The following is a 576,716-nucleotide window of genomic DNA, read 5'->3' as shown; positions in this document are numbered from 1 at the left end:
ATTCCTGCCATCTCTAAAGAGATGGGTTTTAAAAGGTGGTGCTAAATGCAAGTGTCACTGCATAATTAACAATCATTTGAGAAGTCAGAGTGAATCTTTCTTGGTATACTTCCCAGAAACTGAGAAAGTGAATTATTCAAAATAGCTGGAGAGTAAGTCTCTGCCACTCAGATTCCCCAGTGCTCAGACTCCCCAGTGCTCAGAGTCCCCGTACACTAAAGATTCGGAAGAACCTTCCCAAGCCCACAGGCGGCAGAGAAGCAAAAGTAGTTTTGATTATAGGTCATGGTATGAATCTTGCCACATGGTGTTGAGGATTGAGTTTTATTGCTGTAGTAAAACATTTTCAATGTATATAACATGCACATAAACAAAAGGAGTAGAATTTATGTGGGCTTCCTGTCTCACATGAGCAGGATAATCTTCATTGATAGATGCATAAATTAATGACTAAAGTTCATCATCTGGCACCGGGATGTGATTTCCCATTTGTTTCTTCTTCTTCTTCTTCTTCTTCTTCTTCTTCTTCTTCTTCTTCTTCTTCTTCTTCTTCTTCTTCTTCTTCTTCTTCTTCTTCTTTTTCTTCTTCTTCTTCCTCCTCCTCCTCCTCCTCCTTCTCCTCCTCCTCCAAGTATAAGGTATTCAAATTTTCTATAGTGCACTGCTTCTAAAAATAACTTTTTTCTTTTTTGTTTAAGAAAATTTTTTATTCATTTTACATAACAATCAAAGATCCCCCTCTTCCCTCCTTCCACCCCTCTAACCTCCCCCGCAACCCATCCCCCATTCCCTCCCACAAGAAGGTAAGGTCTTCCATGGGGAGTTAGCAGAGCTTGGTATACTTAGTAGAGGTAGGTCCAAGCCCCTCCCTCTGCCTCAAGGCTGTTTGAGGTGTCCCATCATAGGTAGTGGGCTTCAAAAAGCCAGCTGATGCACCAGGGGTTAATCCTGATCCTACTGCCCTTTAAGCAGACCAAGCTACACAACTATCTCGCTTGTGCAGAGAGCCTAGTCCAGTCCCATGCAGGCTCCATTGCTGTTTATCTAATCTTCATGAGTTCCCACTGAAAGGGAAAAATCAGTAGCCATCTTGAGAGATGCTCCCCCCCCCCCACCAAAGGTATTTGCTGACCAGCAGTTTTAGAACTGACCAGAAGTTGAACTCATAGGAACATAAGGCTGAAACAATAAGTGTATATATCCTGGACTTGGCAAAACAGGATATGGGAAGTAATGGACTCAACTGACCAGAAATTGAACTTATGGGAGAATAGGACTGGAACAATAAATCTGAATGTATCTATCCTGGGTTCAGCAAAAGCAGGACATAAGGAGTAAAAAAATTTATGTTTCTGTAGATACCCTGAATCCTGTTAGCCATCAGTAACTTCATGCTTATATTTCAGCCAGTAACTTCAAAGAACTACCTCACCCCTAGCCCCCTCATCCAATCCCAAGCTGCATGTAAACCTTTCCTATATAAATTCCTTCAAGTGAGTGAGTGCTCAGGCCATCCTCCTCCACCCCCTGTGTCGGATGTTGGATGCGGACCAAGCCCGACCTTGCTTGTTATCAATGAACTCCTTTGTGTTTTGCATCAGATATCGGCTCTGTGGTGGTCTTTCTTGGGGGTCTTGCGATGTGGGCACAACACCACTAGTTTGGTTTGGTTGTCTGTAAGACGAATCTTTTTTTTTTTTTTTTTTTTTTTTTTTTTACATTTATTTATTTATTTATTTATTTATTTTTTTTTTTTTTTTTTTTTGGTTTTTCGAGACAGGGTTTCTCTGTGTAGCTTTGCGCCTGTCCTGGAACTCACTTGGTAGACCAGGCTGGCCTCGAACTCACAGAGATCCGCCTGCCTCTGCCTCCCGAGTGCTGGGATTAAAGGCGTGCGCCACCACCGCCCGGCAGTGTAAGACGAATCTTAAATGGTCTTATTAATTGAAAAAACCTGGAGCCAGATATTGTGATGAAAACTGGAAGATCAGAGAAGCAAAACAGCTACAGTCAACCAACCTCACTTCACCAACTCCTCAGATGATCTTGTTTCCTCAGACTGAATGCCTCTGAGTCCTCACCTGGAAGGGATCTCAGCTGAACTGCTGCTCAAAGCCTCTAGTTGCTGGTCCTCACTCCTTATATACTTTTCTGCTTCCTGCCATCACTTCCTGGGGTTAAAGGCATGTGTCCTTCCCAAGCAAAGACATGAGATTTCAAGTGCTGGGATTAAAGGTGTGTGCCACCACTGCCTGGCTCTGTCCAGTGTGGCCTTAAACTCACAGAGATCCAGACAGATCTCTGCCTTCAAGTGATAGGATTAAAGGTGTCTGTGCCACCACTGTGTGGCCTCTACGTCTAGTTTAGTGGCTGGCTCTATTCTCTGATCCCCAGATAAGTTTATTAGGGTGCACAATATATTGGGGGACACAATGTATCACCACAGTTGTCTCAGTAGGTTTCTTTATCATGATCTTAATGCCCTTGCTCATAGAATCCCTCTTCCCTCTCTTTGACTGGACTCCTAGAGCTCAACCTGGTGTTTGGCTGTGGATCTCTGCATCTGCTTCCATCAGCTACTGGAGAAAGGCTCTGTGATTGGGGTAAGCCAGTCCAGGCACCCTCTCCTCTATAGCTAGTAGTCTAAGCTTGGGTCATCCTTGGGGATTCCTGGGAACTTCCCTAGCACCCGGTTTCACCCTATCCCCATGATGTCTCCCTCTGTCATGGTATCTCTTTCATTGCTCTCCCACTCCATCTCTGTTTCAGCTTAACCATCAAGTTCCCTTATGTTCTCATCACCACATCCCCTACCCTCCATTGCCCACCCCTCATGCCTACTTTACTCATGGAGATCTCATCTATTTCTGCTTCCCAGGGCAATCCATGTGTCCCTCTTAGGGTCCTCCTTGTTAGCTAGCTTCTCTGGAGCTGTGGGTTGTAGTCTGGTTATCCTTTGCTTTATATCTAGCATCCACCATGTTTGTCCTTCTGAGTCTGGGTTACCTCACTCAGGATGATATTTTCTAGTTCCATCCATTTGCCTGCAAATTTCATGAATCAAGGGCCTGGAGAGATGGCTCAGGGGTTAAGATCACTGGCTGCTCTTCCAGAGGCCCTGAGTTCAATTCCCAGCAACCACATGATGGCTCACAACCATTTATTATGAGATCTGGTGCGTTCCTCTGGCCTACAGGCATACATGCAGGCAGAACAATGTATACATAATAAAAATAATTCACTTTGCAAAGATTTCTTTTTATATTTAGAGATTTGTGGTCACAAGAAATAAAAGTGAAAGTTTAGGTGCAGATAAGGCAATTGCAGATAAGGCAATAAGGAGATAAAATATTTTTGACCAAAAAATAACATGACATTGAGATAAAGTTCTTAAATAAAAATAAAAACTAGCCAAGTGGTGGTGGCATACACCTTTAATCCCAGCACTTGGGAGGCAGAGACAGGCAGATCTCTGTGAGTTCGAGGCCAGCCTGGGCTACCAAGTGAGTTCCAGGAAAGGCGCAAAGCCACACAGAGAAACCCTGTCTCGAAAAACCAAAAACAAACAAATAAACAAATAGATAAATAAATAAAAACCATTAGTTTAAGAGGAAAAAGAAAAAATATCAAATTTCTGAAAGTTACAGAAGTATTTGTTTTTGGAAAAAAATGATGGTGTCACACCCAATACCATGATGTTTAGTTTCCATTGTGTATATTTGTTCAAGAATTACAACTTTCATTTTAAAATGCAAACTATTATAATATTCTTTAGATTACAGATTTTTTCTTTTATTCTCCTTTCATGCATTACATCCTCACCAGTTTTCCCTCCCTCCACTCCTCCCAGTCCCTCCCTCCACCTCCCCTCTCCCACAGATCCACTCCTCCTACCTTTTCCTTCAGGAAAAGAGCAGACATCCCAGGGATATCCACCAAACATGGCCTAACAAGTTACAGTAAGACTGGGCACAAACTCACACCATGACTGGACGATGCAACCCAGCAGGAAGAAAAGGGTCCCAAGTACAGGCAAAAGCAGCAATGGCAATGTTTGAACCAATGTCCTTGTGGTAGGATGGAGCACCCTTTGGGTACATGCTCAAGAGTGGTATAGTTGGGCCTTGAGGTAGAGTCCCAATTTTCTGAGGAATCACCACACTGATTCCCTTACTGGATTTACAAGTTTTCACTCCCACCAGCAATGGAGGAGTGTTCCCCTAGCTTCACATCCTAGCCAGAATGAGCTGTCTTTTGTGTTTTTGATCTCAGCCATTCTGACAGGTGTAAGATGGAATCTGAAAGTAATTTTGATATGCATTTCCCTGATGGCTATGACTGTTGAATATTTCTTTAAGTGTTTCTCAGCCATTTGAGATTCCTTTGTTGAGAATTCTCTGTTTAGATCTATACACTGTTTTTAAATTAGATTATTTCATTTGTTGATGTCAAGTTTCTTGAGTACTTTATATATTTTGGTTATTAGCCCTCTGTAAAATGTGGTATTGCTGAAAATCCTTTCCCATTTTGTGGCCTGTCACTTTGTCCTATTGACAGTGTCCTTTGTATTTGGGGCATAGATGTTAAGAACCGAAAGACTATCTTGGTGGGTCTTTCCTTTGATGAGTATGAAGTGTCCTTCCCTGTCTCTTTTAATTAATTTTGGTTTAAAGTCTATTTTGTTAGATATTAGAATAACTACACCAGCTTGTTTCTTAGGTCCATTTGCTTGGAAAATCTTTTTCCAACCCTTATTCTGAAGTAATGTTTATCTTTCCTGCTGAGGTATGTTTTTTGTAGGCAACAGAGGGATAGATTCTGTTTTCTCATCAAGTCTGTTAGTCTGTGTCTTTTGTAGATTTTTCTTTCCTGTTTGCTCTTTTGGAGAGCCTGCCACCCAGCTCCCAAATAATCACACACAGAAACTTATTCTTTCTTATGAATGCCTGGCCTTAGCTTGACTTATTTCTAGCCAGTTCTTAAATTATCCCCTTTACCTTTTGCCTCTGAGCTTTTACCTTTCTCTATTTCTGTATATCTTTTCTTTCATTCTTATTTCACGTCTGGGGCTGGCTCCTGGCATCCTCCTCTCCTTGTTCTCTTGCTTCTTCTTCTTTCTCCTTCTATATATTCTCTCTGCCTGCCAGCCCCACCTATCCTTTCTCCTGCCTCACTGTTGGCCATTCAGCTCTTTATGAGACCATCAGGTATTTAGACAAGCACAGTAACACAGTTTCACAGAGTTAAACAAATGCAACATAAAGGAATGCAACACATCTTTGCATCATTAAAGCAAATGTTCCACAGTATAAGCAAATGCAACATATCTTAAAATAATATTCTACAAGAGTCATTTTATTGAGGAATTGTGTCCATTAATATACAGAGAAACCAATGACCATGACTGGTATAATTACTGTTATTTTATTGTTGTTGTTGGTAGTGTGTGTGTGTGTGTGTGTATGTGTGTGTGTGTCCCTTCTTTTGGTTTTTCTGTTATGAGATTATTTTCTGTGTTTTCATGGGTGTAGTTAAATTGCTTGGATTGGAATTTTCCTTCTGTACCTTCTGTAAGGCTGAATTTGTAGATAGACATTGTTTAAATTTGACTTTATCATGTTTTATCATGTTTTCTCCATCTATAGTGATTGAAAGTTTTTCTGGGTATGACAGTCTGGGCTAGCATCTGTGGTCTCTTAGAGTCTGCAGGATATCTGTCCAGGCCTTTCTGGGTTTTAGAGTCTCCATTGAGAAGTCAGGTATAATTCTAATACATCTGCCTTTATATGTTACTTGGCTTTTTTCCCTTGCAGTTTTTTTAACATTATTTCTTTGTTCTATATGTTAGTATTTTGATTATTATGTGGTGAGAGGACTTTCTTTTCTGATCCAATGTACTTGGTGTTCTGTAGGCTTCTTGTATTTTTATAAGCATGTCTACTGTTGGTTATTTTTACTCATTACTCTTTTGGGGAACTTCCACTCAACTCCCAAATAAATCACATGGAGGCTTGTTCATTTTTATAAATGCCCTGCCTTAGCTTGGCTTTTTCTAGCCAATGTTTCTTAGCTTAAATTATCCCATCTATCCTTTGATCTGGGCTTTAACCTTTCTACCTGCTTTTCTTTCCTTCTTACTCTGTGGCTTGCTCTGTAGCTGGGTGACTGGCCCCTGGAGTCCTCCTGTCCTTCTTCTCTCGCTCCCCAATCTTTGCTTTATTAAACAAAAACCCCACAGCATAAACAAATGTAATGCATCTTAAAAGTAATATTCTACAACTCATGTCCTTCTTTAGGTTAGGGAAATTTTCTTCTATGATTTTGTTTAAAATATTTTCTGAGCCTTTGAGCTGTGATTATTCTACTACTTCTATTCCTAATATTTTTAGGTTTGGGTTTTTTCATAGTGTCCCAGATTTCCTGGGTGTTTTGTGTCAGGAAGTTTTTAAATTTAACATTTTCTTTGACTGATGTATTTCTATTGTATCTTCAACACCTGAGATTCTCTCTTCTATCTATAGAAGAACCTTCTATTGTATCTTCTATTGTATTCTGTTGGTGATGCTTTTATCTGTAGTTCCTTTTGATTTACGTAGATTTTCCATTTCCAGGATTCCCCCAGATTCTATTTTCTTTCTTGCTTCTATTTCCATTTTCAGGTCTTGAACAGTTTTATTCATTTCCTTCAACTGTTTGTTTCCGTGACTTTCTTTAAGGGATTTATTCATTTCCTTTTTAAGGACCTATATCATCTTCATAAATTTGCTTTTAAGGTCACTTTCTTGTGCTTCAGCTGTGTTGGAATATTCAGGGCCTGCTGTTGATTTTGTTTTTATGCTAGTGTCTAGGCATCTGTATGTGGGGGGAATTATAGGTCTATGTGGCCAATTTCTGAGTAGTCTTTGTTGGATGGGTGTTTGTTTGCACCCCACCCCATGCCAGTTTCTATTTCTGCTCTGGTTTTCTAGCTGGATTGGTCTGTCATTGAGTAGAGGGTCTCAACCCAATTTGGGGGCTGGAGTTCTGGCAGCCTGCATGAACTCTGGTCCAGATGGGGGTCCTCTGCAGGAATTGGGGGCCAGGATATGGTGATGGGAAATGGTTGGTTGTAGGCTGGGTGGGCACTGAGAGAGGACAGTGCTGGGGCAGGCAGGCTACCTACGGTTCTGGTGCCTCTACTGGAATTGGGGCTGGGTCATGGCGAAGAGGAGGGGAGGGCTGGTGTGGGGGGTGGGCTGGGAAAGCACTGAGGAAGTAGGGCAATTCTCAGACAACCATCCTACCGTGAGTTCTGGCAGCTGGCGTGACATCTGGTTGGGCAGGGGGCTTCCACCTGAGTTGTGGGCCAGGATACGGTGGCAAGGAGAGTGGAGGCTGTTGGGGACAGGCTGGGCAGACTCTGAGGGAGTATTGGCAGTCTTGAGGTAGGAGGTGCTTACCTGGGGTTCCGGGTGCCAGCATGGCCTCTGTTAAAGCAGGGGCTAAATCCCAGCTTTTGAAACTACGTAAACTTAACTGTCCAGTTAAAAATTGCACAAAAGTACAATCTTAAGATTTCTATAATAAGGATATCTGGGGCTGGGGGATCAAAGCGCTTGCTCTGCCCGTGTGAGCCCTGGCGTCCAGCTCCCCAGCACCCATGTAATGCCAGGTGCCATCGTGTAGGTCTGTAATCTCCAAAAGCCTACAGCAAGATGGGAGATGGGGAGAGAAGAACCCCAGAGCCCTGTGAGCCAGCTGGCCTGGCATACACAGCTGTGAACAAAAGAACTTCCTTGGTCAAGGTGTGAGATCAGGACTGGCACCTAAGGTTGTTTCCTGACCACGTGCATGCCGTGACACCTGGGTGCCGTTCCCCCACGCCCTCACATGCCTATGCACACTGTGCATGTGTCACGTACACATGCAAAAAGATGAGAGTACGATATTTTGAAAACCTTTGGCTATACAACAATCTGAGCTCTGTGGTTTTTGTAGTGTGTGTGTGTGTGTGTGTGTGTGTGTGTGTGTGTGTGTGTGTGTGTGTTTTAGACAGTATCTCGCTGTCTCACTGTGTTGCTGTGACTGGCCTAGAACTTACTATGTAGACCAGACTGGCCTCAAGCAGAGATTTGCCTACCCTTGCCTCCTAGGTGTTGATAATACTGGCATGCACACCACCACGCCCAGTCTAGTGCCTTGAGGAATTTACTCATGGCTGGAAATACTTGCTAGCTAGTCACGATGCTTGAATTTGGACTGTTACTTGTCAGTTACTGTCCACTAACTGTGGCAGTGTGAGGGGAAAAGACATCAAGGGAGTCTAGCACCAGGTCTTTCTTGATGGAGAAAGGAAAACAACGTCCAGAGCACATATTTGTGCTTAACTGTGGTGTTCCGGATGGGCCAGTGAACCACATGGAATGGTGGTGGCAGACGGCAGTGGGGTGCATTATCCTCAACTGTAAGTAGATTGTTGGGAGGTGAGCCCGATGAACACAAATGATAAAAGGAAAAACCAGCCCTCCTTTCCGGCCCAGACTCTGAGCTGCTTTCTGCACTGACTCTTCCTTAGGAGTGCTGAGGTCTCGGGATTGAAGATCGGAACCTAACTAATGCAATATCTCTTCTCTCATTGGCTCTGTCCTCCTTCTTCCATGAAAGCGATCATTCATCCAGACCCCTGGAATATACTAGAGGTATAATAAAGAACTTGTAAGAAAACACGACTGTGCCCATTGAGCAAAGGATGAAAAGCTCTGGAAAAGAGTTGCTGATGCTTAACTGTTCCACTCAGACCCACGCGTCAGTGTGAAAGCCTTGTAGAAAGAGAATTTGAAGAATGTGGTAATTTGCTGGGTTCTTCAAGTTGAGCAGTTGTAATAATTAGTTGGGGTCTCTCTGAGCCCAAGGCTTCTATTAATTCCTTTCAATACACTGGTCCTAGCTCAGTTTCCAGGCAGCACAGACAGAGCTGCATCCCTCACATCCCATGATCTTTCCCATCTTGTAACTCTTGCTTTTCTTTTCTTTTTTTTTTTTTTCCTCCATCAGGGATGAAAAGCCTCAGATCCTTTAACCAGTCTCTCTGTATCTGTTTTCTGGGACTTTTAGCAACCCTTTCAACTTCTTATATGAACCCTTGTCTTAGACCAACCCACATTCTGTTTTTTTGCTTTTTGTTTTTTGGTTTTTGGTTTTTTTTTTTTTTTTTGGTTTTTCGAGACAGAGTTTCTCTGTGTAGCTTTGCGCCTTTCCTGGAGCTCACTTGGTAGCCCAGGCTGGCCTCGAACTCACAGAGATCCACCTGGCTCTGCCTCCCGAGTGCTGGGATTAAAGGCGTGCGCCACCACCGCCCGGCATACATTCTGTTTTTAATGATGGCTGCGATCTAGAAGGAGTCAATGGCTGAGGTTATTAGGGTGGTTAGGCTGAGGTTATTATAATGGTGTAGCTAAATGGATGGGACAGGTGAGTGTTGGCGCTCTAAGCACCTGCTCTAGAGCCGTCCCATGCTCTTCTCCACCTTGTGCCTTGGGCAAGCCCCAGCCAAGTGTCCCCTGCACTCCTCTGACGCCTTACAGGGCGAGACGACACTTCTTTGTGCGAAGGCTCCAAACTCCTCCCTATTGTCTCCTTCCCTGAGCCTTATTGACAAGCTGCTGGTATCTGGGAGAGGAGAAGTTAGCCAGCAGTCTCCCCAGGCTTTCTCTGGGCTGTCAGTCTCCCTGGCTTGTGCCTTGTCATTACAAGACTAGTTTGTGCAAAGTAATTGTTCCTTGCAGAGCTCCGGGGCACTGCTTTCTAGGAGAGGGGTAACTGGAGCTCTTATTTGTCACTAATGGCTGGGATCGGCTTTGTCAAATGTGATAATGAGGGAGTACTGGATGTGTGTTCTTGTGGAGGAAGATTAGCTCAGAAGGACATGTTTAAAAAGTGTGGTGGCAGCAGGCCCCGGGAAGAGTGTGGAAAATAGCCACCAGCTCGTTGAATGTGTAGGACCTCATCACAGATATCATGGCGCACAACACCGGGAAGACAACAGCAGCCTGTCAGCTGAGGGATAAGTCATTGTACAGTGAAGTGTCTTTGCTAAAATACAGAGCTACTTTACCTTCTCTGTGGGGCCATCTCGGGAAGCTAACTCCGCTATTTATAACTTCCTCTAGCTTTGTGATCTCTCTCATTTCCCATATTAATAAAGAGGAAACACTGGACATCGTCTCCAAAGAAACAAAAGAGACATACATATCTAGTTTTAAAGATACCTGTTGTAAGGGATAGGCTCTTAAAACATCCCAGCTGAGCAGTCCCTGTCTTTCATCTTCTACCCAGAGACCCAGGATATAAACACCAGGCCTGAGAGCCAATGGCACGGATTCCAGTTCTGATCTGAACTTCTGAGTACCAGAATGCCAAGGCCAAAATGTTTAGTTTTGTTTGCTTATTTGATACAGGGTTTTGCTGTGTAGTCCAAGCTGGTCATGAACTCATGGTAATTCTCCTGCCTCAGCCTCCTGAGAGGTGGGAGTATAAGCATGTGACACCACATCCAACTTAATCTTCTAGTTCCAGGAGTTGCAAATTCAGGAAAGGCAAATTCAGCTTCCTTTGCTTTTCTGTTATATTTGGATCCTCAATGACTAGGAAGCTAACTGTATGGGGGAGGTCCACTTGTGTAGAGAGGTCTCTGTTCACCAGCTCAGATGCTAATGTCTTCCAGAAAGGCATACAAATAGCATTTAATCAGCTATCTAAGCATCCTATAACCCAGTCAAGTTGACAAATTAAAATCAGTCACCATATTTCACTTGTGTGTAAACATGCTCTCAAGAAGTCTGCAGCAGTTTTCACTTATCAGGTAACCGAAAGCACAGAAAATAAGTGACTGGAGAGTGTACGACCATGAATGGGGTACTTATTTCACACCCCCACTCCCCAAGGCTCAGGAAACAGTGTGGAAGAGGGGACAGAAAGATTTGAAGAGCTGGAGGTTGGGTCAGACTGCCAGGAAACAGTGTTTTCTAGACATAAGGTCTGCTGTCATGAACTCACAGCAGCTGTGGTTCCCTGCACAAGATCAAGACAGTATATTCCAATGTGGATGGAGAAGGAGGGGCGCAGGAGGCTGCATGTCCCTGACTGAGGAGCTATTGACAGTCTGCAGCTACTAGGAGAGGAAGAGTCAGTTTTCTCGAGGGGTATGGCTTCTTGGAGGTTGTGCATGCTCCAGCAGATGGTTCAGCATCAGTACTCACAAGGGCAGCATCAACTGGACTCAGTAAGTTAAAAACAAAAAGAAAAAGAAAAACGTAAGAGGACATGAAGGTGGGAGGGAACCACCGGAGTCCAAGAGGAGCCGGAAGCATGGAGTGAGGGTTGTAGAGAATCAAAGTGCATTGCACACAGGTATCGAATTCTCAAAGAAAAAAAATAAAATGACTGAACTTGTTGCCATGGTTTTCATGAGGGTATATGCATTTTAATGGAGTAGAACTTCTTTAATAAAAACATGGTGTGTTGGGGAGAGATTTCAGACAGCAGAAGTGGAAGGTGGGAGAAATCAAACAGCAGTTTTACACACGCCTGGTGAAGACCCTTTTCTCCAAGCCTGATGTTCAGCAGCCTGACATCATGCATTTGTGTTTGGACAGGTGCCTAGCACAGAAACACTTTGGATTTCTCCTTTGGATTCCATGTTTCTAGGGTATGTCGACGAGATTTGCACACCATCTGGTTGAGACATCTGTTACCATGCTGATCCCAGGCCTGAGTCAGCTGGCCTGGCTGCCCGGGTAGTTGTCCTCTTCTTCACTTACTATTCCACATAGTTTTTTTTCTCAGAGCCATGTGGCAGTTAGAGGCAGAAGAACCATCTCTGGCCAGGGACGGCTACAAGGAACACATAGATTCACTTCTATGGCCTGATTAATTTCTGTTGCAAAAAAACCAATCGTGGATTTTTTAAAAATTGCTTTTAGGAGGATGGAGTTGATGTGAACAATCTTGTTTGGCCAGGTACCATAACCGCTTCCTGGAAGGAGATTTTTATTCCAGAATCCTAGGGGTAATGGCAAGGCTGTTATCAGATTTCATAGCTGACTCCATCCCTGACAATGTGTATCTGGGGCTCTAGCCTTAGTCAGCGTGTAACAGGGGAGTGGATGGCCTAACGCACATGCCCACACACTCTGGATGACTGAGGTGCTGCTTCTCAGGCTGCTGTTAGTGCGACAACTTACCTCTTACTTGTCTTTGTAAACTTGCTCTGGTGTTAGGAGTCAAAACCAAGAAGTGATTATACAGCTTTGACAAGTTCAAGGTTCTCAAAATGAGTCAAGAGCTTTGTTTGTTATACAAATTTAAGTAATATGGGGGTAAGACGTTAAGAATAATTTTCATCCAGCAACCGTGGCTGCATATGAGGTTTGCCTGGGAAAACATGAAAGAGTTTCTGTGGCTAACTTCACCCTCAGAAGACGGTAACGCTTCCTCCTTCCTTCTCAGGGCCGAACCTAGCTACTTCTATCTCTAAATTTCTTCAAGCCATCCTGAGACAGACCTCCTCGTTCTGTCTCTCTCCATGTGATCATAGACGTTGACAACTGGGCCACAGCTGAAGGTCAAGTGGACCATGTCTGATAAGAGTAAGAGCACAAGAATGATCAGCAGGAAGAAAAGAGTTTTCCTCTTTCTGCAGACTCCACATGACTCAGGTGGAAATAAAATTACATCTCGCTTTCAGACCCCGTTCCTGCTCCTAAGCAGCTGCACTGCTGTTGAACTACGGCTGAGCTTTTTCATTTGTTGTGTGAAAAGACTCGGACCTTGCACATTGTCAAGAGATGCGCTGACAATGGAAGGCACATCTCCTGTAAGGGGTGTGTGTGTACCGCTGTGTGTGTGCACGTGTGTGAATGTGTGTGTTTGTGATTATGCCTGAGTGTGTGCATGCATATATCCATGACTATGTCTGAGTGTGTATATGTGTGTGCCTGTGTGTGTGTGTGTGTGTGTGTGTGTGTGTGTACACGTGCGCGCGCATCACTCTCTGAAGAAAAGGAACCACTAAGAAGAGAATAGAATAATTGAGGACAGGTATAGAGTGGACAATCTGCAATTATCAGGAGAGTTAGGGTCAGAGATGAACTACAGGGAACTTCAAGAAGGTAGAATCTGTAGGGGGATGAGTAGGCTGCATAGTTTGTGAACTGACGTGCAGGGAATCAAGGACGTGCAGGGAATCAAGATTTGGCTGCATCCAGTTTTCCCTCTAAGTACGCATAGGAACTGAGAGACAGAAGGCCAGGAGCAGAGACGACTTCCCCAAGGTGTTATGGTATACTGGGGGTTGGTAGGAAGACTCTCGGGTGAATGTTAATAGAGGGCCCACCATGGTGTGACTTGGAAAGTCTGATTTTTACTATGAAGAAGTTGAAGATTCAGGGGTTCACAGGGTGCCATCTTATTCCTAAAATAAAATCTGAAGAAAATCTCACATCAGCAGGTATCCAGGTTCACTTTGAACACTGAAAGGAGAAAAAGACCAGAATATTGGGGAAATCTGTGAAGAACAGGTCCAAGCTCAAGCCAAGTTTTCAGGAGTGGAAACAGCTCAGAGAACTTTGATTATTCCAATCAAACCATCTTTTTGGGAGTCAGTACTCATTTTAGTTAAAAAGGAATTCAGATCATTGCGGTCAGGGGAGGTCCGTTCTAAGTATGTAGATCCAGCCACAGCAACAGAGCAGCTGGTAAAGTTTTTTTTTATTTTTTATTTTTTTATTTTTATTTTTTATTTTTTTATTTTTTGGTTTTTCGAGACAGGGTTTCTCTGTGTAGCTTTGTGCCTGGAACTCTCTCTGGAGACCAGGCTGGCCTCGAACTCACAGAGATCCGCCTGCCTCTGCCTCCCGACTGGTAACCTTAAGAGTTGACCCCAACACCTCCCCAGCTAAGAGGCCCCAAGGCTTGCCTGTCCTGGGTACAGTGCCTGTGCTGGAGGTGCAGAGGTGAGCCCTTGAGTGCCCAGCTCGCCTACTCTGGCTCCTCTGTTCCCAGGCTCGCTGTCTCTGATTCTAATGAATCCTCTCTTCCCCTAATTAAAGTCTCTTCCAAAAGGGGCTGCGAGAGAGAGAGAGAGAGAGAGAGAGAGAGAGAGAGAGAGAGAGAGAGAGAGAGAGAGAGAGAGAGAGAGAGAGAGAGAGAGAGAGAGAGAGAACCTGAAACATCCGGAGCTGGGCAGGCCACCTGCACCTGTGATCGGGGATGCTTGCCAGGGCGCAGTAAAAGGGGCAGCGACTCTGACCGCACTTGATGAGGCAGAAAAGGAGTTCAAGATGCTGAACTTGCTGTCCATGCGGAGAGACAAGTGAAACAAGCCGGGGAGCCAACTCTCCACAGCAGGAAGCTGAGTAAATCTGTATGCGGAGGCTGGTGTTGGAGAAAGAAAATGTGAACTATGAAAACGAGGTCAGGCATGCCGTGGAGGGAAGCAGGCCGCTGTTCTAACATGGAGAAGGAAAAGATAAAGATGCCTTGATAAAGATGAAAGTGTGTAGATTATTGTGGAGATGAGGTAAGGGGCAGTCAAAAGAGAAATTATTCAGTTTGGGACAGAAAGTGAATTACATGACCACATCAACCAGCGCAAAAAATTCTAGAGTACTTCAGATATACACACACACAAAAATTCTAATTCTTTGAAGTCAAAGGGAAATTTGAAAATAATCAATATACATGTCTCTGCTACTTATACTGGTATTTAGTGTAATGCATGGCATTAAATCTTACCACGGTAATAAATGAATCTTTTGCAAACAAATGTAGAAAAATCATTTGAGGAATTCAAACCCACTACTGAGGATTATTCTTTAAAAATACGAGAATATTATGGCTAACATTAAGCTTAATGGTTAAAAAGCTGAATTGTTTACTCTTCTGTCTGGGAAGAAGGTAAGAATTCTGTTTTCTCCCTTCTTATTCAACATAGTGCTAAAAGTTTTAGCCAGAGCAACAAAGCAAAAAAAGAAAAAAAAAGCATACTGATTATAGGGAAAGAATATTTAAAGATGGAGGGACACACTATGTTAAGTATTTAGAATGGACAAATCTATGGATTTGTACTCCCACCGGGTGACAATAAGAAGGAATGTGTTATTGTTATAGCCAAAAACTTGGATAAACCTCCAGAGAATTATGCCTGGTAGGGAAAAGGCCAATCCCAGATGATTAGTATGTAATTCATGTGCACAATTTTTTTTTTTTCGGAAATGACAAGAAGTAATGAACGAAGAACAGGTTAGTGGGTGTCACCAGGGAAGGGAAGGAACACCTGGAAGCCTCTTTGCTTGGCAGACATGCTCTGCGGCGTCCTGACAATATCAGGCAGTGTCCTCCTGTGGCACTGCGCTGCCCTTTTACCAGGCGACATCACCTGGAAAACTGGATAAAAGCCAAATGAAATCTCTGCACGTTCTTATGATTATGTGTGAATCCACAAATACCTCAAAATAGAAGGAATAATGGAAGCCAGAGACAGGAAACATCGAATGTCCTTGGAATATCCCACAACAGAAGATTCCGTGGTATGCCTCAGTGCCAAAAAAAGCCTTATGTTTCTGTAAGTTTTCTTTCATATACCATTAAACTGCTGCCCCCATGTTTTTAAAAACCAAGTTACATTGGTATCAGTGGACTGAGTATCAAGATCTAGCTCCAGGACACTTCACTGGCGTGGGATTTTGAAGGTGAGAAATCCAGCCTCGTTGCCCCTACATGCACTATGGAATTAGTGAATTTTCAAGCACGGATCACTCACATCATTTTTACTATTTTTCCATCTATCAAGATCAGAGGGATTCCTCTGTCTCTTCATGTGTGACCAATGGGCATGGGAGGCATGAGCTGGTTAAAAATTGATTGTAATCTGTTAAAAGTTATAGTAAAACTAACAGTTGGGTGTTCAGGGAATTTTCACAGAGCTGGGTGTTGGGGAATTCTGGGAGAAGTTTTTAGGATGAGTAGAATGTCAAGGTGAGTCAGAGACAGGGTCCAGACAGGATTTGGGTCTATGAGGACTCAGGAAATGATACCTTCTGGATAGCTGTCTTATAGCAAGAATCTTGTGAGTACTGAGCAGGGTGTGGCCCTCTCGTTAGAAGAAAATAATGGAGGAAGAGGGAGACATGCAAAGACTGTGTAAGAGTCAGACAGCATAAAGAAACCAAAGGCAGAAAGCTCAACGGGCTGCTTAGGGATGCTTTAACCCCACAGCAAGTACCATTGCTTCATCGGAGACCTCTCTAGACTAAATACCAGGTGGGCTTTGTGGGAAGCTCTGTCTAGCTGGGCTGTGAGTTTGCACACTGGTAAACGTCTACGCACTTCCCTGATAAAGGAAAACACAAGGCCACTCACACTGCTGCTGGCAGAAAGGGAGACACAGGGGTACTTCTGAGTGGTGTTTGGGAGAAAACCCAGCTGAAGAGCAGGCAATTTGTATAGAACCAATACATTCAACCTATGAACTGATGGGGCTGCAGGCCCCTCCTGTGAAGGGAAATGAATAATCAGAATCCAAATCGCAACAGAAGGGCAGGAAATGAGCCAGCATTCCAGAATCTGTGTGTTGTAGAGAGACCCTCTACATCAAAGTTTCCATCTTCTTTAAAGTGTTCCTAGGACCTGGAAGGAGTTCTTGCGTTGTCTCTGAACGTGCTCTTTCCTAGTTCTGATTCCCACTCCTCGCCATCTAGAACCACACAAAACTACAGCGACTGTTTACGTTTAACGCGTTTTGCTATGGGACACTATACACATCATTTGCTCTTGTTCTTACTACAACCTTCACAATAGAAAGTGAAAGGCCAAAGGGATTTTGTGCCATTTCCAAGCCAGTGTCAGGGGACAGCTCAGGCCTGTCTCTCTCGGGCATTTTTTTTTTTAAAAAAAGCATTTTGTTAGATTCTGCTAAACTACCTCAGAAGTCTAAGCTGGTGTCCTTTTGAGAGTTCTGTTGGCTTTGGAAGCAAGCTGTTCCACAGAGTTCTAGATTTCTGTCACTAAAATATACTCACACCTGCCACTTGCAATGTCTTCCTGACAGCACAGTCAACTCACATTAAAAGATAGAGTGCATAGACTCTTCGGGGGTCTACTTAAAAATGGAAATTGCTTGATAAACATCTGGTAGGACTCTAGAGATAATAATTCTTGTTTAATAAACATATGACAGAATTTAGAGAGCTGATTGTGTTATAACTCAACAGGGACTTTGTAGGGAAGGAGAGAAACAGTCTCACCCACCACAACTGTTGTTGTTTTTTTAATCATTATCCACTAAAAGAAAGAAATAGAGAACGGAAGGGAGGGAAGGCGGGAGGAAGGACCTACTTCTCAGGACAGTTAACAACAATGGCCTTAAGGATATGCTTCCAGGAAGGAGGGTAATTAATCAAGTGACATGTTAGCACAGAACCCAGGGAGCATCAGCTTCCTCCGGTGCAGGAAAGCAGAGTGGCAGTGTCTTTGGGCAGCCTCTACCTCTGTTACAACTGCCAACTGATTGAGGATTCCATCACCAGCCATTTCCACACCTCTGCAGGCCTGTCTCCTCTCTGGGCAAAGTGCTCAGAGGTTTTATTTCACACAAAGATGGCTATCATATATAGAAAAGACTCTTTAGACATTTATTTCATTCTTAGAAGTTGGTGTGACTTAATTCATCCCATCGGTTCTATCTAAGCTCATTCACCCTTGAGCTCACATTCCATTTCAAATCTCTCTTGCAAAGCATTATTCAGTGGTCACTGTCATGGTCTCTGAATCAGATTTGACTCTGTTGAAAGCCCAGGGAATTCATCACTTGCACATATCCTGAAATGCACTTGTAAGTTTAGTATATTTTATTTCCCTCTAGAGTAATTTGATTGCTTGATTGGCAAAACTTCCAATGTAATTCATATAAATCTGACAAATTAAGCATATGAATATTTGGAACCCTAAGTCCTTTGAGTATTATAATACTGTGTATAAAGTTAATAAAAAATTGCATTATAAACTGTAAATATAAGTTAACTACTTGATTAGATGTTTTAAATTGACATTGAACTATAATTATAATGTAACTCCTAAGCATTACAAGGATATAAAACATTGGCTATAGGTTCTTTTAATTTAAAAAATATTGATACTATTATCTTTTAACTTTCTAAATTATATGTCCTCTGTTTTCTCAATTCTGAGATTGAAAGATACTCTACCCTTTTAAGAGTCAAGTCCTAGCCTATTTAATCTACGCTCTCATGACCAAAGGTCTCAGCCTGAACCCTGCAGTTTTTCCGTACACCTTATTCATACTTTTAACTCTATGATTCAAGGAAAGTATGCTACCTGGCCTACATCACTGCATTTAAGCCACATACACCATCTTTTATGTATATGTATATGTGTGCACGGAAACCTACAACTCCCTCATTCTAGCCACAAGGACAAATTATTAGTTCTTTGCCTCTTGAAACATGGAAATGTACTGCCCAGGTCTTGAAGACTTGATTGTGGATGGTTTTCATGCTTTTTGTTGACATTTTAACATTATAAATATTAGAATGAACTGTGGATGTTTTCCATGTTTCTCAAAGCCATTGTTGATGATGGAACTACTACTCTTTGTGTGTGTGTGTGTGTGTGTGTGTGTGTGTGTGTGTGTGTGTGTGTGTGTGTGTGTGTTGTGTGTGTGTGTGTGTGTATTAACCTATTCTTTGATCTGCCAGGCCATTTGAGAGCTAACTTTATTCTCTTCTCCACCTTGGTGTCCTGTGATACCTCCTCCTCTCTAAGGCAGTGAAGGAAGTCTTGACTGAACAGGATCCTACATAGCACTCTGGAAGTCCCTTTTCTCTTTGTATGTAAATCAGCTTGGGTTGGGGCTCCTTTGGAACACTGCCAGGGCTTGACCTCTGCACTTTACTATAGAGCCTCAGGCTCTGTCACAGGAATCCTGGGCCACATCAGCTCCCCAAGTCACTAGGACATCGTTTTTCTAGCATTAGTCCAAAGATCAGCTTCCAGAATGGCTGCCTCTACTTCAGTCTATCTGTAGGGACATAACTAGGGTGTCAAGTGTCTTGTGAAGGTCCCTGTTAACTAGGCTCTGGGTCTTTGGACACTGCATAGCTCCTCAAAGGTCTTTCTCCTTGTAAAGCAGCTGGAGTCTGAAAGATCATCTCCTGTCTCATCAAGAGCTCAGGACCTTCCCCTAAGATTGACTTAGATTCGTCAGCATTGTCCAGTATCTTCCTATTTTTTCTTTTTTAAAAAAAATTAAGGCATTCCCTTCTATTCCACGCCACCATGAAATCTTTAGGCAATGGCTCCCGTGTCCCTGGTTGGTGTCTCAGCAATTATTTGATGGGAATCAGAGATGTTATTGTCAGCTTTATGCCATCTATGCGGTGAATGTGTGTTTTCCACGCCTGAAGGAAACAAAGAGAAACATCTTCTTGTGAAACAAACAAATCCCCCAAACCCAAAACAAAGCAAACAGGCAAAAGGCACATGCAGAAGAGCATTTGTGTACATAGATACAGACCAGATTCCTTAATTGCTCTTTTTTTTTTGTCTCGGACACTTGAGTACCCGGCCTGGTGTTCATCCGAACAGCGGTTTTGATGAGACGGGATTCTCACGCGTGGCTCCTGACCACTGCCGCTTCTGGTGTTTCCCCCATGGCTGTCCAGTATTCCCACAGCCCTGGCTTTCCCTTCCACCCTGCTACCACCACTACCCTTGTCTTCTGATTACGCTAATCTATCACAAGAATGTATTTTGTTTCTGGGAAAATATTGGCACTGGGACTCACCTCTCATGTGAACACTGTTTCTAAATCCCCACTTAACCGAGCGGTCATCCACAACTGACCACTCTCAGATGCCTGGCGGAATGGCCACTTCTTCGACCTGGAGGAAGTGGGGACTTCCTTCTGGAGACTCACTGAGAGGCCAGGAGCTGGAAGTGCTTGACGCAAATCTGATGGGCATTGTTGACGTCTGCATGCTGCCGTGCCCCAAATTCTATGTTCAGAGCGAGGCCTTTAAGAGTGCGGATTTTCAGGAAGCTTCAGCCTACTCAGTGGGGCTAGTAAAGAGGCTACCAGGAGCTGCTTTGCCTGTTCCTCGATGTGAAGACACAGCATTCTTCCTTTCTGCCCTCCTGTTACGTGAAAGAGATGCAAGATGCAGAATCTACCAGAACCTTGATCTTGAATGCCTGCCTTTAGACCTATAAGAAATACTACTACTGCTCAGTATCCTAATCTCAGGCATTTTGTTATAGCAGCAGGAACAGAGTAGGGAGGAGACTGTGAATATTTCAGGACTTGACAGTCTGGGTATTCAGGGCCAGTAGAGGAACTGAGAGAATTCCTATAGTTTTTCCCAGGCTCAGTCTGGGACTTCCATGTGCCTTGCCTTACATTTGCTCAGTGCATGCTGGCAATGTAAGGAGGGACAAATAATACCAAAGTTGTTTGATATAACTTCAAGGAATCATATTATTTTATATTTTCCTAAAATTATATGTAGTATATATAAGTGTATGTATATACACATAGGATTAATATAGATATAGGATATGTTATGCCACTTAGGCTGGCAATGCTCTCCACAAGAACTGCACACTAACAAAAACCCCAGTACCAGGCACTAGAAACCTCCTTTCCAATGGTTGCTCAGAGTAATTCAGGTCACTCCCAAAGCAATGTAGACTATTAATAGAGCCTCAGGGGTTGAAGGTAAGCCCCCATTGCTGAAGACAACTCCTACATCTATGGCTCAGGGAACGTCGTGGAAGAGGGAGTGGGAAGATTGTCAGAGCCAGAAAACCAGGAATTTTGTGATGACGTCGTCTCCCCTATAGAGGGCTGCGTAAACAAGGTTGAAACGGTGACAATATCCATGGGCATGCTGACGTTGAAGGGGGACATTTCCACAGGGTCCGACCCCTAAATGAAGAACTAAAGGCTGGGAGAAGAACTGAATGCTGACAGAAGGAGAATTAACCTCTCCCAGGGATGGCTCCTTTATTGATTGTCCAACAGATACTACATACCCTGAAACCATATGTACACTACCAACAAAATGGACTCATCAGGGTTGGTTTATATATTTGTACACACACACACACACACACACATACACACACACACACACACACACTCACACTCACAACACAGCCTGTGTATAACAATATACATATGTGTGTGTGTGTGTGTGTGTGTGTGTGTGTGTGTGTGTGTGTGTAACAATATGGTGAATGTGTGTATATAACAATAATAAAGAAAAAGAGGCTGCCAACTTGAGGTGGGGACATGGGAGAAGTTGGAGGGAGAGTGCCTGGGAGGGGAGAGAAGTAGGAAAGGGGAGGGGGAAATGATGTAGTTCAATATCAATTAAAAATACATGTTTTAAGAGGGGATCCTGTTCATATTAGCTTTGTGGTTGGCAAACAAGGATCCTGCTCCAATGTTGTCTTTTCACTGCTCATCTGCTGCCCCACCTTGAGAACACACACAAGCCGATCTGGCCTTTCCCAGTGATGAATGCTCTCCGCTGGCTATTGACAAGCTTTAATTGCTAGAGTAGGTGGGACCCAAATACCTTTATCTGAAAGCCCTCTCTATCTGTTAGTAACTTATAATAAATAAAAGTATACGTATGTAATTTATGAACTACAGTCTCAGACTCAGTATTATCGAACTTACAAACTGTTATAAGCAAAGAACTACCAGAATGGTGAGAAAACTTATTCTGTAAGCTTGCCAAAATATTTACTTTTTCTGCCTTTTTAACATGTACTTTATGGGATTGACTGATGCTAAAGCAAGAGCAACAGATAGTTTTGCCAGCTAGCCTCCAGATAGAACCTTGAAGGAGAATTCAGTTAAGTGGCCAGGGGCCCAGGATCTCGTAGCATTCTCCACCAAAGGCACCATCTGCAAGCAGACTGGGCTACCAGCCTCACCCCATCTAATGCATGCAGGGAAAGAGTATCTTTCTAATCACCTTGGTCAGCCTCCTAACTCGCAAACCTCCAGTTCCATCAGGGGAGAAAACACGAATATAGCTTATCGTAATAAAAAACTCTCTGGTGCATGTTTAGATAAGGATATTAGGAACTATTGGTCATATGAGTTTCTAATTAGCTTAGTACATGTGCTAGCTAACACCTCGATAGTATATACTAAAGTTCATTTGTGTGTGTGCACGCGCGTGCACGCGCGCGCGCACACACACACACACACACACACACACACACAATGCTGCAAATACTGACAAGTTTTACAAAATGGCAAAATTAAAATTTCCTTGCAATGGCCCTTTCCCCAGTCCCCATCTGGACACCCCTTGAGGGCTGACGTGAGAAGTCACGGCATCAACGCCTCAGCTGGTGTCCCTTTGATGGATGTAGCTCCTGGTAGATCATCCTTGTCCTCTCCTTTGGGGGGGTTCTCATTTCACCCCATCTTTTTCTTCCAGGCATCTGTACACCACTCCAGCTGATGCTGTATTCAGAGGCTCATTTTCTCTTTATTTCCTCCAGAAAAGACTTGAATGACCAATCGGTAAAAGACTTGACTGTAAGCATGGATCCAAATACTCAACATCAGAAGTCCTGGCTCTGCTTCCCTAACATGAGTTCTTAGTCCTCATTAAAACAATCATTCTACCCACTGCCTAAGATGAGCAAGGAATAATGATGTTCCATCTGGGAGCATTCGCTTTAGATCTTAGACTATGTCGATAAATGAAGAATGAGCTTAAGATTTTTATTGCCAAGACAGGTCAATTCTCATCTTAACTCATGCATAATCAGCTCACACTTATGGACAGGTATAGAGATGGCTGAAGGGTTAGTCAGGAGGAGGTGAGAAGTGCATGCATGAGGGGAGAATGTGAGGGGGGGTGGTAGAAGGTGGTAGAAATTGGGTGGTGCTGTGGGAGGCTGGACCTAGGAAATGTAACATTTCAAATATCTCTGATAAAAATTCTCTAGTTATCCAGCCACCCAAATCCTTCTTTCTCCCCCAAACTTGTAGAATTTGCTTAGTACAGTGGTAAGCGTTCTATGATAACATTAAGATTTTTTTTTTGTAAATTTTTATTCTAGAACTAAACAGAAAATTTCCAGGTTTTAAAGTCCTAATCTCACCATAGCTGAAGACATCATATGCAGCCAATGATGAACCAAGACTTGGAACAAAACTCGTCAATATTTTTGAATGCTAGAGTTCTGAGTAAACAGATAACCGGGTTTATTATTCAGTAGTAGAGACATCGTGTTACTAGGTAAGTTCTAAAGGTATAATTTTGTGGTTGCCATGGTAATGGTAACAGTGGGAGTGTTGTTGGCTACTGTAGACTGAACTAGAGACACTGAATGATTATCTGCAGGGTGTCAATATGAAGCTTATTGTTGAATGAGTCCTTACTGCGCTGTCTTGGTCTCCTAGAGTACTCGATTTTTAGCAGCCTAAGGAAGAATGAGGTTTGTGTCCGCCATATGTCACCCATGCGGGCACACGAGCTACCTCACTTCGTAACACCTGGAATCACCCAATGGTTTTAAGTTCAAGGAGATTTTTTTTTCTCTTTCAAAAAAGTCTAGAATTTTTAAATATATTTGCATGTTGACTTTTAAACATATGGAACCATCCATATAAAAATAAATTTGATTGCATCCTACTATTTTGCAGGCCAAATTCAATTCAAAGAATTGGCATACAAAAAGAGGTCTCAGTTGATTAGTAGAAAAATAGAAGAAAAACGCATATTGGGATGTAGGGACTTAAGGGAAATGAAGAAGCCATTTTCAAACCTTACTGCAATCATGAATGGGACCCTTTAAAAAGAAAATTTAACCCAAGCAGACTAATTCAATCCCGCTTTTAAAATATTCCTTTCTTCACTACTCATGGCCCTGTCTTCATTTCTATAACAGAATGGCTGAAGAAGTATCCAAGGAGAGCCAGATGCCTTCATCAGTAGAGTCTTGGCACTGAAATGTCATTGTCACTGATTTGTATGTGACTGCTGTTACTTTGTGGACATGAAATATGAAGGAGTTAATTTCAATAAAGTTATCATTCAATAAAGTTATAATAAAGTTGTTACCTCCTTCTCAGCTTGCAATTTCCTCTAAGAGAAAAGTGCTTTATGTTCTGGTCTCTTACCAAATGCTCACATTGACCTCCCTCATTTCCAGAATTCACCTAGCAACTGTTGCTATATTTTCAGAAATAGGGTTTTCCTCTTTCTTTTTTCAGCTAGAAAAACAAAATGCAACTGAAGAAAACAAAACAAAACAAGTTCAAATGTTCAAAGAAGAAAGCATCCCCAAATCACATAGCCAAGGGATAATTTCTTTATCATGCAAAACTCCCTGATGGCATATATTATCTTATGATTTTATCTTCAAAAGTCAGCTTGTTTCAGACTGATGAAATGCAACTTTCCTTTTTTTGTTGTTATTTTTTAACTTTGCAACATATTGAGAAGATTTCCCCATGCCAGGTTATAAATCTCCTTTTTTTTAAAAATGCATGTTCAGTATTCTGACTTTTTACAGTTCCACAATTTAACTACTAGTACCTCATTGATAGTCCTTTAATTATTTCTTTTTTTTTGTTTGTTTTTGTTTTTGTTTTTCGAGACAGGGTTTCTCTGTGTAGCTTTGCGCCTTTCCTGGGACTCACTTGGTAGCCCAGGCTGGCCTCGAACTCACAGAGATCCGCCTGGCTCTGCCTCCCGAGTGCTGGGATTAAAGGCGTGCGCCACCACCGCCCGGCCCTTTAATTATTTCTAATCATTAATTATGAATAGTTTTACAATGAACACATTAGTGTAAATGTTCTTTGTGTCCATTTGTAATGTTGCAATGAGGAGGGAAGTTATGCTGTTTCTTAAAATGAAATTATATAGAAAAGGACAGGAAAAAAGAGCAGGTTTCAAACCTTTCACCAAACTATCTCGCAGAAAGACTGAGAAGTTTATACTACCGCCAGCAGCAAACACAAGGGCTTGGATGTGCTTTCTTGGGCATCTCATCCGTAGGTACACTGGCCTAAGCTAGCGCAGTTGTGATACTATAATATAGGTACACCCTGACATGGAGTTAAGTCTTTGCCCACAGAGTTCCTAGGACCCAGGATACATATCAGCTGTACACAAGGTATTCAGCTGAAGAGGGGGGTAGGGAAGAAATATTTCTTTGGCAAGGCTTTCAAGTCAACAGTGGCTTGTCATGTTATAGTTAATCTTCACTGCTAACTGGACTGGATTTGGAGTCACCTAGGAGACATAGACCCCATGTATGTCTTCAAGGGCATTTCCAGAGAGGTTTAACTGAGGACAGAAGATACACCTTGAATGTGGGTGTTCTAGACTGCATAAAAATGGTGGAGGGGCGCTAATATCACCTCTCTCTTCTCCTTGATCTACTCAGATGGGAGCAGGTAGTCATGCGCTACTGCTGCCGTGCCTCATCATCCCGATGGACTGTCCCCTCTCAAACTGTGAGCCATCTTTGCCCTCTTGGACTGTTTTCTGTCAGATATTTCATCACAGCAATATGCAGTATAAGCAGTAAAGGGTGGTTCTTAGCGGTGGTGCCTCACTGGCTGATTCCCAGCTTCCACTCGGAGTCTTGGGACCCATTTCAAGAGAATGGCGAGCGACCGAACTTGGCGTAGCAGGAGAAGGAGGATGTTTCTCTAATGCAAAAGGGCATGATAGAGTGTGATGTGATCTGCTTTTAACGAACCAGAAACTAAAGTTTTGTGCTTTGTTTAGGTCGTGACGGAGCCTCACTGGGCAATGTAACTAACTTCATTAACTTTCATGAATTCCCAATGCTTTGAGACACACGTACAAGTGGCCCCCCAAAGCTTTTGTCTTCATTCACTCATTCACACTCATCCAGAAGACACTCTCTAGACGGATATGTGTGTCAGGCATTGTGCTAGAAAAAGTGAGGGAGACAGAACGGCATCTCAAACTGGCTCTTTAAGTTCATCTTCCTGGCAGCCAGGTGGGCTAATTGTGCAACACCATTCTTTCCTCGCTACCCCCTCATTTCCGTCTACAGTGTGGACATTCTCTCCAACGGCCATCTTTAAAGACACGATAAAGCATATACAGTGTGGACATTTTATCTCCAATGGTCATCTTTAAAGACACAACAAAGCACAGAAAACTTCTGTGAGTTGTTCAACAGAAGAAACCTGCCATGTCCAAAGTGTCAGGGCTCCTGTTGCAGGAACAGAAAAACAAGAAGGTCAGTTCCTGCGCTCACAGAGCTTGTCCTGCTACAGGGAAGCAGACAGGATCAAGGCATTCCCTGGTGATGTCTGAACTATAGATACAGGAATGATGATGCTATGAGATCATAAAACTGAAAAAAAAAAAAAAGATAAATTCTCTATATTGTGATGTTGTAGACAGAATAGTGATGCCCTAAAACGTCTGTGGTTTAACTCCTGGAGTCTGTGAATATGTTATTTTAAATGCAAAGGGGACTTCTGGGTATTATTAAGGATTCTGAAAGAGGGAGAGTTCTTGGACAATCTGAGTCCTGTGTAATCACAGGGTCCTCGAATAGGGAGGAAGGAGGAATGGGTCAGGGGGAGGGTGGGGAGGCATAGACTATGGACAAAGGGTGATACTTAAAGATATTACCCTGATAAGTTTTAAGATGTCAAGGGGGTCATTCGACAAAGAATGAAGATGAGCTCTGGAAAATGGAAAAACAAGGAAATGGTTCTCCTCTTTAACCTTTGGAGGAAGCACAGATATGCTGGAACTTTGATGTTAAACCACTAAAAGCCATTTTGGATTTTAGTTTTTATTTATCATACAGGGCTACATAAGGTCATTTTCAGGTCAGTTTCTCACGCACCGGAAGCATATTCTCCCCCATTGTTTGTTACCCTCTCCCTTCACATCCCCTTCAGTCCACAGACAGTTTCGTTCCCACTTTCATATTTTCAGTACATACATGTAGCTATGTATCTATAATGTCTACGAGCTGCACGTGAGGGAAACAGAGTAGCTGCCTTTCTGAGACTGACTGAATTTGCTTTGCCTCATCATCTGCAGCTGCATCCATCTTTCTGCAACTGATGGCGAATCTTCATCCTCCTTTCCAGCTGTCCTGGAACTCACTCTGTAGATCAAGCTGGCCTCAAACTCAGAGACCCAACTGCCTCTGCCTCCTGAGTGCTAAAATTAAAGGTGCTGGCTACCATGCCCAGCTCAATGTAGTTTTTAATCTGCCTTTCTGTGATGGCTAAGGATGTGTATGGTTTTTTTTATTCTTATTGACTGTACTGTATCTTTTGAAAACTATGTGCTCATATCATTAGTCCATTTATTGGTTGGGTATTTTATTACTTGTTATTTAGTTTTTCAGTTCTTTGTGTGTTCTAGACATTACTCTTCTGTCACATGTACAGCTGGCAATGATTTTTCTCTCATTTTGAATTTTTTCTTCCATAATCATATGCTGATAAAAATTTTTAAACCACTACACTTAGGATTTCTTATAACCGCAACTGAATGAAGATTAGAAATAGTTAAGGAATGGATTGCAGGGGAACATTATTTGAGGTATTTGCAGGATTCTGTAGGTGGACATACAAAAGGGGCTTGCAGGGGACAGAAAAGCAAGGGAACAGGCACAGGTGTAGAAAGGACGAGGTGCAGAGTTTTCAAATGGGCAGTTCCTTCAAGAAAGGAGAATCCCAGAGCAGAGACATAAAGCCAAAACCTGAAAAACAAAAACAAACAAAAACCTGACTGTAAGCACACACTGACTAGAGATGGCTTCAGAATGAAAGCCAAGGTCACTCAGCAGCAAAGGCAGCAAAGAGGCTTTGCTCTTAAAGACTCAACTAGTGTCGTGTGCAGTCGACTGGGAAGGACGTGTCATCCGAGGGCAATGCAGTGCATAGGGGACAGGAACGTGGTGGCAAGAATGAAAGCAAGTAGTTAGGGAGGAGTACCGCACTGAGCCAAGGTGCCTGAACTTCCGCAGGACAACGCTGGAGGGATTGGAAGAGGCCAGTGAAGCGGTGTGCTGTGTTCCTGTGCCCTCTGTCAACTGCCACCCACCTGCTTCAGGGGCTGGCAGGTGAGTAAAATGGCCAATCTTTGACATAAAGAGGAGGGATTATCTTCTTTGGGTGGACATCCCATTTACATGGACCTATAATTTTAACTGGTATGCATAGAGCTGACTTGTAAGGTCTTGAAGTGGGGCAGCATTGTGGGATCTGTAGAATGTCAGAGCAGCACTTGGGAGCCACAGAGTATAATGTAACTGGGCTGCCTGGAAGCCAGGGGCCTGGGTTACACAGTTTCCTGCAATAAGCATCATGAACTCGAGAATGTCATCTTTGTTTCTCAGACTCTTCCCTTACTGAGATAAGGCATTTTTTATGTGGTGGGGATATAGTTCTGTGGTATTCTGGAAACATTTTTCACACGGACTGGGTTTTACAGGCCCAATTCCTTCCTCAATCACTCATCCTTAAGTGACCACAGGCTTTAGTTGCTTTGCAAACAGCAGGTCGCTAGGCAAACGTCCACAGTCATTTGGTACAGCAGACCAGCCGAGAGCCCAGAACCAGCATTGACTGATGCCAGTGCTCAGTAGCCTGGCAGGGCGGAGGGTGTTTTAGAATGTGGGTTTGGTTGAAGACTTAGAAACTGAAAGAAAACAGAAACTGAGATCATAGAAAGAAAGGCATGCAGCAAAATGTGGTGGGCCACCCAAGCAGAAACATAGTAAAATGATAAGCAGGCAGCATAAAGTGAACAACCAGTTAAATTTCTCACACATTAGCAGAAAAACAAATGGGCCTCGAAACCAAACCAAAATGACAATAACAAAAACAAACAAACAAAAACCATGGAGGGATCACCCTAGAAATTCCCATTTATGACCAACACTAATTGTCATGTTTAAGAGGATTGACCATATCAGTCATCAACAAACAAGAATTTTTGTATTAGCCATAGGCTAAGTGCTCTTCGAATGTGGTCATGACTGATCCTGGGTAAAAATATTTCAAGAGTGACTCAAACTCACTGTTGGGTTCATGGTTTGTATATTTTCTCAGAAAATGTTGACACTGGGAATGAGACAGGGAATTGGGTAAAATCTGGAGTCAAATCAAGTTGAAGCACTGGTGGGAGACGGGCTTTGACAGAGGAAAGGCTTTCTTCAGATGGGTAACAAGAAAAACCCTTCCTTTCCTCTCGAGGAAAGCTAGTGATGCTTTAAACCTCCCTAGATTTAGTGAAATTCTTCTCTCTCTGCCTGTCACTTTCTCCCTCTCATGTCACTCTCATGGGTGTGGAATACAGAGGTAGAGGTGAATGTCATGTCTTTCCTCAATCACTATATTCCATTTTTTTGAGATAGGGTCTCTCCGTGGAGTCCATAGAGCAGTCTAGGTTGACTCCCCAGCGAACTGAAGGGATCCTCTTGTCTCTACATCCCGAGTGATAACAGCACTACAACATGAACTACTATTCCTGGCTTCTTAACCTGAGCGCTGGGGAATCAAACTCGGTTCCCACGCTTGTGCAATAAGCACTTTACTGAATGAGTCACCTCCCCAGTCTCTTAGTCAGATTCTTGTGGTCCTGTGTGCTGCTGAATCAAACCCTCAGCAGTCATCTTTAGTTAAGAAAATCATGGAGCACCCAGGTGATGGTGGGGGACGGTGCAGTTTAAGAGCACAAACTTTGGGAGGTAATGTGGGAGGCCAGCTCCCACCTTTTAAAAGGGTTCCTATGAGGAGAGGAGAGGAACAAGAAACTTTAGATAGAAAGATAGTAGAGAGGAGAAAGACAAAGACAGGGGACAGCTTCAGGAGGACCTGAATTAAAATCCACTGGCCCCTTAATGTCTCTTCAAAAGGGCTTTTTATAACAATGCCAAGGGGTGGGGCAAAAGACCTCCCCCTTGCTAGATCAAAGCACACCACACAGCCAAGTGCAGATGCTTCTAAACACCTGGTAACCATGCCCAGGGTTCAGTCATTCCCCTATGCAGCCCTGCTGGGTAAAGCAAGCTCAGATTCTTGGACTCTAAGTTAGTTCTCACTAGGAAACCTCTGTGAGTCTCCACAAGGTAACTCAAAAGAAATACGTTCATTATCAGTCTTTATGGTTAATATTGGAAAATCAGCACATTAGATGAACAAAAGACACAGTTGTCATTTCCTGGAACAGGCAGTACAGAACCATTTCTAGTTAAGATTACAGGTGGGTCATAGCCCAATCCTCGAGAAATAGAGGTTTAATCATAAACAGGAATGGATCTACTTTGAGTTGACTATAACTTTGAAGTCCAAGATGGAGGCAGGCTGGTTTATCATTGCGCTCTTGTCTTATATATCTCTACCAAGTCCTTGATAGGGTCTCAGCATTCTTTTTGGGTGTGTGGTGGTTGGACAAAATTTGTAATGTATTGGAAGATGCATAGCCTGATCATATATCTGTTTGGTTAGCATAGAAAGAACTAAGAACATATAATGGTAGTATGCCAATAGGTACTATAGGTATTAATAATACTGTAGGTAGCCATTTTGTCCCCTTTAACAGGGAGTTTCCTTTTGATCTACTATTTCAACCTTTTGTTGAGGATAAGGAGCAAGGAATTCTCTTCTGTTACTGCTTCTCAGTTGAAAGGACACTGTTGTCAGGGCCCAGGAGGGCTGGAATGTTAGTCCAAGGCTGGGAGGTGATTAGGACAATGGGGCATTTATCAGAAGCATCTGGTTTGCTGACCCAACTGAAGAGTCAGGGAGCAATCACATCTGCTAGACTAGTTTACATCAGTTTTCAACAAGTCCAGGGCTTTCTGGTTTTGTAGGACTACCTGGGGCTGGTGTGGTGTAGGTCACCTTTGGAGCAGTTTGTAGTCCACAGCTGATTCGTGGATGGTGTCTACCAGCCAAGTGGAACTCTGACAAGACAGAAGCAGACCAGGGACAGGAGTTGAAGAACTTAAAGGAACCCTTTCTATTTGGAGCTCCCCCCCCCCCAGGAATAGGCATTAGGCGGGGAGTGTAGGCTGTTGATTGACAGGAGTATTTATCTGGAGTCCCTTTGGCCTGTGAGAGGTGGATCTAAGTCTAATGATTTTAATTCCCTGGAGCTTACATTACCATTGTTTGAAGTCTGTACTGAAATCCTTATTGTGGAAAGAGCAAGGAACAGTTATCTGTTAAACATCTGGAGTAGACTCACACTTATAGCAAAAGCTATGACTTTGGGTTAAAAGCATGAACATTTTTTTTACCTGTCCAGAAGGCTGAGTATATAGATTGGAAAGAGATGTCTTTACCATAATGAGAAATATCTTTAGTTTATATTTAAAAGACAACCAGAGGAAATTTGAAATCTCAAGTTTTTGACTGATAATAGTAGTGCTTTATCAGCTTATCAGCACTTTATTGATGTTAAAATGTTGAACTTTTGAATCTTAGTATAACATTAGCAACTTGTATTTATATACCTTAAGTCATTTTAGATCCTTATTATTTATTTAGACTTTTTATACCCTCGGATGTTTATAATTTAAATTATTTTTAGATCTTTATAATTTATATAAACTTTAAACTTTTTACCCAATTATTTACCATTAGACGTACAGAAATGGTTGCTTATTGAGGGCAGTCATTGAAAAGCAAGTTCTTTAAAATAGCAAGAGTTACATCTGAAACCTGTTTATCCTTTAATATGAAGCTGTTAGTAAGGAAAAACTGACTGTGAGTTTGCCTTTTTTTTTTTTAAATCAGGTGACCTAATAGCTCTAGAAAAATAAGGCCTGGTCTTTACATATAGAATGCATTGACCAGATGCTGGTAAACTGATAAAGCTACAGTTAGCTGGTTAACACCATCAGAGATCTGAGAAGGATAAATTATAACAGGAATAGAATTCAAATGGCCCATGTATCAACTAAAATGACAGAGACTTACCAATACCTAGGCAGTTACCTCAGGCCCCTGTGGTCTCGATTGCTTAGCTGGGGTCAGTGATCATAGGTCTTCAGCTGTCACATAAGACAGCATTAAACCTCGAACTAACTGCACAGGACAGCATCAGCCTTAGGCTGACAGTCCCAGAAGGTCTGAGATATTTTCCAGTGGAGGAGGAACATGGGGAAACCTACTTCACTTTGACAAGGCAGAGTACACAGTCAACCCAGCAGTGTCCCCAGTTTGTGCAGGATGCTGGCAGCAGGCAAGGCTTGATGTTTTACCCATTGGTTAGCTTTACTACAATCCAGATGGCTTTGTCAATAACCCAGTGTCTTCTTTGGAGGCCTGAAGTTTGCCAGTAGGAAGGATCTGGTGATTCTGTCTATCATAGGAAGCTTTTATTTTTATTATTAAACATTTTAAATGCCATGTTCAGCAGATCTCTGAAAAGTTTTGAGGGCCATCTACTAGGCCTACCCGATTTTAAATCAGCTTTACTTGATTTTACTTATTTGCTTTAGGTTTAACCTTATAAGCACATACGGGAGGCTAAATAAAGCTTGTCCCTGTAAATGATTAATATTTGTAAAGAATATGATCATTTGTAAGGTGACTATTAATTTGCATGTCTTATTCATCTTTAACAGTTTACAAGTTAGTCATTTTTTATAAGATTAGAATATTACAGTTTTATTCTTGCTAAGCTTAACCTTTAAAATTGCTGTTCTTGAACTGAAGGTGTTTTAGTATAAATCATAAATACAGTCCGTAGGGAGACTGGCAACTTTATTTTCCTGGTTCTTTCATAGCGCACCATTATAGAATATCACAGTTTCTTGTATGATTCAGTTTATCAAAATAGCTAAAGCTTAACCAAATTATTAAAGACAAAGAGGCTAGACATAAGTTAGCCTGAATAGAGGTAAGGAGGGATATTTTACAGCTCTTTGTCAGGCTGCTTAAGTCATTGTCTTGCTGCATCAAAAGATAGGAATATCCCAGTTTCTGATGCTTACTGTTTGGTATTTACAGTTGTGGCCCTGACTTTAGTCAGCCAGCCAGCACTTGTACTGGGTGTCTGGGATTCCAGTGTATCCTGAGCCTTTCTCAAGATGAGCCTTTAAGCAGAAAAACCATGTTTCATGGTTGATATTTTAGTGAAAAAGAACAGTTAGCCAGAAGCAGAACTCTAGAAGTTAAAAAGCAAGGTTAGTATATATATTTGGAGACTTTCCCAAAACTATGGACTTTGATGGATTAGGTTTTTGTTTTTGTTTTGGCTGGTGCTACTGTCTATGTGCTGAGTTTTACAGTCTGAATGGTAAGACTGCCTATGTATAAATGTCTAATTATTAACCCTGTGATATAAGTTTTAAGTCAACTTTTATTACAAATTTTATAGATTTTTTAACCATATCCAACAAGCTTAAAAGTCATGAGATAAGGAAAATTATATAATAGTGTTATACACCTTGAGATAAGGGTATATCTTAGAAGTTTTGGGTGGTTAAATGAAACCAATAGTCTATTTTTTTTCCACTCTGCTATGCTCCTTTTCTCTACAAAGTCTGGTAACTTGCTTGACATAGGACAGAAATTCCCCAACTCCAGAGCCAGCTTTTCAACACAAAACAGCATAAAACAATATTTCAACATTATCGCCACTCAGAAGACATCTGAGTCCCTGTTAAACTGAATCCAGTGACTAGAAAGAGATTTGGAGCCCTGGCTAGCAAAGTAGCATAGCAGTCCATGCACAAAGCAGCCCAGGGTGGCATCCTCGGGAGGTGGGGTCTGATCGCCCCAAGCCAGTAGCGTGGGAGTGAGGGAAGCTGGAGCTTGGTCCAGCGCCTAAGTCTGCCTGTAACTGGAGAGGATTAGTGGGGGCACAGAAGCACATACAAGAGGTAGAGACCACAGACATGAAACCAATACACAGACCACAGGCTAGAGGACTGTCCAGCTTACTGTTCTTATCACTCATGTCATTCTTCTGTTTCAGTCTCCCTGAGTATGAACACACAGAGACAGGCAAAACACAAGACAAGACACAGGGTAAAAATGACAGTAGGAATAATAACAACAGCAGTTGGGGTCGTTCAGAGATTCACCGGTTAGATCAAAGAAGTTTTTGTTGTTGTTGTTGCTACTTTAACAAAATAGGAGGCTTTTCCTCAACTGCCTCCGTGCACAGCCCAGGCACCAGGAACCCACCAGAGCCTTCCTAAGTGTCAGGTTTTCCTTGGTTTAGTTAGCCTGGGCCTGATTGCTGTCTTGGCTCCCCGTGATGTCTGGCAGCCTGTGGTGGGCCTATCCAGTCTCTTGGCACTACTATTGTGCATTGTCCTTGGAGTTCCTAGGTTCTGTTGTGCATCCTAGGCATTGAAACCCTGCCAGTGGGTGCTCAGGTGCCAGGCCTCTAGGATTTCTATCTCAGCTCTCAGTCTCACCAGGGTGTCCCCAGGGTCCTAAGGTGTGTCAGAAAAAGAACTGGTGTCTCTGGCTGAACTCCCAAGTAACAAAATAGGCCATTTGACTTCTTGATGGTTGCTCTGGGTAGAGGAATATTGGATCTAGTTAGACACCCACCCTCAGGCCCCTAGATCAGGATTCTACAGAACCAGATGTCACAGAGAGTATCTATGACTTATCAGAGGAGGCCTCTATAAACAGATGCTTGTTGCTTTCTCTTGATGTGGTCTCTGGAAATGAAAGCATACCCCAGGGCTCTTCAGTCCTGGAGGGCTAGAGGAGCAGGTCCAGTTTCTGAATATGCACTGGAGTCTTGATCTCACTGGGGCCTTCAAATGTTAATCCCACAGATTCAAGGAGAAATACCATCAACCCAAATCATCATGGCCAAATTAATTAAAGCATGCAATTAATTGAAGCATTATTTTTAAAAAATTATGTACACAGACTGTCCCTCCAAAAAGGCAGGGTTCAAGAGATCAGCATTAGACATGGGGAAGATTTTTTTATATAGATGAAGAGTAGTGAATTTCCAAAGAGGGGGAGTTGGCAGGCAAGTAGGCAGGATTACAGAAGCAGAACAAAGCATAACAAGCTGGTTATACTACAAGGTAGACACAACAAGGCAGTCATAACAACATGGTCATAACAAGGTGATATTAATAACCTTTTGAAACAAAGACAGAGATACCATTTCCTGGAACAGGCAGTACAGAATCATTTCTAGTTAAGGTTATAGGTGGGTCATGGCCCAATCCTTGAGAAACAGATTTGATCAAAAACAGGAATGGATCTACTTTGAGTTTATGGTAACATGGCTTCCAAGTTCAAGACAGAGGCAGACTAGTTTATCAGTTTCTGGAAGACACTGTTTTCTTGGAGACATTCATCATTTTTGACTCTTAGATTTTTTTTCCTCTTCTGCATAGATCCCTTGAGAAGAGGGATTTGATGAAGACATCTCCTTTAAAGCCGAGACCTCCGACGTCTCTCAGTCCTTGAACATTTTCTAGTTATAGGTTTCTATGTTAATTACTATCTACTAAAAGAAGTTATTTCTCTGATGAGGGCTGAGTAATGACACTACACTGTAGGTCAGTCCTCACACTCAGGAGTCATTAGCTAACAAAAAAATTGACTCCATGTTTTGTTTTTATGGGTTGATTTTTGTAGGGAGTATATGAATCACTGAGTGACTGAATTCCTGAGTGAATGTGTATTTTGACATGGGCATAGTCCTGTCAAGGACTCCATGGGAAATTGGCAAAGCTGCTACCCATATGGTGCAGACTCAAAGGATAGGCAAAACTTTCCTTGGGAGTCTGAGTCTGAGTGTTTATGGACAATTGATCAGTGATCAGGACTAGCAACTACAGTGTCCTTGTCACAGATGTTTAAAGCCTGAGATTCTGCTTACAGACGCCTCCTATCTAGGCAACTCCTTCCCCTGTGCTGTACCTAATAAACACACCGAGGTTTCAGGTTGTGTCGGTAGCACAGAGAGCCCCACTTGGTCCAAGCTTCACTCTATGAGTATCTTTCTTTTCTTCATTTCCTCATAAACCCTAGACAGATCAGGGATCCAATCCACAAAACAGGGTTTTGTTGTTGTTTGGTTTTAGTTTTGCTTTAAGAGGAAGGAATAATATGAAGTTGGGTGGGTAGTGGGGAGCAGAGGCTCTGGGAGGAGAAGGAATATGATCAAAATGTATTGTATGAAAAAAATAAAAATAATAGGAAATTATAATAAAAACAGTAAACTGACTTCCAAGGCCTTATCACACCCATAGATCAGTGTACATCTCAACTCTCACTAGATATTTATAGTAGGTGGTGATTAACACAGAGACCCACAACTGGCCACGATGCAGAGAATAAGAAACAATGGAGTGCTCAGCCTTAAATAGGTCATCTATAAACACATCCCATCCTCCTAAGGCTCGGTGGTCATTGAAGACAAGGGGGCAGAAAAGACTGTAAGAATCAGAGGCAGTGGATGGATATAAGGAAACAAGACATAAGACTTGCAGTCATGTGACTGTATGCATGAGTCATATGCACACGTTCCTCAAGCCAAACCAAATCTCAGCATGGAAACAGGAGGTAGACAAGAAATCCCACCCCAAGCTGAGGAGCTATTGGCAATTGATAGCTGCTGGGAGAGGAAGAGTCAATTTTTGAAAATCATTGACCCTGGTAAGTTGACCACATTCCAGTGGTAGGCCACTCATCCATAAAGACATGGGCAGCACAGATTGGACTTGATGGGTGAAAATAAAAAGAAGAGACAAAGCTGAGTGGGGTGGATCGTGGGGCGGGGGGAGTTGAGGGAGGGAGTGAAGATGATCAGAACACATTATACGAAATTCTCAAAGAATTAATAAAAAAATTAAAAATAATTTTTAAAAGAATCGCTTCATTGGCATTCTTGCCCCTTATGTCGGCACTATCCTTTGTTTCAGAGAGCAAAATTCACGAAACTCTGAGGAGGCTTTGAAGTAAACCGTGAAGCAAGGAGCGTGTCAACATCCTGGCTGCTTTGTGCAATTTTCTTTGTCACCATTAACAAGGAGAATGAAGTGCTGGAAACCTGCCACAGCAAGACTCTGTGAGTGTTTGAGTGCTTTGCCTTGAGTGCATTTGAATGAAGTACTGGGCGTCCCAGAGGCAGAGGGGAAGTCAAGTGTAGAAAGCAAATTTGCCTGAGGCAGGGCTCATCATTACTTAGGCATGCGTCTGAGTGCTGAGTTAGAGGGCAGAGGCCTTCCTTCCCTCTCTGACATTCATCCCTGTAATCCTTTGTTCCATGCCACTCCACTGACCCCTAATGGAGATCTATCCTTTTAAATCTTCAAGGTTAGCATTGAGAGAGAGCCTAGGGGTTCTAGACAGGCGATCAATTCAAAACAGTGCTATACTGTGGCAAAGAGCAGACCAGGAGAGGATCAGAAGCAGGCAAGGTGTTATCCTGGCATCCACATGACCTGCTTCAACTTGAAATTTTCTGGACTTTAGGGTCAAGGTTGTAATTGCATTTTGACATCTGTATTAGTCCCTGATACATACACAGATTACAATGAATCCTTTCAAGGTGTCTGTGTTGAAGTCTGATGCTCTAGTCCCTCAAACTGAAGCTATTAAATCCTAGTTAGTAACAGGAACTCCATCTGTCCCAGTCTGCTATTCTGCCCTGAGCTGTTACCCACAATTTCCTGAGGCTAGGCTGCAGCCCTCCAAATCCCTCACACCGATAGGTGTAAACCACAAGCATTCCACCCTCTTCAGATTGGTTGGCCCAGAGCTGGGTCCAAAACACCAAGCCACAGAACTCCCTGATAGGCTAAAAGTGTATCACCATGGAAAGTCCTCAACTGCTTCTCCCTATATTACATTATGATTGGATGGGACTTGGGAGATGTCTCTGTGGTGTTCCCCTTTAAAACTGGCTACCACCCCTGCTTCAGGGACATGGTGTGGAGCCTGAACCCTACTGCCTCCCTGATACTAAATAAATTTTTGGCTTGGTCAAACCCTGTCTTTGTGGTGGATTATTCCTAGATTCTCGGACCCTAACATTTGGGGGCTTGTCCGGGATCTGGGAGTCTACTGGTTCGAGTCTCTGGCCAGGCTGTCTGCTCCTGGCCCTTTTGACAATCTCCTGAGATAAGCACTAGAGATTTTTGGGTTGTTGCACCTTTTTCTTGCACCCAAATAGGAGAAGTAGTATTGCTGGATGTAGTATTGCTCCTGGGGACAGGGGGAGACAAGAGATGTCTTGACTCCTCTCTGGATGACTTAGTTGAAGAGGCAACTGAGGCCTCCAGGCTCCCTCTGGGGAAGTGGCTGAGGCATCTGGTCTCTGGGGCTCAGAGGCAGCTGAGTCATCCGACCTCCAGGGGCCCCCAACTGGGAGTATCTGGAGCATCTGTGTTCCGGGGATCAGCCAGAGAGTCAGCTGATCCCCTTGGTTTTGAACAGGACCATGTTTACTGCTACCCTTGTCTCACTTTGTGGCATGCTGCCAGTTTCTGCATTTCTGTCAAGTCAGATACTTGGTTTCACTTTGTGTTCTCGCTATTGTCCTTCTCTCTTACTTTGAGATCACAGGACAGACTCCATCTTTGGGCCCTAATTCTCCCCTAGACCTTGTTTTACCACATGTCAAAGACTTCAAGAAGGCGACTCAGGAATCGGGAGATTCTGCCTTCCCCGGAAAGTTCCACACTCTGTCAGTGGCCAACTTTCAGAGTTGACCGGCCTCCTGGGAGCATTTTCAACCTCACTATTTCTCTTGCAATCCAGGCCAAAGCCTTCGGCCACCCAGGCCACCCTGACCAAATACCTTATATCGTGGCCTTGTGGACCCCTTCCTCCCAAATGCCTCCAACCCCACAGATGGGCCCAGAGGGAATACCTATCTTGCCTGCCCCTCCTTATTCATCAACATGTAAATGACAAATGCAGAGGCTACCCACGGTCCCCCTCCTACCTCACCTTCCAAAAGCTGCTGTGGTTGAGGACCATCAGGGTTCCTCCTCTGACTCCTGATTCCTTCTGCTCACCTCCCATATCCACTACAACCCCGCAGAAATTTGGTGGTCCTTTTCCCCATCTCCCTCTTTGAAATTACAGCTGGAAGAAGTAAGAAGAACTTTGTCTGTCTGTTTTCAATGCGTGGATATGGGCACTGAATGTTCGTTTCTGACTGATCTTGAATGTATGAGTTTACTGTGTTCTGTACATCTAGGCTGTAGCTCAGCTGTTCCTGTTGCAGCCAGCTACCTAGGCTCAGAATTCATCTCCAGGCACTCTGGTCACTGGATCTAATGTAATAGGGATTCAAATGTCAATTGAATATGGATAATACTAAAATTGTTTGATGCTGTTCTATTTTATTGAAGAGCTGGCTCTGGAATTGGGTTTTGGCTCACCATTTTTTAGACCCAGACTTGCTTTTAAAGTCTCTGTGTCCTTGTTCAGGGTCAAAAATTGGCGGTCAGGAAGAACAAAAGCAAAGTGTAAGTTAACTGGCTATGGTTAAAAAATTTATAATACTTGCAACAAAAAGGTTAACTCAAATTTTTAACAGAGGGTTAATAATCCAAGGGTTATATAGGCAATCTTAAAAACAAAGACCTAATCCATCAGTGTCAATAGTTCTGGGCAAATATTTAAAAGTTCTAATCTTGTTTTATTTGTTTTTTGCTTTTTTTTAAAAAAAAAAAACCCTTTTAATTCTGCTTTTGACTGTTTTTGTTAACTGAAATATGTCAACTCAAAACATGTTTTTTCAGGCTTAAAGGCCCACCCTGAGAAAGGCTCAAGACTGCATTGGAATCCCAAACACCCAATCTGTAACTGGCCAACTAAAATTAGGTCCCCAACTGTTAAGCAACAGAAACTGGGATTGTCCTATCTTATGATGCAGTAAGATGGTGTCCTTAAACAGTTTGGGGAGAGAACATGGAGAAATTTTTTAAACTATGGGCCGTGACTTTTCAGGGTCAAATGACCTTTTCGCAGGAATAGCCTAAGGTTGCCTGCGTGTGGGATGCTTGAATCATGATTCACAACAATACACCACAAAAAAGTTGATAACCATTGGCTTAAAGGTTTATGTTAACCCCGTTGTTTTTTCTAGCATTGTTAGACTGTTGCTGTTTTGGTAAACTGAGTTGTATAGGGAACTGTTGTGTTCTAAAATGGTACACTGTGTAAGGATTAGGAAAGTTCCCAGTCTCCTTATGGACTATATGTATGAGTTGAAAATCTTATCTTGACACTAATAGTCTGTCACCTCATAAAAGATCAAATGCTTTGATATGTTCAGATTGGCTTCTTATATAGGTTTTCAAAGTTAAGCCTTCAGGTGTTCAGAACTACACTTAGAATAATGGTCCTTGTATGATTCAGAGATCTGAGAATACGGCATTTAAAAATGCTTAATTAAAAAAAGAAAAAGCTTTTCATGATAGAGATACGCTGGTCCTGGAAGCACCTCTATCTTCTCCAAAGATAATGGGCACAGAAGAACCTCCACCTGGAGCTTCCTTTAGATATGGCAAGGCTGGCCACTGGGTTAAAACAAAACAAAACAAAACAAAACAACAACAACAACCATAAACTGTTCTTCACCTCACCTGCTGCCAAGACCCTGTCCAGACTGTAGACAAGCAGGACACTGGGGAAACTGATCCCCCTGCTTTGCCTAGACAAGGTAGGCTAGTCCCCTTGTTTCTGCTCCACAGGAAAGTCTGTTGCGTCTTCTGGGCCTGGAAGCCAAAGACTGATGCTGCCCCTGGGTCTCTGCCCAACGACCACAGAGGAACCTGGGGTAGCTGTCTGGGCAGCCAGTCGGTCTCTGTCATATTGGTTGGTCCTTTCAGATCTATGATGATGTTTGATGACTAGGCTAGGATAGCTTTGCCATTTTAAAGCTCCTTCCCTCAAGGCTCCAGCCACCTTGTTAGCTCATCAGTCAGTTCATTAGTCAGTTAAAGCTACTAGGTTTCTTGTTTTATATGGGACAGACAGGTTTGCCTTGTTCACAGGTTTCAGGTTAAAGATAAACAGGTTTCAGATATTACTTTCTAAGAGAACATGCTTTACAATGACTGTTCTCTAATAACTACTTATGTCTCTGGTAAATGATCCATACAGGGTCTCAGTTCTGATGTTCTAAAAAAATGTTCACACTTTTTAACCCAAAGCCGTAGCCTCTGCTGTGACTCCAAGGTGTAAATCTGTCTCAGCTGTTTTACAGACACCTGTTAACTGCTTTTTCTACAATATGGTTTTCAATACAATGGTAATGCTAACTATAGCTAAAACTTTTATCTCCTCTGATAAACTAAAATTCACGTAAGCGTCAAGGAATCAAAGTCATAAGGCGTGGATCCACCTGTCAGGTCAAACAAAAATGTTTCAAATGTAATGTTTTTCTTTAAGTCCCTGAACTTTAACCTCTGTCCATAGTCTGTATCTCCGCAGATTTCCACTTGGCTGATGGACACACTATCCAGGGAGCACCTGCAAACCATAAGCTGCTGAGCTTCGGACTCACCTGCTCCCTGTCCCTCCACCTGGATCAGATAATCAGATGCTTCTGATAAATGCCTGGACTAGCCTTCCAGCTTTCCGGGGCCCTGACAATTGACACCCCAGTTCAGTTGGAAGCAGCTACAGAAGAGAGTACATCAATCCTGCCCCCATAACAAGTTGAAAAAGGCTAAGTCAAAAGGAAACTCCCTGACACGGGGGTGCAAAATGGCTACCTAAAATGCCAATTAAGAATACGAATGGCGGGACCTTTAGCTGCAATTCTATTAATCATGCTACGTGCATCCTGCCCGTTGAACTCTACCTCCTGCTTCATTCAAAGGAGGATCAATGCAGTTAAGCTCCTAGTCCTGCGGGCCCAATAACAGGACCCGAACCTTGGACATCAGTGATTTGATGACCTACTAGAAGATGCAGGAATGTTAGATCCTAGTTAGCAGCAGAAACTCCACTTTGTCCCAGTCTGCTATTCTGCCCTGAACTGTTGTTACCACCATTTCCTGAAGCTGGGCTGCAGCACCCCCAAACCCCTCTCATAGGCATAAATCATAAGGGTTCCACCCCCTTCAGATTGGATGGCCCAGAGCTGTTTCAAACCAAACCACAGGACTCCCTGATAGGCTGAAAGTGTGTCACCATGGAAGGTCCCCGACTGCTTCTCCCCATATTATGTTATGATTAGATAGGACTAGGGAGCTATCTCGGTCTCTCTGGTGTTCCCCTTTAAAACTAGTTGCTGCCCCTGCCTCAGGGACGTGGTCTGGAGTTCCAACCCTACCGCCTCCCCGATGTCAGTTTTTCTAAATAATTGTTTGGCTTGCCCGAACCCTGTCTTTGTGGTGGATTATTCCTGGATTCTGGGACCTTAACATAGCTAAACTTGAAGGGAGTCCTTAAAGAGGTGATTTTAACCACTAAATCAATACGGCTTCCTAAGAAGAGGACGTGACACCAGGACATAGACAGAAGGAAAGCTGTGTGGTGACGCAGTGAGAGAGTGGTTCTCTGCAGGCCGCAGAAGCCCGCGTTGAAACCTTGCTGTGGATCTCCACACTGCAGGGTTGTCCGAAAAGAAACCACGGGCGATTGTGTGAGTGCCCACACCGTGAGATGTTTGACATGCCCCCAGTGAACTAGTTCGACTCAAATGTCACTAACGCCTCCAGTTTCCTTGCTGACTTTTCCTGCTGATTCAAATAACAATGATACGAAGGAAGGAAGGGAGGAAGGAAGGAAGGAAGGAAGGAAGGAAGGAAGGAAGGAAGGAAGGAAGGAAGGAAGGAAGGAAGGAAGGAAGGAAGGAAGGAAGAATCTGCAGTCTTACTGTGTGCTATGTGAAGAACAGGCTCTATCTACCAGGTTCTTCTCCATCCGTCATGCTGAGGAAAGTTTGGAGAACTCCTCAGGAATGCTTTTATGTCTCTTTAAATGGCCTGGCCTCTTTGAGCCCTTCAGCCAGATTTCTTGCTTTGGTCTGATACTTCTTTTGTATTTTCCACTTTCATCTTCTGTATCTAATAATGCCTTCACTCCCTAAGTATGGACAATGAACTCTCGTCATGGGCATCCATACACCCTCCGTGCACCAGCTTAAAGCCTGCAGCATGTTTAACAAAGGATTATTGAAGTACAGAAAAAAGAGGAGGCAGCTGGATGCCAAGGAGAAAACTTTGAACTATTAATAGCTTCTAGACAGGATCTGCCCTGGAGGCCCTTTCTCGTGCTTTCCATGGGATTTTCCAAAGGCTCTTGTTATCCCTCCATCTTGCAGTGAAAGACACTTCACTCTGTGCATGAGACCCCCCGCTTCTTCCCAAGCCAGAACTGGAGCCTCCAGCTTCACCTCAGTCCCAAGGAAACAGGCTTCTTTTACCCAGATAGGATTGGAATATGGCTTGTTTTCTCCCATGGATGAAAGTTTATGGAGGGAAATTCTTCGCACTTCACCCACCCACAGGGTGTCCATGCGCCTACAGCATGGTGATTCCCAGCTGCTAAGGCTCGATATTTCAAAGTTTGTTACACAGTTGTATAACTAGTGGTGGTTGTAACACAAGACTACTCACTCAAAAAAATGCTATTCTCCTTTAATTATATTCATTAAAAGTTATTGTTTTAAAAACCACCAAATGTATTTTGCACATGAGCGATTTTATTTCTTGATTTAGCAGAAAGCAAAAGACTTGTACCTTGGGTTATTGCTTTCTCACAGATATCCTTAATTATTGTTGGAAGTTGTGAAGTAATAAGAAAAAAAAACTTTCCTCATGAAAGAAGACAGTTTAAGGACAAAGCAAGATGTCCATGAGAAGGGCATGCATTTCTCTTATTCTTCATTTCTAGCTTGAATCTGCACTTAACGATAGGGAGGGCAACCACACAACAGGGCTCCGTACCTCGAGACAACATCACATGCTCACAAGTTTGGGAGCCACTGAAATACAGGAGAGGGAGAACTTCCTTTCTCTTTAAAAGCAAAGCAGGCAAACAAAGGAAAAACCCTAGGAGCCGAGCCTGAAAATCATAACTCTCAAATTCGCATCCTGGAAGAGTGTTGGAAAAGGAGACTTTTGGGGACCCGACCCAGAGCTACTTAGCAGTTAAGGGTTGATTGTAGTAGGTACAGTGAGGGCTGAGAAGTACGGCAAAGGGGACTTCAGACAGACTGTTAAGAAGCCAGGAATGGTATGTGAATATTCAATACACAAGGCATTGAGTCCGCGCAAAGAGAAGCTGCAGGAACCCCTGGACCAGCCAGCTACAGAGCTTGCATCTTTCAGCTCTGCTGCTGTGGATGGAACACTTCAGTTGTATATGGATGATGTTTTGCCTGCATGTATGTCTACTTCATGGTGTCTTCTGAGACCAGAAGAACAGATTGGATCCTGTCTTAGTTAAGGTTTTCATTGCTGTGAATAGACACCACAGCCCCAGCAACTCTTATAAAATAAAACATTTAATTGGGATGGGTTGCTTACAGTTTCCGAGGTTTAGTCCATTATCATCATGGCAGGGAACATGGTGGCGTGCAGGCTGACATGGTACTGGATGAGCTAAGAGTCCTACATCTTGAGGGCAACAGGAAGTTGGAACTGTCACACTGAGGGAAGCTTGAGCAAAGGAGACCTCAAAGCCTTCCTCCACACTTCCTCCAACAAGGTCACACCTCCTAATAGTGCCACTCCCTTTGGGGGCCATTTTCTTTCAAACCACCACACATCCCCTGGAACTGGAGTCATAGCTAGCTGTGAGATACCATTTGGGTGCTAAAAATTGAACCTGAGTCCTCTACAAATGTAGCCAGTGTTCTTAACTTCTGAGCCATCTCAGGCCCTCTAGATGGAACATCTGTTGATAGACTTTGCCTCAAATCCCAGATGAGTTTGAAACCAGAAACAGGTCACCCACGTTATCTAGCCAGTTCAGTCTTGTTATTCTCTAAATATCGGACCTTCAATTTCCTTCTCGAGAACAAAGCTCTATTGCAACTGGAGATACTCAGGGGCATAGACTGAAGACTTTAAACAATATGCAGACACACTTTCAGCATCTTTGGAATGCAAAGCTTTGCTGTGTAGCTGTTATGGAAAGTACTCACGTTTATCTATACATGGGGGCGGGCTCTGGAGGGTGCATTCAAAAGTCAAGTTTCTTAGGCAAAATGGATTGAATCCATCACATCCTGGTAAAAGTGCATTCTAATTCTATTTGGTTAATTGTTTCCAGGTAAATGACTTCAGAAAGCTTTTGGTCTGTGAACACTATAAACATGCACATGCCAAGCATGTGCTCAGAGTGTGTATGGTCATGTGTGTTAGCTGAGAATCTAGAAAAAAGTCTTGTCATGCAGGCACCTGGGAGACTGAAGCAGGAAAATTACTGTGAATTTGAAGCCATTTGGGGCCAGCCTAATCTACAGAGTAAAACAATATCTGAGAGATGGGGTATGGGGGAGAGACACATGAAATAAAGGAAATTCATTTTCATGTAGTTCTCTCTCTTGGGTGGAATTTTACAGTATGAGTAAATTTTGTATTAGGGTACATGAATCGTTTTTTTCCCCACTGAGCATATGTGATTCACATTATAAAATGGTATTTCGTTCCAAGAATAAAAGAATATTAAAAAATGAGAATAAAATTATGTCCCAATGTGAAGCAAACAAATCTTGCAGGTGTCCTGAGCAGAAACTTTTCTGCACTGGCAAAGGCCTGATATCACTCCATTCTGCCCCCGGGTACCCACTGCACCTCATACCACTCTACCCTGCACCAAAATGATCCCAGTGCATTTATTTTGTATAACGCAATTCTTTGTGAGCCTTTAAATAACACAGTTCATAAACATAATTTTTGATAAATTCTAAATGAAACAGTGCATAGATGATGACTTACACAATATTAACATGCCACAAAAACTACAGAATCACAACACACACACACACACACACACACACACACACACACACACACACACACACACACACACACACACTGCTTTCTTAAAGTCCCCAGAAAGGTAAGGCACTCATTTCTGCCCTGTATCTCCCTCACTGTCATAATTTCTCTTTTCTTTGCCTTTTTTTTTTTTTTTGGAGGGAGTTAAACCTAGAGCCTCATGCATGAAAGGTAAGTGCTCTATCACTGAGCTATAGTCCCAGCCTTGCAAATGAGAATTTCTATTATTAATTTCTAGCAGTGAAAACTGAAAGAAGGATTGAAGAGAGGACCCTGGTTCATTTCCCAGCACCATGTGATGGCTCACAATCACCTGTAACTCCAGACCCAGGGCATCCTACACCCTCTTCCGGCCATCCTTGGAGAACCAGACACACAGGTGGACCACAGACATACGCGCAGATAAAACAGCCATACATATAATTTTTTAATTAATAAACTAAAAGCTTATGTATCACCTATCACTATTTTTACACTGAGTGACCCTTGGAGGGCAGAAGCTGTAGCACACATTTGCATAGGAACTCTGCAAATGTCATATCCATATATGTACTGTTGATGATAGTGGAATCGTTTTATATTCCTTTCCAATTAACTTAAAATGTCCTCGCTTGTTGCATACTAAATATATCTTCCAGAAACACTGTTGCCAGATAAAATGCAGGATGTCTGGTTAAATTTGAATTTCAAATAAATAGTGAATACTTTTTTAGAGTAAGTTTGCCTCATATAAACCAATTGTTGTTTATCTGAAATTTAAATTTAACCAGGCATTCTGTATTTTCATTTGTTAAACTTGGCAATCCTATGCAGAAAGGAGTTGATAAATTTTTCTGTTAAAACTGCACATTAACATCTCTTAGATGATGAATAATTAAAGCATGCTGTGTGGGAAACACCATGCCGGACCATTCTTAATGGATTCCACAATTGGCATTAACGATAACCCAAGCACATGTTTTAACCTTGTTTAGCTTTTCATAAGATGAAGATAATATTTGATGTGCAAGTATCCTTTGAAGCTTACCTGAGACAACATGTCAGAAAATTCTTGGTAAATTGCCTCAGAAGAGCTTTGGTGGAACCAGAGTTTTGCTGCCCGACTGGCCTGCACTCTAGCCTCCATACTGCGGTTTGCTAGTTAGTTACCTGGTTTGGCAGGGCTCTTCAGCCTCCCTGGGCCGGCTCCTCATCTCCTTAAGATGGGGATGATGATAAAACACCCAACATGGGGCTTCCAAAGGGAGTAGAAGGGAAATGCAGACACCATACCCAATGCATTCTCAAATATTCCACAAATGCTAGCCTTTATTTTTCTTTTTTTGAAAAATCTAGAAATGGCTTCTCTAGAAAATTATAAGTGTATTCTAGTGTGAAATTCAGGGCCTAACTCCAAGTATGAACTCCTCCCTTGTCTGTGGAGTTTTTCTAACAGGGAATATTTTGCACCCATACTGCCTGGTGCTAAACATGATGCTGAGGGAGGGATGAACTAATGTAAGATGAGGCTCCCTTCTGCAACACCAGGAGTGGCCATCTCCCCCTGCTCTGGGCATGCTAACACACACACACACACACACACACACACACACACACACACACACACACATACACACACACACACACACATACACACACACATACACACACATACACACACACACATACACACACACATACACACACACATATACACACACATATGCACACACACATACACACACACACACACACACACACACACACACACACACACACACGGCCTTGCATTCTGTCTGTATCATCCTTGTTTTAGCCTTGTAAACATTAGAACCATCTAGGAAATTATGGTCAGTCTTAAAATGGTGTGGTTTGTTGTCTCATAAATCACACTGGGAGGGAACAGTAGTCCCGCCCCTGTTGGTGACAGCATCTTCTTTGTGCGCCTTCTATGGGATAATTTTACAGAAACCACCGTGGAGGCTGGGAAGACGGCTGAGTCAATAGAGCTCTTCCTGTATGAGAGTGAGGGCCTGAATTCAGATCCCCAGTCTTAAAGGACTAGGCACCTCGGTACACACCCACAGTCCCGTGCTTCCTGTGCTGGGGAAGCAGAGAAAGGAGGATGCCTAGGGCTTGCTGGCCAGCTAGTCTAGCTGAATTAGTGAACTCCAGATTCAACAGAGACCTTGTCTCAAAAAAGAAGGTTGAGAGCCCCTGAGAGCTCAACCATTATTAGGTATAGACTTCAAACCACTGCTTTGAGCCTGGTGAGGTGTAATGGGCTTGTTCTTATCTGAGGGGCCCTCAAGGTTAGGTTCAATTTACTGGCATGGCTCTTAAGTACTTATGTTAAAGGCATGACTGGTGACTATATACTCGCAACTTTTCTCTCTGAAATAATCCAGGTTTTCCTGGTACTTTATGAAGTCGAGGAGTGATTAGATCACAGACCATCTATTTTTCTTCCAAGGTTTATTTGATTAGCTGGGCAATCAATGACAATTTGCTTTGATAATTGTGTTGCTTCCGGCTAACCCTGTAATCTTAAATCTTGCATTTTAAAAAAGGAAATTATGTGTAGAGATAAACAATGACTGACTAGATTGCTAAAAATTCTAGAGCACCATATTTTTCTTAAGCAAGACATATCAAATTGATAGAATTCAGATGAAAAGGCAAGATGTCGTCTTTGGGTCCTTCTTTATGACTGGTCCTGTCATGAGTGGCCCTGTGACCTCTCACATGCCCACCCTCCCCACCCGTGCATATTCCCTGACTAACGGTGCCAGGATTTCACACAGGGAAGGCCTTGTGCCACACATCCCCCTCAGATCTCAGGGCTGCCTCCTTCAGCTTGAATGCTTGGATCCCTCACGGGGCTTCTGGCACTCCAAACAGCAGAAGCCCCGTGTGTAAGCTGGAGGCAGAAAGGCGTGGAGGCAGGGGAACCCTCTGGTTGACATGCACTTTCAATGTGAGTGCTCCCGAACCGCTGTTTCTCTACTCATTTCAGTGAAAGGAGAGTCCAAAATATCTGCGGTGTGTGAGAGTCATGATGCATGTCAAGCAGAGAGAACCCAGCTTCAGCACAGGTTTCCCAGCACTTAAGAGATAGGGGCTGTTGTGTGTCTTAATATATGCATTTGCATTGGAACTCTTGACCTTATTTGTTGAAGAAAGGGCATGGAATATGTAAAGTTAGAGATCTCTCAGGAAAGCCTGTCTGGGTGATCAGCACACCCTCCAGGAGCTGTGGGGACAGTGACCTCGTGGCAGACTGCAATGGCTTTGTTTTTTGCTTTGAGACCCTCGAGGAAGGAAGCCCCATCTGGCCTTTCTCAGATTCTCGTGATTTTTTCTAGCCTTTCTTTACTGTTCAATGTTGATAACCGGTCTATTTGTTCCTGAATTACTTGCCCCTACCCTATCATTGAGAAAACATCAAGATAATAACATCCTGAGGCAGAGAGCCTCAGTTCAGTACTGCACACCTCACACTGCTCCTAAACTTGAATGTGGGCAATTTAAACAGACATCAAGCTCCATGAGACACGCTATCCACTCTACAGCTACATTCTCTCTCTCTCTCTCTCTCTCTCTCTCTCTCTCTCTCTCTCTCTCTCTCTCTCTCTCTCTCCTCAATGCAGTTCTCAACTTCACCCTGAAATTCTTTCTTCTTCTCAAAAATAATATCAGTACTAATAACAGTAACAACTGACATTTAGCCAAGACTCCCTAATGCCAGGGACCTGTGATGTCATCACCCTATCCACCTGAACCCTAACCCTTACCCTAACCCTAACCCTAACACTTCGTGGGATATTTGAAAGCTCAAGATAAGATTTTTTTTAATTAAATAAAACCTCACATGGCTGGAAACTGTTCAGGAGGTAAAAGCCCTTGCTGCATAAGCCCGAAAACCTGAGTTCAAACCCCAGCACCCAGGTAAACAGCGGGCATGACCACATGCCTCAGCACTGCAGACGGGATCTCCTGAGGGCCTTGATGGTTCAGTTCAGGTGGCTCTAGGTTCAGTGAATCAAGTGGAAAATGAGAGTGGTGGACACTAGACCTCCTCTTTTGGCCTCAATGCACACAAATACAAATACTCAGATATAAAAATAACCAACCAAATAAATGCATCTTTGCTTAATTATTAAATACAATACTTATATTTTAGAGGAAATACCTGAAAATATGAACAGACAGGAAAAAGGAAAATGTAACTGGCAGCCACATTCCATAACCAAAAATCCTGAGATTTCATTCTTTAACACTTCCAGGAATGACAGTGGCACTACGAGGTGGGATCTTGCCCCCTAACAGTTACCAACAAGGGGCCACAGTAATCAGTGTTCCACCAGGACAGCAGGGTAGAGGAGGTACCTTTCCATGTGGTGTGAGTTCAGCGATACCTGTCAGTCCTCAACTGCCCAGCCTTGTTCAGGGAAACTGCAGCCTTTGGTACAGTCCTCAACCTCCTGGCCCAAGCCCGCTCCACAGGTCTCTGGGGAGTTGGAGAGAAGATGTATAGTCCTCCATGTCTGCCTAGAGGGTTGAAGGGACAGTCACCTGAGTTGTACTGTGGGGGCTGCTGGGGACTTGTCTTGGAGCCTTATCTGCACAGCAAGCCTATCATCTTTCCATTAGAGTCTGTTAAAGTCTGTTAAAGTCACTGCTCACAACTGATGTGGGGCCCTGGCATGGAGACGCGGCCAGGGCTTTAGTTCTCTCAAGATAACCCTTGATGTTGGCCTACGGACAGTCCCTCCAAGGAGGAAAACTATAGCAGAATACACCCAGACACAGTGTCCCCATAGAGAGAGAAAAGGCAGCCTCAGGGCAAGCTAGGAAGCGGCAGGGCAGAGAAAGTCCATGAACCATGACTCTTACATCAGCCCTTTGCCTGGAGCTGCTTCCCCAGAGACAGGCAGCAGTAAACTCAGCTTGCTTTCTTTGTCCTGATTGAATTAGAAGAAAGTCAAGGAAGCCTGCCTGCTTCTAAGTCAGGGAAATGCAAGAGGCTTTTAAAAGCCTGAAAGCTTGCAACATCAAACTTTCCCATTGGGACTGAGCCAAGCTGGGACAGATGTGACAGGGAGCTTTGGCTCTCTTGCTGGATAACTTCAGGAAGACACAGGGGGGCGGGGGCCAAAAAAAGAAAAGATGGCAATATAGTCGGTATTGCTGCATGAGGCCCTGGGGTGAGAGACACACAGGTAGATGGAGGCCACTCCTTGGTGATGACAGTCTGTGACAACTAAGGCAAAACGAGCAAAATCAAGCAGTTCTCCGCCCAGGAGTGGACGAGGCGGGAGGGGGATTTAGTGGAAAGTCAAGGCTGCCTAGAGGCGGGACAAATAAGCACGGGCTGGAAAAATACAGTGAGAGGGGAAAATGTGGGCTAGGCAGATTCCTCAGCGAAGCTTTGGGCTGTTTGCTTTGGCATCCCATCAATTACATTACTGTTGCCTGTTTGAATTTGGTCATCCCGTGCTTTAAATAAATGCACTCCATATTTTTATAATCCTGGAGTGGAGAGAACCTTCTAAGTTTAACAAGAGGCCGAGGCACTGTGCGGGAAAGCATGGAAGACGGAGAAGTTCAAACTTCGATTTGGCAAAATCAGCTCACATGAGAAATAGTAAAAGCCAGATGAGGACTGTGGGAAAGTATGTGTAATATGCACAAAAGGCAAAGTCAAGATCCATACTAGTTAAAAATGTACTCATAAAATAAGATAGAAAGAGCAGAGGTGGAGGGGGCACAGGGTTAGAGGGTAATACACACTAACAAGAAGCAGTTTAGAGAGGAAAATTACAAAGAATTGACATCTACAATGCTGAAAATTGTCACCTACCATTACAAATCAAATGAACACAACTATATATTTAAACTGGCAAATATAAGAAGATTTTGGTGGTATATAATGTTTAAAAATAGATTCTCTCTCTCTCTCTCTCTCTCTCTCTCACACACACACACACACACACAATCAGAGAAGGTTTTTGCTATGTCATCTAGGTTGTTTTTGAACTCACTATCTCTGTGGAGGAACTAAATGTAGGGATATTAGGTGTGTGTTCCCACATCTGGTATGAGAAGCAAACCTATGTTTTGATGATAGGTATCTAAACTATGGGAAAGAGAATTGTCATGGCATTTTTGAAAGACAATTCAGTAGAATTTATCATATTCTAAATAAAAGCACCATATAATCCAGAAGCTTCACTGACAGGATTCTGTCCTTTTTTATTTTTTTTTCTTTTAGCTCACTCATTTATTTTTGTAATTTATAGCTTACTTGTTTCTTAAATGTTTTTATGTTCTAACCAGCCATGGACACATACCAAGCAAGACTATAAAATTAGTGCCACAGAATAATGCATTTAAAAACTAGAGAGAGAGAGAGAGAGAGAGAGAGAGAGAGAGAGAGAGAGAGAGAGAGAGAGAGAGAGTGTCATGGAGGAGAATTATACTAAGAAATGTGAGCATTGACTCCCCATGGGAGACCTTGATTTGGGGGATGTGGGGATGTGGGGTGGCTTGGGAGGGAGGGCTGGAGGGTGGGAGGATGGAGGAAGGGGGAATCTGTGGGTGGTATGTAGAGTGAGTAGAAAATTCCTTAATAAAGAAAAATGAAAAACAAAAGAAATGTGAGCATTGAAAAGATTAAAGGGGGTTAGAATTATGTCTGTCTGTTAGCAAAGGGAGAGAACGCAAGAGCCCATTCCAACCACAGAGGATCTCCTGGTTGGAGTTGTTTGCAAAGTTGACTGTGCACTCGGCACTGCGTTTATGAGGGTTTCCGAAGCCTTAACCTAGTTGTGGCTACCCAGCAGAATGGCGAACCTCTGCCTTCCGGGCTGAGCACGTGCTGAGCATGGTGCCGAGGTGAGACAACCTCCAGTGCTCCCCTCATAAGGGCTGGTGCTTCCTTCTTTAATCTATCAAAGACGAAGAGCGTTCTTGCACAGCTCAAGTCACTGGTGCTGCTTCTGCGTGCTTGAGGCGGAATGGTGAGAGGGAAGACCAGCTGGGAGGGCAGACTGAAGGGTCCGCCCCTGCCCTGCTCCTCTTTGCTCATTGCTTGTATCCTGCGAGGGGATTCCTGGAAACCAAAGGATTCCGTTATAAAAAGCAGTGACTCCAGAAGGAAGATGCACGTGTGCCTTTGTGTTTTTCTTTACTGTGAAGATCCCCCAATCCTATCAGCAAATTGACAAGTAAGCCATTTTAAGATGCCAAGGAATAGCATGAAACTCCCCAAAAGATGGGCTATGTCCGTATAGCTGTGGGAAGTGGAAAAAGACTTCACAAACATGTTTATATGTGCAGTCACATATACATACCTATGCAGACACAAAAATATATAGAAACGTGTTTATAATACATATGCATATGTAACGCATTCAAAATTTTGTTTTTATGAAAATGGAACCACACATGTTTATATTTACAGTTGTATATGCATTGAAAAAAAGGAATTACAAAGAAAACACATACACATACCAACATGAGAAATTTGGTTAACTGTACAGGAATAAAGCTCTTGACATATAGGAAATGATTTTTATCTGTTATCTTTCTGTACCTGAATTTATTCTAGCACATTTTGCTCTTACATGTGGTGATATTTTATTTGTGCACCCCAATAAAACTTGTCTGGGGATCAGAGAACAGAGCCAACCACTAGATTAGACATAGAGGCCAGACAGTGGTAGCACACACACCTTTAATCCTATCACTTGGGAGGCAGAGATCTGTCTGGATCTTTGTGAGTTCAAGGCCATCCTGGGAACAGAGCCAGGTGTGGTGGCATACATCTTTAATCCAAGCACTTGAGATCTCATGTCTTTCTTGGGAAGGACACATGCCTTTAATCCCAGGAAGTGATGACAGGAAGCAGAAAGATATATAAAGCATGAGGACCAGGAACTATAGGCTTTTAAGCAGTTCAACTTAGACCCTCAGGGGTGAAGACACAGAGACTTTCAGTATGAGGATTCGTGGAAACAGGATTGGCTGAGGAGTTGGTGAGGCGAAGTTGGCTGTGGCTTGTTCTGCCTCTCTGATCTTTCAGAATTTACCCCAGTATCTGGCTCTGAATTTTTTTTTTATTAATAAGACCTTTTAAGATTCGTGTTACACTTAATTTGTGTTACACTTACATTTAAAAGTCATGTGAATAAAAACGTACGTGGGTAGATGCACATGGGGGTAGGAAACAATTGCAGCATAAGAATGTGGATGGTATAGAAGAAAACTGTTTCTTGCTCTTTCCAGATGGTTGACTGATGGTAGAGGGGTCATTCTAGAAACAACTGTGCACTAAGAGCATAAGCATTAGGACAGACCTCCCCGAGAGGTTCACCACTAAGTATTCCAGCAGAACCTACGAGGCCAGTGTTTACCACACTGCCACTCACTGTTTATAACCCCCTATCCTCCTAATCTCCATTCTCAAAATTCTTAAGAGGTCTTTTCGACGGTTGAGTTTCTCTCACACCTCTAAATTAGATGGAAGTAAAATTTAAATGCTTTTTTTTTTCTTTTCCAAAGGCAGAGATCTCACAGGATTTCTCCAGCAAAATCCGAGCAGAGGGCACACAGGGAAGAGTGGAACCACCTTCCTCGTGAGTGGCTGTAGAGACTTGCAGACCCACCAGGGTGTTCTGGAGCACAGGGGCGGGTTTTAAAGAGTCAGAGGGGAGCAGCAAATGGTACAAGAGTGAGGACCACTCTATTTTCTTATGCAATCAAGTCAATGGCGGCAGAGGGTCTTAGAGCTCCCATTAACCAGGACCCGCTTGAAGAAGGAAGGCAGACACCTGGCTCTTCCATGGATTGATTCCCTTCCACCTGAAGAGAAAATACATTTGAACAGAAAGGGAGAAGGGGGGAAATAGCACATCAAAGATTGAGTCATTCTAATGGACTGTACGTGTCCTTCTTCTTAAGCTCTGGAGCAGTGACGGGTTGGAGAATATGGAAAAAAACCTTAATGATGCTCTCAGATTGAAATTTTATATAATTTATATATAATTCAGGTGGCAACATTTATTAATTAATATTTACTAGACACCAGGATAAGGAAAAACAATAAGGTACCCATTCCACAAAGAAGCCTTTTCGGGGTATGTTCACATCTGACTGGGAAAGCATTTCGAGGTGAGTTGGGGCTTCAGGGAGGAGAAAGGTGTGTGCAGTTATAGCAACGAGGTTCATCTTACAATCTTCTCTCTTTCTTCATTCTTTTTCTTCACCAGGAAACCTTTTCCTTCTCCCTTTCATGAAGTCATAAAGATTGAAGAAACTCTGGAGAAAGGAGTCAGCTCATCTGCAGAAAGAATCAGAGAATGTGTTTTTATGTTTTAATTTTAGTTTTTAAAATATACCGAGGAGAACACCGAACATGGAATCCAGGAGACCACACAGACTGGGGATAGATGTATCTACCCCTCTGACTCAGTTTTCTGTCTTAAAAGTCTGACATTTGGTAGCATTAGATGGCTCAACGCTAAGATTTCTTCCATTATAATTTCAGGGAATTATGGGGATCTTAACTCTTACCTGACATAAGAACACAGAATGGTATAATTCATGCACTGCACTGAATTTTACAAGTGAACACTTTTACTATGAATTAGTAACATTATTTAATAAAAATTACCTGGACCCTACAGTGGGTTCCTTTAGCACACCACCAAAAATTCAGTTCTATTGACTTTGTATGTAGACAGTTGAATTTATTCACCCAATGCCTGTGCGGAAACCACAGTCTGAGTTTCTCAAAAGTTTCCTGGAGAGGATTATAATGGTTGAGTCATCAGCACACTCGAGCCAGGTGATGTTCAGGGATAATCCAGGGATGTTCAAGAATAAATGTGGTTAGGGTTGGGCTATGTCCATGGCAACAGCATTCGTACACCTAAACCACAGGGATTCAGTAACTGCAAGGGAGGCTTTCTTGCTCGTATGAAGTCATGTGCATCGGCTGGGCTCTCTGCCACATCATGACTCAGAGGTCAAGGCTCTCTCCGTCTTCTCTGCCAGCCCCTCAAATGTGACTCGAAGTTCATGGTGTCAAGGGAGGAAATTGATGAAGGAGACACAGCTGTGGTTAAGAATTTATGTCCCCTCAGCTCTCATTCTTATCTGCCAGAGCGCAGTCACATGGCTCGACTCAGTGGAAAGTTTCCTGGGAAGTACAGGAGACAACACGCGTAACCAGCGACTACCCTTTACCTCTGGATGAACTGACGATATAATTGGGTTATACAGCACTAGGTGAGAGATTCCATGTGCATTTGGAACGAGGGGCCCAAAGCCTTAACTTGAAAACTGGTAGCTTCTTTAGACCAGTTGTTTTCATTTTAAAATAAAGTGAACTTCAGAAAGCAGAGGCAATGTTTCTAGCAAGCAGGGCAGGGTAGGGGTTTGCCTCTAAGCAGCTGCTTCGTTGTTGGTATTAACAAACCTCAATGCGACTCGTATTCTTCTATACTTGCTAAGGGGTACCCACTCTCATGCCTGACCTCGGATCTTGTGACTGCACTGCTCGTTCCTGTTGAAATCGGAAAGAAGGACTGCGTATTTAACCTGCTAAGCAGCATCCTGCTGGTTTCAGACAATTCCTTTAGCCCTACGGAGGCATTAACCTGGCAGCAGTTGTAATGAATACCTTTTCAGAAGTTGTGTCATGTACCAACTGGATGAGTACGTGTTTCGTGTCTACACCCCGGTTATTAAAAAAAAAAACAAATAGGTCAAGGGTAGAGCCCTCCTTCAAGCCCAGAGACCTCCCTGCGGAGGCACCACAATTCATTAAGGAGCACAGTGGGTTTCTTTGTCCCACTAGCTTCCCATCCTCCTCACTTATAACCCAGTTCACTTCCCTCCACTATTTTAGAGATTGAATGTTTCATAGCATGAACTCATCATGTTTCTTCCCCAACCACCCTACTAGCTGATGGTCCCATTGTTGAACATCTTGTGCCATTGGTATGGGGACAGTTCCCAAGTCTCCCTCTGTCCTCCTTAGCAGAGAACTAAGAACAGTATTTCCACTCCTGCACCAAGGCTGTTACCCTTCGGGCCTGGACCTCCGCCCCTAAGTTTATCTCTGTGTCTCCGGTCGTTCCTCCTCCAGCATGTTTTCCTTCTCCTCATCGGTAAGTCATGCCCTAATACCCCAGGGGAAGGGTGGTCTATAAAATACTTAGTGGAGAACTTGGTGTAAGCAAGGAACAAAGCAGACGGCTAGCAGGGCTACTCGGATAATAGCAGGTACCTTTCTATCCAGGTGTGTGTAGGTCTCCCTCTCCCGCCCATCATCCTACCCAGAGGTCTGGTAAGTCACACTGCTGTACCCGCTTCTCTTTCCCATGCCTTGTCAGGGTTCTTCCCCCAACTCGGCCACAGAGAATCACTGCACATATTCAGCCCCAATACTAGACTTTTCCAGAAACTGGGCAATTGTCCAGGGATCATATACCCAAAGCCTCAGAATTTAAACGTAAATGAGAAAATGGCTGCAACCAAAGACAATGTCTACTCCATGGTACCCAGCGGCTGGGCTTAGAGAAATGGGAATGTCCAGGGATTTTTTTCTACTATTTACAGCTAGAAAGTTGACTCTGTCCTGGCTGAGTTCTTTTCTCTCTTCTTTAGGGCAATAGTTTGATTCTGGGCATGGCTAAATGTTGAAAGGAATAAAATGTAAATAATAATAATAATAATCCAAAAAAAGTAAAAGGTTTCTCATAATATTTCAAAACATTATCCCAATTATTTGTTGAACCATGCACCATTTTACCTAACCTGGTGGTAGGCAGGAGCCAATCCAATGCTTGACCTCTGTTTATTCAGTGCCCAGGACATAGTAGATGTCCACTGACTGAATGAACAAATATAGACCATGCCAATGTTAGACTTTGCTAACTAACATTAGAAATCAGGAAATGAAATGGTTGGACTTAATTTCCCTGAAATTACTTGGCTCAGACTGACAAAGACATTTTACAGATTCTTTTGAGTGAGAGTTTAGAAATCACAGGGTGTTAAGATCACCTATATAACAATTTTTGTAGGGGCAAAAAAGGGAATGTGTTCCTGGAGAGAGGTTCATTAATACATTTGAAAATAAAGGATAATTCCTTGTGTGTGTGTGTGTGTGTGTGTGTGTGTGTGTATACAATTCAAATATATATTTATATTTCCTCAAATAGAAAATATTCATCTTGTTTTTTTATGTTTGTACGGTTTTTTTTCCATTATGAAGGTAACTGATGCCATTTTATAAAACGAAATTGCTCATTTTGTCTGGATACTTTTTTTCAAAGCCTGTTCAGCCATCAGACTCTTGATCCTAGAACTAGTATATTAACATAAAAATTTAAATCATATTTCCCAGGAGCTATGTATTAGGGTCTCAGTTCTTTCTACAAGGACTTTTTGTCCCTTTTATGTGACAATCTCCATTTTTATAAGTCATTTCACAGGAAATTATCATCATGGACCTTGTGTGGTCCCTAGACGTCGGTGGCTTAGCACTCCTGAGGCATGCATGCCCCACAGCCCTGCTGCCTCCGTAGAATATGGGTGGAAGCAGTCGTTACTGAGCATCCAGAAGCAGCATTCCATGCAGGCAGCAAGAGGGTGGATTCTGGGTTCCGAGCACCTGGTTTGAATTACATTCTGCTTGCTACGCACCTTGGGGCTCACATCTTACAACAGGGACAATGAGCATCGTGTGTGATTATAATGGTATAAACTCTAGCATGTAAAGTGGCTGGTATATGTCTAACAATAATGAAGAGGTAATACTAAATTAATAGATTAAGCAAGAAGCTCCCCTCCTGAATCCTTTGGCTCTCCCTGGGAGTAAGAGCTGGGGTAGGGTGTGGCTGTGAGAATATCTTACTGTTCTAGCTGTCAAGGTGGCCATGGTTGACAGCTATCATGCTGTGGTGAGTTAGTTCCCCCTATCCCTTTGTTCTGTGAGTTTTCCTCATGAAGGCATAGAGTAGGCTTGGGAGATGTGTCTACAGTAAAAGTGTTCACTGCTCAAGCATGGGCACATGAGTTCCGATTTCCCACACCCAGATAAAAGCTGGGCATGGGTACATGTATTTAAACCCAACATCATGGGGACCAGAGGCAGAAGGAAAGAAGGATCATTAGAGTTTTCTGGCCACCAGCCTAGGCCCAGGTTCCATGAAATACCCTGTTTCAATTGTATAAAGTGGAAAGGGATAGAAGAAGATACCCTGTGATCTCCTCTGGTCTCCACATACCACATATCACAAGTATGCAGGGAGGTGGGGAGAAGGGAGAGGAGGAAAAAGGAGGAGGAATAGAAGGAGGGGGGAGAAGGAAAGGGAGGAGGAAGAGGAGGAGGAAGCACAGCCTTTACAGACAGAAGGCTGTCCTTGTCCCATCCTGGACCCACTGTCCTTTCTGTCTGTCATGGCTCCCAAGCTTGCAAGGATGAGTTGAACAAGCACAACAGATGAGTTAAGATACAGGAGAAGCCTGTCTTAATGGGTCCCATGGCTACGATTTCAGTTGTGTGTGCATGCGTGTGAGCAGCTAAATAGAGTAGATTTCCTTTATCTTCTGCTTTCACTTTTATATTCCAGTTCTTAAAAAGACATTTTACTCATTCTTAGTTCAGAGAAAAAAATAAGCCTCACTGGGTTTTTCAGCTGTTCTCAATTACTTTACTCCACCCACACACCATGTTTTTCTAGGCACTCATTTACCCTCTGAAGGGTTTATAAGGCAGTCGTCCCTCTGTTCTTTCTCACCCATTGTGGTCACGCTGTGTCTGCATGCCTCATCTACTCCTTGTAGGACCTGCTGGTTTTAAATCAAAGGCTGTGCCATGTAGAACAGAAGAATGTCTCTTCCTTCCCAGACTCCATTTTCAAACATCCGTTGGTACATGAATATCAGCCCACAGATTCTATTTCACAAAAACCACTGTTTCTAGACACGGTGGTTTACCTTTTTGATGCCAGCACACAGAAACCCAAGGAAGGAGGCTCACTGGCAATTTGCAGCTGGCCTAGGCTACATAGTGAATTCCAGGACAGCTTGGACTATATTGTGAGAGCCTACCTCAGAACACAAAGAATCGTTATGTTTGTTCATATATTTAAATTAATCTTAGGCTTGCCTTCTCCCTTTTGGTGAAGGTGAGAGAAACATAATTTCCACCCTTATTGAGATTCTTTACTGTCAAGAAATGAGTGGAAGAATTTCCCTTCTACCAGTGTATTGTGTTGACTCCATTGGTCATGGCCATGGCTGGTTTTTCCTGAGAGATGCTTGCCATCATGTCCAGCATGACCAGTGACTTTGGAAGCCATTGTCAGAGCTCTGGCATCTAGGACCAGCTCTCCCAGATGTTTCATTCATCATCTTCAGAGACCCTTCCCTTCCTCGGGGTTCTGCTCAGATGTGGGTCCCTAATATTAGGGAGAATTTCTGAACTTCACCTCTGTTCATGTGTTGGAAAAAGCTTCCCTTGTGTTTCTGCTGTACCTGAAACTTACCAACGTTTCTCTCTCTCTTTTTTTTCTCTCCGGAATACTTGGCAAAATTTCTTCAAAGGTAGAAACTTTCGTATAAAGAGCAAGGGTCACCCAAGGAGAGTTCCTCAGGAGAGTTGCACTTTGGCCCTTTTTTCCCTCTGAGCTGCACCATGGCCAGTAAGAACAAACGCTGGATGAAAGGAAGCAAGAAGGGAGCCAAGAAGAAAGTGGTTCTAAGAAAGATTGCTGTGATGTGAAAGCTCTGGCTATGTTCAATATTAGAAACCCTGGAAAACAGTGGTCTTCAGGACTCAGAGAACCAAAGTGGCTCCTGATGGCTTCAGGGGTTGTGCGTTTGAAGTGAGCCTTGCTAATGTACAGAATGACTAAGTTGCATTTAGAAAAATTCAAACTAACTACGGAATTAGCTTGACTGTCTGACTAAACTGTCTGACTAACTTTCATGGCATGCATGTTACCTGGGACAAACTGTGTTCCATGATCAAAAAATGGCAAACCATGATTGAAGTTTATGTCAATGTCAAGACAACCAATATAATTATTTGCTTCCTCTGTTCTGTGTTGCACTGAAGTGCTACAACATTATCCTCTTCACTCTTTGGTAAAGGAAAAAAAAATCCAGGAAAAAGAACTCTGGGGAACACAGGGAAGGAGGAGAAAGGCAGCTGTGGCACAAAAACAGCATAGAAGGGCTGACGAGGGAGGGGCTGATGAGGGAGGGGCTGACGAGGGAGGGGAAGATGAAGGAGGGGCTGAAGAGGGAGGGGCTGAAGAGGGAGGGGCTGATGAGGGAGGGGCTGCAGAGTCTAGTTGGAAGTTTTGCTGTGTCCTGCCCAGTCCGCAGCTGCTCAGAACCAAATAAACACACAGAGACTTATATTAATTACGAACTGTATGGCCATTAGCTCAGGCTTATGACTGACTAGCTCTTATACTTAAATTAACCCATAATTCTTATCTATGTTTAGCCATGTGGCTTGATACCTTTTCTCTGTTCTGCCTTCATATCTTGCTTCCTCTGTGTCTGGCTGGCAACTCCTGACTCTGCTCTTCCTCTTCCCAAAATTCTCCTTGTCTGCTTATTCTGCCTATACTTCCTGCCTGGCTACTGGCCAATCAGCATCTAATTTATCAACCAATCAGAGCAACACATTCACAGCACACAGAGCAGCATCACCCATCAGCAGAGGGAGGGGCTGCAGAGGGAGGGGCTGCAGAGGCTCTGCAGACAGGAGGTCAGCTTCATATCTCTGTGTTTGTTGTATTTCTGTTCTTTCCCCAGCAGATTCTCAAATTATATTCACATACACAGTATAGCCACCATGGACTTGAGAACCCTTTATCAAAGTTCCAGATGCCACAAAGCCCTGAGGTAGGCCACTAGTCATTTAGCTAGCTTCACAAGGAAAATCTCTCACAAATTAGTCACAGTAATTAATGATCAAATGACAAGACACAATAGAAAAGGTGACTTGAAGGCTGAATAATCACCATGCAGACAATTGAGCTGGTTTAGAGTGCAACTGTCCTGTTACTTATAAAATTAAAGGCAATGTTAGCCTCATACTATGACCAGGGAATGCCATGCCTGTGTGAACCTCCCATCTTCCCATATTGTTTTGACATACAGCAAATGTGAACTCCGAGGCCACTGTTTCTGATTTCACTTATTTTACATACCTATGCTTGGATTTGTAAATATTTACACTTGTGAAAGCAATTTATTGTGTTTTAGTATCCACCTTTGCTGTAGAACATCTACACTCTTTCATGTGCTCACTATAAAGACATTTCCAAGCTAAGCTAGTGTTATAAGCTTAGGCAATTCTGTAGTGTGTGGTTTGCTCTATCCTTTTCCCATCACAAATTGCATCCCCCTTTTTTTCCACATATTTCTGCTCTATATAACAGAGGTCAGCACACACTGCCAATGAGCCAAATCTACACCACAGCCTGGTTGTAAGTAATGGTTTATTAGAATGCAGCATACTCACTCTTTTTGCTATTCCTTATAGCCACTTCCCGCTACAATGTCAAGGCTGAATGACTGGCTATACAGAAATGGTAGATCCCTCTAGAAAACATCTGCTGACTCTTACTAGGGAGCAATAACAAAACAAACAAACAAACAAACCAAGTAAAACCTTTCCATCAAGGCATGATACAGCTCAGAGCTATAGGATACCATTCTATTAACTTCTTTTTAAAGAAGAGAGAACAGGCCCACAAGAGAAACGGCTTTCACTAGCTGTTTACTGCTTGACAAGTACTATACCTTAGCAAGTATTAAGTAGTTTACTCAATTCCTTGATAAAGTGTTGAATCTATATTCGTTTAAAACAACCTGCAGTACTGATGTAATTGATGAAAGCCACGTCGGGTGGAAAGCATATCAATGGCAGTGGCTTTTTGAGCTAGGGTCTCACAATTGTAGCTCAGGCTGCCCTGGGACTCATAATTCTCCTGCCCCAGCCTCCCAGATGATGGCATTATAGGCATGTGCAACCATACCTGGCTTTGTTATTTTTATTTTATAGACAAGTTTATTATTTATGTTGCTTGTGATGACAAGATACAAGTCTGCTACATAGTCCTAGCCGTCAACTTGACACAGTCCAGAATGATCTGAGGGAGTCTCAGTTGGTGATTGCCTATATCAAATTGGACCATGAGCTTATCTTATCAAATTGGGGCATTTTCTTGGTTACATAATTGATGCAATAGGGCCCAGGCAACTGTGGGGAGAAATATCCCTAGGGAACGGAACCTGCACTGTGAAAGGAAACTAGCCAAGCAGAGTCTAGAGAACAAGTCAGTAAGTAGTATTCTTCTATAATTTCTGCTTCAAGTTACTGCTTTGATTTCCTGCCTTGGTTTCCCTCAATGATGAACTGTAACTTATAAGTTGAAATGGATCCTTTCCTCCCTGGGTAGATTTTGTTTTGTTTTGTTGTTTTCTGTCATAGTGTTTATCACAGCAACATAAAAATTCACTATAACAAGAACAATTTAAGAAAAGCAGGGCTTGTTTGGGCTCATATTTTGAAGGGATATAGTACATCATGGCACAGGGGGTCACGGTAGTTGGAGTGGAGGGAACTGGTCCCATTGCATTAACAATCAGGACATAGGGAGATGAATGCTGTTGCATACTTCATATGCTCTTTTGCTCTTTATTGTGCCATCTTGAAGCCCAGGCCAAGAGACGGTCACACCGCGTTCCCTTGGGTCTTCCGTCTAGGTTGAGCAGCACTGAAGACACCGCATAGATACGTCCAGGGACTCCAAATGGAGTCAAGATGACAAGAGAGATCAATCACCACAAAAAGTAAAGAGAAAAGAGCTGAAATAGCTCACCTGTGGGCATGTAGCTCTTATAATAAATGAGGATGCTGGTACTTGAACCCACAAACAGAAAACTTCAGTCTCCAAAGACTACCGTTGCACCATCTAGGGCAAAGTCTCACAAGAAGGAAATGTCAGAGCTTCAACGGGGCCATTTATGAAAAATAAAGAGCATTGTTTTTCACCGTTATGTTCTGTGATCCGGGGACTAAAAGGACCTCCTCTGCATGTCTTCTCCAAGTCTTGATTAAAAATACACCAGCAACACACTTTTGGATAGGACATGTGTCCTATCGTGCCTGCAACCAGCTCTTTTCTGGGTGAGTCACAGAGCTATGGATATTTCCTGCATATTTGTTTGGAAGTTGACTTAAAACTCTTTAAAGTAGAAGGGAACCAGCTGGTACCTCCCCTTCCCTCCTCCTTATGTGAACCTGTTATGGCTCAAAAGGTAGAAATGCCTCTTTCAGATCACAAAATTCACAACTAACATTTTCAGTTGGAATAACTTAAGACTGCATATTGCAAGAATCACTGCCAGAATCAGGTGGCCTTTTCAGGACTTTGTCAACCCATTAACACTGTAGCTTCTTGATAGTTGTAACCATATAGTCAGGATCCCAGCACTGGGTCAGATATTTCAATTCACTGCTTTACAAATCCATATCTCCTAACTTGAATCAATCTCCCCGCTATGCTGTAGATGTCTATATCCCTCCACATTTCATGTTGAAATAGAATCTGAATCCAGGTGGTATTAAGAAAGGCCTCTGTGAAGTATTAAGTCATAAGCATTCCACCCTTGGGAGTAGAATTATTTCCCCTATAGAAGAGAACTCTGAAAGCTGTGTCACCCTTTCAACCTTTCTACCATCCAAGGCCATAACATGAAGACAAGATGCAAGAGGAAGCTTTCGCCAGACACTCTTGATTTTGAACTTCTAAGCCTTCCTAAGTCACAAAGAAATTTCTATTTATAAACTACCCAGTCAAAGGTACTGTGTTATAGCAACAAGAACAGACTAAGATACCTGTCTTAATCTAGGAGTCTTCTCTCCTTGGGTTTTGATAACATTCTCCCTAAATATTTTCTCCAATGTGAAGATCTTCTCTACACCTAAACCCAGGTGCTACAGACAGTCCCCCAGAGAAGGAGATTGTCGTCTGGGCAAGTGGGATCATCATCATATTCAGCTGGCTTCTGAAAATTAAGCATCACAGCAATCTGCGCTTCTCTGATTGGTTCATACTCCTATGTCCATGTCAAAATTCTCCTTAAACTTCTGACACTCCCGTCGGAGCTGGAAGAATGTAACCAGGTCACACATCCACAGCTCTGTGTTCTGCGTCCCATTTTTCTTTTCTGTCCATGGCTGACAGGGAGCCCCCTTCCCAAGAAGGGTCAGTCAGCTGAGACACAATTCACTTGCACCAACAGAGCACCTGACATCTTAGGAAGCTCTCACTGGCTGCTGTCACATCTGCCTTAGAAGGAAGGCCATCCGGGCAGAAGCCTGGTACTCCAAATATATAGCAGCCATGGAATAAGCAATCATAGAAATAGGAATACCTCCTAACTTGGATTTTCACATATAACTCTAGAGCCACAGAGCATAAAATAGACCCTCTCACCGAAGAGAAACTCAAACCAAAGAAAGAAAAACAAATGACAAACAGGCATGCTCCACTCTACTTCTAGCCTACCCCCATTGCAGGATGCATGGATGCATAAGTAGAGTCATTTGATACCAACATCAAAGCCAGCCAGTTGACAGTTGCTTGGAGTCAGCTGAAACCCTTAAAAATGCTTGGTGAAGTACCAAACACACATTTGATTATATGAAATTATATGTGAGCCACCAAAGAGAATGAACAAAACCAAGAGTTGAGCAAACAGCAATTTAAATATTATGAACGAGTCTGCTGCCAGTCATAACTACTTACACAGACTACCGTAGTGTTGTTAGAAGGGAAGAAACCTCATCTCTGGCATGTGTTCAATGCCCATCTTCATGACCTCATTCTCATTACTCAGACACTGAAGGGATCCTTATTGTCAGCATCAGTCAACATGGTGAATCACCGCATCATCTTCAGAGCCAGGCAAAAATATCTAGGTGATACAATGAACATTCTTTGTCATTATTTTCCTTTTAAAATGCCTCCAGCCCCTTGTTATCTCACAATTTAAAATAGTGCAGTTATATTTTGCACATACAGATATTATTTTGTCCTGTACATTAGTATCAGTCATATGTAAACAAATATTTGCTATAGAGCTGAAAGTACCAAACCATGTATATTCCACATTGTATTCAGTTTCAATAATTCTCAAGATTACACTGAAGAGATGTCATCACTTGAAACTTACAAACTGACCCCTACATAAGTTGTGATCACTTGGCTACTTCCCAGGAGAAAATGACTTATATAACACATACAACCAAAATGCTACCTCATTTAGAAAGTAGTAATAGAAAGTAAGAACCATAGAACGATGAAGAAACTTCCTACCAGCATGAGATCTAGCAAAGGAAACTCTTTAAAGTATATTTTTGAACAAGCTACTTTGAAGTAAATAAAGATGACTATAAATCCAGATTGGATTATAAATTCCTGAGATGAAAAAACAATTCCAAATACACTAGAAATGGTGTGTAAAATTTGTGCCTAAAATTGATCATTCATTAGCATTAGAATTTTATAAAAATTATGCCATATATTTACATTACAAATAAATTTTCTCCTGTTCACATTAGATGGATGTTTGCCAAATATTTAGAAATATCATCTTGCCAAGAGTTAAAATTTTTAGCTTGTGTTGGTTTAGGCTTGCTTTGCTCTTCCACGTATCATTGGCCATTTATTCTGAACTAGCCAATTCCATCATGTTCAAGCCTTGCCCATCTTAAATATCAAATGAAACCAAACACTAACTCAAAACAAGAACAATCACAACAAACAACAAGAACAGACCCAAACAAACCTTTTGACACCCCCTATGGCCAATGTCGTATCACCTCTCCTTCCTAGTTAAACTTAAGCTAACTGAAGTCACTTGCAATTTTTTACCTGGTTAGTTATAGGTAAAATGAATGTCGAGAGTTGGGAAGGCAGGGGAAGAAAAGCTAAAGAATGGGGGAAGGTCAGGAAAGGGGATAAGGGGCTAGAAGAAGGGTTGACCAAAATGCTGTATGAAAAAGCTATATGGAAACCTATGATCTTGCAACTGAAGCAAAAAATTAATCACAGGGCATAGCAGAGCAGACGCATTATTGAAATGATTTCTTTAACTTAATTTCTGTTCTAATCTATCCTTCAAACTACAAGTACAGTAACTTTAAAAATATACATCCCTGACACCCTGAATCTAAAATTACTTTTTCTCTATTAGGATTAATTTTTGAGTCTGCCGTGTGTCTTGGGAGGCTGACTCTTCATCACCTGATGCCCGCCTAGCTCACCAATTTTGGCTATTATTGATGACTTGTAGGTGCAACTATAGGCCATCCACCTTTTCTTCTTCATTTCCTCGGCTGGGTTAAGTTTTCTCTCACATCGAAAATTATCCAGAAGTGGTCTCTCTATGGGACTTTCTACTTCCCTGATTTCCTAATTCACCCTTCACCTTGCAGGTTAAGCGTCTCTGCTCCATCATGATCATTTTTAAAGTCCCTGACATATGGTGTCATCATAGACCACTTAAGTTAGTCATTCACCACAGTGGCATCAACTCATTTAAGTCTGTACGAAGATTCCATGCAGGAAAAGATTGTGCCTGTCTCTCTCCTTTACTGCTTTATGTTTCCAAACCAAAGTACAGAGGTTTGAGAGAGACACCTATACAGGACATATAATTTAATATAAATATATCTGTATATATAATTTTAAAGCCATAAAAGAAAATGTATACTTTATTATATGATTTTTAAAAATTTAAATCATAAATTAATAGAGACAATGTCTAGGGAAACATTTGCAATATACATTCCAGATAGAAAGTTAACATATGGGGCTGGAGAGATGGCTCAGGGGTTAAGATCACTAGCTGCTCTACTAGAGGACCCTGGTTTAGTTTCCAGCACCCACATGGTGGCTCACAACTCCAATGCCCAATTTTGTCTTCTTTGGACACCAGACACACATGTGGTGCATTTAAATATATTCAGAAAAAAACACAAATAAAATTAAGTGAAGTTGAAGGCTTTAACACGTAGAATTGAGTTGGCTATCTAATCCTGCAATACCAACAGTGCTAAGAAATGGCTCCTAAAGTGATCAGCTTAAAGCAGTATGCATACAGGACCTCAGGGTTTCTGGAGGTCAGGATCCAGGCACAGATCGGCATAGTTCTTTGTGTCAGTGTTTCTCATGAAATTGTAATCAAGGTACCAACCAGACAGAGTGTCACCTGAGGACTTCAGTAAGGAGGGATCTGCTTCCAGGATCACATGGAATCAAGTGCACACCCTTATGGTACGGTCGGGATAAGGGCCTAGGTTTGCAGGATGCTGGATTGGGGCCCGATAGTTCCTTACCAGGACAGTCTCTTCACATAAACAGGAAAAGCTGCATCAAGAACACTGCAAAAACAGAGGTCATGTTGTTCTGTAACGTAATGATCCAAGTAAAATCGGACCACTCTAAGCACACACTCACCTATAGAAGCCAGTCACGAGATCCAGCACACACTCCACAGAGGACTATCAGGGCGCAGGGGCACTGGGCGCCATTTCAAAAGGCTGTGTACCACATTAGTATACAAACTGCTTCTACCGGTTTGTTAGAAAAAGAAAAAAAACATATGAATATAAAGATTAGACATATGAGAACAGCTCCAAATGACCATTCTATATACGAGGAGGGAGTTTCTCATCTCCAGTGGTCTCATTAACTTTCATGTGAAACTCAGACTGATTGATGAAGATGAGGCTGCCACGCGTGCATTGCTAATGAAAGTGAGTGCTGCAGTCATTTGCAAGGCAATTTGTTAATGTCAATTAAAAATAGACATTATAAAGCAGAGGAGATGGCTCAGAAGGTAAAAATATCAGCAGCCAAAGCCAGAGGACCTGAGTTTGATCCTTGGAACCCATATACAAAGCTGAACGTGATCCTGAGTTCCATCCCAGGAACACACATCAAAAGCCAAATGCTATGATGTGCATATATAATTCCAGCACTCCTACCATAGGACGGGAGGCAGAGATGGGAGAATTCCTCTAGGTAGATATCCTGGAGTACAGTGCATAGCACAAATGAGAGAGAGCCTGTCTCAACAAAGTGAGAGTGAGAAATGACTCTGACCTAGATACATGTACTATAGCATGGATTTGTGACAATCACCCATACACATACACAGAAAGAAATACAAAAATAAATATTTAAAAATAGAAATATGCATTGCCTTTGACTTTAAATCTAAAGCAGTCAGTTAAAACCAACCACACATACGCTTGCAGTTTCATTTCAGTGAAAACATTAAAATAACAACACACGGAGGGGCTAGGGAGATAACTCAGTGGGTAGAGTCCTTGCTGAGCGAACATGAGGGCCTGAGTTTGGGTCTCCAGGACCCACATAAAAAGCCAGGTGACCCACGAATGCCTGTAATCCCAGCACCAAGAGACACAAACAAGAGAATCCCTGAAGGTCACTGATCAGTCAGTCTAGCTAGTCAATGAGCTCCAGGTTCAGTGAGAGATTGCCTCAGAAAATAAGGTGGAGGGCTGGAGAGATGGCTTGGCATTTGAGAGCACCCGCTGCTCTTCCAGAGGACCTCAGTTTGCTTCTCATGGCAGCTGACATCTGTCTATAACTCCAGTTCCAGGGAATCCAATATCTTCTGGTCCTCTTGGGCAACAAGCACATACATGGTGCACAGACAGGATGCAGGTAAAACACACATAAACATAATATAAAATAGAGAAATATAACTACATTATCTTTAACAAATAAAATAAGGTGGCACCACCCACAGTGGACTGGACCATGCCACATCAATTATTAATTTAAAAAAATGCCTCCACATCCAGTCTGATGAAGGCATTTTCTCAACTCAAGGTCACTCTTCTCTGATGACTCTAACTTATGCCAAGTTGACAGAAAACTAACCAGATCTCCTAGATAGAAAGAAAAAGGAGGGAGACAGAGAGAAAAACAAGCAAATCAAAATAAAGATGTCACAAATGCTAACTATAGGCATACGTGTACATTTGTGTATTAGTATATAGTTATATTTATGTGTGGCTACATGAATAAAGAGATTTAATAAAATTGTTTCATTCTATATTAAATTGTCTGGAGGAATTCCAAATATGTCATCCTCATAATCGATTAAAATCTACTTTTAAGAAGATCAATGTTAATACACAGTGCATGTAAGATCATGTGTGAGTAAAGAAAGAAAGGAAAAAGAATGTGATAATCTAAACATTGGTTATCTGTGATGAGCTAGAGGGAGAAGTAACTGGATAGAATTGGGAAGGAACAATTAAATAAGCAAAGCAAAGCCAAAAATTTTATTGTTAATGAAACAGAATATGCTAAAAATAGGCATGACTTTATTTTATCCATATAACAAGATAATAACACATATATATTCACACAGAAAGAATTGCAAGGAAGGGAAGTTATTGAAATGTTCACGTTTTTATGATGAAAATGGAAACCCAAGTAATTGCTGCTTTCTTCCTATGGCTTTATGTACTAGTTTAATTTTATCTATAAATTTATTTTTAACTCATATTTTTATCAGCGAATTGTACACATCGATGGAGTACCATGAAATGTTCCAATATATGGAGAAATTGTGTAATGCTTAAACCAAGCGAAACGTACTCATGTCCTTAATCATCTAACCATTTCTTTCGAAACTTTCAAAGCCATTTCCTCCAGCTTTTTGAAGTGTGCTGTGCATTATTGTTGTCTAGAGTTACTCTCCTGCACACACCAGGTATGGCTTTGTTACCACTGATAACTTTCCCCGTCTCTCCCTGCTGTCCGCCCACGCAGTGCTCATCTACCTGTCTTCCTGTACCAGCTTATTTCATTTAACACGCTGACTTCCAATTCCTTTCACATTGTTGCAAGCAACAGAATTTCATTCCTTTTAGGACTGAATAGTACCCCATCATGCTTTGTGCCATGTTGTCTTTATCCACCTGATAATCAGTTGATAGACACTTGCTTGTTCCCATTTCGCTAATGTTGTGAATGGTGTTGCAGACGGAAGTGCAGGTGTGGTTTTTGGTATTCTGGTTTCACATGCTTTGGATATACCCGCAGTGGAGTTGCTGGATCATATGTCAGGCCTATTTAAGTTTTTCTGAGGAATGGCTTATACTGTTTCCTGCAACAGACATAGTAACTTACATCCTAACAATGCACAAACTGTCTGTTTTCTCCGCATCTTTAACAACACTCACTATCTTTAGTCTTTTTCAATCTTTTGTCTGTTTCATAGCACTCTTCTTTCCTATGTAGCCCTGGCTGTCCTGGAACTGGATGTATAGATCAGGCTGGTCTTAAACTCAAAGAGCTCTGGCTGCCTCTGTCTTCCCAGTGCTGGGATTAGAGGTCTGTGCCACCACACTGGGTTTATTATGGTCTTAATTGGCATCTTCCTGATGACAAGTGATGTGGAGTATTTCGTTTGTTTTAGCACATTTTTACATCTGAGAATGTCTATGTATATCACCCATTTCAAAATCAGGCTGCTGCAGGCTTGCTCGACACTGAGATCTTGGAGTTGCTTGCATATTTTAGATATCAATCTCTAGTCAGACCTGTTTGCAAACATTTATCCTGACCTGTAGGGTGTTTCTTCACTGTTGATCAATGGCCTTTGCTCTGTAGAAGGTTTTTGATGTCATCTGATTTGTTTGTTTATGGTTTCGTTTCCTGTGCTTTTGATATCTTATCCAAAACATTCTTTGCCCTTTCTAATATCTTGAATCATGTCCCTTGTTTTTTTTCTGTCCCACAGTTTTATAGTTTTTGGTATCATATTTCAGTCTTTAATCCATTCAAAGTTGTCTCTGTAACTGGTAAGAGTTTCTGCATCATCTCTTAATGAAACAAATGTCTTTTCTCCAATCCATGTGCTCAGTAGAATGTCAGAATCAGTTGTTTGAAGATATTTCAGTTAACTTCTAGGTTCTCTATTCTTTTCTATTTTTCTGTGTCTGGGTTTCTGCCAACATTATGTTGTTTGAGTGGCTACACCGCTGGAGTGCAGTTTGTTAAGTAATAAATTGCTTAAGATGGCTTTGACTGCTCAGGATTTTTTGGTGGTTTTATATAAATTTCGGAATTGCCTTTTCTACCTCTGTGAAGAATGTCATTGATATTTTAATGGAAATTATATTGATTACTTTATTTTTAAGATTTTAGTTTTAATTATTATATGTATGTGTGTATGAGGGAGTTTGGGTTTAAGCACATGAGTGCAGTGTCTATGGAGAGCAGGAGATGCTGTCGGATGCCCTGAAACTAGAGTCACAGGTAGTTATAGTAGCCACCAGGTGTGGGTGCTGGGAACCAAACGTTCATGTTAGGAGAGGTACATGCTTTTAACTAGAGGGCCTATCTCTCCAGCCCTGACGTGTTAATTAGCCATATGTCGACTGACACAAGCCAGAGTCATTTCAGAAGAGAGAATTCCAAATGGGCAAATGTTCCCACAAGACTGGCCTGTGGGAAAGCCTGTGGTCCATTTTCTTGATTGACGATTGATGCAGGAGAGTCCAGTCTACTGTGGGAGGCATCACCTCTAGGCTGGTGGTTCTGGGTCTTATAAGAAAACAGGATGAAGCAGCCATTAGGGAGACAGCAAGCTAGTAAGCAGCATTCCTCCATGGCCTCTATACCAGTTTTTACCTCCAAGTTTCTGCCCTTCCTTACCTGGAAGTAAGATAAGAAAGACTCCTTCTTCCTTAAGTTGCTTTTAGTCATGTTGTATTATCACAGCAATAGAATCCCTAACTAAGACAGAAGTTTTACCAGGATCATGGTGTGTTTCTGTGGCCTGACTATATGTTTTGGGTTTTGGGAGGACTGTAATGGCATTTGAACATCGGGCTGGAAAAGCCATTGTGTACTCAGAGCTTAGATAATAAGCATGCAGGGGGCAGAGCAGATGATGGCGGCCTGGCTTGTGAAGTTCAGACAGAAGTTTTGAGAGTCCTTTAAAGACTTTTGGGGCTGTTGATATTTTGAATTAAGAACAACTAAAATGAAAACTCTGCTTTACTGGGACAATGGATACTGGTCAGCTGGGGCTGAAGAGTTGGTCTTGAGTAAGAAGAGATCAGCATTGTTGAGGATCATAGAGCTCGGAGTATTTCCTCTGGGTTGTGGTGCAGAGGGGACTGAGGCTGCATCTCATGCTAGCAGCCGAATCAGGTGCCACTGGTCTTAAAGACACAAACTATTTGTAGAGAGAGGCTGAAGCTTGGCCCTGTGGGGCAGGGCTGGTTTTCTGAAGAGAGCTGGGCAGCCATTAGTGAAGATGAAGACTCAGTTGCCGTAGAAGGTCCAGGATTGAAGTGGTCATGGAGAGAAGTTGAGACTTGGCAGCATGTGGCATGTGTCTTTGAAGGGAGCCCAGGGAAAGCTATTAGTGAAAGTGCAGCCCAGTTGAAGAGACCCAGCACGTTGGCGCTGTCAGTATCACAGGATGAGTGGCAGGGACAGCAGGAGCTGTGGAGTAGAGTTTTGGGTCATGGTGTTTCATCATAGTGATAGAAACCCTAACTAAGACCTTGATTAGCTTAATTTTTTTTAAAAGAGCCTGTCTTGTCTATTAAATGTGAATTACAGAAATGTATTCATACAAATAAGTATCTACACCCATATGGATGATATATATGTATACATAGATGATAACCTATTATGTGCTATAAGTATCTGAATTCTCTAAGCAAGAGCGGGAAAAGGAAGCATTTTACACAAAAGTCACTGTATAAAAAGAATGGAAACACATGGACTATGAACCAAAGGCTGAGGGGCCCCCAACTGGATCAGGCCCTCTGAATAGGTGAGACAGTTGATTGGCTTGATCTGTTTGGGAGGCATCTAGGCAGTGGTACCAGGTCCTGTGCTCATTGCATGAGTTAGCTGTTTGAAACCTGGGACTTATGCAGGGACGCTTGGCTCAATCTGGGAGGAGGGGACTGGACCTGCCTGGACTGAGTCTACCAGGTTGATCTCAGTCCTAGGAGGAGGCTTTGCCCTGGAGGAGGTGGGAATGGGGGGTGGGCTGGGGGGAAGGGGAGGGGGACAGGAAGGGGGAGAACAAGGGAATCTGTGGCTGTTATGTAGAACTGAATGGTATTGTAAAATAAAATAAAAGGAAAAAATAAGAAATAAAAATAAAAAAAAGGAAGTGCTAACCCAGAGAAACAAAAAGTTAGGTGGAGGAAAAATAAGAGATCTTACTTGTGTGGACCACAGAAAATGGGTTGGATAATAGCAAAATTAGAAATGTAAGCTAGAACTGAACTGTGCAGGACCTTAAAGATGACTCTGAATCTATTGGCCAAGCACTGCAAAAACAATATTTGAATATGAGATGAGATGATAAAGAGCTGAGGATGACTCTAGACCTCAGATTCTGGGGAGAGTGCTTAAGATCGACCCTCAAGATAGAAAGGGCTTTACTAGACAGAATTCTACAGATGGGGTCTGAAGTGGGTTAAGTGAGGCAAGGCACATAAAAATTGTTACAATATTTGTTTCGATCATAGAGGATGATGGTTAAGTTTATTTCTCTTTGTCAACCTGTGTTCCCTCAAGATTTCAGAACTGATAGTGGTATCATGGACAGTTTGAACTAGCTAGAAAGCTAATTTGTATTTTCTTCTAGAATCCCAAGTTGTCTTCTTTTGCAGAACATAAAGGCCCATGTGTTATTTTAACTAGTCTGGAAGAGAAGTGGATTCTGACTTAGATTCTTATGCAACAATAAACACAGAAATACCAAGAATAAACCCTAACTGGCCTAAACTATTTCTTGGAAAGTGTTCTAGATATTTAAAAAAAAAAAAAAAGACTAGAGAAATGTAGGAAGTTTGCCAGCTTGGCATTGTTTATGCAAAAAACCTGCCAAAAGTCTGGCCCCCTTTGCCAGTGTCAATACTCCAGAGTGTAAACATGGTCTTGCCCAAGGGACATTGTGTAGCTAGAAATTCATCTTAATTAGGCACTCCTTGTCTAGAGTAAATGCTACAGAAGAAATCCCAAGTCTTTTCAGAATCTACGCACTTCACACTCTAATAAAGCTAACCTTAACTGTCTTGTTACGCAACAAGGAAGTAAAGTCTTTGGAGGAAGTGCTTGAAACAGTGCTCAAGGGTCTGCTGAGGTGGGAGGGCCCTAGAGAAAACAAGTGGAATCTTGTTACCTTTCGCAGTGCTGTCCAAAACTAGAATTAAAGATGTGATCAAGTTGATTTTACTTCAGTTGTCCTCTGCACAATGGAACTGCACTGAAGAGATCAGTCCTCAATGAGTCTATCTAAGCAAGAAGAATCCTTCACCACAGGGAGTGAAGAGCTCTGTTTCACAAGTATCAATATGAATGAGAGAACACCGTACTATCACATAGTAGTAAGACATGTCATCATATGATCATAATATATCAAGATGTCATTGTGCCATGTTTCAGGAATAATACTTTCTTAGTGCTATCAGTTATTAGGAGAGTATCGAATATTGAGTCTCTCTCTCTTTCTCAGGAGGGTGTGTGTGTGTGTGTGTGTGTGTGTGTGTGTGTGTGTGTGTGTGTGTGTGTGTGTGTGTCCCACACACTTTGGGACACAGGCCAGGCTCATCTGACTTACCACTAAGTAGAGGTGACAGGTGGGACATGCCACACACTGCAGTATCAAAATCCTTAAAACACTGTGTGACTCACTACACAACAGTTTCTCTCCCTAACTTAGAAAAGATGCTCACAGTGCTGGTATCTTTTTAGACCCAGTTCTCATTTCTTTCTGGTTTAGTCTGTTGTCTTTAAGTGAAGAATTCAGGGGAAATGATTGCATTTGTGGTTGGATAGATAAGAATAAAAAGTTGAGCAGGATTGCCGGGCGGTGGTGGCGCACGCCTTTAATCCCAGCACTCGGGAGGCAGAGCCAGGAGGATCTCTGTGAGTTTGAGGCCAGCCTAGGCTACCAAGTGAGTCCCAGAAAAGGCGCAAAGCTACACAGAGAAGCCCTGTCTCAAAAAACCAAAAAAAAAAAAAAAAAGTTGAGCAGGATCAAGTATCTATTGACATCCAGAGGTCAGGTTCCAACACTACTTGTCTGTATCCTCTAGTGTAAGAGAAGAGATCAGGGAAAGTGGAAAATTTGCATGGAAGGTCATGACCCTATAATACAAGACCACTTAATGGATTAATGGAAAGGTAAAGACCGGGGAGAACCATGGGATGGAAGATGGAAAAAAATCACTTGTTTAGACGTAAGGAATACAGCCCATACTATCTCCTTCCTCCAGCTTTGTCTCTAGTAGAGTCAGAAGCACTTTGCCTCCTCTGCTCTGTTTCCATCACTTCTGAAATGGATCACTGTTTTCCCTTTCAATTTTGTATCTTGTTCTGAGTCTTTTTCTAACGCAGGAGATGATAAAAGCCACAGACCCTGCCAAGGAGTGACTCATAAATCTCATTAGTATTAAAAATTTAAAACCTCATGGAATTTGGACAAAACTCAAAACTGTTGCAGGATGCTTGAAGTCCTAAGGAAAAGGAAGAGAAAGACTTTAAAAACGATAGCACGGTAACAGAAATTACAGCAGTGGTGTCCACTTATGCACTTGACGGTATTTATGAACTTATGCACTTTAAGGCACTAGTGACCGAACCTCGTCAGAGCAACAACTAGTTTAAGATTCTCCTCAAAGTGAAAAACTGCATCTTTTCAAAGGAGCTTCTGGAAAGGATCCAAGGAACTCAGAAGCATGTGTTCTTTTTGAACCCTGACTCTGGGGCTAGAGATAGAATCATGGGTGTGAGGGATTGGGTCTTTCAAAACATAATATTGGCAATTGGTAAGCCATGGTGATGGTTGCCAGTAGTGATGTGAACAGGGTTGGAAGAGAAAGAGAGAGAGGACCTTGCCAATTTCTACTATCATGACTTCATGAGTTTTTCCAGTCCTTGACTCCTGACTGGGAAGGTGCACTGGAGAATCCAGAGTCAGATCATGCAAGGGATCGGCAGACAGGGCAGTTAGATGGTGACAGGACAGCCCCTTCCAGGAGAGTCTACAAGATAGCTGAAACATGAATCTTAAAAGGTCTTATTAATAATAAACCCGGAGCCAGATACTGGGGTAAAAGCTGAAAAATCAGATGAATAGAACAAGCCAGCCACAGTTCTTACTGCTAGAAAATCCTCAGCCCAAGAGTGGTACTTCATGTTTACTCACACCGTATATACCTTTCTGTGCCCTGCCATCTTACTTCCTCTCTCCACCCAGCTACATCACTTCCTCTTTCCACCTAGCTCTATCACTTCTTGTCTGTCTGTACAGACCTCCAGACCTCTATGGTTAACTAGTCCTGGGTTAAAGGCATGTGTCACCACATCTATCTCTGTTCCCAGTGTGGCCTTGAACTCGCAGAGATCTGGATGAATCTCTGCCTCCTAAATGCTAGGATTAAAGGCATGTGCTACCACTGCCTGACCTCTACGTTTAATACAGTGGCCACTTTGTCCTCTGATTCCCCAGGCAAGCTTTATCTGTTAGAGCACAAATAAAATATCAGCACAATAGCTTTTGAAGAAATCTCAGAAACTGACCACATTTGCCATTTTTTTCTGCCCCTCTGCTTATAAAGTAACTAAAACCAGCAATTGATAACATTAGTTGGTGCTTATCTCCATGACTGCCTTACGTATTTTACACATGAGATCCCATCTAACTAAACATCAGCTTCATGAGATAGCTGACATTCTATACTCACGGGTAAGAAACTTGCATCCAGAGAGTTCTAGTAAGTCTGCCTAAATTACAGCTTAAGTAAATGGTGAATTCAGGAGGGTTGATTCACAGTCATGATGTGATACCACACTTTATAGCACCCCACACACACTTTACCATCTCCCACGCTGCTATAATTTATAAAGCACCACATTATTTCCCGTAACTACCTCTTCTTCTTTATCAAGCATATTACAAGTTTCAGAATTATATCTCACTTGGGAAGTTAGCCAGCTCACTCAAATATATTGTACTTTAAATTCATGTGCCCCACCAGATAGGGTGGCACATGCCTTTAACCCAGCCCTTGAGAGGCAGAGGCAGGCATGTCTCTGGGAGTATGAGGCCAGTGTGGTCTACATAGTGAGTTACAGGACAGCCAGGGCTATATAGACAGACAATGTCTCAAAAATACAAAACAGAATAAGTAAAGACATAAATTCAGGTATCCCTTTTCTAGGGTGTGACTATATGAACTGTAAGTTATTTCCCATAATTGGGCCAATCCACAATATTTATGAATAAAGAAACCAAACCATCCAGAAACCAATAAGAGTTGAATCGCGGGCTGGAGAGATGGCTCAGAGGTTAAGAGCACTGACTGCTCTTCCAGAGGTCCTGAGTTCAATTCCCAGCAACCACATGGTGGCTCACAACCATCTGTAATGAGATCTGGTGCCCTCTTCTTGCCTGCAGACAAACATGCTGTATACATAATAAATAAGTAAATAAATCTTTGAGAAAAAAAAAAGAGTTGAATCGCAATAAATATGAAATGTGATCGGTGATAATGATGGAAGAGACACTAAAAGATTCTAAAACATGGTTTAAATGGTCATTTTTGCTATTTATTAGCATATGTATACATCACTCCAGTTCTAGCAAAGCTGTAGACTAAACTAGCTATCATGCAGTGTCCTTCTAATGCAATCACCTTCTGCACCAAGTATAATGTAAAAGTCATGTCATAGCTGAGCTCACAAAATTGCCGTGCTGAAGAAATGAAGAGTGAATCCAGTCTGAACTCAAAGCAGCAAGTGCCTGGTGGGTGGGCCTCTTTGTTACTAGCCTTGATTCAGGGCTCAGTCTCTGTCTCATGGAGCAACCACCTTTGCCATAAAGTCCGCAAGGACACTTTGCTTATTCTTACAAAGCTGCTGAAGAACGAAAGAGCTCCGTCCACTAAGACGTCTTCCTGACCAGGTATAGAAATGGCTTTTATCATTCCTGTTACATTGAACACACATGAGAGCTGCTGCATTAGGTAGTGAGCTGTGCCCCAAGAAGAGAAAGATACTGGCTTTAGAAATTAGCTAGAAGTCTGTGTCATGGTCAGAAGAATAGCTCTGTTCTTCTAAGTATTCTAGATAATGGGGACTGAAGAAAGAAACACAAACTCTGTAAGTCCCAGGAACAGGTCCAAGTAGATTGATAAAGGGTCAAACTGTCTCTGAGTACATTTCAGGGTAGATGTTCATGTAGATGCAGTTAATGTCTGCAGATTTTTCTTACATTGGGAAAAAAGCATGATATCCAGTTTTGCAGCAAGAGTGTTTTAATTTCCACTATGTTTATATATGCACAATAAAGCTATTTTTGATCCACATAAATCTGGTTTCCTTTCCTTACTCAAAACTGGTGTATTATTTTCTGATTTATGTGAATCAGAATAAATTGGAGGTTAAAGCATCTATACAATGTTTGGGAGGTAAGTGAGTCCACATGCCAAGGCCAAATCCAGTTTATTACAGATGTATTCATTGAAATGAAAACATTAATTTTTCTCTTTTTCTATTTCTGAGCGTTTGCTTAATATTCATCTCATATGAGAATTCAGTTTTACACCAAGGTTAAAGCTTTGTTTGATATTCATTTGCCCTAAATTCGGAGCTTATTGGCTGGTGATGTAAGCAGAAACATGCGCAATAGGGATGGAGAGCACATATTGGTTTCTGTGTGCTTTCTTGCACAGAGTGGGACTGCCATCCATGCGCTCCCCTGGATTCTCAGTCAAGGATGTTCTCATTGTCTATCTTACCCATTTCCTATGACAGGAGCACCTGTTTTTGCAGATTAACTCTTCCTTCTCCTTCAGCTACTGAGGTAAAGCCCCTAACAGAAGCTTGGAATAGCCCTTCCCGAGCCACTTGCTAGGTCAGTACTTTTAAAATAACTATAAAACTGGGTGCTTTGGTGTGGCAGTTCAGCACGACTGCAAGTAAAGACAGCTGCTCCTCAGCGTAGGAAAGGGAACCTCCTGATACATCCTCTGTAAGCGGAAACAATTACAAGCCAGAAATGCTTTTCGGACACCTGATCTAGCAAGCATCCCAGTTTGGTGACAGTTGTCTGGAGCTTGGATTGTTTGCACTCCTGAGCTGGGTGATCAGAAGCTGGCTGGTGGCAGCTCCCAGCATCATGGCAGAGAACTGTTTATTGTGCTTTCGGGAAGGGATCAAAATGGAAAATGCTATCTACGTTCTACTGAGTGCTCTGTTCGTAAAGTTGGAATATCACAACTTGAATCACCGCAAGTGGAAGGCTATCATCACTTAAGAATTTGGTTGCTCAAAATTTGTTTTCCTTATGAAAATACAAACTCTGTCAAGAGGAGATTATATTTATCCTTTCATTATTTTATCCTAAGTCCCGAGTTAGTGTCTGAATAAAATGGACACCAGTGTACATTAACCCATTCAATAAATGACCATTGTTGTTATCCACAATAGTGTGTCAGGCAGAGGGAGTGGGGAGATGGACTGAAACAATGAGAACCAACTGCCCTGGAGCAGGGTACGCAGTGAGCCTCCATGAGGCAGACACGAGCAGAGCGTCGCACTATGTCCCACACCATGCAAGAAAGCACACAGAAACTAACGTGCAATCCTTTTGCCCTTAGTCTCTGAAGGCATATGTACATGATTTAACCTTGACTTAAAACCATCAGAAAGCTGCACTTGGCTCCCTTTTCTGGATTTCTGTGGCTTTTTACCAAGCCAGAAGACTAGATCTTCACAAAGAACACCCAACCCTCTCCCTACTCAGACTTAGTGAGGGCTCCTGCCCACCTGTAAGTGTTCCAAATACCACACCACGGAGACATCAAGGGGACACAAGAGGATCTGAAGGTATTACCTTAGGCAGCTACTTGAAAGAAGCGTAAGAAGCATGGTAATCAGTTATTGTCCCTGGACTAGTTGTTGGAGAAGGATCAGGGCTGGAACCAGAAATTGTATCAAGAAGGCTTATGATCTGAAATGAAGGCGGAGGGGGGGGGTGGGGGGTGGGGGGTGGAGGGGGGTGTTGAATTCAGAGGCACTCCTGCAGAGTCCTTCCACAGACTCCAGGAGAAGAGCTATAGGATTGGGTCTCAGGGTGATTCAGGCCTGAGGGAAAGCTCTGCACACTTGCTTTCCTTATTCGACATCTCCTCACCCATCTAGGGGCACTTTGGGAACCAAGAGAAGCAGAAATTTCATGATTCTTTCAGGATTCCTGTTCTGTCCTCACTAGAGAGTTTACTGAGGATTTTCTCAAGGCTGCAGCTGCAAGGGGTTGCCTCAGGTCAGCCTGAGAGATGGAGCCATCCCTTGGAGTGAGACTAAATAAAGCTGTAAAGTCAACAGGGTTGCATTTTTCACAGGAATCCCTGAATATATTTAGGTCACCCAGGGCCACCAGACCAGTCAGCTCTGTGATGTGGATTCTCTTACAGCTGGAGCAGAGAACAAAAGACCCCAAGAGAGGTGTCCTTTCTATGATCTGCCTGTGGGTGGGTAGCTGTGTTTCTGTTCTGGGTTTCCATTTAAAATTTCATAATTTAGCTTTTATGAAATGACAGATTTGACTGATTCTTGCTTAACTATTTCTAGAGTAACAGGTAAATTAACTACACATTTTAATTTTTTAAAATTTTCATACAGTATATTTTGATCATATTCTTACACCTCTCAACTCCTCCCAACTACTCTCTCCTCCATACCCACCCAACTTCATGTTATTTCTCTCTCAAAACAGAACAAAGCAAAGTAAAACAACAAACCAAATCAAACAACAACAACAGCACACACAAAAACAAATCCATGAAATTTGCTTTGTGTTGGCCAACTATTCCTGAGCATGGTGCCTGCCCTAGAGTGTGGTTGATATATCCAATGACACTCCATTGGAGAAAACTGACTTTCCCTTTTCCAGTAGGTTTCAATTGCAAATAGCTTCTTGTTTAGAGATAGGACTTTCTGGCTACTTCCATTTCTCCATGGGATTCTGCCTAACCTGACCTTATATAGGTCTTGTGTATACTGTCACAATCTCTGTGAGTTCCTATGTATATCAGCATTGGGCGCCAGATGTAGATGTAACCAATCGTATTATTAAAATAAGAAACACAGAGCCAATGTAAAAGAGAAAGCCGAGAGGTCAGAGCTCAGAGATAAAATCTTACCTCCTGTAGTGCTCCTAGCTTCCCCGAGAGAGAGGGAGGTACTTTTTGTGTCTCTGTTTAAATAATCTTTCTGTTCTGTCTTCTCATTGGTTGTAAACCCAACCACATGACTGCCTCATCACTGCCTGTAAGTACCGCCCTCCAGGTCTTAAAGGCGTATGTCTCCAATACTGGCTGTATCCCTGAACACACAGAAATCTACCTAGCTCTTCTAACCACCACGCTCTTACTATGGCTCTAATAGCTCTGACCCCAGGACAACTTTATTTATTAACATAAAATTAAAATCGCATTTTAGTACAAATAAAATATCACCACAGTTGTGTCTGGAAGACATTTTTTCCTTGGAGCCATTCATCACCTCTGGCTCTTAAAATCTTTCCACCTTCTTGCCAGGCGGTGGTGGCACATGCCTTTAATCCCAGCACTCGGGAGGCAGAGGCAGGCAGATCTTTGTGAGTTCAAGGCCAGCCTGGTCTACAGAGAAAGAGATCCAGGAAAGATGCAAAGCTACACAGAGAAACCCTGTCTTGAAAAAAAAAATCTTTCCACCTTCTCTTCTGCAAAGATCCCTGAGCCTTGAGGGGAAGGGCTTGATAAAGACATCCCATTTATGACTGAGTGCTCCAAGGTCTCTCACTCTCTACACATTGTCCTTCTGTGGGTCTCTGTTAATTATCATCAACTGAAAGAAGCTTCTCAGATAAGAGTTGAAAGATGCACTCATCTATGGGTACAACAATATGTCATCAGGAGTCATTTTATTGCTGTGTTCCTTTAGAAGAAAAAACAGCATTAGGTTTTCTGTAGGGCCTGTGACCTATCAATCTCAGCTTCTCAGCCACTTTAGCAGTGTCAAGAGTGGGTTTTATTTCATGGGGTGGACCTTAAACCCAATTGTGAAAAGTGGTTGGTGACTCCCATAACATCTGTACCACTACTGCACCAGTGTACCTTGCAGGCAACTCACTGGTGTAGCTCACAGGGTTTGTAGCTGTTTGAGACTGACAATTACTTTTCTCCTCCAGTAAAGAGTACAACATCCTCTAGCACTGTGGATGCTAGTCAATAGAGGGGAAGCTTCTAGTTGAATGCCAGCTCAGTTTCTTCATGATGCAAGTCTGTGGTGATATTAGTGACAGGGTCTTACTATCAGGTTGTGGAGGGTAACCAATACTATTGGCCCATGGTATTAGGGAGTATCTATGGGGTGCTTTAAATGTAACCCACTCCTGATATTAAAAAAAAAAACAAACTAAAAAATTACTCAAAAAGATTTAACTTATTGCTGGTACTGGAATTTTTTACTTGGTAGCATATGATGTCTAGTAGGGGAGTTGTCTCCATTATTATATAATAACCACACTTACATTCCATTCATATACATGTATATTTTAGGAAATTTCTACAGTAGTATGTTTCCATTTGGCTTTTCCAAAGGCCTTTGGTGTCAGTTGTCCCTCCCCATACTCCCTCCTTTATCCTGCCCTCTCTTAGATTTTTGGTTGTGAGCCTAGCCTTTAATGGCTGAGCCATCTCTCCGGCCCTATCCTGCCCTCTCATGCCCTTCCTCACATCATTCTCCAGGTTTCCCCTTTATTCCTCCAGAACACTATATTCTACTTAATTCCATAGCTTTGATGCTAAGTTCTGAGAGGTTTGAAACAAACTTTCTGAGGGGGGAAGGCACCAATGGACCCCTCAGCCAATGGGAATCCTCTACATAGTGTTCCGTTGGGACCCTCAGTCCTCTTGTGCCACAGGCTCTTGCTTGTGACTCTAGAAATATGTAAAATTCTGCTGTGTGGCTCCTCACCACTAAACTGACTAATTTTTATCACAATATTCCTCACCATTGCTTTTCACAGATGGATTCTTCTAAGTATGATGTATTTCTAATGCCAAAAGTAAAATATGAAATGTTCTAAAATCCTAAAATTTTGAGTTCCAAGACGATGCTATCTGTGAAAACTTCCACATTATTAAAATTACTGAAAATAAAAAGAAATTAGCTTCAGGCTATGTGTTTAGTATACATGTGTGTGCATGAAATATAAATAAATTGGGCAGTGGTGGCGCACGCCTTTAATCCCAGTACTCGGGAGACAGAGGCAGGTGGATCTCTGTGAGTTCGAGGCCAGCCTGGTCTCCAAAGCGAGTTTTAGGAAAGGCGCAAAGCTACACAGAGAAACCCTGTCTCGAAAAACCAAAAAATAAAAAAAAAGAAATATAAATAAATTTGTTTAGACTTGGATCCCCTCCATGATATATACATACATACATACATACATACATACATATATAATATATAATATGTGTGTGTGCCAATACTCTAAAGTTACTGTATGTTGTATGTATGTGGCAACTCTATGTACATCCATTCTAAAGTCCAAAGAAAGTCTGTACACTACTGATACTAGGCATTTCAGTTTAAGTGGTATTCAGCCTGGATATGCTTTCTCTTAAGTAATATAGGACTCACTAGAGATTTTTTTATGCATTTATCTTTAGTCTTTAGAGAAATCAGGAAGCATCTGTATGTTCAGGATGCCTACACTATCCTGACACATAACTGTCAAAGCATCAGTAGATGAGTGATTTGAGATGGTTAAGAACACTATCTTCCCGATTCAACTCTCACATACTTCACTCTATGATCAGTTTGAAAGTCCTGTTCTATGAGTACATGGATTTGGTGGTGGATGATGCAAACCTGTGTGTATTACATGCCTGATGAATAGAAATAGTAAAAAGCATGAATGGAATTTTCTCAAATGTGAGATACTATTTCACAGATTCTTTTTCCTCTTTACCTTTAATCTTAAACCCTACCACAGATTCTAGACAAACTCCTAGCCAACTTCTGTTATTTCAGCTCTGCTCCCTGAGACCAAATCTTTAGCTGGGGTCATCTAAATAAGGTTATTTTATTTTATTTTTCAAAAACTAGCTTCTCTTGCAGCCAGTTTGAACTGTGTTGTTAACTTTCAATGAGATGCAAATGTAATTGTTAGAATTTTCAGGGTGAAATTCCTTAAAAATAGGATTCTCCTTTGCTGTGGAATATTAACTTTAACTATGTAAAAGTATGTTGCATGTATTTGTGCTGCATTTGTTTAACTATGTAAAGATGTGTTGCATTTGTTTCTCCTTGCCTGTCTAGGGCACCTGATTGGTCTAATAAAAAGCTGAATGATCAATGCTTTTTATTTAGAGCCAGCCAGGCAGCCACCAGACAGACAAACACATAAGAAGCAGGAAAAGTAGGACATACAGAATGAAAGAAAGGTAAAAGTTCCCAAAGCAAAATGAAGATGAAAAGAAACAGGTTAAATTAAGTTATAAGAGCTAATGAGACAAGATAAGATAAGGCTGACCATTTGTAACTGATAATAAGATTTCATGTCTTTATTTGGGAGCTGGTTGGTGGCCCAAAAGAAAGCCTCTTACATTCCTTTGGCTGCCGGTCCTTTAATGTGATTTGGAGTGCTCTTGGTATTTTAAGGACAACAGCTGCAACTAAGGATCTTGGAACAGAGACTTTGAAGGATATTGGGTTCCCTAGGACTCTGTGGACCAGCCTTGTCAGTTCTTGAATGCTTACCTTTATAGTCCATTTTTTTTTTTTACAAAGAAATGAGAGAAATGCATCTTAGTTAAGCATCACTATTTGGGGGTTTTCTGTAACTAACACTAATCTCAATTTATACAACCATCTATGGTCTTATTGGTATCATTGATCCAGGAACGCATGTACTAGTATAAGCAATTTCTGTGGCTTTAGGTATAAAATGATAAAAGTGATGTGATGACTTAGATTTCAGGAGAAAAAAAATACCACAATTCAAAGAAAAATACAGAGTTGAGAAACATGTGTTTTTTTTTTCTCCCATCAAATGCAAAATTAAGGTCATTATCTGGAAAAAAAAATTCCACTGTGATCTAGAGTTTATAGCTTCACAGCCAGCATTTCCAACCATGAGCCTGCTGTTTCCTGGTACACACAAAATAAAACTTTGTAAGTGATATTCAGTCAAGACTAGAGCACTTTGCAAAGGAAGTTTGGTTCCTAGATGTAGATAGAGAAATAAATTATGGTCTAGTTACTAAGACCTAAAAATTATGCTTGTTCAAATAAAAAAGATTAATTCAGGAAACAAAATGCTCAATATGGTATTTATTATAATCATGTCATCACTGCCCTTCATGATTTCCAATGAGATACAAAAAAAAAATCTAAGTTTATTTTCAATAATGGTTGTTTGAAGTCAAGTCATGGGGACATAAGAGAGGAAAGGAGCAGAGGCTGTGCGAGCCCTTGGGTTCTTGTGAATTAAGAACCACAGTGTTCTTTACTGTGTTCTACTGCTCTACCATGAATGGCTCCATTTTCCTTTTCTATTTACCTCGAGTCAAAATTGAGAATACTTCACAGATCAGGAGATCTACTTAAACCAGGGTGTATAGAGAGTTGATACTATTTAGAAAATGTTTGATAAACCCTCTGTAAAATATTGAAAATAGAATATATTAATTCCCCTGAGTCAAGTTGTCCACAAATGGTGGTGGTGGTGGTGGTGGTGTGTGTGTGTGGAGGGGTGGTTATGCCACAATCCTAGGTGGCAGAGCTACTCAGTAACATTTTATAGGCATTCCTTCAAGATATGCATAAATATTAGCTCATTTAATCCTTGTAACTTTCTAAAATTGTTATAACCATGTTTTAGAAATAGAGATTAACTCATCTGCTGAAGGCCACTGAGCTACTAAGAAGTACTTTGTGAATGGTCTGCAGTTGTGTTCCATGGTGCTAACCACTGCACACACTTCTCTCCGGTAATACAAATACAATAGGAAAAGCAAGTAGAACTCTCTCTGCACAAGGTCTCTAATCTCTTCAACCTGCATAGGTATTGATTACGACTGTCCTCAGGTGATCGTTCTAAAGGAAATGTTAACATTTCTTCAGCTGTGGATTTACTCCAAGCCTTTACTTAGTGAAAGCAGATGTGAGTCATGCATTTAGAATATGTAATCTTTGGATGAGCATCCCTCTTGTCTCCCTTCCACCTTAAGTTCATCTTCTCAAAAAGCATGGAAATTGATATCATTAATCTGGGAATGTTACACCCACTCCAAGTATCATTGTGCAGACATGCCATATAGATTCATCTGTTCTTCATACGTGTTCCACACACATCACACACTAATAACTCGAGGTAATTGTCGTTTTCTTTAGAGCCAAAAATAAATTTCACTTCTGGCACTATCAATTGATTATTATTTTGTTATTTATTATGGATTATTAAGACTCTACCCTCTTCCTCAGTAGGAAAAGTAACAACATTTTGCTTAGTTTTTTTTTATGGGAATGGTAATTAGTTATGTCTGATAAGCCACCCAGAAGCCTGACTTGAGAATCAAGCATTAAACACACTTTCTAAACACTCTACTTATGTAGAAGAAAAATGCCTATGAACATTATATTTGGGTCTCACCATCGCTTTCTAGATTGTTGGAATCATGGACCTTCTGTGTGTAGAATCTGTTCGTATTTTTATTTTCAGCCATCTTGTAAGCTTGAGTTATATAAGTTCACACAGTTTATTGGCAGAGTAGGGGGGCCTCATTATACAGCCCTAGGTCTTCTGGTGTTGAAGCCACTTTCATGTATTTTTACTTCTGGGGAGACTGAGGCAGATAGAGAGGGCTCCTTTTAAATATCCACATTACATTTAGAGTGGTACAAGGGACAGGAAAATGTCGTGTTTTCTGGCTTTGGGGATCTTATAGTTAACTTTTGGGAATCAGAATACACATTTGCCCTGATTTTCCAGGGAGCTATTGTAGCTTCTAATTCTTGTATCTTTTCTAGAATGTGCACCTGTCTTCCTCTTGCCCTGTAGAGGTTGAGACAACAGTGTTCTAGTTTCAACGGAGTCATCGAGCAGCCTGGATTCCAGAAAAGCAGCTACGTTTTCACAGACACAGTTTTCTTTTCTTCAGAAGGATGATGAGCGACATCAACCTTAGCTATGCTGTTGGATTATTTTGATGCTCCGTGAAATGCCAAGCTTCTCTGTTCATCTGAAACTCAATAAACTTTGTCATTATTTAATGTTAGACTAAGGCTTCACTTAGGTCATGACCAAAGAGAAACCAGACATTCCATGTTAGATGTGAGAGTATTTTCTAAAGCTGTAAGCACCATTCCAGTAAAGTGCTGTGCAAATTCTCCCTCCTGGAGTTTGCTTGCTTTCCTGATGGAAGCTTCTGGTAACTTGCAGCTAGGGCAGGGAAGCTTCGGGAGGAGAACTGGGGTAAGTGGCAATTCTAACTCTACTCTGAGAGGCAGGTGGAAACTCAAAAGGCCTTGTGCACAGTGTCAGGGTGAGCTGTCCTGACATGGACACTGTCATTAAGTTTCATTCTCAACCACCTTAGCCTTTGCCCATGCCATGTTCTTCGGATTCTCCCTTGTTTTAGCTGTCACAGACTCAGGACTCAGGGTGGTGTGATGACTATTCTTGGTTATCAACTTGACTGCAGCTAGAATTAACTAAAACCCAATTTGGGGCACACCTGTGAGGGATTTTTACTTAATTTGAAGTGGAAAGATCCACTTCTAATCTGGATCTTTGAGATGGAAAGACATACCTTTAATTCAGATCTTTAATTCAGATCTAATCTGGGTCATGCCTTCTGCTGGAAGTCTATATAAGGACAAGGAAGAAGGAAGCTGGCTCTCTCTTTGCCTGCTTGCTCTCACCCTTGCTAGCAAGTCCATTCTTTTCCTGGTATTAGTACTTACTTCTTCAGGGTTCTGGTGTATACTGAAGATCAGCTAAGACATTCCGCCTCATGGACTGAACAACTACTGGATTCTTGGACCTTCCATTTATAGTCAATCATTGTTGCATTTGCTAGCCCACAGCCTGTAAGTCAAACCCTCTTCTGATCTGCAGTGCTCCTAGAATGATTAATTTCCAGGAGTACAGGCAGGAGACTGGGGCTACCATCCACAATATCCCAAATGACCAAACACAAAGAGAAACATCTTAGTGGGTATCTGTCTGTAACTTGCATTTGCCCAGATTTGTAATCAACTCTAGCTCTTTTTGTTTCCAACATGTCCTCTATAAATTCAGGCACTGTCTGTCAAAGATTGCTTCAAAATACAATGCTACCTGCTTCCATTGATTTTCATGAACCCCATCTACAATGAATTAGTCTATGCAGCATATTGTGGGGACTCACAGAAAGAAATCAGGTGTTGAGAAGTATTTTTTGCACAGACCCAGTTATGTGAAAATCCAGAGCATGTTAAATTGACTGAACATTCTGTCTCCAGACTCGCAGCGTTCTCCAGTGCCCAGAAATTCTGAGACAAAAAAAAAAAATACAGCTTATAACTGATTTTTAAAAAGTCTTCATCAAATTTCAGAGTTTTGCCATATTTTCTTTTCAAGAATAAGTTCTATTTACACAGACATCTGAGGTCAGTCTTAGACTCATGCTGAGAATGTTAACAACTGCTGAAGAAAAAAAAAAGGTACCAAGGTTAGGAAGAATTATTGGCACACTGTAGGCTCCTAGTGGAACCTACTGGAATGAAATGTCAATAAATACAGGCACATTGCGCCTCTCAAGAAAACTATGAATTATCATCCCTGTACCACTGTTAGGTTTCATAATGCCTGCCATATTTCTAAGCAGTGCACCTGTGTTCAGAACTAGTCTTCTTGTAGACAGGCTGTCAGTAAGTCTAAGCATGCGTGATTGGGAAAGACCAGGCATGACACCGACTTCAGAATGAGATTTGAACTACCACTTCTAAAATGTCATGCTACTTTTGCAATTATTTCTCAAGTCCGGAGCCTTGGAACAAGTAACTGTGAAACATGTAAACAACACAGACATATGGTACATTCCTCACACCCACAACCTTATTGGGGTTGTGCCATACACATGGGTCAAGGTAGCAAGGTCCATTCCCTCACGTGTTTCTGTAGCAGGAAAGATTATCCAGGTTCTTCATATTCTGAGCCAGTAAAACAGTTCAGAGAAAGGCAATGAGCTCCCACGTTGCTTATTGACCTTGTTTAAGCATTTCATACCAATATGTTTGGCAGCTTTTGGAGCTATTGTGTAAGTGGGGTTACCCAGAAGTGATTGCCAACATTCTGAGAATATTTCATGATCAAGGATTTAGACAAGTCAGTGTGAATGACACTGCCCCTAGCACATTCTTTTTAATGAAAAGATTTCATCTCCGAAATAGACCTTGTATAATTATCCCTTTTGTCTTGCCTGATAATCCAAGCAGGGCATGTCACTACAAAAATCCATTTCTCACCCTCCAGTCATTTCTCCCCTTTCTGCAGATCGACACCCTTAAGTAAAAGGTAAAAAATGTGGGCTAATGATGGAACATTCTTTGCCCACGAAAGGAAAGCTGCACAATCAACTACCTGTGCTTTCAGAAAGTCACTACAGGTTGAAGAATAAATATCTAGTATCCAACTCTTTTGGGAAAACCCCAAACATAGCCAAGAATCCTTGGCAAGAGCACATGGCTGAATGCCTGATTCTTAGCTGCCTGGCAGCTAGAGGACATTTGATTCTTTAAAGAGACAACAATTAAGAATCCAATCAACAGATCTTCTTCAGACAGACAGACATTTTACATTTGTTTATTCTTATATATTCAGTTGGGGAGGGGGCACTGTATGCAATGGTGCTCCTGTGGAGGTCAGAGGACAGCTTAGAGCAGTTGTCTCTTGTTCCCCAATGAGGGTTTTGGTGACTGAACTCAGGTTCTTTGTAGGAAGTGCCTTGGCACTGTGAGTCATCCCACTGACCCTCCTGGCTCTGTTCTATTGGGGTTCTTGGATCTATGAATTAAAATTTTCAATGAATTTGTAGACTGTCATCCATTATTACTTCAAATACTCTTCTTTCTTTCTCTCTCTCTCTCTCTCTCTCTCTCTCTCTCTCTCTCTCTCTCTCTCTGTCTGTCTTTGTTTATCTGTATCTCTGTCTCTGTGTCTGTCTGTTTATATCTCTCTCTGTTTGTCTCTGTGTTTCTCTCACTGTCTTTGTTTGTCTATCTGTATCTATCTGTCTCTGTGTCTATCTGTTTCTCTCTCTCTCTTTCTCTCTCTCTCTCTCTCTCTCTCTCTCTCTCTCTCTCTCACACACACACACACACACACACACACACATGCACACGCATGCACTTCTTACTGACTGTCCTATGTACTCTCACTATGTAGACCAGGCTGGCCCCAAACTCACAGAGGTCCCCATGTGCTAGGATAAAAAGATTAAAAGCATGTGCATCGCTCACTATGCCCAGCCCTGCCTTATGTCTTCATCCGGGCATTCCAGCCACAGTTCTTTTTTGCTACTTCAGCTTGTCTTTCATTGACTGATGATCTGATCATTTCTTTTGAGTCTTTTTTCTCTGTTTCATTTTAATTTTTATTGTATCACCTACTTCATTAGTATTTTCTTCTCCAGTCTCTAACCCTATCGAGAATACAACTCACCTCAGGCAAAAGTCTAAAAACATAGGTTTTAATCTTCATATTTTAATTTTCCCATAGACTGTGTTTCTTTCAGAATGTTTGTATTTATTACAGTCTGGTGAACACAGGGATAGTGTTCTACAAACATTTTTATGTTGTTGATTACTAATTTCATCACCCATGTCATCTCTGTACTCGTCAATCTACTTAGTTAACATACAGACTCTTTAAGGAAAGGTGGTACTTACTTTGGAATAATGGAGGAGTACGGAAAGGTAGAATAAGCAGGTTATGGAAATAATGAGCAAATTCAGAAAGGACAGGGCAAAGGGGAACTTTTAGGGCAAAAACCGAGAATGATTACATAAGCTATTTTGAGACCGAATCCTTGGCCACATGACTATAATAGCAAGTTTGTTCACGGATCAATAGCAGGCAGGACCCAAGCCCAAGGCTGATTGGGCAGGTACTGGACAGCTGCACTTGCGGAAGCCTTTCTGTGTGAGGTTGTAATTTACAGTAGTTTTTAAATGACAGTTTTTATTATCATGCAGATGTACATGATATTCCTTCTTGCACGATCTCTCAGATACTTCTCTTTTATTTCTTTTATTAGAGTTTGACAAACATGACTCCATTTTTATCCTGACAACTTTCATTTAAACTGACTCCTTTCTTCCTCAACTGAGGGTTGCCTGCCTTTCATGATGCCTTGTTGGATGCCAGACCTTATCAATTCACTGTGGTTGAAGGACGCTTTTGTCTTCCTAAAATTTTTCATTACCTTTACTATGGGATGTAGCTATCTTATCTGAAGAGTTTAATCCTTTTAGGTTTCGTCTTTAAGCTTTTAGATAGGATTAATCATCGCCCTCTACTGAGATGAGACCATTCCTGGCTTTCTATCTGATGCCCCATGCATTATGGTTTCCGTTTTGGCTGGAGAACCAATACTGTTTCCAGGCCTTCATAAGTTCCATATACCATTAACCCTAATCCTTCCAGATGTCTTTTCCCTGGACTCTGGTAAATTCTTATACATGAATACCTTAAAAAGTATAAGTTGAGTATTTAAGGGGACTCAGAAGATTTTATAGTTTCTTTTGCCTGGCCATCCATCTCTTCTTCAACACTTCATTTAATTCTAGCTTCACAGACTACCCCCAAACATCCAGCTCCATCTCATTAGATACGGACTTTGTCTCAGTTCTCCCTCTAGGAACCAGAGTTTGTACCCTCTGCTATTAGAATTCTTTAGGGGAAACAGTGCTGATAGAAGTGATTCATATATATGAATAAATAATATATATATTCATATATATGTGAATATATAAATATATATTCATATATATATGAATTATTATATGGGTTTATACACTATGGAACTATAGTTCCACAAAACTATCTACTCTCTAGGCTGGCTGAGAGTTCAGTAGCTGTTCAATCCACAATGTTGTAAGCCTAAGAAATGCTAATCTTGACCTTAGGGTTTAAAAGATTCCTGGAGAGCTAATGGCCATTAGCCCATGCTGGGAAGCCAAAGAAGCTGAGTTACAGTGATGTTAGGGAAGGATTATTGTGGAATATTATTTTAACTAGGTAAAGGTGTTACATTTGTTTATACCGCCTTTGTTAATGATGTAAAGATGTGTTACATTTGTTTATGCTGCCTTTGTTTAATTATGTAAAGATGTGTTGCAATTGTTTCACTTTGACTGCTTAAGGCACCTGATTGGTCTAATAAAAAACTGAACAGCCAATAGCTAGGCAGGAGAGGGATAGGCAGGGCTGGCAGGCAGAATAAATAGCAGGAGGAATCTAGGCTCAGAAAATAGAAGAAGAAGAGAATGATGGAGAAAGACAAGGACACACCCAGGGCAGAATTTAGGCAGCCGTCAGCCAGATATGAGAAGCAGTGAAAGTAAGATATACAGAAGGGAAGAAAGGTAAAAAGCAGAAATGAAATCGATGAAGAGAAACTGGTTAAATTACAAGAGCATAAGATAAGGCTGAACATTCTTAACTAATGAGAAGTCTCCATGTCACGATTTGGGAGCTAACTGGTGGCCCCAAAGAAAAGACCTGGTACAAAGGATGGCAACAGTAGTAGCAGCAGCTGAATAGATGCTTTTACCAGCACAAAGCAAAAGATGAGCAGTCAAAGCAACATTGCCTACCGCAGAGAGGGTGCTTTGCCACTCACCTAGCTTTTCTTGGAAAAGCCCTCAAAGGTTCACCCAGAGTCATGTGTCTAAGTTGGTTCCAGATCCAATCAAGTCACCCATCAAGATTAACCATCAGAAGTTCACTCTTGGTCAACATAACACCTAACCTCACCACCTTATGTCATGCTTAATTTTAAAATAAAAGCAAGGTCATTTCATCCAATGTGATAAAACTATCCCATATACAACTGTAAATGCACAATTCTTTCCCCAAAATAGATGTCAAAGTCCCTTGAGGGATTCTTAGTCTTTTAGTATCCCATAACTTAAATATGATTATATAGATTTACAACACTTACCTACTGATGTTATCTAGGTTCATGCTATAGTGTGTAGTAAAGAAATAGAGGAGAGAGATCCAAACTATCCTTTTTTGTGCATGTGTATACAAACATTTTTTTTAACAAAATAGAACAGAAACACTTATGGCAATTGCAGTCCTTACTTCTGTGACTGGTCACATGTCCTTCACTTGGACTCTTCTACTACCTATTTCATATCCCTCCACCCTCAGTAAGCACCTCAGCAGGTCTTAGATCCTTGCCTGGAAGGGTGACCAAACCTCGATTGCTGAAGATAATGGGCTATTTGTCATCCTGTTGGATTAGGTTTTGTTGTTTCTCATTAACTTTAGTTATAGGATGAGGTAGCACCAAGAGCGCCCTGCAGGATCTTCTGCTTTCTACACACGTGCACGTGCACACACACACACACACACACACACACACACACACACACACACACACACACACTTCATTACCTCCATTGTGGAGAAGCAGCCTAATTTCCTCCTGGTAGTCTAGACCAACCATCCCTGTCCAAACTAACTTCTTTATCAGCCTATTGATTCAAGGACATCGGGAGTGGTCAAGAGGAAGTTTTAGCTTCCAGTTCAATAGAAAAGGGTTTTTTGTTTGTTTGTTTGTTTGTTTTTTGTTTTTTGAGACAGGGTTTCTCTATGTAGCTTTGTGCCTTTCCTGGAACTCACTCTGTAGCCCAGGGTGGCCTTGAACTCACAGAGATCTACATGTCTCTGCCTCCCGAACGCTGGGATTAAAGGCGTGTGCCACCACCATCCGGCAAAAAAATTCTTTTTTAAAGAATAAATTTAATTTTTTTTAACCACACACATACATGGTAAGTACGTGAAGTGATGCATGCATTAATCATGTCACGATTTAATTATCCTAAATTATACACATGTATTATGACATCACTTTGTACTTTTTTCTCCTTCTTTTTGTTTATTCTTTGTGTCTTTCACATCATGCATCTCCATCCCATTCAGTTTCCCATCCCTTTGTTTCCACCCTCTGCCCTCCCCCAGAAAAATGAAAGAAAATTTAAGAGAAAAAAAAAGAGAGAAGGAAAAAAATCAATCTCATCATGGAAGCTGTAGTGTGACACAGTGAGTCACACAGTAAACCCTTTTGTCCACACATCTTTACTTGCAAGTGTTCATTGCAGAGTCATTGCTCTGGTTCGAGGCCTCTGGTTTCTGCTACACTATCGATGCTGGGCACTCACTAGGACTCCTCTTGGTTATACTGCTGTTGCCCTGTGTTGTGGAAATCCTACAGTTTAGGGTCTATAGGACCAGTCCCTTCGCATGCTCCAGCAGATCACAGATGGGGTGGATGTTGGCATGGGCCAACCCATAATCCTTGTTCTGAGCCCAGGTAGTGCAGGTTTGGTCAGCCTGCCAGTTCTACCTTGTCCTCATCACCAACCAGGTAATCAGGAACTCATCTTTCATATGGTGGCATGGGCAAGACAAAGAGTCCCCCCACCCCCACCCCCTGCACCTCAACAACACCCTAGGCGGTAGAAGAGCTGGCCCTGAGATCATAAGAACAGGAGAGCTGGCTCTGCTCCTCCATCAACTGCAGCACTCGGAAGAGTGGCCCCTATGCTATGCCTGGGCAACACAGTAGAGCTGACCCTGGAGGTGTCAGAGATCCGACCTGAGGACATGAAAACAGGACAACTGGTCCCCTTCCTTGCTCATCTCTGCAAGAGGTGAACTTGCCAGGACAATGCAGGAGAGCTCACCCTGATGATGAGGTAAGGGAGAGCTGGTGGGCTGATCAACAGAAGGTTTTATTTTGCCTCCTGACAGAAGCAATCCCTCTCCTGGAACCAAAGCTTTTCTGCTACCATAATGTAAGTTTGGGGAAGCAAAAAGCAAAAATTTCAGTAGTGGGTCAATAGAGGTGATGGTGAGTGATATTATTCCCACTTTCACTTGTTGGTGCCTGGACCCACAAATTGTAGCTATTGGAGAAACAGTACCAGGTATTAGATACTGATTCAGAGCATATATCACCTTCTAGAGAACCCTGCCACCACCATCCAGCTTACTGTGCTTCGTTGGCACTGGAACTGGGTCTGAAAGGATGTGCCATCATACTATCAAGCTTCAGGATGGTGGGGACAAAATAAGGCCGGTGGGGTTGACGTGCACAAGCCCACTGCTGCGCTTCTTTGGCTATCAGGAGAGTTTCCAAATCAGAAGCAAGCCATGTGGAATGCCACACAAAAGGGAATGACATTCAGTACATCCATGCGTGGCAGTTTTGGCAGAAGCATTACATGCAGGAAAGGGAATTCATAACTAGAACAAGTAACCATCCCAAGAACAAAGGCACTACCCTTTTCACCCTGGAAGTGGCCCAATATAGTCAACTTTCCACTAAATCACTGGTTGGTCACCCCAGGGAATGGTGCCATATTGAAGACTCGGTGTTGTTCTCATGGGCTGAAGGTCTTGGACTCAGTAGCATCCATAGTCAGGTCAGCCTTGGTGTCTTGGGCAGTGAGGTGAAGAATCATAGAATATTTTATTTGCTTTTATTCTCAGGGACCATTGTATATCATGGACTGATGTTCAACATCTTTAGAGCTACTCTTTAAATAGAATTTCCCCCATTTTTAAGTCATTTTAACCAAGAGAATAAGTCCATACCATTAATTTATCTTAGCCAGAAACATAAGACTACAAATCTTTCTTGGCTTTTAGGTGGCATTGCTGAGACATAGTGCATCGGAAGACAGCTGCAAAGCTCCAGGGAACAGGTGAGGAAGAGGATGGTAAGACAATACTGCCATCCAGGAGAAAGGACTAGGGTGTACTAGGCATTCCACTCTGGAACCAGAAGAAAAGTTATTTGGCTTAGATAATACGGTTCCGGAAACTGCTTCATATGGTTCCCTGTGGTCTATCAAAGAACATAGTTCTTAAACAAGGGCATGATTGTCGGGCTGGATTTTAGGAGGAAACAAAAGAGCAAGATTAAAGCAATTACAGAGATATAGACCTTGGGTTATGGAATTTATAGTCAACACTGTTTTCCTCCAAGCTTCCAGCACCTTCCTTCTACTCTCCAGAGAGCACAGTGCCTCAGACTATCTCTGCATGGGCTCTCTCTATGGACTCAGTGTCTACATTGAAGTACAGAACACATACAGAAGATTCGCTCTTGGGGCGAGATGTTGAATGACTCACAAGAGCTCTAAATAGCAATTGCTCTCTTAACATCTGATATTTCACACAATCCATGTTTTGTACCAAATGAAAAATTATTTTGAGTCTTTAGAAGCCAAGATTGGCAGGGGCACACTGAACACCAAAAACATTTATCACCTTTTCCCAAGACTGAGTATCAGCATGACATGGAGATTGAGTCAGAATGACTTCTAGCATGGAAAAAAATGAAGATGAAAAAATAAACTGAGTGCCTTCAAAGATTGTTAAGGAGGATTCCATTTATTAGCATATAGATATATATGCAGGATTTTTGGACTCTAAAATACTATGCAGGTTGATTCACTGATTTTGTTTTTCTTATCATTGTGTTGATCTCCAATAAATGCTGATCTTTAGGAGGCATGGTTTGAACCATGAAGGTTATCCTGAGTGATGAGCCTGTTAGTGTTGGGCATCAGCTAGACAGAGACAGGCATGCCATGTGGGAATATCCTTCTATAATGCTACTTACCTTCCAGGAAAGAACACAGAGTCTATCCTAACTTGGAAAAACATCTCTCTTAGAGTATTTATAATGACACAACTTTGTGCTCTGGCTGAACAAGGCAACTTTCTCCTACAGCTTACTCAAGATCATTTAGTGGCACTCCAATACCTGTCATGGGAGCTTAGAAATCTCAAGGAGCAATAGACGATCCTGGCGGAAAGCAGAGAGAGAGAGCACATATCGGAGCTTAGCTATAACGCTGCTGAGAAGAGGGGCAGACAGAGCTCCACAGCTACAGGCATCCCTGGGGAACTTTATTTTGCCCTGACTCCCTGATAGGTTGTGTCTGTAAAGGAAGGACAAATATTGCAGCGTAAGGACAGAGAGACAAAGCTTTATGCTATGGTTTGGTTTATTTTTCCAGAGTTGCCAAAATAATCTTCCTAAAGCATATTTTGGCTCAAGATACTCTTTTTTTCTTAAGTTTAGCTGTGGTTCATCTTCCACTTACCAAAGGAAAACTAAAATGTTCTTTATTTTCACAGCCCCGAGGGGGTGAAAGGCTGCTTTACCCATTTTTCATTTTTTCAGAGAAGAAACATAGATAATTTTATTGCAAGCCTACTATGTGCAAAGCACATCTGCAAACATATTCCTTTGGTTTTCCCAATTCTAGTAATGAATGTGTTTAGATATTTCTAGTTTTTTTTTTTTTTAAGCATCTATTTTACTGGCCTATTTTTCCTACTTTATCAGCAAATTTGTTATTGGCACAAAAAAAGAGTCTGTTTTGAATGTAGATTTTATTTGGTGACAGTGTTTATTAACCCTAAGAGTTCTTTTTATTTATTTATTTTCATATGTATGGGTGCTTTTGGCTGTGTACCATGTGTGTGCAGTGCCCACAGAGGCCAGAAGGGGGCATCAGATCTCCTGGAACTGGCAGTTGTGAGCCACTATGTGAGTTCTGGGAATCTAAATGGGTCCTCTGCAAGGACCTCAAGTGCTTCTATCCACTGAGTCATCTCTCTCTGACCCATCTAAGAATTATTTTGTTCTATCATTATGTTCTTTTAGCTATAGGTTCATATCTCTGCAAACAAAAATACTCTGACTTCTTTTCCTGTTTTTGCTTTTAATTTTTACTCTAGCCAATGTTTCAAGTACTATATTAAATGCGGATGGAGAAAGAGGGCACCCTGTCTCATTCTTGAATTTAGAGGAAATACTTCAAAATTTCCCCACTTGATAAAATATTTGTTATGGGTTTTTGATTACAACAGTTTTAAATAGATATATATTCTTTATATTTCTAGTTTCTTCAGAAATTTTATCATGGAGAGCTGTTAGGCTTTATCAAAGTCTTTTCCTGTATGTGGAGATGTCTACGTTTTGTGATTATGTTTTCTGAGCTGCCTGTATTGAAGAACCCTTCAACCTAGAAATGAAATCTTCATTTAGTCATGGTATATAATCTTCTTAATGTATTCTTGAATTTGGTTCATGAGTATTTTAAGGCAAATATTTAAATTGTGTTTGTCAAGGAAAAGGATCTACAGCTTCAGGGATGTTTTTTCTTCAATCAGTTTTCTATCAGGGAAATCCAGGCCTCACAAATTGAGTGGTGGTAGTTTTCTTTCTATTGTTAGAACAGTTTGTGTGACATTAGTGTTAGGTCTTGTTTTGGATCTGTACATGTTGTTTGCATCTTCTTCTTTTGATCTTGGCAGGCCATATGTGTTTAGGAGTTTATTTCTAGATTTCCAAATTTAATAAAATATGAGTTTTCAAAGTATTCCCTAATCTGTTGCAGCTTTTCCCTTTTCATCTCTAATTTTATTAATTTGAATTTCTGTTTTCTTTCTTTTAATTAAGTTAGTTTGGGTTTGTGAGCTTGTTTATCTTTTCAAAGTAGCAAGTCTTTGATTCTGTGTATTCTTTCTCTACAGTCTCCATTCATTAATTTCAGCCCCAATCTTTACTTCTTGTCATCTGCTCACTGCTATAAAATTGACTCTTTGGATGACCTTGTCAGCATCCTGGAGTGCCATGGCCATGGCTGGGGTCATGAACCTGACTGGGGTGACAGAAGACTAAGATAAATACAGACATAGATAACAAAAGCAGTTCACCTTGTGATGGGATGAGCAAGGAATCCCAACATAAGGACTAGAAGGTGGTCCCATCCCCACCCCTGCCAGGCTCAGTGGGGATGTCTGGGACAGGGTCGGGGAGCAGTCTCAGGCTGCCTTCATCTGGGATGAGGAAGCTGAAGTCTACACTTTCTGCACACTGTCAGCATCTGCAGTTGAACCAAGGAAGGCTTCGCTGTCCCCATGGGTCTAAGGCGTTGGCATCTTTGACATGGCCATGGTCATGTCAACAGCACACATTTAACAAAGATTCCATCCGCTCTTCATATCAGAGGTCCTGGTAAGTTTTCTTCTTATCCCAGTTCATTTTAAAGGTATTCCTTTCCTCCCTGTTCTATCTAGTACATTCACATCAATGTTTCAACTAGAAGAAATACAGGAAATACAGACAAATTCAGGCCTCGAACAACTCAGCAGCAAAGCCCTGAGACAAGGGAATGCAAGCCCTGACAAACTGCTTGGCAGAGTGCAAGATGAGAAACTACAGGGAGAATCCCGAAGTGACTTCCCAATGAATTATCCTACACAGGAAAATGACCTACCTCTGGATGCTAGCCACCTTCTAGAGGCTGTACTTCCTATTCATAAAGTGGGTGCCCTGTAAGGTGGTCATGGAAAGTATCATAGCCTCTCAAAAAGAATGAGAATCCCCGTAGAGGTCAGGAAACTAGCAAGGGGCCATGAGGTGTGGTGGGGTCCCTAAACAGTAGGGAGATAGAATGGTGTGGTAAAAGGGTTACAGGGGAATAATGGAACAGGACAGGTTAAATTAAGGCTGGGCATGGGATTGCAGTGGGAAGAATAGAGGGTAGGAATAAAGAGCAGTAAAGACCTTTGAGGAAGGTTCCAGCAATCCCTATGAGACCTGAAGCTATGCAACTGGTGTCTAGGTCATTGCAATAGTTTGATAGAAGGCAGAGCTTGAAAAGGGGGATGGTCACAGGTTTGACCCAGAAGGCCACAGCTTTTCTCCTTCAGGGTTGCTTCAGACCTCAGGCAAGTCATGGAGATAGACAGTTGGGCATTATGACGTGCTGAAATTTAGATATACGAATGCTGGGTAAACATGATGTTTGCAGCACTATGCTGCTGTCTCTCCCATCTCAGATCCCAAAACAAAGCAAAACAGTCGCTTACTGTTTGGCCAATCTAGCATGTGTACTGAAAATTTATCCATGCCATGAGAATTTATTCATATCATCCAGGGAAAAGGAAGCATTTGTTCCAAAAAGATGGCTCAGAAAGGAGGGACCATGCAAGGAAAATCATCCCTATTCCATGACACATTGAAGGGGGGTGGTATATTTTAAGTAGGCAAGCAATTTTGTATTCATAGATGTTGTTTCAGGGGTATCAAGACAGACATGGACTACTGCCATTTCCAAAAGGATGTCTCAAGGGAACTGGCACAAGCCTGTCAGAGACCTGTTGGGGTTCAGCTGTTCAGGGAAATATCATTATTTCATCAGAATTCAGAGCAACCGGTGGGACTCTGCCTTGATGAGTTACCCTTCTGGGACCTGAGGATCTGCTGTGAAGTAAGGAGTCAACACAACCACAGTAGATGACCCATGTTGCCCTCACTCAGGAAGGGATGGGAGGTTTTCCACTCCATTATCAGCCCTCTGGAGGAGGCCACTAATCCCCTTCACTGAATAGTAAGAAAACAGGACCCTGCCAATATTTAACCAGTGAAACTGCTTAACTGCAATCTCATGAAATAGCAATTGAGGCAATATGGGAGTATTAAGTGCTTGGTTTAATCAAGATTTACGACGTAGCACATTCCTGAGCAGTCAGGGTGGGTAATACAGCCCAGTTATCAGTGAATGTAAAACTGTAGAGTTCCTCAATCACGAATCACTCAATCCATGAACTATGAAGTCTACAGCATGCTTTATAAAATGACATATTCTTGTCTCCAGATGTTCTGATAAATCTCAGATTTTCTCAGTAGCATGAACAAGCAGGTAAACACATTCATGTTCTTCTTTGTTGGGTTATTTATATCTTCCACACACACTTCCCTAGAACTTTCCGTGGGTCATCTCTGCCAGCATACCAAGCTCCAAACATTCTGTTTCTCAATCAGGATACACTGATTAATTCCTAAACTAAGCTGAATACCAGATCCACCCAGTGCTACATTAGAGTATGAGTAATTAAGGAGTCCTCTTCATCCAACAGGAGTGACTCTACTCACTCCTGCAAGAAGCCAGGCACGGTCCTAGTCCCTTTTTCTGCTGAGGAAGCCACCTACCTGGGTATTTTGTAGACATGTCAAATTTCACTATTTAAATATTGTCCCCTGACTCTTATTTTACCTTCATTTTCAGTATTCATTCTAACATTTTATGAGAGCTTCTCACTTGCAAATATCTTTTACTCTGCTTCTTTTACTCTTCAATGCACAGCCCAGTGCCCTGTATTGAGCTTTGTGCAAGTCCATGGCCTACATACAGTCTGTTTCTACCTCATTGTTCCTTAGCTGACTACTAGGTGGCTCTTCCTCACTTATGTCTCATTATTTAATACTCATGCAGCAAGGAATTATTGGATTGTACTATGTGCTGAGTTATGTTCAGGGCCCAAGTATAAGTTACAAAAAAAAATGGCCTTGTTATGTCCATTTGGGAGCTTTAATTTTTATTGAGGAAGACACAGAATAAGCAAGTTCAACAGTTCATCTGATGGTGATGGATGTGGCAGAGAAGCAGAAAGCCCAGAGAGAAGGCTAGAGGATTATGGGAAGGGGAGTATTAGTTTTTAATGGGTGGTAAAGGAGAGCCCTTCTGGGAAGATGAAGTTTTAACAGAGAGCTGAAGGAAATGAAAGAACGAGATGTAAGCCAGCCACAAAAACACTTACGAGCCGTCTGTTCTCTCTAAGAGGTCTATGAAGAGTGAACAGTGCTAAAGCTCTGAGATGCTGCCTTGGTGTGTTTACAGAACAGCAAAGATGCCCGTGGAGCTTTAGCGAGACCACATCTGAGGTTGGGGGCAGGTTGATGAAGAGAAGAGAGCGAACTTGATGGTGTGGAGACTGACAGGGTCTTGTGAAAACTTTAGCTTTTATTCTAAGTGAGATTCACGGCCACCACAGGCTTGAATGAAGGTATAATTAGAATCATAAAAGGAGGGCTCCACTACTTTATTGAGAGTAGTGGGCAGTGGTGAGGTGAGAGCAGCTACTAGGGAACCATTATCGTAATCCTGATTAATGTGGACTAACACTTAATGGTAGAAACATCTTTAAAGTAGAGCAGGTAGCATTTTCTGCTGGGTTAAATGTGAGATATGAAGACAAGACTGGAATATCCCCCTATTCAGATGTGGAAGATTGGGGGAAGGAAAGTTGAGAGGAGGTATGAAACTCAGGAGTTTTTATTTGGGACATACAAAGTCTAAGTTGAAATATTCGAGCTGCTTTTTTTAGGTAGTGGAAGGACAACATCCATCGGATACCTGGTATGTGAATGTAGCACTTCAAGAAGCTGTACCTTCTGAAATGTTGGTGGTCCCGATGGGGGCTGGATGAGATCAACAATGGGGTGAGTGCAGGAGGTGCATGGAGGGTGTGTAATGACACTGAGAAGTGCTCACTGTCTGTAAAGAAGAAGTCTTTGCTCTGTGCGCTGTTTGCTCACACAGGCTGTAACACCCGACCTTGCCTGGTCAAGTCCAGTCTCTGCTGCTTTGGATCCCCAACAGCAGCACTGCTTTCCCAGGCTCCTCACTGAGCTCCAGGCTTACTTTAAATGCTAAAGCCTTAAATGGTGCCCATCTTACAAATACCAGCCCAAATCCCACCTTTTTGGGATTCGGTTTTTGAAAACCAGTAAAGTATTAGGTAACAAAGATACAGCAATAACAAAATCAATCACTCTCTAGAAAGCCCAAGCCCATTCTGTCCCCGTTTAATTGTGCTTTCTCTGATCTTCTGCAGAAATTATAATTTTTATGGCTCCATAGTTGGCATTCAGACTAAACTGAGAAGAGATGATGATACTCTGTTGGAGAACCAGGAAATTAAACAGGTGATTAAAACAAAGCAAAGCATGTTTCTAGCTGTGATGGGAAATAGAGGATGTATGTATAGTAGACAGAATGATGTCATATGCCACATTCCTCAAAGATGTCTACATCATATATCCAGAACCTGTGAATCTGTTATTTTACATAGCAAAGACAAAACTGAGGTTGCAGATGAAATTAACCATTCACTTGACCTTAGAATAGGAAAAATTCCCTAAGTTATCCAGGTGCATCCCATGTAGTTGCAAAGGTATTTAGGTAGGAGGGAGAAGAGACCAAGAAAGATGTATGATGAGGGGAGTTAAAGATGGAGGAAAGTAGCACCCACAAAATATGTGGGGGACTGGAAAAGGCAAGGATGATCTACTGGTTCCAAACGCAAGGATTGTACCTCTACCACACTTAGATTTTAGCCCCACAACACCCATGTCAGTCTTCGTGACTGCAAAACTGTAACACAATGTGCATTATATTAAGCCACTCACTGTGTGGTGATCTTTTACTGTGGTAATAAAAGCTAATGGAGCACTTGGTGGCCATTTAACTTTTTCAGAGGTATATGTTGTAAGCTCAGTGAACTGCCAATTCTCAAAGACCCAAGACAATGGAACCCCTTTAAATTTTCCCTCTGCTCTGGGAACATGAGGTCTTCTGCTCCCAGAATTCCTTAGTTGCCTTTTAGTTCTTTGTGTGGGGTTGAAGTATCATAGGCTTTCCATTGTTCATGTTAGAATGCCTTTTGCTGTCTTTATTCAGCTCATGTTTAGGCAGCCATGTTGGTGAGACTATGTGTGTAGCTTCAGACATTACCAGGAGACACAATATCACAGCAAACTCCATGATCCTCTGGCTCTTAACAATCTTGCAACCTACCCCCTCTTCCTCAATATCCCCTAGGACTTAGGTAGGGGAGTGTTTTATAAATGTATCCATTTGGACTGGGCTCCACAACTCTGTATTTTGATTGGTTGTGGTTTTTCTGTAATGGTCTATATCTATTGCCAAAGGAAATTTCCTTGATGAGCGGTGAGGACTACATTTACCTGTGGGTATAAGGACAAATACTTAGAATGTAGTTAAGGATTGTCCTGGTTTAGTAAATTAGTGGTTGTAGATTGTCCTCCAAGATCCATGATTTCACTAACACTGCGTAGTTGTCTAGGTTTCCATACAAGGCAGGTTTTTTCCTCTTGTTGAATGGGTCTTAAATCCAGTTAGAGAGGTGTTGGTTACCTCCGAGGTATGAGTGTCACTACAGACAACCGTGAGTGTTGTCCAGTACCAAATGGTCAGTCCTGAAGAAGTGCATACTAGTAACATCATACAGATTGAGCAAGTTGTATTTAGGAATATATGTTTATATCTACATCTGCAACCACAATTAGCGAAAAATAAAGACCATGAATTTAAAAAGAACAAGGAGGGGGTCTCTACAGAGGGCTTGGAAGGAGGAAAGAGAAGGGGAAATTATGTAATTATATTGCAATCTCAAAGACTAAAAGAAACAAGTTCAGAAGTTCTCTCTGTCAGTGCACATACAGTCAGGGTTCTTTTGGTTGCAAGTAACAGAAGATCTAGAAAAACATTTTAATTTGAAAGACTAGCTCAATAAATGAATGCTTCAGGGGAAATGTGAGCTTTGGGCATAGCAGAAAACAGGTGTTCAAGCATTTGAAGTTGGTGGCAAGGTCACTCATTAGCCACTCCTGGCTGGCATTCTCAGTCTTGGTAAACCTGCCAGAAAGAATATTTTCCTCAGCTCCAGAGCTTGGACTGATTTGTTTCATCAACTTGATTCTTACCCAGTCATGATCTCCAAGGGATTACTAAGAATCCTGTTGCCAGGTGTGGGTCATGTGTTCATCCCTGAAGTCCAGAAGCAGGAGCCACTCCCTCTAGCCTGTGTGTGGAATGAAAACAAGCAGGACCCCACAGTGATCGTCCTTTCCCATGAGGCCAGGGGAAGGAGTAGGTACTGGAGGCAGGATGGCTGGGAAGTGAGTGAACTTTGATGTCAGATACACTTAGATTCTGATGTTACTCCTGTCCTTTACTAAATGAGTGTCTCTTGGTAAATTATCCAGTCTTTTAGAACTCAAATTTACTCATAGGTTGAATCATGTATCAGGTTACCTGGGTCATTTGTGGAGCTCTATGGCATGTGCAGATTGCTCAGGAAACATATACTCTTTGCTCTCTTCCCAGGTAGTAAAGACTTCCACATATCCAGCTACCCCTACTGAGTATCCCACCATTGCTTACACCCCTTCAGGCTCAGAACACCTCACTCTCTTCTAGCATCCACTACCTTGATTCCACACGCCCACATAGGAATGCCTGTGCTCCCCTAGCTGAAAAGGAATACTTATTAGTTTTGTTGTTGTTATTGTTGTTTTATGTAGAAGTAACATCTCCTTACACCACTATGGAAGTCATCCTGATTGGGACCTTACTTTACAATAGACATAGAAGTTAAGAGTAAATGTTCTCACAGGGCAGCTTTCTCTTTCCCCAAACTGAAGGCATGCACTGTCTGTCCTGCAGCAACTATACACTTACATCTCAAGAGAGATTAAACAGTGCTTATGGTTTTTGCTACATGTCCAGCAAATGAGTAGCTAAACTGGGAAAGGGTGTCCACTCTCACACCCTACATCAAGCTCTTGCTTGAATCAAGTGTTACAACAGGCATGGCTGAGTGCTGTTCAGAATCACAGTCAATATGAGACCATTTCTTTGTGGAACCAATACAGACAGACTGGGATGGGTAAACAGAGCATCTCCAAGTACTTTAGGACTCACCATTAGCTTCCTAGTTACTTTTTCAGGACTGGATTTGGCATCTTAGCTTCAGGTCCTACCCACTTGTGGGGACATACGACAGTACTTCCCCAGCTCTCCTCGATGGGGAAAGTTTTCTTCATCACCCACAGGCAGAGAAGATGGAAAAACTTCTTTAAAAATTCCACTTTAAACTAAATGGAAAATCACATCATAAGCCTGTTTCCAGGCCAATAGTAGGGAAGGCAGGGGAGTGGGAAAGGTTAGGGGAAAATAAATAAAAAGCCAGAGAAGAGAAAACCCTAAAGCAACTTTAAATGTCAGGGGACAGGATGGAATAAGCTTCTCAGATGTACATAATAAAAATGTTATTCGGTCATTCTTTAAAATCTTTAAAAACAAACAATGCGCTTCCACGGCAGCCCACCCAAAACAAGCACAAATCCCATTAGCAGGTCTATTTTGGAAAAGAAACAACAAAACAAAAACCCCTCTGCAAACATCATTAACTCACTCTAAAGCTGCTCGCAAAGCAAAATGCCAAGTTACTTGCCAACTTATAAAAGGACACTAATAGGAAGACGTGGGTCAAAACCAGGGAAAGCTTCTGAGCTGGCAGCATTTCTAAGGTTTCAGGGAGACTATGGAGTCTACTGTCTTGACCTTGTGGAAATAAATTCTTACTTGGAAAATGGCGCCAGTCTTCAATTTCTGTGTTTTCTTCCCAAAGTCCCAAGAGACTCTGAAGTCTTACATGACTAATTTCTCTTCACACAAGGAAAGCAATATGGTGTAGCTACAGGGCAAAAAACAACTGTCGTCTAAACAGAACAAATGTGAAAGGAGGAAGGGGAAGCACTACCTTGGTGTATTTCCACAAAGAACGGGGGTAGGTGCCCACTATACCTGGCTGGGAGGACCCCTTTGTTGCTTACTTACTGGCTTTTTTTTTTTTTGAGACAGGGCCTCCTGTAGCCAAGGCTATCCTCAAACTTGCTCTGTACCTGAAGATAGCCTTGAACCTCTGCTCTTCCTGCCTCCACCTGCTGTGTTCTGTGATTACATGTGTGTGCCACTGCTGTGGGATGGTCTGTATGTCAAATGTGTTGTTCTGATTGGTCAATAAATAAAACACTGATTGGCCAGTGGCCAGGCAGGAAGTATAGGCGGGACTAACAGAGAGGAGAATTGAGAGAACAGGAAGGTGGAGGGAGACACTGCCAGCTGCTGCCATGACAAGCAGCATGTAAAGACGCCCGTAAGCCACGAGCCACGTGGCAAGGTATGGATTTATAGAAATGGATTAATTTAAGATGTAAGAACCAGATAGCTAGAAGCCTGAGCCATTAGGCCAAACAGTTTAAATAACATAAGCGTCTGTGTGTTTATTTTATAAGTGGGCTGTCAGACTGCCGGGGCTTGGCGGGACCCAGAGAGAAAGCTCTCCAGCTACATGCCACATACCTGTTTCATGAGGTGCTAGAGATTGACCTCAGAGCTTTACTCACGCTAGACACACTCTACAACTGAACTACATCGCCAGCACATCACTACATCACTTTCTTCTTCCTGATTTTATAGACACACCCAACAACATTAACCCTACCTCCTTCATGGACATTTTTGCCGAGATTTGCAAATACCACACTTTCCTACTATGTTGCCCTGTGTTCTCAGGATGCACTTCTGTAATGTGCCATGGGTGGGGGAGGGGGGTCACCCTCCTTTTCTTAATGATTCCTGGGATTTCTCTGGGCTTTATCCCGTTGCTATGTTCACTGTCCTCAGGTGTCTCAGTCAGTTCCTATGACTGCAGTTGCCCTCTGCATGCTCAGGTCTGCTTCCCCCCGAGCTACAGAGCTACCTAACAGCCACTACCTTGGGCATCTCAGGTCCTGGCTGCTGCTGTTCTTCATATTCTTTAGCTTCTCTAAAGTCTCTGTGCTCTTGTTATTTCTGCTTCTATTCACGGCCCACCTGTATTAGTAGGAAACTAGTCATCAGTCAACACCAGCGGTTCTCAACATGTGGGTCACAACCCATTGGCAAACTTCTATCTCCAAAAAATGCATATACTACAATTCATAATAGTAGCAACATTACAATTATGAAGTAGCAATGAAATAACTTTAATGATCAGGGGTCACCACAACATGAGGAACTATATTAAAGGGTCACAGCATTAGGAAGGTTGAGAACCACTGTAAACATCTTCTTGACCTTTTCCTATACCCACTCACTTTTCATGCTCTGCTTTACCTCCTAAATAAGTCTTCAATCAATCCTTCTGGCCCTGTCTCCTTTGCTACCATCCTAATTCCAACTATCAAAAGCAGAAGAGATTGGGGGTTAAGAGAATGATCCCTGAACCAGCTCCTGTTCTACCTCATAAAAGCTATGATGGTTTATGCTTCAGTCTTCTCATCATTAAAAATACTACAATAAACCAAATCCCAAAGAGTTGTGAAAATGTATGGTGATGCATGTAACCGGCTTAGAAGAATGCACACGGGCAATCCAAGATACCAAGTAACCACTTACTGTAATTACTGTGACTATTAGAGCTACCCAATCTGTTACTGAAAGCCATCTTGTCAACTGGACCTCTCATCTAACTCAGTCTCCTCATGGCCACCGCTGTTCTGTCTGATCCATTCTGCACATCACAGGGGTATCCATTTCCAAAGGAAAATCCTATGTATGGTAACTCTGCCTGCTTGTTCGTTTCTGATAGGGTAAAGCCAAGTTGCCTTATCATGAGAGGGTCTTCAGTCCTGGGCTTCTCTGTGCACCTTTCTTGCAGCACTTTTTGCATTTCTGCTCCTCTTCACAGGACTGAAACACTGCTCTGATTCCTCACACTGACAGCTCCTACTGTCCCATCTGTTCTCCTGACTGAGAAAAGAAAAAGACACAGAAGTGGAAACCAGGGCAAGTCCACACCTGTAACCCCAGTATACGGAAGACCGAGACAGGAGGATTGTGAGTCTGAGGTGAGCATGAGTTACATAGCGAGACTCTGTTTCCAATATAAATAATAAATACATAGAAACAAAATCTCCTCCCATCCCAGGAAACTTCTCTTATAAAAGGGTGTAGAAACAGAAAACGTATTTGTTATTCAGTAAGTACGAAAACAAAGTGTAATGTGGTTTATCACAGGGGGTTGCATAGAAAGAAACCTCGCTCTCTGTGTAGCCACCGTCAACCCCTTGCCCCGCGTCTTCAAGAAGAGCAACGATCTCCAGGGTGAGAGGGTGACAGCACCGTGACAAAGGCCAACCCACTCTAACCAAAACCGAAGCAACTGTTAGTGAGCTAGCTTCGTGCAGAAGAACAAGGTTCTCGGACCTCTGGGGATAGACGTGGCGTTCACAGTTTCCAGAGAGATGCCCCACTGATTGTAAATCCCTCCCAGACCACAGAAACCTGGCCATTGGCATTTCAACGAGGCTGTGCTTGATTCTTAAGAAAGACATTCTCAGTCACAAAACTGACAAAGGCCTCTTACTTTTCAATATTTTCATGCATTTCAAAGAGAGGAGAAAAGTGCTGGCTTTGGGTGGTAAATTTTCTGAGAAAAAAAAAAAAAGAAATCTCTTCCATTCATTTCAGAAGTGGGTATTTACCCTTGGGTTCTTAACTTGTGTTTTGATTCATATTCACACCCGGCTAGTTTATGAGCTGCCATGTCCGACCGTTCTTCTCTTCTCTACATTACACATAGAACAGACACCAGCATTTCTCCAACCTGTATGACTGAGTGCCCCCCAAGTGCTGGACATTAGCTGCTTTGCTGTTAATAAACTGACATTGCTTATTGAATAAAAACCTACAGTCTGGTGGAAAAGGTAAATAAATACTCGTGGAAGGAAAGGCATAATTAGAATAACAGAAGGAAAATGGGCTTTCAGTGAAAGTCTGCTCCAGAATACATCCCCAAACACGAAACAAAGGCTCTGTCCTAGTGAATGGTAAGTGGTGGAGTGATGTGGCTGAGCACAGTCAGTCAGAATAGACGGCAATCAGACACCGCAGAGCTACCAGCCTGTAAACCCAGCCTCTGCCTATTGTCACACATCAGCCAATCAAAACTGACCTCACTCTAAGATGGTTATTACATAATGGGAAATTGCCTGCATTATGCTTTAGAGACTGCTACAGCTCAGCCTGCTCAGCAGGTGTTCTTCTGCTGCTGCCTGCTGCGTTTCTTTGTTTTGTTTTTTTTTTTATCGGTTCTTTAAGAATGTAGTACAACATGTTTTGTTCACATTTGCCCCCTCTTCCAACTCCTCTCAGATCCATTATTCCCCCTCCAGTCACCACGCACTCAACTTTACATCCTCCCCCACCTCCCAATCAAGTCCAATTTACACTGTCCACATATTCTTAGATGTGTGTGGCCTCTTCCTGGAACATTACCAACTTACCAGGGGAAGTGCAAACTGGCTCTCCCTCTCCAAGAAGCTCTCCACTGCCAATAGCTCCAAGATTATAGGTGAGACTTAGCGCTCGCCTCTCCTCGCCACTCTGGGACGCGGTCTGGCTTGAGCTCACATGGGTTTTGTGCACGCTGCCACAGTGGGTAGGAGTTCATATGTGCCGCTGTCCTGCTGTGTCCAGAGGACACTCTTTCCTGCTGCCATTCAATTCCATTTCGTCCACTCTTTCAGCCCCATGAGCTTTGGGAGGAAGAGGTTTGACACAGCTGTTCCACTTTGGAGTCAGTATTCCCCAGTCTCCTACACTCTACACTTTGACCAGTTGTGGGTCTCTAGGATAATTGCCACCTACTACAAATAGAGGCTTCTCTGATGAGGGTTGAGGGATGCACTGGCCTCTGGGCATAACAAGGGGAAGGTTTACTACTAGGTAATGGATGAACGGGAATAAAGGGGTGAGACAGTGATGTCAAACCACTGGAATGAGAAGCTTGAGTGATAAAGGGAAAAGACCTAGGCAAGGTCGAAGGGAAATGAAAGGATGGATTTTGAAATTAGATATCAGACATTCATTGATTCTCGTACAAAGAGATTGATCTATCTTTTTGAACACTTTGATGGTCTCAGGCTCACAAGTCCTTGAGCACTTGATCTCTGAATATCATTATTGTTTGGCTACACATTCCTCTTCTGAAATGACATAACAGAAAGAATGGCAAATGAGAAGTTATTGGGATCCCACCTAAGGATGATTGGGAGATTACTCTCCATGCTTTCTGTACATTTCTTACAAATGGTTTATTATTTGTTTGCCTAAACTTAGACACTTCATATATTGGTTAGTGCTCTCTAGGAAAAAAAAAATACAGAACCAATAGAACAGCTAGAGATGTGAACCTGATTTGATTTATGCAGTTTTGGAAGTCAAGAAGTTCCACAGTCAGCCATCAGATGGCTGGTAATGTAATTAAGTTCAAGCCCAAAGGCCTGAGAAGTGGATGGATGAGGGTGATGGTGGAAATGCCTTTGGAAAACAAAAGCCAAGAAGCAGGTGTTCTGAAGGCTGAGGGCAGCCAGAGCCTGGCTCAGCTCTAGCAGGGTAAACTCTCCTTCCTGCCTCTTGGTTCCTTTCAGGACTTGAACAAAGAGGACAAAATAATGTTTTACCATCTATCTGGAACTGCTAAGCACAGTGACGATGACACAAAATGAACCCTAGTGCCTAAAATATTATTACAGAAAAACACTTAATAAAATCACCTAATGTTAATTCTCAACACTAATGTTAACAAGTTGCTATGTCTATCAACAGTAATAATTGTGTCTCTTCACAGGCTAACCTTTGGGCATAGCAGAAATTAAATTTTTCTAGCTTCCTCTGAACAGGCAATAGATTGTTCTGAGTGGGGGATTTACTTGGAAATCCTTTGGGAAAGTTTTAAGCCCATAGTCATTTTTATATTCCTACTCATAAATCCAAATCCTTTATATGATACTTCCTAGGTAAGATTGATTTGTCTTCAAAGCAGGCTTTGCAACAGTGTATTAAGGAAATGATACAGAAATCTAAAGTCTAAGTCTAAAGAGTGGATGCTCCATGGTCAGAAGTCCATTTATTAGGATTTGGTATTTCCCTATCCCAAAAGGTGAAGTAAATGCTACATAAAAATGTGTTCTATAGAACAGAAACAATCAACATATTGGGTTAGCTTTCCTGTGTCCTCTCTGGGTTGACTGCTAGAATTGCTGAGGTAATTCTATGAGTTCTCCTAAGCTGTCAGTGCTCATGACTACTGAACTGTGAGATCACTGATCTAGGCTCCCATCTTTCATCTCTATGTTTGATAACTTCCTTTGCTTCTCCAGGTTCACTCTCTTGCATTCTTATACTGTTGTGCCCTAAGTAGTTCCCCTGTGCTGACAATACCAGGAGGGTTTGATTCATAGATCATACCAATGAGGGACTGAGGAGGGTGAGGTCAGAATAATCTTACCTAATGCTTTTCCTTCCAAGTCACCAAGGGCTAACAGAGTCCTTTATCTGAAACTCATCGTCTCTTGTCAGGTGGACCTCTCCACACACATTCTTTGTTGTAGTTTCCCTTCTTACTGCCCCAAATTCTGATATTGGACTCATCACCCATGCTGTTGATGGTTCAAGGAAGCCACACTATCCATGTCCTTTCTTTAACTGCTTCCTAGTCACAGTATGTGTAAACAGTTGCCCATCTTAAGTGTAGAGTCTTATTTGGGGATCTTGAATTACAAAATCTATCTGTTTCCAAGGCCTAGTAAATAAATATTTATTGAATGAGTAAATGAAGGAGAATCATACATGGAAAAGAGCAACCTTCTCCAAGTACCAGTCTTTAACAGCTCAGTAACTTTAGATTTTTATTTTAAAATCAGCTCACAAGCTAATTTGAAAGTGGGAGGGGCTGGAGAGATGTCTCAGCAGTTAAGAGAACTGGCTGTTCTTCCAGAGGACCTGGGTTCAATTCCCAGCACCCACATGACAGCCCTCAACTGTCTGTAATTCAAGTTCCAGTGGTTCTGACTCCCTCACAAAGACAAGCAGGTCAAACACCAATGCATTAAAGGAGAAAGAAAGAAAGAAAGAAAGAAAGAAAGAAAGAAAGAAAGAAAGAAAGAAAGAAAGAAAGAAAGGAAGGAAGGAAGGAAGGAAGGAAGGAAGGAAGGAAGGAAGGAAGGAAGAAAGAAAGAAAGAAAGAAAGAAAGAAAGAAAGAAAGAAAGAAAGAAAGAAAGAAAGAAAGAAAGAAAGAAAGAAAGAAAGAGGGATATAGAAATATGGGTTGGCAAGTTTGACATGAGATATGAGATCAAGGGCACAGTGTTTGGGAAGCATTGATCTGAATGTAACCCTAGTGTCTTTAATGGAAGGCAACTGATTCTCTGATGAAATTCAAGCTCACCTCATCTTTTTTTTTTTTAACTTCAGCCAAATAGGTATGTGTGATCACAAAGGGTAGTAGAGAGGTGGTAAAAAGTTGTGTTTACAGACCTTGAAAGGACAATACTCAATTACATATGAAAACAAAGACCTCGGGCTATTTTTGTTCTATAGAACACATTTTTATGTAGCATTTACTTCACCTATTGGGATAGGGAAATACCAAATCCTAATAAATGGACATCTGACCATGGAGCATCCACTCTTTAGACTTAGACTTGAGATTTCTGTGTCATTTCCTTAATACACTGTTGCAAAGCCTGCTTTGAAGACAAATCAATCTTACCTAGGAAGTATCATATAAAGGATTTGGATTTATGAGTAAGAATATAAGAATGACTATGGTCGCATCAGCACCTGTGTCTACGAGATCAGACAACAAAACACCATTTATTCTTATTGTTAATTTTGGTCTTTGTTCATTTATAGAAGTTTGCAAAAATTTTTCTATGTGTTTTCTCCTATATTTTCTGTTCTCTCTGTCTCAGTTGTTTCATCACCCAGAGCAGCCTGGTTTATTCCAATAGGCATTTGTTTATGTAACTGCTCTGAGTAGAGGTTTCCTCTTATGACTGCAAGAAAGGTCTGAACTGGATTTGCTGTGGGGGCCTGCCAGAGGCCCCTCTGGGAGTTGGTCTACATTGGTTGGTCCAGTGTTTTCCCTTACCACACCTTCTGCATACTCAAGAAGGAAGGAGCATTTCACTGCCGTGAAGAAAGATTGTTTCTAGGAATGCCCTGTTTACAGTCCCTTTTCAAAGATCCTGGCTGAGCAGGGCTGAGTCGAACTGAGCCAGCCGAGCTGAGCTGATCCAGCCTTGATATGTAGGTTTGTACCTAGTTTTATTGCATCTTGTTATGCCATGTTCAGTTGGTCTCTCTGGGAGGACTGCTCATTCCTGAAGGGAAAAAGAGGAGTAGTGGATCTGGGGGAGGGGGGAGGTGTGTTGGGAGGAGTGGAGGGAGAGGAAACTGCAGTTGGGATGTAATGTATGAGAGAAAAATAAAGAAAAAGAAAAAAGAAGTTGTGAATGATTTACCAAGAATGATTAGTGAGAGAAGGGGATTTTGAAGCAATTAATTGTATCCCCACTCTTATGAGCAATAAAGAATATCCAAATGACTCACATTTAAGACGTGATACTATTAAGGTAAAAAATCCAGGGTTGGGGATATTGTCACATGTGTATTGTTATTCAGTGATTAGACTGAAGAGAGACTATTTTCTACTCTTTAAAAACAACAACAACAACAAAAAAAAAAAAAAACTATAAAAACCAGTTCCTGTCAGCATCTGTTGGTTTTCCCAGGCAACACATCTGTAGCGCGAATCCTCTAGCAGTTGCAGCCACAGAAGCAGTGAGTACAGGGCCTGGGCAGACTGGCAGTTGTGAGCTGGGGCACAATGAGTAGCTATCATTTTATTGGTTCCCTTAGTTCTGGCTCCAGACCCATCTGTGAGCACTCATCATTACGTAAACCAACACAAACAGACGGTGAGCAATGTCTGTTTACACTGAGACTGTTCCGGCATCCTCTGTCATTTCAAGTTTCTTTTTAAGAGCAACTGAATGTACTCATCAGATTATCAAAGTAGTCAACCCTGGGAAGTCTCTTCTGATAAGTTTCCATCTGCAGCTGTCTTAGTCACTGTTCTACTGCTGTGAAGAGACACCACGACTTTTATACAAGTCACTCTTATAAAAGAAAGCATTTAATTAAGGGCTGGCTTACAGTTTCAGAGGCTTAGTCCATCGACATCATGGTGGGAAGCATGGCAGCCAGCAGGCAGGCATGGCAGGGGCCATCCTTATTCAAACCACCACAGCAGCCTAATATATATCCATACCTGCAGCAAGCACAGGGCGTACACGGATCTACACCAGGTCCTCCGCATATTATAGCTTTTAGCTTAGTAGTTTTACGGTACTCCCGACTGTGAGAACAACTAGGTCTCTGACTCTTGTGTCTGCTCTAGGACTCTTTTTCCCTCCTGTTGGATTGCTGTGTCTGACTTCATATGAAAATTTTTGCTTAATCTTATTATATATTTATAATATATAATATATATTTGTCATATTTGGTTGCAGTCTCTTAGAAGCCTGTTCTTTTCTAATGAAGGGTAGAAAGGTAGTGGATCTGGAGGGGAGGGAAGGGGAGGGGAGGGGAGATAGGGAGGAACTGGGAGTAGTAAGGGAGGTTCTATAGTCAGGATATATTATATTGAAAAGAATATTTTCAATAAAAGGAAAAATGGAAAAAAGGAAGAAAAAAGCAGTATTTATTTATTGTTTGAGATATACATATAAATAATGTTGTTTTTTGGGGGGGGGTTGTTTTGTTTTTTTGGTTTTTCAAGACAGGGTTTCTCTGTGTAGTTTTGGTGCCCGCCCTGGATCTCGCTCTGCAGATTAGGTTGGCCTTGAATTTACAGAGATCTGCCTGGCTCTGCCTCCCGAGTGCTGGGATTAAAGGCATGCGCCACCAAACCACCCGACTAAATAATGTGTTTTTATCATAGCAATTTTCCACTGCCTCCCTCGAACTCCTCATAGAGCTCTGACCCCATCTCCCTACCAAATTCAAGTAATCTTTTACTGTGATTAATAAATCTCTTAGTTCAATTAGTGTTGCCTAATATGTGCACGGGTGTGGAACCATATACTGTATAATGGAGAACCTAGCCATGCTCTATCTCTAAAGGAGGGTGACTATGTATACCACACTAGGCATTTTGACCAGTTAGGACTCTCTGCATTAACCATTACCCATTGCAAAAAGTGGCTTCTCTGTCCAAAGGTAAGAGCAGCTTAACTTAGCATGTACAAACTTAACTATTTAGAAGGTGGTTTGACAGCATGCCTATCATATCCTTTATCAGGAAATGGATTGGCTCTTGTTTTTCCCTCTTTTTCTGCACTGGAGATGGATGCTGGAGATCTGAACTGGTCTTCATGGTTGTGATTAAACCACCTTCCCAGATTCTTAGATGAAACTTGAATGCTTCTTGGCTAATTACTAATCATCTTTCATCTCCCAAGTAACAGATGTTGCCTATAGAATGTCTCAGATGGTGTAGTCCAGTCAGTCACACCCACACATGCAAATCCTAGGACAACCCCTCCATTTGTGCTTCTATGGCATTCTATGTATATCCCCACTAAATTGCTTTGTGCACCTTCCAGCAATGTGTAAGCTCTCGAGAGCCAGGACCATCCATCCCCATACCTTCATCATCTATCCCAGTGCCTACCATTCATCAGGGCACAAACAGACTTGTTGATATGGCTAATCAAGGACATCTCATTACTCATCCCATGGTGAACTTGATAGAGGAGTGAATATAGTATCATTTATCCAGCCTGAGTTCTGTCTCATGATATTCCCCTAAAGCATTCCAAGTGTAAGTGATATCTCAAAAGGATCCTCACTTTAGAGGTTGAACATGTTCTGGTCATTATTTAATGTTTAAAATATTGGATGCACATTGAAAAGACACATACACAGAGAGAGAATATATAAATATCAGAGACACATTTTGCAATTCTTAACCAGTGAACGTTGTATTCATTTATTACAGAGCAGTATTTCCTGCTCTGTGAACTAAGGATACCAAAAAGTTTTAATAATTCAATTGCTGTCACTTTCATGAGTATTTTCTAGTGCAGCCAGAGGACAGATGATAATGAGGCTTGTTTGTGAGTGACAAAATGCTCACTTGTCATCAGCATATCTGGCTCTTCTCTTACTGCAAACCCTGCTCCACTCTGTCCACTCCCTGTTTCCCACAGTAGAGTTCCAAGTACCTTTTCATAACCTCCCATCTGTTTCTGGAAACGGTCCCGCTGGCCACACTGAAACAATAGCTTCCTTATTTGTATAATGCCTCTTCTTGCCTGATAACCATATCTTGGTGTTTATGCTTTAGTGAGGTAGGCTCAGAATATCGCTTATCCAGGTGTCAGAATTCAGGACAGCCCTCTGCAGTCTGGCAACGTCCTCATGAATAACTAAGCTGTGTCTTGTAGTTCAGCTCAAAAACATCAATATCTACATGAACTTTCCTCTGATTCTGAGTGTCCCCATGCCTCCATTGTGGCTATTTTTATTGGTATCTATATTCAACAGTGAGGTAGCATGGTAGACCCCTAAGAGAGTAAAGTGGACCACACTGTTTCTGGGCTCATGTCCTGAGGCTGCTGGTTATCTCTTGTGGAGTTGCAGATGTTATTATTAACTGCCTACTGGCAGCTATTTTGAACTAGAACAAGGCCTGAAAAGCCTTCACTATACACTCAACATTCAATTTCTGCCCCTCCTACAAAGCTCAGCACAAAGCTCTTTCTAAAGCATCCAAACTCCAATTGCCAACATGTTCTCCTTTTAGACTCCACAGAATGTGTCTGCCACATACGATTTATATCTAGGGACACACCATCCCCTGTTGCTTGATGTTCTCTTACACAGGGTGTATTTGTTAGCTCATTTGGGAGCTGACAAATACCTTTCTTACTTGCATAATGCCTCTTCTTGCTTGATAACCATGTCATGGTGTTTCTTCTTTAGTGGATTCTTTCCTAATTTGTGCAAGATAAAAGCTTGATCATTCCCAGGACACCCAAGCACGCACGCGCACACACACACACACACACACACACACACACACACACACACACACACACACCAGGGCTTTCTACCTCTGCAGTCACGCTGCTCATATTCAGTGAATCTCAATGAAGACTTGTTCACTGGTGGGAATTTTAGAAAATAAGGAGAAACACAAGGAGCATTTGCTGTGACGTAAGAGGCAGGAACAATATGGAAACGCAACTGTGATAGCTGAGGCCTCTTTTAGGACCTTCGTGTTCCCACTGTAAGACATTCCCAAAAGGACCTCTAGAGCAGGAGCATCCTGGCTGTTCTGAAGTCCAGTGCAGAGTCATAGGCAAATGTCTCAAATTCTTTATCTACAAAAATATGCTCCTTTCTATTGTTTTATAAGCCACCTTGGAGGACAGGCCCCAGGCTTCAACAGATGTCTTCAGTGACCCACGCACAGGATGGGACATTCCACAGAAGTTCTTGGATCCTAACACAAGGCCATGCAGGGTGAGTCACATGGGAGACTGAGAAAAACCAGATGCTTGGGGGGAAAAAAAAGCAGCAACAGGAGCCATTGCAAATACTGTACGGTCTAGACTGAATGCTTCATTGGTCTGGAGATAAACAAAGTAGGCCAAGGGTGAAACGTGTGAGCTCAGTCAGCTTTACCCAGGAGAATTCCAGTTCCTATCTTCAGGAAACAGCTAAGGCAAGTTTATGCTACCGCGGGCAAACTTGGCACACACTCTACTCTGTCTTAGAGTTTGGTCAGTGTATTTGATTTTACAGTACAACACATCCACACACAAGCACTCTCCCATCTTCCACACTTAGTCTTGAGACGCAGGGACACTCACTTCCTCCCTGAAGAAAGGTGCAGGGGTACCTGTCAGTGCTGAGGAAGGATGAGTGAACTGGAGCTTTGACGAGGCTGTTTACTCTCCTCACGTGTTATCTGGAGCAGATTCGTATTTTTAGCATCTTTACAAACAAGAATAGTTTGAGGGAGGACTGGCTGGGCATGGGAGAAGTGTTAGCTCAAAACTTCAGGTGCTGTCTGCAGATGGTGTGTGTGAATGTTCTCATCCTTGCCGGCATGAGAGTCTGTGCACATCTTCCAGCTGACAGGCTAGAGAACCGACACTGCCAAACAAGTGCTTGAGGAACTGTCTTAGCGCGGTCCCTTCTCATCAAATGACTTCAATCCACACACACACACCCATGACACCATCAGAACGAGAGCTCTGTTCGGCTGGTGTCACCAACCAGAGCAATGTCTGCACCTGCCCAGGGTAACTTCCCAGGTTGGCTTTGTTTCCAGTCATCTGTTTCTGACCCTTACTTGTGCTTGGGATCCTGTCCCACTCAGTCTGACCAGCCTGACCAACTTCTTGATTTATTACTCTTTTGAGTCTAACTGGATTTGTAATTAGCATTCTCTTTCTTGGCTGTCCTATGGCCCCTGCTGATGTCCTTCCAGGACCACAGCTACACGTTCCTCAAGAAGAATTCCTTGATTGTATATGAACTAACTCCATGGTTTTACTCTCCACACTGTTTGGGAAGGCTGTGTTAAGTAGTTCTTTAGAAACAAGTGAATAATTAAGCAGGTCTAGTTTAAAGGTGTGTGTGTGTGTGTGTGTGTGTGTGTGTGTGTGTGTGTGTGTGAACACTTAAAAGATCCAAGGTCTCTATCAGTAGGTAGACCATAACAATATTTACTTTAATTATTGACTAACCAAATTAATGTTGAAACCAACCAGCCCTGGAGGACCACATGTGGCCAAAGTCTGAAAAGATATCTGTCATTTTCCTTGTAGACAAATAAACTTTTGACTTCTTGAAAAAAAAAAAAATCCCAATTTGAGACCCAAAGCTTCTAAATGGAATTCAGAATTAAGCTGGCAATCTGTTAACACAATGGCAGCACACAGAGGTAATACAAATAAGTAAAGGAATAGAATTAGGCTTAAGTAAGCAAGGCTTCTAGAGAAAATCAGGGGCAAGTGTGTCCACATGAATGGACTTTAAATTCTGGGAACACTAAGACATGCTTCTTAAACTGCCAGCCTTTCAGGCAGCCTTAGTCAAATACCTGAGTCTGCATTCCCGAGATAAATTCAATTTTCCATGCCTCTCAGACCCACTGTGGGAGGTTAAGTACTATAAATAAGCAGTAATGTTTTTCTTTGTGTTCATATTTATTTATGTTCGCCATCATTGTCTCCATGATGTCTCGGTCTGCCCAGTGGAGAAGAAATCTCAATTCCTGCCTTTGGACTTGTGCTCTGATTGTACATCCTACCCAGAAAAGTTTCCCCTCTCATCTCTATTGTTTTTCAACTCCAGCAGCCCTTTGCAGGACGGCTCAAGTCATTGCTCTTCTGTGATCACCCCAGACGACCACGCCTTGCTCTCTTTGGTTTTGACTCTCTTCTGAATGGATAGCCCACTCATTGTTTTGCTCAGCTTTCAGTCACTGCTTGATTACGTGGAGCAAAAACCTAGGCTTTGGAGAATGTTTCTGAGGAAGGAGATTAGCATCTAACCTCAGCTACTATTTCTATCAAAACAGTGTTCTTTAATTGTTGGGGAGTGTGTTCCTAAATATGTAAGTACCACCTGCTCAGTCTGTATAGTGTTACTTGTATGTGTGTGATTTCAGGGCAGACCATTTGGTATTGGATGACCAGTTTGGGGGTTCTTCTCCAGGCAAGACTAATTATTCTACTCTCAGTGATCCTCGGGTTTCCACTGTTCTTTGCCTAAGGTTGAGGCCCCACAAGACTTCCCCCTTCAGTGTTAGCACGGCTGCTGGTATCGTCCTTGTTTAGGACCTGTTTGGGCGACTGTGTTGCGTGTGTCGCTGCTCTGATACTTCCAGGAGACAAACACCTTGCAGAAAACTTCCTGTTCTTCTGGCCCTTACAATCCTCCCACCCCCCTTTCCTCTTTGGTCCCCGAGCCTTGGATGCAGAAGCTGGTTTGTAGCTGTGTCCCTTGGGGCTGGGTACCATATGCTATTTGTTCTCTGAAGTCTGATTGGTTGTGGTTTTCTGTAATGGTCTCCATTTGTGTCAAGGAGACATTTCTTTGTTGAGGGGTAGACCTATACTTATCTGTCCGTGTAAAGAAACGTATTTAGAACATAGTTAGGAATTATCCTGACTTAGTAAAATGGCAGGTGTAGGTTCCCCTCCCAAAGTCATGATTTCACTAGCTCTGGGTGGTTGGCTAGGTTTCCAATACCAAGTATGATTTCCTTCTTGCCTTAAGTCCAAATAGAAAGCTATTGGTTATTACAAACTATCTATGCCACTACTGTATGTACCTTTAGAGATAGTGTGCCATGTGTTATGGATCATAAGCATCATAGCTGGATAGAAATGTTGGTTGCTTCCCCTCCCTGGAAATTTGCGTGATACCTTTTAGTACCATGACAGCTAATCCTCAAGAAGGAAGCTCTCAGATCAGACAGGTTTAATATTTTAATAATATCTTAGTTCAAAGACTTAACTTGATTTACCTTTAAGAGGATTCTGGGAAAATAACAGAGTAGAAAGCATGAGGAATCTGTCTCCTCCATGAACAGAATTTGCTCTGGCAGAACCTGCCAAGTGTGATTGTTTCAAAACTCTGGAGTCTGTTGATGGCTGAATCTTCTGAGAGAAGATTTGAAAGCTTGTTGCTTCTGCTCTCAGAGGTACAGCCCTGGGGGTGGTCAGCTTCTCCCTCCTCTCTTCCAAATCCAATCCCTCAGTCAAACGCTCAGCTCTATATCAGACTACCTGCTGCAGCCTCCCCTCCTTCTCTGTCTCTATCTCCAGAAGACTGCACAGATCTTCTCCTCCAACCTTCCCTCCCCCAATTCTTCCCCTTATCTCCACCCCCATCTCCATCAGGCATTCTCTGGGAACCCACCAACCAAACTTGCCAGAGGGGCAAGGAGACCAGCAAAGCAAGGAAGTGAGCCTCTCTTCACTTTTTGCCCCATTCCCAGTGAATGCAGCAGATTCCGGTGAAACACCCTCTTTCCTCCCTCCTGTGGACCCCATCAGCACTCCCCTCTAATCCATCCCCATCCCCAAGAATCAGCTCCCAATACCTGGATACATACTGTACCTGGAACCTCCAGTGGACACATATAGCAGGATTCTAGAAGCATCCCCTACCAGGAAACACACAGTCACCACACTTGGCTAAGAAACAGAAAGGGCAATAGAAACCAAGGAACAAAATACCTATACAACAAAGACAAGGCCAGATACCAGCACCTAGAATTACAATCATGCCAAATCCAGATGCACAGATGACAACTTAAAAGCACCGTCAATAACAGCCAAGACAATATGTTCCCACTAGAGCCCGGCAAGGCTCTACAGTAGGCCCCAAGAAATGCAGACTAGCTGAAGCACAAGACAAGGACCTTAAAGTGGATTTTAAGAATACGATAGAGGTCCTTAAAGAGGAAATGGGTAAATCTCTTAAAATATCTATGAAAACACAAAGTGTAGGAAGAAATGAATAAATCAATTCAACACCTGAAAATGGAAATAGAATCAGTCAAAGAAATCCAAACTGAGGGAAATCTAGAAATGAAAATTTGAGGAACTTGAACCGGAAACTCAGAGGCAAGTCTCACCAACAGAGTACAAGAGATGGAAGAAAGAATCTCAGGCATTGAAGACAAGACAGAAGACATGGAAACTTCAGTCCAGAAAGTGTTAAAAAAAAAAATCTAGGCATGAAACATCCAGGAAATCTGGGACACTATGAAAAGATCGAATCTACATATAACAGGAATAGAGAAAGGAGAAGAAATCCAGGTCAAAAGTGCAGAAAATATTTTCAGCAAAATCGTAGAAGAAAATTTCCCTAACCGAAATAACGGGGTGCCTATAAAGAAGCATACAGAACACCAAATAGACTAAAGCAAAAAGGAAATTCACCTCAGCACATAATAATCAAAACACTAAATATACAGAACAAAGAAAGAATATTAAAAGCTGCAGGGGAAAAAGACTAAGTGACATATAAAGACAGACCTATCGGAATTACACCTGAATTCTTAAGAGAGATTCTAAAAACCGAAAGACAAGGGACAGGTGTTCTACAAACTCTAAGAGATCACAGATGCCATCCCAGACTAGTATGCCCAGAAAAACTTTTAATCACAATATATGGAGAAAGAAAGACACTCCAAGATAAAACCAAATTTAAACTTTATCTGTCTACATATTCAGCCCTACCAAAGGTGCAAGAAGGAAAACTTCACCCTGAAGAAGTTAACCACACCCAACAAAACAAAAAGAATAAATAATCCAAGCAAATTAAAAGAGAGAGAGAGAGAGAGAGAGAGAGAGAGAGAGAGAGAGAGAGAGAGAGAGAGAGAGAGAGAGAGAAATAGCACACAGGAACAAAATAACAGGAATCAATAAATCCCAGCTCATTGATAGCTCTAGACATCAATGGCTTCAATCAATTCCTCCAATAATAGACATAGACTAATAGAATGGACAACAAAATAGGATCCATCTTTCTGCTGCATCCAAAACACATGCCTTATCATCACAGATAGACATCAACTCGGGGTAAATGATGGAAAAAAGGATATTCCAAGCAAACGGACCTAAGAAGTAAGCCAGTGTAGTCATTCTAATAATCAACAAAACAGACTTCAAGCCAAAATGAATCAGAAGAGATAGGAAAGAACATCACATATTCATCAAAGGAAAAAATCCACCAAGAGGACGTTGCAATTTTCAACATCTATGCACCAAACACAAGGGCATCCAAGTTCATAAAAGAACACTATTGGTGCTTAGATCACATATTGACTCTCACACACTGATAGTGGGAAACTTCAGTACCCAAAACTCACCAAGAGACAGGTGATCCAGACAGAAAATGAAACATACAAATGCTGGAGCTAATTGAAGTTATAAATCAGGTGGACAGAACAGGTGCTTACAGAACACTTCACTCAAACACAAAAGAATATACCATCTTTTCAGCATCTCCTGGAACTTTCTCAAAAAAGACTATATACTTGGACACAAACCAATCTCAACAGATACAAGAAAATTAAAATAACTCCCTGTGTCGGATATGACCACCATGGATTAAAGATGGTTATCAACAACAACAGAAACAACAAAAAGCTTACAAGCTCATAGAAACTGAACAACTCACTGCTGAATGAAAACGTGGGTCAAAACAGAAATTAAGAAAGAAATGTAAAACTTTCTAGAATTGAATGAAAATGAAACCACAACATACCTAAATTATGGGACACAATGAAGGTGGTTCTAAGAGGAAACTTCATAGCACTAAGTGCCTACATACAAAAATTGGAGAGACCTCATACTAGTAACTTAACAGTACACCTGAAATCTCTAGAACAAAAAGAAGAAATCACACCCAAAAGGAGTAGATGGCAATAAATAATCAAACTCAGGGCTGAATCAATAAAATAGAAACATCAGTGACAAAAACAAAGATTCAATGAAACAAAGAGTCTGTTCATTGAGAAAGTCAGTAAGATTTAGCCAAATTAACTAAAAGGAGGAGCATGAGGATCCAAATTTTAAAAAAAATTAGAGATAAAAAGGGGGTCACAATAATAGATACAAAGGAAATCCAGAAAATTGTAAGGACATACTTTAAAAACCAGTACTTCGACAAATTGGAAAAATCTAAAAGAAATGGATAATTTTCTTGATACATACCACCTACCAAAGTTAAACCAAGATTATATAAGCAATTTAAACTGACCTATAACCTCTAGTGAAATAGAAATTGTGACTAAAATATACCAATCAAAAAAAGCCCAGGGCCAGAAGGTTTTAGTGCATAATTCTACCAGAATTTCAAAGAAGAGTTAATGTCAATACTCTTCAAATTGTTCCTCAAAATAGAAACAAAAGGAACACTGCCCAATTTATGTTATGGATACCTAAACTATACAAATACTCAACACAGAAAGAGAATTACAGACCAATTTCCCTTATAAACATAGATGCAAAAATTCTTAGTAAATTACTTGCAAACTGAATCCAAGAACACATCAGAAAGATCGTCAATTAGGCTTCATTCAAGAGATGCAGGGATGGTTTAACATATGTAAGTCAATAAATGTAATCCATCATACAAACAAACAGAAAAACAAAAGCCATGTGATCATCTCATTTGAAGTAGAAAAGGCCTTTGATAAAATCCAACACTCCTTTGTTGGATAAAGGCAGTTTACACCAAGCTCACAGCCAATATCTACCTAAATGGAAATAAATTCAGGTATTTCCACTAAACTCAAGAATAAGACAAGGATGCCCACACTCTTCAGACCTATTCAATATAGTGCTTAAAGTCTTAGCTAGAACAATAAGACAGCTGATGGAGATCAAGATGATACAAATTGGAAAGGAAGAAGTCAACATATCTTTATTTGCCAATGACATGATAGTATACATGTTACTCTAAAAATTCCACCAGGAAACTCAAAAAAAAAAAAAAAAGTAGTCCTCTTATATACAATGACAAATAATCTGAGTAAGAAATCAGGGAAACAAGCCGGGCGGTGGTGGCGCACGCCTTTAATCCCAGCACTCGGGAGGCAGAGCCAGGAGGATCTCTGTGAGTTCGAGGCCAGCCTGGACTACCAAGTGAGTCCCAGGAAAGGCGCAAAGCTACACAGAGAAACCCTGTCTCGAAAAAACAAAAAAAAAAAAAAAAAAAAAGAAATCAGGGAAACAACATCTTCCACAAAAGCCTCAAATAATATAAAATATTCTGGGGGTGTCTCTAACCAAGCAAGTGAAATACTTGTATCATAAAAACTTCAAGTCATTGAAGAAATAAACTGAAGAAAATATAAGAAGATAGAAAGCTCTCCCATGCTCATGAATTGGTAGGATTAATTTGCAAAAAAAAAAAAAAAAAAAAAAAAAAAAAAAAAAAAAAAAAGGCCATCCTACCAAAAAGCAATCCAATCTCCATCAAAATTTCAACACAATTCTTCACAGATCTTGAAAGGATGATTTTAAGCTTCATATTGAAAAAAAAACACACACACAAGTTCACTAAAACAATCCTGAATAATAATAAAAGAACTGCTGTGCTGGAGGTATGACCATTCCCTATTTCATGTTGTACTACAAAGCTTTAGTAACTAAAACAGCATGGTATTGGCATAAAAACAGACATGTTGATCAATGGAATTGAACTGAAGATCAGACATAAATCCACACACCTATGAACACCTGATTTTTTATAAAGAAGCCAGAAACACACACTGGGAAAAAGGACAGCATCATTACCAAATAGTGCTGGTCAAACTGGATAGCTGCATGTAGAAGTATCCAAATAGGTCCATACTTATCACCTTGCACAAAACTCAACTCCAAATGGATCAAAGACCTCAATATAAAAACAGATATACTAAACCTGATAGAAAAGAAATGGGGGTAGCCTTGAACTCATTGACACAGGAAAAGGCTTTCTGAAGAGAATACCATTATTAGCATAGATACTGAGATCAACAATCAATAAATGGGACCTCATGAAACTAAAAAGCTACTGCAAGACAAAGGACATCATTTGGACAAAGTGACAGGGTACAAAATGGGAAAATATTTTTACCAACTACACATCTGATAGAGGGCTAATATCCAAAATATATAGAGCTCAGGAAACTGGATATCAAGAAAACAAAACCCAGTAAAAAATAAGATACAGATCTAAACAGAGAATTCTCAAAAAAGAAAACTCAAATGGCTGAGAAGCACTCAAAAATATTCAACATCTTGAGTCATCAGAAAAATGCAGATCAAAACTCCTTTGAGATTTCATCTTACACCAGTCAGAATCGCCAAGATCAATAAAATAAGTGACAGCTCATGCTGACAAAGATGTAGAGTAAGGAGAACACTCATCTATTGCTGGTGGGAGTGAAAACCTGTACAGCCACTATGGAAATCAATGTGGCAGTTCCTCAGAAAGATGGGGATCCATCTACCTCAGGATCCAGCTATACCATTCTTAGGCATATGCCCAAAAGACACTGATCCTACTACAGAGAAACTTGCTCAACCATGTTCATTGCTACTCTATTAATAATATCCATTCACAAGTGAATGGATGGAACTAGAAAAAAATCATCCTGAGAGAGGTAACCTAGACTCAGAAAGACAAATACAGTATGTATTCGCTTGTATATGGATATTAGTTAAGTCAAAGATAAGCAAGCTACAATCCATAGAATCACAGAGATTGGCTATAGAATAAGGGACTGGGGAAACAAATCTTCCTAGGAAGGGGAAATACAATAGATAGTTATGGATGCATGATGGCGGGGGGACTGGAACAGGAGGGTCATATGGAGAGGGGGGAAAGGGTGTGAGGGAGGGAATACAAACAGGAACAGCTAAAGTTAAGGGGCATTTGAAGGATCATTATGGAAACCTAATACAGTAGAAACTTTATATACATATAATATGAAGGCAATCTATATGAACTAGCCAAAGAACAGGGAAAACAGAACCACAACTATCTCTCAGAACCAAATGAAGCTTCCAGAACCTGGAATGGGTTATAGCTAATCAAATTGTTGAACAAGGGGGTTCCTTGGCTTGCAACACAAGCTGTTGTGAAGGCTGTAGGTTGTGGTCCACAAACTACAGCAAGGCCCTACTGCTTGAAATGACACCTGAACAGCTCATTGAACACAGACAAGTCAAGCTGCTTCCTGCCCAGAGCTTTTACCCCTACTGGCCAGTGGTACTCTGCACCCTACCAGAGGAGAGACATAAACACCAACCCAGCTACAAATCCATCGATCTACAATGGTACCCTGCCTGCAGGATACGCTAGTGCATTGGTGTCACAGAGCTTGTAGGAGTCACCAACCAATATCTGATTTGATTTAAGGCCCACGTCATGAGACGGAACCCATGCTCGATGTTGTTTGGGTGATGAAGAAGCTGAGACTAGAAAGCCCAGAGATCTGAAGGAAAAACCAAATACTACTAAAGGAATGTAGCAATCCAATGACTCCTAGTAACATTAGGCTGTCCTCATAGATCACGGCCTTGCTCAGCCATCATCAGAGAAGCTTCCTCCTGTAGTAGATGGGAACAAACACAGAAACCCACAGCCAGACAAAATGCAGACAGTGAGAGTCCTGGGAACACTCAGCTCTAAAAGAATGTCTCCATCAAACCCCTTTCTTGGGGGCTTAGGGAACCCTGTGAAAGGGGAAGCAATGGAAAAAGTGTAAGAGCCAGAGGGGATAGTGAATACCAAATAAACAACACAACAGCACAGATGCACATATGCTCTCACAGAGACGGAGGCAGCATGCACAGGTCCTGAACAGGTCTGTACCTGATCAGAGCTGAAAGGAGACGTGGACACAGGTCCTGAACAGGTCTGTACCTGATCAGAGCTGAAAGGAGACGTGGACACATGCGCAGGTCCTGAACAGGTCTGTACCTGATCAGAGCTGAAAGGAGACGTAGACGCATGCGCAGGTCCTGAACAGGTCTGTACCTGATCAACGTGGATGCATGCGCAGGTCCTGAACAGGTCTGTACCTGATCAGAGCTGAAAGGAGACGTGGACGTATGTCCCCATCTCTAAACCTAAAGCAATATCCAATTGGTAACCACTTGCAAATGAAAAATCAGTTTTCTCCAAAGAGTCTCACTGGGGAAACAAATTACTCTTAAGGGTAAACTCCACGCCCAGCAGACAGTAGATGCCGACAGAAGAACTCAACGGCATCTTTGTAGGTTCCTTGTTGAATGTCAGGGCTTTTTTTTTTTTTAATTACTTTTATCTTATTGTATTTACTTATTTACCTTAACCTACAGTTCTATGTATATATTATAGCTCCTGGTTCTGTGTTTTTACAGGATTCCTGAGTGTGCAAATGAACGGGTCTCTGTCTATATCTGTTTCTTATACCATTCCTTGGGCTCTTTTCCTTCTGTTTGTTTGTTTTGTACTTTTTCAATTTGTTTGTTTTTGTTCTATCTTACTTTATTTTATTATTATCCCTTAGAAGCTTGTTTGTTTTCTAATGAGAGACTGAAAGTGGGTGGATCCCGAGGGGAGGGAGGGAGGTTAGGAGGAAGCTGAGAAGTGTACAGAGACAGGAAACAATAAGTAGACTATATCATAGGAAAAAATCAATTTTCAATAAAATAAAAATATATTAAAAATTAAAAACAACTATAGACATAAAGAAATCTAGAATGTGTCCCCGTATGCTGAGGGAAATACTAAAAACAACTATGTAAAAACCAATGAGAGCTGAAATTTGTGTTCCAAGTGAGTCCCTAGCAGAAGAATATCCTACAATAATAAAAAAGAACAATAATCAGATATAGAAAACTCACTCATAGTAATGGAAAGAATTTGATTCTCTCATTCATATAATATTACACTTAAATGTCCATTTTCAACAACAACAAAAAAGCCATAAGGCACATAAAGAAATAAAAAATTAAAGATCATTACAAATCATAAACCTATATTTTGCCAAAATCATTCCTGAAAAACAAAATGCCCTAGGCAAGGCCTTCAGAACAACTACCTTCAAAGAAACAGATGAAGATGTGGAAAATGACAAAGAAAAGTGGGAAATGAGTGAAATGGAAATATTGACAAGGAAACACGAATCCCACAAAGACACCGGAAAGACTATCTGAAGATGAAAAGGACAACAGACAGGATGGCCGCTGCCCTGGATGGGTTTGCAGGCAACTTGACTGGACTAAAGACAGAATCAGTGAAGTTAAAAATGGGAAGTCATCAAATGGGATGAGTAGAAAAAGAGAGAAACCAATTCTAACTGACTTGTCAGATACCATTAGGGGGTGTAGCTTACGTAGCTTTGGGAATTCTAGAAGGAGAGAGAGAGAGAGTAAAGAAATGATGAATGAAACAAATTCACAAGCTTTACTCTAAATATAAATATCTAAGAAACTCAATGAGTCCAGATCAGATAACAGAAAGACTTATACTAAGATTCTTTGTAACCAAAGGCAAGAATAGAAATTGGAAAGCAGTTGAGAGAAGCAATTTTTCACACACATGGGACCCTCAGATAATCAGTAAATGTCTCCTTGAGAATTTTAAAGTCTAGAAGACATAAAGACAATATATTCAAAGTTTGCTAAGGGAAAAAAAGGAAGTTACCAACCAATAACCCCTACATCTGCCAAGACTTTCCTTCAAAACTGTGGTAGAAATTAAAACATTCTTGGATACATTAAAACAAAAGACCAGCTACTCAAGAAAGGCCATAAGCATCCTTGTCTACCACCATATGCAAAAACTAATTCAACACTGAAAATGTTTACCAAAGGTTGGGTGTAAAATGAAGAAATGGGATGGGAAATGGGAATTTGATGATGTTGATCAAAACACAATTTCTGTTAGAATGCAGTAAGTTTTGTTGGCGTATTACATTGTTTGGTAATGGCAGTTAGCAATACTATATTGTATGTTTCAAAATTGCTACAAGAATAAATTTTTTACATTTCCACCACACAAGAAAATAAGTTAATGATATGAAGTTAATTAACTTGATCAAATACCTCCACAATGTATACACAAATAAAACCATCACCTTGTGACCACAGACACAATTCTCATTTGACAATTAAAATTAGTAAGAAGACAAAAAGCTAAGTCAAACTACTTCAAAGACCTGGAGATAAGACCTAAATTATAAGATCCTTTTAAGAATGGGCTAGAAATTTCATTACACTGAATTTGTTTTTTTAAAGATTGTGTGGGTGTGGGTGCTGTGCACTCTGAGGACCAGTACCTGCCAGCACTCAGCCACTGAGCTTCCCAGTGTTATAAAGTACAGGTACTAGATATGCAATATTTGAACATTGGAAGCTTTTCCTGTAAATACTTATTTGAACCTTCTTTAGCTCTATGAAGAAGTGGCACTGGAGCTGATGCTCTCTGGATGAATACAGTCCTTGTGTCACTTACATTTGTATAACTGACGCTGAATGCCCGTTACCTTCTGTCTTCTTCCACTGGACTCCCACCTTGCATTTGCCTTATCTGCCCTGCTATGTCCCCACAAGCCCCTGAGCTCCCAAAGTCCTTTTTAACACCGCGACATCTAGTTTGTTTGTTTCGTGCCAATTTTATTAGCAATTTTAAATTTCCTCATGTCTTCACTTTAGGTATCAAAAAACCTACTTATCTCAACACTGCTGTGAGTTTTCAGTGCCTCAAAGAAATAACTTCATTTTGGAAGGTCATAACTATTTGCTTTCAAATAACATTCTTTATTATCAAGAACCTCTAATTCATCATTCTCTCCCCCAATCTCTTTCTGGGAAGTGAAAAGCATTTTGTCCTCCATCTAGTTTGGCTTAAATTAGAAAACCACTCCAGCAATAACACCCCTGCCCAGTTCCTTAAACACTGGAAGGAAGCTACTATTCTTTCAATTAAGAGCAAAGAAAGTCTTCCACAGGTTTGAGAGGCATCCAGCTTTACACATTATGGTAAGTCAGCTCCAGGGCATAAGAACTGATTCCTCAGTGATCCACAAAATTGTCATGTTCTTCTCTTTGAATGAGACCCAAGAAACCAACCTGGCACTCATGGAAGGCTGAGCATGGGAGACTAGCTGAGCAGCTCAGCTCTTCCTAATCCACACAGTAAATATGCAATCAGGTCTCATGACACTGTGAACTAATGGAGTTCAGTGACTAGAAGGTCTTTGGAGGGCAATCAGGTGCTATTAAAAATATGCTAATGGTAGCTTGTGATTGAGCAGCAGGACCCCAGGATTTGGGGTTGGCATGGCAACTGCCAGCAGATAGTTCATGCAGAACAGGAGCGAGAGAATTAGAATGAGCTGCTTAAGTGCGAGCGTTAATGAAAAACGCGGAACATAGTTGAGGATCCCAGGGAAGGCTTAGTGCCCCCATGCCAAAAACAACCCAAACTCACAAAACACAAAACCTGAAAGGAGAGCTGAGTGCCTCCCACTTGGGCACAATGGAAAGAGAGCCAGCCAATGGGAAGCCTTCGGTGCTCAGCATGGAGATTTTACCAAGGACCCATGACTCTGTTGACATCTCAGTGTTTCATATGGGGATGGCAGAAGTGTCCTATCTGGATGTGTCTTCTAGCCAAGGCTGACGGAAAAGGTCTGACAGCCAACAGCTTTGACCAATCTACTGGGGAGAACCCAGTGCAGAAGGCGGGGTTGCGTTGACCAATCTATGATATCAAAGCCAGTGCACATGGCCGAGTTTGCTTTTTTAGCCTAACTGAATGTCAAAGGGGGAAAAAAAGAATAGAACTTCCTTGCAAGCTTATCTCTACCATATGGAGAGGTTGGACGTGGGGGTTTGCACCAGGTGTATGTGCTTTATGAAGCAGATGTGTGGCACATGCATGTGTGTGTGCTCTCACATCACAGCTGGCCCTCTACAACCACGCCCATCTCTGTCGGAAGCTAAAGGCTCCACAGTAAAGTCGGCTTCTGCCACTAAGGGCTCCAGATCACAAGGAACAAGACTCCTGTTTTCCCATTTCGGGTGCTACACGCCACTGAGAGTGATTTCCCATAACTGCACAGTATCCTTTAACTTGGCTAGTCAAGGTGGCTAACAGGGGTTAGTTACATAGAGTAAAAGCAACGTGGAAGGGAGCCAGTCAGCAAAGGGACTGGACCAGCTCCAGGAAGACGCAGGTGTTCAGTACGCGCCCAGAGAGAGGTTCGCATGTGTCAAAGAAATGAAGCCACTAAAGCGGAAAGCCGACACATCTTTGAGGGACTGATGGGGCCAAGGAAAGAAAGGCAGACATGCTGTTCATTAAGTGGGCTTGCGGGCCAGAGAATGATGGGAAAACTAAGGCAAGTTCAAAGCATAATCTGTATGCAGCAGAGTAGGGGCAGGCAGAGGACAGAGTTGACCCTTGAAGATTTATGTTTCCATCCACCGTGTTCTTAGCAGGGCCTGAAGCCCTTGCTTTGGGGTGGAGAGGGGAGTTTTGTCATTTGAAAAATATACTTTGAAAATTACTTAGGCAGACTTCCTTTTCTTAGTCACTTCCTTCCTTCTCTTTGATACAATAGTCGCTTAAGGGAAAACCCGGGGAGAAAATCCAGTAGAGGGGTAGAGGTACGTGCAACTTCAAAACAATCGCTATTGTCCTGGGCCAGCTCGATATAGCAGGAGCTGACAGGTGTTCTGTCACACAGGCGGATCTAGACCTGTATCCCTATAAAACACAAACAAACAAACAAAACCCTGAGGAACCAAGGTTTTGTGGAGACAGTATGAAGTTTGCATGGTTTGCAGCATCGCCATTGGACAAAGACAGTTGAGAATGATAATATATCATAATAGAACCCTCGGGAGCTCTCGGCCCTTTCCTAGACCCTTGAGAAAAGGCCCAGACGGGGGCGGGACCATGTCAGATAATATCCTATTCTTACCGTGTATCACCTGTTGACAGCTCTGTGGGTGAGGAGCACCCTTCCTTCCAACAGAGGGCTTTAAGATAAGGGAAAACAGGGGTCCATTTGTCCTTTTTATTTTAGCGAGCGTTTGAGGCACAGCTTGGCCTTAGACTGCCCAGTGTTGTGGTTTGCTCATTAGATAGATTAAGTTCTGCATCCTGTGCACTAATAGCACTTCCTGAGGAAATAGGCTGGAATTCCAAGATAAAAATCACTAAGCCAAGTGACGCTAAGGTGCCAGGCATATTTTTTAGGGATGCCTAGCTGACGGTAGTATTTCATCTAAACTAAGAAATGATGTCTTGGTCTCTCCTAGGAGAGCTGGTGGTGATGTGTCAGAGGCCAACAGGAAGCAGCTCATGGCTCACGTGGTAAACTCCGGCATTATAAAATCCTGTGAGGTTCACTTCTCAGGAAATAGATGCCTGTTCACGAGGAGCCTTTTGTCTGTAAAATCATGGGAACACCTGTGATTCCGCCCCCCAGGAATTCAAGTAGACTGCGTCCTTCACTTTCATCATCGGGGTGTTGGCGTGAGGTTGACTCTGAGGGAGCTGGCAAGTGGGACTGGGTGATAATGGGTGAGAGGGATTTCCTCTGTTAGGGCGCCCTCTTGTGGGAATCTCATCAACGAGCCTGCAAAGGAAGGGGCCTAATGCCTGGTACTTAGCTTGTGTCGATTCGCTAGGCCTCATCGGCCTCATCGGGACTTCCTTCTGACTCTAAGGACCCTGAACAAGCCTATCCCAACCCTCTCCCCTTCCTCCCTCACTAATATTCATTCCCTCAGAGTCCGACATGGAGATGCGCTGCTCTGCTCCCAGGTCGCTTTCCCCTCCAGTCTCTCACCTGTACTTGGATGAATCTGCACGCTTCCTAGTATTCGTCCCCAGATTTAATTTTCTTCTTTCCCTAAATTGTATTGTTTGTAGTTGTTGAGGGGCGTTGTGGGGAGGGCATGGGAGCGCCACAGCACAGGTGTGGTGTTCAGAGGGCAGCTCTGTGGGAGATCAGTTCTCTCCTTCCAACTCGACTTGGGAACTAACTAACGTGGTCAGACTTACACAGCAAGTGCTTTACCCAGGGAGTCACCTTGTTGGCCCATTCCCATGGTTTAACCATCTTTCGCGACCCAGGTTAACAGTCTAAGAAAGACTCCTCTGTAGCATGAATCTTAAAGGGTCTTATTAATAAAATCAAATCTGGAAGCCAGAGATTGCGGTGAATGCTGACAGACGAGAGAAACAGAACAGGCCACAGCTAACCTTGCCTCACCAACTTTTCAATCGATCCTGTCTCCTTAAACTGGAAGCCTCTGAGTCCTCATCCGGAATGAATCTCAGCTGAACTGCTGCTAAAAGCCTAAAAGCTTAACCAGACTCTAGTTCCTGGTCCTCACACCTTACATACCTTTCTGCTTCCTGCCATCAATTCCTGGGATTAAAGGCATGTGTCATCATGCCTTGCTGTTTCCAGTGTGGCTTTAAACTCACAGAGATCCGCATGGATCTCTGCCTCCAGAATGCTAGGATTAAAGGCGTGTGTGCCACCATTTTTCTGGCCTCTATGTCTATCTAGTGGCTGTTCTGTCCTCTGACCCCAGACAAACTTATTAGGGTGTACAATATTTTGGGGAATACAACATTATCACACTCCTGCATCCTCTGAGCCTGGAGTGTGTCCATTCCTGTGAGACTTTCTGGCTTCCTTTTGCTCGGTGGCATCTCTCACCAGACCAGCAGCATCCCTGTCTACGCAGTCCCTGATTGTGACTTCAGCACCCAATCTGTTGTCTGACACATAATAAGAGCTAAGTATGGTTCTGGATAATGAATAATCAAACACCACACTCTTGTAGTATATACACTCACTGAACCACTAATGCATGTACGAAGTTGTCAGCCCAGGATTTTCCTGTTGAGAAGGCAAAATCCTCAGAGGATTTTCCACACAGGCAGCCATCCTGAGGAACACCATCACAAGGAATTTCATGTCAGTGGTGAGAATGACTAGTGATGTGATTAGAGGCAATTTTAATCATGTTTCAAGGTGGAGTGCGCACTCTTGTGCCTAGTGCAGGAAAGGTCCCAAAGCAGATGCTGGTTTTTATTAAATTCCTGCCTCTGTGTATCCCAGGTGGAAGGCACTGATTTGGATGACCTCACTGGAACTCCAAATCCCTTAAATCCCTCAGCCTCCTTTGAACATATTTAATGTCTTGGCTTCTCATCAGACTCAAGAAATAACTCAAGATTGTGTGAGAGGCCTTGGAGAAGGACAGTTATTGTGAACGACTTAAAATAGCCTCCCAATGTTACCTGGAACTTCAAATCATGTAATAATTACTCTGACGTTCCTTGGTAGCCCTTAAGTACAATTACTGTGAAATTCGAAAGGCAAGGAATGATTTTCAAACAAGCATAAATTCAAAAGAGAGCTTGTGAGCCCCTGCCTTTCTTGATTAGCACAGGCCTGCTCCATGGTGACAAAAGACTGAAGTTATGTCCAGAGACCATTGGCTTTTGGATGAGAGGCATGCACTAGTGACTTGTTCTCTTATCTGGACCACTCTGACACTTTGCTTCCTGCTTGCACCGTTCAGAACTTCTTTGCGTTTTGCAACTGGGGCCTGCATCCTAAGTGAAATATTAAGATTAACTGAGAGCAAATCAACTTAATCAGCATGTTGGATGTGAGTGCTTCACTTTGTTTAGATTGCCATGTACAGAGGGGAAATTGGTAGAAATGGCCTGAAGGTGTAAAGCTTGCTGGTAAACTTCTATCCACTATGAGGTTTGCCCATCTCTTCCTAGAGAACACAGTGGTGACTGCCTTCCTCCTGTACCTAGCATCCAGGACTGCCCTGCTACAAAATGCAGCAATTGCGTTTAAGAAAGAAAGCATATGACAACTTCACAACTCAGGACAGGAGCTAAAAAAAAAGCAAATCATGCAGCTACTCAAGACATATTAGGTGCAAGATAATCAAAACTCAGCCCATCTCAGGCTGAGAAGAGCTAACTTAGGGCAGCAGTAACAATAGCTCACTGGAGAGCACAGTGTAAAGAAGAGCTGGATTGTGAGAGGGGCAGGAAGGAGGTGTGCTTTAGTCCTCTTGGAAACACAAAATGTAAGCTCTGACCAACACAGTCCTTAGCAGTGAGTCAGTAGATATGATCCCTTCTCCGTGCAGAAACCCAGGCTGTTTTCCGTAGCCTTGGCGTACAGTAAGTGAAGAGAAGAGAGAGCTGGGAAGGCCGTGAGAGTCTAGGCTATCACTGCTGTCCTTGAATGTCATCAGATTTATTCCTGTTCTCACTATCACCTCCAACAGCACCCCAACTCTGAAGCACCTCCACCCTACCTGGCTCTCACAACTTTCCCTGCCAACTTCTACCCCACCCCACCCAGTAGCCAACTTGCAAGAACAGTCATTGTAATTCTTAGTCTCCCACAAAAGCCAAAATATCAATAATGGATTTTAAAATAAACAAATTTTTATGTTTTATTTATTTTGTAAATATAAGGAAATCTGGAGGAAAATGCATAACTAGAAAGATTTTTAAAAAGGTGTGTAAAAGCAATTGTAGTGCACCCGTGCTGACTTTTGAATTGAATTTCCTTTATCTCTTTTTAAGCAGTGTTTGGTTTGTTATTTTTAATGTAATTGTGGTGATAAAGCAAATGTAATTCTATCATCCTTAGCTTATAAAAACTTTCTTATGACACTGATGTACATTCAAATAGTTTTAATAGCCAAGGGATAATAGGGCTGTAAGCCATGCACTCATCATTTTCAGAACCCTGAAATGAGCTTCATTTCTCACATTCATCATTCTGTGAGAAATAGTCTTAGTAATACAGCATTTTCTTTCTTTAAAAGGACTTTCTTAGGAGAATACTTTCTGGGCTGGTGTCACGTAAGAGTGCCTAAAAATGACCCCAAAGTAAGATCAACACAGAAAAGAATGGATGGGCTGGATATCTCCAAATTACACAAAATGATTGCTTTGCTTAAGATATTGCCAAAACAAAGATGAGGCCCACAGATTTGTAAAGTGTATTTGAAAATCATGTGTTTGACATGAAGCTATGGCTAGGCATGGTGAATCACGCCTGCATCCCAGCCCTCTGGAGACTAAGGTGGAGGTCTGAAAATCTGAGGCCAGCCTGGAGACCTGTCTCCAAACTGCAGGCTGTAGCCAAAGCTGGGGTCATTCTTGTGGATTCCTGAGGGTTTCCCTGGCACAATGTTTTTCCCTAACACTCAAATGCCTTCCACCACCAAGATATCACTTCCATTACGTTCCCCCTCCATCCTGTCCCCAACCTGCCTAACCAAATCCCTCCTGTTCCCATCCTCCCATTCACACACACATTGCCTCAGTTTACCCAGGAGATATCTTCTATTTCCCCTTCCCAGGGAAATACATGTGTCCCTCGTTGGGCCATCCTTGTTACCTAGCTTCCCTGGGGCTGTGGATTGTAGCCTGGTTATCCTTTACTTTACAGCTAATATCTACTTATGAGTAAGTACATACCACATTTGTCTTTCTGGGTCTGGGTTACTTGTTACCTCACTCAGGATGATCTTTTCTAGTTCCATCCTATCTATCACCCTGCACAAAACTTAAGTCCAAATGGATCAAAGACCTCAACATAAATACAGTTACATTGAACTTGATAGAAGAGAAAGTGGGAAGTAGCCTTGAATGCATTGGCACAGGAGACAGCTTCCTGAATATAACACCAGTAGCATAGACACTAAGCTCGACAATTAATAAATGGGACTTCCTGAAACTGTAAAGCAAAGGATATGGTCAATAAGACAAAACGACAGCCTACAGAATGGGAAAAGATCTTCACCAATCCCACATCTGAAAGAGGGCTGATCTCCAAAATATATAAAGAACTCAAGAAACTAGACATCAAAATACCAAATAATTCAATTAAAAAATGGGGTACAGATATAAACAGAGAATTCTCAACAGAAGAATCTCAAATGGCAGAAAGACATTCAAGGAATTGCTCAACATCCTTAGTCATCAGGGAAATGCAAATCAAAATGACTATGAGATACCATCTTACACCTGTCAGAATGGCTAAGATCAAAAATACTAATGACAGCCTATGCTGGAGAGGATGGGGAGTAAGTGAAACACTCCTCCACTGCTGGTGGGAGTGCAAACTTGTACAGCCACTCTGGAAATCAGTATGGTGGTTTTTTAAGAAAATTGGGAATCAATCTACCACAAGACCCAGTATACCAATCTTGGGCATAGGTCCAAAGGATGTTCCCATTCTACCCCAAAGAAACTTGCTCAACCATGTTCATAGCAGCATTTCGAGAGTCACTTGGATGAAGCTGATCAACTATTTGAAAAGAGATGTCTTGTGTCTGGTACTGGGGTTTTGTTAGTCTATGTAGGGAGCACTGTCAGCCCAACTGGAATTATTTGCTTTAAGGTGTGTGTGTGTGTGTGTGTGTGTGTGTGTGTGTGTGTGTGTGTGTGTGTGTGTGTGATTATTTTAGGTAAATTTTTGTTTTATTTAATGATTTTCTTGTGCTCAGTGTGAATTTTGTCCCTGAGAAATCCAGATCATGATAGTTGTCTTTCGTAGACCATCCTTTTTCTCCTTTATTACAGATGCACAAAGGATGAAATGGTTCACCTTGGCCATTTGAACTACCTGAACTGAATTGAATTTAATCAATGCTAATTCAATCCATTGGTTTCATGGCTCTATAGAGGCACTGTGGGTTTTTTTTTATTATGGAACTAAAGAATATTAAACATCTTCTAAACCTTGAACTTGAAAGACACACGAAGATGAAACCCTATGGACTGCATTTGGACTATTATGACAATGATCTCCAAGTATCAAAGCCCAATAATTAATAAACTGACCACTGCACAAGAAAAATGAATGCTGAGCATCTCAGTATATATTCTTCTGCCTTTTTCCTATGCACAAGGTATTTAGCAGGAAGCATATTTTAAAACACTACAAACAGCAAGGACTCTCTTGAACAAGACTCTAATCAGACTTAGGCTTCCATGTGCTGAAAGAAAAATTATACCATTCTTCCTTGAAAGTCTATCTTCTAGTGTGTTTTTCTCATGCAACAGATTTTAAATCTGTAATACATCTTATATTAATCCCCATGTGAACGAACCAGATAATTATATTTAAAATGTACTGTAATTGAGAAATATGAGACAGTGGAGTAATAGAGGGATGTATAGGAGGGTTTTTTCCAAAACAGTGGCTCATGTTTTAGGGAATATAATCTATTTTAGAAATGATTCTTATGCTCTAGACAGCGTCTAAGTGATTTGGGTGAATCTTCTCACAGATGTGTGCTGTTGTTATTTCCTTGAATATCAGTGCATCTTACCACAGATGTGTGCTGCTGTTATTTCCTTGAATCTGGGTACATCTTTTCACAGATGTGTGCTGCTGTTATTTCCTTGAATCTGGGAACATCTTCTCACAGTCCTGTGCTGGAGTTGTTTCCTTGCTTTGAGAGCATCTTCTCACAGATGTATGCTGCTGTTATTTCCTTGAATCTGGGAGCATCTTACCACAGATGTGTGCTGTTGTTATTTCCTTGAATCTGGGAGCATCTTCTCACAGATGTGTGCTGCTGTTTTTCCTTGAATCTGGGAGCATCTTCTCACAGATGTGTGCTGCTATTTTTCCTTGAATCTGGGAGCATCTTCTCACAGATGTGTGCTGCTGTTGTTTCCTTGCATCTGGTGATCTGGACATAAATGACTTTCTGAGAACTGGCTACTTAGACCTCTCACATCAAAGGGGACAAGAAATTATTTGTTCCTCAGCCAGTTATGAGTGAGCATGGCCAGGAACACAGATCATGTTACACCAGATTTCAATTTCCAATTTGTTAACAGTTCAATGAAGATTTTAGGGTAACAGAACAAAGAAAGTAATAAATAAAAACATCTTTTTCAAATACAATGGAAAAACATTAAGTAGTTTGGTTTTAAAAAAAGTGGGGTGGGGAACCTCAGCTATACACATGTATACTATCTGATGTTATTCTTACTACTTTGGTTGGTGGAAACTAGGGGCTTGGGTCTTTTGTTTTTAAGTTAATAGAATCCAAAGTATTTTCATCTATTAGTTATGGCATGTTAAGTCTGACATAGAGGTGGGCAAGGGATGATTATTTGTGGGGCTAAAGATAGCTCAAGATAAATTACTTTATGTATTTACAATAATAATAATAATAAAATAACTGTACATGAGACTAGTCACTTTCCAACCTATATAATCATTGCCATTTTAACCAGTTAATTAGCTTTGCAAGATAATCTGATGGAAGCAATTCTTCAATTAAGGGCCCATCTTCCAAAGTATGTCAAGGTGACATAAAGATGAGTCACCACACCAAATATCAAATTTAATAAGGTAGTGCTTGATGTCACAAACTCATCAGAGTTCTTGTTTCTGCTCTAAAATATTCCTTGGATAAGATTCAGATTCCAGAATAAGTACATATTGGTGAAATTATTAAGGCCACTCCACGTAGTTAAAAGGGAGGCTTATTTAGTGGCGTAGCTTACAAATGAAGGGATAGGTAGGTTGCACGGTCTGGGAAAGGTGTAGCGCAGTCCAGCGGTGTTCTCTGGAGAACTCTGCTCAGTCTACCTCCAGCGTCCAAAAGAGCTGGCACATCTGGATCTCGGGTCTTCAGGGTCCTCTCTTGGCCCCACCTTGGGGGTGGTACTTCCAGATCAAAGATGGAATGACTACCCACTACAAGTACAGGATTCTCTCCAGTCTATCTCTTCTTTAGATCTATGTAGAGAACTCTCCAGTGTCCACTCCGCCTGTTTTAGTGACTTTTCTGCTTCTGTTACAAGATACCGTGATGACTAGAGCACTTTAGGAAGGATGGCTTTATTTTTGTTTCACAGTCTGAAGATAGAGTCCATCACTGCAACAAGTTTCAGCAGAAGGAGCTTGGGGTAGTTCGTCACAGCGCATGCACAGTCTAGAAGCTGGTAGTGATCAATGCTTGTGCTCGCTCAGCTCACTTTCTCCTTTTTATATAGTCCAAGATCCCAGCCCAGGGAATGATGCCACCAACAGGGCAGGTCTATCCACCCTAACTAATCAAATCAAGATAATCTGCCACAGGTACAGACCGAGACCTATCTCCCAAGGGATTCTTGATCTTACCAAGTTGACAATTGAGATTAACCATCACATTACCCTTCCCAAATCTTTTTGATGAAAGAAAGCATTCATTAATCTTTTAGAATAGTTCTACCAACTTACAGAATAAAAAAACAAAACGAAAGTTAAAGCAAGAAAACTGCAAGTGCAATTGTAAATACATAAAGTAGGCCAATTGCAAAATTTGAATTAGAACATATGACTCCTACTTAATTATATATTTATTGATCCTTCTAAACAGCACCCTACATCTAAGGGCAACTTGTTTTGCCCTTCTAGATTATAGATTTCTTATCTGAAAAGTAGTCACATTAGCTACTTCATAGGGACATTGTGAGTGAACACTTACTGTATTTTAAAGATCTGTGCACATCCCACAGCATTTTTCTCCTTTCCATTCTCTCCCATAGTATTTATATTTTGTGAATATTATTTATTTATGTTTTCTTTACTTCACTGTAAGTTCTTTTATAGAGATAATTGCTGTTTATTTGATGCTCTTTTATTACCTCACACCCAGCAGTTATGTGACTTTTCCTGGGGACATGTAAACAAATGTCACCCTAGATAGTACACCAATGTGGTGATACTTTATTTGTGCTGAAATGTGATGTTTTATTTGTATGTTAATAAATAAAGTTTGCTTGGAGATCAGAAGTCAGCGAGCCATAAACAGAAGTCAGAAGTAGCCCACACCCTCAATCTGATCACATGGCAGGCAGAGTCTCTGTTTGGTCAAGGACACAGCCAAGTGTGACATGAGCCTTTAATCCTAGTTCTGACCATAGAGACCTGGAGGTCTGTATAGACAGGCAGTGATGAGGAAGTCATGTGGCTGGGCTTAGAGCCAATGAGAAGGCAGAACAGGAAGGCAATAAAAATACAAGTTAGACGGGAAAAATCTCTCTCTGTGGAAGCTGCTGCTGGTGGTAAGCTGAGGCTAGTCATGGCCATTCGCTCTGATCTCTTTGGCTATTACCCCTGTATTTGGCTCTGTGTTTCTTATTTAATAAGACTGTTTAGAAATTCGTCTACACACCAGCTTAGATAAAAGAAATGATTGCACCCAAGTCTAGTGAACCAGTGAGCTTACTGGAGAGATGCACAAGATGATGGGTTACCTGCAGGCAAATGGAAGACTCAAGGGTGAATGCATCATTGAGAACCCCTTAGCATGGATGACAGCCCAGGAAAGCAGCTCCCTGGAGCTCTGTGCACAACTTGGAATATTCAGCTCATTTGAGAGACTCCTCTCTGAAGCAACTGTGACTGCTTCCATAACTTTGGGGTTTTATGGATCTCATTCTCCTCAATAACTTTCTAGGACTTTTGAGACTGTGTTCATTTCTTTAGTCTTAAAGAACCACCCTCCGGGGGGCAATATTTTAATCTGGAGGTTAGTTGCCACAGAACACCAGTAGAGTTGCTCAGTAAATATTTTTTTTAAGTAAACGAAATGTTAAAATGTTTCAACAAAGGGGTAAACATGATCGCACGTCTTCAGGTCACAGACACTGAACTGTTGCAAAGCAGCTCTCCTCTAGGGAAAGAGTCATGGGGAAGGATTTTTATGGTCATGAAAAGGTTTCGTTCAGGATGATGAAAATTTTTGGAAAAGGGTAGACTTATGTTTTTACACCTTTGGGAATGCACTTGGTGCTGCAGAGTTTTACACCTGCAATGCTTAAATAGTCCCAATGGTTCAGCTCTTTGGTAGATGGTTTCTCTAGCATGTGCAAAGGCTGGGGTTTGATTCCAAGTGGGACAATGAAAGGTTAAAATGGCAAGCTTTATGATTCATAAAATTTACTAAATTTAAAAAGCAATCCTCCTGACCAGCTGCATCCACAGAAGGAATATTTTTACCATTCTAGGAAAAAGAATGAAGTCTATGTTTAAAACTAGCTAGAGACTTGATTTCAACCTTAAAGGCACTCTCCTCCTTCCCCACTACTGAGGGGGAGTGGGTGTAGAACGTGAGTCTTTCCCCAGCCCAAATCCAATCATAAGAAGTTCTAAGCTTCTTCTGTTAAGACAAAAAACCCCACTCCCTTTTTCTGTGTGCATGTGAATACTCATTCTTTTGAGAAAATATTCAATTAAAAAATCCAGAAGAATCTTTACAAATGGATGTGGGTGCAGTTTTTCTCTTAAAACATTACAAACTTTTGTACATCATGCATTTTGTAGCGAGTTTAAAGGCTGTGCCATATATAAAACAAATTATTCAATTAATTTCATGGTTTCAAGTTGATTTTTCACTTTTTTTAAAAACACAATTAGCTATATATTTAGGGTCTGTTGTTGTTGTTGTTGTTGTTGTTGTTGTTGTTGACTGCTCCCTTCTTAGCAGAGGCATCAGCAAGGACCATGGAAACAAAATTCCTTTTTGTGCAAATTGGATCTATTTCTGGGGGGAAAAAAGAAGACTTGCACTAGGCACCTCAGTGAGAGAACATTAATTACAGTGAGCCTGAATTACAAATCCAAATGCTTTGGAGCTGCAGATACAAAGAATATGCTATATTTGCAAATTATAGTTCTGAATCTCACGGCAGTTGGGTTATCCCTAAAATGTACACAGGCTACTTTAGTTACTGAAAACCTACCCACTCTGAATGTAACCTCTCTCTTCCTCTCTCTTTTGGCTGCTTCTTGCTCCTGTAAAATCAGCTGACAGCATTACCCATCAGTCCCAGATAGCCAGAGGGGGTATTAAAAAGCCTTCCTGTGTTGTAAGATAGCAATGAGGTGGAGAGATTAGGTCACTCACATTTAGAATGTATGAATTGGTTAGACAGGCTTCTTGAAGGGCACGACCTTCAGCCAGGCTTCTTGCTTGGGTGAGCAGTCAGGCTCTGGAGGCCCCCGTGTCCTCTAGCAAGCTCAGTTTCCCCTGCTTCCCTATTTGATGAGGGGAAGAATAAATTCGTGAAATAAAGATGCAATATTGAACATTTAATTAATCAAAGTTTCTTGTAGGAGATTTTTTAAAACCATAGGCAGTGTTTTATTCCCATCTAGTGGTCAAAATTGGACTTTGCAATTGAAATTTTAATTTTTTTTCTCAAATGTTAAATTATTTGCAGCCTGGATAATGAAAAATCCAGATTGACTAAAGAGAGTAACTATGAGGAAGCTAAATTTAGGGGCCATTTCAGAATGCTTCCTGACGATCCATTAAACTGAGTTTTCCAAATAGAGACAAAAGATTGGAACATGGTTCTGAACATAGGAGGGCCATCATTATAATAGCAAACATTGGTTATGTACTCGATATCAGACCATATTCTGAATGCTTTTATTACTTACATTTAATCTCCATAAAAACTCTTTGAGGCAGGTTCTCTCATGCTTGATTTTTGGAGATAACAGATAACAATTTGCTCCATGGTCAGTGAACTATAAACTGGCGAACTCCTCAGTGTAGTTTCAGAACAGAGTCTCCATGCAGTCTGTTCTACACAGGGCAAACATGTACATCATGCACACTCCTGAGTCTGAAATCTAAAAGGCTCCACACTGATCCGAAGGTCACTAGTTGAGCTTCAAACACGTGGAAAAGACAGATTTCAGGAATGGAAGTTGATAAAGAAATTTCTTAGAGAGATTTCAGAGCCAGCAGGAACTTAATTTAAAAGTCACTAAGAAGTGGACAAGCCTGGGGAGAATCACAGCCCCTAAATGGAGGGTCACCAAGATCAAGTGGAGGCGGTCAGTCAGTTGGAATGAAGACCAGAGAGTGCGGTGGAGGTAGGACCTGAGAATGAAGTGAAAAGGAGAAGGCATGTGTGGGATGGGAGGAAAGTTAGAAAGCATTGTTCCTGAGCATCCTGACACTGCATTAGAAAGCTGGAATTTTAGCCAAGCAGATATGGAGAACTCCTGATGATTTGAAATTTAACATCTCTTGCTTTCATAATTTATCAAAAGCAAGATGTGTCCAATGTGGGAAAAATCTGAAACCAAGAAAAGCATGAAGCTAACAGGCTATCTGAAACCATGTTCTTGTTGCTGTGTAGAATATAACTTCCCATCTTAGTACTACACACAAACAATTCCACACCAAATAAGCATATACTTTATAAAATAATTGTTATAATGTCTTTTATTATAGTACATGTATATTGTAAATCAAGCATAAACACCAAAAAACAAAACTGAAATTATAAGCAGCTATAATCTCCTATTAGTAAGAATCATTTATTCTTGGTGTGTCTACATATATATATTTATATATATACATGTGCACATACACATATATACACAGCCTTTTGAAAATTATAGCAATTCCATTAAAAAAATCTCCGTAGAAATAATTCACAAACTCTTTTAGATGTTGCAGTCTTCTTTTTAATATACTATGAACAAATACATTTTATACAAAAGTTTAATGGCTGCATAATATACAAAATCATTATTCAATTAATTTCATATTTTTAAAATGTCTTTTTACTTCTACTGAAAATCAATTAGCCATTTACTTAGGGCTCTTTGGTTGAATGTTCCATTTTTTCTTGACTTATTTTCCTATCTTAATTACAATATAGCAATTTTGAACAATGTAGCTCTCTGGACAGATAATAGTCAAATTATAGTAAATAGTCAAATAGTAAAATTACAGAACTGTTCTTTTTCAGAAATACCATGGCTATCACATCCTTTGAATCACCATAGAATATCTGTCAGTATCGAAATATCAACTGATTGCTTTCTTGTTGCTCGAGTTTTCCTGCCTTGCCCACAGTCAGGACAAATCTCTGTTACCCGCCAGTCCCGCAGCCGCTCAGACCCAACCAAGCAAACACAGAGACTTATATTGCTTATAAACTGTATGGCCATGGCAGGCCTCCTGTTAACTGTTCCTATATCTTAAAGTAACGCACTTCTACAAATCTATATCTTGCCACGCGGCTCGTGGCTTACCAGCATCTTCACATGCTGCTTGTCCTGGCAGTGGCTGGCAGGCAGTGGCTGGCAGCGGCTGGCAGCGTCTCCTTCTGCCTTCCTGTTCTTTTATTTCTCCTTTCTGTTAGTCCCGCCTATCCTTCCTGCCTAGCCACGACGAATCAGGTTTTATTTATTGACCAATCAGAGCAACTTGACATACAGACCATCCCCCAATACAGCCAAGTGCAGACCATCTCAGACACCTGCACTCAGGCCCATGGTCCTAATCATCCTCTATGCAAACCTGCTGGGTAACGCCACAAGGAACCCAAGAAGGGCTCCCACAGGACATACATTAACATCCCACAGCACTTTCTATCTATGGATAAAATTGGGGAAGAATCAATATCTTATCCATTTTTATCCATAAATGTCTTGTTATCTCTGTTTAGGATTCTTTTCTTTCCCCATAATTGATAGTTTATAATCTGCATGTTTTTTCTCATATTTATCCTAAAGAAGCTCACATTTTATTCTATCATAACTGAGATTGTTGTGCTAATTGAAATTCTAATTGTATGTTACTATCATATACACTACAATTGCATTTTAATTAAATTTTTATCACTTCCTAGACCTAACAGACATTTGTAGATACCACAGATTTGTTTGTTTGTTTGTTTGTTTGTTTTAGCAAAGGCAATCATTGCATCTGTAAAGATAGTTTCACTTCTTTGTCTCCATTTTTGGATGCCTTTTCTTTCTTGACTGATTGCATTGGCTAATGCCCATCACACTGTTGAGCAGAGCTTGCTGCCTGATCACCCTGCTATGTGGACTCTCTCGGGAATTGTTAGTCACAATAATCTCTGTCTTCTATGATGTGGCAGGGTCCTGTGCTGTTGTTCCCTTTTGAGGAGGGGGCCAGGTAGGCACAGAGTCAATGGCACAGACCCTGGGAGAAAGTTGAAACAACAAGTTTTGTTTATTCAGGAAGAGGCAAGCCTTATATACCCTCCACCCCACCCTGAGGGAAGGTCTGATGAATATGCATCTGCTGGTATGACATTACTGCCTCTCATTGGTCCAGGTCATCTCCAGATCATGTCTCAGCTGCTGTTGCTAAGGCCCTTAGGCAGACCCATGCTGGCTGATAGAAGTATCTTTTTTTACTGGTTTGGGTGGCTGGCCCCCAAGCCTGTTAGGGATGAGTCATTCCACACTATAACTTACCCTGGCTGTGGTATTTTATCCATGTAACAGAAAAGTCACTAATAAAGAAGTTAAAATTCTAACTAAAGGATGATTTTTTTCTATTTTGCTGAAAATACCCTCATTTAACAACAACAACAACAAAGATATTCAGTCAATTACATTGTTTCACCCAAAGAAACAAGAAAAAAAGTCAAATTCTGCAGAAGATATAAAGTACTGTGGTGGTGCATCTCTTTAATCTGAGCACTAGGGAGGCGAGGCAGACAGATCTCTGTGAGTTCAAGGCCAGCCTGGTCTACAGAGGGAGTTCCAGGACAGCCCGGGGTGTTAAACAGAGAAATCCTGTCTTGAAACAAACTAAGACAAACAAAATGAAAAAGTACCATGCTTATTTAAAAAGAAATAACTTGAGGACTCCTATAGCTGTTTAAAAAGTTGACTTTGGAGTTTGAATCTCCATCATCACCAATTTCGATTTCCAATGACTTTGCTAGTGAATTCTGTCAAGCATGTAAAAGAGAAATAATGAGTCAGACTCTTCCAGGAAAATGAACACATTTCAACTCATTTTAGAGGCTAGTAACTAAAGCAAGAAAAAAATACATTAAGAAAATTCCTAACAAATAATGCTCATGAGCATGGACATAAACCTTATCCAACCAAATATTACAATATGTCCAAAGGATAGTAAAGTAGGACCAAGTGGGTTTTGTTGCAAAAATTCCAGGCAATTTTAATGTCTAGAAGGCAACCAATATCATCACTGTGCCAGCAGAACAAAAAATAAAAATCACTATGATCATCTCAATAGATAAGAATAAGAATTAAGAAATATCCAACATCCCATATTAGTAGACACACCCAGCAAAGGAAGAAAAGGATGTGTCTGTCAATCTGATAATGGGCACCTATGAAGACTGTAACACTATACCATGCTTAATGAAGAAACATCAGGGAGATGAAGAAGCATGCAAAGACAGTGTGCTTGCACACACACAAATGAGCAAACAAATATTTAATATGCCCAGTTTCCTTTGTGGCTTCCTTTTTTGTGATTACACTCAGACATGCTTATTTGCTAAATGTTCAAAGGTTTGGGGATTTCTAGATAATTTTTATCTTAACTAATTTCTAGTGTAAATCCACTGTCGGGGATTTTGTATGTCTTTATATTGATTGTAAACATAAATTTAATCTCCTATTTCTTACTAGGTTGCATCTAAATTTTGTGCTACTACAAGCAGTTCTTGCATGGAGATACCATACATTTGGAGTCTCTGCTCTGTCTCTTTGCTATTTTCCTAAAATCTCTGAAACAGAAGTTTTGAGTGAAAGAGCATTTATTTGTAATTTGTACAAAATTACCTGGTTTGCTTTTTTGTTTATGTTCAATTATGTACAAATCCTTTTGAAGGATACACAATTTTCTTAGTAGCATGTTCTACAAATTTCTATTCTACTGAGATACAAGGTTATTTATAGCAATCTTATACTTTTAGACATCTCAGCTTTCTCTAATTTGGAGCACATTTCCATAATGCTTGAATACATCCCATGTGGATATTTAGTTTATGTAACAGAATTGACTTCATGAACACAGTGAATTAGGAAAATTAGTCAGAGATCAGGATATAGAGTTAGCTGAGGAGTACTGGGTGGCAGTGGGGGAAATCCGTTAGAGACTTATGATTATAATATAATAATGCTTGCTTTCTGAGGTTGCAGCATGTCAGACAAAGAGAGATGTCAGAGTGGATGTCAGAAACACCAAAACAAAAGATTTGCACTCACTTACTAATATAGTTGGAATTTAAAATCAATAGTTCTTACACAGCAGCTTTTTGGATAAAATTGTGTCTTCATTTTTATTTTTAAAATATCCTTTCTCAATATTTGTACTTACTTATCAAGCAAGTTACTCAGGAAGAGAAATTTTAATAGATTGTAGAAAGAAATTGAAGGGGGTGTTTATGATATCTAAAGAAGAACCCGATTTATAAGACTCATTACTTTTTTTTTGTGATATATATTTTTTATTTTACAATACCATTCAGTTCTACATATCAGCCATGGGTTCCCCTATTCTCCCCCGTCCCTCGCCCTCCCCTTACCCCCAGCCCACCCTCCATTCCCATCTCCTCCAGGACAAGTCCTCCCCCGAGGACTGTGATCGACTTGGTAGACTCAGTCCAGGGAGGTCCAGTCCCTTCCTCCCAGACTGAGCCAAGTGTCCCTGCATAAGTTCCTGGTTTCAAACAGCCAACTCATGGAATGAGCACAGGACTTGGTCCCACTGCCTAGATGCCTCCCAAACTGATCAAGCCAATCAACTGTCTCACCTATTCAGAGGGCCTGATCCAGCTGGGAGCCCCTCAGTCTTTGGTTCATAGTTCATGTGTTTCCATTCATTTGGCTATTTTTTTTTCAATAATTGAGTAAAACTGAAATTTATTATATGCCACAGTCGTCCTACGGACCTCCATGCTATATATATATAGCCTCTATGGTTCTATGGGTTGTGGTCTGATTGTTCATTTTATATCTAGAATCCACCAATGAGTGAGTACATACCATAACTGTCTTTCTGGGTTTGGGTTACCTCACTCAGGATGATATTTTCTAGTTCCATCCATTTGCCTGCAAATTTCATGCTTTCATTGTTTTTCTCTGCTGAGTAGTACTCCATTGTGTATATGTACCACATTTTTTTCATCCATTCTTCCGTTGATGGGCATCTAGGTTGTTTCCAGGTTCTGGCTATTACAAATAGTGCTGCTATGAACATAGCTGAGCATGTATCTTTATGGTATGTATCAGCATTCTTTGGGTATATGCCCAAGAGTGGGATGGCTGGGTCTTGAGGTAGTTTGATTCCTAATTTTCTGAGAAACTGCCATACTGATTTCCACAGTGGTTGTACAAGTTTACATTCCCACCAACAGTGGAGGAGTGTTCCCTTTGCTCCACATCCTCTCCAACATTGGTTGTCATTGGTGTTTTTGATCGTAGCCATTCTAACAGGTGTAAGGTGGTATCTCAGAGTCGTTTTGATTTGCATTTCTCTGATGATTAAGGATGTTGAGCATTTCTTTAAATGTCTTTCAGCCATTTGTAGTTCTTGTTTTGTGAATTCTCTGTTTAGCTCTTTAGCCCATTTTTTAATTGGACTGTTCAGTGCTTTGATGTCTAGTTTCTTGAGTTCTTTATATATTGTGGAGATCAATCCTCTGTCAGATGTGGGGTTGGTGAAGATCTTTTCCCAATCTGTTGGCTGTCTTTTTGTCTTATTGACTGTGTCTTTTGCCCTGCAAAAGCTTCTCAGTTTTGAGAGGTCCCATTTATTAATGGTTGTGCTCAGGGTCTGTGCTGTCGGTGTTTTATTTAGGAAATGGTCTCCAGTGCCTATGCATTCAAGAGTGCTTCCTATCTTCTTTTCTATTAAGTTTAGTGTAACTGGATTTATGTTTAGGTCTTTGATCCACTTGGACTTGAGTTTTGTGCATGGTGACAGATATGGATCTATTTGTAATCTTTTACATATTGACATCCAGTTATGCCAGCACCATTTGTTGAAGATACTTTCTTTGTTCCATTGTATAGTTTTGGCTCCTTTGTCAAAAACCAGGTGTTCATATGTGCATGGATTAATGTCAGGGTCTTCAATTCGATTCCATTGGTCCGTATGTCAGTTTTTATACCAGTACCAAGCTGTTTTTTTTTTTTTTTAACCCGGCTCCATTTTAAATATTTTTATTTTTATTTTTTATTTTTTTTTTTTAAGTTTCTGTGGAGTTTTTTTTTTTGTGATATATATTTTTTATTTTACAATACCATTCAGTTCTACATATCAGCCATGGGTTCCCCTATTCTCCCCCCTCCCTCGCCCTCCCCTTACCCCCAGCCCACCCTCCATTCCCATCTCCTCCAGGACAAGTCCTCCCCCGAGGACTGTGATCGACTTGGTAGACTCAGTCCAGGGAGGTCCAGTCCCTTCCTCCCAGACTGAGCCAAGTGTCCCTGCATAAGTTCCTGGTTTCAAACAGCCAACTCATGGAATGAGCACAGGACTTGGTCCCACTGCCTAGATGCCTCCCAAACTGATCAAGCCAATCAACTGTCTCACCTATTCAGAGGGCCTGATCCAGCTGGGAGCCCCTCAGTCTTTGGTTCATAGTTCATGTGTTTCCATTCATTTGGCTATTTTTTTTTCAATAATTGAGTAAAACTGAAATTTATTATATGCCACAGTCGTCCTACGGACCTCCATGCTATATATATATAGCCTCTATGGTTCTATGGGTTGTGGTCTGATTGTTCATTTTATATCTAGAATCCACCAATGAGTGAGTACATACCATAACTGTCTTTCTGGGTTTGGGTTACCTCACTCAGGATGATATTTTCTAGTTCCATCCATTTGCCTGCAAATTTCATGCTTTCATTGTTTTTCTCTGCTGAGTAGTACTCCATTGTGTATATGTACCACATTTTTTTCATCCATTCTTCCGTTGATGGGCATCTAGGTTGTTTCCAGGTTCTGGCTATTACAAATAGTGCTGCTATGAACATAGCTGAGCATGTATCTTTATGGTATGTATCAGCATTCTTTGGGTATATGCCCAAGAGTGGGATGGCTGGGTCTTGAGGTAGTTTGATTCCTAATTTTCTGAGAAACCGCCATACTGATTTCCACAGTGGTTGTACAAGTTTACATTCCCACCAACAGTGGAGGAGTGTTCCCTTTGCTCCACATCCTCTCCAACATTGGTTGTCATTGGTGTTTTTGATCTTAGCCATTCTAACAGGTGTAAGGTGGTATCTCAGAGTCGTTTTGATTTGCATTTCTCTGATGATTAAGGATGTTGAGCATTTCTTTAAATGTCTTTCAGCCATTTGTAGTTCTTGTTTTGTGAATTCTCTGTTTAGCTCTTTAGCCCATTTTTTAATTGGACTGTTCAGTGCTTTGATGTCTAGTTTCTTGAGTTCTTTATATATTGTGGAGATCAATCCTCTGTCAGATGTGGGGTTGGTGAAGATCTTTTCCCAATCTGTTGGCTGTCTTTTTGTCTTATTGACTGTGTCTTTTGCCCTGCAAAAGCTTCTCAGTTTTGAGAGGTCCCATTTATTAATGGTTGTGCTCAGGGTCTGTGCTGTCGGTGTTTTATTTAGGAAATGGTCTCCAGTGCCTATGCATTCAAGAGTGCTTCCTATCTTCTTTTCTATTAAGTTTAGTGTAACTGGATTTATGTTTAGGTCTTTGATCCACTTGGACTTGAGTTTTGTGCATGGTGACAGATATGGATCTATTTGTAATCTTTTACATATTGACATCCAGTTATGCCAGCACCATTTGTTGAAGATACTTTCTTTGTTCCATTGTATAGTTTTGGCTCCTTTGTCAAAAACCAGGTGTTCATATGTGCATGGATTAATGTCAGGGTCTTCAATTCGATTCCATTGGTCCGTATGTCGGTTTTTATACCAGTACCAAGCTGTTTTTTTTTTTTTAACCCGGCTCCATTTTAAATATTTTTATTTTTATTTTTTATTTTTTTTTTAAGTTTCTGTGGAGTTTTTTTTTTGTGATATATATTTTTTATTTTACAATACCATTCAGTTCTACATATCAGCCATGGGTTCCCCTATTCTCCCCCCTCCCTCGCCCTCCCCTTACCCCCAGCCCACCCTCCATTCCCATCTCCTCCAGGACAAGTCCTCCCCCGAGGACTGTGATCGACTTGGTAGACTCAGTCCAGGGAGGTCCAGTCCCTTCCTCCCAGACTGAGCCAAGTGTCCCTGCATAAGTTCCTGGTTTCAAACAGCCAACTCATGGAATGAGCACAGGACTTGGTCCCACTGCCTAGATGCCTCCCAAACTGATCAAGCCAATCAACTGTCTCACCTATTCAGAGGGCCTGATCCAGCTGGGAGCCCCTCAGTCTTTGGTTCATAGTTCATGTGTTTCCATTCATTTGGCTATTTTTTTTTCAATAATTGAGTAAAACTGAAATTTATTATATGCCACAGTCGTCCTACGGACCTCCATGCTATATATATATAGCCTCTATGGTTCTATGGGTTGTGGTCTGATTGTTCATTTTATATCTAGAATCCACCAATGAGTGAGTACATACCATAACTGTCTTTCTGGGTTTGGGTTACCTCACTCAGGATGATATTTTCTAGTTCCATCCATTTGCCTGCAAATTTCATGCTTTCATTGTTTTTCTCTGCTGAGTAGTACTCCATTGTGTATATGTACCACATTTTTTTCATCCATTCTTCCGTTGATGGGCATCTAGGTTGTTTCCAGGTTCTGGCTATTACAAATAGTGCTGCTATGAACATAGCTGAGCATGTATCTTTATGGTATGTATCAGCATTCTTTGGGTATATGCCCAAGAGTGGGATGGCTGGGTCTTGAGGTAGTTTGATTCCTAATTTTCTGAGAAACCGCCATACTGATTTCCATAGTGGTTGTACAAGTTTACATTCCCACCAACAGTGGAGGAGTGTTCCCTTTGCTCCACATCCTCTCCAACATTGGTTGTCATTGGTGTTTTTGATCTTAGCCATTCTAACAGGTGTAAGGTGGTATCTCAGAGTCGTTTTGATTTGCATTTCTCTGATGATTAAGGATGTTGAGCATTTCTTTAAATGTCTTTCAGCCATTTGTAGTTCTTGTTTTGTGAATTCTCTGTTTAGCTCTTTAGCCCATTTTTTAATTGGACTGTTCAGTGCTTTGATGTCTAGTTTCTTGAGTTCTTTATATATTGTGGAGATCAATCCTCTGTCAGATGTGGGGTTGGTGAAGATCTTTTCCCAATCTGTTGGCTGTCTTTTTGTCTTATTGACTGTGTCTTTTGCCCTGCAAAAGCTTCTCAGTTTTGAGAGGTCCCATTTATTAATGGTTGTGCTCAGGGTCTGTGCTGTCGGTGTTTTATTTAGGAAATGGTCTCCAGTGCCTATGCGTTCAAGAGTGCTTCCTATCTTCTTTTCTATTAAGTTTAGTGTAACTGGATTTATGTTTAGGTCTTTGATCCACTTGGACTTGAGTTTTGTGCATGGTGACAGATATGGATCTATTTGTAATCTTTTACATATTGACATCCAGTTATGCCAGCACCATTTGTTGAAGATACTTTCTTTGTTCCATTGTATAGTTTTGGCTCCTTTGTCAAAAACCAGGTGTTCATATGTGCATGGATTAATGTCAGGGTCTTCAATTCGATTCCATTGGTCCGTATGTCGGTTTTTATACCAGTACCAAGCTGTTTTTATTACTATAGCTCTATAGTAGAGTTTGAGGTCCGGGATGGTGATGCCTCCAAGGGTTGCTTTATCATATAGGATTCTTTTAGCTATCCTGGGTCTTTTGTTTTTCCATATAAAGTTGAGTATTTTTCTTTCCAAGTCTGTGAAGAATTGTGTTGGGATTTTGATGGGGATTGCATTGAATCTGTAGATTGCTTTTGGTAAGATTGCCATTTTTACTATGTTAATCCTACCTATCCATGAGCATGGGAGATCCTTCCATTTTCTGATATCTTCTTCAATTTCTTTCTTTAGAGATTTAAAGTTCTTATCAAAAAGGTCTTTCACTTGTTTAGTTAGTGTTATCCCAAGGTATTTTATATTATTTGTGGCTATTGTAAAGGGTGATGTTTCTCTGACTTCTTTCTCAGCCCTTTTATCATTTGTGTATAGGAGGGCTACTGATTTTTTTGAGTTGATCTTGTATCCTGCCACTTTACTGAAGGAGTTTATCAGCTGTAGAAGTTCCCTGGTAGAGTTTTTGGGGTCACTTATGTATACTATCATATCATCTGCAAATAGTGAAAGTTTGACTTCTTCCTTGCCAATTTGTATCCCTTTGATCTCCTTTTGTTGTCTTATTGCTCTAGCTAGAACTTCTAGTACTATATTGAATAAATATGGGGAGAGTGGACAGCCTTGTCTTGTTCCTGAATTTAGTGGTATCGCTTTGAGTTTCTCTCCATTTAATTTGATGTTTGCTGTTGGCTTGCTATAAATTGCTTTTATTATGTTTAGAAATGTTCCTTGTATTCCTATTCTTTCTAAGACCTTTATCATGAAGGGGTGTTGGATTTTGTCAAAGGCTTTTTCAGCATCTAGGGAGATGATCATGTGGTTTTTTTCTTTCAGTTTGTTTATATGGTGTATTACATTGACTGATTTCCGTATGTTGAACCATCCTTGCATCCCTGGGATGAATCCTACTTGGTCGTGATGGATGATTGTTTTGATGTATTCTTGGATTCGGTTTGCCAATATTTTGTTGAGTATTTTTGCATCAATGTTCATGAGGGAGATTGGTCTGTAGTTCTCTTTCTTTGTTGCATCTTTGTGTGGTTTGGGTATCAGGGTAATTGTAGCCTCATAAAAAGAGTTTGGTAGTGTTCCTTCTGTTTCTATTGTGTGGAACACTTTGAAGAGGATTGGTATTAGTTCTTCTTTGAAAGTCAGGTAGAATTCTGCACTGAAACCATCTGGTCCTGGGCTTTTTTTAGTTGGGAGACTTTTGATGACTGTTTCTATTTCTTTAGGGGTTATTGGTCTATTTAAATGGTTTATCTGGTCTTGATTTAATTTTGGTATTTGGTATTTATCCAGAAAATTGTCCATTTCTTCCTGGTTTTCCATTTTTGTGGAGTACAGGTTTTTGAAGTATGATCTGATGATTCTCTGGATTTCCTCATTGTCTGTTGTTATGTCTCCCTTTTCATTTCTGATTTTGTGAATTTGGGTGTTCTCTCTTTGCCTTTTGGTTAATTTGGCTAGTGATTTGTCTATCTTGTTGATTTTTTCAAAGAACCAACTCTTTGTTTCATTGATTTTTTGTATTGTTCTCTTGTTTTCTATTTCGTTGATTTCAGCCCTCAATTTGATTATTTCCTGGCGTCTATTTCTCCTGGGTGAGTTTGTTTCTTTTTGTTCTAGAGCTTTCAGTTGTGCTGTTATTTCATTGGTATGGGATTGCTCCATCTTCTTTATGTGTGCATTTAGAGCTATGAATTTTCCTCTTAGCACTGCTTTCATAGTGTCCCATAAGTTTGGGTATGTTGTACTTTCATTTTCATTGAATTCTAGGAACTCTTTAATTTCTGTCTTTATTTCTTCCTTGACCCATTGATGTTTCAGGTGGGTATTATTCAGTTTCCATGAGTTTGTGAGTTTTCTATAATTTTTGTTGTTATTGAGTTCTAACTTTAAGGCTTGGTGGTCTGATAAAATACAGGAGGTTATTCCAATTTTTTTGTATCTGTTGAGATTTGTTTTGTGTCCAAGCATGTGGTCAATTTTTGAGAAGGTTCCATGGGGTGCTGAGAAGAAGGTATATTCTTTTGTGTTAGGATGGAATATTCTGTATATATCTATTAGGTCCATTTGAGTCATAACATCTGTTAGGTCCTTTATTTCTTTGTTAAGTTTCAGTCTGGTAGATCTATCTTTTGGTGAGAGTGGTGTGTTAAAATCTCCCACTACTAATGTGTGGGGTTTGATGTGCGTGGGGTTTGATGTGCGTTTTAAACTTTAGTAGTGTTTCTTTTATGAATGTGGGTGCTTTTGTATTTGGAGCATAAATGTTTAGAATCGAGACTTCATCTTGGTGGATTTTTCCTGTGATGAATATGTAATGTCCATCCTGGTCTCTTTTGATTGATTTTAGTTTGAAGTCTATTTTATTAGATATTAGGATAGCTACACCAGCTTGTTTCTTAGGTCCATTTGCTTGGAAAACCTTTTCCCAGCCCTTTACTCGGAGGTAGTGTCTGTCTTTGGGGTTAAGGTGTGTTTCTTGTATGCAGCATATGGATGGGTCCTGTTTTCTAATCCATTCTGTTAGTCTGTGTCTTTTTATAGGTGAGTTGAGACCATTGATATTGATGGATATTAATGACCAGTGATTGTTAATTCCTGTTATTTTTTTGGTTGTGTTGTGTTGTCCTTCTGCGGTGTATGTTGGTGTAGGATTATCTATTGCTTGATTTTTCATGGATGTGTTTAGCTTCTTTGGGTTGAATTTTCCCTTCTAGTGCTTTCTGTAGGGCTGGGTTTGTGGACAGGTATTGATTAAATCTGGTTTTATCCTGGAATATTTTGTTTACTCCGCCTATGGTGATTAAGAGTTTTGCTGGGTATAATAGTCTGGGTTGGCATCCATGGTCTCTTAGTGTCTGCATGAGGTTTGTCCATGATCTTCTATCTTTCATAGTCTCTATTGAGTAGTCTGGTGTTATTCTGATGGGTTTGCCTTTATATGTTACTTGGTCCTTTTCCTTTGCAGCTCTTAATATTTTTTCTTTATTCTGTGTGTTTAGTGTTTTGATTATTATGTGGCGAGGGGACTTTTTTTTTGGATCCAGCCTATTCGGTGTTCTGTAAGCTTCTTGTATCTTCATAGGTATTTCTTTCTTTAGGTTAGGAAAGTTTTCTTCTATGATTTTGTTGAATATATTTTCTGTGCCTTTGAGTTGGTATTCTTCTCCTTCTTCTATCCCTATTATTCTTAGGTTTGGTCTTTTCATGGTGTCCCAAATTTCCTGGACGTTTTGTGTTAGGACTTTTTTGTCTTTATTGTTTTCTTTGACTGACGAATCTATTTTCTCTATCGTGTCTTCAGTGTCAGAGATTCTCTGTTCCATCTCTTGCAATCGGTTGGTTATGCTTGTTTCTGTAGTTCCTGTTCGTTTTGTCAGGATTTCTATTTCCAGCATTCCCTCAGCATGTGTTTTCTTTATTGTCTCAAATTCATTTTTCAGATCTTGGAATGTTTCTTTCATCTGTTTAATTGCTTTTTCTTGGCTTTCTTTGATTTCTTCCCATTTTTTGTTCGTTTTTTCTTCCATTTCTTTAAGGGAGTTTTTTATTTCCTCTTTAATGGAGTTTTTCATTTCCTCTTTAAGGGAAGTTTTTATTTCCTCTTTAAGGGAGTTTTTTATTTCCTCTTTAAGGAAAGTTTTTATTTCCTCTTTAAGGTAGTTTTTCATTTCCTCTTTAAGGAAAGTTTTTATTTCCTCATTGAGGGAATGTTTTATTTCTTCTTTAAGGGCCTCTATCATCTTCTTAATGTCATTTTTAGGGTTGATTTCTTCTGTTTCTTCTGTCATGGTATGTTTAGGTCTTGCAGGTGTAGAATCACTAGGTTCTGATGTTGCCATATAGGTCTTTATGTTGTTGCCTGTATTTTTGCACTGGCGCCTACTCATCTCTTCCTCTGTGAGGTGCAGGTGGTGTCTGTGTCTGAGAGTGCCTCTCTTGTTCTAATTTTTAGTCTTGGTTTAGTAGGGGTTCTTGGTTAAATTGGTGCTTTTGGGCTATTTCTTCAGGGGCAGCTGATTTCGATCGGTGAATTATATACTTATGATTCTGGTGATCTGGTTTGGTGTCTGGGTAGCGCCTTCTTCTGTGTTCTCAGGTCACTTTTTGTTCATTTGTCAACTCCTCAGCTGATCTTGTTTCTTCAGACTTTAAACTATAGGCATCTGAATCCTCTCCCAGATGGGTTTCAGCTGAGCAGGGTAGTCTCACCAACACCTCCAAGTTGTTGGGTTTCACAGGATCAGCAGCTGGGCCCTGGGTTGTCCTCAGACGGAGTGTTCAGATTCGTTCTGGTTCTGACCCACGGAGATAGCTTCTTCCCAAGATGTTGGGGTTAGGGGCGTCCCTGTTCCAAGCTGTGTCTGCTTGTCTCCGTCCCTGGGCCTGTTTACCTCTGTGGTCCGCCGCCGGGTCTGTATGTCCCTGTCAGCTGCCGCTGGGTCTGTCTGCCTCTGGGGGCCGCCACCGGGCCTGAATGTCCCTGTCGGTCGCTGCACGTCTACCTCAGCGGGCTGCCGCTGGGCCCGTCTTCCTCCACAGGCCGCCGCCACAGGCCTGCCTGCGTCTGCTTGTCTTCGCCGCCGGGCCTGTCTACCTCTGTGGACCGCCGCTGGGCCTGAATGTCTCTGCCGGCTGCCGCCGGGCCTGAATATCTCTGTCGGCTGCCGCCGCTGGGCCCGTCTACCTCAGCGGGCTGCTGCTGGCCCCGTCTACCTCCGCGGGCCGCCGCCGCAGGCCTACCTGCGTCTGCTTGTCTCTGCCGCCGGGCCTGTCTACCTCTGTGGGCCGCCGCTGGGCCTGAATGTCTCTGCCGGCTGCTGCCGGGCCTGAATGTCCCTGTCGGCCGCTGCCGCCAGGCCCGTTTACCTCAGCGGGCCGCCGCTGGGCCCGTCTATTTCTGTGGGCCGCCGCTGGGCCTGAATGTCTCTGCCGGCTGCCGCTGGGTCTGAATATCCCTGTCGGCTGCCGCCGCTGGGCCCGTCTACCTCCACCGGCCCCCGCTGCAGGCCTACCTGCGTCTGCTTGTCTCTGCCGCCGGGCCTCTGTGGGCCGCCGCTGGGACTGACTCATTACTTTTTAAGGAATTCTTTTAATTCAAAATGTTTTGTCCTTTTGAATTACATACCTATGTATGTATTTCCATATGAAGACATAGAAAATTTGAGAGCTATCTCCAATCATTTTATGATCTTCTCCATTGTTCTCTACAATGTTTGTTCTTATTGAGGTATTTAAGAGTATAACTCTTTTAATGGCTTAATGCAGTCATAGTCAAAGAGAACTCACTGAGCCTTCCCGTCAGCACCTCATCTGTGTGTTGTCTTGCCAGTGCCTGGTAGAAGCTTGCTGCTGCGGTCAGGGAACGGCTAAGCCCTCTAGTCACAACTTTCTTCACCCATCTCCTCTTTGTACTTCTCTTTCATACAACTCTCACCTGATATTTTTTTCAGTGCTAAGAAGCGTGAGCCTGGTGTTTTGACCTACACCTGTAACCACAATGTTTGCATGTCTGAGGCAGGAACAGAAAGACTGCTCTGAGTTTGAGATCAGTCTGGGCTACACCAAGAACTTGAAAACAGCAACAAAATAAACCTCCATGATGTGCTCATTATTATATACATTTTTATCATTTACCTCCTGTTTTAGCAGCTTATTTTGCTTTTTTCAAAATTCTAAAAGCAAACTGTATCCTCTTACTAAATTCTCTGCCAAGTATTTATATAAAAGCCTTCATTCTATCAGTGAGGTAGGCAATAGAGGTCACTGAAACAACCAATTCAAACTTTTTATAGCAAGCACAAAATTTCCATATAACACCCAAGAAAATATAAAGTGCATTCTATGTCTTCTTACAGACTTCAAGAACTTTGTAGTAGGTCAGCTATAAAACTGCCTCAACTATAAAATCAGCTCCAGAGAAGTATCTTAATCTGTTATCAGTGTTGCTATAGCAGAATACTCGAGACTGGATAAGTTATAAACAATTGAAAACTATTTGGAAATTGGTAAGCCCAGGATCAATGTTCAGGTAGGTTTAGCTCCCTGAAGGTTCTTTGTTGCCAGCTTTTCTGTAGAAACACTGTATCTTCACACAACAGAATGGATAGAAAGTGAAAGAAGAGCAATTCCCTCTACTGAGCCACGCCTCCTTCCATATGTGCAAGGAAGAGCCTTAATGACCTGCTTTCCTCTTACAGGTCATACCTCCAGTGTCGTCACATTGGTTAAAACCTGTATTTTGAAGTAAACACATCCAAACCAGGCCAGGAGGTGATGAATCAATGATTTTAAATGTATTTGCTTACAGATTGCCTTACTGATTAACTGCCACCCCAATCTTTACGATCTACAGCTGTTTAAATCCCTCTTATGTAACACATATGTAATACTGGCAATACTCTAAATCCTACCTGGAGCTGTTAAGGGTTCCTTCTTCTGCTTCAGTGATCACAAGTCAACTCTCTTCAGTGAAGACATTTGTATCATGTCTTCTAGATTTCTACTTAGTGTGCTGGCAGCCCCAAGCTCTCTTGGTAAAGTACAATACTTCTTCAGGCAAAATAAATATCCTAGTTTCAATCTTCTTACTAAATACTGGCTTGGTGACCCCAGGAAATCTACTTACACTCTGTGCAATGGTGTGCTGAGTCCTGCCTACAGGTTCTTGAACATTTCAAAGCTTGAAGTCATGACGGTGGGAGTATTTGACACAGATTAGGGCAAGCATTACTAATGAGTTCTGTAAGATGATTCTTAAAAGTTCTTATTAATAAAAAAAAAAAACAGAGCCAGATATTGTGGTGAAAACTGAGAGAGCAGAGGGATAGAACAAGCCAAGCCATAAGTCCTTACCACTAGGAAATTCTCAGCAAAAAGGGGAGATGTAGTGGGTAGCCATTCCAGCTTTGATCTGGAAGTTCCAACCCCCATTGAGGCTTCGGTAACTGCCATGCCTACAAGGCAGGGCCAAGAGAGGGCCCTGAAGCCCCAAGATCCTGATGCTCTGCCTTCTCTTGATTCCTGGACCCTGGACACAAGGTAGACCGAGCAGAGTTCTCCAGAGAACACTGCCAGACTGCGCTACGTCTTTTCCCAGACCCTGCAACCTACCTATCCCTTCATTTGTAAGTTACTCCACTAAATAAACCTCCCTTTTAACTATGTGGAGTGGCCTTAATAATTTCACCAATAGAGAGCTACTTCCTATATACTCACACCTATATCCTTTCTGTGCTCTGCCTTCTTACTTCCTCTCTCTGCCCAGCTACGTCACTTTCCTCTTTCCACCCAGCTCTATCACTTCCTGTCTGTCTGTACAGACCTCCAGATCTCTATAGTTAACTAGTGTTGAGAATTAAAGGCATGTTCCACCATGCCTGACCCTGTTCCCAGTGTGGCCTTGAACTTACAGAGATGTGGATGAATCTCTGCCTCCTGAATGATAGCATTAAAGGCATGTGCTACAATTGCCTGACCTCGATGTTTAATATAGTGGCTGGCTTTTTCCTCTGATCTCCAGATAAGCTTTATTAGTGTACACAAATAAAATACCACCACATTTCCCCTTTTTTTGTCTAAAATTAAAAAAATTATAACTAATATAACAAAAACTATATACAATAAGTACAATAACCATATACAATATATACAGGCAATAAATACATCAACAATGTCTAGTCCATTTGTATGAATTTTACAAATTCAGTGAAAATATTTCATTATCTATCCTATTTTGGTGAGTCCAAAATATACCTAATTCACTTTTTATCCTAACTTGTATTACCAACTGCAAACTATCTTTTGATATCTTTCAAACTTATACATTTTACACCTCTATAGTGAGTTTCTTTTCTGAATTTATTAACAAGGAAAACTATAACTATCTAATCTTCAACTCCCTCAGAGTCCCAAAAAGGAAATAATATTACCTAGTAAAACAGGAAGTGCAAGCAAGCGACTTCCAAAAATGAGTTATGACAGAAACAGCCAGCTGCCTGGACAGTCACCTGAGGTTTCTCTGCAACATTGGGGCATCATCTTCGGCCTACGGGCCTAGCATATCTGACAGACTCCTCTGTGAAGCAGGTTTTCTAAAGAGCCTTCCTACCTTGTCTTAGCAAGAATCAGCAGTCTTTTCTTTTGTGTCCTGCTTGTCCATTTTGGACAGCATACTGTGAGCAGTTGATGCAAGGGCACTTTCTTGCCAAGTGGCTAAATTTTGACACAATGAAAGTAAACTCCAAATGGAGTTTCTTCAATGCCTATCATCTTCTCTGAAGTAGATTGGTGCTGCCAGGAGCAGACATGTCTCATAGTCATAAAAAAAGAAAAAAAATCTATGTTATTAAAACAACTTAAATGTCATATTCTGCAGATCTTTAAAGTGTTTGAAGATGACCTGTCTATCTAAAATATATCTCTGCTTGACCTTGAAAACATACCTAATATTACTACAAGTTCAATTGTAATGACTACTAACCTTCATTTCTTTATATCCTAATTAATTGGTAATAGTAACTTTCAAGGACTAGCAATTTTCATTACATTGTTAAGTGAACTGTATATGTATAATACCTTGAACAAGATTAGAAACATATGGGCAGTGTTTTCTAACAAAATCAATATCAAATTTTTATCAATATACAAAATTTGTATGCAATATTAAAAAATCCAATCCAATGTAAAATATTTAAAACTAGTAGTTGCCTTTTAAAAGTGGATCCAATAATCTATGTTTTTATCTTATCATATCTGAGTTCCCTTCCCCAGGAGTTGGAATTTCAGCTCACTATTGTCTCAGATCCTCATCCATAAAAGAAGCATCAGGAACTGGAGAGATGGCAGACTTCTATAAGTGACCAAAGACCAAAGTTAAGGGTATGAGTAAATAATATTATAATTGAAGGCTTGTTGGACACAGAAGTGGATGTGAAGATAATTATACCAGAATCATGGCATCCAAATTGCATTCTTCAGGAAGTAGATGTTTAGCTCCTAGGGATTGTAACCTTATCTCAAGTTAAACAAAGCATGAGATGGGTTGATTACATAGGGCCAGAAGGACAGAGAGGAAGATTGAGGCCATATATGGCTAATGTAGCAGTGAATCTATGGAATCACAATCTGTTACAGCAATGATTAATATTCTTCCAATCTCAGAAGTGGACCATAAATCAATTCATGTTTTTGGAATAATATTATAAGACACTATAAAAACTAGTCAGTAACCATTCAGTCTGTACAAAAAGAGGGCACAACCTCTCAGAGGTACCAATGGCCCTACCCTCCAAATGGTTAACTGACAAACCTGTCTGGGTTGGGCAAAAGCATATGACATCAGAGAAATTATCCAGAAAAAAATTACCAAGCAAAGAAAAATCTGACCTAATGGTACCAATATTCCCTACAGGGTAAAATCTCACTGCCTAAATATTTATATCTCTTTACTTCTCAGAAAAGTTTGTAGTCCCAGCTCAGTTGTAAATCAAAGCTGGCTTTGGATTGGAGCATGGCTCTCTCCTTGTCCAAATCCAAGCATGTTGTTTAAAAAAAAAGTTTCTGTCTTATATCACAAGAGCTACCTGGTGTGGGACAGAAGAAAACTAAAAATCTAGGGATTAGTGTTGTCAAAATTATATTCCCACACACACATACTTATTCTTGATTCTTTGGAACCTTTTTGTTTTGTTTTGTTTTTTTATATAGTGCTATCCTAAAATTTAAACTTTCTGTTTTGATATTAGTAATGCTTAAATTTTCCATGGTGAACAATAAAATTTCCTAATAGTGATCTCTGAAGTCTCCAGAAGGAAGATAGGCCCCCCCAATAATGATTCTACCTGGCTTATAATGATGCGATTGAGCCTATAAACACCACTCAAAGACCAACTTTGGACAACAAACTGCTCAAGACTATTCCAAGGTGGCTAGCTGGATAGTCATAACTTCAGATAAGCTTTGCCCCTTTCTCTGAGACTGGTTACAAACACTATAGCTAGTCCTAATGAGACTTAACCATTGTTTTATTTTTTGTTTTTTGTTTTTACAAGATCCTACAGAGACAGAGTCACTCCCTAGCCAGCAGGAAGCAATTTTGAGAAAAACGATGCTCTCTCTCCCAGCAGGTCTTGTTTTGTCAGGATTATGGATGATTGTCATAGGATAGGGTTTGGTTATAAGTTTTAATTGGGTTGGGGGTGGATCAATAAAGTTTAGATTCAGGAAATCTCTTTTGGAAAAGAAAAAAGGAGGATATATAGGATAGGATATTAAGGTTGAATTATTAAATCTACTTGTAAACTAATTTAGTGCCTATCAGCTTTAGATAATTTGCATTAGTATGGATTCTTGTATGTCGATATAAATGTAAAATTATATTTCTATTCCTGTTTAATTTGTATATTGATAAAAATTCAAAACTCTATTTGTCATACTGTACTTATGTTCCTACACCTGTTTAAAATATCTTTGTATATTGATACAAATGTAAAATTATGTTTATTATGTTGTATGTTTGTTCTACCTATGTTTATAATGTTTTGTATATTGATACATATTAAGGATATTGTTGTCATATTGCACCTTACATTTCTACCTCTGATTAAGATGTTTTTGCATATTGTCATAAATTTGAGGTCATTGTCCTTATATTGCACATATGTTTATAGATTGTTTATTTTATAATGTGAAGCCTTAGTCTTTAAGCTGTTTAGGTTGATAAGAATTATAGGTTAATATTCATTCATGCTTGTCATATTTATTTTCATATTAGTTAAGTTTTCTAGATATGGAGAAATATATGTTGGATGGATCGGTAATCTTCAACATTTCATAGACGCAGAGAATATGGTGTTTAAATGTTTTAATAACTTAGAATTCTGTTGATGTAAGACATAATTGCTCCTGACAGCACCAATCTACTCCTGAGAGAAAGTTGGGCATTGAGGACACTCCATATGGAATTTGTCTTCTTGGCAAATCACACAGCCTGTTGGGCAAAGAACTACCTTTGCCTCAACTGCCAACAGTAAGCATGTTGTCTAATCCAGACCAGCAGGACACAAAAAAAAAGTGACTGCTGAACCTTGTCAAGACAGGATAGGACAGTCTTTCAAATTTTCCTGCTTCTGAAAATGGTCTGTCAAATGTTCTAGGCCTGTAGCCGAAAGTGGATGCCCCAACACTGCAGAGAAACTTTGGGTGACTGTCCAGGCAGCCAGCTGTCTCTGTCATTTCTTGCATATTTTCATAAGTTGCTTGTTTGCACTTCCTGCTCACTCAGGCAATATTATTTTCCCTCCCAGGTCTTTGATGGGGTTGAAGACTAGATAGTTACAGTTACAATCCTCTCATATCCTAGCTAAGAACATATCAGGTTCTAGAGTTAGATTCTTCAGGATATGACAGTTATTGGATTAATCTCTGTGTTTTGCCATTTATCTATATTCTGGACATCTAGTGTATGTTTCTTGCTTAATGTTGTTCTTGTTGGTTGTAGTTCCACTTTTGTTTATGTTATTACCCTTTCTTTCTCCTAGACAATACTTGATAATTGTCCTTATTGTATATAGCTTCACATTAGGTTTAGAACCTTCTTATTTAGACAAAAAGGGGGAGCGTAGTGGGTATTTGTTCCACCAATAGCTTTGAAGTACCAGCTTTTTGGACGTGGCCCCTTGTGTGACTGTTTAAATCTAAGGAGCAAGTGGTCAGTCCCCAGCTTCCCAAGGATGCTGCAACTGGATTTACCTTTTCCTGTATCAGTGAGTCTGTTTTCCCCATAGAACCCCTTAATAAATTGATGTATATAGAACACTGAGGCTCATATTATAAGTTAAGAACACTGGTTGCTCTTTCAGAGGACCAGAGTTCAATCCCCAGCCCCCATCTCAAGCAGCTCACAACTACCTGTTACTACAGTACAAGGCATCAGACACTCTCTTCTGCCCTCTATGGGTACCCACATACATGTTGCATACTGACACACACATAAATAAATAAAAATAAAATACTTCTTTAAAAAATACAGGAGTTCCCTTTTTTTTAAAAAAAAAAGCCATTAAAATCTCAACATGTAGCATGCATATGTAATTTCAGAAAACAGAACGTCTGTTAGTTTAAATAGAAAATGAATTTTCTATGGGGTCTCAAATATTTTACAAAATTATCAGGAAGGCCGATGATACAAGTTATAGATTGAGCTTTCCAAAATAAATGTGAGTCACGTCATAAACTTGGGGTACCATGGGATTTAAGGCCGTTCCTATGTTTAAGAACCTTTTGGTCTTCAATTGGGAAGCTGTTGCTATGGTTGCCAATTTAGAATTGCCTTGCTTCTACCATAATCAGAAGTGGATCTTGGATCAAAAGCCACCAGAAAAAACCAGGGACCCACAAATTATCCCTTGCCTTTCAAATATTTCAAGAGGTCATCTGATTGGCAGAAAGTAATTCACATCAGAAGTGCAGCTATATGGAAAGTTTGAAAATGGTCTTGATTTGAAGGGTTCTGTGTCCAGATAAAAACCATACATTTTATCGGTATAGATGAGAATTGGGAAGAACAGATATGAGAAAAACTGTCATAAACTGCCCACTCCCAGCCTCAATTTTCAACATTTTTGTCCAAGATAATAACTCACGTTGTATCAAAAAAAAAATGACCTCAAAGTCCTACCTAGAGACTGAATACAACTCAGGATCTCAGACCTCTTGGTAATACAAAGTTATTTCCATTATGCTCTATGTGGATGCCTGTTGGTATGTGATCCAGACAGACAGGTGAGTTATCTCGTCTCTCTCTCTCTCTCTCTCTCTCTCTCTCTCTCTCTCTCTCTCTCTCTCTCACACACACACACACACACACACACACACACACACACACACACGCACATATACGGACAGAAACACACACACACACACACACACACACACACACACATACACTGAAGTAGCAAAACAAAACATATACCTATAAAACAAGAATAAAAATTTTCCTTTACAAGTGCCAAGACCACTTAACAAAAACCTGAGTTGTTGGTCAGGGTTGTCCAAAAGACTCCCAAAACATACAGCCTATTACTCTTGCCCTTGGATGGCCCCAGAGGAGGAAGGTACATGTCTATTGCTAGAGACATCTTGCACTTCAGACACAGGACCCAGAGGCCCCTTAACTGGAACTGACCTGAATGCCTCCTCCCTGAGGACAAGCTTTCATGTAACCAGAAGGTACTGTGAAAGCTTCAAAGGAGAGATGTAACCAACAGTCCTATCCAGCTAACATGCATATGAACCACAGTGACCAGCATGGCCTAATGACCCAAAGAATGCAACAGTGACTCAAATACCGTGGTAACCAATAGCTCTTTAATTGGACTTCAGACCTGCCTAACAAGAAAGAAACCATGTCTAGTATTAGAAACCTAGCCAACTGCTCAGGGCTAGAGAAGTCATGGATATGGTGATATTTTATTTGTACTGAAATGTGATTTTATTTGTATGTTAATAAATAAAGTTGCCTGGGGGTCAGAGCTAATAGCAAGCCATAGCAGAAGCTGGGCGGTGGTAGTGCAAGCCTTTAATCCCAGCTCTTGGGAGGCAGAGCTAGGCGGATCTCTGTGTGTTCAAGGATACAGCCAGCATGGAGACACACGCCTTTAATCTCAATACCAACCAAAGAAGACCTGGAGGTCTGTAGAGACAGGCAGTGACGAGGAGGTCATGCAGTTGGGTTTACAACCAATGAGAAGGCAGAAAAGAAAGTCAATAAAAGGATAGACACACAGGAAGTAGGTCTCTCTTTCTGAGGGGAAGGACAGCAGCAGCAGCTAAGGGTAGGAAAGGCAGTTTTAAGTCACAGCTCTCAGCTACTGCTCTGACCTCTTGGGCTTTTAACTCTGCAACTGGCTCTGTGTTTCTTATTTAATAAGACTGTTCATCTACACATGGATCTTGGAGGAGAGCCTACAGCCAATGCTTTACTAAACCAGTATAATCCCTAACTATATTCTAAACATTTGTCCTCACACACACAGATAAGTGTAGTCCTCACTCCACATCAAGGGAACTTCTCTTATGTAACAGACAGAAACCATTACAGAAAACCACAGCTAATCAAAATGCAGAGTTGTGTAGCCCAGTCCCAAAGGAGATATCCACAAAACACTCTTGTACCTAGGGCTCAAGGAACGTTGCAGGAGAGGGGGTAGAAAGACTGTAGGAGCCGGGAGATTAGGGAGTTTGCTGGGATATTTTGTCTACTAGTAATGTCCGAAGCTGCATCCGTAAAGTCTCACCAACATGCCAGCCTAAACATAAACTCAACAAAAACAGACATGCCAAAGTGGAAGGGAAAAGCCCATGATACCTCAACCCTACACGAAGAACTACAGGAACTTAGCAGAAGAAATAGTCTTCCCCAGGAAGAGCACATCAACTGGTTATCCAATTCACAATGGTGAGCCCTGAAAACACATATAAGTAATATTATACAGACTGAGCAAGCTATATTTAAATAGATATGCGAATGTAACAATATTAATGAAAACGATGACATAATTTGAAAGATAACAACAAAGGGTATGTGGGAGGGAGAACTGATACAATTATAATCTCTGAAACAAAACTGAAAACATAAGACTTCTCAACCTGTACAAAGCAACTGTGCTGGGCAGGAACAGTGAACACTGCTATCTGCACACTGGAGTACTGTAGTTTTCTGTGTTGCCTCATCCCAAAGCCTGTGAATCCCTTTTCATCCCTACCATCACTGGATTTCCTGTCCTGGAAGTCACAGCTCTGTAAGACAGCGTAAATGTAGGCTGGTGATACGGCCAACAGTTCTTTTATTACTCAAAATTGTTTTAGCTACTGCGAGCGTGCACGTGTGTGTGTGTGTGTGTGTGTGTGTGTGTGTGTGTGTGTGCGTGCGCGCGCGCGCGCGCGCGCGCGCACGTGCGTGGGGGCACTTAGTGCTACAGACTTGCCTCTCAGACCAGTCTTCATTATGTCCCATGAGTTGAAATAGTAATATATTTGCCACTGAGTAAAAAGGGGTTTCTATTGTTCCAGACGGTTCTATCTGTCCTAACTACCTGCTGCCTAGCCCGCTCAAGCTGGTGATGTATGCAGCAATATCTTTTAGGAACTATCCCCCCTCTACATTTCAAATTTTGCATTTTCTAGACTTCAGTTTCAGAGAAGAGAAGCTACTTTAACTCCTTCAAGCAGAAAGGAATTCAGTTACACTTCTGGTGAGGCTTAGAGGATCCGCCGGGGGACTGGAAAACACCCAGTGAGGGTCCTGAGAGTTGGGGGACTGGAAAACACCCAGTGAGGGTCCTGAGAGTTGGGGGACTGGAAAATACCCAGTGAGTGTTCTGAGAGTGACACAACAGAGTCTGGCCCCTGGCAGGAAGTTTTCCCTCACTATAACAAATACATGAGATAGTCAACTTATATTATTATTATTTTTTTTTTTTTTTGCTTTGGCTTCTGGTTTCAAAAGTTTCAGTCCATGATCAGTTGGCCACATACATGGTTTGGGGCCTCTGCTGGCACATCATGGTGGAATTGTGTGGTGGAATAAAACTGCTTGCATTATGGCTGAAATACAAAAGATAGAAAAGGAGAAGTGGCCAGGATCCCACTATCCCCTTCAAGGGGAGGCCTCCAATGGCCTACAGACTATCCACTAGGCACTTCCTCTTGAAGATTCTACCATCCCCGAGTAGTGCCTCACTGGGGTCCCAGTTTGTAACACATGAGCCATTGAGTCATGAACCAGAGAAGTAGTTGGGGATCTGAAACCTATAGCATATTTGTGGGACGAATAAAAGCATGAATTCTGACTTATAACTCTTAAAAGTACATCTAGTCAGGAGAGCCCAATCCTGGGTGTGTGTGAAAGGCTGGCAGATGTTTCTTATTCTAGTCTATGCCATGTTCAGCTAAGAGTCAAGGTTTCTTTTTCTATGAAAAATAGGTGGGGGAAAGATTGTCAAGAGAAAGTAGTCATTGTGGCTTTAAAAAGGATTATTTCTAGTATAGAGGTCCTCACTAACTCACAGATCTGTGGAATCATAATACAAATACTTTTTGAAAGGAGAAACGTGTGAAATTAGAAAGGCAGGATCAAACACTTGCAAGAACACCATCCCAATCACTGTGAACTTTATTATACTCTTGTGCAACAGTGTTTTCTAAATTGAGATCTTTACAGATGTAATTTCTGGTTATCAAAGTCCATCCTGTGAAGTAATCATCCCTGTAAGATTAAGATCATGGACAGTTGAATTTATTCATACGCTGTTTTGTTCTCACATGTTCTCATCCCTTATGTTTCTTGATTCCCACAATCTAAGGATATAACAAGGCTCTCAGATGTGCATCAAATATGGTTTTATCACCTTAATCCAGACTAAGAAGTACATTTTAAAGTAGAGGTGAGGAAAACATTTTATGAACAGGGTCAGATAGCAATATTTTCTTTGAGTCTTACAAGCTATAGAGTGTCTACTGATGTTTCTCAACCACAACATTGTAGCAAGGAACTGTTGGAGACAGCAGAGGTGAATGAGTGTGCCCATGTCCCAGTAAAATCTTACCTACCACAAAGATTTGAGCCTGATTTGTCTTGTGAGCAACAGTTCGATGACCCTGGTTTTAGATAAGTGCATATAGTAAATTAAAAAGCTATCACAGGCACCTTGCTGCTCTTTTAAGATGTGAACTTTCAGTGGGTCCCTTCCCTTCTTTGCTTATACAATGCCCTCCTTTCCTTACACTCTGGTCTTTGAGTTCACCCTTGAATCTGTGGGGTTTGCTTTAATATCAGTCTTATTTGGACCATTACCAAACAAAACACAACATGAGATTTCTTTAACTTCAAACCCATCTTCATAATGATGGCAAGTTACTGCCTTCTCCACGCAGTTAGGTAAGAAGCGACCTTTGTGTTTTGATTCCAGCAGCAACTGTTGGCAGCTTTCACCAACAGGGTTCTATGCAGCGGAGATTCACTGAGCACCTTTGAGCAGATATGGCCTCCTACACTCAGATGGAAATTTCAGGTAACCTTTGTCTAGGTTTTTTTATTGCTGACCTGACATGGCATCAGCTCTTATACTAACAGAGAAAACAGTATAGTCCATAAAGGTATAGAGAGAGTGCACACAACCTATGCCAACCATCAGCCTGCTATGCTCCAATATCCCACTAGCAATAGAGGGAGAGTATGATACCACCTACTTTGAGCATGTCAAACATTCCTTAGATGCTATCTACACTGGAGATAGTGTACATAATGCATGATTATTGCAATTTGATTTATATAACTTATAATGGTTATAATGTCATTTATTTGTATCAAAATATTTGAATAGGTGAACAGACATATTTTGAATTTTTCTACTTCTTTCTTTTCTTGTTTTTGTTCTCACAATGGTTTCCTAACATCAATATTTTCTGTACAGTATAGGATGTTTTACTGCCTAATAGCTGTAAACTTTCTCAAAGCATATTTACTTTGTACATCAGTTGGAAAAACCCACTATGAAACAATAGTTACATACCACAAAATAATAAATAACAAAAAATTTAATAAGAATAGGCCATAGGCATCTCAGTATTGAGCGACAGATTCTTAGCAGTTGCCTCTTCCTCTGGCCTTTAAACGTCTCACACAAACCTTTTTCCTCTTCTTTTCTGGTGGTTGTCAAACAGAAGTCAGACTCCTCTTTAATTAGTCATGCCGTGTCACCCTGTGGAGTGTGGGGAGTGGCTGACTTCATGAGAGTCACATGTCTGGACTCCCACCCCACTGACGGGGGTTTAGTGAACTTTCAGACCTTCTCCTGCTGAGACATGGGCAACTTAGAGAACCTGCCCTGTGTCCCAGTCATGTTCTATGTTCTTCCTTATGTTTTTCTCCCTTATCCCCCACTTCCCTTCCTCCCTTCCCCCCCCTACTCCTCCTCCCTCCCTCTCCCCCCCACTTTCTTAAAAGTAAGATCTCATTATGTAGCCCCAGTTGGCCTGGCCTCAAACTCATAACAATCCACCTGCCTCTGCCTCCCCAGTACTGGAATTAAAGGCGTGTGCCACACCCACCTCTACCATTTTCATTGTGCTCAGACTATGACACCAACTGGGGCAGCTCATCTTCACCTGCTGCCCCCAATACTTACAAACGCCTTGCAAAGATGTGTTCTTACTCATGGATTACAGGGTATGGTGATGTTCAATTATGTGAAGTAACTGTCCAAAGTCTCAGCCTGAGAGAAGGAATTGAAGTCTGGCACAGTACATATCATGTAGCAAGGACTCAGAATACTTTTGGATATGAAGGTTTTTCAACTATTTTCTTCAGTGCTTATCTCTGACATTTTTATTTATAAGAGGAAGTAATTAATCCCACGTGATACTATTTCATTTACTCCACCATAGAAAAGGTTTCTGGGGATGAGTGAAAACTTACATTTCTACAGAAGTTAGGGAATTCACCATAAAGAATTCAGATGCCAGAAAAAAAAGCTTATTAAAAGTATCTAGGAAGGGGCTGGAGAAAAGTGGTTGAGAGCATTTATTGATCTTACAGAAGACCTGGGGTTGGTTCCCAGCACCCACATGAGGTGGGTCATAACTGCCTATCACTCCAGTTCCAGTAGATCCAATACCCTCTGGTCTCCATGGGCACCTGCACATACACGGTGTACAAAAACTCAGGCAGCACACACACATAGATCTTAATGAAAAATAAATTGTTGAAAAGGGGGATGTGGGAAGATTTCATGAAAACTGAATGTATAAAAAGGACAGCTTGTCTTTGTGAAAACTGAAGCCACCGTGACCTTGGATATTGAAGTACTTGTAATATCAAAAGCAATAGGCAGTCTCTTTTATGTTTGACTATTCCTAAATAGTTGCTCGAAGCAACAGTGGAAAAATGAGGGAACTATTCTTGTCTGTTCAAACACAGGTGGCACATTTCAGGCCCTCCTCCCAGAATTAGCTACTGCTAGGATATCTATTCCCAGCACTTCGCCTTCACCTGGGCTCAGACCACTGCTGGGCAACACCAAGGAAGAATGTGTTACAAGAAAGGGGGTCTCTGATCATGGGGGATCTTTTATCCTCTGTGAGAGAAAATGAGCTCCAACCATTTTGAACAATACAGAAATGCACTAAATTCCATACATAAAAGTTCAGGGTGGAATGTGGCTCTGGAATTGGATGACTCTAAAAACTTAAGACAGTGGCATCAGGCCATAGTCTCATTCTGTTGACCTGGCTTTCTTCTGTGTTGAAACTTAGACAAGGGACAATGTCCAGACTTTACACAGTCGATCAGCAACTCTATCACCACAATCACTTTACTTTTTAAACACTGGCCCAAATCAAATCCTTAGGGAGTGAAACACGGTGAATACATTTGGGTCATCTGGCCATTGGTACTTTTTCCGCTTTGCCAGAGTAACTGTGGTAGACTGGTTAACCAGACCACGCCCTGCAGTTAGGCCACCCTAGCCCAAGAACTACAGTTGGAAAGGGATCCATCCCTGAAGTTAATAGGATAAGATGGGAGAATACAGGGAACTGAACCCTGGGCTGCCTCAAATGACGGTTGTTCTCTTCAATGCCTGTGTTTTCCCCACACCAGCAGCAGCATCCTCACGATAGTGTGGGCTGGCTGCCGAACATGTACCAAAGCTGCTAAGGACAAGGTAAGAGGAACTGTGTGGGTTAATTAGAGTGAGAAAAAGTGAGCACTCATAAAACCCATGGGAGAATGGAAGACGCTGAATAGCACATTACCCGCCTTTGTGCCGCTCCCAAGCGTAAAGTTGATTTTTTAAACAAAACCTAGTCAAACTTTATTGTCTTTATCGTTTTTTCCTGATTTTTGCTTCAATGTTGTAACTCATTCTTCCAGAAGGCTTTTAATATCCAATTGTTGTTGTTTTTCCTCAAAAGGAAATAAATTATTGTCCTACTAGTTTATGTAAGGTGGCAGGCAGACAAGTAGAGATCTAGGATCCACTCTGCTGTTATTGTTACTACTGAGTTGCGGCAGAGCCAGAAGTAGGCTACCAGTTCGTGTACTATTTATACTCACACCAGACGTCCTACTTTCCTGGATCAAGGCAAAAGAAATATCCCTAGTCCACCTTTCTTTTACTCGGTACTGCATTTCCTTTTCGATTCCTACTAACTTAAAATGGAGATAAAGCTGTCACCAAGCTCCTCTTGACCTCAAGCCTGGCACGTCTTTTTAACTAGGCCACCAGCAAGCACCTTTTTTTTCCAAGTTTGTTTCTTTTTAATCCTTCTTTTGTCTTCTTACTTACACTGAAGTATTGCAGACAGTCCTTCAGATTGAAATTATTCTAGTAATGTAGTTTCCTTCTCTTAACTCCAGATAGAACTATGCACCAGACTTCTTGGAATTCCCAGAGTTCCATAATTCCCAGACTTCTCAGAATTCCCCCTTTGCTACCTCACTCAGTACTGCACAAACCTGCACCCACGTTTACTCTGTATGTAGTATATTGGTTAAAAACAAAAACAAAACAACAACCACAATAACAACAACAAAAACCTTTTTTAAAATTATAGGCGGATCTCTGCGAGTTCGAGGCCAGCCTGGGCTACCAAGTGAGTCCCAGGAAAGGCGCAAAGCTACACAGAGAAACCCTGTCTCGAAAAACCAAAAAAAAAAAAAAAATTATAGTAAAATAAAAAAAGAAACTTTTAGAAGTCTTTTATGAGCATCAGGTAAATAGGTATTGAGAGACAATTCTCCCAGACATTTCTATCCATATGACAGCTTTTGTCCTGGACTATTTTTGCAATAGAAAACAGCCTTGGAAGCCAGAGAGGAAGGAGAATGTAAATACCCTAGAGAAGCAAGAGGAGCTGTGTTTGCCTTATGGGCTTGGCAGTAAAGAGATTTCCTATGGAGAAAAGGAAGTTTATGGAAAGTGAAGAGACATTAAGGGGAAGACTCCCTAGGTTCCTGAGGCTTCTACCATTCTTGATACTTTCAAGGTTCAGTTGGATCTCCGAGTTTTGGAGTCTATGAGATGTCTGAGTTGTGCAAATATATTTTTGATTGCTTCCTCAGTTACTTTGAATTTGTTTCAAAAATGTCAAAACCATTTAGTATCCGTAATTTAGTTCTGTTTGCCTGCATGTTTACAAAATTTTTAATGAAACCATACATGATGAGAAAATTTTCACATGCATCCTGGGGTGACTTTCAGTGACTTTCCTACAGCAGGCAAGATTAACAGCCAGTCATCTCACTGGGACACTAGCAGACAAGGAGACCTAGGTCCAGGTTAGTGGAGGGCATTTTCCCTTGTGTTAGCTCAGCAAAGATAAAAGAATTAAAGAAGAAGCTGGGGGGCGGGGGGCTAATAGACGTCAACCCACCAGAGCAGAAAGGCAAAAGGCAGACTCAGCTTTTTCAGAGAAACTTGTGGTTTAGTTGAGATGAAGGTTTTTCAAGCTCTTGCGTGTACATTGCTTTCCAGGTTTGCTAGGAAAATACCACCTAAGTAAACTTCACCCTGGTCCTAAACGTTAGACTAACAGCAATTCTCAGGCCCTCATAGAAACTTCTTCAGGGTTCTCTGAACTTGACTTTTAGGTGCTGCTCTTTTCTGATTGGGGGGCAGAACCTTACATCTTCATCCTCCCTGGCACTCTTAATAGCCTCTGCACTTCCTTTGGTCCCCAAGAAGAAACTCACAAAGAACCCAGCTTATATTCATTAGCTCCACCAAATGTGTTCTTTGATCTCAATGGCGTCTCTGACGCTTGTGTCCTCAGTCTGGGACCTATTTGGCTTACTGAAAACGGACTCTCAAGTCTAGTCTCAAAGGAAATGCTGTTGAAAAATAATCTTCCTAATAAAGTATTTTGTATCACTTGAATTCCCAAACAGGACATTTAAAAATCTTAGTAAAACTTCCCCCATGACATAGTGACTTAATCAGATATAATCTCCTGAACTAGGTATATTAAAAAACAAAACAAAACAAAAAAAACTGGTTCAGACACTGAGAAACATTTAGCAGGAGGTTTTTTTGTTTTGTTTTGTTTTGTTTTTTTTTGTTTTTTTATCTCCAAAGCAGTCAAAATATCACAGTAAACACTGTATATCTTAACCAGGAAGGTTTGAAAGTGTGTTAATCATTAAAACTCTACAAAAGAACTAAAAGGAAGGAATGAGTTTACATTACTGTATTTGATAGTAAAACAATCTACTTAAATTCAGTGAAATCATCGCTCCAGCCCTCAGTGACTTAGTGATGAAATACAGTTTACACTGGGCACAGACCCAGATGAAAGGCGGGGGTTTCATTTGTTTTTTGTTAGTATGCTCGCTTATGTACTCTATTATATGTATTATGTAATTATGTAAATAATAATTATGTGTTATATATTCTCCTGTCTGTGTGTTATTTAAGTTTTCTCTCCATAATATTGATTCCTCGTTTTTTCCAGCTTAAGGTAATATTCCATTTATCTAATTTTTCTTTTCTTTTAAAATTATTATTATTCCTTAGTATAAAATACTTGCTTTTTAAACTGAGAGTTTAGGGAACAATTTTTGTTTTAGTCTATTTTGTTATTTAATTAACATATACTTTCTTTGTTCCTTCCCTCCCTCCTGCTCTTCCCATGGCCATCTCCCCCTTCCCTCCCAAATTCATGACCCCCTCTTCTTCAAATATTGTTCCATATACATATAAATTAATCAAATACAAAATAAAACCTGTGAGTCAAATCCATTCAGTGTTGCCTGCCTGTATGTTCTGAGGCTGAGCACGTGGCACTGGATAACCAATGAGAGGACCTGTCCCCGGGGGAGACTCATTCTCCCTCCCTCAGAAGTTGTTAACTGCCAATGAGTGCGCTCCGGTGAGAGTTCCCCCATCTACACTGGATGTCAACTGTTGTTGGAATCATTCAGGTCTTGTTTAGGCTGTCATATTGTTGAGACTTCATGGGTGGAAAGTCCCCGTCATAGATAGAAGACACAATCACACAGCAGACTTCCTGGTTCTACAGCTCTTAGGATCTTTCTACTCACTCTTCCAGGAAGTTCCTGAGTCATGGTGCTGGAGTTGTGTCGTGGATGTCATCAACTGGATCTGGAAACCCCAGGCAGCTGTTCACTGCTTTGACTTGCAGAACTTTCTGTAATGATGTGCTGAGAGAGGCGCGGGGGGTGGGGGTGGGGGGTGGGGGGGCATTCTTTGGTGACGGGGTGAGATATGCACTTACCTGTGGGTTCAAAGGTTAAGTATTTAGGATGCAGTGAGGAATTATACTGGCTCAGGATATCGAAGGAAGCAGCTCCTCTAAGATCCACAGCTATGCGTGGATATGACTCGCTCTACGTAGTTGATTAGATTTACAGTACCAGGCCTGTTGTCCCTTCTGTGAAGAGGCCTGAGTCTAATTACATTACTGCTGGTTACTGCCAAAATGTGGGCGCCACTACTGCACCTTTGGGGCAACTTGGCATGCTGGTCTTTGTGGTCGTTCATATGCATCGTTTCTGGGGAGGATCACAGAGTTTAGGGAACATTTTGTTTTTTTTTAAATTTCAGGGAGCTGGGGATATTTTTATGTGTCATTTTATTCTATTTCTAGATTTATTGCCTATAGTTGAGAAACTGTTGGTATATTGTTTGTTTGAGAAATGTGTTCTGCCTTTCTCTAGATATGTTCATGTATTAAATGAGATGACTGAGCTTGTCAGGGAAATGGTTTTTTTCCTTTAGGATAGCTTTCCACAGAACTGTTCAAATCTCTTATATATGTCTCTTTTATATTTTAACACTAGATGGAAACTTTATTTTCTCATTTTTCAAACTATTTGAAAGGTATTCCTATCTGTTGCCCTGTTCACCGCAATCCCTCCATATGTGTCAGGACAGTGGTAATAAATAGTACATGTCTACTATCAGATATTACATTAGGATTAAATGGGTTAACACATGAAAAACGTTTAACGTTGTGCATAGAGCATAGAAAACCCTTACATAACAGGGCCAGATAATGGTTTCTTTTTTTCTGAACTTGAGGTCTTGTTTTAGTGGCATTCCACTGGGATAGAGACGATGGTTTACAATTACCATCATGTCATTCTAGCTAAGAAACCACAGGGCAAAAGACGAAGACCAAACAGACAAGAAACCAAAGCCTCCTGCACCAGAGAGAAGAAATCACAAGTGTGTACATGTGCTCCTAGGGCCCCATGCAGCTCTCCTGCAAAGTCAGAGTCAAGATTGCTTTGGCGTATTTTCCAGGCACCTCTGAAAGAATACACAGAGCTGCTGAGGGGCCTTTCCTGTCTTAAATTCTAAGAATGATTCTTTGCTGTCAGATCACATGACTCTCCAGGGTTGGGTCTTTCGTGTGTCTTGTCCAGCTGTGGTACCCAGCTGTCTGATAAAGAACAAGGAAACACAGGACAAGTTTTGTGGAGATACAGAGCCTCAGTCTCAGAAATCAGAAGATGATAAAATTCTACTTGAGCCACTCAGTAACTAAGTGTTTTAAGATCTATACGAGGGGCTTCCCATCAGTCTTGTGTACCCATCTTGGGGCTGGAGAGGTGGCTCAGGGGTTAAGAGCACTTGCTCTTCCAGAGGATAGGGGTTGGAGTCCCAGCACTCACAGGGCAGCTCACAAGGGTCTGTAACTCCAGTCCCAGGGGATCTGACACCCTCTTCTGGCCACCTGGCTTCGCCTCCGTGAGCACTACATGCACCACACACGTAGGGCACAGACATACACGCAGGAAAATCAACCACACACATAAAACAAAATAACAACAACAACAACAAAAAAACCCTGTAAACTTTAAAAATAATAATAAAAAACCCAACCCTATCTTAAGGAATTCAATGGATTCGATGAGCTGTACAGCATGAGTACAGCTGTACAGCTGTACAGCCAGTGCTGTTCAGTGATACCTTAGCAAGGCTAATTTAAAATTGTACGCGGTATTATTTATTCTTACTGCAGGTCTGTCAAAAACAATGACTGCAGCCCTTGCTGCTCTCCGTTCTCAAGCTTGTATCTTAGTAAATGCCATTTGCAAACAACCTGATCTTCAGAGTTCAGACTTTTCTCACCAGACTTTGCAGCCTGCCAAGGGCAGTGCCCTAGTTGGGATCTTCACAATGGACACTAGCGGCCCGTGACCCTCACCATCCTTCCACATTTGTTATTATCTCCCCGCAGCCTCGCACGAACCTTTCCCAACCAATTGGCCCTGGCACACCGGCTCTGATCCAAGCCCACAGGCAAACCAAACACGCAGGGAACTCAGCTCGGCTCGGGCCAGCCCAAGACCCACGCGGCATCGGTCCATCCTCGGCGGCCAATCGGGACCCCTGACGCCGAGGCGCCAGCCAATCCCAGCGAGCACACGTTGCTCCCGCTCACACTCCCCGGAGGTCCCCGAGGGTCCGCGCGGGGCGGGGCTGCGGGCGCGGCCCCGCCTTGACCCGAGCAGCCTGCTGCCTTCTGATTGGCTGTGGTCCGAAGGCACCCCGCGCCCATTGGCTGCACCCAGCCGCGCCTGGGCGGATTGGAAAACAGCTGGTTGAAGCGCGGGGTTCCCGGAGCTGCGAGCCCGGTTTTCCTGGACCTCGGGGCTGCCTGGCATCCTCAGGTAAACGGGCTGGAGGGAGGGGAGAGAAGGCGGGCGGACCGGCGGGAGCGAGAGTCTCCTGGAACTGCTCCCCGCAGAAGGGAGAGGGATGTCTGTCCCTGGGTGCGGGTGACACCCGGAGCGGGACGAGAGCCGCTGCCGCCCAAGGGCCGCGAGCGGAGTAGGCCTCAGTTTCCCCAGCTGTTCCGTGGTGACGGCGGGGCTGTGGGAGAAGTCCTGAGGGCGTGCTCCGTGGAGACTCTTCCGTGGTCCCCGGAAGAGGTGCAAGAGCCATTTCCTCTTATTTCTATGCAGACGGGGTTCACAAGAGACGCTTACTTCCCCAGTGCTCAGGAACTTGCAAGTCCACGTTGTAGCTCGTGGAAGTTACTGCTGCGGATTTCCTTCCTCTCCACCTAGGGAAGGTTATTGGAGGTTTGGGGGTTCGGGAGCTAGGAAAACAGTTCAGTACATTGTGGGGTCAGGTTTTTATGTAAATAAAGTTGGTGAGAGTCTGCGGATCAGCTTTCAGCGTTTTTTTTTTTTTTTGTTTTGTTTTGTTTTGTTTTTTTCCCAGACTGACCTGTGAACTCTGATCAAAGAGCCTGGCTTGGAACTTTTGTTCCCTTACTTATTTGTCTTTGGAATCTGGAAGAACCAATTTAACTTTCCCGCTGCAGCATCCCCTTTCTGTAAAGTAGTGATAATGCCAGGATGAGCTCTTGCACAGTGTAATACTATCAGAAAGACTAACCTCGTAATAGGACGTTCCTACTTTAAAAACTATTCCGCCAAAGGATTAAGAGCATTAAAGACTTGAGCACTAAGTTGGATTCAAAACGAAGGCTGTGGTATCATTAGAATGTAAATATTGCACACTGGAAAGATTGTTAACGTGGTCAGGCAGTGTGTCACGGTGAGCACTGCAGAAGTATGCTTTCATGCCTCATACCCCGATATTGAGCAAGGGCCAGTCTCAAAAATGGAAAGCTACTGTACTCGACTCAAGTTAGAAAAGTTAAATTAATGGTTCAAGATAGATTGGAGACCGAGCATTTGTTAACATGTTTATGTTAGAATGTATCATTTGATAAGGCCTTCGTTTTCTGTCTTGTTGAAGAAACTCTGTGGCTTGTTAGATTGACATGATGCACATAAAAACTATATTAATTGAATAATGGAAGATTAAAGGTTCTGAAGCCAGAAAATCTTTAATAAATGTATTAAACTACAAAATAACAAGTAGCTATGGAGGAAACATAAACATAAAGGTTAACTTAAAAAAAGATAAAAAGTGGACATTGATTTAAACTTGGTCTGAGGACTGACAGGATTTTGACCTTTTGTATGGAGTTGTTAAAGTTTGTTTAGTTAGGTGGTGCCTCTTATCTTCGATATTTGTTGTGGTTGGAGAAATTTCTGATATAAGGTCAAGAGAATAAAAGATTGAGTTAGTAAGAGGAAATTCGGAGTGGTATTTAAAACCATTTCCAGGGCTGCAAATCTCAGGAGGGTATACTGTGTGCTATATTTTCTTTTTCTTTTCTTTTTTTTTTCTTTTTGGTTTTTCAAGACAGGGTTTCTCTGTAACTTTGCACCTTTCCTGGAACTCACTCTGTAGACCAAGCTGGCCTCAAACTCACAGAGATCCGCTTGCTTCTGCCTCCCGAGTGCTGGGATTAAAGGCGTGTGCCATCATTGCCAGGCTGTGTGCTATATTTTCAATTAGTCCAAGCCCTCACTTTTATCAGGAGAGAGCCAAAACCTTGCCAGCTCCAGTACTACCTCTCTTGATTCTAGACTATGTTTAGAGAGTTGCTCAAACACACACTGCAACCTAGACAGTTACCATTATTTATTCTGGACTTCCGTGCAGGAATTAACTGCTGAGTGAAACACTTCAATGATTTAAAAATAACTTTTGATGTTATTCAGGAACTTCAGTCTCTGCTTCCTTCCTTCTTCCGCATCGTTAAAGAGACTATTAATCGGGTTCTAGAGTTTTAGCTTCTTTGTTGCTGGGGAGATTTGTTTAAAGGACAGAATAAGTCAAGTTTAAGAGAAAAGCTGGGTTCTATTTCCATCATTTTAGAACTGGATACTGGTAAATACTTAGTCGTGGACCTCCTTGAGAAGCTGTTCATTCTTTTTTTGTTTTTTTGAGACAGGGTTTCTCTGTGTAGTTTTGGTGCCTGTCCTGGATATCTCTCAGTAGACCAGGCTGGACTCAAACTCACAGAGATCCGCCTGCCTCTGTCTCCCGAGTGCTGGGATTAAAGGCGTGCCCCATGGTAATGGAGATTCTCTTTGTTCAGAAGTTCATAGATGGCCGGTGTAAATGGCAATGCATACTTGATTTATTGGGTTTTTACATCATGCTAGTCAGAAAGAGCACAACCCTGAACAGCTGTATTTTATAGCCCAAAAGGTTGTATAGCTAAATGGTAGAATATAATTGAGTAGTTACAGTATGGATTGTGAGAAAACAGTGGAGGGGGAGCTAACCCAGTTTTTAAGGCAGGCCATCAAAAAAGAATAGAAGCCGGGCGGTGGTGGTGCACGCCTTTAATCCCAGCACTTAGGAAGCTGAGCCAGGCAGATCTACGTGAGTTCAAGGCCAGCCTGATCTACAAAGCGAATTCCAGGACGGACTCCAAAGCTACACAGAGAAACCCTGTCTGGGGGGCAGGGGGTGGGATGGGGGTGGGGAGGAAGAATAGAAATTACTCAGTGAAGCTTAGCTACATATAAGCAACACCAAAAGACTTGAAATTGCACTGGTGAGTAGATGTGAATAATTGCCAAAATAAATGTCTGAAAGTTCTAGATTCTCATCTTTATAGGTCACCTGTACTGCTTACAACAAAGTTAATGTTTGGTTATGATAACAGTGGCTTTCTATTTCATTTGATTTCTATCAAATAATTTTGAAAAAATAAAGAGTTCTTATCTGCCACCCACAGGAAGCTAGCAGGAGACCTCTGGGTTTACAGAATGTGACCTAATCGAAATGATCCAATACTGGATACATTTCTTTTATAAGCTCTCCAAGAATTTGCACTTGTTTGTACCACACCCTTGAATAAGGTTAAGTTGGCACATTCTTAAGTGGCCGTTTATATTCTTGACTGGTAGACTTTTGGAATGAGCTCATCCACTTTCCATGGATGGGTGTGGTCTGTACTTAGAAATTTTACATCGCTTTTATGGATCTCAAGGTTATTGAATTTTCCATATACACTTTCTCATCTTTCTACTTAATTTTAGTATTGGAGGTTTCTATACTCTACATTGTGATATTTAAATACTGACTACAGCTTTGATTTATTTCCAAAACCTTTAGTTTTCAGATCAATAGTACTGAGCTCTGGTTGGAAGACCGAATTATTAATGAAGATTTTCCTGAATTTGTTTTTTAGTAATTTGATGGTTGTATAATAGGCAGCTTTTCTCTGTTAACCTTTTACAGGAATGGAAAGAGTAGGAATGATATAGGAGTTATGCCAAGAATTGGTATCTTGGCATCCAAAGATGATAAAGGTTATCAGATCTTGTGTATAGGGAGAAAATGTCAACAGTGATATTAAAAGCCACAGTGTTCTAGGTGAGAGCTAGACAGTGGTGATTATGACAGAGACCTTTCTTCTGTTAGTTAGGTGAGGTGGTTAAAGAGAAGAATTATATGCCAATAAATAAATGAGCTTCAGATACTGCCAAGCACTCTGAGGAATAAAGAGAGATAGAGCAGTAACTTTCAGAAGTCTGTGTTAAGGACAGGAATTTTAACAGCACTTGGTACTACAAGTTGTTCGTCATGCTAAGATTTGGAATCTTGCAGTCCAGGCAGAGAAATCCCAAGGCCAAAGATCTAAAGTCTTGACAGGCTTAGATTGAGGAACATAAAACCCTAGGAAATAGAACACTAGGCAATGGGGAATGGTGGTGTGAGTAGGAATCTTTACTAGTCACTAAGGGTGATTCCCAGCCTTTTGGCTTGAGAATCTGGGCTCAATATCATTTTAATAATAAATGGCTAAAATAATGCTGGGCACGTAAAGATGCTCCTTTGGAGCAAAGTTCTAAGGAGGCTTCTGGATATGGACTTTGGAACACCCTGGAGAGCTGAGAATTAGAGGAATACTTGAGCATTAACAGCCGATCGATAAGTGAGCCACCTCCTCCCTCTTCTTGCATCTGTCTCTTTTTATTATTTTATATCAGTGATTCTAATAACAAAGAGTCTGCTTATTATCTGTGGCTATGGATTATTCATCTCAAGCTTTTAGGAAAATTTTCTCCCCAGCTCCTAGTCTCAGGGTTTCTGATTAGTTCCTTGGCAGTGGGGTGTGGGTGCAGGTGCAGCTGTCTTTTATAGCTCCCCCAGGAGCATTTATTCTGAGTATAGATTTGACTTAAGTAATTTGCTGATGCTAATCTTGGTTTCTATAACAGGAAGATCAAAATGGAAGGCCTATCTGATGTTGCCTCTTTTTCAACTAAACTTCAAAACACTCTGATCCAGTATCATAACATTGAAGAAGATAAATGGCGAGTGGCCAAGAAAATGGTAAATACACGTAATAACTGGGTTTTTGTTTTGTTTTGTTTTTTTGAGACAGGGTTTCTTTGTGTAGTTTTGGTGCTTGTCCTGGAACTCACTCTGTAGACCAGGCTGGCCTTGAACTCACAGAGATCCACCTGCCTCTGCCTCCCAAGTGCTGGGATTAAAGGCGTGCGCCACCATCCATTACTGCTTGGGTAATTTAGTGTATGGCGTGTGGGAGTCTGGGAGTCCAGCTCCTATCTGCTCCCACCTATCGAAGGGTTCTTGGGTGGAGGAGAGAGGAATGAGGAAATACTAGGTAGAAAGATAGAAAGAGACGATAAGAAAGACAGAAACACAGGATAATTTTGGGAGGGTCCTAGGTCAATACCCAGCCACCCCAGGCCTTTATTCAAAAGGGCTTTTTCTTTTGCCAAGGGGAGAGGCAAAAGACCTCCCCCTTGCAAGATCAAAGCAAACCATAGTGTAGACCTGTCAGAACACCTGGTAACCACGCCTGTGGTCAAATCACACCTTTATGCTGCACTGCTGGGTAAAGCAAGCTCAGATTCTCTGACTTATATATAAGGTCTCACTGGGTAGCCTCTGTGGGCCACCACAATGGCCAACAAATTGTCTGATGACTTTTAAAATATTAGGAAAAATATGGATGAGAAATAATGTGTTGAATGGATATACAGTCAGTAATTCTTCTGATAGGATGGAGGGTCATCTTACCAAGGAAGGAACTCATTAGGTCTTTACTTGTGGACTTGATAAAAGAGTTTAAGGAAGGATGGTCATTGAAAGTTTGTACTCATGTCAGATGTCAAGAGTTTGTGAGTGGCCGGTTAGTATTCCTCTTTACCACATAATTTAGCCATACTCTTGTGTGGCAGAGTGTTAGAGCCAAGCCTAGACGCCAGGCTCTTCTCTAGTTCTCTAGTTAGTTTTCTGTTTAGAGTCAGTTGGGAAATGATGAGGGCGACATGTAGGAACTAATTCAAGGTAACACAGTCACAATAAATGTGAATTATTTAATTTTAAAAAGGCATGTACAGTTTGAGAATGAAGTATTTAATGTTCCTAATGTCATAGAATGAATGTATCAGTAATAGTAAATAGCTAAAATCGAAATGAAGCAAATAATAATAGCCACTAATATAGTACTGCCATTGAATTTGAAAGTCTGAATTTCTAAGCTTTAAGGTGCATAATAATAAGTACAGTGTGGTACAGAAGAAATTCAAATACAGATTTCTCTTTCGCTCTGAGAAATTACTTAAGTTGTTTTTTAAAGCAAAGTTAAGTGCTCTAAACTTAGAGAATTAATTTTGTGTGTAAGGTTCCAACTATGTGATTATCACCATAGAATGTTTTTATTTTTCTAGAAAGATGTCACAGTTTGGAGAAAACCCTCAGAAGAGTTTAATGGGTATCTGTAAGTAAATTCTCGGTTTTGTTTTTTTTTAAAAGATTTGTTTATTTATTATGTATACAGAAGAGGGCGCCAGATCTCATTACAGATGGTTGTGAGCCACCATGTGGGTGCTGGGAATTGAACTCAGGACCTCTGGAAGAGCAGCCGGTGCTCTTAACCTCTGAGCCATCTCTCCAGCCCTAAATTCTCAGCTTTATAACTCATACATTATATTACATGATCACAGTAGATTTTAGCTTTTATTTTTATTGTTTTAAACTTTCTGAGAAGCAAATTGCTCATATAAATTCAAAGCCTTAAAAATGGTCAAATATTTTGTGGATTGTGTTGGTCATAAATAATAGCAGTAGGCAAATAAAAATCTGAACTTAGCATGGCATACATGATCCTTCTAATAGTCTACATTGCTGGGAGTTATAGAACTTTTGAAATGACTTTTGAGACAGGGCGGCCTTGAACTCACCATGTAGTTCAGTCTCATACTCACGCGGCACTTCCTACTTCAGTTTCCTAACTGCATGAATTCCTATACCCAGCTAGCATTCTGTTAAAAAGTTCACCTGGAAGACCCCAGCAGTACAATCATAGTGATTTAGGTATTAGATGTTTTATTGTGGAGTTATGAATATTAAGAACTAGGCATCTTGATAGTAAATTATGAAAATATCTATACTTGGTAGAATGTTGGTAACCTTTAAAAATTGTGTTTTAAAAGATTACTTCATGATATAAAAAGTGCTCACACTATGATACAAAATAGAGTTGAATCCTCAGCACAACCATTGACTTATTTTATTTTATTTTTATTTTTATTTTTATTTTATTTTTTTGGTTTTTCGAGACAGGGTTTCTCTGTGTAGCTTTGCGCCTTTCCTGGGACTCACTTGGTAGCCCAGGCTGGCCTCGAACTCACAGAGATCCGCCTGCCTCTGCCTCCCGAGTGCTGGGATTAAAGGCGTGCGCCACCACCGCCCGGCTCCATTGGCTTATTTTAAGTATGTATTTTTATTAAAATGTTTTGCCTAAGACAAAATTCATCTCTAAATGGTAGTATTATGAATAACTTTTGTTTCTTCGTTTTAGTCTTATAGTTGAACAAGAAAAGGATACTGTTTTTTTTTTTTTGGTTTTTTTTTTTTAAGTCATAATGGACAGTTGCCTTATACAATTTAAGTAGACTGTTCAATCCTTAAGGCTTAGCCCTTTTTAAAAATGGAGCCTCTGTCCCCACTTAGTATATTCAGATGTTCTGAAGTGCTGTACCAAAGATACTGTTTCCAGAAAGGTGAGGTGTACAGTATCTTTGACATGGACAAGGGGAATGCAGTGGGGTCAAGCATTGTAAGAATCTGGGAATTCATCCTTTAGATCAGTTGTTCCCAGCTGGGATTGAAAGCATAGAAAGAGATAAGGGAGCAGTAAGTGTCGCTGAGACTTAGAGAAGAAGAGATGTTCCTGTCTTTTTGTTTGGTTTTTCGAGACAGGGTTTCTCTGTGTAGCTTTGGAGTCTTTCCTGGGACTTGCTTTGTAGACCAGGCTGGCCTCGAACTCACAGAGATCCGCCTGGCTCTGCCTCCCGAGTGCTGGGATTAAAGGCATGCGCCACTCCCTTCCACCCCTGCTCAGATGTTTCTTAAGAAATGAAGGGCTAATTCATATTCTAGACAAAAGAATTGTCTCTGCTCCTTAAATAGGGATGAGAAATTGATTTAGGGAAGAAGTTGTACCACACAGCTGGAGCGTCCAGCTTGAGGGTGAGGAACCATACTTCTGAAGGGTGCCTCAGTTCTGTACAAAGGATGCAGGATTGCTTGCCCTCTGCCAACTTCCGTACTTCCTCTCCAGGTCCTCACAAGGTTTGAATTTACTGGAATACAGAAGATGGGAGTGATTAAATGAGAATTTAAGAAAGGGGCTTTACCGGGTTTGTGAGTAGCTGCTTGAGCTCCTCTAGGTTGTATACAAATGTGTGACAGTGTGCAGCTTTCTAGGGAAATACCTGTGGCCATTCTCAGATTAATATTCAGAGATCTCTTAAGTTTACTTACTATTTGGCATTCTGAGGGGTGATTGAAATGGTATCTTGCTAGTGTGTATTTGATTACAGTATTTGACATTTCCGATTATCATAATATGTGCTTCGTCCATCTTCTGTTGGATTATCATTTTCATTAACTTTAAAGGAATTGTGCATATATAGCTTCAGTAATAACTTGTAGCCCATTTATATGTATTATGTATTATACATATCTTTTCCAAACCTATGACCAGAAAGTTCTTAAAAGCCAGTGTAGTCATGTATGGGTGTTGGGGTGTAGTTTCTGACATTACAAGGAGACATAGTGTCACAGCACACTCCCGGGTCCTCCCTGGCTCGTCCAGGCTTTCCTCCCCTTCTATAATGTTCTTTGAGCCTTAGGTGTAGATTTGTTTTGTCGCTGCATCCCTAACCGTGAGCTGAGCAAGAACAACAGCCTGCCAGAGTGGATGGGGGAAGCCCAGGAGGCCCCAACCCTGCACAAAGACCTCCAGGCAGCTAAGGAGTGCAGAGAGTGGGGGACATAGTCTCCCCAGGGAAGAGCATGTCAGCTGTTACCCAGTGCCAGTAGTCAGTCCTGAAAAACATACGAAAGTAATGTGCAGACTGAGCAGGGTGTATTTAGGAATACATACATTTTGTGTGTGTGTGTGTGTGTGTGTGTGTATAACAACAGTTAATGAATTTGAAAGAGCAATGAGCTATACACAGGAGAGTGTTGGGGGGGAGGCAGAAGGAAAAAAAGTCATGGTAAAAATATACATGTACTAATGTTTGAGAATAACTAAGGAGAGAACAATTGCATGGACGTTTTGGAATGTGCTATAGACTGGGGCTATATTATAATGTCAAGGGACGTCACTGTGTTTATGATGATGTACTATAACCTTCAGTTTTCTATTTTCTAATTTGAGGACAAGGGACATAGTTTGATAAAATAATTGATAGACCTTTTATTTATTAGACAAGTTGTTAGGATATTTTTCCTTTATAAAAAAAAAAAACGGCCATTAAGTTTTCCTCCTGTTTTCAATGTTAGCTCTGCACTGTAAATTTTCATTTGGAAAGCCTTTCTTTCTTTCTTTTTTTTTTTTTGTTCTTCAGGTACAAAGCCCAAGGTGTTATGGATGACGTTGTCAGTAATGTAATAGACCACATACGCCCAGGGCCCAGCCGCTTGTTTTGGGATCCGTTAATGACTTCACTGGATATTTTGGAGCACTTGGAAGAGGTATCTGTGTAAGAAAACTACTACAGAGGGTGTGTGTGTGTGTGTGTGTGTGTGTGAGAGAGAGAGAGAGAGAGAGAGAGAGAGAGAGAGAGAGAGAGAGAGAGAAACAGAGACCCCACCCGTGTGAGTGTCCACATTTGTATGTGCTTGCATTGATTGCATTTGTTTCTTTGCGAATAGTAGTCAAGCAAAGATCCCACAGGATAACCCTGTGCTGCCTTTTAAAAGCTCAAGTTTCTCCATTTTATTTTATTTATTTGTTCATTTCATTTTTTTTTTTTTTTTTTTTGGATACAGGGTCTCACTGTATAACTTAACCCTCACTGGCCTAAAACTTGCTATGTAGAGTGCTAGCCTCAAACTCAGATCCATCTGCCCCTATCTCCCTAGTGCTGAGTTTAAAGTTGAGTTTCCTAATTTTATAATGAAGGTTAGTACTGAGTTCGCAGTGTACCTCTGTCTGTGTTGCTTATGGAAGTCTTCAGCATCTTTAACTGTAAAATTTTGGTTAAGGGTCTAAAATCTCAAAGACAGAAAAAATACCTCCCTTGTAGAGGTTAAATGTGGATTTTCCAATTATATTAAATTAAAGTCAAAGACCAGACTAAAAATGTTGCCTTAAGTACTAGACAACTGTCCAGTCAAAGGGGCTTGTTACCTGTTCTTACTTACTTCTTACCATACTTGATTTTTTTTAAGTCAAAACATCATGTGTTTGTGGGTTTTTTTAATCTTCAAAGTTCAGAAACAGTTTGTACTCCTTCATTCTATATATGTACTAGGCCCATATAATTGGCTACATTAATTGAATTAGCCATCTCTAATTAAATAGAGATTTAGATACTGACTATGTCTCTGTATTTTTATATATCATCATCACGTTCCTACCATAGCACTGACATTTAGAAAAGAGATTATCCCTTTCGGAACCACTGTAGGAATTGCTATTCTTAGACCAAAACATTTTGAGTGAGTGGCACTTCTTACTAGAGATTGATCTTGGCACGTGACTCTGCATGTCTGATGGCGACACCAGTCTTACCTTTTGTCTTTCTAGAATTGCTGTGTGATGCGTTACACCACTGCTGGTCAACTTTTGAATATTATTTCCCCGAGAGAGTTTGTTGATTTCTCCTATACTGTGGGCTATGAAGAAGGACTTTTATCCTGTGGTAATAACCTAAAACTTGTTCTTTCTTGAAGTCTACTTCAGATATTGAAGTTTTTACCCTAAGTCTATCTGTATCAGGTATATTTTTAATCCTCAATTATTGCTAGTTTTTTTTTCTTAAATGCTAAATTTTAGGGATTAAACATGGGAGGTGTTTGGCTTCCGTGGTACAACCTCATTTTCTATGGAAAGTAAGTAGCTATGTAAATAGGGCATTTCGGTTTTCTTAAGCATTTGTTTGCACCTTGTTTGGTTGTGGAAGTCTGTGGAAAGGATGAAATACCAAGATTTAGATACAGGTCCTTTAGTGTAGTCTATTCACAAAAGTGAAATTACCTCAGGATGAAGTATTTGGCTGCTTGGAAATTACGAAGTGTGCAACATATGACAACATATTTTAACTGAGAGTATATGTTGTTTCAAATTATCATGGTTTTTTTTTTTTCATTTTTGTATTAATTAAATATGTTCTTTGACCTTTCACACATGTACATAATGCATGCTGACTACTCTTTCTCTCTCTATTATTACCTTATCTACCCCGGATTTTTCCTTGTATATCTCTTTCTCACATTTATATTTTCTCATTTTGTTTGGAGCCTGGCGGGCTTGGCAGGGGGCACACAACTGAAATAGCTCCTCCTTCCCCAGACTCTATCAGTGTTCAACAGTAGGGGTGGGGTCCCAGGAGCCTCTCTTCCTTCAGTTGTTGACCTGGCCAGTCTAATGTGGACCCAGTGAAGATGACTCTGGTTGTGAGTTCAAGACTACAGTAGTTCTGTTGAGCTTAGACGATAGCATTTTGCAGCCTTCAATCTTTTTTTTTTTTTTTTTTTGGTTTTTCGAGACAGGGTGTCTCTGTGTAGCTTTGCGCCTTTCCTGAAACTCACTTTGGAGACCAGGCTGGCCTCGAACTCACAGAGATCCACCTGCCTCTGCCTCCCGAGTGCTGGGATTAAAGGCGTGCGCCACCACCGCCCAGCCCAGCCTTTACTCTTTGTTCTGCCTCTGAGATGCGCCCCTCCACTACTGGAATGTTCTCTGGACCTTTCAGGTATACATGTCTTGTTGAGGATGAGCGAGCCCTCAACCATTTCTGGTAACTTGTTATTCCCAGTTACATTATATCCTCTACTTCGTGCACAGCAAAAGTAGATGACGTGACTGATTCTGAGAAAGGGATCCAATAATTGATACTTTATTCTAGGCTTCTCAGAACAGTTTCTTGGTATATGTGTATGCACATACTACACATGTATAGTATATATATATATATATATATATATATATATTACACATGTATAATATATATATTTATTTATTTATTTATTTTTTAAATTTCCTTCTTTGAATTGTGTTGGTTTTTTGTGGGGGGGATTAAAAATACTGCCACTAGAAGCCTCCTGTTTTTAAAATGTGTAGGTAACTTGGTGCTTTGTTATGTGTAGTATAAACGAGTTGTCAATTGCCATCTACTTGTTTATTTTGCTATGAGTACTAAAGTTGGGGGTGGCTGTGCCTGCAGGAAATAGTTATGGGACCGTCCATTGTGTTCTTGTCACTTGGAGGCCTGGCTGCTGCAGCTAAGATTGGTGGTTTCCAGAATTACCAAGATGATACTATGTCATCTATTCCAAAGGCGTTCAAATTTTCCCCATTACCTATCAGCCTTGTACCAGAATTCTCTTGGGTAGTTATCATTCCTGGGAATTAGTTTTAATTAGTATGGATAAGAAAAAAACTGTTTAAACAAAGGATATGATAATATTTTTAAAGTGAGAGTGTCAGGCAAATGCCAGTTGTTACTGTTGGTGATGGTATTTAACTGTCTTGTAGGGGTGAGTCTCGACTGGAGTGAAACAAGGCCAGAATTTGTCCGAGGCTATAACCATCCCTGCGGCTGGTTTTGTGTTCCGCTTAAAGACAGTCCAAGCCAGAGTCTTCTGACGGGCTATATTCAGACAGATCTGCGCGGCATGATCCCTCAGTCCGCAGTGGATACAGCAATGGCCAGCACTTTAACCAACTTCTATGGTGATTTGCGGAAAGCTCTACGAAAGGCCTAATACGTTCCACTGCCAGGGCTGAGGTCTGTTGAGTCTGTTCTTCCTTCCCTCAGCTGCATGATCTGTAAATGTCTTCAGTCCTGTCAGCTGTGCAGCCCGGAGAAACGTGGGAGGTGTTTGGCTTCCGTGGTACAACCTCATTTTCTATGGAAAGTAAGTAGCTATGTAAATAGGGCATTTCGGCTTTCTTAAGCGTTTGTTTGCACCTTGTTTGGTTGTGGAAGTCTGTGGAAAGGATGAAATACCAAGATTTAGATACAGGTCCTTTAATGTAGTCTATTCACAAAAGTGAAATTACCTCAGGATGAAATATTTGGCTGCTTGAAAATTACGAAGTGTGCAAGCACAATGCTTTTTGTGTTATTTTGGAGCTTTGTGAACAGTTTGTAAAACTTTAATGATTCTTAATGTAAATGTTGTGCTTTACTCTTGGTATGTTATGTGAGTTTGCCAATAGCTTAGACAAGAAAAAGTCCTCCATAGTCTGTAAAGGTAAATCCATTGTTCATTGACTTGTACCATGTTACATATTAGAAAGACCACAGTGACAAGAGAATAGCCATTCTTGTAACCATAGGCACAATTAAATACAATTTAATTTTGATATCTAGGTAGCCAGTGTAGGGAAGGAGATGAGAAAGATGGCATTAGAACTTGTTTAGTTTTGTTTCTGAAAGTAGAGGGGTGTGTGGGTGTGTGTGTGAATTTAAACTCAGGAACATTTATATGTTTTAAGTGTGTTTATCTCAAGTATTGTAATATAAAAATACTGTAAAGTGGGGATGATAACTAGCATATAGTTAGGTCTGCACTTCTGTAGCTGCGTTATCACAGGAAAATAATGCAAGCCATATATGTAACTTAAATATCCTAGCAGAGGCTGGAGAGGTGTCATCGTTAAAAGAGTGCCTGCTGCTCTTGCAGAAGACCTGATTTGGTTCCCAGCACCCACATGGAAGCTTACAGCTGTCCATAACTCCAGTTCTTGGAGGATCTGGTGCCATCTGGCCTCAGCAGGCACTAGGCATACACACAGTACATATACATACATGCAGAGAAAACACTCATACACAGAAAAAAAAATACACAGCTGAAATTCATTTTAGCAGTGTTTTCTTTAACTCACTATATCTAAAATATTTCAGTATGTAACTGATGTAAAAACAGTTATTGAGATACCTTATGATCGCTATTAATTCTTTGAAATAGTATGTGTATTTTACTGCTGTAGACTAGCCATACTTCAAGCGTTCATTAGCCACATGATGCCTGTAGCCAGTGTAATGAATAACAATTCTACAGTATGTGTACCATTTGTCTTGCTATAAGATGAAGTGGACAATTTGTGATACTGCTTTCTTAAACAGAAATATTATAGCCTAGCACTTTCAGTGCTTGCTGAATAAGAGGTGAATACTTTAGAAATATAAATAAATAAATTACTAATTCCCAGTAAACTAAAAATTATTGCCTCAGAGTTATTTTTGTTTAAAGTACCATTTTATAGGACAGTAAAGAGTGTAACCTACCACATTACTGTGTTGTTTCCTGTAGCTTAGCTTGTTAAGGAAATGTGTGTGTTGAAAATTCTTTCCATAATGTTACCTTCAGTAGATACTGCTGTTTTAAAACAGTTTCATGTAAGTGACATTTTGGTAGGAAATACTGATTTTTGTTGAAAATTCTTGAGTATTTTTTCAATGATTAAAGCAATACTCAGCAAAAATAATAGACTGTAGTGTTCTCAGTTCTTAACTATAAATCATTGGAGTATTAGCATGTAAACGTCTGGATCTCTCCTGTTCCATGCACACAGGGTGTATTTGAAATTGGGGGTTTCCAGGTGTGGAACTATGTCCTAGTTAGCAGGATGTTCCCCCTTCGTCTTCCTTTCTTTCATGTTGGAAGGTCTCTTGACTAGTACTTGGTGAATTAAACTGACAGACCTGAGAATTTCCTTAGATGTGGATGCACCTTTCTTACGTTTATATGGTGGTATTTTATTTGTACTGAAATGTGATTTTATTTCTATGTTAATAAATAAAGTTGCTTGGGGTTCAGAGCTAATAGCAAGCCATAGCAGAGCTGGGCTTCGTGGCGCACGCCTTTAATCCCAGCACTTGGTAGAAGAGCTAGGTTGATCTCTGTGTGGTCAAGGATACAGCCAGCATTGGAGACACATGCCTTTAATCTCAATACCATAGAAGACCTGGAGGGCTGTACAAACAGCCAGTGACGAGGCAGTCATGTGTTTGGGTTTACAACCAATGAGAAAGCAGAACAGAAAGACTATATAAAGACAAACACACAGCAAGTAGGTCTTTTTTTGGAGAGGTCTCTTGGCTTACTTAAGAAGCTAGCTGCAGCAGGTGGTAAGGCTCTTAGCTCTGATCTCTTGGCTTTCTACTTTGCATTGGTTCTGTGTTTCTTATGTAATAAGACGGTTGGTTACATCTACACCTTTATGAGAGCAGAGCAGCATCTTTAGGATCAGATGCTAATTTCTTTTAATTAAATGGATGTTGTAGCTTTCTGAGCCCAGTAGAGAAGGTAACAGAACCAGAGAAGCAAATGGGAATCTGGATTTGACTAGAACTTACGTGGTCACTTGTCCAGCCCTTTCTCCTCCCTTTGTTTCTTTGATTGCGCGGCCGAGGCCTCGTGCATGCTGAGACTAGGCTGTGCTTCTGGCCCCTAAGTGATCTCACTGGACTTCTAGAAGTATGGAGTGGTGAGGTCTGAGCATAGAAGAAACATGAACTTCATTCTAGAGCATGTGACTGAACTTAAAATTTCTTCATCATTGTGTTTCCAGAGATTTTATACATAGTGCCATGTATTAAAATTCATATCCTGCAGTCAACAAATGACGTATTATATTGAGATCATTTTTAGGAAGTTTATCATTTTGTGAATCTATATATATGGGATTAGAATAAAGAACTATGTTATAAATAAAATGTATATTTATTTTTAAATTACAGTGGAGTATATCTGAATAAAGATTTCTAAACATTCTTGTTACTGGTCATTGATCTTGTTTGTAAGTTACTTTAACCTTAAGTACTGACAAAATGCTTATATATCTGAATTTAGAGAATGTTATTTAACCATTTGAACTGTTTAAAAACAAAACCACAAACCTGGAAAGTGAAGTTAACATACACTAATCTGCCAATGTCTCATAATATTAGCAACAATACTGCTAAATATTTATTTGCAGTTTACAACCTTACATTGCTATAATAACATACCTGAGGAAATTAACTGATTAAAGAGAAGAGGTTTATTTTGGCAAAGAGGTCTGAAAGTTCTAGTCCAGCATCCAGTAGCCTTGCCTTGGGCCTCTGGTAATGGCAGCATACTAGATGGGTAGCATGTGCTGGGAAAAAAGCATACATACAAAACCCTGCTTACCTCCCGGTCAGAACATGAAGAGAGGACAAAGCCCAGAGAGTCCCATGTTCCCCTGGTGTTTCCCACTGACCTGTGTACCTCCCATTAGATACCACTCACCACCTCAGAACTACAGGACCAAGTTTCAAGTACATGGACCTTTGTGGAGGCATTCAGCATCCAAATGATAGCAGCTCTTACGTAGCTTGGGCAAATGGGTATCTCCTTTTATTATAATAACAGGGCCAGTTGGGCACATTCAAATAATTGTGCTAAGTTGGTTAAGGGTAGTGGATACTTTAATTTGTAATTGGAAGCAGTTACTAGAATACCCAAAATCTAGGTTATAAAAAAAAAAAAAAAACTAGGAATAGTGTAGTATGTAGTAGAAAATATATGACTGTGAGGTGGCATATGAGTTTCCTCACCTAAACATCTGGTTTATGTTACCTATCTCAACTAATGGCTTAGAGAGGTGATTAGGTCATTTTAGTGATTGCTGTCATGTATGGACAGTAAGAAGGCAGCCTCAACCAGATGCCAAACCTCCAGGTACTTTGATCTTGGACTGGCCATTTCCTCCAGAAATGCTTGAAATATCTTTGTTCATAATCCACCCAGTTTATGGCATGTTGTTATTGCGGCTGGAATGGACTTAGACATCAGTATATAAGTAATCACTAATATTTTTTAACTGAAGAATTTAAGAACAATGTTTGTCGTCTTGGTCTTCCATTTAATAGATAACAGACCAGCCCTGGAAATTGATTGTAAATGCATTCAAGTTGAAAAGGCAAAGCCATGGCACTTTCTGTCCTGTCTTTCTGTTCTCTCATCCCCCAGGGAAAGCTGTAAAGGCAGCTGGGAGCAAGAGTCAGGATTTCCAGCCTCTTGGAGAATGCACCCGTGGTGACTAAAAAAGCAGCTATACCATTGCCCACAGGTTGAGCTTTGGAAGGTAGATGTGAGGTTTCTCTAGATACCATATAGGTAAAGGATGGCCCCCTGACACTGTAATGAAAACATTGTCTTGCTGGATTAAGAAGAAACACTTGGGAGCCTCTTCTAACGGCAGATGCTGCATGCCTGTCATCCCCATAGGTCATGAGATGAGGGAGCATCCCCTCAGGTTAACCAGCGGCTGGTGCTCCATGGCATCTGCCAGCACTATTTTCTTTGCATTTTTGTCTTGCTCCTGTTGCTCTGAGCAAAATGCTGCCTACATTTTAAGCACAGGCTTTTATAACCATGAGATGACACAGAACTTTAAAAAGGATGCACTACAAATGTATCCCAGGAGACAGCGCATATCCATGCCCATGTGTAACCAGCTATGTGGATGAATGAACTACAGGAGTTAAGATAAAAATATGGAGGAAGCAGGTATACCAAAATAAGTTTTTTGTCCATTAATATTCTTTCCTGGAGCATTATAATCCTATTTATGGTTTGCTTTAGTGAAACTTTTTAAGTATAGGGCAGCTGACTTTATTAAGGGAAGTCTAGGGGTTGTAAAACCACAGTGATGTACACATAATGAATGAAGGCCAAGTTGTGTAGCAAATTCATTTACTAAGGGAGTTCTTTTTCTCTAGTATTTTCCTTCATTCCCTCAACGGAGAAGTCTGTGTTTAGGATATTGGCCTTTTCTCAACAAAGGAGGAATCTTGGATGGAATGGTGGTGAATATAAAAAACGTTTAATGACTAATGCAAAAAAGTTTGAAAATTTGTAAGTAAAAATCCACACTAGAGAAACAGTCAATGGCTTTTGGAAAGTATTGGGGGTAAATTTCTGCTTTTCTGTATTCTCATATCTTTATAAGGAAAAGTCAGTTTTCATATGAATTGATGCAGTAATGTCCAGCAGATATTTTAGTAGTGAGAATTGGGCTGACCATTGGGAAGCACTGCTGTCCTCAGTCACCATGAACTTACATGAATAGTTAACTTCCTAGGTGTGTTAACTCGCTTTAAATAAAATGGACTTATTAGATGAAATAATTATTAGTGTGTCTTTCTAGCTTTATTAATTCCACCATCTTACTCTTTAGGAAATAAATATCTGGTCATGTGTTGTAGAATATTATTTTAACTAGGCAAAGATGTGTTATATTTGTTTATCCTGCGGAATATAACCGTGTAAAGCTCTGTTTTGTTTATGCTGCATTTGTTTAATGATGTAAAGTTGAGTTGCATTTGTTTCACCTTGTCTTTCTACACCTGGTCTGATAAGAAGCTGAATGGCCAATAGCTAGGCAGGAAAAGGATTGGCAGGGCTGACAGGAAGAGAGAATAAATAGGATGAGAAATTAGGGGGAAAAAAGGAAGAATGAGAGGAGGAGAGAAAGAGGGACATGCCTGGGGCAAGAATCCAGGCAGCTGCCAGCCAGTCAGACAGACATAGAAACAGCAAGAAAAGGTAAAGAGTCCCGCGGCAAAAGGTAAAGAGAAACAGGTTAATTTAAGTTAAAAGAGCTAGCCAGAAACGTGCCTAAGCTATAGGCTGAGCATTCAAAAATAAGTTTCTGTGTCATGATTTGGGAGCTGGTTGATGGTCCAAAAGAAAAAGGCTGGTACAGGCTTGCAACTATTAAAAGTTCTATAGAAAAGTACAATTTTATCTGCATTTCAGTTGTAAGTGAAATGTCCATGGTATGCCTTGATTCATGATAACCGTTGAAATCACAGAATGCAGAAGTTGTGGTGGGCTCTTAGATGATTTATTATCACATTGTACATGCAGATTCCTTTACAGATTGGCCAGCTGCAAGGCACTGGCTAGCTTCTTTGGGCATGCTCTGACAGTCTGGGTGAGCTTACACAGTTACATTGGTCCTCACTAAGGTCAGTCTCTACAGTTAGCCTAGCAGCATTCACTTTTAATTACTCGTGCCACATAATCTCTTTCAAGTTCTTGGCCAACACCCCTACTATCACCAAATGAGCATATTTAATCATTGGATTGGATTGTCCAACCCGCATCCAAGAAGAATCCAGTGAGCTGTCAAATGTCCTGGACTTTCAGCAATTGAGAGCCAATGGCTGTCTTATTCCCTTCATAGAAAATGTGAGCTCAGGTCAGTCACCCACACTGAAGAACACAGTACCTCAACCATTAGCAAATAGACATGGTTTTGTTGACTGCTTTGCAAACCTTTTATGTATTTACATTTACAGCCAAGCCAGGCTTAACTTATCTAAAAATATTGTAATTGTACCTTTGTATTAAGGAATCAGTAGCACCATTTTGACACATTTAGAAAGTGAAATGTTCACAGCCAACCATAATCTTAGCTGTGTAAGGTATTTGTACTTTCTCCTCCAATTCATCCAAGCTCTCGTTTTGGGTTAATGACTTGTGATCTAGACTCCGGGAAATGTTTTCTTGCATATGATGCTATTCTATACTCCCCCATGTTGTCATTGAAGTTGCATATGTCTCTTTAGTCCAAAAAAACTTACAACCACCCATTAATGTAAATTTCACATCTGAGAAAGTCTCAAAAAGACATCCCAGATAATGTCATCTGAGCCTGAAAACCTCTCTTATCAAGTCTTCCTTATTCAGTGTCCACTAACCTGTGTTCTGTGTCCTAACAGTATCTTTCCTCCTTAGCATTATTTCCCCCCTCAACCCAGATGCGAGTCTTTGTCTCTGTCTTTCATGTCTCCTGGAGTAAGGTAGCCATCCACTATCCACAGACATTACCAGAAATAAACAAAGATACACAAGTCAAAGTATTCACACTATAATTCTGATTGGCAATTTACACACAAAAAAAGTATCTTGAAGATGAATGGAAAAATAGTGCCTCCAATAAGAGAGCTAATAAGTTCTTTAGATTTTTATATATTTTATATTTATAAACGGATAGGTTATATACACTGGACAAGAGAGTGAAGAATTAACCTGGGAGGACCAGCTTGAGGTTTGAAGATTAGCTGTGGACTCAGAAACTCGTGTGTTCACTGTGTTGGGTGATTTTTATCCTGCTTAGCTATGTACTAGGAGGCTAGCCAAGTAGCAGGGGCAGGTGCCCTGAAGAAGAGCTTCCACCTACAGCTGTCCGGAGCCAGAGAGCGGCAAGGAGTTCAGCCTGAATCTGAGGCTGCTGCTGCCCACTCCACACTTCACTGGAGCTCAGCCTTTCTCATCGAAGGGCAACCCTTCCCAACCTGTGTTTTTCCACTCGGCCTAGGCCATTCCTTAGTCAGACAGGTCCCTCGTTTTCCTCCTTAGCTGTTCAAAATCAGCCTTGCACATTCTTGGCACAGACCTTTTTCCTCTTCTAACCCCTGCTTACCATCTGCAGGTATTCAGTACAGGCTATCTGTGTGATCACATGCCTTTTCTTTAGGATGTCTTAGCTACCTGAAGAGTAGCACTGGGCTTAATTCACTTCTAACTCCTCTGTTGCAAATAAAGCTTGTGCTATTAGTGAATCATGTCCTTAAAGTTTGCTTTCCATGAAGGCCAAATATCCTCTAAGCCGCGCTGTTTAATTTCCAGAAAGAAAAGTAGCTATTGATTTTGATCTACTCATGTTAAGGTTTTCAGTCTATCAATAACTGCCTTCAAACTTGAACGGGCAGTCCTAACGTATGTCACCTTCCCGTCTCCTTCCAGCAGTTTCCCTCCTGCCCATGCTAACCACCGGGACTCAGAGGATGATTCGTGCCTTTTGTTCCCACACTCTGTAACGTCCCAGTGTCTGTGTCGTCTTACTGAGCGCTGCAACAGTTCAGAAAAGACCATGCCGTTCCGTCACACAGTAACCGCAGACCTTCCTAACTATGGGCTGAGAATCGCTTCCTACTCAGTATCCCATTTGTGACCTTTGCAGTTACAGATGTGGAAAGTCAAACTGAAACAAGCCACAAATGCCTGTTTCCCCCAGCAACTGGGTTACTTGGTTCCCTTAAGGCAGATACTTTGGAATGGTTAATTTTTCTAGGTAGTAGACTAAAGGGCTTTTCTTGGGCTTCTAAATTTGCTAGAAAAGTAAAGTGTGTACTAAAGGTTCTCTTCACATGAAATCTAGAACACTCGGAGAAGCATGGGTATAGGAAAGTAGCTTTGAAAAGTAAAGTTGGCTGTGTTCTCCTGAACTGTCGATGAGGAAGTCATTTTCATAGACTAACACACGATTTCCTAAATGTTAATGAAAATCCAATTGCTAGAAAGTACTTCATTGAACTGAGAAATTGAGAACCTGAGGGTGCTCATTCTATAGCTCACTAAGCATCAGGGCTCTAGTTGAACTTAAATGTGAGTGAACATTATTTATATATTTTTTTATTTAATTCACATTGTTTTGAAAGTTTCTAAAACATGTTCAAACAACTAGAAACCACCTACTTTTAGCTCATCACACAAATTTGCTTTTTTAGAAATGATGTAATTTTGCATTTTTGTTCACATGGAAATTTAATTTTTCCTCTTGCACAATTGTTGTGAGAACATTTGCAATATGAAAGAAAACTCACCTAACCTCTAAACAGCAAATAGGAGAAATAACCCTAACTAGGGCCAAAACACTAGTTTGGAACATGGATTCCTAAAGGGCATCACAAAGCATGAGGTACAATGACAATGAGTTATCTTTTATGTTGTTGTTGTTCTTATAAAGGACCAGCTTTTAGGTGATGTAGATTGTGTGGTCTCTATTGAAAATATTCAATGTGGTTCTAGTAGCTTGCAAATAGACACAAACAAACCCATAAATGAGTCTGACCATCACGATAAAATGGTTTGAGTTAAGATAGTCATCGAAGTCCTAAATTAAGATTTGCTCTTTAAACCATAGTTTGCTAGAGCCCTGACATCTGTTCTTTGGAGATTTAAATTTAGTTCCTTGGAGAAGCATGTGGAAAGAGTTTAGTTTTATATGCTCTCATTAGCTCCAGGTGTCAACTTGACATATTCCTGAGTGATATGAAGGGGTCTCATATCAGGCTGACCTTTGGGCATGCCTGTTTGGCATTCACTTGATTACTAATTGATGTATGAGGGCCCAGCTCACTGTGGACAGTACTGTCTGTAGGTGGGTGGTGGGATGGCGTGGCTGGCTATATAAGAGCTGAGCAGATGGGCAAAGCAAGCCAGTACCATGTTCCTCTATGCTTTCTGCTCCATAGTCCGCCTCCAGGTTCCTGCCATGGCTTCCCTTGACTGTAACCTCTAAGATGAAAAAAACTCTTTCCTGTTCACATTGTTTTTAGTCATCACATTGTTATTTTGGTGTTTATCACATCAAAGAAACTATATGTATACAATGTATATTGAGATGCATACATGTATCTCATACAGCCAGAGATAAAAGTGGTTAGAATCCAAACTGGTAAGAATATTAACTTAAAACATCAGCCTGATAACCCATTTTGTTTGTAACTTGCATTCATTGGATTTGTCTGTACTCAAGTCACTGTTTCCACTCACCAAACTCATGAGATACTTACAAATTTTAAGGGGAACAGCAGTATCTGTTGGACATAGAATGACAGGCTACATTTATGCCATTTCAACCAATTAACTTAGGAGATGTTAGAACATTTCTTTTGGTTTACAGATGATCATAAAAATATTACTAAAGCTAAGAATGCAATGAGCAGAAAAATAACCATGAATATGCTATTTAGTAACCTATACAAATCATATATTAGTTACACTGATATACATTTAGTTGCACAGGCATATAAAACAGCTCAAGTTAAAAAGAGGCACCTATGAGATGATAATTTTCAAAGTATGGTCATACTTGTGTCCTTTATAAAATATATTATTATCCAGGTTTCAAAGATGATGAAGAAAGCATACATCTAGAAGATTTTTATCATTCATAACTATCAGAATTTGGAGATAGCTTCAGGAAACAGTTTTGAAAAGGGTAACGTCTATTGTATTTGAGTATCTTGAAATAATAATTTAGATGGAAAATAAAGATTATTCAATCTGACTGAAGATTAAATATCTGTCATTTTCAACACAATGATCCAAAACAAAGATCAGATTGGATATAACTTCCGTATCTATAGGTCTTGCAGGTCAATCTTCAGACTATGTTGAAAACAATTATGAACAATGTCATTTTGTATTCTTAGAATTGCTCATTAATGCTTCGATCTGAACTATGGGGCAACAAAAACCTGTTTCTCTAGCTAGACTGGAATGTTCCTGCCAGAACCTTAGAGAACCTCTCATTTCCAAAGTGGGGCTGATGTCAGGACAAATAAAACAAAACACTACCTTGGGATAAGTTGGGGTAAGGCAATGCAAAGAAACGTGGTTGGCAGGATTCCACTTGCCCAACATTGGCCAAGAGTAATACAATATTTAAAAAGTCCACTTTCAGTCCTTCAGAGCAGGAGAGGAGATTTTCTGAGTCTAACTAGATCAGATGCTGGGAGTCTTCTTGGAAGCTGATTCCTGCAGAAGGTCAGACTTGTTTGGGCAAGGTTCTGACCTTGCCCCAAGTGGAATCCTGGGCCAGATGCTTGGGAACAGATTGAGTCAAACCTTTCTGAGTGCATCACAGTTCATGTATGAAAACTGATATAACCAATGATAAATTGTTTGCTACTCCTTTCCAAGGTAAGTATAATATGATTGGACTGGGTCTACATTGTTTGATCTCAGGTGACAGTCACAAAGTAATAACAACAAAAGCGAGCCCTTAGATGGAAAGAAGTGAACTTGCGTATCATGGCAGCACTGGGTGTGTAACTATATGTCCCTGCCCCACTTCTCTCCTTCCTACCCACCTTCCTCTTTCCCTCTCTTCCTCTCTCCTCTATCTTACCTTCACTTTCATGGAACTTGATGGCCACCTTTTTATAAGGAAGTATAGTGACAAAATTTTTAAGTAGAAACTTTTGTACATTTTCATCATCTGGCTGTAAACACCAACGTAAAAATTACATTTGTATGTTAAAAAGAAACAAACACTGCAGACACCGTCTAATCTTCAGCAGTGTTCAACTGGTCAGTGCTTAAATGTCAGCAGTGACCCTGATCACTAATGTATCAGTGAGAAACATTAAGGAAATTGGAATATGACCTAATGGACAGTAATTACAAAGACATTACAAATCTCATTACATAAATAAATGTCTGGAAACGTTGTGCTGTCTCAAACCTAGACAGCCAGACCGAGTACTCTCTAATGATGAGCAGGTTACTCAATGGCATAATAATTATGCAATTGGCTGTGCTGTATATATGTAATGAGCCTAGTGCTAATTCACTATGATGACCTCTTTTAAAATCCTTATTTTTTATTTGGCTTTGTAAGAACAATCCTAGAGCAGAAGTACTTTCTTCTTCTTCTGGCATTTCTTGTCTTTTCCCAATCTGAAATGCAACCAGCTGCTTCTGTGCAATAAAAAACTAAATCATGAAACAAAATGGCTTTTGAAGTTTCAACCTGGAGGCAGCTCACGAAGAAAAACCTTGCATGTGATACTGGAAATAGCCAATAAAAAATGTTGAACATTCTACATTACAAAATGTCAAAATAGTATGCAATTGAGGTCCCTTTAAAAGGCAGGCTGCTTCTTTCTTTATAAATCTGCCACTAAAAATGACTATAGGACATTGACAATTATTTTAAAATCAGTATGTAAAAAATTCCAAAAGTCTTAAAAAGTCTGTGGCAGCTTTAGTTGGGCCCTTCTACAAAAACCCTATAAGTACCAGATGTGACCATATTCCCATTGCACGGGTATCTGGCATATCACCATCATTATAACATGTCCATCATGCAAGTGTATTTTTCAGGAGGCTTCTAGAAAGAGTGCCTCCAACAAGAGAAAGATGTCCAGCTTAGCCCAGTGTGTAGAGTCTGGATTCTGTGTAGTCTGCTCAGTGGGGATACACGGAGGGCCCGTAGTTGTTTGTGCTAAGTGAGAATACTGTTGGCTCTAGGTAATACTCAGGAAGCTCCAGGATGAAGTCAGGTTTCCAAGAGCCAAATGGGGTTAAGATGGGCTCTGACCAGTACACACACACACACACAGTTTGGCAATACCTAAGGAAGTGATGTAATATTGCAGAACACTTCTCCAAGACAAAGTGTGTTTAGGAGTAGGCAATATTTGTGTGTCTAATACATCTGTAACTTTGGCATCTTACTGCTTACCAACTTAGCAATGTGGAAAACTGTCAGCTCAAATCTAACCACAGAAATTCAACTTTGCTCAAAGAAAAGTGTTGTTGACTAGACCAGTGTGTCTTCCATAGGAGCCACTGGTTACAGTGTGTCTCCTGACCACCTGATGTAAACAGGCTTAGACTGCTAACTTAGAAACAGTATAAAAGTGACTCCAATTATATCATTCATTTTAATTTTGATGTAATAATTTGTGTACACTGGTTTAAAATGTATTATCAGCATTTTATATTTTCTTTTTAGAATGTAGCTAATGGAAAACTTAAAAGATGCATGTATGGCTGTGGGAGTGGTGGCACATGCCTGTAACCTCAGATCTTGGGATGCTGAGGCAGGAGGATCACTGTGAGTTTCAGATCGGTCTGGGCTACAGAGTGAGTTCAAGGCCAGCCTGGGACACATAATAAAACCTTGTCTCAGAAATTTTTTTATTACATGTGTCACTTATATTTACATTAAACTTGTTAAATATAAGCACTTATTCCAGAAAATAATTTTACAACTATTCTATTCTAGTCTCTGATTTATATGCTGTTGTGGCAAAAGATTTAACAGTTTGAGAGACCTACTGAAATCATAGTTGGAATTTCTGGATAGGGGAAATAATTGAAGATCATCCTCTATGGTAAAAGAAACTAATTATACCTAATTATGCTAGTGCTTCATGTTCTTGAAATAAAAACCAATAATGAATTTAACTCTCTCTCTCTTTCCCTTCCCCTCCCCCTCCCCATCTCTCTCTTATCTCTATCTCTATCTCCTCCTCTCTCTGTTTTGGCTTTTTGAGCTTGTTTCTCTGTGTTGTAGCCCTGGCTATCCTGGAACTCACCCTGTAGACCAGGCTGGCCTCAGACTCAGAGATCCTCCTGCCTCTGCTTCCCAAGTGCTGGGATCAAACGTGTGCACCACCCCTTCCCACCTTGAAACTGTCTTCTTTTAAATGCAGATGTTAATTTATTATTCTTTCTTTGCTGAAATTAAAAAAAAAACTGTTTTGCTTTGTGACTACATTACAAATTAAGAGTAATATTAGAAAGTGTTCTTTCAAATTAAGACTGTATTCCTTTAGTTTAAATATTCTTTGAGATATTTAACAAGCAATATAAATGTTGACTGTTCTTTAAAAATGGTAAATAAGTATTCTTAGATGGTATTTCTATTAAATTTTTGAGTAATTTAACTTAAATATTTGACTCATTTCCCAGTGAATGGACTTAGTTCTTTGTAAGCATTAGGACAATCTTTACAAGTTACAATTGAAAATTGCTGATGATATTTAGCTAATGAAGTATATAGGTTGTAAAAGAGAGGGAATTATCCTAACACTCTTGAGTATCACCAGGAAGTGGTAAGGTGCAATCATTTAAATAACTGAATTATAAATGCATGAGGGCTTGGCATTTGTAATACTCTTCCTAAAGTTCACAGGGTCATCCAAGGTGTTCAGCCCATGTTGGGATGAAATAAGACGTGGGCTGAGTTTGAGTGATGATATGTTCTAATTGCACCTTCTATCAAGACCCCTTAGACTATCTTTCCTCTTTCCATACATGGGACACTTACCATCCATATGTTAAGTTTGATGAGGAAAATCACACTAGGGGATTGCTCTTCGTAAATGGGAACCTTAAGAAAGCATTCTTAAAGGTTAAAAATAGCCCTTTATAACACTGAGAATGAGAGTTCTGTGCGGGAATGATTAAAGAGGAGAGAGGGAAAATAAGAGCATAAATACATAATTAAAATCAATTGAAAAGATAATCACCCGAGCTCAGATGAGGCACCTTAAGTCAGCTGCCTGTCAAGGACCCAAATCACAGACCACAGGAAGACCACACTGTCTCCTTCCCCAAGACTGCTGAGGTTTGTGCTTAACACACTTAAGTGCTGATGCCTCTCGCAGCCTGGAGAAACCCCAGATCTAATTTAATTTCCCAGTGTAAATGTCTGAATATGAGTCAGAACAAATTATCATTATTTTATGAAAAAATTCTGGGCTGTTCATTTTTACTGCCCTCATTTTGGATTTTGAAATGAATGCTGTTTATACATTAAGAAAAACCACCAAAAAATGTAAAACAATTGTTTTAATAAAGTGTTCATTTTCACTCAAGAAACTTAATACTGGATTTAGTGTAATTTCTATGAACCAAAGAAAAGTTTTTATTCTGAGGGGGAAAAAAAATCATGCTTTTAAGTTCTAATGCTTTACCCTCCCTGAAGTATGGCTTAAGATTGGTTTTCACTTATTTTTTTAAGACAAATAAAAGTAAATTTCTTGATCTGGAAAGTTTCATCATCATAAAGTATGCGCCCTTCCATTCTAAGTGTGAGGAAAAGATAGATTAGTTTTCATAATGAATTTTAAACTCACTAGCAGTATGTTTACAGAGCTGGAGGAGAGCATCCTTCTGCGAACATTTCCTTACTCTAACAACACCAATAATAAATTATCTAACAATGGAATGTATTGTTCTTATTATAGTCAGACATTTTGGCACCAATTTGCGAAATGGAGCTTTTCAGAACTTGAAACCTGTTATTTGTGTAAGCTTACAAATGCAAATTAATATGAGAAATAAAAAGGAATTAATCTTGGTATGTCTGAGTCCCAATTACATATCATTCTACTTAAATTTGTCTATTCTTACCCAGGTTTTATACATTTGATGGGGCATTTTAATGAGAAGCAGGTGAAGGAAAGAAACAACGGAGTTTAATAAATAATATCCTAAGAATTGTAAACTGGCAGAGTTTTATGATGAACACTTTGGGTATTCTTATCTAGCACACTTAAGAATAAAATAAGACATTCTCTACACACACGTGAGGGGCTGTGGACTCATGGCCTTCTGAGAATGCTTCAACTTCTCAACACTGCAGATGGTTTTGGACACTCTACAGGTGTCTTTGATAACCACCCCCTCTACCAAGCTGAAACCACTGAAAGTGTTCGCCAAGCCATGGGGATGTGTCTTGGTTTGAGTAGAGTTGAGAGGAACTGCCATCTCTGAAGACTTCTAGAGGGTATAGGATGTCTAAGCTTTCAAATAAAAATTAGTTTTCCATTTTGCTTCAAATATGTGCCACCAAAGGCTGAGAATGTTTGTTTTTAAGTGTTGTGTTGTTTGCTGGAAATTTCCAATTTAACTCATCAGTATCAGGTATTCATTACATGCCGTAGAAAACATCATTATTTCATAAAGCAAACACATGCACTGAAATTAGGATTACCAACTGGTATATATGGTTTTTTTGTTTTTGTTTTGTTTTTGTTTTTTTGCACCTGAAAACAGAATCACTATAGTGCATATCATGCTTCCCCACCTTCCTTGCTGAAGGACAAAGTACATAAAATGCTAGGGTTGTTCTCTGGACCTAAAGGAAGCCAGCTTAGTACTCGGGCAGAATCACATCCTGCTGTGGAACCCCAAGTCCCCCGGCAGGGGCTTCCTCCTCATCTTCGGGGACCATTTCTTCCTCCAGAGCCTTCAGCTTCTCCCCTGAGCTCCTCTTCATTGCTGGGTTGTCTGCCTTCAAGTCATCCTCCAGTGCCTGAGGCACCATCGTGGGGGCCTCCTCTTGTACACCTGCATCTTTCTCCTCCTCGGACAGCGATTTCCTCAGCTCAGCTGCTGTATCCTCAGCGGCCACTTGGTCCCCTTCTTGCATTTTCTTTCCCAGAAGATCTGTGTTGTCCTGTTGGGATGGATCTGGGCTGGCCTTGTGGCCCTCCTGGAGGCTGCTGTGGCTGCTGCTGGCACTTCCCAGCCGAGAAGAGGCCACCACAGCCTTCACCGCTGCCTGTGAGAGGAAAGTATGAAATAGTGTTTCCATGGGACATTCCAGATTGTAGTATAATTCCTACTTTGTTTTATAGGTTGGTGTTCAGTCTTTCAAAGTAAAGTGAATTATTCCAAGATTGTTAGCTAGAAAGGTATTTGGAGAAATAACAGTAAAACCTCTTTAATTATGAATTAGAATTATTTGGTCCCCTGGACAATTGAAAACACGAGCAAGATGTGTTTGCCTCTGAGTGGCTTAAAGTTTTATATTCTCCAAAGGACGTTTCATGGAATACTAGATCCTGGCTGGTATCATGGAAATAAGAGTTCAGTGCTCAAACTAGCTTCAGATATAGTCAAGCCAAAGCTATTTAATACATGTCATTTCAAACTTAGACCATGGCTCTCCTTCTATCAGTATGACAGAGATGTTAGTTTGGGCCTTTAGCTAGTCTCTGAGATCTGCTGTTTATATAGCTAGTCCTAAATGTCATACAGATACACCTAACCACTATTCTATTTATAGTCTATAAAACAGATGTAGTTTGGGGGATAGTTCTCTGTATTTTTTTAAAGCAATTTCCTATAGTATGGAATAGTTTTAAGAGTTATCTCCTGCCGGGCGGTGGTGGCACACGCCTTTAATCCCAGCACTTGGGAGGCAGAGCCAGGCGGATCTCTGTGAGTTCGAGGCCAGCCTGGGCTACCAAGTGAGTTCTAGGAGAGGCGCAAAGCTACACAGAGAAACCCTGTCTCAAAAAACAAAAAAACAAAAAAAAAAAAGTTATCTCCTAATTATTACAGGTTCAGAAATTTCCTGAATAAATATGAGTTTCTTGAATGATGTGTCCGTCCGTACCTCCTGTGGGAGCCCGTTCTGGGGTTCCTCGTGGCTTTACCCAGCAGGTCCGATTAGAGGATGATCAGGACCACGGGCCTGAGTGCAGGTGTCTGAGATGGCCTGCACTTGGCTGTGCTGGGGGAGGAGGTCTTTTGCTCCACCCCTTGGCGTCTCTATAAAAACCCTGGACCAGAGACAGTCCGGGCCCGTTGGAATAGGTTCCAGGCCCTCTCGAGGCTATCCTTTATTTTCTATCTGTTTATCTCTGCAACATTCTCCGCTATAAATCCTTCTATCTAATATTTCCTGCTGCTCACACTCAAGAAAACTCTGGGAAGCTGTGGGGGTGGTGGGTAAACGCCCCACAGAATGGCGCCGTGAACAGGGACTAAAGAAAAAAAGGGACTAAAGAAAAAAAAGGGACTAAAGAAAAAAAAGGGACTAAAGAAAAAAAAGGGACTAAAGAAAAAAAAGGGACTAAAGAAAAAAAAGGGACTAAAGAAAAAAAAGGGACTAAAGAAAAAAAAGGGACTAAAGAAAAAAAAGGGACTAAAGAAAAAAAAGGGACTAAAGAAAAAGGGACTAAAGAAAAAGGGAACAAAAAAAAAAGGGGGGGACTAAAGACAAATGAACAGGGACTTAAGACAAAGTAATAGGGACTAAAGATAAAGGAAAATAATAGTTTTATTACAGAGTTTTTGGTGAAAGTGCTGAGTTAGCCCTGCCAGTGGAAAGGCATGCCGGTGTTATGGAATATATATATTTTTATATATATATTTTTTTGGTGAGGCGGGGGTTTTATCCTCGAGAGAAAAGGAAAGCGGACTGGAAGGATGTCCGATGCTGCAGCGAAATTCTCTTCTGTCAAAATTTTCTATCTTCTATCCCTTTCTCAATTTCTGTCTGTGATAAGTAAGATATAGGGTAGTAATATAGTTTAGGAAAAACTTAGAAATGTAAGATTGTGTAGGAAAAAATAAGTAAGGCAACTAGACAGAAAAACTCAATTTTCTAACTTTGGGGGCTTTGAAAGCAAACTGGGGAAAAAAATCTTTCTTTGGGCTTTTCGGGTAGTAAAAAAGCTCTTCTTGGAGCTTATGGGGAAGGAAAAGTTTCCTATGGAAGCTTTTGACCTGGGGACAGCTGAAAAGCCAAATCCAAGCAGCAGGAGAAAGTAATTTCTCCCTGAGGCAAAAATGGGAGTGTAAGAAGTCAAAGTTTAAAGTTGGGAAGTTTTGGGAAAAGTTGGTCTTTCTCCTGGGGGAAAAAATCTTTCTCTTAAACTCTAAAGCTTTTCTTGAAAAATTTGGGGGAAAAAACTCTCTTAAAAAGCCTTAATCTATCTCTCTTAAGAAACTTAGAAACTAAAGCCTTTCAAAACTCGCTCTCTCAGAAGGACAAAAATTAGAATCACCTGAAGATATTAGTATGGGGACCACCTGTGATTAGCTCTAAGGGAAAACAACAAACTTAAGACAGCAAAACCTCTAAGTTCTTTCAAGCTTTAAAAATCATCCCTGCAATGCAGGAGGCAAGGACAAGTTTCTAAAAACCCCTTCTAAGCTCTGTCTCTTCAAGCTAGTAAAAGACAGTGGGTCAGAGTACCCTGAGGGAAATGCTTGGGGAGAGTAAGGGTGAAGAGCTACAGAGAGCCCAAAAGGGCAGGAAACTTTACCTGAGAAAAGCAAAAAGCCAAGCTTTTCAGTTACAGCCTAGCTGAGGCATCAAGTGCTTTGGTTCTGAGTGAGCGTTTCAGAATGAAAAGGTGCTCCTAATCGTCCAATGCAAAGATTCCCTGAAACTGTTAGCATTGTATCCTCACTTCTGAGCAAAAACCCAGAGGCGACTGGCCAGCGTCTCTGAGTTGGAGTGCATTTCGGGGATACTAGGGTTCCTGCAGTGGTAAACTTCCTGGAGCACAGAGCTGAGGCAGAAAGGTGCAGGACCCAGGGGAAGATTGCTAATGAACAAAGCTAAAGCTGGTGGGAACCGCACAGTTGCGCGCTTTCCTACAAGTCCCGGGTTGATAGATCCACAGCTGCCAAAAGAAATCGGAGAAAAAGCTTTCCTATCAGAGAAAGGACCTTTCTGGGAAAACAGTAAAGCTGAACTGTGTCTGAAGCAGTTGTGCTGCCGAGTCAGAACGCTGTCTGGGGAAAGAGCCCAGCCAGGGCAGAACAGAACTATCCAGGAGTAAAGCTTTCTTTTCTGTCAGAGAAAGCACCTCTTTGAGAAAGCTTTGTTTCAACTGACTCCCAATGAGATGAGGGAGTGTAGCCCTGAGGGGTGATTGCCTCTGGCATAAGCTCTGTCCTTGAGCACCCAGACAAGCAAACACAACCCACTGGGGGACTGGGCCAGGTGAAGGCCTCATAAGGCAAAGCACCTGTTCTAATGGGAGTTTAGAAACGGCAAAAACCTCCCTTGTTAGATTTTCAGTCTGTACGCAAACAACACAGACCCCGAAAACAAACAAACTAAAGCCCCTACCTTCAGTAGCAGGGAAAACCGCCGCTCTAGTGTCGGAAACTGTTTCTGGGGTAGAGGGGATAAATTGAGACCAAACTGGGAACTGTCTGGGAAGAAAGACTCTGAAGAAACAGAAGGGACAAACACCTCCCCAGAAAATGCATGACCTGACAAAGCTGCTAGAATTTGAGGCAGATTCAGGGGGAGAAAAAGAAAGCCCCTACCTCCAAAGGCAGCTAGCAGAGGTACAGAGCCGCAGATAGCTGAAGCTCTGCATCTGGGGAAGGAAGGAGCAAGCAAAATGAGATAAATCAGTGGGAGAAAATCTCTCTGAAAGAGCTATGAAAAAGCTGTTGTAAATGATCTTGTTTTTCACTGACTGGCTAAAACAAACACAAGCCCCGAGAAAAGTTGCTATCAGAAATGCCAGCCTCAATGCGTGCTAACGAGGCAGGTGCGGTTCTGATTCGGGGGCCAGTGTCTGATGAAGTTTGAAACACCTGTTGAAGCCAGCTGAGGAGAGACCAGAAACCTCCCAATGTGCCATAGCTGAAAATGTAAAATGTTTGTTCAAATCTCCCATTGCAAAAGCAAAAAATTTTGTTCAAATCTCCCGGGCAAGAATTTGTAAGCAAGTTTGGTAAAAGAGAACCAGTTGACTCTCAAACACGATAAGAAATATGGGAAATGATATAAGGGACTGATATGGGACTGAATTATTATGGACTGATATAAGGGAAATGCATTCTGGGAAAGGTAGTTTTTCCACTAAAGATGGCGACATTGCCCTGAAACACTTTTGTCAGCTCTAAAATTAAAATACAGCTTTTAAAAATAAGGAGGAAAATCGTCTAAGGGTTTAAGTGTCAGTTCCGATGAAAAATTGAAAGGATACGGAACTAGGATATTCACGGTTTGGGGCTCCGTTGGTAAAATGCCTTATTTACCCTAATAGCTGTGCAAATTTTTACGGTAGTTGGATGACAAAAAGCTACCTTTAAGAGCAAACAAGCCACTTTAAAATCCTTAAAACAAGGGAAAGCAGTTTATACACTGAATGTTGTCTTAGACATGAAGAAACTTATGTTGAAATTAAAAGTTCTTTGCCTTTTAAACAAACTGCCTGCAATGAGTAATTCCTTTGCAAATCTAATAAGGAGACAAGGAAACAGGCATTCAAAAAGAAATGACTGCTTTCTAGATGGGAAACAAACTTCAGAAAATCTAGCTGTCTTACAAAAGAGTTGCTTTACCTGAAAGTTCCTTATAAGAAATCAATGCTAAATATCACTGCTGCTAATAACATCAGGAGTTAAAGCTAATGAAGTGAAAATACTAAATCCTGAAACTCAAGTGAAATGGAAAGATCCCTGCTCGGGATTATGGAAGGGTCCAGATCCTGTTTTAATATGGGGTCGAGGACATGTTTGTGTTTTTTCACAAGAGGAGAATGAAGCTCGGTGGTTACTGGAGCGTCTGGTAAGGAGCGTGGAACTAAGAAAAGTCAGCTCCAATGACGTTCCTCTAAAGGAACCAGAATGAAAGTGGCTCAATTAGTATTTCTGAGGTTTGTCACTGGTTAATGCAAACAGTGAGGAAATAAGAGTTCAGAGCTGTGCCACTTTTGGCTTTACTAGCTTCTTTAGAAAAATACCTTATATCACCTAATAGCTGTGCAGTATTGGCGAAGAGCTTTACAGCAGCTAAATATGATAACTTCACCCTCAGCATAAAGTTTTTCAGTAGAACAAACCAAAAGTACTGCTGTGATAGAAACGTTTGTTTGAGTTGAAGTTCTTAGGGGAGCTATTATGAATTTGGGTGAAGGGACAGCCTCTAGTTAAAAACCATTTACCGTTGACAGTGCATCTCTGCGGGTTCGAAAAGGCCCACTCACAACTTTGGGGTGTGGCTTCGTCCTGAGAATGTTACAATCCCCTAGCAACAAGTATCACAACTCTATAATGACAACACTCACTAAATCCCAGTGCTTTATAACAAAGCTAACTATAAACTGTAAACTTTAGAAATGATGTACGTACTTCCTGTCTAGTTAAGAGAATCTTTCTAATAGAGATAGTGATAATAATTAAAAGTAAGAAATAGAAAGATGAAAATAAGATAAGTGAGTTTGTAGAAATTCTGTCTTGTTAGATATCTGTTAAGAAATCTTTAGGTGTTTGCTAAGTTAGATATATGCTAATGGTAGCCTATATAAGTTCGTAAAATAGATCTGTAGAGTTCCTTTAAGAATATAAGCTTGTAAGAAGTATCTAAGGTAGTCTTAAGACATGTAATAAGCTTGTAAGATGCTAGTTGTAAATGTAAGTTTAAATAAGAAATAAGATGGAATGAATATAAGTATATAAGAATTAATAAGAAATATATTTGCTAAAGTAGTTCTATAGTTTCCTTAAAGTATAAATAAGTAGATGTTAATATGTTATATGTGAGTTTGTGAAAAAGTGTAAATGTTAAGTGTGAGTCTATTAATGTATATGGTGAAAACACCTGAGACACAGGAGATAGTGTCCTAGTAGACTGCAAAGTAGGCAGTCTGAATGATTTCAAAAGCTCCAGAAGCCGCTAAGAAGCTAAGAATGGCAGACGCCAGAACCAGCACAAGGCATCCGCAGCTGAGATCCGTGGAATATCAACGCAGCACAGAAAAACCTGAGCTAACAGCAAAAACGGTGCGGTTTAAAATCTTACTATAACTAAAAAGGTCTGTCTGTGAGAACAAAAGTTGCAGAGACGCTTGTTTGAACAAAAATTATTAACTGCAAAAAGTTTTGGTTGTAAAACGTCTCTTCATATTTGGAAGTGAAAGCCTGATACCAGAATTTATTTCTTGTTTGAACTTTTTGAAGTTAAAATGAGATAAAATTACAAAAAGTTTTTGGTTATGGATTTCTTCAAATTTGGAAGGCTAGTACCAAAATTTATCATTTGAATTTTGGTACTTAAATGAAATGAACAATAGAGATTTCATTGCAATGGGACAATTTTGAGCTTACTTATAGTAATGACCTAAGAACGGTTTTCTGGAATTGGGTTAAAAATGGAACTGTTTAAATGAAGAAATGTATTTCCACTTAGAATCAAGATGCAATTTTGTGTATGCATTTATGCTTTATTAACTGGTGACTTATGAATTGTTTTGTGGAACTGTTTATGTAAAAATGGAATTACTTATGGAACTGGTTTTGTGTTACAAATGGAACTGTTTAAACAGAAAAGTTTGGGTTTTCTAACTAGGCTTGAGATTTTGCTTAAAAATTATAAAGAAAAGGAGGAGCTATGAGATTGAATTATGTTCGCAGAAACTTATTGATATTAATGCACCCTGGCTTTGTGGAATTGAGGAAATGTTTAAGTTTGATGTGAATACATCGAAGTTTTTCCTATGTTCTGTTAACAAGAAAATTCAAATGACTGAGTTAGTTGTAAGACAGAGAAAATTGTTAACTATATATAGCACCATAAATGCTAATTCTAATGGTTCTGTTAAGAGTTTGCTTTGAGTTGTAAGATTGAGAGAATTGTGACTATGTATAGCAATATTTGTTAACCTGTTAGTGGTAATGATGAAGCTAAGGGATTCTTTAAGTTTGTAGTCGCCTTAAGAGTTTTGGTTTAGAAAAGGGCTTGAGGCAGCTAAGACTGCTGTGGTCACCTTGGACCTAATTCAAAAGAGAAATGCCATTTATATCATCCTCTACTCCCATACTGGGAGGTGTAACAGCTATGGAGATTGCTGTAAGCCATTAATAGTTATTTTTTTATATATTAAGAAGGGGGGACCTGTGGGAGCCCGTTCTGGGGTTCCTCGTGGCTTTACCCAGCAGGTCCGATTAGAGGATGATCAGGACCACGGGCCTGAGTGCAGGTGTCTGAGATGGCCTGCACTTGGCTGTGCTGGGGGAGGAGGTCTTTTGCTCCACCCCTTGGCGTCTCTATAAAAACCCTGGACCAGAGACAGTCCGGGCCCGTTGGAATAGGTTCCAGGCCCTCTCGAGGCTATCCTTTATTTTCTATCTGTTTATCTCCGCAACATTCTCCGCTATAAATCCTTCTATCTAATATTTCCTGCTGCTCACACTCAAGAAAACTCTGGGAAGCTGTGGGGGTGGTGGGTAAACTCCCCACAACCTCCCCCCCCCCCCGACAGGGTTTCTTTGTGTAGTTTTGGAGCCTATCCTGGAACTCATTCTGTAGCCCAGGCTGGCCTTGAACTCATAGAGATCCACCTGGCCATGCCTCTCAAGTGCTGGGATTAAAGGCGTACGCCACCACTGTCCAGCGAATGATGTCTTATTTAGATAAGAAGTAGCAATACTGTATCTGGTGGGGGCTGGTGAGATGACCCAGTAGGTTAAGAGACAAGGCCCTGGCCACCAAGCCTGAGTTCAGGCTTTGGGACTTCTGGGGAAGGTGAGAACTGATTTCCTCAAAGCTGTCCTCTGACCTGCACATGCGTGCTATGAGACACCTGCAAACTTGTGCACACAGAGTAAATAAGATACACACACACACCCCACACACATATACTCACACACACATGTGCACACTTTGTAATTTAAACATATAGTACAAGTATTAACGTTCTGGTTTTTATTCCAACTCTAAATTTATTCTTTCAAGTGCTTTCCTTTTCTTAATAATGAATTCATCACACACACACACACACACACACACACACACACACACACACACACACCCCAAAACAAAAACAAAAAACAAACCCTAAGTGGTTTTATGCCAGTATCTTAGGAGTTTAAAAGCAAGAATTTTCCCTGGTGTCACAGAAAATGAATAATATAGTAAGTACTCAAGGAAAAAAAGACATCTTAAGAAAAAATACAGTAACAACAAAAACATGTGGTTTACCTTAAGCTTGCGCCGAGCATTGAATTCTTGGAGCTTCTTCTGAGCAGTGTCCATGTGCACAAAGTTAGCTGCTTTACCTGTGACCCACGGGTGCTGGAGGGCTTGAAATGTCGTCAGCCGTTTCTTGGGATCCAAAACAATTAGTTTTCTGACCTGCAATCATAAAGAAATACAGACTTCGAGAAACCGGGCTTCCCTTCACACTGTGAATGTCCAGGTATTACTCCACTTAGAGTTAATAGCACTAGCTATGAACTATTAATGTTATCAATAGCACTGAGCACATGTTTTTGAAGGTGCTTCTGTCAGGAGCAGGACCTACCTCAGGAAAGCAGCAGCTGAGGGCGTCCCAGAAGCTGGGGCACTCACCACCTGTATTCCCAAACTCTCGGATTTCTTTCCACAGAGGTCAAAGAATTAGGGCCTGGCTTGTCCACTGATCAGATGCCCTTTGAAGGCAGCGCCAGCCCTGGAATAATTCTAGGCTAAATTATGAAATCACTTAGAATTCAGAACTCCACCTCTGTCTCTCTAGAATGGGCACCCAGGCACCATCTCTCTTATGGAGAACAAAGGGTTAGTGTCCAAGCCCTTACTGAATACTGTTTTATGACTCCCTTGAGTCTTACAGTTCATTTTCCTTAACTCATTGAAAGCCCCTGAAGGAATAAGTTCAGAGCTGGAATAAAAGCCCCGTTAGGATAAAAAGAAGGAAGTCTTTGAGGCTTGAGGCTTATGACATGCATGGTATGTCTAAATATAACGAATGGTAATCCATTCTGGAAGCTTTACTCTTGTTTGTGAAGATGGACAGACAATGAGTTGCCAGGAAGATGGACAAATGAAATAACTCCCAGCCTTGGGCTCAGCAGCAGTGGCCAGGTATGAGGGAGGCACTCCCCTGACTCTGGGAGGCTCATGTCCTGGTTACGCCTCTAACTGTTCTCACGGCACAGTCACAGAAGCATATGGGCTGGAAACTATTAGCTCCAACTCACAAGAGGAGACCAGAAAGATGCTCAGAGACCTTCGCTACTAAGGTCAAATACTTGGTCATTACTAGAGCTTGACTTCAAACTCGGGTCTCCTTTCTGTGACGCTCAGCTTATGAACTCTATTGTGAAGATGCTGGAACCTCTCCAGACATCAGTCTTGTAACATAAGATACTCTCGGTCGTTTATCTAAGAGGTCTTTCCTAGCTCTAAAAACCCATGAAAGAAGTGAAAACAGGTTAATGAAATCAAACGGCAAGTTAAATAAGGAGCAAACACATCTTATTCTCAACTTTATGAAGCTCTTTCTGTATAATGAGTGCTAAGGAGTGCGTGTTTGCAGTGTGGACGCTGAGTAGTGTGAGGCAAGGATCCCTGGATTCTGTGTGGAGCACACTTTAGAAGGGCACACGAAGAAGCAGAGAGGCCAGACAGGAAGCTGTGGCAATGGTCCAGATGGGAGAGGGTGGGAGTTGGTCTGAGACAGTGGGTGTGGAGGAGGAAAGGAGCAGATGTATTCAAGTGATGGTCAGGAGTGGGTTATACATCCACATACCCATATAGACTGCCTCCCTTGCTACTCACGTTAGAAAAGCCACAGGTCCTAAAGAATGTTCCTTGAGACAACACAAGGAGAAAAGGGGAAAGTACTTGGAGGGAGGAGTCCTGGGAAAGAGGCTCCAGAAACTTGAGTGAGTTCTAATTAGTGCCTTTCGGCTGGTAATCCTTGGCACACTTAGCAAATTCATGACTAGAAAACTCCCAAAACACCTTTTAACCTTTAATGATACAAAAATCAACTCCATTATTTTGGCACACTTTTTTTTTTCCCTCCGGAGGAATGAGGGTTGCAATTGTACACAAGCAGTTTCCATCGTATCCAAGCATCCTGCTAGAGGAGGCAGAGCTCTCTCTCCAAGAGATTTCTTGAATATTAATGTATTAGCCTGACTGCGAAGCAGTGAAAGCAAATGGTAAACCATTCTATTAGTGGAGTGGATCTTGTTTATAATTCCAGTGCCGCATAATCGGGCTCATGCTACTGTTGGAGTGTTTTAATAAACTTAAAAGTTTTCGAAAATTCAATTATATTTATTTGAAGTACATCTACATCGAGGTGAAGAAGCCACATCCAACCAGAATTCTGTGTGAATGGTGTTTGGACTCCATCGCACAGTGTTGTTTGAACGGCTCTACAGTTACCAGGTAGCAAAGATTCTGCAACTAATGCTCTGATGATTCGGCTAATGAGGACTGAAGGGACATCTGTTTTTCATTCTTCATGAGGGAATGCGTCAGTGTTCCTTTTAAATTAAAACACCTGATAGTTATAAAGAAATAATGATGGGAAAAGTAGTCTATTTTAAAAATGTATTTTACTATTTCTTGCTTAAAAATTATTTATGTCATTTTGTTTGGGTCACACTTACCAAGTCCTTGGCATTTAAAGATACTTCATCCCACCAGGGGGAGATAAAGTAATATTCACAATTCAGAATTCTCCTGAACATGAACTGATCACCCCTTTCGTCATAGAATGGTTCAAATCCACAAAGTCTGGAGGGGAAAAAGTTAGAGTCAAATACCTTTAAAAGAGGAGGTATATTTCATCAAATTTCTGTAAAAATTCAAGATCTTTCTTTCTATATTCCTTACAAGTAACTCTACCTGTACACATGTGAGATTATTTTATTGTAATTTATGATAAACAACATAAAAATTCAACTTCACCTGTGGGAAGTAAGAATAGCGAAACCAAATTTCTTTTAAAAGCTATAACAATAACAAGCACAAAAATACAACAATTGAAATGGCTAATATTATAGAGATTGTGGTGATGATTTTTCCAGCAGATTTGTCTTAAAAATTAAAAGACATGTTAGATTGATAGGCCTCCAATTTAGTATAAAATGGAAGAATTAAGAATACAGTTTTAGCCGGGCGGTGGTGGCGCACGCCTTTAATCCCAGCACTCGGGAGGCAGAGCCAGGCGGATCTCTGTGAGTTTGAGGCCAGCTTGGGCTACCAAGTGAGTTCCAGGAAAGGCACAAAACTACACAGAGAAACCCTGTCTCGAAAAACCAATAAAATAAAATAAAATAAAATAAATAAATAAATAAATAAATACAGTTTTAAAAGTAGACAGAAATAGAAATCTACAAAAATTAGAAGTGTGATGTTTCCATATATTAATCTAGTTTGGATTTCATACTGAAACAAAATAGAGCTATTAATTCAGTCACCACAGGCAGCCAACAGATGAGCAGCGTGGTTTGATTCCATTCTTGTAAATGATCCTTATTTTAAAGATGTCTGACCACATTCACCTAGTTTTCCACTATAGGGTCAGTAGAAAAAGAAACAGAGTGTGAGAACGGGGCAGCACTTCTGACACTATAAGGGGGCGCAGGAAAAGTGGGAGTCTGCTCTGGGGTTTCCAAGCCTGCACTGGCGACAGAGAAGTGGAGGTTCTGATCACGAGGTGGGAAAGAAAGGCAGCTCAAACCAATCAAAGGTCTTTCCAGGGGTGGGGTCGGGAAGGACGCAGTGTTCTTTAAGGGGCTGGCCACTGGGAGTTGAACCATGTTCCAAGTGAGTATATGGGCCACACAAATTAGACTTGGTATTTTTTTTTCTTTCTCTTTTTTTTTCTCTCATCTTCTTTTCTGTGGGGGAGGTCACAAGGGCGGGGTGAACCTGGGAAGACCGGAAAGTGAATGTGACGGGGGTGCATTATGTGAAACTCCCAAATAAAAAAAATATTATGTTAGGGAAAAGAACGAAAAATGATCTTTCCAGGCATCTATTATACATGTTCCCTTTGGAAATCAAGTGAGAAAATATGAAAAGTTTAAAAGATATCCTCTTCGATTCTTCCTCTGAGCCAGCCAGGTAGCTACAGAGCTTGGAAAAACAAAATGCTTCCTGAAACGACAGCTTCTCGGAAGAAGTCACTTCTCACGTCCTTTGTGCTCATGAAATGTTTCCATGGGAGGGTATCCGTCTCATGCAAACATTCTGGAGCCATCTGGGAGAAGGCGGAACTAGGAGTGAAAAGCCTCAGCAGGGCACTCTCGTGTGCTAAGTGTGCAGAGAACACCACAGCTGACCCACCTGTGCAAGGGGGTGCAAGCACACAGGGGTGAGGAGGTCCCTCGCCTTGACTCTCCTAACCTCCCTAACTCAAGGAAGGTGTTGCCTGCTACTGGTTAGTCACGGAGAAAGCAGGCAGCCTGTTCAGGAGGGTCCTTACGTTCCCCATTCTGAAATCCAAAGACAATAAGAATTCAAAAGTCACAGTCCTCGAACGACTTCATCTCAGTCACATCAAGGGCTCTTCTTTGATGACAGAGGCCAACAACTGACATCATGTCAACCTGAAATGTCAGAACGGAAGGACTGCAGCACAGAGTGGGGATCATGTGCACACACGTGGTGTAGCGCTCCCTCGGTGGTACTGCCGTGGAAGTCTAAGCAATCACGGGTGTTATACAAGGGCCCAGCATATAAATGGGCTGAACAGGGTGGCTCCCAGCCTTCGGGATTAACTGCAGTGTTGAAAACTGAAGGAGAGGGTTTGAGTGTCAGGTTGTATAGGACATCTATCTGATCACTATGGCCATCAGATGCCAAATGCTACAGCTCAAAGGTAAAAGGTCCAGAACTCCTGGGACAACCAGACACGGAGCTTTGTTTCCAAACTAAAATCATCTTCAGAAATAGCGAGGCCATGGCACACAATAGACGATGGTGGTGAGCAGAAACTGTAAGGAGTGAAAAGCATTAAAGCAGTAGTTGCCACAAGAGGAGGGGCAGAGGAGACAGAGGTCTCCATGTCAACAAGAATTAGGGGCTGGGGAGATGGCTCAGCAGGCTCAGCCATATAAGCATGAGGACCTGAGGTTGATCCCCAGAACCCACATTTTAAAAAGCCAGGTATGGTGGCACACACTTGCAATCTCAGCAATGGGAAGGTCGAGACAGTGTGCTCGCCGAGCAGTTTAGCCTACTTGGAGAACTACAGGTCAGTGACAGACTCGACCTCAAAAAATGATAGACAGTTAGTTCCTTAGAAATGATACCTCAGGCTGTCTTCTGGCCTTCACATGAGTGCACACATAAGTACATATGTATACATACGTATACACACATACATGTGTGTCCACACAAACACATGCACACACATGAAGTAACAATTGTCTATTGATGGATTTATGAAAAGATAAAGCCCTGAGTTTAATGTACATGTATAGAAGTGGATAAAGAATAGGTCCTCATTTGGGCAATGATGTTGAGACTTAAGTGATGTTTACAACATAGCTTTCCCGGGCAGGCATCAACAGAATAGATCCCAATGCTACCCTTACCCCCCTTTCTCCTCTCCTTTGGTTCTGAACCACCCAGCGCAATAAATGTCTAGATGGCATAGCCTCAAGTCACCAGTCCCCCACTCAGTGGACATGAAGGCTGAACAAAGGAGACATGTGAGTCCAGGGATATAGTCCACAGAAATGCCACGATCCTTGCCAGGTGGACGTCACGATAGTATGCACTACAGGTAAATGAAATGTCCACAGACTCAGGGCTGACAGAGGCGGGGGACTGAAAGACATTAGTCATGAGTGGCACAGCATCTTCATCCATAACCTACTGTAGGCCTAAGTGTATGAAAATGTAAGAAATACAAAAATGAATTTGTCTGATTTGGTAATGGACTAGGGGGGAGTTGTTTTCAAGGATATGGTCTCATTTCCCGCTTCCTTTCCCATGACAGTGGCCTTTCCATGGACCTTTACTTATTGTGTCTCACAGTTTTTCAGAGTGAATGCAACTTAGTGTTCTATTTTCATGCCCCTCGAGTTCTCTTACAGCATCGAGGCTTCGGCCCTTTAGGGTACATTTCAATCCAAAATTATAACCTGGGACAGGTATGTTCTAGAGACAAGAAAGAACCCTTATCTGTGTATGTCTTAGAGTTTCCATTGCTGTGGGGAAACGCTTTGATGAAAGCAACCTGGGGAGGAAAGGGTGTATTTCAGCCTACACTGCCAGGCTGGAGCGGATACAGAGGCCGCGGAGGGGTGCTGCTTAGTGGCTCGCTCCCCACGACTTGCTCAGCCTGCTTTCTCATAGACCCAGGACCATCAGACCAGGGATGGCACCACCCACCATGGGCTGGACCCTCCCCCATAAGTCACTAAGAAAATGCCTCACAGCTGGATCTTGAGTCATTTTCTCAGCTGAGTTTTCCTCCTTCCAGCTAACTCCAGCTCGTGTCAAGCTGACGTAAAACATAAAAGGACAGTGTAGTTGGGGTTTTTCACCTCCTAGCATGAAGTACTTCTTGTTGTAGAATATTATTTTAAGGTGTGTTACTTTTGTTTATGTTGCATTTTTTAAACTCTGTCTAGTTGTGTTACTCTTTGCCTGTCTAAAACACCTGAGGGTCTAATAAAGAACTGAACGGCCAATAGCAAGGCAGGAGAAAGGATAGGTGGGTCTGGCAGGCAGAGAGAGTATAAATAGAAGGAGGAATGTGGGAGGAAAAAAGAAGTAGCCAGAGAAGGAGGAGGACTTCAGGGGCCAGCCACTCAGCTCTAAAGCAAGCCACGGAGTAAGGTAAGATTTACAGAAAATCTGGGAAAAGCCCAGAGGCAAAAGGTAGATGGGATAATATAAGTTAAGGAAAACTGGCAAAAAACAAGCCAAGCTAATGCCGGGCATTTATAAGTAAGAATAAGCTTCCATGTATGATTTATTTGGGAGCTGAGTGGCATCCCCCCATGCCACAAAAACAACAACAACAAAAGAGCCAATAACAAAACAACTTTTTTTTTTTTTTTGAGACAGGTTTTCCACTGTGTAGTCCTGGCTGTCCTAAAACTTACTTGGTAGATGAGGCTGGCTTCATACTCAAAGATCTGCCTGCCTCTGCCTCCTGAGTGCTGGGATTAAAGGTGTGTGCCACCACTGCGTGGCATCATAAAGTATTCTTGCACAAAGCTCAGGAGCTAAGATTCTCTCTTTCTTTGCCACGTGGGGACACAGTACAAAGGAACTTTTCTGAAAACTCAGAAGAAGCTGCTCTACAGAGCCCAACTCTGCAGCCACCCTGACCTCAGGCTTCCAGCCTCTAAGACTATGAGAAGGTAGCTGTCTCTTGCTTTAAGTCATTCTGCTATGCATTGGGTGAGGGTAGCTCACCTATGATAATAGGCTCGTTGGAACCCTGGAAAATGTTTCTGCACAGCTTCATATTATGGGTTCCCAAAACTATCTGCATTCCCTTCAAAATGGCCAACGTGTGCGTACTGTGCATTAACTCTTGGGTGCACTGATATCTCCCTTGAGGCTTTCCACAGCCACCTTGCCATATGTTTTCCCTCACTCTTACCTCCAATTCCATCACCACTTTGCAAATTTCCTGAAATTATTTTTTATTAGACAGCAGCTCGGTAATGGAGTTGGAGTGAGCAGAGAATGAATTATCAGGCCATTTGATTCAGTGTTAAGCCCAAGGCCCCTGAAATCTTAACATACAGGAAAATAAATCAATAGGTAAATGTGTTTGAAATATTCTGATATGAAACATGCTAGTTTGGGATTTCTTAAGAAACAAATAACAGATCTCTTAAAAGGGCTAATAGTCTTTTTAAAAAGATACAAGTAAATAAAACCAGAGAGTGTGACAAGTGAACTTGAATTTCACATTTATTATGCTCATTAAATATTTCCCCAAATGTAGGTATATTATATAGGAAAATCAGTTAAGGAAAAGCCCCCAAAAGCCTTTACCCTCCAGGGAAATGATAAAGTAAAAAGTAATGCTGATTTTGAGACTATGCTATTGGCCTGGTTAGTGTAAAACAGAATATCACATCATTTGAGACTATGCTATCAGTGCAGTTATTGTAAAAAGGAACATCACAAAAAGTCAAAGGTCAGAGGGCAACCTGGATTGTCATGAGAATTATTAACACCTAGATAATGTTATACAAAGGCGGTTTGCATAGAGGTTGCTTTTCATCACTTACAAGATGTAGGTGATTATCCCTACAGACCACATGTCCACCTCAGGTCCATAGGCACAGCCTCGGAGAATCTCAGGCGCTGCAGAAAGATGGAGAACGAGGTTAAATGGGAGCATGCCCTCAATACTCACATTTTAATTGCAACCAATGGGGAGAAACAAATTCCCAATCAAACTTCTGAACTCTCATCACCAAGCCTCTCTCCCATAACCACAGCAGGATGAACAAGTTCTCACATCTGTTCCTGCAGGAGACACTGCAGTCCTTGTCTGTCATGGGTACATGAGAATAATGCTACTAGTAATCAAAGTCTGCATTGCGATGTCATGATACAGCTCAAATAAAATGGGTAGAGGGGTATCTTTCTACAAAAAAACCCCTCTTACTCTATAGGTCACTTTATACCTAGACAAGGAAGAAATGAAACAAGAACGACTTGAAGCAGTGGGTATGGACCGAGTGCGTGTCTGGGGACAGGGAACAGACTATGAGAAGGGCATGGGAAACTCTAGCACAAGAAGGTCGGCATAGGAGGAGGAAAGGACTCTGACACACATCTTGACCTTGATGCTGTATGTCAGTACCCAGAAATCACTGTCCCCAGTGTTCTTGAGGTCATGACCTGAGAAAGGAGGCCTTTCCCTATGTGTAGCAGGGCGCATTCTATTAGCTTTTCTCTACTGTTGGGGTAGGAAGGCCTACTGAGCCTTGGCATGGCCTTGGAGAGAAGACTTTAATGATCTTTTACAGTTTTATTACCAGAGAGATGTGAGAATTAGAGGCTACTGGGTCTGGGGGTTTGCACTGAGTCCTGGGGATTCGATGTTTACCTAACTCACAGAGGAAGAGCAAGAGAGCCAATGCACCACCACCTGTAGAGAGATGGGGTCTATTAGCCCACGGGATATTCTTTAGTGTTGGAGATGCTGCTGGGGCCCCTAAGAGATGAGCTGCTTGGTGCACACTGAGGGTCTTTGCAGTATGTCCGGGGGACCAGAACACCACATTCCTCTGGATGGGGCCTCTAGAATCAGTAAATTGGATCTGCTATCTTCACTAGAAAGACAGCAGTCTAGACCAGAGGTTTTCAACCTATGGGTCATGACCTCTTTAGGGGGTTGAACAACTCTTTCCCAGGGTTCACTAAAGACCATTGGAAAACAGAGATTTCACATTACAGATTACATTACATAACAGTAGCAAAATTACAGTTATGTAGCAGCAATAAAAATAATTCTATGGTTGGGGGGTCACCACAACATGAGGAACTGTATTAAAGGGTCGCAGCATTAGGAAGGTTGAGAAGCACTGGTCTAGACCATCCACGTGAGCTCCAGAAGCAACCTGTTTTCAATGGGCTCTGGAAAGATTGCTGGTGGCTTTCAATGTTACCCTCCACTCCATTCTTCTTCCTTGTAGAATTGTGTTATATAAAATATAGAAAATAAATAACCGAGCCAGAACTGTGTAGGGGATGTGCGTCAATAGCTGAAGCAGCCACTCAGGGAGATGGACCCTTCAAGGAACTGTATCTGGATCCAAACAGGTTTCTACAGTTGAATACAATTATTCCTAGGGGGAAATGTCCTCTTAAGATTTGATAGCATTAGAAAGAATGCCTCCCCAGTTTTTCACTCTAGAGTAATTTTCATTTCCTGGGGGAATTTGCGCCTCACGGAAGGAGTCTGTGAGTCCCAATAGCAGAGAACTCCCCCTGCATGTGCTTTGTTTAATCCTTGTGCCAAGGGACCTCAGATTTGGCTGCCACCTCCTTGGAGGGCCTCTGTTACCGGCCTCCTAGAGCTGGTCCAGTGTGGAACAGGGAGGATAGCAGGCATTTGGTTGGCACCGTGAGTGGTATCTGCCCTCGCCTGCTCAGGCTCTGACGTCAGAGACCCTGGTGAGACCCCTGTATCAATGTTGGCAGAAGGTTTTACATTTCATGAGACTTGGTATTTTTGTTTGTTTATTTATTTAACCTTTCAAATCTAAGTGAACTGGAGTAGCTCCAATTGCCAAGTTCACGTGGAGTTTTAACCTGCGATTTAGTGAGTGATTGCCTACTGATCCTTAAGTAAGGGGCCCAGAGCAGCAGGAGATGTACTCCGCACAGAGCCTGCTCTATGGCATTTCTTATTTATCCTGCTAGTCAAAGCTCTGGCAAGGGTCAGGTGTTCTGTCCTGCTCTCCCTCACAGCACCCAGCCAAGAGCCCTGCAGCATGTGAACACCTAGGAAGAAGTCCCCTTTGGGTCCCTCTACAGAGCAGCTGCAATGTTTCTCTGACACAGGAACATCTGCTTCTGTTCCCCATCACTGTACAAACACACCCTCCAGTAGCAGACTCGTTCTCCAGAAGGCATTATCCTCTACTGAGTCAACTTGGGGGGGGGGGTTGAAGCTTATCTGAGGCACAGGGAAGACAAGATGTTCTTGTCTTCTGTAATAAATTTCTCTTAAACTATTTTTCATAAAGGAAGGAACTTATAATATCTTTTGTTTGGGGGAAGGGCAGGGTTTCTTTGTGTAGCCTTGGCTATCCTGGAACTCACTTTATAGACAAGGCTGGCCTCAAACTCACAGCAATACACCTGCCTCTGCCTCCCAAGTGCTGGGATTAAATGTGTGTACTGCCACCACCCACCCTAGAACTTATAATCTCTTAGCCTATATAAAATTGAGGTCAAATAAAGAGTAAGTCAATTTCGATTTTAAATCAATTAACTATTTTAAGTAGTATAATCTCTAAATCAATTAACCATCTTAAGTAGTATTAGTATTTTCAAATACTAGTTAGTATGACCTTGGCTTTCTTTGGAATCAGCTCATATCACTTATAATCTATCTGAACCCTTTACATAACAGAAAGCCTTTATCCAAAAGCTGTTCAAAAATCAATGTCAGTTTCTGACACACCAGTCTTCATGTCTCCTAGGTATCAGATATCTCACAATTGATGCTAACAATTTGTTAATCCCTTAGAGAAGGAACATTGGAGAAGCAGTCAGCTCATTTCTGTTTGGTAAAGATATCAAACCAGATGTGATGGCACACACCTGTAATCCCAGCATTAGGAAGTGGGGGCAGGTGGACCAGAAATTCAAGATCACTTTCCATACATCAGAATTTGAGGCCAGCCTGGACTACATGAGACTCTATTTTAAAACCAAACAAAAACCAGCAGGAAGGACCTCATCCTGCCTCTTAATGCCGTGAATACTTAGCTCGACCTCACACTTTTTCTCACCCAACTCCCCAACCAAACCAATACAACCTAGAGAGACAAAGTCCTTTCATGGCATAAACCTTTAGTTCAGATGCTCTTTAGTGGCAGTGCATGTAGCTCAGCGTTGGAATGCTCAGCTAGTATGCCCAAAGGCAGGAATTTCATACTTACCACTAAAAGAGGAAAAGTATTTTACATGATGGACAACCAATCATCTCTTCTGATGATAATCATTTAGTGACTTTTGCTGGCTGTCTTCAAAGTGACCTGAAGCTGCCTGACACTTTCTAAAATTAGCTTATCATTCAAGTTAGCAGCTGTGAAACAGCTGTTATGGAGCCCCCAGCACATGGGCCAGCCCACTGTCAGGGCAGCCGAGCTTCAGTAAACCCGAGAATTCTCTGAATGTCACATATGCCCTTTAAAAAAATCAATTTGGCTAGGATATAAAAACTACACAAAAGTTCAAACTGGATGATATTTATTTACTATCTCCTAGATCACAGAATGCTAACTTTTTTTTTCAGTTGGGTGATAGAATCATTAAAACATCTAGAGATTGAAGATCCACCTAGAAATTGTGATGGACTCAAACAAAAGCACTCAACCAGTTCTGGAAATGGCATGTGGCTTCTTACTGTGGCCACAGGTGCTGGACAGCTCCTCTTTCCCAGAGGCCCTTGGAGAAAGCTACTGGCACAATTTGGGTTCTTGACTGTGCCTTTATTCTATCACTGCTTTAGGCAGGCTCCATCACCCTTTCCTACTTACTGGGTTAGAGCCACAGAGTGGCATTTGGTGATAAGACTTTTCAAGCTACTGTATGCCTGCAATCATTCACTCCTAAGTCATCAAATATTTACTAAACACTTGGTAGTTAGGGGTCCTGGGAAATCATAAGGAGCAAGCCCCAACCATAGCATAAACTATGGCTAGTCAGAGAGATAAATGTTAGATAAAAGTAAGCCATTAGAAGGGATGCAAGGGATGCTGCTGGCAGTCCTTGGAGGAGGGTGTCTTCCATAGGGGTTAACAGGGTCACTCCTGTCCTGGAGGAAGCAATGTCCACACTGAGATGTGCCGAACCTAGAGACGTTAACTAGGTGAATGGGGAGAGGATGGTTGATGAGAGACGGCAAAGAGCTGCGTGGGAAGAAGCGACTACGCAATGGTCCAGGGCAGGAAGGGCAAGGCCTGGCTCAGGACCGCAGTGGGGCTGAGGTGGGGCTACGCTCACCAGTGAGGCACTCAGAACCAGAGATTTTCTTTCTGATGACGTCTCTCCTCTACCTTTGCTTTGGCAAATGAAACACACGGGGGTGAGGAGCACGGTCTGTACATCTTAAAGCTTAATCTGACTTCCCAGAGTCCCCTATTCCAGAGCTCAGGGGAAAACACTGCTGCCATTTTCACTGGAAAGCCTTGCCTTGAATTTAAATGAGTCTCTGGGAGCCACAAAGATCCAGTATATGTTTTCTTTTCTTTTCACGTATGTGTGGGGCAAGTGCACATGTATCTGTGTGAACACGTGGAACTCAGAGGTCAATCTTGGGTGTCATTCCTCAGAAGCTGTCCACCATGTTCTTTTGCGGCAAAGGTGTCTCACCGGCCTATGGTTTGCAAAGTTTGATGCTCTGGCTTCTACTTACTGGGTTCACAAGCACACACCACCACATCTAGCTTTTCACACGGATTCTGGGGAACAAACTCAACACACACCACCACATGTGGCCTTTCACACGTATTCTAGGGACCAAACTCCGATTCTCCTGTCTGAACAGCAATAATTCCAGTCTTTCTCGTGGTCTTGCACCGTCTTTAAGGCAGGCTAGGGAACCTCTACACTTTACTTCTCGGGGATGGAACTTGTGAAAAGAGGGGGGAGGGAGAAGGGAATACATATCCAGAAATCTCAACCTTCCTTCTTCCTCACTCTCTCTCTGGAAACCAGAGAAGGATGTGCTCAGGGCAGCTGCCTAGTGCCTACAGCTGGAAAGACTCAAAATTAGGAACTCTTATTTATTTATTTGTTTGTTTATTTATTTATTTATTTTAAGCATCCATGCCTTATGTTGTCCTTTGTTGAGCTGGCTCCTATATTTGGCAAGAAAAGCACGCCACCTCTGTGAAACGGTGCAATTTTTAGACTAGAACAGTGTGCTGAAGGCTGTCTTGAGGGAGGTGCAGCTCAGACTGGAATATTAGGCAAAGGTCACAGAGGTACCTCTGGTGAGCAGGGATAGAGCCAGCCAACAGTTCCACACATGCCACACTGTGACGGGGTGCAGGGCTGAGAAGGTATCTCAGGCCTTTGTCCCTCTGTTTCTATCTCTGGCTTACAAAGAGCAAGCCAGACGTGATACAGCGTGGGTTCCAAACCACTCTCCCTGTCTCCCGACACCCTCCGTTCGCTGACACTGGACATGGGAACGTGGCTCCCACCCACCTCATGTTTTCAGGTAAGCTGTTCACAAAGTCTTCCTTGACACGTGAATCACGTGGTTTTAAATTTGTATAAATTCTATAGCTGGCTGAAGAAAGAGAGTTTTGTTGCCTTATTTTTTTGTTGTTTTTAATAACATGATAAGGAGAAAATCAAAATTTGAGAACACCTAGTGCTTTCAATAGCAGCGACAACAAACAACCACCCTCACACAACGCAGTGACTCGTGAGAGAGTTGCGTTTCTAAGTTTCTGTTGAGCCCTTCAATCCGCAGGAAATCACAAATGTCTACAACTCTGAATCATACCGAGTCTCCTGCTCTCTTCAAAGCTAACTAAGGTGCGTGAATGAGTGTTCACGCTTGAAGAGCGGCTTTTCAATTTTCATGGGACAAGATAAACAACAAACCCAACACATGCCAATAAGAGTTTAATATAATAATCTTTTTTTGTATATAGGAACATAAACAAAATAATAGGCTTAGAACTCAAACTTTCAAATATATTAAATATGGTCCATGCTACGTTTATCTCTAAGGGACACATAAACTTTCTCACTAGTGATTTTCAATAATTCTTTTGAAACTTTTTATTTTATGCATATGCTTTCTGTATTAACATCCCAAAATGGAACACTTTTGTGGGTGTTTGGGGCCCAGATAGTGCAATTTAAGCAAGTCCCACCCACTTGCCTTCAATCACCTCCTCCTTTGACCTCTTTTCCTCCCATCATCCCCACCCTCATGTGGGTAATAATAGAGCTGAGTCCCTGAAGAACTGTGAGTTCTCTGTACAGTTCGTTCTGTTCGTCAAGTCCTATCTTTAAGTTACGCAGGAGGGGAAATAAAAAATGACTACTGTAGAGGTCAGCAGTGAAAAGACCGTCTCTAAACTCACAGAGCATGAGGTGTATGGGGAGGATGCTCGTGGCATTCTCCTTGATACAATGCTATCAGCCATCCAGAGCCCAAACATACTTGGTAACATTTGTCTAAGTACGTAATTACTAGGCCCTCAATTTAGTGTATATAGACAACATGTAAATGGCTTCTGGGATGTAGTATCTGATATATTTCTTGGGTGACACCTAAATTAGCATGCTTCATTTTTTCCTTCTCCTTGCTGATAGCCTTGGATCCCGAGAGACACTTTCAAAAGCCAGAGAGGCAGCCTCTTTGGTTGCTGGCAGGCATAGTTGTTAGAATATTATTTTGTAAACTGAGGCAAACATTTGTGCCTTGTGAGACCTATTTCCAGCCCCTAATCCTCTCTTCCGGAGACTTTTCTTCTGTTTGTAGTTCTGTACATGGAAATATTGACATTCATTCTGTCCAGTCTCCTAAAGGTGGCATGGGCACAGGAACAGTCCGCGCTGTCTCCTTTTATGTCCTGCAGATGCCCGACAGTAGAGGGCCAACGGTCCTTGCGTGCACAGATAAGCACCAGAGAAGTCAGGGAATGTTAAACACACAGCTCATCTCTCCAAAGGGAGAAGATATTTGGCTGTTCTCCTGGAATGCTGGGGTAAAATGTAGTTTACCACCTGGTAATCCATTGCTGCCAGTTGAGCCAGGCTCCACCCAAATCCTCCAGAATATCGTGTTTGTTATCCCAGACATTTCCCCACTAAAGCCCCGAGCATTGCTTCCAGATCATAAAACCCATCCTTGTGAGCAGTGCCGCTTGTAGTTTACAGCAGCACTATGCTCACCACCGTCACTCTTTCTAGACTTTTATCTCGAGTGTTCTTTCTAACTCAATAGAAGCCATCTTTACGGAGGAAGCCATATGTACTTTGTAAAGCACCTCAGTGTAAACATGTCTTAAGCTTTGTTGTACTCATGGGATGGAGTTAACTGTCATCAAAAACTTTTTTCCCCCCCAAAATTGTGCTGTGCTAATGTAAGCAAATTGGTGTCAGACTTTTGAAGTTCTGGCCCAGCCTTGGTACCTAAGTCAGGCTGAACCGAGTTTCGTTCTTGTCTCTTCATGGACCACTTCCCTGCCATACAGAAAGCCTGCAGCCCCACTGGTCATAAGTCTCATAACTTGAAATGCTGTCTATAGCCTAATAACACACATATGTTTCCATCAACAGCCATGTCTTGTCCTGGAACGTCACACACACATCCTCTCCACTTAGATACCAAACAGCCATCACCAGATTATCAAGCCTACACCTGCTGCTCCAAATGGCAATCTCATTTTAGTAAAATTGTTAATGGCATTCTTCTGGTTGTTAGGGCTTCCCTCTCCACCACACACCAACCAACCTCCTTGCTGCCTTGAAAGACATCTTTGCTTGTGTGTAGCTCTGACTGCACTTCTCTCCACGGGGATGTTCTTTCCCCAGGTATCCCTATTGTTTACTCTGTCTTCCACCTTTCAAGTGTCTACTCATATATCCAATTCTTACACAAAGCCTTCCCCGATTATTCATTTAAAATTTACAACCCAGGCCCTTTTTGTAACTTACACTATGCCATAGGAATGGTCGCTATTTTCTTTGTAATTTACACATTGATTGTACTGGTTATCTTCTCCTGCTAAAATAGACTGTTCTAAAGGAAGACTCCATATTGTTTTGTTGTTTACTGCAATGTGTCTAGTACTCATAGCACCTGGAGCATCATATAAGTTCAATAAATATTTAGAAAAGGAGCACTGAATGTCTAATACATCTTACACTCCTCAGAGTTTACCTTATAATTAGTACAGTATCAATCCAATACCCAAAGAAACTTGTTTTTTTCTCCAAATTTCAAGCTTCTGACCCTGTCTTCTCTAAGATCAGAAGTAACATGAGCCTGACAATACCCTCCTTCCACTCTTACGTGTGCCCGGCCTTGCATGTGTCCCCAAGACCATTTTCCATTATCAGTTTATCCAGTCCAGCTGGCCTGGGACAGATCCCGCCTCTGGGAGGAGGGCTGCTGTCAGAGAGGGAGCTGGACTTGAGCACCCTTTCCAACCCACTTATAGCATCCTCGGCCTTCCTTCCTCCTTCCCATTGCTCACAGGAGCTCTAGCATGGCACACCAGCCAGGGCAATAGGAAGTAACAGGAGCACAAGTGAGACTTGGCTATGCATTTAGCTCATCTTGATTTTTTAAAAATTTCATCGTGAAGTAGAAGTTATCTCTGTGTGGTTTTTGATTAGTACTTGGTTGTGACTATTTCTTCCTTGATGACACTGCCAGTGCCATTTGACATAAGAAAATATAGAGGAAGTTTCTATTTTAGGTCATCAAACTTATTTTCTTACATACAGAGCCCCCAGATAGTCCATATTAGTGAGTATTTATGTTAAAGAAAATGTTGACAATGGGTTACCTTTCTCTTGTTGGTAGTGAAACAGGCCTCTCTTCTGATGCACTGTGGGCTATTTACAACTTGTACTGAATTTGGGCAGAGTGAACTTTCTAGATTATTTTTTTAAAGGAGCAATACAAAATTGTCAAAGAATTTTAAAAAGTAGCAATATGGCAAATTCCATAGAGTTATCATAGTATCCATGGAACTAAAGGCAGAGAGAGTGCATGTTGTTACAGTATTTAATGACATATTTTAAATGCTAACTTCTTTATTCAGTTCTGAGAATCAAACCCAAGGCTTTACCTCTGCTAGGCAAGTGCTGTATTGCCAATCTACATCCTCAGCCCCAAGTGATAACATCTACAGGCCACACAGAAGTGTCGGGTTCTACGTTCAAAATTGGTTCAAACTGTTCAAAATCGGATGAGATATGTTTCTTCTTTAGAAGCTATTAGTTTCTAGATCCTTAAAGGTAGTATTGTGTGTGTGTGTGTGTGTACACGTGTGCATGCGCATGCGTGCATACACGCATGTGTGTATGTGTGTGTACATGGCATGTGCACAAATGTGTACACAGGAAAGTAGATAACTGATTTTTAACTTGTTAAAAATTATAATTTAACCAATTTTTTCTTCATACTGTAAAAATACCAGAAACCTATCTCCTAAGAACTATTCAAACAAGCATGGATTCCTTGGTACAGTCTTTCAGGGTCCAGCGCCCTCTCTGTGAGAAGAGACATAACAAGGTACCCCAGAACACCCGGGTGCTGATGGGCAGATGCTCAGCCTGCCTCTGCGAGCCTCAGCCTGCTCTGTTGTCTACTCACACCTGTGTTATATGCAGTCATCTCCTGCTCTGTCGGGAAAGCTTTCTAGACAGCTCATGTTTACGAAGTCAAAGGATGGCAGGACAACCACTCTCTGGAGATCTGACTGGGTCTGTGGCAGGTTTGAGGTGACTTCTCTACCATCTATGTTTGAAGTTTACCTTTTAAAAGTCTTTTCTGCATTCCTGAACCTGATTATTTGTACTCAGAAAGTTTGAAACGCTACAGAATTACCACAAAGCACAAAGTCCAAACTCACTGCTTGTTAAATCATAAGAGAAAGAAGTTCAAACTAAAAAACTCTGTAAGAAATGATACTCTTTCAAGAATCTCAAGTCAAATCCCTCAACTATTAGAACTTACTTAGGTTAGATAGAAAAACCAGAGGATGTGATGAAAGAAGTTAACATTCTTGTGTTAACAATTAAAATTATGACAAAACAGTTAAAAATTATAACAAACAGTTAATTCCTTTTTGCAGTGCTGGGGATTGAAACCATGGCCTTGCACATGCTAGACATGCATTAACCTAGACAGGAAACATGCATGTGAGTCATGCACATGCTAGACATGCATTAGCCTAGACAGGAAACATACATGTGAGTCAAAAGCATCAGGTTAATGCTGATGCTTCCTCATTTTTGGATTTTTTTCAGAGTAAGAAGGAGAAGGTAAGGAACTCCAATTTACACGGCATTCCACACATTAACCATGCCCCTCACATGCCAACAGCTGAAGATGACTTGCATTTAGCCACCTATATTTAAGTACTAATCTTTGTATGATACCACATTCATTTGTAATAACTGATAAAAATGCCAGAATTAGTCCATCACGATGCCTTGTGCATGTCTAGCATGGAGTCAGTCATAGTCTAGATTATAGGATAGTTAATATTCCTCTGTATACTGAAGCTTCCAGAATATTATTTACAGCAATAGGTGACCATGGAGTTGCCAGTAGCTTTGCGCATAGTGGCAGCTCATTCATTAGTTGCTCATAATTAGCTTTCATTTTGGTTTAAATAGAAACACAACACATACTTGCCATTATCAAAGCCTGCAAATGGGAAAACACTGTTATGCTCATGGGATTAGCATGTGGGACATTTTTATGTATTAATATTTCATCTCAATTATGCCAATAGGGCTGTCTCAAAAAATAATGAGGCCTTGGCAAATGTTGAAAGAAAATAAATTTTTAACAGCTTCTGCGCTCTGAAAATAGAATTTGAATAAGCACATAAGTACAAATATAAAATATGAACATACATAGTTTAATTAACCAAGCTAATGAACAAATGAGGTGATTGGCATCAGACAGAAATAACCTTTTCCCTAGCCCATTGCCCTATCGGTCTCTGTTATACTTTGAATCATATTTTTGTGATTAGTATGGCAGTTAATATCACATGATTACATTTTAGCATGATTATCAAGAGCTAAGACCCCATATAACGTATATTGAAACCTATGCTTTTTCCTTAGTAAAAAGATACTACTGAGAATCCCTTTAGGACTGAACACTTTCTGGGCAACTTTAGAACACCAGACATTGGTTTCCATTGTCTGGGCCAGAAATATATAATATCAATATTATATATTACCTGGAACTTGGTTTTGAACATGTACATTTCCTAGGAAATAATGAGTATTTCCTTAAATGTGAGGTATCTATGGTTTTTCTTTTGCAATAAACAATCCTCTTATTAACAGCACTGGGCAAAGGTTCTAAGAATAAGACTGAGTGGGTAGCTTTTCCTGTTTTATTTCCCGAGATATGACAGATGGTGTAACATAAACACTTGCTCTCTCAAAGGATGTAATTTGGAAAGCCTTCCGTTAAACTAGGAACCATGCACCGGAGAATAACCGACCTTGGATGTATCACCCTCACAACAGGCGACCAGAACAGCCCAGCCTTCCTCTCTCCTCCTGGTTGCATGGTTGCTAGGTACCCCCCTCGGCTAACATAAAGTGTCTGTATTATAAATATTAGATCATTTTTGTACAATTTTATATTTTTTACATCATTAGTGGGTCCCACTGGGGGTATGCATGATTTCTTATTCAAGCTAACAAATACAGAGAGAGCTTCTACTACCTGGCCCTTCAGCCCCAGGAAGCAATAATCTCCTTTAGTCACCCCCGAGGAAGTTGGTGGGTAATTAGGGATTTTCATAGCTTTTAGACCACACACTTGCATGCAAACACATGCTCATGTGCACACACACATGCATACATTCTCTCTCTCTCTCTCTCTCTCTCTCTCTCTCTCTCTCTCTCTCTCATACATTCAGACACACACACATACACCACTAAAAGAACCAACCCTAACCTCTTCATACTGCCCTGTCTTGTTTTTCCCTTGGGAATCCTGACAAAGGCCAAAAACCAGAACCTGAGCTTACTGTCATCTTTTGCATCCTGAGCATCTGCTTTCTTTCCTACGTCACCCTGCATGGTGCATGAGTTCATGCTCTCTAGAGCCCATGAGCATAATCAGCTCTCTCCTTGTTATCTGGTAGCACCTCTGAGTTATTGTGTCATAAAACGCTATCTCCATGTAAAGTCATGCTCTCTATTGCAGAATAAGGATTCTTTCCAGCCTTCACTTAGGCTTCATCCTTAATGCATTCTATATGTGGGCAATTTCCCCCTCCATCCACTTCTTGGAAGAACACAGCCAAAACTAATGACTGCTTATCTGTGGTCAGTGATGATGGTTGGAATTGAGGGAAACCCTGAAAATATGTTTTAGATGATTTCTGATTGATCTCATTAAAAAAACAAAAACAAAAACAGACGATTGTAATTATTGATTTTTGTAATTGAATCGTTTTCTCAGTTCAAAGTCCTGCAGGTGGCTTTCGGTCTGTTTTTTGCTTCCTGTGCCCTGGTGTCATTATGATCTCTATTCCTTCTTAGTTTCCCAGGCTACTGTACAAGGTTAGATATTGCCATCTCCACTCTAAAGCAATATTATAGTGTTCTTCCTTTGGGTCAAGAAGTTGTCTAAGTAAGTATACATTTGTACAGAATTTGAACCTTGTTTTTGAATATAAATATACTGACCTTATTCGTGTTGAAAAATATTTAAAACCTGCTCAGCCTACATGTGTTTTTCAGCACTTCAGAGTCCACAAAGCACCATTTTCCCTCTGAGTTCCCAAAATAGTCTCCCGAGGTAAGCAGCCTCCTTGCTACGTTCATCTCTTTCCATTACAGCAAATGACTCCTTTCCTGGTGAGCTGCTGTTGTAGCCGAATGGGAGGCTTAATCACTCTTGACCACTCGGCTCCCTCTTTCCCTTACACATACTCTAGGGCAATGTGCATGTCTGTAATAATAATAATAATAAACAATAATAACAATAGCAAATAGGTCACCATTCTAAGATGACAGTATCTATTAATGAGCCTGTAGATGTCAAGGACAATGCACTAAATTGTATTTTTGTAATGATATCTAAACTGATTTAAGAGTAGGTCAACTATTTTATCCAAGGAGAAGCTATTTATAGCTTTGGCATTAAAAGGCAGGAAATAGTATTTACAATAGCTTTCTGACTTCATTGTTTTCTAAATCCTTTCCCTTCATATTCATGTGTTATGTGTGTCAGATATTTATAAAATACAGCCTTGACTCCAAAGTACTATACTGTTTCAAAGCCTTTGCTGATTCACCATTCCTGACCAATACTTCTGAATTCCTTAGCCTAGCATACAGATCCTTTTAAAGCACTTTTTATTTTTAATTACATTTATATGTGTACATAGCAGAGGGGTTTATTCTTGTGAGGGCTTGCAGATTCATTTCTAATACATGCATCCTACTTTTCCAAATACATCTGTACCTATATTTATGAGAGAACTATTAGAAGCTATTATCAAGAATAGTCACAGACTGTTCAGGTTGTACATAAGCAGGGCACAACAGCTGGTGGTTTCTCAAGGGTACCAATAGCCCCATCTTTAAAATGGTTAACTGACAAACCTGTGTGGGTAGAACACTGTGTGGCCTTTGACATAGAAAAATTACAGGCACTAGAACAGCTGGTACAGGAGCAGCTAATGCTCAACATATTGAAGAATCGACCAGTCCTTGGAATTCTCCTATATTTGTCATTAAAAAGAAATCTGGAAGCCAGGCAGTGTTGGCACTTGCCTTTCATCCCAGCACTCAGGAGGCAGAGTCAGGCAGATCTCTGTGAGTTTGAGGCCAGCCTGGTCTACAGAGCGAGGTCCAGGACAGGTATCAAAACTACACAGAGAAACCTTGTCTCAAAAATAAAAATAAAAAAGAAATTTGGAAAATGGAGAATGGTAACAGATCTAAGAGCTATTAATAAGGTGATTCAGCCAATGGGCTCTCTACAGCCTGGAATTCCCTTGCCTTCTTTATTACCTAAAGAATGGTCTATTACAGCGACTGATTTAAAAGACTGCTTAAAAAAAAAAAAAAAAAACTATACCTTTACAAAAACAGGAGAGAGAAAACTTTGCCTTCACAGTGCCTACTTATAACAATTATCATCCTGTTAAAAGTTCAGTGGAATGTTCTTCCACAAGGGCTGTTAAATATTTGTACAACAGCCATTAGAAATAATTCATAAACAATTCCCTCAACCTATAATTTGCCATGGATGATATCTCACTAACTTATTCAGATACAGATACTTTAGAAAAAATGTTTGAAGAAGTAAAGAAAATTTTGCCTTGTTGGGGATTACAAATTGCTCCTAAAAAAAATAGAAAGAGGAGATTCTATTAACTACCTAGGATATAAGATAGGTTTACAAAAAGTTCAACCACAGAAAGTACAAATCAGTAGATTAATTTTTGAACTCTTAATGATTTTCAAAAATTGCTGGGAGTTATTAACTAGATACAGCCAAAATTGGATTGACAACTCAAGAGCTAAGTAGTTTATTTTGAACCTTACAAGGTGATAAGGACTTAAATAGTCCAAGAAAATTATATCTGAGGCTGAGAGAGAATTGACTTTGATATAAGAGAAATTACAGGATGCACATGTGGATAGCTTAGATCCAGAGCTTGATTGTATCCTGGTCATACTTCCTTCTACGCATTCTCCTACTGGAATTCTTATGCAGAGAAAATATAGTATCTTAGAATGGATTTTTTTTTTGCCACACAGAGTAAAAAAATTAAAGACCTATGTAGAAAAGTTTTCTGAATTGATTCTGAAAGGAAAAATGAGATGTTGTCAATTAACAGGAATTGACCCAGCAGAAATTGTGGTACCTTTTACTAATGCTGACATGGCCTCATTATGGGCAGAAAATGAACATTGGCAAAAAGCTTACAATATTTTTTGGGAGAGATTAGCAACAAATATCCCCAAAGCAAGAGATTTCAGTTATAAATAAAACTAATTGGACCCTTCCTCATATTGTATGGGGAACACCACTTTCTGGCACCCCTACATTCTATACTGATGCAAACAAATCAAGAAAGGCAGGTTATAAATCAGTACATTTAAGTAAAGTGGCTCAAAGCCCTTATGAGTCAGTTAAAAAATCAGAATTATATGCTATTTTCATGGTATTATTAGATTTTTTTTCAGAACCTTTGCATATAGTTACTGACTCTCAATATGCAGAAAGAGTTGTTTTTCATATAGAAACTGCTGAACTTCTACCAGATGATTCAGAATTAACTTTGTTATTTATTCAATTACAAGAAATAATCAGAAATAGAAGTCATCCCTTATATAAAACACATATCAGACCCCATTCAGGCCTGCCAGGCACTCTAGCACAAGGTAATGATGAATTAATCAGCTATTGGTAGGAAATATGCTAAAATCTTCAGAATTTCATAAAAAAAACCCACCATGTTAATAGAAAAGGTTTGAAGAAATATTTTTTTCTATCACTTGGCAGCAAGCCAAGGAAATGTCTTACTTGTTCTTTGTATAATCAAACTCTATTACCTATGGAAAGTAACACAAAAGGTACTCAAAGAAATGAAGTTTGGCAGATGGATGTGTTTCATTTTGCTGAGTTTGTAAAATTAAAATATGTGGTCCATATCATAGATATTTATTAAGGATTTCAATGTGCAACTGCTTTGAGTTCTAAAGAGGCTGATTCTTTAATTACACATTTATTAGAAGTTATGCTTATCACGGGAATATCTGTACAAATTAAGACTGACAATGCTCCAGCATATGTCTCTAGTAAAATGAAATAGTTTTTTGCATATTACAATATAAAGCATATTACAGGTATACCACACAATCCTACAGGATAAGCAGTTATAGAAAGATCTAATCACACTTTAAAAGATATGCTTAATAAAAAGAAAGGGGTAATAAAGACCCCTAGAGATCGATTACACAATGCTTTATTAACTTAATTTTTAAAAAAAATTCTAATGAGAAAGGAACCACAGCTGTGGAGGGATATTGGATAATAGGAAAAAAAACCCCACTGAATTAAATCAGCCTATATACTCTAAAGATGTGTTGATCTCAAAATGAAAATCAGGCTATTTTGTTACACAGGGAAAGAGCTTTAGCTTTTGTTTCCACAGAAGAAAAGTTATGGATACCATCAAAATTAATAAAGATTAGATTTGGATGGGCGAGATCTCTTGATTAGGAGAGGTGATAGTTCATCAAACCACATGGGCATTCCATTTAAATTAACTTATAAGATTAACAAATGTCTTTCATTTGATCAGACAACCTTCCAAAAAGGGAAACTCTCCAAAGTTAGGGTTGGGGCAGGGTTTTGTTTTTGTCTTTTCAAGAGAATAAAAGCATCCAACTAAAAATCTGAAGACCACTAGACAAATGAGACATCTGAAGAAAAAGGACAAATCATCCAGAGAAAACGTCCCAAGAAAAAGAGTAAATTGGCTTAATGGTATAACACATTTCTAACATGAAAAAATTCCACAAATCTCCTCAAATGTTTGTTTCTGTAGTTCTCTACAAACAGATAGTCTTTTTATAGTCCCAATTCAATTAAAATTTAAAGCTGCCTTTGGAGTTGGAGCATGGCTCTCTCCTAAACCCAATCATTCTTGTTGAAAGAAAATCCAGAGTTTCTGTCTCAAGTCAGAAGAGTCACCTGGTATGAGACAGAAGGAAACCAAAATTAAGGGACCATTCTGTTGTCATTAATATCATAATTCCTTGAATTTATTTTGACTCTTTTAAAACTTTTCTTAAGGTATAAATATTATCTCAGATTTCTATATATGTGTGTATATATATAATAAGGTATATATATATAAACTTTCTGCTGTGATATTAGTGGTCATATAGAGTATTAACTAATTCTAGATTTAGGCTTCATCTAGATTCTTGTATGTGATTTCAGGCTTGAGTCTGAAGTAGGTGATCAGGAATTAAGCTTGTGTATTCTGGGTGTATTTAATAGATTGTGGACCTGTAACACCTCCAAGATCTGCTGCATTTGACATTTAAAATGTTTAAGTTTTCTACAGTTACTGAAATCATTCCTAATAGTGACGTATGAAATCTCAAAAAGGATGATGGGGCCCCACAATGATGATTCCACCTGAATTGTGGTAATGCCACTAAGCTGACAAACACCACTCAAAGATCAGCTTTGGATGACACACTGCTTAGGACAATTTCAAGGTGGTTAGCTAAGATGGTCCAGCTTCATGCACTACTCCAGCCAGGACTTCAGACAAGCCCAACATCCCCACCAAGCCTGAACAACAGCTAGCTCTCCCAGGACTTGATCTTTATCTCAGTTTTCTTCTGGGTCCCCTAAAGATGCTGTCACCCCAAGACAACAGGAAGTAATTTTAAGATAGCAATGTCCACATTCCTAAGAGGTGGGGTGGATGGTTTTTGGTCATTTGGTGGATGTTTGTCATGATTTAGGAGGGTTGGTTACAAGTTGTTATTGGTCATGGTCAGGGAGGAAACAGAGATTAGATTCAGGAATCTCATTCTAAAAAGGAAAAGGGGGCATATAAGACTATTAGGATAAAAGGTATATTACTGACTAAAAAGGCTACTAGTCTCAAATGTTTTACATTGGTATAGATTTGTTATATTGACAAAAATTTAAGGTTATTTTTGTTATACTATATATATGTTTCTACTTTGTTTAAGATATGTTTGAATATTGATAAAAATTTAAGGTTATTTTTGTTATATTGCATATATGGTTCTATTCTTGCTTAAGATATTTTGTATATTGTTACAAATTAAGGTTATTTTTGTTATACTGTTTTTTATGTCTTTATTTCTTGTTTAAGGTATTGTACCAATGCAGTTCATTTAAAAATGCAAAGTGGGGCTGGGGAAATGGCTCAGAGGTTAAGAGCACTGTCTGCTCTTCCAGAGGTCCTAAGTTCAATTCCCAGCAACCACATGGTAGCTCACAACCATCTATAATGAGATCTGATGCCCTTTTCTGGTATACGGCAAACTTGCAGAAAGAACACTGTTTACATAATAAAATAAAATAAAATAAATCATACAAAAAAAGCACTGGCTGCTCTTCCAGAGGACCTGGGTTCAAGTCCCAGCACCCACATGGCAGCTCACAACTGTCTGTAACTCCAGTTTCAGGAGACCCAAAACTTCCCATGGCAAAACACTAATATACATAGATTTAAAAACAAACAAACAAACAAACCAAACAGTAAAAACACAAAGTTTTAGTCCCTGAAAACTATTTAGGATAATAAAAAAAAAAGACAGGTGGTAGTTAGTCATTTATAACAATCAAACTTATAGTCATGTTAGGTACATTTTCAAAGTCAAACAGAGATATATTTTAAATAGATAGGTGGTCTTCAAACAATCCAAAGACCTTCTGAATGTGGCATTTAAAATGTTTTAATAACATAAGGATTTTCATGACAGTTAAACACATCTGCTCCTGACAGCACCAACTTACTTAAAGTAAGAATGGTGGGCATTAAAGAACCTCCATATGAGGTTTGCCTTCAATGTGGCAAAGCCAGCCCGTTGGACAAGAAATTGCCCTTGTTCAACTGCTGACAGTATGCTGTCCAAATTGGACAAGCAGGATACAAAAGACGACAACAGCCGGACATTGCCAAGACAAAGTAGGACAGTCCTTCAAAATTTCCTGCTTCACAAAAAATTCTGTCATATATTCCAGGCCTGTAGCCAAAGATGGATGCCCCAATGTTGCATAAGAACCTTGGGGTGACTGTCCAGAGAGCCAGATGTCTCTGTCATTTCTATGTTTTGGAAGTTGTTTGCTCTGCACTTTCTGTTTATTCAGGTAATAGTACATCCCTCTTGGGTCTCTGACAGTGTTGAAGACTAGATAGTTATAGTTAATTTCCTTAGTTATGATAAAAAGTAAACTAGGTACAAAACTTTGGACTCATCAAGAAAGGTTAGATAATGGGGTGTGTTCTCTGAATTTGCCAAAGACAAATGGACTGGACATTGTGAATGTAATTGTTTTTTGGTCATCTCCCCATCCTGCTGTACAGAACACAGAAATGAGGACAGATTTCCAGCAGCCAACTTGGACTGTGGAACAAGGTCTGAGTCCCTGACCCTGAGGTCAGCAGCACTCATACAGCCATTGTTGTGCAAGCCCTCGGGATTGCCTATCTTTAGACTCTGAACATGAGAACACCATCCTCTACCTTGTCTAAGCCATAACTAACTACTTTTTTTTTTAAAGGGCTTTGTGGAGCTTTCTACACGAGCACTGCATCTACATCACTTCCCTCCTACCCCTTTCTCCCTCCATCCCACTTCCCCTCACAAGTTCATTATCTCTTTAATTTTTATTGAGAACATGTATATAAAAGCTGCCGAGTCCATTTAGCATTGCTTATTTATACACTTGGGATCGGACCACACACAGGATGTCATCCTTAGAAGAAAATTATTCTCCCGCTCTCAGCAGCCATTGAACATCTGAAGCCCCTCATATGGGGTGAGACCATGTAGAATTTCCCTGTCCACAGTGGCATGACAACTGTATTGTCATTATGCCACTCTTTCTCAGACAACCATATTGTTGAGACTTCACAGGTCCATTTCCTGTCAAGCAGGAGGTGTCCTGTGCCTTTGGATGCTAAGCCACAGTTTTGTTAAGTTTTCTGAACTTACTATTAACCAGCATGCTACTCAACTTCAGAAGCCATATGATCCAGAACAAGAATACTTTGCACAATATAAATGTTTAATGGTAAGATAAGCACCTATTTCTGTGCTAGGTATTCATGAAAAATAAAATTGTAAGGAAATATTTTTTAAAATCCACCAGGAAAACTACCTCATTAAAAGCAAGACTTTATCTCAAAACAAAAACAAAAAAGAAAAAAAAAAACTGAACATGCAAGCCAAGTCATTGTATAATAAAAGAAATAATATATGGACATATCTGCATTGATTTTTAAAGGGGACATCCACTACACTGGCTTTGAATTCTTAGGTCTGAGCCACTAACAATGAAATGTGGGCTCTTGGGGAAAGATCCTTGAACTTTTTGGTCCTTAGTAAAATTAGAATGTTAAAAAAATTAATGTGAGGGTTATCCGGAACTAAAATCCTGGGCACTTCAACATACATTTGCTTCAAAGAATACTTTGCTATACTTTTCCAGTCTCATCTCTGTGTATTAAGAAGTATTCGAATTAGTCAATTATGTCATTTTCGGTTTGGTTCTAAGGAAGAAAACTGTCTATAAATACAGATGCCATAGAGGGAAATGTCCAGTGACTCCACACACTTCCTCCTTTGTGTTTCCATGGTGGCTTTTGCACATATCTACAGGATATGGGCACAGCGTTCCTGAGCACTATGGCTTATGGGTCTATGAGCCTGCTCCTCTAGGGCCTGTTAGGTTCTCCAGTAGAGTGAGTGCAGGATACCCCATTCCTGTGTGAGGCAGGGACCTGTGTATACAGCAGGAAATTAATAAGTGTTTGCTGAAGAGATGCATGAAAGGAGTACTGTGTGAAGAGATTCTGGTGCCAGGAGATGTTGACGCATCTTTCAAGTCATGACTTCAAGTTTTATTTCTTTTTGCCTAGAGTTAACTTTTTAGTTGATTTGTTGAGTATTTGTTGACCACCAACTTTAGGAACACTTGGTAATGTGTGCAAGCTGCTTTATTTCTGGTTTGGTTATTGCTATCTTAATTTAGTTATAAAAAGGACAGGGTGGTTCATGCTAGTATGGATCAAAAGCTTTTCATCTGTGAACTGAGGACTCTACACAGGGTGTCTTCCACTCATCCTGGGCCATGAGGCAAGAGGAGAGAGGGGTACTAGGAGAGAGGGGCATTAGCACCGTCCACTTCAAGGGTGGCTGGAAGACTTTCCTTGGGAAACTCAGCTAGACAGTCCCATGGATAACCTAATTAATGTATACCATAAAGCTTCAAATAGGGGTTTTCTTATAATTGTCTTTTTTCAGTTCCAGTTCCCTACAAGAAATACGGTATCGTGCCAAGGTCAGGGTCAGCATCTCTCTCCAAGCCCTGGCCACTCTCAGGAGGAAGATGTCACTCAGCCAGACTGTTGAGATTCACAGCTGGAATCTGCACAGGCCTTTCCCTAGCTCTGTTGTGCCCCTTCTATAGACCGTGGAATGCTATGGGGTGCAGAGACGGACTGTGGTGGAATGTTTTTCTCAGTCTGGGGGAAGACTGGAAACCAATCTATTTTTCCATTTTATATTTTTTATGTCATTTTCTCTCGATATGGCTGAATGGCCAAACCCACAGCCAGGCTCTTTTGCCTGTGTGCTCTGGTTACAAAAGCAGCTGCCCGGGTTCTCATTGTCTTGTTTGCCATTTAAATTAATGCAGTCACTCTCCTCCCGCCCTCCTAAGGAAGAGCAAAGAAAATCAGGAAGGGCCAGCAGCTTTAATTGCAACCAAATGCCCTGCTCCCCACTGGCTCTCTTTCCTGCAAGTAAGTCTCCTAGAGTGGCTGTGGCCCAACAGGTACTCTGACACAGGTGTCCTGCATCCCACATTACTGAGTCCCACAGGAAAGACAAAAGGTGACCCCAGTACCATTTCTATACACCTTAGTCAGGCCTTGACCAAGGCCAAGCCATTTAATGACCACATTAAAACATAAATACAGAGAGACCTTGGGAGTTAAAGTAAAATCAGGTCATTAGGTAAAAATAGATTTCAATAAAGGTAAAATGTCAGCATTAAAGAGCATACCGCAGTACCCTGGGGTTCCACATACTGTCTTCATGAGCACTTGGTGTTCCACAATTTTAGAAAGTCCAAAATCAGCTAGAAAAACAAGAGAAGAGTTGAGTGTGCCAAGACATTTCGCAGCTTTTATAAGCACTTCTGCTTTTCAAAAACAAAACTATGTATTTGTTTACTTCGGATCTGATGGTGGGTGGATGTGGGTGGAAACAAGTCACTTTTCTGAAACTAAAAAATAATAATTCAATCATTTCTTTAACTTGGAAAAGCATGACTCATAAATACAAATAATTTATAATGCTTGATTTTTCTTTAAATCTCAAAAACATTAACATTTTCTTAAGAATTGTAACTGTGATGTTTCTAATAAGAATTCCCACTAACTCCCAGAGAGCATATATGCTTAGTGATATAATTCAGAATCTTTAATTTACCGGTGAATAAAATATAGATTTTTTTCATAGATGACATGGAAATAAACAGAAATGTCAAGAGCTTATTCTGATTGAAAATAAATAACATCAGTTCCCAATGTCTGTCAGATAATAATTTATGCTCAGAGAATGAGTAAAGGCTTTTGGGGGCAGCTCAAATTCTTCCTATTTATTCCTCTGTATATTACCTAAGTAAAATATTATCCAAGTTGCTACAATTGACCTATGGCTGAGTGACTTCTCTTTCAAGCATGTCAGAAAGCTGCTCCAGACCAATCTTCAAGGGAGGCAGGTGCAGAACAGATACCATTTTAGACTTCAAAGATACACCCACATTTCCACGAGGCGCCTGACCGCATCCCTGGGCACAACAGGCAGTCCTTCAGAAAGAAAGGCTGTCCTGCCCAAATTAGTATCTATCCATCCATCCAAAGAGATCTCTTTAAGGAGCAAATCTTTGAAAGTGATGTCAAAGGAAATGGAAACTCCCTGCTGCCCACTGTCTTTCGGGAGTGATTAACGGAGTGAGCTGGCTGCCCAGCAGGGCTTTGGTGCTGCTTCTTTGGCTGCTTGTTCTCATGGTGCATACTCAGCTGCCTGAGCTCCTCCCCAGTAGAAGAACTTAACTTTCAGAGGTGTTAACACTTGTAAATGCAGTGAACACATCAGCCTAGCTCTGAAGGAAAGCCCAGGAAGTCTCACAACCTGCAGCGGCTTTTATACAGATTCTGCCCAGGAGACTTCAACTCTTTACAACTCACAACTGTCTTTGGAAATGAAAATTTGCTTTATCAAGTATGTGGGATATAAAATGTATTTTCTCCTAATGGGCTGATTTCAATGGATAGATGAGAATTGCCCAAAGTCCATCTTTATAGTTTTTCTGAATATGGGGTGGATTTCTAGAGTCAATAGTTTGAGAAAGTCTTGTAGTGTGAATCATATGTTGATCTACACATTAGCATTTTGAAAGTCCTATGAGGAATGCAGAAGTAAAAATATTATGTCATTTGGCATTTTCTAACTTATTCGACCAACCACAGACCCTGTGTAGAACTATGTTCTCCACAAACACACATACACAAAAAGGGAATTTTTCATCAATTAGGCAACAGCATCCTGTAGAGAACAATTTGGAAATATGATCTTTGAGTTTTCTCTGCTAATATAAACAAGTGATTCAGAGTCAACATTCACTGATTTATACCAAGTATTTTTGTATTAAAGTTCTTCATCATATAAGATTAAGCTCCAAATAATTTGTCAATTCAAAGCTAAGAAACAAAACACAGGTCACCTTTTCACTATAAATTTATTTACAAAACACAAGGTTATCTTCCGAGGTCCTCATCATCACTAAACACCAAAACTGGGACTCATTTGAGTGTCCATCAATGGCCCAGGGAATTCTAGAACATAGCATCAGATGAACAGTCCAGAAAAGGGCATGAACTAACAGACAATGCATTATTACTCACAGATGCCAAGTATTTGAGGAAACTGGGCAGAGGCAATCCTGGGTAGGACAAAATTTAAAATTCCACAGAACAAATGTCTTCTGCTCTGGGAAAATGGGTCATGAAAGATTAGAAAACCTTCTTACCAATTTTGAGAGGTGCATCTGGGGCTGGAGTTGCATAGAGAAGATTCTCTGGTTTGAGATCACGATGGACGATCCCATTTTCATGCAGGTACTACACAGGGAAAATATGAAGTAACAGTTGTGTAATTTTATGTATGGTTCTGATATCTCTATCTGATGTTTTCAGGTCTACCATAATCTTATGGCTCAACAGCATACATTAGGATTTTTAAAATACATATCACAAAGGAAACCATGTTGTAAGTATACAGATGGATGAAAAGCTTGCGAGTACTGGGGATGTGCATCAGTGGTAGAGTGCCTTCCTAGTATGAGGGAGGCCCTTGGTGAACTCAGAGACCGAGCCTCTCATGTTTCATCTGTCTCTATCAAATTCATAACTAAGTTCTGCCTATTTTAATTCCAAAATATTTCCCACGTGGTCCAGTTTCTTCATGTCATTACCCCAATTTATTCCCTTCAAACTATTCTCCGACAAAGCACAAGGGAGCTGTCATTTATTCTCCTTGGCAATGGGGTGCTGGCAGAGAGGAGAGTTCTGGATGCTGCTGGCTGGGGAAATCTGCGGTGTCCAGCTAAGTGGTCAACAAAACAAGAGGCAATAAAGAACTCAACTCTAATTCTCACTCTGGCTGTGGAATGAGTCTCCTGGCTTACCAGAGTGGGTGAACATGGGTAGGCAGGGAAGCATTCTCTTTCCAATATGCTCAAACACATATGCATGCCATAACATTTTAGTGAATGTATGTCTAAAAATAGGTTCCATGACAATGGTTTTATCTACACCATTTTCCCCCTAAATTCAACTCAAAATCTAAAAACACTGGCTTAGTTAAAATTTAATGAAACACTTATTTCTTTTGACAGCAATCATTAAATGGATCATTATCACTTTAAATAACTATCGTACAAGAAAGCAATGGTAAACAGGCCCAGTTTTAAAGACACAAATCTTATGCTGACAGAATATAAGCCTATAAACAAACAAAGCCTATAAAGAAAAATGAAGTGGCATATATATGTCGTCAACAAATGAACAGCATATAAAACTCATCTGTCTGCAGGATTAGAGCAAGTGAATGCTGTGAGGCAGCTTCCCTAGGGGATGTTGAGGATGTTTAAAAGGGATGCACGGGTGATCAATACATTTTCTCATTTTTCACTGTGTGATGCCAGGTTTGAGAAAAGAGGAGATTCCAGGCTAGAGGCTATAGAAATCTTTGGGTAATGAGATGTTGTATTAAAAATTATGCATAGTGTGGGTCAAGGTGCAAAAAAAGGTGGGTCACAGTTAACAAAGCAATAAACAGCAAGCAAGTTTTAGTACGAGAAACACAATATTCAGAGTGGGCACAGAGGAAATGTCTATATAGTCTTGGGACCCTAGAGGCACATGGCAGGGCTGGGGATGGGAGAAAACACCCCAATCTCAGGGGACAGGCAGCTTCTGCTCAAAGGTGGAGGAAGGGTATTAAAGACGAGAGTGTCTGACATAATAGGACATGCTTTCTATGCTGAAAAGGATGAGGCTGGGGATTGGCACAATGGGTAGGTCAAGAGTGTGCTACACAAGTGTGAGGAGCTGAGTTAGGATCTTCAGAAGTCACACAAAGCTTGGCACCATGGATGTCCATAATCCCATTGCTCCTCTGGCAAGATGGGAGGTAGAGATGGGAGAATTCTGGGAAGCCCGGCCAGCTAGCCTGGAGCAGGCAAACAGAACAAGAGCCCTCTCAAGCAAAGTCAATGATGGGGCTGAGATCTGAGATTGTCCTTTGACCTCCAAACACATGACACAAGAACACACACGCGCATTCGCAGCACACACACAAGAAAAAGGACAAAGAAAAAGAAAAAGAAGGAGTTGACATTGGGATACATCAGAGTTAAAAAAACTATTTGACTACAAATGAAAGGTAGATCACATAGGAAGAGAAGTGGAAATGTGTACATTTCCCTTCAAAACCCTTTTTATTCACAGATACACAAACAATTCCTACATTAATAAGTATGCATTAAAGTAGAATGTAGAATTTAAAAAGAAACTGATAGATCCCCTAAATATACCTTATCACATATCTCTTAAAAATGCAGCCATCAACAGCTCAAGTTCTCCTTTAAAGATTCGAAGATAATACTGCTATTCTGCCTTCAGGGGGTGTCTAGACGTGTAATTAAACTCTCTCTATGGTCCTAACAAAAACTGTGTCATTGTGTAATGAAAGCTACTACATGGCAATTTGGTTTAATTACAGCTCTGCTGTGTTCGATGGGCTGTGTGTGGTTAATTGATAATGTCTCAGGAGCTGGTAGGAGGAAGCTTGAGTCTCTTTAAAAACCTAACAGGACACAGAAGAACTAGTCATTACAGAGGGAAAACGGTGTTCTGGCTACAGTTTTCCTACAGGGGATGGAAATTAAACTGCATGGAGTTGTTCTTTTCTGTTCTTCAGGAAACTTAGAGTTAATACACCTAAGTTTAAGTAAGACTATCAGAGTGTGTATTCCATTTGTGTGTCCTATCTGCTGTGGACACAGGCCACTTGCATTGTCTTTATTTTGACCTCTCTATATGGCTTCAAAACTGTCTGCAGAGGAGAAGCATCTCCCATGACCAGGGCAACAGAACTTGCAATGTCATCTGACCCGGGCCTATTGTATTGTCTTCCTTGGTCCCTCCCACATCCCAAGTCTGGGATGGCTGTCACCTTCTCTAGGTCGGAGTCATCCTTGTGTGCTCCCCTTACTAGCCTTGAGCAATTTGACCCACAGACGTTCATTTCACCCGTTTGTTACTTTCATTTACATTGTCATTGCTTAGTAACAACCTTCATGGTCTCTCCCCACACGGCTACACTGCCAGTTAGCCTCCCCAGTAAAGTCCTATTTCTATATTCCTAAACCACAGAGAAGCTCAAAGCAAGGCCTGAGCTAAAAACAAAACGAGACTTCCAGCTGAAATCTCACGCCTACAAACTGAAGCCCGGTTTCTCCAGAATAAAAATGTTGAGTTCTTTAAAGTGAACCCCTAATTTGTGTCTGCATCTTTTTCTGAGATAACTGTTGATATGCACAAGCCACATAGTGTGATTATTCCTATGTCACGTTCCTATGTAGTTTCCCCAAAATATAAAGGTTCTGGAAATTGGGCCGAGGGGTCATATGGGTAAAGCTTGTGCTATGCAAGTGTGAGGACCTTCATGTGTGCCCTAAGAGGCTGTACCTGTCACCCCACTGCTCTTGTGATAAAACAGGACATGGAAACAGGAGATTTTCTGGAATCCTTGAAAGTCCTTTCATATGCAGTGGTTTTTTTTTCATTAACTGTCATTCTATACATATATGTGTATGTATATGGTATATAGACATATACATTCCTAAATATAACCTGCTCAGTCTGTATAATGTTACTTGTAAGTATGTTTTCAGGTCTGGTCATTTGGTATTGGATAACTAATCGATGCGCTCTTCCCTAGGGAAGAATCATTCTCCTGCTCCCAGCATTCCTCGGTATCCTGTAGTTCTTTGTGGAGGGTTGAGGCCTTGTGGTCTTTCCCATATCCTCGTTAGCATGTGTGTTCAGCTTGTGTTTAAAGTCCAGTTAGTGAGACTTACTGGGCTTCCGACATCACTAGGAGACACAATCTCACAACCAACTCCCTGATCCTCTCTCTGGCTCTTACAAGTCCCCCCTCCCCCTCTTTTGAAATGTTCCCTGAGCCTTGGGTGCAGGACTTGTATTGTAGATGGGTCCAGTGGGACCAGACTCCACAGCCCTGCATTTTGATTGGTTGTGGTTTTCTGTAATAGTCTCCATCTGTTGCAAAGAGATGTTTTTTTTTTTTTTTTTTTGGTTTTTCGAGACAGGGTTTCTCTGTGTAGCTTTGCGCCTTTCCTGGGACTCACTTGGTAGCCCAGGCTGGCCTCGAACTCACAGAGATCCACCTGGCTCTGCCTCCCGAGTGCTGGGATTAAAGGCGTGCGCCACCACCGCCCGGCTGCAAAGAGATGTTTTTTAATGAGGGGTGGGACTACACTTATCTCACTTATCTGAGGGTATGAGGACAAATATTTAAAATATAGTTACAGATCATGCTGGCTTAGAAATTCGATGACTAGAATGGTTTTTTTGTTTTGTTTTGTTTTGTTTTGTTTTTTACTTTATTTTATGTGCATTGGTATGAAGGTATCAGATCAAATCCCCTGGAACTGGAGTCACAGACAGTTCTGAGCTGCTATGTGGGTGCTGGGAATTGAACTCAGGACCTCTGGAAGAGCAGCCAGTGCTCCTAACCCCTGAACCATCTCTCAGGCCCTGGAATAAGTTTTTAATGGTATGTCTGCATATGCACTACATTTTTTTGTGACATATCTAACCTGTTGATAATTCTGCCAAGCATATTTTTCCATCTTAGAATTAAGAATTATATGAAATCTCTAATCTTCAGATGTTTTATTGCAGAATTTTCCGTGTGTCTTCTACAAACCTATTCAACATTCTCAGCTTTTCTTCTGCCTTCTCAATTATGTTTTTGTAGTTAATGTAGTTGTAATAACTGTTTTAATGTCCTGTCTACTGTTCCTGCATCTGCGTCATGAGTCTGTTGACTGGTTTGACTTCCTGATTCTTCATTTGCCCTGTAATTTTTGACTAAATGGTAGATATTTTGGAGTTTATCTGATTGGGTACAAGCACAGATGTAAATATTTTATATTTTAAAACTGTTCTGGATACAGTTTGAACCTTTTGAGATCTAAAGTCTGTTTTTAAGCGTTGTTATATCTGTGCACTGAGAGCACACTCTTCCATTCCCAGTATTAGCTGCATGTATGCTTCTATTCTGTGATTCTTTTCCCCCTCTGGCCTTGGACAGTTTCCTCATGGTTGTGGGCAGATCAGTTCTCCACTGAAAAACTGAGAGTGGGAAGCACCTGGAGCTTTTCAGAGACCTAGCTTTCTTCTCTGTGCTCTGTAAATGTGAGTCTCCGTGGGCATCCGGACATGGACTTTTGTCTTCTCATAGTAGAAAGGCTGCTGGAATCTGCCTGGCTTCTCCGCTCATGCAGCCTTGAAATATTTCAGTCAGTTCCAGTCCTGACGTTTGTTCTCCAGACACAGGAGTTACTGTCTTGGTCTGACTGGGGTCTAATATCCAAGGACCATATTTCATGTCTGAAGTTTTGTTTTGTTTTTTCCATAGAAAATGAAAAATTCCCCTTTACTTCATCTTTCTCAGATGCTGCCAATAGTAGAAAGTAGTAGTTCCCTACAATTGGAATTACCTTACATATTTGTGATATTTTTTAAATAAACCCACAAATGCAGTTGATGCTATTTAAAAATGCTATTGGAGTAGTCCCACATTTAGTTCAATATTAATTGACCTAGCACTTCATTGAATATTGGTGAACAATTCCACCACATTCATTCATACATTTCTAAGGTTTTTAACAACAAAGTAAGAAGCCACTTTAACTTGGTCCTTAGGCAGAAAATTCCCTCCATTTGTGAGCCGCTGGTAGTAGTTGAGAACAAAGCGAATCCAAAATTGTAGTGACATGGAAGGGGAAATTCTTCTTAAGAGAGGATGTTAGCCATACTTGGCTTGCAGGAAATCTCCTTGACCAATCTTAAACATACTAAACAGCTGGATCAGTACTTTAAAAATAACTATAGGCCGGATTTCATTCCAAGTAGAAAACATTTACCCATTTTTCTGTTTTACTACTTACATACTGATATTATTGATTGAAACAAATAAACACTTCAAAGCACTCTAAGTAGATTAAACATGCAATAATTACTTAAACATATCACTGAGACAACCTTTTCAAAGCACTGATGTGAGGAATTAAGAGTGAAGGTTCCTAATTCCCATATACTAGTAGCTACCTAACAGATCACACAGTAATGAAAAGGAGACTGAGCCATAAATAAATGCTTGAGAAAATAAATCTTACCTAATTTAAACATCTTATGATGTGTGTAGATATCAAAACAGTACCTGGTATATATTAATATGAATAATTCATATGTTTGTATATGCCAGTTGAAAACGAAGTTGCTTCAGTGTGATGCTTCCTGAGGTTTACAAAATAAACTTTGTATCTTATGACTGTTCAGAAACGGTTCATATTCTGTGATGGCCCCAAAGCCTCTTTCTTCTTCCTTTTTCTCTTCTTTCTTTTTATTTATTTTTTGTGACTTTCACATCATGCATCTCCATCCTATTCATTTTCCTGCCTGTATCCACCTTCTGCCCTTGCAACCTCCCCACCAAAATAAAATAAAAGAAAGAGAAAACAGAAAAATAAAAGATCAGGAAAAAAATCTATCTGGTCGTGAAGCTGTAGTGTGACACAGTGAGTCTCACAGTAAATCCTTTTGTCCACATATCGTTACTTGCAAGTGTTCATTGCAAAGAGTCATTGGTCTGGTTTGAGGCCTCCGGTTTCTTCTACACTCTCAATGCTGGGCCCTCCTCTTGGTTATCCTGTCGTCGCCCTGTGTTGTGGAGATCCTACAGCTTTGGGTCTACAGGACCGGTCCCTTCGAGTGCTCCAGCAGATCACAGATGAGGTAGATGTTGGGATGGGCCAACTCATAACCTTGGTTCTGGGCCTGGGTAGCTGTAGGATTAGTCAGCCCACCAGCTCTTCCTTGTCCTCACCACCAGGGTGAGCTCTCTTGAATTGCCCTGGTGAGTTTACCTCGTGGAGGGATGAGGAAGAAGCAGGGCTAGTTCTCCTGCTTTCCCATCCACAGGGTCACATCTATAACTTCAGGGCCACCTCTTGTGTTGCCCGGGCATAGTGTAGGGGTCACTCTCCTGAGTGATGCAGTTGATGAGGGTGAGGGGCAAGACTAACGCTCCCGCTCATAAGACCTCAGGGCCAGCTCTCTCACCTGCCTCGGGCATTGATGGGTAGGGGATGGGGCATCTCTCCTGGACCCACGCTGCCACATAACAGCTGAGTAATAGGGGCAGCTCTCCCATGCTCACAACTTTGGGGCTGGTTCACCCACACCTCCACCAATAGGGTTTGGCTCTATTGTGCTGCCCACAGGAGGTGCTTGGCATGCTCTCTCAAGTGTTACAGCTGGTGGCAGGCAGGGGCAGCTCTCCTGCCCTTATGACCTCAGGGCCAGATATCCAACCTGCCTCAGGCATTGATGGGGGTGGGGGAGGCTGGCTCTTGTTTCTGGTAGAGAATAATATCAAAAGATCTGCCGGGCTCTGTGGCCTTACATTTAAAGGATATAAGGCAATTTTGTCAAAACTCTGAAGGCTTCAACACATGAATTTGAAGTTCGTTATAATTCTAAGGCTCTTCGCCACATATGTAATTTAAAAGCATTAAATGTCTCCATCAACCAGGGCATTAATTCCCATTAAATAAAGATTTAGCTTACAGTAATTTCAGACAGTCAGGTGCCTTAAGGCTAGGGCTTTTAAAACCTTCTTTGAAGGATTCCTCTAGAGTCAGTTTAGATATTGAGAGATTATTTGGAGATGAAATCTCAACCCCAATACCTTCAAAAACAGGTTAACACAAATAAAATGAGTGAAGCACATGATTAAATGTTTTTGTTAATAACTTTAATCTTGCAATATGTGACCGGCACGTTCTAAGAGATTTACCAAGCATATTAATCCTTCCAAGTTAACTCCTCTATTTTGTGTATAAAAAAATAGCAACATTGTAACGTTCCATTATACCATGCCCAGTCGTGTTGGGGTCTATAGGGATCTATGTGGTCCTGGAGCCCCTGGTCTTAATCAGGGAACTTTGATGACTAAAGTTGTATTTTAAGTTTAAAGTACTGTGTTTAAGAGATCTATAAAACAAAAATGCCTCAAACTTATAAGACACACTTGTCCAAGGACAGATAACTTCCTGGAATACTGGGGGCCATTGTTCTTGTAAGATGGGAAAAGGGGGGATGTATGGATGGTATGTAGAGTGAGTAGAAAATTTCTTAATAAAGAAAAATGAAAGAAAAAATAAAAGAATCCTGTATAATAAAGCAACCTCTGGAGGCATCATGATCCCTGACCTCAAGCTCTACTATAGAGCTATAGTAATAAAAACAGCTTGGTACTGGCATAAAAACCGACATGTGGACCAATGGAATCGAATTGAAGACCCTGACATTAATCCATACACCTATGAACATATGATTTTTGACAAAGAAGCCAAAACTGTACCATGGAAAAAAGAAAGCATCTTCAACAAATGGTGCTGGCATAACTGGATGTCAACATGCAGAAGATTGCAAATAGATCCATATCTGTCGCCATGCACAAAACTCAAGTCTAAGTGGATCAAAGACCTCAACATAAATCCAGTTACACTGAACTTGATAGAAGAGAAAGCAGGAATGGAATGAATTGGCACAGGAGACCACTTCCTAAATATAACACCAGTAGCACAGACCCTGAGCGCAACAATTAATAAATGGGACCTCCTGAAACTGAGAAGCTTTTGTAGAGCAAAGGACACGGTCAATAAGACAAAACGACAGCCTACAGAATGGGAAAAGATCTTCACCAACCCCACATCTGACAGACAGTTGATCTCCAAAATATACAAAGAACTCAAAAAGCTAGACAAATTTTGTATTCTTTATGAGGTGAAGTAATTTAAATTTATTTTCACAGTGAAGTTGTTAGAAAATTCATTTGTAAAGGTAACTACATTGTTATTATCCATTCTTAATGTCTTTTTCCTCGATTTTTAGCAAATAAAAATTACTTTAACACAGCTCTTCTCATGAATATTTACACCATATAATTTTAATTCTCCGATGGGCACACACAGGTTGCAGTGTTACTTAATAACACTGCTTAGGTGAAATCTCAAAGTGGGTCCTCTAACACCTGTGGCATCCATTGAGATCAATAATATAAATAAAAAGGCTAACTAGATCTTTTAAAAGAAAAAATAGAGTACCATTCAGAAAATCATTTGTCACAGAGTTTCATATATTTTATGCACGACTGTAAAATATCTGAGTAATTTCTGAGATTAACAGGTAACCTCATGACCACAATCCTTTAGAATTTAATGAAGATGTTACAGTAAATTTTTCTAAAGGTATGATAACACAGTAGGAATGTATCTTAATACATTGCTCATCCCATGAAATGTCTATGGGAATTAAGATTTTATTATATGCAGAGTTACTGGGTTATTTTATGCATTCTTCAATACCAAATGATTCTATTTCTACCGTATTGGCTGCACTTGCCATAAATAATCCATATTAGTACCTATTAGCCCATTGTCTCATTGTTTCTGGTACGTAAAAGAAGCTGAACAAGTGCATGAAGAAACTCCTGAATTCTGACAATCACGGCACACTTTGTCTCTGTTAGTTAGACTCCACTTCTAAGAAGACAAGAAAAATCTGCAAAATGTTGGAGAAGTGGGGAGCTGGCACACACTTGAATTTTGAAAGCACAGGAAATCACTGAGTGGGAGTCAGACCGCTTATCCTCCAGCTCTGAAGCTACCTGTGTGTGCCAGGTAAAAGTAGCCTGAGGACCCCGTCAACATAAGCTGCATTAAAGTTTATGACCCTGGAGAAATGGAAAAAAAGCAAGCAACAATATATGATGGGAAACAGTAGAAGATCCTGGCTACAATTTCATGAATACACCCTCCAACCATCCTCCACTCTTATTAATGATGCATATCCCAGAAGTTTGGACTCAAAAAATGACACCATGGGCTATTAGTATACCTGCCTGTTCCTTCCCTAAAACCTAGGATCAAGAACTGAGTCTGGCGGAGGTCAAGAAATCAGGAATCGCTGAACTGAACATGTGATTGAGAAATTGCCTTCATCATCCTGGCTTGTTGGCTTGTCTCTGTGGGGGCATTTTCCCTGATTGTTCATTTGTGTAGTAGGGCTCAGCCCACTGTGGGTGGCACCATCCATAGGCATGTGGGCTTGGGCTGTATAAGAAACAGGTAAATGTGAACCTGTGATTAAGCAAGCAAGCAGTGATTCTCCAGAGTCTCCGTCAATTCTTACCTCCAGGGTTCTGCTCTGGCTTCCCTTGAGGATAGACTGTAACCTATACGCAGAAATAAACTCTCCTTCCCAGGTTAGTGTTGGCTGGCGTTTTATTCCAGCGATAAAAAGCAAACTATGACAGAAATTTGTACCAGAGATTGGGGTATTTATATAACGGGCCTGGGTGTGTCATTTGGGGGTTAAGATTGTAGAAGGGTTTTGGAGCGTTAGGATAGAAAAGCCCCTTAGTGCTCAGAGCTTAATGGACTGTTCTAAGGGAGCTTGGAAGATAAGAATGATTAGAGAAATGCACACAATGGGGGCTTGGGAAGTTTCAGAGGCAAGTTTGAGAGCTCTTCCAAGAATACTGGGACTGTTTATATGATGCATTTAAATTAGGAGTCCAAGGAAGCTTTAAAAAGACAGACATTTTTAAATAAGTCAAATCTGGCCAAAATTAAAACTCCAGAATTATTTTTCACTAAGTTAATCCTTTTCCTTTCTTTTGTCTCATCTTTAACATTTTATTTATATTGTAGGAATTTCTTCTTTACTGCTTCCCCCCATCACTAAGAGTTGGAGAGTACTGATCCGTCCCTACTTTGACGGCACAGGTAAGATTCCAGATTCACATCTCCAGGTACCAAGTGTTAAGCTGAAATGCCACAATCCAATTAGCCTTCGATTATTTCTACTGAACCCAGCAACACCCATTGGTATCTTTGAAATGTAACAGCATCTGAGGTTGGTATTTCTCCAAATAAAACAGCTATCTGTAATGGAATGTTTCAAAGTCTCCTGTCTTTAATTTTTTTTCCTAAATAAGTCTCTAAGGAAAATGGGATGACTATTAACCAAAGTAGAGCCATTGTTTGTGGGAACACACACTTCCATTATGATTAGCACATAGACCTCATTGTGGTGGGATTTGGGGAAAATGGATTTTACCATCTCTTCTTCCTCCCGCCCCCTCCCTCCTCCTGATACCTGCTTTCAGGTGTAACAGAAAGAAGGCCTTGCTGCTGTGGATGTGCATGTATTGGGCAGCTTTAAGTCCATTTGAGCACTTTTTGGAAAAAACAAACAAACAAACATAGAAATAAGAAAAAAAAGGAAGGATGGGAGGAAGGAAAGAAAGTAAGAGAAAAGAAAAACAGAAAAAGAAAATACAGTGGCAGGGATTATTCAGTCCAAATGGTTTTTCGTCTTTATTAATGATGGATGCTCATGTCAGTTTCTTTTCAGTATTTGATCCCTGATCTAATGTTAGGACATTAAACAAAGAAGCCAGGAGCCAAAAGTTTGGGAAAATCATGAGGAAATGACATCTTAAAGAGGCATCTGTCTCCTTGTGTAACTTAGCTGAGAAGAGAATTCTCTTTCCAGCAATGAGACTAAGTGGGCATCCCAGAAACTTTCCTGACCCAAGGAACCAGTAAAGTTGTGTCCAGGCAGAGAATCAGCATGCTTCCTGCAGGCAGAATTGTGTGACTTTCCATTTTCTGTCTAATGATGTTATAGAAATTTGATATCTTAAAATTTTAGGACTTATCTGTGATTGGAATTTTCAGAAATAGTCAAAGGAGTAATAGGCAGTTCTCAGCATTTGGGTCTAGAATGCCTGTGGTGGTTGTCTTCTGAATCGTTCTCTGTGTGTTCTATGTGTAACTACTGATCACCTTGTTATTACTAAATTCTTTGAGATTTAAAAAGATACAAGAAAAAAGTGTCAGAACCATCAATGCCTAGTGAGCGTGTATCCATAGTCCACAGGTTGTCACAGACTAGAAGGGTAGTGAGCATGTGTCCACAGTCCACAGGCTGCCACAGAGTAGAAAGGTAGTGAACATGTGTCCACAGTCCACAGGCTCTCACAGAGTAGAAGAGTAACGAGCATGTCCACAGTCCACAGGCTGTCACAGACTAGAAGGGCAGTGGGCATGTGTCCACAGTCCACAGGCTGCCACAGAGTAGAAGAGTGGATGCAAGTAACCCAGCGAGTAGCCAAGGGGATTGTATTGCTCATGACACCATGTAGGAGCATTTTCAGAGTCTCAAAGTGCTAATCTAGCAAGGTCTTTTCCCCTCTTGTTTGTGGACAGCAGTTATGCCCAGGCTGCAATGGCAAAGCGAGGAAATGGACATCACAGGGACTCTGGCGCCCTCTTCACCTAAATGTGACACACTTGACAGAGCCCTGCTCTCAAAGCCCTTCAATGGCATTTATGTTGCAGAGCTCTAAGCTTCCTGCCTGGCTAGCATCAGCTGCACTAGCAGAAACGGGTTGCGACTCTCCGCACACTGGTGATAACTCAGATGGTGGCCAGCTGTGTGAGCTGCCTGTGCCCTGTTGCTGGAGCTGTTCTGATTTTTGACTAAATACAGATTTCCTACACCCCAGAAAATAAGAAGCAATACCTTTATACCACTATTTTTAAAATTTTTAAAGCAAAAAATGGTAACTATCCAAAATTCTCTTATTTCAGAACCTCACAGTAGACTGCTTGAACATAGACTCAAGTTCAAAATATCTTGCCCTCTAAGTTTAGATTGAGCATTGACACTAAGTGTTTTGATCAATACCAATAAAAGCTTTCCATTCGACATGCTTTACATTTCGGTGTATGTGTGGAGTTTGTGCATGAGCACAGGGCTCCCGTGTGAAGGTATGTGCATGCAGGTATCCATCGATATCAGCACCTGGCTGAGTTAGAAGAATTACATTTTTGGGTCTTCCTGAGAAGAAGAATGCATAAAGCACCATAAACAACCCTCATTTTGTGTTTAAAAAGAAGACCAATGTTAATCAGTCTCATAACTGGAAATTTGAATCAAAACTAAAACTATTTTTTTTCTTTTGGATTTAATGAAACATTGCTCCCTGAAGATAGCTGACATGATGGGAGAGATGTCAGACTGCTGGAAGTTGTACAGCCTGATTTAAAAGCAAACCTTGAACCCTCTTAAAGAACAATACAATATATTTTACCAAAAAAAAAAAAAATCCATGGAAGTGAAATCTTGCTCTACTGGGACAATGGATATCAGTTAGCTGAGGCTGAAAAATAAGCTGTGATTAATAAAAGATTAATATTATTGAAAGAAAATATTCTAGGAAGTATTTCCTCATGTTCAGCATACAAAGGCTATAATTTAGAGGGAGTCAAGGCTACCAATTACCAAAGTTAAAGCAAGATCAGATAAGCAATTTAAACAGACATATAATCGCTAGTGAAATAGAAGTAATCATTAAGATTCTCCCAACCCAAAAAAGCCTAGGACCAGACAGCTTTTAGCACAGAAGTCTATGAGACTTTCAATGAAGAGTTAATACTATTCAAATTATTCCACAAAATAGAAACAGAAGGAATATTGCAAAATGCATTTTATAAGTCATAGTACACTAATACTCAAGTCACATAAAGACCCAACAACAACAAAGGATAAATTTACTTTATGAGCTGTCTTAGTTAGGGTTATTATTGCTGTGAAGAGACACCATGGCCATGGCAACGCTTATAAAGGAAACATTTAACTGTGGTAAACATTTAACTGTGGCTAGCTTTCAGTTGAAAGGTTCAGTCAGTCCATCATGGCAGGAAGCATGACAGCATGCAGGGAGGCATGGTGCTGGAGAAATAGCTGAGTGTCCTACATCTTGCAGGCAAAAGGAAGTCAACTGTCACACTGAGTGAAGCTTGAGAAAAAGACCTCAAAGTCCACTCCCACAGTGACACGATCCAACAGAAGGTGTAGCCCAGATTAAAGGTGTGCCCTCCAGCCTCAAGGTCTAGATTAAAGGTGTGTGTCATCCAGCCTCCTCCAATAAGACCACACTTCCCCCAACAAGGCCACACCTTTTAATAGTGCCACTCCTTATGATATAGATGCAAAATTCTTAGTAAAATACTTGCAAACTGAATCTAAGAACACATCAAAAAGATAATCCATGATGATCAAGGAGGCTTCATTCCAGAGATGCAGGGATGATTAAATATATATAAATAAACAAATGCAATTCATCATATAAACAAACTCAAAGACAAAAAATAACAACAACAACAAAAACAAACAAGCAAAACAAAAGAAAACAGAAACCATGATCATCTTATTAGATACAGAAAAGTCCTTTGACAAAAATCCAACAGCCCTTCATGATAAAAGTCCTGGAAAGATTAGGGATACAAGGGACATACCTCAACATAAGAAAGTCAGTTTGTATTTACAGCAAGCCCATAGCCAACATCAACTTAAATGGAGATAAGCTCAAAGCATTTCAATTCAAATCAAGAACAAGACAAGTTTGTCCACTCTCTGCTTACTTACTCAACATATTATTTAAAGTCTTAGCTAGAGAAATAAGACAACTGAAAAAAATCAAGGGGATATAAATTGTAAAGGAAGAAGTCAAAGTATCTTTATTTGCAGATGATATGATAATATACATAAGTTACCCTAAAAATTCCACCAAGAAACTCGTAGAGCTGATAAACACTTTGAGCAAAGTAGCTAGATACATAATTAACTCACAAAAATTAGTGGCCTTCCTATATACAAATGGCAGATAAATTAAGAAAGAAATCAGGGAAATAATACATTTCACAACAGCCTCAAATTATATAAAATATCTTGGGGGTAACTCTAACCAAGCAAGTGAAAGACTTGTATGATAAAAACTTCAAGTCATTGAAGAAAGAAATTAAAGAAGATACCAGAAGATGGAAAGATTTCCCATGCTCATGAATTAGTAGGATTAACATAGTAAAAAAAAAAATGGCCATCATACCAAAAGTAAGCTATAGATTCAATGCAATCCCCATCAAATTCTGACACAATTCTTCACAGATCTTGAAAAGATAATTTTCAGTTTCATATAGGAATACAAAAACCTGAGAGCAAAAGCAATCTTGAATAATAAAAGAACTGCTGGAGGTATCACCATTCCTGGTTTCAAGTTGTAATTTAAAACTATACTGATAAAAACAGCATGGCATTGACATAAAAACAAATACACCAGTCAATGGAATAAAACTGAAGACTCATAAATAAGTACACACACCTATTGATTTTTTTTTTTTACCTACTACACATCTGATAGAAGACTATTACCTAAAATATATATTTTTGGTTGTGAGCTTAGCCTTTAACAGCTCTAGAAACTAGTTACCAAGAAAACAAATAAAATAAAAATAGGGTACAGATCTAAACAGAATTCTTAATAGAAGAAATTCAAATGGCTAAGAAACACTTAAAGAAATGTTCACCATCCTTAGACATCAGGGAAACTACCTTGAGATTTTATCTTACACCTGTCAGGATGTGGCTATGGTCAATAAAAACAAGTGACAGCTCACACATGGTGAGGACATGGAGTTAGGGGAACACTCATCCATTGCTGGTGTGAATATAAACTTGCACAGCCACTATGGAAATCAGTGTCTGAATTCCTCAGGAAGATGAAAGCTGATCTAACTTAAGATTCAGTTCTACCACTTTTGGGCATATACCCAGAGGACACTTTGTCTTGCCACAAAGACAAAGCTCAACCATTTTCACTTCTGCTTTTCATAAAACAACCTAGATGTCCCTCAATAGATGAAAGAATAAAGAAAATGTAGCACATTTACACAATTACTCAGCTGTTAATAAAAAATAACATCGTGAAATCCAGTTACATAGGGTAAATGAAAAAATCATGCTGAGTGAGGTATCTCGGACCCAGAAAAACAAATATGATAATATAAAGACTAATACATGGCTATTAGCTGTTAAGTCAATGACAACTAAGCTACAATCCACAGAACTGCACACAGGATAGGAATAGAGTAAGGGACTAGGGGAGACAGACAGATTTCATTAGGAAAGGAAAATAGAATGGATAGTTATAGATGGATGAGGGGGCTGGAAAGGGAGGATCAAGTGGGTAGGGGGCAAGGAGAAGGGAATGAGGGAGGGAATAATGGGCAGAGACAGCTAAAATTTAGGGCCATCTGAGGGTAGTATAGAAACCTAATAGAGTAGAAGCTTCCTAAATTATATGCATGCAATCTAAATGAAATCACCAAATAATGGGGCAGTCAGATTCCCAACTTGCCATCTCTTGTCACCAAATAAAGCTTCTACTACTGGGATTGGGTTACATTTAATTTAGCTGTTGGCCAAAGGAGTCGCATGAGACTCCCCAAACAACCCAGGCTGTTCTTTAGAAACTGAGAGCAAGGCGGGTGGTGGTGGTGCAAGTCTTTAATCCCAGCACTCGGGAGGCAGAGGCAGGCAGATCTTTGTGAGTTCAAGGCCAGCCTGGTCTACAGAGTGAGATCCAGGAAAGGTGCAAAGCAACACAGAGAAACCCTGTCTCAAAAAAACAAAAACAAAAACAAAACAAACAAACAAACAAAAACTGAGAGCAAGGTCCTACTGCTGAAGACGGAACCTCACTGAACGTGAGAAGTGGAGCTGGTGCCTACACAGAGCCTCCACCCCACCGGCATTGTTGGTACAGGAACTCTGCAGGCTACTGAACAGAAATGTAAACAGCAAGCAGCCACCAATCCTTTGATCAACAATGGTGACACAAAGTTTGTGGGAGTCACCAATCACTGATTTGTCTTAAGGTCCACTCCACGAGATGGAACCCATACCTGACACTGATAGGGTGACCAAGAACCACAGACTAGAGAGTCCATGGACTAGGGAAAAACTAAATATGTTTTTAAGCAGTGATAAAATAACTCATAATGATATTCTGCTATGCTCAGATCAGTGCCTTGTTCAGACATCATCAGAGAAGCTTCCTCCTGCAGCAGATGGATATGTTCTAATACAGAGACCCATGGTCAGACGTTATGCAGCGTGAGAGACCTTAGAACAAAAGGTCCTGAATGGGATGTCTATCAAATCCCTCCCTTTGGAACTCAGGGAACCCTGCAGAAGGGGAGGTGGAAAGAGTGTAAGAGCTGGAGGTGATGATGGACACCCAGGAAACAAGACTCTCTAAGTCAACATGAAGAAACTCATATAAACTCATAGAGACTGAAGCAGCATGCATAGGACCTGCACAGTTCTTCTGCATGTGCACGCACACACACACACACACACACACACACACACACACACACACACACACACTATAGCTTACGGTTTAGTGTTTTTATGGGATTCTGATGTTGTAGAATATCAGTTTAAGGTGTGTTATTTTGTTTAACATTTGCACTTGTTTAGCTCTGTGAAGTTGTGTTACTTTGCCTGTCAAAAACACCTGAGGGTCTAATATAGAACTGAACGGCCAATAGCAAGGCAGGAGAAAGGATAGGCAGGACTGGCAGACAGAGAGACTATATAGGAGAAATCTGGGAAGAGAGAAGCAGAGGAGGAGGAAAACTCCAGGAGCCAGCTACATAGCAAGCCACGGATTAAGAGTAAGATTTACAGAAGAAAGAGAACAAGAAAAGCCCAGAGGCAAAGGGTAGATGGGAAATTTAAAATTAAGGAAAGCTGGCTAGAAACAAGCCAAGCTAAGGCTGGGTATTTATAATTAAGAATAAGCCTCCATGTGTGATTTATTTGGGAGCTGGGTGGTGGGTCCCCCAAAAGAGTTAAAAAAAAAACTCAAAAAAACAAAAAACAAACAACAACAACAACAACAACAACAAAACCCACATTCTGGAGTGTGCAAACGAGTGGGTCTTGGATTCTTGAGCCTTATTGTGGTTTTTTCCTTCTTTTGGTTTGCCTTCTCCAATTTTGATGGGACAGCTTTAAGCTAGTCTATTTTATTTTGGTATGGTGCACTGTTATCTCTTAAGAGCCTGTTCTTTTCTAAGGAGAGGTAATGAGAGGTAGTAAGAATCTGAGCTTGGGAATGAGCCAGCAAGCAGTGCTCCACCACAAAATATCCACCAACGCCTGTCTAGAACCCTGCCCTATCTTTCCTCAAGGGCAGACTGCAATCTGTAAGCTGAAGTGAACCCTTTCCCCCTCAAGCCGGTTTTAGCCAGAGTTTTATCACAGTAGTAAGAAACCAACTAGGCCAACGTCATTCAAAATTTACACAACCCCCAAACAACAGAAGGCAAGTAGAATGTAATCATCAATGTAATAATTTATGTACATTATTTGAAAAATTACTAAATATATGTTCCACAATATATCTTGATTCCCCTGGGATTCCAAGGAGAGAAGACTCCTGGAGGCAGAATTTGATAAGCTTTTGACGTTATTTTTTTTTTATCACTTCCAACAATGACGTGTAGAAATGCTCAGGGGGAGGACGTCCCCTATACCAGGCATTGCTTTTAGATCCCAGCATCCCAATACTGAGGTTCAAAAGAATGCAGATTATCTCCCCTTTCTCAAGTCTGTTTCTGAGGCTCTGCCTGAGCCACTAATATATTTTATTATACTTTTATAAACCAAAATATTAGAGCATTAACAGAATTGTTTGTTATTTCTTTTTTTATTTTATAATTTAATTTTACATATCAGCCACGGATTTCCCCCTTTGTCCTCCCCCCCACCTTCCCCCAGCCCAGCCCAGCCCCCATTCCCATCTTCTCCAGGGTGAAGATTCCCCTGGGGATTCAGCTCAACCTTGTAGATTGAGTCCAGGCAGGTCAGGTCCCCTCCTCCCAGGCTGAGCAAAGTGTCCCTGCATAAGCCCCAGGTTCCAAACAGCCAGCTCATGCACTAAGGACAGGTCCCAGTCCCACTGCCCAAACAGTTCAAGCTAATCAACTGTCTCACTTATGCAGATGGGGGTTCTTTTCTGCTAGTTGTGACTTCTCAATTCTTAGTGATTCTTATTTATAGTCGATTATGACTATAGTGTTTTAATATTATATACTTTGCATTAGTTAAAATCATCATCAAAACTGAACAAAGAAAAGAAGAAAATAAAGAAGAGGAAATTATGTCCCACAGAATAGACTGGTTTATATAAAACAAGAACAACATCCTGCATTCCCTGTTCTATCCTCAGGCTGCATAACTAACCTCTCAGAATTGTTTCATTGACACTAAGTAGACGCAAGAAGGCATGGTATTCACAGACACAAAGGACAAGTGTCAGGAGCAGGCTGATTTTTAATAGCCTTCAATCTCATTATTCCTTCAAGCCTCACTTCACCCTGATTTAGCAGTGTGTGGGTGTGCATTTGATATTCAGTGAAACTCAATTTTCGGAAATTTGTGGGGCCAGAATCTTTTTATCTGGAGTATGCCCTTTGTGCTATAACTGATGGATGGAAAATTATATCATACAATCATCACGAAGATACACTCAGAAGTTTATTCAAGGAGTTCAGCATGTTCCAGTAAAAGAAATACAAATCAAAGTGGTGCTGTCCCCTATGAGATAGCAAGAAGGAGAAAAATCCTATTGGTGTTTTCGTTTTTTGTTTCCCCTCTCCCTCTGCCTTATTTATACAAATTATACTTCTCTTTATAATTGCAAAGACAGCAGAAATTAATTTCCAGCATCACCTACAGACTCAACTGAGACAATGAAAAAGATAAAGAGCTTCTCGTCACCTGAGCCTCCTTGTATGAATGGGAAATTTCCCCAAAACTTAAGAAGCAGGCTCCCCGTGACAATCCCCTGGGCAGGGTCAGGTCGTATGCCCTTACTCATGCTAAAAGGGAAGTTGGGAAGAGAAGTTCTGGTCATTTCCATCTTCTAAAAGTGCTGTCTCAACTACAACAAAAACATCAGGATGAGAGAGGGTTTCTACAGACACATCAGGCCATGTAAAGGTGAATTGTATAAGCCTTATGAATGTACAAATGCTATTCAGTATGGGACTCAGAACTGAATATAGTAATTTACCTTAGTGTTGATTCCTTTGTTTTTATTTCATTAACTTCTAGAATCATTCCTTGTACTTTGAAGACTATGAACATTAGGAAAACACTATGAATAACAGCATGAGTTCTGAGAATTTTCAACAATTTCCTGTGAAATTAGTCAAGAGATGATCTGTCAACCTTAAACTCACATTTCTATAGTCCACTTTATGATGCTGGAATCTGTACTTTAAGGCACCATTTTCCATCTCCTGCTGGACGTGAGGCTGGAAGCCAGAGAAGGATGAGGGGATTGCTCCTTGTTTGCCTTCTCCATCAGTTTTCCTAAATACTATCCCTAACCACGTGACTCTAAAAACAAGCCCTTGCCCTTTGCAATGGCAGGGCACTCTGGATGGCATGTGCAGTTTCCCCGGTCCTCTGAGGACATCTCAGTTACATCCAGCACTTGCTGGCTCGTGTGTCATTTTCAGAGATCCGAGTTTCAGCATCATGGGCAATTCCTCTGGGCTCACGGACACCAGTACCAGCCGACAGCCTTCTTCCCAGCCCCACCTACCTATTATTTTGATGCTTAACTACTCCATTATTTTTCACCCTCTTGAAGGTTTTTAATGCTTTTGTTTGCAATTCTTGGCCACCACCATCACACAATTCTAAATGAAAAGCTCTGTGATAATATAACAGTGCCTCAACCATTTTCTTGGAGTTTAATTTATTTTTATTTTTATTTTTTTTAGTTCTCTACTCCACAAGTGTTCCCAGGCTCTGAAGTCATGTTTTAAAACTGAGATGTACCACAGAGAACTGTGGCTAGCCAGCAAGGAGGGATGCTGTGCCCAGGGAGGGAGGGAGGGCATGGTGACATTTTGGGAACAGGCTCAGCAGGTAATGGGTGGCTACAGGAAAGGAACTGGCAACCGTGTCAGTCATGAGAGGAGTGGGGCAGACAGAAGACGTCCTTGTCGTCCTTGTTCTTTATGTTGGCATTATGCTAGCACAAGGCAGCTGTTCCAGAATGTCCAGAGCAACCCAGACCATTTAACCAGTAACTACAAAAATGCATTTCAAGGAGAAATAATACTCAGGAAGACTTAACGATCTGCCTCAAAAGGCTGACTGAGTTCATTCGAAGCCAAAAGGGAAAACACCATTCAAATTTAATTTAAAATTCTCAGAATTGCTTTTAAAGGGGGGGTGGGTTGGGGGGGGGAAGAAAAGCACCAAAGTTACAGCAGGAGAACCACTGAAATATACAGAGAAAGGTGACGGGGGACCGGGCGATAGGTTACACAAGAGATACAATTGTATCTGTAACATATTTACCACAAACTTTGCAATCTGATTTCTGCCCATGTGCTTGTAGCAGCCAGCCTAACCACAGGCTTTTCACTGTGTGGTCTGGAAGAATGTGAAAGGTTAGTGAGTGTTTTCTCTGCCCCACACTGCTGCCACCAAGGCCAGTTCCTCTCCTGTATCACCCATTGCCTGCTGAGCCTCTGTGTCCAAAATGTCAGCGTGCCCCGCCTCCCTCCCCAAGTGCACCATTCCCCCTCATTCTCTAGCCATGAGATGTGGTCCATCTCAATTTTCAAGGCATGACTTCAGATTACCCTGAGTTCTCAAATGTCCCGCTTTTCATAGCTATCTACAGCTTCTTGGTCGACAGTAAGCTATTTCAAAATTGCCAATAATTTCTCACAAGTTCAAATTTGCTTTGCTTTCTATGCATGAAATATTTAGGGAAAGGGTTTTAAGTTTTTTCCCTTTAAGTTAACCCTTAGTTTCAGAGATCTTTTGATAGTTAGTTTCAAAGATGTTTGGTTTGAATGTGGTAGTGAGGACTCTAAACCAGAATTCTGTGGTTGGGTAAAATGATAATTTAAAAACAGCCATCAACTTAGCTTTTCAGGCCTAGAATAGAGACCCAGGGCCTTTGCCCCACTGTTTTAAGTGAGGCACCCTGTCTGAAACATCCCTGACGAGACCCATTGTTTCCTTAATTGATGTAACTCCAGCGTGTGGAAAATTCTGGTGCTAAGAACATCTGTTTCTCATGCACTGATGGACACCATGGTTTCTTCTGCCAGCTACCTGTGGCGTGACTACATGGACACACACCTACTGTGATAAACCAAAGAGCAATGGCCACGGAACCTGTGGTGTGACTACATGGACACACACCCACTGTGATAAACCAAAGAGCAACAGCCACGGACATGGGTGGAGGCAGCCAGAAAGAACAAGCAGAAAACTGTGGGCTTCACATCACAGGAAATGAATGGAATGGCAATGAGGGAGCAGGGGATGATTTTATTCACAGAGACGAGGGGATATCGCTTTGTGTCCTGTGAAATGAATAGACCGGGCATGTCATTACACAGAAAAACAAACAAACAAACAAAAACAAAACAAAACAACAACAAACCGTGGGAACCCAGCTCCCACTTTTGTGTAAGAAGGTGATACATTTTAAGCACAAAAGTAATGTACTTTCATGAAGACAATAACACATGATATTGAACGGAGGGTGCCTTGGAGAGGACACGGAAGGCACAGAGTTAGCATAATTACTGACCTCCTAACTACAGGTGAGGAGAGCAGATGTTAGGTCTTGGAACTGCGCTACCCAGTTAGAAGGCTCGGCAGCAGTAAGAGAGAGAGATGGTCACTTGAACCAGGGATTGGTAATGATAAAAACAAATGGTCCAATTCATGTTGTTGCCTGCAACCAGACAGGCAAACTGCAGTGGGATGACTGGGCAGTAGCAAATCCAGGACCAACACTAGGGTTTTAGGAGACAACTGTTGAATGGCGGTATCAGCAAGATGATAAAATACTGGTGGGCACTGCCACAGTTCTAGGTTAGTATCAGAGAAGAAGGAATTTCTGCATATGCAGACACAACACAGCCTGACTACAAAAGGGAAGAGATATGTGAATGTGGAAAATGACAGCAGTTGGCCATAAGAAGTTCATTCTTGCAAGGCACACAAGGAGGTCTCCCTTCAAAATAAGATCATACTTGAAGTGAAATTATTCTTATTTAAAAAAAAAACAGAACCATTGGTATACATTTGCATGAATGTATTTTAAAAGATTTGTTTATTTTTATGTGCATGAGTGTTTTGTCTTCACATAGCCAAGTTCACCAGCGCTTGTGGCGTCCACAGAGGCCAGAAGAGGGCATCTGATCCCCCAGAACTGGAGTTACAGATGGTTGTAAACCAGCCTATGGATGCTAGGAACTGAACCCAGTTCTCTGCAAGAGCAGCAAGTGCTCATCCATGGAGCCATCTCCACAGTCCTGAAATCGCCATCTCACAAAAGCCAACAACAGACTATCATGCATCTAAAACATAGCATTCCAGGAGGAATGAAGACAGATATTAAGAACTAGCAGTGAGAAAAAAAAAGAAGCAGAATGGATAGCCATAGTGTGTCAGCCTCGCTCACAGAAACAACTGCCCCACTTCTCAGACATTCCACCACCCCCAGAACACTCCACACACCCCAGAACACATTCTCCACCCCGTGGCCACATCACACTACGCAAGTCTCACCCTGCACAGAGCAGACTGGAGTAGGAAGGCTGGTTTGACTCGAGCTGAGCCAACTGCAGCTTCTATCTTAAAGCTTGGACTGAAGATCAAGTGGCCTTCATCTCTACTTTGAGGAAGACTCAGAAATTGATAATGGCGACATGTTAATGCAGAAACAAGATTCTGCCCTCATGTCACAAGTTGGAAAAGAGAAGAGAAAACGTTGGGGAGAACGTTCAGTGTGCAAAGGGTCCTTGATGGCTCCAGCTGCTTGGCTGAGCTTCTCCACAGACCTCTGTGAAAGTCCAGGAAACCCAGCACCCCCTGCCCTGTGTATCCTGTTACTTTCACTTCACTGAAGGGTAAGATCGCACCACAGAAGAGTTCCTTGGAAGATCACTCCGTCTTGGAAAAGAACGAAGTGTCCTGTCAGTAGAAGAGCGTGTGAAAAGGGGTTACGACAAGGGACACAGGTGTCTCTCCTGTTCACACCTCTACACCGTCCCATGTGATATACATGTGCCACTGTGCCACAAAGAAAAACACCTGTGTGGGACCAGCATCAGATGACAGAGATGGAAACACGAACGCATACAAAGCCGCCTGGTAAACTGCAAATACCTCACATGGAAGGCTGACCAAGACTCACCTGTGACAACTAGGCACCCCCCCCCCAAATCACCCAGATTTAAAACGCTTAGTTGGTGTAATATATAAAATAAAAAAAAATGTACTGAATTTTCATAAGCTGAACGTAACTGTGCAATCAGTTTTTATCTGTCCAGATTCACAACATCAAATAAGAATCAATCGAATCAGTCTATATTTGGTCTGCTCTGTTTTTTTTTTTTTTTTTTTTTGGTCTGCTCTTTTGAACATGGCTCTGATTTGTTCATTTCCTCGGCCCTTCCCACAACCATGTTAGGTTGAATGTTATGCCAGTTTTAGAAGAGGAAACTAAGGCTTAAGGGATTTAGAGATATTCCCAAGCTCATGTACAAAGAAACCAAACTCAGGTCTGACTACCAATGGGCTCCTAAATATTACCTGCCTTATTTGGACAAAGTAATGTGTGTCGAATACCAAAAGATTCAAAGATTAAAATAAGTCTTTAATATATACACAATATTGCCATTATTGAACTTAGACCTTACAAAACAAAGCCTGTAATTACAAGAGACACTCTAGGCATAGACTTAAGAACAGGGATTGTAGGCAAATAAAAACATGTTTTAGAAACATGAGCCAGAAAACAAGTCTGACTGTGGTGAGTGGGATTGGGTTCAGGAACAATAGAAGGGAGATCCAACTGAAGTTGAAAAGGTAGATATGAGGAGAGAATGAAAGCAAAGAAAACCATCCCTGACTTAGCAACCTAAGAAACTAGGGTAACAAAATTATCTAGAATATGGTTGCTTTTGTGTAGAGTGAGAATATGAATTTGATATTCAATATTCATGTAACCAGGACTGATGTATGTCATAGAATATTATTTTAAGGTGTGTTACATCTATCTGTTTAGGCTGTGGAACATTTGGATCATTTGTTGATTGATCCAAAGATGCATTTATTTAACTCTGTGAAACTGTGTTACTTTGCCCATCTAGAATACCTGAGGGTCTAATAAAGAGCTGAATGGCCAATAGCAAGACAGGAAAAAGGATAGGAAGGGCTGGCAGGCAGAGAGAATATATAGAAGAAAGAAGGAGGAGGAGGAGGAGGAGGAGGAGGAGGAGGAGGAGGAGGAGGAGGAGGAGGAGGAGGAGAAGAAGAAGAAGAAGAAGAAGAAGAAGAAGAAGAAGAAGAAGAAGAAGAAGAAGAAGAAGAAGAAGAAGAAGAAGAAGAAGGGAGAAGAAAGATCTAGGAGCAAGAGAAGGAGGAGGACATCAGGGGCCAGCTACCCAGCTACACAGCCAGCCATGGAGTAAGAAGTAAGGAATATACAGGAATAGAGAAAGATAAAAGCCCAGAGGCAAAAGAGAAATTGGATAGTTTAAGTTAAAAGCTGGCTAGAAACAAGCCAAGCTAAGGCCGGACATTTATAAGAAAGAATAAGCCTCCGTGTGGATTTATTTGGGAGCTGAGTGGTGGGCACCCAAAGAGTAAAAGAGCCTAAAGAGTTAAAAAAAAACAACCAACTACAGATGTACACTGTAACATGAATTGCTAAATGGTCTTATAATAGTAAAAAAAACAACCCAGAGCCAGATATTGGGGTGAAAGCTGAAATATCAGAGAGGCAGAGCAGCCAGCCACTAGTTCTTACCTCTATGAAATCCCCCACCTAGCAAGCTCCTCTCTCCACCCCGCCTTATCACTTCCTCTCTCCACCTAGCTCTATCTCTTCCTGTCTGTCTGTACAGACCTCCAGACCTCTATGGTTAACTAGTGGCTAGCTCCTCTTTCTGATTTTCAGGCAAGCTTTATTTGTTAGAGCACAAATAAAGTATCACCACAGTACATGTAGACTAGAATATGGTTGCTTTTGTGTAGAGTGAGAATATGAATTTGATATTCAATATTCATGTAACCAGGACTGATGTATGTCATAGAATATTATTTTAAGGTGTGTTACATCTGTTTAGGCTGTGGAACATTTGGATCATTTGTTGAATGATCCAAAGATGCATTTGTTTCTCTTTTCTTTCATCTTCTCTCTCCCTCCCACCCCTCCTCTGTGATCTGCATATTCATGTATGTGTGAGGATATGTTCCTGTGAGCATATGTGGGGGGGATGAGGAATGTCAAATATCTTCTATAGCTCACCTCCTTCTTTTTTATTTTTAAAATCATAGTTATTTATTTAGTGTATGTGTGTGAGTGTGTGTGTGTGTGTGTGTGTGTGTGTGTGTGTATGTGTGTGTGTGTGTACCCATGTGCTATAATGCATGTGTGGAGAATAGAGAAAAAGTTGCAGCTCTTTCCTTCTATCATATAGGTCCTGGAGGAAACTCATGTCCTGGGACTTGGTAGCAAATACCATTAACCACCGAATTGTATTGCCATCTTTGATCTTATTTTTTTTAGACAGGGTCTCTCAGTGAGCCCGAAACTCACTGTTTCTGCTCAGGTGGCTGGTCAGTGAGTTACCAGAGTCCACTTGCTTCTATCCCCAGTGTTGGGCTAGAGGCAGTGTACTAGGCTTTAACATTTGTACTAGGCTTTAACATATGTACTAGGCTTTAACATATGTACTGGGCTTTAACATATGTACTGGGCTTTAGTATATGTACTGGGCTTTAACATATGTACTAGGCTTTAACATATGTACTGGGCTTTAACATATGCACTGGGCTTTAGTATATGCACTGGGCTTTAACATATGTACTGGGCTTTAACATATGCACTGGGCTTTAGTATATGTACTGGGCTTTAACATATGCACTGGGCTTTAGTATATGTACTGGGCTTTAACATATGTACTAGGCTTTAACATATGTACTGGGCTTTAACATATGCACTGGGCTTTAGTATATGTACTGGGCTTTAACATATGTACTGGGCTTTAACATATGTACTGGGCTTTAATATATGTACTGGGCTTTAACATATGTACTGGGCTTTAATATATGTACTGGGCTTTAACATGTGTACTGGGCTTTAACATATGCACTGGGCTTTAGTATATGTACTGGGCTTTAACATGTGTACTGGGCTTTAGTATATGTACTGGGCTTTAACATATGTACTGGGCTTTAACATGTGTACTGGGCTTTAACATATGCACTGGGCTTTAGTATATGTACTGGGCTTTAACATGTGTACTGGGCTTTAGTATATGTACTGGGCTTTAACATATGCACTGGGCTTTAGTATATGTACTGGGCTTTAACATGTGTACTGGGCATCTGAAGTCTGTTCTTGCTTGCCAGCAGTGCTCTTTCCCACTAAGGCACTCCCAATCCACACAAGTTTTTCCTGTAGGTAAAATTAGCAGGATGTGTGTTTGTATTCATTACTCTGGGTGATTTCTTACGATAACTAACTGAATAATAGCATAATTAATGTGGGAAGAGTGTATGGATTTTTAAAAATTAATCCTGGTAAACAGCCTCCCTTGGGACCTGTTCTGTATGCTCAGAGAATAATTTGCTTTAGCTTTATACTCAGTAATGACTCACTAAAGTATCCCAGCCAGTCACCAGGGCTGGAGAGATGGCCCAGCAGTGAGGAAGGTTTACTGCTTTTCCAAAGGACCTGAGCTCCGTTGCCAGGACTCAGGTAGGGCAAACCCCAGCTATAGAGACTCTGAGGGTCTACAGGGACCCTCCTCTGGCCTCATGACATACACAAGCACACTTACATATAAATATATAAAAGTAAATGTTGGGGGAAAAAAGAAACCAGTGACTGTATTGGAAGATTTTAGCCAGCATAGTTAAACACTGTTTCATCTATACAACAACTGCCTGAAGTTCAAAACAAATACTGAAATTTACATATTCCTAAGTGTGTATTTGCTTCCACAATTAGTTCACAAGGTTGTACTCCAATATAAAATTTTATATTTTATAAAATGTTACCTTCTATTTTTCCTCAAAACTAGGATGATCAGATTCATTTTTCTTCAAGTCCATTGGTTTCATATCTTAAAGGAAAGGCAGTAATCTCTAAACTTTAGGCCTATATTTACCTTATTCAACCTTCTTCCATCTCTAAACAAACTGAAGAAAACAAGAAAACCAACAAAGAAATAAGCTGACAGGATGGGGAAGGAAATGTTAATGAACAAGTAACCATGCTAGAGCCCCATATGAACTCAAGAGAAAATGTAAGCAGCTCGACACACCTGTAGGGGTGGCACATCCTTCGGATCTGAGAAACTAGTTTGCTATGCACATTAATTCCGTATAGTTTCTTGCAATACCCCATCCCCCTTTTCCTGTACTTTAGCGCTCATCACACACCTGCACTTCTCGACGCCTTTTACAGGAGGAGATGACCAATACTTAAACACACAGTGCTGCTATTTCTTACTTACAGCAACTGCCTCCAGGATTTGCTTCACCGCATCTGCAGCGTCACGCTCACTATAATATCCCTTTTCCACAATCCTGGGAAAAAAGAAATACAAAATGCTTCTCAGACACATACATTTAGTTGAGCGGCTATTAAAAGAAGTTAATTAAATCAACGTCAGAGAAGATGCATCTGAACAATTGCAACCGCCTTTTCCAACAGCAGGGGAAGAGTCCATAAACTGGCATTCGAAAATCCTGGCTTTGCTAAGAAAATGAAAAACATTCATTTTCTCTCATCTTAGGCCATCCACTCTCCTTAATGAGAGGCGACCTTCTTATTTTAACGTTACATTGTAAATGATTTTAAACATATGCCAAGTAGATGTTATACTATATATACCCCAATGACTAATTTACAGCCAATCTTTATCTCTGTCTGACTATTTACTTTCTTTCCTGTTTTATTATTTTAAATCAAATATACTCAAACCATAATCTTTTCAAATCATCACCATAACCACCTGTCATACCTGTAAAATACAGTAAACCTTTAATATTATCAAACATGCTGTACTGTAATTCCCCAGGTAACTGAACATGTTAAATTTTTTGTTCATTAGAATTCATTTTTAAATAAAATTCATGAAAGTTGGGTGGTTATTTTTCAAAAACTAAGTTCATTTTGTTTTTGTTTCTTTTAAATGTTACAGCAAGAAGCTATGCATTCTCAAAGCAACTGAAATTAATAACAGAATTTAAAATCTCTAATACGTGTTGGAATTGGAAGATAGAGGAGGAGGAAATGTAGGATATAATAGTTATGATAAAAATAAAAAATAAGAAAAGTCCTTAAAGAATATAGTTATTAAAATTCAGAAAGGTACATGATCTTATTTTCCACCCAGCTATTTATAAAAATGGCAAAACAAAACTCACAATCTCTTCAAAAATGAAGGTAGCATATCCTAATATCCACCACTGTTTTATCGTTTAGACACTTAAAATTTATTTTATTTTTCCTAATCGTGGATGTTGATCATATTCACTTCTCCAACACCTCCTGTATATCCCTTCCCTACCCATCTGATAAGCTGTCTATCTGTCTGTCTCTCTCTCTCTCTCTAACTCATCAAGTCCAATCTGTGCTTCCCCAATACTCTGGACGTGTGACCTTCCACTAAAGTGGCAGACCTACTGAAGGTCATATCCTTAAAGTTGACTCTCCCTCTCCCAGCCATTATCGACTCTCAACAGTTCCTTGGCTAAGGGTCAGACTTGACGCTCAACTCTCCTTTCCACGCTGGAATTTTTGTCTGTGTTTGAGAAGTTCTTGTGCTTATTATGCATCAGGTCAAGTAAAACGAAGGATTATAAAAGCTGGGGCATTTATTATTTGATTACATCCACTTACAAAAACGTCAATTGAAATAAGTTATTTTATACATACATGTCTTGACTGATTTAGTGTGTTGGGGTGTGTGACTGGGCGTAGGTACCGTGACACTCCTGTGGAAGTCAGAACAATTTACAGGGACTGAACTCAGGAGATCAGACTTGGCGGCATGAGACTTCACCTGTGGAGCCATCTTTTGAAATAAACGCTTAAACTACACTTTCTGAACATTTAAATTTTGAGTCTCAGAGAAGAGGAAAAGGTCTTCTGTGACAGAGAAGGCTGAGCACCTTGACATTATCACCTTCTCCATTTTGTGCTTTATGTAGATTTTACAACATAACCATTGACCACCACAAAGGTGACGCTATCTTCCCTACACAGTCTACCTGCAACCTCTGGGTTTCCATAGTTATGGTAGAGGAAGAGAATTGTTACAAAAAAACAGTGCAGGATGACAACTGATAATTACCTTTCTTGGCAACCTTTCATTCTTACTGTGAGGTGGGTAAAATAATTTACTTCATGGCTTTCAAAACCTTTGGATTTCCCTCATGCCTGTTTACTTAGGATAAAGCTTTATCCTTATAAAAATCCTTCTGTTTCTATATATTTTACAACACTTTATCACAACCATTTTGTGGCAATCCTCCAGGGTTAGCTTGCACAACTAAGCACAGTTACTTCTAGTTGTCTATCAAATCTGCAGTCCTTAGAGGTCTCAGTACCATTTGGAAAGGCAATGCTTTACCAGCTAGAATTTCCTCATTGTACTTTGGTTTAAGTCTCAAGCTTTGACCTAGATGAAGTGTTTATGTGTATTTATTTGGGTATAATATAGGTTAAGTGCCTGGTATGAACTGAATCTCTGTATACTCTAACACTTAGTACGTTAAACCCTAATTTGCCTATGGACCTGTTTTAATGACATCAGCCGTGAGGAAGTGGAGTCTTTGGTGGATAACTGGGACACAAGGGTGGGGCTCTCTTAAGTGGGATTAACGCTCTTATAGAGGAGATGTTATCCCTTGTACCACAAGGAAACAGCACCTTCGGAAATCAGCCCCTCACCAGAAGCCGATCTTCTAACATCTTAATCTTGTACTTCCCAGACGCAGAATTGTAGGAAATATATTTCTGTTGGTTATAAGCTACCCAGCCTAAGGAACTTTGTTATACCAGTGTTAATGAACTAGTGCAGTGTCTGGGCTTACAAATTATTGTATGAATGTTCAGGACTCTTTGGATGGAGGAATGACAATCAGTAAAATAACTCATCTAATTAATAGAGACGGTGCATTATGACAGACGTATTCACTCATTCGATAGGTATCATGGAGTGACTGGTGTGTTGGGCACTCAGCAATGAACAAGACACGCTCTCTGCACTGATGGGATTTCTCTGTCTATAAGGAGCAGAACAATCAACAGTCTAAATGCGGTGGTACAGGCACTGGGGAGTAGCTAGAGAAGTCTGAGGAAGGTAGTAATCTAGGGCTGGAATCTTGTGGGTGGAGAGATAGCTTGGCTCAGACCTGGAAAGTGAACCTAAGTTCCCCAGACACAAAAAGGAAGGGAACAGGGCAGAGAGTGTATGAGGGGTACGGGATCAGACAGGTAGGGAACTGTTCTTGAAATATAAGGCTACAGTGGGAATTAGAACAGGAGGATGGGTGGCAATATCCATCAGTATGCCTTGCTGTCGAACATATGCCAAGTTCTTTCTGGAAGTAAAGAGGATAAGGTTTGATTTGGTCCACGTAGAACTATAGGTAATAAAGGAATTACCATAGATCTACACACTCATATACAGATATATGGGATGCCAGAGCTTATATGATGGAAGGAGTTATTAATTCTCTAATGAGGAGCAGCAGCATCTCCTGAGCAGGTGCACACAGAGCAAAGACACACCATTCTGCTACCTCCTCTACCTCTTCTCAATCTGAATCCACATACTTTATCATGGCTTCTATGACCTTTCCTCTGATACTCTTCTAGGATTTTTCCACTAAAAGGAATTTTGTTCCCAGACAGTTTTTAATCTTTGTCACAGGGTTAGGTTTCTGGGCTTCAAACATGTCATTATAAATATTTTATAAGTTGAGCTGCCTGCTCAGGCCACTTGAGACTGACTAGTTAAGGCTACAGCAAGGAACGTTTTATCACAAATGTGGGTTTATAACATGACTCTGATAGGAAGTGAAGATATTAATGGCCAAGCAAAGGAAGATGAAGGTAATGTGTGGACATGGCCTCTGTAGGACTTGAATCATTCACAGAGCCTGGCAGCAAGCACTGCTCATAGGACTCTATCAATAATTATCCGCAGTATCACGACTAATCATCAAATGAATGGATGTCAGAAAAATTTCAGGCTGAGGCCATCTGGACGATCCCTGGGCAGCTGTCCCTTATCACCAGGAGCAAATGCATGAACATGAATCCCATCCCAGCCACCTTAGCCCTAGCCCTAGAGGGAGATCTTCTCAGTGCTCCCTATAAGCAGGGCTGTGAGCTCAAAGCCACAGGGTTTCAGATGTGACTATAACACTGTAAATCTCCTTTGAAACTTATTTTAAACAATATCAAAGTGATTCAAATTGAGAAAAACAGAATACTTGCTTCATAAAGTGACATGCATTCCATTATACAAGTTAGCTGGCATCTTTTTAAAAACAGCAATGAAATTGAACATTCCTGGGCAGCCAAGGGTTTACATCTCTACACAGAATGTACTAGTGACTTGGATTTTCAAAAGTAATGAAAAGTATTCAATCATTGTGAGGGCTGTAGACCTAAAAAGAAAAAAAAAAACCAGGAGATCTTTTTTTTTTTTTTCCTTTTTTATCTCTATACTGAAGCACATTCATTTTCATGTTCTGTAAAATAACTGGAACGTGGTTAGGATACTACCAGAATCTTAGGGTCATTTTTGAAGGTCCAAGCCATATGGCCTGTCTACATGAGACAATTCCACGGCACTCCGTTGCTGGCTAGGCTAGATGGCTCAGAGCTAAAACAAAATGTCTCCCAGCACCTTCGTGGCAACCTTGGCCCAGAGGCTGCCCTGGGACCACACTTCCTACAGGATGAGGAGAGGTAGGGAAAAGAGCACAGGGCAGCTTCGCCAGGCTCACTGCTACAATATCCTCTGCCTCAGCAGCCTTCTTCCTAAAATACCGTGCCTCCTCCTTCCCCTCCTGCTGAGCGGTCCATCCTGGCCTCTTCTCCCTAGCTGATCTATTTTTCCTTTGTCTCAAATATATTTTTTTCTAACTGTAGGATAAGGACATACGGGCACTAAATATTTCTCTCTGACGATCTGGTTTAATGCACGTGGGTGCATTTGCTTCTCTTGGAATAATTGCCACAAATTGAATTGAGTGCGTCTCCATCCAGGCACTTAGCAGAGACACTACAGCTGAAGAGCTCAAATCTGATCATGTCCCGAGGCCCCAGACTTCCTGGCACACAGATTAGCAGCTCTGCTGCCCTGTGTACCAATCACAGCTCTTTCTCAAATGGCAGGGCTATCAGGTCGCTGTAGGTCCATGTGAAAAAGACACTGGACTGATGAAAATGTGTAGCAAAGCCTGAATGTCAGAAGATAAAAGCCCCAACATAGCACAGGTTTTAGGAATCAAATCTCAGTGGATAACTGGGCAGCACTGTGCTGTTACACACAAAATTCTATTAAAGTGAATACTTCTGTGTCCCAGTATAAACATATTTTCCCTTCATAAGCTTCATTTACTGCTTTGGCACTTTTTTTTTTTTTTTTACTGATGGCATCTTCATTTATATGCTTTCTTCAAGAACCAGAGGTCGTTAAACTCATATATTAAAAAAACACTTGCAAAGATACCAGGAGCACCTGCTATGTGGGAGCACTAGGGAGGAGGGCAGGTAGTGGATCGATGTGGGTCCCTGGCTGGGGAGTTGCAGTACAGGACAAAGAGGAGGGCAAATCAAATTGCAGGCCTGGGGATGGGCCCAAGGGATTCCTCGTTCAATTCTTTCATGCTAGAGATGAAAAGTCTGACCCAGTGACTTCATATAAATCGCTGGAGAGTACATTGTTTACTCAACCATTCACTTGACAAATACCTCACCACTGCTTGCTTTCTGCCTTGCTCATCATTTGAAATGGAGACTAAGGAACAAATCATCACCCCACCCCCTCCATGTGCTGTGCTTTGGGGCTTTGGGGTATCACTCTGCCCGGGGAGGCCCTTGTCTTCATCTTCTACCTGCTACTTTCTGGTTCCACATATGAGATCTATTTCTCATCTAATATTTTTACACGGTGGTTGTCTTTATCAAGGTCACAATAATTGTGTTTGGAAGCTGATGATAGTATTAAAACTATCAGAATCCAGCCGGGCGGTGGTGGCGCACGCCTTTAATCCCAGCACTCGGGAAGCAGAGCCAGGCGGATCTCTGTGAGTTCGAGGCCAGCCTGGTCTACAAAGTGAATTCCAGTAAAGGCGCAAAGCTACACAGAAACCCTGTCTCAAAAAACCAAAACAACAACAACAACAAAAAACCCTATCAGAATCCAAGTCAGTTTTCCTTCCTTTTTTTCCTAGGCTTTGGGTCCCTCGAGCATGGAGGCAATGTGTGATGGTTAACATTGGGAAAAGGAAGTTGGTAATGAAGTCGGCACAGTGGGGAGATGCAGGGTTCTAAGTGGCCACGTTTAACATGTTTGAGAATAGGTACACTTGCACTAAAAATGTTGAGTGGCCTTTGGGCTTCCCTAGTTAAACTCATGCCTCAAAACAAAAAAGGGGATGGGTTAATGCCGGGTGGTCCTTTGCTATGGAAAAGGAAATGTTAAGGTGGCAGAGAACAGAAGCAATGGAAAGATGGGCAAGGGGGATGTGTTGAGAACTGTTAGGAGAAAACAGTGCAGGGAAGGAGGAGAAATCAACGCGGACTAACTTAGCGGGGAGCCAGTTCACGAAGGTGGGGGGGCTACGGGAGACAAGACTTAGAACTGAGGGGAGAATGTTGAGTTCCTCTCGGCACATGGTGCATTAGTAAAGGCCCAGCCTACCATTCATTGGTTTTTCTGATGAATTCACCTAAAGGGAATAGAAGATGTTTAAGGGAAAGGTGGAACTTGAGAGATGGAGAAAGGAGAAAAGACTCTGGGAGGGGAGACACATAGCCAAAGAGGTGGATAAGAGCCCATAGAAACAGATGACGTCAAGACGTTTCTGGACTAAGGGAAAGAATGCCATTGGCCCAAGTCTACAAATAAGCAAATTCAGCCTCGGCGGGCACTCAGTTCTCCATAGACACTTTGGTTCTGGCCCTTGTCTAGTCCCTTTTGTGTGTCACCATTTCTCTCTTCAAGCGCTCGTCTCCGTTCTCATCACATGCTGTTAGGAGAGAAAGACTGCATCTCTAACAACACCAGGGAAAGAATCTGTCAAGTCTGAACCACTTATGATCCAATCTGCTCCCTGTCCCAGGCCCAGCAAGCCACTGCACTGCTCTGTGTCAGGAAACGTCTGACCCTCTTGGAAATCTCACACAATGGAAATTCTACACTGTGAAGTCTTCTATGCTTGCTTTCTTCAGTTGGCAGAGGTCCATCTGTGTTTTAAGAGTTTCTCACGACTGGCTGATACCTGGTTGTATACTTTGCTCTCATTCAGTCAGCAGCTGATGGCATCTGTACTACTTCTGCTGTAATACACCACACTTTCCATGCAGGCATCCACCAGGACTGTGGTACTGCCCCCAAGGAACAAAGGAAAACCTCCTAAACTTGCTGGAAATAACCATGCCATTTTTCTGTGCTGTGAGACAAAATCCACTCCCTTTCTCCAGCCCAGGAGGCTCAGATTGCTTACCAGCATCCAAGAAAGAACAAGCTAATGTATAGGTGAGGTATAATTGTATCTGTCAGATTAGCAATTCCTTCAACTTTGTGCTTTCCAAAGGTGTCTAATCTTTGGCTATAGATTTCTGCATCCTTCACCATTCTTTCTGCTTCTGAGGAAAAGGGGCCTTTCTCACCCTAAACAACTCTCTTAGAATCCCCAGGTCACCCCCAGGGCTTTGTCTGGAATGTTGTTCCAAACACAAGCCTTTCTCCCAAGGATCTCACCTGCTTCATGTAGGCTCCTTTCCATCAGAAAATTAATATGTTACCAGGGCTTCATCTAAAATAATAAACAAGTCTCTGTTTATCCCCTGTACCTTTCAACCATCTCACCTCCATTCTTTCCTTTACCTCCAAGTTCCTACAGAAAGCACACTATATATTTGCTCTGAATCAGAACACACGTTTGCTCCACGTATAGCCACAAAACCACATAATGATACATATTTCAAATATCTATATCTAAAACAAGTATATGCATATTAATTCTCAGATTAACCTAATATTCTAGTAGGCCATTGTGATGCTTAGTAATAATTGTCACCTTCATAGAATCTAGAACCCCCTGGGAGATAGACCTCTAGGCATGTTTGTGTGGGCTTATCTTGACTGCATTCACTGAAATGGGAAGATGCATCCTCTGCTGATGGCTTCTGTGAATATCACTCTGTGTAAATAAAATGCTGATTGGCCAGTAGCCAGGCAGGAAGTATAGGTGGGATAAGCAGAGAAGATAATTCTGGGAACAGGAAGGCTGAGTCACAGAGACACTGCCAGCCACCGCCATGACAAGCGAGATGTAAGGTACCAGTAAGCCATGAGCCACGTGGCAACTTATAGACTAATAGAAATGGATTAATTTAAGATATAAGAACTAGATAACAAGAAGCCTGCTGCAGCCATACAGTTTGTAAGCAATGTAAGTTTTTGTGTGTTTACTTGGTTGGGTCTAAGCGGCTGCGGGACTGGCAGGTGAGAGATTTGTCCTGACTGTGGGCCAGGCAGGACCAAGAAAACTCTAGCTACAGATGGCATCATCCATGGCTGAGATCCTGGAACATGTAAATGGAGAGAACCACACAGCAGCACTCACTCATTACTCTTCGCCTCTTGACTGCAGACATGGTGTGATCCAAAGAGCCACTTCAGGCTCTTGCTGCCTTGACTGTCCTGCCCTGATGTCCTCTACCCTTGAACCGGGAAGCAGAATAAGCTCCTTCCTCCCTTAAGCTGATTTTGTACTTTATCATAGCAACAGAAAGAGAGATGGAGACAGAAATGATGTTATACAGCTAGTCTGAGGTTTCATTTTGGAATACAACTACTGACAGTAGCTTACATAGAAGGAGCATGATATGATAGAACAGACGTGCTAGAATAATCACATGCTTTGGAAAATGGCAGGCCTGAGTCAATCTTCTCTGTTATAGATCTCTAAGGCAGGTGATTTCATGGAAGTTAATGGGCTTCTCTGCTCTCCAGTTATTTGGTCTGTAAAATGTATCTAAGAAAACCTACTTTGTGTATGTGTTGCTTTGAGGAGGGCTGGAAAGTGTATCTAAGAAGACCTACTCTGTGTATATGTTGCTTTGAGGAGGTCTGGAACATGTATCTAAGAAGACCTACTTTGTGTATGTTGTTTTGAGGAGCAAATGACCCATTCTGGTGAAATGCTTTGCAGGCTGCCTTGCAGATGGCCAGGATCCAATGAGTACAGGACATGGTTCTCACAGTGACTAATTATCCTTTATGGACAATCAGCTATAGTAGAGCTTCACTTTGGAGGATTAAATTAATGATGAACTTTAGCACAATTTTCATAGAGCTGACTTTCCTGAATAGGGTTAACCCTATCAACAATGACACCACCCTGATGAAACAGGGTAAGAAGTAGTCCTTATTCTGGGACAGTTTCCTAAAAATTCAGTTAGTCTCAACTGTATTGGTTAAATGTCTTGAAATGTTGAAGTAGATGGATATACTAGTCATCATGTAACTGATAGCAATTCACAGACTAAGTGCATGAAATATAATCACCCTTTCCCCTGTTTATAGGCACCTTGTGATTTACTAAAAGAACATTTTAAGTTGTAGAAAGTGCAGAAAAATAAATTTAGAGTCAGAGACATAAAATTCAAGCATGAGTTTTCAAAACACTAATATTTTCTTTAGCTCGTGTCCCTGGAAAAAGAAAAGGCCCCACAAACCCTGAATAGTGAATGGGCTAAATACAGCTTTATACAAGACCAGCCCATAGGACTTGAATTTTCCACAAGAAAAATTAACTGTAGTTCATTCTCTTGGCGATGGTGTGAGACTGAATTTTTTCAGAAAGACTGTGGAATACTGCACAGAAACAGAGCCTTGGGAAAGACAGTGTGGCTGCTGAATTCAAGACCATTTTTCTTAGTAATTCTGGAGAGATGGCTCAGCCATTAAAGGTTGGGTTCACAACCAAAAATATCTTTACTAATTCAAAGTCTCCATAACTACACAGCAAAGAAACTCCTTTTCACTCTGTTTTCCCCTGAAAGTTGACTTTTTATAAGAGGAAAATAGACTAGTGTTGGTAAAAGAATTTTCAAACCACATTGGAATGTCTGTGTTCACATTGGTGGTTGGTCAGGCTCCTGGCAAGAAAATAAAAACACACTAAATAAAATAACCTTACCTAAATACTGCTGGCTGGAGAGGACACAGACCCAAGAGGAAAACCTTCTGGTGCCATTTTCCTAAACCAATATACTTTCTGGCTGTGCTCTAAACACTGACCCTTGTACCTATGGATAAGTGGGGCTCTTAGCCCTCACCAAAGAGGCTTCTTTGGAGCAGATGGGGATGATTACAGAGATCCACAGCTAGTCAAAATGGAGAGAATGAGTGACCCCGACAGACACATGTACAGAAGAGGGGTGACAGAATTGAAGGAACCAGAGGAACAGGCTGCTGGCTCTAAGATAGTGATATCTAGACATCCTAGGAGGCCGCAACTACAGAGTGTCAGGAATATGATTGCCTAAAAAAAGACCTACATAATGACAATACCAGTTGACATGCCAGTATGGCTGGGAGAAATCTCACAAGGTCTCACTCTAGATGAAGAATTACAGGCTGAGAGATGAAGAGTCCATTTTCTCCAGAGATGAGCCCTCTAACAGGTTATCCAATCCCAAGTGGTCAGCCTTTAAACATGTCTACATAGCAAAACAACTTCGCCGTGTGTGAGCCAATAATGCGAGCAAAGTACACATGGGAACACTTAATAAACTCGGGAGAGAGAGAGAGAGAGAGAGAGAGAGAGAGAGAGAGAGAGAGAGAGAGAGAGAGAGAGATTAATATTAAAGAAGGTGTCAAATTTGAGAGGGAGTCAGTGAGGCAGGGACATAGGGAGTTAGAGCAGAGAGAAAAAGGGGTAGAAATGATGTAAACAGAGTACTTAGGTATGAAATGCTAAAAAAAAATATATTAAAAGCATTTAAAATCCTGTTTCAAGACACCAGAGGGCAACTCGGAAGTAAAGACTTCATTGAAAAGCCAAGGTCGAAGAAGAAAGCGGTGCCAGCAGCCCAGCCTGCCCTCAGATGCCCTGCGCTTCCTCTGGAGGCATTTCCTGGTGCTGAAGAAACAGCAGACAGGCTGAGAACCTGCACAGAGCTGAGGGACAGAAGTCAGGATGCAATAGGTGTTGAGGAAGAAAGGCCCTGCTAAGACCACCTGGCTGAAAGTGGAGACCTTTAGAGAACCTAGAGATCTGCTTGATCCTGCCTCAGCTGAATGTACCAGGCTTAGCTGTCCCCCTATGGAGGAACTTACCTTTTTGGAGGAGGGGTGAGGGGTGGGTCTGGGAGGGCAGGCGGGGGGGGGGGGGGAGTGGGAGGAGGGATAAGAGGGGGGGTCTGTGGTTGGTATGCAAAATGAATAAAAAAATATTTTAAAACCTATGGATCAGCCGGGCGGTGGTGGCACACGCCTTTAATCCCAGCACTCAGGAGGCAGAGCCAGGCGGATCTCTGTGAGTTCAAGGCCAGCCTGGGCTACCAAGTGAGTCCCAGGAAAGGCGCAAAGCTACACAGAGAAACCCTGTCTCGAAAAAACAAAACAAAACAAAAAAAAAACCTATGGATCTCTCTGGCATAAAACAGAAGGGCCTTCGGGAGGCTACCATTGAATATTCAGTGCCTGTTCATATTAAACTGTTTTGTTTTTACATTAAAACTAAAGGAAACCTGCTTTCTTGGAAGAGTCAACATTCAAAGCTTTGTGTTCTAAAAATCTCTCTCTATAGTGTTTTTGGCATTGGTGACCAAAACTTCCTAGAAGGTAAGCTAGGACAAAGGGAGTCACAAGGAGTTCAGGTGTTAGAGTTTTAAGACCACATTGGGGGAAATGTTGAAGTTTGATTAGAAGCCCGAGGAGTCTGCTGGGTTGGCTGTGAGGCAAAATAAAATCATTTCCTGAGAGAGAGAGAGAGAAATGGAAAGCTTACCTGAAAATGCTGGAGTTTGCTCTGTTAGGAAGTCAGATGTTAAGGTTTTAAGAGTTGAGATAAGATTGAGAAGAACTGAACTCTGAGAGCTTTCTTTTTCACATTATGTCAGAATTATGTGGATTTTTTTTACATAAAATGTATATGACTTATCTAAGAAAAAATATCAATTTTGTTTTAAAATCCTGCATCATTTATCTGTGTATTTTTTTTATTTAAATTCAATATGAAATGTAGATCCCACCTGGATTTGACTGTTTAATTTTCCATAAGCATCACAGACCAGATCTTTTACTCACAAAACACAACCACCTTGACTCTAATGAGCTAATTATCACCCAATCAATGGCTCTGACTTCATTCATTACTTACTATTAGAGCTACCACTAGACCAGGAATAAATTCTTATCATTGCATTTCAATCGGTGGCGGCACACACCTTTAATCCCAGCACTCGGGGAGGCAGAGCCAGGCGAATCTCTGTGAGTTCGAGGCCAGCCTGGTCTACAGAGCGAGTTCCAGGAAAGGCACAAAGCTACACAGAGAAACCCTGTCTCGAAAAAACGAAAACAAAAACAATTATAACTTGACCTAAGTGCACAAAAACAATATTAGGATTTTCTTAACTCTCAAGAAAAAAGCCAATAGATTGGCTAATGATGCAAAATTTATTTCAACTTGATAAAATGTAAGAATATCTGTGAATTAAAGAGCATAATGGAGAATCCTAGTTACATCAGCCATAGCAACAAATGTGAACAATATTCAAGGTAAAATCTATGTTATGAAGTCACTGAGAGCTTGTACAGGGGCAAGTACTTCATTGACTCTCTGTCAGTCTTTTATGAAACAGGAATACTTCATTTATTTCTACAAATGAAATTTATCAACAGCATTTCCATTCTTATTTCTTTTTCCTAGAGCTGAGTTAAATTTCATCCCAAATTGCCTCACAGAAGCTTTGGGCAATGGGAGGAAGAGACTCTTGACCACATTAACTCAAATGAAGAGAGGTGGTAGGTAAACCAAAGAACTACTGGTAAGAGGTAGTTCCAGAGGTGGTAGGTAAACCAAAGAACTACTGGTAAGAGGTAGTTCCAGAGGTGGTAGGTAAGAGGTAGCTTCCATGTGGGATTCTTATCTGCAACTATTTATAATGAAAGAACATGAGGTTTCTATCTAATAGACCATAATTAGCAGAGAAATATGCAAGATCTCCTCAGAGAGCTCTCATGGCTCCAGAGCCAGTAGGCTCTTACTATAAATATATTACTGTACCTAGACAAAGACCGTATCACAAAAATATTCGGTTAAAGTGGTGTTATTAAAGGGACCATTATAAATAAATACTGGTGAACCCCAGAGAAATCTTGTCTGGGCACATGGGAACAAGATGAATTTAGAATAAGCTACATCGTTGTAGTGGAATTGGTGTAACCTAAGATTTCTGAGCAGCACAGAACAGCTTCAAATTTGTTACAAAGCTCAGGGATGTTAAGTACCTCAGTCTAGATTAGTTTACTCTGAGTGGTAAAGTCAAGATTCACAACTGTGAGACTGTCAACAAACTGCCACCAGAAGGTTACTCAGACGTGCACATCCTTATTATTAAAATAATCAAAAAGTCACAGTTTTAAAGTCTACTTACTTGTCTTGGTTTATCTGGACTGTTACAGAGTGATCAACTGTAAGTCTTAGAATGCAATAGACATTTATTTTTCATGGTTCTAGAGGTTGGTATGTGAATGACCAGAACACCAGCAGATTGTTTCTGAGGGTGGCATTATTCTATCAACATAGCCCTTTCACTGTCTCCATTGCCTGGAGGAAGGAGTGAGCACACTTCATACAGCCACTAATTCCACCCATAGAGGCTCCCTCAGAAACCATCTCTTCACACAGGCGCTACCTCTGGACTACTATCTTGGGAGTTACGGTTTCAATATATGAATTAGAGAGCAACACAAACATTCAAGACCATTGTAGGAGTCAGGAATTGGTGTTCCTCTTTCAACAATCAAAGCTAACCCCCTTTAGATACCTTTCTTCTCAGAGTCCATTCATTGTTACAGTTGCTCGTTCATTCAGCAAAGACTTAACGGCATTTTTGACAGGATCCAGGCACTCAGTCCTCTGGCTTTCCCTTACCAGCTATCTCTCACCCCATTCTTTTACTCAGACCCTTAGATCAGCTTCTCGCCATTTTTACTATATACCTACTTCATATTTCTCTCTTCACTTTTCGTTCTTTGCTGAGTACCCTAACGAACACAGCAGACGACCCTCCAGAACCCACTCATAACTCTCCTGAGTAGGCAGGGAGAAGGGATGACTATGGAAGCCAGGAGCTGGTTTGACCCATAACTGCTCTTCCAGGTTTTTGGGCATCCTCTCCTCTCCCATTTTCAAACATTTTCTGTGAGTGACGAGCAATGAGCAAACCCCTCACATTGGCAACCAGGGGCCAAAGCGTACTCTGCTTTACTCTGCAACAGGGAACTTTTTACTGCAGAGAGTACATTACAGATGATCTTTTGAAGAACACGGACTTTTGTGAGTTTTTGAATCATAACAGAGAATACCATTTTAAGTATTTTCTCATAAAAATAATCTCATATACACTACTATTTAGCTAAAATATAAATGTGATTTTTGAGAATTCTACTTTTTTGAAGATAAATGTTTGGGAAGGTAAACAGATATCACAGTGCTTTTCTTTTTAATTACTTATTTGTATGTCTTACCAAATACTATCTACCCCTCTCTCTTCAACACGCTTTGCAAGATTTATTTTAAGAAAATATATCAATTCACATAATCCTTTTATTATGAAAAATTTGCAAGATTTTCCTTTCTAATATTTTTTAGTGACACAGAGCAAACATTTCTGTTGTTTGACCCTCTAGGCCCAACTCACCTGTCAAATAGTTCTCCTCCCGTGACGAGCTCAAGGACCAGACTGATTTCCATGGGGGTTTCAAATATTTCCTTAAGTTTTATCTGAGAGAAAGATGTACATTAAGAATGAACATCAACAACTGCTCTTCCCCATCTTCCTTGAAAACGTCTAAAATTATGGACAAAGCAATAGCTTGCAATACCAGTGTGCTGGCTCAGGTCAGTGAAAGCCCCCCATTCTAGCATTAGACAAACACTGATTAGGCCCCTCCTCTTCTCAGTTGCTGGCTTTGTCAGATACCTTGATTTTTTTCAAAAGTCCCATTAAATTTTGACTTTTTTTTTTCATTTTGAAATAACTCCTTTAAAAACACTTCTAAAATTTACTCCAATGTTGCAATGCATGTTTTTTTCTACAATCAAAACCAAGGCTTAACTTTACAAAACTGTTTGAAAGCATCATGGATGCTAGATATAAGCACTGCTTTCTCTTGGAAACAGCAGATTTGGACTTAGAGTATAAGGCAGGCCAGGCTGGGTAAGGTCTGTGTGTAAAAGCGTTCTTCAGCAGTAGAGCCACCTGTCTGTGATGGATCCTTGGAAAGAGTGATGGTAGAGATTTGATTGGCTACAGCGGGGTTTCATTGCATTCAGATAATCCAACCAAATGTGGGCATTTCTCCAGACATCAGGAAATCTGGAAGCCAGCACTGATCTGCATGTGATGAATGCTGCATACTGACTTCCTTAGACAGAAGAGGCATGGATAACATGGAAGTGATGATTGACTATGGCACCCCTGAGAACTGCCCACTCAAAGCATCCCCATGCTTCACTGCATACTGAACTCTGGTGCCTGGTCCAACACTGTGGAGGACAGTGGCCTAAGCCACTTGAGACAACCCTGTTCTCTGAAATGTGAGCCATCATTTAGTTGGGGAGCATCTGTAGTTAGCTCTGGGCAGCAACGTTACAGAGCACTCTGCTACAGTAGCTTCTGAGAACCTTTTCTTTTCTGACTCTCTGCTGACGAGGTCCTTCCAATTTCTCCCTTCAATATCAACCTGGGCGTTTATAAAAATGCAGAGCTGTCATTATGGGGCCATGAAGACAAAGTACAGGGTGAGAGGTCAACACACCAAGGAATGGAAAATGGCAGACACAGGGATGTGTGATGCCTGGGTCCTGGGTCACCACCTACAGTCCACCTTCTTATTCATTTTAAGAAAAGTATTGGATGCACCTTTAACTCCTGTATCAAGTTGTATGCACTTTGCTTTCAGGATTGCAGGTCATCACCCCAGGCACAACTTTAGTCTCATACAAGTAGGTTAAAATAAAATAGGTAGATGGCTTAATTTGTAAAATCAAGTTGCTGCTGCAAAAATGATTTTGTTCTTTTTCACTTCATTGATTCCAAAAAGCCTTTCACTAGGCCTTTTTCTCAGAGGCGTCGTCTGGACACGGACTACTGCAGAGTGTCTGGAAACTGTTTAGTCTCCCCATTCATGTACATCATTATTTGCATCTTTGAATTATTTCCGAAGCAGATACTCTCTCAAAGGCTGAAATGACTTTGGAAAGCAATGCCTTTTTTCCCCACAGGCCTTATCTGCAATGGCATATTAAAGAGATAGGCAAACAAAAGAGGGAGAAAGCCAGTGTTTCATTAGAGCAAAATAAGATTCTCCATTTTTTCTCCTTTTATGCATGAAAAGAGGCATCGTATGTATTATTAGTCCATCTATTCTGAAACTGATTGCATGTGGTGAGGTAAGGCTTGAGCGAGCTGGGCCATACTGCCTGACAGTGAGGAAGACTCCTCCCCTCCCCCACCATCAACACAGACAGTGGAAGATGATGACCCCATTCTACAGCTTTAGAAATGACTTGAAATAGTAAGCTAAAAGCCACTTACGATGTTCGGGTGTGAGAGGCGCAGAAGGACTCCTATCTCAGTTCTTACAATCTTTTTGTCCACCTAGAAGGTAAAAAAAAATAAGTCATAAACAGAAAAGGACTCCAACCTAGAAAAATTTTGACTGTGCCAAAGACGAGTCACATCATTAGCCAACTGTGTAAATAAAATGACTGGAAATGTGTGCTGTCTCTGTCTGTCTCTTCTTTCTGTGTGTCTCTGTCTCTGTCTGTCTGTCTTTCTCTCTTTACACACACACACACACACACACACACACACACACACACACACACGTCTCATTATGCAGCTCAGGGTGGTCTGGAACTCTTGATCCTTCATCCTCTCGGGTGGAGTTAAAGGTGCATGCCATCACACCTGATGCTGGGCTCTTTTCTGATCTTCTTCCCTTCCTTTTCAGCTGGATGCCCTACCTCTCTGAGGCTTCAGAGACAAAGATGAGATCCAGTAACTCATGGAGCACACAATCTACAATTGTTTTGTATGTTATTTGTCCCCTTTCCTATCAAAAATCATCATAACCACTGCTACCACTAACACAAGTTAATCTCAACCTGTCCCTACAATTTTTTTTCACTGACAGACGTCTCACCCAACCTCATAGAACTGTCAATCACTTCAGCGACCTTCTTCACATAGAGGTGCCCATAATTCAGCCTAGCCCACATGTACTGTCCTGTGGGAGGGTGAAGGAATCAAGGGTTTCTGCCAGAACCACGTCATCAACAATGTCCTCTCCAGAAATTGTGCTCAAATAACCAAGAGAATTCCCTTTATATTTGAAATTATGAGAGCAAAAAAGAACAGACTCCACAGCTACCATATCCAATTGTTATACTGTATATCACCATAGAGGAAAAAAATAACTAAGATATGAGAAGAACTGTCGATATCACCTAGTTCCTGTATTGTTAAGTATGGATTCATTTAGTCTTTGAGCCTTATAATCATATGAGCCACTCAATTTTCTTTCTTCTTGTAATCCACTGTTAGTTTCTACTGGTGGTGATTAAGAGACACTAACACAGCAATTCTCAGTCTATGGATCGTGACCCTCTTGGGGGTCACATTTCAGATATCCTGCATATCAGATATTATATTACAATTGATAACCATAGCAAAATTACAATTATGAAGTAGCAAAGAAAATAACTGTTTGCTTGTGGGTCACCACAACATGAGGAGCTGTATTAAAGGGTCACAGCATTAGGAAGGTTAAGAACCACTGTACAGGTTCATCACATGACATTTTGGGGAAAATGTCCATTGAATTTCTCATCTGCAAAATAAGAGATGCTCCCCATCTGAATGCTCAGGATTAGAAAACAAATGACAGTTTGGACTCTCTAAAAATCATATGCAAACAGAAAATTTTAAGTGTAGTCTATGGTGCACATTTATAACCCAGCCCTAGGGAGACAGAGACAAATGGATCTTTGGGGCTCTCGGCCAGTTAGCCGAGCCTCCTTGGTAGTTCAGGCCAAAGACTCTTTTAAAAAAAAAGTGGGTGGCAGCCGAGGCAGGACACCTTAAATCGTCCTCGTCTCTACAAATTCATACACACGTGCACATGCACCTGCACACACGTGTGTATCCCATCCCCCCACATCATCATTATTATACCATTGATCTTGTGCCCATGCTATCATTTCTGTCATTTGAGATGTCTCAAGATCCAGGAGGGTACAGAGATCTATGCTCCATTCAGAGTTAAACCATGAGCAAATCCAAGAAATTGTTTTCAAAAGAATGGCCTCTACCCTCCAAGTCATTATTCGGAGGAAGAAAGGGTGGGCTTGAGGAGAAATCCAATTCCATGTCAGTGTGGTTAACACATCATGACTCAAAACAAAGAACAATATTTATTTGATAAATTTTTTTCCTCAATGAAAATATTAACTAACCATGATGAATTCTTTGAAAACAAAGAATATTCAGAGGACTCTTACAAAATTTATACACTATTTTCCTTGGTTGCAACATATAATATGCATATAATATATTTATTAATAATTTTTCCTGGCAAAAATAATTTGTCAAACTATAGTTCTTTGATTAAAGAGATCAGTCACTATGTATGAACACCTTCAATTTTTATGATGAAGAAACATGTTTATAAAGAAATTTCAAAGAACTCTTCCACAACTAGAGTTCATCATGCCAAGTGAAATAAGCCAACTTCATAAGAAAAATATCGTGTTTTCTCTCAGCTACAGGATACACACACACACACACACACACACACACACACACACACACACACACACACACACGGGGGAGGGGCACACTCAAATGACATGAAAGCAGAAGGGGGACTATATTTGAGACATAGAAAGACACCGAGGCAGTGGGAGGGAGCAAAAAAAGGACAAGAAGAACTTAAGCAAAGCTCGATGATACACATAATGAAACCCACTATTTTCACACCAATAAAAAAATTAAAAACATTCCCATCTCATTAAAAAATTTTCAATCACATATAATAAAATACCAATAATTACATACTTGAAGCTTCATAGCCATGAAAATTGTGGTTATTTATAAAATCAATTAGAACACTCAGAGTGTTTTTATGTATCCATGCCAAAGAAAATTAAGCTATTATCTAGTTATTTTTGTGATCCAGTGATAAAAAAAAAACTCTGACTAAAAGCAACTTGGGGGAAAAATGGCTTAAGTTATACTTCCAGGTGACAATCCATCACTAAAGGAAGTCAGGGTAGGAACTAAAGCAAAAACAGAGGAAGAAACCATAGAGGAACACTGGTTCATTCATTGGCTCACACACAGCTAGCTCACTTCTACAGCTCCAATTCACCTGTCTAGGGATGGTGCTGCCCACAGTGGACTGAGCCTTCCCACATCAGCCATCCGTCAGTCAAGACAGTGTCTTAGAGACATGGCTACAGGCCAGTCTTATTAAGTCAGTTCTTCAGTTGGAGTTCCCTGCTCTTTGATGACTTGAATTTGTGTCAAGTTGACAACAAAAACCAGAACAAACCATGAACACAATGAAACAAAAATGTATTCTACTTACATGGGATGGATGGCGGCTTGCAACTCAGAATACTTAATAATGTATGTGTGACTATCTCATACAAAAATGAAGTATCAGTTATAAACTCTGTCTAGAGAGAAATAGGGAAGATATGATCTGTCTATCTTCATAACTGACAGCTAATACAGGCAATAACATGGGAGGACAGATTCATTGTGAGTGGAGAAAAATAAGCTGGCAGGAAAGCAATTTAAGTGACTATGCATCACACGGATAGGCTCTAGGGCTTTCTCTGTGAAAGAATAAGAAAAGACACATTTAAATACATCCACCTAGTGTTCCGTGACTCAAAACATTTGGAAACTGCTTCAGCAGTCTCCCCCAGAGACTGAATGATAGCTGCCCAATTTAGACAGAGTACGTATTGAGCAAAACTCTTCCATGCACAAGTAACCAACATCTTGCTCAAACGTCTCTGTGCTATAGTTGAAAACTTTGGCACATGCAAAGTCAGAGATCTGTCTACAAGATAGCCAAATACAGAGGCTCAGACTCAAACATCTATCGGCTAATCTCAATGAATGTTCTCATTGTTTTGTTTTTCAGTGCATAAATCTATGTGTAAGGGACACGTGACTCTGACAGGACCAAGCATGGGTAAGGAGCCATCTCCTCTGGTCAGCATTGAGGGAACTGGAATGGCAGGTTAGGGCAGGACCTGAATCTCCTGAAAACTGGATGTTGTCAGATACTGAAGGCCCCATTGATGATTGTTTTATTACTTCTTTCCTCTTATTTGCTTGCCTAAAATCCTGAGATGTTACTTGGTTTTTTCCCACATCCCAGACTAATTAATAAACCACCAATTTGTATTAATTTACAACAATTCTTGCAATCGGTAGCTTTAATACTCAAATTATGGCTGTTTAACGATAACACAAAGACTCTACAAAGTAGTAACTTATACGGCTTTTCCACAAAACTCTTGTAAATCCATACTGCAAACGGATGTGTGGCAATTGCTTCCCTGGTGAATTAGTCTGACAGACTCATGCGTACCTGGAACTCTGCTTTCTTACTCTCCACCCACAGTAGGCCATTTTGTCCAGTATTTTGATGTTCCTAGTGGCACACGTTGAGGGGAAGAAAGCAATGTAGGACAATGAGGACCAGCAACAAGCATGACAGCAGGAGTTGAAGTTTGTAAAAACCAGTCCCTAAAATACTGTGTTGGGAAGGGGGGGAATCCACAGCTTATATTCTCAAAACTTCCAAAATAGAAAAAAAAAAACATATAATCTATTCAAAAAAGCTCTCCATACAACCAGAGAGTCAAGGGTCTCTAAGTTTCTATGTAATGAGTATCTAGCTAGGTCTTATATGCTTGGCTCCATATTAAACAATGCAGAACCTACAAAAAGCAAGCAAAATACGGTCTTTTGAGAGGAAGCTTGTGATCTAATTTGGGGATAAGATTTATCTAAATAATGTCAAGAGAAGGTAATGAATGATGTGTTTTGTCTTAAAGTCTCCATCGGGGCCTAGAGAGATGGCTGGCTTTCTGTTAGGAGCCCTTGCAGAGAACCCATGTTCAGTTCTCAGCACCCACATGGTGACTCAAAACTGTCTGTAACTCCAGCAGCAGGGGATCTAATTCCACATTGTGACACCATGGACTCTGATCATATATCTAAGTGCACATGCATACAGGTAGGCACTCATAAATACACATAAAAACAAATTAAAATCCAAATTTCCATTCGGTGCAAGATAACTTTCTGGGTTGAAATACTGTTATTATTTAAATACTGAGCTAACTGTAAAAAGCATTTATTTTTACATTGTTTGACATTTAAAAAGCATCCCATTGTTAAGAAATGAAGAACAATTCATTAAGTGTATGTGGTACATGAAGACAGTGTGATGAGGGCTGCTGACGGCCAATAAGTGATGCCAATCAGTCCAGTCGCCGGGATACAGACAAGAGATTCAAGGACAGTGAAAGTTCTCTAATTTTAAAGAAAAATTGTAAGTTTCATGGAAAATTTCCATTGTGCAAGAGCTATTCTGCTTGTGCATAAAATCGTTGCAAGAACACTCAGACACAGACAGATTTCTTCCAAAGTGGCTCATAGAAAAAACTATGTTGCCATCTGCAGGGCACTGGCCTTGTGACCTTGGCACTGGAGCTATGGCTTTTAAAAAGCTGGCTGAAATCATGCATGTAAAAGCATCATCTACAGTGGCGTGAATAAAAGTCGGCATCATTATTCTCACTCACACAGAGCTCCCTGTTCAGAACAGTTTTCAGAGAGCCCTGGTGCAGAAGCCCAGCCCTGGTGCAGGAGCCCAGCCCTGGTGCAGGAGCCCGACCTGACGAGAGATGTACTTCACTTTTGAATGACAGTAAAGCTTCCCATTTGGTTTCTGCAGACATTGTTGAAGGAAACTTTGATGGATTGTTATTATTTTTGAATATGGTATCCTGTGGGAGCCTGTTTTTGGGTTCCTTGTGGCTTTACCCAGCAGGTCCACATAAAGGATGATTAGGACCACGGGCCTGAGTGCAGGTGTCTGAGATGGTCTGCACTTGGCTGTGCTGGGGGGGGGGCTTTTGCTCCACCCCTTGGCCTCTCTATAAATACCCTGGGGCAGAGACAGTCAGGGCCCATTGGAAAAGGTTCCAGGTCCTCTCGAGGCTGTCCTTTATTTTCTATCTGTTTATCTCCGCAAGATTCTCCACAGTAAATCCTTCTATCTAATATTTCCTGCTGCTCACACTCAAGAAAACTCTGGGGAACTGTGGGGTTGGTGGGTAAATGCCCCACAGGTGTTACAGATAATAAGAGTCCCCACAGTGAAGCAAATTCACATCCATCATCTCACAACGAACCACATTTGTTATAACATGGGCACCTGAATCTAGGCATTTATAGTTTGTATATGGACAAGACAATTCTATTAGCCTACTTGTAACTTGGGTAGATAGACTTGTTCTTTCTATTTTATCTGTTAATTTTACAATAGAGATTACATTTTTTTTACTCCGCCAGGTCAGCAATAACTTCCTTACTACGCAAAATACATATATTTGCAATTATTATTATGATTCTTTTAAAAAATTATCAGACCTAAATCTTTGATTCCTAAGTTAGGACTCATTGTTCTGATTGTACATTTAGGATTTATGTGATACACAATCCTCCCTAATGTTTTCATGTATTTCTGCTCAATGTAAAATGATAGCAGATAACAGAATCCCTTAACATTTTTATATTTTCATTTTCAACAAGATATTTTCTAATATAAAAACACATTCTGAACAAAAGTTTTGATGTGTTATCTAGCACGTATTTCATATTATGATACCTTTTAAAATTGAGAGTTAAATTATATTTATTGTAGTAATATTCAACAGGTAATATTACAAAAAAACACTTCTAGGTTGGTATTTTTGAGTGAAAAATAAAATATGCATTTTCATAGTATGCTCTGTGTCAGTCTGTGACAATTCAAAATTGTGTCTCAGGATCACAGAAAAGCTTTCTGATGGATAGCTGAAGTTTTCCCTTGTCTCGTTTCATATCTAAATAAAGCTGAATTTAATTTTTATGTTTAGTAAAGCAAAATAAATCAAAATAAATTGAATAAACTCTGTGTGTCAAGTGCATGCAGTGGCCAAAGAGCATTCCAGCATCCCTCTGCCCCTGACCAGCATGGGCAGAAAGAATCTAAAGTACCACCTAAGAATCTGGGCCTAATGAAGTTTAAAGATTTACTTTTATTTTCATTCTGTGTTTGTGTATTTGTCTGTATGAGTGTATGCCGTGTGTGTGTATAGATGACCGTGGTGGCCAGAAGAGGGTGTCAGAACCCTTAGAGCTGAACGGACAACAGACGGTGGTTGTTGCCAGACGTGGGTGCTTGGAATCCAATTCAGGTCCTCTGAAAGAGCAGCAAGCACTCATAATTGCTGAACCTTCTCTCCAACTCTGAATTTTAATACTAGAAAGTCTGACAGTGATGGAGTCCCATTCATGCCTTCCAAAATAGGATGTTTTATTGCTGATCAGAAAGAACTGTGCCTCCCACTCACATAGTCTGTGTCATTGCTGTGACTGCCAACATCAAACAGATAATGTCTAAATGGATTTGGCACTGGTGAATTTCTGTAGGGCCCTGTTTCAGCTCTTCTCCTTAAACTACAAAGAGTATTCAAAGAAAAAGCTCCATTCACTCTCGTAATTGCAACAGCCAATATAAAGAGATCACTGTTATACTTTCCATACAAAATATACCATTGGAAGTTTTTGCATAAGAAAAATAAGATTAACAGCACACTTAATAAAAAGAAACGTAGACCAAAATTTCATCGAACTCAAGATTTCTCAACATCAAAAGAAACTCCAAGTTTGTGTCTGCCCTAGCGACAGAAAGTTGAGTAAAAGGAAGTGTATGGGAAGTACAGTTCTTTAGTGATTCCAGAGTCCTCCAAGTGGGATGCAGCTCATTACATATGGACCCTTCATTGGGATGAACAGTAAATGTACTCCAGAGCGTTAGCCAGGATGATGGCAAGAGGAGGAAGGGTTTAAAGACATGCAAGGAAGAAAAGACTGCAAAGGAAAGATAAACACCTGCTTCTGTGCTGTGCAAGGGACAGGCTGAGGCAGAGCAGTGGGGGATCTGGGAGAAATGAGACATATGGATGCAAACCTCTGCTGGACTTGAGTCACCTGATCATGTGACACACAACCTAGACCTGGAGGCTCCACCCTCAGAGTGAGCTGGGTGACCTTTATCAAAAGAGACAGGTGTTCTTCCTGTCTGCAGTGTCTCCATCCACTGCAGCAGCACTTCCACACAGAACTAGGACCAGAGCTGGGGAGATAGCTCAGTGTGTGAAATTCCTGCCACACAATCACGAGGATCCAAACTGGATCCCTAGCAGTCTTACAAACATCAAGAATGGCACCACTGACCTGTCCCTTACAACTGGGGAGGTGGAGGCAGTTGAGTCCCTGCAGCTCACTGTCCAACTGTCCCAGCCAAATCCATTATTCAACCAGCTTCAGTGAGACCCAGTCTAAACTAAATGTGGAGGGCAACCTAGAAGAAATACCCAACCTTGACCTCTGGTTTCCACAAGCACATTCACACACATCTACTCACATGTACGTGCACACACACCCATACTAACAGACACAACATCAGTAGGTTTAATTATCCTTGCAGAGAATGAGGCTATGGATCATGTTTGTCTCTATTCATTCTCTGCCCTCTTTGGCTCATTTTTGGCTTGAATAATTTTCAGAGAATGATGCAAAGCACAGAATTGTGTTTCTCAGAAGCATTATGAAAACATGGAAGATATAAATGGATACGTAAGAAATGTCTTTAACTTTTCAGAATGATTGCCTTCTTACATAGGTTCTGCTTAATTTCCTCACAGTTGGCAGGTCTCCTCTGCTGACACCCGCACGCTTGGAAAGAGTCTTGACAAGTGGAATTTTGTTCAATTCAAACGCTATCCTAGTCTACAAGGATTTTAAAACTAAGGGCTGCTGTTTGAACATACGAAAATCAAACGTGGCACACACATAATTAAATGGAGGATTTCTCACATGACGCTAGTATCCACAATAACTGGAGAGCTCTAACTAAGAATGGTTGTTTTTATTCCTCCGTCTTCTTGTCTAAACGTAAATCTGGACTACCTCGCTTTTGGCATGGACTTTAACGGTGACCTGGTTTGGCATCAATAGAAAATACACTACAGGTCCTGGCCCCTGCTTCCTACTGCTGTGACCCAGTCATCATCAGCATGCAACCTTTAAACTTTCCCTTGCAGTCACTTCCTGGATCCCTCTCCCTCACTCCTGTTCTGAAGATTCTTAGCATATGCATCTCTGCCTCAGCGATTACTATCATTGTTCTTAATAACATAGGTAACAATGCAATGATTCACTCAGCATTCTAGCCTGTTTCTTTACCACTTATTCATTTTTCCCCCATTTCTTCCTCTGACCCTGCTTAGCAACCCACTCTCATGGTTACAACTCAAGCTATTACCATCCTCTGATGGCCACAAAAACCTTGCTATCCAACAGTGCACACAATTTCTATTTCTTATCTTCCCTATGACTTAATCTGTTAGTCTATGCACTGCACTACACATACTCTGCCCATCTCTCAATAACTTGTAATTTCCAGACAAAATTCTTAAGCCTATTAAGCTTTACTTTTATTCGATTTCTGTGTCTGAACTAGATCCATTGGGGAAAATGTGCAACTTCATTAACTTCCAATTTGAAATTTATGACACCAAATTTAAGGGATCCTTGGTGAGCTCATTCTACAGTAAAAAATTTATACCCCTTTCATCTAACCCCTGATACACCTGCCTCCCTTCCTTCTCCTCTCTCCAATCACTGAGAAGGCATAAAAATCCATGGAAAATTGTGTTTATCAGCATCATTAACAACAACAAAACAATTTTTAATCTATTCATTCAGCAAACACTTTTTAGTACCTGTTATATGCAGATAATATTCTGGAAATGAAGCTATATCAGTGAATAAATCAACTCTGGGGTATAAAGAATTCTATGTCCTAGTAGAGGCAGAATATGAAAAAAATAAATGATAGGTCTCAAATTGCTATGTACTATATTGCAAGGAATCAAAATGAAGGAAACAGTAAAAGAGCTGCTGATAAGGTAACAGACACAGACACACGGGAGAAACAGTCATGCGCTGAGTGAGGGCATGGCCAGAGGAACAGAATAAAACTGTCATTTCTACAGATGCAAAAGACAGAAAAGACGCAGCCAGCACCAGAAATACACTAATAAAGGCATAGCCATTTGTACTGAATTTACCCTCCATTTCTCCCCTTCTATTCCAGCTTACCGATCAGCTTTTGGGGGGATAGAAAATTTGGGTCCTTCCATGTTGAACTTCATACTACTTGTCCTCAGCCATTTGTCTCCCAAATCTTTTAATGTGAGTGAGTTTGGAGTCAACAGGAAGGAGGTGATAGTTTAGAGGTGAAGCAATGATATGCAACAGACATGGTGGGAAGGGACATGGTGGGTATAATGGTCAGAAAACTCGTGGGGCAGTGACACGCAATGGACATGGTGGGGATGGACAGGCGGTGGGTATAATGGTCAGAAAATTCGTGGGGCAGTGACATGCAATGGACATGGTGGGGATGGACAGGCGGTGGGTATAAACGGTCAGAAAACTCGTGGGGCAGTGACACGCAATGGACCTGGTGGGGATGGACAGGCGGTGGGTATAATGGTCAGAAAATTCGTGGGGCAGTGACATGCAATGGACATGGTGGGGATGGACAGGCGGTGGGTATAATGGTCAGAAAATTCGTGGGGCAGTGACATGCAATGGACATGGTGGGGATGGACAGGCGGTGGGTATAATGGTCAGAAAATTCGTGGGGCAGTGACATGCAATGGACATGGTGGGGATGGACAGGTGGTGGGTATAATGGTCAGAAAATTCGTGGGGCAGTGACATGCAATGGACATGGTGGGGATGGACAGGCGGTGGGTATAATGGTCAGAAAATTCGTGGGGCAGTGACATGCAATGGACATGGTGGGGATGGACAGGCGGTGGGTATAATGGTCAGAAAATTCGTGGGGCAGTGACATGCAATGGACATGGTGGGGATGGACAGGCGGTGGGTATAATGGTCAGAAAATTCGTGGGGCAGTGACATGCAATGGACATGGTGGGGATGGACAGGCGGTGGGTATAAACGGTCAGGGAATTCAATATCTAATTGGATATTTCTAGTGTACAGCCCGTTTTGCCGTGAGCAGAACAAGAAGGCAGGCTCTAACAACCATTTCACGTAACTCTGATTTCGCTTCACTTTGAAAATTGTGACAGTCACAGTCTTCCAATTGTTCTGTTACTAGTCACTTCCTTTCCCGTTCAGACTCTAGAACTTTAGGAGAGGGGTGTATAAAGGAGAAAACCAGGGCTTTGAACAGAGGATCAGAATAGACTTCAGGCAACATAGGAATATCTCTGGAAGCTTAACCTAGAAAAAAAGGCATTCACGTTTTGAACAGCAAAGTCTATGGAAGAGGTGGCTTGGCTTCGGAGCAGAAGAGTTCCTCCAGAGTGAGTCAGCTAAAGGTCTTCCTTCTTAGATCCTTAACACAAACCTTCCTACTTGTAGACACTGGGAATTTGCTTCAAAGTGGAGAGTCTTTTTTTTTCTGACAGTGAATGAAACAAACCTAATATTCCTGGGGGAGATAATAAGCGGAATGGAGTTTAAACAAATGATTTGGGATGATGCCACTGTGCTATAGAGAACAAGTTTGGCCCAGCGGAGGAGGAAATGAAAGGAACTGGTATGTGATGGAGGAAGACCGTCAAGGGTTTATACACTCCATTCTCCTTTTATCTCTGTTCTCTCTCCAGAATTAAGAATGTTCAGGGGAGTAATCCTGATCTAGTTTCTCTCATCTTTACAAGGATCTCCCCAGTTCAGTAGACCCTATCCAGTCATTTCTGATGCCATGTGTCTGCTCCCCTCCATAGAAAAACTCTAAGGTTGCCTCTGTGACCTCTCATCTGGGCTCAAGGCACTGGAACTGTTCACTCCACATCATCATTCTGGTCTGACGTGTCCCATACTTTAAAGGCTACAGCACTTCTACAGTAATGCCCTGCTTTGACTCCTATCCTCTGTGCAGATAGGAGTCTGCATAAAGTAGGTAGAATGATCACTTAAAATGCAAGTCAGATAATGTCACTTCCTAGTTTAAATGCCGCTTTTGGTATCCCACTGTGCTTAGACTGAAAATAAACTCTAACACATATTCTAGAAGTCAGTCACCCACTTTGGGTGATGTCGTTTTCCTCTCTTCATGGGACATTTAACCCTGGACCATGCTTGATGGCTTTATGCTCTATCATCCACCAGCCTTTTTCTTCATTCACTTCACTTGAAAGCTCCTTTCCTGACCATTCCACCAAAAGTAGTTACTAGCCAGGCATGGCCGTGAGCACTTAGAATCCTACACCTGGGTGGCTGGCGCAGGAGAATAATGAGTTCAAGGTCATCTTAGGATGTATTGGGGAAAAAAAGATAACAAAACAAGATATACAACCACATACATGTGCATATGCCATGAACTTCAAACTTCATCATCCAATTTCTTTTTAAAACACTTACAAAAATATACATTGTCACCTAATTATTATTTCAGTATATATTTTCCTTCAATGAATTATAAACTCCATGGCAACATCAATGAATCTTTATTTTATTTTATTTTTAGCATACTGGTAAATCCAGCTTTATTTACTGATGCCTGGTATACAATAATTTGACTAGGTGAGTAAGGAATGGGAGATGGTTGACGAACATAAAAGGGTAGCTCAGACTTGGTTCAAGTGCTGGTTGATAAGATTAGGATTAGTTAGTTCTCATCATTTTAGGTCTTAAGACATGTGTGCACATGTGTATTTGTGTGTGTGTGTGTGTTATTGCCAATAATGGAGTGGAGAATGACTGCCTCAAGCCAGTGAAAAGCATTGAGATTCCCTAAGGGCCCACACAGACAGTCACCTGTGGTTTCTAGACATACGACACAAGCTATTGCAACACCACTTCTCTACGTTGGAGTTCTCCGAGGTTGAGTGAGTAACACTCTATGAAATACAATTGATAGATATTGGGTGGAGTCGCTGATTTTATAAGTCTGCTGCAATTTGTATTTAAATCCTGCCTAGTCTCTCTCGCCTATCATTTTATACGGGTTTTTTTCAGCTGTCAGAAAGGAGTGTTTCCTTCAAACACTACACCTTGTTTTTACTTTGAGTAGTTCATGATTTGCATTAAATACAACAGCAGAGGAGATTAAAGGAAGATGAAATGGTGGGACCCCCGGGACACAAAGCCATAACAAGTATCAGTTCTCCATGTTCCCAAAGAAGATGCCTATACCATTATGGTCAAGTCCTCTCCAAAAAGAAACTGATATCCCATTATGAAAACAGAGTTAGTGCCAAGCTTCCTAAATTCTCTTTCATGGCTTATACTGTCAGAATGGGAAGAAAACAAACATATAGCATTAATTTTAAGTGTAAGCATGCATTTTAAGTGTAAGATGCAGAAAATAATAGTTACAGTTATAATATAATTAGTCATCAGTATGCAGAAAATAAGTGAAAATAGTTACAACTGTAATATAATTAGTCATCAGTATTTTGTTTTATATACTTCTAGCTTTTAAAATATCTTTTCCATATTTTCAAATCAAAAAATATGATTTGTTACTTTTCCCTAAAAATATTACTAGTAGCCTAATATCACCAATGCCCAGTCCAAACATTATGCCTGTTCCTTAACAATTGTACCAACATTTGGTACAATACCTTGTGGTATTAACCATTCTAGCCTGTACTTAAATTTTCTTTTCATTGTATCTGACAATTCCATAGCTTGGCTACTCTGAGCCCTCTCTTGGGTCTCTTAATCTGTACAAGGATTACTTAAATTTCTTCTTATACAAAATGGAGATGTTGATCATGACCATGCATTATGGTGTTATATGGATTTTGGTCTGTGTGGAAACTTCTTGGTCTGTGGTGGATGCTCAGTGGATGTCAGCGCCTTCCCTAGGATGACATTTACAAAATTAACTTTTTTCTCATCTTCTGTTTAACATTTTCTAACTCTGGCAGGAGAAGCTACCATAGAGTAGTACATAGCTTCATCAAAATCTGCTATTAGTGTCCAAGATAACACTCCTGCCAAGCAGTGACCAGAGGGAGGGACTCGTGTGTTTTCACTTAAATACATATTTTCCCTGACCTTTTCAGAAACTGGGATCAAAACAATGCTCCTCACTTCAATTTAAGAAATATTTAAGGCCAGTTTTATGTTTAATAATTACTATTGACCATCAGAGTCACACTTCAGTCATATTTAAACTGAGCATCAGCTACATCCTATGCATATTTGGGTCTCATCATTTCTTCTTAGTACCTTCAGCAATTTTTCTTGGACAAGGTCATACTTTTCAAAGTGCTTTTAAAATTCTCAGGAGGGCACAAAAATAGTGCAATTTTGCTTCCACTTTATGCTTCTTTCAAACAACAATGGCTCCGTTGCATGATTCCGAAATCACCCACAATGAGGGCAGAAAGCCAGGGAAGCTCAGGGTTCCCTTTGATCTGCATGATTCTTAAAACTAAATCATCAGTTTTCTGTTATAAAACCAAGGCATTAGTTTATTTAAAAAAAACTCATGTATTTGTGATCTATTAAATAATTGAAATAAAAACACTGGAGTTATTAACATTTTAAGACTCTTCAACTAGATCTTGACAACGAGTCCTCTACCAAGAGTATGTTTAAACATATAACACCTTTATGCTCGGAACATATTGCTTTAGCATCTTGCCTGGCCTTCACTTCTTCCCAAACAGTAAGAGCTTCTTCAAAGACCCTGATTACTGCTCTTCAGAAATGCCAAAAAAAAAAAAAAAATCATTTGAAACTTAAAAAGCATAATAATCCTCAATAACAGTCTAAGCATTTGTCCTTATACCCAGGTAGGTGTGGCCTTCACCCTTCATCAAGGAGACTTCTCAATGAGACAGATGGAGCCCCGTACAGAAGAGAAGCACAACCTAAATGCAGAGTTGTGGGGCCCAGTCCCAATGGATACGTCTACAAACACTCCCACACATAAGGCTCAGAGAATGCTAAGGAAGAGGGGACAGGAAGATTGTGAAAGCCAAAAGACCAAGGAGTTTGCTGTGAGGTTGTGTCTCCTAGTAATGTCAGAAGCTACATTCACAAAGTCTCACCAACGTGACTGCCCAAATGTTGAGCTGAACCAGGATGACATCACTGGACAGGCCAAAGTGGATGATGGAAAGCACATGAGGCCTCAGCCCTTCCCAAAAAAGATACAGGCAACCGAGGGATGCCAAGAGTGGGAGAAACAGTCTTCCCTAAGGAAAAACACACCAAATGGTCAGCTCTAAAAACATACATCCAAGTCACATTATACAGACTGAGGAGGCTATAGTTAGGGATATGTGTACATACACACACACACACACACACACACACACACACACACACACGCACGCACGCACTCGCACGTGCACACACACACACACACACACACACACACATCCAATGTCAATTTATGGAAAAGTGGGCATGAATTTGAAAGACAGCAAGGATAGTATATGGGAAGTTTTGGAGGGAGGAGAGGGAAGAGAGAAATGTAATTATATCATCATCTAAAAAAAATATTGAAGTGAGAAGTAAAGAAAAATGGGCTATAAAGAGCAAGGGCTGTGAAAGTTTCTTCTAGATGTTGTTCCACAGCTCTCCCTTCTAGATGCGGAAGTCTGCATCTGCCTTCCTTTCTGAGAATACACCTTAACATCAGTAAACACCAGAGTTCCACTTTCCTGGAAGGCACCAGACCTTCCAGAAATGAGAAATGAAAGGATTGACGTGTGTCAGTTCAGTCTGCAGTATGCTGTTCCATGTAATGCCCTGGTTATGGCCTCAAAGGACCCCATAGCCCATCCTTCAGTCTCAAAGCTTACATCAGAGGGACTGTGTTTGTGTGCATGCGTTACATGAATGTCCTACCATTCCCTTCTCTTTGATACTTTCCCAGGCCGTCAAGATTGAGAGGGAACAGTAGCCAATGGGTCTGCGGTCCATGTGGCAGGCCTCTGTGTGCTGTGGGGCTTGTTTCCTCCCTGAATATTTGCTGGTATTTACTGACTTTCCCACCCCACTGGTGAAGCCCATCATCGGTCATCGGTCACTAGTCATGGGCAGCTGCAAGTGCTTCTACCTGGCCAGGTTCTTCTGCACACAGCAACTGGCAAAAGTCCTGGGATAAGGACTCTTTAATCCTTCCATGGAGAACACACCATGGATGAAGAAGCTCTTGACTATGGGAAGAACAGGGCCAAGCAGGGACAACCTTGAGACACAGCTAAACTCTCCCTAAAAACAAAGAGATGTTTATTTTTACTTTTATTTAAGTGTCTGGATATCCGCGTTTGTGCACATGCATGTGTGCTGATGCCAGCGAGACCAGAAGAGAGCACCAGATGCCCTGCAGTTGGAGTTACAGGCAATTGTGAGTCACCCAACGAGGGTGCTGGGAACAAAACTCCAGTCTTCTGCAAGAGCAGCAAGCGCTCTTAACCAATGAGCCACTTCTCCAGCCCAAGAAATGTTTTCAAATTAGGGGGAAAAAAAGGTATCTTTGACTTTAAAAATGAATATTTGCCCCTCCAGATACTCAGTGGTATTAGATTCAAGAATATTTTTTATAGAGGGTAAAAGAGAATTTTATTTGTGTGTGTTTTGTTGACTGTTATTAATATTCCCTTTTAAAAATACACGAAAATTTAAGAGACAAGACTAGTCATCTTAGATAAGCTTTGATTTATCAGTAAAAGATGCCACTCACAGGTTACTGTATATCATTGCTTCATATCTTGAAATGGATCAGAACACTCAATATAACCTGATGCCATGATAGAAAAAAAATTGTTCTAGAGTCTAGACTATTCTGATGTCAAAATCTGAAAGAAAAATCCTGGCAGAGACAGCTTCATATGCTGTGAAGGGAAGAAAAGGAGTTTATATATAATGATCTGTTTAGCACATTTTTAGATTTCTGGGACACAGACAATAAAAGAACGTGAACTGGATTTACCTCGTAATAGATACTTGCTTCTGGGAGGACATGGGAACCTGGTACCCACAGCTGGGGACAGGATTGTGTCCTATCTACCATTAAGACAGCTAAAGGGCTAGCACCAGAACATGATGCAGTTCACATGTCTCACGCTCAGCAGCTGCTCTGACTGCAGTTATTAGTAGACATCTCCGTTCGCTTGGTATTACAACAGAGGAACACCTAAGACTAGACATTTATTAATTTAAAAAAAGTTCATTTGGCTCATGATTCTCAAGGGCTTGAGGGTCAAACAGCAAGGTGACAGTGTGGTGACAAGGACCTCCAGGCTGTGTCACAAGTGGAGGGGGGGGCGGGGATTAGGATCCGGCTGTCTGCAGACAAGATGGCCTTGGTTTATAGCAGGCACTTCTCGTGACAACTACCTCAGGGCTGCCACACTACATTAATCTCTTTCAAGGGTGGCACCCATGATGTAATCATCTCATAAAACCTCATCACTTCGGCGCCATTACCTCAGGGACTAGGCTTCCAGACCATGAACCTTTGGAGAATAATCATATCTAAACCACAGTGGTGGATAATGTGTGCTGAGACTCATTAAACTAAGCTTGTAACTGAATTCAGAGAAGAAATGGATTGCTTGTGCTCTCTACACAGATAATATCACTCGCCTTTGCTTTGCAACACGATTTAGAAGCTCTGGCAGAATTCTCTATGTCTGTGTCAGGAGGGGGTTAGTTTTCTTTATCAGCTTGGCAAGGACAACATCTAACCCCAGTTGCTCATCTGGACCAAGATCATTCCTGACTTCATTTTGGCCTTTTCTCCCTTCAGAGCCTTGATGAAACAAATTTTGGGTCTAGTTTGGGTTCTCAGAAGTCTTGTCTTGTCCTGTGTGTTTCTGCATACTCTGGACAAATCTCTAAAACTCTATTAAATGAAACACTCCGACCATAAAGAGCTCCACACTGCCATGGGAAAGAGACTACTGGAGCACACTTAGTAATCAGAAGTAGTTAATTGCTGACCCCCTTCTGACTGGGATTGGGCTCCTTTACCATTAGAACTACTGAAGAGACATTCCAGAGTGTTTAATGTGAAGAGTACTGAAGACAAGTTCAACACTGAAAGCTATCTGGATCTTTTCCAGTTAAGATCCTCTGGAATATGATCATTCATTTCCTCTTGTTCTGTAAATTGGTGGCTTTAGAACTCCACAGCTGGAATATCTCCAGCCATCTTTCTCCTTTTTCTTCTATTGTCTGAATGGATGAAACTTTGACCAATATTCAACTCTGTACCTTAAAACAGTTTGAAACTGAAGAAAAGTAAAAAACTCACAACTTCTTTTTCTCTATTAATATTGAAGTCAGGGCTTTTCTAGTTCTCATTAAGATATGAATGACAAGTGCATACTAATAGACTGTGTAGCCACATCTCTCTCAGACATCACCCTCTCCTAAATGTGGATTTGCATCCATTTCTCTGCTATCCCTGCCCACCCTTTTAGCTACAAGGCATTTCCCAATCAGCTCTTTCAGACTTTTGTCCTTCTCAGAGTCCTCTGTCTTTGGCTGGTAACACATTTCCTTTCTGTGTTCCGGATTCAAGATCATTTTAGCTCCAAGTTCTCACTGTAAAGGTACTAGGGGATTAAACACAGTCATTTAAAAATATCAGATATGGCCAAATGTACATATCTTTCGAGTATGCTTGTTTTTGAGCGATATCACATAGGCCAGTTCAATCAATCACTTTATCCATCCCACCATCTTTCACCCTCTCCCCATGCCTCCTCAGGGATATACTTCTGGATTGTGGTTTTCAAAAGTAAAGCAAAGGAGATAAAATGCGGATGAGAGCTCAGCAGGTAAGAACATCGATAAGCATGCAGAGTTATAAAAAAAAATCGGTGGTTGGGCAAGAAAATATGCAAACCAACCCCATAAATTACAGCAATGAATGTATGTTGAGACTTGCAAATGGTCTCTTGGATGGTAGGGGGTATACCAGGCCGAGATTTTAACATTCCACCCAGCCATCGTCTCTCTTCATTAGATATACACCTGTCACCGACTGAATAGAAATATCTTGGTTCCTATTTCAGGAAACCTGGCTTAATAGTCCCTACAAAAATCAATATGTTCCAACCGACAGGCGCTTGAAAAAGTTACACTTCACTTGACATGGCCCGTTATCTGCAAGCTACTTTCCTTAATGTGTCCTAAGACCTCAATTGGGCCCCAAAAGTCTATTTGTGCTGCTGATTTATTCTCCTTTCCATCACTGACCGAGGTAACCTTGCCTGAACTTCCAAAGAACAGAAATGGGTGCTCCTAGCCGTGTTTAACGGAAGCACATCTTTAGAATAGACTGAAGCCTTTATGCCTCATGTGCATCCTAGCAGTGAGTAAATGTGCAGTCTGTGATCCAATTTCAGGGTTCCCAATGGTTGGAGAGAAAGAGGAGGAGGAGACACTGTAGCTAGAGTTTTCTGCCTTGCCCACAGTCAGGACAAATCTTTGTCACCCGCCAGTCCCACAGCCGCTCAGACCCAACCAAGTAAACACAGAGACTTATATTGCTTACAAACTTTATAGCCGTGGCAGGCTTCTTGCTAACTGTTCTTATAGCTTAAATTAATCCATTTCCATAAATCTATACCTTGCCACGTGGCTGGTGGCTTACCGGCATCTTCACATGCTGCTGGTCATGGCGGCGGCTGCAGTGTCTCTCTGCCTCAGCCTTCCGCTTCCCAGAATTCTCCTCTCTCCTTGTCCCACCTACTTCCTGCCTGGCCACTGGCCAACCAGTGTTTTATTTATTGACCAATCAGAGCAATTTGACATACAGACTGTCCCACAGCACTTCCCCTTTCTTTTTTTTTTAAAAGGAAGGTTTTAACTTTTACACATCTCCAAAGTCAGCTTGGTATATTTGGGAATTTGGGCGTAGCTTCTCTTACTACTTCCTGCTGGAGGGGGGCGCTGTATCTTATGGGGACACAAAGAAAATTTTAGGATCATGGAGTAGTCCGTGAGACCGTATCGTCTGAGCCAGTTGCCTTGAAACGATTCTGGATGTTGAATCATCTGGGTCATTGTGTCATCAGAGATCTTTCAAGTGGTCTTGGCTGGTCAAACCTGATGTATCTTAATCTGCAATAAATCCATAGCCTCTGGCTTTTTGTGGAAACAAAACCAGAGCCTCTTTTCCAAAGCAACATATCCTCATATCCAAATTTTGAAGTGAAGGTACCTTTAAAATACACATTTTGGCATAACTCAACAGCTTTTGCAATCAAATGTTTTTCTTCAGTTACAAATATCAAAGAGAACATAATCCAGATTCTCTGTGTGGTAGCCATCTTTACATGGCTTATTTTTTATATTACCTTGAGCCTATTGCTTAAACTGCAGCCTTTTAAGCCTGAAAAGGCGCTGTGGCTGCTGGCTCCGCCCACTTCAGCTTCCCCACATGGCGGTGGTACCTTTTCCGCCAGCTCTGGGAACCATCCTGGGTCTATGCTTTTATCCAAGCAGTGTGTAGCCCAGAAACCTCTTTTTGTTTTGTACTAGCAAAGGCTAAATCCACCATGCAGCTTAATGTGCCACTTGCAGAGGCCTCATTCCCACCATACTGCAGACCGAGCTCTCACGCTAGGAACCCGCCAGTAGCTCAAACCGGCAGGCTGCTGCTCCTTTGAGAGAGACAATTAGGAAGCTGTTTTTAGCTCCATTTTAGAATCTTTTCTCAGGTTTTAGGTAGAAACTCTTGCCAACACGTTGGGCGCCATTTGTAGCTAGAGTTTTCTGCCTTGCCCACAGTCAGGACAAATCTTTGTCACCCGCCAGTCCCACAGCCGCTCAGACCCAACCAAGTAAACACAGAGACTTATATTGCTTACAAACTTTATAGCCGTGGCAGGCTTCTTGCTAACTGTTCTTATAGCTTAAATTAATCCATTTCCATAAATCTATACCTTGCCACGTGGCTGGTGGCTTACCGGCATCTTCACATGCTGCTGGTCATGGCGGCGGCTGCAGTGTCTCTCTGCCTCAGCCTTCCGCTTCCCAGAATTCTCCTCTCTCCTTGTCCCACCTACTTCCTGCCTGGCCACTGGCCAACCAGTGTTTTATTTATTGACCAATCAGAGCAATTTGACATACAGACTGTCCCACAGCAAGACACTGTCACTCACCTCCAGAGCTCACACCTTGGGACCACGATCTCCCGTCTTCATGATTACACCCTCTGTGTCTATGATTTCAACAGTTTTAGATTCTATATGCCAGTGAGATCACATTCATGCTCTGCACTTGGCTGAATGCACTTGGTGTAATACCTTCTGGGGTTCATGTATATTGTAGCAAAAGGCACGGTTTACTTCCTCTTGAAGGCTGAATGTTGTTTTACACAGTAATCAATATTTTCTTCAATGAGCCCAGGCGGTTTCTAGGACTGTTACTGGAATAACATTGTAATGAACACAGGAAGGATTACCTCTTTGGGGTAGTGATCTTATTTTGGGGGATTTTATATCCAGAGATGTTATCACTGAGTCAATGCTACTTCTATTTTTAATTTTCTTGGAGAATCTCCATGCTGATTTCCATAATGGCTGTTGCAGTTTACATTCCTGCCAAAATATATCAAGATTTCCTGTTCTTCATATCCTGAATGGTACTTTCTTTTTAAATCATAGCCACCCTAATAAAGATATGGACAACTTGCTGTGACTTTGATTTGACTAGTGGGGTTGAGCAACTTCTCATGTATCTGCTGGGAATTGCATGACACCTTTGGGAGGATATCTATTCGGGTTTTTGGGTTTTTTTTTTGGCACATATTCAGTTGCTTGTTTTCTTCCTAATGAATCGCTTGAATTTCGTAAATAATGTGGTCATGAGTCATTTAATAGATATACGGTTTGCAAATATTTTCATTTTAAATTATTATTTTGTACTGCAATAACTTTATATTTGTTTTTTGTAAGACAGGTTCTGTAAGCCGGGCGGTGGTGGTGCACACCTTTAATCCCAGCACTCGGGAGGCAGAGGCAGGTGGATCTTTGTGAGTTCGAGGCCAGCCTGGTCTACAGAGCGAGATCCAGGAAAGGCGCAAAGCTACGCAGAGAAACCCTGTCTCGAAAAACAAACAAACAAACAAAAGGACAGGTTCTGTATACTGCTTTGGGTGGTCTGATAGCACTATGTAACTCACACTAGCTTCAAATGTATGCTCTGCCTGACTTAGCCTCTGAGTTCTGTAATAGGAGGTGTGTGCCAACATGCTTCGTAGATTGCTTTTCTTTTTCATTGTATTACTCAGGTTGACCCTGAACACTTGGCTCAAGAGATATTCCTACCTTACTGCCTGCCCCCTCCCTCCAAGTATCTGGATACAACAGCATGGCACCTGGTTGTGTGCAAAAACATTTTACTTTGGCATAGTTCTACTTGTTTAAACTTGCTTTTGTTATTTGTATTACCATAACCAAATAAAATCATTTTCCAAGTCATGTCCTGGATATTTTCTTCTATGAATTTTGTGGATTGATGTCTTCCATTTAAATCTTTAGTCAGTTATAGTTAATGTTTGTAGTATGTGAGACAATCTTTATTTGTGTGTGTGTGTGTGTGTGTGTGTGTGTGTGTGTGTGTGTGTGTGTGTGTGTGTGTGTGTGAACATGCATGGAGACACATGTGGAGGTCAGAGGACAACTTGCAGGAGTCAGTTCTCTTCTCTACCATGCTGGGTCCCAGGAACTGAGTTCCGATTGTCAGACTCAGAGCCTTTGTCTGCTGAGCCATCTTTCTAGAGCTCATTTCATTTCTGAATGGAGAGGAAAGGTTTTAAGACACTATTTGTTGTAGAGACCATCTTTACCCAGTCATAAACTCTTGGTATCTTTATGAAATACTAACTTACTTCAAATGTGTGGATTTACTTCTAGGGTATGCATCTGATTCTATTGGTCTATGCGTATTTTTATCACCATATCTGGCTGTTTTTATTATGATCATTTTGCAGCAATTTTTTAAATAAGATCCAGTGATGGCTTCAGTTTTGTTCATTTTATTCCACAGCTTTGGCTGTTTGAGGGTGTGTGTGTGTGTGTGTGTGTGTGTGTGTGTGTGTGTGTGTGTGCATGCGCACCAACTGTTTAGATCCCATGGGTCACTTTGGATAATATGGACACACTATTTCTTCCAATCCACAATCTTAAGATATCTTTCCATTTATGTGCATCTTCTTCAATTCCATTCATTGTTGTTTTATAAATTTTAGTGTGCAAGTCTTTCATCTCCTTTGTTAAATTTATTCTAAGTTTTTATGCCATTGTAAATGAGACTATCTTCTTGCTTTTTAGGATGGCTTACTATCTAGTGTATAGAAATACATGACTAATTTTTGTCTTTTGACTTAGTATTGAACAACTTCATTAAATATGTTTACTCACTGCATTTTGGTCACATTCTTGAGATTTTTCTCTGTTTCAGAGAAATTATGGAATAGGCTGAAATACTGAAATTTCATTAATAATCAGCACAGAGTACAGAGCTGCATTTAATCCAAGATAGTTTTAAAAGCTTTTTAAGGATGAAGAGTTCATAGTACGAGGCATTTTAATTCTGCTTACCAAGATGTTAACTTATAAAAGAGTGTTCTGTGGCCCCCAAAGTCTCCACTCTAAGAAAAATATTTATTCAGAGAAGTACAAGATTTTTAGTGAGTTTTTGAACTGCCCTTGGATCCAAGAAAAGTTGGTTTTAGTAGTTTCTCTCATGCCTTGGCTGTGGATGACAGCAATGTCTGGGTGTGGTGAGCAGTTCAAAGTCTCCCAAGTATACACAGACAGAAAGGGCACCAAGAGTGCTTCTGAACAGTGCTGACTGTCCAGACAAACGTGAAACTACATGATGCCACTTTTCCTGAATAGTCACAAATTATAAAAAGTTAATACACTGGAGGTATACCTCCCAGATTCTGTAGTAGATGAGCATTGTCTTCAACCACCTGGATATTTTGCCACAGCAGCCTGACATGCTAAAAGCAAAGAACAATCTGGCTAAAGGAGGATTATGTACCTTAGAGAAATGAGGTGACTAATACTACGATTCAGAAGAAACTTAATGTTTTAAAGACAGTTCTATCCATGAGCATGGGACTGAGAGGAACTGGGTCATCTGTGGAAGAAGGCAGGCTTCTTTCCATGGGGAAAGCAGACTAAGGTCCTTAGTCTCAAACAAGAATCATTTCCTGTCCATAAGGAGGATGATCATAGGTCAGAGTCAAAAATCAAACAAATGCAGAGCCACAGAGATGTCTAGAAAGCCATTCCTAGAGATTACAGCTGGCCTCTAAAACAGAATATTTCCTAGTCTCAGAAGAGGGAGAAGGCAATAACATATGCACAGCTTCTTCTATGAAAGAATGAAAGAAGAAATGGAGAGAAGAGACAGCCTTCCCAGCTATCCATCTGCTGCAGAGCAACCCAACTATCTGCATTTGTGTGAACCACATTAAGAACATCAAACAAACCATAACAAAAACTCCTCACCCAATCATGTGATAGATTGTGAAGAATAATAAATCCTGTGGTTTAAATCCATTAGGTAGTGAATTATCTGCCATACCACATTGATAAAATATGCATTACTGACTCATCAACCTCAGAAAACCTGAAAACAAGAACATTGGCTGAATTTTTGTTTTAGAAAGAAATGAAATTCCTCTGGAATGCGAGCTTGAACACTGCAGTGAATAGACATGGATAAAAGTTACCCAAGGAAACAAATGAAAACTTTATTTCCAAAGGCCCTAAATATACACAAAAAAATCTAAGATATCTTTTTATTTCTTAAAATAAAATATTAAAAGTTGCTGGTGTTGAGTTCAGTTCTGTAATTCTATGGGTAGTGATAAAGCATTAATATAGTTAATATTAATAGTTCAAAGCACATTTTAGCTACATGAGACTCAGATCATAGCAAACTATTCATTCATTTTTTTTTCTTTTTTTCTTTTTTTTCGAGACAGGGTTTCTCTGCGTAGCTTTGCGCCTTTCCTGGAGCTCACTTGGCAGCCCAGGCTGGCCTCGAACTCACAGAAATCCGCCTGCCTCTGCCTCCCGAGTGCTGGGATTAAAGGCGTGTGCCACCACCGCCCGGCGGAGCAAACTATTCATTCATAAAATGCTTGGATAACATTCACAAGGCTCTGTGTTTGATCCCCAAACCTCAAAAGGAATGAATGAAAGAATGAATGAAGGAATAAATGAAAATTTATAATATCTACGCCCTATACAGTGAGAAACATCTGGGAATGCCATTATGGAAATTTTTAAATTCCCTGTTGCTAGCTTCCTTATAGAATTAGTGTCGCCATTCAGGCCTATGTATCTGTGTAAAATGGTTAGCTATGGCAGCTAATGGCAGTCACTTGGCCAAGGTTCATCATTTAGTAAAGAAATACAGCGCATCTGGATTCAAAATGAGTTCTGTACATAAATGTTACATATTCTTTCTAAAGGAATTTTAGTGAATACTGATACAAAAGGTACAGTTACAAATAAAAAGATGGCTAGAATGGAGAACAGGGTGACACCTGGTAAATGCTTAGAACATGCAGGGAATGCAATGCTAGGCCTGTGTACTTACACATGCTATTTCAAGCAATCCCCTTTGGAAACTGGTAAAAATGATATTACCTCTAAGAACTGAGAAGGTTGCAAATCTCTCCTGGTGGAGATGTCATGGACATTCATCTAAACAGTATTTGGAAGGAAGCCTGTGTCCAGTCTGCAATGTTATCTAGAGCATTCCTCCTCATCCCCTGCTACATCCCAGCCATCTGCTCTCATTCTGTCTCATAAGGATGAGAAGAAAAATTAAAGTTTTTAAGTAACTTACAGAGTGATCAGCAGATCACAGTTGTAGTTCTCCCCTGAAGAGTATAAAAATGTTCTCATGAAAAAATATAAAACTCAACACCAATTACTTGCTAAATATTCACTAAATTACTCAAAGAAAATATTTCCAAAAAAATGTATAGATAATTTTTTTTACCATAATCACTAAGAAGATGAAACTTGGGCCTGAAAATACTGCAGCATTGTGGGTCCTGGCACATAGCCCCAAAGTACAAATCAGAAAAGAGCCTTAGGGCTCTTTCTAATTTCTAATCTAGGTATCTATAAGTATACACTTCCCTAAATAGAAAGCCATAAAATCATAAATCTTTACTGCATGCCACATTAAATGTTATTGATCAGAACAGTAAAATCAATATCCATCTGTGGTGGTTTGAATTAAAATGGCCCCTATCGGCTCAGAGGGAGTGGCACTGTGAGGAGGTGTGGCCTTGTTGGAGTAGGTGTAGCTTATTGGAGGAAGTGTGTCCCTAGGGGGCAGGCTTTTAGGTCTCAGAAGCTCAAGCCAGGCCAAGTGGCTCTCTTGCTCTTCCTGTTGTCTGTTGATTCAGATGCAGAACTCTCAGCTACCTCTCCAGCACCCTGGCTGCCTGCCACCATGCCAACATGCTCCTGAGCATGACAAAAATGGGCTAAACCTCTGAACTGTAAGCCACCCCCAATCAAAAGTTCCTTCATAAGAGTTGCTGTGACCATAGTGTCTTTTCAGAGCAATAAAACGCAAACTAAGACACCATTTTTGCAGCAATGTACTCCAAAAGTGATATAATCAGTTTTGTTCATACAACAGTACACAGTAGGGCCGGGCGTCGTAGTGTACACTTTTATCTCAGCACTCTGGAGGCAGAGTCGGGCTGACCTCTGAGAGTTCAAAGCTAGCCTCGTCTTTATGGGGAGTTCCAGGACATCGACAGCTACACAGTGAGACCCTGTCCCAAAACAGACAACATACAAGGAAGTAGTCAGGTACCATGCACCACTCAGTTTCAAATCAAGCTAATGAGAGCATCAGAACTGCTGATCATTAACTTCTTTTATGATAAAACGTCTTTGTTGATTCCCTCCAATAAACTCTTAAAAATTATGTGCATCATTTGCAACATGCCTGCTGTGTGCTAGAAAACATTTTGTATGAGCAATCTCATTTCAGTCTTAACTAGATTGAAAGTGAGTTCTGAAACTCACTTTATGGTTGAGCAGTGATCTATAATATGCGTCATATCTAATAATATATGTATTATTTATAGTGAGGAGTGGAAGTGATCAAAAACAGTGTCTCTATCTCTGGAGCCTATGATCGGACGCCACGTTTGAACAACTGTTTTTGATGAGAGTCAAAACACCCATGCATTCCAAATGCCTACACCAACACAAACTCTCAGACTTGATACTGGCTATTTAGTGAAAAAATAGATTTTACAGTTAGAAGACTATAACCTTCCCAGGTGCTGAGCCACACAGCTGGAAGTCTTATCTGATTTTTCTATCAATCTCTAAACTTCCAGAGACAGTATAAATCATCAGTGACCATAAATTTCTTAAATAACAAGCTATTTATTTTAAAAACAAGCCACATTGATAAGATTTTTTTTTTTTTTTTTTTTTTTTTTTTTTTTTTTTTTTTTTTTGGTTTTCTGAGACAGGGTTTCTCTGTGTAGCTTTGCGCCTTTCCTGGAACTCACTTGGTAGCCCAGGCTGGACTTGAACTCACAGAGATCCGCTTGGCTCTGCCTCCCGAGTGCTGGGATTAAAGGCGTGCGCCACCACCGCCTGGCTTTTTTTTTTTTTTTGAGATATGAATTTTAATGGATAAAAAGTGACTTCCATCTACATGGATCACCCCTGAAACACAATTCCATTGTCCTCATGCCATTATTTGAAAGTGGAGATTCTATCTAACCTGGTAAAACTTAGTCTGTGGTGAATACATTGTGCTTAATATGTTCAAATTTTGATACTTGAATTTATCTCTTTGCTGTCATAGAGTCCTGTGTGGCTTTGCTGTTGCTGCAAAGTATATTTATTTATCTGGCGAACACAAAGAGAAAGGCAAGATACAATGATAGCTGAGCTGACGGCAAAGCAGGAAGTGTCAGGACATGTAAAGACATCCACCACCAGCGAGCAATCCTTTCTTCATATTTGATTTATGACTTCGGAAGTCCATAGAAAAACCTCAGCAGCAACTGTAAGCCCATGAGTTCTAATGCTTGAGATAATGGGGTGCTTACGAGGAACAAAGCGGTGTTTTCAGTGAGTCCAATGCTGCTTCAGAGCAGAAAGGTTAAACACTAGGTCATATGCGTGCAGAATGAGGGCATGAGAGTCACACCTACTGAGTGGACTTTTTCACCCAGTAGTGTTTAGTACTGTGGGGGGGGGGTGGATCTATAAACCAACAGAAAAAGTACTTCAACCCCTTTTCTTCTCATTTATTCTGACCAAATTTTAACCCCATCATGAGACAAATGGCCATTACTACAGGAAGTGCCCAGGTGGTTTTCAGTATAGAAAACGTTCAATGGTGCTTTTCTCCGAAGTTTCACCATGAGAATGAATGTTCATGTGCACTGAAATGTTAGCACACCATCACGAATACTATTATTATATCCTACATTCAATAATTATTGGTGTTTGCCATATTTTCTTCCTTCTCTCTTCCCATACATATATATACAAACTCACATACCTTTTTGTTGTTTAACCATGTACATAAATAAGTCATTATGACGTTAGTAAATACGTGTTCTAATGTATTTTAATTCTTTGATATTTAGCTATGTACATAGAAAGTACGTGGCGCTACAGACATAAAATATATGTTAATTTGAAAGTGTTTCTTCACATAATTACATGTTAATTTCTCACAAGGATATTTGAATAGGAAAAATGTTTATTTGTCTAAATATGATAATTTACTATGTGCTTATTGTCAGTTCTAACTCTCTTCTGTATGGATTATCAGCAGCACGTGAAATTTTCCCTAAGAGCTAATGCTTTAGTATGTATTCCTCTGGGAGAAAGATTTGTGTGACAGCTTCTCAATGATGATTAAAAATTTTGAATAGGAAGTAATTTTCTTATGGATAGTATAAAGAATTCCAAAAATACTAAGCCATGAGAAAGGAATTTAATATTGCCATAAAAAGATTTAGAATGAATTCCAATAAAAATGTTAAAATAGATCCTGAGAAACATAACTAGTATTAAGTAATTAGCTCTAAAAGGAGATAACAAACCTCTTAGCATGTTTATAAACTAAGTTAATCACTCAGAACAGTGCTTCTCAAACTCCCTAATGGTTTGACCCTTTAATACAGTTTTCATGCTGTGGTGACCACAACCATAAAATTACTTCGTTGCTACTTCATAACTGTAATTTTGCCACTCTTATGAATCATAATATAATAATCTATGTTTTCCAATGGTCTTAGGTGACCCCTGTGAAAGAGGCATTCCACCATCAAAGGGATCATGGCTCACAGTTCGATAACCACTGACTTATAAGTTGGGTAAATTTCTTTACATTTATTAATATTAAATGTGTTCATCATCAGATAAAAGATTAGATAGCTACTTTTAAATTATCTTTATGCCGTCTGATAATATGACTGGCAGGACTGTGTTAACACAGATGTAATTAGTTACAATGCAGTCATACCGGAAAGGGCAGGCCTCCCACACAGCAGCACTGGCATTCGTACAAGGTGAGTGAGTCTGTGCCACACACCTTCCCAAGGAAGATGATGTGGAGAAATATGAGGAAAAGTCAGCCATTTGGCAACAGAGGCAGAAACTGGAAGGATGACCTCCAAATCAACATGAGGCATGGAGAAGATTCTCTCACAGGGCCTCAGAGGAAACTGTCTCTGGCAACACTTGCTGTGGAAATCTAGTTTCCAGAACTGACAAAAATAAATTTATATTCTTTTCAGCTACCAAATTTTGGTAGTTGTTTCACTATCTCTATTAATTTAACTCAGAAGGGTGGGCAAGGTGGATGGATGGATGGATGGATGAAGATAGATGATATAGATAGATAGATAGATAGATAGATAGATAGATAGATAGATAGATAGATAGATAGATGATACATAACTTTAGGCAGACTAAACTCAAGGCCTCCTAAGTTTATGCCGAATCATTAAATGAAAATATTAGGAAGTATTCAGTGAGGTTATATGTGGTCCCATAGTTGTTAACTGAATCACACAAAACTGTAGGTCAGAAATGGTTCAATTGAGGCAATTTTATGTGGCTTGACATAAGAGATTACATAAATAAGTCAACCTTTCTGAACACCCCATCTTGTTTGTCCTCAGGTGCAAAACCTTTGCTTCATATTCTCAGAAAATATTTCCTCTGCATTATTTTGCTCTGTATACAGATTCATAGCACCCATTCACTTCCCTTAGGATGGGAACTTTCTATCTGTCTTTATGACCTATATGAAATGAAACACTGGAGGCAATTTGCTCTTTGTGGCTTTGCCTGCTGATTCTCTCATTTACACAGCTCCAAGCATGGTGTATCCTAAAGACAAAGCTGAGATCCCATCTAATTCACATTCAGAGCCAAGGGTCCTCCAGGGCTTTTTCTCTCGTTCCATTTGGCACAGCAGTAATGAACCGTGTTCGACATCATCTGCCTCGAAGCTCCACCCGACTCTGGCTTCCTTCCCATCCATACACTCTCTGGCGGCTTTGGGGAAGATCTGCCCACCTCTTAGATCTCCGTCAGTGTGCAGCCCACTCTGGCCTGGAACTCGAGACCACTCTCCCTCTGCACATCAAGTGTTGGGGTGCACCACTGTGTCCAGCTTCATACAAGCCATTTTTAAATGGTCCTTTCCTAGAATTTCATGTTATCTACCCCTTTTCAAAATTTCCTCAATCATGAAAGTAGGAAAAAGGAAACAATTTGCCAGTTTACTAACATTTTTAACCAATGAGAAAACACATAGCCCCCAAGTGTAAATATAACATGTAAGTGTACTAAAAACACCTAATATAATCTTAAAATTCAGATATTTATTTGAAAACTATATTTCAAAAAATTTTAAATAATACTTAGTTCAGGGAATTTTATGATGAAGAAATTGATACAGAAAAAGTCACAAACATTAATTAAAATATTCCTGTACATTTGAGATTGACTTAAAATTTTTTAAAACCAATTACACCACTTAAATGTGAAATTTATGGGTATTAATTGCCACTTAAATTGCTATCTACTCTGATTTAACTGTGGGATTTTTTTTTCCTACAGCTTAGAATTCTAACAGACTGTTTAAAAGTGTCACTTTGTTTCTACTTGGCTAAAATCCTGTGCTGTTAGCTTCTTCATTACATGAAACTGTAAGAGTTCCCTGTGCTAGACAACACACAAACGGCTGGTGACAACGAGCTGCCCCTTGGGGAGAGAAGCCTCCTTTGGCCGGTAAAGGCTATCACTTGATATTGAAATGACACATCTTTGTTTGGGGTACTTTACCATGGTGTTCAGAAATCCACACACTTCCCACATCTGTTCACATAAAATCTGACAAAGGAACACTGTGCCATCAAGTGTGTCTTGTCTTTTTGTAGTTTTATGAGCAGGATCTCACGCATTAACAGAAAGGAACAGAAAGGGCAGTAAGGCTGGAAGAGCATCACATAGGGACACCACCCAAGATGTGACCTCACAAGCTTCTGGTCTCCTCCTGATGGTTACACAGGAGCCTTAGACATGGACCCTGGTCTAGCTCACTTATGAGCTTAGGCGAATGAAGCAAAAACTTTCTTTCTTGTCTAAACTTGAAGGTCTAGTTTGGGAAGCAATAACACTGATCCAGTTGCACATCACTAAAACACACCCGACCTTGGAAAGCTTCAGGCAGATTAGAAGCTGATGATTCCTTTCACAGTACAGACACTTAGGCTTTGCTTCATCTCCTTTTAAGTCGCAGGCTACTCTAGCATATTAAAGTGCAGGTTTGTCATCTCCCTCCATAAATACATGTGTATATCCATGAGTACAGCTCACACACAAGGCTTCCCTCCCTGCTCTAATGCTTTCCCCTTCCATCCTTCTCTCCACACATCACGTCCAGTTTAAGAACCAGTGACTTTCTCATGTGGCTTCCATCAGACAACAATTGGCTTCTTCACGACCACTTTGATTTTTGAGTCAGGTTTCTTGCTTCTCCGGTCTCTCAGAGATACTATTATATAAGGAAACAAACTTACTGTTTTCTTTAACACTTTCAGAGCATAGGGCTTCTGGGTCCCCTTCTGTTTGCATCTGTACACAATGGATGTAGCACCCCTTGAGGGGGAAAAAGACAAAAAGAAAATGTTATGCTGTGGACATGACTTAGAGAGGAAATCCTGAAAGTGTCTCTGGCAGATACACTCATGACTACCCAGGGTTCATAAGTCCTAGATACTGGCCCAAGATGCCAACGAGTCTTTTTTCCTCACAGCTGAAATCTCTCAAAAAATTCTAGGATTTTTACTGGCTTTCCTCCCTGATGCCAGGAAACATACCCAGGGTCATTGCATTTGACAGGCTGTTAAGAAAATCAAGTCCGTGGGAAAATAATGTTTTTTGTTTTGTTTTCGAGAACAGACAAACACCGGAGTCCCAGGACCCCTAAAAGTACATGTTTGGAGTGAAATACACCAGGAAGCTTCAGGGAGAGGGCTGTGAGTTCAGCATTCTCCACAGTGACTGAACAGTCTCCACTTCTTCAAGTTGGTAAGGAGCTAGGGAAGAAGTGCCCCACCACTCGGCTGTACTCGGTTGAGGAGAAGGAGATAAGAAGGGATTCCGTGGCTATTTCCCTGTGTGGGGTGCTAGAGAAAAGTTCTTCACAAACAGCATCATGGTCTGAATGCTCCCATGGCACACACAGAGCAAGAGAGTCAGAAAACAGAGACATGAAGGGGCCGACAGGCCCCACTGGGTTAAGGTTCAACTTTGAAAAAGAACTTTCAGAGATGCCTTAAAGTAGGATCGGTTTGAATTAGGCCTTTTGGACTCTGCAGACGAAGCGGAAGGACTTGGGATGACGGACTCAGCTCAGCTCACGGTCCTGTAACTATGCACATGCACAGAGGATCGTGACCATCAGACAGGTGCCAGGTACCGGGGACAGTAAACAGCCAGGAGTCAGGCCTGGCACACCATCGTTGACATTTTTAAGGCACGTTAAGAGACCATACATACACATAAGGAGTTCTAGAGATGAGATTAAAGTGAAGGTAAAAATAAAGCTGGTTATACTATGCATTAGGTATTGTATTATTTAAAGGTAGACCCTAATTAATTAAAGATACATGTTATGAAACCCAGGTCAATGACTAAAATAGCTATTTAAAATAAAAAGCCATAGTAATTCAAGAACAAAGTTAAATGCAAAACTCAAAATTATATGCAGAGGATGGAAAAAAAACCCAAGGGATTCAACTGGTAAAACAGCTATAATGTAGTGGGTTGACATTCAATAAGAAGAATTACAATAAATTTAAACTTTATGTAACAACTACAACCTAAACATCATTCATTATATTGGGTCATAATACCAGGACTAAACTGTATACTGTAAACAAAATCTATTTCTGTATAGAGGCAAATATAGGTTAAAAAAATAAAATGACCAATAAAAGATACAGGGAGAGCATTAACAAAAGAAAACAGCTACATGAGTATCAAAGTACATCTCAGAAAATCAATAGGGGAATATTATTGTTTTGAAAGGTCAGAATCCCTAAATTAACACAATATGCATAAATGTGCATGCACCTAGCAACAGATCTCTAAGATACATGAAGCTCACACACAGAGCTGGAAGGAGAAGAATATCCAAAAACACACTTGGAGATGAAGTTCTCCAGCAAATGTTCTCAGCAACTGATAGAAAATGTTGACAAAATTTTGCCAAGGATACAGAAGATAAGAGTGAAATTTCCAATTAAATTAAGCTAGTTATATAGAGAAAAACTACAGCACAATGCAAAATGTACAGAAATAGTTCTATGAGTAAGTATATGAAGACTCTATTAGAATAAAGACAGTTCAGTAGAGAAAGAATCATCCTCCCAAGAAGAAATGCTTAGGAAAAAACAATGGAATGGGAGAAAATGTTTATAAGACATATCTGATAAGAGGTAAATCTCCAAAGCTATGTAAGGGACTCAACAACTCTCTATTAGAAAAGCAAACACACAGATTCAAACAGTGGAAAGGGAGCAGCCGTTTCTTACAAAGCAGCCTGCCCATGTGCCGCTGCTGTACCACACACCACCAATCACCAGAAATGTCAGTCAAACGAACGTCTCAGGTTCTACCTGTTAAATTGGCTTTTATCAACAGGATGAATCATGTCGAGTATTTCTGAGGATGTACAGATAATTTGTGTACAGTGCTAGTGGGGATGTTTAATGGGTGGGGATTAACTCAGCCACACAAATAGGAAGTGTCCTTTAGATCTCTAAACACACTACTTTCCTACGATTCAACACTGAGGATATTATCAAAAGAGATGAAAGAAGTATGTCCAGGAGCTCCCTGCTCTGCCCGCTTCATTAACAATAATCAAGACACAAAATCCACCCGTGTCCACCCAGACGTGAAGGTGACAGATATATATACATAATGACATACCATCAAACCTTTGAAAACCAGAAAATTCTGCCATTTTCCAGAAACACAGATAAGCCTGGAAGATTGCGTTAAATTAAATAAAGCCAGGCCTAGGATGACAAATGTGAATGATCTCAATTCTATGCCGAGTCTAGAAAAGAAGACAGAAAACCGAAATGGTGTGTGTGTGGGGGGGGTGCCTTTAATCCTAACACTGGGCAGTAAAAGTGATCTCTGTGCACCTGATCAGGCCAACGAGGGCTATACAGTGAAAACCCGTCTCAATCAATCAATCAAATAAACAGAAAATAGAAACAGAATAGAATGGTAATTACCAGACTTCAGGAGTGTGGTGACCTGGGGGTGTCACCCAAAGGACATATGACAATGCATGTCAAACACCATGAAGCCTGATGCAGCATGAAGATACAGCTTTTTAATTTCTAAATATAAATAAGACTTGAACACATACATCACCAAGGACAAAATATTAAGGACAAATAGGGAACATGGAAAGATACTCAAGATCATTAGTCATCAGAGAAAGGCAAGTTATTATATTAAGAATACAAAAACCACGCACCTATTTGAAGGCTTTTTTAATTGTGTGATTCAGCTCATGTGAAGGAGCTGGCGTATCCGTATACAGACAGAATGTGGACAACAGCCTGCTTGTTCAGGATTGGAAGAGGGGAGAATGGGGAGTGCTAATGGTTAGTGTCTTTCTAAAGCTAAACTTCCGGATGAATTCTTTGAGTACTTCATACACACACAATGTACTTTGGTCATGTTCACCCTTGCTCCTCCTCCCTTTGACTCCACCTAGACTGACCTCTAACCCAGTGCTCTCCCAACTTTGTGTTCATGTTTCTTTCTCTGTCTCTCTGTCTCTCTGTCTCTCTCCCTCTCTCCCCTCACCCTCACAACAACCCTCTGAATCCCACTCTGTACTGCCCATATCCTCTGGGCAGGGCCATCCACTTGAGCACAGTGACCTAACAGGGGCCACACCCTTAAAGAAAATCAACTTTCCCTCCCCTGGAAGCCAGCCCCTGTCAGCAGCTCTTCACTAGGGGTCAGGGGAAGGGCTCTGTTCTGGACAGTCAACTGGTTGTTTTAATGCCTCAATGGCTGCTCTTACAGAGGACCCGGGTTCAGTTCCCAGCACCCACATGGCAGTTCACAACTGTCTGTAAGTTTGAGATCTGACAACCTCACACAGACAGACATTCAGGCAAAACACCAATGCACATAAAATAAAATAAATTTTTTAAATAAATAAATAAAATGTTTTTTTTTTTTAAAAAAGAAAAGTCCCTTTTAAGTCAGTTTTTGCCGATGAAGTCTCACTGGACGTGGCAGTTTGAATGAAAATGGTTCCCATAGGCTCATAGAGAGTGGCATTATTTGAAAAGATTAGGACTTGTGGCCTTGTTGGAGGAAGTGTGTCCTTGGGGGTGGGCTTTGAGGTTTCAGAAGTTCAAGTCAGGCCCAGTGGCTCACTCCCTCTTCCTGCTGCCTGCCGATCCAGAGATCCAGATGTACGACTCTTGGCTCCTTCTCCAGCACCACCTCTGCCTGCATGCTGCCATGCTTCCCGCCATGACCATAGTGGACTAAACCTCTGAACCTGTAAGCCAGCCCCAATGAAATGTTTCCTTTCTAAGAGTTGCTGTGGTCATGGTGTCTCTTCACAGCAATAGAAACCCTGACTAAGACACTGGGTATGTTAACACACTTCAGGGCAGGCCCCACGCTGAGGAGTAGCTGGCCAACAAACTCAAAACAAACTCAATGGTATTTTTATAGACTCTGTTTCATTTTGCTTTGTTTTTGGCATTTTTTTTTTGTCTTATTGGTCTTTTGCTGGTTTATTTTAACGTCCATTTGTGTGTTTCTGTGGGGCTATTTTTGTATGTTTCTTGTTACTTCGTTTTATAGTCACTTTTGACTTTGTGTGTGTGTGTGTTTCTTTTGTTTGTTCATGGGTTATTTTTCCTTTCTTTTGTTGAAAATAGATGTTTTTTATACAATATATTCTGATCACGGCTCCCCTCCCCCAACTCCTCCCAAATTCCCCCTAACTTCCCTCAACGGAATCCACAGCCTTTCTGTCTCTCATTAGAAAACAGACATCTAAAAAATAACATAAGATAAAAGAAAGACAAGCAAACTGAACTAGGACAAAACAGAAGAAAAAAGGTCAAAGAAAAAGCGGAAGATATGTACGCAGAGGCAGAGACTGGCAGGTCCACACGCACAGGATCCCTAAAAACACAAAACTGGGAGTCATGATGCATATGCACAGGATCCCAAAAAATACAAAACTGGAAGCCATAACGCATATGCACAGGATCCCCAAAAATACAAAACTGGAAGCCATGATGCATATGCACAGGATCCCCAAAAATACAAAACTGGAAGCCATGATGCATATGCAAAGGATCTATAAGGTAGAAAATGGAAAGAAAACGGGGGAAAAACGCCCTGTCTAAAATCTTCTAGGACAAAGACTATACAAAGATGGCACTGAGTTTGTGTGGTATTGGCTGTCTACTGCTGGGCGTGGGGCCTGGCTCAGCAGACCGACACACTCGTGAACTCACAGAGTGAACTCACAGAGGTGAGGCAGCATGCACAGGGCCTGCATGGCTCTGTGACAATGGGGTCCCAGAGCTGAGAGAAGTGGACACACGCCCCATCCCTGACCCAGAGACTCTGTGAAATTGATAACCACTCTTGCGTGAAAAATCAGTTCTCTCTAATGGAATCTCACAGGGGACACAAACCCCTCTTGTCTTTGTTTTGTTGGTTTTCTTTGAAGACAGAGAGGATAAAAGAACATACAGTTTGGGGCTAGGGAGGGAGGTGGAGAGGACGTGGAAGGACCTCGGGGAGCAGAAAAGCATAATCAAGGTACATTGTATGAAAAAAAAATTTTCAGTTAAAAATGTTTAAAAATAAAAAGGTTCCTTTAGCCGGGCGGTGGTGGCGCACGCCTTTAATCCCAGCACTCGGGAGGCAGAGCCAGGCGGATCGCTGTGAGTTCGAGGCCAGCCTGGGCTACCAAGTGAGTTCCAGGAAAGTCGCAAAGCTATACAGAGAAACCCTGTCTCGGAAAAAAAAAAAAAAAAAAAAAGTTGGGATGTGAGAGAGCTGGACTGCACATGGCCTTTCCTAGCTCTCCGCCCGGGTTAGCTCTCCTCTTCACCGCCACATCCCCCATTCACACTCTCACGCCCATCCCTGCTTAAGGTCCTCAGTGTTCTATCTCACTGCTTCCATTTTCACCTGCAGCTTACTGCCCTCGCCTCCTTGGCCAACAGGACCTTTCCAGTTTCCTGGCTTCCACCTGTGCTCTAAGTAAAACACACAAAAGATTGGAAACCAGGATCTGCATAGGATAGGTGGATTTGTCTCTCTGGTGTCAGTCACCTCTCACTCAGGGTCAATATTTTTCCAGTAACATCTGTTTACCTGCTAGTTTCCTAACAGAACAAAAGAAAAGAGAGGACGTTGAGGATTAAAGTGGTAAGCAGGAATGGGGACTGGGAAGTGGGGGGAATTAGCCGGAACTAAGGTTCTATGAAAACGCCTTACAGAAACCCCACTTTGTAAGCTAATTTAAAAACACACCTTAGAAAAGAGTTCCGATGAAAATGCCCTGTGTAGGTGCACAATGTTGGACCCAGAAGGCATGGGTTATTACATGAAAATCACAGTGTGAGGTATGGGATACTTCCCTACAAAATTATTCATCAGGGTTGTCATAAAGCACAGAGTTCTCCAAAACTACGCATCCCTTGGCCGTTTCCCTTGGCTGCTGTGGTGGTTGGAATGAGAATGGATCCCAAGGTTCGGTTTGAACACTCAGTCCCCAGTTAGTGGAACTTTTGGAAAGGATTAGGTGTGGCCTTGCTGGCGGAGGCAGCACAGTGGAGACAGAACTCCACTCGCAGACATTCGCCAGTCCTCCTTCCCTTTACGTGACTTAAGAAGAGTCGACTTAGGACCTCTAAGATGGCTTAGCAGCTAAAGGCATGTGCCACAAAGCATGACCGCCTGAGTTCAACACCAGAGAACCATGAGGTGGAAGGAGAGAACTGACTACCACCAGTTGTCCTCTGACTTCCACATGCATGTAGTGTTCCCCAACACACACACACACACACACACACACACACACACACACCACCCACATAAACACCACATACATACACACACACACATACACACCACACAGACACACACACACATCACATACATATACACCACACACACACACACCACACATAAACACCACATACACACACACACACATACACACCACACAGACACACACACATCACATACATACACACCACACACACACACACACACACATCACATACATACACACCACACACACACACACACACACATCACATACATACACACACCACACACACACACATACACACACACACACACACACACACACACACACACACACACGGTATCAACTTAATGTTGTAAGTAGTCTTCTTTAATCATCTAATATAAAATTAATGAAAGGGTAGGACTGTCAGTCATGAAGAAGAAACGAAGTGGAATACAGAGTGACACACTGTGTTTTCAGTTTTGATTGACACTTCTTACAAACCAGAGCTTTGTGTCTAGACCTTTTTTTCAAGGAAAAGTGTGAGGAAGCTATTTCCTACAAGAACATACACATGATAACAGTAAAAAAAAAATTAAATAAATAAAAATTTAATGCAAAAGCAAACAAAATTAAAATGCTTTGAAATGTTTAACTATGATTAATATTGACATAACGATACCCAAGTACCACACTTGTAAAAGGGAATCGTCTCTGGTCTCATGGCAATACTTCTACCTTTCAAAGAAGAGTACGCTCTAATAATCAGTGAAGGCCTAGAAGACAACTGTCCACAGCTAGACAGCATCTTAGACACAGGCAAAGTCAGGATCCAGAGCTGCCAGCTGCAGTTCTGCCACGCTGTGGTGTTGGGATCTCGGGTCTGAGTTTCTCTTCCCAAGGATCAGGACAAGGGAAGTTCCAGGCTCCTTGGGCAGTCTTAAGGACCACAAATGTCCTGCTGGGTCCCCCCAGAGAAAGCTAGCCTCTGATCTATGAACTCCAGCAATAAGAGAATGACTTTTTTGCTCACTTGTTTTGACATTGCACAGTCTCATCTTATTTTTTGAAGTATGGCATGCATCCAGACTTCTGACTTACCAATTCCATTTCAGATAAGATTTCATCTGTACCTGATCCTGTGAATGCACCTGGTTTTCCAGCTCTCAGAGAACAGGCAGACAGTTATATCAAAATGCCAGGATTTCATTTGCAGGACAAAAGAAAAACCATTTAAAAAAAAAATCAAATAAGAAAGAAGTGAAAAGAACAAGGGGATGAGATTAAGAAGGGAAATAACAGAAAAAAAGATAGTGTTAAAAGAGATGGAAAGAGGATGTTCTTCCTGATTTGTGGGAGGAGCTTGGTGATGACTGACAGGATAAATAGCCCTATATGCAGTAGCAAAGGACTTTGACTTGAAACATCTTCAGGCAGATATTCTATTTCTAGCTCTTCCCCTCACACCCCTAAATTAGCCCAGATGTTACTCAGTAACTTTAATAGAGCAATAAGAGGTATATATGTGTATAATACATACTACATTGCATAATTAGATGGACTATACAGAGCACTGTCAATATACTATACATATGCATAAGTTGTTAAACCTATTACAGGCTGGACTACCTTCTCTTTGTGTTTAATGAAAAGTATAGTGTTGCTTGTGTTTGTAACTTTTTAAACCTTGATATGTGCATAATGATAACCATCATATGGGATCAAACTCCAACTCCAAGTAATTGTTCTAACACTCATGGTCAAGAAAACCACAGCGAAAGTAACAGCCAAGCCCAGGCTCTGAAAAGGTAAGAGTTTTCATCAACATCCCAGCAGTTAAAGGAAACACTCACTGGCATAATTTCTGGCCTCCTCAGCCATTTTCTTAAGTGAACAGACAAGAACAGTGAAGCACCTTTTACTTGAATCACACGTCTGTATCTTCAAATCTATCATCTCCTTGTTTCCTTTGGATCTCTGGGATCACAGGACAATTCTCTATGGAGGTGCAACACTACTCAATGTTTTATGTGTTAAAATTAATTGTTAATGTGTTTTTACATGCATGGGTATGTTGGTATGTTTATGTACATGTTTGTACAACATATTCATGTGCATGTGAGTGCCTGTGTGCATGTGTGTACATTTGTGTGTGTGCGCATGTGGAGACCAGAGCTGGATGATAGGTGTTTTCCTCTTTCACTATCTTACTTTATGAGACAGGGTCTCTTGCTGAACTTGGAGCTCACTGAGTCAGCTAGACTGGTTCTCCAGCAAGGTCCAGGAACCATCTGGTTTCTGACTCCCCGGTGCTGGACGTACAGACCTATATGCCAGGCTCAGCTTTTTACATGGGTTCTGAAGACTGGAATTGGGTTCTCATCTTTGCGCAGCAAACACTTTACCAACTTGGCCATATCCCTAGCCTGGTCATGATTTTCATGTTGAAATAATTTTTATATAAACATACTAAAAAGTATTCCATTTTTATATTCACACATTTAAGCTAGCCATTTGATGTTAGCAAATAATCTACACCATATTTTAGAGAAATTAGTGAAGTGTTATTTTTGCAGAAATCTAGCAAGACTATTTTTAATTGTCATTCTAGACTTAAAAGTTATTTATTATATATTTGTGTCTTGAGATTTTGTTGAAATGTTTTAAAAACTTTTGCCAAAACTTAATTTGTAAATTGAAATTGTTGTTGAGTTAATTCAATGTGGTGAGAAAATTGAGTGATCAATGCTATTTAACAGACTTTCTTTTCCATGAATTATTGAGCAGTTATAACTTTTCAGTTGGTAACTTTTTCAATTTTTCATAAATTTGGGGTCAGTTTTGGAAATCACTTTCTCTTACCTTTTTGTATTTTCTGTCAGTTACCATAAGTGAAAACAGAATAGGATGAATGTTACAGGCTATATATTGGTAATTGGATTTTTAATATTATCTTCAAACAAGATGGTTTTATTGGAAAATGTTTGCTTAATTTCTTTTGAAGTTTCCATTACAAGGAACTTTACCTTCTCTATCTGCATCAGAATACAGCTCCTCAATTCTCTTTAACCACGTTGCTTCAAGGTATTCTCCCAACATCAATGTCAAAAGCAAAACAAAACACTATCCCTTAGATCAAGAATGAATAAAAAAAAAAGAAAGAAAGAAAAGTTCCAACAACTTACTTGCTGGTCGGCCTTTTCAATCTACAACTGAAATGGATGGCCAGAATTGAGAGGCTGTTATTTTCTGGAAGTGTTCCAGGTGAGTTAGACATTACAGCCTCACAGTAAACCTCAAAGATTCCAAGTCAGAGAACAATGCTGATGTCCAAACCCTTGGACCCTCCCAAGCTCAAGGTTTGATAAGCTTGGCATCAGTGTTTCTGCAAATACACCCCACCCCCTTCTCAAGTTCGGGTACATGCTGCGTCCTGGGATCCTGCACCTCATCTCATGGTAACTTGTATTCTACTTGACATCTCACTCTGACTCTTCCGCCTGTCTAGCTGGGATCTTCCTCAGTTGTCATTTCATCCTGATGTCATCTCTCTCCACACCCACTGTCTTACAGGTATAATCCTGACCCCCACTCTTTTTCAGGACTGTTCACTGTATCTACTTCCCTCTGGTCAGCAAGGTGAGCTCCAGATTCCAAAGCCCTTGCCTGACTGCATCTCTCCAAGAAGTTTCCCATCCACATCTGGTTACCATAGTTCATCTCGATGCCTGGGTCTCTTCAAAAGACTTTTTAGAAATGACTCTTCTTATTTGGAAAAAAAAAATACTGAAGACCTTGTCTTTAGGTAAAGTAAAAGCCTGAAAGCTTTGAAATGAAAGCACTGAATTTCAGGCACTAGAGAGAAAGCAGCCTTGAATCTGTTCTCCATCACAAAGAGGCATGTGGCAAAAGAGAACACATGGGGACGAAAGGACCATGACATTCTTATAGGTCCCTCACTTTGTTTCAAACCACTCAATGTCTCATATTGTTGACCATTCATATCAGGTAATGGAAGTTCTTGTGAGTAATTTGCTTCTCTTTCCCTGTGTGTAGTATGTGGTACATGTAAAGAACACCCAAAGTTGAATTCTTGGCCAAATGTTTAGTGTCATAACACAGTATGAAATCACCTGTAACTCTTTCATTCACCTTTATCCCCCATTCTCACTATTGTTTCCTATCATTCAATACCAGGTACTATAATGTATTTAATTTATATGCAATCCGACCTCCACATCTTCACTTACCCTCATTAATATTAATAAACAATATTCAACAGTTTTGAATACCATTCATCATCTCTTAAAGATATCAGTCATGCAATCTCTCAGTCCAAAATTTGCCTTTTTCAATGAAAATCATTTGCAGCAATATTTTAGTATTAATGTACATTGCGCTAACATACATTTCATTGTTACTGAAAGAAGAAACCATACTTATTCAGTATGTCTTGAATAAACAATGAGGTATTTATCAACTTCAAGTATTTAGTGGATATACTTGTAACATTTTCTTCATAATTTAGTTCTAATTTTCTCGTGATAATACATTTTTTATTCTGGATAAGAGAAAGACTTTGGCTGGACAGTAGTGGCAACCGCCTTTAATCCCAGCACTCGCGAGGCAGAGCTAGGCAGATCTCTGTGAGTTCAAGGCCAGCCTGGTCTACAGAGCAAGATCCAGGACAGGCTCCAAAACTACACAGGGAAACCCTGTCTTGAAAAACCAAAGAGAGAGAGAGAGAGAGAGAGAGAGAGAGAGAGAGAGAGAGAGAGAGAGAGAGAGAGAGAGAGAGAATGAAATGCTCAGGCCAGGCCAGTAACATACAACCACTTATAGAAATCACTCTCCAAAACTTCATGCTTGCATTTCCAAATAGGACCAAGTATAAAATGCAATTATTTTCAAAGACTATAAAAGTTACTTCATTGTAGTTCATTACATTTTTAAGGCTGAACTTGTTCGAGTGTAATATGATACTTAACTTTGCATGGGAATGAGAATATTTTTCATATCTTCAAAAGTATCTGAAGCCACTGCTCACTCTTAAAATGGTTTAATTCAATTTAAATGTATCAATGTTACCCAAATAAATGAAAATGTAAAACTAAAGGAGCCTGTGAGATGGCTCAGTGGCTAAGCCTGACAGACTGAGTTCCCTCCCCAGAACCAACTTGATGGAAGACAAGAACCGACTCCCAAGGCTCTCCTCTAATCTCCACGTGTGTGCTGTGGCACATAGGCTCTGATACACACACACATACACACACACACACACACACACACACACAAGCATGCACACAAGCATGCACACAAATAAATAAAAACGAAAAATGCATAAGCACAGGACAGGGAAGGCAAAGGAATAAAAGGAAGGTCTGGCCCTTAATGAACTAAGTATAAGATGGAAATAAGAAAAGAATATGTGGAACTGGAGAGATGGCTCAGAGGTTAAGAGTACTGGCTGCTCTTCCAGAGGTACTGAGTTCAGTTCCCAGCAACCACATGGCAGCTCACAACCATCTGTAATGAGATTTGGTGCCCTCTTCTGGCCTGCAGGGACACGTACAGACAGAACACTGTAATAAATAAATCTTAAAAAAAAAAAAAAAAAAAAAAAAACCTCTATTAAAAAAAAAGAAAAAAGAAAAGAATATGTGAATACAGACTTATAAAAAGAGGCTAGATGCTAAGAAATACCAAGTGCTCCACTCTGGGTGAGCATACGCTGCTCTTAACATCATTTGAGTGGGGGGGGGGGGCCTTCCAATGGCAACTCCTCTCTCATTCCTACCATTGCAATCTGCCTTTTTATTTTTACCTTTTTGCATTCTAATTCAGTTTGCTGGTGGTCTGCAGTTTCCATTTATCATGTCAAAGGACAAAGTTTTGCTTTTCTTTCTTTTTTTCATTGCTTTCCTCTCAATTGCATAATTTAAAATTTTTCTGTTTAAAAATTTATTCTATGTCTTTGAGATCATGTATCTTGATCCCATTCATATCCCCATCCCTTAGCATACACCCTCTGCCCTTGCACCCCCACCCAAGTAAAACAAAATTTAAGAGAAAAAAAGGAAAAATAAAAAGAGGAAAAAATTAAAAATCTCATCATGGAAGCTGCAGTGTGACCCAGTGAGTGACACAGTAAACCTCTTTGGCCATAATCTTTACTTGCAAGTGTTCGTTGCAAAGAGTCATTGGTTTGGTTTGAGATCACTGGTTTCTACTACAATATTGATGCTGGGCCCTTACTAGGACTCTTCCTGGGTATCCTGCTGTCGCCCTGTGTTGTGGAGATCCTGCCACTTTGGGTCTGTGTGTCAGCCTCCTTCATGTGCTCCCGGACAGGTCATAAATGAGGTGGATGTTGGGACAGGCCAAGTCATAATCCTGGGTCTGTGCCTGAGCCGCTCTAGGGTTGGTCCACCAGATGAGACATGGGGACATCTCTCCCATGCGCACAACCTCAGGGCTGGCTCACCTACACCTGCACTAACAGGGTTGGCTCTATTGTGCTGCGCTGGCGAGGTGCAGGGCCTGCTCTCTCTAGTGGTGCAGCTGATGGGGGTCAGGGATGTCTTTCCCGCTCTTATGACCACAGGGCCAGCTCTCACACCTGGCCCAGGTGTTGATGGGCAGCGGGAGCGCATTTTCCCCTCACTTATGCTGCCACAAGACAGAAAAATTTCCTTTCTTTAATAATAATAACAAACTGCTTCCTTCTTTATTCTGTTCTCTTTCCCTCACTTTCTTACTATCATTTAGACTAGGTAAATACTTTAATATTTTTCAATACTCTACTTTATCACTTGACTTGGCTTTTAAAGTATATCAGAGCCTTATTCTGTTAAGGACCAATCTGAGTTACAGCATATTCACTACTTTCTTATAACTTGTTCATATTTAATACTGTAAAACATAAGAATCTTAAAACAATATCTCTACCACCTTTCCTCCTTTATCCTTAGGGATGTTATAATAATATTTTTATACATTATATATTACAATAATATATAATATAGTTCAGTTATTTGACCCTGCTTAAAAGAGTCAGTTGTTACGAAGACAGCAAGAACAAATCAAACGTTTCCTGTCTGTGATATACTGTTCTTGGCTTTTAGCAGTCTTCATTTATTCCTATAAATCTGAGTTTCTATTGAGTATTATTTTATTTTAAACTACAAACCTCTTTAGCATTACTGTGGTTCATGTATGTGAATGACAGATTACCTCAGCATTAACTTTATTTTAATTATCTTTATTCACATGTGTGTGTGTGTGTGTGTGTGTGTGTGTGTGTGTGTGTGTGTGTGTGCTGGTGCACATGCAGGAGTATGTGCACAAGTGTGAAGGCTCAGGACAGCCTTTGGTTTCATGTCTCTTTAGGCGTCAGTCACCTTGACTTTGAGACAGGGCTCTCACTGGGATCTGGGCTTGCGGGTTAGGCCCAGCACTGTGGTTTCAGGTGCGTGCCCCATACCTGGATTTTTAAAGTGAGCTCTGGGGACGGAATTCCCGCTTGCGTGGCAAGCACCTCATCAACTGGGCTGTCCCCCAAACCTCTATGCACTCACTCTTAACTCTATTTTCTTTTTTTGTTTGTTTGTTTTGCTTTTTTCAAGACAGGGCTTCTCTGTGTAGCTTTGCGCCTTTCCTGGATATCTCGCTCTGAAGCCCAGGCTGGCCTTGAACTCACAGAGATCCGCCTGCCTCTGCCTCCCAAGTGCTGGGATTAAAGAAAGGCGTGCACCACCACCGCCCGGCTCTCACTAAACACAGAACTCTGGGCTAGTGGGTTTTTCTTTTCCCTCCCGGAGCATGAAGCATGTGGTTGCGCACCATCTTCTGTTCTCCCGGCTCACGGCTCTCCTCCTCGCTTCAGCCATCAGCCCCCCTGCACATGTCAACCGACAGGAGTACATCAGCTGTGTCAGGCATCCTTGATTGCGATCCTCAGGCATCTCTAGTATCCTAGAGTAGGTGCCCAATACATTTGAATATACAACCTCAAAATAGCGACCGCTCCAGATGAGTCTTCATCTTGATCTCACGCTGTGGGCCTCACTCTAGGGTGTGACCCTTACTCCTAAAAGTGTGAGCTTTTGGATGTCCTGATCAAGTATCTGAGATGCTCAGGGATGTCCGTCTACCTTCGTTTGGCCAGAAATCTAAGGTCTTTTAATAGTACTTGCTTACTGACCCTCTGCTAGCGATCTGCCTCCCTGTTCTTATTGCTGGTTTGCCTTATAAAACCTCCCCATCCATTGTTCCCTCTTGGACAGCCTAAGTGAATGTGGGACTCACTTGTGTGAACCTTCTTCAAGATCCTCAGACCCACACTATCCCTTGTTCGGTGCCTAAAAACAAATGATTTGTGTGTTATGTTTGGATTGTTTACCCAAGAAAGGGCCGGTGTATTACTTATTACTCTCTCACTACCAAGATCAGAAACTCTCCATACACTCTAATTTTTAATCACCTTATGGAGATAACTAAATATTTAAATCAGATATTACTTGTGCAAAGAATTATGTTTATTCTTTATGCACTTATTAAAAGCAAATTACAGATACTAACAAACCTTGTGATTGAAGGAGGTTAGCAAATAAAATATCATGAGAGTAGAAATAGCAAATTCCCCTTGGCATCCCAGGCAGCCTTTTAAACATCAACAGCATCTGTTATTGTTTCTGGAGAAGAGAGAATTTTGAGGCATGAGTTATAATTACATTATATCAAAACACTGTGCCCCCAATTTTTCCTGTTAAAGAGATGATTAAGTAGACACATTTCAGGACTAAATAATGAACCCATTTTAGATCACGGACCTTGACATAATTCTCATTGCTGCTTCTAAAGGATTCAGAAGGAATGGCCGAGAGCTCTACCAGATGGCTCATTTAGACAAGGACAAGATTTCCTCTCTCAGCTGTAACTTGGGCTTGTCTCTGATATTCAGCAATATCTCAGATTTGATATTAAGAACCTACATAGATCTGAAGTCATATGACTATGTGCATACACTCTGTTTCATAGTCTTTCAATGAACTTTATGCTTTTTAACTTGTTACCCCACTGGTTTTTAAGGTGGTGAATCCTGGATTCATTTGAAAATAAAATATAAAATTTGCCTTCATACAATCAAGGTCTCTTGTTCAAAATTTATTGAGAATTTGGATGTGCCCACAGCAGAAGATTAAACCAAGTGCACAGCCCTTCTGTGCACAGGAACCTATGGGATTAATTTCATCACATGCCCATGACACTGGCGATGACCAGAAGCCAACCTACTAGGCCTTCGTCACCATCAGATTGCTCATCTACAAAGGTAGCACGTCACACAGGCCATAGCCACCAAAGACAAGTTCAAACTCTACATGTAAGTATAATTCTTAGCTGATCACTTTATCTATTCCATTTATCTAACAGATATTATAACAAGCTTCCTAGACCTTAAGGTTGAAGTAAGTATTGCTTATTCCTCTGTGAAAGTCACAACTGTTTCTTTACCATGTGTGTCCTTAGAATAAGTGACAATGACATATTCCTTGAAACAAGAATCGATTTAAAAGGGCTAGCTAAGACAGATGGAGACCTTAACAACCTGCTCCAAATCTCTGTGTACAAGAACTCTGGAATTTCACTTTCTTTTTTCGGTTTCTCTAGTCCCTGCTTGGGCCTCCCCCAGATTCCCTCCTCCCTGTTTCTGGAAGAAATTTGCCTAGTACTTTTTCTAATCAAATATACCAGCAGATTTATTCCATCTTGCTGACATCAGTGCTTATGAAGAAGGAAGCCCCAGCCCCTCAGATGCTGAGTTTTCTTGTGTCTTTTGGCAGGATTTCCCATTTTGTGGGGAGAGGTTTATTTTAATGCCTCTTCAGTAGTTTTCCTACATTTGACTTATGAGTCAAAAGCAAGAGAGAAAAGCTTAAATCAGCTGAAATTCCATAGTAATTTTTGCATGTTCTTAATTCTCAAAACTAGGCAGGATTCAATTTAGAAATCAGCAACAAAAATATAACAACAAATCCCCTCAATTTTAAGTAAAATACTTTCACTTTTTTCTCTGCTTGTCTCTACAGTTTTCCAGGGAGTTTAATTACTTATTTTAATTAAATTGTTTTAAATTTTCATATTATGTACAGTATTTACATCAGTTCTCCCCATCATTTTCCACCCGTCATCTCCCTCCCACATCCTCTCAGCCTATCCGACTCCTTCTCAAATTCATGGTTTCTCTTTTGTGTGTGTGTGTGTGTGTGTGTGTGTGTGTGTGTGTGTGTGTGTGTGTGTGTGTAAATATATAAATACAAGCTGCTGAGTCCATTTAGTGTTGCTCATATGATTTTAGAGCTGGGACACTTGGTACTAGATAACCAATTACAGAGCTCCTCTGGGTGAAGACTGATTTTCTGACTCTTGGCAGTCCTTAATTGCCTGTGGATGGGGTGAGGGAGGCTCCAGAGAGGGGAAAACCAGCATGCAGGCGGTAAGAGGAAAATGGGGAAAACTGGGGGAGCTTTAATTCAGGAGGGGAGAGGGAGGGCAACAGAGGAGAGGGGGAGGGGAGGGGTAAATATCAATAAGAATATTGGAAAAAGCCACAGGAAGTATATTGATCTATATTTGCCTAAAATTACATATAATATATATGTGTACACACACACACATGTATATAGTTTAAATGAAGTTATGCCACTTGGGGTGATATTGGTCTCCCCAAAGTCACAGATTAACAGAACTCCAATACCAAGCATGACAAGCTTTCTTTTGAGTTGTTGGTCAGGGGAGTCCAAGAGATTTCCCAAACAATATAGACTATTGCTGCCATCCTTGGCTGCCTCCTAGAAGCTGAAGGTAAGTCCTTCCTGCTGAAGTCACTTATGACACAGGACTCAGCAGAATTGAGCTGGATCTGACTCAAAAGCCTCCTCCTTAGGACTAGCTTGCATAAAGCTGGAAGGTGCTGTGCAAGCTGACAAGGAGGAAAAGCAATTAATAGTCCTACCCAGCAGAGATGTCCACAGACCACCACAATGACCAGGGTGGCAAAATATCCCTAAAGGTGCAATGGTGTAACTCACAGCTATCTGTTAGAATTAGAGCTAGGTCCACAGGAGGAAAGTTATGCCTGGGTATGGAAACATAGAGAAGCCATGGATCTTAGAGGAGAATCAGCTATTGCCACTGCTCCAAACCAGTATAATTAATCCCTAGCTGCATTCTAAGTGCTCATCGATTTACCTACAGATAAGTGTAGATCTTAACCCACATCAAAGAAGCTTCTTTTTGAAGCAAATGGAGACCGTTACAGAACTCCACACTGGTTACAATGCAGACAAGAACTGAGTGAGGGGTACCTAGTCATAATGGCACAACTCCTGCACCTAAGGTTCAGGGAACATTCCAGGATGTAAAGGTCAGAGAACCAGGAAGTCTGCGGCAAGATGTGTCTTCTATAAGTGACAGGGAAGCTATATGCATGCAATCTCGATAAGATGACTGCCTTAAAAAAAAAAAAAAAAAAGTCCTGAACAAGGGGAAATACCAGCTGACAAGCCAAAGTGAATAAGGGGAATAAATATCGTGGGGTGCTCTTCCCTAGATATCTTTTTTCTTTTTAACTACATGGACATGTGTATATTTACGGGCAGGTATGTCCACGTGTATGTTTAGGCGCTCACGGAGTCCTGGTGTCAGATCCCTTAAAGCCACCAGAGATGGGTGCTGAGAGCCAAACAGGCCCTCTGCAAAAGCACTCTGAGCCACTGAGCTATCTCTCTGGCACCCCAGGGAATGTTTAAATATCTGTGAATCACATGAGAACATTGCTCTCTCTAGTTCTGAAAATGTGGCATTAACTGAAACCAAAAGTCCTTTTCTGTGGTGATTTATCAATGCTAGTGGAATATAGATAACATTTCTCTGGTAACAATGTAGCCATAATTTAACATAAGGAAACCTTTTATTAAAACAAGTAATTTAATCAAATCCTGGAGTTCTCGGGTCAAACAGGACACTCTCTCTACACCCGCAGTGGCGACTTCTTTGCCTAGCCTCACGCTCTTTCTTCAACTTCCATTTAAAGCTGAGGGGCTAATCCTGCCAGCCACAGGAAGATCAATCAACACCTCTCGGAGTTAAAAGGAGAAGTCATTTAGGTACCCTAATTTCAAAGGAAAAGAGGCTTCAAAGGTGTACTGCAAATGTCAGACTCGGCCTCCTGGGCAAAAGTTTGTGGGGTAGCACTAAACGATGGAGAATGCTAAGCAGTCAGTGGCAACCCCAAGCACCCTAAAAGGAAGCCACCAAAGCGGGTCACAGAAAAGGAAGTGGCCTGATGACTTCATTGTCTCTAGGGGCGTGGCAGCATCTCATGCCCTGCTTCTGTGGAGTGGCTGTGGCTAAGGGGATCCAGGAGGAAGAGAGGAGAGCATTAGGATAGAAGCCAGGGCTTTGCTGTGATTAGAAACGATTCTAGCATCCTCCAGGGACTCTCAGTTTCCTCTTTATTAATAATAATGTTTTCTTAGGCTCATAAAATAATGAGTTATCCTAAAACGCAATCCGTAATGGATAAGACCAATGGTATAATGTTTCCGGCATTAATTTGAAATGGCATTAAATTATTGTCTAATGAACCAAAAAAAAATAGCTAAAAGTTCATTTATGGCCTCTTTAGCTTTAATCCTAGATACTGACCTGCCTTCTACACAAAACAAAAACAAAAACAAAACAAAAAAAAAAAAAAAACAGAGGCATGGGTGGCATGCACAGAGGAAAATTGATTCTGGTGTGGACTGTGGCCCTGGGCCATCACTCGAGTGGCAAGCAACCACTCAGGCAGAAGCTGCCACAGGCTGTACACCAGGAAAACACTCCCATGAGCCTTTTCAGCAAAACACGGCAACGCGCGTCTAAGCAGTACAAGAGGAGAATTCTTTCTTTCCAAGCTAGCATTTATTTAGCGCCTCCTACATGCACTGAGGGGGAAAGGATGAGTGAGCTGAAACCTAAGAGGAAAGAAAGCGAGAATAAAGACAGCTTAGACTCTCCCGAGGGTTAGGTAGCTCATGTGAAGGACTGGGACACAGTACATGCAAGAGTATGGATGAACTGTGATTTCCTTCACTCTTCCACACTGGATCCAAAGCCAGGAAACCCAGTGAGCCCTAGCTTCGTATACAGACAATGACCTGGTATTAAGTACTTTTGCCCGTGGTTCTATTAACTACCTACACTGTCAATATTTCAAGCTAATCTGAATGAATCAATGTTTACTGCACTGGCCAAACACTGCATAAATCTAAAAAGCTGGCTATTTTCTCCGAAATCAATGGAAAGGCGAATGCCAGCAAAAGTTCTTATCTCTCCCTTTTGCTTAACAATTTTATAGTCAATTCCCAGTGCATGTCTTGAAGAACTGTAGCTAAAAGATCACCCAAATGTCTATACACACTTTAAACAATTTTGTTTTATGTATGTATGTATTAATTATTATTATTAGTGTATGTGTGCACATGCGCACACACTCACACCACAGCATGTATGTGAAGACAGAGAACACATCATGGGACTAGGTTCTCTCCTTCCTACTGTGGGTCCCAGGGATCAAATGCAGATTTTTAGGCTTGGCAGCAAGAGACTTTACCCTCAGAGCCAAAACATTTACTAAGAAATGAGGTTGTTAACAGAAAGAGCCACACAGGGTCAGAACACGTGATTTATCGTCATATCATTTTGACACTGTACTCTCATTTCTTTTAATAAAATACTCTCTTGCTCACATCACTTTGTTTCCTGAGAATTCTAGTTGCCATTAAGAATTCCAAAATATTTTAAAGGAATTCTAGGAAGCCTCTATATTTTGTGATAAAGACTGTAAGAATTATAATGAATACAAACAAAGCCAGGTCTCTTAGAACACAGAAGAAAACAAGCAGTTAACAGCTACTCTAGACAAGACATGGTATTGTGCTTGCTTGCTTTGTGTATTGTTATTGATGCCTAATAATCAAGCTACTTAATGCCCATTTTAGAAATGAAAAGGTCTAAGCTCAGAGAGGCCCCTGAACTTGCTTAGGGTTATACATAGGTAACTGGGACAGGTACATTTTGACTCCGAGCCCATGAGGATAGCCACAGGACACCTGGCTCATTTGGTGATCCTGAAACCAGAGCTCAGACTATCCCCTCATGTCCTGACAGCCCTGGCACCCACCACACTACAAGTACTTGCCCATGTTGCAGGACGCATCGCCTGGAAATGGGTTTGTTTCCTATAATGAACAGGCAGGTTCTCTGTCCAGAAAATTCATTATGTAAAAATCAAGAACATTGCTTTTCTTTACAGAGAAAATTATAATTACCTTGCAGGGGGCAGGGGAGGTCTGTCTATTACATGTTTTTAGTTCTTTCACTATCCTTTGCAAAAGATGCTTTTTATTAATAAATTTTGACCTTCCCTAATTTCACACATTTCTATAGTACAGTTTGGGGACTCCCCTCCTCATCCTTTTTTTATTTCCCCTCCACATCTGCCAGTTCCCCTTCCTCATTACAAATCTCTCTTCTATATTCATGAGCTTTTGTTTTGCTTGGTGTCACATGGAGTTTAACAAGGACCATCTCTGTGCCCCTGATTTGAAACTAGCCATCAGAGCCAGGTAGATTCACCAGCGGGTGTAACAATTGGATCCCATGCGCCACCTCTGGCTTTCTATGTATATCAAGAGAGTTGGCAGCTAACTGTTAAAGAAACAAAACAATTCCAGAGCAGCAAGTCAACGCTCCATCGCTGCTACAGGAGACAGACAACACTATCCACACAGGCTCCCACTAGCATTACACTGAAGACAGAAAACATATTTTATATATTTATAGTTGTCTTGATGGAGAAACTTTCCGAAGACGGCAGAAAATTTTTCAGGTGTGCTTTAAATGTCAGCTGTTACATGAATAGAGTGTGCACTACCTCAGGGCTGCCCGGGTATTCCCTGGGCAACACAGTGCACCACACACTCTGGCCTCAGGCCACTCACGTAGACTCTGCACCCTCTCCTGAGTCTCCTTTTCTGTCCAAGGGGAGTAATAGGTTCAGTAATACACCAGCTTTTTAAATTTTTTCTACACAAAGATCCATCCCCCACAGAGGAGCAAGGCCAGCTGTATCCTGTGCTAACCAGCGTCCCCCCTGCAAGACTAATCCAAAGACAGAAGCTGTGCGGGTGGCGACTGCCACATGGCAACAGGCAGCCCCCGCCACCAGCCAATTTTAGAAAATCCAAGGAAAAGAAATGAAAAAAAATTTTTTTCTGTTAGCTTTGGACATACTTATAACTTATACAAACTGATGTTATATCTCTGCAGTTAAAAAAAGGGGTGGGTGGGATAAGGTTATGTGAAGGGAGATTTGAAGGTTTCCACATCATCCAACAGCATGCTCTCTATAGAAAGGTTAAGACCTCGGAGTCTTTAAAAAGAACATTCTGTCTACACATAAAGCCCACTGTTTAGACCCAGTTTCATTATGCCAGCATTTTTAGAATGTGAGCGGGTAAGGCTCCTCACACTCTCTGAGAAGGAAGTTCAACACTTCAGAGGAGCACATCTGAGGCACATCATAACCAACAGCACAGAAAACAAAACACCTCAGATGAACTCAAAAAATGGCCCATGTTCTACAAAAGAAGCATATTTATATCATACGGTTAAACTAGTTCTTAAAAAGGCCAATTCACTGGAATTCTTTAAAGGAATAGGTCAGAATACAGTCTTCATCTTAACGTTGCATTACCTATTGCTAAAACAAGGATCACCTAAGGAGGAAAAATAATACTAGCTATCATTGTTGAGGAATCCCTATGTGCTAAACATGCAGCCTAGTGTTACATATGGACACACTCCCGGTCTCTTCCACTGCGCTAAGTAAGCGTGACCCTCAAAGCTAACTTCATTAAAAGAGCAGGACAAAGGGACTGATCCCTGCCCTCTACTCACTGTCTTTAACCTGGGGAAGTTTCAGAATATTCCTAAGCATATGTGAGGTTGCGCGTACATTTCATTGGGAGTCACAATATTGGCCCAGCCTATGTACTGCCACCCATGGCAGCTTCTGTGTCCACACAATATCCAGGAAACTGCTGCTCCTAGAGATGGAATAAATTTCAAGCCTTGGATCCAATATTCAACCCACACTTACTTGGTTTTTAAGTGAGCAAAGTAAGCTGGAACCCATATTGTAAGATGATGGAAGTGGAGGGGAGATGGAGGACAACTTCCTGCAAGCCAGTCCTAGAACACCGGGGTCTCCGAGAGCAAGTTGAGCTGAAGACACACCAGTGCCTCTGCCCACCCTGAGGAGGACCAATCGCTACCAGGAAACAGGCACTGAATGGCTCTGACCAGGCTCAGCGCAAAACTTAGTCTGATCTTTCGGTTCTGGAGTTTGAGCTTCAATGAGACTGTGAGGATGGTTCAATACAGCAGATGAACATCTGTCTCGCTCCAGAGGAGCAGCCAGCCTCTGTGAATCCACTGCTGTGGAGGTCAACTTCCACAGATTCGTGAGTTTATCATCTTGCCTTCTCTTTCATTTACTCCTCCACCTCAGAGATCATCTCCCCTACAGCCCTCAGTCCAGGCAGAAGTACAATGACCTTCTGGTGGCATTTGACTTGGTATAGGCAATTGTGGGCAACAGAATATCCACCATTTACAAAACCCTGAGATAGTTCACCTTTACATCCTCAGGCTTCTCTGGGCTAGCAGCTGTCGGCGCCCATAGCAATGTGTCATTCTTGTGAGTGAATGTGTTTGTCTGAACTCACAAGACTCTAAGAGCCTGACCCCAAAGGACTGTGCCTTATTCAAGTCTCTAGCATGGATCATAGACCCTGGTACACAGGAAAAACTTACTACATAGTGGAAATAGTGAAAAAAAAGAATTAGCCAATCAGGAGTTGAGAGGATGGCTCACTGAGCAGAATGCTGTGCAATTGTGAAGAACCCAGGATCTCCCAGAACCTACACAAAGCCAGACACAGCATATCTGTGTTCTCTGAGCTCTTACAGCAAGGTAGAGTCAGGAGAGTCCCTGTAATCTCACAGGCTGGGACTGAAAGAGACTGTGAGTCAGAGCAGTGAAGCAAGAACCAACGCCTGAGGCTGACCTGTGATCTCCATGAGTATCATGACATGGGTGCACATCAGAGGTTTCATAAAAGGCAAGAACTAGCCAATCAATGAAATTAAACAAACATGTAGATAAACCTTATGTGCAACTGGAAGACAAATTATATCTCAATTATATTTTCACCCATAACTGAACAAATACTGTTTTAAAATTACTAGGTATTTGGTTTTCCTCTTTCTTTCAAATAAATAATGGGATTTCATGTTATGAATAGAGAAACATGCCCAATGAGTCCAATGCCTACAGCTAAAGCCCAGACAAAAAGCCATCATTTCCCATTGCATAAATAATTCTACACTCCATCTAGAGATGCTTCGCTTTTCATTGTGAATTGATTTCTAACGAGAATTACTCCCAGTCTTAAATTCTATCAACAAATTTGTGTTCTATTAAAAAAAAAATCTGTAAATTAGCAATGAGTACACCAAAAGGAGCAAGTGTTTTCAAAGAAATAGGTCCTTTTCTAAAGCAAAGCATTCTTCCATAATTCTTACCATTTTATATCTTATAAATACTATCCATTTATAGTTTTAAAACCTTGGCATATCTATATCTTAAGTATGGTAAGAGTTGTGAGCAGTTTGGATGTGTTTATTAGGTAATTTGGGGGCCCTAAGAATTTTAAGCAGTCTCTAAATATGTTTAATTAACAGCCACACAGTAAGTTGAATGCTGACAGAAGATGATCTACAAATTTTACATTCTTTAAGGTTTCCTTTTAGTGTAAAGCTTAGAGTTTAAAGGTTCTTCATACCTGAAGAACATTTACCCTTCAGTGAGCATGCTCAATTTGAATATCAATTGAATAATCATACTAAATTCTCTTCAGAATAAATTTTCATAAGCTAAACAAAGAGACATCATTCATATAAAAAGCAATTGAACCTAATCTTTTCACAAGTGAATTGTGCAGGAATAAATGACAGCATGAGCAGGCAAAAAAAAAAAAAATACAAACCAAACCCCACAATGGTTTATTCTTCAGCCCAGTTCTAAAAGATTAATCGGAACCAAATGTATGTCTAGGTCAATTTCAGAGTTTGGGGTAAATAGGGGTCACAATATAGTGGTGGAAAGTAGGAAGCATGAAAGTTACTTTGTTGGGATGAAAAATGCTCCTCTGGATTGGGAAATTAAATTCATTTGATTATTTTATTCTCTCCAGACACACTTATCTTGTAAAAACTATATTTTTTATGTGCAAGTGCACATGAGTGTGGAGGCCAGGGACACCTTGAGGTGTTATTCCTCTCATGCCATCATTTTTATTTCAGGACAAGGTTTCCCACTGGCCTGGAGCCTGCCCAGTAGGCAGTCAGATGGCAAGTGAGCACCAAGACCCAGACTGTGTCCACCTACCCAGGACTGGGATTACAAGTGCATGCCACCATGCCTGACCTTTTCCTGTGGGATCTGGAGATTGAATTTCTGTCCTTCTGCTTGTGTGGTAAGCACTGAGCCACCATAGCCCCAAGGGCTGTGTATCAGGGAGCCGAGAGCTCTTCTATACCCCTTCAAAGGAAAACAATGACTTTCAGAGGACTCACGGGATCTCATCGAGACTTCAGTTCTAGACATAGTTTCTAATGTGGTCAGGACTCCCTTCCTGCAGTCTAGACTAAGAGTTCCACCAACAGGCTGGGAAATACAGGTCAACAGAATAATACACATTGATTCCTAAGTTTCAAGTTAGATAAATGTACATATTTACATACATTATGATTGTTCAGTTTGCTATATGTCCATCATTCTGTAAAGTACGTGATAATTATAAAGCTTTCTGTTGCCCTCTCCTAAAATATAATACTTTCAATTATGACAGGAAGTGATGTTGCCTGAGACATATACAAGCAAAATTTTTAGTCAGTGTGTCTACAAATGAGCCATCTTTTTACATATGCTATGTGAACAGGGATGCTTTTTACGGTGTAAAACACTTCCCCACTTAAGCCTTTCTGCAATGTGTAGACATCAAGTACAGGTCAATTTAGATTGCTATTTGCAAACCATGGATTTTTTTAATAAGTAAAAGCTCACATCAAAATTTGGTCACTGAATTATGAACACATACAGATGCTCTCAATTCATGTTGCTTCTCAGGGGATTGTTGCCCTAAAATTATTTGTAAACTTTATACATATTCATAGAGATAAATATAACTGAAATAGGCTGGTCAAATTCAGATCAGGAGAAATCTTAGAACATGTTAAAAATTATGTCAAAATAATCACTTTTGCTTCTGATCCCAACACTTATGATTCCATATTTTTCACAGCATTTCTCTGAAGCTAATTTAATGCTCAATTAATGCTTAAATGGATCAACTTAAAGTGACATGCTAAAGTTTGGCAATATCTATGAAACACTCAAAAGATATAAACCCTCATTAATTCATTTAAAAAGCTAATTAGTAAAAAAAAAAACAAAATGATCTCAAATAAACAAGTCATTGCTGCACAAAAAGTACAAAGATTCAAAATAAATGTCCTATTGATACATCTCAAACAACTATAAAAACAAATACAAATGATAAATGAAATGAATCTTCCCCAGGAATGAGCCCCTTAATGGATTATCTAATACCAAGTGGTCAGCCCTGAACACATACACATGCAAACAACACTAAATGGACCTAGCCAGTTGCATTTCTATATTGATGTAGGTAGTGTGTGTGTGTGTGTGTGTGTGTGTGTGTGTGTGTGTGTGTGGTGTGTCTGTGTGTGTCTGTGTCTATATCTGTGTCTGTGTCTGTGTATGTAATAATATTAATGAAGAATAACAAGGCCATGAACTTGAGAGGGAATAAGGCGGGCATGGAGTGGGAAAGAGAATAGAAATGATATAGTTAAATTTTACTGGAAAAAGACAGTAGCTGAAGTTTTTTAAAGGATGAAAAAGTTAATATTCTTTTATTTATATCAAATGAGAGAGAAACAGAGAGAGGGGGAGGAGAGAGAGAGAGAGAGAGAGAGAGAGAGAGAGAGAGAGAGAGAGAGAGCACTTAAACAAAATCTGAGGCAAAAATGGAGATGTTGTAGCTCATACTATAGATTTGTTATGGATCAAGAGAAATTATTATATCCAAATCTACAATATCAAATTTGATAAACTAGAAAAAGTAAAAAACATTCCTAAGCCCATACACCTTACCAAAATTAGCACACAGAAATATTTAATCAGGTTAATATTTTGTTAATGAACAACGATGCAATATCCCCTACAAAATACTGAGAAATTGAATCTAATGGGCATTAACAAATGTTAAATATGATTACATGGGAATCATCCCATGTATGCAGGGCTAGTTTAGCATTTATGAATCAAAAAAATGTGATATGTCCCATCAATAGAAAGAAGAAAACCATATGATCATTTCAATAGAAGCAGAGCGCATTTAGCAAGATTCAGCATCTCATAGTGAAAACAAAAACAATAACAACAGTGAAAACAACAACAAAATAGTGAACAAATAAGACACAGCAAGAACATATCTAAATATAATAAAGTTCATTTAAAACAAAATAACAGCTCATACACTCTAATAATGTGGTCAACTTAGTAGGTTCTGGAATCAGGAGACAGGCCTTCAGGCACACCTGTGATGATCTAGATTAAAGTTAGCTTCTGAGAATGTCTATGGGGATTATCTTGATTAGGCTAACTTATGTGAGAGGACTCAGCAGATGTGGGTGGGGCCATTCTTTGAATGTGGATTCCGGACTATGTAAAATGGACAGAGTGAGCAGAGATCATGTGTCTACTGATCTCTGTTCTTGATTGCAGATGGTGACTGCATCAAGTTCCTACCACACAGATATCCCCTCTAGCATGGACCACTTTCTTGAATTGCAAGACAGAATAAAACCTTCTCTCTCAAGTTGCTTTTGTCCTGGCATTTTATCACAGGAATAGGAAAAGAACAGTATAAGAAACATATTAAATGAGAAAAAAAAACTGAAAGCTTTCTAAGATTTGCAAAAAGCAAAGACCATTTTCACCACTTTTGTTATAGGTTATATTTGAAGACCAAGTAAGAACAATTAGTAAAAAGAAAGAAATGGCCTACAAGTTAGGGAATGTGAAGTTGAACTGTCAGTGTTTGCAGAATGCATCTTATGTGTAGAAAAAGCCTACAATTCCACCTAAGACCTATTAGAGCTTATAAGCAAGATACAAAATCAACATATAAAAAGTTAGCATCACTGCTGTATGTCACTAGTCAGTGACGTGAACTAGAAATCAAAAAGTAGTCCACACATAACTAAAAAGTGTTGAAATACTGTGAACTTAATCAGAGGTAGAGCTCTATAATGATAATTATAAAACATTGGTGAAAGAAGTTAGAATTTGCACAAGAAAGGGGAAATATATCCACTGTTCATGGATTGGAAGAATCAATATTCTAAAACTGTCCATACCATCTAGGGTGATTTGAAGATTCAATGCAATTCCTGTTAAGATACCAATGACATTTTCTAAAAACAAACAAACTAAAAAAAAAAAAAAAAAAAAAAAAAAAACTTGTCAACGGAATGAAGAGAAACCTACAGAATGGGGGGAATGGAGGGTCATATACACAAACTACACATCTAAGAAGGGATTTAACTCCAAAACATTTTAAAATTCAAAAGCTCATCATAAAAAAACAAATAATCTAATTTAAAATATGAGCAATAGACCTAAATAGACAGTTCATTTAAAGAAATACATACCAATTGGAGCATAAAAATTTCTAAGCATCATCAAGGATAAGAGAAATGTAAATCAAAACCAAAACAAGCTAAGCTAACCTCTTATTGTAATAAGAACTGTTATTATCAAAATGACCAAAGATAACAACAGCTGAATGAAAAAGAGAATATTTGCATACTATTGGTGGAAATGTAAATTAGTATAGAGCATTATGGAAATCAGCATAGTGGTTTCTCAAAAAAACAACAACAACTTAGAATTGATATATGGTTTGGCAATCCAGCTACTGAGTATATTTCAAAGGAAAAGAGAACACTGTGTCACGTAAACTCCTCTCACATAATCACTGCACCACTATTCACAGCAGACAATAAACAGAAACAACCTAAGTGTCTGTGAGCTGAGCTCACGTATAAAGAAAACATGACACACATGCATGCACTTATACACTCTCATGCACGTGTGCGCGCGCGCAAATACACACACACAAGCACAAATACCATTCAACCATAAAAATAAATGAAATCCTGTCATTTGCAACACATGGAAGGAACCAGAGTATATCATGTCAAATGAAACAAACCAGACACAGTTTCTGACAATTCACAACATTCACACTCATGTAACCTAAAAGAGTTGACCTCATACAAGTTGGATGTAGAATGGGAAAGTGGGGTGGGATTGGAAGAGGTTGGTTAACTGGTACAGAGTCACAGTTAGGTAAAAGTAGGAAGTTCTGCTGTGCTTCTGTGACTTCAGATACCAACCGTGAACTGAAAATTTTAAAAACTGGACAAAAATGATTGTAGTCGAAAGATTTCCTGTGTCCCGCCTGGCCCACAGTCGGGACAAATCTCTCACCCACAGTCTCGCAGCCTTTTATAAAATAATTACACAGAGGCTTAATATTAATTATAACTGCTCAGCCATTAGCTCAGGCTTATTATTGACTAGCTCTTACACTTAAATTAACCCATAATTCTTATTTATATTTAGCCATGTGGCTTGGTACCTTTTCTCAGTTCTGCCTTGTCATCTTGCTTCCTGTGTGTCTGGTTGGCAACTCCCGACTCAGCCTTCCTCTTCCCAAAATTCTCCTTGTCTGTTTGCCTGCCTATACTTCCTGCCTGGCTACTGGCCAATCATTATTTTATTTATCAACCAATCAGAGCAATACATATTCACAGCATACAGAACGACATCCCACAGCAAATGATTGTCAAAGTTTTTTTTTTTATCATATATGAATTATCAATATTTGAGTAGATATGTTTAACCCTATGTAAGGTATATATGTATAGAAATATTACATATCTGTCCTTTAATGTGTGTCTGAGTTAGGGCTTCTATTACTGTATTAAAACACCATGACCAAAAAAAAAGTTGAGGAGGAAGGGTTTCTTTGGCTTACACTTCCATATTGCAGAAATCCTGGGTTTGATCCTTAGGACCAAAAGAAACAACAGGAAAAATGAGGCATATCTTCCTTTTAGAAGAGATCTGGCCCTAAAGACTACCAATGCAAAGATTATCTACACTTCTCATCAACAACTTCATTGTACTAAAACAATATGTGTGCCATTGGTTGTCATTTCCAAATTGTAGCTCTAGAATTTCCAAAATAATATGAATTAACAGAAGTAAGTCCTACACCAAGACAAAAAGAGGCAGTTCAGTCAGAAGGAGACTGCAAGCATCCTCACCTGCAAACACTGCAAATGTGCTTTTCCTTGCCCACCGTTTATAAGGGGTTGCAATTCTATTGTATGATCAAAGCAGACTCATGATGGAGACATTAGCATGCAATTGGTCAATGGTTTCTATAGTTCGAGCTAACTTCACTGCCCCGTGCATTGTCTCTTCTCTGGTTGCTAGGTGACGTAACATATGAAAATGACTGGAAAGCAGGAAGTGCACCCACAAGAAGAGCCATCTCAGTTGTGGGCAGAACCATTCCCTTGGCAAGCGATCCTGATCTGCCCAGAATAGAAGAAATGCTGAGCATGTGTTCTTTGTTCTTTGGTTCTGATTGTGGGTGTAACATGACCTGATCACTCAAGCTTCTGCCAGGTGATTCCCCTGTCATGATGGCAGTAACCTGGGGCTGTAGCTGAAGTAAATCTTTTCTCACTTTAGCATCTTCTGTCAGGGTATTTTGTGGCAGCCACCAGACAGGAAAGTAAGACACCATTCAACACCGTACCTCTTCAAAGATTCCAACAAGCACTCAATTCCAGATTTACCCATCCTGAGCAGCATTCTCCCTCTGCACTCACAGCCTCAGCACAAGGCTTTCCCTAATAGCTACTTAAATTCACTGGCCCTCAACAATGCATACCAAGTGAATGAACAGTTACTTCCAATGCATATTTTTGCAAAATATTTAATTTCCCATACTTCAAGAAAATGCTATTTCTAGTTAGATGTGGTAGCACATCCCTTCAAACCAAATACTCAAGAGGCAGGGGCAGTTAGATCTCTGTAAATTCTAGGGTAATCTGGTCTACATAGTGAATTGCAGGTTAACCAGGGTGAGATACATAGTAAGATCCTGTCTTTAAAAAAATATCTTAAAGTCTGCACTCCAAGTCTTTTAACTTCTGCAATCTGTCTTCTTCCAAGGAATATATGAAGCATATTATACCTGAGACGTCAGCTCCTTCTTACTTTTGACTTCTGATGGTGTTACATTCCAATAAAGCTGTGCTTCTTAACCTTACTAATGCTCTGACCCTTTAATACAGTTCCTCATGTTGTGGTGACCCCCAACCATAAAGCTATTTTTGTTGCTACTTCAAAACTGTAATTTTGCTACTGTAATGAATCATAATGTAAACATCTGTGTTTTCCAATAGTCTTAGGTGGCCCCTGTGAAAGGGTCATGAGACCCCCCAAAGGGGTCGTGACCCATGGGTTGAGAACCATAGCAACAACGCCATCATAAGTTGAAATTTTTGTAAGTCAAAACCATATTAACCATATCTAATCTGAGGAATACTACAGTTCTGTAACCCAGTATGCAGTGGGGAAATCAGTTTCCCCTTGGGATGGTGTGGCTGCCTGGGAGCCATGTCTGCCTGAAGCTGTACTGTCCATCATTCAACTAGCCCACATACAGGCCCAAATTCAAAGTATGATTTCCACTGAGTGGCTCTCTCTTTGCATCGTCATAAATTTGAAGGTAAGTCCAACCACAGTAAATTGAACCCCAGTAAATCGGGATTTATTTCTGAAATATGCCCTAAGCCGGACTAGCAGCAAAGTATTTTCTCAAATGACCTCCAAATACATCTTTCGTCTGAGTCAGGCCCTGTGCTTTGTTCTAGCATCATATTACGTTTTGCCCTAGTTTCTTCCCCCCTGTAACTGCTAGCCAAACCTGTGGCTTCCTTTGTCCTGTGTCAACATCACTGGTGGAAGCCCAGGGGCTACACAAGCTGAATCATAGCCACAAATCACAGAGGTACATTTTCTATGAACTATTGTGGAGGTGATGCAGTCTGGCTTGGCTCCTGTTTATACAATCAACCCCACTGCTTTTCTCTCTTGAAACAACCGATAACCGCTGCCACCATCTGCCCCCGATACAGACAGACAGACAAACACACGGTCAGTTTGTTTAGTGCACTTTTATGAGGAAGTTGGTTTTCACAACTCCTTTCTGCAGCAGCCTCCCGAGCACACAAGACGGGCAGAGAGTCAACCAGGGCCCCGTCTGGATCTCTGTTCCCGACATCTGCCACCTGTTTCTACCATTGTTTCTATTTGTCGGCAGACACTTTTTCTACTCGCTGTGGATTCATCTTCCCTCATCCTTTGGATTTCTCTTTGGTAGCATTTTCCTATCTATAGCCTTAGGTTTATTCTGGCAATCATTTGGGTGATTTTTAGGTTGTTGAGCAAAACTCAGGTGAAGCCTACTCTCGTGTCGTCTGACCTGTGGACGCCAGTCCCAGTCTGCTTCTGGGGAGGATACTCTACCTGCTCAGTCAGAATCCGTGAGTGGGAAAAGCACAGACCCAGAAAGTGGGGCAGCTTAGTTCTCTATCTGGATAGAGCACGATCAAAACTGAGTCAGCTGGCTATTATACTCTGCAAAGGGGATCATTCAAAGCAATCTAAATTAAATATGCCATTTTGCTTCAACAAAACTGGTTTATTTTAAATGTTTTTATTCATGATTTCATACGTTTTGATTATGCATATTTGTAATGTCTATTTATTTAGAAGAATATATATTTTAAATAAACAATAGTAAAGTTAAATAATAAACTGAAACGTGCACCATTGCCAAAAATTAATGTGTTCTCAGTATAGAGAAACCTAAAACAGAATTTAACGATAAGGTGAGTGCTGGACCCCAGAAACTGTAGCAATGCCAACTCTAAAACACACTAGAAAGATGAAACTTCCATTTACAGTTAGAAGATGCTGCAGTCTGTGAAGCAAAAGTACAGGGATGCTAAAATACGTAAGGCCGGTGTGTCAAACTATAATGAAAATGACTACCTTAGAGGCGCTAAAAACAACAGATGAGAAGTTGATCAATTCAATGGGCTCATGACACCAGAAAGGACTACACCAAACTTATGAGGGTCCATTCCAACAGGATGCCGTGTGGTGAGTATGACATCCAGATGTTTGTGCAGGCACCATGAAAAATGTGTTACACTTCAAAGGTCGGTTTACCAAAATCCCTTGGCCAGTCCCTGGATGGAGGATATAAGGACCTTGCTGTTGGTACAAAATTTTAAATGACAACAAATGCTTAATAGTCAAGATTATTAATATTTAAACAAATGCCACTCAGTGAGTATCATCCACACTAAACAAAATATAAATTTTAACTAAAAATGGATTCACTGTAGCTGAAATTGTCCTTTTCCCTCAAGCTCCGACATGACTTAGAAAGTCACAGGGAGCCACAAATGTATTTTCAAGTGAGTTAAAACATGTTTCATGTGGGCTTGATACAGTACAGTGAGCTATTTCATCACATTTTAGGTTGTCTTTGGAATACCACATTGCTCCAGGAAATGTGAGAAAGCATAAATAAGTTGCCTACACAATCAAGTACTGAAAATTAATTGCATGATGTCCACACAAGACATCTATCTATTTCTGGAAAAGAGAAAGGAAAACATTTTACTGTTTCCAGTTGGATTTTAAAGTTTCTAGATTTAATCTTAAGCATTGCCAGGCCAGGTGGTGGTGGTGCACGCCTTTAATCCCAGCACTCGGGAGGCAGAGGAAGGCGGATTTCTGTGAGTTTGAGGCCAGCCTGGCCTCCAAAGCAAGTTCCAGGAAAGGCGCAAAGCTATACAGAGAAACCCTGTCTCAAAAAACCAAAAAAAAAAAAAAAATTGCCAGAATTTTATAATGGCAGCTGAATTGAACACATTTTTAATAAACAGGCATCTAGTTTGTTTTTTAAACGTATCTGAAGCTTCCACACATTAAGAGTAAGCTGTATATGCTACCAGTATAAGCAACCAAATGCAGGATTTTATGTCCAACCTCAAATAATCATTGGAATTCTCTCTTTTATAATCTCATAAAGTTTTTCATCAATGCCAGTTTCACTACATAAACCCCTTTTCTCAGTTCATGTCATACCTACATCTGAAATGCAAAGATTCAGAACCGAACAAGCCCTAATCTGGTGGGTATTTTGCACAGACCTAGATTTGCTGCTACTAAATTGGAAATGCCTCAGCCTATAGCCACTGGGCTCATCGTCCAAGAGAATTTCCCAAGAGCTTATATTCATTTCCTCACAGAGCCAATATCCTGAGGGAGTGTTCCTTTTTTTTTTTTGAAACTCCCACTTATTAGGGACTCATAACTTTTTGCTCTAGCCCAACTTCTCTCCAGCTATGAGTTATTATTTAACTATATTAATTTACATAGTTATATATATTTGACAAATTATCTTTTGTAAATGACACTCATTTGAAATCAAATACAGATTTAAGCAAATGGAGATAAGAGCAACGGACTGCAAAGGTTAGTTTTATCTGCCCCTTTAAAAAGATTTGGAAGAGGCCAGCTAAGGGGGCTTAGAAGGTGAAGGCAAACAGCTCCAAGCCCGATGACCTGCATTTGATCCGTGAGACCTACACGGTGAGAGGAGAGAATGGACTCCTATATGTTGTCCTCTGATGAACACCATGACATGCAGGCATGTACACACACACACACACACACACACACACACACACACACACACACACACGAGAGAGAGAGAGAGAGAGAGAGAGAGAGAGAGATTTAAATAATTTTGTGATCCACAGATTCTCGGTTAGGACCCTCTAAGGAAAGCTATCCATCATCGATGGAAACTTTGCCAGTTCCTTCTGAGGGATGGAATGTCACGGTGATTATGATGGAACTGTCTTCCTTGGGCTTCTCAATTTCCAAATACTTCCTGAAGGGAAGTCTGGTTTCTGGAAGAGGAAGCTTCCGTCTAGCTGCCAGATGCTCCTCTCACCCACACAGCCAATAAACACACTGATATTTGCCAAACCCCAGGGGTGGAGGGGGGAGGCTGGCATGCTGCTAAAGAGCTGCCAGTTTCTAGAGGGAGGGCTGGTCTGTGAATTATGTATTCCTCTTTTTCGCAAGTGAATTTTCTAAAAGAATGTATCAATTACATCTGCCCGAATAAAAGAAGCTATGCGGAGCTACTACCATCTACCACTGCTGTTAGTAACAAAATAAAGCAATCCTTCTTTGGGGAAAATCACTATAACTAACTACATAATGATCACAGATTTATGACAGATTCAGAATTCAAAAGATAACGACTCTAATTCCAATCATGTGCTTCACCTCTATTTTCAAAAGTACTATGGCAAAAAGGCTTCCAAGAAAACTGTTGGCTCAAAAGCCCATGCTCTTCTCTTGGGCTCCCCTAACAACCAGAATGAAGGTTTAAGAAAGGGGAGCCTTCTGGTCTGAATGTTCCAGAAGGCTGCAAATGTCATCCAGCAGGAAGCTCCCAAGACCTACTTTGGAGCAAAAGGAGGCTGTGTCCTTTCCCATACATGTTCCATAAACTATAATTCCATGAGTGCCCCATCTTCAACGACATTTGCTTAATAAAATAAAAAATTTATGGACAGACTTGAGTTGGTCTCAGTCTGCATACTGTCATTAATTATGATTTTCATTGACACCACATTGGGAACTAAAAGACAAAATTCTTCAGAACCATTTCAGATCTAGAATCCTTGAATTTAATGTGAAGCAAAATTCCCATACATTTCCTTTGTTTTGACAGGAACAGAATACTGATGCCACCATTTTTTTCATCAGGAAGTGAGTACAATGATGTATATAAATGAGATACATTTCAATACGGAAGAACAGGACCCACGTAGAACCACCGGCATATTTTAAAAGACGTTTGTTGTTTCCTATACCATCTCATTGTCACATAGTTCTGCTGGCTTGTACATGTTCTGACTTCCATCTCTATCTTAACCTTACCTAGGAGAGTGAACCAGAAAGTCAGTTTTGGAGAACTATCATGCAGGGTTAAGGTGGAAAGCCAGAAACTACGGCCCTACCATAAGCCACAATAGCTCACAAAATGTTTTTTAATTTAGAATTTAAATATTTAAGACATTTAAAGTCACATATTTCCAAAACTTGGCCTTGGCATTTTATTTTAAAATTTATATTCTTGTCCAGAACCAGACCTTAGGCAGTCAGATTTTAAACTTGTATATTTAAAATACAAAATGTAAGTTTCATACATTGCTTATGGCTTAGTAGTGACCTCAGTATCTTCATAATTATTTAAGGTATAGACACTGTGATGTTTTATAATATTAAGATGAATGCACCCTGATGGTAGGAACAACCCTAGTGAGAAGACGTACTTGGACACCCACGGGCTTTGGCCTAGGGCTTTATTTAGTACCACTTTAAAGAGAGGTGCATTCCTTAGACTACTAGCAATAGACGAGAGGGTGCCTGAACTGGTCTACTCCGGTAACCAGATTAGTGAATACGCTAACTGTCATCATAGAGCCTTCCTCCAGTGACTGATGGAGGCAGATGCACAGATCCACAGCCAGGCGCCAGGCTGAGCTCCAGGAGTCCAATGGATGAGAGATAGGAGGGATTCCATAAGCAAGGGACGTCGAGATCATGATGGGAAAACATACAGAGACAGCCAGCCAAACTAGCGGAAACCCATGGACTGTGGACCAATAGCTGTGGAGCCCCCATGGGACTGGACTAGACCCTCTGGATACGTGAGACAGTTGTTTAGCTTGAACTATTTGGGGGGCCTGCAGGCAGGGGGATCTGGATCTGTTCCTGGTGCATGAGCGGGCTTTTTGGAGACCAGTGCCTAAGGTGTGACACCTTGTGTAGCCTTGGTGCAGGGGGGCGGGGCTTGCCTCAACAGAATGTACCAGGCTCTGCTGACTCCCCATGGAGACCTTGACTTGGAGGAGGTGGGAATGAGGAGTGGGTCGGGTTGGGGGAAGGCTAGGGGTGGGAAGAGGGAGATGGGGGGAGTCTGTGGTTGGTATGTAAAATGAATAGAAAATTTCTTAATAGTAAAATTTTTTTTAAAAAAAGAAAGAGGTATATTGCCACAGTCAAGCATTAAGTTTCATAAAAAACATTTTAAAGTTATTTCAAAGTGATGCTTTTTGTTTTATATTACTATAGTTTATTTTGGTATGTTTGGTTGTCATCTTTTAGAAGCCTGTTCTTTTCTTGCGAAAGACAGAAAGGTGGTGGATCCAGAGGGAGGGAAAATGGGGAGGGACTGGGAGGAGTAGAGGGAGGGGAAACTGTAACCAGCATAAGAATGAGAAAAAAAATCTATTTTCAATAAAACATGAGAAAAGAATCTATTTTCAATAAAAGAGAAAAAATAAATGGGAGGTAATGTACACCTTGGCAGAAGACTTTTTTAAAAAGGTATTTCAAATGTATTTTATGAATTAAATTAACAATTATCTAAGGCTAAGCATGGACTTAGCATTTCCATACTATACTGTTAAGTACTGTATGAGTCGGGTGGGGGGGGTATATGTAGTGGTGCTGGGTACCCAGAAACTTGACCGTAAATGCTTTATTGCTGAGCTAAATCCTCAGCCCAAGGAGAAAGGGTTTTCAGTGTTCGGTTTGTTTCCTTTTCTCCACAGTGCTGGGGATTGAACCGAGAGCTTCATGTGTGCCAGACCAGTGCCCTACTCCTGAGCTGCATCCCACCCTGAACTGCATCATCCCCTGAGCTGCATCCTCTCCCCTGAACTGCATCATCTCCTGAGCTGCATCCTCTCACTTGAGCTGCATCCTCCCTTGGGCTGCATCCTCCCCTGAGCTGCATCCTCTCACCTGAGCTGCATCCCCCCCATGAGCTGCATCCCCCCCATGAGCTGCATCCCCCCTGAGCTGCACCCTCCCCTGAGCTGCATCCTCTCCTGAGCTGCATCCCCCCTGAGCTGCATCCTCCCCTGAGCTGCATCCTCTCCTGAGCTGCATCCTCTCACCTGAGCTGCATCCTCTCCCCTGAGCTGCATCCTCTCCCCTGAGCTGCATCCTCTCCCCTGAGCTGCATCCTCTCCTGAGCTGCATCCCCCCTGAGCTGCATCCCCCCTGAGCTGCATCCTCTCCTGAGCTGCATCCTCTCCTGAGCTGCATCCTCCCCTGAGCTGCAACCTCACCTGAGCTGCATCCTCCCTTGAGCTGCATCCTCTTCCCTGAGCTGCATCCTCTCCTGAGCTGCATCTGCAGGTCTATACATTTAAAGTAATGCTCTTATATGTAACACTAAAATAAGGCATGCTTTTACTATACTTCCTGTACACACACACACACACACACACACACACACACACACACACACGAACACTTATGTAACAGTATTTTATTTGTTAATAATCTGTGGCTACTGTTCAGTTTAAAAACATAAATTTTAATGGAAATTGGGAATTCAGTCACGACAGTGACAGAGAGGTTAGTGAAAGCCAGTGTGCTTCAGGTACACTGTAACATTTGAGGGTGACATCAGGGACATAATTGTGAGGAAACGCTGTCCTTGGTGTCATTGTCAGACTGACTCGGTGTCCTGACCCAGTGACAGCATGACCAAGGCTATGCAATTACTATTTGATAGAAACAAAATCCACTGCAAATACAACTGTCTCTGAATGCCCCTGAAGACTGCAGATTTTAGTATAGTGTGTTCAAAATTTAAAAAAAAAAAAAATCGGGGGACTGGACCTGCCTGGACTGAGTCTATCAGGTCGATCCCGGTCCTCGGGGGAGACCTTGATCTGGAGGAGGTGGGAATGGGGGGTGGGCTGGGGGAAGGGGGAGGGGGGCGGGAGGGGGAGAGCAGGGGAATCTGTGGCTATTATGTGGAACTGAATGGTGCTGTAAAATAAAAAAATTAATTAATTAAAAAAAAAATCATGGCCAAGGTAGCCTTCACATTCTCTCTTAAGTACAAAACACTAACAAAAAACTAATATTTACATACTGTCCTTATAAAATATCACGCTTTCGAGAGAAACAAATGAAAAATACAACCCAATAGCAGATAAGGGGGAGATACTCTAAGAAAGTAAAGCTTTACGTGCAGTTTAAAACTGTTGGCTAATGGTTGTCTTAAGAGAAACTTTAGAAAACACTAAGTACTTAGGAGTGTTATAAAGACATTCGGATGAATAAAGACCGCCCCTGCTTTGGTTAACACTAAATAAGATCAATGCAGTAGGTCTGTGTATACCAAGAAAGAACCAAGATTACAAGGTGAACCAGCGGCTATTTCCCTTCCAATTGCTAGTCTCATGCTTTAATATAGTATTCATCATAGTTCTTCCCATCACAAATGGGATGGGTGCCTAGGAAATACTTGGGGAATTCGTGGAAACACAGAGTGGCAAATCAAATCGGAGGCCACACTTCAGTGGAGTTTTCGAACTGTCATTAATTTTTGAACAAGTAACGAGCATCCCTTCCACTCAGTCATGAAATCCAACGCCACTCCCTCTCGCTGACATAAAGAGAGTAATATGATTCTTTAGAGGTTCTCATTTCACATATACTCTTTAATCTTATTTGTACATAAATCACAGGAATGTGATTTTTGAGATTCTTTCCTTAGAATTTACTGGGGTAACATAAGGAGCCAAGTGACATTTTCTTAATTTAAATGACATTTGGACTATACACATCCAAATTTCATGTAGAATTCAAATCTGCATATGTTTTCCTCGTGTTTTTGTGTTTGCTTTTACATAAATCTCAGAGACACATGATTTTAGCTTCCATGGGTGCCAGAAAGAGACCTTTGTGCTAGAGTGGGGGTACCATTCCAAGGAACTAGTTTCTGATACATAGAGAGAATGGGAGCAGGAATTTGGGGTGACCCATGGTGTCTTTTTTTTTTTTTTTTTTTTTTTTTTTTCTGAGACAGGGTTTCTCTGTGTAGCTCTAGCTGTCCTGGATCTCACTCTGTAGATCAGGCTGGCCTTGAACTCACAGAGATCTGCCTGCCTCTGACTCCGGAGTGCTGGGATTAAAGGCGTATGCCGCCACTGCCTGGCTTCCACGGTGTCTTCTTGCTAATGAAAAGCTTTGGTCTCTGTTGCTATCAAACCACAAGGTCCCACCCAGTACTCACACATACACAGCCCGGCAGTGTGGTGAACAGCCTGTGGATAAATGACAGCATGCAGTCACTGCCAGGTCTTTCCTGTTCTCCTTCAATGGAGTCTTGAGAGGCAGGTCATTGTTCTTGTAGACCAGTTCTCTAGGTCTGAGCAGTCTGTTAAACCTAGTGGCCACTCGCTCTGTGATGGTTCATCTAACCAGGACCTCTCCTGCTCTGCGTCTTTTTTCAGGAATTTTAGTCCCTAATAAAGCAATGCCATATGTGTACTCTTGCCCATGTTCTGCTTTAAGGGTAAAGAAGGTAAAGAAAGATTGTGACTAGAATACAGAGATCACATTCACAAACCAACATAAGAACACACACTACAACAGAAAAATAGGCGAAAGTCCTGAATAGAGAATAATCCAAATAAGTAAAACACACATGGAACGGTACTCAACTGTTGGTAACCAGAAATTTTTAAACCTTAATATTTAAGCTTACAGTGTCAGGGGAAACTTCAAAATCCTGTAATTTGGGGCTGTGGAATATAACTCAGCAGTGAACCATTTGCCTAGCTGCATGAAGTTCTAGGTTCAGACTCCAGCACCACAAAAACAAATAAAAATATCCCTTAAGATGGGCTGTCGGAAACAACTCAGTGGATAACATCCTTGCTGCAAAACTTCGGATCCCTGGCACCTGCATGAGCTGCTGGTCTCTGCAATCTCAGCACCAGGGGTCAGAGAGAGATGGAGCCAGGGAGATGGTTGGCTAAACAGTCTAGCTGAAACATCAAGATTGGGGTTCAGTGAGAAACCCTGTCTAAGAGGGTAACACAGAGCAAGGAATAAGTAAGCCATCCCAATGTAAACTTCTGGCTTCAACATCACCTCCTCCCACAAGCACAAAAACAAAATGATTAACAGAACAATGAAGACTTTTATACCCTATTGGTAGGGGCATAAATATAAAAGAAAAAAATACCTACATTATCTAATAAAGTTAAAATGTGTGCCCCTTTTGAACATCAGTCTTACTTTCATGATAAACCTTTGCACATACATTCATAGTTACAAAACCAGATGTTTATAACATTATCTATATAAGCCCAAACCTGGAAACAAGCCAGGGTTAGTGGTACACACCTATAATCCCAGCACTCAGGAGGCGTAGGCAAAAGGATCCTGAATTTGAGGTCATCCTGAGCTACACAGTGAGTTTGAGGTCAGCCTAAGCTACACAGTGAGTTTGAGGTCATCCTGAGCTACACAGTGAGGCTCTGGAAAACACCAAAACCTAAAACCTAAGAACAACGAAATCTGGAAACAACCCAAATGTCCATCAGCAAAGTGGCAAATAAATCAAGGTACACTTTTATAAGATCATATCACATGGTAATAAAAACAAACAGCTACAAAAGAGCCTCCAAAAGCAAATAAATCTCAAAAACTTAATTTGAGTGAAAGAAAGAGACCAAAATAATATACACGGTATAATTTAATTTATATGAAATTCAAAACAGACAGAACTAAACCACGTTATTTAAGGCTGTATGCTTAGCAAAAACATGAAGCAAAGTATAGCAAGGAAGTTGATTATAATAAAAGGAAGGCACTTGATTAGGAAAGGGTCTGCCAGAGCCTCTGGGCATTCCTCATTTCCTGTTTCTCTTCCTGAGCGGTGGTTTTACTTACAAAATTTTACTGGAGAGTCAGACTATATTGTACACAATTTTCTACATCAATAAGTCTTTTGCAATAAAAGAGTGAATGATTTTTTTTTTTGTTTTTTTTTGAGACAAGGTTTCTCCATGTAGTTTTGGTGCCTGTCCTGGATCTCACTCTGTAGACCAGGCTGGCCTCGAACTCACAGAGATCTGCCTGGCTCTGCCTCCCAAGTTCTGGGATTAAAAGTGTGTACCACCGCTGCCCAGCATGAATGAAATTTTTTTATTGCCACTTAAATAGTATGCTTGAAATGTAAATTGTCCTTGTATTATACAATTCTTTCTGTTACCAATGATACATTAACATTCAAAACTGAGTAAGTACAATCTACCGATTCAGGACCTCATACAAAACACAACATGGGAGTTACTTTCTATTGAAGCATTAACCAAAGCTCTGCTGTTATTGTTCTTGTAACTGCCCAGTTCAATAATGCCTCCTTTCCATCTTAACTAGTCTGGCTGCTCCATCTCTTTCCATGGCTCTCTCAAAGAGGTACACAAACTTTCTCCTACTAGCCCATTTACACTTTCCATAGGAGGGAGGTGAAGTACAGAGGTTTTCATTCTCTATAGAACCTAGGTACCTGACATCAAGAAAAATCTAAGAAAATAAAGGTTCCGTGAGTCCATTCTTAGAAAAAGATTCATGTGTCCCCATCAATTAACCATCTCTTAAATGAGGAAATCATAGGACTGAATTACCTGTGATTCCCCACATACCTCTGAATAAATAATTTTATAAAGTATGCCGTGGGTAAAGGAAAAGAAAAGGAAGCGGGGGTGGGGGGGGTGGGGCGGGGAGACTTGATGAAAGAAAGGGGCAGGAAGGCAGAAAGGGAGAAGAAGAGAGGAATTATCTACACACACACACACACACACACACACACACACACACACATACACATACACACTACACATTTTGAATGCAGCTAAGCTCACAGCACAGTGGTTGGCGTCCGTATCCACAGAAAACTCAACTTGGGCAATGCTTTTAAGTGTGTTTATAGAAAAAATTCAAAAAAGCTAATAGGTATCCTCTTGCTAATAGCATATGGTACATTATGTTGTTGAGCAATTAGGTTGCTAAAATGCCACGGCATACTGATTTCCATTAAATAATACTGGCAACTTCTGACACACATTGAGCATTTCAGGGACTGGAAAGTATAAATAGAGCAGTACACCTAATGTGCACAGAGACCTGGATACCCTAGGGGTGTGTGTGTGTGTGTGAGTGTGTGAGTGTGTGTGTGTATGTATATGTGTATGTGTGTATGCGTGTGTTCATTTCATCCCCCAAATCAAATATAAACTATTCAGTGGCATATGTCTTCTCCAAAACATAGTGGTTTTTTTTTTCCTTTTTGCTCAACTATGATCAGTATAAAGTGTCTTTGGCCAGGCTGTGGTGGCAGCACTCAGGAGGCAGAGGCAGGCAGATTTCTGAGTACAAGGGCAGCCTGGTCTACAGAGTGAGTTCCTGGACAGGAAAAGCTAAACAGAAAATCCTGTTTTGAAAAAAACAATGAAACAAACAAAAAACAAAAACAAAAAGCCACCCCCTCTAAAACACGCACACAGACACACACACACACAGCATACATACACACACACATACACAGAGACAGAAACACACACAGACAGACAGACACACACACAGAGAAACACAGACAGACAGACAGACAGACAGACACACACACACAAATGTGGATTTTTGTTGTTGCTGTTGCTTCAATTCCATGGAGTGGGCTTCATTTTTATGTTTCAGCCAAAAGAACAATATGTGATACAATTTTTATTTCAGTAGCCAACATTCCATTTGTATCATGTGGCAAATGTTTAAAAAAAAATCAGAAATCATCAATATTTGCAGGCTGTGTAGCATAAGATACAATATACTAGCTTCTATTGATAAATAATCAGGTTCTATGTATAATTTTATAAGGAAGTTTGTCATGGGGTAAATGATCTCTTCTCACAGTTAAAAAAATCAGAAAGATAAGAAAAAGTTAGCTGGAAAACAAAATCTGACACACAATTGTTAACGATCAAAAATCCTCAGAAAACACAAAGAGGTTCAACTTGCAATGAAGGACAATAACACCAGGGAAAAGAGGTGGCAACGTCCCTGTCCTTGGGATGCTTTTTGACTCAATGCTAGCCTTTAAACCTCCCCAGCTCTCCTCCTGGGGTGAGGGAAGGGAATTTGGCCAGGAAGATGTGTGAGGGCCACTTAGCTCACATAGAGAAGGCTTACGGTTGTGCCTTGTTCAGAGCCCACACTTGGCCCTCAGGTTAAGAAGCCAAACCTGAAATGGCAAGTTTGGCACAGGGAATATGATGAGCCAGGGATTGGGGGAGAACTGCACAGCTCTTGTTTCTTAGGGTTCACTGTTACAATTCTCATATTCCTGGATAGTCTCCTCCAATATCAGAATACCCATAAAATGTATTTTGATTTAACATATTGACTGCTGTATATTTGATTAAACCCACCTTTATATATGTGAAAAGAATGACAAAGTCAAATACAACGTACTTGTTGCTACCAATCAATGTAGCTCTTAAAATTCCAGCATAATGAGGTTATAGGTGAGATACAAAGCATGCCACTTAAACAGTTTACTATGAAAATAACATGTTTAAAGCAGGGAGACTGTAATTTTCACTTGATAGCTGCCTTTTTATTAGTTTACTGATTTGTTTCGATTATACATTAAAGTTTATCTATGTATAAGATATTACACCTACTTACAAATACTTATTGTAAACATCATGACACAATTCACATATAAAAATTTGTACAGAGAAGTAAGATGTTTTTAAAAAAATGAAACAATTTAAATACACACATAGGACTTGATTACTACAATGTTATTTTGTAAATAGAGAACTATTTACCAATTAAAATAAATTAACGAACTGTATTTCACCAATTCCAAGATTTTTTTCCAGTTTGATATATATGAACTACATAAAGATTTTTCATAATGAATACTGTCACACAGCTGCAGTTGCCAAGACAACAGACACGATCCTGTCACCATTAAGAATATCACAGATGTACTTGCTTCTGCAGCACACATACTGAGATTAGAACAATGTAGAGACTGCCACAGCCCTTGAGCAAAGATGATACAGAAATTCATGAAGCACTCCTTTTTTAAAAATGCTACATATCTTTCGGTATTATAGCTCACATACGTAGTCCCAGCACTCAAGACATTGACGCAGGAGTACTGTCATGAGCTCTGTGGCAGCCTTCGCTAGATAGGGAGCTCCAGGCCAGTGCAACATCCTGCCACAAAAGAGACAACTACAACAGACTGGTTGTTGCTCTGGATGGCACACTCAGACAACTCCAGCCCCGTAAGGCTGCATTCCACACATCATAGGACGATGGGAAGAGCAGGTACAAACTGGAAAGGCGGACTGAAAATGGTTAGCCGCACCTCTGGGCCCATCAAGCAGGTGAGAGCAAAAACATGAATACAGCACGTATCAGAAGCCTGAAAGAACTAACTGCTAGAGCATTCTTTGAAGAATGCTCACTCATCAGTACTCTTGACAGCTCCCAGAACGATACTCAAGATAAAAAATAAGCATTAGCAATTCAATCAAGCAGTAATTCAAGTATAATTTAACCGTGAATGCGCGGAGGGTTTTAGATATATCTTAACTAACAGTTCTTAACATTTTCCATCCCATGTACACACAGCAATGTGATAAAAATCTACATCTAAAACAAGTTAGAAAGACCTCTTTTAATAAAATTGTTGATTAATTGAGCAGCAGTTTTTTTCTAAGTGAATATATAATGATACTGATGAATTAAATGTGTTTGAAACCCAGGAAAACACAAGGATCGAGCTCAGAAAGCACATTGTGGAAGGAAAAAGTCTTTACAAAAATTTATACACGGTAGGGTCTTATTCATAAAAGACCAACTCATAGATTCTTGGCATACAGTTTTGTGGCCATGTGTATAAGAACATCTAGATATTAAAAATGAACCAACAGACTTAACCTAATTACAGATGTGAACTGGACCAGGAGAAGTAGGAGAACCAGAATCTAAAGTCATAAAATGCTGGGTCTTAACTGAACCACTTATATTTATATGTATTTTAGGCTGTTGGGTAAGGTTATTTTATTTTTTCTTATTTTCCATAATTTGTGGAAACATGTTTATAATTAACAAAGTAGTAATCAAGTAAACATCTAAGGTCAGCTTCTTTTGCATAAGATATCATAAAATGGTTAATGAGACTATTTTTTAAGCATTGTAGTTAAAATGTTTTCATTTTCCATACTAACCTTCAAAGTTTTTAAAGTAAAATTATTAGGGTAATTAAAGTAAAATTATCATACACACAATCATACTTATATGCCATATATAATCCCATATCTACTTGATTACCCATCTTTCTATCAGTGACCCAGTAGAATTAGCCAAAGAGCCCTGTTTGTTCACCCTTTGGCCCTCTCTTTTAAAGAAAACATGAAAGGAAAAGATAACGTAATGAATTTGCTGCCCTGATAACATAAAATTTCTTGTCAACAGCATTATGTGAGAAATATCCACTTTCATCTAATCTTTTTCTAATAACTCTTTTTATTTAGTCTTTGAAATTTTTATACATGTATACAATGTATCTTGATCATATCTAACCCCATACTCTTCACTTCCAATCCTCCTCCAAGACCTCTCCCACCTATTACATCTCCCTCCCAACTTTGTGGTTTGGGCTTTAAAAGTTTCATTTATTTGCTTTTATTTATGTGTGTGTGTATGCCTGCATGAGTTTATGTCCATCATGCGTGGTATGGGCCAGAAGATGTTGGAGCTCCTAGAACTTGAGTTGCAGGTGGTTATGAGTCACCTAATGTGGGTGCTATGAACTAATATCAGTATCTCTGAGAGAAGAATGGGTATTCTCAACCACTGAGTCATCTCTCTAGCCCATTATGTGTTCCTTTCAAAATTATGGATTTGTTTGTTCTTTATTTACTTTATTTATTTATTATCCAGAGTCCAATTAGTGCTGACCATATATGTACATGGGTATGGGCACCCACTGGGACATGGGCCACAGCTAACGGCCACGCCCCCAAAGAAAAGGACTTCCCTGCGTACAACAACCATCACTGCCACCAACTCCTCCGCTAGGGGTTGGGGTATCAACACCTTTCTGTGTTGCACTTTCTTAACAATTCTTTTTTTTTTAATGCTGAAATTTTTAACTGGCTTGATCTTCTCTGAATCTTGTGTGGGTAACCACAGCTGCCATGAGTCCCTATGTAATTTATGAACATACTTTGAACCCTTATCAAATTGTTTTCCCACATGAAATGCTTAATTCATACATCTCCATCTTCTTATTTTTCCAGCAGAGTCCTCTTGGCTATGTAATGGCGGGCTTAACACCTTCCATCTGAAACATTGCCTTTCTCTTCCTTCTAAGGAAAGGTAAATGAGGTGTGTGCCTTACAGTTCAGAAGAAGGATTACAGAAGATTGAACACAGGTTGGGTTAGATGCAGGAAACTGCTCTGCTTTATTCTATGTGCTATCTCAGTTAAGGTTGGAATAGGGGGCTGGCAAGATGGCTCAATGAATAAGGAAGTTTGCGCGTAAGCCTGACCACTTCTGTTCAATCCCCAGAATGTAGTAGGACAGGCCCATAGGGCCGAGGAAATTGGCTCAAACCAGTTGCCAAGGCATGCACATAATGTATTTCCTTATGAGCCAACATGAAGTCTGCCTGAGGGCCTAGCAACAGGCACTGTCAGAGTTCCTGATCATGCAGACTGGGACACAGCTTGGGTGCTGGGAGGAGGTTATATAGGGCCTTCTCCATTGTTGAATAAACAAGTTTGTTGTTTGCCTTTGACTGACTCCTGGTGACTTTGCCATTGACTCTGTGCCTTTTCAACCCCCTTCCCCGAGGGAGCCATTAGGATCTAGCAACACCAGAGCTCACAGGGAAAGAGAGACCAGACTCCTTCAAGTCATCATTTAACCTCTACCTGCAATGCGATGTGCATGCTCACTCCCTTTCCTGAATGAATGTAATTTTAAAACAACTGGGATACAGGAATGGAACTTCACTGTCTTCTAAGTTACAAAGACAGGAAGGAAATCTTTCATGGTATCACTGGTGGGGACGGAATAACAGCTCATGTCTGGGAACAGATCCTAGTACAAGACCATAGGAGTGTTCAACATGCCACTTTTAGTAATGACTGGACTTTCAGGCACATGGATCATGGAGCCTCCTTTTTGTGTTTTGACACCTGCCAAACAATATCTCAGCTACAGAACAGTGACATAGAAAACAAAGAAAGGAAATTCTTCAACCCCACCCCCACCCCTTGCCAACATCAAGAACACAGCAAAGCATCACCTCACCTTACTTGTTCCCTCTAGATCACGTAAGAGAATGTAGAAATAGCATGGCCAAGTCACACCCAAAACTTCACAAAAGCAGCCTCCACAAACTTCCTGAGCCTCCCCAGGGCTGGTATCTTAGCAACAGTCTAACCAATACTAATATTTAATTAATATTCTGAAGAAGTATATCCAAGCACTCTAAATTTCCACTCTGTGTTTTAATTAAAATTCTCAGAGGTCCACAGTGAGATTGTGCTTCCTCTCTAGCCTGCTTCCCCTGGAGTTCTGCTCACTGTCAATTTGCATACAGTGCTCACTGTGACAGAGTTACCATCTGTTTAAATAACCCACATCTCAGAGATTTACACGGCTGCACGTGTCTTGGCAAACCTTTCAGTTTATAGATCTAGGTCAGTCCGCCCAGGATTTTAACAGAACAGTTGGTTTTCCTGTAGAAACAACTGTATTTAGACTTTGGAAGTGTTTGCTTTTCTTTACCAAGTGTTTGATCGTCTGCAAATACTTTAATTATAAGAAGGCAACACTATAGAGGAAAAGAAGCAAAGGTATTACAGAGCTTTGGAGGTCGCTTTTAATCTGATGAGTAAGTAGGTCATATAACTGGGAGGCTTATTTTGAGTCTCAAACAAAGCAATTTCAATGATTTAATTTGTTTTCTTCCTTGGAAGGTATGCTTATGTTGTCCATTGCTTTTGGAAGGCTTTGTAGCAGTATAATGATTTACTAAGGATGGCTCCTAAGACAGATGTTAACCCCATCATCTTATAAATTACCACCTGCTGCTCTTCTATCAGAAAAATCATTTCAAAGCTTTTCGAGGCCTGCCCCCAACACCAACAGTGATGTCTATGAGTGTCCCATTTCATCCGTAAATGACTGCCACATACACAAAAACACACATTTTGGAGGCACATTCTGGTGCTCTTTATGAAAACTACTTGTGTTTATAAACTGCACAAATAAAACTGGTAACTCTTGTCTCAATACTTCCTGAGCTCAGATCTACAGAGTTCTTACTCTGCAGTTCTCCGTTTTCCAATGACCACCGAGTTCATCTGTCTCATGAAAGTCAGGAGTAGTTCTATCTGATTCATTCTACTTAGCCATTCTAAATGCACTAAAAAACACAGACTGTCTAACTGAACTTTGGGTCTCTAAGCAGGCATGAAGGATACAAGGTTAAATAGCATTCAACTCCAGCTAATAAGGCACTAAAAATATATTGGAGAATACACGTAAAATAGATATACATACCCTATACATATACACTCACACGCATTCGTGTGTAGATTGCAACGAAAACAAAATATTCATACTTTAGGTACAGAATTTGTTATTCTTGAGTTCTGAATGATAAGCAGTTAATTAGTAACATGAATTGGGATTTGTTAAAATAATTGTTTTCTGACACCAGTAGACTAGTCAGCCTTTGCAATTATTTTCTATCTATCATATGAAGGGAGGAAAAAACAATTTTCAGAGTAAAGATTCCCTCCTTCTCTGCCTGTGGCACATCTGGGCTTGGTTTGTACATCCTTGAGTATGTAGCATCTGGCATCATTATAAGTGGATTTGATGGTTCAGGGCCGAAGCTGATTGGCAGGAACCACTAAGATCTGCAGAAGTGGTCCCAGTGTTGCTATGGTGACAGAGCTCATCTTTCCCAGTGGCTCAGTCAGGGTTTCTCATAATGAACTGTAGCTCCTGAGCCAGGAACCCAGACAGCTCTTCACCCTACCTGGCTTCACTCTTTTTTTCCTCGGCAGCATCTGTTATTCAACCTTATGTTCTCAGGTCAAAGATTCAATCACTTTTAAACCACGACTGAATCTACTTCAGACAGAGGGAATTTAGGGTTACAAACCAGAGTTCATTCAGCGACATTGCACAGATTCTCCTATCCAAATGGGTCTCCTGTGCTGTAAACTCCAGGAGATGCTGTGTATACCAAGGCAGTGACTTTGGGGGCAGGGCGGGGGGGGGGGGGGATGCTAAACCCTAGAACACTTTCGGAATTGTCCCCAAAAGTTATGTTGCAGGTTGGTGTCAATCAACATGACAGCGTTTTCAATCCTTTCAAAAACTCCTTTTGTGAAGAAAAGAAACTATGTGGGAATTTTTCTAGGATCACTTATGCCACTTGTTTTTTTGTTTTTTTTTTTCCCTGTCTGTTTCTTCCGAAGAAAAGAACTGGGCAGGGATTTTTCTGTTTGTGCTTTGAATGAGGCAGAGATCCACTTAGAGATACCTAGTGAGCCTTGCTAAGAAATAAACATTTATAAAATCTCTCTCCTTGAGACACACTATGATAACTTCAAATTGCTAAATAAAAATCTGTACATTCAGCCATGCACAACATTGTTCCCTTTACTACTTGTGAGCTACATACACTCGTCACCTGGTGCACTGCACACTTAGATCTCTCAGCTACTCACTTATTTACATAGACCTAACAATTCTGTGTGTGAACATGTTTGCGTGTATCTATTATACACACACACACACACACACACACACACACATATACACATGAATTCACGTAATATAGCATATATGCTTTTAGATGTGAGTATGTATACCTCAGGGTTATAAAAATATATTCCTTTGAGCTTTTTTTCTAGCCTTTAATTTTTTGTGAATAGTTTTTTTGCAAATTACTCTGAATTACTTAAAGTTCATCAAAAAAACATTTTCTCTTTATTTCATATTGAAACACATTATTGTGTAAATCTATAAAATGCAGCTATGATATGGATTCCAGCTAGTGCCCAAAGAAAAGGCAGGTATGTGGAGCTGCCCAATCAATGGTCTGTAATGACTTTAATGTGACCACATAAGTTTTCCCTGTGCAATCTGCAAAGCACTAGAATTATTTCTCCAGACTGGGTGCAAAAGGAAAATCCCTCCTGTTCAGAACATTAAAATCTTAGTAGCAATAAGGTCTATTGAGAAAATACTTTACAATACTGTTATAGTTACTGCAACATAAACTAATAAAATAAGTTAATTCTTTAAGTTCAACAAAGGAAAGCTTATCATATATTAGCTTTCCTTTTTCCAAGTTACACCACATACTAAAATGATCAAATAATCATTAACCATGCCTGAGAAAAAACCAACCATTGCTTCTGCTAATACTTTATTTAAAAGGTTCCAGGATTACAACTTTTATATTTATATGTCGATTATGCTTCCAGCAGATATGGTGCTCTTACTTCTAAAAAACAGTACACAATCGTTTGGTTTTCTAAGCATCAATGATGATATGAAATGTATGGAATGGTCCATGCAGTGTAGCAGCAGAGTTGAGACACACAAAAAGTTCTAATAGATAAACGTAGAGGGGGAAATGTGACCGATTTCATGACCAGCTATTAAAATGTGTGCTCTGTTATTACAACATCTAGATCAGCTGCAAGATGATATCGACTAGCTTCACTCTTTCAGAACTGTGAAAATGATGCCCCTTCTTAAGAGAAACTTCCACAGGAAGTCCCCAAGGGAAGTAAAGAGAAAATGTCTACAAGTCTGTTGAAACTGTGATGAGCAATTGGCTGAGTCTAATATCACTTGTAATCCCAGGGAGTCTGCTGTGGGGTTCTCAGTGACGGATGGGGACCCTAATGCTTTATGACACAACACAGCTACACGCCAGTATTTGAGTCAACAGATAGCTTTTCAGCCAACTGCTACAAGATCAAGCCAAGGACATGTTCTACCTTCAGTGGACTCCGTCTTGAGTGGGTCCATGCCTATGGCCTCAGAAACCACAATAAACATGAGAATTCAAATATCACTACCATTCAAGGAGTGTCAAGGTTTCGGTGTGTAAAATCTAGTTTCTCAAAATGTATCTGCCCTGTGCCAACAACTTTTTTTTTTTTGTTTTTGTCTTCACTTTTTTTAAAATTCTTTTCTCATACAATACATCCAGAGACCCCAATTTCCTCTCCCTCCACTCCTCCCAGTTCCCGCCCCACCTCCCCTTCCCCCATCCCATCCACTCCTCCTCTGTTTCCCCTCAGAAAAGAACAGGCCTCTCTGTGCTGATACCTTACTGAAATATAAACAAATATAACTTTTCCAGTTACAAGTGCTCATCGTGGCTGTACGGATGCAACAGAGAACGGAGAACAGAATTCAATCTGGTGGAGGTTGTCATTGAAAATGATCAACTTCAATCCTCAAAATGCCGTCCATGGGAAAGTAAGAGAAAAATCACATGCTTAGTTTTAAGATCAAGTTGCTTATAGATTTTGAAGGTTAAAGGGAGCTAAAGCCTTAATGGCAAAAGAACAATGGCTAAGAATCAAACTTTTAAAGCTTCCCCCCCCCCCAGAAGGGAAACTTCAGGCTTTAACAAAAAGTTACCATTATAACCTAAGGTACTTCAGAAGGGATGGGGTCAAAATGATGAAGCAAAACTCACCGAAGCTCCCATTCCTCCCAAAACCATCCCAAGGGAATATTTAAGCGATAGAATGCAAAATGCTAAATATAAAATGAGAGGCAGCTACAAAGGAGACAGGTTGCCCTCCAACCGGTAGGGGGCAAGGGGCCCAAGGGTCATTACATGGTTGTATTCCAGAACACAATTGAAAAAAAAAAAAAGTAAAAGTCCAAAATGGCTTGAAAGACGATAGAGACCTATAAGATAGTTATAAATATTTAAACATGTATGTACTAACAGTATTTGGAACAAGGAATCATTAGAGCAAAGGGGGGACATGCTTGAATAAACTCTAACAGAACACGTCTTAAACACAAATGTGAGCACTGACCCTCACAGTCAAAGACCTGAGAGAGGCCAGAGAGAGGGGACCAGCACAAATCAGCAGATACTAGAATTAAACAGCATCATTAATAACATCGGATAGCGGCAGACAGTGAAAACATGTATTTAAAGGTATGAAATATATTACTCTGAAATCAAAATTCAAAGTCCGGTATACACTGTGTATTTAAAAGCAAAGTGGCATTTTCAGGTACGTGAGACTCTCAGTTATCATCTCAGGCATAATCTGGGGGGGAAAATCACTATAAAGGAACTAAAGTCAAATAAAAACTGAATGCAAGGGGCAAACAAAACATGGAGATGGTGATGGGCAAAGAACTCAGTCAGATACAGATATGGCAAATTAGCATTGGTTGTGGCCTTTTAAAAACTGCAGTAACAATTTATCAGTTAAATCACAACTGAGAACAACAGGAGAAATGTCGAGGGAATACAGAGAAAAGGAAATAAAAATAATGTGAAAACTATGGTCTTGAAGAGGGAGACTAGCTACTGAATGGATACACAAAAAGTAAAATATAAGTTTGAGTGTGTATTAAATGTGCAAGTCTTCCACCAGAAGAATAGAAATAATAAGTGTCTGTAACCAAAATCAATTCAGATTTGATCAGTGTCAGTGTTTTTCCAGCCAAATTGGTGGTTTTCTTTTTTTTTTTTAAATCAGGTTATTTGCCAACACAAAAAATAGGACTATTTACATAAAATCCAGATGGTTTGGAAGCTCTACATTTTAAAAAGGGAAAAGATGCAAATAAGGAATGGAAAGCTATGTTAGAAAAAAAAAAAACACTGAGAAGCTTTATACAATAAGTTTTAGAGAGTACAGGGAGGGACAGCTAACACCAAAGGCCTTCGGAAAAACCTACTGCTGTAGAAGTGTCCTAAGAGATAAACACATATGAAAGGAATTTAAATGACATCATCAAATAATGGGGGAGACAACTCCCCAACTAGGCATCTTATGCCACTAAATAAAACCTCCAGTGCCAGGAATGGGTTACATCTTGTTGAAATTTAGGCAAAAGGAATCGCACAGAAGACCGTCCCAAACATCATTGGCTATTGGTTACTTCTGTAACCTGATGGTTACCCTACGGCTGAAGACATCACTTCTGTCATCAATCACAGGGAAACTGAGCTGGTGACCAACCAGAAGCTTCACCCCTACTGACTAGTGTTCATGGTGTTGCAAGGTACTTTGCAGGCGACAGGAGGAGAAAAGAAATCATCTGCATGACCCAGTGACAAACCCTGCAACTAATACCAGAGACCTGCCTGTAAGATCTACTGGTGCGACAGAGGTACGAATGTTACAAGAGTCATCAGCCACTTGTTACTGGACTTACGACGGCTCCGTGTGATGGAACCCATACCTGACACTGCTAAAATGGCCAGCTAACATGAGACTAGGTAAGTCATAGGTAGGCCTAGGGGAGAGCCTACTACTATCAGTCTGCTGAAGGAACGTAGGAATGAAATGACTCCTACTGATACGTCGCTGTATCCATAGATCAGCGTGTCCCTCATCCCTCATCAGAGATGCTTCTTGCAGTAAATGTGAGTTAACACAGAGACCCATAACTGGACAGCACACAGAAAGTGAGAGAGTTTGGAGCACTCAGCCCGAAATGCAATGTCTTTATCAAACCCCTCCCCTCAAGGCTCAGGGATCTAAGCAGAGAGGAGACAGAAAGACTGGATATGGTGGAACACATCTTTAACCCTGGCACTTGGGAGGCAGAAGCAGGCAGATCTCTGAGTTTGAGGCCAGTCTGAGTTCCAGGACAGCCAGGGCTATAAAGAGAAGTCCTGTCTCAAAGGGGCGGAAGTCGGGGCAGGGAGGGGGCAGGAGGTACAGAGGGCGGGAGGGAGGGAGGGAGGAAGGAAGGTGGAAAAACTGTGTCCGAGTCAGAGGTGGTAGAGACACACAGGCTGATGCGCATATGAACTCACAGAGACTGCGACATCATGCACAAGACCAACACAGGTTGGAACCAGACAAAATCCCAGCACTGAGAAAGGAAAGAGGACACAGGGTCCCACACCTAACCCAGACGCTATCTGCAACTGATTCCTGCTGGGATAGGGAAAGCAAGTTTCCTCCAAAGGAATGACACCACGCCCAGGCTCAGTGATGGAACACAAAACAGACTCCGTATTGTGTGTGTGCAGCTTTTGTTTCATTTTTTTATTTTTATCTTATTGATTTTATTTCTTTTAGTTTGTTTTTATTTTCTTTTCATTTTTTCGCTGTTTTTATAATTTTTATAGAGAAGCAAAGAACAAATTTGGCTGATTAGGAAGGTGGGGAGGATCTGGGAAGATGAGGGAGGGGAAGAAAATGATCAAAATATATTGCATGAAAAAATTTTAATTGAAAATTTTAATCTGTTTACAAAGATATCAAAATTAGCACAAATATACTATAAATATACTATAAACATTAAAAAATTTCCAGACAGGGTAGAAGGTGAGGACTAACACCTAAGGTTGTCCTCTGGCCTTTCTACATGTGTATCAAACACACACACCCATGAGCACACACACAAAGACAGAAAACATGCCTTAACAGTTCATATCTGCACCTCTTCAAGGACAAAATAATTCCATGCTACAGAAACAACTAAACGGTTATTAAATCCCTTATAATGCATAAATAATTCACCCATCAGGGACAGAAGAAGTCACAAGAAGAGAAAAGAGCAATTCAGGAAGGCAATAATTTCTGAAATATTAAAACTTATCCCAACCTCATTTATCTCTATGAAAGGAGACAAAATATCGACAGAATGACATGAGGTAATAAAGGCTCAATACTCCTTTCCAACTCAAACAAAGAGGACAGCACCATCCTTGACAACACACCGGGACATGCTCCTGACTCAGGAAGCAGTAGCTGTGAGGACGCCATGCCATAATGATTGTGTTAATAATAACACATCACAGATTTCAAAATTGCCAAAAGAACAAATCTTAAGGGTCTCACAAAAAAAGAATGTGAATGACAGATATGCTAATTGCTTATTTAATCGTCCCACAATGTGTATGTGTCATAGCATCCTATCTTGTCACATAAACATACACGATTATCGCCTGTTGATGAAAATGAAACAAAATAAAGAAAAAAGTGAAGAGCAGCGGTCATTCTTACTGCTGAAAACTGAGACAGAGAAACACTGTCTTTTGGATCGTTCAGCACTGTGCTGGGCTTTTGCAAGTTGGTTTATAATCAAGGGAATAAAGGAAATGAATAAGTTTAAGGGGGAAATTAATGATTGACTGTTCTGCCATAGTTTCTCTTCCTTCCTGGAACCACACACACATCAGCTTCACAAAAACATAGAAAAAAAATTTAAAGTTCCTTCACGAGACTAATGCTTCTAAGAATGTAGGAAAACAGGCACTCCCAGGAGGGACGGTACAAAGTGACACATACTATTTGGATGCCTATTTCTCCTTTTATATTGAAATTGTAAATAAGGGTACATTCTGACACAAGGATTTCTATTACCAAACTATCCACTCTGTACAAATCAATGTGTGTATATGTGTAAATGAATACACATACAAGAATATCCACTGTCCATAGTGTGGCTTTGGAAATCACATAAATGCCCATCAAAAAGAAAATGGTTAAATTGGCTATATAAAGATTCCTTTTTAAAAAGCATTTCTTCATTTAGTGTGTGTGTGTGTGTGTGTGTGTGTGTGTGTGTGTGGTGTTTGGGGCAGGGTGCACTTGCCACTTGCCATGACAAGTAGATGGGGGTCAGAGGACAACTTGGAACAGTTTGGCCTCTCCTTCCACACGTGGGGGTCAAACTCAGTCATCAGGCTGACCGACAGGCACCTTTACTTACCATGCCCATCTTGCTGGCCCCTGAATAAAGTTTTAGGCAAGTCATACTGTTTTTCAGAGATGCTGATTGTATGCAAGCCACTCTCTTAAGCCCTATGAATGTATCAGTGGACAAATTCTAAAAACAAATTCTATCAAAGTTGTAAAATATAGTATGTAAATATTAAAAATGTCATATATAAACTACTGTAAAAATACTACCAAAATACAAAAGATATAAAACCAAGTTCTCGGATAGGAAAGCAGACAGAAAAACAGCACACTTACTCCAGGGTGGCTGGCTGATGGAGATACTGAGGAGTAAACAAAGCCAGTTAAGATAGACAGACACAGCCAGAACTGAGGACGGAAGGAGGAAGGGGATGGAGAGAAACATCAGGGGTTTCGATGGAGTGTTCTTAGATGGAGACATGAATGAACCCAAGGAATAAGGCAAGAAAACATTTAAGAGTATAGAGCATAGGCAGAGGTAAGACTATTGAAGGTGTTCTCGGGATATTCACATAGCTGGAAAGGAATGAGCAAGGAAGGATTCGGCCATACTCCATGGCTCCCATCATTTGGATTTTATTCTAAATGTTAGATACTATGCTATTATTAAAACTGAGAATTCATGCTCTGGCACAGAGCTTCTACAGTACCCAGAGATTAGTAAATATGCCATGCCTGTTAACACATCTATGTTAAAGACACATAAGACAATATTTAAGTGTTCTGTGCACTCATATATTTATAAAAACACATTTTTAAAAATTGAAAGCTACATTCTAAAGAAGAAATGTTGATTTTCCTAGAATGGAGAAAAGTGGCTGAAAAAGATTTTGGCAACTCTATATGCTTTTAAAATTATTTATGATGAGAATGATTATTTATTGTTAAACTGAAAATTAGATAAATAAAAATAAAGGTTATATTTTACTATCAACAAGCTTTTATGAACCTAGATACTTTGTACTATTACTTCTTCCTCCTGGGGGTAGTTCTTTGAAATCTTAGGAGTATCATTTTCTGTAAATGGCATGTGAGAATACCACAAAAGCAGCCATCTCTGTCCCGTTGAGGCGTAAATATCAAATGTGCTTGTGGTTAGACCATTAGCATGAGATGGTAACTATATAACGAGGTGTCATAACCAAAAATGTTACTGTGGCCAAGGGAGCAGGTTCATCCTTTATATACACAATAAGATAATGTTAGACACAGCAGGAGAGCAGTGTCTAGACCTATAGAAAAGTGAGTCACAGGCAGGCAGCCATCTCTAGGATCTCTGACTCAGGGAAGTGCAGATTTAGATCCAGTGCTAAGGCATGCCTTCCTAGAAAGTCAATCCAGTAGACACACAGTGATGACTAAGCTGGAATCCTGGTCTCCTGAGCTCTGCTGTGTAGACACACAGTGATGACTAAGCTGGAATCCTGGTCTCCTGAGCTCTGCTGTGTAGACACACACAGTGATGACTAAGCTGGAATCCTGGTCTCCTGAGCTCTACTGTGTATCAGAATGGGGAGAGGTAACAGGCATCAACCACCGTGGGTAGTGGATGAAGTCCTGAGTGGTTGTGTGAAGTTGATGTGAACACAAGCATATCCAAGTCCCCACTGTCCAAGACCCATGTGCTCAGAAGAATAGAAAAGTCTTCTGTTTTGAGGACAGCTGTTACGAACAACTGATATTTAGCTAAAACCAGTTGATGCAGAAACAAGTAACCACAGGTTCCTCCTCCAGATGACTGACTGACTGCAACCTAAAACCACTCCTCTACCGAGACCTTCTACTGAAATTAAGTAGCCTGCTTCCTTCTCATCCAGCTGTATTTAAACAAACCCACCTCCTCATCCAGCTGTCAACAACAAACCTAACTCATCGCTCAGCCATATTTAATAAACGTGCTGCGTTCCCAGGCTGCTGGTGCATCTCCGTCACAGCACACTTCCATGCACATGTATTTTTTTTTCATTCCCTTGTCCTTTCAGTCAGGTTAAGTGCAAAGCTATGTAGGTCATGGTAAGTAGTGACTGAATATCCACAGCCCTAGGTGGTGGTTTGAGTGAGAATGGCCCCATAGGTTCATATGTCTGAATACTTGGTCCTCAGTTGGTGAAATTATTAGGAAAGGATTAGGTGTGGCTTGTTGGAGGAGTTATGCACTAGGGGCAGGCTTTGAGGCTTTAAAAGATTTATGCCATTTCCAGAGTACCCTCTCTGCTAGTGGACTGCATAGTTGGAAGTTTTCCTGTCCTGACCACCCACTCCCTGTCACTGCAGCTGCTTCCAAATTACCACACAGAGACTTAATATTAATTATAAATACTCGGTGAATAGCTCAGGCTTGTTACTAGCTAGCTCCTACATTTAAATTAACCCAGATTTCTATTTACGCTTTGCCATGTGGCTCATGGCTTATTACCTCACTTTCTACATGTCCTGCTTGCTTAGCGGCTGGCTGGCTGGCATCTCCTCTGACTTCACCCTCATTCTTCCCATCATTCTCAGTTTGGGATTTCCCACCTAACTTCCTGCCTGGCTACCAGCCTGTCAGCTTTTCATTTACCAGTGAGAGGAATACATATTCACAGTGTACAGAAGGATTATTCCACAGCAGCACTGAGATGTATGCTCTCAGGAATGCAAGCTTTCAGCCGCAGCTCTGGCGATTTGGCACCATGCCTTTACTCTACCATCATAGACTCTGACCCCCTGGAACTGTAAGCCAAATAACACTCTTTTATACAATGGCTTGACCATGGTGCTTTATCACACAAATAGAAAAGTAACTAGTCAACCTTGTAAGTGAATTTTCTTTTTTTTTTCTTTTTTTTTTTTTTTTTTTTGGTTTTTCGAGACAGGGTTTCTCTGCATAGCTTTACGCCTTTCCTGGAGCTCACTTGGTAGCCCAGACTGGCCTCGAACTCACAGAGATCCGCCTGCCTCTGCCTCCCGAGTGCTGGGATTAAAGGCGTGCGCCACCACCGCCCGGCTGTAAGTGAATTTTCTTAATTCCAATAAATATACTGCATTTAGATACAAGTATAATACAGAGAAGTAATGCTAAATCTTTGAAAATATATAGATCCTTTAGAGGTTTTCCACGGACTCTTGGTTCAGAGAGATGCTCAATGGTTAAGAGCATATACTCCTCTTGCCGAGTACCTAATTTCAGCTCCCAGCACCCACTCTGAGTGGTTCACAACTGCCTGTGACATCAGCTGTGGTGGTTCCAACGTCTTTGGCTTCCACAGGCACCCGCACTTGTATATACATACCTAAATGCAGATGCAGACACACACACACACACACACACACACACACACACACACCCCTACACATTATTAAAAATAAAAAAAAATAAATCTCTTTAAAGTTTCCTACAGAGTGAACACATTGCTGGTGTACTCTTTCTAATAAAGGGACTCCTACTAGAGTAACTGATTTCATTTCCCTCCAACTGGCACTGAAGATGGTCCTAAAATTTTGTTGAGATACTTGAATAATTTTATTTATAACACTTCCAAAGTAATTAATTATCTTAATTAGAAAAGTGGAATATATAACATTGCTTAATTGCTGATTTGCAATCACAGCCAGAGTACAGTAATGAATGTTAAACCAAGTTTAAATTTTTGTGTGAATTTTGATATGTTATATTGTGTAAATTATACTTCTAAAATATTGCGCTCAAATCTAAATTTATATCTAGCTTCCTAAAACAAAATAGGTATATGTCGTTGAGGAATTTCTTTAAGTTCTTTGTAGTCAGTTTCCTCACTAAAAGCTGAGATGATAAAATCTACTCCTAGTTTTTATAGTGGGATTCTAGCTTGCTCGCCTATCGCTGAATACAATACCCATACAACTCACTGAATATACAGAAATTGAGGCGGTGTCTACATAGAACCTTCACCCTGGCATGCTAGTGTTTTTGGTACAGGAAAATGTGCTGCACACTACCAAATGAGAAATGTAAACATCAACCTAGCTACAAACTCTGATCTACAGTGGTGTCCTGCCTGCAAAATATGCTAGTGCAATGGCGGCACAAAGTTTGTGGGAGCAACCAGTGTCTTATGTGACTCAAAGCCCACTCCATGAGATGAAACCCAGACCCAACACCAAGAACCTGAGACTGGAGACCCAGAGATCTAGGGTAAAACCAAATGCTATTGTTCTACTAAAAGAACATAGCAATCACAGGACTCCTAATGACACACTGCTATATTCATAGATCAGTGCCTTGCTTAGCCATCATCAGAGAAGCTTCCTCCTGCAGCAGATGGGAACAAATACAGAGACCCACAGAGAGACAATATGAAGAGAGTGAGAGACCTTGGAACACTCATCCCTAAATGGAAAGTCTCCATCAAATCCTTCTGCTTGGAGCTCAGGGATCTCAATGGAAGAGGAGGTGGAAAGAGTGTAAGAGCCAGAGGTGATGGACACCAAGGACCTAAGGTCCTCTAAATCAACAGAATCAATACGCATATGACTAAATCAAGAAGATCAATATGCATATGACTAAATCAAGAAGATCAATGTACATATGAACTCACAGAGGCTGAGGCAACATGCACAGGCCTGCATGGGTCAGTACTAGATGGGGCCCTAGAGCTGAAACAAGTAGACACATGCCCCCATTCCCTAACCCAGAAGCTATCTCCAGTTGATATGAGCTGGTGTTCAGGTACTCAATGCATGAGAGTAAGCAACAATAAAAAAAAGAGACGGGCAGAAAAGAAAAGAACAATACCTATCATTTTAAATAAAGATGTGTTTTCACTTTCTTTCACAGAACATTTATTCTCCAGCAGAACATTCTGACCACACAGCATGACAGAAGAAAAGATGAAAAATCCACGATGTTGGGATATCCTTGCAGGACCGGAGGAATAAATGAAAGATGCTTGCAACCTGGAACTACCAATTGCAGAGGTCCTCACCCTCCCACTTAGGGAAGGAGCAGCCCATTCAGAACGTATTCAGACGGATAGGGGAACTCTAGAAGAGTCTGACTAGTGGCATGCTTCCTTGTGTTGTCTGAGGTACTGCTCCACATGCCCACACACAACAGAGGCACAGGAAGAAGAAGGTGGCTCAGTGGATGAGCTGAGGTAGAACTCCAGGCTCCCCAGACTCTCTATTGGGCCTTCAGGGGAATCCAAAGATGCTCTTTTGGCCCACAGAAAAGGTGAAGAGGTACTAACAGGGCTGAAGGATGGAGTGTAGGGCTTGTACTTGAACTGCAAGCAGTAGTTACACAGACCACAGTCCTACAACGCAAACAAAACTAGCCACTGGATCAGGGCCCCGGAAGATGTGGACTGGTTACACGATCCTCCTTCCTCCTAAGAAGTTATGAGCCCTATAGTGTCAGATATAGTGTCAGAGAAGCAGGTGATGCTTAAAAAGGAAATGGGGTAGATAAAAAAAAAAAAAAACAGATTAGACACTTACTTGAAAAGGACCTCACTAGGTAAATAGGCCACTGACGTCAGAAGGTTGTGACAACACAAATTGTCACATTTAAGATTTACCCTCTCAGTTTCCCAGAATCAAACCCTTCACAACCCCCAGTGCTCACTGCAGAGGGCAGCTTGCATGCAGAGTACCAGGTGCCTCCATTTTCTTGACAAATGTTCAGACTTCTAGAACCAATGCAAACACAACTTAAATACTGAACTACATCACACCCACATTCCCCACCCCTTGTTTCATTTTATTCCTTCTAGATGCATACCCCGACCTCATCGAATAAACCTCCCTCAGTCTGGAGTCTCTGGTCTCATGGCACGTTCTGTTCTTTGCAGACTGCACCATTACATTCAGGAAATTCAAGTTGTGTGTTTTAGCATCCACAATCTATTCAGTAAATCTCCATATTACTTTAATCCTATGTTTTCCTGATCTACTTGGATATTTTTTATTTTTAAAATTTTCCAAGAAGAGGCGTGGCTAAAAAAAATCATGGCTTAGCTCCATCTCTTTCAAGTAAAGCGGAAAGGACTTATCACTGGCCTGTCATTTACCATACATAAGCTTTCTCAACTATTAATCATATCATAAATGCATAAAATATCATTTCCATTTACATTAATCTCCTATTCCAGGGTTGGATTTGAGTTTAATTGCTTCCAAACCCAATGCAGAATTTCAAAAGACCGTCCACTTAATTTAAATTTTCCCATTATCTTCTTGAAAGTATTAAGATTTCTTTGTATAGAATAACAACATATGCACTAAAACAGTGAAGAACATTCTAGGGCTAGAACTTCAAGGTGCCTGTCACTCAGACTCCTGTGTTATCATCATCTCAATTAAAATATATTTCAGCCTGACTTTTTCTCCAAAAAGTCTTACAATGTCCCCCAAATGCTCATGTATGGGGAGGCTTGGTCTCTGATGAAAGCTGTGGATACAATGTGATGGGCTATTGGAAGATGGTGGAAACATTCAGAGGCGGTGCCTTTTGGAGGAGGTGGGTCTCTGGGGCATGCCCTTGAAGGGTATGATTTAACTCTATCCCCTCTCTTTGTTTCCTGGACACCATGAGGCAAGCAGTTTTCGTCACCATAGGATCTTTACTCTGATGTTCTGACCCAACAAAGGAACAGAGACCAGGGATCAAGTGACCATGGACCAAAGGCTCTAACATCATGAGTCCACATGCAATCCTCCCTCCTTTTGGGTATTGGTTTTCTGGGGTATTCTGTCTCAGGAATAGAAAGCTCACTCTTCCTCTTTCTGTTCCAATTCTATCATAAAACACCACCCTTCTCATTTAAACAAGATGTCTCAAAAATGGCTTTTGAGGGAGTGACCATTACTGTATGCATGCATTAATAGAAAACAGAAAGTCAGCTATGTTCATTAGAAGAAGAAATGTAAAATAACTGCTGATTCCTAATGGCTTTATTGTTTCCTAAACACAGAAGCTCCTTTTACTGCAAGAGCAGTATAAATAAATAAATAAATGCAAAATAAAATAATGAGCATGAGGATGCACCTCAAGTCTCCATCAGGCACCTCCTTGCAGTGAATTACCCTGGGTTTAATTATGACAAGTGGCCTACTGAGTGGAATTCTCTGTAGGCTTCTCTTGGAAACTATAGATAACCTGATAACCTCATTCACAGAGAACAGCATGATGAAGAAAGGCATCCCTGCTAATCAGAATCATTTACTACCCAGACAAATAAATAATATAGGGGTCTGTAATTTCTAACTAATTAGAATACATGTATGTGTTCATCAGCAAAGCTACTGATATTGCCTAAAATATTGCAAATTGTATTGGTAGTGATAGTTTTCAAGTTACCATTATTCTGAGGCTGTTGTCTTTGTAATATTTTAATTCTGAAATTCCCCCATGTCTTTCAGAACCAAGATTTTTCAATGTAGGAGAAAAGCACAGATACAATGTTCATGAGGTGATACATGAACTACATCATCCTGAATTATAATGAACATATCAGTTATAATTTATGTACATCTGTAAAAGCCTGAAAACAATAAGCCTCGCAATATTAAATACATCTAAGGCCCTCATCATAGCACTGGAATATCAATTTCTAATAAAATGACCCAAAACCTCTTAGCAAAAGAACTAATCCCAGGTTTGAGGCAGAAAATGAACAGCTAAACTTCAGATACACAAGCCAGACATCGAGGAAGCTATCAGAGGCCACCAGGGTCACAGCAAGGACTCAGGACCAACCTGAAGAGTGCTAGAGATAAGGAATGAGGTCAACAGCTGGGAGTGCACACAGGAGCAGAAGGCAAGAGGACCGGGGACTTGGGAAGGTCAATGCTTAACTATTAGTTCAAAAGCAAGCCAGTGAAGAAGAAAGCTTGGCGGAGAGTAGGGAATCACACCAGCTGCTAGCACAGAAAACCACAGACAAGAGTTTTTCAAGGAAGGAGTGGGCACTGTAGCAATTACTGCAAAGAATTCAAACAATGTGAGGACTGATACACATGTGATGGATCTAGGTGCCCTCTAGTTGGAGATATGGCATACATCAGCAAAAGTCCTGATTAAGATACACAAAGCAAGTACAGTGGGTTAGACATTTGATCTGCATGCATATCTCTGAAATAAATCTGATTCATTCTGGTCTGTGCATATGCATGTGTGCATGAGTGTGTGTGTGTGTGTGTGTGTGTGTGTGTGTGTGTGTGTGTGTGTGTGTGTGTAGTGGTGGTTTGAATAAGAATGACACCACCCAGAGGCTCATACATTTTAATGCTTACCAGAGAGTGGCAGTATTTGAAAAGATTAGAAGGCTTAGGAGGTGTAAACTTCTAAGGAAGCCCCTAGACAAATCCTTTCTTTTATAAAAGTTGCCTGAGTCATGGTATCTCTTCACAGCAATAGAACAGTAACCAAAATAGTGTGCATGCATGCGTGTGTGTGTGTGTGTGTGTGTGTGTGTGTGTGTGTGTGTGTGTGTGTGTAAGGCAGGTAGGAATCAAAGCACTTACTAAGAAGATGTGGTTGGCTGTATTAACCTGGTGAGTAATCCTAACAGCACTAACAAGGTGGGCACCTGCCAGAGTGAAGAGACCACTGATGTCAAATTGAGATCTCAATGTTTTGCCTGTGATAGAAATGCTAACATTTTAAGAGTTCAGAGATCTTAAAACATGCTTAAAATGTCGGAGAATAGAAAAAGAACATGCAAACCCTGTAACTAAAAGTATAGTATATAGAGATTATTCATGATTATAAATGTAAAAAGTCCTAAGAAGTAATAGACTTCAGGATAAATGTAGCAAGAGAAAAGCTCACTGTGGGTTAACAACTGAATCCCACTTTGTATACATGCAAGCGCCCTGAATAGGTTTCACTGGGGAGATTCCCTCCCATCCTACTTTTCAAAGTCTTCCTCTGTCCCAACTGTGGCATTGCAAAAGTTGCTAGCTGATTAGTCTCCATGCCTCTCCAGGTCACTCTCTCTGAAATTCATTCTGCCAAAAACATTGGAATTTCTCCTTCTAAAGTATCTCTGTGCTGATTTGAGTCCTACTAACAAAACTCCTAAGGTCCTGCCAGCTGCCAAGAAGGTTGAAGTCATCCATAAGAGGTGTCTTTCCCCAAATTATGCAGATGCTGCTGCTCAACTGAAAAATGCTTTTTCCCCTATATATGATACATACTGCACCTGTCAAAATCTTAGTGGGTTGAGAGTCCAAGATAGAACTATTTCAGACCAAAGCATAACTCTCTTCCCTGATTCCAACTATGCATCTCACTTCCTCCATGGAATTTACAAGATATAGCATGTGTACCAGAATACAGAAATTTCCTCCCTGCTGAACTCACTCCTTGAAGAGATGGTAAATATTATGTCCTCTGTGGATGCCTCTTAATGAGCAGCAGGAAGCCTTGAGCCTGGCACTTGCTGCATAAGGGCTTATTAAAGCAAAAACCTGTATAAAACACTAGCTGCTAATAGCTGGATTTTCCTAGGAAGAATGCACAGGATATACTGAGAAAAAACAATCTGTGTTGAATTCATTCATTCACTGTAATATTTGCTAGGCTTAGCAGGAACATGGAGTGTTCCTGTGCTTAGGTTACAGCAGAATAAAAGGCAAGACCTATGCTCTAGGGGCTTTGCTCTCACAACAGTGTGCGTACAACACAAATACAAATAAACAAATAAGATCGTTTTATGTCATTATAAATATTGCAAGGAAAGCAAAAGTAGTTTCTGTAACTAAAGCTAGGCAATAAAGATGGCGACTACAGAACAGATAAATAGTATACACTGGATAATCCAGGAAATGATTCTCAGAAAGTGACATTCGTGCTCAGATCAGTGGTCATAAAATCACAGGAAATGAATAGCAAGAGCAAAGAATTGAAATCGGGAACCAGTAGAACAGTTTCAAACACTGGGGTCTGGGGTAAGGGACTACTGGGGTGAGAAAGAAATGTCCCCTATGGGGTCATGTATTTAAGCACATGATCCTTAGTTCGTGGTTCTGATTGGGAAGGTTATGGAACATTTGGGAGGCACAGCCCTGTTGAGGGAAATATGCCCCTGGAGGTAGACTTTGCGGTTTATAGCCTAAGTTCTCAGCTTTCTGCTCCAGACATCATGGCTGTTGGTTGCCATGACATCATGGCTGCTGTTTGCCATGCTGTAAGCACCATTATGGACTCTAGCCCTCTGTACCTTTAAACCAATAAATATTCCTCCTGAAGTTGCTTTTGGTCACAGTATTCTTATCACAACTGAAAAATAACTAATACGAGAGCGGGGGTCATGGTAAGATATGGAATTGTTAAGAGGAGACAGTTTGGGGCCTCAGGAGCTTAGAGTACGTCCCGGCTACCCTGGAAAACTATGCAAGGGCTCTAAGGTTATTGAGCAGAACCGTCTGGTCTGTCTTGAATGTTTAAATATTACTCTCTACAAAGAATGGGTTGTGATCTACAGTGATCGATGGATGGTTTCAGGAGTCTGTTTGAAATATGGGATGCTGACTTGGAAACAGGATGGAGACGGGAATGAATATGGCAACGAAGATGAAGTTGAAAGCACAATACTGAGGGTTGATAAACAGGAAAGCAATAGAGCCCCCAAATAAATGTAGGGTGCAATGACCATATAAGTAGAGCCACAAATACCCATATTTTCCCTTACTGAAGTTATTGGTATCTGTTGCAATATGCACTGCCCAGTCTTTCAGGGTTCAGATTCAGTCCCTATCTCTTCCCTATTTATTTTATTTCACGCAACCCCATCTAAAAGTGCGGGTTGCAATGTCAGCTACAATGTACTCTGCATAATAAAAGGATCAGTGGTGTTTTGAGGTCCATAGATGAAATCTATAAAGGTGCTGGAAATGAATCAAGCATCTTTTACAGTGTAAATCAAAGGAGGGACAAATCACTCGATGGAGTTGGGATCTTACCCACCGCAGAGGTCTCATTCAAAGAGACAGTGGGATGAACACCCCATGCACTGTTACGCTGAGTGTTTGTTTTTCTTTAACTCCTCTACTTTCTGTCTTTGGATGGTTCACTTATATTAGAAACAGCTCAGCTAAGGTGTTTAATTATTATTTTCTGTTCCTGAAAGGCTCACCCTAATAGATACTTCTACAGTAAAGAGAAAGCAATAGTACGAATCAATCAAACCAAACTGTTTGTCCTTGTGATAGAGGCCGTCACCTTTAACAGTGACTCAGAAGTGTGTGTGGGGCGGGGAATAGTATTTATTTTGAACAATTTCTTGATTCTTCTTCACATTGATATAACCTGAGAGGGAAATTGTTCACAACTGCAAAATATTATTCAAATCTCAATATGAATAAATTTCACGAAGAATGGTAACAGCCCTATGACATGACCCATTTCATTGCTTTGATGAGATATAAAAGCCATGTGAAAACAAATTAAGTGACTTAGCCACAAATCCTCCTCAGCTTGACTGAGCAGATGGGTTTCTTTGGGAAGCCTCTGGCCTCCCATTTTTTTTCTTTCCAGTGGTTTACTTTAGAAATGCTGTCTTTACAAAAATGCATTCTCTGCCTCTTTGAAGATGTAAATCTCCTGTAACCCAAGGATATCTTTCTTGGGGACCTGGTACTCATCTTTCCTGAAATATAATCATAAAGCAAGAGTTTCTACCTCCAAGGCTCAGAAGAACACAAACATAACTTCAATACATACCAATTGGCAAAAACTGAAGATTTAATGGCACCTTCCTCTTCCAGTACTTGTTCACCACTTCTCAGTCCTTAAAACTCTTGCCTTATTTTCAGCAGGGATGAGTTCAATCTCTTTTTCCTATTACATTTAGTTAAGTTCTACCTGCTTAACTAGGTATTAGGTGATACAATTTTCTTATACATATCCAAATTGCAGAAGGAGGACCTATCTTGTGTCTCTACTAGTATGGAGGGACAATGGCAGAGCAAGGGCCCCATAAACCCATGACAGATACTACTGAATGGACTTATGGAAAGCCATGCAGATCTAAGACCTTTACACTATGAACTCTCATGGTCAAGGACTTCACTATGCCCAGGGACACAGACTTTGAAAGAAAGAGGAAGCTCATTGTAAATATTTCTCTCTGGGCAATGGATAAATGAATGGGTGGGGAAAATAATTTTAAGAAAAGCTTTCTCAGTCACTTGATTGATACATAGTACAGTTCCCAAAGAGCCTAGGCTGATTCATAAAAGGAAAGAGATTATAGGAGCATTGAGTCATGGGTAGGGTCTTAGCTATGGAGGGGTAAGAAGCAAATTCTGATTGTGACTGACACACAAGATGCCTCAGTGAAGAGGTAGAAGAGAGTCTCGCCTACTTTAATAAGATTAATGTAGCCATTGTACTCACGGCTCAACTGCATATATGGTCACCTGCACAAGGTCAAGCAGCAATATCATTCAGTGTTCTAGCAGACAAGCATTAGGTGCAATCAGTGGTTTAGAGGCGGGGAGGGGGACACGACAGTAACTGTGGGAGGAGGCTGTATTGGGGAGAAGGGATCGAGAAAGAATGGAAGTAGAAAACTGAGGGCAGATAGGTTCAAGATGCATTGTATACATGTAAGAAATTGTCAAAGAATAAATAAAAGGTAATGCTAACAACTATTTTTTTTTTTTAAGACTCAGTCTCAAAAACCAAAGAGGCAGGGAAGAAAATGGGCTGACTAATCTTTCAGGAATTTCCACTAGAAAAGGAAAGAGAGACATTTGTTTTCTCTTTCAAAGTTCTTTCCAGTTATTTTGTATAATGACAGTAAAAGAATTTACAGATACTGTGCAAGTATAAATAATTGATATGTCGTTGCTAAATGGCTTATAAATTGAGTTATTTTCTGCTTAATTCATCTAAAGCTTCCTGGAAAACTCGCGTCACTTTTGATGAATCTTCAACTGTATTACTTCCTGACACGTCAGCTTTATATTTTTCTATTTCCAGAATCTGTCAGGTTGCTAATGATGTATGAAAATCTACTTTCATACCCCAAATGAGTTCACTTTTAAATGAACTTCATGAGAACCACTTTATTAATATGAAAATTTTTCCTGTTATATATTCGGTTTTATACAGTGAATTCCTCAACTAACCTCATTTTTTAATTCAAACTAGAACTCCCAGGAGATCACACACATGGGTGCAGCATTTCCGTAAATGTTGCCACCATTATGGCCTGGGGAAGAGACTTCAGAGTGGTGTACGCTTTTACACTTCCGCCCTCCAGAGACAAGAGATCCCTCTCATTTGCAACAGACTCTGAGAGCACACTCAACTTCTCAATGTTCTTTCAACTGAATGTCATGAATTTGGTGAGAAAACTTTTCAGGTCATTGGGCTAGAGTCACTTTTTTTCTTTCCTTACTGGTCTTTAAATCAAATTATATTAGAAATCTACTCTTTTTATTGATGCTATTTTCTCTGCCTCTACTAAGTATTAAAATTTCAGTTTCCAGTTGTTTGGAAACACACTAAGTTATTAGAAGTAGATATTAAACTCTAGGGGAGTGAGAGATACAGAAATTAATATACAAATGTGGCATCCCTCTAACAATTCTGTGCTCTCCATCTAAGGAGGATGAAGAAAATATATCATTTCTTCATCCTTCTCTAAGATCTTGTTCTGATTATGTGCTCTTTAACAGCATTGGGGGAAATAAAAAGAAAATAGTTAGAATGTGTACGGATACTATGTTCCCTCAATGAGTTGTTATTTGACAAATTGGGATGATCAATAAAGTATAAATCTCTTCTTTTAATATTTGAATTTGTGGGTGACCATTTTACATCAATCTGACATAATATGTTTAGGTTTATTTCTTTAAGGTTTTTTTTTTTTTTTTTTTTTTTGTTTTCCGAGACAGGGTTTCTCTTGTGTAGCTTTGCGCCTTTCCTGGATCTCACTTGGTAGCCCAGGCTGGCCTCGAACTCACAGAGATCCGCCTGCCTCTGCCTCCCGAGTGCTGGGATTAAAGGCGTGCGCCACCACCGCCCGGCTATTTCTTTAAGGTTTTATCAGGTCCTTTGACATGCATAGGTTGAGATGCATACATCTCTTAGCTAGTTTCAAGGCATGCATCCACTTTGGATGTTTAATAAAGTATTAAGTAGGAAATAAGTTTGATTATGATAATAACATCTGTTTGTTTGTTTGTTTGTTTGTTTGTTTGTTTGGTTTTTTGGTTTTTCGAGACAGGGTTTCTCTGTGTAGCTTTGCGCCTTTCCTGGATCTCGCTCTGTAGCTCAGGCTGGCCTCGAAATCACAGAGATCTGCCTGGCTCTTCCTCCCAAGTGCTGGGATTAAAGGCATACGCCACTACCGCCCAGCTATGATAATAACATCTTAGGATGGAAAAGTTAAAACTATGCACATAAACACACAAAATGGGAACTATGGATGAGTAATGGTTATGTTAATTAGATTGATGTGAGTGGTTGTTCATGGTGTACACACATACAAAATATCAACTTTTACATGTTAAGGACACATAATTTTTGCATCAATGGTATCTCAAAAAAAGCCATTAATTTTTTTTAATCCCATTCTGAATGAACACTACTGGAATTTCAGTGAAGAGACAACAGTTCAAAAATAGAAATGCACTTGTTTTGTAGGCTGCTGTGGTACAACTGGCACAGATCTTTCTTCAGGGCAAATACTAGGAACTATGGAAGATCATACACGTTATTTCAAGCCAACAAATGCCTTGTTACAGTGTGCCCATGGTAGTTAATAAATTATTGAAAATAATGAGAGTCTTACCAAGAATAGAAGCTATAAACAGCATTTTTAAAAGGATGGGGCTGCAATATTATTCTGGCATTTATGTGTGAATGCTATTACCTCTTTTCCAGCTCTGAAAATCAATTATTGAATTTATTACCAACATTTGTAAGGCAAGATTTGCTTTTCTTAGGGTTCCTTATGAGCACTGGTTCATTTAGGAAAAAGTATTGAAATAATTACAGATTCATATGAAGGATAAAAATAGTGTAGTCACACGCTCTTCATCCATTTTCCTCAGTGGTTATATTTTGCATAACTTTAGTGCAATATAAAAGCCATAAAATTGGCATTGTTACAATATGTCTTCTACTTCTGTATCACTTTATCCTATGTGTTGTTTCATCTACCACCACAATAGAGATCCTATCTATTATCTCACCATGAAGATATTATTCATACCCTCTTTATGACCACACACAAACCCACTCCACCCCCGCCACTACTATCCCTAACCCCTGATAGCTACTAATCTATTCTCTACTTCTAGACTGCACCATTCATAAACGCTTACATGCATGACATCTTAACTTCTGAGACTGCTTTTGAATTCCTGTGGCATTTGAGATACACCTAAATTAGCTCAGGCATTAGTAACTCATTAGTGTTCATAGCTGAATTGTAGCCACAGCATGGATGTAAGACCACTCATTTTTATGAGACACACAGTTGGATTCTGTGATCAACTGTCTAACAAAAATAATGTATAATTACTTAATGTCACGTGTGTGTGTGTTCTTAAGATGAAGAAACCAACTTAACTTGGGAAAATATTTTAATACTCAAAGTATTAGCCTTAAAATATTTTATTTCCTAACAGAATGCCAATTCCAGCCCATTACCCACACCACATAGAAGGAGATTGGCATGGTAAACAGTAAAAAAAAAAAAAAAAAACATTACTTTACATAGGAGGAAATGGACATTTCATTAGAGTGCTATCAAGGCTCCAAATTATCATAATCAGATGATAAAGTGACATCACAATGTAAAGACTCTAAACTACAAAAATAAATAATAGACTTTGCCAGAATAGTTTGTGGGTTTGAGAATTCAAAACACTATTCCCAAGATAGTTTCAGTAAAGGTGGTATGGAAATCACTTCTCTAAAAGTAATAAATATATTAAAGAATTTTAGATAATGGGTATTTTCAGTCTCTATTTCATTTACACAGACCCTAACCTAGCTGAAGTTTCCAGTCAAGATGAACAGTTTGGTAAATGCTATGAAGAAATGTACAGAAAATTAGAAAATCAGCTTACTCCACACAAAAATAAACTTTCTGGGCATGAATCCAAGAAAACCCACTCTGAATATAATAAAGAAAGTTGCAAACATTTTCTACTTGTGAAGAGAAATGTAATTGCTTGATGTGTGGGAAGACCTTTTCCATTCAGCTCAGCAAAGTGAGCCGATTCAATGGGTGATGAAGGCATCGAGCGGACAGCCCAGTCATAGGTAAGACACAGAGCCAGGGGTTCGTGGCTATCAGAGGAGTGCAGGTAACACGCAGCTGTGATTAGACTGCCAAATAACATTCTTCAGACATGTACTTGAATCAAACCAAGAAATTTCAGCAGTTAGACTGGTTTAAACATCCTACAAGCTACATAAACCACCTCAAGTTTTAAAAAGTTGGAAGTAGTAGTTGTGTGAACATCAACTCAAAAAGGACTGAGACTGCTGCTTCCATTTCCGGTCAGTGAGTTCAGGGCAGTGCTTTTGGCATAAAGTGCACCCTAACACCAGTCTCCTCAAGGTCAACACAGCAATCACAAAGAGTGCAGAAGCAGGACCTTGCCAAACCACAGCAACCATGAGGGGAAACCCTGACACTCAACAGCAGTATCGTCATTACCCAGTGAGCGACACACTTGGTTAGTTTCACTTTTATCTACCTCATCCCCCAAATAATGCAGATGGTCAGTGATACATGGCTCTGTGCAGATGCAGACAAGAGTTTAACACAGAGAAATTCTCAGCAATGAGGGGCTGGAAACCATAGTTGACAGATCCCTGCACTCAGTAGGGGATGGGATGAACATATAGATTTATGAAGAATCTGGGTCTTCAGCTATTTTCCCATTCTGTTATTTTATAGAAAACATTATCTCTGCCGTTCTTATAAATTTGTATCCTGAAATTCAAGTCAATTACACAGTCAAGGAGATGAGTGGAGTTAAGCGGCCATTCCCTTTGCTTCATCAGGTGCCATCTCTGTTCTCCTTCTCATAAGGATGGGTCCTACACTGAATCTTCACAGCATGAACCGTCCACACGACAACGCTGGTGAGGCTGTGAGGCTGCCCCGGTGACCTCTCCTTGAGCCCCAACCCTAACCATATTTCCTGTCATGCTCTTTCTATCAGCCTCGTAGACAGTGAAGAAGCCGCAAGCAGTATGGCTACTTACAAGGCTGCTCAGCTCACGAAGGCCCCTGGCCTCAACTTCCACACAGACCATGGCTGTCTTTCATGCAGAGGAAAATGATTTTTTTTTCCCCTGAGCTAGATTCAACTTTCAAGACTTTAGCTGCGACAGTTCCACCGGAGTTCTAAATCTGAGCGAGGTGAGACTCCTGAAATATTTTCTAGAAGGAAAGGAGATGTTCACTTATAACCTAGAAACCAATTTGTATTTAAATGACAGAAATTTATGGGAGAAGATTTACATAAGTCGATTTGCCAACACTAAATAGATCGGATCATGACAAAGTCTTATCACAAAGAAGTGTGGGTTTCGAATTTCAAATTAAAAACCATAATGTGATGCTGGGCGTGCTGGCACATGCCTGTTACCCTGGCACTGAGGAGAAGGGGACAGAAGGAGTTCAAAGCCAGCTGAGACACCGCAAGTGTCAGGTGAGCAGACACTCTGAGGACCCTGTCTGCAAAGAACAGAAAAAACAAACAGAAGGAGAAATAAAACAAAATGATCTAGAAATCTATCACACCAACAATGTGTGAAGATTTACGTAAATGATCGTCCAAGAAATAGCCACCAATAGCTAAATCTTAATTGTTTGTAGAATAGAATAAAATCGATACCATGGAATTATATTTAAGCATTTTAGCAAATGTGCCACACTAATTTCTGTTCGTTTCTTTCAAAAATACCATCATTCTCTCTTGTCAATGTTAAAACTGGAGATTGTTGTCTTACAGCATTGTGTTTCCCTTTCTGTTTTTGTTGCTGTTGCTGTTCTTTTTATGGAAAGTAAATAACTGACCATAAGACAGTACTGGAGTTTCCAAGGTGACAGGATGGGGGAAACCATCTGCCACAGTAGCCCAGACCAGGAACTGACTCTTCCTCCATGCTCCAGGGACAAGAAGAATGGCCAGCACCTGCTGTTGATTTGGGAGGTCTGCCTAGAAGAGAAGCAGCTCCAGGGCCTCCTCATGTAGCTGCCAGCACATGGAGGTGCTTCCCCAGAAGAGGAACAGGGGACAGGAGAGGTACACTGAATTGCCACCCATGCAGAAACACTATCCTCCTGAATGACAAAGACGAGGATACTACCAAGGAATATGAACGAGATAGAGAGTGCATGACAATATGCAGATATGCAGTGTGTCTGTCCTTTAATAATCAAAGGCCAAATGACCTAAACAAACTTTATAGACAGGAAATCAGACTTTAAAAAAGTAGGAAATTAGACTTAAAAAAAGTAAGAAATCTCTGACAAATGCACATGCAGCTAACAGCCTGAACCTATATTCCTGTGAGCCTTGTCCACTCAGAGCTGTCACCAATGGAAGTAATGGCACTTATTATTGGTAACTAACTGCCATATTGGTAAAAATGTGCACACTACTGAATTTGCTTACCTACAATGTCACAATAATAACTATCATTACATTGGAGGCATGTCTCTGATTCTGTTCTTAGGCTAAAAATCAGGAAGATCAGAGATCCAAGAATTTCTCAAAACAAAAACAAAAACTAACACAACAACAAAAAACATTGGGCCAGTCAGATTGCTCAGTGGGTAGAAACACTTGTTTCCAAGCCTGAAAACCTGAGTTCAATTCCTGAAACCCACAAGGTTGAAAGAGAAAACCACCTCCTGCAAGTTGTCCTCTGACCTCCATACTCCAGTCATAGGATGCACATGAGCGCGCACACACACACACACACACACACACACACACACACACACACATACACACACACACATACACACATACACACACACAAAAATGCATAAATAAATAAATGGACAAGTAGGTAAATAAAATTTTTTACATTAAAAGGAAAAAAAACATTATGTGTCCCAAATAATTTAGTCAAGATTTGACTAATAAGTCTGAAAATTATGTTTATATTATGATTAACTTACCATTGAAGAATTATTCTTACTGCTAATTTTCAGGCTAATATTAATCATGTCATTACAGATTTTTAAAGTAAGGATTATGTTTAGGTTCCTTTGGACCGTGATAAGTAAGACTCACTGGATTTTACTATATGAACTCCACTACTACTAGTTGCCCAAAGGTAGTTTTAATTCAAAACCAGTTAAATGGAGAGATCCACAGAAAACAGTGATCTGAAATGCATCATGAAGATTAAAATAGAAGGCAGATGTGGTGCTTTGAAAGAAAATGGTTCCCACAGACTCAGGGAGTGGCACTATTAGGAGGTGTGGCCTTGTTGGAGGAAGTGTGTCACTGGGGGCAGGCTTTGAAGTTTCAGATGCTCAAGCCAGGCCCAGTGTCTCACAGTCTCTTCCTGCTACCTTTGGATCTGGATGTAGAACTCTCAGCTACCTCTCCAGCACCATGTCTGCCTTCATGCCACCACGTTCCCACCATGACGATAACAGACTAAACCTCTGAAACTGTAAGCCAGCCCTGATTATTTTCCGTTATAAGAGTTGCTGTGGTATGCCTGGCAGTGGTGGCACATGCCTTTAATCCCAGCACTTGAGAAGCAGAGGCAGGAGGATCTCTGTGAGTTTGAAGCCAACTTGGTCTGCAGAGCTAGTTCCAGGACAGCCAGGGCTATACAAAGAAATCCTGTCTCAAAAGGCAAAAACAAACAAGTAAACAAAAAAACTCAAAAACAAATGAGTTGCCATGGTCATGATCTCTCTTCATAGCATCAGAAACCCTAACTAAGACAGCAGACTTACTTATGTTATTCCACATTTTTTCATAGTAAGCAAAAATATATAAGGCATCCAACTTTCACGGTTCATGGCACTCCATATTACTTCAGCATGAGTCCAATCCCTCTATTCACAAATTACACCAAAGCAGCCAACAGTCGAGTCCCCAACATAAATCAGCTGAAGAAGCAAAGACAAATGACTTTGGCGAGGTTTCCAATACCTCTCCAAATAGCTCCATTCTTGGAAAGTCTATGACTTCAGACTTGGAGGTAATCCCCAGAGTCACAGTGTATATGGCAGTGCCTTGGCATACTATAATTATGAATGTGTCTTGGCATCCCATAACTCTGCCTCAACTCAGCTGCCTTCTGTTATGCTCTCGTGACTCAAGAAGTAAGACAAGCGAACATTTCAGAAGATGTACGTAGATGCCTGAGTTTGGACTCCATGCTTCTGCACCAGATCTGCTGCATTAATTAGCAGGAAAAAGAAAAGGAGAAAAGACAGACAGGCAGGCAGACATGAATGCCGAACGGTAGCTGAGCAATGACTCAGGAAACTCCAGGGTCAATGCCACAGTCACACACTCACAAGACAAGAAGCACAGACTTCCTTTCTTGGTGCACTTATGTAACAGTAAACCTATAATACTGAATTCCTATTGAAACGTCCTCTCCATCATGGCTCTGTATCACATCCTTACATATTTAGATTTGATATTTTAGAAGCATTTAGAGCAAGAGAAAATGAAACAGGAATTAAAAAAAGAAGAGCAAGGGGAGAGGATTCAGGGGAAATACAGACATCAGAAGACTCACAAAAAATACTAAAAGCTCCCTCTGGTTTTTCACATTTTAAAAAGAATTTTAAAGAAAAGGTTCTAACTGGTCCTGCTTTCTCCTTCCAGGCTTCTAACACAGTGGCCATCATACACATGCTGGCTATGCCTTGTTTAGCAGCAGTTCCTTTCGGGTACAATCTTGGACTTTTCCCAATAAATACTACTTGTGGATGTCAATGTTTTTATGAACAGCCTGGATGCCTGTGTAAAACTAAGACTGCAAAAGAAGAAAGAACCCTAAGAGAAAGGATGCTTACAAAGATGGCTTTTGACTCTGAAGCTAAGTGGCTTGGTCAGTACAAAATGGGAGGGATGTAAGATGCTCAGTATGGAATGGGAGTGATGTAGGATGCTAGTACAGAATGGGAGGGATGTAAGATGCTCAGAGTACAGAATGGGAGGGATATAAGATGCTCAGAGTACAGAATGGGAGGGATGTAAGATGCTCAGAGTACAGAATGGGAGGGATGTAGGATGCTCAGAGTACAGAATGGGAGGGATGTAGGATGCTCAGAGTACAGAATGGGAGGGATGTAAGATGCTCAGAGTACAGAATGGGAGGGATGTAAGATGCTCAGAGTACAGAATGGGAGGGATGTAAGATGCAATCCAGTTATTCACAAGCCAAGAGTCACAACATAATCCCTTCATGAGCATGTAATGGTTACAAGGAGCAGACAGCATAAAATGCATCTCTGAAACAGGCTTTCCTTTTAAGATGGTAATTAGAAACATCCATTGCTTTAAGCTAATGTTTTACCAAAATGTAATGTCCAACGGTCAGTAAAAACCAGTGCAGCTGTGAAGCCAGACACACAGCACATTCAGGGCTAAGAAGAAACAGGGAAAGAATGAGAGAGATATCAGTAAACTTGAGGGTAGGGTTCAGAGTTAGGCGTTGTCTGACAGGAAGGGTGGAATGAAATCTGACAGAATATAATGGTGACAAAGAATGGAAAATTGAAGGATTAAAGAGAAGACAGAGATGTTGGGGCTGAAGAGATGGTTCAGCAGTTCAGAGAACCAAACTGCTTTTTCAGAGGCTGCAAGTTTGGTTCCCCACACTGATGTCCAGTGGCTCACAGCCACTTGTAACTCCAGCTACAGGGCACGTGACTCCTCTGGCCTCTGTGAGCACCTTCACTCACATGCACATACCCACACAGAAACGCAAATGCATCGAAATTTTAGAAATTAATCTACAGGAAAAAAGAGAGATGGCAAGATGGAAACCAGGTAAGAATAAAACAATGTCAAACAAATATGAGGACGGAAAATGAGCGACACAAAGATGGCAATGCGATATGAAATGGAGTCCAAGCACTGGGTAACGGAGCAATGCCTTCAGTGCGTGAGCAGTCTCCACATAATGAGCCCAAATATGTGTGTCCACATAATGAGCCCAAATATGTGTGTCCACAGGACTCAGAGTGCCCAGTTTGTAGCCTCTGATACTATTCTATTAAAAACAAACTGGGCATTTAAGAAAAGGTTGTAACTAAAACCTTCCTTATTTAAATGAATGCACCATGCCTTCAGGGTGGCCGAACCCAGCAAGAGTTCCCTGTCCCCTAACTCCTGGCAGATGCCTCTCTTCAACATGGGAAAGCATCCCGAGGCACCCCTGTCAAGCTGGCGAGCATCAGCTTAATGTGCATGGTCAGCTTGCTAATGATGTAACTTCAGGAGGTTTACGCCTTTTCTCTGGGATGGAGTAAAGTTGACAAGGAACTCACTTCAGAAGAGGCAACATAACAGTTAACTGAGTCCGTTAATCTGCAGCCCAGACTCAGGCATTTATTTCGAGTGTCGCACAGACCACTGTTCTGCCCAGCCCTCAGCTTTCTCCTGCTCATAATACACACCCTGAAGGTGATTATAAAAATTGAAGACAACTGACAAAAGTGTCCCAACCCTGCTTATCTATCTACTAAGTGTTATCTGCAATTGTTGAGTGTGATTTCAAATCCTCAATGAAAAATATGTGGAATGTTTTTGTTTCCTATTAAAATCTTATTTTATAAGCAACACTATTGCTATATTAAAGTCATAAGACATGAACTTTACAAGTAAGAAAAAAATGTTGCCAGAAATAACTAAAGGAAAACTAATGCATGGATAAGCAACTACAAATCAAAACAAATTAACAGGGCTAATGGCCAATTCTGGATAACAGAACTAAAATTTATTTTTGTTGTTTGCCTTTCACTTACCTAGTCTTCCAAAATTTCTTCCCTCAAAAAGCATTTATTATTTCATAAATATATAGGCTATTTAGATATAATTAATATATCTATACGACTACATCTATTTAAGGTAAATTAGATATATTTATACATCATACTACATATATAAAATATAGGACATGATTTTAAATATTTAGATTATTAATTCTATATTTTATTTTTATGTATGTGCACTTTATGTGTTTTATTTTGTGTTTGCCTGTACATATGTGCACAACATGCTTGCCTGGTGTCCAAGGGGGTGAAAATAGGAGATGTGTGATCTCCTGGAGGTGGAGTTACAGATGGTTGTGAGCCACCACGTGGGTGCTGGGACCTGAAGCCAGACCCTCTACAAGAACAACAAATGCTCATAACTGCTGAGCTGTTTTGTTCTTTAGCCCATCATCTCAAGTAGAACTAATAATTTTGTGCTCAACTGTTCTTAAAAACCTTTAAGCTATAGAAAGCTGGACTTTATCCCAACTCACTGGCCAAGGTCATTTTCTAGACTTTAATTTTATGTACAATGAGAAAAGTAATGGAATCCTAACTGATCTACGTTCTCATGACTATGCACACAAACTGGAATTCAGATTAGCCGGATAACTTCAACCCAAATAGTTATTCTAGAATAGTATCTTCAAACTCAACCAGTATTTTTGTAACTAGCTCAAACGTTAAAATCTTGTTTCCCAAACTCATTTTATATAGTCACACCCCAATGCCAAGTGATTAGGGTGGGCCCCCCAAAAGGAAGCAGCTTTGGGAACTGTGCAGAGATATAAAATACAGCTGATGGACCTGCAAGTGATAGCCACCCAGATCTCTAATGCTCCACTCCCTTTCAGGTAACTTTATCTATGCACAACGTGACTTAATTCTGGGCACAGTCCTTGACCTCCTCTAGATTCTAGAGCACAAGATATCACTGATGGGTCAGGAGAGAGAAGATCGGCTTTGCTTGATCTAATATTGTGCCACAACAGTAAGAAGGTTTATAAACCAACTCCAGAGGAAACAGCTCTCATGGCTGAGAAACAAAGTAACACAAAAGCAGGCTGGATTTCAGGAATTTATTGTATCCTGTTCTTTTTCCTTTCTTTTCTCAGGGTTTCAACAACCTCATAAGTGTAACAAAGTTATAGCCTGTCATAATAAAAAGCAAAAGTAACACGAGGTATAAAACAGTGATTCTGCTTCATTTTACCAGCTGGTTCTCCAAAACAACTCCAAAGAGCAGCAAATGTCCCGAAGCTCTAACAATTCCATTTCTGCCAAGGAAATGTAATGGCTCTGAGCAAATATGAAGATCATTAGCTAAGACTTAATAATCATTTATTTATCTAAAAATGTTTCTCGGTCAACATTTACTAAATTTCTACTAAATAAAGATGCAAAATGTGATCCCTAAAGGTTCATAATTTAGAAGAAGGGGGGGGTACATATAAGACACTAACACAGAAGTGTAGAGACAAACCGGATTGTACATGATTAGAAACAATCCAGTCTCCTCAATCAAGGTTTAATCCAGGGCTTCCCAGGTGGATTCAGAGAAGCACTAATGAGATATCCTAAGGAAAGCAAATAAAACATCCTCGATCAAGTCACTCTGAGAAACAGTTAAGAGCCAAAATAAGACAGTTGAGCACCCGAAAGACAGAAAAATACCAGAGCTATATTAATGGAGCATTTTTCAACTTTATCTAACTTCATGTCCTTCTTTGTTCTTACAGTTATTAATATCTGTGACATCTACTTGGATGGATTAAATGGCATGTCATTTGATTAAACATTTAGTCCTCATCTTGCGGCAGATGTTTATAAATACGGTTAAGATCTACAGAAGGCGAGACTAATAAAAGATACTGTCCTGTTGTCTGAGTAGGTCTTGTCCAATCAGCTGAAGGACCTTAATGGCAAAACTGAGGTTTGCCTAAGGAAGAAATTTCACCTTGAGATCACAACATGAGTTCCTGCTGCAGATCATCCAGATTGCTGCCTGTCCGACAGACTCTAGGCTTCCAGACTTTATGAGCACATGCACCAATCCTTGGACATAGGCAAGTCAGACATTCATTAGTCTATAAATATAGAATGATATCTATAAATAACATGCATAATCAACTTATTACACTGCATAAATACTTTTAAAAATAAAGTATAAATATGAAGGAAAGAATTTATATTTAATATAAATATTACATTTAAATTAATAAATGGATGAGTATGGAGGTATATATACACTTACATATGTGTGTATATATATATATATCTTAGATACATATAATTTATATCTATGTATCAGTTGCTTCTGTTCTTCTCTGATAAAACATACCAGTGAACTAGTATCTGACATAACTTTCTTTAGGAACTACCAGGAATTCCCATCTTCTACAACAAGGGAATAATATTTTCCTAGCCACCTTTATAATCAGACATATGGAGCTATGTGCCCAAACTTCAATATTTATGGGATATGATAAGAGGTTTTACTTGTAGTTAAGTTCAGAATATTTTCTAACATCTCCCACACTCAAAAACTGCTAACATCCTAAAAGGAGACACAGCCTTGCTATGAATTGAAAATGCTATCCAATAATAGTTCTCTATGGTATTTGTTTGGATGTACCAGTTAGCACAAAGACCAAGCCCTTTGCCCAGGCCAAGATGATGGGTTAAAAAAAATCCCTATTTTCCTGGACAGTGGTAGATAGAGGGCAGTATTAGGGCTTAAACTCCTTTATTTTGCTCTAGGGGAGGACAGAGCCCACATGCCTATTCCATCTGTACTTCCCAAAGGCGAAGCAATGCAGAAAAGTAAATCCTCACCCTTTCAAACACCATGCCAAACCTGAACCACCTCTGCGCTCAGTTACACAAGCCAATAAACCGACAGCACTGTCTAAAATGACCCAAGGTGGGCTTCTCTTGAGCATGAGCACATGTTGGTTAAACTACATTTGCATCCTAGCTGGTAAAAGGCAGCCTAGGAAAGTAAAATCTGAGCGTATGCAAGCATGAGGAAGTCCTTCTTAGGGAGACAGACTGGGTGGGCCAGCAGAAGTTCTGTGTGAGTCAGAGTAGGTCTTCGCCTCCCAGCTCTTGTGAGTACCCAGGTGATGTCTGTGTATTGATGTTCTATAAGCATTGACAACCCCAGGAATCCATGCTCTTTAAACATTTTAGACTCTGATGAATGTTATGTCCACTGGTATGAAGAAGGGCTTCCATGCGCTCAGTTCAGCTTCTAATTACAAAAGATTTGGACTGTACACCTAGGTATAAAGATCTACAGATTGCAGTAGGAAAGCCCTGTTCTACATTGTGCCAATTTCAATGAATTACAGTCGCTTGTGAAAACCATTTACCACCCTCCCCGGCCCCCTCCCCCCTGGGATGGAAACTTCTTTCACACCATTCAGATATGCACAACCAGCAGAAGTTTGCGTAGTAAGTTCCACCACTGAACTATGAATACTCAGAATTCCATTATATTACCTGAGACGTAAGCAGAGGCAGGAATGGACAGCCAATTGAAAGGTTGTAGTGGGTAGCCATTCTAGCTTGGATCTGGAAGTTCCAACCCCCATTGAGACTCTAGCAACTGTCACACCTATGAGGCGGGGCCAGGGGAGGCGCCAGGAGACCCGAGAGCTGGATGGGCGAGCGCTCTCTCTGTGCGCTCTCTCTGTGCGCTCTCTCTGTGCCAGGACGCTGAACGGTGGAGGTTGACTGAGCAGAGCTCCAGAGAACACCGCTGGATTGCAATACACCTTCCCCAGACCCTGCGACCTACCTATTACTTAATTTGTGAGTTACGCCATTAAATAAATATCCTTTTAACTACGTGGAGTGGAGTGGCCAAAATAATTTCTCCAATAAAAGATTAAAAAAAAAAAAAGGTTGGAGAATTTGGGAACCAAGTAGGACAAGACTTTCACTTTTTAATGAAATTATGAAACTATTAACAAGCTGGAGTGGGGGGTAAAGTGGAAGTTGAGAGGCAGTGAGTGTACAGCGATGCTGGCAGAGCAGGAAGAGGAAGGCGGGCACACAACAACACCCCATTCCTCATCACAAGCTCAGCCCTAGGCATGGTCACAAAAGAAAAACTACATTGTTGCCACTTTTCCTGTTATCAACAACAGTGCATGAAAATAACTACTTGAACCAGGTGTGATAGTGCACGCCTTTAATCCCAGCACTCAGGCGGCAGAGGCAGGAGGATCTCTGAGCATGAGGCCAGCCTGGACTACATAGTGAGTTCCAAGATAGCCAGGGCTATACAGAGAAACCCTGTCTCAAAAATCTAAAAACAAACAAACAAATGTTTTATCAGCTAAAGTAGTTTAAACTTTACTTGCCAGCATGTCGCCCTAGTCAGTGAGAACCCTGGGCCTAGGAAGAAAAGACAAGAACATTCATGTCCTGGTTAGCTTCAACTGTTAACTTTTCATATGCTGGTTAAGTGAGAAGGGAATTTCAGCTGAGGAAGCCACAGATCAGACTGGCCTGGGAGCATGTCGGTGAGGCACTATCCTGTTTGTTAACTGACATTGTAAGGCCTAGCCCACTGCGGGCAGCACGATTCTCTCTGAAAGTTGCCCTGGGTTACATAAAATGCTAGCTACATGTGCAACTGCAAGTAACCACCAAACAGCAGTCGCTAAGGCAGCAGTTCTCAACCTGTGGGTCATGACCCCTTCAGGGTCAAACTATCCTTTCATAGGGGTCACATATCAGACATCCCGCATATCAGATATTTACATTACGACCCATAACAGTAGTAAAATTACAGTTATGAAGTAGCAATGAAATAATTTTACGATTAGGGAGTTACCACATAAAGAGGAACTGTATTAAAGGGTCACAGCATTAGAAAGGCTGAGAACAACTCTTCTAAGGTGTCTACTTCAAGTTTCTGCCTGAGTTCCTGTCTTGAATTCCTTCAATGATGGATGCAATCTGTAAACTGAAATAAATCCTTGCCTCCCTGTGGCGGTTGGAATGAGAACACACTCTATAGGTTCACATATTTGACTAGCTGGTCCCCAGTTGGTGGAACTGTTTGAGAAGGATAAAGAGGCGTGTCCTTGTGGGAGGAGGCATGGCCTTGGAGGTAGACTAATGCTTTCCCCAGTGTTTTCTCTGCTTCCTCTTGGGGAACTAGAAGTGAGCGCTCAGCTGTTCCCACCATTTTGCTCTGTCATCATGGACTCCAGCCCTCTGAATCAAAGTCCATTAAAGGCTTTCTTTATGAGCTGCTTTGGTATTTTATCACAGCAATAAAACAACAGAAATTAATACACTTCCCTAAGTTGTTTTTGTTCACTGTGCTTCAGCATGGCATCAGAAAGGAAACTATATTTGCAACACATTTAATGCAAATCAAGTGCTGACATCCTTAACTGATCTTAAGAATATAGATAATACATTTATATTATATTATTATTATATTATAAATATATAGTTGGAGGATCAAATATTGTCAACAAAAGAAAACAAAGTTGATTTCATGACTCATACAAGCCCCATGAAAGTATTAACTGCTTGTAATCTGGTAATGTAATATTGACTAATATATTATTGCATATAAACATTACAGCAGTATATTAATCAATCCATCTCCTTCAATGTTCCATTTGCTAAAGTCAGGAAGAAAATTCAAGAAAGGATTTAGTTTATCTTATATTTTAATGTAGCTATTCTTTTGAAAATTGGTGGGCCACATGTGTAGTTGACTAATTCCTTCAGTTGAATTGTATAAATTTAGAATCTCAGACCAAATCACTCCAGACTAGAACAGGATGCAAGATGTCAGACATCCAGGAGTCTGAGCTGGGATGTCAGAACATCTGAGGAACAGGGATTTCTCCAGCGTGAACACTGTCCAGAATGGGGGACAAGGTCACATGCAAGGTGTTGTCGTGTGTTCAATGGTATTTATTGCAGTTGAGACATGAAGATGACATCCTTTGCTTGCCCCAAAATGAACACAATACATAAAGTAGAAGACAGGGTACATTTTACCATCAGAATCTGTAGCAGCCTCTTGTAGAGAGGCAATTTTGTATTCTGAAATAATTTAGGAAAGCTGTAGGAGGAAAAGACAGGAACGATTTAAATCCAAGTTTCTGAAAACAGCATTTGTGAGAAAACGCTGTGCCGGAGTCCAAGTGCAGAAGACCCAGTAGGGCTGGTTTATCCAGAATTCCTCTTATCCCTGATATCTTAGGCACTTTCCAGCCACTGGCCAGGCTCCTAGGGAATAAATTCCCACTGGCTCATGCTACAGGCCAATTGCCTGTCTTCTCAGCTAGCAGACTCCATACAGTAATATCTGTACCTGTCTCAGTGGACCTGGGAAAGCCTCTTACCACACTTTAAATATTTTTATTTAACATCTACTAGGGACTGTGAAGGCATATAGGAACTAAACATCTTAGATGGGTCCAACTGTAGAGGCAGACAGGCTCTGGCAGCAGACAGCAGGGGAAATATATTTGTAAGAGTATCTGCCTCTACATCAAATAGGGTTTCCTAAGATGATACCATAGATCATATCCTGAGAAAGGGAAAGATACTTATAAGGCAGGGTCTAGACACTCTCTCTCTCTCTCTCTCTCTCTCTCTCTCTCTCTCTCTCTCTCTCTCTCTCTCTCTCTCTCACACACACACACACACACACACACACACACACACACACACACACACACACACACGGGTAGCTTGGAGGGATGAAAGAACTATGAAAGAACATGACCTATCCTTAATGCAGAAAGTAGCTAGCAGAGCTGAACTCCAAGCTGTGAGTGCAAATATGGTGTGAGAGAGCGTGGAAGAGCAGAGAGGCTGGTTGTGAAAGGGAGCTCCCCAAACCACATGGGATCAAAGATCTTAGAGGACTTGACGCTGCATGGTGACATAATGCACCCCTACCTCAGTAACATCATCCTGCAAGCAGAGTGGGAAGGTGAAGGTCTCACAGTCTGGGAAAGAGCTCCCAATAACTGAACTAAAGGAACTCATAAGGGTATCAAAGAGGCAAGTGGATTAATATGTACTGGAGGTGGAGCTTATACGTGGTAACATTTATTGCATGTGTGTAACATATTAGAAACTATACCAAGAGCTTTTCTGATGCATGAACTCAGCAAGTGCACACAATATAACCTCATGATATCATAACTCTGGTGAGGTTCAAATGAATATGTGACTTGTCCAGTCTGATCCACCCAGTAAGTGAGAGAATTTGTGTTATTAGGAGGAACACAGGAGAAATCTAAAACACTTCTGATGATTCTAGGTGGAAAGTAAAGTCGATGGCAGGGGTAGCAGTTCCTGAGGCAGGGTACACAGTGGAAGAGCTGCTATGATTGAAGCTATTGCTTGCAAATGAGAGAAGGAGGAGTTGGTTTTGAATAGCCTGCATCCACGTTGCTTTGTCTTCCAATGGACAGCTTCAGCAGACCAGCCTGAACGTGGCCAAAGTTCCTGCTCTATGTCTTGCAAAGAGTAACTACTGCCAAGTTGATATTCCCCAATCAAGGCAAGACAGACCTTCTGACTCCATGCCATCATCTTCAATATGCTTCAAGGAAGTAGAAGATTCGAGGGGCAATAACTTAAATCTTCTCACTGGTACCATAGCCATCTCCTTTCTTCTTGTCGTAACAAAATATTCAATAAAGAAAACTTAAGAATGGTTTCCTCTGGCTCACAGTTTAAGGGTGGGTCCATCAAGGTGGGAAACCACAGCAACGGGACCATGTGCCATTGATCACTGCACACACAGAAAGCAGGGAGAGATGAATGCTGATGCTTAGCTCTCTTCTTGTTTTTCATTTGGTCCTGGACCCCAGTCCATGGGATGGTGCCACCCACAATGAAGGTGTGTCTCCCATCATCAGCTAAAATTTTCTGGAAAATACCATCATAGACACATCCTGAGATGTGCTTCCACAGTGATTTTAAATCCAGTCACACTGACAATGAAGATTAATTAAGGCAAATCCCCAATGGCATGGTTCATGGGTAATAATATATTTAATAACTTTTTTAAATGACTTAAGATATTCAGTTATATATCTACACGTATGTACATGAATTTAGTATTGATAAAATGATACTTCACAACTTCTTACACAGCAAGTACACATAGTTTATGCAGCTATTCCTTCCACTCTAAACGGTACACTAAACAAAGACAGTGACCACACATTAGGCAAATCCAGCAAGCTATGCAGGTTATTACCATGACTGGAGATCCCATGTCCCCTGAGAGAAGACCCACAAGAAGGGCACTTCACTTCTGTGATATCCAAAGCGCAAGGCCCCAATTTATTGTGAAAAGCAACAGACAAGTCCCCATTTGGAGCTCCAATATGGCACTTTGTCCAGCATCGCTTGAGACTCACAGTTTCATAAGAAAAATAGAAATGCAGAAGAAGTAACAGCAAAATGCAAAACAGTTGTCTAGACTGGATTTTTGGAGAAAGTGGGTATTAGTGGAAAAACTGGGGGAAATACAAATATCTGTACTTGGGTTATTAGTAAAGAAAACCATTATTATTCAAATAAAAATATGTAAGATTCATATAACCTTTTCCTTAGCAAATAGGAACATGATTTGCAAACAGCCACATAATTTATCTTTTTTAAAAATTCATAATAATGCTGTAAAAAGGGCACAGATATTTATATTTTACAGACTATATATACCCCAAGAAGTCTGTTAACATCTATTAGAGTTCCTGCTTTATTTTGCCTCACTTTTTAGTCTTGCAACTGCCCTACAGCCAACACAGTTACAGACTCATGGGAACAGACAACATCTGGAGAGCCTGTGTTATGGACACTGTGGTCTCTCCTGTACAGACGGTGACTTAGGCAAGGCAGTTCCTGCTTACCTGCTCTCCACACACCTTTTTTTCCTAGCCAGGTTATCTTCTTAACATACTTCTCAAAGTTTATTCATTTGTTTTCTTCCATGGTACAAAGGAATCCCTCCACCAGAAAACAAAGACAAGTAAATGCAGCTTCTAAGGAAATATCTGATGAGACTGGAAACCAAGCTAGAGGCCCCCATTTAAGTACTAAGTTAGAGAAAAACAATTCCTAGGTCTGGCTACTAGTTAATGGGATTACTTAAGCATAAGAACTCTCTTTTATGTTGCTTATCTTTATTAATGTGCAGAGACCATCAATACTGCTTATTATATACGGGGTTAAAAACAAAGATCCTTCAATGCTTTCCAGGGCTCTCCTTCTTACTTCTGAACTAAAGGCAAGCTGGAGCTATTCTAGTTCCAGCTACTTAACTTGCCAGTAAAGGCTGCATCATTCTGAATAAAAAAATTAATGAATCTTTGATAAAGTGTTAGTGCAAATAAGATCTCAAAGCAACAAAAAAGATTAATATTTCCTAATTTTAACATCATTCTCAGAAGTAAAGAAAGCTGTAAAAATCATATAAAGGGAACCACCTACAACAGTTATTTTAAACCACCCCAACTGTCCTTTTTTTTAATCTACAGAAGTGAAAAACCTTAAGGTTATACTGCATATTCTCTTCCGTATATAAAATTACAAAGAACAGTGGTCACCCTCTCAGAAATACTGGATAATGAGCGCACTCAGAGGGCTTGGACACCCAGACAGTTCATTCAGAATCTGCAATAGCAGACGATCACCAGCACACTTCCAGAGCTTCACAGCCATTAGACATAGCTGAGAGATGATGCAGTCAATCACCAATAACTCCCAACCTTTACAGAGGAACAGTGCAGAATTAGCACCAATAATATGCAACACACCCTGGGTGGTGCATAATTAGTACACTAACTTCATTCCATTGCCATTTTCTGTTAACAGATGACATTGAGGCACCGTGAACACTTGCCTGAAATGACACTGTTCATATGTGGCTGAATTGGAAGCCTGTTGTGGGTCTTTCTGACGCTGAAAACTGTTGTTTTCATTCATTTCAGAATTCCTCCAACCTCACAACTGACATCTGTTTCCTTGACTCATGTTCTTACAAAGCCATATCAGAAGCAGAAATACCAGTTACAGTGCTGTGTGTTAGCTATTCATTTACATAAGAAATATGAATCTTATTCATGGTAATTTACAAAATAAGATATAAAACTAGTAGCAACAGTCAGAGAAGACACTAGACAGAAAAAAAAAAAGACACCAGGTTAAAAAATTGTCCTAAGACCAAGCAAAAGGTTGGTAGCTAGCCCTCAGCTGACCAAAAGCAGCCCCAGAGTTTGGATAGTTGGAAACTGCCTGTGGACTAGGTGGTGAAAATGTGGTTGGGGACCAAAGGAACACTGGGTTCTCAGCTCTGAAAGATTTGCCCAAAGTGATCACGTGATCTGTGCCAGAATGTTGGATCCAAGTCCCGATGAGAACATATGATACTCAAGATGGGCCAAGTTTTATTTTTTTTTTTTAATAGCTGAGCTTTTAGTTGGCACCAGAAAAATCCCGTGCCAGCTGCTGAGGAAATAATATACCAGGAGCTGGCAGGCGACAGCGCTTGCAGAGCCAACAGGTATGGATGCACGGTGTGATACTGGAGACTCAGCAGAGGGGATGTGACCCCGGAAGTGTTCTCATCTAGGGTCCTCGAAGGTGGCAGAGAGTGCTAGGAAGAGCTTCTCTTGTCAAAAAAAAAAAAAAAAAACTAAAGACAAATGTGAGGAAGCAATGCACTCAGATCCAGCTCAAGTTACCCTAGATACCACACAGGAGGAGACTGTAGCCATAAGGAAGTGGGTTTCTGGCTTGCATTCCCTAACATCAAAGGAAAGGGCAATGGTGTGCATCTGAAAAGAAGAACACTTTCCTCAGACTCTGAAGTCAGAGGGAGGAGGGGACCAGGGATGCCTCAGCTGCCATTACCAATATCACAGATGGGGTGGCGTAAACAACAGGCATTTTCTTCTGTGGTTCTGGAAAGTGGAGTCTGATACTGAGTGCCATCTTGGCTCTTGTGAGGCTTGGCTTGCAGATGTCTGCCTTGTCACTGTGTCCTCGAATGACAGAGAGAGGAAAGGGCACACGAGTTCTCTTGTTCCCAGCATGAGGGCCTATTCTCAGCACCCTGTACAACATGAATCGCCTACCACAGGCTCCTGTGCGTGTGTACGCACACTGAGGCCTCTGGCTTCAACATCTGTAACATGGGGAGACACACAGATAAGGAAAGGAACTTAAGCTCTGGTGGAATGAAGAAGATAAAGAGAAATCAGAGGGGGGCCTGTAAGATGAGGTGTAACTGGATTTAAAATAAAAGAAGAAAAAGAAGAAGCATGCCGAAGCACATGTGGCCTCCTTCTGTCCCTTGGGATCCTATTCGCCCTGTACATAATTTCCTTCACCAGCTTCTGGTTGTGAAAATAAATGTGGGAATATTCAAGTTTTCAGAATAATTTTTTTCAGAATAATTTTAAACTGCATTAAAATCATGAAGATGAAGCTAATGATTCTACTTGAATGTTGAGGACTGATTTAATTCTTTGAATAAAAGAAATGCCGACTCAATGTCTTTTAAATAGCATCTCCAAATCCCTATAGACATAGAATAGACTGTGTGTGCTCTCTTCTCCTCCGTGGCCCTCTCACAGGCTGCGCTGCATCCTACCGTGGTTGAGGGATGTGTATCACAAGAACACGTGTTGTAGGATATTGCTAACCAGTCATGGAGTCACACACCAGTGTGAGCCAAGCTTTGTTAAGAATGAATGTTAAACACAAACCCAAGAGGGATGGGGAAAGCCAGGAAATGCACCTTCTCGCTAAACTCACCTTAGAAATCCGCCATTGTAAGCATTTGTGTAGTCCACTAAAAGGCACAAAAATTAGCAACCTTAAGTCAAAAAGCACAGAATCAGAATAAAACTCTTCAATGGTCCTCCAACATTTTGCAAGACTTAGGAGCTTCCAGACACGTTTACTCTGAGAGCCGACTCTGTTTCCCCAACGCAAGAAAACCACCAAGGTCACCATGGAGCAGGCCACAGTTACTCTGACATTTCAGAGAGAGGGTCCTGCAGGACACAGTGGGCTGGCAGGCTGAGCTGCTCTGCTGCCCAATGCAAGTATACAACAAAGGTCACCCACAGAAGGTCACTGCTACCCTGACATTTCAAAGAGGGGTCCTACAGGACACAGTAGGCTGATGTGGATCAGAGCTCCTTAGGTTCAAGGGGATTCACATGTGGAAATCCTGTTGGCACAGACTGGTCACGACTCCATACATCTTTAAAAATGTGTTCTCTATGTGCTGGGTACTATGAATAGGGAGACAGACTAGAGGCTAGACCCCCCCCCCCCCCCCCCCCGCAGCCTACGCTCTTGAGACAGGGACAGGCAAATGAGTGTTGAAAGGCGATCTGGGGAGAGTTGGAAGAGCGGAAACCATAATCAGAATCTACTGCAACGTTCTGGACTAGGTTGCCATAAGGAAAATTTCCTGAAAGAAAATAGGTTCAAATCCTCGTCTTTTTCCTGAAACTCCCTGCCTCACTCCTATATCATGTGTATTTCACACAACATTCCAGAAACATCTCCTAAGCACTTAAATGGAGCAGGTATTAGGCTAACGATTAACTTGGCAGTGTGAATGAAAGATGTGTAAATGATGGAGATCCTCTGCCCGATGCGCAGACACTCTGCTGGCAAAGAGGACAGGCCATTTGCCGCAATCACACAAACACAGGCGAGAACATAGAAAGAAACCTGTGTGACGGCGCGGCGCTCCACCTGGGGAGTACGGTAACCGGTAACCGCTGAGGAGCGACAGTCAAGAGAAGTACATTTCAGGCCCCAGCTGTCTCACGCACACAGCACAGACATACCAAGCTCAGGACAGATCCACTCTGCCAAGGATGAAACGAACCGCTTCATGGTTCTGAACTTCGAGTTCCTCGTCTGTCCGTAAGACGGTCCCCGCGGCAATCATTCCGTGGTAGTGTCAGGAGTGTATGAAAGACAGTATGAAAGTCAGGAGTGTATGAAAGAACCAGGTCAAGGTCCTGGTTAACATCTCATGTTGGGGATGAGAAAGAGAGGTGGTGGTAAATTAGGCTAGCAGGCAAGCTGAAGTCTGACTCCTGAAAAGACCTGGTGAAGATACAAATCCTGCCCACATTCAACTTGGAATCGTCATCCTCTATTTCCTGTCTACCACCCATCTAGAGAATGATATTCAGTCCACACAGTAGGCATGGTGCTACGTGTTTTACACATGCAATCGAAGTTAGCTGTCATAGCAAGTCTGAATGCCCCTCCCACCCTCCTCTGACAGGTGACACTGAGGACCAGTTTTATGCCCAAAGAAGCATAACGTCAGGTATCAACTTCACCCTGCTTGTCACTGTCTTGGTCCCTATCCGCAGTCCTCACCTACTCCACTGTCCAGGATCGTCTCTTGGAGCTGCGCCTCAGAGCCATCCTGACTGAGTAGCTGCCTGTGCAACCATCCGCTTGAGGATCCCCACTTCCGCCGGCCTGAGGTGAGGACCGCGCTCTCCAGCCAGACCTGCCACTCCACTTCCTCTGCATCTCAGTGTTTTATAGAGCAGTATTGGTTTTCTGGAACAGACTGGTAATCTCCCCGGATTTCCACTTCACTAAGAGGCACACACTAGAATGAAAAGCTCTTGTTCACTGTGTTGTTAGCTCACCTCTGGCTACAGGCTGCATGCAATAAACACAAGCTTATCTCATTGGATATTTTAGTTAGCTTGTACGTTCACATCAAAGGAAGAAGGACAGGAGGGGTCCCCAAGGAGCCACTGAAACTGTTTCTTCTACAAAGAAATCTCTAGTGTTATCACTGAGTACTCCAGATCAGACTGGTTTATTGAACTGTGTATTTTGAATTTGGTAATGGTCGATTTTCTCAGTGATTGTCCTGACAGGGAGCTTTGGAAAGAATATAGGAACCACTAGACTAAGTAAGAAGAAATACACTTACATCCTGATCAAGAATAAACTTGAGGTAGGAAGGGTTTGGGAGGAGTTGAGAGAGGAGTAGGGTGTATATGTATTGTATGCATGTATGAAATTATCAAAGAATAAAAATATTATATTAAAAAAGAACTTGAACCAATGCCATAATTAAAGAATGGCTTTGTATATCTGTTAAGGTCCCAAATACCACAGACTCACTAAGTAACAACTGTCCCTTTAAGACCATACAACAAGTAAGGTAGACCAAGCTAACAACTGCAAGATTCGGATCAAATGTCTCGACTGAACAACACACAGGACTTAAAATAGAGAAGAGGCATTCAGATACTGTCTGCCTTGTAGGTAACATGAAATGTGTGAACATGATTATAAGTTTGCTACCTCCTTTACTCTGTATTCTGTCTATGGTCATGACATTAGTCTGCTCTAATTCTCCTTTTATTTTTCAGAGAAAAACTTTCATACCTGCTAAATTTTTCAGCCATAAAGCCTTGAATCATGACTTTTCACGCAGGTGATGACCGTGTTCTTATTAACAGTGTTAAGCTTAATATCCTGGTACTAACGCCTGCAATTCTCTAAGCACTGCTCAGGAACATTTCGGGGAAACATTCGGGCCAATATTCCTCCAGCTGCCTAAGCAAGGTGAGAGTAAAATTTTTCATGAATCAAGTCATTTAATCTACACCGAGGTTCTTACAAGCACATAAAAGAACCTCTTTCTCTTTTTATTTTGTCATCAAAACTTGACCATCGTCGTTGTTATTGAATTAATTTACCCTCCAGCTGACATGCAAGCTGTATGCCTTCACTCCTTTTTTGTTTTCTTCTCTGCATCTTTGATTACAATGGCAGTAGGTTCTTATCAAAACCCTTCATCGCGTGAAAAATGTAGAAGAAGCTCACATGGGCACCCACTTCCTCTTTCTGCACAAAAACACACCTTGCAAAATATTATTTCTTTTTTGTTGGCATTCTGGTCTGTTGAGGCACCTTAAATCCATTCTCCTAAGTGGAGTGTTTTTAAATGCAAATTTATAATTCATCTCTTAATCATCCAATAAAATGTTTGGGGGCATAGTTTCCCAAATTGCGTATACTATCTATCTATGATTGCCATGTGTATGTAACTGAAATTTAATTTGTTTTCCAAAATATCTAAATGTTAAAAATAAAAGCAAAACTTAGAAAAAGAAGCAGATACATCCGCTAATACTTTATTATAATAGTCTGTTTTATCACACATCTCAAGACATGGATATCCCAACTTAGAGACCACTGCTTTACTTATTGATGTCTTACATAGTTCAACTGCAAAGCCTATTCAAAAAAAGGAGTAAGTAATTGTATTTTACAAAAGATTGCTAATTTAGCAGCTGTGGAGATGCCTCGGTTGGTGAAGTCTCTGTCAGACAAGAAGGAGAACCTGATTTTGGATCCATCCCCAGCATCTACATGGAAAAGCCAGGTGTGGTCACCCAAGTTTATAGCCCCACTGCTGGGGAAGTGGAGACAGACTGATTCTGGGAGTTCGCTCACCACCCAATCTAGCTGATTGGTGAGTGCCAGGTTCAGTGATAGACTCTCTTAAAAGATAGGATGGAGTGTAATCAAGGCAGACATCTAAGATGCACACAGGCACAAACACACACACACACACACACACACACACACACACACACACACACACACACACACACTTTTGGGGAAAAAAAAGATTAGTTATTTGAAGAGGGTCTCAATATAAATGACCTTAATTAGGCCATCCTGAGTTGTACACATAGTATACAGGAGAATTATTTAATATACAGTTGGTTTCTGTTAGTAAGTAGGAACAATTAAAATGTATTAGAGGTGGGGGTGGTGAGATGGCTCAGCAGTTAGGAGCACAGGCTGCTCTTCTAGAGGCCCTGGGTTCAAGTCTCAGCACCCACATGGTGGCTCACACCCATCTGTAACTCCCATTCCATGGGATCTGATGCTCTCTTCTGGCCTCCACAGGCATCAGAAACACACGTGGTAGACAGACATATATGCTGACAAACACATATGCATAAAGTAAATTTTTCTTAATTAAAAAAAAGAAAATAAATTGTTAGAGGTAAATATTTTATCAGTGGTTTATTCGGCATTTTATTATTTATAACATCAAATATAACAGAAGAGTGAGCACCTTGAACCCTATTTAATTATTATCTACAAGACAAACTCTTTTTTGTTTGTTTGTTTTTTCAGGACAGGGTTTCTCTGTGTAGCCCTGGCTGTCCTGGAACTCACTCTGTAGACCAGGCCGGCCTTGAACTCAAGAGCTCCGCCTGCCTCTGCTCCAGAGTGCTGGGATTAAAGGTGTGTGCCACCACCACCTGGCCCAAACAAACTCTCATCAATAATCTTTGGATGAGAACCGATGGCTGTTTCTACTTACTAATATTTATTAACTATGTATTAAATCATTCTTCCATAAAAATTTAAGGTAAACACATGTTATGTAAAGCTTTGTGGTTGCAACGGCTTTAGGTGAGGTAGCTTTGGTCGTCAGAATCAAAGAGAAGAAGCAGAAAGGACAAAAATGGATGGATGGAACCAGCCGATGGGCTCCCTAGGCACGAGCAATGGCTGTGGCCACATCAGTGAGACTAGCAGTAGAACATGTGTGTCTTCGAAAGTCTATCTACACACACTGAAAACTAATATTATGTTGGTGCTTTTCAAGTGAACAGGGCATCCAACAAGGTTCCTTAAATGGATAAAAAGATCAGTGTCATTTTAACACCAGATTCTCGTGTAACTGCAATGTTGAAACTTAGGTAGTTTGTGTAAGTCAGAAAACTAAAACAAAGTCTAGCAACTTTTTGATTTTTCAGAGCATAACTTTTACACTTTGAAATAGCTTTCTTTTTTTTTTTAAATAACAAAGACTAGTTTGTGCAGCCAGGCATACTAGCGCATGCCTTTAATCCCAACACTGGGGAGGCAGAGGCAGATAGATCTCTGTGAGTTCAAAGCCAGCCTGGTCTACAACATGAGTTCCAGGACAGTCAGCGCTACACAGAGAAATCCTGTCTTGAAAAACAAAACAAGACTAATTTGTGCGGTGAACACCGCATGTGATTCACTGCAGTGTAACATTTCCTTGGAGCCAGAAACATGCATGGCCCCATTGCATGCAGTTCGCTCAGGAATGACTTCTGACACCTAACCCACATGTTCTGTTTCCCTTTCCTGGCTCCTTTAAGGTTTGGTTAACAGATCTCAACCCAATACTCGCCCCTTTCTTACCTAGTCACAGGTTATCGGGGATGTTTTAGCACATCTCTGTCTTTGCTTTTATTTTAAACTGTCTTGGTGAGATCTCTCTTACACACTCCCATGTTTTATCCTTATGGCTTAATGACAAGTTCCGAGATGCATAAACTTTGCCAAGACCCCAACTACTTCTATGGCCACCATTTTCCTCTTTCTCTACAAATTTTGTTTTCAATTGCCAAATACTAACCCCCATTTGGTCTGACCCAATTTTCCCTCCCCCAGCTTTATCTGGCATTGTGATGCCCATGCTTTGTGAATTTTGTAAAGTACAACGTGCATTGCCTTATTTATTGCTATCATAAAACACAATGACCAAAAGCAGGTTGGGAAGGAAGGGGCTTACTTCATCTTACAACTATCAAGCCATACTCCATCACTGAGGGAAGTCAGAGCAAGAACTCAAGGCAGGAACCTGGAAGTAGGAACTGATGCAGACGCCATGGAGAGCCTTACTCCTCATGGCTTGCTCAACCTGCTTTCTTATAGCATTCAAGACCACTTATTCGGGGGTGGTACCATCACCTCATGGGATGGGCCCACCCACATCAACTGCTTATAGGCCAATCTTACAGAGGAATTTTCTCAATTAAGATTTCTTCTTCTCAAATAACTCTAGCTTGTATCAAGTTGAGGGAGAGAAAAGAGAACCAGGACATACATCTTGAGATTTTTCTGCCCTTTTTGGGATGTGTGTGCATGTTCTGTACCTAGTGTACTCTTTGCCAGTGGTATACATGCTAAACTCCTAGAAAAATTCAAAGTCTACCACACCCCCATTAAGACATCCCAAGCCACTCTGTAAGACAGATCACTGTTTAAAAGATTACTATGGTTCTGCAGCTTGGTGTGGTGGCACACACCTTTGTCCTAGGACTCAGAAGGCAGGGGCAGGTGGATCTCTGAGTTCAAGGCCATCCTGGTCTACAGAGTGAGTTCCAGGACATATGGTTCTTTTATCTCTCTCTCTCTTCCAACTTATTCCTTATGTTGGTTGCATAAAAGGTAATATATTCTCATATTGATAATTCTTATCATGAATAAGAGCAGTAAAAAGTAAAAGGCAAGATGTGCTTTACATATATGAATTCTTTTATAAAAACAGGAAGCCTGCACTGTGGTACCACCAAAAGATTTGTAAACAAAATATGACTGAGTTCTGTAGTCACAATACATCAAAATGTACACAGAGAAACAGTACACCTGTAGTAGTGTTTAATTAGGTGCCTTTGCTTATGGTGCATAATTCATTAACTATCCATTTGGTAAATAAGAACATTAGAAAATATGAAATCAAAACTGGATCCACTTTGATAAAATCAATACCAAACTCAAAGTTGTAACTTCATTGACTCTGAATATTGAATATTTCCAAAGTAAAAGCCAATTTTGCCTTAGGAATGGCGTACATAAAATAAAGATGAATTGTTTCATTCTATTTGCAAGGAAACCAATAATTACACAGCAGGAGCAGCAAAGGCCAATATATTAATATCATACATATGAATACAAACAATGCATACATATGAAAACAACTAGTTGGACCCTGTTCCTGCCTATGTAGTAAGCCTAGTAAAGCCTAAGAAACCAGTAGCAAAAAGAAAGTTTAAACCTCACACAACGTAAGAACCAAATTAATGATACATCCATTAGAAACTTTGACAACCCTCTCCAGCATAATTTTAGTACACTTACAGAATATAACAGGTTATATAAAAATAATTTTATTTATTCATTTATTTAACTCACGTCTATCATGAATTAGATTTATTGCTGCTGTCTTATTACCAGTAAAGCATGTACTTGAAAGCCTTTCACTATGACAACACACATGGCCAGCATACATTACCTAGGCCCTCATTATTCAAAAGGTCAGATCTCTAACCAAAATAACTTTAGGAGGCATAAAGGCATGGAATTAAACAGTAAGCAATCAAAACACACGGGCGCCCTTCTCCTTCCAGCTGCTCAATCATTCTGGTTGCCTTCGCAAGAAAAAGCTCTATTTGTGTACTATGGTTTAGTCCTGCTAATCTCCAACAATCTCTCCTCTAATGAAGGAAACGATCTTTGAGCTTGTGGCCTTCCACACACAAACACTGCTAGCCACAGTTTAATATTATCGCACTGCTTTGTTTCAATTTGCTTTTATAATTGCTTCTTAAGATCTGATTTGAATTAGTATTTCAATGTGGTAAAGATAAACATTCTTGCAAACAAATTTTGCAAGCCAAAAAAAAAAAATATTTAAACGGGAACACTCGGTAAGGTACAGACAGTGTACACTGGCAACAAGAGACTTGTCGGTATCACACAAAAATGGGAGAAACTATTGGTGGCAGCCGATGCTCCTTGTTGCTTCTAAATGTCTATAAAACTCAAAGTTGTGCAAAAGACTAGCTTCAAGCTTCTAAGACAGGACTGTCAGTATGGGGAGGAGGCCACATTTGACAATAAGGAGACACATTTTTGGTTATCACAACATGGGAGGAAGGTTTCTGCCAGTAGGTAGAGGCTAGAGACATTTCTAAACATCATGCAATGCGCAGGATGGCCTTACAACAAAGAATAATATATCTGGCCCAGAATTAGAATGGAGCGCACGTTGAGAGTCCCCTTCCGTATTTTCGCTGACCCATCCCTTCAAATCACTTTTTGCCAAGACACCATTTCTTTCCTCATTTGATCTCTGCCACTGACGACAACGGAAATCCGGGTCTGAGCCATTCTCTATTTCACGCCAGCCACAGCTATGACTGTCCATTTGCAGTTGGAATGACGACAATGGACGGTATCGAAGGGTCAGTGTTCTCTATGCATTAATTCTATGCCATTAACACACTTGGACTTCTCTTTATAATTGAGCCTCTGGAGCCATCCATCTGCAGATGCTCTAGTAACTAAGTCTAAGGAAAGACAGCTAAGCTAAAGATTAATAGAAATTACAGAAAAAAATTCACTCTCTAGATTTCAAGAAAAGCTGATCTTTGTATGGTACGGTTCCTTGACTCAGTTAAATAACAATATTTTTCATAATAAATCTAACCTTGGGACTTTAAAAAGTCAACATTCTTTTTAATACTTATCTTCCTCCAGAGTGGGTTTTTTTTTCTTTTTTTTTTTTTAACCAAAAACTACTTCTCAGCCAGTGAAAATAAAATGAATAAATAGCAAGGAAGAAGAAAAGACATAAAAAAATGAAGAAGCAGTGGTTGAAACACTCAATACTTTGTTTTCAAATGTATTGCTGCAAACAGACAATTCACATGCACATGTGAGGGTAAACCGTTCACAAGAAAAGTCTTTGAAGCTGTTTTGTGGTTCCTCTCCTCTCTTCTCCCTTCACCTCATCTCCAGAAAGGGTTAAAGGCAGACAACACCTGCGTCGGTGTTTTAACCTCAGCAGTAACAGTTTTCAAAGCGTGTTCTTAAAAGCCGAGATCCTATCACAGCCTTCAACTGACTTAAGGCTCTGTACAGGGAGTTCATTGCCAAATACTTCAGAGGTTGAAATCGCCCAGAAAGCAGCTCATGCCCTCAAAGTCATCTTGACTTAACACCTAAGTCTTATCTTCCTGTGGTGAGTGATAGTGCGAGTGAAACTGAATCCTCTTCAGTTCAGAACCACAGAAGACGGCCAAGAGAAATGTACCATGTTATCAGTGGCGGGTTGGGGAGTACTCACCAACCCTACCACTGTGGAGAAGGAAGCCAAAGCTGGGGGGGAGGGGATCTTGATTACAGACATTTTAAGGGGAAAGATAACAAAACTTTTCCTTTTTCCTAAAAGCACTCGAATGAAGCCCCATTACAACCAAAAGGGTTGTGGCACAGGCCTGTAATTCCTGTCCTCAAGAGGCAGAAGCCAGAGGGTATTGAATTGCACACTAGCATTGACTTGTTTCACAAATAAATACCAAGAAGAACCAAGACTGAAAAGAAAAGCGGGGGAGAGAGAGAGAATTAAAAAAAAAGAGGATACATCCATGTCTGATCTGCTTCATTACACTGAGTCAGTCTCTTTTTAAAATTCTTTAAATACATTTGCGTATTTGGGCCACGGCAAGCTCATGGAGGCCAGAAAGACAACTTCCAGGAGTCTGTTCTCTCCCTCCACCGTGTACATCCCAAAGAGAGGATTCAGACTGTCAGGTTTTGCAGCAAGGACCTTTACCCACTGAGTATCTCCTCAGTCCCTTGAGTCGCTCTCTTTAAAATTGTTTGCTGAACAGGTGCTACGTGCAATGCGGTGTGCTAGACAATGACTATGTAATTGTCCAAAGGGCAGCCAAGTCAGTATTCTTGCAAAGAGCCTATACAACATGAGCTTCTCTTCGCCCATTTGGTGTCACACCTTGCTCCTGAGCCGACTAAGGATCAATTTTATGGAGAAGTTCAGAATCACACTAAAAACCCAAATGAGAAGGAACACGTGAGCACCAAAGAGGCTAAATCATCAGAGCAGAATGGAAAACAGATCAGCTGCCAGCGGCATGCGACAAATGGGCTGGGTAGCCCTGAAAGATGGTGTAAGGAAAAAGCCTGGAACTTGAGGAGTACTAGCCAAGAGGATACCGAAGAAGGTGGGTGGCGAAAGAGGAAGAAGGAAGAAGGACAAAGGAAAAAAGACAGTCTGATAACTCACCAACCACAGTGTAGACTGAATTGTCCCCTTAAGATTCATATGCTGATAAAACCATGAATGTATATCTGGCGTGAAAGTAGCAGAAAACTTTCCAGGGGAACAAAGAAAACTAAAGGGGAGATTGAGAAAGGAGAGTAGAGGAATATAGGAGACATGCTCAATGAAATACATACATACACACACACACACACACACACACACACACACACACACATATATGTATGTATGTATGTATAAAATAATCTTACATAGCACAGTAACAAGTTCATATGTTGAAACCTATCCTCAGGTGTGGCAGCTGGAATATGGTCTTTGGGAAGAGGTTATGCTTAGAATCAACTCCTGAAGATGGATCTCTCAAGACAGGATGAATGATCTTATGAGAAGAGGCACCAAGGAGCTTAGAGAAATTGTTTTAATATATATTATTACATATGTTAGAATATTACACACACACACACACACACACACACATATGTATATGTACATCCTCTTCCTTTCTATCTTCTGAGACCACAGCAGAAGATGGTCACCACTCAAGACAGGAAGAAAATTCTCATTGGGGTAAATAAACTAACCAGCATCTTGGGTTTGAACCCCTGTCCTCCAGATCTATGAAAAACAAATGTTTGTGGTTTAAGTCACCCAGGGAGTTTGTTGTTGAAGTCCAAGCAACCAGAGCTAAGACAATCGAAGAGCACTGGCTGAAGCCCTTCTAGAAGAGACCCACTTGTGGCTCCTCACAAGAAACATTTGCTGGGCCAGAGTTCACAGTCACTGTGAGAACACAGCTCTGTCACTCTCCAAGTTCCTTCCCTCCACACTTACGCTTCCCCTGGCACAGGCTCCCTTTCTCAGCTAGTTCAGACTCCAGGATGCCCAGTGGATCTTTTGCAGACACCAGTGTTTTCTCAAAATTTTGGAAGGGAAAATCTAATAAGGACTTGGAGGCAAAGAAAGAAGAATTTTTCTCCACAGAGCTCTGCCAAATGGACACTGCTCAGGGCAACGTTGCCAAATGGTCTCCAAGATACTATGTTCAAGGACTCTGCCTCATAGTTTAATCTGGCATGCTCATATTTATGTCCCAAAATACCATTTTCTAACTGAGCCACAACTTGTTAGCGAGATGTCAGACCACATGAGTTCAGCAAATATTTTGAATAAAATAGAATACAATGAAACAGTATAAAACATAAAACACTGGAATATATTGCTGACGGTAAGCGTAAGCATTATCTGGTGAAACTGTTTCTATTCTACGCAAATGACCACACAGCTTAGTATTTAAAATAGACTTGTATCCTAAACAACAATAGATACAACTAGATAAGAAAGACAGGCAGATAGATAACTGAGTTGTCACATAAACACATTTTTTTTAAAATAATGAATTTAGTCTGGTGGGGTCCTAAAGGTCACAAACCTAAAGCAACTATAGAAAAAAAAATGCAGAATAATTTAACACATTTTTTTTTTAAGTCAAGTGGTCTAATATTTGGTTTTCTGGATTTGGATGTTTGGGAACAAGCTGAGTTCATTAGAAACATCCCTCCAATATGGTACCACAAGTCTAAACAAAAGATAGACCCAATTGAAATCAGGATGTGGGTTTGGGTCCACAAGGCCAAACCCTCACCACACAGCGGGGCAAGCCAAATCTTGCCTTCCCATTCACCAAACCACTGAGAGGAATGTAAGTCAGAGGCAAGCGCTCTGCTCATTAGAAAAGCCTTCAGAATGCCAGTCTCTCAAATCACTGGACAGAAGACCAACTGCTCTCTAGGTGTGGATCCCTGCATAGGATCGTGGCTAGCTCATATTTTTAAGTAGCTTTGTTGATATGTTGTGACTTTTGTAAACTTAACAAGCTCCATAAATACCAAAATATTTTCAATTTTGATTTTAGGGGAAAAAAATTGGCTTGTCTGATACTCTCAAATAACTCGTTCTTAGGCCCACACATACCACCAAAAAAAGTTAATCTCTTAACAGCCATCTTGTGCTGGATGGCAACAAATGGATCATCTGTCAATGCCCGCTTCCTATAAGCACTGTCCAGGGCAGTAGTTCTCAACCTGTGGGTTGTGGCCCCTTTGGGGGAGGGGGGGCTCACATATCAGATATTTACATGACAATTCACAACAGTAGCAAAACTGCAGTTATGAAGTAGCAATGAAAATAATTTTATGGCTGGGGTCACCACAACATGACAAACTGTATCACAGGGTCACAAGCATTAGGAAGGTCGAGAACCACTGGTCCAGGGGCTTCAGGTTTTTACAGCTTCGGGAATTTAACTCCACTTGACTTTCCAGACACACTCTCGGGGTATATTGTCCATGTGGCCTTGACTTTAACTTTCCTGAAATCAGGAGTCACCAGTCTATAACAGACACTTTTAGGAGGTGAAAAAAAGAAATCTCCAATTCATCTAAAGGGGGGTGTCTACACCGAACCAATACACGTAAAGGGGGCTGTCTACACTGTGACACTAACCACAGTGGCCCCTCCCAGCACTAGAATGTTGCTGACCGAGCATCATACTGACAACTGAGCATGAAAGAATCAAGTGTTTTGGCTTTGGAGTCACCTCTGGCCCCAGATTTAGCCCAAAACGGGAAGAAAAATCTTGAGATCAATTCAGGTGAGCTCAAACTGATAACTAGTGCAAAGAGCAAACAGATCTTTGTGGTTCAGTGTGTACAAAAGTTCTGCCGCTTCCTATTTCTGTAGATCCTTAACAATTACAGCTGGCATTCCAGTTGGCTCATGCTTTAGGTTTATTTCATTGAAAAAAAAATAGTAACTTAGATTATGAAGTGAAAATATCTATCCATCTTAACCACATGCTGTGAGCTCACTGCTCACCAACACTGCCATCTACAGAGAACACACCCAGCATTGGGCACTGCTGCTGGAGAGGAGACCGGACGTGCAACTTTTAGTGGTTATGGTTTTCTTCTTGAAATGTTTGAATCTGGTGATTGTAGGGTAACAAAACGACGATCTGGCAGGGCAAGTCTCTGCAGCTTATAGTACATTTCTAAGTATAACCCCAAAGGAACGCAAACCGTAGGGCCGAGGCAAAACCAAGCAAACTTCCAAAACTGCTTCCCTGTGAGATCCACCATTGTATGTATGTGTCCGCTTGGAAGTTTGTTTGGTTGGGTTTTTTTTTTCCCTATAAATTCTCCCACTTCTCAAATCAGAGTGTTTGATGTGATGTCAAAGCTTATTTGTGTCATTAGTAAGTGGGAATGCTCCCGGGATGTTGCTCAGATGGGCTGTGGGGCCATCCCCTCAGCTGCAGCCAGCGCTTCCTCCCTCCTAGCAACTTCTAAAGCACCGAGTTACCAATGTTAAGTAGATTATCTCTTTAATCAGAAGTGTATACCACAACGCTGCAGCACATTACACAAGTATGATTTCTTGAACCCCCCCCCAAAAAAATACCAATTGCTATCTCACTTCAGTCTCCCACTGCCTTCAGATGAACACCCAGAAACATGACTCAAAAATGGACATGGACATTTGCATTCCTCAATGCTCAAATAGCTTGAGCATTTTTAAACAGTAAGAAAACTAAATGAATTGCCTTTCAAAAGTTTCACCTTTTTACACACCACTTGTACTCAGTCAAGGCAACTCAGAGGGAGCAGATCCTTCCCACTAAGTACGGACACCCAGAATCCAGTGTCATCGTCTCTTAACAGCACCAAAAAAATTAAAATAAAAAAACTGTTAGATAAACTACTACCAGCAAAGGAAGGATGAAAATTAAATTGCGGGGGGAGGGGGGGAGGGGCAGTTACAACTTGGCAACAGTTGAAATCATGTTCAGATTTCCTCTGATGGAAGCTTTGCACTTACACAGTACTGAAAAGAAGTCTCCTTACGTGCATATGGACAAGAGGGAAGAAGTGGGGGACAGGAGAGGGAAATAATTTTCAGTGGATTAAGATCTGAGAACATACGGAACCCATCTCAAGGTAAGACTGCTGCTACCTGTTTAGATCTTCAGAGAGGGCATGAGGGGGCGCGTCTGCTTTCCCAACGGGATGGCTTTTTTTTTGCATACACGATTTAAATAAACCACTCCAGCACATGAGAGAAGAGCCTCAGACCTCTTCTCACTAATTACCCCTGCCTGGCCCTCATGAGCTGCTTCCTCTTTAAAGCCCCACTACTTCATTACTCTGCCTTTAACTCTCCTAAATGATTCATTCTCGCCTTTTCCTGAGCACACGCTGCAGGGAAGCTAGTATTTAGGTTAAATTTCTAGTGCCACTTGCTTTGGAGAGCTTGGTGAGGGGAAGCAGGAAGAATCTAATTTAATAATTCCATCACGATGTAGAGGGGGCACACTGCAGTCCCCAACCCAAAACTAACTAGACACACAAGTCCCTGTCACAAACTATAATCTGAGCAAAGACACTAATTAGGAAAGCAGAGTCCACGTGCGGTGAGAGATATCACCCAAGTGGCAGCCAGTTCCACGCTGGGAGGGCGGGAGAGTCTGGCGGATGCTCGCAGCTGCACCGGCCTAGGCGCTCTGGGGAGAGCCTGGTTGCCTCGTACTAGAGACTTAGCTCTTGCCCAGACACTGCCTAGGCAGGGGAGAGATTAAAGGCAGAGGCTAGTCTGACACCCTCACCCTCGGGAGGTGTCGCAGCCAGAGGGACAACTAGCGTGCACGCTGCAGGCGTTCCCAGCCCCAGCCCGCGCCTCCACGCTCCGCCTGGTCCAGCGCCCCTCGTCTTACCGTCCCAGCTCTGACTCCACCTCGAAGAAATTGCTCAGAGCATCCCGGTTGGAGCCGTCGATCCAGTAATCCGGAACGAGGTTCCCAGACCCCGGGCCACTGCCGGTGACCGAGGAGCAGGACGAGGAACAGGAGGGCACCGTGACTTTCAGCATCTTCGCAGCGGGACTCCGGAAGCCGCCGCCGCCGCCGCTGCCCGAGCTGGAGCCGCCAGCCACCGCCGCTGCCTGCAACACGGGAGCGAGAGGAGGCGTCCTTCAGCGCGCACACGCCCACCGCCGCGCCGGGCTGCGGCTCGCCTCCGCGCTCGGGAGCGGGAGCGAGGGCGGGCGGAGAGGCTGAGACCGAGAGCACCGGTGCAGGGGAACCCGGAGCCACCGGCAGCCGGCAGAGACCAGGCAGGGCGCCGCAGAGCTCAGGCGCCCTCCCCCTCGCTCCCGCCGCCCCACCTCCGCGCCTCCCTCCCGCCTGCCCTGCCAGCCCCATCCCTGTGCTCCTCTCCCAGGCTGTGGCTGCCGCCGGCCACCTATCATAGCCTTTGCAAATCCAGGAGCTTGGGGAAGACACTAGGACCCCGGGCATGCATCTTGCTGCACGCCCTCCGGCAGGAGCCGGCAGCCTAGAAGGAGACCGCTCTGTCGGAGGCGAGCTCCGCGAGTGGAGGCCACCAAGTGCATGGTGAGAAAGGAACCTGGTCATTGTTGGCGAAACTCATGTTTCCTGGAGCGTGGCTCGAAGCGGGCGAGTCCCTTCCACCTTGCACCAGCTAACCAGCCACCCCTAGCTGGTCCCTATGTCAGAGCTTATATGGATGATAGAGGAGGGTGTCCTGTAGTTGCCAGCTCCGGGCAGGCCTTCTCTGCTGGAACTCAGTGCACACTGGAGAAGGAAGGGCCTAGGTCCATGCTGACCTGACTCACCTTTGAGTGAAGTCTTCAATTTGTCATCGCTGCTGGTGGCACTGTCGCCTCTGGCTCTGCTGGAACTCCTAAAAGGGCACACACTTGGCTATGTCTAGTTCAATTTCAGCTTCTGAAGGCCAGCAGCTGAAAGAAAGGCTCCTGAGAAGCCAATGGGGCGAACCTGCCTTGAGGCAGGGCCTGTCACCGTTCTTGACAGAGAAGGTTGCTACGGTTAAGAGCTTTTTTCTTCCCACAAGCTGTACCCCATCATAAGCATTCCAATGTCCATCCATCATCTGCCATGGCAATTTTAAGTACTGGTTGAAGAGATACCTTTGGGCTTTATTTCTTCTCAGACTTCAACAAAGATAAACAATTAGTTGTTACGTTGTAGTGTGTGTGTGTGTGTGTGTGTGTGTGTGTGTGTGTGTGTGTGTGCAGTAGTTACTACCACATCTCATTTCCAGCTAAACAGCTCCTTGACCATTTAATACTACAAGACATAAGGGATTTTTTTTCCTATCTTTTCCCCAATGTGTACTAAACTCTTCTCAGCAAATCTCCATTTCTGAAAGCATCCGTCACAAATATGTTCCAATATTCTCCTCTAGTTTGTTGAGATAGTACTTACATGCTGGTGAAATTTCCACCGCCAAAACAAAACAGTCAATTGTAATAGGAGTGTTTGCCCTAGTTGATAGGAAATGAAAACTCAATGCAGAACTACTCCTTGGGGGTGATGATGGTGAGCAAATGCTCAAAACACAACGTTCTACAAGTAGCAATTATGTGAAAGGTTGATTCCAGGTCCAGTACATCCTGAGTTATTTGGTGAGAGACTGAAAACACACCGCTTCACTAAATCTTTCATGTGAACATATCAAGGTCATAAACAAAGCAAGAAAATGTTGTCAAAATTCTGGTGCTCACGGAGTAAGTTTCCCTTAGCTGGCAGTGATGGTTGGAAAGACAAGCATGAGGTCGTTGCTAGGCTATTCGTAATCACAGCTCTTTGAGGCAAGCGCCTCAAAGACAGCAGTGGCTATAAATGCTTGTCTGCTGTAAACTACTTTACAGCATGGATCCAAAGCAAGTACACCACATTGAAGGTATGGTGACCCCATTGCTTCCCTGAATTTTTTAAAACAATGGATGGAGAAAGAGCCCATGTGTGGTACAGAGGTGCTAGTAGGAATGATATATACATTTGTCACAAGCTTCGTCATTTGTCTCCTATTCTTTTCACAAGTGACTTTTGTGGGAAAAAAATGCAACAAAGTCAAGTTTAACAAGAGTACCTCATTACACCCTGGTTTGAAGCTTCACTGCCTATGTTTTCCGTTACCTGTAGCAAACTGATGTGTGAAAATATTAGATGGAAAATTCCAGAAATGAACAATTCCCTCCTGTACTAGACGGCACGATGAACTCTGTGCTATGCTACTCTGGCCTAACCAAGATGTGAATCACTCTTTTGCCCAGGGTGTCCTCCTGCTATATGCTGCTCTCATCATAGCCCAACAGTGTCTTGTACTGGGAAAAGGAGAGTTGATGCAGAGTTCAGAGCTACCTGTAGTTTCAGGCATCCACTGGAAGTCTTGGAACGTAGGCTTCGTGGAAGGCAGTGGGGAGGTGATGTATCTTGTTTAATCCTTGAAGCTCCCTTTTTCATTTTAAACAGATGAATATAAAATAGTATTATTTTAAAGTAAGTGAAACAAAGATTAAATGCAGAAAATTTATCATTTTTGGCTAAGTCTCGACTAAAATGAAAAGAAATGGAAATAGAAATAAATCAGAAGAACTACTGTTAACTCAACCTTGACCATATGGACAAACAATAATAGACTCAGATTTTGAAGACCTGGAATCCAGACTTGGAGGAAGAATAGCTCATAAGAAAAATCCAACTCTTACCACGGGAGATCAAGAAATGCTTTGGAGCAGGAAACAGAGAACAAGACATTGGACGGATGTATTTAAAGGCGTTCTATGGCCCTGACATGCCTAGCCATTCCAAACACACCATCTCCAAAGCCTAAAAGAAAACGACAGATCTGATTCTGTAAATATTGAACAAGGTTAAAGTTTTGATTTAGGTCAGATGACACAGCTGATTCCATACTCAAAACAGAAGTTAAGTTGAATTCTGGGGATTCAGCGTGTGACACACATATACCTGTACTCTCATGAGATGCTGAGATATTATTGTCTTATATGTTTCCCGTCCCCTTCCATACAGAGACTGGACGATTCTTCACTGGAAAACAGAACAATACAAGGTCATTGAGAACTGCAAGACCAGTAACTGGGGTATGGCCAACAAACCAGCCTGACTTCCATTCACTTTCAGTCCGAGAAATCAAAGTGAGAGCCTTTACGTGGTAAAATCACATGGTAGGTAGTGCTCTACCACTGAGCTACATGGCCACTCCTTATGATTTCTGTAAATCATCCACCATTAAACAGGCTCATCAACCTCGAGTATCCGAGGACCTACTTGATGGGTAATCAAATGGTCCATTCTAACACATGAAGGGACCATTTCTCGTTCTGATAATGGCAAAGCAGGTTGTATAATTCTCCTGTATATAAAAATTATTTATCCTGGTCTACATGTAACAGTTATTAAAGTGTTCAGAGTAACAACAAAATCGCGATGAAATGAGAAATATGTCACCCACAGGAAAAGAAACTCTTTTGAGTGAATTTCAGTCTTCATAACTTTAAGTATCAGACAACAGACATTCCTGCACTGGTTGGGTAATAGAAACAGAGAAGAAAATTTCAGGGGGGGAAATGGACCACAGTGGAGAAATTTACATCTATACATAATCTGTGCTAAAAAGAGCAGGCTAATCTCTTAAACTGTGGAAATGTGTGCTAGCTTTCAATAATACCAGAAAAAAAATAATGGTAACCAGAAGGATAAAGAGCTAAGCGGAAAGTGCATGGTTGGAAGTATAAGTTACAGCAACCTGCACTGGAGACATGGCTCAGTGGTTAAGAGCATTGACTGCTCTTCCAGAGGACCCGAGTTCAATTCCCAGCACTCACATGGCAGCTCACAACTGTCTGTAACTCCAGTTCCGGGGGGCCTGACATCCTCACACACACATGCATGCAGGCAAAACACCAATACACACAAAGTAAGTAATTTTTAAAAAATAAAAAATGTTAAACCAAGTTAAATGTGTGTTTGAGTGAATGAATTAAGAAATAAGTTTGTGTGAGAAATATAACAATTTGAATCTCTTCAGCTAATCATTGGTAACATCTAGCATATAATTAAAAAATTGCTAGACACGTAAAATTATAAGAAAATGTGAATTGGGTCTGATAGTAAAATTACACAAACTAATTCCAAGATGATTCATAGCTTGATACTGATAAAGAAAGATTTAAAACAGAAACTATAAGTGTTTAAATAATTAAAAAAGAAAGGAGTTATAATGAGAAAAAAGCTGGAAGTTCCTACCAGAGAACTGGAAAATTTTCAAAAGAATTGTTGGCGATTTTAGGAGCAATAACAAATCATCTGAATTTTAGAAGTTACATATAAAGGGCTCAAGAAGACTTCGGTTTACAGAAAGAAGGGCGAGTGGACTTAACATCAGGTCTCCTTATGTTCATGTCTGAGTTTCCCTCCCACACTGAGCCATGGCTGGTCTAGGTGAAAAGCAGAATATGATGGACGTGCAGGTCATAAAGGCAGAGCAGATGATGTCTTTCTTCCTTTATGTGCTCATTCTCAAGAAAGGACACTCAAGCAGACACATGCAAACTCCTAGAAAGAGGACACAACTCTCCTGCTAAGTGACTGAGCTACCACGGGAGGAGATTCCAAACTCCAACCAAGCCCAAGGCGACTTCAGCCCCAGGAAGTGTCTGACTACAAATTCACAGAACTGAGTCAAAGTAGTTCAAGTGAGATAGTTCAACATTTGTAATAACTTGCAATTCTGCATACAAGGAAATCGTAAGAGATGAATGAATACTGTTGCTTCAAAGCAGTAGATTTTGGATTAACTTTTATTCAACAGTAAAGAACTAGTAAAATAGAGTTATTATCTAACCCAGGAAACAAAAAGAGAAAACACTGAAAGAATAAGCAAGAAACTGGTTTGTAGGACAATATCATTATTTCTTACTTACAAATGAGACTCTTGAAGAAATAGGAGATAGACAAGGGCAGAAAACTTGGAAAAACTATAGGCTGAAATTTCCATCAGATTTAGTGAAATAACATTAGTTATAGATCCAAGAATGTCAAGAAACCAAACAGTAAGTAGAAATAACACCATCTGTGTCAAGCATTTGAAATCAGGAGGTGTTTTTGTTAAGTTTGGATGTATCCATATTTCACATTTAGGGAAGAAATGACACAAAAACACATTGCTGCTCATCAAAAATAAGGTAGCCTTTTTAAAAAATTCAGTTCTAATGTGTGCTGCCCATATATTCCTGGATGGGTGGCCTTCTACTGGAGTGTGGTCCGTTTACCAGGGGCTACACTTTTTTAAAATATATTTATTTTATGTGGATCTATTTTTGTCTGCATGTATTCTAAACACTGCGTGTATACGGTGTCCATAGAGGTGAGTAGAGAGCATTGTATCCCCTGGAACTAGACAGCTGTGAGCAGACAGGGGGTACTAAGGAACTGAAATCGGGTCCTCGGAAGAGCCTCAAGTGCTATTGACCACTGAGCCATCCCTCCGGTCCTGGAGAGCTAGCTGCACTCTTAAAAGCTGACTCTCCTTTGCTGTGGAATATTTGTTTATGCTGTGGAACATTTGTTTAACGATGCAAAGATGTGTCGGGCTGTCTAAAACACCTGACTGGTCTACTGAAGAGCTGAAAAGCTAGTAGCAAGGCAGGAGAAAGGACAAGCAGGGCTGGCAGGCAGAGAGAATAAATAGGAGAAGAAATCTGGGAAGAAAGAATCAAGGAGCGAGAGGAGGATGCTAGTGGCCAGCCACCCAGCTACACAGCCAGCCACGGGGTAAGAAGGAAAGAAAGATATATAGAATAAAGAAAGGTAAAAGCCCAGAGGCAAAGGGTAGATGAGCTAATTTAAGTTAAGAAAAGCTGGCTAGAAATAAGCCAAGCTACGGTCAGGCATTCATAAGTAAGAATAAGTCTCCGTGTATTTATTTGTGAGCTGGGGGGGCTGGCCCCCCCAAACAGCTAAGAGTAAAGAGAAAAAAAGTTACATTCCTTCTCCCAGCAGCTATAAATTGCCAATGGTGCTTCAGCTGGGTTTGGGGCTTTGCTCTAACCGCCTCCCTCTGTGATGGAATTTGATCTCACTTGAGCTTATACAGGTCTTATGTGTGCTGTCACAACTACTGTAAGATCCTATGTTCAGTTCTCCCGCTGTATTCAGTAGACACTTCCCTTGTAGACATCTGCTGCCTTTGGCTATTACAGTCTTTACCCTCCTACTTCTTCTGCAATGATTCTCCATCCTCGGAGAAGAGTCTGTGATATAGATGCCCCATGTAGGGCTAAGCTTTCTGCAGTCCCTTATTATCTGAATCTTGACCAGCTATGGGTCAATGTGATAATCACCATCTACTGCAAATGGAAACTTCTCTGATGGGTGTGGAGATATATGGGTGTAATGACAGGTCACTGGGAGATGGTTTAATGCTGTGTACATTTAGCACAATAATGGCAGTTGGTCTCCCTTAGGGACTATGGCTTGTCTATGTCCAGGTTCTTGGCCTACAATGATGCCATTATTAGTGTGGGTTCCATCTTGTAGAGTGGACTTAAAGCAGAAAGTGGACAATTGGTCACATGATGTTGTGCCACTGTTGTACCCAAAATTGGGTATGTAGGGAAGGGAGGGTAAATCTGGGAGGTGTTGGCAGCAGGAGTAAATATGATCAAAATACATGGTACAAAATTCTGAAAGAACTAATAAAAAATATGGCCCAAAATTAATGAACTTGCTATTGTGATTTAATTTAGAAGATACTTAACTGCTGAAAGAAATAGAGAAAGAATCCTATACCTCACAAATGTGTTTCAAAACTGAAATTCAAATATGAATAAACTATGTATAAAAGAACCCAGGGCTGGGGATTCTCACTATTAGGAAATGTGGTTTTGCTGAAGGGAAGTAAAGCAGATGAAAGCCAAGCTACACAGAAAAGCATGAAGAGCAGCAGAAGGGAGCAGGAATGTAAACGGCTTCTTAACTCATTTAGAGACAACACATAGTTCAGAACACAAATTAAAACATTGAATTTATGATTTATACTACACATAGGCATATAATATGGCATAAATACTGGATATAATTCCTTGTATATAGTATTTGGGAAAGATACAAATTAATATCCCCAGCATGCAGATTTATGCTTCTCAGGAGCCAGGGTTGGGTAGAGATAAAGTAAAAAGGACTTGTGGAGCGTACAATCTTTGCGGGGATTACAGGACTCTACACAGTGATTAAAACTCTGAAATGTGTGTATAAAATCTATTTACTTCGTTCTATGTAGATTGTGTGTCAACAGTAGCATTTAATCAATTGTACATCAATAATAACAGTTGGAGTATAGTCAATGCTCTAACTTAGTAAATGCAAAGGACAGCAAATATTGGAAAGAAAAAAGTTTATTTCTTCCAGGAACTGAAATTAATTCAGAATCCTAAACTTTATCCCTGAATTTGGCAAAGTCGCAGGACACAGAGAGAGAAAACTGTATAAAACAATTCATTAGGGGCTGGGGAGATGATGATTCAATGGTCAAGAGTACTTGCTGCTCTTCCAAAGGACCCAACTTTCATTCCCAGCACCCACACCAAGAGGCTCACAGCCACCTGTAACCATCCAGCTCCAGGAATTCCTCTTCTGGAATTCTGAGGCACCTACACACACAGCACACAAAGACACAAACACAACATATATACGCACACAAGTAAAAATAAAAATTTAAAAATAAGTTATATTTCTACACACTAAGGCAATAATAAATATAAATATTCCCTATATAATAGAATAAAAGCGTAACAATATGCTTATTCAAGTTTTCAATTTATCTGTGATTAAAATCATCAAGTATTGCTGACAGAAATTTAAAAAGATACAAATAAATGGGAAGGTAGCAATGTCACTGATGAGAAGATTGAATTTAATAACAAGCCTGTTCTCTCCCTTCCTGATGGAAGCTGATTTTAACAGGATTTTAATGCCTAAAATCAAGTTTATCCGAAAATACATTTTGAAAATCCTGCAAAACAAAATTGTAAAAGAACAAAGCTGTCCCAATTCAACTTAAGACTTACTGTTAAGCAGCAAATGTGAATAAATTTAAAGGCAAAAAAAAAAGGCTAGTAAAAAAATTAGTTCTGAAGCATATACACGTGACTAACTTTTGAAATAATTTTAAGCATTAAGTGGACAAATAATGTATTTTCAATAAATTATAATACAGAAAAATGGGCCCCAACATATTCTTTGTATCACAAATAACATGGATCATAAATCTATGTGTTGAAGCTAGACCCACAGTAACACTCCTGAAAGAAAATAACAAAGAATATTTTCTAGATCCACCTGTAGGGATATCTCAGATATGACTTAATAAGCTTTCTATGCTGTAAATGAAAATTATTTAAAAAGTAGAATACAACAATTTTTAAAACTTCTTTACAGCAAGAGATATAACTGAGACAAAGCCACAAACTGGGAATTAATGTTCTCAAGACAAATACTTGAAGAAGATTATACATCAATAATATGTGAAGTATTTTTAGAAATCAATAAGAAAAAAATAATTATACCATGGATGGAACAAAAAAGAATACTGGAAGAATAAACCATTGTTTAAAAAATAAACAGGGGCTGGAAAGACGGCTCTGTGGTTAAGAGCACTGGATGCTCTTCCAGAGCACCCAGGTTGAATTCACACAATTCATAGTGCCTACATGGTGGTCAACAACATCTGTGATGCCAATCCCAGGGGAGCCTACATCTTCTGCCCCTGTGTGCACCAGCCCACATGTGGTACATAGACATACATTACATCTTCTGCCCCTGTGTGCACCAGCTCACATCTGGTACACAGACATACATTACATCTTCTTCTGCCTTCTGTGTGCACCAGCCCACATGTGGTACACAGACATATATTACATCTTCTGTCTTCTATGTGCACCAGCTCACATGTGGTACACAGACATACATTACATCTTCTGCCTTCCATGTGCACCAGCCCACATCTAGTACACCGACATAGATTACATCTTCTTCTGCCTTCCGTGTGCACCAGCCCACATTTAATACACAGACATATATGCAGGCAAAACACCCATACACACGTAAAATACAAGTAAATCTTTTAAAAAAAAAGTAACAAAATACCAGATTAAGGTTTTCCCAAACCCTTCAGAGAAATGAGGTCATAGGATCTACTGACCAACACAAGACACACAGAATCCACACAGACAAAATGGATTTAAAAATATGCTAAGAAAGCTATAAACTGAACCAGACCCTGATAAGACAGACTCTTCTGACAGTGATTTAAAAATAACTATGAAGTTAAAAATTCTAATGGAAAAAGTGAAACTGTGAGATTAGTGGGCGATTTCAGCAAAGAGATGAGAATGAAGAGAATCAGAATTTCAAGGAGCAAAATCCCCAGCAGAGCTCAAAGGAAGGATGTCTTCAATTCACCCATCAGTAGATATGACATAGCTTCAGAAAGTCTCGGTGAACTTTCAAAAGGCAAGAGAATCACCCAAAAGCAGCAGTTCTCAACCTGTGGGTTGTGACCCCTTTGAGAGTCAAAGGACCCTTTCACAGGGGCTGCCTAAGATCATCTGATGTAAATCAGATATTTACATTATAATTCATAACAGTAGCAAAATTACAGTTTTGTAATAGCAACAAAAAATGTTATGGTTGAGGGTCACCACATGTGAACTGTATTAAGGGGTCACAGCACTAGGAAGGCTGAGAACCACTGCTCAGAGGCAAAAAAAAAAAATAGAAGTTGTGGAATAATCTTAAATGTATCATTAAGATGCTATCTTTTGCCAGATAGTGGTGGCGCATGCCTTTAATCTCAACACTTGGGAGGCAGAGGTAGGAAGATCTCTGAGTTCGAAGCCAGCCCGGTCTACAGAGTAAGTTCCAGAACATCTTTGCAAAGATTTATTTTTTTGTTTTGTTTTGTTTTGAGTTATGTGTACTATGTGTTGGTAGGGTGAGGTGGACCTATGAGTGCAGTGCCCACGGGGTCCAGAAGAGGGGGTCAGTCCCCCTGGAGCTGGAGTTACAGGTGGTTGTGAGCCTCTGGACTTGGATGCTGGAAATCAAACTTGACTTCTCCTCAAGAGTGTTACTTATCTTAACCACTAAGCCATCTCTCCAACTCAAGACGCTATTTTAAGGTATCCCAGTATAACTATGCCTAAACAGACTCCAAGACACAATGTATCTTAGTATACCATATGCCTAAACAGACTCAGACAGGAGGTCTGGTGTTAAGCCTTCTTGCTCTTTTCTAAATTTCTGGGATCTACAGTTTACTCCATGTTACCAATTTCTGGAAAATTTTTAGATTTTCCTTAACATTATTTTTCTTGTGTGTGTTAGTGTGTACACTTACAAATATACCAGCTAAGCATATTAAATTTCGTATATTGGAAACATAAAAAGAAAATCTGAATTTAAAGAAAAGATGTATTACATACAAAAAATCATAATTACAGTGAACTGTCAGCCAATGTTGTTTCCATGAAGTTTTGCAAAAATATATAATCAACATAAATTTGAAAAAGAGAAAAAAAAGTTAGAGGCATTAATTTTGCCAAGTGATGGTGGTGCACTCCTTTAATCCTAGTACATGGGAGGCAGAGTCAGGCAGATCTCTGTGAGTTCAAGGCCAGGCTAGTCTACAGAGTGAGTTCCAGGACAGCCAGGGCTACATATAAAAACCCTGTCTCAAAAACAAAAAGCAAACAAACAAAAAGTTGAAAAGATGTAGAAGTACAAGATTTGACAAGTGTATGTATATGAGCCCTCCTCTCCACTCCTCACCTCAAGCAGCTACTAGCCTGCAGTCCATAGATAAACTTACATTTCCTAGGGTATAATGTAAATAGGATTACAGTCCTACATTGTCTTAATTTTAAAAACAAATCAATAGGGGCTGGAGAGATGGCTTCGAGGTTAAGAGCACTGCTTGCTCTTCCAAAGGTCCTGAGTTCAAGTCCCAGCAACCACATGGTGCCTCAAAACCATCTGTAATGAGATCTGGTGCCCTCTTCTGGCCTGCAGGGATACGTGCAGACAGAACACTGTATACATAATAAATAAATCTTTTTAAAAAAATCAATATAGAAATGTGCCACATATATACTGAAAATTCTGCAGAATTGCCAGGCTTAGTACTCTGCCTTATTTATTTCTATTTTCAATTTCCATTTCTCAGAGAAGAGAGTGAGTCTTGCATTTTCTAAATCTCTCAATTTTCTAACAATAGCAAGGGGATCAGGAGTTCAAAGCTAGCTTTAGCTACATGAAAAAAAATAAGGCTAGCCTCGGCTACAGTAAACACTGTCTGAAAAAACAAACACTAAAGCAGAGTCTTGAGAACTGGAAAGATGACTTAGCAGTTAGGAGTGCTTGCTGCTCTTCTAGGAGACCAAGTACAGTTCATCCATCTAACTTCGGCTCCAAGAAACCTGAGGCCCCTTTGTCCTCTGCAGGCACCCTGACACACACACACACACACACACACACACACACACACACACACACACACACACACACACCTCCAGACCCAGAGGCTCGACCTGTGCAGTACACTACTCAGAAGAAGGGAGAAAAAAAAACACATGAAACTGCTGCTGTGAACAAGAACATGGCTGAATCTAAAATACATTACACTGAATGAAACAGCCAGATCCAGAGTGTTAAGGTTACATGATTCCATTTTATATCGAATTCTACCAGAGCAAAGTAAAATAGAAAGCCTGAGCAGGGCTGCGATGTATCTTGAGGCTATTTAAGAACACTGAAGGAGAGTGAGGAGGGACCTAGGGGAGGGTTTGGGAGGAGGAGAGAGAAGGGGGAGATGTAATTATATTATAATCTCAAAAACATAATTTTTTAAAAAAGGAATACTGAAGGTTTTCAGGAGAGTAGCTAGTAGGCATACAAAGAAAAAATATTCAGAACCCGGTAACATTTCTTATCCTCAACAAAGGATGCAATCACTTTCAAAGCTTAAAGGAAAAGAAAAGTATATTCTGCAGCACTCAGGCTCGCATTTAGAGTGATGTAAAATAAAGAATATTCAAAAGTTTATCATCCCTTTATTTTCTCAGAAACAATCACTTTTTGACAAAATCCTTTAATACACACAGGAAAGTCAACTACTGGGACTCAAGAAAGCATGCATGTTAGGAAACAGATGCAGGTTTAAAATTGAGTCATCAGGACATGGTGGTCATGAATGTAACCTCAGTATTTCAGAGGCTGACTTGAAAGGATTTCAAGTTCCAGGCTATAAACATAATGATTAGTACATAATGAAAGAAAGTTAATGTATACAACATAGTCTGGAAGTGTAAGGTAAGAGCAGCTGGTGCTCAGGGACACCAGCATGAAGGCAGGATGGACACACTGTTCCTGCCAAGCAGAGACAAGATACCTGATTAAGCTTGGACATTAACACAAAGTTACACTCATTTCAAAAATGTAAGGATAAGTAAAAGAATAGAAAGTACTTTTAGTTTTCAAACAGCAAAACTAAGGAGGAGGAAACAGAACAAGGAAATTTTGATAATCAAGATGTTACAAATATACATTCCTTTAAATCAGTGACTATGAAGCTTATGAGATACCAAGATTCACTGTCAAGGATAGCTGATTCAGATTTAGCCCTCTCACTGGGAACATCTTGCATCCTGTGACTGGTCTTAGAGACCTTGCCTCAATTCTACACAACTCTACAGAAACACTCCGTTCCCATGGCTCTCAGTAAGATGCCAGAGACAGCGTCGCCCTGTCTTGTCTTTTCTTAACACAGATCTCAGTCACTGTTCCTGACTCAGACTCAACAAACTTTTCTCATGTATATTCTCTCTTCTCTCTCTTGACAAATGCTTTTCAAGGGATTTGCTTATGAACAGTTCATGCAAGATGATCCAAGGAAGCAGATTTTGAAGTTTAGACCCATATCATCCACCAGTTGGTGAACAATAAATATCTGAGTGAGTAGAGTTGGGTGGCTCCTGGAATATTGTGACAATAATAATGGTTCCACTTTGTTGCATAACAAGTTACTCCAAAGCCTGAGAGCCAAAAATAACTGTTGTGTCCCATGATGGGTTTCAGTGGGGCACTTCTCCAAGTGTCAATGAACTTTGCTGCAGTTGGAATCATTGGGAAGCTTAATTGGGCTCATTCGTGTGGATAGATGCTGAGACTAAGTTCAGGTTTAAGATTACTATGATGTCAGCAAGTGGGCTTTTCCCAGCAAGGTGGCTGGATTCACAGAGGGGCATTCCTAGAACAAGAGCTCCAAGAGAAAAGAAGTAGGAACTGCTGGATCCCTTGAAGGGTAGGCCAGCACCTCCCAAAGTACAGTATTGCTTACATCACATTCTGTTGATCCAAGCAACCTTGAGCACAGGCCATACTCAAGAGAAGAAATACAGTGTATGAAATCACATGGAAGAATTATTTTGAACTTTTTGGTTACTTTTAGATTGAAATTTTAGAACAATAGATGAAGTGTATTACTTCACAGAGAAGCATCTATTATGACAACTAATGAAGACATGAACAATGAATCAAAACATGCTCTTTCAAAATACCTGAAGTCCAAATAATTTTGGCCAAACTTCAAGCAGTAGATATTTTCCATACTACACATGTGTCAGCTATTCCAGAACAGGGAAAAAATACGAAAAGCTTTGGAAATCATTGATGAGAATAAAATTATTCCATTAACAGAACACAAAGTGTGTAAGAGATACGTAATTGAATCACTTGAACATAAATGCTAAAATCCTAAATATAAACATACCCAAACCAGCAGAAAAATGAACGAAACTACAATAATCAAGTAAAAGTCATCTTTATAAGCATTTACAACAGCAGCAACAACAAAAATGAGACATGTTTGATCAAGAGACAAGAATTCTAGAACATTAGGAGACTTAAGGATAGGGTATTAGTTCAGGAGAGATGGCTCAGTAGTTAGGGGTACTCACTGCTCCTGCAGAATACCAGTGAGTTACTATCTGTGAGATTCAGTTACTATCACCCACAATGAAAGCCAACAGAAGTCTGAAACTAGTGGGTAAGGAGAACTGATGTCCTCTTCTGGCTTTTGTCATCACCATGTGGGACATATACATACATGCAAGCAAAATATTCATACACACAAAATACATAAAACCTTTTAAAACAGTGTTCATGCATTAACCACTTATGAAATTAGACAATTCATATATCCCCACACTGGTTTCAGTCCTTGCTGTATGAGATTTGCTCACCCCACTACATATATAAACTAATATTGGTCTTCTTCCTCCTCAATTAATGTGTTAGCAATAACCCGATGGCTCCTTCTCCTTATTCACTCCAGTAATACAATTAAGTTCCTCTCTGATATTTGGTCAGAAGGGAAAAACATCTTGAAATGTGTAGTTAAAAAGTAATAATCTAACCAAAGCTCTCAAAGAAACTCAAGAAAATAAACACAAGTATCACTGCCAGTGAAATGGGAAAATCCATTTGGTTATTTTCAGTGTCCTTTAATGATTCAAAAATAATTCGCCAGTTGAGACCAAAGCGAAACAGTTTCAATCCAATAAAATGTATTTACATAGAATCTACAGAAAACATCATAATTCATGGTAAACTATGGCAAGCATTTTTACTAAAGACAAAAGCACACAAATTATTCCTGCTACAATTTTAATAGTAGTATATGAAGCCACAAGGAACACACACATGAAAAACCAAGAGACAAATCGAAAGTTTTTCTCCAACAATATCCAGTGAGAAAATAGGGCTCATAAAAATAAAGGATACTGAAAGAATAAAATTCTACACCTACTTACTTACATATTTATGTCTTTCTTCTTATTTATAAACAAGAAGACACCACAAAAGTAAAAAATAATTTAAAATAACATCAATAGGAAAGGAATTTTCAATTAAATATGTGTACATATTGTGAAATCTTCATAATTAAACCTAAAGAGTTTAAATAGGGAATAAAATAGAGAAACATCTATAAAACTGAATAGAATACATGAGACTCACATATATGTAAGATGCTTTGATTAATTTGATTTAACCAGTGGGAAAAATAGATAATCATTAAATTGTAATAAAAGCAGCTATCAATGCATTTAACATTATTTTTAAAACATTCATTTTGTTCTAGGCTGTTATAACGAAGTTATAATAGGGAGTTAGGAATCCTGACTTAAAATTATGTTCTTTGCTTCCTTCTGCAGCAGATGGGAATAAATACAGAGACCCACTGTAATAAGCCTTCTTGTTGGGATTACCAGCCTGCAAGTAACAACATGGAGTCTTATTAATTAGGAAAGCTTGACCATTAGCTTAGGCTTGTCCCACTAGCTCTTATAACTTACATTAACCCATATTTTTATCAATCTTCATTCTATTATAGGGTTCATAGTTGCTACTGCCCCTCCTGCACATCTTGCTTGCTCTGCATCTCCAGGTGTCTCCTACACCAGCCAAGATTCCCCCTCCTCTTCTTTTCTCTCTCTGGAACTCCTGACTGTACCTCCTGCCTAGCTACTGGCTGTTCAGTTTTTATTAAACCAATCAGAAGGCACCTTCAGCAGAGACACATCTTTACAGTGTAAACAAATAATCTGCAACAACCCACAACCAGGCATAATGAAGAAAGAGAGACCGTGGAGCACACAGCTCTGAATGGAATGTCTCCATCAAACCCCTCCCCTCAAAACTCAGGGAACTCCATGGACTAAGAGGCAGAAAGAATGTAAGAGAAGGGATGGAGGACACCTGGAGAACAAAGCCCTCTAAATCAATTGACAAAGGCTAACATGACTCACAGAGAACAGCAAGGACAGGGCTACATGGGTCTGCACCAGGTCCTCTGTGTTTATATTATAGCCTTAGGTTTAGTTTAAGTTTTATGGGACTTTAGTTAAGTTTAATGGGACATCTTAGTGTTTGAGCAAGTAAGTCTATGATTCTTGTACCTTCTCTTGGGGCTGTTTTCCTTATGTTCATTTGCTTTGTTCACTTTGATGTGATGGGATTTGTTTTATCTTATTCTACTTTATTTAATGAAAAAAAAAATGTTATTCAATAAAAGAGAAAAATGACACCAAAAAAGGAAAAGAAGTTATCAATATTTAAAAGAACAAAAATTATCTATACCTCATATTATTTACTAAGGCAAGTTTCAGATGATTGTAAAGCAACAAGCACTAGGAAAAAAATGTAAATGTTAGCATGTAATGCAGACTATTTTTCAAAGCCATGGGCTAATAAAGATCTTCTTAAGTAAGAGTTCAATGCTAGAACACTGAAGTTTCTTATAAATAATAGATTTTACCTCAGTGACTTTAAAGCTTCTGTTTATGTGGGAGAACATACAGAAAAGATAAAACATAAGTGGCAGAGATAAATTACTGCAACACATACAGCAGGCAAGTATTAATAACTATAATGTATAAAGCACACTATGAATAATTTAGGCAAAGACAAAGAACTTGACATTAAAATGAGTAAAAGATGCCAGATGGCAATTCTCAAAGGAGAAGCAATTTGGTTAATAAACTTGAAACGACATTCATTCACAGCAGTAATCTCTGTGTGTGTGTGTGTGTGTGTGTGTGTGTGTGTGTGTGTGTGTGTGTCTGAGAGAGAGAGAGAGAGAGAGAGAGAGAGAGAGAGAGAGAGAGAGAGAGAGAGAGAGAGATCTGTCTGTCTGTGTGTGTTTCCACTTCTAGATGGCATAAACTATCTTATTGAAGAAAGATAATATTGACAACCAGGAAGTCATGGCGCACGCCTTTAATCTCAGCACTCAGGAGGCAGAGGCAAGTGGATCTCTGTGAGTTTGAGGCCAACCTGGTCTATGGAGTGAGTTCCAGGATAGTCAAAGCTACTCAGGAAGCCCTGTCTTGGAAATAATACAATAGTAACAACAATAATAATAACATGGAAACTGACACACTTATTCACAGCTAACAGACAGCAGTTGTTTTGATGAAGTATTTGGGAAAGGCAATCAGGAGGTGGACATTCAAATCTCACATTCCCTTGACTCAGCAGCTTTGCCTCTAGCAGCATATTTACAGAAATACATTCACAAATATTCAAGACTGTTTATAGCTATCATTCATATTAGTGAAACTTAAACTATAGAAATGCCCATTGGTGGTACAGTGTGTGTGGTATATGATTCATGGCATGTTAAGAGTAAGATCTACCTACACATAGCACATTAGAGAGTTTCAAAACACGTTTCATTAGATCAAGTAACAGAATATAATAACATTTGTGTGCAAATGTATGAAAAGCATCAATCCTGATGGAAGTTGTAATATTAAGTAAGGCAAGGGCACATTCAGCATTCCTTCAGTCTTTATCCTAATATTTATTATGTTAAAAGTCCTTAACAGATAATATATCCTTGTAGTAGAAAGGCCAGTGAAATTTGAAAAGTACAAGAAAAGTGAAGCAGCAAAGAAATTTTCTTTTTAGATCTTTAGTCACATTGGACAATTTGGCCCCCAGTTTGGCCAGCCCATTCATTTTTTTTTTATATTTATTACCCATAGCTTGAGATGGGGACAAGTTTCCAATGGATGTAGAGGAAAAGCAGTGGCATATTGCAAAGCAAATTATTCATCACAACAACCATCTCAAAAGCTACCACGGGGGCTGGAGAGATGGTTCAGAGGTTAAGAGCACTGACTGCTCTTCCAGAGGTCCTGAGTTCAATTCCCAGCAACCGCATGGTGGCTCATAACCATCTGTAATGAGATTTGGTGCCCTCTTCTGGCCTGATGTCATACATGCTGTATACATAATAAATAAATAAAATCTTTAAAAAAAAAAAAAAAAGCTACCACGGTAGATGGATATTTACCTACTTTTGCACTTTTCCCACAATGAAAATGAGAATTTTCCTTCCTGAAACTTGTAGTTGCTAAGCAACAGTTCCTCCTTTGTGAACCATGACTGCCATCCTAAACTCACTCTTCACCAGATTCATCTTCCTCTTTTCTCCTGTTCATCATCACTCCTACATGCTCATATAATTATCTAGAGTTTTTCTATGGCATGGGGTCCCATTCAATTGCTCTGTAAGAAATTAAAGCCTCATGTTTTAATTATTGCACACTCATGATGCAAAGAATGAAGACAAGCATCCCTTGCCCTCTTCTAAAGGGACAAGAACCTAGTGATGGCTTTCCAGAGTATGGAAGAGGACTGCTCTTGGGGTTGTAGTTTGAAGATGGCATCTTAAGTCTTAGAGCTTTCTGGTGATGACTTGCAGGTACCTAAGGTCTACTATAATTCATTCAGTATCAACTGAGAATATCTACCATGTTTTGAATATTGGAAATACAATGGTCTCCACCATCAAGAGGATTATGTTCAGAGGACTCTATTACAAATTCATGTATTTGTCTTGATTATTCAGAATATTTTATCCTGAGCTGGGTTATGACTGGATAGAGAGACAAGTGTATGTGTATAAAAATGTGGAAAACTTCTACTCTCCCTGTATGCTAAAGGAATGGTGGATGCAAGATGTTTTTCTCCTCAGGCCTACAGAGACTGAAGATTGGAAATGGACAGGGCTCAGAGGAAGACCCAAGCCCTGGAATTTGGGGTGGGAGGTTTAGTCCCCGCTTCAAAAGAGCAATGGGTAGCATCATCCCTTTATATGCATTGGTTCTTCATACAATGTGTGATAAATAGCATCTTGTTTGAGAATGACCACATGGGGAAATCCTGCCTGACTTAAGTGTTATCTCTGTCACTTCCCAGTGGAAGCTTAGGTAAGTTTACTAATTCCACTTTTGTAAAACTGAGGTAGTGGAATTTCTATCAAATAAAATGAGTATAAATTACACAGAATAGGAACTGAAATGGGTGCTCACAAAAGGTTCAACTATGCCTTGGTAGTTCAAAATGGGAAGAAGAGAGCTTCCTTTAAAGAGAGATGTGTTTGTTTTTCACTAACTCACAAGGAACAGAAAATGTCATGTGTCCACCTGTAGAGACACACAGAAGTTTCCTAGTGAGAACTTACTCAAGGTCTGAGAATCTGAGCTTGCTTTACCTGGCAGTGCTGCATAAGGAGATTATTTGACCATGGGCATGGTTCCCAGGTGTTTGACAGGGTCTGCACTTGGCTGTGTGGTGTGCTTTGATCTAGCAAAGGGGAGTCCTTTTGCCCTGCCCCCTGTCATTGTTATAAAAATCCCTATTGAAGGAATAGAGGGGACAGTGGATTTTGATCCAGGTCTTCATGAAGCTATCCTGTGTTTCTGTCTGTCTCTTTTCCACTATCTTTCTATCTAAAAGTTTCTTATTCTTCTCTCTTCCTCATAGGAACCCTTTAAAAGGTGGGAGCTGGCCTCCCACAGATGGTGCCAGAACTAGGGACTTAGGTGTGAAGGAAGGAAGTAAGAGTAAAAAAAAAAACCCACAGAAGCAATTGGACATGTTCAGTCTTATATGAAAAGGTTAGGCAGTGGTGTTTTATTCTTCAGGAGCAAAAACTGTATATAGAAAAATTAGGCTGCAGAAAGTATCTCTTACTGTCTAGGTTTCTCTCTCTTTCTCTCTAAATTTATATCTATTAAACTAGGAAAAATATAGGGTTTAGGTATATGGATATTGTGTAGGCTTAATAGGAAGGAATTTAGGGTAAAAGTAGAGTTTTCCTAGTGTTGAACCTGAAAACAGCATCCAGGAACAAGCAGCCACTACGGATTTAGCAGTCTGAGAAAGAAAAGTCAAAATGGGGCAAGGGAATAGTAAGCAGATGTTTGTATATTCACTTGTAAAAAGCTTGAAAACTTGGGGGTGGGGGCTAAGGGAGAACTGCAACAGGTACAGAGGTTTTTGAATTTCATAGAGTCCTTGGTTCTTCTAGACGCAGACTCCTGGGGGAGAATCAGAGTCAAAATGCAAAAATGTTATGATGAACATGGGCAGGAAAGGATTCCTGTGGAAGCTTTTGGTCCATGGGCATTAATTCAGGACAGCTTAGATATAAGCCCTGAGAGGCAGGGGGGATTTCCTCTGGGGTTGACTCAGGCAAGACAAAACCCTTTGCTCCACTGGAACTGCTGCTAGATGAGACTACTTTTACAACATTGTTCAATCATGGTCAGTTCCTCTTGGCCATGAAGCAGAGTTTAAGGAACAGAAGTCTTGGGATGAGACAAGGGAGGAACTAAAGAGCTTGAGAAACTTAGTAATCTCTCTTTCTCAACAACTGGAAGCTCTTCAGGTTTCTCCTTCCCAGGTCTTTCTTCCTTCTGTAGGGACAGAATTAGACTCACCTGGGAGGTCGTCTATCAGAATGGAAAAGCTGCCCATAATTGCCCTGACATGAAAACCTCTGAGAACATGGCCAACCATTGATGCTAGAGCTTTGTCTCCTCTTCAAGCCAGTATTCAGAAGGCAGCTAGCAGAAGGAAAGAGGTGCAAGGTTTCCAAATGTTCCCCATAAGTGAACAGCCAGACTCCCGGGTAATATAGAGCAAGTGAATGTAAAGGGAGCCAGGGATGCAGCAGTTGTGACTGGCTATGGCTGTGTTTCCTCCCAGACCAGGAAGGGCTACTTGAGAACCGCAGCTTGTAGTGGCTGGGTTTCCTCCAGGAGCCAGGGATGCTTGAGAGCCATGGCTCATAGCAGTGGGAAGAACCTTGAACCCCTGGGGCAAGAGGCAGTTGAGAGCACTTGGGCCTCAGAACTGGGACTGTAAAAGCTCAAACAGAGCTAGAAGCTAAAGCCATGAAGTTTCTGTTTTCTGGCTGTAAGAAAGTCTCTTTTGAAAGGACTGTTTCCCAGCCAGCTAGTGGCTTTCACCCTAGGGCAACTCTCCTAAAGAAAGCTAACTGAAAGTGCCTCTGTAGCTGAGAGTGAAGTTTCAGCAACGTTTGAATTGTTTCATTCGGGGAACTGCAATGAATTTGGGTAAAGGGATTGCCCCCTGGCCAGTGACCATCTGCTACTGGGCTCACTTCCACCAGCTCTAGAATGGCTGGGAAGGCCCAGTGGGGAAGGTGGCTTGGGGGCGGGGGGGGAGTGGCAGTATCCCAAGTATTACAGCCCCATAGTTGCAGCATTCACTGAATCCTGGGGTTGAGGGAGCTGGATGCAAAGACTCTTCAAACTTTCGGGGGAAACTCCAAGACTGTTATTAGAATTAACTTTTTTGAGCTTTTACAAACTTCAGAAATAAAACTGTCTGAGTTAACCTACAATTTTAACTGAGGTGACTTACGATTCATGTACTCTCTGTTGGAAGAAAATGTAAATAGTTCTGTTAAGAGATCTCTTTTAGATGTTTCCTGAAGTTTGTAAAGTAGTCCTATAGAGTTTGCTTTTGAATGTAAGTTTGTAAGAATTGTAAATATGTATAGTAATATTCATGCTAGTTGTAAATATGTATAATAATATTCATATTATTATAATAATATTCATAATATCTGTTGATATTAATGAACCATGGTTTGGTTGAAGCTAAGGGAGTCTTTAATTTGATACAGTTGCATTAGGAGTTTATTGATTTATTTGATCCATTTGCATCAAGAGTTTATTGATTTTAAAAAAAGGGCTTTGAGCTGGGCGGTGGTGGCGCACGCCTTTAATCCCAGCACTCGGGAGGCAGAGCCAGGCGGATCTCTGTGAGTTCGAGGCCAGCCTGGGCTACCAAGTGAGTTCCAGGAAAAGGCGCAAAGCTACCCAGAGAAACCCTGTCTCGAAAAACCAAAGGAAAAAAAAAAAAAGAAAAGAAAAAAAAAAAAAAAGGGCTTTGCACAGCTAAGGCTGTTAGACCCTTAGACCCATTCAAAAAGAACATTTCATCTTGGTCATCCTCTACTCCTTTATGGGGTGGGGAGAGTGGCAGCCCTAGGGATTGCTGTGGTTGTTTCAATTACTTGCAAGCTCCTAGTAAGGACCTGAATCAGAACTGAGTTAACCTCTGTACTTCCCCTTGTCAGAGGCTGGTAGTCAGGGACTGGCAACATTCTTCTTGAGAGCTTCCAACCTAATACAGAGTGTGCTTGATGGAAAGTGTATCTCACGGGTAAGGTTGACTAGGGAAGAGGAACGACCTAAGGCAGGTACAGTCTATCTGAGGGGCCTGAGGGGCCCTTTAATATATTAAGAAGGGGAATCTGTAGAGACCCACAGAAGTTTCCTAGTGAGAACTTACTCAGGGTCTGAGAATCTGAGCTTGCTTTACCTGACAAGGCTGCACAGGGGATAATTGGACCATGGGTGTGGTTATCAGGTATTTGGAAGGGTCTGCACTTGGCTGAGCAGTGTGCTTTGATCTAGCAAGAGGGAGTTCTTTTGTCCTGCCCATTGGCATTGTTATAAAAAGCCCTTTTGGAGAGACAGAAGGGGCTGTCGAATTTTGATCCAGGTCCTCCCAAAGCTATCCTGTGTTTCTGCCTGCTTCTTCTCTGCTATCTTTCTATCTAAAAGTTTCTTATTCCCTTCTCATCCTCACAGGAACCCTTTAAAAGGTGGTAACTGGCTTCCCATAGCCACCATGTTTTGGTTGTGTTATATTCCTAGTTCCCAAGAAGATCCATTGCCCCCAGGAGCCCACTGCCAGAAGGAAGAGCAAGAAGCAGCTGCTCATCAAAAAGTGAGTCCTCGTAAGGTGACCTACTGATGTCCCACACAACCCAAGTCAGAAGCTCATTTTTTAATAAAAGGGGGACTTGCAGGGCCCTGGCCCCCATTTTGGGTAACTGTTGCCTTGCTTGCGGACCTTGACCTTAATATCCTCCCAATGCTAATTCCCTGCCAGGTTCCACCCTCCTGAATGCTTAAGGGAAGTTCCTTGTCTGTGTATCCTGAATAAGGGGCATTAACAGCTTAGATGCAAGATTGTAAAGCATCAGTAGTGAACTTCTGCCCTCCAGGGTCCTCCCATTGTGCTGTAAGCCTGTATTTAAGACCTCCTACCATCTTCAAGAAATGACCTTCGACATTTAAAATTAAATATATATATATATATATATATATATATATATATATATATATTTGAATGAATACTGCAAATGTAATCTATAAATACCACAAATGTGATTAGTATCATGAGTGTAATTTAAAAAATAAATAAATAAATAATTTTTTAAAAAAAAAGTAGAAAAAAAAGTGAGTCCTGGTACTGATGGATTCAGGCCACAGAAGAAAACAAGAAAATACAAAGGGCACTTAAGGATAATTAGCAATATAATGTACTTCCTGGGGATGAAGGACTGACTTTTTAGTTTAAAAAAAAAAAATGGAGCACAAGAGATAAAAAACAAAATAAGCACTGTTGAGAACTGGGATATTGTCATGGGATCTCCAAGTATAAAAATGCTTCAAAATATGGTGCCAGAACATAAAAGGAAATAGAAATCTTGAAGGAAGATAAAAGCTATTTAGAAAACATATCTAAAAGTCTGAATAATCAAATGATAAAAGGTAAGAAAAGAGAAATAATAAGCAATAATTGTAGGCAGAGAAAAATTCTCTAAATGCAAGAATTTGATGTTGCAAATGAAAAAATGCAAGCTGAGGCAGAGCAGGCATAACTTGTCAAAGAAAACACCTGCATTTTTTTCCAACAAAAGCTTCAAAACAGAATTAGCTATGCAGGAAAAAAGAAACTGACATCAGATTACTTCTCTGCAGTCCTGGAAATGAGATGGTATTTAAATAACATCTGCAGGCTACTCACAGAAAAGATCTATGACCTGATCAGCAAGAATTCACAGGCACTGTCTGCTCACATCATACCTGAGGAGACTATTCAAAACAGAACCTTATCTGAAGAAATGAATTAGAATCAAAATCTTAACATGAAGAAAGGCAAAGAACAGAAAAAGCCTTGCAGTCTATACCTGTATGCATGAAACTAGAATAGCTTGAAGGAATAAAGGGATATGAAATAAAATTACATTTTCTGAAATAAGATAAAATAATGGTTTAAGACTGAATCACAGTAATATCTATCAAACTTTAGGGCTCCCAATAAAAGGAAGAGAAACCAAAGAATTTTCATTTGAATTTAGCAAGAGGAAGGAATTGAGAAGATCATCAACACGGTCTGTTATGGAATATTATTTTAAGATGTGTTACATTTGTTTATGCTGTGGAACATTTGTTTTAATGATGCAAAGATGTGTTGCATTCTTTTATGTTGCATTTGTTTAACTCTGTGAAGCTGTGTTACTTTGTCTGTCTTATAAAGAGCTGACCAGCCAGTAGCAAGCCAGCAAAAAAGAGAGGTGAAGCTGGCAGACAGAGAGAATAAAATAAAAGGAGAAATTTGGGAAGAGATGGAGGAGCAGGATAAGGAGGAGAACTCTAGGGACTAGCCACCCAGATACACAGCCAGATACCAAATAAGAAGGAAAGAAAAAGCATACAGAATAGAGAAAGATACAAGCCCAGAGGCAAAAGGTAGATGGGATAGTTTAAGAAAAGCTGACAAGAAATAAGCCAAACTGAGGTCAGGCTTTAATAAGTAAGAATAAGTCTCCATGTGTATTTATTTGGGAGCTGGGTGGTAGCCTCCCCAAAAGAGCCAAAAAGCAAAGAGTATAAAACAACCAACTACAACAATCTAATGGTGGCTAGCAGCTGGGTGTGTCTTGGGCCACTGGGTGGGGTATATCCATCAGGATTATATCCACCTACAAAAATGAGAAATCTGACCAGATGGAGTCTTGTGTTTTTACATTACGGGACTCTGAAAACAAACAGTCCAGTGCTGTGGGATGTTCTGTATGTCCTGTGGGAGCCTGTTCTTGGGTTCCTCTTGGCTTTACCCAGTAGGTCTGCATAGAGGATGATTAGGACCACGGGCCTAAGTGCAGGTGTCTGAGATGGTCTGCACTTGGCTGTGCTGGGGGATGGTCTGTATGTCAAGTTGCTCTGATTGGTCAATAAATAAAACACTGATTGGCCCGTGGCTAGGCAGGAAGTATAGGCGGAACTAACAGAGAGGAGAAATAAAAGAACAGGAAGGCAGAAGGAGTCACTGCCAGCTGCCACCCTGACAAGCAGCATGAAAAGATGCTGGTAAGCCACGAGCCACGTGTGACAGGTTATAGATTTGTGGAAATGGATTAATTTAAGCTATAAGAACAGTTAGCAAGAAGCCTGCCACGGCCATACAGTTTGTAAGCAATATAAGTCTCTGTGTTTACTTGGTTGGGTCTGAGCGGCTGTGGGACTGGCAGGTGACAAAGATTTGTCCTGACTATGGGCAAGGTAGGACAACTCTAGCTACAGTCCAGTACAGCTTTAGATTGTTGGCTTTTACCTACACCACTGTATTCTGCTCTGTCTCTTTCTTATGGCTTTTGGTACCATGATCTCAACATGGCTGTTCACCTCCAGGCATGGTACATGCATCTGAGGAAGAACAAAACAGGTTGAGTTCACTGACATTTCCCCACAGCCTCAGTCAATAAATGTCTTCCTGTTTGTCATTACAAAGTGACTCATCAAAAGAAAATATGAGCAGTCATACTGTCACACTTCCTTCTCCTGCTTCCTCCAAAAAGCCATTTTCTGTATAATGCAGAGGGGAAGAATCATACAGACACCAGCAGTGTCCACAAAGAAACTATGTTTTGCTTTCATATTCTATGTGGGAATTTTAATTTCAGATAGCAAGATAACTCATAGTGGAATGAATAAACTTCAGTAAAGTTAAATTTTCAAGCAATCAAACCTACATACAGTCCCTGCTACTTGGCAGAGAGAATTCAGCTCAGACTAGGAAAATAGTGAAAATCCAAAGAATTTAAAAAAAAAAAAATAGAGGTGCTAAGGGGAGAGACTGTGTGTGTAAAGCACATGCCACAGTACAAGCATGAAGACTTGGGTTCAGACACTCAGCACTCACTGAAGGCTGCATGTGGTAGCGCATCCACAATCCCAACAACATTCCTAGAGCATGACGGAGACTAGAGAATCCCTGGAAAATTACCAGACATCTAGCCTGGTGTATACAGTGGAAATCCACAGTCTTATCAACTGACTCAGACAAGATGGAAAGTGAAGAACAACTCTGCAGTTTGTCCTTGGCAACAACCCCTCCACACACTAACAAGTACACACACACACACACACACACACACAAAAAAAAAAAAAAAAAAAAAAAAAAAAAGGAAAAAAAAGCGAACTTGATCATACCAAAAGAAACAATGGGGGAGCAGAGTAAGATTTATGACAAATATTAAGTAATATCAAAGATATTTATAATTTATAATCCTTTAAATGGGAATGGACAAATGCACTCCAATTTTCCAAAAAGAAAAACAAATGTTCAGCTCTGTTATTAAGAAATATTCCTAAAGTGGTAAGCTAAAATGCCATCTAAAAGGATCAGAGGGAAATAGTCACACTGGACAAGGCACATTTTATACACTCTACAAACCTAATCACTACTCAGAAAAAAAAGAGCCATCCCATAATGATGACAGATAGAAGTTTTGAAGATACAAGAGACAATGACTAAAAACTATGAGATAATGGTTCTTACTATAGAAACAGCCTGGAAACAAAGAGGAGCTCTTCCTGTCATTTTAATAATTAGTCCAGTCTGGCAAATAAGCCACTTATTTTCTAGTAGAGCTGTTAGGTGTAAAAAAGTGGAACAGGCAAGTATAACCCCAGAAATTACCAAGCCTGAAGTCAATACCAGGTATTCCTGATCCACTTCTTTTCCCTTCAGAACTTTGACCACAATGTAGGTTAGCAGTGCTGGATTCTGCCTTCAGTGGTTCATGATTAGGGCAGGCAGTTCTATTTTGGACATATTAGAAGGTCAAGACTCTCTGTTCCTGAAAGTTGTTCTTGTTTAAGGAAATACCCTAGCTTCCACCAAATGCAAAAGTAATCTTTACTACCAAATAAGGAAATTCCTTTATTAAATAGACATGATTTCAAGACAAAAAAAAATCATTTTTGGCTCATTGACATATTCATCAAATATTTTTAATGAAGTAAATGTTCTGAGAAGAGTGAGCTAATGAATCTTTTTTTTTTCTAATTATGAGTATGTACAACAGGTGTTTACAGTTCCCTTAAATCATTGCTCCGGGATAAGGGCATATGTGCCCTTGCTGTTCCACCAGTCTGTTTGACTGACACATGCTCAGGCACAGGACTGATGCCACCACTTTGTAGGCAGACTTTTCTCTTGCCAGCAAGTTCCCAAATAACCACATGGAAACTTAATATTAATCATAAATGCTCAGCTGATAGCTTAGGCTTGTTGCTAACTAGCACTTGCATTTTAAATGAACCCATTTCTATTCCTTTACTTGCTGCCACTTGGCTCATGGCTTGTTACCTCATTTTGTGCATGTCCTGCTTCCTCTGCATCTGGCTGGTGACCCCTGAAAATCCACCCCTCTTCCTCCCTGAATCCTCTCTGCCCAAAAGATCCTGCCCATCTATTGTCCAATCAGCTTTTTATTAACAGTGTCAGCAATGCACTTTCACGGTGTACAGAAGGATTATTACACTGCACCACATTGGTCACACTCTGCTCCCTGGATTTCTAAAAACAAAAATATCATCCACACTCTCCCCTGGCCTCCTGTGAATTTCTGAAGTTTTGTTTCCATTTCCCACTGGATTCATCCCCACAGGTTTATTGAAACAGTTCTCAATTGTGATGTGAATATTTAGTAGTTACTTGAGAAGTAAGACCACATCAAGATACCCTGAATCTTAAAAAAAAAAAAAAGAGCTGTGATCTAACTACACAATCCAGTTTAGATTTGAAACAGTGCAGTAGCAAAATGCCAACACAATTTCTACTGAAATATGCACTACAACTGGATATAAAATTTTTTAAAATATGATATGTAAGATTGCTGGTGAACCCAGGCATTAAAAATCACTAACCCATTCTTTAAATCATCAAAGAAAATTTTGACTCCTAGTCCTTTCCTCACAAGATGATGATGGAGTTCTAAAGTAGTGATTGTTCAGAAAAGATTTACCATATTCCAGAAGGATCCTATCTCTATACAATACTGTGGAATAATTCTTCTGCACACTGTGAAAATGTATTGCTCTCGTTGTTAATAAAAAGCTGAATAGCCAATAGCCTGGCAGGATTTGGAGGGCAAAGAGAATGCTGGGAAAAAGAAGGGTGGAGTCTCAGGGGTCACCAGCCAGATACAGAGGAAGCAAAACTTGTACAAAATGAGGTAACAAGTCATGAGCCACATGGTAGAACTTACATAAGAATTATGGGTTAATCTAAGTTGTAAGAGCCATTAATAATAAACCTGAGCTACTGGCCAAGCATTGATAGTTAATATCAAGTCTTTGTGTTGGTTATTTGGAAATTTGTGGGTGGGAAAGGAAAGTCCACCTACATAAGGTACCCAATGTGGGGTACCTACATCCACATAAAACCAGATAAAGTTTAAAATAGGTTTTAAACACACAAAAACAGAGCCAAACATGGCTTCCTAGTCTTGTGTTTCTCATGCTAGCCATAGTACCAAAACATATCTCCCAGCAGCTGCCTAGAGGAGGAGTCAGCTGCCAGCCACCATGCACTAAGCTAAGCTACTCCAGCTGACATAGCAGTTTAAGTTTCATCTCATGCAATCAAAACTCAATACAGATGCTCAGTAAAGACAAATCCAAGAAAGAGAAAACCTCTAAGCAGGTTACAGTATGTTTAAGGATATACATAGGCTTGGGAGAGAAAAGAGAAAGAGTAGAGACAGTCATAGATTGAAAAATAGTTTAAAAATAATAAAGTCCTTAAAAAAGGAGGGGGGGCAGGAATAGAGCCAGGTAGTGGTGGCACATGCCTTTAATCCCAGTACTTGGAGGGAGAGGCAGGAAGATCTCTATGAGATTGAGGTCAGCCTGGTCTACAGAGTGACTTCCAGGTCATCCAGGATTGATTCACAAAGAAATTCTGTCTCAAAAAAACAACCAACAAAACAAACAAATAGAACAACAAAAAATGAAAAAAGGGAAATAGAGTAAAAACATTACAATAAGCCATGTAAAGATGGAAAATATACACAGAGTTTGGATTATGTATGTTATTGTGTTGTCTTTAGATTTTATGATTGCTAATAAGAAACAACAGCTGCTAAAACACACTGGATTATGAAAACTACTGGATTAAACCAACCTACATATTTTTAAAATTTCACTTCAAAATGGCAGTCAAAAGATATGTTACTTTGGGGAACAGATTATGCTTTTATTTTCACAGGAGATGAGAGGCTGTGGATTTATTCCAGGTTGATATGGATCAGGTTTGATCAGGGAAGACCCCCTGAAAATCCTATGAACATAAAGAAATAAACCTAGAAGAACTACTAGACATGTGATGTATATTTTACCTGCTCAAACATAAAACAAAAGATCACTTTTGGCTGACTTGTGTAAAATGCACAGTCTATACTTGTATTAATGCAGATATGTATGTTACCTTTACAATTTATTTATTTTCAGAGCAAGGGGACCAGACACCAATAAAAATGGATGGCCCAGGTGATTCAGCATCCAGAACAGATTCAAGGCTGCTGAATAAGATGATCCAGACTCACAGAATACTCTAGCCAAGACTTAACAATTGATTTTCTCAAGATTCCCCAAAGATGCCCCCAGACAACAGGAAGCAGTCTAGAAAAAACAACATCTGCATTCCCAAAATATTGGTTATGGATGTTTGTCATCATTTAAAGGGGGTTGGTTACAAGCTGTTATTGATCATAGAAAAAAAGCTAAACAAAAGAGTTCAATTCAAAGATCTCTTTCTAAAGAAAAAAAGAGACATGATACAGAAAATATAAGATAAAAGGGTAAATTATTGAATCTACTTTAATTCAAAAAACAACTATTAATCTCAAAATATTTTATATTGGTATAATTTTGGTTTATTGATATAAAATTAATTTTTATACTGTATGTATGTTTCTACTCTTGTTTAGAGTATTGTGTTTATGCAGCTCATTAAAAATAGAATATATAATTAAGAAAGGCAGATTAATAGTCATCTATAATAGTCAAACTTATGTTAGGCATGTTTTCAAGGTCATACACAGATATATCTAGATAGATGACAGTCTTCAAACACTTCAAAGATATATAGAATATGGCATTTAATGTGTTTAATAGCCTAAGGCTTTTCATGACAGTGAGACACATCTGTTCCTGACAGCACCAGTTTTTTCAAAAGAGGATGATGGGCATCAAAGAAATTCCAAAGAGAGTTTGTTTTCTTCATAGCAAAAGCTAGCCATTTGAGCAAAAAATTGTCCTTGCCTCAATTGCTGACCATATACTGTCCAAACTGGACCAGGAGCATGCAAAAACAAGCAACTGTCAGACTTTGCCCAGACAAGGTAGGACAGTCCTTCAAAATTCTCTGCTTCTCAGATGTATCTGTCAGATATACCAGGCCTGTAGGCCAAAGTTGGATGCCCCAAATTTACAGAAGAACCTAGGGTGACTGTCCAGGCAGCCAGATGTTCCTGTTGTTAAGTAACATTTTACCCTTCTGGAGTCTTTGATGGAGTTAGAGATTAAATAGATAAAGTTTTCCTTCATTATGTTAAAAGGTAAATTAGACATCAAACTTTAGACTCACAAGATAAGATTAAACAACAGAATATTTTCTCTAAATTTGCCGAATACAACTGGACTAGATATTGCAACTGTAATTTTTATTTGATATCTGTTATTATTGTATAGAATTTTACTATGTTGAAGTTAAAACATTCCTTTTTTATTTAGACAAAAAGGAAATATTATGTAATAATCCTCCTATACACTGTGAAAATATGTTGCTCTCATTGTTGATAAAAAGCAGAATGGTCAATAGCAAGACAGGATTTTCAGGGCAGAAAGAATACTGGGAGGAAGAATGATGGAGTCTCAAGGGTCACCAGCCAGATACAGAAGAAGCAGGACTTGTACATAATGACGTAACAAGCCATAAGCCATATGGTAGAACTTACATAAGAATTATGGGTTAATTTAAGTTGTAAGAGCTAGTTAGTAGGGGGCTGGAGAGATGGCTCAGTGGTTAAGAACACTGGCTGTTCTTCCAGAGGTCCTGAGTTCAATTTCCAGCAACCACATGGTGGCTCACAACCATCTGTAATGAGATCTGGTGCCCTCTTCTGGCCTGCAAGGATACATGCAGACGTTACACTGTATATATAATAAATAAATAAATCTTTAAAAAAAAAAAGAGCTAGTTAGTAATAAACCTGAGCTACCAGCCAAGCATTTATAATTAATATTAAGTCTCTGTGCCAGTTATTTGGGAATTGGCAGGCAGGAAAGAAGAGTTTGCCTACAATACAAGGTCATTTTGGGTTATCATAGTGACTGGGAAGGGCTAATTACATTTGTTTGTTTGTTGTTAGAGCAGTTTCATTGGTAGGTAAAGACCTCCACATATCTAATATGTACATTTGGATAAATTTGGTAATATGCAAACACAGGATCCCTTCAGAACAATCAAAGTAACAGAGCCAATATTTAGTTCCTTATATTTTTTGTGGTTTTAGTTTGTTGTATGTGGTAATAAGTATGTTGTACATGGATACTTAATGTGAGATCTACTCTTGAACAAATTTTGAATTGCACAAAATCACATTGCTGACACTAAATTATCAAACAATAGATGTTGAAAATTTTATATGATATACCCAAAACTTAATACCCACTTAATAACCTCTCATTTTTTTATTGTGTGACAAGATTTTTCCTGAGGACACACAACACACATGCAGCTAACTCACCCCAGATAGGGAGCCCAAAACAGACCAAAGTGCAGATTCCAATGTCCAATTTGGTGAACCGGTAAGTTTTGTTGGGTTACTTATAGGAATATGGGTGAGAGGTCACTTACAGGAGCAGAAATGACTCAAAGACAGCTGCCTCACCAAAGCCCACTCCAGCATGAGTGACAGCTCATCAAAACTGGAAACCTGAAGCACACTGCACCAGCCTGCAGGCAGCTCAGCAGGTGGCTAAGTGTCCTTTCTAGGTGTCTCTGTTGGTTGAAACCTTGTCCAGACAGCTCAGCTAGTTTCTGCTTCCTCCAGACAGCTGGTTTGGTCTCGGAGTCTTCTTTCCAGGTCTTCTCTTCTGAGACTGACTCTCCACAGTTCATGGTTTACTTTCCAACGGGAAGAGCCTTGTGAATCTGGAAAGTTTCAGGAACTTCCTGAAGCTATTTGTTTACTTTCTGTCCTAAGCAACTTCCCTGGGAGTTGTAATGTTGCAATCCAGGAGGAACTGCTACACAGCACCACTTCCATCACCCTCCAGGCCAAGGCAACTGTTAGAAAGTATCATTTACACTATTTAGAAAATTTATGAAAGTAGAATCACACACTATTTGATACGTCTGTAATAGTAAAACGCACAGAAGCAAAAAATACTGGTTGCTACTTGCAGCTGGCAAACTGATGTGGCATCACTGGGTGATAAGGTATGTATCTACCTTTTCAGCACCCAGAAGCCTATCAGGATCACCAGGGTCTGAGACCAGCTTGGTCCATGTGGATACTAAAGAGAACTTTTCAGCTACAGAATGAATGAAATAATTTCAATTGGAGAAACATGGTTGGAGCTAGGGCTCATCGTGTTAAATGGCCTGAGTGGGCTGGGCTAGGCACAGAGAGACAAAGGCCATACTGTCTCACTCACATCTAAAGAGGAGCTCCTAGAAGTGAGCATGGAATTGTGATTATCAGTGGTAAGAGGGACAGACGGAACACAAGACAGGGAAAGGTTGACTAGTGGGTGCTAAATTATAGCTACATAGGAACAGGAAGTTCTTACCAGCTAGTTCATAGTAAAAGGACTATAGGTAACAATTGTATGTTGTATATTCTCTTAAGTTACAATAGAACATTTTAATGAAGAGAAGAGAGATGGCTGACTGGTTAAGAGCACTGATTGATGTTCCCGAGGATCCAGGTTCAATTCCCAAGCCATCCAGTGTCCAGTAACACCAGGATAAACATTAAAAGAACAAAAACAAAAAAAGAAAAGAAAGAAGGAAGCACATCATCCCTCTCTCCTCTCCTTTTAAGAGGTCACATACAATGGCAAGAAGCACTGCCTCCTTCGGGGTGTATAGCCCAAGGTCATGGGCAGAGCAAATACCACTACAGTTTTGAATGATAAACAGTTCAGAAGATGTATACATATAACCTAACTTAAACATTATGCAGTGTATGCATGCATGGAAACATTATCTGGTACCTCGTTAACATGTACAATTTTAATGATCTTACTTATCAATGAAAATTAAGCAACTAATAAAAGCTATATGAGCTTTTATTTATAACCCCTCATCATGCACTTGCTTAATAAAATGAATAATCAATAAGCCTATACATCTGGCTATTTGGGATATTAAACAATTGTTATTTGGGAGTAGGGAGATGGTTCAGTGAGTAAAGCAACTGCCTCACAAACATGAAGACCAGAATTTGAATTCCCTGATCACAAGACAGCCAGACGTGGTAATATTCACTTCTGTAATCCCAGCATTCCTAGCTGGAGATGGGGGGGGGGGTGAATCTCAGAAGCTTGCAGGCCAGCTAGCCAGTCATAGGCAGCAGACAAAGGACACTAAGCAAACCCATGTCCAGCAAAGCAAATGGCAAGTATTATCACCTGTAGACTTCCCCTGGCCTCCACATGCACACTGGCACCCAAGCACCCACACATATACATACATATATTACATAAAACCTCCAAAATATAGATTACTGTCCCATCTACAAATATTTAGGTCTCCTAATAAAATTTATTCCAAAGTTCAGCTATGGTTCTAATTTCTAAAGAATGTTTCCAGTAGCAAAGAAAGGTCCTATTAATATCACAGTGGCGAGATCACGTGGTTCCAGAGAGCGGGTGTTTCACAAAGGAAGATGCTATTTGGATTAATGGGTAGGTGGAAGCGTCTCCTCTCGCTCTTTCTTTGGCAGCATGCTGTAACAAACAGTACTTCCAAGCAGAGGCATTTATTAGAGCAAATTCCTCCTTGCAGAGTTCAGTGATTTTGTTGTCTTCTAATTCCTTTTTTCTTGAATTTCAAGTTTCATAAAACAAAACAAAAAAACTTGCTAGGGGAAAATGGAAACACCTGAGATAGATCCTTAGGTTACACGCCCCAAGTTCATGCAGAAGCACATTGGGAGCTTAGCCAGAACGCACAGATGGAGCGTGGCCACCAGGGCAGCGCCGCAGGGGACGGGTACACAGTTCAGTGAGGTAGAGAGCCTTGGCACCAGCAGCTGAGCGCATGCATTCCCTAACACTGTCCGTGGAGGCACGTGCAGCTTCCCTAAAACGATGAACAACAAATACCAACTCCCCAGATCTTACACCTTAATAAAAATTCATAAGACAACAATTTAGTCATTTCATGTTTAAATTTTGAATGTCTGTGCTTCTAGTCTTTCATGTGTAAATTTCTTTTCATATCCTCCAAAATTAGAACTACAATTCATTTTTCCTTTTCTGTTTTGGGTATTTTACTGTCGTCTCTTAGATAAGCTTACGAAGTGTGTGTGTGTCTTAGAAAACTCATGAATCTGGGCTGTGCTGTTGGCTCTGTCACTCATGGTCTTGCCTGAGAAGCCTGAGGACCTGAGTGTGAGCCCCAGAACGCATATTTTAAATAAAAACTTACAGCAATGGCTCCCACCCGAGATCTCAGCACTAAGACGACACAGACCTGCAGACCCTGGACCCCTACTGGCCAGCTGCTCTAGCCTACGTGGTGAGTTCTAGGCCAGTGGGAGTCCTGTCTCAGTAAACAAAGTGGACACTTCCCAGGAATGATACCTGAGATCAATGTCGACCTGTATACATGTGTATACACATACACATGCACATATGCATACACAGGCACACACGAATACACATATACTAATGAATCTACTAATCATGCCTTATTTCTGTAAACAGAAACCATAGTGGAGTTTTTGTTTGTTTATTTGCTTTTTTTTTTTTTTTTCTGGAGCTGAGGACGAAACCCAGCGCCTTGCACTTGCTAGGTAGCTAGCGCTCTACCACTGAGCTAAGTACCCAACCCAACCATAGTTATTTTAAGAGGGAAAATGTAAAGAGTTAAAGACATCAGACAATGAAAGAAACTAAAGGAAAATACTAAGTTGCAGGCATAAGAATTACTCTACAGTTGGAGCAACAGAAGCAAAGCTTGTAGTTAAAAATCCAACCAGCTAGTGCTGGTTTCAGGGACTTAGGAGACAGCCCTGGGCTGCTGAGCCTCAGGATCTGAGGCTCCACTGAGGGAGGGCCCTGAAAGAGGCTGCCGGTACATCTACGCAGGCACAGGAGACTGGATGAGAGAGTGCAGGAAATCATTTATTGCTGCCTGCATGGAGAACAACCCGTACAATGACACCATGGGAGCAGTAAGGGAGCCCATGTTTCAGTGTTAAAAATTAATGTATTTAAGGAAAGTGTCTAGTAAGCATTATGTATGAGATAAATTGATGATAGATGATAGGCGGAGAGATACATAGGCACATAAATACATAGATGATAGGTAGGTGGGTAGATAAATGGGTGAGTGTATGGATAGAACAGTTGATTTACATTTGGTGACAGGGAGAAACAGTATTGTTACCTCATTACAACAAATTTTAGAAAGTAATACAGAAAACTCTTTAAAATAGCCTACACTAATCAAAAGTTTGACGCTAAGAAAGAGCAAATAAAGCATTCACAAATGCACCCGGGTTTGTGTGAGAATTTTGATTGTATAAGAACTTACTACAAGTGCCCCATTTCAAATTGGGGGGAATTCGGATTTCCTTAGCAGGTGAGACTACAAAGGAGACCATCAGAAAAAATTGTTGCAAGCTGGCCTACACCTACTGGTGTATATATAACACAGTTTAGGTATGCACCCATAGCCACTGAAAACCCATGACAAAGTCAGATATTGACCTATCTCAAGAAAACAAACAAGAAACTCATATACAAACTCATACTCAAACACACATACCAAGTACACATTTTTCAAATCAATGTCAAGAAGCACAGAAAAAAAAATCTATTCCTAACCCATTATATAATCTTAAGGCTACAGAATAGTGTGCCTTGACAAGTTTGACGTATGGAAGAGCTTCCTGTGAAGCAGCCTTGATAATATCCCTGAGAAAAGATCCTGTTTCCTCCATCACTAGCACCCCACTCAGCATCATTCAAATTTTTTTTTTTTTTTTTTTTTTTTTTTTTGGTTTTTCGAGACAGGGTTTCTCTGTGTAGCTTTGCGTCTCTCCTGGAACTCACTTGGTAGCCCAGGCTGGCCTCGAACTCACAGAGATCCGCCTGGCTCTGCCTCCCGAGTGCTGGGATTAAAGGCGTGCGCCACCACCGCCCGGCTGCATCATTCAAATTTTAAACCAGTGTCTTGATCTAGAACTATGTAAGGATTCAAGACTCAAGAGCTACTCTAAGTATACAGAGTATATCTCAATGTAGTCAAACCCTATTTGTGCATATATATATATATATATATATGGTGTCTATAAAAATTTATATATATTACATATGCATGTATTACATCTATATCTGAAAAACCTTTCTTTCATCAGTGGGGTTCCTTTCTAACATTCAACAAGATAATAGTCACAATTTTCTGTAGCAGGAGTCTTTAAAGTTCTTACTAATAAAAATTAAACCTGTGGCCAGTTATTGGGGTGAATGCTGGAAGGTCAGAGAAGCAAAACAAGCCACAGCTAACCTCACTTGGCCAACTTCTCAGCTGATCTTGTTTCCTCAGACTGGAAGCCTCTGTGTCTTCATCCAGAATGAATCTCAGCTGAACTGCTGCTAGAAAGCCTGAAAGCTTAACCAGCCAAATGCTTCTGGTTTCTGGTCCTCACGCCTTATATACCTTTCTGTTTTCTACCACCACTCCCTGGGATTAAAGGCTCCCTTTCTGAGATTAAAGGCATGAGTCACCATGCTTGGTTGTATCCTTGAACACATGGATTTCTACCTCTGGAATGCTAGGATTAAAGGTGTGTGCTACCACTGCCTATTCTAAGTATCTAGTGGCTTTTCTGTTCTCTGACCCCAGATAAGTTTATTAGGGTACACAATATTTTGGGGAACACGATATCACCACAATTTTCAAAGAACATTGTTTTTAACACTCAAGAGACACATGACTAGATAAAAATCAGAGTAACAGAGGAGCATGGGGCTGGCTGCTCCTCTGGAGAATTAGCTCTCTGGTATGAAGCTAACTGACCTGCTTAACATCTGAAGCTAAGTCACAAGTTTACGACACCATAAGTGCAAAGAATTTCTAAAGTATAATAGCAAGACTGTGATAGGTGGAGCCACGTGTCATATTTTAAAACACAGTATCTCCCTTCTAGCATTTTTACATGGAATACAAGGCAGATAGGAGAACTAAAAAAAAAATCGTGGGAGACATTTTGTACTTTTTTTCTTCTCTCTCTCTCTCTCTCTCTCTCTCTCTCTCTCTCTCTCTCTCTCTCCTTAAGAATTAAGAGGGCCAAAAAGCTGCAGAGATGACTCTGAGGTTAAGAGCCTTTACTGCTATTGCAGGGAACCCAGGTTAGTCCCCCAGCACCCGCAACAGCAGCTCACAATAGCCTTTCACTCCATTTCCAGGAATCTGATGACATCTTCAGGCCTCTGTGGGCTCCTGCATACACACAATGCTTACATACTCATCCTAGCTCACAGGCACACACATAAATAATTAACAATTTTTTTACAGAAAGGAAACAAAATATATTTTGCTTAAAATGAACATTTTATAATAAACTACTTCAAAAAATAAGAATTCAGAAAAACATGTCCATGACAAGAATTAATGTCATAATAGCATAAGCTTTTACAAAGTAACTACCCAATAGAAAATTGGTATGAAATATGAGAAGATAAATCATAAAAAAGTAAATACAAAAAGCACTTAAACACATGAACAATACCAGAATTTATAAAAAAAAAATACAAAGCAAGAGAAATTCTATTTTACAGCCATGGAAGTAAGACTTTGATAATACATATGAAACCGAAATCCCCAGGAATGTGTGCATCAATAGTGTGAGTAGACATTAGTGTTGGAAATGTCTACCAAAATCCTGACTATATATGCACTATGTTCCAGAAATAATCTATTTGGTTAGATATTTCCTCCTTGTGTATGAGGACCTGTGCACTGTGATATATACTGCATATATCACATACTGCAGTAACAAATACTGAATACCACCCAAGCTTTCATAAGTAGAGTGTATATTACATGCACTTGCAGCCATAGATCAGCAATCACAACTGATAAACAGTGTGGATATTTCTGAATGTGGAATTTCATGTGCAGTATTAAGTGAAAAGGATTTAGACGTATATATAATATGCAAATACCGAGAGAAGTTTCGACATTAATAACTGCACACATACAGAGGCTATGACATATCCAACACCACCATAAACTCCCTGGGCCTCTGAGGACACGGCGAGCAACAAGAACTGGGTGACAGGCCGTGGCTTTACTTGTGTTTTCTACCTCTGTACTTTGTTTTTGTTTTGTTGTCTATTTATGGAGTACAACACCTTCAAAGGAGTGTGGGAGGAAAATAAGGAAGGGCAGGTGGATGAAGAAGTGGTGATTTTAATGTTTTATTTAAGAGTCAGCATGACATTTCCACCTTGGGCAGCTGTAGTATTTAATCAGTGTCACTCACACTACTGTTTTTAAATTGCACAACAAAATAAAAATCTAATCCACCCTTTGGTGCTTTAGGCATGCTCAGACTCTGTCTTTTAAAAGTCAATAAAGCATCAGTACGCTTGTAAGTCAGACTGTTTGGATATGACTGATTCAATTCTCCCACTTTCGACATCAAATTGAGACCAACGTACAATGCATCGCAATGAATGAATATAGGGCTTTTATACGGAAAAGGCATCAACCCAATGATTCTGAGGAAAGGAAACAAATCATTTCATGAGCAAGTTTTTTTGTGCATCAGAAGCAGTTCTTGAAATGGAATGTTTACTTGTTTTCTGGGAAACAACAGAGGTTGTGCCGAGAATTTTTCACAGTGTTACCCGCATATCATCATCACATGAGATTTATTGCTCTTGACATAAAATGAAGGCAATTTGCTCTGTTGCCTTGTTCTGTTTTTCTCTGGGTGAGAGTTAATCTTATTTCAAATCTAAGAAAGTAGCTTATATTGAAAATAAATGGATTAAAATAGATAATGAGAACTGAATAGAAAAACTTGCACCCCCTGGCAGATGCAAAGAGTTCAATTAGAGTGTGACATACTCTGATGGGAGATTCCGCGTCTATGTGGTCTTCAAGGAGTCCCCTTCAGTTTTACCTGGGTGGTGTTTTCAAATTAATTAAAATAATTACTAAGAACTGATGATGCTTTACAACAGACTAAGTCTAATTCTGTTGTTGTTGTTGTTGTTTAAAGGATTCCCTAGGCATTTCCTCAGAGGGTATTAAATTAGTCAAGGAGACAGATGAGTAAAATTATAATTGTGATGTTCTAGGAAATTTTCTGGTTGAAACCAGGGTATGGAGACATGTATTTGTGTTCATTCCCAACAGAAACTCCACTAAAATGACAGTAGTGGATAAACCAAAATTAAATACAAGTTTAAAAGGACACATCTACCTGAAGAGACAGAACAAACAAATCAGTGGCAGCAAAGCTTATGAACTGTGATGCCCGTGGATGAATAGTGAGTTACTCAATAAAGCAGCATGTGGGGGTTCTTCACTTCTCCTGTGATGCACAGTAGTGTGAGCACACTTGTAGCAGTGCACACTTGTGCTCTGTCAGGACTGCAGTGTTGGGGAACCTGACAGGACACAAGCTCGCCCATCCCTCCTTTCCAGACACTTCTTTTAGAACTAACTTGGTTTCTTCAAGTAAAAAGGATCGATTCTATTTAAAATACTTTGGTGATTGCATTGGTCTGCGGCACAGGTCGCTGCTTATTTATGTAAAAACACCGATGTAAGAGCTCGAGGCATAGGCATCCGCGTGACTTCGCTCTTCCCTTTGGAAATCCTGTCTATCAGTAGAATCAGGATACAGCTATTACAAAATGTGGGTTTTGTGAAGCCCTAAGGATTTAGTAATGCCCAATTCTGCCCACTATTCCCAGAACCAATAGGGGGGAGGGGTGGTCATTAACAGTGAAGAATGAATTCAACTTACTCTATTTCTCGCTTTTATGACACAATACCTAACAAACCTGATTTAAGAAAGAAGGGGCTTCTTATGGCTCACAGTTGGAGGGTACAGTCCACCATGGGGAGGAAGTTATGGCAGCAGGAGTTTGAGGCAGCTGGCCACATGGGGTCCTCAGTTAAGAGGTGACGTTCATGTTTGACTTGCTTTCCCTTTTCTCCAGTTCAGTCTGTGGGATGGCACTGCCCATGTTCAGGATAAATCTTCCTACCTTACTTAATCTAATCTAGAAACTCCCTCGCAGGCATGTCCAGAGGTTTATTTCTGTAGTGATAGTACACCATCAAGTTAACAATGAAGATTAGCCATCCTGCTCATCATGGTTCACTGTTTAAAAATAAGCCAACTAATGAAATGTTAATAAATAGAGACCTCAAGACTCAGGGTATTTAAAAAAAATAGTGTGTCTGATTGGAATCAGAACTGGACGGATAAATGGATGGAACACAGAAGGGAAAGTCCCTGTATTCCAAATGGCATAGCTCTTATTTCTAGTCTGAAGTTCCAAATAAGTGACCACATCACAGATTTAAACCTGCTTCCATCAACCAATCACAACGCTGCTTAAAGGCGTGCACGCACAGAGAGAGAGAGAGAGAGAGAGAGAGAGAGAGAGAGAGAGAGAGAGAGAGAGAAGTTACCTAAACTCCACACTTGGAACTCCCAGCTGATCTCTAATTGCCATGCTTTCCCAGACACCCCAAGGTAAACTATTTATTCAGAAAATTTCCACAAACCACAGCCCTGTTTCTGCTAATAAGTTATAAAATTGGCTTGGCTTCAGAATAGTTAGGGGTAAATGCTTCCTCTCTCCTACTACCCTATGGTGATATTTTATTTGTATTAAAATGTTATTTGTATGTTAATAAATAAAGTTGCCCGGGGGTCAGAGCTATTAGCAAGCCATAGGAAAGCAGGGCAGTGGTAGCATATGCTTGTAATCCCAGCACTTGGTAGGCAGAGCTAGGTAAGTCTCTGTGTGTTCAGGGATACAGCCAGTATTGGATACACATGCCTTTAAACTCAATACCAATCATAGAAAACCTGGAAGTCTATACAGACAGGCCATGACGAGGCGGTCATATGGTTGGGTTTACAACCAATGAGAAGGCAGAACAGAAACACTATAAAAAGCCAGACACCCCAGCACTCGGGAGGCAGAGCCAGGCGGATCTCTGTGAGTTCGAGGCCAGCCTGGGCTACCAAGTGAGCTCCAGGAAAGGCGCAAAGCTACACAGAGAAACCCTGTCTCGAAAAACCAAAAAAAAAAAAAAAAAAAAAAAAAGCCAGACACACAGGAAGTAGCTCTGGTGAGGAGAGGTAGGACCACCGCAGGAGGAAGGGTGAGGTTTTAGCTCTTAGCTCTGACCTCTTGGCTTTCTTCTTTGCTTTGGTTCTGTGTTTCTTATTTAACAAGACGGTTGGTTACATCTACACTACCCACTCTCTTGGTAGACCAAAACAGAAAGCCGGGAAGGAGAGGTAAATTCTCCCTTAGATTTCTTATGCTGTTAACTTCATCTCAAAAAGCCAGATAAACTGGTTTATGTTAGGAAATTGGTAGCCAGGTGAAAAAATAAAACAGGCCCATACCTCAAGCTCAACATTAGAACACGGAATGTTTTCTGATTGCTGCAGTTTTTTTACACTAGTCAGTTAATGCCCTCACCTGCATGCTGGATTATAGATTTTGGCTGTGGAACAATCTTTGAACACTGTAAATATGTGTTGCTTTCATTGTTAATAAAAAGCTGATTGGCCAATGGCTAGGCAGGATTTTTGGAGCAGAGAGAATGCTGGGAAGAAGGAAGGAGGAGTCAGAGGAGTAGACTGACCAGCCAGACACGGAGAGGAAACAGAAGTTATGAGATGAAAGAGAGGTAACTCCACGTGGCAGAATGCAGATTAATATAAATGAGTTAATTTAAGTTGCAAGGGTTAGCTAGTAACAAGCCTGAGATATTTCTGTGTGGTTATTTGGGAGCGACTGCTGAGACATAGAGAAACTTTGCCTACAGATTTTCTCTCTCTTTTTTACTATAAGTTGGACTTGAGTATTTTTTATTACTTTTAACTCCACCCCTATTGTCTCATTTATCTCATTTTCTTGCCAAACCAGAGGCTAGCATGGGGGATGTTATCTCCCTTTCTTGTTTCAACTGCTCCTTTACACAACTTTCTGTTAGGCCGCCATCTTGGCCTCAGATGTATTTATAACTACATATAACAGAGGCCAGGCTTAGCTGCTTGGCTGCTGCTGCTTGCCAGCAATCTACACCATTGTGCACTAATCTCAAAGACTGCAAAATTTCCTCTAAACCTTGAACTGGTTTTAGGTCCCCTCTGTATTCACACGGTGGATCCCACTCATCAAGCAGGTATGCCACGCCACACCACATAGACAGACTGCCATCCTGGGATCCCACAGACACTCCTAATCCTGAAGGCTCAGCCTTAATTGCTTGTCTCACTACCCATAGCAAGGACCAAACCACCTCTATCATAGCACAAAGTTACACTAACACACACCATACAGGAAAGGGCAACTGTGTCAGAATTTCCTCCACAGATGCTCCCCACTCAGGCTCCTCAGCCTCATTGCATACCTTGCTACTCACAGCCAGGACCATGAACTCACTCCTCACCAGCTTGGCTTCGGTTCTGTTGTGTCCCTGTTTGGATGCCAATGCTGTGTGACAAAAACTTTTCCTGGGGAGATGAAGTACACGTCTACTCACCCCAGATAGGCAGCCCACCACAGACCAAAGCACAGACACAACTCAAGTCTGACTTCGTGGACCAGAGTTTTATTGGGGATAGTTACAGGAAGTGAGTGAGGGTTACTTAACAGTAGCAGAAACGACCCAAAGATAACTACAGCACCAAAGCCCATCGCAGCATGGGTGACGGCTCACAAATCTGGAAACCTGTGTTCTGGGTCTGGGGTCATTCACCAGTCTAACCATGAGTATATTTTGACAAAGAAGAAGCTTTTGTTCAGATACTGGTGTCAGGGCTATACCTGGCGCTGGGAATCCCCAAATATACCCTGAACCACATTGGTCAGGGTTTTACAAAGGTAAGGGCGTGCAAACACACACCCTGCAATCAGAAGGCTACATACTGTTTTGCAAATAGATGTCTTGCAGGTATCCTGGGTTTTTCCAGCAAAACAACTTCGTTTATAGAAGCAGAAACAGTGGTTAACCTTGTGACCTATTATCTTTCATAAACAAGAGTTTGTTAAAGTTGTACAAGCTCAACAGGTTGTGAGTGTCCTTTCTACACACTTAGTTGGTCTAGACCCCTTCCAGGCAGCTCAGCTGGGTCTTGCTTCTTTAGGGCACCTGGTCTGCTCTCGGGATCTTAGCGCCTTTGTCTGCGAGTCTGAGCAGCTTGGCTTGCTTTCTTCTGAGAGAGAGAGACTCTCAGCTTTTATTGCTTACAAGGGCAGGGAGGGGGCTCATGAAAACTCACAGAGATCTGCCTACCTCTGCCTCCGGAGTACTAGGATTAAAAGAGTGTGCCACCACTGCCCGACTCTTAGGAGGTTCTTAAAATGAGAATGTACAAGTGTCAAGGCTCACAATGTAGTGAACTCATGGATGCTTCACTTTAGGTTCTAGGGTGCAAGGGTTTAGGTCTAGATTAAAAGTCTACTCTTGTTGTAGGACTATAGTCAAGTCATTGAACCTCTTTGCCTTAGCTTTCCATCTTTGTGTTTACATATTACTAGTTTCCACCCTATGAGCAATTCTAAGGACTCATTTTTTTTTCATTTGTTTTGTTTTGGTTTTTTTGAGACAGGGTCTCTGTATGTAGTCCTAGTTGTCCTGGAACTCTCCATGTAGACCAAAGTGGCCTGGAACTCAGAGATTCTCCAATGTCTGCCTTCTGAGTGCTGGGATTAAAGATGTGTGCCACTAATGCCCGGCTCTAAGGACTCATTTAAATCCTTTATTCACTGAGCATAATAACTAACACATGGTACTTAACTAGCTCAGACTATTGTGAGTTATTATTGTTAGTGCTCTGAGGATTCATTTTACAGCACTATTGTACAATTACAATTCACATAGTTGTCTAAGCGTTACACTAAACGTTTCTTGGAGATCTATGACTCAGTTAACTGTTTCCTTAATTAAGGAGTGGCACATGGTATATTTTTATCATGCTTGCTTAATGAATGAATGATGATGGCTTTTCAGATTTAACACAGTACTCATTCTATTTAAAGCATTATATTACTCAAGTATGGGTATCTTACTCCATTTGACAGTCATAACAAAAATAAAGTGACTTCTAAACAACTGAAACTAAGTTCTTATAGTTCTGGAGACTGGAGAATATGAGATCAAGGTACCAGAAGATCGAATGTTTGGCAAGGACTTTCTGAGTTCACAGATGTCAGCTTCCAGCTGTGTTTTACATGGTGAAGGGGTGGGGCAGCTCTTGAGGGCCTCTTTTATTTTTTATTTTTACTTAAGAAATAGTTTTACTCAGGTGAACTGCTGATGTCCCACGCAACCCAAGTCAGAAGCTCATTTTTTAATAAAAGGGGGACCTTCAGGGTCCTGGCCCCCGTTTTGGGTAACTGTTGTCTTGCTTGCTGACCTTGACCTTGATATCCTCCCAATGCTAATTCCCTGCCAGGTTCCACCCTCCTGAATGCTTAAGGGAAGTTCCTTGCTGTGTATCCTGAATAATAGGAGTTAACAGCTTAGATGCAAGATTGTAAAACATCAGCAGCGAACTTCTGCCCTCCGGGGTTCTCCCATTGTGCTGTAAGCCTGTATTTAAGACCTCCTACCCCCTTCAAGAAATGACATTCAACATTAAAAATATATATTTGAATGAATACTGCGAATGTAATCAATGAATACCACAAATGTGATTAATATCATGAGTGTAATTTTAAAAAAAGAAATATTTTTATTCATTTTATGTACCAATCACAGATCCCTCTCTTATCCCTCTTCCTACTCCCCCCACCAACTTTCCTCCCCAACCCCCATCCCCTCCTCCAAAAGGGTAGGAGCTCCCATGGGGAGTCAGCAAAGCCTGGTACATTCAGTTGAGGCTGGACTGTGGTGGGCCACAAGAATATATTATAGAGATTCAGCTGTGTATTAAAGCTATACTTTGACTGGCCAAGGGTCTGTCAAAAGGCAAGCCATTTATTATGAATATTTGGTGTTATCCAGCCTTTAATAATTCAGCTGTCTTCTTCTATGAAATTCTTGCATGCCCAAATATTTCCAGACCAGTTGGCAAACAGTTCGGCTCCTCAGACTTCCTGAACTTCCAGGTAACTAACTTCCCTGCTGGAGCCAGTACTTGGATAAGGTCATGTAGGCAAAGACAAGCTGGCAGAGATGCATAGCTTTGTTTGCTAATGAAGCTCAGACCATCAAGGAAATAGACACAGAATCTGCTGATTGGTATGCAGGCACTCAGCTCCTAAGGGTGGTCGGACATGGATGAGCAGGGTGAAGTCCATCAGTGGGATCTCCAAGTGCTCTGCCTCTCTCACATACTGGTTAGCTGACTTTGGCCACACCGAGCTGCCTTTGTTTTCGTTCTCCTCGTATGTGATGTAAACACAGAAAGAGTGTTTTTTGAGAAGGCTATCTGGAGGAGCAGCTGAGGAGACTGCCCGCCCCCCCAGGCTTGGGTAGCTCTGTCCCAGCTGCACACGTTCCACAATCCAGGCCTCATCTCCCAGCTTTTCGGGAGGCTTCCACCTGTGCCTGTGCCCCCTCAGCGTGGTCAAGCTCCAGAACATTCTCTGTGTTCCTGTCCCAGGAAGAGCACGCACGGAAACAAAGCAAATGAGCAGCTCTCTTGATAAAGCTCGGAGTATGATTTGCAGGGGCCTTGTTTGCAATTTCTTTCGTTTGCTTTCTGTAAGATGATATGCACCATCAGGGTGGATATACAGAGCCCGGTCTTTTCACTCAGGAGGAAAGGTACCCTTTCTAGTCCCCACAGATCGTGGCCAGCAGGTAGTCTGCTGTGTATTTTGGGGACTGAGACATGAAGTAATGGGAGCCTCAAGTGTGGTCAGCTGTTCTCAGTCCCAGCTGCACAACCTAATCATCTAGGAAACTGGCTTAAAAATTTTGATTCTTTATTTTTTATTATCTTTAACTGTGGATATGTGTTTGTCTGTGGGTGTGTGCAGGTGTGCCCACGGAGGCCAGAGGCATGGGATCGCCTGGAAGAGCAGCAAGTGTTCCTCACTGCTGAGCCATCTCTCCAGCCCCAAGGGCTGTTTCTTTAAATGCCACACCCCAGATCAATTAAATCAGAAGTTTTTCAATGGGGAGGTATTAGCATTTTTGTCAACTATCCAGATGATTCCGATATGCAGCCAGGATTGAAAAGCTGCCCTAAAGCTTTGCAGCTACACAGTTAGACTCCTCTAATTGGCTTGCTTCTGGCTCCCTCTGTAAGACAATGTGTTCACCTGCAAAGTTCTCTTACGGTGTTGACACTGATGTTGTCTCGAACGGGGTTTTCTTAGGGCTGTAATTAGCACTAATTAAAAGATGAATACATAGCTGAACACTGGCATAACTCTTTAGACATGCGTTTCTCATTCTAAATAAAACCAACTGGTAGAAAGCCAAAATAATGTAACTGGCCATGGAAAGCAGCAGTTCCTGAGATCTCCTTAAGGATGGTGCCAAGCCTGAGTTTTCAAGTCTTAGATGGTGTTGTCACCTAGTGGCCAAATGTGATTATTGCAGCACAATCTTTTTCTTTTTCTCTTCAAAAAATTTTATTTACTTATTTATTTTGTAACATTTGTTTTATTTTTGAGGATTTCATACAGGAATACTGTATTTATTTCCATCCCACTCTCCCTTTGCTCTGGCTCCTCCCATGATCCCCCACTCCATCTCAAATTCATGACTTCTTTGTTTTTGGTTTTTGTCTTTATTCTTGTTCACACACACAAATATACAAATGCACACACACACATACATAACTTGCTGAATCCATTTAGTGTTGCTTATATGTATATGAATTTAGGACTGACCACTTGGGATTAGATAACCTGAGGGTGGTGAGCTTGTCCCTGGAGAAGACGGATGATTTTCCAGGGCATTAATTGCCTACAGCTCGTTTAGGGATGGGGCCTGTGAGCTTCCCCCATCCACTCTGGGACTGCAACCCATGTTGTTGCAGCACTGTCTTTGACTTTCTGGACAGAATGTTACTAGGAAGGTTGTAACAGCAGGGGCTGAGATCTGCCTTGGAAAGCATGCTTTTCCTATCAGTGCATGGGTTCATCTAGCTTCCATAAAGTCTTACCTAGAGCCTTGTAGCGGTGACTAAATGTGGTGCTGGGCCTCGATATGATATTAGTGTTAGATCAAACTGTGTTTTAATATAGAAAGAATATAGGCAATGAGAATATGGGAAACATATACACAGAAATAACTAAGATTGTATAAGTAGAGGAAAATGTCAAAGAGTTATAGGTTCAGAATGTTAGAAACCTTGATTTATTATTTTTATCAAACTTTATCTCTGTGTTCTTAGCTCTGGCGCATACTCAGAAGCAGTTCTCAACATCTGTTAATACCATCACCCTAAGTAGCAAAACTCCAGTTCTGCTTAAAGCAAAATTATCTTGGTCTCCAAAACTCAATGTCTGCATCCCATCCCTTCAGCTAGGTGTGAAAATGTTCTCTGTCTGATAAAATTATCACCATGGGAGGAATGTTTGCTTCCCAATAAACTGGAAACACTTTTTTCATCCTTTCTGCCAGTAAGGTAAGCAGATGTGAACTAGGCATTCATCTGTGGCTTTGGGAATAGAGGCTTATCCTAAAGACTAGGCAGGGTGGCAGGCAGAGACTGCTGTATCCACCTGGCACAACCGTCTAGACTTTCACATGAAAAGGAAATAACTCTGCCATGTACTGAGTTATCTTTCCCCCACAATTACTATTCAAAGCTCTAATGCCCACACAAAGTCCTTTAGCACAGAGCCTTTAAGAAGTAATTAAGGTTAAATTATGTCTTTTTGATGGGGCCTCAATCTGGTAGGATTGTGGCCTTATGAGATCTCAAAACAAAACAAAACAATTTTTTTTAAAGAATCTCTAATATTAGATTTCTCAGCCTTGAAGCTATGAGAAATCAATTCTGTTTTTTGTTTGTCGATAGTTGTTTTTGCTCTTTACTCTTTTGCATCTTTGTTCTTTTGGGAAAGCCACTACCCTGCTCCCAAATAAATTCATGGAGTCTTACTATTTTCTTACGAATACCTGGCCTTAGCTTGGCTTGTTTCTGGCCAGCTTTTCTTAACTTAAATTATCCCTTCTACCTTTTGTCTCTGGGCTTTTACCTTTCTCTTACTTCTGTATATCTTACTTTCACTCTTACTCCAAGGCTGGCTGTGTGGCTGTGTGACTGGCTGGCCCCTTGTGACCTCCTCCTTCTCTCTCCCATTCTTTCTTCTTGCTCCTTCCAGAGTTCTCCTTCTATTTATTCTCTCTGCCTGCCAGCCTATGGATTTCGTAGTGTCTGAGGATTTCTCTATGTCTGGAGTGGGATATCTGAGGGAAAAAAAAAATCTATGTACACTATGCTCTTATGTCTGTTAATTTTATTCCTCTAATGCAAAATTCTATCAATACAGCTACAGCTCCATCAGGCATTCAAGACAGGACTAAATCTAGATGCACCAAACACCTTATCCATCTTTGGGGTGAAATCCTGTCTCCATAGCTTTAGTTCCATCCTGACACTCAGTCCCTCTTTGTCCTCTCTTTTACTGTTTCCTCAAAGTCCTGCTAACAACTAAGCCCTTATGCTTCCTGCCTCATCTTTGTGCTCTGTTTCTTCTTCCTCCATCTCTACTTGCTCTCTACTCCTGGCTCAAGAGTTCTGCCTTACCATCTACATTACCTCTCTGTTCTTCTCCTCTCTCTGGTCATGTCATTCTCTCTGTCTCTACAGAAACTGCCTGTCTCTCCCTTCCGTGGGCACTCAGTTCTCTGCCTCCTCAGGAATGTTGCTCTACCTTCCACCTTGATATGTAAAAACCTCTTTTGTTCTTAGTCTGATTGTTCTGGAGAGCGTTTAGGCCTCAAGGCGAGGGGATGGTCTGAGCTTCATTAGCAAACAAAGCTATGCATCTCTGCCAGCTTGTCTTTGCCTTATCTAAGTACTGGCTCCAGCAGGGAAGTTAGTTACCTAGAAGTTCAGCAGGTCTGAGGAGCTGAGCTGTTTGCCAATTGGTCTGGGGATATTTGGGCACGCAAGAATGCCATAGCAGAGGACAGCTGAAATATTAAAGGCTGAATAACACCAAATATTCACAAGAAATGACTTGCCTTTTGACACACCCTTGGCCAGTCAAAGTAAAGCTTTAATACACAGCTGAATCTCTATAATATATTCTTGTGGCCACCACACCAGCCCCACCTATCCTTTCTCCTGCCTCACTATTGGCCATTCAACTCTTTATTAGGCCATCGGGTGTTTTAGACAGGCAAAGTAACACAACCTCACAGAGTTAAACAAATGCAACACATCTTTATGTCTTCACACCATCCTTTGCACTAAACAACTATTCCACCGCATAAACAAATGTAACACATCTTACAGTAACATTCTACAACATTTGTTGTTGTTGCTTTGGTTTTGGTTTGTTTGTTTGTTTAAAGTGGATAGTAGTTAGTTGTAGCTCTCAAAACAAAATGATTCAATGCTCATTTAGATACACTGCGGCAGGCTTAGTGATGCCCAATGCAGAACTTATCAATAGAATGTTTCACAGGCCACAAGGTCATTTTTATACAGATTCACTGATATCATTCGGGGAAACCTGTCTACTTCTGCTTCAGCCTTAGAGATTGACAGGAATATTCAAACTGTGTGTGTTCCTTGCTGCTGAATCGTGTAACGTCATCCTTGAGAGAGATTAGCTTATACTTAGGGGGGTCGTTCTGATATCCCAAAGCTCAGTTCTCCATTTGTGGCCAACAACCCACATTGTCAGAAACCATTCTGGCTCTGAGAAGAAAACCTGCAGCTTTCCCAGCCTGAACTGAAGTCTGACAAGCTGGAGCCAAAGGCGGCAGCCGCTGAAGAGGAGAAAGAAGGGAGAGGAGGAGGAAGAGGGGGGATGATCAGAAAAGGGAAGAGAGACACAGCACAGAGAAGGAATAATAAAGGGAAGTTCCATGGAAGGATGGTGTGAAGACATAAATCACACAGTGAGACGATGGAGAAACTTGCAGGCCTAAACCATTTGATTTGGAGAGAGAGATAGAAGGATGAAGAAGCCACAAAGGGATACAAAGATGAAACTAACTGCCTATGATATATGATTATAGCTCCAAAACACCTGAAATATGCTTTCTCACAGTGTCTGGTTCCACACAGGAAATCCCTGATGCGTGGCCACCTACAGATCCACTATTGGCAAACTATTTCAGGGGCAAGTCCCTTAGCCCACAGTGCAGCTCACTAATTGGCCTGAGAAGCAGTGTTTCTTTTAATCTCATAGAAAACAAACGAAGCCAGAATGGGTGTCAGAATGTGTATCTGGTTGAAAACTCAAAGATATCTAATACCTCCATAAATGATCAATGTTCAGTGTCTACTTGGTCCTTTTGACATTTTCTATATTCATACATATATATTCTGTGTTTTGTCTAGCATATCTTACAAGTTTCCAACTATTGTGATTTGAAAGTTTGTTTCTTCCTGAACTGATGTTAAAATTTTATTGTAATAGTATTAAGAGGTGGGGTTTTGCTGTTTTTGTTTTTGTTTTTGTTTTTTGTTTTTTGTTTTTTTTTTTGAGACAGGATCTTGCTATCTAGCCCTGCTGTCCTGGAACAAACTATAGGCTGGTTTTGAACTTGCATCAATTCTCCTGTCTTTTCCTCCTGCATGCTGGGATTATAGGGATGCACTACTATGCTCAAAAGGTGGGATCTTTAAAAGGCAGTTGGGTCATGGGGGTGCTGCACTCAAGAACAAGTCAATGCTACTACCATGAGAGCATGTTTTCAACCACTGGTATGTGTTCTTTAGGAAAGGATGAGTTTAGCCTTCTTCTGGCTTTCTCTCTCTCTCCCTTTGCCCTTCAGCCACAGGATGATACAATAAGAAGGTCAAGTCCCTCAAGGACCAGCTGCTCTGTTGTGGACTTCCCAGGCTCCAGAACCATGAGTCAATGTTTCTCTTCATTGTAAGCTGCTCCACATTGTGCCTTCAGTGGTCTTCCATTGTAAATAACTGCATAAGTTTATCAAGTTCTGCTTAACAGAGATGAATGGTCCCATTCATAGACTTTTATTTAGCCTTCTGTCATCTTTTACTTTAACAAAGCTTATTTTAAACAATGCTATATTTTTTCCATAAAAGATGAAAAAGCCAAGTTTGGAATTTAGCCCAATGCATCTCACTAAAATAAGTGTATGAAGCAGTTGAACAAAAACCCTGTCATGGAGGATATATGCTGGGTTGCAGTCTGACTATGCCTTCACTGGATTTCTCAGACATGTATTTTATTATGCAACAATCTCCTCTTATTTTTCAAAAGGGCAACAGTGATTTGTTTGTTTGTTTTAGATTTCCTTATTGCGGTGCTTTGAATGTAGTTGGTCCCTATACGCTCATAGGGAGTGGCACTAGGGGTGTGTGGCCTTTTTGAAATAGGTGTGGCCTTGTGGAAGGAAATGTGTCACTGTCGGAGCAAGCTTTGAGGTCTCTTTTGCTTAAGCTTTACTGAGTATCATTGTCCACTTTCTGTTGTCTTCTGATCAAGATGTACCCAGCACCATGTCTGCCTGCACGCCACCATGCTCCCCGCCATGATGATAATGGACTGAACCTCTGAAACTACAAACCTAATTAAATGTTTCCTTTATAAGAGTTGCCATGGCCATGGTGTCTCTTCACAGCATTAGAAACCCTAACTAAGACACTTATAAAACTATACAATTTTATATTCAATCAACTATAGTAAAATTCTGCAGCTAAGTATTAGATGAAATAGACAGTACAGTGTTAGTTAAACAACATTAGATTAGCCTGACACCCCAAAGTTAGTTCAAGAAACAATAGAACTCTTTTTAGATCCATTGTTGCTAGAAGAGCCAAATATCAATGATTCCTGATAACACCAAGATTTGTTTTCAATCTCCGCGTAGGTGTTCATATGGGAAATCATGATAAAGCTTAATACACAAACATGAGCAATGAGCCAGGTAGTAAATATCACTAAACAGATTAGTTACGATACTTGTCTGAAGGCACATTTTGCAACTTACTCATCTAAAAGGTAAATACCTCCATCCAAAAGCAAATGGTACAGAGATGCTGGAGTGTAGATTTGTTCTGAGAACGGAGTTTCTGTTTTTCTCACTGTCAGTTGCTTTCAGTTCTAAGTCGTTATGGGCTTTCCCCCTTTGTTGCTTATGAAACAGAGTTATCATTCAGCATTTTTAGTAATGCAATAAAGGACATTCCTGATAGCTCCCTCAATAATGAGTTAAACACACCTTTCAGGTATTCGTCATGTGTTTACGCTCAATTGTTTTCGGTCTCTTCAGACTATTTTGACACTGCATTTTCTTATCTTAGTATGAACTAAATTAAAACTAGATAAAACTTGGAGACGATATACTTATCGTCTGTCTTAACTGGAAATTCGGTGTGGAGAGCACAGAAATGGAGATGGAGCCAAGTGATTTCCCCAGTGCCTCACTCATGAAAAGCACTTGCTCATCCAGTTTCTGGCATAATTAGACAAGATCAGCCCACAACAGTCTCTACTCTCCATGGCTGAGCCCTTTTTCCCTTATGGCGGCTGTGGATAGCACTGATTTCTAGAAGTAGGCAGACATGCTGGTTGGTGGTTTTTTTTTTATTATTTTTTTTTTGTCAATTTGACCACACTAGCATCACCTGAGAAGAGGGAACCTCAACCGAAGAATTGGATTGGTCTGTGGACATCTGCATTTTTTGATTAATGATTAATGTGGGGGGCCCATCCCATTGTGGGTGGTGACACTGTCATGCAGGTAGTCCTGGATTGTATAAGAAAGCAAGCTGACTTTATAAAGACTGAGCAGGTTGTATTTATGTATTTATGAATAAATATACACATGTTTATCTATCTCTTTATCTGTAACATCAATTAAATAGAAGCCATGAATTTGACAAAAAGCAAGAGGCACCTACAGGGTTGGAGGGAGGAAAGGGGGAAACGGTTTAATTTATATTTTAATTATTTAAAAAAAGGAAGCTGAGCAAGCCATGGAGAGCAAACTAATAAGCAATGTTCCTCTGCATTCTCGGCTCCCAGGTTCCACCCTTGACGTCCTGACTTTGTTTCATTCAGTGATAGACTATAAAGCACAAACTGAACCAGGCTCTTTCTTCCCATGTTGGCTTTGGTCAGTGTTTTGTCACAGCCACAGAAGAGTAACTAGAACAGATCCCAAAGGAGGAACGGGAAAAGGAGTTGATTTGCGCAATCCCTTCTCCCAAGCAGATTGGTTCACCCTACCCTCATGTGGGGTGGAGGATGTCAAACGTGGAGAAAACCCAGAGCAGGTTTTTGTCTTAATAAATGTTATATCTGCCTGTGTGTTTAGTATCTCAAGTGTATGCTGAGTGATACTACAGGATATCAAGGGGGGGGGGCAGACAGGCCTTCGTCTCTTTATACACTCTCAGAAGAGGTCTCATTCAACTTAGACCTGCAGCAAAGCTCAGAGTGGGAACCCTGGCAGGTAGCAAATGGGGGAATGAGTGAGTGAGCTCACAGCAGGAAAGCTAGTGTATAACGAATGAATGAAACCATACACACAAACCCACACGCTGTGTAATCTCATGTTTATGAAGCCCAAGAGCGGTCAACACAGAATATTCTAGAGCAGCAGCAGCTTGTATAGAGTGAGTGGAAGAGAGGGGAACTGGATGGGATGGGTCAATAGGGATGTCTGCAGTGATGGAATGGTGTATATCTTGTTTGATAGTTTAATGGATGCTGACAGTTGCCAAAATTTGTTAACCTGAACACTTAATATCTCTGTGGTTAAATATGTAAATAACCCCCCCCCAAAAAAAAATAGGGTCTTCACAGTTATCATGCATAGCCTTGCAACAAGTCCCCCAAGTCAAGGATCCTGAGTAGCAGATTCTTTCTCCACCAGGAGTAGTGAGGGTCACAGAAGGATGGGTGAGTAGGGAGCCAGTTTCCAAAAAATGCCATACTCCTTAACATACAGTGCAGACATGGGCCGTGGAGGCAAATGAAGCCTGGATCGATGACTCCTGCTCTGGGTTAGCCAGGTTATTTTTTGGATGCGGTTCCTAAGCAAACAGGACTAGAGGCAATTAGGTGGAAACTGCACGGCCATCCCCTTCCCGGCACCAGATCAGGGAAAGGTTTTTCCAATTCATCAACAAATTAATACATCACCTTGTTTTTCTACACACGTTCAGATCTTCCCCCAGGGTGAAGAACAAGAGCTGGCTGTGATAATGAATCCCAAGCAGGACACCTCAGTATTACAAGCTCTTCATTAACCCTGCGTTTCTTTCTGTTAGTGGTATGGCATTGCCTTCCTTAAACAGAATGCTTGGAAACAGGAAGCCAGTTTCTTCCCAATTTCAGCTTGAATTGGTCAAACTACAAACTATTTCCGAGTCAGGAGGGAAGCAACAGAAGCGTTAAATGAGATGATGTTGCCAGCTGTGGTCAATAAATGTAAATCTTGAGATTAGGGCCGTTCACCACTTCTGAAGATCTATGTGCTCCTGTTGGAGGTGGAAAGACAACTGTAGTTTTCTTCTGAGGAACACACTTGGTCAGAAACATAATTGGATCTTTAGTAAATTACCCACCATTCTACCAGGCTATTGGCTGCTGTGGTGTCATAATTGTGAAAAAATGTCAGCATATTTGTATGAATAAGAAGGGCTCCCTGTCGGGGAGAGAACCGAAGCTTCTGCAGCAGGTAGGGAAAAGGCAGTCTGGGAGGATGGGCACATTTGTTTGGATGCCTCAAAGACATTACAGATTGAACTAGCCTTCACTTCATACTCAACTACTCTGACCCCCAGTCCAGTGAACGGCACGGTCATATGTTCAGAACTGCAAAGCTGGAACAGGAGGGAATTTAGGTTAGTGGTGGAGCCCTTTCTTAACTAGTACAAGGCTCAGTTCAAGGCTCAGCTCAGGGGCTGAGGAGGGAGAAACAGGAATTGACTTTACTAACTTATTTTCAACTCTAACCAGGTGTGCTGTTTCTAAACACCCTCCTAAATGTTCTTCACACTGTAATATAACAGTCTCATGACTAATTTTTTTCTTGAAACATTTTATTTTCTATATTGTCTTTCCCACCTAACCTTCCCAATGAATTTTTTGCCTCTTGTTTGGTTTGTTTGTTTGTTTTGAGACAGAGTCTTGTGTATCCCCAGGTTGGCTTCAAAGGTTCTATGTAGCTGAGGGTGGCCTTGAATTCTGATCCTCCTGCCTCTGCCTTCTGAGTGCTGAGATTTACGGGTGTACACCCCCATACTGGGGTTATGTGGTGGAGGGGTTAAACACCAGGACATCCTTCATGCCAGGCTACTATTCTACCTGCCTCTTCCCCAAAATGAATTCATACCTACATTTTTTTTAGGCATTATTTTGGTCAATTTCCATTTTTCTGTAAATATTCTCCAACTTCTCATCTATTTTTCTTCTTATACTTCTGTCAACACATTCCTACAAGCTTTAGATCATCTCTGACTTCAAATATGTTCAGGATTAGATCAGAGCAGTGTGTAGGGCAGATTTCTTCCTCTGACAGGCTCTTGGGGGCTCAGCCCCATGTATCTCCCACTGCTCCTGCTCTGGTTTGCCACACTGAACTATCTAATCAGTGCATACTTCCTGAGAAGGAGACTGTGGGCCAGAAGAACAAACTTAATCGATGTTGTAGAATATTAGTTTAAGATTGTTACATTTGTTGATGCTGTGGAATATTTGTTTAATGATGCAAAGATGTGTTGCATCCTTTTATGTTGCATCAGTTTAACTCTGTGAAGCTGTTATTTCTTTGCTGGTTTAAAACACCTGATTGGTCTAATAAAGAGCTGAACAGCCAATAGAAAGGCAGGAGAAAGGATAGGCGGGGCTGGCCGCAGAGAGAATAAATAGGAGAAAAAGAAGGGGAGGAGAGAGAGAAAAGAAGGGCCAGCCACACAGCCAGAGTCAGCCACGGAATAAGAATGAAAGTAAAATTATAGAAGTAAGAAAGGGAAAAAGCCCAGAGGCAAAAGGTAGATGGAATAATTTAAGAAAAGCTGGCTAGAAATAAGCCAAGCTAAGGCCGAGCATTTATAAATAATAATAAGTCTCTGTGTGTATTTATTTGGAAGCTGGGTGGCAGGCCCCCCCCAAAGAGTAAAGAGTAAAAAAACAACCAACAACACATTGAAGTACCACTGGATTCCAAGTGATCTCACCAGGCCACAGACAGTAGTTGGAAGCTTTTTCTGATTTCATCAGCTGCCCGTCTCTGCTGGCCATACCTCACTCAGCAGCCACCTGAAGTGATAACCGTTGGTCTTCATTTATCACAGAAGCTCTTTTCTCCTTCCTTTATATTTCTTTCTATCCACATTTTGATGGTTTGAAAGTGTATGTATTCAATTTTATCCTTCTTTATGTCTAGTTATTTACAATAAAACTACCAGGTGTTCTTGCCATGATAGGAGCAGTGGTCTATTGAAAACTTCTGTAGTCTAATTCTTAAATCTATTTTGAACAACATTTCCAGCTTTCTTGACATCCATTCTGCCAGTGGATCCAGGCTACCCACTAATATGTTCTCTATTGTGGAGTCACTGAACTCTTCAAAAAGAGAAACATTCAACACGTTCTTGCTCAGTGTTCCTCAGTGTTTCAAGGATTAAGGATAAGGATCAGAATCTTTGCCATGTGATCTTTGGGTAATAATGTACAGATTCATCATCTGTAAGAAATGTGCACTCAGGCAGGGGATATTGATCACAGGAGAAGTTGTGTGTATTTAGGGGCAGGAGAATATTTTCAGAATCCCAACTCTAAATTTTTCTGTGAAAATGCTACTGCTCTAAAGAATAAAGTTGAATATAAATGCATATCCATAACTCACCCCACCCCCTGTGTGCAGTGTCTATGCAGAATCTACGGGTCTGCATTCATGGATTTAACAAACCACATCAAAATATTTGAGAAAAAGTGTTCCTAGAGGGCTGGAGATGTGCCGCTTGGCAGAGACTGCTTTCCTGGCAGAAGACCCCAAGTTTGATCCCCAGAACTACATAAGCAGATGGTTCAGGCTTGTCATCTCAGCTCCTAGGAGGTGGAGGCAGGAAATCAAGAGCTCAAAGTCACCTTTAATTACATAGCAAGTTTGAGGCCAGTGTGGGCTGTATGAGACCCTGTCTCAAAAAATAAGAAGTCTCTATAATGACCACGTATAGACTCTTGCTTGCCACTATTCCCTGAACCATCTAGTGTGACAACATGCTCATTACATCTGCCTTGTATTAGATATGGTGACTAAAAATGTGAACTTCCCAATCTGTGCTGGGCCACTGGAGTGTCGAAGGATATGGCTTTTACAAGAGGCAGTTTAGCGGTTACTGAATTGAGGAAGGGAGAGAAGGGATATGTTTTAGGCTGCTGTAGTAAGTTTAAAAGAGAAACACAGGCAACATTGAAAACACAGCATTATTTGTACCGGAAAGTGGCATGACATTTTTTCTTCCTCCTTACAATACCACGTGCTCTTCTGTTATTGCTTAATAAAACGTGGCGCTTTCTCTATTGTTAACAGCAACCAAGGCAGCATATTTTCATGAAGGTAATATTGGGGTGACATTTAAAGTAACACTCGGAAATAGGTTCTAAATCTTTCCCAAACAGCCTCCTAATGTGAGGGCATTTAACATATGTAGATGTGAGAGGGAGATTAGCCAACTGATTAACTTTCCTAGGTTCAATTTTCCTTCATCCTGGATTTATACAGGCTGTCACTACTGACAGATGAGGAGGTAAGAAGGCATACTAGACTCTCCAGAACTTTTGGCTGGGTCTGAAGTTGACTTGGATTCTTTAGGCTGAATGGGTATGGGATGCAGAGAGCACCCTGATCCCCGAGTCCAACAGCCTGAAAGCAGTCAGGTTCTGGCCCTTCTTTTCCTTCCTTTATTACTCCAGTGGAGGTGGTCTGCTCAAAAGTAGAGTTGGGGCATGCAGCAGGGGCAGGGCAGGGCCTGGAGTGGTGCCAGGTAAGACCTCTTGGTGCCACCCATTAAGCGGGAGGAAGCCTGGAAATTGGGCAGCTGTTGAAGGGAAAATTTACTCAAAGGAAGACTAGTTGGGCTTTGCCACAAACATCATCTTCTCTATTCTCATATAAAAGCCACATTCCTGTCAACTTCAGGAACATTGCTTATCACTCATAGCTACTCAGAGAATGCACTATATCCACAGACCACTGAAGACTGGGCTATGTGGGCCAGTTTATTATTTTTTTTATCTTGTAATAGCCACATAATTTCATTTCCCACTAAATGGGTTTACCTTTGATAATGTATACACCAAATTTTATTGGTTGAAATCAGATTTATCCATAACTTATATTTAAAAATCCCCAGTACACAATGAGTCATGGGCAGTGGCTGCTGCCAATGAAGCAAGTTCTGTGGTTTCTTTCCTTCCAATGGAATCCCGAATTTCTCTTCCTATTTCCCTTGGGTTCCTTGCTTTGAGAAGGCTTTCCCTGGTCTGATGACTGGAGCTGCGTCAGCCACCTTGAGACCACACAATGGTAGCTATGAAAAACAAAATGGCCTTGTCCTATGCATCTGCGTCCTTCATCATATCACTGAATAACCGAGCCAGTGGGGAGTAACTGTTAGTTATTTAGCTGCATTGTGTTCTTACCCTGCAAGGAAACATCACGAAACACGACAGAATCCGCTTATAAGAGTTTACTAGAAATACAGGGATAGAGAGTGCGCAGGCCTGTGGGAGAGACACGTGCGTGGAGAAGAGGAGAGGAGAGAAGAGAGAGAGCCGGGAATATGGCGCTCCGCTTTAAAAACCGGCTGGGGGCGTGGCCAGGTCACGTCACTACTCCACGCATGTGCGTAGATCACATGGTCACGTTGCACGCTTATGTAGCCATGTAACGTCACGGATTCTGGTCACACTGAAAGACCCCCGGCTGAGATCTTCCTCCGGGAGAGACCCCAAACCCAAGGAACACACCGAAACCACAGATCAGATGCAAAAGCAAGAGGGTTTATTTAGACCAGGTACCTGGGGCGAAGTCTCTTGGAGGACTTGCGCGCCTTCTTAGGGCAAGGGGGACTTTTTATGGGATCCCAGGGGCAGAGGCGCGGTTACAGAAGCGAGAAGCATAGTTACAGGGTCCCTATTGGTTGTTTTAAAGAAGGCCAGGGTGAACTTGGGGTCGTATGTGTGTGGCTGATTTGGCCTTGCCCAGGCCAGCTGCTTATTCCTCAAGGCCAGGGGGCCAGCCATAAAATATCCTGATTCGACTCAACTGTCTTTCTCCCAAGGCCGCCGACCACAGTTATCTCTCTCAAGGCTGAATGGCTGGCCATAGCTATCTCTGTCAAGGCCGGGTGGCTGGCTATGGCTGTGAACTCCTGTTTTTCTGATTTTTTCAGAATGGCGTTTCTTAGGCTAAGTTATTGGGGGGGGGGAGCATTTCATTGGCCCAAAGCCCCATGTCCTCATAATGGAGCGGGGGTCTTTCAACGCGAGATGCCTTGGCCGGAACTTGCTAGGCGGAGGTGTCCGGCCTGACCGGAATTGGCTAGGCGGAAGTGTCCGCCTGGTAAATGCGACCGTTGGGGGGGGAGGCGTGTTGTGAACCCTTCAGTAACTGCCCACCTCCATGGTCCCGGAAATGTAAGGAAAAGAGATCCCTAACTGTTCTTGCTGGGAACTTGTTGTGCTTTATTATAATGCCTGGAGGGTGGAACTGCCTGTTGTTGCTGCTGAGAAGTGGGCAGCCCAGGGGAGAAAGGTTCCGCCTTTGAGGACAGATCCCTCGTGAATATCTTTTCTCTGCTTCAGGAATTCGCACTGTAGAATCCTGAACCTCTGTGTCTTGGCTGGCAACGACATGAGTTGTGATTGCTGTGAAGCAAGGGCTTTGTGGAACCTGACCAGGGAGGGCGGTGACTGTAGCTTCCAGTGTTCAGAGGCATCATAGGCTGACGCCACAACACTCAGGTCAGTGTCCACTGTGGCAGAGTACCTTGGGGTGATCTGAATGTTGTCCCCAGCCATACAGGGTAATTAAGATTTAGATTCATACCTACTATTCTTCAAGTACTATCCTGAAATGTATGATGCTGAGACTGATCACCCACACTGACTCATTTCGCTGTAACAATAATTTAAACATTCTGGATATATCGGTTTGTTTGTTTATTTTTATCCGAGAGTTTCAATCTAGGTACAACTGGACTTGACTCATTGATACCATCTAAATCTAAGGGTCAATGGGGTCTTAAAACTTGAGAGCTGCCTGGCCCTCTGGTCCCACAAATTGGATTGATAGTAGTAGCAACGTAGGTTCCATATCTTCCATTAGATGGAAGGCGTTTTGGAGATGAATCTTTTTATACGGCACATGCTAACATTTCCTGATGAGGCCATGATTCTTCAACCAGACTAGCAGGGCAGAGATCCTCAATTTTTTGTTGTTGTTGTCTTAGGACTCAGTCTTAAAAGCTGAGGGCCCTATTAAGCTTTGGTTTAGCCCCATTAAATTCTGTTGGTATTTGATGTCCTTGGCACACTGAAAGTGAAAAGAATCAGATAATAGTGACTATGAAAACAGATTTTCATAATAGTTTGCCGACCTCCTGAAAAAGCTTCAAGGAGGCCAGGGAATCCTGGGCTACTCTTTGAAAAACCACTAAATTACGTATTTGTTGAATACCAGCTGTGTACAAAGGACTGATGTGACTTCTGTAGAAAATCTGTAAATTCAGCTAAGTCAGAAGCAGAAGCCAAGGCAGAGCAATAAGGATGAGATTATCATGTGGACACAAGATGATGAGACAAGGGAGTGGTCCAGGAACCAAGATGACATCACCAACTGGGCGGGGACGAAGATACAGGGATATTAATGATGGAAGACATCCAGACTTACCTCTAATGTTTCTGGGCAATGCTACTATTTGAAAAGTTTTGCTCTATAAAAATGGCCTTTTCTTCTCCTCAAAAGATAAATGTGATTGTGTGTGTGTGTGTGTGTGTGTGTGTGTGTGTGTGTGGTTTAGGGGACTGAACCCAGGTTTCATGTAGACATGAAAACAAGGAAAACACTCTACCATTCAGTTATACCTTTCGCCCCCACATCAGTGATTTTAAAACTGAACTGTCAGATGATAGGTGTGGTATACCTGCAGAGTGACTGTGACTTCTCAGCAGGAGGGAGAGTGGTAATTTCCTCCTGAGCACTTGAAAGGTCAAAGAGATAAGCTAATGTGAGGTAACACCTCTTCACCATTTTGTTGGCCTGGAGTCAGGTGGACTATTTTTGTTTATTTGCTGAAGGAAAGTGAAACTCTGAACCCATATCCCACCCACTTTCTGGGAAACACGGGGCCTGACCACTGCTGGGTGAGGAGCTCATCTGACAAGAACTGTGCTTCCCACAACTTCCTGGAGAGCTGCCGGGCTCAGCACTCACCCTGTGACTCATGGCTACTTGCCTGTATCTCCTCTCGGTTCATGCCAGAGCCGACCTGGAGACCACCCACCGCTCTGAAGAGCCAGTACCAGAAACTCACATCCAAATGACGGCTCAGGTGAAGAGGGAGCCTGGAGTTTTGGGGAAGCTCCAATGACTCAAGCAACAAACATGGCTGTAGCTTCTTGGCATACTTTTCTGGGAGAAAATGAAATCGGACCAACCACATAGGCTATATCTTTGTAAACAGGATGTATGAACATGGTATATACATACATCTTATAACAAATGTAAAATTCTGTTTGTAAAGCTAAACCAGAGGTAAAACAGAATGAGCTAGAGTACTATATACTCTATACTCTATACTAATATATATATATTATATAGTACCAGAGTAAAACATATATATATATAGTAATATATATAGTACTAGAGTATATATAGTATATATAGTACTAGAATACTATATACTCTACACTAATATATACATATGTATATATATATATATGTATATATTAGTATATATAGCAACACCAGAATCAGGCTGTTAATACTGTATCCTATTTTGTTTAAGAAAAATACACACAATTCAAGTCTTGCTTGTGCCCAGGTGAGGCCCACCGACCTCCCCAAAGCCTGGAGACTGCAGTGGCTTGCATGTGGTCACCCTGCTTTCTTAGTCCCCCCGCATTCGGTGCTATCTGCCCTCCTCAGTCTTCACTCAGGGTCCAGGGCTTGTGACTTCCCGTTGTCCCTGGCTCTGGAGATGGATAGACACATGTTGCCTTTCCTGCCCTGCTCGTCTTCTGAAAGTGGGGGCATCAAGGAACTTGTCTCTCTCGCTTTGGGATTCTGACCACCGTGCCACGTTTTCCTCTCATGCCAGGTTTACTAAGGAAACAGCCCAGGAAAGGGAAGAGCGGTGGAGAACGGTACCGAGTGCCACTGCTGTTTCCTCACGTTTGAGCTCCTCCCTATGAAGCGTCTTCATCTCACCTCCATGGGGCCACAGCAGCTGCAAGGAGCCACCCACCTCTGCGCTATCTCCATCTTTCTACCTAAGGACCCGAGAACTAAAGCTGGACTTAGATTGCTGGGGAGTGGCCCTCCGCTCCGGAAGCCATGTTGGACGATCAGCAACGTGGATGCCCGGCCTCCTCTTCTCCAAATCCGGCTATCTATTACTAACCAGAGAACAGAGAAGTGGTCTTTTCTAAAGAAAGGCAGGTTCCTTTTCTCTCTCCTGATTTTCTTTCTTTATATACACTGTGTATTTCCACATTACCAAACTCCCTGTTAAAACAATGACAGAAAACTGGCACATGGGCACTCTGATATTTTATCTCTTGTGCATGCAGCTATGCATGCATATTAAGGCTAGTGAAAATTCCAACACACACGCGTGCGCGCGCACACACACACACACACACACACACACACACACTTTGAAACAAGAGAAACTCCCAGAATGTACTCTTTTCAGAGTGTGAAGGCTTCTTTCTCCTTTGTTACTGCTCTCTGAGAGAGAAAGGCCAAAGGCTGAGCCAAGCAGAACGGCAGTATGAGCTAAAACATAAACTTCCCAGTGACGAGGGTGCAGCATGCTTTGTATTCTGAAACAGTTCAAGGGCACTGATTAGCAGCTCGTTGTGCAACGCCCACCTGCACCCTGCCTGCTGGATCGAGGCTGCCAAGTTATGGAAACCATTAGCCTTCCATACCTCACCCACTTGCCACTCGCTCACCGGCAGGGCTTTCGCACTAGTCACTCAAGTAGAGCGTGATCGGGAGGAAATAAAAGGGTCAAAGTTGTGGGAGAGGCTGCCACCCTTGCAAAGAACCAACATAAATTAGGTGTGAAGAATGAAATTCAGTCAGGGATAGCAGAACAAATAAAATAGTTAACCTATTACCTGATATAGTAAAAAATACATATTGCTTAAAAAAAAAAGAACTGTGTACTAATATTTATGCTGATGGCTATCTCCACTGTCAGCATCACTGGAATGAGAAAATAAGATTGTAAAGCATACAACTGGAGTGTCTGTGAGCTCTTTTCCCGAGACGATGAACTAATGGGGGAAGATCTAATCCAAGGGGGCCTGCATGAGAGCATATTCTCTCTTTTCCTGGTAGTCATCACGTGGTATGCTATACTTCTTTGCGAGCTCCCTGCTATGAGGGCCATGGGTGGGGTGGGGTAAGGGGAACTTAAGTTAATTTCCTCCCAATAAGCTGCATTCTACCCAGAAAGGAGAAAGCTAACATATATGCTACTCTTTTGTTTTCCAATGAACACTGAATTATTTACATGCCTCTGGTCCAGGTGATCAGCCAGTAACATGCTTCTAGGACACAAAGAATGATCTAAGCTCTGACCCCTGGCTCCCAAGTGAAACACAGGCCAGTCGCTCCAACATAAGCCTGAAATCTCACCACTGAGAGGCTGACACAGAAGGAGCCCTGGGGTTCGCTGGCCAGCAAGTTCAGTCCATTAGTGAGCTACAGGTTCATTGAGAGATCTGTCTGGGCAAGCTGTTGAGGAAGATGCCCAGCATCAACCTCTGGCTCCCACACATGCCAGAAGATACACTCATGAATATCTGCATATTCAAACACCACCCACAAGTGCAAACAAAACCAGCCAGGTGAAAACTAAATATTGAATAACTTATGGGCCTGTCTTAGGGTTACTATTGTTGTGACAAAACACTGTAACCAAAAAACAAGTTGGAGAGGAGAGGATTTATTTGGTTTACACTTACACATCATAGTTGATCACTGAAGGAAGTCAGGGAAGGAACTCAAACAGGACAGGAAGCTGGAGGCAGGAGCTGATGCAGAGGCCATGGAGGGGAGCTGCTTGCTGGCTTCTACCTCATGGCTTGCTCTGCTTGTCTTCTAATGTTACCCATGTTACCTGCCCAAGCCTAACCTGGACTGAAGTTTCAGTACAGACAGAGACATAAGTCACTACGGAATTCTTCATACAAAGCTCCCAAGAGCAACACCTATAAATTCGAGGCAGAGATAAACCACTAATCAAAACTGCTGCCTCTCACATTAATTTAGGCAATGGGTGGCTAGTGACATTTTGTCTAAGTTTTCTATTTTATCTGTTTCTTTGCTGGCAGTTTAATTCCTTTTCCATGTATGGGCAGAGGAAGCCTTCCAGGACTCTTCTCATCTTCCCTACCCCCAAGTCCATGAGCCCACCTAGTTCGTGCTGCCAGCCTGTCTCGGGCTAGATGGCACCACCCCACTCCGCTCTGGTGGAGGATGACTGCTGCTCACTCCATCATAGGGGCCTGTAAAGTCTTCTTTCCCAGCATTCTTCCCCATGTTCTCTAGGAAGCAGCTAAAAATTTCCAGAGCGCTTCAAACATCTCTGTTACGGGGAAACAACGTGTGAGCAGCAACAGCCCTTCCGTCTAAACATGTCATTACGTACACATACTGAATATGACCACCATGTTTTCGAAGGCACAAGCCCCCCTAGCGGCTCCTCAGGGGGGCAGTAGCATACTTCCTAACTCCAGGGTTGCAATGCACCCAGGTTATTTTGCTAGTATGGCTTCATTAACCCCATTTCATTATGGGGAGCCTAGGGCCTGCAAGTCTTAACCAATGTCTTCTTTTCTTTCATTCTAGCATTGCCCCCAGAACAGGAGGGGATGTTATGATTCCCGACACCCTAACTGCTGATCCTCATGCTTGCAAAAGTAAGATCTCTTCAACACCAACACACCTCTTTAGCCCCTTAAACTGTTTATCGTATTTTTATTTAGGGCTCTGGATCACAAATTATAGAAGACTTTGGTACTTGTTTAATAGGAAGGATTTTATTTTTTTAAGAATTTAAGGGTGCCTTTATCTCAGGCACACTAAGCAAGATCTCTATCATTGAATTCTAGTCCCAGCCTTTAGTCTGCTCTTTTCATAGTACTTCATTCCTTTCATTTCAAGGCAGATGGTCTGAAAGGTATTTTTCTTACACACTTTGGTCAGAGTTTTGCTCTGTGCTCTGTCTTATTTCTACTGATAAGCGATTTGAGATCCTGGGATTCCAAAGCCACAGTCATTTGTTGCAAAGAAGTAGTAATTGCATGAGCCATGGGTCGCAGCCCTTCTCGTCCTGAGGCTAACTTACGAGGCTTAGTGTATGTGCTTCTCCCTAGAAATCCAGTGCTACAGAAGCATATGAAGTTCAGTTATGTGAAGAATACAAGGCCTGTGTGGATCTCTAATTGCAGATATGCTAATGAGTGACAATCACAGAGGACACTGATTCTCAATAGAAGGGGAAAATGGAAGAAAAATGAAACTAGCAATATCATAATATATTAGAATTTAATGAAAGACGGTTATCTAGCAGAAACCTAGTTTATGCATCATCATGTAACAAAGACCACTGAAGGCATCTGCACTTGATCCGGCAACAAGACAAGCACTTCTGCAAGGCAGGCCTAATAGTTTATGGAGATCAAGTAATCCCAACTCAAACCAATCATATGGCACATGAACACTGAGTTAGAAATAGCCTCAGCAACTGCAAAGGAGGATTTTCCAGGAAGAATATTTTAATTAACACCTTTAAAAAAATTCTGTATTGCCGGGCGGTGGTGGCGCACACCTTTAATCCCAGCACTCGGGAGGCAGAGGCAGGCGGATCTCTGTGAGTTCGAGGCCAGCCTGGGCTACAAAGTGAGATCCAGGAAAGGCGCAAAGCTACAGAGAAACCCTGTCTCAAAAAAAAAAAAAAAATTTCTAAAAAAAAAATTCTGTATTGTCATGACAAACCAGCATATAAAAATAGTTTTTTTAATCACAGCAGTAATAATTTATAAAATGTTTTCAAAGAGATTTGATTACAGTAACACAAAAATCCCCAGAAATGTAAAAAAAATGTATTTTATACATACACACATACATACAAACTGTGAAACTAAGATACCAAGAAAGCCAGCCCACAAATATTTAATAATAATCATTGTTCTTGAAGAGAAATACTCAGCTTAGTACTATTAGAAAAATATAATAATTCTATGAATTAATGCCACCCAAACCCAGATTTTAAGAAGATATGCCTAATAGGAGACAAGAAATATTTGAAATATATTTAAGATAACCTTATCCCACCTAACTATAATTGGAGCATGTTGCATTATTAAAATATCAAAATAGAACAATAAAAATTTAGCATACAATGAAACAGCACTTTTGCTCAAAGACAAAAATAACCGGATCTTCATGGTTTTTGAACAAATGACCAACTAAAGGCATTTCCATATCTTGTCTTCATCATGCTGATGAATATAGATGAAGATTTAGCCATCAATCACTCACACAGATACATACACATGCACGCGAGATAAAAATAGCTTAGAAAATGGAGGACTTACTTTATGACTTAGAAAAAGACATACAAATTACCAACTTAAACATATATAAAAAACGTAAAATGCCTATAAAAGTCAGAAACATACAACCACCTGGAGGAATTACTGGTAACCAAGACCAATGTTTAGTTTGCATAAAACCTCAACAAGAGTGGATATGGTGGCATACACCTTTCTCAGCACTTGGGAGGCAGAGACAGATGGATCTCTGTGAATTCAATGACAACCTGGTTGACATAGTGAATTCCTGGCAAGCCAGAGCTACACAGTGAAACCCTGCCTTAAAACAACAACAACAACAACAAAAAAAAAACAAAAAAACAACAAAACCCTTCAACAAATCTATAATAAAAAGACAAATGATTCAATAGATAGAACACACAAATGAATTCTAAGTAAAAAAAAAAAAAAAAAACAGAGTTTTTATCCTATTAATGCAAGTGGTAAAGCTATGATTCCGAATATCCCTCATGTTAGGAGACAGCAGGTACTCACTGTGAGTAGAAAGAATAAACGATACAATCCCTTTGGAAGTTATATGGAAATATCTCTTCAAATTAAAAATGCTCATTCTCTGGCCCACCCCTCAAACCCTTAGCTATGCTACACAGAAATCCTTAGAGCCAGAGACCTAAGCAACATGTTTACTTAATTCAGCAGTGGTTTGTAATTACTGTGTGTGGGGGCGGGGGTCTGGGGGGAACAGAGGAAAACTCCCTAATTTTAGATATATGATAGACAGAGTAGATTGTAAGACATACAATGTGCAAGTGAAGACATTTCAAATTACAGACTTTCCTTTATGTAAAAAATTACCAAAACTCTACATTTCATTTTCTGTGGCTATGTACTGGGATCAAAAACTATTGTTAAAAACAAATCTGTCTGATATTTTTATAAGTAAAATGTCATCATATATGATGCATATTAAATTTCAAAAGTAAAGATTCAAGTTCCAAAGTAAGTAAGTACGCAGCGACTGATAAAATTTAAGAAAAATATGTACACCAAAATACTTTGTATTTTTTTTTCTTCTTCTCTTCCTTGATGTCAAATGTCTAAGGTTTTGGAGGGTTATTGACAAAATAATGTGGTAGCACTGTTTTAAGACATCTCTAATAAAAATGACAACAGGATCAAGCTTGCACTTTTACCTGAAAAGGGTAAGAAAATTTAGTTTATGATTTATGGAAGAAAAAAACCCACTTGAGTTCACAGCTCCTATCGTTCTGTTTTCCTTACTACAGTGTGGGGTTACATGCAGTTAGGCTTTACTGCAGCATTAAGCTACTGTCTGTCAAAGTCAGAACTTAAGCCGTCACTAACATTCACGTCACTGCCATTGATAAATTAATATAAAGTCAAATACAAAGTCAGTAAAAAGGAGGGTTGCATTTTCCTATAACTGACAAATTTTATCTCACACTAAAAGATCAAAAAGCACTTTAATAATACATTTCTGATTGGTTCGTTTTAATAAGTTTGATTCTACATTTGAGTGTGTGTGCGTGTGCGTGTAGATTAGAGGACAACTTGAAAGAATTAGTTCTCTCCTTCCACCACGTGGGGCCTAGGAATTAAACTTGGGCCTCTAGGATTGGTGGCAAGGTCCTTTAACCACTGAGCCTTCTTACCAGCCCCTCTTTGTATAGACTGTTCTTTCCTGGAAAGAAATCTGTAAAGTTCTCTAAGCTAATGCTGAGCAAGAGTACCCAGGTGCATTCTAGGAGTAGTTTTTAGAGCATGGGTCCTTAAGAATTGCTTACTCTTCGTCCGTTACTATTTGAGCAGGATCTCATGTATTCCAGGCTAGCCTCCAGCTATGGTTTCCCGTATCTTTCTAGTCTTCCAGCCTTTCCCTCTGGAGTGGTGGGATTGCAGGTGCACACCAGCAAGCCTGGTTTATACGGGCTCTGTGCTACATCTCCAGCCCCAAAAATTGCTTCATTCTAACTCCTGAGTTGCTAAAGCCTGGGCCATAGAAAAGAAAATGATGACGAGTATAGTCAGCAGTTTCTTCCCAAATAAACATGTCAGAGAAGGAGGAGAAACTGTGAAAGCCAGGCTCAGTGGAGCTTGGAATCTCCCTGTGCAAGTACCTGCTGCACCTCTTCCTGGTGCGCCTGCCTGGAGCAAGGACCTCTCACATTTTGATCTAACAAAAACTTGTTTAGGAAGGAGTCAACAGAGAAAGCTCTAGATCCTGTGCTATAAACTAGACGTGCTGCAGGTCCCAGACAACCTTACTTGGACTCTTCTGTAACACAGGAGGGCTGTACCACAGGTACCAGACATAAAGCACAGCTTCAAGAACCAACAATTTATGCTTCATCAAAAGCCACCCAGAAAAGAAACACTCATTTTTCTAATATTACAAAAAGCATTTTTAGAAATACATTATAGACCTGCTTTATTTGACACTGTCAATTTAATTCAGCAAAACTTCATACTAAATAGACACTATTATATGTAACATACTGAAAAAATACTAAATGGCAATAATTCAAAAAGCCTCATGTATGTGACTAGTGTGAAGGAACTCAGGTGGTTTTAGATCCCCTAGGTGTTCAGAGCATAAAGAAGGCATAGTTAGTTCTACAGCTACAAGGTGTTTTGCACTTAGAATACAGAACACTGCTGGTCAAGCATTGCCAGCACGTCCTTCCATACTGAGCTGGGAATGAAGACAAGTTCAACATTTCACATACAGCTTTGATTTCTGTAATCACTAAGTTTATTTTTTACAACAAAGCACTTTTGATATAATTTAAAATACACATGCTTTGATTGAAGAGAGACTGTAAATGAGTCCAGTCTTCTTCCACCTGCGATGACAACTTGACCAGTTCTTCTAACAGCACTGCCTCTGAAGGGAGCATTTTGAGGTGTAACTGGAAAGAAAAGTATGATGGTTAAGTTGGACATTTTACTTAAGAATATTAAAATTTTGATCTTTTTTTCTACCAAGGAACCTAAGAAAATAGTATCTAATTATTTCTTTCTGAAATGGTGGTTTATTGTTCTCTGATTTCCTGCTGTTCCATCAAACTGTTTTTTACTTCAAACTTTTTTTTTTTACTTCAGACATTTTTTAAGCCACAATCTCTCTTAACAGAACTAAGTAAGCTTCATTCTTCCACACCACAAACCCCAGTTACCAGAGTGTGCTTCCAGTTTTCTTCTCTATACCCCACTGATGATGGTCATTGATTTTAGTTTCTAAAGGTTTATGCAAATTTGTTTGTAGGGAACTAACATTTGGTAAACACAGGAAAACCTATAGACACAATCTGGGATTTCTTTAAAAAAACAACCTATCTGGTTCTGTGCAAGTATCCAGCTTGTAAATGAATTTAAAATACTTGTGTCTTCAGCACATTACATCACCATAGTGGACCCACAAAGCACATCTCTATTTCATTCATCAAAAACCAAGTTGTGCCAAATTACTTGAAACTGATGGTGGTGAATACTTTGATTTCAGCAGCAGACAAAAATGAACAAACAAAAGAACCCGACTTTCCCTTATGATCACAGGAAATTTTAAAAAAATGTAACTACTTAAAAAAGTTAAGGTTCAGTACAAGTAACAAACAGATGACAAATAGGGATAAAGTCAAAATTATGCCAAGTAATAAAATAAAGACTACAAAGCGCATAGCCCAGACAGCTACTGTTCAGTTACAGTTAGCCAGAGTATTCATCAGCCACATAATGAGTGGCTACCTATTTGACACTGTGGATGCGGAGCACGTCCATCTGTTGTAGAATATTATTTTAAGGTGTGTTACTTTGTTTAACTCTGTGAAGCTGTGTTACTGTGCCTGTCTAAAACACCTGACTGGTCTAATCAAGAACTGAATGGCCCAGCTAGCTCAGTCAGCAGAGCATGGGACTCTTAATTCCAGTGTCATGGGTTCATGCCCCACATGGGGCGCCAAAATGTTTTTTTCTTAATCTTTTGGGGGCCTGCCACCCAGCTTCCAAATAAATCACACATGGAGGCTTATTCTTGATTATGAATGCCCGGCCTTAGCTTGACTTAGTCTCTACCCAGCTTTTCTTAAATTATCCCATCTACCTTTTGCCTCTGGGCTTTTCCTGTTCTCTTACTTCTGTAAATCTTACTCTTATTCCATGGCTTGCTGTGTAGCTGGGTGGCTGGCCCCTGGAGTCCTCCTCCTTCCCTGCTTGGCTACTTCTTTCTTCACTCCTTCATATTTTTTCTTCTTTTTCCTCCCAGATTTCTCCTTCTATATATACTCTCTGCCTGTCAGCGCCACCTATTCTTTCTCCTGCCTTGTTATTGGCTGTTCAGTTCTTAGACCAGTCAAGTGTTTTAGACAGGCACAGTAACACAGCTTCACAGAGTTTAAAATGAAACATAAACAAAAGTAACACACTTTAAAATAATATTATACAACACCCATCTTTGCAGATTATTGTTTAATAACACTACGACAAAGGAAGGGAATTTCTCACATCTCACTCACCTTTAAAAACAATGCAAGGTATGCCTGGGCTAACTCAAAGTCACGCTTTCTGTCCAACATCATCCCGATCATTTTCAAAAAGGCTTGCATGACTTCTACGGAGCCACCATCATCGGGAGACAAGTTTCGCAGCTCTGTTTCAATTCCTGATGGGCCTAATTCTTTCAGAAGGTGAAGAGCAGCTTCATCTGCATTGTTGTAAAAGGAATCTAGTTATTTCTTACCATTACTTAATTTAAGAAGCTACACTCTTCCTTCATACCCCAAGCAATATATATGTAAATGGCATCAGAATTTCTTTCTGTGCATGTTTTTTTTTTTTTTCACATTACAGCACAATGAACCCCAAGGTTAATGAAACAGTAAAAATTTCAATAGCAGTAAAAGTACTAAAAGTCCTTAACGTTTTGCATTGTCAGGAATTTAAACTTTGCTGCTCTTAAAAAAAATCCCAAATCTTCACAGTAGACATTTCATTAATGATAAATCAATTAGAACAAAAAACCTGTAACATGAGGTCATCGAGGAACATACTGCACTATTAACAGTGACTACCACCAGGAACAGGATGAGGTAGGCGAATTACCTTTTCTTTCTGTCATTTGGTTATTAAGATACATCAACAATATAGAAACACACAAGGGGAGGACCTCAGCCCCTGTGCTATCAACCTCCTCTCGAGGTCAGCACTACCGTTTACTATGCATCCCATGAAAACACACTCAACACAACCAATGTTATCAGTCCCTTGCTATCTTAGTCTATGGTTTTAGCTTTTGAATCATGACAAAAATCTGATTGATCTTGTTTTCTGTCCTTTAGTATATCTTAAACAAATATTTATTCTTTATTCTTCAATAAACAAGACAATTAGTATCATTCTCTGACTTTCGCCCATGTGAACTCAAGTGATAATGGTATGAAACACAAGCATTCTGACCATAAAACAAGAAGATGAGTCAAATTTCTCAGGAGAGTGACCATTTTTAAAAATTGCTTATATTTACTATAAGCTACACAGTAACCTAAAAAGTTTAAATAAAATAAAATTTTCCTTTAAAATTGCATATAAAATTACCTAAAATCTTTATAATGTAGGTATTATAATAAATATATAATTACCTGAAATATCTGCCTTTGCTATATTAAGAACCACATTACTAAGCAGATTCTCAAATGATAACAAGGAGCTTGAGGTTCCCTGTTGGAACTGGCAATGCAGCACTGAAAAGCACATGCTGTCAGGGAGTTCACCTTCCAAACACAATCTGAGCTTCCATCCAGAAGGCTGGGAAGAGTCTCAATAGACTTACTATCAACATCAACTGAATTTAGTCACTCAGTCAGCATAACTGAACAGCTATGTTGCTATAGATTAGAGCCAAATTCTCAACACCTTTATTTTTACTTATTCTTTTATCTACTATGAACTCTGTTCAACTTTTCTCTCAGATAGACAGAACCAGAAATGAAGAAACTTGTTGAAATATTTCATAATATAACTTACACTGATTATTTACCAATCCTTCTTCAAGTTTCAGGTAGAAATTTGACTTTTGAGCCAAAATCCCAAGATTTACCACCTTTGACTTAAATAAAAACAAACACACATTATTTAAAGAACATAAATATTACTCAAATACAGCTTATAACCTAAATGATTCTTAATTTACTCTATGACAGTGGGAACTATACAAAGTGACACACACCCCATAGACGTACAGCACTGATCTGGTTCCTACCTGCTGGGGATCCCCATTCTGCTCAGGTACAGCAAACCTGGGTACAAGCCCAGGAACCGTTGGGATGAAAAATGGTGCTGACTGGGGTACTTTGGGTGGCTCTTTTGGTTTATTCTTTTTCTGATGAAGAGAAAATGAGGAGAAAAAAGACTAGTAAGTATTTATCCTATTAACAGTTTCGAATGTCTTAGCACAAGTGAAATTGAAAACAAACATCAAAATGAATAGTAGGAAGAAAACCTTTCCATGTAGAATGTTAAAATAAAATCATTTTCAACAATGCTGTAGCTAGCCTTCACCCAGGCTTCCAATGTATAAGTGCTGCTCGGGAGCAGCTCTAAGACAAGGTTCATGTTCACAAAATGAATTGCTATACTCAGTATCTCTTAACAAAACAAAATATAAACAACTTAACAAATTGCTAGTCTCCAGAAGAAAATTCAAAACCAGAAGTGCAGACTCCCCCATTAGAAATAATTTGCTAAGATTTTGGAGAAATATGACCTTAATTCTTTTTTTGTTTTGTTTTGTTTTTCAAGACAGAGTTTTTCTGTAGCCTTAGCTGCCTGGAACTCACTCTGTAGAGCAGGCTGGCCTTGAACTTGTAGAGATCCGTCTGCCTCTATACTGCCCAAGTGCTAGAATTAAAAGTGTGGGCATCACCACCTAGAGACCTCGATTCTTTTAATTTTGTTGGAATTTTAACATTTTTTTTTGGGGGGGGGGGATAATTCCTGCCTCCTCCTCCTTCTTTTTTTTTTCCTGTTTTTTCTTTTTTTCTTTTTTGAGACAGTTAAGCTTTGGCACCTGTCCTGGAACTCACTCTGTAGACTAGGCTGGCCTCGTACTCACAGAAATCTGCCTGGCTCTGCCTTCCGAGGGAATTTTAACTTTAATACTTTTAAAAGGAAAATACTATTGCCAATTTATAAAATATTTCATGTTGTAAAAATTCCACTGAAGTTTCTATTGTCAGAATTTCTATTTTATACAAAATTGTTTTTATTTTTTTCATTATGAGCATGTGTGTGTGTGTGTGTGGGGGGTTGTGCCCTTGAGTACAGTGACCACAGAGACCAGAAGAGGATAACAGATCCCCTAAAACTGGAGTTACAGGTGGTTTTGAGACCCAATGTGGGTGCTGAGGACTGAACTCGGGTCCTCTGTAAAGTAGTACCTGCTCTTAACTATAGAGCCATTTCTCTAGCTGGCCAAGTTTCTTCAAATTGTTCTGTCCTCAGGGACAAATGGGCTCCCTTTGTTTTCACCACTACAGTATCATCAGACATCCCTAGTCCTGCCTCATGAACTCACTTGCTGACTCTGGCACAGAAAGCTCTGAAAGTCTTAGCAGCAGAAAGAACATGGAACGGTAAAAGGTTAATTGTGGCTTAATAATAATAATAATAATAATAATAATAATAATAATAATAAAAACCCTAGTATAACTTTCTTAAACATAGCAGTAACACACACATATATTTAGATAACAACTTTTCTTTCTTTTGTTTTGAAAGCAAGAAATATAACTTATTAGACCAGATATTAAAATAGCCTGGTCTAAAAGCCCTGCAGTCACGGATTGCTTCTGCTACAAGCCAACACCTGCAGTGTGCTTAAGTGGACATAGAGAAGGGACCTCTGTGATGACATCCATAAAACACCATTCGTCAAACAGCAGAGCCTGATAGCCATTCCCTCAGACCCTCAAAGCAGGAAATGCTGCTGGAGTACAGGCTGGGACGCAGACTCAAGACTACTACAATATTACCTTGATAACATCAAGATTCAGAAGGTTTTTCCAGCGTGACTCAGGGAGAAGTGACAGAGTCACAAGGTGCTCACTCAACTGTTGTGGCGACTCATACTCTATCATTTCATCACTTGGCTCAATCTGTTCTTCCAACACTTCCGGACCTTAAAACAGACGCGCAGGTAAGACAAATGAAGGCCAAAGCTCTATCATATAGAAGAACCAAATTCATCCCACATTCATTTGTATTTTATAACATTCAATCAATGTAGCTTTGCAAACTCTGTTCCCATATTTCCTTTGCTTATTCCCTTTTCCTTCTTTCCTCCTGTTAATTATAATTCTCATCAGTAGACTTCAAATACTTTCACAGTGGCATATTTTATATCTCAAAGATATATCATCAGTTATGGCTTTCTATAAACTGAAGTCATTCAACATATTTTAAATCAGGTAAAAAAAAAACTTTGAATGCATTACATTTTGATTTTTTTGTGGCAATAATCCAACAGATTTTTAATACACCTCAGAAATTATTTTGTTATTTTGTGATTACCTTGGGTTTGACAAGTCCCAGGAAGCATCACTACCGAAGGGACATAATCTGGAGGAAGTGGTCGTAGGGAGACAACTGAATAGAGGGAAATATTCGACCTGAGCAAGCAAAAAGCAAGTATTTTATAACAGCAGCATTACTACAGAAACATTATCTTCAGAGAAACTTTAATATCTGGTAATGATCTCGAATTTGGCCAGAGACTACAATGGTTAACTAGTTAATACCTCAAAAGAGACTATTAATTTGAAAACGTTATCATAAAAAAGCTGTATAAAAACATGAATGGGGCTGGAGACAGTAGAGCAGTTAAGAGCACTGGCTGCTCTTCAGGAGGACTGGGAGAAATTCCAGCACTAACGTGGGTGTTTTACAACTGTCTGTAACCTCAGTCCCAGCAGATCCAATGCCCTCTCTGGTCTCTGCAGGCACTGTGTGCATGTGGTGCATAGACAGACATGCTAGCTAACCACGCACACATTAAATAAAATAAATGACGTTTCCGATTTTGTGAGACAGGGTCTTACTATGCAGCCGTGGCTAACTTGGAACCCATCATGCATAGAGCAGGCTGGTCTTGAGCGCTGGGATTAACGGCTTGCACAACCACGGCAAGCCTGAGTGTTTTGAACATAGTACAAAAACTTGTTGACAAGAGACTAGTAGCAGATAGTATTTTAATAGGATAAAATAACTTCCATATAGCATTTCACAAATACCAATCTTTACTAAAAAAAAAAAAAAAAAGCACGGCAAAAAGAAAGCTTGGGAAAGTGAGCTAAAGTGAATACCATAATTATATTCTTGGGCGCATTAAATAGCTGTCAGGTGGCCTTTTCTAAAAGGGCGAAGTAATCATGCTTCTGTTATGCATCTGCAAAGCAGCCCCTAGGTGAGTGCTCAGGATAGAAATATCTGTACTAAAGTAGGGGCAGATTTCCCTATACTTACGATATGAAACTCAATGGAAAACTGGGAACTCGGGTCCCAAGTCCTCTTATCAGCCGTACTCTATGGAGAAGCACCACAGCTCCATCCTCCCCCAACTGCTACTAATCTGTGAAGTGCTCAAGCTTCACTGATTGCAGATGACACCACATTTTACTTTTTAAGATGGACAAAATGATAATTCAAATTGTCTTTTCCCCCCATTAAAACTGGAACATATTTTATAACTAGAAAAGACTGATAAGGTAGACTACACATGCAGTCCCAACACTCATCAAATTGAGACGGGAGGATTACAAGCTTAAGACCAGCATGCAATAAATATACAAATTTCAGGACAGCTAAAAGAATTGGGTTTATAAACCCAAGAAAGAAATAAAATCTTTCTAGTTGCATGCAACTAGAATCCATCTTAGGAAGCATTTTGCTCATGTGTGCCTTACTTTATATTATAAAGCACACTAAAGTTCAGAAGTGACTAGCAAAGGTCATACAGTTACACAGTGGGTTAAGTCCTAATGGGAACTTCCTTTTCTAATCTTTGAAATCTCTTTAGCAAATAAATCTAATCTTTGAAAGTCCTTTAGCCAATAAAAGACATTTAATAACAGACATAAATGATGTAATTTAGAATGTAAACTTGAGCAAAGCTGTCAAATTATCAAGTATCAGTTGTAGATTCATGGTAGATTACTTAGTCTATGTGACAGTTGGATATAAAAACAAACGAAATGGCAACTTTAACCACCACTGATTTTGACCATTGTCATCTTCCTCCTCCTCCTCCTCTTCCTCCTCCTCCCCAAAATAAAGAGGTAGTGTATGAAAGAACTCACCACAGGTAAATCCCAAGGTGATCCACATGGGAAGTTGCTAGAAAGTCTCCAGTTGGGGACATGGTGACATTGAGAGGAGCCGAGTCCAACAGGAAGCAGTCAATAAGGCTACAAAGAGAAGTTTAAGTACTTAAGCTCTACTTGTAGAGGTGTACTCTTATTTATTTATTTATTTATTTATTTAATTTTAGTTTTTCGAGACAGGGTTTCTCTGTGTAACTTTGGTGCCTGTCCTGGATCTCCCTCTGTAGACCAGGCTGGCCTTGAACTCACAGAGATCCTCCTGCCTCTGCCTCCCGAGTGCTGGGATTAAAGGCGTGCGCCATCACTGCCCAGCTGTAGAGGTGTACTTTTAAAAAAAAGTATTTTTTTACTAAGATAACAAGCAACAAAAGTTGGGGAAAAAGTATTTTGCTTTTTACAAATTATAGCCAGAAAGAGCACTAAGCACTGCTTTGTCAACTAAGCTGCTATGTGACAACAGACAACTGGGAAGAACCAAAACAGTAAACAGACTGATAAACTGGAGAAGATTCAACAGTAAGGAGAACACAAGAAATACTGTTTTTCTTACCCCAGTTTTGGTACACTATATATTGTGAACAATTTTAAAGACATCACACATCACACACTGAGAGTAGGGAGGGACCATTATGCAAAGAATACCAACACAACCTGCACATCTTGATAGTGAGCCACTGAATGTTTTTGAGGAGATGATTTCATAAGGAAATTCCCCATCAGAATAATGCAGAATACATTTGAACAGGAAGAACAGTGGGATTGCAGTAGTAATCATCTAGCAGTAAAAATCTCCAAAGGATGGTTAGTGACTGCAGGAAGTCCAAGTAGGCCAGGGGGCAAGAGAACGTCTAGAGCAGAGGCTCCTCAGCCTGCTAGGAGGAAGAACACCTTCAGGAAGCGCAGGCGACTTCTTGTTGTTGTTTTTAAAGATTTACTTATTTTACTTATGTGTAGGAATGTTTTGCAAGCATGCATGTATGTGCACCATGTGTATGCCTGCTGGATTCCTTGGAACTGGGGTTATGGATGGTTGTGAGCTACTATGTGTATTAAAAATCCAACCCCAGTCTTCTCTGCAAAAGCAACAAGTACTCCTAACTGCTGAGCCACCTCTCCGGCCCCAAAGTAGACTAGTTTTAAAATTATAAAAACAAACAAACAAACAAGTCAAAGACAATGCATTTTTCATGGAAACATATAACAAATGTCTGAAGTTCAGGCTCTATGCTCATACATGTGATTGAAGAGAGACAATAACACCTAAGCTGTGCCCTGCTCCTGTATTTTGTGCTTACAAGTATCCTGTTGTGGGCACTTGAGTGGAGTCACTAATGCAATCTTTACCAGCGTGTGAGACACAATCATCTTTCCCTATAGATCAGAAAATCAAGTCTCAGCGAGATTTAAAAATTTCCTAAGATAGAAAGCAACTGACCTAGATTTAAGCCCAAGCAGACTGCACTTTTAACCACATCATTACAATAAAACCATAGCCGTAATTAAAGATACACAAGCAGTGTATGGGATATACCATGAGCAGTGCAACTGTCCATGTCAGCTCTTCAGGGAAGACATTAAGTGACAAACCCAAAATGAGAGGGGAAAAACCAACCAACCAACCAAACAAACAAAAACTAGCAAATGCCAAACTGTGTGTGTTCAAGATAATCACTGTTGGCCAATTCTCTGTTATAGGAAAGAGAGGCGATAAGCGGTCTGGCTTCTGCTTAAGCCTGCATGGGAAACTCACAAGAAACACTTGTAGGGGACGTAAGACAAGGAAGCAAAGTGCTCAACCACTTAAAAGCCAGTGGTGATTAAATGTCAAATCATTTCTCTTCATTCACACAACCTGGACGACTCAGAGCAGACAGTATTATCCCAGCATATAATAAGGCACACCATTTCCTCATTTGTTACTTCTCCCTTGTCCTGAAGCACAGCAGAGGTTGAAGTATGTAGGGTGAAACCCCTACCATGTTTGAGTCCGTCTGTTCAGAAAATGAACTGCTTGAGCAAACTTGTTCCATTTGAGATTTCAATGTTGTCAGTTCCATTGTGCAACTTCATTTCTACAGCTGGAGTGTGTGGGTGGACTGGCCCTCCACTGTGGTGTAAAGCACCGCACTGAGGAAGCAGTTTCCACACATACAGCATATTTCCACCATCACCTACGCTCACAAAACTTCAGTGTGCAAGCTTAATCCCAGCCAGAAGTGTCCTGATAACCCTAGAAAATGACAAGTCCCGGGTATGCTGTCATTTTTCCTGATGGACATTAGGAACAGTCGCATTCAGGGGGATCTAATCTTTTAACATCAGAGCCTTGCATATACAAAGGAACATTAAGTTATTTCTATCAATCCAGAAAACTGAACTGGTGTTAGCATATTCTATTGCTGAAGTGATGGAATCACTTTCCACAGGAATTTTCACTAAGGAGAACAAATGGATGGTTCTGCCTTAAGAGAAATGTTAAAACAGTATTGTCTTCCAATTTGTCTCATGCTAAAGTTCCACGGAATGTAAAGCTGAGGAAGGAACAAGAAAACCAAATGCAAACTTCTTCTATAAAGCCATTTAATCATATGTATTTCTCATCGCCTAGAGAGTTAGCCTGAATGTCGAGTAGATCAGAAACCAGAATAGAACACGGGAGTGGTGTCGCATTAGCTGACTGACGTAACTTCAGGGATTATGAAGTCTACTTACACTTGCCATCAGTGAGGTCAAAGGGTGCTTTAAAGAGGAGCAGCCCCAGATGGACAGCTGCAGGGCACTACACTCAAATATTCACTCAGGCATCACCTCACTTTTTAGGTTACATAACAATATACTCATTTGTAGCTTTAATTAAGGATACTTATTTTTATTTTATGTGTAAGAATGTTTTGACTGAATGTAAATATGTATTTCATATCATGTAGTGCTTGCCGAGGCCAGGAGACAGTGTCTGGAACTGGAGTTACAGACAGCTATAAATCACCTTGTGGGTGCTGGGAACCAAAACTAGGTCCTCTACAAGAACAGCAAGTGCTCTTAACTGCTGAGCTCTCTCTCCAGTCTGAGTATATTCATTCTTCAAATACTTACCATGCTACATAAATGATGAAAATGTTAATGAAGGAAAAACAAAGAACCAAAGGTTGCTGTTCTGGTATGTTTTTAAAAGGTGGAATCTAAATAGCAGCTTCCTAAGCTTCTACACTGAGACACCAGCACTTCTCTATCACCTGTCTCCTACACTGAGACACCAGCACTTCTCTATCACCTGTCTCCTACACTGAGACACCAGCACTTCTCTATCACCTGTCTCCTACACTGAGACACTGACACTTCTCTATCACCTGTCTCCTACACTGAGACACCAGCACTTCTCTATCACCTGTCTCCTACACTGAGAACCGACACTTCTCTATCACCTGTCTCCTACACTGAGACACCAGCACTTCTCTATCACCTGTCTCCTACACTGAGACACTGACACTTCTCTATCACCTGTCTCCTACACTGAGACACCAGCACTTCTCTATCACCTGTCTCCTACACTGAGACACCAGCACTTCTCTATCACCTGTCTCCTACACTGAGACACCAGCACTTCTCTATCACCTGTCTCCTACACTGAGACACCAGCACTTCTCTATCACCTGTCTCCTACACTGAGACACCAGCACTTCTCTATCACCTGTCTCCTACACTGAGACACCAGCACTTCTCTATCACCTGTCTCCTACACTGAGACACCAGCAGTTCTCTATCATCTGTCTCCTACACTGAGACACTGACACTTCTCTATCACCTGTCTCCTACACTGAGACACCAGCACTTCTCTATCACCTGTCTCCTACACTGAGAACCGACACTTCTCTATCACCTGTCTCCTACACTGAGACACCAGCAGTTCTCTATCACCTGTCTCCTACACTGAGACACTGACACTTCTCTATCATCTGTCTCCTACACTGAGACACCAGCACTTCTCTATCACCTGTCTCCTACACTGAGACACTGACACTTCTCTATCACCTGTCTCCTACACTGAGACACCAGCACTTCTCTATCACCTGTCTCCTACACTGAGACACCAGCACTTCTCTATCATCTGTCTCCTACACTGAGACACTGACACTTCTCTATCACCTGTCTCCTACACTGAGACACTGACACTTCTCTATCACCTGTCTCCTACACTGAGACACCAGCACTTCTCTATCACCTGTCTCCTACACTGAGACACTGACACTTCTCTATCATCTGTCTCCTACACTGAGACACTGACACTTCTCTATCACCTGTCTCCTACACTGAGACACCAGCACTTCTCTATCACCTGTCTCCTACACTGAGACACTGACACTTCTCTATCATCTGTCTCCTACACTGAGACACCAGCACTTCTCTATCACCTGTCTCCTACACTGAGACACCAGCACTTCTCTATCATCTGTCTCCTACACTGAGACACTGACACTTCTCTATCACCTGTCTCCTACACTGAGACACTGACACTTCTCTATCACCTGTCTCCTACACTGAGACACCAGCACTTCTCTATCATCTGTCTCCTACACTGAGACACTGACACTTCTCTATCACCTGTCTCCTACACTGAGACACTGACACTTCTCTATCACCTGTCTCCTACACTGAGACACCAGCACTTCTCTATCACCTGTCTCCTACACTGAGACACTGACACTTCTCTATCATCTGTCTCCTACACTGAGACACCAGCACTTCTCTATCACCTGTCTCCTACACTGAGACACTGACACTTCTCTATCATCTGTCTCCTACACTGAGACACTGACACTTCTCTATCATCTGTCTCCTACACTGAGACACCAGCACTTCTCTATCACCTGTCTCCTACACTGACTCTATCATCTGTCTCCTACACTGAGACACTGACACTTCTCTATCACCTGTCTCCTACACTGAGACATTGACACTTCTCTATCACCTGTCTCCTACACTGAGACACCAGCACTTCTCTATCACCTGTCTCCTACACTGAGACACCGGCACTTCTCTATCACCTGTCTCCTACACTGAGACACCAGCACTTCTCTATCACCTGTCTACTACACTGAGACACTGACACTTCTCTATCATCTGTCTCCTACACTGAGACACCAGCACTTCTCTATCACCTGTCTCCTACACTGAGACACCAGCACTTCTTTATCATCTGTCTCCTACACTGAGACACCAGCACTTCTCTATCACCTGTCTCCTACAGAGACACTGACACTTCTCTATCACCTGTCTCCTACACTGAGACACCAACACTTCTCTATCACCTGTCTCCTACACTGAGACACTGACACTTCTCTATCACCTGTCTCCTATACTAAGACACTGGTCCTGGGGCTGGAGAGATGGCTCAGAGGTTAAGAGCACTGGCTGTTCTTCCAGAGGTCCTTAGTTCAATTCCCAGCAACCACATGGTGACTCACAACCATCTGTAATGAGATCTGGCTCCCTCTTCTGGCCTGCAGGCATACATGCAGAACACTGTATACATAATAAATAAATAAATAAATAAATAAATAAATACATAAATCTTAAAAAGAAAAAAAGAGACACTGGTCCATTCTTAGAGAGCATGACACAACCTGAACAAAGCTGATATGGAAGGTCTTCCTCTTGTGTTTATCATTTTGCTCAGCCATTTACAGTGCAATCCCTTGGGCAAATTACTGAATCTCTTTAAGCCTCCTTTTCCTAACTTGTTCAACAGACATAATAATAATAGTAATAGTAATAATAATAATAATAATACCACCGTGTTTACTGGGACACGAAAGAAGCGGAAGGGCAGAAGTACCCAGTACCAGTGTAATGCCAGCTTAGTTAACATTAAACAGCATTTGTTGTTTGATATCGCCTTTCATGTTCCATTCCAAATTTCAGTCTAAGAATTACTTGTTTTTTTCTTTAATAAATATTCCTTTGTCAAATTGGTGATTTCACTTTTTTCTAAAACTCAATGTCTTGTTTCTTGCTTGTGCATTAACCTTAAATAGTGTTCATCTAAAACATACATACTTAAAAAAAAGTTGAAACCTTACCAGATTTAAATCTACTCAACTAATTACTAAAATAAAATGTTCAGCAAATAGGCTATTGCTGAATCAAAGCTTCAAGGCTTTAAATGCTACTTTCAGATCCTAGTTTTCCCTTCCAAAGATAAACTTGCTACCAAAAAAGTCACTGTTCTTATTTTAATTCTAATTCTATGAAACTCATTTTCGGGGAACTGCAACAGGCCAAGAGGTAATAGATTACCAGTATTTCTAAGTATCTTCAAACTTCTGTGCTTCAGTCTTCAAGCTAAGCTAAACTAACTACACTTTGCTTCACTCTACAGTAAGTGAGAAGGGATACACCTGTAGACAAAAGTCCCCAGGGATTACGGTGGACTCACTCACTGGTTCCTCAGCTGTGCTCACTCTCAATCAGATGCACATGCTAGAAGGTGGGTGTGATTTCTGCCTATAGCAAAGTTACAGGGAAATGAGAAATACGGGTTTTTCCTTCCTAAAGGTCAGACTGCTTGCACATTTGAAGTTAACCAATTCCTGAGAATGTGCTGGATTAGCAGTGAGTTCCACTCAGCAAACAGATTTCTGATACTGCCATATCATTGAGAAAAAAGAGAGAAAAATAATATCGAGGAAAGCTATGGTCTTTCAGTTTTTAATGAAATTCAGTATGAACAATAGCAAAATTCCTCAAAATAAAATTTGGGCTCTACTTTAGAGTGCCAAGACCACACGGGTTTTCTCAAGATTTACACACACCACTTGTGTATCTCTGTTTTGCAGAAATGAGTAAGAGATTTGCATTTACCTTGCTCATTTGATTTGTCATATGCTACTGCCTGACACTGAAGACATCAACAACACTCAACAAGCAAAACATGCCAACTACATAGCAATAAACAACAGGCAAAAGTCACATGTTCAGACAGCGATGAGAAATCATCCGAGGGACTTACAAATGAACTCACCAGCCAGATGGGAGGTCCCAAGTCCTAACAGAGCAATCCATTGCAGCACTTATTAACCAACGGCCATCAGGACTGAACGTCTTCAAAACAAAACAAATATATATTTGAATGTATTTTTATACATTATATATATTTCTATATATACTATATAGGTATGCCTATATAGACACATGTATACACATGAATACCTTAAAGCATACAAAACTTGAAAGGATTTTAAGTTTCATGAAATGATAAATGTGACTGTGCAAAATTCAGACTTTTAGTTTACATAAATAAAAATATATTTCCTATTTATCACTTCTCTGGGGCTTACATAAATATTAGGTTTTTAAGTGAATCAAATCAGGTTCATGAAATTAACTTTGTACCAATATTTATAGCACTATTTATTTACCTAAAGAATTAATAAACTATGACTACATATCATTATTAAAAGTAAATTTTAAAAAATATTCAAATATTCTGAAACTGTGGTTAGAGATATTCTGTACTCTAATTTCAGCTGTAAAGATTTGTAAATAAAACAATGTTGCTTCTCTGAAAACTGTATCTATTGTACTCAACCCTAGGAATTTATCTAAATCACTATGATTCTAAAGATAGAGAATGAAAATTCTATTAAAACCATGTTAACAAAGAAATCCTACTTTTACAGTTAGGAAAAAAAAAAAAAAAAAAAAAGGAAGAAAAATAAACCTTTTCCCTGTAACAAAACTTTTATTTCCAAGAATGAGCAAAAACATTTTCAAAACACACTGAGGTAACAGATTTCTGATGCCACTTTAAATATTTGTTTCTAGCCATAAAAGGATGGACAAGAGCTCCTTCTCCATGTAGTGTTGAGAGCCTTAGCTTAGAAGTGGAAAAACTCCAAAGGAAAAATTAAAATTTATATATACCACAAGGATTATTTATTAGCAAATGTTACCGAAGTAAACTCAAAGCTTATCTATTCATCAGGCTGCAGCCAAGATTACCAAAACTCAAACTTTAGGTGTGGACAGCTCAGTCTAGGGGTGGTGCAGACAGTGGAGGATGGGAAAACCTGGCTCTCAGAGACAGGCTTGTGTTACAAAACTAACACGAGGGATTAAATGGAAGTGAACACCTCCGAGCAGGAGAAACTACAGACACAAATGGGGAAGTAAAAGCTACAAAGGAATAAATAGGAAGAGCAAGCTGACAACAACAGATGTTTTTAAAATGCTACTTCATCATAATATCCCATTCCTACCCTGGTTCCTCCATATACTGTCAAAACAAAACCTGCTGAAGGCAGATTTTCTCCAAGTTGCACAATGTAATAATTCCCTAAACCAATTTCTCCTACTTTTAAAGGAAAGGGTAAAGGACTGTCAATTCTGACTTCTGCTCATTAAGTAATATGGTTGTTAAATACTAGCTTTAGCACTGAGCAGTTACCATTTTCTGATTTTTTTCTTTACAAATAAATAAATCTGCAATTAATACTAGATGATACCATATACTCAATACGGTCCTCAGTTAACAATTTTAAAGGTTTTAGGTTTATTTAAATATAATATACTTTAAAATCTGCTTATGTTTTAACAATGTCACACATCTCCTTTGAGAAACATAAAGAAAACTTCTTATTTTTATTGAAACCTTTTGTAGTTTAGTTATATAAATTCTAGAGTACATAATGGGGGAACCCACAGAGACAGCTGGCCTGAGCTGCTGGGAGCTCATGGATTCTGGACCGACCTAGGCCCTCTGCATGTGTGTGACAGTTGTGTAGCTTGGTCTGTTTGTGGGACTCGTAGCAGTGGGATCAGGACCTGTCCCCGGCACTTGAGCTGACTTTTGAGAAACTATTCCCCATGCTGGGTTGCCTTGCCCAGCCTTGACACAAGGGGAGGAGCTTGGTCCTGTCTCAACGTGATATGCCATGCTTTGTTGACGCCCAAGGGAGGCCTGCCCCTTTCTGCATGGAGATGGAAGAGGATGGGAGGTGGGGGGAGGGAACCAGAGGAGAGGAGGGAGGGAACACTGTGGTCAGTATGTAAAATAAATGGAAAAAAATTTAATAAAACTTAATAAAAAATTCTAGAGTAATATATCAGAACAAATCTATTGTTCGACTACATAAATTCATTACAAATAGAAAAAAAAAGTAAATTCTCTCAGCTCATTTTAAAACTAAATGAAAAATGATATATTCACACTCAATGGAAAATTCACTCTACAAAGTATATATCTGACTTTATTTAAAGACAAAATAAACTCTGGCATTTATACTTCAATTTGATAGTATCAATTCCTTGCATAATAATAAACCATTTCCCAAAGGTTTCTTAAAATCTCTTTAAAAGTTAGCCTGAAAATTAACACTCATTTTGAAAATCTTAAGAAAATACAGATTCAATTACTTGAACATCTTTATTCTAAACAGAAGGGGAAAGGAGTGAGGTTATTTCAAAAGCTGTTTTGTTTTTACCATGTCATTTATTTGGCCTTGGTGTCCAGAGAACTCTCTGACAATCTTCCTAGTTTCTATGTCTAGAACAGTGATGGAGAAGTCATCCAAGGCAAGCCCCAGAATGCCACTGGGAAGACAAATGCAAATAAAGACAAGTTTAATAAACAAAGAAAAAACATTGGAACCCGAATTTTGTTCATTAAAATATATCTTTATATATAGGAAATAAATATAAATATATATATCTTTATATAGGAAATTAAACTATATGAAGTTATTTACCAAAATGCTTTTGGTTTCTTCCCACTTGGTAATTTGCTTTGCTTACGAGTTTTCACTAAAGACAAATATGTTTACCTGTCCCTATGGAGCAGCATCATATTTGGAGATGAATCAAGGCTCAAAGAGTGGATTAAAACCTTGCTTTTAAAGTTCCAGAATTTGAGTAATCGTTCACTACCAGCTGTAACTGTCAGCTGGTTTAATCCATCCACCGCAACACCTCTAACAGAACCTGTATGAGCTTTTAAATACATGTTGAAAGAAAAGAGAAATCAGGATTGGCAGTATCAACAGTAGACCAAGTGACTCTTTTATCCAAACACCTCAGGTCTCATTAGTGATAAAACCTACAATCTTGAAATTAAACTGAATTACAGTTTAATTATTAGACTGTTCAAGCAAAAACATTTGATTCCATGAAAAATAATTTAATAAAATTCCCCCTAATGTATTCATGACTTTCTTCCCTTTGAATATTTTAATACGGTGGGTTTTTATTTTGTTCTTGAAGACAGGGTTTCTGTGTAGCTCTGGCAGTTCTGGAATGCCCTCTGTAGACCAGCATGGCCCTGAACTCAAAAATCTGACTGCCTCTGCCTCCCAAGTGCTAGGTTTAAAGATCTGTGAAACCACTGCCTGGCTTCAATATGGTGCTTATATCATATATAACAATATCTGCCTCATAGAGTTGTAGAAACCCATCTAAATCTTATTTTTAAAAGAGGAAAAAGATCCAATACCTTTATCATCTCCAAAACTTCCTCGATGTATACCAGACTGCATGTTATACACATCTACAGTTCCTGATGAGAGGCCAATTATTGCAAAGTTTCCACAGGACGTTATATCTACTGCCTTTAGGCAAAAGAAAAAAAGAGAAACAATTCTATTTCTGTTTTAATTAAGTGTGAAGAAATTATCTAAGGCAACAAAATATAACTAGTTAACTGAAATTTACAAACAGAAGGTTTTATAGTTATTTTCAGAGTTGACATAAAACTGAAAACATAATAAATACCTATTAGAAACCAAAAACATTTTAATTGTGACAAATAGAATATATAAATATATATAAAACTATATATATATAATATATATATAAAACACTGGATAGAACACATCAATTTATATGCAGTTTATGTAAAATAAATATCTTAATACTCTAAATATCAGTATGTGTCAACAAGCTGCTTTTTTTTCTCTAAGTCAAAAATACAAGATTATCTATCTCTTGTTTGGGGTCATGGCCAGAGAAATCACTGGATGCTAATGTGTAAATTACATGTTATTTACCCAAAAGACAATACAAAAGACTCACACACAAATAAATAAATGGCTGGCTTCTAAGACTTAAGTAGAAAATATTTAATTAAAGTTTACTGTACTGGTAACATAAAATTTACACATCATTATGCAAGATGTACTTCTATAGCACTGCATAAGAATGTTGAATGTATTTATATTTCTCTAAATAACAGAGCTTACAAAAAAAGGAAACAAAACATTATGTTTAAAAACATTCTATCTTTGAAAATGGAATACTTAGTCTTACCCAGTTTTGAGTACCTCACATCGAAGTAGTATTATAGAGTGTACCCTCAGGAACTAAGGCATTACTTACAAGTAAAAAAGGTCCCTATGGTCCCTTGCATTTATTTAATAGTATCTGCCACTGTTAGAAAACCTACTTCTAGTAATTTCCTTTTCTAATTAATTCATTCAAATATATTACCTAAGATAGAATAAGCAAAGCAAAACTAAAATGCATGAAGGCAACCTCTGAGTGGTAACCTTCAGAGCAGACTTTCTAACAGCTGGTCCTGCTTATTCTGTACTGGTTATTGGCTTTGCTCCAGGTAGTTGAGCTGTCAGACAAATGATTCAGCACCACTTAAGATCCCACAATATCCGTCCACCAACCACAGAGGTACACACATTACACTCTGAGTGATCACTGTATCTGTAAATTACAATTGTACATTTAAATCCCAGCCTGATCACTTACTACTTTTACTGGACTTAGACGTGTTACTTACTACGTTAAGCCTCAGTCTTATTGTTATAGTACCAGCTAACAATGGACTATAGCAAGAGATTATTGTGAGGATAAATGAAATAGGTGTTCGTAAAACATTAGCTGTAGTCATCTTCACTACTTACACAAAAACTGTTATTCAACATTTTTGCAGATAGACTTCCTAAAGAAGCTTAAGATCTCTGAGGTTTAGAAATCCATAAAAAATGCTTAAGATTTGCTTTTCATACAAGAAAATACTGCATACATACTTGTAAAGCAATTTGCACAAAATAGGGTGAAACACTGAATTATATACTTTAATAAGCATTTTCAATCAAAAGCAGAGATATCCACTAAGAATCATTAGAATAAACAAGTACATCAAGGTCACAAGGCACAAGGATATGCAAATGTAAGTTGTATCTCAATACATTAGTACTCAGTATAATTTAAAAGCAACCCCACTTATAATAGCAAAAATTAAAAAAAAAAAAAAATCTTAATTGTCTTTCTGTAAAATTCTTAGGACCAAAAGAGCCAAACTAGTCTTTGGACAAGAAACACTTGGAGGAATCACACTTCCTGTCCCTAAACCTTCCTACAACACAAACTAAGACAGGGCAGTAGCTGTTAAAAATAGACACATAGAGCCGGGTGGTAGTGCACACCTTTAATCCCAGCACTCAAGGGAAGAGGCAGGCAGTCTGTGAGTTCAAGGCCAGTCTGGTCTACAGAGCGAGTTCCAGGACAGCCAGGACTACAGAGAGAGAAAGCCTGTCTCAAAAAACAAAAACAAACAAACAAAAACCCCAAAAAAAGAATATACACATACAGAGAGCCAAGATCACATGAAAAGATGCTCAACACCACAAGTCCTGCAGGAAACGCAAATCAAAACCATAGGATAACAGTACTTCACATCCAATCACAAATTTAAAAAGCTCAAGTTAAAAAACTTGATACTGTTAAGGCATTATCTCCAAAATGTTAAACCCTGTTTTATTTTTTTTGTTTGTTTGTTTGTTTTTCTATTAGAAGTATTAGTAAACCTGAAACAAAATTACTTAAGTGTTTCTTTAAGGAGAAAATACCATATAAACAAGGTCACTTACTGTTGCATAGATTTCATCTGTCTTTAATCCTTTTGGCTTGAGAAAATAAGCACCTATTGTAGATCTTTGGTAATTCCAGGTTGAGCAAGACAGCTTACCCTGGTGGCAAGCAATGATACCATCCCAGTCACTTTGACGAGCTTCCTCTTAAACACAGTAAAATCATAAATCAAAATGCTGGTCCTTCCATTCATTCACCAACGAGCTAGGCATCTTATAGTCCACATGCACATATGGTCCCAAGGACCCAAGAGTAAAACAAACAGGTTATCTCAAATAATAACCAACTTCCCAATTTAATGGATTATAAACAGATAAAAATCATGTATTTTATAATGTTCGACATATGCATCATAAAATGGCTAAATGAAGTTAATACATCTTGTCACAGATTCTGTTGAGAAAAAAGTTTATTATAATCAAGTATGATAGAATGACAGTGTTTTCTAAAGGGTCTCAAGAAGAGTTTACTGAGATTTTAGGATAAAAATAGTAGCTCACCAAGAGTGGTAATAAAACAGAAATTAGCAGGCTAGTGGTAGTGGTGGTGTTGGATCCCTATAGGTAGGGGGCCCAAGAGCGACTAAGCAGGGCTAGAGTGATGAGGAAGGTTAAGGGCCCTGGCTGCCCTTCCAGAGGACCCAGGTTCAATTCCTGGCACCCACACTGTAGCTCACAAACATCTGTAACTCCAGTTCTAGGGACTCCAAGACCTTTTTCTGGCCTCTATGGGCACCAGGCACGTATGTGGTACACATTTGTAGATGCAGGTAAAATGCCTATACACATTAAAAATGAATCAAAAATTTTAAACATTAAAAAAAGTAAGTAAGAAAAACTGAGGAGAGCAAGTAGGTGAAGTATTTTCTTGGAAGAGGTGGGAAAGAAAAACTACTAGTCAAAATACAGAGGATCTTGAAAGTCATGTTTCGAAGACGATATTCTAGCCCAGAACCACTAAATGGTTCTAAGTATGATTGAGATGTATGTTTAGAAAGGCAAAACAGGCTGGAAAGCGGTCAAAACACTTGGTAATCCGGCTATTTCTGTAACCTGGAAATAACCTTAAAATTGACACATGTTTACAGAGTTATTTCTTGGTAGTTTTCAATGACCTATGATCTGTGTGCCTCCTCCTTACAAAGAAGGTCTGTCCTAATGCCACAGATATGCAAAGTCAGGGACGCTGGACGAGAACTGTGTCCTCAAGTGTTGCTGTTTGAATGATCTTTCATTAGCAGGCATACGACACAGTAAAGGGAACTCTAAAGCCAAATGTTACTAATGGCCGTTACAAGAAAAGGGGATTAACATAAAACAAGCTCCTGTTAAAGGCAACCTTCTCAGTGTTCACACAAGATTAGCATGCACTTGAGTTCACTTCCTGGACACTTAATACACAGAAACATTTATTAAAAGAGGGGATACATGGGGCTGGAGAGATGGCTCAGAGGTTAAGGGCAATGACTGCTCTTCTGGAGGTCCTGAGTTCAATTCCCAGCAACCACATGGTGGCTCATAACCACCTGTAATGAGATCTGGTGTCTTCTTCTGGCCTGCAGGCAAACATGCAGGCAGAATACTGTATATGTAATAAAATTAATCTTTAAAAAAATAAAGAAAATCCAGGTGGTGGCGGCACAAACCTTAAAAAAAAAAAAAAAAGAGGGGACACAAACATAAATCAAAGGAGACATGAAAAAGTGTAAAATTACTCACCAGCAGCAAACTTGGTGATAGGCGGGAGCCTTACTGACATGGTGTTCTGAAGTCCTTTACGTTTAACTATCTTTTTATTAATTAATCCTGGGGTGGGTAAAAAGGGTAATAGGAAAGTTCTTTAATGAAAAAGTATGGTAAGGAAAAGTTTTTCCTTGTTACAATAAATGTATAATATTCCCAATTAAATTAGAGGCAAAGCAAAGATGTTATTACCACTGCTATTAAATAGTGTCTGAAGTTAATTAAATCATGAAAATAAGTTCCATGAAATAACAGGAAAACACTATTACTTTTCAAGGATACTATAGTCATAGAGGAAATGAATCAAAAGAACCAAACAGTGCCAGTCAGGGTTTCACTGGGATGTTTCAGAACCAACAGAAAGGCCAACAAGTAAGAGGCCACCACCAACACCATAGCAGCAATCAGATAAAAATATAGTTAAAAAAATGTTGCGTGCTTATTAGCAAAAACACACACGAAAACCTATAAAGTCCCACTGAGTACCATCATATGTGTAGTGGCACATGAGAACTAAAAACTTTCTCTGAAAATCATACACTCCTAGGTGAGAAGAGCTGGGAAGGGGTTACCTCTCTCCAATTTTATTGGAGGAGTTACTTTAGAAATGTGAATATAAACACATGGGTATACAAAGGTATTTGCTTAAATAATGCCTCCTTCGTAAACTTCTCAAAGGGAAAAGTGTTATCCAAGAGAAGAAATGAATTAATGGAACTTCAGGTCTCTCATAGTTTCTACCTTGTGAATGACTTACCATGCCCCAAGCTCTTGTTGAATTTCTCATGGACTGTAGAAAAGGACTGCAGGGTTCCATCTTGACCTAAAGATATGAACAGAAACCCCAGTCACATTTCACACAGAACACGCCTGTGAGGACAGTCCAACAACGGAGTCGGTCGTGTGAGACCTCTGAGTGCGTCTAAGGAAACCAGAGTCTTGTGATCTGTTTCTTTGAAACATAAAATTATTCTTAGAGTGTGTTATGCTCCAGGTGTAGCAGATAGGAGTGAGTGGACTTCAGCTGTTGTTATTCATAGGCCTCTAGGGAAAATTAGTTTTTTTGCCATAGGTATCTTGTTCAACCCGAACACCTTAATCATGTGATTTTTTTTTTTTTTTTTTTTTTTTTTTTTTTGGTTTTTCGAGACAGGGTTTCTCTGTGTAGTTTTGGAGCCTGTGCTGGATCTCACTCTGTAGACCAGGCTGGCCTCGAACTCACAGAGATCCGCCTGGCTCTGACTCCCGAGTGCTGAGATTAAAGGCGTGTGCCACCACCCCACCGCCCAGCTAATCATGTGATTCTTAACCCTAAGATTATAAATTACCTAATGCTCTGAATAAACTTGGCTATGGCATGAGACTTTTAGTCTGCCCCAGGTTTCACGCCACCAACCACAGCAGTAAACACACGCCAATCACAGATGTTGGAAAGCTAGGTTCTATGCAAAGCTACAGTTTGGAACATTTCAAAGAGCTATTTCAATTGAAAAGCCTGTAAATACCAAGCCAACTGAATACTGAGTTTCTACCTCTTAATGTTCACTCAAAATAATGCTAAGAAGCAGGGACTCACTTGCACTTAAAATCTGCTGTCCATTTTGTCCATAATATCTGATCTTGGTAAGAGAAGCACTATGTCCCATCCTGAATCTCAACAGTCGTCCTTCCCCTGCAGGGCCGTCAAATATCCATATCTACAGAGAAACAGAACGTGAGCTGTGTCAACCTAGTGCCATCCGCAAGGAGTTCAGTCATCTCCTGAACACGTTAACCATCAGCGGACAGCGCCTGCAGCGCCCACCACTGGCCCCTCGAGGGGTTTCAGGAAAAAATCAGCTGCAATTCCTACCCGCTCGCCAGTCACACACCCTGCTAGATTTCTGTTTCATCTGTACCAATCTCATCCCACACTCCATTAGCCATAAGTTCAAGGCTAACATATTAAAACAAACTTATAATAACCCCAAGCCACTTGTGCTTAGAAGAGGACAATAATCATAATACCCTAAGAGCATTGTCAGCGCCATTTGTAACAAGCAGTGGTTCTCTGTGGAGAAATGTCAGCCCAGCTATTGCTGTGGAGTGTGCATTTCTCATTTGATTGATTAATTTTTTGTCTTCCAGATCCCAGAGTCCAATATGGCCACATGGGCTTCCAGCTGCCATTACAGGATGACCATCTGTTAATAAAATAAAAACATTAACCAAAACATAACAAGACAATAATTCTCTTGATGTATAATTAATCTGCCCACATTTCTATGCTTTCTTCTACCTTAGTCTTATCTTAGTTTCTATTAGGTTAAACTACAAGAAAACATGGTTTTTAAAAATACCCTTATCTTTTTAGTGATGAATTTAATTAGTCTTAACTCTTACGATTAAGTTACCTGTGCGAAATGAAATGGAAGTAATGGGTCCCCAATCCTGACGGAACTTCATTAATGTTTCATCAAACTTAATGTTGTGAATGACAACTTGACCAGACATAAGACCAACGGCAACAACATCCACAGCTGGTGCCTGAAAATAAATGACTCAGCCTTTTATTTTCTTAAACAATATAACTTCTTGATGATGTACACTATTATGTGCTATCAAACGAAATGAAGTGTCTTCTAAAAAGAAGAAAGAACCCCACTAATACTATCATTCTGGCATTATCAGTCACTAACATACATGTTAAATATGTATTTAACAATGCATATTCCAAATTACTTCCCAGCTTCAATTCTGCTAGTCACAGTGACTTTCCAACCTTGTATCAATGCTGATTTGGTTAGAAAACAGTCATACAGAAAAGGAGACTGTATATGAATTCCCTATGATCTCTGACTAGAAGAAATGGGACAGGAGGTCAAATCTTAAAACCATGGAAAGACTTGCCATACGCATGGAAGCATAAGTGACCTACTTAAACAGGAAGTAAATAACTGTTTACTAAAAGAAAATAGGAAAAACCTATAAAGCATTTTACTGTTTTATAATTAGTCTGTTCCAGCATTAATAGTCAATAATTACAATGGTCTTTGGTCTAATAGAGAAGCTTCCCTTAAGAGTTCCTGTTTTAATACAGATGAATATCCAGTATTATTATGGAATGAGTCAGGCTATACAATTCATCAGCAGGCTGTTAAGTTCCTACTACAGCCAGACTCTAGAAGCTAAGGACAACAAACAAACAAGGTCCTTGTCCTCCAGACACTTAATCACTTGAGAACTGGAGGCTTCAGGGCATACAATCAAAACCATAACAAAGCCAATGCTGGAATGCAAATAAACGGAGCCGGTGTGGGCAGCGCATATTTAGAAGAGTAAGGCTACACCAGTAGATAAACCAGATATTCTGCAGATGTACACCCATGCACACGCTTGGCTGACTAAGCGTGAAAACAAAAGCAGTTGTTGATGGCAGATTCTACCATCTAATAAACACTAGATTTGGAGCCTCAATTATTTCAAATGCCAAAGTTCAGTCCTGATGGACTTCGCTCTGTGCTCTCCAGTCTCCTTCCCATCACAGTTATTTCATTTCTGTTCCACGTAAGGCACTGAACGATACACTCATTAATGAAATCACTAGGAAATTCCAAGTACATAGAATCATACAAACTTTCATAGCAAAGCCAGTTTTTCTTATTTTCAATTAAGTTTCTATAACACTACTTCCTCAGGGTAACAATTTGAAGAGAAAGTAAGGTACGAATCTTTACTTAAGTCTAAACACAGTCACTCTGGGAGGCGTGGCTACACTAGCCTTGTTTTTCTTTAGTGACACTAACCTGCTGAAGGGCTGTCACTCCAGCTTTCCACCCTGGAAATGTATACAGGAGTTTACTGTAAGAGCAAAGAGGTAAAACTTAGTTTTCAAAAGAAAACAAAAGCAACTACGTATTTAAGAAAATAACAGGTGCTTTTATTTTTTTATCAAGGGATGCTATAGTCTCTTTTTAAAGGATTCTTATGTATATGGGTGTTTTTGCCTGAATGTTATAGCTGTGTACCACATGTTTACAGAGCCCTCAGAGTCCAGAAGAGGGCATTGGAATCTCCAGAACTGGAGTTACAGACTGCTGTGAGCTGCCATCTGGGTGCTGGGAATTGAACCCAGGTCCTCTGGAAAAGCATCCAGTACTCTTAACCCCTGGGCCATCCCTCTGGCACCCAGATGCTGTTTATTATAAATTCTGGCTTAACACTCACTATTCTTAGAACATATGTTAATTTACTTAATATTTAAAATGTAATCACATAAAATAAGTGCTACAGTATTCACCATTTCCCAAAAAACAGAAGTGAAATAATTAGGCTAAGATAACATAGTAAGGAAGGGAGTCGAGATGCATTTTAGACCTCAAGCTGCTAACTGCCAGTTCTTAAGAAAAATAATATTATGAACAAAATCATGTTAGAGTACAATAACAAAAACAAAATATAGGTAGACTTCATTTTTATTACAAATTAATTATTTCTAGAAACATCACCACAGATGGGAATAGTATTTGCACATTTCATGAATTATATAGGACAATTCTGATGCTACCCTTGGTTTCAGAATCAAACCATCAATGAAATGACACAAAGATATAAAAAAACAAAATAATCACCAAAGAATTAAATCATAAATTTAATTGTGCAAATGGGCATAGTTTAGATTACTCAAAAACTAAGCAATGGATAAAGTACAGCAAATAATGTAAAAGAAAAATCTAAGAAAATCACTATGGATAGAAACAGATTTTGGTTGATAACCCTGAACCTGGCACAGAGTAGGCAGTCAAACGCGTTAAGTTGAACTGAAGACTGATTGGAAACTAAGAAATAGGATTAATATCAAACCTTCTCCTTGCAACCTTATAAAGGCTTCAGAAAGGACAACTGGGGAGGACTCAAATGTTTTGTCTATGTGTGAGTGCCCACGTGTACGTCTGCACACCACATGCACACTTGGTACCTGAGGAAGAGGTGTCACATCCCCTGGAACTGTAGTTACAGGCAGTTGTGAGCCACCTGATGGGGGTGCTGGGAACCAAACCCAGGTCCTCTGCAAGAGCAGAAAATGTTCTTCACTACTGAGCCGTCTCTCCAGCCCCTTGTTTGCTTTTTAAATACTACATAAAGAAGGTTGAGCTGCCTTCCCTTCTCTTTGGTATGTGTTCAAATAACAGGTAAATATATACTTAAAATCATGTTGGCAGTCTTCCATCTCTACTAACAGTAGACAGTAGATTGACAGTGATTAAAGTAATTTGTGTTTATAAAGATTTTTACTAGTCACTGCCCAATAACTTTATGGAAACCTTCACTAGGACTCCATGGATTCTTCTCCATTATTGAGCCATTAGCAAATACTGTTCAACAGACATTTATGACACTACCCATCAAGTACCAGGACAACAGACCAGCTTTCACATGTGCTGTCAAGGCAGTATTTCAAAGGGAGTATAAATAAGGGAAACAGAATGAGTGGAGAGACTTCCCATCCTTGAGGAAGCAGTAGAGGAAGTGGGAGTTACCTAAGGCACTTAAATGAAGCGCTTACTTGGATTTTACATTCCATAACTGCAGGCTTCCCTGTTCACTGCCCAGCAGGACTTTATTCAAGTAGGTGCTTGGATGCAAAATTGTAGAAATTTGAAAAACTGATTTATCAAATGTCAACTGAAGGTATTCTTCTACAAAAGTAAAAGTTATTAACAATATAATTCTTGTTTATGAAATAATTTTTTACATTTTTCATATAGTCACATCTACTACATAAGTCAATATAGCACACTAGAGATTTACTATAACAAATCAAAGACATATTAATCTATAAACATTTATTTTATTTTGTTCATGTGATAGACACACATGTACACAGTGTGCATGTGATGTCAGAGAATAGGCCATGTAGCTGCTGGTTCTCTCACTCCATGCAGGACTAACACTGACCACCGGCAAATGCCTTTATCCAATAAACACTTCTTGAGAAATAAAATGTAATAGGTCACCTTGCAAATGCCATTTAGACTACGAAAAATAACTGACAAGTTCTAGTGTAAATACTACTATTCAAAATTATACTGCCAAATCAGTTTACAGAAAGGATTAAAAATGATCCTAGGATCAGCATTAGGATTTTTATAATTCAATAAAGAAGCAGGAAAGAAAGTTCTAAATGAAACACAAATATTTACAAAGCTCAATGAGTCACTGAAATAAAATACAAAGAGGCAAACCTCATCAAAACTAACAACAGTAATGATTACACATTTCCTCAAAAGAGTTTCCAACAGAGGAAGTCAAGTTATAATCCTTCAGAGTGTGTGTGTGTGTGTGGGGGGGGGGAGTACAGCGAAGAGTTACTTGCTGAACAATCAAAAAGCTCTTAGAAATTGTATGTTCACTACATTTAAGATTACTCTTTATTTTGCTTTTTATTTCAGTTTGTGATTAAAACAATGTTTCTACAATTTGCCAACAATTTAGTATCAAAGAAGACATAATAGCTGGGTGGTGGTGGCACGTACCTTTAATGCCAGCACTCAGGAGGCAGAGGCAGGCAGATCTCTGTGAGTTCAAGGCCAGCCTGATCTACAGAGTGGGTTGCAGGACCGTCAAGGATACATGAAGAAACCCTGCCTCAACGAATGGCCCCCAAAGGCACATGGGAGAAGGATAAGGGGAAAGTATGCAAACATCAGAATGCACTTTACGATGTCCTTGCCTTTTTGTGCCAGCAGTTTTACTTGAAATCACTATAAATAGCTCCATGCTGCTGTAACAGCAACAAAAAATCTGGGAATTGGCATTAGCAAGGAGCCACATCTGAGACCTTATGAACACCTGTCATCACAGAAAGTGCTTTCCCTTACGTGAGTAAAAAGGAAACAAAGGGTTATAACTTCGATGAGGAAATGGGATACCTCCCACAAGGGCAGTATCTAAATATTATTTACTAAAAACAAACATGCTTACTGTTCAATAGATCACCGAGAGGTAGTAGTAACTAAAAATGCAAACTGAAAAGATTCAATTCAGAATGGACACCCAGTACCTGATGAAGGAAAAGCTAGGGATATCCTGGTGGTCAACTCCTCACCTTTGAGACTTACACAAGTTTTTAAACACAGTGCTGCTGCAAAGGAACATCAATTAAATGGCACTGACTCACATCCTTTGGAAAAGGATGACTATTTTCTTTCAGGCTACAGGATCTTCAAGTTTACAACCACAATCTCCCTTACTTAAAGTTGAAGATATTACCCAAGAATGACTCAGGTGTGACTGTGTGTCCAAATTAATTTCACAGAGAAAACCACAGAACATATCCCCAACCCTGGAGGATATATTAGCTGAGATGAGTACACCTAATATACTGAAGGTGTGCACAGTCTAAGTAATTGTTTATTGAGGATCTTTTTTCATACGTGCTAAATACTCCCAGTGTTTTGTTATACACATGCGAGAACTCTGGTAGAGAACTTACGGTTTTCAAAGACTTTTAACTACATACATAAGTATATATAATATCCCCATGCAGAGAAATAAAGTCTTACCTTCTGAATATATGTGCCAAATGATAAGAATGCTGTCAGTATCCACTGAGATAACGTGATCCCCAAAGGGTTGCAAAAGATGGATTTCTGCTTTATGGCCCTTAAAAGTATGTACTATCTATAATGTGAAAGTTTAAGAGAAATTCAGGTTACTCAGTCCATCATGTATCATCCAGAAAGCATGTTAACACTAAAAATGTTCATGCTAAGAAATGTAGTCCAACTTTTGATTATCTGAGATGAAATGACAAAATAATAAGGAACCAGGCCCGTTCACCTGCTCACCCAGCCAATTCATAAGGAAGTGAAGTAGGAAGATGTCATAAATGAGAGCTAGAGAGCTTAGCCTCTGCTGTAGTTCAAGAAGTGGTGTGCACACACACAGGACCCCCTCCCAGTACTACCACAGTAACACTGTATATCCTAGAAAAATGTATGCGACAGAAGACTGGCCTCCAGAGATTCCACCATAGTGACTTGTTGATGAGACGGGGAAAAATAGGCATAGACTACTTCTTCCTTATACCGTTCTGGTTTGACACAGAAACACATTACAGTTGCTAGTCCCTCCATAACTTTCTCCTCCAGGACTCGGTTCCCACCAGGACCCAATAATTCTACTCTTTGCCTTGGTCCTTTGGCCCAGCAGGTGGTCAGTTTCTTCACAGCTGACAGCCTCCAACATCTCCCTGTCTCTAATTTGTTCCCCTAACCTCAAATATACAGTGCAAACTTAATGTTTATTCAGCTGCGCGCGCACACGCGCGCACACACACACACACACACACACACACACACACAGACACACACACACGAAACCCATCTTCTCTTCCTTTAGAAACTGACATAAAATAACATTCAAGTAGTTCATAATTTAAATCTCAAGGCAGGCGGTGCTGGCACACACCTTTAATCTCAGCACTCGGGAGGCAGAGGCAGGTGGATCTCTGTGAGCTTGAGTCCAGCCTGGTCTAAATAGTGAGTTCCAGGACAGTCAGGGATACTATGTAGAGAAACCCTGTTTCGAAAATCAAACAAAACAAAAAACCACAACAAACCTCTTTATTACGGGCAAATGCAGAGAAAACATTCCCATATGCAGCAAAGACGAGCCTCCCATCAGCTGCCATACAACAGATATCCTGTGGAACAGAGTTACCTAGGAAAACAGAAAAGAAATGTGGGTTATTAAGACTCTGGAATGATTGGAAATCTTAAATATACATAAAATATTTTCACGACTGTGATTCAAATTTAAATAAAGATGAGAATCAGGGTATAAAATTTTTACTTCAATGTCATAAATATGTATGGCATAAAGACATAACAGAATTCTAAAGAAAGAAAAATCTTTTTGAGAAGTTGAAAAAAAATCAGCACTTAATATACAAGATTCTGGCAGATGGACAACTAAGTAGCTATCACTGCAACATGTTAAACAAAATAATTCCAAGAAAAATTGAAAAGTAAATCGCAACTTGGACTAACCCTAAAAACTCTATACAGTATTCTAGATGCTGAGCACTAAAATAATGACATACGTTATGGTTTCTACTCAGACTTTTGCAAAGTAAATACGCCTATTACCTCCAGCCATTCTCACAAGATATTATTTCCTAAGGCCTCTTTCACTTGTACAATCACAATGCCCGGTCCTTCTTGTTTCTCTCTTAGGACGAAAAGAGTTTTGTAGACAGAGGACAGTCTCAGGTAGTTTTCACCCTGTGTGTTCCATCTGGGGATTTAGGTTCTACAACAGTATTTTTTTTATAGGACTACCAATTTACTTCTTACTCAACTTGGTTTACTCTCTTCTGCTTATTTACTTAAAACCAAACCAAACACACTCATGGTTTATTAGATACATACAGTGAATTCCTTAAGTCTTACATCTAACTAGGATTGTATTTGAGGGTAAAACTAGTCTGTTTCAGCTGCCAAGCCCTTAGTCTATTAAACAGCCTCCAGAAAGTAAATATACTTTTCACTGAAAACAACAAACTAAATTGAGTCTCTCTCGATAGATAGAGATAGATAGATAGATAGATATTTAATAGTAGAAGGAATAAACACAGTAGTTGGTCCTTCCATAACTAAATCCCTTTCTCCTCCAGAGCTTTAGTTCCCACCAGGATCCAACAACACTACTCTTTGCCTTGGTCCTTTGGCCCAAGTGGCAGTCAGTTTCCCTATAGCTGATAGCCTCCAACGTCTCCCCGCCTCTAATTTATTCAGCTAACCTTGAACATACAGTGAATGCAGTTCTTCCATTGAAGTTTCTTTGTCTGCATACACACACCCCAAATATGCCAATAACTGATTCTGGCAAGTATCATGCAAGAGCTAAGAGACACTCGGAAGAATAAAGGGACAATCAGTCTCTAAGTGCATGCTACCACAAAATAAGTAGTGACAACAAAGGATCCTCCTCGCCAAAGTCACCTTAACCAAATCATCAAAGTTATCACTGAGAGGAATAAGGCTAGCAACAGCACATGTCTCCCGACACAGCACCAAGAACCTGAATTCAGAAACCTCAAACTGAAAGTATTACAAGACAACAACAAAAACCTGCACTCCTCATAAGCTCCAATCTCATCTTGAGATGGACTTTAGTTGTACAATGTCTGCTTAGCATGTGCAAGGCCAAGGGTTTGATTCCCAGCACAAAAGAACCAGCCATTAAAAATAATAATAATCGTGTAGATCATAAAAACAAAGTTCTGATGAACTATAACTAAGTGATATGGCAACTAACAATACAACATCCTACACTTTAAATTTATGACAAAATCAAAACTAGATGTAGCAAACATGAATAAATTCAGAACAAGGTACACTTACTTACTGCAACCAGACTAAGTTTCTGAACCTGTTTAAAAAAAAAAAAAAAGAATTAAACACATTTTCATTAACAAAACAATTACAATACCTAAGACCCCAAAATTCAGTTATTACCTCCTAAATAAATTTGCTATGCTGTCCTTGCGAAGAAAGATACTCACTGACCCTAACTTGTATTATGAAGAATGCCTGTATTTTCACCTGTTTTACCAGGGGTGATGAGATAAGTGACAGACAGCTTCTGTACATGGCTTTGTGGGTCACACAGATTTTGACTGTGGCATGAAAGCACATGCACATAATAAATGGGCATGGGTGAACTCCAGTAAACTTTTATCTATGCATATTAAATTCTAATTTTTATATAGTTTTCATGTCATAGAATAATTTTGATCTTCCTCCAAATTTTACAAAAATATGGAACCACTCATAACTCACACAAAAACAATGGTCATGACTAGTTTACACACTATAACTCACTGATCTTAGTATGTGGGTAGTAATCGAGCTGGGTGACATCAGGAACTTTACTTAGCTACTATGTGCCTCAAATTTGACCGTTCTGGATGAAAAAGTGGGGTGGGATTAGAATGCATACACACATTATAGGATCATTCAATGAGATTTTGAGTAAACATCTGTAAAACAGAATGGAGCCAATCATACAGTAAATGTTCAATAAATATTAGCTATCTAAAATACGTCCTATTCAAAAATCTGTCTAATTTCCTTGTACTATAAGTGAATCTGTGGGAAGTCTGAAGGCATGGTAAAAAAGCTAGAGGAGAGAGAAATGGTCCAACAAGTTAGCTTACAAGTTATCTTGGGCACATCAGTGACTTGAACACAAAAGGTTCATATTTCTACTGTCAAGTGATTTCCAGTTTCAGACAATGCACTGGTTGGTGTGAGCAGCACAGAGTCTTCCTATATATCATGCTGTTATACTAAGAGTAAAAGTAAAAAGCACCACAAGTTAGAACAAAATGAGACCTTCACTGATTTTTTTTTTTAAACAGTAAACTTCAATACACAAAGCAAAAGGAGAAAGTTTTATAAAAATTCTCAATGTGTTACTTTTCTAATCACAGTGTTTGTTTGGAAGCAGAGTATAGAGGAAAGGTGAGTTTATATGTAACCGAGTAGCAAGACCAAGGACAATTTCAAGCACTTTTAACTAAGAAACAGAAAATATTACACTTCAGCTGGGAAACTTCAGCAAAGCCCACGGTTGGCAAGCAAGGAGGAAGCATCATCAGCACAAGCTTGTACAGGGTGAATAACCTCATTATAACCCACTCTTGACAACAATGCTGAACCAGGCTTCCAGAACTCAACAGCTTTCTTCAGCCACACCTACTGTGGCATGCTGTCCTCATTAAGAACTCACACTCTTTTGCATAAAATAATAGAAAACGAGTGTAATGACAGATAGGCTATTAAAAGTTAAATACCATCGATAAGAGGAAGGGCCTTGGCAAGTAACTTAATTTTCCTAAGACTTACATCCTAATTTAGTTAAGGTTGCTACCAGATAGTGAAACCAGCCTTGAGTGTCTGCAGTTTCATTAAAGACCTTTGCTATTAACCCTCAAAAACGTAGGAAACTGGATAGCTATCAAATGTGAAGGGTTCCCTAGATCTTTATCTCACCGTCTCTATTTCTTCCACTGTTTTAGTCTGAATTTCCAACCAAATTCCTGTGGCCAATTATACAATGAAACGCCCAAGAAGTCTCCTTTTGTGGAGAAAGATTACGAATGAGGGATGGGGTCTTGCTCTATGTGTTTACATCCACAGGCGTATGTATGTAAAGAGGTATTCTGCCAAACCACTGAGATGTTCACCAGTAGTTCTCCCCTGGGCCAGAAGACCCCTCCGAAACTCGCCCCAGGTGGCGAGGTGCCCTAGCAAGGGCAAGGATGCCACGAAGACAACCGCACCACAGGGAGGGATTACGTAAGACAGGGCGGCAAAAAGGGAAACCCTAGGTAGGTGGGAGGCGAAAGTGGGACAACACCGGGCCGGTTCTGGTTCCTGGGAAGCGGGTGGAGGAAATCACTCACGTCATACGTGTGGAAGCTCTTGCCCACGCAAGTCGTCACATAGAAGCGGCGCTTGAGCGCGCTGTACCGCACCACGTGTGGGACGTCGTTGCTGAAGAGCCCCAAGGCCCGGAACCCCGCGAACAGCACGCTGGCCGTGCGCCCTTCCCCAGGGCTCTCCATCTCCCGCTCAGCCAGGGCTCCGCTCAGCTCGCGGCCGGGTGGGAAGTGCTCACCGGGCGCTTCAGCATGCCTCATGGAGGAGCCTGGGCCGGAGCAGTGCGGGAGGAGCACTTCCGGGACCCGGCGCCAATGTGCTAGCCCAGCCGGCCTTCGGTGTCACACAAAAGCGGCTCCCCCCGGAGCCCGCAGGCCACGTGCAACTTTGGTTCCGCCGGTCGCATTTGCTGGCCGCTTCCTCCGTGGCGTGGGTTTCCTGTTGGTAGAGGGGAATCACTTTCGGGCGGGCCGCTGGATTGGCAGCTACAAGGGAAGTAAAATACCCAATAGCTTGGAAAGGACTTTAATGACAATGGGAAAGGCTAAAACTGGGATTATAAAAGGTGTAAAAACAAGACACCACGGGATACTTGTTAAGAAATGAAATTAATGCCGGGCATGGTAGTGCACGCCTTTAATCCCAGCACTCCAGAGGCAGAGGCAGGCGGATCTCTGAGTTGGAGGCCAGCCTGGTCTACAGAGTGAGTTCCAGGACAGCCAGGGCTTCATAGACAGACCCTGTCTATAAACAAACAAACAAACGAACAATTGAAGTTAATTGTTAATTGATAGTAATATCGTGTTTGTCTTTAACATTTTTGATGGGTTGAGCAGGCACACTGACATATGTCCACATGTATGGTGTAGCAGTTGTGGTGACTCAGGCTTGTAATCTCAGCAGCAGCAGCAGCAGCAGCAGCAGCAGCAGCAGCAGCAGCAGCAGCAGCAGGTAGGAGGGAAGACGGCATATTCAAGTCCAGCCTGGGCTACATAGTGGGTTCTACACCAGCTTGAACTAAGTAAGAGAGATCTGATTGGAAAAAAGCAATATACTGTATAAGAATTTACTTCAGGGTAATTGGAAATGGCAATAGATTTAGTTGAAATAAGATTGGTAGTTGTTGAAGCTATAAAATAATGTGAGAATTCTTCATATTAGTCTTTGTGGTGGCCCACACCTTTAATCACAGCAGAGGAGGCAGAGGCAGGCAGATCTCTGAGATTTCAAGGCTGGGATTAAAGGTGTGGGCCACCACCACCCGGCTAAATGTTTGTATAATTTAAAACTTTTCTGTGAAGGTCTTGTGTAGCTCCAAACAAAATCCCAGCGCTAAGAGGAAGTGGACACAAAGTCCCACCCATAACCAAGAAGCTATTTGCAATTGATACCATCAGGGTTTCTACAGGGGGGCCTGTGCATGCCAACGGTGCTCCAGGTCAGTTGTTGACCAATGCAAAATGGACTCCACGTTTTTTTATGCACTTTTTGTTATTTTTTGGTATATATAATTTTCGATTATTGGTTTTCTTTTTCTTTTTTCTTTTTTTTTTTTTTTAGTTTGGTTCTCTTTTGATTTTCATTTTTGGGTTCTTTTTTTTTTTGAGAGAGAGAGAACACAGACAAAGCTGAAGTTGCATCAGTAGAGAGGTGTGGAGGATCTGAGAAGAGTTAAGAGAAGGGAAAAGAATTTAATCAGAATATATTATGTGAAAAAAACTTCTAGAAGTACACATTCAAAAGTAAAACAAATGAAAAAAGTTTTGTAATCATGTGTAAAAAGATACTATTTTTTATTATTAGAAGCAAAAACTTTTCAATACATGATTAGTTTTGTGGAAAGGTTTGAAAAATTCCCTAGCCAGGACTGTACAGTACACAAGGCCATTTGACACCCATTTTTTTTTATATCATCAAACTCTTGTCAGGGGGTGTTTAGACTAAAGTCTATGCTATTGTTTCATAAAGGAGAAAACTTGTTTATCGATGTTAAGTGATTTGCTCAATTTGCAAAATTGCTTAGTGCCAAATCCAGACCAGCACAAAATTTCAAAAAGAGGAAGGAGAGGAGGTCACAGAAAGACAGTTGGAGGGTGGGAGATTTGTGTAATCAGCAATTATATTTTAAGCCCAGTTTTAATGGGTAAAGCGCTCCCGAGAGATTCCCCAGCCCCGCAGAGAGGAGACAGGGACTCCGGAAGAACCACATGTCTGTTTTCTGGGGTTCTGCTTAAATACCCTGTGGGAGTGATCTTATATTATATTTTAAGAGAATATACTGGGTCATATGATGGGTTTAAATTCATTAGACCCCAAGATTCCCAGATATTCCAAAGAAACACTTCAACCTAAATTCTGCTTTGTGAACCTATATGTATTTGGAGATTACTTACAGTGCCATGGATAACTCAAAGGCAACTGTATCATCAAAAGCCTACCCTAAAATTGATGACAACTCACAAAAAGCACATCCCTGTAACTTCTAAACTGCAGTAAGATCCACCCTTGTATCCACTCCCCGCAATTATTTTTGTTTATAAAACTCTTGGGGATCCAGGCACCTTTAATCCCAGCACTCGGGAGGCAGAGGCAGGTGGATCTTTGTGAATTTGAGGCCAGCCTGGTCTACAGAGCGAGTTCCAGGAAAGGCTCCAAAGCTACACAGAGAAACCCTGTCTCAAACAAACAAACAAAAAATCAAAATGGTTAAGGAAAATCTAGCAATATGGTTACAGTAGTTATGTGTGTTAACTACTGTGTTATGTCATTTGAATAGGATGTAATGGACTAGTTGGGAGTTACATAGTTTGAGCAGTTAGCCAGACTTCACTTCTTCCTGAGTTACTTACTATTCAGCAGCCAGTAAGTTGTGTGACTAGGTGATTAGACAAGGAAAATTGCTCTACTCTTGTCGCTTAGGGATGCCACTGAAGACACCAGAACCAAGCTCAAATTACAAAGGAGAAGTAGAGTCTGGGACAGTATGGCAGAGGTAGTACACTGCTGAGAAATGATAAATTTCAATTTGATTCAATGAATTAGGACATAATATCCAGGCAAATGGTGAGTATGCCATAGTGTCACTTTGAGCTAATACTTTTCTTCTTGAGAAAGAATCCTTATTAGTCCTGGATATGCCCCTCAAGTCTTCTGCCTCAGTGTTGGGATTGTAAGCACATGCCATCATTCCAGCATGAACATTTTTAAAGGTTGAACATGACTTTCCTTGGTATTTTGTGTAATAGGAGTAATAATTTTTGTTATTGACTTTGTCTATCATGATATCAAGATCCCAGGATATTCTTTAATAATTCCTGCTCATATTCATCCCTCATATGTGACTTTCCACAAGGACATGTTTTAAAAAAAAGTCTACTGACACTAAATAAGGAAGCAATGATCGGTTACAGTAGTGATTCTAGTATAGTCCAACTTGAACAGGCAGTGAGTTTAATGGAGTTAAAGAAATGTGGCCAAAACGTTACTTAAGAAAGCAAGGAAGACACAAAGGTAGCTGCATCACCAAAAATCTAGCCCTACCCTGCACCAAAAGGTGTATAAATGCTGCATCCCTTGAGTTCCCTTCAGGACTTGCAGGAGGCTGAACAATTGGAGGGTTTCCCCCAGTAGTCTTTCCCTAACTCTGGCGAGGGGCCTGGTCAATCTGGTAAGTTGCAGGAACTTCCTGAGACTTTTAAGTTGTTTAGTTCCTGACTCTTACTGAGCCTCCCTCCAGGATGAAATGCATCAATTCAGAGGAAATTGCTGCCCAAGTCCCATCTCTAGTGATCCTTAGTAAAAGGTTGACCCTATGTAACATGGTTGGATCACATAAAACATTCCTGAGTCACTAGCTCCTAGGGAAGTTAACTGCCATGTTAGGATTATCAGGAAGACTTACAGAGCACTCCACATTGCAAAGAACTGTAGGCCTCTTGTCAACCAACTTCCCTACCTTGTCAGGTTTGTGAGATGAGTGTCTTGGAAGCAGATCCACCAACCCCAGTTAAGATTTCTGATGACTGAAGCTTTGACTGAAATCCTATTTGAAGATACCTGAACCAGCTCTGGGGATCATGTCATCCCTAAAATTGAATCTGGAACTTTATAATCTAATAAGTATTTGTTGCTGTTGGAAACCAGTAAGTTTTAGGGAACTTTTAAGGTAGTTTGATGTTCCTTGGGCTTATCCAGTTTGTAAATGTTTGCTTCTATTTTATTGTCATAACTGAATGCAGTATAAAGGTAAGGTTTCTAGGTCTTTTTCAATTTACTTCCTCATTTCCTTCATGAGTGAACTAATGTGGAGTGTGAATATGTAATTAGATAGTGGTATTGCATATAAATTCTTTTATTTTCAGTCCAGTACTCTTTACTGCGGGGACTTGTTCTTTGGTGATGGAGGATGTACGAGTTCATCTATCTGTCATTAGTTGAATAGTAACATAGTAGCAAACATTATAGTGGGAAATTGTCACCCTGGCATCCCTATACCCAAAGAGTCTGGAATGTTTGGAAGGAGTCTGGTGGGAGATCCACCTCAACTCTCCTACCTATCTCTTTCCCTAAACCCACCCCTTCAAAGCCCACCAAACACAGCTCCTCCCCCAGAGAGGCTCAAGACCACTCCCACAGGGTATTTAAGCAGAACCCCAGAAAACAGACATGTGGTTCTCTGTCTCCTCTCTGCGGGGCTGGGGAATCTCTCGGGAGCGCTTTACCCATTAAAACTGGGCTTTCCAATTCAGTCTGATTCGGTTTGCTGCATCAGAAGAGAGGCCTTCAGGGGTTAAAACTTATCAGGGGTGGAAACAAGAGATTGGCCTAAAACATCAAGTCTGTATTTCCAACACGCAAGTGGTGCAGGAGCTAGTTTTCTGTAGGTAGAAAGGCAAAGGAACTGATGATGAAAACTGTAAGTTACTCACATGTGTTGCAACAAGAGTAGAGGCTGTGGATGAAAGAAAGGTTAAGGGTTAAAATGGCAGAGTCTGGTGCACCAAGAAAGATGAAAAAGAAGGCTTCTAGCTAGGTATGAGATAACCAAATTAATAGACATCATAGGGCAGAGATCGGGACCTCTCCCCCAAAAGCTTTGGAGGAAGAGAGGTCACGTACTATTGTTCTTTTATATATCCTTGTTTCTCATGGAGCCGATAGTAACAGACAAAATTGTAAAAAAGGATGGGTTCTAACAAGAAGCTTCCATCTAAGAGACTATTTTAGAGGATCCCAGATCAAGGAGAAACCCTTGAGGTATGTGTATATGAGGTGACCAAGAAAGACTGCAAACTACTGGTGGTTGGGATAGAGTTAACTCTCTGTCATGATGAAGCCACAAGCTGGCCATGTAACTGTGAAGACAAAGAGAATATATTCTAATTAGCTGCCAGCGAGATACCTGTGAGGTCAACAATGCCAACACCAGCTCAAGCGAGTTAGTGGCTCATGGACAGATAGTAAACGTCAGCACCTAACAAAAAAGTTGGAGATGGACAGAGGAGGTTTGTGACACCCCAGTTAGGAAGATCATGAACAGCACCTGATCCTCTCCCTGTTTGGGAACATGCATGAAATGTGTGGGTCCTCTCTGACTTGGCCTGAAATAACACATAGAACTAACCAATCTCAAAGAAATTATCTCAGCCTTTGTCCAGTCTCTGAAATAGCACTGTAAAAACTCTAATGATCTTCCCTGAAACCATATATACACAATCAATAAAAACAGATGCAGCAAATTGGATTTATATATACTTATGCATGCTTCTAATAATCTAAGAGAAAAAGACTATCAGTTTGAGAGTAGGGGAGACATGGGAGGAGCTGGGAAAAGGATTTGCCAGAAGCTGGAAGGAGAAAGCGAAGGAGGAAATTAATGTAATTATACTTTAATTGAAATGCATTTTTAAAAAACTCTGGGCAAGGAAGTTCAATGTTTTTTTTTTTTCTATTTTGGAGTTCAGTTCCAAAAGCTCCAAAATTCAATGGTATTACCTATTTCCTACTCTTGGGAGTTTCTCTAATTTCTCATTTTTCTATAACCACCCTCAATAAAGCTTACTTCCACTTTGTATACTTCCATTTTGCATGAAAATCCACTACTAGCCATGTTTGTGATCTTCACTGATGCTACACAAAGAATATAAGTCCACTGGCTTAGTAGATCTCGGAGTGTCGGGAACCCTATGTTGTTGGGTTACACACCACTGAACCATGAAAGGTCCTGTCACTCTCAAATACCCTGTATCAGAAGCATGTATATTTTTAAAAACTATACTGGCAATTTCGCTCCAAAGTCTGGGAACTATAGAAAATGCTTCTTTTTAGCTAATTTTGGGAAGAAGCATTGCTATTGAATCTTAGAAACCATTTATTTCAACTCTCATTTGTGGTGTGTTTGTGTGTGTGTGTGTGTGTGTGTGTGTGTGTGTGTGTGTGTGTGTGTGTGTGTCTAAGATGAAATTCATGCCAGGCAAAGGCTCTCTACTACTTAACTATATCTTGGATCTTGAGTTTGTTTGTTTGGTTTGTTTTCAAATTCATAATACAATGATTTGCTCTCCATCTTGGGGTCGTTCTCTCCAATGTCTCATTGGAGTGTTTATTTTGCTTAGCTTTGCTATATAAATTTCTGCTTAAGTTGTTTATGTCTTTTGATTTAGTGCTTTCAAGAAGACAAGAACCAAGACGCTTTCATAATTCCATGTAAAATTATTTCTTACATCAAGCTTAAGTTAACTTTGCTTGGTATTCATAGCTGTCAACAGTAGATGTAAACTCACACATAGGTAATTAAAAATTAATCATCCAATTAGCTCACAGAATGAGAAATCAAGACACAGACTCATACTTCAAGGATAATAACATACTTGTTCAATTATACTTCAAATGCTCATATTCTTTCCATCCTAAAGCTATTCATTTACAAACTCCCCTCAATGCCAATCTTAAGATATCTATCAGCTGTCATTACTAAAGCACATGTCTTTGCACACAGGGTGGAAATTTTTCATCCTCTATCCTTTTTCTTTTCAGCATTCCCACAAATCTTATATTAAAAAGAAAATGTGTTCATATGCTCACTCTGGAAAAGACTCATGTCAAGGGAACTTCATATGTCTATTGATTGTAACCCAGTTACTTCTGCAAACAAGATTATTGGGAACACTAGACTGGCATATACTAATCAAAATCCTTGAGTAATCAAAGAGAGAGTGGGTTCAAAATGAAGAATTGATATAAAACTGCTGAAAACATGACTATAGCATCTACTAGTTAGAAAATATATGCATTAATTGCTTTATTTATTCATCACTGAATTTATAGAGAACGCTATAAATTTACACTCTTAAGTAATGGAAAAAGCGAGGTTTGGAACTAAGCCAGATATTGATGTATTGGTTGTATTACAATATGTGTTTTACAAACTACATGTTTTCTTACATCTGTAAAATCAGAATAGTATCACAAGTACTGGTTATATTAATGATATAATAATCTTAGCCTCTACTTCAGATTGTATCTCCTAGAAATGAAAGGGAAATTTCACCCAGCAAATACCTCAACAATATGGCAGCCTGAACAAGACTTGAACAAGGACAGCACCAATAGACTAGTTAACATGGAAGGGGAAAGTCTCATGGGGTCCTACCCCTAGACAAAGAACTATAGGCGACTACTAAATGCGGAGAATAAGAAAATTTGTCTTCCCCAGGGATGAGTCCTCATTTGGCTATCCAATACCAAGCAGTCAGTCTTGAAATCATATACTTACAAGCAACACTAAATAACTAAGCAAGTTGCATTTACAAATAGCAGATTTAATATTAACAAAAAAGAAACAAGTCCATGAATTTGAGAGAGATGGGGAGTATAGGAGGAGCTGGAAGGATGAAAGGGAAGGAGAAATAATGTAATTATATTTTAATTAAAAATTAAAAATAAAGGCAATGTAATTGAAGATCAAAAATATTTTTTTAAAAAGAATGTCAGAATAGGCACAAGGATTATTCCAGCTGTGCTACATAACAGATGTTAACAGGTGGAAATCAGTAATTAGGGTTGCTCAATGTTTACTTCTGTTTACTACACATTACTGTTGTAGAATATTATTTTAAGGTGTGATGTTACTTTTGTTCATGTTGCATTTGTTTAACTCTGTGAAGCTGTGTTACTCTGCCTGTCTAAAACACCTGACTGGTCTAATAAAGAACTAAATAGTCAATAGCAAAACGAGAGAGAGAGAGAGAGAGAGAGAGAGAGAGAGAGAGAGAGAGAGAGAGAGAGAGAGAGAGAGAGAGAGGTGGGGTTGGCAGGCAGAGAGAATATACAGAGAAGGAGAAATTTGGGAGGAAGAAAGAAGTAGCCAGAGAAAGAGAAGCACAACAGGAGCCAGCCAGCTACACAGTAAGTCATGGAGTAAGAGTGAAAGTAAGATAGATATACAGAAGTCAGAAAAGGAAACAGCCCAGAGGCAAAAGACAGACCGGTTAATTTAAAGTTAATAAAAGCTGGCAAGAAACAAGCCAAGCTAAGGCCAGGCATTTATAATCAAGAATAAGCCTCCCTGTGTGATTTATTTGGGAGCTGGGTGGCAGGCCCCCCAAAAGAGCAACAACACACTAGCATGAGATGACTTGTGAAAAAAGCAGACCATAGCAGTAAAGATCAAAGAAGTAGAATCAAAGGCTTTGGGAAAACATTTCAAGAAGACATTCTGAAGACCATTGTAACTCTCATCACTGATATTAGTATTTTCTGGTTTGGGGCAATTTGATCCATTAAGCATCATGGTGGTTTTACTTCGTGTACTCTAGAGAGTTTCTAGGCATTTCAGGGTTAGAGACTTATCATGCTGGAAACGAGAACTGATGTTTCCTTCTCTGACTTTTTCTGTACCTCTTACTGCACTCTTTGAGATGTTCCTACTATACATAGATTAGGAACTTCTGATTGTTCCATGGCTCACTGATGGTCTTTTCATTTTTAATTATTTTCCATATATATTTTATTAAGGAAAGTTTTCTTAGCATATCTTTAATTCTAATAGTTCAATGACCAACCTCTGGTTAAAACTATTCACTGGGTATTTATTTTACACATTGTGATTTTCATATCTAGAAGCTGAGCTTGGAGCATCTCTGTTCCCTGACCATTCTGAAAGAGTTACAGTAATTAATTTAACGTTGCTCCTACTAATTCAAACTTCTACACTATTTCTGAGTCAGTAGTACCTTTTGTACCTACCAAGAACCATATTTTCCCTCTTATTTTTGAGATAAGGTCTTAATCTATATCCCTGGCTGCCTGGAACTCACTGTGTGAACACATAAAGATTTGTCTGCTTCAACCTTCAGATAAAGGGTGTGCCACCACAGGACACAATTGTTCTTACGGCTTTTCTGTTCTCAAGATCCTTTCATACTTCTTCATCTTCCTTTCTTTCCTTTTGTTTTCTTTTTCTTTTAGTCTTTAAAGATTTGTTTTTAATTATGTATGTGTATCTTTGTGTGGGTACATTCACATGTGTGTGAGCCATTATTTACTTCATAAGCATCCTGGTGTTTGTTGTGGAATACAGCTAAGTTTCTTAGGAACAGGTTCTTTTAAATTCTATTTTTGTATTCATTAGGTAAGATTATTGAAGCTTGGGCTAATTATACTGCCATACAAAGGTAAGATGTTTGTAAGCACCTGTCTTAGTTAGGGTTTCTGTTGCTGTGATGAAACACCATGACCAAAAAGCAAGTTGGGGAAGAAATGGTTTATTTGGCTTCTGTGTCACTGTTCATCACTCAAGAAAGTCAGGACAGGAACTCACAAAGGGCAGAAACCTGAAGGCAGGAGCTGATAGAGAGGCCATGCTGCTCACTCACTTGCCTCTTGTGACTTGCTCAGCCTGCTTGTTTATAGAAGCCAGGACCACCAGGATTGGACCTTCCCAAATTGATCACTAATTAAGAAAATGATCTACAACTGGATTTTATTTTAAAACTTTCTTTTTATTTATTCTTTGTGTCTTTCACATCATGCATCTTGATCCCATTTATTTCCCATCACTGAGTATCTGCCCTCTGCCCTTGCAACACGCCCCCCCCCCAATAAAATTTAAGAGAAAAAAGAAAAAAAGGGGGAATCTCATCATGGAAGCTCTAGTGTGACACAGTGAGTCACACAGTAAACCCTTTAGTCTATATATCTTTACTTGCAAGTGTTCATTGCAGAGAGTCATTGGTTTGGTTCAAGGCCTCTGGTTTCTGCTACACTATAGGTGCTGGGCCCTCACTGGAACTCCTGTTGGATATCCAGTTGTTGCCCTGTGTTGTGGAAATTCTGTAGCTTTATGTCTGCAGGATTGGTCCTTTCATGTGCTCCAGCAGATCATAGATGGGGTGGATATTGGGATGGTCCAACCCATAACCCTGGTTCTGGGCCTGGGTAGTTGCAGGGTTGGTCAGCCCACCAGCTCTCCGTTGTCCTCACCACCAGGGTGAGCTCTCCTGCACGACCTTGGTGAATTCACCCTTTGCAGTGATGAGCAAGGGGCAGGGCCAGTCCTCCTGCTTTCATGTCCTCAGGGTGGGATCTCCCACGCCTACACCCTCAGAGCCAGCTCTACTGTGTTGCCTAAGCATGGTGTAGGGGCCACTCTCCTGAGTTCTGCAGCAGATGAGGGCCAGGGCCAGCTCTCGAGCTTGCCTCAGGAGTTGATAGGGGGAGGAAGGACATCTTTCTCCCACCCATGCTGTCACGTGACAGGTGAGTAATGGGGACAGCTCTTCCATGCTCACAATATTGGGACTGGCTTACTCACACCTCTGCCAATGGGGTTGACTCTATTGTGCTGCCCAGGCAGAGTGCAGGGCCAGCTCTCCCAATTGCTACATCTGGTGGTGGGCAGGGGCAGCTCTCCTGCCCTTTTGACCTCAGGTCCAGCTCTTCCACTTGCCTTATGCGTTGATGGGTGTGGGGACAGAGGTGAGTAATGGGGACAGTTTTCCCGTACTCACAACTTAGGGATACAGCTGGATCTTATGGATGCATTTCCTCAACTGAGGCTCCCTCCTCTTAGATGACTCTAGTTTATGTAAAGTTGACCTCAAACTAACCAGTTCAACACCCTACTCATAGCCTAATAGGTTACAAAATTTTCCAGTCTGCCTGGTGAGGACAGGCCATTTTCCTTGCTTGGAGTGAGCAATGGGCACTGTTTCCTCTAATTGTTTGGTTGTTTCTTCCTCTCCCTTGTGTAATTTTCTCAAGGCATATGAGACTATATTCCTAAAACTATAACTAACACACAAAAATTGATTATTGGAAAAGAGAGTATACTAGAAACCCCAGAACAGTTTGATGTTTTCTGGCATAATGCTCAGAGCAGGTTTTCATAATATTTAGAGAGGATATTCTTCTCTACATGTTGGGTAACTGGGTCTAAAGTTCTAAGAAAAAAAATGCTACCTTTTCCTCACAGTTTAATAGAAGGTAGAGTGTACTTGTATTAAGACAGCGCTAACATATTTAAAATATCAGCCCTCCCTCCACAACCTTTATTCAGAAAACCATTGAATGCTGTCCTTTTCTAGACCCATTGGAGTTTTTCTTCAGACAACACTTAAAGCTCTCAGCAGGAAATTACGAGGAAGACTCTTAGAAGTGTGCCTGTCCTGATTTAACTCCATGCAAAAGGAAATTAACTGCTCAGTTCGCCACGGAGTTTTGATGACTGCTCATTCAGCTCCCCTCTGGGCCTTTCTAGATATGGGCACCATCTTACTAACTTTTGTATCTAAGTAGTCAGCCCAAACCTCAACCCAGAAACCTTGGAGCACAGTAGGCACTTTTTAAATAGTTACCGAATGCTTATTGTTAGCTCCTTTTTGGTGACTAAGACAGGTTTGGGGACATTTGATTTTTCTTTTCTTTGATGGCTTAGCTTCAGCACTCGAATCAATTTTCAGGTGGACATTTCTACTCAGGGGAGTGGGATCGAGGAGAAGCTGCTTCCTTATACTGTTACTCGGCCTGAGCTCTGCATCCAGGGTTGCCTTTCCTACCAGTGTTCAGAAAGAAGATCTGAGGGTAAAGGAGAGGGTGCTTTCCAACAGGTGCACCATAAAGAATTAACACCTACTGTTCACCTTTGCCTGTTTTATCTATATCGAGGCAAGGAATGTTCCAGAATGGTGTGGAGTGACAAGTGTAAAAAGATATGGGAAAATGATGCATTCCAATCGTATATCTAAATATTTCCAGCCAACTATCTATGAAGACTTTTTCTTCTGCAGGGAGGGTCAGTAGCATATAAAAGGAAGTGTGGCCAATGGGATGTTGGCACAAGCAGAGGTAAAGATGATAACAGCAGTGAGTCACCCAGAAAAGTATGTGTAAAAATTGCTTAACCAAATTAAAAACACCGTTCACAAGAAAGTAACGCAAGAATTATTTTATTAAGAAATATGTCCATTACAAAGCAGCATGTGTATTTTCAAAAGTCCTCATAAAATAAATTAGAAATACTTTACACACAACTTTAAATATATGTCTGGTAGCTGCACAGAGGCACTTCAGGGTCTGTTGTCTGTTAGGTCACTTTTAAAGCTGGATTTACAGTGCATTCACAGCCATACTTTCTACAAGCTTCTTTCAGACTGCTTCACTGTGGCAATAACTGTTTGTACAATCTCCTCTGCTGCCATTTTCTCCTTAGTCAAATATAAGAATGTTAGAAGAATCATTACAGATAGAAAAATTCTTGCTGTTAAACAGAGTTTAGATGCTATCATTGGTTCCAACCTTTTTTTCCACTTTCAATTCCCTTCTCTATACACTTTTAGGTTTGCCCTAGAGTGAGGTGTCTGCAGGTGCAGTTGAGACACCCTGCTCAGAAGGCGGTCATCAACAGTGCAGATATTTCCATTGACATTAGAGGGGCCGTGCTCATCTCCCATTAAAGCTCCTACACTAAACAGTAGCAATTTGCCAAAAATAAGTTAAGAATCCTTTCTGTAATTAAAGACTAAACATTAGTGTTCTTTTAAATGTCACACCCTTAGTATTATATCTACTAAAACATGATATATTTTCATACTATAAAAATGAAAGATAAGTTTATTATACTGGAGTTTGACGGAGCATAAACCACAGCCATTGTATTTGTGAAGTTTGATTCAGGCAGATGTTTTCGACTTCTTGCTTCATTTCCTGAGGATTGTTTCTCTATGGAATAGGAGAAAATGCTCAACATTAGTTTTTGCTATCTTTAACAACTGGTGAGTGACAGCTTATGTTACTATTTATATCCCTTTCCCAAGAAATTCCCCAAATACTTGTTCACTGTATGATTGCATGTGCTTCTCCAAAAGAATGCCCTGCCTTTCAGCACCTCCTCCGTAAAGCCTCTGCCTGTGGCTCAGAGAGTTCTTTCTGAAACTCTTCTGGACTTCAAAGTAGGTGTCATTTCACTTGGCTCTCACTGCTATTGCATCATGGGTATTCCCCAAAACACTGAGTACAGAGTTTTATACATAAGACCCATTAGACATTTATTGCATAATTAAATGAATGAATAAAATTGCAGTTTCACGATCTCTTTGACAAGATTAGCTCCCAGAGGGCACAAGGTGTCGTTTGTGTCTTGGTAGGCATAATTCAACAAACTCAGTCTGTTCTTCGAAACCAAAGGTTTTCTTACTCACACATCCACCTCATTACACCTAAAGGCCCACTCTGAAGAGGATTCTGGGATAGTTCTCCAAATGAATTGCCCTAGAGCCATGACAGACTGAGCACCCAGGGATAGAATTTCCTGGGTTATTAAACAGTAATCTTACAGTCTTCTCAGGCTTCACCTCTGGGCTGGGAAGATGCTGGGATAAATTCTTCCAGATTCTCCCCTTTTCACACAAAGTCTACAGAGTTAATCAAGTCTGTCTTTTGGGATCTGGATCTATTAATAAATTATATTGTGTCTATGTGCAGATTTATTGGGGTTTCCATGAAAAGAAGGCAGAGAGCTGAACAGGTTTCTCATATGGCTGTCTAGTACTGTTTTTCTCATGCAAGCTCAACCTAGGTGGCTTCCACTTCCAGCCTGATTAAAACATGACAGTCTTATTTACATTTACATTCAAGTTACAGACAAAGTCCACTAAGTTAACAAGTTTACATGTGTGTCTACATATACATATATCATGAAAACAAATATTCTACTTGCCAAGTGAAGCAAATGTTGAGGAACTATTATTATGTGCCAGGCACTGTTCTAAATGCTTTCGTTCACATGTGCTGACTCATTTAGTTCCCATAATAGCCCTGCATAGGATGCAATAGTATCATACTTACTTTACCAAAGCACCCCAGGCTAAATACTTTATCCAAATCTCTGCAGCTCAAAGTCAGGCAGGCTGTCTCTGTTGCCCCTACTCTTAATTCCCCTCTCATTCACATCTATATCTAACTGCATACACAAATAATCTATGAAAAGAGATTGCACTTCCATCCACACAAGCATCGAAGTGGCCGAAGTGGACTAGGGTGGGGAGGAATGTAAATATTAAGGAAAAGCACATCGCTACAAAGTGACTGTTTAGGCACAGAATGAACAGCAACCTTTTAAGGGGCACCAAAACCAGGAATTTTGGAGGTGTGGATTGTGTGCCCTGGAATTGGGTTTTTGAACTATTATATTTAAGGAGCCAGGAGGACAAGCTGCTAACGTAGGAGAGAGGATCACGGATCACACCTTGAAACACCGACTTGGATTCAGAACCAAAATTCAAACCAAAGAACAACAAAATAATAGAACTCTAAATATAATAGTATTATAACTCTAATAGTAGACTGTGTTTGGGTGTCTCAGTCAAGGTAAGCTCCCGATAAGATAAAATCAGAATTAAAAAAAAAAAAAATCCCTGCTCTTAAAGCCCCAAGTTAATTCATGTCTCTCTTCTTCCCACTCATTGCAAAGCTAGAATTTGATGCTTTGGGCTTACCTGAGTTTCAGAGTAGCCTGGGCATTGGCTAATGAGGGCCCCTTTCGTTTTCAAGGCGAATGTTTTCTGGGGGAGTGACGGGCAGCCGGGGATAGGGTTGAGAGTATGGTACTCGATTTTCATGAGACAATCTGTCTGCTCACAAGCGGCAGAGTTCAGGGAGCAAAGAAAACGCCAGAAATTAAAAAACTGAATGGAAGGGGGCAAGAAGGGGGATGGGGAGAGGAACGGAAGACAGACGAAGGAGTCAGGGATCAGAATCCAGAGCCTGGGTTGAGAGAGGGAAATGGAATCAACCCCCAGGAGGGAGGGGCCTGGCAAGGGTAGCCGAGAGCGCCTACTGGAAGGGCTTCCTCCCCTGCCGGCTCCGCCCAGCCTCCCAAGTAGTTGTCAAGAGCCAGAGCTGACAGTAGATGCCCCGGACCCCGGGAGGTGTTTCGACTTCGTTCCTCCGGGTTTCCCATTGGCCCTTTTTACCTCCGGGGCTGAAGCGGGTTCCTACTGCTTTCTCCTTTTAAACGGAGAAGTGGCGTCCTAGACTGACGACAGCCTTGCTCTGGCAGCCCAGAGGTCTCCTATCGGCTCAGCAGGCAGCCTGTCCTGGAGCTCAGCCTGGCGCTCTTCCCCGACTCCCTTCCCGGATGCCCGCCACTCCCGGGGAAAGCCAGCACTGCTGACCACTCTACTCACCAAGTTGTCACAGACCTCGATTTGGTTGAATGTGCGCTGGAAGAAAGCAAATTAGGATCAAGATCTAAGTTGGAGAGAAAAATCGTTCCCTGGCCCTTTGCTTCCAGGCTTCCAGAGATCTCTAAAAGTAGTTTCGACCCAGTGACTTGACCCTAGGTGATGGACAAGGTGGTGAAACATTTAGTTTTCTGCTTTTGCTAGCTTTCAGAGGGAGCCCTAGCCCACCCAAGCATGCATACCTGCACCTAGCGCTTACAAGCCACTTCCAGCCAAGGACCATTCTTCCAATGTCTACAAACTGCTTTTATAGCCTTTCATACTTGGCACTCACTCACACTGTATCTAAGGATGCGGATTATCAGGGAAACAGTTACTACTACATGTTTTAAAAATTTAAACTTTTTCATCTCATAACCGTATCCTGAAATTTCTAGAACACTAGAAAGCTATAAAACACAGCTCCACTTCTTAGCTCCTCACCCCTGAGTTCTTATCTCACAAGGATTCCCGCTTTGTAACAAGGAGTAAACCAATATCCATAACCATTACCAGCTTCTGCTCGCTCCATAAAAGCCATGAGGATACACATTTTATATGCTAAGGTATTTCAAATGCCACTTCTAAGAAAGTTTTGGGATAGTTTTTCCAAATTATTTTCCTTTCCTTGAAAGTTGAATTATGGCTTGTGTGACATGTATCTTTACCCTTTTTTCCCCCATGAGAATATATATACTTCAAAAAAAAAATCTTTTCACTTACCCCATTCAAATATTCTTTCAGGTCAGGAAAAATTGCTTCAGAATATATATTTGAAATCTCCTCGAAGTTACAGTTAGAAAAGTTGTAAGTTAGCACCAACCGTACAACTTGCAAGATGAAGAGGTCCCTGAGAAGAACTGAAAAGACACACAGTAAGAAAATGTTCACTGAAGCCCAGTGCCAACTGTTTCCCATGGAACTTTCCCCTCCAAGCATGGACAGCCTCTAGACATGCGAGGACTGTGCTCAGGCACCAGCCCTCACCTCCCCTTCCCAGTCCACACAAGGTCCGTATTCACCCATGCTGTTGCCTGAGGTTGGAGTCTCCCTGATGCTCCAGTGCTTTCTGGCTCCATATATATAACACCTAAACGCCTACGGGCTCTTTTCTTCTAGGCCAATGATTTTCTTTGATGTCATTCTTTCTTTATAGAATTCTAAATTGATGATGTAAAAGAAAAGAAATAGGGCTAGCCAAAATCTATGGAATTTAACAGTAGCAAAATCATCAGGAATTTCCCTCACCTTTCTCATTTTTTTTTTTTTTTTTAGCTTTACCCTGAACACTTGTTACATGCTTGTTATGTGCTATTAGAGATGGATACCCTATCATCATTTTGACATCTTTCTCCTACTGGGCAGTTTCTGTGACTGATCCTTTCTGCAGAAGGGAAAAACACCTTCAGCCACCCACAGCTGCTCTAAGGAATTGTTACTGATGCTTTGCCATCCTGCACACCCTGAACATTTCCTTTATCGAGTTGGAGTTGGTGTTTTCCCTCTTCATGGCTACCGAGGAACTCGGTGTTCAATGCATGATACATTTTGGAGAGTGAGTGAAGCCTTGGGCTAAGATAACTTTTACTGAAGGCATTAGACTGGTATTGGGGGAACTGTAGCCACAACAGTGGGAACAGGAACAATGAAAGATTGAAATATATGAGGAAATGTCCAATGAGTCTCATCCTCAAAAACTTCAGGACGAGCACGCAAGTTTGATAAGGAAAAGTGGTGGTGGTAGTGGGGAGGTACTTCATGGACTGGGGACTCCTCTATCCAATTCTAAAAGTGTAATGATTTTCTAAAAGCATAAAGGCAAGCACCCAGCCACCTTCATAACTCCATTATCTAGGCCTTTGTGGAGTGGAGATGCTCCACGAGGAGTCGTGGGGTCTCATAAGGTGCACAGTGAGGTCTGGTCTGCAGCGATAAGCTCGCTGGGGACCTGTCCAGCACGCTCACCTCCTGGGGCAGGCACAGCTTCTGACCTGCTGCTGATCTGCGGCAGCTCAGGCTCCCTGCCCACCCCGCTCCCGCAACCAGCTTGGGAAACTTTGGATCGCCTCAGGTATGTGTCCCAGCACCAGTGGCAGGGATGGAGAAACGATCTAGATGGCGGGTTCGGATTTGTACTTCAAACCCTTGTAGCTCCAGGAAAGGGAGTACAAGAGGAGCAGCCAAGTGAATCAGGGAGAGCGCCTGAGAGGATGTCTAGCAGCCTTCTGACTGGAGCAGCGCCAGTACTGGGAGCAGGGAGTGAAGACCAAAATCGACTGTTCGTCTCCACCAGCTGTGGAGATGAACCCCTACTCTGCTGGAGCTCAGCCGGCTGCCCCAGGCCCTCCTAACACTCAGCTCACTCCCCCCTCTCTTGCGTGTCAGAGCCTGCATCAATCTGGTCCTTGGGAAGTTCCTAGGAGTCATCGTTCAGAACGATGAGGTTGGGCGCTCCACGTGAGTCCCTGCAAATGTCACAGACCACGCTGAGCCAGGGAAGGAGCACAGGGATTGGTAAATGATGCGGGGAAAGCATAGATTGGCGCCAGGGTGAACTTTTCCCAGAACATCTTCAACAGCTGGACCCAGCTCTCCGGCGCTAGCGTTGGAACTAGGGATAAAAGACTGCAGCGGCAGCAGGAGGGTATGAGAAAGCATCCGCTTAGCTGATGACTTTAAAGACTTTCAAGTACTTTTCTGGACCTCTGCAAGTTTTAAACTTAAACTATGATAATAACTTGCCTGGGACGCGGCATCCAACCCCCCCCCCCCCTTTCCCATCGCTACTTCTCGAAGTGATGTGGGAAGATGCCAAAGCCTGATTCATCTGGTGTGACATCAGACGTGATTCTGATCAGCAGCTAGACATTGCATAGGCAGAAGATCCCAATTTGGTCACTGAATTGGTATAGTTCCAAGGGACAAGAGAAAGGAAATGATGGCTGATTTTGCCGTGCCAGCTCGTTTGCCTTGCCCTGTAGGGAACCAACTTCTTGACTGGTAATTGTGTGGTCTTTCAGGTCACTTCATTTATACTGCTTTTCTGCTCGGAAACTTTTAGGCAGATTCCCTTGCTGCAGGGCCCAGGAGTAATTGCTGATGGGGGCAAGAATGTCAGACAGCAACCTGTTTTTCCCGATAAGGTTTGGCTTGCATTCCCCCAAGGGTGCACCTAGCCTACCTGCCGTCTTTTGTTTCTCCTTTAAAACATGTGTCTACAGTCTACGTGGGTCTAGGTAGATCTGAGGAAGGCATGGAGCCCCTTTCAGTGATTTTAGAGGTTATCTCCATGCTAAACACATCACGACATATTTGTCCCTTGGTATCCAGTTTCCTGACTGGTAATTATGTGACATCTTATGTCATTTCAGTTATATTGACTCCCCTCTCCCCCAAACCTTTTTGGTAGACTCACAGTTAGTTTGTGGTAGACTCACAGTTACTTTGAGATTTTTTCACCCATCACCCTTGCGTTGGCTCCAAGCTCTTTCTAGCCTCCCTCCCTTCATTTTCCCAGGCTTCCCTCAAACAGTATTCTAAAGTAACAGACTCTGAACATTTCCTGAACTTGCCTCTTCCAAATCTTCTTACGGGATTCTGATCACAGATATGTGACGCCAGGCTTCCTCAGGAAAACAACTTTTGGTCGTGCTAACACAGACTGGGGTTCAAAAGAACGAAGTCCCGAATCCAGTGGACAGAACCCTTCTAGGATTTTTGCATCTGTGTCTCTCATACGTGGAACCTTATCATTTCATTGGTTATACTAAACCGATAGTGTGGGATTCTAACGTGAAGGGAGGAGAAGGAAGAGGTTTTAGGAGAGTTGTAGTGATGCGTCATGTATATTCAGGGTGGGGGCACCAAGAGAGATGTCACACACACCCAAGGACACAGATCAGCCCGTGCAACTCTTCTCCTCACCCCGCCTTGATTTTCAGGACTCCTACCACAACCTCAGCTCCTTAGGTATTGGCTTGAATTGTACAATGCTCACCCCATTTTACATTTCTCCTACCTGTGTGTCACCCCACTACCTTTGAAGCTGTGGTTATTTGGGCTTTTATTTTATGGTGTTTAATTACATCATATTTTGTTTTCCAACTCTCTCTCTCTCTCTCTCTCTCTCTCTCTCTCTCTCTCTCTCTCTCTCTCTCTCTCTGTTCTGTGAGATCCTTAAACCAGGGCATGTTTTGTAATATTGATTTGTTCAGTATTCATGTACTCTGCTCTGAAGCATGTGAAGTTAATATAACAATGCCAAAGCTAAAACTCAAAACAAAACAAGAAAAAAACGAGCAGGTGAAACAAAACACAAAAACAAACAAACAAACAAACAAACAAACAAACAAACAGCAAACCCCCCACCCCCACCCCCGCCCCAAACTAAGGTAAGAATGGAATTAAGGGGTGAGAACATGAGAGCAGATACAGGGAGAGGGCATAGAGCAATCACTCTTCAGAATGGGGGGAAAAGACAATGAGACAAAGGGAATAATTTAGGTTTCAAACCACCGAGGCACAGCACAGACTGCAGCAGATTCTACAGGTTACTCATGCATTGGAGGAAGCTGAGTTTTTTTAGACCAGTAGATATCACCATAACCACCACAGGAATGTTCCCTACTAAAGGAGCTTCGACACAGAATTGCTTTGGTAGCTCTTTGCTGCCAGCTTCTTGGAGTCTACTTAGGCCTACCTGGGGTAACATCAGGCCAGGGCATCTTGGTGGAAATTCCTATGGACTGAAGGGCTTCCTTTTTTTTTTTTTTTTCTTTTATCCGTTTCCATGTATTTAAATGCTGATGGTCTGAACAGTATCTTCATGTGCAGTTTGGAAAATCCTAGGTTGGATTAAGACTGGGGCATCTTTCATTTGGTAGGAAATGGGAGTGAGGTCATTGGTAGGTCTGTGTGACTACTCAAGGAGTTTAGCAATATTCTCACCCTTGGGGCAGGCCAGAAGATGATCCATGGCATAACCATCCTTTCTCTTAATCTCACTAGAAAATTATTCACTTGTTTCCTTAGTATTTTTTATTTCATACACTAGTAATAGGTTCCCATTCTTTGCTTTGTTTGCTCATTCTTCCTCTTCCGCCTTTTCAAAAAGATGAATTTGGCATGGTGTCTCACTCTTTAGCCCAGACTGGCCTCGAGCTTATGGCAATCCTCCTGCCACAGCCTCTTAAGTACAAGGATGACAGAAGTGAACTGGTTTTCTCCCTCTTTCTAAATTCATTTCTTTACTCCACTTCTTCAATTTGTCCTGAAGTTCATTTTTCTTTTCTCTCATCTTTCTCTTGTACAAATCTCTCTTTTCTTTTTTTTTTTTTCAAGTGGGTCTTGCCCAGGCTGGTTTCAAACTGCTGGGCTCCTTGCGCTAAATGTCACCATACATAGTTTGTCCAGTATATTTTAAGTAGTCCAGTTTTCACAGAAAACTCTGTTTAGGTTTAGAAAGTGGAGCCAAATTTCTATGGAAAGTCTGCTTTATTTTTAAACCATATTAAATTATAGAAATTGTGAACTTAAAAAATGGGAGTGATAGTAGACAAGTTTTATTGACGAGATGGAGGGAGATACTCTTCTTTGTAGTAAGAAAAGTTGATAACAGATGCCAACCTTAGTTTGGTGCCATTTTTATGGTGTGTAATCATGGACCTTTCCTAGAAGAATGGTTCCCTTTGTGTCCTGGACGTAAGGTGTATTTTTTTTGATCCTCTCAGGTGCTGGTTGCATAATCTCTGCCCCTTGCACAAATGAAAGTACATGTTTTCTGAAGTGAGCACTGACTGATGTTACTGACCTCTGTGAGCTGTCATGTGTATGTTGGGAACTGAACCCAAGTCCTCTGCAAGAGCAGTACATGAGTGCTCTCAACTGCTAAGTCATTTGCTCCAACTCCCTTGTTTCTTTGTTCAGACTTTTCTTTGATTGATCACATTTTGGCATAGTAACTAAGCAATAGGCTATGGGCTGTGTGGATTGTGATGACTGTGATAATTGTCCATTTAATTATACATTACATTCAAACAGCTTTGCTATTGGCTTGAGCAACTGAGTCCACAAAGTCCCCTTAAACCCCTTGGGACATGGAAGACAAGAAAGTGAAATGAGAAGATTTTTCTATGACCAATGTGACAAAAGTCCTTTCATTATATTTTACACTGAGACTGCTGATAAAGTGCATAATCAACCCATGACTGAGAAATGTTAGAAGGTGTTTTGACTTAGACCACAGAGATAAATCCATGAAACTTAATACTTGTAATCATTTCTCCATATAGTTTTACTTTCAGCTGGCGGGGAAAATAAGAAGCCCTTGCTTTACTTAACTATTATTTTCATACACTATAAGAGGTCACTAACAGGGAATAGGTGGTTTAAGAATTATCGATGAATGTACATCCTTTGCAAACACAGTTATGCTGTATAGCTTGCATTTTGCCTCTGTGTAAATTCTCTCTGCTCTCCCCTATTCTGCTTTATAACCTGGAAAGATGACCCACAGGTTTTCACTCATAGAGTCTCTTGAACCCCCACTTTTGGTTGAGTATGGCCAAAATGAGATATTAGCAAGATAGCAAATAGAGGAATGAGAATAAAGTACGAATCTTTATTCACTCACTCTTTCTGATGGCCAGCTGTAGATTGGATACTTTCTTCTCCTGAGGCACAGATTATTCATTGACCCTTTCCATCTTGCTCTGACAGGCTCTGTAACTATTCCATTGTTTTGTCTTTTTTTTTTTATCTTAAGGTGGCTAACAGCTCCATATTATTTTTCATTCATGTACTACATTATCCCAACAGTTACAGTTTGGCTGTGCCAGACACATTGGTCTGGAGTAATTTATTAACGAACTTCCCTTTATTTTCAAAGGTGGAACAATTTAAATGGTTATTATTAATTTCTTATATCCTTTGAGTCAGTTTATTACACTATATTACAGTTATCAAGATGGAGTGCACTCTATCTTTCCTGTGGGCCCCGGACTTACTCAGTTAACTGCATTAGTCACCAATGTGTCATCGTATGAAGTCAATATCTAATAATCTCCTTTCCCACCATCACTCTCTACCCTGTGATACCATAGTTCTATAACCATGGCGAGCAGACATTGGCTCTTAATCTACTGCTCCAATATCAAGAACCTGTGTTCTTATTCTGAACTGTGAAGAATGAGCTGTAAGAAATTCTGCAATTTTTCATTTTTAAGTGACCTTTTATCGTAGTTGAAAACACTCGTCAGGACTCGCAAGAAAATCGTGAAGCTACTAGGCTATTGTGGGATTTCTCCACCGTTTAGTCCTATTTTATGCACAAAGATCTTAAGAGCAGTGACTGTTATGAGAGTCAGGTGGCTGCCGGTGGCTTCTTTGCCGTGCAGTGTGATCCAGTCTCTCCAAGAGTCTCCCCTACACTAAATGCTAATATTGCCAGTGCTGGGCTCTGTTCCGGGTTGAGCAATCACTTTAACAATTTCCTCTTTCAAATCGAATATGTTCTTAATAATTCCGTGTGTGTGTGTGTGTGTGTGTGTGTGTGTGTGTGTGTGTGTGTGTCCTTAAAGGCCACTCTGGTATCCTAGATTCCAGATAAGGCTTCTGATAAGGTTAAATATTTCTCTGAATTTGATGTATAAAATTTGCTGGCATATATAAGCATGAAAATGTATGAGTATGTATGTGTACATAATATCATTAGAAAGAAGCATAAAAGGATTTTAAGCTATGCATTTGAACATTTATTTATTTTTATCAATTTTTGAAAGTATACAAAATGATGCTTCTCATTTTGTCATTTTCACATGTACATATACTTCACGATATTTTGGGTATCTAAAAAATTTACATGTATGAATGGGGATGATACACATCAAACTCAATGCGGGACTAAAATTTGATTTTTCATTCAGATGTAATGCTATAAGAAATAAGATGTCTAATATGGAACATTGTCAAAGATAGAATGTTATTTGAAATGGAACCCACATAGCATGTAACAGTGTCACCCTCTGATATGGCTAGAGGGTGACATGCTCACCATAGTTTCTTCTATTTCAACACTGGATCCTCTCTCTATGGTGCTTCTTTTTTGTTGTTTGTTTGTTTTGTGTTTTTTATTTATTTATTTATTTTCAAGACAGAGGTTGTTTTTTTATTTTTATTTTTTTTAATTTTTTATTTTTTTATGTAGCCCTGACTGTCCTGGAACTGGCTCTGTATACCAGGCTGGCTTTGAACTCACACCCACCTGCCCCTGCCTCCCAAGTGCTGAGATTAAAGGCATGAACCACCACTGCCTGACATGTTGTTTTATTATTTAAGGATTTATTTTATTTTTAATCATATGTATTTGTGTCTCTGTGCATATGTCCACATGAGTGCAGGTACCCAACGAGGTCAAAGAGAACTACATCCCTGGGAGCTAAAGTTACCCATGTGGGTACTGAAACATGAACTCAGATTCTATGCAAGAGTAATATGTCCTTTTTTTTTTTTTTTTTTTTTTTTTTTGACAAGAGTCTCACTATGTACCCATGGCTGGCCTGGGACTCACTATGTAGACAAGATTGGCCTGAATGCATAGAACTCTGCCTGCCTGTGTTTGCTTTCCAAGTGTTGGGATTAAAGATGAATGTCTTCATGCCAAGACAGAATATATACTTTAATCCCTGAGCCATTTCTCTAGTTCTGTGGTGGTGCTCTGACACGTTGTGGAGCCCTGGGGAGGCAGACCTGCCTAGAGGAAGGGTCCCTGGGGATAGGACTTGAGGTTTATAATCAGCCCCCATTTCAGGTCCAGTTTCGGCTTCCAGATCATGCCACAAGTTGCCACCACCATGGACAGAGCCCCAAGTTCCATCTCCTTGGCCATGAAACTGAGAGCTCAAGTAAATGCTTCTTCCCCAGATTGTTTATCATGTATTGGATGCAACAAAACAAACAATAATCTAACACACCATATGCATGAAAATAGTATATAAATAGGTACAGGCAAAATTTGGTCATATGTGCTTCCACACACACATGCATATAATATCTTGAGAAGGGTGGAAAATGGAAGTCTAACGCGGTAATTTCAGCATTTGGGAATCTGAAGGATCATGGAGAATCCAGCCTCAGCAACTTAGTAAGATCCTGTCTAATAAAAACACATCAATAGAAAAAGTACATGTAACACAAATTTTAAAAGGTCTTATTAATAAAAACAACCCAGAGCCAGGTATTGGGGTGATAGCTGAAAGATCAGAGAAGCAGAACAAGCCACAGCTAGCCTCTCCTCACCAACTTTTCAGCCGATCCTGTTTCCTCAAACTAGAAGCCTCCGAGTCCTTATCCAAATGGATTTCAGCTGAACTACTGCTAAAAGTCTCAAAGCTTAAAAGGCTTCTAGTTCCTGGTCCTCATGCCTCAATATACCTTTCTTCTTCCTGCCATAACATCCTGGGATTAAAGGCACGTGTCTTTTCCAAGCAAGACATGAGATCTCAAGTGCTGGGATTAAAGGTGTGTGCCACCATGCCTGGTTGTTTCCAGTGTGGCTTTGAACTCACAGAGATCTCAATGGATCTCTGCCTCCAGAAGAATAGGATTAAAGGTGTGTGTGGCACCATTTTCTGGCCTCTATGTCTATCTAGTGGCTATTCTGTTCTCTGACCCCAGATAAGTTTATTAGGGTGCACAATATATTGGGGGACACAATTTCACCAAAAGTACAGTCAACTGTATTAAAGTTTCCTGCCTTGACAATTATTTTAATATTTGATATTCAAAACAATGCTTCTGTAAACAATCTTCTTCATATATCATCTAGCATATTTTTCCAGATATAAATTATCTGTGAGCTAAATTGCTAGGAGAAAAATGTCTAGGTTAATGATATATTCATTTGTAACATAGATAGATATTATCTGTTTATCTGTCTATCTATCTATCTATCTATCTATCTATCTATCTATCTATCTATCTACCATCTATCTATAATCCACTCATAGTCATACCAGTAAATCAGTCTTGTATAATTCCCTATCAATGAAGGAAGTTATCAAAATTATTGATTTTTATTTTTGCTAAATTAGTAGACAAAATTAGTAAACTATTTCAGAGTTGTTTAATGTCATTTTATTTTGTTATTAGCTGTCTAGTTTTAGTTGGTTACTTTAGTGTTTATAGTACATGTCTTGAGTTTATGTGTGCCTAAGTGTTGTTTGTATTTCCTGTTCTGTGAGTGTCTGCTTAAATGCTTTGCTGATGTGCAGTTAAAAGATTGCTGACAATTTTCTTATTTATTTGAAGGCAATTACAAATTAGGGAAATTACCTCTTTCAGTCAGGTGGCTTACAAATATTATAATAAGTTTGTGGTGATTTATGTTTTTTTTAATATTGCTTATGCAGATTTTATCAATACAGACTTTTAAAAAATTCTGGTAAAACTCTGGAAAGAAGTGCTTTTCCTCTTCTCTTAAGGGTGTCTTTGTACATTTCTAGACAGCCTGACTGGAAGAAATAGAAATACTATGTTTAGTGGTATCAGGATATATTTTTCTTTATTAATCTAGCCATCACATTATTTCAAAAGCATTTTCTTTACATTTATGATATTTTCCTGATCAAATTTGTGCTTGAAAACATTGCAAAATTTGGGTCAACAAGATGTCTCAGCGAGGGGGGGTGTAGTACTGGCTGTGCAATCCTGACAATGTGAAGTTGATCCTGAGGACCTACAATGGAAGGAGAGAACAGCTCCTGAAAGTTGTCTTCTACCTGTACACACACACACACACACACACACACATACACACGAATATTTGATAAAGCCAGGTATGGTGGCTTGCAAGTATCTCTGTTTGAGGCCAGCCTGGTCCACATAGCGAGCTCCAGGACAGCCAGGGATACACAGAGAGACTCTGTCTCAAAAACAAAATGAATAACAAAAAAGAAAACTTGGTAAGACCATGTTAAAGTTGATATCCTTGTTGTGTGGTAGTATTGTGTTCCCCATAATATTGTGTACCTAATAAATTTATCTGGGGTCAGAGAACAGACAGCCACTAGATGCAAAGGCTAGAAAATGGTGGCACTCACACCTTTAATCCTAGCAATCCAGAGATAGAAATCCCTCTGGATCTCTGTGAGTTCAAGGCCACATTGGAAACAGTCAAGCATGGTGACACACGCCTTTAATCCCAGAAAGCCAGCCTTTAATCCCAGAGAGTGGTGGTAGAAAGCAGAAAGATATGTAAGGCGTGAGGACGAGAAACTAGAAGCATTTTGGCCTGGTTAAGCATTTGGCTGGTTAAGCTTTCAGGCTTTGGAGCAACACAGTTCAGCTGAGATTCATTCTGGATGAGGACTCAGGCTTCCGGTCTGAGGAAACAGGACCAGCTGAGGAATTGGCAAGGTGAGATAGCTGTGGCTTGTTCTGTCTCTCTGATCTTCCAGTGTTCACCCCAATACCTGGCCCAGGTTTGATTTTATTAGTAAGAACCTTTAAGATTCATGCTACATGGTTGTCTTCCTGTCTTGTTTAATGTGGTTTTTAAAATTTCCTTTCTCAGGTCCACTTTTCACGAGAGCAGTGAGCTTTGAGGCGTTGCTCAGTTCCTGTGTTGCTTCTCTTTTCTAATTTGATCCATTTGGTTTTCTTCATTTCAAACCCTTGCTGGTGATTTGGTTTCATCTACAGGCAAGCATGGCTGGACTGTCATGTGGATAAAGACGGAGAGGCTTGTGTTTGATGAGGATTAGTAGGGATCGAATGTCACCCTGCACCATGGTCAAGCTCCAGCCTCGAGTGCTGAGATCACACCACAAAGCCAGCTCACTGGCTATGCATTGTCTCACGGATGTGGTTTTGTCCTTTTTCTCCGCTTGTCTCCAGTACCTTATCATTCTCCCTATGGTTATCTGATGAGTCATCCTTTCTCTAGGGTGCCTGCCATTTCCTCTCGTGGAATTCTAAGCATTGTTTCCTTATTGCAAGTCATTACGAAAACTGGTGTTCTCCCCAAACCCATGCTTTGTTTATATATAATTTATTAATTTTAAAATCAAATTTCCCAACACAACTTTTTGTACCAAGTCCAAAAAGTTGTGTTGGGAAATTTGATTTTAAAATTAATAAATTAAACCACTTTGCTTTTTCATTTACTTTTGATTATTTCAACTCTACCTCTGCCTATTTGCTTTGCTTTTTTTTTAACCATATCTGCTTTGGACTTTGCTGCTCTCTTAGACCAGCTCTTGCGTTGCCATCCTGATCATGGCCTCCATTTTATTTTCACTCTTCTTTTGTAACAGGCAAACACACAACATTAGCAGCAGATTATTAATGTAGCTATTGGGATGTTAGTAACGCCTACGTCTTGGTCACAGTAGACAGACTCTCACTCGGATGCTTTGGCTTTCTCGAATCAGCCAGCTGTTATGAAGTAGCTGTCTAAGTTTGCACTGTCTAGAGTATCTTTAAGTCTACCTTGTTTATTTCTTGTCTGTTGTCTGAGAAAACACTTTGCCAAAAGCAGTCAAGGGAGAAGTTTATGCCGGTTTATAATTTAAAATACAGTTCATCGTATCATGTTGGCAGAAGCTTGGAGCAGCTTGTCATGTAATATGAGGAGTGAATCTTTATTCAATTCACTCTCTCCTTTTTATAAAGCTCAAGACCTATACCTAGGGAAAGGTGTTGTCCACGTGTAGTGTGAGGTAACCTAATCATGCTAACCTCCTACAAGCATGCCTAGAGGCTAAATAATTTCCCACCGTTTTGCCTGGAGGACTGTCTCCTAGGTGATCCCAGTTTCTGAGAAGTTGACAATTTGGGTAAACAGTCTTCTATATGTGCAGAATATCAACATACAGCGAAGTGCTGGAGATACACACGGAGGACACAGAAGACGGTAAAAACAGCGCAACTTTATTCACTAAGAACAATTTTGATGGTGGTGCAATGGTAGAATTGGAGGACTTAGATTATATGTTTCATGGTCATACTGAGCTCTGGCACAAACCAGCTTACAAAAAAGTTAGAAAACACTGATTTTAAGAGATACTTCTTTTTCATGATTTCTAATTTTCGGTATGACTCACTTAAGTATTATTTTATGATTTCATGTTTGTATGTTGGAGATCACTAGCTGTCTTCCAAAACTGATTTCTTCTTTAGCTAATAGATTTGTGACCACAAGGTCAGTCTTCATCTGTACCTACCTTCACAAACGTGACATCTTACCTGTACAGGGCAAGCAGGGTAAAACTTCCAGCTCAAAGCCAAGTAAGACTGCAAAATATGCTGTCCATGATGTTTTGTAGTGTGTATCTTATTTAGAAAACCACTAGCTCTAGCTTTACCGATTTCAAGTCTTATGAACTTGAATCGTGGATACTACCATTTTCTAATGGTCAGTCAGTTCAAGATATCTAAAGGAGCTGATATCTGTACAAGTGCCCCTCTTAGCTTTAACTGTCCCTCCCTCTCAATAGTGCTTTCTTTGCTTTTTTCTGAATTATACTGATTATTACAAAATATTTAATGAGAGGCAATGGCTCTGAGCAATATTTTAAATGGTGCTTAGGATGGCCAACTATTTGTATCTAAACCCATGTACATTGGTCCTGAGATCCCAGAGTGGTGTTCTATGACTTCAGAACATAGAAAATGAAAATACAAGTACAGGAAGTATGTCTCATAGACTCCAACTGGTTTAAATTGTTCTCGTTGAGAATGGTAGAGAAAGTAGGATACAATAAAACCAAGAGCTTCTGTCGCTTGTTAGCACCTGCTTAGTTTTTCTGGGAGGGTCGGGTGATGATGAGAGCCGTGAGAGGCTTCCAGGGGCTTTCTTGGACTTTTCTTATTCCAGAGCCATGTGCACATATTAAGAAACTTTTTCCCATTTGTATCAAATTTCTTAACCCAAAAATGAAATATAGGCCTGGAAAGATAGCTCACTGGTAATGAGCACTGGTTGCTTGTTGTGGTCTGGAAGAGAATGGCCTCAAAATCACATGGGTTTGAGTATTTGGTCCCCAGTTGGTGGAACTGCTTGGGAAGGATTAGGAGGTATGACCTTGTTGGAGGAGGTGTGTCACTGGGGGAAAACTTTGGGGTTTCCAAAGTCCAGCCATTTCCAGTCAGCTCTTGCCTGTGGATTAAGATGTAAGCTCTCAGCTGCTGCTCCAGCGCCATGCCTGCCTGCCTGCTGCCATGTTTCTGCCATGATGGCCTTGGACTCCCCCTCTGAAACTGTAATGCCCCAACAAACTCTTTATCTATAAGTTGTCTTGGTCACGGCATCTTAGTACAGCAGTAGAAAAGTAACTAAGACACCGCTCTTCCAGAAGTTTGATTCCCAGCACACACATGACATGGTATTTGTAATTCCAGTTCCAGCGGATCTGATCTGATGTCTTCTTCTGGTCTCTGTAGGCAGCAAGCACACATATGGTGCACAGATATACATGCAGGCAAAACATTCATATACATAAAAGAAAATAAAAATATAATTCAAGTATTTTAAAAATATATTTGACATTTTGGTTTTTTGTTTCTATAGTTTTTTTTTCTCACCATTGTGAAGATGGGCCAGAGAAAGGGAACAACATTAAAATGTATCATCTTAGCTGGGAGGTGGTGGCACACATCTCTAATCCCAGCACTTGAGAGGCAGAGGCAGGCAGATCTCTGTGAGATGGAGGCTAGTTTGGTCTACAGACTGAGTTCCAAGACAGCCAGGGCAACACAGAGAAACCCTGTCTCAAAAATAATAAGAAAGAAAGAAGGAAGAAAGGAAGATAAAGAAAAAGTGTTGTCTTTTTGTTTATTAACCAGTTGTTTCATATGTGAATATTAAGTGGTTTATTGAAATTAACCAATTACCCACAGGTTATTTTGGCCAAAGTGATTAGATAGAGAGACAGAGTATGTGTAGAGATGCCTATTATCTACCATCTATGTTTTCATCTTCATGATCATCTATCTTTTTATATAACATTTTCGATGTGCTAGGCTCTGTAAGTACCTTAGAATATTAACTTAATATTGCAATAATGATTTGAAGTAGAAACTACTATGCTCTTATATTATAGGCACAAAATGGAGCCACAGGGAGTTGGAGTAGCTTTCCAAAGGTCACATGGGCAGTCTGACAGAAGAACTGGGGAAGAGCAGATAGTTACCTAGATGGTAACAGACAGGAATATCCATTGCTTCCCATTCTCATTCTTTTTGGACTAAACCCAAAGCATTGATTGTAATAAGCAAGTACTCTACTACTGAGCCACATACCAAGCCCATCAGCCTCATTCTTCAAAACACACATGCAATGTATGTGCACACAAACAGGTCTTAGAATAAAATAACGCATACAAGAATGTATCTTGTCATGTCATGTCAGGCACTATGTTATAATTATCATCCACACACTGTACATTTTATTATTCAGAGCCACTCTACGAGGTCAAACTATAAGTTTGCCCACAGCTGACTGTTTCTTGGTTACAAACATGTCAGAATCATCACAAGGTTGAATCTATTAATGTTATTTTTCAGTGTTAAAAGCACAGAAGTTCAGCCTGGTTAGGTTACTTTCTAAAGTCACAGAGCCCACAAAAGACGGTGCTGTGGCTTGCAATAGAGTTTATCTGACTCCAGACTGCATGCTTTGAACCAAAATGCTAGTCTGCTTCTGTTCCCAGGAACTTTCTTTATGTGGTGTATATTCTGGCCCCCTGTTTCCTGTGTCCAAGCGTGCTTGCATATGCTTGTAAATGACACTGCTTGCTGTGGCTCCCTTCCATTAAGACCACTCCAGGGCACTTCTGATTAACATTCCCTGTGTGTACTGGCACCACTGTGTACTTGTTAGAAGTACATAACCTTGGTACTATAGAGTCAGAGTCTGCATTTTGATGGACTGTCCATTAAAGAACAGGTGGTTCGTAAGCAGCAGAGGAGTATTGACAATTCAGTCTAAATCACAAGACCCTGGAGGCTTTTACCTGGTGGGGAAAGTCAGTTAACATCCCCTGTGTGGGAAGACAGAGTAGGGGAGGAGAGATCTGTTCTTCCAAATAGGTCAATTATTACACATTCAGATATGTGGGACTGATAGGAAAAATTCTGTAGCATGTTTGGAAAATTCTGTGCTAGGACTCTAGCTGACTGAGAGAAATGAGATTTTAAGGTTTTGTTTGAGTGGCCAATCCTATGACTTCTCAATCTTTTTCTATATCACATTGACCTATTTGCTCTGTCCCAATCAAAGTTCATCACTCCTGAAAATGTTAGTAAAACTTTTATGGTACAGTTTAAAGAATAACATGCTCAAAAATGTGTAAATAAAAAGCTTACTCTAATCCAGGGGAATTTACTTAGTTCTGATTCACATCCTATGAAGAGAAAAGTCTGTTCCCCATGCTGATAAAGTACTCACAGGAAGAAGGGTTTTGAATTAGGTAGAATATGAATCAGGCCCAGGAAAATCCCAGGAGCTAGAATCCAGAGTTCTGAAAGGACCCAGTTATTATTTCAGTCTGACATAGCGAATACCAAAGCTAATAAAAAAGGCCAGAGTTAAAAGAAATCTGCTGAAGTGATGGGTCAGACCTGTACAGCACGTGATACAACATGTGTACATGCGCACGCACATACACATACACACACACACACACACACACACACACACACACACACACACACACACACAGACCTGCAAATTGCTAATTCAGAGGAAGTAGAGGACAATGAGTAAACTGATCATCTACTCTGCCTCTAGCTAGATTAGGCAAGGGAAATTTATGAGATAGAAAAGATTAAACCGATTCATACATAACTGACATCATTCCAATCTTGTTTATATTTTTTCACACCAAGAAAATAATTACTTTGGTTTCAAATGAGAATCATTAGTAGCTAGTTAAAAATTCAAGTGTTGCAAAATGGTATTCAGAGACATTTTTTTCATCAAATTCTTGGTTTCTCCTTTTCTATTTTTTTTCAGTTCACTGTTTTATTTCTCCTTTTAAGATTCATTTATTTTCATTTAATGAATATGAGTGTTTTTCTTGCATATAAGTTTGTGTGCCATATGCATGTCTAGTGTCTGAGGAAGCTTTCAGAAAAAGCCATTGGATGTCGTGAAACCAGAGTTATAGATGGTTCTTATCCTCCATGTGGGTGCTAGGAAATGAACTCAGGTCCTCTGTAAGGTTAGCTAGTGCTCTTACATACTGAACCGTCTCTCCAGGCTCTTAGTTCCTTTCTTAAGGGGAAAATTCACAACCAGTATTACGTTTTCTTTGTGCATTTTTTTCTAGAGATTTATTTCAAAATTATTTACACAATGACAGCAGACTATACACAGTCCCTTGCACTGCGATCTTTTTCCTAAACACTACAATTTTGAGATTATTATCAATGCTTATAAAATGGCTTCCTTATTTCAGTAGGTTTTTAGTGGCATGTTAGACGTTTACATAGTATCATTAATACTTAGGCAATGCTCCATTAACAGAAACTGAGTTCTTTTTCATTCCCTTGATTCAATATGTCGGTATGCATGAGGGATCATACACCATTGTAGTCAAGGGAGCATGTCCAGAGGTGAATGAATGACTTGGTCTCAAAGCCCAGCCCTGTAAATCATGAGTTTGTGCAGAAGCAAGTACCCCTCTGTACATAATAATACATGGCAATCAACACACGAGAGTGGAGCTCCTTGTACTTGAGGTGGTGTACCTCTAAGATAAAGCTCTTGAAGTGGACTCGTTTGGAAAAAGAATATGGGCATTCTCCACTTTAATACATACTGTCATGTAGTCTATCAGAGTTGTTTACAACTTGTACAAAGTATATTTGCCTTTCCTTCCACAGACTGTATTGAGAAATACTATTTTTTTTAACTTTTACAAACATTGAGAATTAGAAAGGCCCAGTTTTATCATGTATTAAGGATTTCTACCACTGAGTATATTTTATCTGTGCTTGACACAAATAAATGGGTAACAACACGAGATGGCAAATGTGTTCCATCACTTCTCTATCTTAATGATTTCGCTGTCTATGTAGCCCATAGTACCACGCTATACAGTTTAAACAGACACAGCAAGTTTTTAAAAATAAAAAGAATGAGGGGTGGAATAAAGCTCTTCACTGGCCCTGCAGATTTCACATTAAGGAAACGTATATTTCCTCTACTCTCAGTGAGGGGACTTGGAGCAGAGGCATAGTTTTCTAGGCAATGTCAAGAAATGGAGAATGTCCCTGCTAAGAGGTGGGTGTTGCGGGGCAGAAGAGAAACATATTTGATGCTGAAGTACCACTTTTGTTTGTTTATTTATTTCTAAGAAGGCTTATATTTGTAAGCAATACCCAGGTAAAAATATAAAAGACTATTCAGGCAAATGTTTCTCCCCATCACTCTTCTTGTTCTTCATGCAGAAGTCGCTTACTAGTTCAACCTTGTTATTTTCCAGACACATTCTACATTTGAGTAACTAAAACATGGTAGATAAATTGATAGAATATTCTGATTTGTTCCATTCTAAGAAGTGTGTTACCACAATATAATGGATAAAAATGTACCCTGAAAATAACTTGGATAGGAATGTCACTCCTTTTTTTCTTTTTATTTATTCTTTTCTAGTACAATAAATCCAGACCTCAATTTTCTCTCCTTCCTCTCCTCCCAGCACACACTCTCATCTCCCTTCTCTCCCAGATCCACCCCTCTTCTATTTCCCTTCAGAAAAGAGCAGGCCTCCCAGGAATATTAACCTAACACAGCATAACAAGATGCAATAAGACTCTAGGCACAAACCCTCATATCAAGGCTGGATGAGACAATCCAGTAGGAGAACAAACGTCCTAAGAGCAGGGGAACGTGTCAGACACCCCCACTCCCACTGTCAGACACCATCATCCCATAAGAACACCAAGCTACGCAACCATAACATACATATAGAGGACTCAGCGTAGTCATCTGCAGGCTCCATGATTGTTGCTTCAGTCTCCGTGAGCCCCTATGAGCCCTGCTTGGTCAATCCTGGGGTCGTGTTCTTGTGGTGTCCTCAACTCCTCTGGCTCCTACAATCCTCCCTCCCCTCCTTCCCTGAGATCCACCTAATGTCTGGCTGTGAGTCTCTAAAACCATAATTCATTGACATAAATGTTGAACACAATGCCCAGAGGTAATTTACTCACAAAAGAACATGTTGAGTGGTCCCTTATTTTTATAGTCATGTGTATTCTACTGTGTACATTTATCATTAACACATTTAATTGGTCTTTTGCTGGGAGACATAATAAATTATTTCTGATCATTGATTAAATTTGATGTCATCAAACACTGAAATAAATTTTTTTCATATACATTATCAGAAATTGAAATAGTATTTATCTCTGGGAAGAATCTGAAAAAGCACAATTGCTATGTGAAAAAGGTCTCTAATTTAACAGTTTTAATAGATATTAAGATTGGCTTGATCTGTTTGGGAGGCATCTAGGCAGTGGTATCAGGTCCTGGGCTCGCTGCATGAGATAGTTGTTTGAAACCTGGGACTTATGCAGGGACGCTTGGCTCAATCTGGGAGGAGGGGACTGGACCTGCCTGGACTGAGTCTATCAGGTCGATCTCAGTCCTCAGGGGAGGCCTTGCTCTGGAGGAGGTGGGAATGGGCAGTGGGCTGGGGGGAAGGGGAGGGGGGCACGAGGGGGGAGAACAAGGAAATCCATGGCTGATATGTAGAACTGAATGGTACTGTAAAATAAAATAAAAGGGAAAAAAAGAGAAAGAATTTAGCCCACTTAAATGAGTAAAATAATTCATAATTATATGAACTATTTATGAGAACGCACTTGCCTACACCACCATTAAAATTTCATGTTAGTTGACCTAATCAATATTTGATATAGCACTATTTAATTTTTTAATTGTGGTAAAAGTAAAATACATATAATATAAAATTTACTATTCTAACTATTTTAACAACACAGTGTGTATAATTTAATAGTTTTAAGTATGTTTAAAGTGCTTAATCTGCCTTCAGAATTTTTCATCATGCAAAATTGAAACTACATCAGTAAAACAACTCTCCATTTCATTTCTGTCTCGTCCCTTACAAGCACTTTTGCTTTCTTCTTCTATAAATTTGACCACTTTATATGGCAAATGTAGATTCCTCCTACCTACTGTTCTCACATTAATTAACATAATCAAGGCAATCCCTCACAGACACGTCTACAGGCCAACTTGATCTAGAAAATCCCTCCCTGAGACTTTCTTTGCAGGTGACTTTAGACTGTGTCAAATTGACAACTGAAATTAATCAACATACCATATTTTCTTTATTCATCCATATGCCCAGGGACAATTAAGTTGCTTGTATGTCTTTGCTGTTACAAGTAATTCTTCTATAAATGCAAGCATGTAGATACTTCTCTAAGATCCTCCTTTCAGTTTTCTTGGGTACATGCCGGCCAGGTATTGATGGGTCACGTGACAGTCTTGGCTATAATTCTCTGCAGTACTAGCAGACAGTTTCTCATAATGACTGTAACCATTTTGCATTCCTACCAACATCTTTTGCACATTCTAAAAACAGATATAGAATCTAGAAGAGCCTGTTATTTCTACTTTACAAAACCATTTCTGAGAAAAATCTAGAAAATATCTTGAGACACATTATAACCAAGGTGTCATTTCAAATTAGCGGGAGCAAGTGGGGTAATTTAATAAACAAGTATAAGGTCTACTAGACAGAAAACTAAGAGAAAATAAGCAAAAACTATGAGAGAACTAGAAAAAAAATGGGTGATTTTGTGTATGACTTTGGTAGGTATGTCCTCTAGGTTTTCTAAATCATGGAATAAAGATTATTAAGTCCAACTCTATAAAAGTTTTAAAAGTCTTTAAAAATTTTAAATTATATTTCTTTATTTAAATATGTTTGTTTCAATCAGAATAACTACAGAGGAAAGAGAAATATGATATAGCATTATAAAGAGAAAAAGAGGAAGCTAGAATAGGAGGAGAAAGGGAATGTGGATAGGATGGCGGAGTAAAAGAGGGGAGACAGCTTGTACTAAAGTCCTTCTGAAAGGCAACATGGAAGCCTACTTCCACACAAGTGTCTTAAGACATAGACATATATGAATGGGATTTCAATGGAGTCACCATATAATGGGGGAGACAAGCCCCTCACCTAGACATCTTATGCCACCAATTAAAACCACCAGTTCTGGAAATGGGTTATTTCTTGCTGAGTCATTGGCCAATGGGGTCCCATAGACCTCCACAAAAAAAAAAAAAATGCCAACACATTACAGGCTATTGACAAGGTTGCTGGCTACCTCCTACAACCTGATAGTAAGGTCTTATTGCTAAGACAACATTTAATTATAATGTCCATTAACATGGAGAAATTGAGCTCGTTGCTCAGCTAGGAATTTCAACCCACTGGTTAATGTTCATGGAGCTAGAAGGTACTTTTCCTAAGACTAGAGGAGAAAAGTAATCGTCAGTATCATAGAGCTACAAACCCTGTGACCTACAGCAGTGGTCTGCTTATAAGAAATGCTAATGCAGTAGCG

General features: G+C 40.7%; 4 protein-coding genes and 2 long non-coding RNA genes across 18 annotated transcripts; 3 read left to right on the top strand and 3 right to left on the bottom strand.

Annotated features, from left to right (window-relative positions):
- Window positions 1-181,713: 181,713 nt before the first annotated feature.
- Window positions 181,714-197,399, top strand: Stard4 (StAR related lipid transfer domain containing 4). Of its 4 annotated transcripts, none has more exons than XM_006977929.4 (6): window positions 181,714-181,913; window positions 186,345-186,459; window positions 187,827-187,876; window positions 191,019-191,145; window positions 192,203-192,317; window positions 194,153-197,399. In XM_006977929.4, the coding sequence occupies exons 2-6, from the start codon at window positions 186,355-186,357 to the stop codon at window positions 194,380-194,382; spliced, it is 627 nt and encodes a 208-aa protein (XP_006977991.3). In that variant the 5' UTR covers window positions 181,714-181,913; window positions 186,345-186,354; the 3' UTR covers window positions 194,383-197,399. The 4 variants fall into 4 exon arrangements, with proteins under 4 accessions (XP_006977991.3, XP_076411007.1, XP_076411005.1 ...); XM_076554892.1 differs by lacking the exon at window positions 181,714-181,913 and adding an exon at window positions 181,925-182,174; XM_076554890.1 differs by lacking the exon at window positions 181,714-181,913 and adding an exon at window positions 181,925-182,317.
- A 12,772-nt stretch (window positions 197,400-210,171) lies between these two features.
- Window positions 210,172-438,929, bottom strand: Camk4 (calcium/calmodulin dependent protein kinase IV). Of its 9 annotated transcripts, none has more exons than XM_042264336.2 (16): window positions 438,737-438,929; window positions 437,438-437,518; window positions 437,176-437,296; window positions 436,829-436,921; window positions 435,277-435,344; window positions 434,357-434,583; window positions 327,834-327,912; window positions 295,916-295,978; window positions 294,017-294,099; window positions 279,342-279,414; window positions 250,992-251,082; window positions 248,961-249,035; window positions 226,960-227,035; window positions 221,356-221,482; window positions 218,933-219,085; window positions 210,172-210,751 (listed from the first exon to the last, which is right to left on the bottom strand). In XM_042264336.2, the coding sequence occupies exons 6-16, from the start codon at window positions 434,509-434,511 to the stop codon at window positions 210,341-210,343; spliced, it is 1,386 nt and encodes a 461-aa protein (XP_042120270.1). In that variant the 5' UTR covers window positions 434,512-434,583; window positions 435,277-435,344; window positions 436,829-436,921; window positions 437,176-437,296; window positions 437,438-437,518; window positions 438,737-438,929; the 3' UTR covers window positions 210,172-210,340. The 9 variants fall into 9 exon arrangements, with proteins under 9 accessions (XP_042120270.1, XP_076411002.1, XP_076411000.1 ...); XM_076554887.1 differs by lacking the exon at window positions 437,176-437,296 and adding an exon at window positions 342,954-343,062 and having other exon boundaries at window positions 438,737-438,927; XM_076554885.1 differs by lacking the exon at window positions 437,176-437,296 and having other exon boundaries at window positions 435,277-435,615.
- LOC121824132 (uncharacterized) lies at window positions 286,875-299,812 on the top strand. Of its 2 annotated transcripts, none has more exons than XR_013046017.1 (3): window positions 286,875-287,412; window positions 292,021-296,414; window positions 299,538-299,812. It is a non-coding gene; the product is annotated as an uncharacterized LOC121824132 (long non-coding RNA). The 2 variants fall into 2 exon arrangements; XR_013046016.1 differs by having other exon boundaries at window positions 286,875-287,417.
- Window positions 438,899-464,547, top strand: LOC121824131 (uncharacterized). Its single transcript, XR_006065946.2, has 3 exons — window positions 438,899-439,185; window positions 457,027-457,165; window positions 464,026-464,547. It is a non-coding gene; the product is annotated as an uncharacterized LOC121824131 (long non-coding RNA).
- Window positions 464,548-504,710: 40,163 nt separating this feature from the next.
- On the bottom strand, window positions 504,711-539,758 carry Wdr36 (WD repeat domain 36). Its single transcript, XM_006977931.4, has 23 exons — window positions 539,421-539,758; window positions 537,355-537,382; window positions 535,569-535,669; window positions 534,511-534,628; window positions 532,512-532,644; window positions 530,752-530,806; window positions 529,360-529,492; window positions 528,974-529,149; window positions 528,543-528,663; window positions 527,724-527,789; window positions 526,943-527,029; window positions 525,224-525,369; window positions 522,835-522,949; window positions 522,170-522,335; window positions 521,831-521,939; window positions 519,370-519,449; window positions 512,328-512,435; window positions 510,544-510,641; window positions 510,006-510,151; window positions 508,235-508,354; window positions 508,000-508,081; window positions 506,493-506,680; window positions 504,711-504,890 (listed from the first exon to the last, which is right to left on the bottom strand). Exons 1-23 carry the CDS (start codon window positions 539,655-539,657, stop codon window positions 504,741-504,743), a joined length of 2,763 nt encoding a protein of 920 aa, XP_006977993.1. The 5' UTR covers window positions 539,658-539,758; the 3' UTR covers window positions 504,711-504,740.
- A 12,075-nt stretch (window positions 539,759-551,833) lies between these two features.
- Tslp (thymic stromal lymphopoietin) lies at window positions 551,834-556,663 on the bottom strand. The gene is made up of 5 exons (XM_076555471.1): window positions 556,579-556,663; window positions 555,840-555,976; window positions 555,081-555,116; window positions 554,391-554,525; window positions 551,834-552,615 (listed from the first exon to the last, which is right to left on the bottom strand). The coding sequence occupies exons 1-5, from the start codon at window positions 556,661-556,663 to the stop codon at window positions 552,511-552,513; spliced, it is 498 nt and encodes a 165-aa protein (XP_076411586.1). The 3' UTR covers window positions 551,834-552,510.
- Between the last annotated feature and the right edge of the window lie 20,053 nt (window positions 556,664-576,716).

Source organism: Peromyscus maniculatus, chromosome 19, assembly GCF_049852395.1.
Source record: "Peromyscus maniculatus bairdii isolate BWxNUB_F1_BW_parent chromosome 19, HU_Pman_BW_mat_3.1, whole genome shotgun sequence".
Lineage (NCBI taxonomy): Eukaryota > Metazoa > Chordata > Mammalia > Rodentia > Cricetidae > Peromyscus > Peromyscus maniculatus.
The sequence above is the reverse complement of the archived record's forward strand: the minus strand, read 5'-3'. Positions and strand labels throughout refer to the sequence as shown.

Excerpts from the sequence above, each read along its gene's own strand:
- Stard4 (XM_006977929.4), top strand. The coding sequence starts at position 186,355 with ATGGAAGGCCTATCTGATGTTGCCTCTTTTTCAACTAAACTTCAAAAC. Across the intron at positions 187,877-191,018 it reads GAAGAGTTTAATGGGTATCT|GTACAAAGCCCAAGGTGTTA; the intron begins GTAAGTAAATTC and ends TTTGTTCTTCAG. Across the intron at positions 192,318-194,152 it reads AGAAGGACTTTTATCCTGTG|GGGTGAGTCTCGACTGGAGT; the intron begins GTAATAACCTAA and ends ACTGTCTTGTAG.
- Camk4 (XM_042264336.2), bottom strand. The coding sequence starts at position 434,511 with ATGCTGAAAGTCACGGTGCCCTCCTGTTCCTCGTCCTGCTCCTCGGTC. Across the intron at positions 227,036-248,960 it reads TGGAACCCCAGGGTACTGCG|CGCCTGAGATTCTCCGAGGC; the intron begins GTATGCTCTTTA and ends ATCTTTCTGCAG. Across the intron at positions 219,086-221,355 it reads CTTTAAATGCCAAGGACTTG|GTCAGAAAACTAATTGTTTT; the intron begins GTAAGTGTGACC and ends TTATGATTGCAG.
- Wdr36 (XM_006977931.4), bottom strand. The coding sequence starts at position 539,657 with ATGAGGCATGCTGAAGCGCCCGGTGAGCACTTCCCACCCGGCCGCGAG. Across the intron at positions 537,383-539,420 it reads AGAGCTTCCACACGTATGAC|GTTCAGAAACTTAGTCTGGT; the intron begins GTGAGTGATTTC and ends TTTTTTAAACAG. Across the intron at positions 504,891-506,492 it reads ACCTTGCATTGTTTTTAAAG|TTACACCTCAAAATGCTCCC; the intron begins GTGAGTGAGATG and ends TTTTCTTTCCAG.
- Tslp (XM_076555471.1), bottom strand. The coding sequence starts at position 556,663 with ATGTATCATGCATTGAACACCGAGTTCCTCGGTAGCCATGAAGAGGGA. Across the intron at positions 555,117-555,839 it reads TGAAAGAATATTTGAATGGG|CGCACATTCAACCAAATCGA; the intron begins GTAAGTGAAAAG and ends GCTTTCTTCCAG. Across the intron at positions 554,526-555,080 it reads TCGAGGTCTGTGACAACTTG|ACAGATTGTCTCATGAAAAT; the intron begins GTGAGTAGAGTG and ends GCTTGTGAGCAG.